A 531,145-nucleotide genomic window follows, 5' to 3' on the forward strand; every position below is an offset into this window, starting at 1 on the left:
CTTAAGAATCAAGAGTAAAGCGTGATAAGTTTCACTGTGTCATCTCGAATGGCATCCAAAATACAAAAACCTGCCAATTACCATGATCGCTGTGATTGGATAAGAAATGGGGTTTTCTTGTGTACATTTTACCACATCACTCTGAGATAAACACAGCGACAGATTCGCGTTGAGCAAAGGATCACGTAGCAAAACAAGTCAACATGTCATGATTTGCAGACCCTGGACACAAATATGGATTAATTGCTTGGGCTTGGCAGCGAGGATTCAGTGTCAGCACGTTCTGAAAAAATTGGGGAATTTACATCACCAAAGACAATTTGTACGTGAAGCATAACAGTGGAAATAGGACACATAAATCACATTAGCTGTAACCCTGAGTCTACCATCGATTACCTACAGGAAAACAAATGGGGGCGTTAAGGCTTCCCATCCTTACACATCCACAGCCTAACCACCAAATGGGGAAGACAAAATGGACAGGCTAAGCTTCTCCCCATGGGGCTATGAGGTCAGAGAGGTCACAGCGGACCGTCCACCACCCCCCTAAATACGCTACATCCATGTAAGAGGAGGTGCAGGTCATTTCAGCCTATTTGGCTGTGATATTTAATGTTACCAAGAGAAATTAAAAGAAGTGGATGCTGGTGTTCTCGCAATATTTGACGTGACGTTGGGTTGAATCTGATACAAGAGATTGTCAAGTGTTTGAACAGAGGTCTTGAGGGCTGCAAAACAAGGCTGGATCTTACAGCATTTGCATTTGATTGATCTCGCGCAGAGTCTCATGTGGGTGGGCTGTGCAACAGAGGCAGAGAATGATTGCCATATTATTGAAATCAAATAGGGAACATTTTGATTTACATTTTGTATATGCAATAAAAAAACTTTGCGCATTAAAATAACCATCTGCTTTATCACTCCACAGTCCCACAGTATCACATCAAAGCCCCGGGAATGCATTAAACGTAAGGTTTGAGGGATGTTATTACATATTGTAATGAGTAGATTCTAATGCTTCTCCTTACACGGAAAACACAGCGAGCGCCCGAGCTCATGATCGCAGCTTCATGATTTGTATATAATGTAGGCTAAGCCTCCCTCACTGAGAGAACAGGTGCACTCTGGGAGGCAGTAAAGTTATCATCACGTGTGACTTATGATGTCTTTATACTGGAACACATGTAAATATTGTTACCTGCTGCCACGCATAAAAGAACCTCAGGCAAAGAGACAGACTTCACACTGAAAAAATAAAAGCATTTGTCTAAGGTTCTGCAAGAAAAACAAAAAACATGTTCCTTCACAGCTTGTGTCAACAATCTGAGATCCTTTTTTTTTTTGTAAAATGAAATAAATACTACCCTTGTCTTTCTGTTTTATAGAGGAGTGTATGAGGCATTTTTCACAAAAACACCTATTTGCTGATAATGACGGCAGTTGAGTTGAATTTACCCCATCAAGGACAAAGCACGACAAAATCCTCATTAAATACAACTAGCAATGACAGGATTGGAATTGAGGCGCTAAAATGTCACTATACAAAATAGTACTGTTTTAATAATTCACTGTTATTTTTTCTTTTTTGTTTGTGGATTAAAAAGCATTACATCTCTGTACCAAATGAAGTAACTGTCATTTGTAATGAACAAACCTTTAGCTCATTTATAATATATTAATATGAGTAACATACGTTATATTGCCTCTTTAATGTTAATGTAACCTTCAGCTACACGTGATGAATGTTGAATGTAGGGTTGTTGTTGTTTTTTGTTTTAAATAGAGAACTTATCCCAGTGACAGATTCCGTTATTCACAGCATACACTACTACGAGAGTAGAGGCAGTGAAGTTAGTGTCACTCAGGGATGCTAAGTTTTGATGAGCTAATTAGGCAGCACATTTTCCTAAAAGGCTTTTTGTTAACCTGTCTACATTCCCCACATACAATTAATTTCTTTTTTTATAGACTCAGCAGCCGCACACACACACACAAGCGGGAGGCAGAAATCTGCACAGCAGCCACCAATCTCGTCGGGGGGGATTTTACAGTGACAAACGAAGTGTGGAGACGGCTGAAAACCTGCACACACACACACATGCGGAAGGATAGAGAGTAATCTTGAGTGACTAAAACAAAACAGACTGCTAGAAACAAAAAATAAAACCATGGAGGTTTTTTTATATACTTTTTACCGTCCCTTTATTTTGTATATTTTCTCCTTCTCGATAAATGAAACATGGACTTGTGGAAGTAAAAGTCACTTCATTATCATAAATACACAGATAAACAGCATACTGGGTGTGCTTTAATGGACTTGATAGCCAAGCTGTATGACAGTGATTTAGAATTTCTGTTTACAAAGGCCTCTCTCAGATTCCGTCACTGATTAATTGAATACAGAGCTACTCTGAAGTGTCCATTTACCCATAAATCATATTTACATGCTCGCGAGAGGTTTATATGTGTACACAGAAATGCATGACATTATTAAACTGTCCACAATCATAAGTAAAGGAGAAGATAAAAAACCTTCACTGACACTGTTTATTTGTCAAGGTAATTTGGATAAAAGATCATTTTTTAGACATGCCGTTATTTACAGTTTTCTTCTTGCGTCATGTTGAGAACATCATCTACGAATGCAAGGACTATCTGTCTGTTAATCGCATAACTTGGCAGGTGACTTTCTAACGGCGCCAGTTTGTGCAATGCCGACTTTGACGTTGTTTGGATAACAAATACAAGCGATATCTACGAAAAAATAAATAACCAACAACAAAAAAACAACAACAATTAGAACACAAGACATATTTGTGATAGGTACTTAACAAGAACTCACTTCATCTGAGAGCTAAACACATTAGCAGTATGTGCCATCCTGTCTCCAGAGCTCTTACTAGATGTGGCTCTTGGTAAATGGCTGCACTAATGTTGTACCATGACTGACAGTATCCATTAATCACTCAGTGTGAGGAGGATGGGTTTGTTTCATAATCATTATAGCTTTTACCTTTGTACATGTATTATAAAAATCCATGGTACTAATGAGCTGAGGTAGACGAGGAACGTTAGGGAGGTCATAAATAAATTGGCCGGCCGGAGTCAGAAATTTCTATCAAGGTTAAATTTTATGAACACTCTTCACTGAGCGCAGAGAGAATGCTGTTTACTTTGCAGCCTAGACTATTCATTTGTATTGAGCAGTGTTGTAGTTTAACAAAGTACAAACAATTCATTACCATGCTATATTCACATATCTGTACATTACTTTATTTGTATTTCTAGCAACTTTTACTTTTACTCCACTACATTTCCTCTAACTATCTTTGTCACTCATTATATGTAAACTTTATAGACAGATTTTAGCCCCTGTAACAGAAGCTTATATTATTGATATAAATGATATGTAAGCAGTTTGTGAAACAGATAAATGTGGGCTTTAGGTGGCGGGTCGGAGTGCAGCTGGTGTTGTAGACAAAATTCCATTAAACAACATTCATTTAATTGTCAATAATTGCGTTACAAGTTGGTGTTCAGGCTGCTGCGTTTCTAGGCTGTATATTTTGAACTGAAATGGGTTTTTAAGATAAAACAATAAGTCAATTGCCTTCCACTAAAATATAAGCCAGTTCCTTCGCTTCCAGTCAGTTGACGTTAAGGGGAAACTTGGACATTTTAAGGTAACTGTTGGTGATTAAAACGTCTGATATACATTGAAAATGTGTACATTGTTTTTTTAGTAGTTATTTTAGTGGGATTCAACATGACCTAAAATGAAAAAGGTGTTTCAATTTAATTGTTGTAAGAGGACAAAAATGGAGCACTGCTGTACCCTTCTGAGCTCAGCCTCAACTATAATTTCTAACTTCTATAATTCAACCTTCCTGCTAACATCTGCAGACTCTGGCTGTAGTGACTGTATCTCTGCATCGTTGGCTGACAATTTCCCGGAATAAGTCGAGCTGGCTTAGTGAAAATCAGGAAAAGAATGTGCATATTGTCAAAAAAATTGTTACAATTCTGTGACCAGTCGACTATCAAAATAGTCGTGCTTATTTATTGCAAGTTTCATGGTTTATTTCAATCTTTCCTTTGTTTTCCATAATGCTGAATTGACTGTGAAGTGCTGGATGCTCAATAATTGTTTATCCTCACAGTCTTGTAGGTGTTTACCTCAGTGCCTGGGCACCCAGACAAAAAAGAAAACAAAATGCTCTCATTACTCGGTGTAAATATAGCTAAGCCGTTCTCTAAATGACTTATATGTTCGGTTATTTTATTCTTGTCTACTTTGATAAAAGAGGGAAGACGTTCTTTGCATGAATATTTTACCTGTAATCCTTGCTATGGGTTCATGCACTTCATGTCTTATTTTGTTGAGTGTCCGTTTCCTGTGTTTCAGGAGGTTGGCCGGTCGGCTGGGCGGAGTCTCTGAGTCGCACACCTGCAACCCATCATCTCATCACCTGCTGCTTCATATACTCTGGTTTTCCATTCAGTCCTCGTCACTGTGTCTTGTCTCCACACGTGATGCCAGACTTCTGCCGTGCTCCATTAGATCTCAATATGACCAACTACTTTTTGTTCTTTTGTTAGATTTCCTGTCGACTAATGATGAGACACACTCAGAGCAGTGCCAGCAAGTGAGCCGGCCTCTGCTCTTTTTGTTGGACCCTTCATGGCTTGATTTTGTGTTTTGTTGTGTTTTGGGTTTTTTTTTTTATTAGAAATAACTTTGTAACCTTTTTTTCAAGAAGCAAGTTTGACTTCCGTTTATTCTGGGTGCAGTTGTTTCTGGTTATGAAAAGGTGATCTCATCAAGCCTGCCACTGTTAATGATAACATTGATGTCATTTTCACAACACAAAACTAAGCTCTAAACTAACTAGGCCACAAATACAATGAGGAAGTTATGCATCACCATGCAAAATACTGTATAAATATTTCTCTTTCATGTGCTTTCTTGGCCCATGAATGAAAATGTGCTGGCTCCTACAGTAGCTCAATCCTCCGTCGTTAAGCAGAAGATGCAAGATAGTAAAGGAGAGGGGGGAGGTGAGTCCGGGCGGCGCATGGATTGGGAGTGCTTTGAAATTCCAGTGGGCACAGAGATTTGGTTCCAAAGCACAGCAGACAGTGAGTTATTTGGAAAGCCAAAAATTTGTTTTGTGTTATTCCAGTGAGAAATTGAGGGAGGGAATAGTAGTGGAGGCTGGAGAGTGAGATTTGAAAGCTTTAGCAACTTCAATCAGCAGCTTGTCAGGTTACCACTCAGTTGCTGATGTTAATTAATAGCATCTGGAGACCCATGCAGATATACTTTTTCCATCAATATGCAACCAGAATTTTATTTGAGTTTTGTCTCTGAGGTAGGGAAACAAAATTCATAAAGTTTCTTGCTCTGAATCTGCTGAGAGCAAAGTAGACACAATCTGAAACAAAAAAAAACCATGAGCATAGTCCAAATTGAGATTCACTAAGCCATTTAATTTGGCAATGAGTTGCTTGGGAAGCATGAATCAGTTTCTCAGTGAAAATGTGCCACACTGCTCAAAACAATGTATTTGGGTCAGTCAGTACTCGCAGTCCTGTGAGAGGAACAGGGACACCAACCAAAAAAGCCCAGGCACACTGAGGGGCCCATAAACATAACCAGTGGTGGGTGGGATTTTTTTGGCTGCGACACATCTCCAGCCCATGTTTAAACGACTTTGATAATTAGACGTAACCTGGGCCAATGCAGCTATTTCGACCACACATCACAGCTTCCACTGACTCGTGCCAGAGGCTTTTAGTCCTAGATAGATAAGAGAAAATGAGATGGATATACATGGAAGAAAGAAAAGGTCGGGCCTTAAGTGACAGAAAAGTCTATGAGGAGAAACCAGTTTTAAGTTGTTGTATTTAAAGGAAAGGTTTTTGTGTCTGCATTTTGCGAGAGGGGATTTAGTCTTTCTTCAGTAATTAAACACCTCATTTTATGATGCAGATGGGAGAGTGGAATTGAAAAGGAGGTCTGCCCTACATTTTTGAGTTTGTAATGCTCAAAGTGATGCCAAAGGGGAGTGCAGGCTAGTCTACCCTGCAGTTATTATAGAAAGTGTTTCCTTCTTTTATGATCATTCATCTCAAAATAGGTCCTCATCTTGGTCTCATGCCCCTGGAAAAGAAGCATGAGATATCCGTAGTTTACCTTCTGTCTACTATTTCAGCCGTAAATGGAGGCGTCTGTGCTTGTCCTCGATCCAAATGGGACACTGTCCCTCCTCGCTGACACTTTAGAGAGGCATTTTGTTGTATCAAATGTGAAGCCTCTTGTAGATGCTGGCTCTTTGTCTGACTGGACTCACACACAGTTTTCCGTGACTGAGTTGTTGGAGAAAAGTCAGCATGAAAAGCCTTGTCCATTGCCATCATCTTGGCTCACACAACACACACAGTGAGGTGTGAGTTTGCTGCACAGGCAGACAGACAGACAGAGAGAGAGGTGAATAGGTTTGTTCAGAGGTTTTGTTTCCCTCAGCACAAGCGGTCAGAGCTGTGGTTAAGGTTTTCGATTTAATTAAGTGTCCCCACAGAAAGACATTTCCATGATAGCCATATGTAGTGTCTGCAGTTTCACATCAGCGTAGGCATTCATTTTATGAAACACAGAGCTATTGTTTTGTGTTAGGTACCTCACTTAGTTTATTTCACTCCTAAAAGGCTAACAACATCATAATCCCCAGAGAGAGGGAGGGATGGAGAATAAAGTAAGTCAAATTTTTGAGACAAAAATGTAAGAGGTGCTTAGTTTATTATGCATGATCTATAATGGGACAACCTCTGCTCTCAGGAACTCCTCATGCCAACCTGAAATATGCATTAAGCTCATCTGACTTACTCAACTTCAAAGTAGCACTTAGTTACCAACTAATACCTTAAGTGTTGGATGAGAGAACCAATTCCATTAAACAGCAGCTGATCATGACTCTGCATATTGTGATAGTGTTTTTTTCTAGGGCTGTCCAAGTTAACACGATGAAATAATTTAAGTTTTTTTTTTACTTCTTCAGTCACTTGCCTGCCGTCAGTCAGACACTGTAGGAGAGACAGAGAGATAGTAGCTGAAGATGGAGAGAGGTGAGGGATTGTTGGGCGTAGGGTTTAATTTTAAAGGCCACATAGACCGGAAGCTCCAATTAACGCTGCGTTTGTTTGTGTGTATCTGCGTCATTAGCTCGTTTATGAAACCCTAAAGCTTCAGAACAACAGTTCAGCCACTGCTGAGAAAATAGTGTTGTATTGTTTTCCTGGGCTCTGCGAAGCGGATCGGCACGTCCGGGCACATCCGGTTGCGTACATTTGACCGCAGAAGAAGAAGTACTACTCTCGTTGTAGCTGCTGAGATGCAGAGCATTCACCGTGCCAGAGGGGGAGCTGTGTATCTGAGAGCTGGCCTATCTATTAACGTCACTTCCAGGTACCTGGCCAATCACAGGACAGTGGGAAAGCTCTCGTTGGCTGGCCAATCACAACACAGTCCACATTCTGGGGGTGTGATTTTGGTCTGAAACAACGAGAGCGTCAGTGAGGAGATATTTTGATCGGCTCGTTTGCAGCGACTAGGAGGTTTTTAACCATGAAAACAAGTTAATATATGTAAGTAGACCTCCATAACTAACATATATGTGTGATACAAGTATTCGATGTCACCTTTAAGAAGCTGCGCGACGGAACCATCGATAAAATAGAAGTTACCTGGGTGTCACGGCAGTCTCCCGAGTCTCTTTGAAATCACATCGTTCTATGTGTAGCTCTGTGTTTAAAAATTAGGGTACAATTAAACAATGGCATTTGAAATGCACACAGTCTGATTACTCATTCATTTAGTCATTTGAGGAAAAGCAAACATTTACTTGCGGTTAATCTAGATAACAGCCCTAGTTTTCTCTTTTAAACCTTCAAAAAGTAAAATGAATTTAGTTCCTTTCTCAGCCGCACTAACGGTTAATCATCACAGTTCTCTTTGAGGACATAAGACGATTAGACCTGGGACCTGGCAGAAGGATCTCTGGAGATTATACGGAGCAGCTTCTGCAGACATTTGCATTCACACGCACACACACAGCCCCTCCAGACAATTTACAGAGAATCTCCAGCCTTCAATGCAGCTACTGTGATTTACAGTAAGTTACAGTAGAGTACAGTCGCCTGCATCCCACTTGTCTTAACCTGTGGGATGTTGCAGCATGCACATGTGAGGCTGTCCTCTCTGACAAACTGGCAACAAATAATTGACAATAATACTTACATTGATTAACACCACATAGATTATTTTTCAATACGTTCCAAGCTGCACCAAAGAAATATGGGAACAATTTACTGCACATGTCCGACTCATGCATAAGCAACTAGATGAGAGCATAAGCGCTAGCAGCAATACGTCAAAGTAAAGGGTTATTACTCAAGTACTCATTCAAGATCAGTATGACCTAAATGCATATTGATAATTCTAATTCAAAAACTGTGATTTTTTTTTTTCACAGTAAAATGAGCTGCAATGAGGTGAGGCAAAACAGTGAATAAAAAATTATTCACAGCACAAAGTTTTAGATCAAGTGAAGAGTGCTTAGTCATTTTAGTCAGTTTCTCTCCTGGCGGTTCAGGTCCAGCTGTATTTTTCAATTCATTTATACTCATTACCAGGAAATGGCCAGAGACACAAGCAATTGAAGCACCTGTAATATAAAGCCCTCAAAATAATTTCTTGTCGCCGTATTCGCAGTGTTTTGAGTTTAAATAGATCAGCATCAGTAATCGGGGGAAATGAAACATTGACGACAGTTGTGGGCAAAAGCAAACAGAAAAAGTGGCAAATCATGAATAATAATCCCACTATAATTCTGTTTGTTATTTTCCATATTTCAAGTGCGATAATTCTAAATTAAAACCCGAAAAAGATCAAATTTTTTCAGCTTGTCTACTATCAAAAGTATTCCCATAATCGGATTATAAGATAATTAATGGACTGCAGGTGTGTGAGTGTGAGAGTAGATGGTTGTTTGTCTCTACGTGGCCCTGTGATGGACTGGGGACCTGTCCATGTGTCAGATGGGATTGGCACCAGCGCCCATGGATGGATGGATGGATTGTGATGGAAGTAAATAAGAGCAAAGCCATTGTTTGAATGTGTGATTAGAGAACGGCTTCAGGATGCAGGTCATGATAATGATGCTGTTGTGACTCCAGTTTGAGAGAGGCTGACAAATGAGTGTAGCATCTTTTAGAAAAGAAAAAAAAAAACAAAAAACGAAAGCCAAAAAGAAATCAACATTTGTCAAACACCAAACGTGGAGCTTGTTTTCTCTGGGGAGGGAACAGAAACTATTCCTGTCGAGTTCCTGTCAAATATCCTTAAAGATAAAAGCTGCTGATAAAGTGCTCTCATCTCCGATCCAGGTGTTCACGGCTGCATCATAGAAAGCCGCTAAAACTAGCATCTGGGAAGACGATGTGTTGTTTTAGGATGTCTGTATTTTCAGGATGTACGATGATGATGATGATGATGATGAAGTTATCGGAGAAGGTACATGACTTTTCCTCATAAGAATTGACAGTGAAGGAGAAGAAAAGGCAAAGGAAAGGAAAGAGAAGCTGAAGGCAGTAATGGAACATAAACAGATGCCATCTGGTATTAAACACCAACAACAACAATGACACTGACAAACAGTAAAGCCTGTAGGTGAGAGGAGATCATTTCAAAGATGAAATAATGCATTCTTCCTGATAACAACACAACAAGTCTGTATTCTCAGTTAAGTTTTCTAAGAAATGTATTTTCTATAAGATATAGAGAGAGATATATTGAAATACAGCGATGCGGTTGATACAGAGAATGTTTTTTCTGGTGGTTTTTTATGCTTCAACCTAATGACATTCACAACCACAGAATGGTTATCATCACCCTCATTTCCACCAAACAGCACCGCGGGGAATTAAAGTGCAATCACGCTGATGTGTGCATGTGCAGACATGTAAATAAGTAGCATAATATTGTTCCACAAAGTACTCCGCTTACGAAACATAATCGAGAAAGCCATTTTGTTCGGTACGGACGTAATTTCTCGGAGACGAGATGGAACAATAACGTTGGCCGGCTGTGCTGCAATTGAATATGAATAACTGATGATAACAGACCAGTGATTGATGGATGATGAAACAACACAGCACAACCAATTTGTTGTTTATGACACTATAGTATATAATTATGTCATAAAACTACATAGTCTATAATTATCGTTTTTTTTTGTGTCGAGTAAAATTATCCTATTTTAAATGGTGCAAAAAAAATCCTTTTATTATCGTCTGTCTGCTTCTGAAAGTGACCAGAATTCCTTCACTGGATAACTTTAAATGGGGTGTGAGAGTCATTTTAAACGGCCCATACTTACACTATTTCTTGATAAAGAAAGCTGAAGCTTTAAGTGGTCTGGAGAAAATGAGGCTAACTACATGCTTCATAGAACTGTGGCTGCAACTACTTCACCCCTGGCTACAGATGTATTGAAAATGTAAAGCCATGTGTCTTTCCGCTGTTTTTTTTTTTGATTGCCTGAAATTCCTTTTTTCTCCATCCAGACAGAATCCAACAACTCTCCAAGATAATAACCTGGACAGGCTATTCACAGAATGCCAGGGGAGCTGATAATGGCTGCTGTCACGGTCTGTCAGCGAGCGCAGGTAATGCCTTTGTGTCCCCTTACTGTGATAATGGTCAGTTTGGGGGCCGAAGTCATTCCGTGCCGTGGCAGATGGGTGGCAAGCACATTGAAAATGAAACGACCAGCCATGGAAATGGCGGTTCAACTGTTCACCTGCTGGTTCTTCTGTTTACAAACCTTGACCGCAAGAGTAAATGTGTGAATAGTAGAAAAACTGCCTCCAAAAAGTGAAAGACTTTAAAATGGTCATGTTTTATTACATTGATATTAGGGCCAAACAACAACAAAAAAAAATCTAATCTTTTGAGAATAAAGTTGTAATATCACGAGATTTTGTATCATTATTTTATTCATTTTATAACTTAATTGCGCCGCAGTTGTATTGTTGCAGTTTATCGTCTTTCCATGATTATTCTTATAATGTCACGATTTTATTCTCATAATATTATGACTTTTTGTAATATTACAAGATTATTCTCATAATATTACGACTTTATTCTCACTATATTACGACTTTTGTAACATTAAGAGATTATTCTCACAATATTGCAACTTTATTCTTAAAAGATTAAATATTTCTTCTTTTCAGTTTGGCCCTTAAACTCTGTTGTAATTTTCTGCCTTGATTTTTATTCTTAAATTTAAATACTTCTAAATGTGGCCTGGTTTGGATCTCACATTTGTTCTTGTTACTGTTTAAGTGCAACATTTTGTTAAACTTTTTTTTAAATGGACACACCAGAGACACCTTGGGAAAAAAAAACCCTGAGCTTTAGAGTGCAGTCATCTCACTCTCGCTTTCTCAAATTGCACTCAGACTCTTTAACAAACATGTCCTCTGTGTTTCGAGCTGATCATTAAAGCGACAGCACGTCACAGAAATACTGCCGGGCACTCGTCATGGCTGCAGCTACACTGCATGACGCTGGCTGTGACTGTGACAGTGCAGTGACTGGGTGCTGAATGTAGAGAGACAGACTTCTGTTCCTGCACTGGTGTCACGGATAGAAAATATCTTCTTCTTGTAGACAATAACACTCCAATAACACACACTCTGAGTCTGTACTGTATGTTACTTCATGAACATAATTTAAAAGAAAAGGCAGCTCAGAAGACTAAAATAATTGAGGTCTAAGCTTCTGTGGTGTTCAGTCATCTCCCACAGATGTGATGTGGGAGGCAGCTTCACTTCTCACCCTCTAACGAACTCATACGTTTCCCCAGCAACAACGTTCTCTGTAATGCGCAAAAACAAGTGATGAAGAAACAATGGAGAGATGAATTCAGTTCGATCTGACCCTGCCGGCTAGAAGTGGTTGCTGAGCACTCTAAAAGCCAAACTGTACAGTTAATGTTTTTTTTAGGAGTTTAATTTGTTTTCTCTCTCTTCATATTTTATTTAATTATGTTTAACTGCGATACGTGTAGCTTTTATTAACTTATATTCAAATCTCCATCTCTAAACTACACGAGGCTCCACATTCACGAGGGAGGTACAGAATCCTGTGGGGACCCGGCTTGTGCCTCAACACCTGGTTTCAGTGTCTCTGTGGGACATAAACTGCAAGGGGAGGAATGGTGGGATTTTCTGGGACATGACGGAAGCAGGGCCAAGTTACATTTAAATGCGGTTGTAAAATGTGTTAAGACCTAGTTCTTGACAGTGGAGTTTAGCATTATGCTTCTCTGTGTTTGTTCTGTGTCAGTTGCCTGTTTTTATCCTTTGTCTCTTGTCTTTATGTATGTCTGACGTTTGCCATTGTGTCTCTTGTCAGGTTTACGGAGACTTTCCTGTGAAACGTTGCAACAGTTGTTTATCATTCGGCACCCACACAAATAGTGTGTTCTGGGACTATTGATTGGTTGGCGATCAGCAGATGATGCTGGAACACAACACTTGTCAGTGAATACCCAATTATATACTGTATATGAGTTGGGTGAAACGGGCTCTTTGTCCCTGAGGTAAAGTTGCGTTTCTAGGGAGACCATTGTGGCTCCACTGTGGAAGCTGCAGCTAATATTAGACTAACAAATAAACAGTCATACATATTTTATTCCGATTCCAACTGAAGGTTAAAGTTGCACCAACAGTTTAAAATTAAATATTTAGCTCCTGCCATGTTTAACCTCACATATGTAAGCAATTTGTTGCAGTTAAATTATGTATTTCTATTAGTTTACTCTTAACCCATTGTTGTTGCATGCTATGCTGCTGGAGCTGTACACAGACAGCTTTAAGTGAATGACTGGAAATTACAGAGATGCCACCACATCATTTTCTAATCAAGTAATTTCCTGACTGCACCAAGCTTTTTTTTCTCCATTCAAGGCTGTGGTTTTCTGTTCTTCCCTCCTCTGTATTACTGGTGCACTTTTGCACAATTTGCACTTTACCTCTTCCTGTTGTTTTGATGGATTTTTTTGTTCTGCAATCAATTGACAATCAATTTTCACTTTCTGGGGCTGTTCTTTTATTCTTTTGAGGTTTAGCTCTGGCAGGAATTCATGACCCTGATGTTCTTGTCCTGCACCTTCCCTCTGACTACTGTGTTTGCTGATCTCCATTCTCTTCTAACTTGTTAAATCCAGTGAACATTAACACATTGGAGCTTTCATTTCTTGTTGTGTGTGAGAGACTGTGAAAATGAAACCAAACCAAAAAGCTGATCTTTTTTTTTCTTGTCTTTCTTGTCTCATGCAATATCAGTGGCAACATCAGACAGTCCTCAGCCAGTCAGCTGTAAGACAAGCCTCTTTTTGCACCATAAAGCTCTAATCACTCTCACCCTTAAACCTCAATTCTGCACTCTCTCTCTGCACAGTTCACGTTTATAGTTTTAATTGGGCACTTTCTCATGTCTGTGCTGCTGGAACTAGTGCAGCCTACTAATTAACACATTCTAAACTGTTTGTATGTTTTTTTTTAAATAAAGGTGTGTTAAAACATGTTGATAAATAATTAATAACATATTAAAGGTCACTAGTAGTCACAGTTGAGTACCAGCAAGTCAGAGCAAAAATAAGTGTGATCCTGATTGTGAGTGCCAGTAAGACCAGAAAGCTTCATCAGTGAAAACAAAGGTTCACATTATGTATGCATCAAGTTAACTGTGAGTCCAGGGGGAGAAGGCTTTTCTGTGGAAGTGAAGCAGAAGGTGAAACCACTTTCTGCCTCTACAAAGTGGAATGTTACTCAGTGTCTATGGCTGCATGGATGCATGACACGGAGAAGTCATGTACAGCACGTCCTGAAATCTGAACTTTCATAATACAGGTTGTGAATCATAGGCGGCGTATGACCGTTGCACTAGGGGAGGGCAAACTTTTGTACAGTGGAAACTTATGTGACATGATATGCAGAGAATACTGACTGCATATCATGTCACATTAGTTGCACTGTAAAAAAGACAATAACTGCAAGCTCGCGAAAAAGTCAAACAACAAATCACAAAGGTTTCTGACCACTTTAATACATATATAATATTTAAGCACATAAGGTGGGTTCAAGTTAGTGGTAAAGTCATAAATCAGGGGGTCTCAAACTTGCCACACGCCCATGCCATGCGACTTAATATCAAGTTGTAATTTGAAATTCTGTGAAATATTATTTCAATAAAATGTTATATTTTTCTCAAATGGTTGTGACTTTTTTTCCCACATGACTGGCCCCCCTTACTGACCAAACTGGACACTCAGTGGCCCCCAGGTCATTTGAATTTGAGACCCTTGAGACTCACACAAATACACAGAGTACATAGTATTAAACCAACAATGTGGATTATACTTTTGCCGTTGTATGGGAAAGTCGAGAGGACAAAAGGGATGTAATCAGCACCATGGACAGCGCTCAGTGAAAGTGCAGAGGAGCTCACTGTCACTGTGGTGCTGCACGTCACAACAATTCAGACACAGTGCTGTGGCTCCGCGCCTCACGTCGGGCACATCTCTCATAGAACTGGCAACGCCCTCAGGCCTTGGTTCTCAAACTGTAGTACGTGTACAGCTAGTAGTACGTGAGATTCCTCTCCTCTTTCCAATCAGAAATACTGTTCTACTGTACATATGTTGCAATACCAGTGTATTACATAATCATGTCATCGTGTCATCTTTGGAAAAAGTTGGTCTCAGTGTTCTCACCTTTAGATGCACTTTGGTTTTGTTTTACATGATTGACAAATCTATACTTTAATCTACCCATAATATAAATATTATGAGTATAATGGGGGGGAAATGGAGCAAAGCTGACAGTGTGAGCCCAATAAGAAGTTTAGAAAAAGTTCTAAATGAAAGATGATCCTGTGTTTCTGTCTGACTGTCTCCTTCTCATTCATCAGCTTCACAGGCACCGACAGACCTGAGAGCAGCTCCAAGCCTGGGTTTGTTTGTTTATTAATGCAGGCAAAAAATGGAAATAGGCTATGGATGTGTGATGAATATTGAGTATTTTTAGGCTTTGAGCAACATATGCCTGTTCTCGTACTTAGATGCATAAATTAGTATGGTAATCGTGAGCACTTCTTTATATACAGACATCAGTTATCTGGTTCATTATCACTTGGTCAATAACTTCATTATCACACCAGCGACCCGATTGTCCTCCAAATTAAGGAGGCACCTCTTAGTTAGGATGAAGCTGTGATTGTAGAGCAGTCTTTTGTTCACCTCTGAGAAAGTCCTAAAAAATCATTTTAGTATATGAATCTATATTGTACATTAACAAAGAAATTGAATTACCTGGAGCTACATTTTCTCTAAATTAGGGCAGTTTTTATAAACTTATGTTAAAATAGGCCTTTTTTTTTCCATCAACTGTTCATTTTCATTTTCTAATTTGTGTTCAAATCAAACGTAAGTTTTTACATTTCAAGTGGGTTTTAAAGTGTAAGTTTTAGCTACATTTTAAAAGCAACACAACTTTGCTGTGTCTAAAGTTGTGCACATTTTGGCTAAAAGGGAAACCATCTAAAATACTGCACAGTTCATTTCTTTCTTTTATTAGGTTTTCTTTCATGGAACCTGTCGGGATCTTTTCAATTTCTCTTGCAAAAACTAATCAAGGAAAGAAAATGAATCATTTTTGTAAACTCTGTTTTGAATATTCTACAAATGCTCTAGCATTTAGTTCTTTTTCTTTTGGCTGAATTTGTAACATGTTTGACGTCACTACGCGTTCCTCGCTTGATTAAGGACATTGGAGTGAATTTGCACCACAAACCAGATCTGCATTTGCGGTGAACTTGTTCGTTCTGCTTTTCATCTGTCATGAATCAATAGTTGCGACGACTCTCATTCCCTTCCCTCCCGACACAGGGATTCCTGGGACGTGACCTTGCTTTAAGTTTGACAGATAATTAGAATTATACAAAGATGTCGATGTCGACCACGGAGGAAGTCATTATTATGGGCAGGCCGTACAGATGTGTGTCAAGAAATGAACATTCACAAGGACATGATGATTTTTCTAACAGCAACTCAATTGTTGTGGAATCCAAACCCATTATGTTCAATGTATGATGCTAAAAATAATAATACTATAATAATTCATAGCCATTACTTTCACCACAAATAATGATTGGTATGCCTCAGGCTGCTCACACAACACAGTACACAGTTTCTCTGTATATTTGCTGTGTTGCAGTGACAATGTTTCAAGCAGGCACTGCTGCAGAAAGGGAGGGAGCCTGGGCCGGGGACTGGCCAGGAATCCAGCAGCTTCAATTTGACAGGCCTGATTTGATTTGGTGTGGACGAGGTATTGGTCTCTACAAAAACTGCTCTGAGATGCAATTCACAGAGACAGTGCAGCCTCCTTTGTGTCAGAGGTCTGGGGAATAAGTCTGAAAGGCCTTTGTAAATTTGTCTCTGCCTCAAAAGACACACAGAGAACTTTTAGACTTTCAAAACTTTCATTGTGTCACACTTGTGCCGCCGCACTCCACTGTTGCTGCTTTGGTTTTCCAAGATATAATTTCATTTTATGGATTTGGGAGAAAACAGAAACCAAGCAACTGTGTTACCATGCAGCTTCCATTTCTGAGAGGGTGAAATGGCCCACAACATAAGATTCTCAATATTAACATATAACAAAAATATTGTGTTCTGGTTCCTGTTTTATTTTGAAATAAGGACATTGTCTCTCGTTTCAGAGTCTGCTTCCTGTAAAGTTTCCCTCCTCTGTGATTGCCTGCCCCGCCTTGATGGGTTTCACCTGTTCATCGTTATCCCTCCACCTGTGTATTTAGCCGGCATGTTTCCTGTGTCTGATGCCAGTTTGTCTTCTCTGCTGACCACTAAGCATCCTCAGTTACTTGTAGACCTTTGACCTCTTTTGTATTTTTGGTTGCCTTGTGCTTTTTGGAAACCTGTTTTGTTCAAGACCAGTAAAAGGTTTTTTTCTCTTCAGACCCAGACTACTCTTGAGTCCACATCCAGTGTTTGTCCAGCCTGATTTTGGTGTTGGTCTAATACATTTGTTAAGCACTGTATATATATTTGTTTTTAAACACTGTTCTAAATCCTTTGGACATTATCCGGAGTCCATGGCTAAAAATGGCTACGTGGTGCTGCCAGTCATAAACAGCCCCAGGCGGTTTTCCCGTTGAAAACATTAGACAAATTCACAGACAGTGGGGAGAAAAGATTGGAGACCAAGGTGTGAGGAACAGCGTTTTCAGCAGAAAGGCAAACCTTTAGGGTGTGTCGTATATTTCTCTGCTAAGCTTTCACTTGACACAACACTGGATGATGAGCCAACACTGTTTTTCAGCCAAAACAGGACATTTTGCTTCCGGCTACTGGGTTTATTTTGTTGCATTTCTCTACATGCATCACATCGCTTTCTATCCGTCCACTCAAGAACTCTGAATGTATTTTCACATTCGAGTGTGATATGACATAGGAATTTTTTAACACTTTTTAAGTATAAAAATGCAGAGTTTATCTGACAGTGCCCTTGCTGTGACTGAGTGGTTTGTGGTGAGCACAGTACAAAAGCACCACATCTAAGACTTGCCTTTCACCACTGATAATCAAACCCCATTTGTCAAATAAAGAGTCAGGACACATTTGTAATTTCAAAATGCACCGACAAACGATTGCTTTGTCTCGTCGGTGTGAGGACTTGCTGAAATCTCCCACCTGTTACCAGTGGCCATCTCCATAGCAACATGAACAAGGCGACCATGAACCAAGTTCCAGTGCATGTGACCTTTGTAACTGAAAATATTTCTTGAAGCCGAGCTGTGTGTCTCTGCAGCTGAACTGAATCTAAACCAGTGTGGAGCTGAGTGTAAGCAGTGAATTTTTAAAAGCAAGATACGACATTTCAAAAACGCCCAGAGAGGTTTTTCAATACCCTGTTGAGCTACATTTTCAACGACCTGAGGAAATTAACTGCTTTTTCTAAAAAAGTAATTTTGAAGTCAAAGTAATGTGATCCCTTTGATGAACATAACATACATATGAATATTAGAAAGATTAGTGGAAGCGTCTGACACATAATTTGTCAGAAGGCACAGTGAGGACGAAGACAAATGTGACACCGGTCATAAAACTAACCAACACAGCGTGGCCTTTCAACAACTCACAACTCCTAACAACAGCACAAACGCTTCAGCATAAATCATCAGATAAATATTTCAGCAAATTTGTCCATTTTGTGAAATCCCAGCTCCTTCCCGCAGCCATTGTTTCAATGAATGTTTTATGGCTTTTTTTTTTTGATGCTCCTTGGGCTTCTCTTGCACCAAAGAAAACAACCTCAATTAAGTGTATTTGTCAGCATGATGCCCTTTGAATGAAACCTAACAGCAGCAAATCCCCCTCCAGCAACGCACAAAACCGCCTGACAGCGTGTATTACAGCAAAATTGTGCAGACACTTCTCAGAAATGGCATTTGAAGGAATAAGCAGTTGATTATTACTTGTGAAATTTCTGTCCTTTCTCCTTTCTTATCTGTGTGGAGGATGACCTTCAGAACTGTGTGTTGTGTGTGTGCGTGTGTGTTTGTGTGTGTGTGTGTGGTGTGGGGGCATCAGAATATATTAAAGACCGCTGCCCTTGTCAAACAACTCCTGCTGCTGCTGGTTGTGACAGGGATGTGTCATCTCTCCCCATCTCTCTGTCTTACACACAAACACTATGAAATGACACATAGCGCTGAAGTCTACAGTCATTGGAAGGCAGACACATGATCAATGTAAATGAGTCTGAATTTAAAAAAAGACTCATTGTCTTGTGCCCATGCTGTAATTTATCACTGTGCAAGTTTAATATAGGGTGAAAAAAATAAAATAAAATAAAATGAAAATCAGTGATTATACCTCTGAAACACCGGGTCACAGTCGATCATTGAGTGAGTACAGGAGCCCATCTGCTCACCTCCAGCCTTTCCTCCCATAATTCACCCTCATCTCCCTCACTGTCTGTCACAATGATTCTCAGAAATGTATTCTCTGTCAGCTTCTCTGGGTCTCCTCCTGATCATTTTAAAGAGCAATAACTACGCTCTTTACTTGGCCCAGAGCGCCAAATGACCACTATCCATTTGCAAGCCAGCTGACAGTGTTGTTGATCAATACCACTGACTCGAGGATCACTTCGTCACATGCTGACATTTGTCCATTTCTAAATGTTATCCTCCATTTTGCAGCCTAATCACACTTTTTCAGCTGTGCTATGAAATGAGAACTGTGCTGCTGGATGGATTGCAAAGAAGACAAGAAGAGTCGCAACGACTGAGAGTCCTTGAAAGAAGCCAAAATGTTAGAGCAGCATTTTAAAACTGACACCATGATTTATATCTTCATTACATATGACTGTTAGATCTCAAAGTTGGAGCCTATAAATTTAAATCGGATGCTGATCTGAGCACATGTCACTTGGATCTGCACAAAAATGAGCTGATTTCAATAAAGTCTGACCTAATTAACCTAATGGCTCAAACACACTGGACAGCACTATAAACTACATATAATTAAAGATACAGTAGGCACAATTTTTGGCCATTACATGTATATGAATACTTTTAGGATTATGTAAATCCAGTGACCTGAGAAATAATTACACCTCTGAAACTCATCTCAGTTCTGTTTACAGCCTCACAAATCAGATCACAGGGCAGTTGAGGGAGTGACAGGTGACTTTGATAAATCAAAAGCCAGTTACTGCAAACAGGTCCTCTCCAGTGCTTGGAAAAGAGGGAGGTTTTTGTCAGCACGTGTTTGGTCATCTGTTGAGTATGAAACAAGTGCATCCCAAAACAGGAGCATGTAGACTGCAGATGTAACCCTTCTGTTCCCAATCATATATGTGTACTTCTCATTACCGTACGTCCTAGACCTAGAAGCTATAGACTGGCGATATGTCTGTGGTGTACCCTGCCTTTCACCCTATGTCAGCTGAGTTTGGCACAGCCCCCTGCACGACCCTCATGCGGAGGATAAAGCAGTTGAACACGGATGGACGGATACTGGAAAGCAGAGAAATAGAGCTTTGCGCCCATATACTTGTCATTACGGTAGCCCACAGGACTTCCGTGGAACGACCGTCCAATCACAGACAAGATTCACCAGCTCTTCACACGTTTGTGACGAGCAGCTTCGAAATTTGATCATTATTTAACCAGGATCAGATTGTCCTCATAAATGAAGTGAGGTTAAGAAACTAAGAGGGGGAAATTGCATTTTAGTAAAATAATACAAACACAGCAAAGGTATATTTGTGACTGAAGTATTTGAAAAATATACATTTTGTGACTGTAAAAAGCATAAATTCCAATGTACGGCACAATACAGCAATGCAATAAAATATCTGTTATTGGGTCTGTTTGCAAAGAGAAATTGCTGACATATAATCATACCTGAGTTGCCCAGATGACTGGGGCTTATGAATTATTTAACGTACCTTGTGATCTTCTAATGATTCAGTGAAGATCTCATTAAACTTGTTTTTCACCAGTTTAGACTCATAAAGGAATTGTCTTGGGACCATTAGGTATTTCTTTAGATTATGCAATCTCTGGTTAGTTTGTGGTCAATATTATTAATATTACTTTTAGTTGTGGATAGTGTGATAATCATTTTAAATTTTAGACATCATACTTGGTGATTATGCGCGTATTGTTAACCTCTATAGTTTATCAGGTTGCCCCATTTCACATGTCGTATGTCTGTCTCAATTTGTGTCTTAGTTCTTATGTGAATAAACTAAACTCAACTGCACTGAATATATTTCACCTTTCTTATGAGTTATCACTGTGATTTAGGTCAGAATGTATTGCTGGTTAAATTAAATCTTTTCCCTCTCAACCATCCCTTTGTGCTGCCGAATGTGTGCTTTAAATTGCTGAGAGGGCTAGTTAGAAAGTTTCTCGAAAATGCTTTGGTAATCATCTGATTTCATAATTCCCGTTTTGCATCAAGGCCTCCATTATCAGAGGCAGCAAAGCCTCATAGCATGATAGAGCATCCGACACGTTTTACTCTATGTGAGGTGCACTTTTCTCATGGGCTTCATTTCATCAGCTATAAACAAACCAATGCAGTGAATTCCCAAAGAGCTTTGCTTTGATTTCATCCGCCCATACAACATTATTCCAAACAGACATATATGAAGTCTCTGCAACATCGCACCTTTTTTCCGTCTTTCATCAATAGTGGTGCTCGTCTCAGCCTTCACCCACGTCGACCTTCCACAACGTGCAGTGTATGGTGCATGCACCATTTCAGATTGCTCCATGTCTTAAGCTCTTCAGAAGACTTTTTTTCTGCATTGTGCAGAAAACTTCTTTCAAGTTTGTTATATTGTATATGTCTTGGCAGCCTCATAGCACGTTTATGGTTGTAAAACTCCTCCTATATATTTTCTTTGTGCATTTCCGGTGGGGATTTTTCCACCCATCCGCTGCGTTTTTTCCCACTGAGGCTCTGCATGGTCTCTGTTGGCTGGAGACTTCTTGGCTACATACCTTCAACTTATCATGTCCTCATCAACAGCTTATAGAGCCTTGCCTTTCCTCCACACAGTGCCAGAACATTCTGCTTTATTTCAGATATAACACATGGCTGCAAACACCACAAGCGTTTTGTTTCTAGAGAAATTCTACTGTGCCTCTCCTAAGAGCCAGTGTCATGCCCGCCACAAAGCCCTATACAGAATGAATCTTGACTCTTCCATTCCCCTGTCTTGTTGTCTGCTTTTTTCTTCTGTTCAGAAAATATGGTTCCATAAAACTACAACAATGTGAAATCCCAGTAACAGTACATTTCTGGCTAACTAACTGCTCATAAAGTTGAGTGTGGGGTTCCCCAGGGTCCAGTGTTGGGCCTATTGTATTTTACATTAATAATATATGCAGGGTTTTATTGATGATTGTATTTTTATATTTTATTATTATTTCATTATTTAGATTTAGACAATTTTGTTGATCACAGTAGGCCAATTAATTAGCAAATTAGCACTCTATGTCAGATGTCAAGGCACAGATGGACAATAGCATAGCATAAGTAAGGTAGTCCAGCATTTAAAAATAAATAGAGCAACATTTGTGGATGACACAAATTTAATATGGCATGGGGATAATTTGATTTGATAATCTGATCCCAAGAATTAAGATAAACTGTAGCAAATGCAAGAAACTGACAATAAAATATATAGAAATAGAGAAAGTGAAATTAAATTATTTGAGGTAATAATCAATAAAAGCCACACATAAATTACATTAAAGCAAATATGTCAAAGCTAATTGTAGTTGTACATAAAGCTGTTCCTTCATATTCCCATACATACAGACCTACTGTGTGGAAATACAGAATAGATCATTAATGACCAGTGCTCTGTTAAGGGTGAAGGGCTTCATTATGGTAAGTACATACAAGACAAACCCTATTATCCTGCAAAAAGAGCAATATGAATTGTAGGATACAAAAACCTCTTCCAGAGAACCAATAAACCTACTTGGCATTAAATTAAAAGCACTCAAGTCCAAAGATCCGGGTGATTACAAATCTATTTAAAGTTAGAATCCAACAGCTTGCAAGGGCTTTGAGTGGGAAAACGTAATCTAAGGAGAATATTGTTGTTCTAAAACTCCACTACATCTTAAGAACAACTGCAAAACTCATGTCACAACAAAAGGATTTTTGAACATCTGTACAGAAGAAATTAAATGATCTAGAAGATTAACAAACTGGAATCGAGTAATGAGATTTGTAATTTTCCTACCTACTGTATATATTTTATTTTGTGATCATATCTTAATAAATAGACAAACTGAATTATTGGAAAATATTCTTGTTCATTTACATTTAGGAATTTAAGAGACTTTTTAATCGTGTAATCTACGTGAAATTAAGGACTGTAAAGGCCAAGATGTGGTAGATGATCAATGCATGTAACCAATGAGAGGGGGTTGAGTAGTTTACTGTGTATAAACATAATTTTAATATATGTGTATAAATATGGTAGTCCAACTAAAATTGGACTAATTCATATTTAAGTCCGAGTAACATAATGCGACAGGGAGTTGAGCGACCAGAGTCACATTTAAGCCTCTGCATCAAAGTTTCCACCCCTGACTAATACTGAGAAATAAAAGTCTTTACAAAGAACAATAAGACAACCACAACAACAATATGACAACATTCAGGATGATACATTTTTGGACTGATTAGGATCTCTCAAGTTTATGCTCTGTCAGCTTAAGGAATTGGATATTTCTAAGTTAATGGATGGTAGGCACATACTTCATTCAATAAATCAATCTCCTCCCCAGATCTTGTACACTAAGGACAAGGACAGCAGTTCAATTGACGAGTGTTGTCGAGCTACAACCGTAGCTCAACCTGAGCGTGCATTGAGAAACGTACTCTGTGAAAACGGAGTAGTATCCTTCCACCCTCAGCGAGACCAATAAAGCTGCCCGCACATTACTGTAATGAGACACACCTGCAGGAAATGATCAGCTGTCTCCAGCACAGCAAGTGGAAATGGCATACCGATAATATATAATAATAACGTCCTTCTTTTGCAACCACAAACTGAAACACATCACTTCCTAAAATTCAAACATAACAGCCTAACTGTTTTGAGAAGAGAAATATTCAGATCAAATTCCATCTTAACTGCTTGTCTGTCCATGCCGGAAAGTTATAAAGGGATTGTTTGAGGTTTTTTGGTGTGTGATTTAATGAGTTATTGATACATGATTTACACTGACATGGCCGAACACGCTTTGCTACTTCTTCTCACAGTGAGGTATCCCTTTGCAGCAGGATACTGACATTTTAAAGCTGCTTAGTTAAATCACTTAAGTTCATGGAGAGAACGTGTGAATTTTTGATCTTGTGATTTGAGTGTTTGAAATCCTTTATTCGGATTGACCTTAATGAAACAATCTTACCATATTAAGGCAGCAACAGCCCTTGCAGTGTCCCTGACTCCCCACAAGCTAAAAATGACTTTAGTGGGGGGAGAGTTTACAGTTTACAAACGTCAGTTTTCAGCCAGAAAGGCTATACAGTGAGATAAAGCAGTGAACATAGTCTTAAAGATATTGTGTACTTCAGCAGGCATATATTTTATTTGGTGAGTGTTTTGTTTTGCTGGCTCTGGCAGCAATGGTATCCATGAGAGCGAGTGTTCAGATCCCAGGCTGGTTGATAAAAATGGCGGAGAGGAGAGCAGCATTCTTGGCGGGGTCAGTGTTGATGATGTGTACCAAACTTCAAAAGAAAAAACCCGTACCATCCCTTCCATTCATCTTACACAGTATTTTAAATAATCCCTTTTCAGTGAGTGCAACAACAGAGAAAAGCATATTTTTTATTTAGATAATAGGAGGAAGTCTAATCTCCTTAGGTTAGAAGACAGAGGGGGAAAAACAGCAATTTTGATGTGTCCTTTTCTGGGTTAAATTGAATCCATTTTTCTTATGCTGGTGAAGTAAAAACAACATACGTCATTATTTTATATCTCACGCTCCATCCAAACACGTATCAACCCAGCAGTGAAAGAAGTGGAGATGACCTTGTGTGTCCTTCAAAGTTTGGAAAGATTGTGATTCCCAAATTAGAGTAACTGATTCATCGATTCTGGTCTTGTCCAAGAAAGTTTGAAATCATTTCCATCAATGTAATTTGACTCGTAATCCGCACTAATTCAAAGCAGAGACAGCTGTTGACAGAGAGAGAAAAAGACAGTGTTGTAGCAACAAATGAATCAAAGTCTTAATTAGTAAATGGTGTTCTGCAGGGTTTCATGCGTGAACACACCCTCAGTCAAACCTTTCTTCATTTCAGCTCAGATTGTCCATGAGCTGTTGAACACAGGGCAGCAAAGAGTCTGAGATTTCCAACTCTTGAGTCAATTCAGAAACATCATTGGTAATAACATCCTGGCTCCTGGGTGTGAAATATATCAGTGTTATGTTTTCAGCTTGTCCCACTGTCCACGAGAAAAATAACAATCAATTCTTCTTATATATTCAACCCTTTATTTAACCAGGTAAAAGACACACTGAGGTCGAGATCTCATTTACAAGGATGGAATAAATATTGCATACAAGAAACAGGGTACAAACAATGAATTAAAGTAAAAAAAAGTGGTTTAAAAGTGCAAACAAGTTGACAGTTAAAGAACAGGAGTTGTGGACACAACAACAAATCAATGGATTCATGTTGTCTGTCATTTAAATTAAATTAGTCCTGTCATTTTGAGTTCTGACTGGAGAATATTAAGGCACAGTGGCTTGTAGTTCTTTGCAGAAAGATACATACATTTCTAAAACAATCTCTCTGATTTTTAATCATTAAAACTGAACAATTATGGTTTGTGGGCCAAACAAGACATTTGTGATCATTATTTCAAGGTTTGGCAAAGACCGATCAACATTTTTCCACATTTTCTGGACTAAACAATGAATAGATGAATTGAGAAAAGAGTCGTTAGCTGCAGCCCTCCTCTGTCATTTTCATCTACAGTGCCACATGTTACTTTATGACGCAACGCAGTGAGATCAATATATGTATGTGCCTGAAATGTAAAGGTTCTTTATCTCACCTTCTTACAGCCATACAATATTTTCAGTCATTTCCATCCTACTGCTTTCTCGCAAAATCTAATACTACTGCAAAGTCGAGTAGCATGAGAAGTATTCACTTAATTGTTAAGTGCCTGGCTGCAATCATCCCACACTGAGTTTACCCAGCGAAGAAGTGTGACAGTACTGAAATACTGAATCATCATCACACACTTTCAACTCATGTACAAATAAAGTTTAAGTGTAGAACAAAGTCATAAAAGAATATTAAAGTTTTCTATAAATAGGGATTTTGGGGGTAAATCTGTCACAGAATTAGTTTGCTTTTCATGTAATGAGACACAGTTAATTGGCTATAAATGTAGTTATGATTGATTGTCTTAGGGAGATGGAGACTTGCTCTTAAACTACATATTAAAAGGCTTCTTGCTGCTCTTTATTGCCACACATCAATAGCCCTGCAGTGTCTCCAGGAATATCTGAACTCACATTGTTGCTCTGCTTGTCCCCTTTCTTTCACACGTCACACGGGGTCATCCCAGGGCGCCCACACTGAACAAAGTTATCATGCCTCTTTTCAGGCTCTATATTTTATCAACTGTTATCAGTCGACCCTGGCATTTTCCTCCTGCATACTTGTGATGACTGCGCACAAAGGAAGTTCCACAGAACAGAGGGAGTGTGGTTTTTTATAAGACTAAAATGCTCCGTACAATATATCAACACTTTGCAGGAGAAGAGAGGGTCACGAAAGGCTAGAAAAATGATTTGTCATTCTTAACAGTCTGGTTCGGCCCTGTGCCAATTGCTGATTTAATGTGCCTCTTTTTAACAAAGGAAAACAATTTATTTTCCCTGACCTGACCTGAAGAAGAACAGCAGTTTTTACAAATATTGTGCAGTGAAGTGTTGTAGTTATTTCCTGAGTAAGTGACTTTCAGCTCTGTATTTGTACATAGATTAAAAGAAAGAAATGTAAATTTGTTTGTTTTCGCGAGAAGGTCAGGAATCTATATTGTTTTGTTGCTACAAGGTATTTTAAGGGTTTTTCAAGTCATTTAATAATGACTTGAGATCTGAGGCTACAACAACACTTCTCTTTCCTTCATAAATGCGCCACCAGCTCTGCTCCAAATACATCTGCCATCCAAATTACCCCGGCAATTTTGAGCTTCTACCTCAGAGTAGTTTAAAAAACGCTGCTGGATTTTTGTCTGAAAACACCAGGGAAGTGTTTTAGTCTGGCCAGAAAACTACATCAGAGTTAGCCACACAAAGTTCAGGACTAATTCTTATCAGTCACACGTCAACTATCAACTGTGAAAATAAGGCTCAGTTCAAATTTTGGCCCAATCACATTTCCTATTTTTAACCCTTGCCCCTTGGAACTGAGTTAAAAGGGACGATGCTTAAAATCTGGCCCTACAAAATGGGACACCCCAGCAAGATCCTAACATGTCATCGCGTAAAGAATCAACATGTTACCATTTGGATTTGGGCAATACTTCACTCCCACACGCAGATGATGACTGATGCGGAGCTGGATGCAGATTGTTGTTTGATGACCACACATACTTTTCACCTTGCTTCCCCTTTATGGTGTGCTATATACTTTTATAAAAAAAGGTATTTCTGTTTTGCGTGAGAAAACAATGTTACACAAATTCAAGCCTAAAGGAATGTTACGTTGTGTATGAAGGCGTGTGTGTGTGCGCGCGCGTGTGTGTACACAGATATCCAAGACAATCTGAAGACAAATAGCTACAAAAGGCAGCGGGTCTATCATGACAAGTGCAGATAAGCGATTATATGTTGGTTTCAGAGGAGCAGGTGATTCCTCAGCCCGGCAGGCAGCAGGTGAGGCATTTTGGCTGCGTGGAGAAAAAACACAAACATCTAAAACTCGGGGAGCTTAGAGTTCTGGTTATGCCTTGCAAGATCAGAGATAGAGTTTACATCTACAGCTTTTGTCACAGCAGGTTTTGCTGCTCGAAGTGTGAAAAATGAATCACCGCAAGTGGTGTGGCATGTTCATGATGTCCACATATTTATGCGGAAGGGAGAAAAAAAAGGAATAATAATCAGTAAACAAGTGCCGGCAGCAGATCAGAAGACCAGATAAGCAAAAGTTTAAAAAAATGCAGCGGCTTGTTAATTACATTGTGCTCTTTTCCATGCAGACTGAGCATAGAAATGTCAGAAATAATTGGAGACATGAGTTGGTGAAAAGAGATAAAGATAGTTTTGTTGCTGATGAGGCTACAAACCTGCTCTCATCATGAACATGTATCCCGTATGCTCCCACTGCAGCAAAACCTAAGGCTCACATGAATAACGTCCATCTGGGTGCAGTCTATTTAGCATTAGTGACTCATCTATCTGGGCATGAAGCATGGCGCTGGGCTAAGATAACCAACAACAACCACCAATAGCACATCATTACATTTTTTTTTTTTTCAAATTTGCAGGGGGATTTCAAACCGAATAGATTTGCAAAGGACTCCAAACTTTGAACACCTCACCCTCAAAATATCCCCCTCCCCCCGCCCCGCCCCCATCCCCTGGTATGAGAAACTGATCCTACTCAGGGATAAAAATAAGACGTATGGTACTCACTTGGATTCCATATGGCAGCAATGCCAGATAATTACTCTGTAATTACCTAGAATGTTTGCACTCTGGATCATTTGCTTTACCAGCTGTCATCTGTGAGGCATCTGCTGGATATGGTGGCGTGCAGTGGCTCGCACCTTGCTCCTCCTCTGACCACCCGAACCCACCAGCTCATTAACTATAGCACATAAAAAGTGCAGACAGCACTGCCTCCATCTCGCTTTCTAACTTATTTGTTCCTTCACCCCCACCGGTCCTCTCAACAAATGTCATATCTTCATGACTTAATAGGATCTTCAGCGACATTGCGTCACCGGGTTCATCGTTAATAAACAGAAGCGGCTGCTTGAAATGAGGTCCCACTTCAAATCAGCCAAGACCAGAGAAGTAACTGAGCATTAATGAGTGAGTTATTGGATACTGATATTTTCCCACCTTGTCTCACAAGGACACTTGCATTATTTGTGCTGAAATAAAAGTGAGTGAATGGTGCACTTTGCAATCACATCACACAGCTTGAGCATTCCAGACAAAGACATACACTAAATGTTTCGATTTTTTTTTACACATTTGAAGCTGAAATATGTCTTCTCACCTTGAGGTGGGTTTTTTAGTTCCTCCCTTTGAGTTGGTCAAAGTTCTGCGTTTACACTTGTCACTTACACAAGCTGTCTCCTTTGAATACATCTCGCCTGAGGCCGAGATAAATGCTATCAATAAAGACACCAGAAGTGAAGTATGTGAAGTTATTCAGGCATGAGTGCAGGTATGGACCTCTGATTACCTCAGGAAGTGTCCGTAAAAATGTCCCCAAGGAATGTGTGGATTTATGTTTTTGCACACATGGCCAGATCGTTGGTTTAGGGTTTTAGCTGTTATTTCCTGTACATAAAAACTCCTATATCTGTTTGACAGAGGAATACAATGTGGTTCCTCTTCTTCTTATTGTGTTATGTACTGCTGTCTCATATCTGAGCCTCCTGACAAGCATATCTGATTCATAATTTGAAGGCGGCGCAGCAGCTCAGGGACAGGTGTCATTTGTTTGGATTTGGCTGCAGCTGCATTCTCAGCATAGATGCCCATTCATTTCAGTGAACAATGTTGCTTCTATTTTTTCTGAAGTTTGAAAGTGCCGAATTACACTTTACACAAATTACACTACACTCACACAGTTCCAGTTACTCAGTCTTTATTCAGCCATCCATCCACCCATACATAATCTACCATTTTATTTTCCACTCGAGGGTTGCAGGGGTGCTGTGCACACTGGACAGATTCAATCTTTATTCTTCACATGTAATTATCCTGGCAGTTAATTGCCATATCTGAGCGTGTTTTTCTGTTTGTGGATCAACATTATCTCCACTTTTATCTTTCCTTCTTCCTCTGATAAACAATTCATCCAAAAAGAAAACATTCACATGTTTATTATCAAGTGAGAGAAACATTTTTCCTCAATTTTGATTTCAATCAATTCAGTCAATTGCTTGTGTCCCCGCTGTGCGGGGCTGCTTTTCGAGCTATGGGGAGTGTGTTGTGGGGTTGAACTCTTATCAAAGCATCAGTGGGAGTCGGTCGACGTGTTCATGGTTTTTTAGAGAGCGATGAAGCATTGCAAACCTTTAAACAGGAAGAGTTTCCTATTTGCTGTAGTAACTCTGAGTATGTGAGGCTTTACGTATATACAGTATTTACACAGTGTGTGATTGTGTAAAGGGAGTCGTTAATCACATCACTTGTTATTGTACCTATCCGGAAACCAGCAACATGCCACACTAAAGGCAGGGCACTGCTAAGGAAATGTGGACATTCTTCACTCTGTGCTCCCAGTGAAGCAGAGGAGATGCACAAAACAGTGTCATCTGATTTCCCCATAGTGCAGCTTGAAGGCATGTCAGACTGATTCTCCACAGTCCCTGAGGAGCTGCACTCAGACAGAGACTCTTTTAACCACCACACTCTCTCTCTCGCTCTCTCTCCCTCTTAGGTCATAAATCCACTATTTTGGAAGTTGGAAAATTGAGGAAAAGCTGTTGACAGTTTGCAGATTAGCTAAAAGAATAAAAATGAAAGACACTACACAGAAGTTGCTAGAATTCATTTGTGGCAGGAAGTCGCTGCTTAGCATTTCTTAGCATTTCTGGTTTTTCATAGTTGGTTGATAGCAAACAACTTATTGTTCTATGTCTAATGTTATGTTCTTGTATATACTTTACTTAAATAGAAATTGAAATACAATTCAGTTTGAGCCCACCTTGACAAAACCAGTACCTTCATTTAATATTGCTTATGACCTTTTTTTCCACATGTTATATGCAACGACCCAGATTTTAAACATAACAAAGTATCCAAGTATTCTATTAAAAAATAGAAATTGTATAAAATGTAAATTTGTGCAAAATACTTTTACTGCCACTTACTGCTCTCTAGGGGAGATCTGCATATGAGATTATTACACTGGATGTCCTTCCTGACGCAACCCACCCATTTTTCCAGACTTGGGATCAGCACTAGGAGGAACACTGGATGTGGTCCCCTGTGGTTAGAATGAATTTAGAGTGTCTAATTGACATTGAGCAATGGGGATTGGGTACTTTGCTCAGGGGAACCCCAGCCTTAGACCTGGCGGGGACTGGAACTGGCAACCCTTTGATCACAAGCCAAGTTCCCTTTGGCTGTGGGGGCTGCCCCTGTGATATTTTTTTGTAAAACTTTCAAGAGATATGTTATTCTTGCATGTGTTATGAAATAAATCTTATATAAAAGGATAGAAAAAATGGGTCATTTGGTGACACAAATATGTCACCCACGAACCATCTGTGGCTTCCAGCTCAGTCTCTGGGAATGACTGATATATGACACTGAAAGCAGCAAAAACTCACATTTAACAATCATCTTATTTTAGCTTCCTTTAAAACATTCAAGATCACCTTACAAAGCAGAGTGAAGAGCTGCCACTGTATCTACTGTACAGTACATACAGTGTTTTCATCAGTGAAGCAGTGAAATTAGAGCATGAATTTGTCTAAAACTGAAGGTTATCTTGTGAAGCAGAGGTTAGAGGAAATTAGAGCTAGGATGCTGAATGGAAGTGTGAAGATAAAACAACAGCAATTGTAAACCACACCTGAAGGGAGGAGGGGAAAAGTGGATGACGGATTATTATAATTCATTAGGGGAAAGTGATTTTGAAGGAGAACGCTGATATTCTTCACAGTGACTTAGTTTTTAAACAGCTTTGCTTTTCTTTAGTAACCACAGCCTCTAACCAACCGTATAATTCCCTTTCAGGTTTTTAAAACCTCTTCAGTTCTGCAGCAATTAACCACCACTACAAAATTTGCTAAACATTTAGAGTTTGATTTGCTTTTCATTGAGCATTCACGCCCCGCTAAGCGTGAGAGTGACACTGTGGCATCCTTCATTCTCTGCACTAACAAGTATCAATATTCAATACATATCATGAGGCTTGATGGGCTGCAAAATAACCACTCTGTGGTGCCTTTCAAGTGCACAGACCAGCACCTTAAATACACCATTCTATGTGCATTTCACCAACTGAATGATGACGAATAAACAAGTGCTCTAGTATGACTGCCATTCGTTGTGGCTGTTGGAGGTTCGTTCATCCATCTGATCGCAGTGAAACTATTGCAAATATTGTTTTTAAGGCTGTGAAAATATTCCCTTCTTTACACACTTCAGTCAACAGAGACATCCCTTAAAGTAAGACAAAGAGATTTTTTTATTTTACATGACAAAAGAATCATCATTAAGTGTAACACTAAACATGAAGAAGATGGTTTGATGGCAGGTATAAGGTGTAAGCATAAACCACTCTTTTATTTCTCCTCGCTGCAGGTCCTCTCTTAGAATATGCAACATCAGCAGGGAGTTGCACTAAAAAGAGCCATAAACTGAGTCCATGTCAATTAAGTCAACCAGAAAACCAAGAACAAACTATCACATTGATGCCAGAGTTGAATATTGGAAATCATGAAATCAAATGTAAAATAGCGGCCAATGATTTCCATATAAGAGGTATTGGATTATCATTGCTGCAATAATGTGTAATCAGGGTAAATAGTGCTGTGACTCGTGCTAATTTCAAATTCATATTTGTCCTCCTTCTCTTTGCTTAATTATTCAATAAAATGTACTGTATGAATAACCAGCTGAGTGAATCAAGCTGTAAGTAGTTGTAGTGGAACAAAGTGTATAATATCTTAGAAAGGTGACATAAAAATAGAGATACTCAATTTAAGTGCATGCCCTTTAGGTCTGAATTCAGCTAGGTGCTTTTTGTTGGACTTTTTATTGAGCTGTTTTCTTTTCATTGTGCTTTAAGCTCTGTCTGGTTCCTTCAGTTCCTTGTTTCCTGTTTTATTTTGAAGTTCTTCCTGCCCTTTCTTCCCTGTTGATTGCCTGCCCCGCCCTAATGTGTTTCACCTGTGTGTTGTTTGTCTCACCTGTGTTTGATTGTCCTGTGTATTTAGTCTCTGTGCTGCCCAGTGTCTGTTGTTTGTTACTTTTATGGGACATTTCCAGTCTCTGTTTTTTTATGCTCCATGTTGTTTTTCTTCAGTTTGAGTTTTACCTTTTTGCCTTTTGTACGTTTAATTTATTGAAGACTTTCTGTTTTTACACTCTTGTTACATTAATGTTATTTTTATGCTCTGCAAAGTAAATGTAAAGTATTTATGACTGCTGTTGAGCTGGCATTTTCTATCCAATATTGGAGAGCATTTTAATGAGGATAGTTCACATTTCAGGCACTTGTGCAAAAGTCACATTCCTTTAACTTCCTCACATTAACTTTCCTTTTTCCTCATGTGCTTATTTTCACACTAGTCCTGTCTTTATGTGAGCGTCTTGTCCTGTGATCTCCTGCCTGTGATAAGAGGCCCAGGGCACATTTAGCCATATGAGTCCCACAGGGCTCCTGTACTGTCGAACACTTGCAGGGCCGTCTTTCCTCTTATCCCCTTCATCCTGCAGCTGCTCAACAATGTGCATTTGAAGGAAGCTCATTTATTATGTAATGCTGTCTTAAATAATTTATCATCCGCTCTGCTTTCATTACCATACTGGGATTTTATCCATTTTCACAGTGTTTGAGAATGTTGATCCGTGTCTTTACCACCTTAAATGCTAATAGTTGTCATGTCGCACAGTTACCAGCAGATTAAATACATGACTTTCAATTCAATTCATGTGTAAAATCTTTGGGATATTTATTTTGTATATCTATTCCTCTGTACATGCTCAGAAGAGAGTATGCACCTGTGTACAGTCAGCTGAAATGATTTCTAAGTTTAGGAATTTTAAAAGTAGATCAATCCTGAATAAATCCAAGGCACCATAAACCTTTGTGTATTATTTGTGTATTTCAAAAGCCTCAATAGACTCTTGGACTGGACACACAGATTAGGTTGTTGTCTGTCCAAGTCTGTGGATTTAAGTTTACAGCTGAGGCCAATACACTCTCTTTAGGACATGACCTTAGCGTTCTCTGTAGACTGCTTTCTGCTCATAATTTTATGTCAGAGTGACTTGAGCCAAGTGATGTGCTGTTGGATTCCCTCCAAGAAGTGTCCCTTTATTGATTTGAGTTTTTCATTGTACCATCAGTAGCCATTAGGGGGTTTGGTATATATATATATATATTTTTTATTTTTTTTTAATTAAAATCCTTTCTTAAAAGGCTTCAACAAAAGATAATACAGTTTACTGTATTAAAAGTTAAAGTCAAATGCTATTTCTTTGTCTGTGTCTCTCTAATGTTAAAGACTCTTTCATATGTGGACTCAGGAGATTCTCTTTCCATTTTGTGTTTATCATTTGAATTATTCATGAAGCGCTGCTTTATGACCTAACTGAGTATTGTGTGGAGATCCACTGTTATCTTAATTTTCAAATTTTGGAAAAATCAACAGATAATTGGTGGTAATAATGTTTCAAAAATGGATGTTTTCATTTTAGATGTCAGATGTCGAAGAGACAACTTGCCAAGTTTGAGAACAACTTCACATCTTAAAAAAATTGATTGCTTCTCTCGACAGCCAGTAGTTTCTTTTTACACCTTCTTTACCATTTTCTTTTTCATCGTGCCCCTGTTTTTGTTTCCTTTTTTTTGATTGTACACAGAAGAACACTTTTAAATGTCTCTGGGTTTTTGAACCTACGCACATGAAACATTCACTTTGAATCAAATAAGCAAGGACGCCTACACAGCTCTACATGTACAAGTTACAGTGGCATTCACAAAATATGGCCTTACAAGTCACCCGCTTGGATTATACTATAAAGTGTTATTCTGTGGTGTGTCGGGCTCATCTCAGGAGCATGAAAGAGCTAAATTGAGAGGAAGACCACATCAGACACCTACAGAAGTGCAGTAAAGGAAGCTAATACATCATCACTGGTCAGAAAAGGTCAGAAGACAAGAGGCGAATGTGAACAGTCTTTGTAAAATTAGGGATAGAAATGTTAGGGTTCCTGTTGTGAAAAGGTCCGGTTGTGCCTATAAACCAGGTGTAAGCTTCATGTCATGGGAGATGGAGGCCTTTCCTTTCAAGGCGTCTCTTCTATATTGTGTGAACCTTGCATGGGATTATACTGGGTAAGAGGTGGTGCTTTTGAATGCATGCCCTGGGATCAACACAGGTCAACACTCTGAGCTTCAGTTTTAAGCGAGATACGAAGGATCTCGACATGATAAGCCAACTCCAGCATTTGCTTGCATGGCCTTGGTGCAAGAGAGGCATCAGAATGACTTACAGGGTCTGACAGCAGTCAAACTCTCTGCTGGTGTGGGACATCCTGCCGAGCACAAAAGCCCACCTGAGGCTATGGCAGAGAGTTTGACATGTTGTTGCCCTCGCTGCAGTATTGATGCCTCCTGCAATGTGTGAAAGCGTTTTTTTGAACTGTTCATCCACAGTGGTGAATATATACACAACTGACTCTCAGGAAGTGTGACTTTATTAACATTCTTGCTCGCAGACATCGACTGAAAATAAAAATAGTAATGTTCACTGTTACAAATTGAAATATGCGTCAACACATGATAGTGCGTCATAAGGTTTAAAAACTACACATACACATTCTTATTTATAATACACATTTACAAATGCAACTAAGCACCAAAGTCTTTCAACGCATATTTCTGCTCTATAAAGTCATCATTTTGTTAAATTTGTAAGATCTACTTATGTCAATGGGAGAAAGTGCTTGAGTAGATGTGAACCTTGGATCTCTTTCAGGAATAAACTGGCTGTGTTCCTGCCTGCGCTATAGCGTCCTAATCTAACCCTAAACTGGGATTGTACTATACTCCACCAAAAACCACACAACTATATTCCAAACATGGATGTACCAAAGCCATGATGATGAGGTTTTTGTAGAGTCAGCTGTGTGTTCTTAACCCGAACCCTAACCCACAGTGAAACTCATTATTGAGTCTTTCCTCACTGCCTGGTCAATCTGAACGTCCCCTCTGAGGTCCAGGTGAAAACTTAGGTACTTGTTAGTCACCATGACTGTCACTTTGTTTCCTCTCAAGAACCAGAGAAGCAGATCCCCGCTTCCACTGATTTTCCTCCACTGAACAGCATGCAGCTCATTTAATCTGCTGCTTTGCCTTCAAATGCCTGTGAAGTGTCATTATGGATATTGGTGATGGAAAAGTACAGAGACAGTTCTCTTTATAGTGGACATGTTTAGGAGTGAAAGAGCTATACTGAGGGATCCCAGGTGCATGCCGTCTTCTTCCAATTACATTGCTATGTACTGAGGCTGAAAGGTTAAAAGTCCAGGGCACCGTGTTTACCGGATGTTGTAGCAGCTGACCATGATCCACTCTGAAAGACCCACTCAAAGGTTTTGGACATTTTAGCCAGCTGTGCTATCATTACCGTTTTATGTCAGTAGCCATTGTCCAAGAACACGTGACTTTGTCTATGTCTGTCATTGAGCTATATACAGTTTTACCATGAAAAACACAGGTGTTTAGGACAGCATGTACACTAACACTGAAGACATTAAATAGAACTCAAGCATCATTAGTTACTTGATTATTTTCAAAGGGCCCGTTCACTTAAGTTTGTTTTTCCCCAAAAGCAATATGTGCAATGGGCTTCCACTAACTAATAGTGCTGGGGTTTAAATTAGTTCTCAGTGCTGTTGTTTGCAATTATCAAATGCTCTTAATATGACTTCTGCATGGCCCTTCAGCAGCCATCATAGTATCACCAGTTCTTTCATGACCATGAGACCTTTGGGCAGTAGGTTAAAATCAGGCTTCAGGAAAAAGCAGTAACTGATGACGCTGGCTGCTTTTTTTTTTTAATTCCACACCATTTAATAATGGCTCTGTTTGATTAAATATGTCAGGACAGTAAGACAGGATGAACCCTGAAACTGACAAAGCTAAATGGAACTCAGCCATCATTCATTTCATTATTTACACCAGCATTTCACCTCCTGTGACTAATCAAAATGGCTGTTTTGTAATTTAGATAATATGAAATAAGAAATATAATGCACCTGTCACCATGGAACGGTACAATTAAATTAAGAGAAGAGAAATCAAAGAACCACATCTGCCTCCTTGTCTACAACTGTATTTGTAAAACCACCAAATGCTCAGTTAGCTGTAAGAAGTCTGGGCGAGTAGATGGTACTGCAAAACCTTGGACTTTGTCATGGAAGGTCAGTGTTCACTCCACATTTATCAACAGTCACTAAGACATTTTAACAGTTCTGTACCACACAAATATGTCAAATCATAACATCGTCCCAACATAGTTGACAACTTGACATAGATGAGTTTTACCTGAATTATGGTCACTGAAAAAGAAGAAGAAAAAAAACACCAATATCACAGCACATTTTTGTAAGCAGAGGTCTTATGTACAATAAAGAGCTTGCTCCTCTCTGGGTAATTGATAGTGCTATCAAAATCCCCATATGGCATCACCACAGACACCTCAGACGGCCCCCCCGTCTCATCAAAAGATCATCTATTTGTCCTTTGTCCTGAGTTATTGAGTGCTGGCTGTTTACGTGGGGCAGTGGCTATAAGAAGGCACAAACTTACATGGAAAACAGATGTCCGCAACGCTCGCCCATCATGTGACAAAGACTTCTAAGTCTAAAAAAGCGCTGACTCCCACAGTCAGTTCAGGTGCTTAACTGTTGAGGTCAGACCTTCATATCAGTACAACAAATGTCTGACGGATGGTGCCAAAACTAAAATGGACTCACCGTTGTTTATGATCTCAGAGGAGAAACCTGAAGTTGTGGGCCATCATCACAAGGGAATGCAAACGTTTAGATGACAAGGATTTTGGACATATGTGTGTATATATATATATATATGTATATATATATATATATATGGGAAAGTACTGACCCTTATTAGTTTGGCAGATACAGTATGTTTTAACAACAAGCCAACATGACATTGCTTCTTTATTATTCTCTCATCTCCTCCTTATTATTCCTCTTTTATGTGTTACTTATGTGTCTAAAGGTGACTTTTTAGTGCAGAGAATATTTTGGGCTTTTTGGTGTGTGAGTGTGTGTGGAGGGAAGGGAGTTGAGGTACTAGCTCAGGATAGAGAGCTCTGAAGTGGAAAAAAAAAAAGCTGCAGAGTATCTCTCACAGGCAGACATCGAAGCAAAGATAAGTTTGTTGAAGTCATTGTTAAACCCCGTAGTTATAGGCTTCACAGCAAGAAATTTAGTGAAGGGGAAAAATAATCCCTTCAAGGGCCCACACAATAAAAATTGAACAGGGTTAAGGAGAGTGATAGACTGGACAAGAGAGGACTGTGGTTCGGCTTTCGCTCACTGGACTAGTAAATGTAAATAATTATCTTATAATCAATGTGTGAAAGCTCACCTTCACACCTACGGTCAATTTAGAGTGTCCAATTTACCTAATCCCCAAATCTGCATGTCTTTGGACTGTGGGTGGAAACGGAGAACTCAGAGAAAACCCAAACACACACACACAGAAGAACATGCAAACTGCATGCAGAAAGACCCTTGATCTGACCCGGGTCACAAACCCAGTGCTAACCATGTGGCCCAATTTTTAATATCTTAAAATATAAAATGCTATAACATTGGCTACTGCACCTGCTCTGTTTGTACATTAGAACTCCTGCTTCAGAGTTCAGTGGTGTCAAAGCAAGAAGGTGTTGGGTTCAATTCCAGTTCTAGGATCTAGGACATGTTCTCCCCTTGTTCACGTGGATTTCCTCTGGACTCTCCAGTTTCCTCCCACTGTAAAAACATGTATGAATGTTGGACACATTCTTTTCTTAATTCCCTTCCAACTGTAGAGAGACCGCAAGAGCAAATCCTAATTTGATATTTGTGTTACTTGAACGTCCTTGTCTATAATGAGGGTGTCCTTTTTTCTTTTTTTTTTAACCTCAACTGTCAGATTTTTGAGCGTGATGTTACTGACATTCTAAACATTTTGACATTTCTGGTTAATAACACCCATGTTAGTTTTATTTTATCGATCACATCAAACCCTCCATTTGCTTCATAACAACCTGTTTTTCATTACAGCAAGGTAGTGAATTCAGTGAACCAAGCATATGCATGTATGTATGCAATGTATTAGAAATGAGAATAAATCAAATATTCCTCCTCACTTGACTCATCACCTTGGCATTAATCTCTGATTTCAATTTAGAGAAATAAGAAAGGGAAGCCATGATACTAATCCTGTGCTTCTTGATGAAAATTGCGTCTTAATTGGCAAAGCTGTTGATGAAATGGTTTCCTCAGATGACTGTATTCCTCTTTCTCTGACCCCCTTCCCTTTGTTGTTCGAAGCAGAAAGAGGGCTATATGTAATACTCATATTTCCCATTATAATGTGAGTCTTCATAGTCTGAGCCAGTATCTGTCCTCATGACAGTCAGGCTGGGAGTGTGAGCAGAGTCTACAATTGATCTCCTTAATATGCAGCAGCACTGCACTGAATTCTTGTGTATGAAACAAACAAGAGGAAAGCCGAAGCGTCTGCCCTGCTGGTCCAAGCAAAGGTTCACACAGCAAACACAACATCACACCAAGATAACTGGATGCCAAATACATGAAATCCTTCATACTGTACGGACAACATGAGCAGATTCATCTTGCTAAATCTGTGGAAACAAAGCTGATTTGTTTTTATCTCGGAGCACAAAGTTTGTATTTATGGCCTGAGGCTGCGGAGCTCACACTCCCTCCATAAAGGCTGGTTACAGCAGTCCAGTACGGCCTCATGGAGCGAGATGATGAATTCACTGCATCGCTTTTGTGGCCATTTTATATCTCTTACCGTGTTATGTAGCGGGAGTCATCAAATTGCTGGAAAGTCCCCAAACATCCTCCTGAAATGACATTTAATAACAGTCCATTTATATCGATCCTGTTGTGTATGGCTTTTTGAATTGAATGTGGACCAAAAATAACACCCACCCAAGAGAAACAGTACCTGGAGCAAATTACACACCGTTTTGTATGTGTTGGGTTCTGCAACAGCAGCATAAATGAGCATGAGGCCAAGATTTGAGCCGAGCAATGAGGACAAGAGGATAGGATCAGGATAAGATCACTCTGGTAAGCTTTGTGTGTGTGTGTTGGCACATGTTATGCTTTGCTGAAACACTTGTATAATACATGCATATGTGTGATAAGTATTGGTGGTGTGAATTAAAACAATCGCTCTTTGTTTCAGGGCAATGACATCGTGAAAGTGAAGGTGTTGTTTGAAGGTGGAGAGTTATACTGTCAATAGGCATCGTTTCAGGACAGATGCAGCGTGCAGTTGTGTGCTTAGAACATTCTGTAAAAACTCCATGGAAACATATACATTTATATTAGGCTGAAGCGCAGCCTTTCAGATCGAGTCTATTCCAGGAAGTACAACAGACAAGAAGATGGAATAATCCTCACGCTAGTCCCTGCATGAAGAAAATTGAAGTGTGAGTCCCTGCTAACATGATTCTCCTTGATTTTCGTGTAATAGTCAGAAACTAGGAAATACATGAACTTAAATAAACATTTTACCAGTGCACTTCCATAAGTGTGGGGTCCAGTCTGTGCAGCAGAGGCTGCGATCTAGTCTTTTCATCTTCATTATAGCTCAAGCTCCAAACCGCTGGATGAGTTTGTTTCTCTTTCCCCTGGAGATGCACAAGACATTAGGGTATAAAGCTGTTTTCACATTAAACCACTCTTCATCTTTTAACACCTGTTTTATTTTCAAATCTTTACCTCCTGATTTATCTATGCATACTTTAAGCAGTTACATAAAACAATAACGTCTCAATTCCTGGCACAACTTTTATAGCTGCACTTTTAGATGTTTCTCTCTGTCTGTGAGAGTAAACAGGATGCTTGATTGCGTTTGCCTCCACCAAAACTTTTCCACCTTGACAAATGTAATGATAAAAGTTTCAAATAAAATAAAAGCAAACGTCAACTCAGTGTCAGACATTTGGCCTCGGGTTCCATCAGTCAGGGGCTGTTTCTTAAAGCGTTCTATTCAATAATAAATGACAGGAAGGCATGGCTGCGTGGTGTGCCGGGCATTGGGGTGTGCGGGTGGAAGTGTGCTGCATGAGGATCAGCAGGTGATGGTGTATTTGTTAGATCTTATGGACAGGGTGTGCTGTGAGTTAGATCCAAGTCCCATTCTTCCAGGAGCCTTGAATGAAATCTCTGTTTTTCAGAGAGAGTTGGGTAAATGCAAGGTTGTCTTGAGTTGTATTCCACTGTACAGTGTTTTGAACAGCCTACGTACTACACTGTGATAGACGACTCCAAAAAGCATCACACTGTGTTATATGTGAGCTGCAGTTGCTTAAAATCCTTCAGCTTTTTGGCTGTGCCATACTTGGGGGGGATTTGCAGAATAGCTTCTACCTCCAGTGTCTCTGATATAATTATCTCCATCTAATTTACTGACAGAAGAGACTAACAGCTTCAACCACCAGCAAAGCACACAGTGACAAATGTTGTGTTTTTTTTAATGGACTTCTTATTCCCTCATCTGCCCACTGGTCTTTTTTAAGAACGGCTCAAGGTTCATTCAACCACTTTGGTCCAGACTGAAATGCCTGTATAGACATCCATGTCATTTAACAGTACCGATAAGAGGATTGTCGTGACTTTTCTGAGAGTCCAGTCCATATACAGTTTTTAGAGTGCCTATGACTTTCATAGCATCCATCATCAACAATGTCTGAGACTTTGGTTTTGGTTTATGACCAAAAACTTTGTAACTAATAACATCCCCCTGCTTTACTTGGCATTTGGTGATAAATAGTAAATACCAGCATGCTAATACATCATGATGCCTTGCTGCACCTCACACTCCTGCCAGTTCTTCTGAAACCACGGTATACACATTAACTCCAAACTTGGGCGTCCAAGATTTAATATCCACTATGTGGAGCAGAAGAGCTTTAGGGGTGAATATGAAGCAAGAAATATCTGGCTCTCTCCTTCCTACATTTGTGCATGATAATGTGACAGCTCGTATGGGGTCACAGAATATATTTTAATCCCAGGTTATTTCACCGGTGTCTTCCCGGTGGTTGGAGGAAGGACAGGCGAAGAGAGTCGCCACCAATATAAAGATGTTTCTTTTTTTTTGACAGTTGGTTTAGTAATTAATTTGGCAGCTGTGGGGAAGATATGATTGATTAAAAGGTGAAAATGCCTGTGAATAGCCTCTGTCACATTTGTGTAGTTAAATTTGAAAGATTTCAAAGGATACAAAGGAATTAGATATCAAATTAGCATCTTATGTATTGTCTGTAAACTGTTATATTTTGACATCTGACCCAGTATTCATTTTACTCTTTGATAAGTGTGTCTAAAAATCACTTTCTAAATAACCAACTCCAAACAACAACAACCATTCATTTATAATCTGTCCATAACCAAAGTAATTCCCCATCTTCTTATCGGCTTTAGCACTGCAGTGTATGAACGTTGATAACTGCAAGGTCATTGCTGGGATTCATATCATATATTTGGTGATAAGGAGCTATTAGGATTGGTGTGAGAGGTTAAATGAGGTGACGGCGAACTAAGCGGCTTTGTATGCATCAGGCTGAGGAGAAGAAGCGGAGTCAGTGAGGTGACAGTGTGTAGACCTGATAATGAAAACGTTAATAATATCAGAGAGAGAGAGAGAGAGGAAGAGAATGATAATAAATCTATAATCTGTGCCTAAAGATGTGATGACCCATTACCCAAAGAAAGATAACATCTGGTGCCCACATTTTGGACTGGCATGAGATAACAGACCATTTTACAAGTCACTTTCTTATCCTTTTTCGAATCCCTTTGCTCAGATCATTCAGCAGGAGCCATTCAGTAATCATCTCTGGCTCTCGCTCTCTCACACACACATATACATAAATATGTATATATATCATTTTGTGTAAGTGTGCGCAGCTGTTTTCCATACAGACATGAAATTATGTGGATTAACTGGTGCGCCAGGACTCAGTTCCAAATTAGCTTTCAGTATTCACATTAGTATTTTTGTTATAATACAAGCCATTAGATATAATGACCTGATGTTGTGCGCAATTACTGCATCCATCTCACAATAAATCTTGAAAATGCAATTCTACCTTAACATTGTGATTGTTCCCTCCCAGTGATTTAGTGAAAGAAACTCTTCCATCTGTGTGCAGAGAAATAAATCCATTCTCTGTCAGTACTCGTCAGAGGTTGAACAGTGGCAGCTCTGAGAAATAGGAATATAATTTGAGAAGTCCATTCAGTATTTTGTCAGACTCAAGAATGCCCCAAAGTACTCGCTTTCACAGCTCTTCATGTGCCTGTCTACTTTATTTGTACTTTGCCTTCAGCAAAACTACAGCCCAAGAAACATTTTCAGCAGAATTTTAGGTAAACAGAAAAAAAACTGCCAAGGACAAAGTACTACTGAAAAACAAAATATACTTGAAGGTGAACTTTAAAAAAAAAAAATTAAAAAAAAAAGTTATTGTATGCTGAAGCTCTGCAAATTATAAATCAACAAAATGAATCTTGCCTTAATGTGTATCCAGAATAGCCTCTCACCTCCTGGGGCGGCGACATCGTCTTTGTACCATGAGATGAACCGCGTGGGTGTCTTCACATTTAAATTCACAACTTTCAACATTGTACTGATGAACAGTTATTCTAGTTAATCTGTGTAGAGTTAACAGAATATGAGGATTTGGATTCATGCTTGACACAGCCTGTAGCTTCAGACATCTTCGCTCACATATCTGGGTCAACCACCCCACTGAGAAGCCAAGTTTTATTTTCAAAAAGAAAGAGTGCTTTGATTTTTCTACTCGTATCCGTACCTTTCAGTTTCCTGTGACAGTCAACAATGTGTCACAGTGTGTAAATTGTTGGTGATACAGCCTTCCTGAAAAGTGGTTACTGTGTCCCTTAAATGGCTCCAGAGTACACAACGTTCCATTTTAAATAGCATACAGTGACCTTAAATACTAATAATGACCTTCACTCAACCTCGCATGTGAAGGCATTTTGACAGAACATACTCATCTCTGACAGCTGATATTTTTGAAAGCTTCACATGACCCCAAATCATAAGTCCTGGTTACATTTGTACCTCATTTCTTTACTTTTCATTTTGAAAAGACACAAATCACACACCAAAACACAGTTTTGACAGTGTACAGTTTTGACAGGGGTCAGGGAAAACACTCCTGACATTTAAAGCTCATGGACTAGATCAAGTCAGCGCTGTTTTGCTGTTTTGGCCCTCGGAGTAGTGTTAGCAAGGTGATCCTTTCCCTGTTCCAGTTCTGCTCTGCTGGCAAAATCAGATATGTCAGCGCTCCCTGTTACCATGAAGTGTCCACAGGCAGAGCAGAGAGGGACATCTGTGACAAGTTATGGACAGAGGTGAGGTCAAAGCGTAGCACTTTGACATTCGGAATTTATTCCATGCTTCCTGTCACAGCTCAATTCCAGGCTGAGAGGAACTTAAAGCAAGGATAAGCAACACAGTACACCACTTCATCTGGCAACACATTTTAAGCATCTTCTGTTGGATTTGCTCCAAGGAAACAGTGGCACTTGGCAGCCAAAAGAAATGTATTGTATCCACAGAGCAGTGTGGGTGGTATCAGAAAAATAGCAACATCATGTCAGACTTTATCACCTCAGTGCCCCTCCATTCATTTACCACAGATGAGTTGAAAAGTCTGTAGTAAGAAAGTACATCCATGTAGCGTTCTATAGAACTTCGCCATCCGAGTAAATTACCACCGTTACTTTCAGTTTTGGCTGACTTATGAATGTTGCAGTGATTTCTGCTGATGCACTGAAGCTTCGATACATGCTTCAAACCCTGAACTAAAATTCCATACAACCGCTGCTTCAAAGCTTTCTTTGGTGCGGGGGGGGAGGGAATCACATATGACATATAACTGGTTCGCAGTCGAATCAGGTGATTCACTGGCACTGGTGTTTTCCAAATGTGGAAAAGTTGTGAGCGAATAAAGTAACCGATCCAAAAATCCAAACATTTTCCCAGCACTCTCTCCTCAGTAACACAAAAAGGGTGATGGTTCGAGACAAAAGGTCCTCTGCTCATTGAGGTGTGTGTGCATGTGTGTGTAATTAAAAGCCTTCACCAACTAATCTGCCTAATTTGACTTCAGCCTTGCACTTCACCAGGAGAGGTCACTCTATCTGAAGCCTCCAGTAATGAACCCATTTTTGAAACAGTTGGCTCAAGTGGTTCAGTTTAATCTGGGGCAATAATCCAGCATCCAACAGCACATTTTTACAAGGCTAAAAGTTGAAAAAAAAATTGGAATTTGGATACTGTCTGGATACTGATTTCTACAATAAAGACGACCAAGTTTTGCCTTGACAGAAAACAGAGAAGCTCGTTGGTTGGTCTTGGCAGCTCGTGTCTTGTCTCACAATCTACCATTGGACGGACGTGGTAAACTCTTTACTGTGAGAATTACACTCACTGGCTACAGACATACTCCACATAAACTTGGCTGAATTATTATGTTTGTCAGACGAAGCTCCACATATCCTTGCTGCCACCAAAGGCACTGCAGTTCAAAGATTTTAGGACACAGACTTGTTTCTCCATAGGTGACTTCGGGGAACGCTGTGATAGACAGATACCTTCTTCAATTTCATGGTGAAAGGGAGCTGACGTTGGGTCGTCTGATCGCAGTGGAGTTCAAAGGACTGGGGAAGAGCAATTAAACACACCCAGGGGCAGCCATTTTGGATATGTGGGTTAATAGAGGGGAAAACACGTAGCAGTGATTCCAGCTACAACTCGGAAGCAGGAAATAATCATCTCAGCTTAAAATGACTCATTACGTGAAGCTCTCTTTGTGAGAAAGGGAGTTTCCCTTTTCGTTTATTTTTACTTTGGGAAATCTGATTGCTTTCTACAAAAGCTCCCATCTAAAAGCATTAAGAAAAGCGGAAACAGAGCGAGCCAGCAGGTGCTTTTTCTGCGTCTCCTTAAATTGTAATTTTAATGACAGCAGTAGGTTTCACATAGTATTGGCCCGTGTCCAGTGTTTTCCTTTGTAAGACTAACTGACTTTGCTGTGAGACCTGGTCAGCCGCTCATAGGAGACGCTGCACGTCTTCTCGATGACTGCAGAGCTTTTGTCTTGGCTGCTCCTCTCTGTTCTCCCAGGCTGACATTCATACAGCTGTGTCCCTCTCGTCTGCCCAAGCTGCACTGACCAGTGTGGAAAACACAATGAGAGTCAGGGGAATCTGTGCATACATTCTTTAGAGATCAATGGAGCTGCACTGGTACAAGGGAATGGATGGGAATTTTAAATGCTTTTACGGAGAGTTCATGTACTGTCAAATGGAAATGAAATTAAGCTGGTACGTGGCATCTCTCTTGATTTGTATACCTAATGTTCCTATGGGATTTCATCAACTCATTCCATCACTTTTTTTCTATTTTCCTCTGCCTTTCTATTCTATTATTCTCCACTATCTGTGTTTCTTCAGTACACTATTAGAGCAAATCTCTGTGGAGGAGAAAAGATTGAAGGGCAAATTTGCCTGAAAATGTTAATGCACTTTGCATAAGAAGAGTTTCCATAAACACAACACAAAGCCATCATGACTAGAATGAATGGAATGAGGATGCCATTGTTTTTCATGTGCAAATGTACGAGGTTCTTAGAAACTTCTATTCACGGGTGCATTTTTGCGATGCTGTCTTTGCAGCACAATAACCCCTGTGGTTCTCAGCTCAGCATCACTGAATTATGATGACATCATAAAGCAATGATCAATTTAACAGTGTGTGTGTTTACTGCACAAAAAGACTAAACAAATATGTTTACAGAAAATGATGTGTGCCATCTGAAATTAAAAACATTTAAAAATGCAGTGCTTTTAAAGATTACAATAAATTCCAACAGTATATTTGAGTTATTCTAATGGAAATAGCTTTTTAAATATGGGGTTGAATTTCACATGCAGCAGGTATAACTTTGCTCTTTCCTTTTAAAGGTTGTCAGAGATCTTCGGTGTGTGATCACAGACATGTTAAATGGTTTCAAGTTCACATTACGTTCCTCTCATTTATATTATCAGTAATTAATCAGTATCTACTCCAGTGAATGGGAATAATGACACTACCTGAAATGAATCAAATTGCAGGAAATTGGGCATCGATTGTGCCGTTACTAAGGACATAATCCATGAGACGTAATATCTTTAATTTGCTAGGCTTGCAAAACCTTAATTAGTTCAGCAGCTTATCTGTAGAGGGGTGAATTCTACAATGAGATGTGTACAGAGGAAACTTATGAGCGAGAAGGAGATGTGCCTTGGATTGATCTGCTGTACTGTATCTGGGCATGTGGCAATCTTTCCAGCAGATTACAAACAGACAGGACCTTTAAATTGTGTTTGACTGCTCACCAGAGACCAATCACTCTATGCTGCGACTGGAGCCATGCAGCTATAATATGTGTGTGAAATGAGAAACACTGCAGTAACACTGCACACTTTCCCTGATGAATGAGACCCCCATTTAAACTCATATTAAATGGGTTGGCGTTGATAGAGCAGAAAGTTAACCCTTTCTTTCACCGCAGCTTGGGCTATCGCTCCATCATTTGTTTGTGAAGTACACCATCGACACGGACAGACATTACGAAGACAAAGGCATCACTGTTTTCATCTTTTGCGCTCACATAAAATGGAAAGCTAAGGGACCAATACCAATACATTTTATTTAATTTAAACTATATTTCAGAAATATAAATATTTAAGAATGACCACATCTTCATTTGTCTCTCTAATTGTGTGCAGTTTAGATCTTTATCATCACAAAGAATGCAGATGTTGACTTTGCCTCGAGAGGCACCAACACCCAGACAAATGCTCGTTCTTGTGCAGAGCGATGCTGCTCAGATCCTCAGGGATCGGCATATGGCTGCACATCATTTCTTGCATGCAGCTCAAGTGTTCCCACACACATCTCATTAATGTTTAAAATGGTCCACAACATTAAGGCCCTCAAGTAAAATGACTATTGTAGTAATAACACGTATCATATTTGGTAAATTGACTGGAGTGGTGTGTGTTTCGGAGGAAAAATTAAAACAGTAACTTTGATCATTCTTGGAGAAAGAGGTACAGTCATGTGCGTTTCTCCAGTGATCTCATTCATTGCATTTTGCTATGTTTCATTTAACATCACAGTTTTTTTAGAAGAACGTGGATGGAAATATTTTAATCCTTGTGTAATGATTTAGAAAACTGTTTCTTTTTTAAGCTTTTAATCAAAGGCTTAGTCAGTGTCTCGGTGACTTTGATGGGTGAGGAGGTGGCATACAAACAATATCCCAAGCCTAAAACAATAGCACGCACCTAAAAATAAAAATCTGCTTGGAAACAACAGTTTCTCTTCGTCAGTCTGGCATGATGAAAATATGTGGTTGCAGCCTGTAAAAGAAAAAGACGCAGTTACCTAACAGATGCTATTATTGTTCATTGTCTCTATGCTAATTTAACATATAGAGGCAATGAACAATAATGCGTCTGAGACACATTGTCAGTTCTTATTTCTCTCTGATTATGTGAGAAGAGTCCTGCCACTGATGCCTTTATATTTTATTACCTTCTCCAAAATTCAATAAACATGAATGGCTGGTTTAAAAAGTATATTACTGTGGAAACATCAGTGGTGTCACTTACATGTATGCACCCACTCACACTCACAGTAGGATGCAGTCAGGAGGGAAAAGTGAGCCGACAAGAGGGGGGGAAAGAGGGGGAAAAAGAGGGGAAAAAAGGGAATAGATCTTTTTATGTGCCCAACGAAAATGCAGAGAGAGCCTGCCATCTATTGGATGAATTACAAATCAACATACCTCCTCTTGGTGTAGCACTCTTTCCAAACACTAGGTGGCAGTGCACTTCACATCTTAACATACCAGTTAATCAAATAATATAGAGGCATTTCAAAATGAAGCAACCAAAATGAATTGTGTAATGTATCTCTCTCTCCCTATATATATGCACACACACACACATAGATAGATAGATAGATAGACATAAAATGTTATTTCAGTCAATTATTTCTCCCCCTTAATAATACCAACTGGTGTATTATATATCGTTGGAAAGCCTGATTAGTCACCTTTACAACAAGGTATAACTTGTAAGGATCGTGCTTATAAACCCCAAAGAGTATTAAGTTAAAAAAAAAACAAAAAAAACATATTGACCATGTTTACACTTGGACCTCAGTAGTAGCATGTGGAAGATCCATATGCAGCCACAACAGCTTGGCACCTCCTTGTGCTGGTCACATTTTGTGGTGGAATGGCGTCCCATTCCTCAAACAGGAGCTGTTGAAGGTCAACCAGTGTGGTTGTTTTGGTCACTCTAGCACACACAGTAAGCCCAAGCTGATCCCACAAGTGTTCAATTGGGTTGAGGTCTGGACTCACAGCAGGCCATTCCATCCTCTCCATTCTCAAATTCTGGAGGTTCTCTGTGATGTTCCTGGTTCTGTGGAGGAGAGTGTTTTCATCCTGGAGAATGGAGTTAGGGCCCAGATCACCACTGGCTCTAAAATCTATATTAATGAAGTTGTTTGAAGTTTGCTTATTTATTTTGTTATGTTTTTCATTCATTTTAACAAGCTCAGGGAATGTTGCCATTGTGTGGAAGTTGTTGTATATAATTGAAGTTTCAATGTTGCAGTGGCAACAGTACTGTATGTCCCAGGAGATCATAACAGAAAGTGCTGAGCTGATTTTCACAAGAAAGCTCTTTAATGAATTACTTCTCCATTGTGTGTCTACATGAGCTGTGGTTTATTTCTATATTAAAAGTCTAAACAATGTATAAAGTCAACAAAGCAAAGGTAATGCTGTCAGAAATAATGGCTTGTTAAAAAAAAAAGATTAATTGTCCCATAGTACATTAACATCTAACAAAAAATGTTTGTATTTATTCATTGTTTTGGTTTATTTAAGTAGGTTGTCACACACACAGTTTGGTCACTTTTAAGTTAAAGTTGGCGTTCATAATACTGTAAGGCCTACAGGTCAGTCCAACATGAACTCCTTCAGAAGAAGTACTAGATATCATTCAGCTGGCTCTACAGTAGTTCATAGCTGACATCACAATAAAAACTGTGAGTGATGTACAAGCAAGTTGAGTGTTGGAACAAATCCACATGGGCAAGGATGTACTTCAAGTTCAGGAAGACTGTGAGGATGGTGATCTAGGAAGGTTATGTTACCAGTAAGTCCAGCCTTCAACTGAGGTGAACCTGAGTCAGTCTAATTAAATGCTTCACTAAGTGGTTTAATGCATATCTGGCTAAGTGGACTGGCAGTACCAGTGCAGTGCGGTCTTCTGTAAAGACTTCATTGGCACTTCTACTACTCTATCAGGAAAACCAACCACAATGTGGAGAAATGGCTCAGACAAGCAACTGTTTTCACAAACTTCTCTTCACAGGGTTTCTGCGCCTGATGTGGCAGCTCCAAAATGCAGAGCTTTATTGAGCATGAGAGACTCTAATGACTAACTGGTAAAGTCAAATTGATTCATAAGCAGATGTAGATGCATGTGAGCAGCCACAGCATCTGTGGGGCACTGACTTATGATGAAGATAAGCTGATGTCTAAGGCACAACAGTAAAATGACAAGTTTATAACTGTAAAATAGGGAAACAAAATAGTGGACTTTTTGCCAATACCTCATCCACTGATATTTTGGGAGTGTCTTTCCTTTTCCCCAACTACAGGGGTCATTTAGTCTCTTCTGTAGTGAAATTAACATAATATTTTCATACATATGCTGTAACAGATATAAAATATCGTTATCATGCAAAATAAATAAGCATCAAAAAATAATAGCTGTAATAAAACTGTTATTTTTTATGCCAGGTCGCTGGCATAGAAGTCAAGGAGATAACAGCTTTTTCAGCCTACTATTTTAGTCATATTGGTGGATCTTGGCGTGTTTGCCAATATCTGATAATACATTTTAAAGCCAATATCTGATGATACCGATAAAATTAATTCAGTTACTTTTATTTTATTGAAAAAGTTGCCTCTTACAGTTTCTCATCGTGTACATTTAAGTGAAATGTGAGACATAAAGTATTCTACAGGGCTAAGAAGAGAAATAAGTGTGTGTCAAAGTATTCACTTAGAAGTTGTCTCAAAGCCCCAAGACACTCTAATAATTATTCTAATAAATGCTTTCATGCCAGTTATATTTTCATAAACAGGTCACGGGATCAAGACATTGAAAGAGTGCAGCTGAAGCACGCTGGTTATTTGTTATAACATCACCTTGTATCATAATTGCTATTTAAACCACACTGTTGCTGTTTCAATAACATTGGTTTGTTTTAAGCGCGGGTGTTTGTACAGATATACCAACACTAGAAGCAGAGAGAACGTGCTGCTTCTCTATCAGCGGTGACATGCTCCGCCCAGCCTCGCCTATCAGCATCTCCAGGCAGCGTAGAAGCGCTGGGAGTCTGGAGGAGCAAGAGCAGGAGCAGGCAGCGCACAGTTTAGCGGCTCCCGCTTTCGTCCGACACTTAGCCAGAGCTGCTCCCCAGGCAGTGGAGGTGATGATGGCGGCGGCTGTAGAGAGAGGAGGCGTCCGGGCCGCTTTCCTGAACCCGAGCAGCGGTGGCGGCGGCGGCGGCGGTGGTGGAGCAGCAGCACCAACAACCCTGCCTAGCGGAGCGATAGCCGGGGCTGTGGTCCTGGGCTCGGGCTCCGGCACCATGCCTGTACCCATGAACCTCTTCGCGACCTGGGAGATAGACCGATCATCCCCAAGCTGCGTTCCGAGGTAACGTTAACATTGTCGTGTTAGCGAACAATACCACAAAAACGCATTGTATACAAATCAGCACATGTTTTAATAAAATATTATTGCAACCTTGAACAAACAACGCCCTCGGCAACTGTAACGTTGAGCGAAAGAAACGAGCCGCAACACATATTCAAAACATTGTTGGATTGGCTAACTAGCAAGCTAAATAGCTAGGTGGCTAATGCTACATAGCAATTAGCGCTGGTGTTTTCCTCATGTTTCGTGCGAAAGTGTTTTGCACGTTTCTTATTTTGCCAGGTAATGATGCAATCGGATATAATGCAACGCTTTACTGTCACACTTGGAGCAACAATTTCGACGTGGTCTTCCAGTGTGTTATTGTTACCACTTGGTGTATACAATTGTATTTCCACCGTTATATTTAGCTCCTAAAGTTCAGCCAACTAGCCTTAACAGCGAGTTTCCTGCTTTGTTCGTACGTTGTATTAAACCGATGTCATATTTTCTCGTGTTCCTTATGACCTGTGTTTGAACTGATGTACGGAATGCATGTCTCACAATATCAACGAAACTATCTATAAATACGCTGACATGGATGCCGTTCTTCTAGTCGCATACATCCTTGTCATCCTTGAGCAGCACTTGTGTGTCATGAGCTGTCTGTTGTCTGAGCTGACGGGCATTTCAGCTGCTGGCTTGCCAAGTCCGCATCTATTGTCGCTGTATATGTTTCAGTGGTCTCAAATGTTGGCTAACTGGTCCCAACACCACAACAACTGCTCAGTGTTGACATAACAACCCACATTAGGAGGGGTGAAGCTGTTTTGTCACTTGTGTGTCTGTACACCTGCTCAGACAAAATAGTTTTGGCTACTTGATAACACATGTAATCTGATGTTGGCTTGAAATGCGATTCGAATCACATTTCTACTCATGCGATTCGAATCACATTTTACTCATGCGTCCCAATCTGCCTGCTAAATTAGATTTCTAATTGTCTTTCGCAACATTCCTAACACAACAATAACAACATCAAAGACTACAGTTTAAACTAACAGTGATTACAGCAGACTCCTCCACCTAGAGTGTGATGATACACCTCCATTTTTTTGCACCTGATGGATATACATCCGTGTTGACCATTTGGAATTAACAATGCAGACAGTCTGCCTGAATAGATCTGATTTGAGAAAGAAAAATCAGGTTTGCCTGCAGTCTGAATGCAGCCTCATTTGCTATATCCGTGATGTTATTCCAATGACACTATTCAATATTGAGCACAGCTGAGATGTTCAAAACTGTGCATTAGTATTCATTGTCGGTGAACAGGCACTGCTGCCACCTGACCAGAAACCTCTTGGGATCCGTGGGCACATTAATCAGCATTGACCTAGATCTGTTCCACTCATTGGCTGAAAAGTGGGCTTGCAAGGGGAGGGTTTCCTCTCTTCCCTTGCAGGGTCAATGTGCATGCCTGTGTGTGTGTTTGCCTGCTGCATAAGCATGTAAATGGGATCATAGTATGAGGAAAACATACATAATTTACAGTGATGGTGATTTAATTTGTGTTTGGGTGTTGATGGAGCTCAGCTGGTTTGAAGCTTACTAGAATTAGACTGCTTCACTTCCCTGTTATGGTGACCACTTTTTTAGAAAATATCATTCCATTATTTTTTATTGTAAGTCTTGAAAGGAGAATTTGATACATTTGTCACAGTACAAGATAAGGTTGTTCATGTTCAGCTGTGATGAAACACCCGTGGTTTTCAAGGTGTTCTCGTCATAAATGGATAAAACTGATGTACTGCTCAAGTAACTATCGGCGAAGTGTTGTAACATATGGCTTTGAGTGTTTCTTAGTGCTATATCCATTAAGTTTTAAGGCCACTGGCTAGCAGAAAAAAGCTGGGGACATGTCAGTGCATTTATAGAGTGTAACACACATGGCACATTGATTTCTCACTCCGCTGCTGTTTATACACTGTCTGCTTTCTCTCTGTCGTGGATAACATACGTGGTGCTGTATCAAAGATGAATAAGGGTGAGGATGAGATGGATTATTAATGAAGTATAGAGTAAATGCCTACCAGTCATTGTTCAGAATAAGATTGTAATAGCTGCTTGGCAGTATTTGCTGGTGGGGTATGTTGTTAGATCTTATATGTAATTGAGGAGAAGTTCTATTTGTCACTAATGTGTGATACTGTTTGTCAAAGCTAGAAAGGTCCTGTTTTTTTCCTGATTTGATATTACTCGTTCGTTTCTGCTTAATTTGTTTTTACACCACTAATCCCAGTCTGGTGTGAAAGGTCTCACATGGAGCCCAACCCAAAGTCTGGTTTTGGGGATTCTGCCTTGGCATTCTTTCAGGGGGTGGACCAATTTGTCTGCAGTCTTTTCCACTAGGCTGAAGCAAATGTGAATACATGATTACAAATGAGGCCATGGGCCTTGTAGGTGTTGATGTTTTTGTTATTATTATAATCTAAATAACAGAGAGAGAGAGAGATGTGTGTTAATAGTTCCAAAAATATATATTCTTAAACATGATTGTTCAAAACATTGTTGCCATCTTGATTGCGATAGCTTGGGGGGAATATCCACAATAGAAAATATGTTGTCAATTTTTGCACACCTGCATTCCAGAACCTGACAGATTTGTTATGGTCACACCTTATAGTATTGTCCAAATAAAGGGCTTCTTTAAAAAGTAGAACTTTTTGATTGTTTTCTGTTACTTGGACAGAAAACAAATACAGTCACACTGTGTGTGATGCTGTATTTGTCAGGTTTCAACTTGCAAGACAAATGTTTTGGCAGCTCAGTCCTTAACAGTTGTTGGAAAATTTGGATGAGCATTGTTTTTATTACAGCACTGCTAGGCCTGCCGGTCTGCCACCTTCAAATGTTTTCAATACTATATGTAAATGGTATTGGAGTTTATTTCTTTTAAGCTGAGCCCCCCCCCCCTAATTTTAAAGTAACACAAAACCTATGGCAGGGGAATTGGGAGCACTGCTACCATTCCTCCCTTTTGCCCTCAACAACTAGTTGGTTGTACAGTACTGTTTGGAAATGGTAAAGCCCTGGGTCAGGCTTGCGTTTCAACTGAGGACAGTACCTGTACTTGGTAGACGGGGTGTGGGCTGTGCTCAATAGCCATGTAGTGCAACGTCATACTGATTTAGCTAGACCATACTGGACTATTTTACTGTGGTGCCAAAGAATGGAACGGTTGGGACTGGTTATTTTGGTACTTTTCCTATGTAAATGCAAAAAATACAAAGGGCACTGTACCGTTCTATTCGGTGGAAAATGGAAAATATGAATAATTCATTTGATTTCCACAACAGCAGTCTCTTGTACAGGGCGTGTTGGATGCACATACTACAATAAACATTAATTGGGGTGTTTATTTTGTATTAAAAGACTATGCCAGTAGTATCTATGTTTAATGACTTGGAAATCATTCAGATGGTGGTATAGTTTGGCCCCATATGCTGCACTGTGAAAAGAAGTTTTGCTTGATTTGTGAAAACTTATGCTTCACCACACATGCATTTAGGTAAAGTTGGTATTGTTTCCCTCTTATCATGGCAGACATTAGATTAACATGCTTCTAGAGCAGAAACATGGCTTCACAGCGAAGGATAACAGTGACTGACCGTTAATGACTGTGCATTATTTACAAAGAGTTTAGTGACATTGCTTGTATTATTTTCAGTAGTGATACTCATGCACATTTCAGAATGGTGCTGTGCTTATCTAGTAACACTAAAGAATGTGCAGCAGTATGAAGGAGCTGACTTTTTTTACTAAGTTCAAAGATCTTTTACAACTTGGGGTTAAATGTTATAACCTCTCATTGCTAACATGGTGGGAGTAACCAAAGAAGTTAGTCATAAGTGCTTGCTAAGCCTCAATGTTAATAGAATGGCAGGGAAGTTGTCTCGATCGACATCTGTTACCAATTTGGCATTTTGCACAGTCTCATATGGTCAGTGAACCAACCATATTTTTCGCTTTACATTTTAATACCATGGTATTTTATTCTGAAAAGCTTTATTCCTTAAGCTGAAAAGAGGTGAAGGTTAATGGTAGGCCCACAAGCTAGAAAATAACATATTCCTCATTTCCTCTGACATTTATCTCAGGTGAGCAGTTCATCCTTCTTTCTAGCTGTTTGATTCATGTGAATCTCAACATGACCTTATTCTCCCGTGAGCAGCAGAGCTTTATCTCAATAGTAATTGGTTGTACTTGATCTGCTTAGATGTTTATTTCCTTTGCCCCAATTTTGTCTCTGCACAGCAAAGTGTTCTACAAATGTGACCAATCATTGTAATTTCCTTATATGTTTCACCAATCATAACATTCCCCCGAATCCTAGACATGTGCATCACCCAACTCACTTTTTTGTGAGACCTAGATATGACGTAGATATGATCAAGACCACTAAGGAGCTTAATGATGCTCTTTATGGCAAAGGTAAATTGTTTGGTACTGTAGGCATAACTGTGATGGAACACAAACAAAATCCATTTATTGAAAGGAAAAAACCAACTGGAAAATAGCTGTAACTTGCACAACAGAGTAGATTTATCAACATGACAAAGACTGTACAATTCAGATTTATTGATAAGGTTTTAAAAAGTCAAGGTGAGGTTAGATTATATGTGCATGGTTTCTGGTGTTGCTGGTGTGGTATAAATTACAGTGAGATTTTGCGTTTGTGTTAGTTTCCATGACAAACAGCGTGCTTGAACTTTTACTTGCTCCCCCTATTTCATTGCCTGAAAACATCCCAGTGTGTGTCACATTTTTTCTAGCAAGGATTTCATGTAACTAGTTATTTCAGGCCACAACAATCCCCAAAAGAAACCCTGCAGGGACTGTTTATATACTGAACTTTTATTTTTTATTGTTCAATCTCTATTGTAATCACTGAGATTTCATGTCTGATTTGCTTTATGTTCATTTTTAAACCTTAAAGATAAAACCACTCAATCAGGATACAAACAAAGGACGCCAGCCTGTCACATAATAGGGACTTACTTACCCATTCACTTCCTTGATAACCCCTCGATCTCAAGGCTTGGATATTGCTTCTCCCAGCACGGGAGCTGCTGTAATCTGATTTTATAACGGTAAAAGAAGAGCCTGTAATCTGATGCTGCCCACAGACGCGGCCTGCTTAATCTTCTGCGTCCTTTTGGAATCATAAACAAGGCCCCAATCAACCATCGCCAGTGCTCTTCAGTTTTTTTGTGACACAGCACACTGTGTCTGTCTGTGTCACATTCGTCTTTGTATAGCAAACAGCAGCATGACAAACAACTGAGTATGTGCAGGTGTAGCAGTGACAGTGTTGCTGTCATGGCAAAGTAAAACAGCTGCTCGGTGTATTTCTTCTTGATTGGGAACAACATAGAGACACAAACCATGTGTTTTGGGTTCATGAAACCAAATTTTGTTTTATCTCTGTAAGGGGGAGTTTTTACTGTTGTCAGCCGGGTTAGATATTGAGGTAAACGTAGTGGAGCGATGGAGCACTGGCCAAAGGAGGACCCAATAAATTTTGTTGGATGGAGTCGGGGATAAGTTGCCTTTACATTCTGAGATACAGCATTTTTTTAATTTGATGTTCGACACAATGAACTTATTCCCTATTTATTTATTTGTTGATCAACTATAAGAGCTTGCCAGATATGTGTAGGATTGCTTAGACTGTGGCATTCAATACAATTCTGCAATTCTTGTTAACTAGTGATGTTGCTTCCCCATGCTGTTCACACACTTTTCCAACAGTAGGCCAATCAGCACGTTCGCACCCCTCTTTTTCATGCTCACTCCCACTGGCTGAAATGTGTTAAAATTCTCTTGGTTTCCTTCTCTGCCTTCCTGCAGGAGGAGGAATTTCCTTGGGAAACATTTCACATTCCTGGTAACTAGAGAGCTGCTGGTGCAGTCAATGCCAGGACACTTTGCTGTGTCCCTTCTGTATTCTGTTATTGACCAACAACCTGGTGCTTGAAGGGTGGATTTGTTGGGTGTGCAGGATTGGAGGCCTGGCTTGCTCACCCTGTTGAGAAGTTATGCTGAACTGGCCCAGATCGTCACACTGAACAGCCATAGCTCATGTTGAATTCCCCACAAAGGGAAGAAAGGTTTGTTTTCCCCTGCTTGGACCTCAGAATGGGAGAACAGCCAGATTCTTGTGTGGGTGGATACTGGGGTCTCAGCGAGCGACGAGATCCAACTTCCTGAGCCAACAAGTGAGGCGAGGAAACTGTCCACTGACACAGGGAGGCTCCTGTCAAAATAAGCACATTTGGGACAATGTTTCTCAACTCATTTTCCCTCTTGTCCTTGCTCTGCTTATTTCCCACCTCTCCCATTCAGGCATTTCCTGAGGTGTAAGTGCCAGCAGCAACAAAACACAGGCCATTATTTCAGACACAAAACACAGTGGTGTGGATGAATGAGAGCACATGACGGACCATTTGAAAACATGAAGCATTGTCATAACGGCAGTCAGAGACCCTGTGCTACATACGAGCGTTGTCTTGTCAACAAGTGATGGTGATGAAATGGGGAATGTCTTGTTGAATAAGAGAATGTGCACGTTTGACTTTGCTGCTGAGTTGAGGACATAGCTCCTAGTGTCGACTCTTGAATAGCACTTCTGTCTAATCACAGATTAAGGAGACTGAACTGTCTGGAGCCCCCCTGCTACCCATGTGCTTTTGTTCAATTACTCCACACTACCAATGTGCGATTCTTCTTGTCCTCTGTGCGAAAAGTCAGTGGGTTTTTGCCGTCCATGTCTGCAGTAACTAAAGGGAAATGGACTCGGTGAAGAAGAAATAATGACTATCCACAATTGTGCTTTCATAGTCCAATGTCAGTATATTCAAATGCACCAGGTGTACTATTAACAATGGATTTTATGGAAATGTTAAGGGTATTCAATAGACTCATAATTGCGCATGTTGACGGTTGTGCATTGGCTTCACAGTACATAGTGGCATTTCACTTTTACCTTTAAGCACTTGCAGTAGAGTAGGTCTTCTTGCAGTGGAGTGGCAGCACAGACAAATTAATGTGACACAAAAAACCTCTGTAGAGAGCCTTGTGTACAAGCAACTGTCATGAAATTTACACAGTGCAAACCCCAGCGGATCCTTGCATACTCAAAGTGCTGAAATTTTAACAGTAGCTTAAAAGCTCAGATGTGTTACAACTCTCATGGGTCAATGCAAATTACTGGCAGGCTTTCCTCACCATACTTGCCCGTGTTTTAATCCTTGCACAATCCAGATTATTCATCTGGGCTTTTCATGATGAATCATTTTTCAATTATCCTGCACTATGGGGTGCTGGACAGCTCAGTTGGTAGCGCTTCCCCCTCTTGCTACACACGTCACTGTCCTGTCATGCCATAAATACTGGGCTGTGGTGAAGGTTATATCATTTTATTTGCTCCCATGAATGGCACACATCACCATAATTCTGCTCAGTTCTTCATTATAGTTCATTAAAAGGTGTGATTATTAGCCAACCTGTTGTAGCAAAGTAGGTGTTGTGTTACCATATTTGATGTCTTCTTTTAAGGTTTTTAAGGTTTTCTGGTCAGCAGGCCAGATGGAGAGATTGTTTTAAACAAGGCTTCTGCTCTTGAGCTTTTGATCCTACTGTAGTCTCCAAGCAAAGGAATGTTCCCGCATGGCAGACCATCTACCTTAATAGGATTTTAAAGCTCAGTCAAAACCTTGCTGGAGTTTGTGACACTCAAAGGATTTGCTAGTATCTGCTGCACTGGTCACTGTACACTCATTTTTAACTCACTGGTTGCAGCAAAACCACAGGTTTAAATATATAAAATTGTTTTCTGTACGCTGCAGAGATTTATCTTTCGTCGTGTATTATAGTTGATCTGGTCAAGGTGTCTTTTTTACTAAGAAATTTGCTGTAAACATGTCATGCCTGATCTGATCTTGTCTTCCGTTGCCACTACAAACATGTGCCTGCTGACCTCATCAGTTTGTGGTTGAGCTGAACAAAAGAGCTGTTGAGCACTGCAAAAATGGAAACAAAGGTCGACAGCCTTGTTCAGAGTTACTGGATGTTTAATTGGTATCTAACAGGCTGAAGAGTTGAGAAACTTCTGTGGGGGTCTATGCATCTGGAACCATTTGTTTAAAAGGGAGAGACAATGCTGAACTATGAAAATAGTGCATTATGATTGCTGACTCACAAATCCTGTCACCAGTTGTTTGAGCTGTCGTAGTGATAGAATTTCCCATAGTGGGCTGGCCGGTATTATTGCACACGTTATTGTGTCATTTTAAAGTTTGGATCAGGAGGAACTCTTTTTCAAGCGGATAAGATCACTCTACTCTTTTTACTCTTCTCGCAGTTGTTTCTTCGTTTAAACAAGACCTTTAAAAAGTCAGATTGTCCACAGCTCTGTAGAACCTCAGGACCACAGGGTAAACACAGACCATATTTTAGAGTGTTATGACCGACAAGAGTTCAGCTTTTACATGCACTACTCTCGCATTCTTGGAAACAACCAGTTTATCTCCTCCCTGATCTTTTTTCTTTTCATAACAAAGCCTTCAAGGCAGTTTCATACCTGAATGATGACACCTGTTCTTCCTCCCTGTTACACCAAATACTGTAGCTTCATAGCCGTTCTAGTATCTACACCAGTTGGCCCGGCGTCAGGAATGACTACAAACCGTGTGTTAAATGAGGGATTAAAAAAATATATATTTTAGAAAAATAGCTAAAATGATGTTGTGTGGCTGCATTTAAAACAACATGACCAAGTGGAATGGTTTTGCCATACCTTCATAAATAGTCAGTTAAATTTGACCTTTGTTCATGGCCTTTAAAAAATCATCTTTTGTAGCTTAGTGCCTTTACCCCTCACACCAGTTCACCTAGGATTTCTTTCTTCACCAGCAAACACAATAGATCCCATAGAAATGAATTGTATTGTGTCATATCTTTGCTTGTTTTGCTCAAGAAGATTGACATTGAAGTTGTGAATTTAGCTCGTGTTTGGCCAGTGAGGAGTGGAAGCACATGCAAAAATGTTAAGCTAGAAGTTTAAGATGGTTTGTGACACTCTCCACAAACATAACATGCATATTTAAGGCCTCCTTTCAAATCGCATGGGTCCAGTGTTTGTTGCTCAAAGATTTAATACTGAACATTTTTAAGGGCTCTGTTTCAATTGCATGACTTTTTTCCAAGCTTAAGCTGCTATCTCATTACAAAATATTTTGTATTGTCCTGATTAATGAATGCAAACCATCTGTTGTTTTGCATTATGAGAACCGATGCCTGATGTGAAATGTTGTTTCATCTATAGAGGCTTACGGGATATTTTGTAATTTCTCTGTGGTGTGTTAAGAGACACAAATTCATCCTCCCCTCAAGCTCTGATTGTGGTTTTATAAACCTGCTTTTGCACATCAGTAACATGCTACAAAGGTCACCACAATCTCATCAGAAGAAGGTTGTTTTTTTTATCCATGTTGCCATAAAACTCAGAGGTTTCCGGCTTATTAGCTGGCCCTTGCTCTCTTTGTGCATCCTCTTTGAATCGCATCTTTTTCTTCCTTTTCATGATGGCTTTGAGAAGATTTCACTCAGGGAATTAAAGCTCAACTAGCATATGGCCATCTGCCACACATACCCAGATATTTGTTGTGCTAAAATAGCTTATGCATTAAGCCTTCGTCTAGGCTAAGCTTTTATGGAACATCTTACTGTCTGAACTTAATATTAGCGATACAGTCAGTATCATGGATTAGTTCTTATCACTCATATTACAGATTATATATTTTTTTTAAAAATTGTCAAAACGCACTGATAAAATTCCAGTCTGCCACTCGCTCCTGTTGTTGTTAACGTTAACGTGTTTCAGATATTATACGGAAGCTCTTTAAGTCTTTGTAAAACTCTTTGATAAATTTGCCCAACAACCTTTTGACTAACGGCTTAAAATTGCATTAATGTGTGTGCGTGGGTTTTCTCTGGGTTCTCTAGTTTACTCCGACTGTCCAAAACATGCAATATGGGGAATAGGTAAATTGAACACTCTAATGTGACCATTGGTGTGAATGTGAGAGTGAATGGTTGTTTGTCTGGGAAGGACTGGCAAACTGTCCAGGGTGTACTCCGCCTATCGCCCTATGTCACCTGAGATTGGCACAGCACCCCCTGCGACACGCATGTGGAGGATAAAGCGGTAGACGATGGATGGAAACATCTATGTGTTGCTCATACTAGCTCCACAAGCTTGCACTTACCACAAATAGACCTACTCCTGCCTTTCCTTTAGGTGAATGAAATATTCAGAAGATGTAGCTTTTCGATGAGCCCTTTCTTTGGGCTAGATTATGCAAACAGACATGAACAAATAATGGCCTTATGAAAGAACTAAGTACTAGGGCTTTCCTTAGCAAGAGCCTTGGCTGCAGAGAAATGGGCTTTTGTCAGTCTCGCACATACAAGCCAGTACCATACAAGAATTTCACAAACACAATGTGTTCAAGCATGTTTTGATAAAAGTGGCATGTGGCCTCATTCACCTCTAAAGCAGTGAATAGTAGAGATAGTACATTAAAAAGCGAGCATAACTTGAAGTCCTTTTTACCCACTTGCACGGAAGCCCGGCAGCGCACAGCAAACATAGTCTTTTTCATTCAGCTCTCTGTTACATTGCTCATCCTCCATCATTCACTTCCCTCTGCTTTGTGCCACTGACAATTGCTGTGCAGTGAGCCGAGGTCACAGACCTGGCAAAACATCAACTAGAGTGCTGACCAGGGGAAAAGAATAAAAAAAAAGTGGTTTTGCAGAGGCCGCTTTACTGTTCATTTCAGAGGGTGTGTTGGCCTCCCTGTTAATTCCATGCATGCTCGTGTAGTTTGTCCAAACCCACGTCCATGTTTGCATGATAAATTATGATCCTAGCAGAGAAATTACACAAACGGTGGCAGTTCTTTCAGTGTTTAGATTTTCCCACCTGAGGCGAATGTGAATTTCAGTATTGGTAACAGATGTATAAATATACAACTGTGACTCGCTTTGTGTAAGCAGACTTCATCTCAACAATGGACTTAAGGCGATCATGAAACTATTGCTCATTGGATGAGTGCTGAAGCTCCTGCCTCTTTGTAGGCACTTAAACATAATAATGTTTCCATCACACAGCTATCTGACATACTAGTGTCATTAGAGTGGTCCAGAAATAGCACAGAGATAGTGGCCCTGTACTCTTACTCACAAGGACATCTTTAACTATTGACTTTGGCAGATTCCAATGTAGATGGGATTTGTATTGCGTGTTTGCGCCAGTTCACTTATGTTGTGAATATTCATGTAATGAATGGTGTGGCTTTTTTGCAGTATTTTCAAATTTCAGTGTGTCATTATCAACATAATTGTAGTTGTGCGAGTTTAATCATAGGGATTAGACGATACCACTTTTTTGTGTCCGATACTGATATCATAAACTCGAGTATCTACTGATCATTATTATGTCATTTCAAAGACAGAATAAAATCTTTTGCTGCTATTTATTGACATTTTTACAGTCTGTGCATAGTGAAGCATGCCATATATCGGATTTTACATTTTTATCTGTCCGATATCCAATCCAGTGATTTTGTCCATTATCGGTGCGATGCTGATTCTCATCCCTATTTAATCATATCACTGTGTTTGCATTTATAGTTCTTAATTAGTTCCTTCATACAATACATACAATAACTTGTTTGTGCTCTAGCCTTGTTGAGACTTTCCAAAAACAAGATGGAGTCAACACAGTCGACTCACTGGCATCAGTGCTCTCCCCTTCAACATTAATTATTATTTCTTCAGATGCATGCACTCACGTATTATGAAATGGGGTTTTAAAGTTTTTAAAAATACCATTTGATGACAACGTAAATTGTCTGCTGTCAAACAAGCAGTGTTCAGACAAACGTATCAATTTACCAAAGAGCCAAACTCAAAGTAGCAAGAAACTAAAGGTTGCTGCTGTGCCAGAAGGTCTCTTTGAGACCTGACTCCAGAAGAAACTGCATGAGGCCCCTCTATGGACTTCTTTCTTAGTGTTCATCTTTAATCCCTCAGTGGGCTTTCCTCTGATGTTCCAGCATTGCTTTAGGTGATCTAAGATATTCATCCTGCACTGGGAATAGGCTGAGTCATGGCAGTATTATGGTCAGTCTCCTGTCTGTTGTAAAACACTGATGTGCTGCATTCTATTTAGTCTCCTTATTGTCAATAGTGATTCAGATGAGTTAAAGCCTATTTTACCGAATTGATGGGGTGTTAAACTTGTATACGACTGGAAATTTGCAAGCTTCAAATGTTTGCTCTGCCGCTTTGTTATTTCCGTGGAGAAAATGGATGAAGCGGCCAAGATAAGATAATACACCATGCTATACAAGCCACAATCACAGGTTTCTTATCTGAAAACAAATATTTGGCTGCTGCTGTTTGAGTATACTGCCTGACAAGTTGTTTTGTTTCTCTAGCACAGATAGATAAAGTGAAAGGATTCAAGCGTACCCACAGAGCTCCCACTTCCTTTTCTGTGTCATAACATTTACCAATGATGATTGGGTTTAGTTGTAAACCAGCATGCATTACTGACCGACTGAACTGATGTAGCAGTGAGGTGCAATCCTCTTTTCTGTCCTGGTTATTTTATCATCATTTTGTTGTCAGAGCTTTGTTTACTTTGTAGAGCACAGGCTAGCCTCTAATAAAGCAGTGATAGTAAAAAAGAAAATAGGTTTTTCATTGCTTTGCTGATATCTTTACAATATTTATGGCTAAGAAACTGACCAAGTGAAGTGGGTGTATTAATATTTTTCCTCAAACCGAAATCCTCCATAGATTTAGTTTTTCCTTGATAATATTTCCCTGTCACAGAAAGCTCTGTGTGTTTGTGTATATGTGCAATCTTAAAGAAGGAAATGGCCTTGTAATCCAATGCCTTCTCTTTACTTTATAGCCTGAAAAGGTCAACAGTTAGTGATGGCACAGCGAGTGACTTGGCTGCACTAATGGGCTTAGATGGAGCAGCACTACTTGTGCTGCTGTGATTGATGCCATATAGGCTAAAGCTATTAGCGGCAGGGTATCCAGGCACCTACTGGGCACAGTCCTGCAGAGCAGTCAATTACTACTCACTGTGACATATGACACAATTGGCAGTTGCTTTGCAAGTTTAATGTCATTCTTAAACCATATCATGTATATAAAAAAAAATACACATCAACAATAATTAGAGGTATGCTTATGACTGCCCATTGGTGTAGAGTTGAGTTGTCCTGTTGACTACACAATTTTAAATCAATCAGGTTAAATCTGAGCTTGTGTGGAATATAAGGCAGTTAAAAAACTGTTTTTTGTTTATGGACACTATTCAGCACTAGAATTGGAACAGTTGCCCAATTCATTTTGTTAAGTGACAATAACTGGTAAAGTTGTAGTAATCGATTTATTAGTTAATATAATGCAATGCCTTTTTCTGATTTATTTGCGACCCATTTATCTCTATGGGACTTGGGGTCTACTGTTTCAAATAGTTTCTCTATCCTTATTGACATGTCCAGAGTGTGATCAAAACTAGCAGAAAACACTGGCCTCATGTGAGGAATCAATAAAGTCTATGACAATGATGACCCAATCAGAAGAGCTTGGCAGGCGATGAATTGGCTTAACCAGCACACGTATTGAAGCTGTAAGAGGGATTTCCCCCATGGGCTCCTATCAACTGGGAAACAGACAGAGCATATCACTTATCTTTGCTTTCCACCGCCTGTTCGCAGAAATATTGAACTGGAGACAGCTCAATAGATTCTCCACCCACACAGCCTTCTTTGTGGATTGATAACGCTGTAGTGTTTTCATCCTGTGTGCACAGTAATGTGTGCTGTGATGCAACCCCAGGCTTTCTCTGGGAATGTGGCAATGACACACCATAAAGAAAGATTAATGTATTTTTGAAGGGGCTTCTCTGAACCCCCGTTTCAATGTTGAGTGTGTGCCAGTGTACACCCCTATATTTTCAATCCTTGCTGAAACTAGCCAAATTATCCCTGACCAAGTGTGAGCCTCTGCCAGCTATTTTAGCACGAGGGTTTAGTGCTTTTGAATGACACCTGGCCTGATTCTGTAGTCACTGGGTGGCAAAGTGAGCTGGCACTGGGTCAGTGCACAAGGACAGAGTGGTACCAGGTCAGAGCAGATTGCCACGGGTTGCAGGTGTCAGGCAGGAGTGGCAATAACGCCTCTGTCTAATAATAAATAATCCCGGTTTCCCCAGGTGACCCCTTCAGCATCTGCAGCCTTTTTAATTACATGTGAGTTGTGAATACCATTCTGGCGAGAAAGGGGGCGAGAGATGTTGTTAAAGCATTTATTTCTCTTTCTCTCCTCCTGACTAAAATCTGCACCTGACTGGTGACTCACCCTCACCATATGGCGAGCTGGAGCCATGCGTTACCTACATGGTTTAACATTGAATTATTCCACCTTCAAAAAGATGTGCATTTCCCATTCTAATACAAGGTAACTTAGGTAATTGTGCAGCCAAGTGGTTTGGCCATTTACACTCAAATTCCCCCTTTTAAATTAAAATAACCCATCATGGAATTAGATGACCGCTGGCTGGCTTCCTTCCTTGTCCTTCTCACTTCTGCGTGTGTGGAATTGATATTGCTTTACACACAGTCGAGACATTTAGAGAAATGTTTTACAATCCCACCTGCTATTTCTCTCTTTGCCTTTTTCCAGTGAACATCTGCACTGCTTCTTGACTGATTATTAAAGCACATCCTGTTGGAACTGTGCTGGCAGATATATTATATTTGGTTTGAGAATATACTAGCTGACCATTTGGGATGTCACACTCGAGCTTGTTAGCAGTTTGGTGATATGTTCATTCTCCATTTCTTAATTTTTCAAAGTTAAGCTTGACACAATCATTCAGCCTTACACATTTGTTGAGTGCAAAGAGTTTTAATATGGTACATAAAACATGACTGTATATGTATGCATGTGTTTTATGAACATATGCATACAGCATTTCAAAGACAGACATTCACACTCCAATACATTAATTTGTAATCTACCTCCCTTATTGTTGATTTCTCTTACACTGAAGTTTTCTTTGTGATTCAGCTTAATGAATCATACTTGCCTAGTAGGGAGTGCCTGAATGAAGTTGGTGTTGCGAAGTGTCTACCAAGGAAAATGACTGCCAGTCACCTGCTTTACTTGGTAGACACAGTTGACAGACAAATCAAACAACAGTTTGTCTCAGGGTGATCGTGCTTTAATGCTACATGACTGTTGGAAAATGTGTCGGAAGCTAATTTAGCAAATGTGGAATAAGAGGTTTTGGCTGTTGGTGGAATGTCTTAGTGTACAGAAAGACAGACGGTGAGTGTTGGTGAAGATTAATGGTCGGTAGGTGGAGACCTGTGGAAGAGTTATGGACCTTGTGTCTCTTTAGGGTAAAACTGTTGTTTAAAACAGTTTTGTTTTGTTACATTAGGTCTACCGGTTCATACCAAAAACTAGTATATAATGTGTTTGTATATGATTAACGGAACGTGATGCCGCGAAACACCGTTTGACTGATTTCAGTAGCTGTGTTGGACAAAACCCCAAGCAATACCCAGCTGTAATCCTTCTATTTTGGATCTCAATAACAGCTCTATAGTATTAAAAGGCCTAACAAAAATATGCATTTATCTTTTTAAGATGTCTAAATAAAATGTTTCTTTCTTGTTTTATTATTTAACAAGCAGATAGCAAAAATGAACATACAGCTTAACTATTTGATTCAGTATATAGCCGCATGTTCAAACAAGGCTGACTGAGGACATTTTATCACATTGGGGATTGTCAAATACCTTTTTCTATGTCAGCTTTCATAAAGTACAGCATTTGACAGTACAATTTAGTAGCCCTTTGGTGCGTCATCCATTCACAGGTGGTCAATGATTTGAGTACCCTCTCTCCTGGTCGTTTGCTCGTCTTGTCTGCAGTTATTGATGAGTAGCAGTCGCTGTCTCTTCATATCACAAGAAAAAAAAATAATATGTGTGAAGCACTGAGTGTTGCTTTGACAGCTTGCAATGGAGATGGTCTCTCACAGTCATGCCACTAATCTTTTTTTCTTTTCTCTCCCCATTCTCTTGTTCTTGTCTTCCCCTGTCTTCTCCACAGGCTCTGTACCCTCACACTGAAGAAGTTGGTTGTTCTCAAAGAACTGGATAAAGAGCTGAACTCCCTCTCTATAGCTGTCAAAATACAGGTGGGTGGACTCATTTCCCATGTGTTATGAGAATAAGAAGCTCAATTGCCAAATATTTGATAATTGCATGTTATGGTTTTCGAGACAGTGGTTCACGTTTGTCCTTGTATGTCGATATGATATTATTATTAACATAATCACAAATCTGATGAGAACACATAATACTAATCCTGCTAGGTGAAAAAAAAATATTCTGAGCTGCCAGTGCATTGTTTTCACCACCAGTAACACTGACATTCTAAAGATTTACTTTCAAATGATTTAATTAATAACAAACCCAGCATTCGGCTAAATAAAACCCAGAAAGTCAATGGCCTCCTGTTTATGGTACAGTTGATTCAGAATGAGGACTTTGAATGTTACATTTCTTTTAAGGTAAACATATGTATAAGTACCTTTTTTTTTGCCTTCTGCTGTTGTGTTAAATAAAGCTCCTGTTAGTATTAGAGGATAAAAGGTAATAAAATTGGCCTAGATTTCAATGCTTAGAGTAGCCTGCTATTGGCTGGCAGCTTATGGAAAGCTGTGCAACATTGTTGCCATCATCCTAAAGGAGAAAGCAACCGAAGTGTGGCTTTATCCATGAGCTAAGTTGTCTCCAGAGCATGAAATCTCCACCTGGAGGACAGCCGAGCAAAGCTCTGTTCAACCACAGCTCTGGAACTAGAGCGTTCGACGCAATTTCCAGCAGGTTTGTTTGGGGAGAACGAAGACGCTGAGGGGATAGAGAGACAAAGATGACAGAGGAATGAGAGGGTTTTGTTTTCTGACGGTAATTTACAAAGCTTTCATCCTATCATTGATTCCCTCTTCTGTATACAGTGGCTGTCTCTGGGTCTCAGCAGGTTAAGTGGCCTACATGCACACAATCCCTGTTGTGGTGAACCATTTGAATGGTCTCCCGAAACCGCAGCAGTAGGGATGATGAGATTGCACTTGAGTCTGCAGGAGGCTCTGTGTTCACTGGGATATTGTCCTCGGTCTCTTAACGCTGCATCACCTCAAGCAGCATCGGCCTCCTCACACACTACTTGCTACTGCGAGTGCACTACATGTTTATACATTCTGCACATGTCTTTTCTGCATGCTGTTGCCTTGGGTTGTATATAGTGTATATATATATATATATATATATATATATATATATATATATATATATATATATATGTATATATATATATATATATATATATATGTATGTATATATATATATATATATGTATGTATATATATATATATATATATATGTATGTATATATGTATGTATATATATATATATATATATATATATATATATATATATATATATATATGTATGTATGTATGTATGTATGTATAGTATAAGATCAGCTGGATCAGTACCAGCTATATTTCAGTGGAATACCACTAACACATTTCCATTATCAGTAAATGCAGATAAAATCCAGTTTTATGTATGTGTGTGTGTGTGAGTGTACATAATTGGGTAAGCAGACGTCAGTGAAAGTCTCTTTAACACAATCACACATTGCACTCTTGTTCAGACCCCGAATCACCTCCTGTCTATGCTGTAAAATGAATGAGTAATTTGGGAGAACTTACCATGTTTTTTTTAAGTTGCGTTGAGAGGAAGTGTTAAGTTGTTTTCCCTCATGCTTGTGGAGAGTGGTAGAGTGGCTGTAACAGTCCCCATGTGGCCCCAGAAAGACAGTGGAGAAGCTTGTAGAAGCTTGAGAGAGGGTAGGAGAAAGGAGGGGGCAAAGGACATTCACTACAAGCTTTCCATGCCAATGGCCTGTATTGTTAATGCATGTCAGGCAGTTTGAAAGTGCTTGGCTTTTGTGCCTTGATTCATTGTACCAGCAACTGAGCTTGAGAAAAGTGAACATGCAAGGCCCCTTTGTGGACCTCTAGTTCAGACTGTGCGAGAGTTTGACCTAATTTTTCAAACTAGTTATGTCGCCACCTTCAATGTACTGTCAGTCTCACTTTCTGGAGCAAAATGAGGCAATAGGCCGTATCGAAAACTGCTTATTACAACTGAATGTTTTGAAAGTGTCAGCAAAGCTTTATATCTTCTCTCCCCATGTTCTCTTTAGCTCTTTGGAGCTTTGTTTCATGCATTTCTAATGCATGAGTTGAATTCCATGCATTTTAAATGATCGTCAGTGACATAGATTCTGTTTTAAAACATTGCTGTCCTTTTGTGAGGTAGGCTAGAACTCGGCACTGCGCATTTTCCCTGTGAATAACACACCAAATCCTTATTATTCGTTTACCAATGTCATTGGAAAAAGGTAGTTGGGTTTTAAATTGGGATATCAGATGCAACACTACCTGATCTTAAAATCTGGCGATACATTGATGAGATTTAAATTTGATTGGAATAGAAAATAGAAAATTTGTATGGTGTCAGTTGTGATCATCTTAAAAGCCTTTGGATATTTGCTTTTCTGTGGTTTTCTTTAGTATGCCACCTTCATCGTCTTTCCACCTAGTTGTCAAGTGTAAGTAGTTCATTGTGGGGAAAATACAGCATTTTAATTTTAAAATGACAGTACCAAACTGACATTTCTCACACATGTAAGTAAGTGAACCTCCTCGAGTATCTTGTGCTGATACTTCAGCACACACCCAACCATTTCATTTGGAGTCTTGTTACATGATTTAGCAACTCTAATGACATTAGGATCCAGTGTCGTGCCCACTGCACTGGACCATTAAAGAGTTTTTCCCCAGGGTGTAAGGCCACATACAGGATATTGCTTACTTGCTTGGTACTGCTCACTAAGTCATACTTAATTCTGTTGGCAAGTTTAGGAGATACCTGAAGGAAGCTTTAAGGACTTGTGTCATCTTAACGACTGTTGATGAGTTGCCAAATATATTACACAACAGATGCCTGACTTCAGCACTCACAGCTTGATATTAAATTGCAAACCCAAGCCATAGCAAGCTGTTTGTGTTCTCACATTTACATCAGCGGCTTTTAACGCTTGTTTCCTCACTTTCTGTTTTAAAAAGTGGAAGACGCAGATGAAGAAGCTTTGTTTTAAGAATTGAACTCACTTGACGAGGGACTTAGTAGACCTTAATTAGAGACTTGAATTCAAGGCCAGAAACATGTGCAGCTGGGGCAGGTCCTCTGAGGTCACGCTGTCCACTGATGCTATTACATCTGCAAGATACTACTGCAACCCATGGCATTTAAATCCCAACTTTGTGCCAATTAGTGTCAGAATTAGCTTTGCTGATGAGTCTTTTCTCAAACACAGTAGCAAGCATTAGATTCAAGATATTAAACCCAAATGAGCTTTTAATTCATAGCTTGAAACTGTCACTTTTATAGACCAACACTAATCATTGACAAAAAGATTAAACAGAATAGCAGCTCTAATTGCGGAGGCGTAACAGTTCCTACTGGACCAAATATCCCTCTGTCGGCATAATTAAGAACCTTTTGACTGCCGCGTCTAAAATGCTGACTCTTAAATAGTAGTTTGAAACTTAACTGTTAAATTGTGAAAACTCCTGGGCAAGTGCACTTGACCTCTGTTTCAGCTGTTCTCACAACACTGTTCTTCTGAAAGCAGTGACTGCGTAGTGGACTGTTTGTTCTGGGCAGCCTCAAGGTGTGAATATGCGTAAATGTGTGAATGTGATGCAGGCCGGTACTGATGAGATATGCACGCCAGACCACTGTTGTCTGGATAGATGAGGGTTGAGATGCAACATAATATAATCAATAATCATACACTTTACACAAAATGTTGCTGAAAACCAACATTGTTTTTTTTTCTGCTTGAAGTGTAGTTAAACTTTGACTTTGTTTGTCTTTCAGGGTTCTAAACGCCTTCTTCGATCAAATGAGTACACCCTACCACCCAATGGACTGATGGAGACCGATCTGGAGCTGACATTCTCACTCCAGGCAAGTCCTCTCACATTATACTGTGAATTTTCGCACTGATATGGCACTTACTATCTTGACAGACAGGACTGTATTGAAGTCTTCATTCGCACTGTTGCCTGCCTTTCACTCCCCGGTTTCATTTCTGGTAGCAAATGTTCATGGTCGAGATAGTCATGCTTCATGCATATATGTATATGTATATATGTGTGTGTATATATATGTATGTGTATATATGTATGTGTGTATATATATATCTATAGGGACATCCACCATTTTGTTCAATGGAAAGCACAATATAACTGCAGATAAATCTTGTGTAGCAGTAAAAACATGGTGAGAACTGACCAACTGAGACCGAAAAATCTCCTCCATTTTATAAAGCTATGATTTATATTCCTTAACTTGACATTTTTCCTAAACGTTGCACAACATTTTCAATGTATGCTCCCAGTAAAGGTTTCAGTCATGTCTGTTGTTACTACACGCCTCCAGTGTGTCTCTACTCTCTGTCAGTAACCTATTTATGTTGTCTCATCCTACTGGGTACTGTTTATTTGTGTATTTGTACGTGTTACCTTCCTCTGGTTTGATAATGGATGGGTTTAATGACTTTGATAGTGTTCCACATGGAGATTGTGACTGTACATAAAGGCCTTTTTTCCTTCCCATTTCTGTTGCCTGAGACATTTAAAGGTTTTGCACAGTGGAGTATAAATCAGGCTTAAGAAGCACATTAACTGATGAAACACTGAAAATGTCCTGTGGCAATTAAATTGCCTGGCCATACTACCATATCCAACATTTGGTCGTTATTAAGTCAGTGACAGAGAAAACACTTTGTCTGAAAATAAAAGGTTTTAGGAAACAAATGAAAAACCAAAATGTTGTCTTCAAAAAAAAGAAGTTGAAATACAACCTCTTTTAGGCCTTCAATGGTCTCATGATGCAACTCTAAAAATACACATAGCAAATACAGATAGTGTGATTTAAAAAAGAAGTAGTAACTCCAGGCAATTGCAGTTAGATATAGTGGTTATTTTTTGGGGGGTTATAGAAATGATTTGTTTTCTTATGAGACAACATCACATTGAATGTGGTGAAATAACCTCATATGGGTTTTTGTCTGAAGGCTGATTAATATATCATGCTGTCTGCATTGTCTATCTTGATTCTCAGTATCCACACTTTCTGAAGAGGGATGCTAACAGACTGCAGATCATGCTGCAGAGGAGGAAACGCTACAAGAATCGAACCATCCTGGGCTACAAGACTTTGGCTGTGGGGGTTATCAACATGTCTGAGGTACGGTGCCTTGCCTCGACAGGGGCATCACTTTCAATCATTTCATCCTGTGTTTCATTTCTGTTGTTTCTTTTTCATTTCTTCTCTGACAGTGACTGATGCGGTGTGGTTTTTACCCATGTCTCGGTTGCCAAAGCGAGAGCCTCATGTGTTATTGCATAATTTCAGATGATTCATGCTCATCACACATACTGTTGTGTGAGAATATGTGCCATCTGGAGCTGGCTCCATGTGCACTCCCCCCCCCGTGTGTGTATTCAGTCATACTATACATTAATATCAGACTAGGAGCTGATATAAAGCGCAAGGATATTTTTGATGTAGACATACTTGATTGTGTTTTTTGCAGGCATATGTTTATGGATTAAGTGAAAATAAGTATTAGGAATAATAATAAGAATTTGGACTCTATGTACCATGCACATATCACTTAAAAGCCTTGCGCAGGGCATAATTAGTGGGTGTTTGTGTGTGAATGGGGCCACATGGTTGGGTTCACAACCCGTTTGCAGAGAGTGTGCATGTTCTCTCTCTGTGTGTGTGGGTTTTCTCCAAGTTCCCCAGTTTCCTCCCACAGTTCAAAAACATGCAGATTTGGGGATTAGGCAAATTGGACACTCTAAGTTGACCGTAGGTGTGAGTGTGAGAGTGGATGGTTGTCTATCTCTATGTGGCCCTGTGATGGCCTGGCGACCTGTCCAGGGTGTACCCTCAGCTGGGATTGGTACCAGTGCCCCCCGCGACCCTCATGTGCTGGATAAAGTGGTAGAAGATGAACGAATGAATGCATGCGAATGAGATCAAGATACAAAATAAGGTAGCATTTTTCTAATACTAATTACAGCTGCTGACGTGCGATCCATGCTCGGCTAATGTTACCTTCCTGCTAGTCTCATATAGCTGGATCAATGCTGTGGAGCAGTGGTTCGGTTGCATCCATCGATGGCCCTTATTTCTTGAAAAACAGTGCCTCAATAAAACACTGTGTTGGACTTATGATGACATTCATTATGCAATCCAAAACATTTTCAGCACATAGGTTTAGCTTGTAGCTCTGGGGTTGTTGTTGTTGTTGTTGTTGTTTCTCATCACAAAGGGGATTTTAACTAGAAGAAGCAGAAGGGGAGTGAAATGCTGCCTAAGATCAGTGGCAGGCTTCTGTCCACGGTGCAGATCCTGTGAGTCTTACTGCTTTCCTGTTGGATCCCCAAGACAGGAAGTGACTGACATCTGAAAAGAAGACTAATGCACTATTGCAATCCCTCAGCTGCTTTCTTGATTTGCTGCACTTGCTGCAACAAGCCATACACTTCTGTGAATAGAGCTCACTTGGCCATTATTCAGTCAAGTGAGGTCGTGAGGCAAAATCTTCAAAATCCCAATTTGAAAGGACACATGCTTCCTCTAACATGCATGTTCGAAGCTGTTCTTATCTCTGAATCCTCATCCTCTCATTAGAATTTAGAGTAGTGAATAGTTGTCTCGCGTTCATGTGTCATTGACTTTTACAGCTATAACACTGTGACTATTAAAGCTTTATTTCAATCTTAAGCTTAATTTAATATTGCGAATCAAATCGCAATTGCAATATCTGGCAATATCTCCACATGCTGTTCAGCCCTATTAGGTAATTATGTTGTCACATGCTGAACAGTAAACAAATTCCTCTTGTCCTCATTTTAAATCTGTCACGGCATTATATGGGAGGAGGTCACTTATTGGCGCATTCATACGCGTTCAAGTGCTCTCCTGGCAGTATTTGAGCGCGCTCCCTGTGCAGTGATTCATCAAGTGCAATATTTAAACTACCCCCCAGATAGTGCTTAAAGAGAAAAAGCCATCTCTTGTGATACAAAGCAACTTGTGCTAACTGTGCGTTTACTGTCTGAATGAGAAATATATATATACATATATATATAAGCAAATTGGCTCGGGTAATTTAGACAGTGAAAACGGGGAAGCAGTATTCTGCTAATGATGATTGATCGGGAGATAGTGTCGCTTTCAGCTTGTAATCAGTTGGTAAATCTCTGTGAGCATAAAGCAGTGTAATGGATGCTGTCTACGACTCGGACAGGAAAATGGATGCATTTTTCACATTCTCTCTCACTTCTGATGAGCAATTGTCTCATGTGGCATTGAGGTAGCTTTGCTGAGTGACTGAACGACTGATGGAAAGTAATTACATAGGACATGAAGACATGTTTTTGCTGAAGAGGACTTGATGTCGAGATGGATTTGTTCCATTTATCCGATCCTGTGTTGCATTGATGAGGGCTGCACAATTAAGATGAACAAAACCGCAATATCCAAACGGATAGACACTGCAAATGTTTGATAAAGATGAAATGTCTGACAAAACAATATTATGATGAAACACTGCAGTGTCGCAGAAATTCACCATCTTTTCAGATTAGATTGTTTTTCATGTGACAAAAAAGATCTTTATGATACAAAAATACCAATTATATATCGTCAAAATTGCAATATGACATTTTGACCATGTCATGCAGCTCCAGTGTTTCTGAAATAAACAATATCAGTTTGGTGCAGGGGTAGAATAGATTGAAACCTACTGTCTTGTTATTTTTCATAGATTCTTAAAATCAGTGCCAGACCCAATTTTTAATCTTCTTGTGTCCAGGTGATGCAACATCCAACAGACGGAGGACAGATCCTGGGTCTCCATAGCAACGTGAAGGAGGCACCAGTGCGTGTGGCAGAGATCAGTGTGTTCTCCCTGTCCAGCCAGCCCATCGACCACGAAGATGGCAGTGGCCAAGCTGGCCGCAAGACCAAGATCTCAGGTGGGCACAGCCATCTCTCGTCCCCATACACGGGCTTGTTAGACAGGCCTATACTCGTGTTGCCTGACCAAACCCTGGCTGTAATTTCAGCCATCACCCCTGAGCCCGCCTCCCCCGTCCAGGCCTCTCCCTTCCCTGCATCCACATGGCATCAATTTCCCGACCCTGGACAGAATAAAGTCTATTAATCCCAGGCCAACCTTTTGCCAGGGATATGTTATTCTCTTCAGCTATGGTTGTAATGTTGATTCGTGAGTTGAACAGATGTAGGGCCTATTGCATTACACTACTTTATTTCTGGGATGGGGGGTGGGGGTGGCGGGGGTTTTGGGCCCGGCTCATACTCCACGCCTTCATCCTGCTATGCTGAGCTCTCACTGTTCTGGATGTTATTAAGAAGGCCGCTCAAACATAACAGATGAGCTCATGCATCGAGTATTAAATGAGTGTCACTCTGAGGGAAGGAGAAGATGCTTATCTTTCTTTCTCTCTCTGCAGTGACCCTTAATAATATCCATCCCTTTCTAGAAACATGGAACAGGATGTTTCACGGGGCCAAAGGAAGTATGAATTAGCTGCGAAGGGAAAAATGGTTCTTCATCAGCTTTCATTCGTAGGGAAACTGACCTCTTTAAAAAAAATGGGTCTGTTTAGCTGCCACTAAACAAACCACTAACATGTCATCTGAATTCATCATCACAAAAGGAGCTCGGCACTCTAATTTGCATTTAATAAGAGTTTCGTCAATGAGTGTTTCAGCAATTAATTGTGTCTTTCATGTGCTAATATCTTTTACATTACATGACATTATGTGTTGTTCATTACTGTCACAGTCAAAGCAGTTTGTTGCCGAGTAGAATATGATTATACAACTTTATCCACTCAAAATGGAAATGTGACGTAAATGCCGCTCTCAGTGCGATGTGTATTTTTCACTTTATTCATGTAACCTCACGTAGAATGTGTTTTGTCAAGTCAACAAAGCGTCTTCCAGAGGCTTCATTTCATGATTCCTCTTCCTGTAGTGGCTCTTCTTTCCAAAAGAAAATTGAGTTTGAGTTTCAGCAGTAATAAGGTTGTGACCTTGGATTCCTCCTCACCATCTAAACCCCATGTCTCTCCGCTCCAAATTACAAAAATGTGTTGGTGGGGAAACTAGGGAATTTTAATATGTATGAATGTAACGTTGCCTAATGTATTGCCAGATGTGTATGCCTATATGTTGATGTTTTTTTGTGTGTGTGTGTGTTTCTCTCCTCACGCCTAGACCGCTCCCCTGACATGGATAATTATTCTGAGGAGGATGATGACAGCTACTCTTCAGAGCAAGAAGCCAGCGATGACGCAGTTCATGGCCCAGTAAGAACAAGAATATATTCATATATTCATATTCATATATATATACATTTAGAAATCACAGGCATTCACAATCACATATGAATCAAAGAAAATGTGATGTTACTAAAAAGAATTAGTGTACTAGTCCAAATCTACATTTGACCATTTTTGGTCAACTGATATTTTATCTACCTTTTTAAGGATCTTTATGATGAAGACGATGAGGTCAGGAAGCCAAAGAAGGCCCGGAGGAAAATGATCCGAACCACGTCCATGACCAGGGTTAGTTGCCTCCTTATTCTACTGCATGGACTTCCACGCTCACCAATGATTGACTCCGAGAACAACACAAGATCCGCCTTTGATGTCATACAAGCTTTTAAGAGAAAGTACACTCTGTGGTCCATTTGTTCAAGCCATTAGGACGATGTGGATGAGCATGTAAATGAACACTGGGTTCACTGGACTGATTATAATGGTCTTTATATAGAGTGGTTGTGATTGAGTAATCCAATGGACGGTAACTGTGGAACTGCTAAGCCCAAACCCAGCTGTCATGTTATTTAATCGTGACAGCTATTCCCATTTCATTGTGTCATTTTCAGCTTAACGGTATGCTTTTCCTTTTTGTGTGTGTGTGTGTGTTGCAGCAACCTAACTTCAAGCAGAAGTTTGTGGCCTTGCTAAAAAGGTTTAAGGTGACAGATGAGGTGAGTGGTGCAAAAGAATCATTAACTTTGTTTTGATGGACATTCAGGAGGGTGTTCACGTGTTCACTGGCAAAGCAAAACAATGTAATGAAATGTAGAGGAAACAACCTTCTAGTGAGCCTCGCCTGGAGTCTCCTGGTCCTTATTTTAGGAAGTCCTTTAGGAAGTCGGCTTTAATACATATTACATTTTAATATGCTCTCGGTGTAAGGGAGAGCAATCTCTGTATGGACTGCCTAAGCAGCATAATGCTACACCCATTCTAATGTTCTCTTGTCCAGAGGAGAATTGTCTATGAGGAAATCACGTCCACAACAGAAGAACAAGCATCATTATAATGCTAGGCTGCATTACCTCTGTGCTCGTGGATGTATGATTCATACGTTGCATTAGCTGCACTCTGTATTCAGAATCCATTAACGGCCTTATGTATGGTAAATGCGGGCTCGTGGTCCTATTTAGGTTTCCGTGTGCTGCTTCTTTAATCCGTGTGAGATGTTTGTCCATAAAAGCTTATAATCAGGGCGTCAGCAAGATGTCAACCATTTGCATGCGGCAACTCTTAGATGCCCTTTTAAATACATAATCTGTGCCAGGACATTAGAATAATAATTACTGTGGAACCTGTTGGAGTCACAGTTTCTGTTTGACAGCAAAAATATTATTCCCTCCTTAATCATTTAGGTTTCTATTCACCTTAAACTATCAGCACTAATACTTGTGCATTGTTATTAGAGCTAGTGATGCTTCTTGGAGCTTCTACACAGTCAGACTTGTGCATCGTTGGAGGATTCTGGAAGATCCAGGTGGCCCGGTGATCTTTTATCACGTTACCTGTCTCTAATCTCTTCCCAGTGCTGGGCCAGTGTGCAGGGTTACAGCTCTATAAATACATAGCCCGAGAGGAGAAGAGTGGACAGACTGTGTTTATCTGCTCCCTGCCAGCTCCTGCACTTATGGAGTGGCATTAATCACCCGATTAGAACACAGGCCTGGGTGTGTGCACTTTCTATGATATACATCCCCGCCGTGAAGCTGGTACATCAAGGCACAGCACCTTAGATCTCTCCTAGGACCCACATACCTTTTAATTACCCTGTTTGTACTCAAGGCAAGGGTGTATTTATAGTGTAGACTATTTTATTTTACAGCCATCAGTGATCTTGCTCATTCCTGAAGCTCCATGAGCTGAACTGTGAGAGTGATTAGCAAATGCAGTCGTTCCCCTCACGTTCATATCCATAGCCATAATTACAAAGTCCCTGATTACAGTTTGCTGATGTGTTAATTGATGATGTTTGGCAGGTCCTGGACTCTGATCCAGTGGACCAGACCCAGGAGGTGGAGGAGGATCTGGACTTACTCTACGACAGTCTGGAGGTGTACAACCAGAGTGACAGTGGGCCAGAGATGGAGGACAACGAGAGTGTCCTCAGTACGCCTAAGCCTAAACTCAAGTATGTTTCTGCTCCTTTATCTTTTTATATGTATATATATATATATATACATACATACATATATATATACACATATATGTATATATATACTTCCTTTTATTCGTGTGTGAAATTGTAATAATATTTGTTTTTGGTGAATAAAATTAATTAGGGCCTTTTTTTCCCCATTGTCAGGCCGTTTTTCGAAGGGATGTCTCACTCCAGCTCTCAGACAGAAATTGGAAGCATACACAGCCAAAAAAGCCAGCAGAGAGAGCTCTCTTGTCCTGTAAGTTGATCACCAGACACTCTAAGAGCCTCCTCTGATGCCTTTCAGCTCAATTGTTTACCCATGAAGTTGTGCCCCTCATTTTCTGGCGAGGGTCTTCTTGTAAACAGTGTTATTTAAAGGAATTGCCTCTGGTTAGTGTTTAAATGTCTGGCAGTCCCTTGTGCTTACTGTAGTACAGGGATTCCCAAGGAAATGCGACACTTCAGGCAAGATATGCTAAGCATGCGCACAATGCAGCCCACCAGCTCCCACTCCTACAAAATGGAATGGGGCCTGTGGTCCTTACCCTATTAACCCCTGTAGTCCTTCAGTATTTTTAGGGACTGACACCAAATGACCTCTCCACACACACACACACAAATATGCTCTTAAGCACTGAAAAAAAAATGGATGCAGCAGTCCCTGCATTTCCACTTAGATTTATGGCCCACTGGAAATAACATGGACAGTGAAGGAGAGACCTTTTGAGTCTAATGGTGAGAGAGGGAATGCTGTTTATAAATATCTATTTTAGTCTGTAATGAAACAACCCAAAGCATTTCAGACATTTGCTATATTCCTCCACTTCACTCAAAAAACGTCTCAAGTTGAACTTCATAAACATGTCTGAGAGACAGAATGTCTTTGATCTGCTATTGAAATAAATTAAACTGGATGTATGAGATGACACTTAAACAATGTAAGTCACATAAGCTTGAGCACATAAATGTGTCATTTATGCTTCTGAAGTTAATATATTGTGCGCTGTAGTTAAATGTTTAGCAGCTTTTAGAGCTATTTATGCACTGCCATTGTCGCGTACCTTAAATATGTGGAGATACCACTGTGAAATGGGTCGACCCTGTGAGTGGTCAATCTTGACAGGAGCCATTTGGAGCTGTCTGTTTCTTTGCAGTTGTTATGAATCGAAAAAACAAATTTCAATGTTAAAATGTTCTAATGTGTGTGCATTTACCCTGCAGAGTGGAGACTTTCTGACTGTGGACCGATGTAAAGTGCAAGGAGTCCGTTATCAGGATGACAGCGTCATAGATACAACTACTGGGGTAGGTTTTTGGAACAGGAGTAGATTTTTTTTTCTCTTGAGCATCTCTCTCTCTTTCTCTCTTGCCCTGTCTACTTGATTCCTCTCTGCTTCCACGGATCTTTTTTTTTTTACCAAGAAAAGGCAGACAGGTAGGGAGTGTGAAAGGGCAAACAAGACTACCCCACTCTGGATAGGTCTTGAGGATGGAAGCAGAGGTGATTGTGTTTGCTGTTGTCTTTGCTCCGTCTGTCTGACCCCGGCTCTCCCTCAGAACAACGGGCAGCCAGTGCACCTCACTGTTTCGCTAACCCAGTTCAAGCTAGAACTCTGTGCTGCAGTGTGTTTTCCCTGCAGCCTGCCAAAAGACCATGACTTTTGTACCCCGCCTGTCATAGTGGGATAGCATCATTATCTCCAACCTCAACAGCTAAGCTCAATTATTCAGCAAGCCAGCACCTCTCGACCTCCCTCCGCACCACAGCTCGTGTCTTTGAAATGCTGACTGCGGATGCATCACAAAGAAAAAATAATAGAGAATGTAGCTGAGGCCTGAGATGGAAAACTGGTGTAGTTTTGTGAGACATGACCATGCCAGTGTTGCGACGTCTACATCAGTATCCTTCATCCCCTTTTGGGTCAGGAGCCGGAGACTGACGACAATGGGCCAGGGCAGGCAGAGGTGAGCACCTGGGATATCAACACTGAACGGATAACCAGCTCTGTGGGAAAGCTCTGCAAGACTGAGTCCCAAAACCACATGTCTCCCAGGTAAATTGCTGATCACTTGATTTCACATTATTATATACATACAAGGGTTTTTTTTCCCTTTTTTTCCTGTCATTTTCCCCATCTTGCGCTTCATCTGCTTCACAGTAAAGCGGAGAACAAGCTGCAGAGACGTCCTCGCAGCACCTCCATGAAAGACCGGCAGAACTCCAAGGCTCAGAGCGACAGGACCAGCAGCATGGAGAGTGAATGCTCCCCAGACTCACGACTCATAGCACAGGTAAGAAACACGCAGAAGTAATCTGAAGCTGCAGATCTTTACTGCACGATTTTTTACTGCTGTGGGAATGTGCTGGTCTGTGGTGGACTCAAGACTCTCTGCCTCTCCTTTGTGTCCAAGGTTCCCAGGAAGTCTGTGTATGATCAACTGAACCAGATCCTCATCTCTGATGAACGCCTTCCAGAGAGCATCATCCTTATTAACACCATGGAATGGCAAGGACAGGTGAGTGCCTCTCAGACAACATGTCGGTCATGAACACCTTACTTTCATCTCCTGCTTCAATCATTTTTTGACATTATTGAAAAATGCTATAGTTAAAGATATGATATGTCACATTTCTGCATTAGAATATCTGAAAACAATGAGACTAATGTTAGCTGTTTTATTAAGAAGTGAACTTAAGTAGCCAAGACACTCCCAACTCTTTAAATTAATTTCTATTCAAGGTAACGCACCGTTTCATTACGGTCACTTCTTAATGGGGCAAACTCCACTTATACTCCACATAATGCCGCTGTTTTTCCACTTTATTATGTGTATTTGTCACTAATGGATCACGACCACTCATTGCCATTTGCTGCACATTCTGCGGTTGAAGCTCTCCCCGTAAATCTCAAATGTACAATGGAACCACTCTGCTCCCCGACATCATCAGACAGGTTCTTTTATTATTGTCTTGATTGAGTGGTTGTATATTGTGTGTTCCCCGGTTGCTTGTTTTTCCTGCTTTCTAATCTGATCCGCTCTCCCTCTTGTTTATCCATATAAACTCATCGCGTCGCTGTCATGTGTCTTTCTGTGCAGTTTGTGGCCGAGTTGCTCCATGAACAGAGCCAGCCCATTGTGTCCACCTGCTCTGCTGCCGATGTTCAGGCTGCCTTCAACACCATCGTTACGCGCATCCAGAGATTGTGAGTCACATACATACATAACATACATCGGTTGAATGAACCCATAAGAAATAGTGATCTCGCTGCTCATTACCCGGAATTAGGAAAACGTTGTTAATGGTGGCTCACTGCCAGAGAATTCCAGCATGCCGGTGCTTATGCTGCTGAAAAGCTCATCCTATCACAGTGTGTCTGTTTTCCTCATGAAAAAGCTGAAGCCGAACCTTTTTCTCCCTTCTTTGATCCCTCTGCTCTGCTGCCTTCTCCTCGGGACGTCATGTCAGTGACACACAAGGCTGCCTGACTGTGCTGCTTCTGTTAAACCTGTTTTCCTATTAATCCAGCCAAACTGCTGCTTTCTTCCACTATTTCCACACCTGCTCCCCACTCAATGTGTTTACCCCAGCTGTGGCCATGTCATGTAGAGTCATGCATATCTCTCATGTTACTCAGTGTTGTGACTGCTTCAGCTGGCTGCCGGGGTTTTTCCTCACTGAGCGAAGAGTTTCACTCTCAGGTCTCTGCGAAGTCCTTAAAGCTGTTCTAATGTTTGGTTTCACTTGAGAAAACCTGTTAATACTTGCCAGAACATGTAATGCATGACATAAACTGGCTCATAAAAAAAATGGTAAGACCGGTTTTGAACTCTAAAACCCCCCACTGGGATGTAAATCGGTTTTACTTTCACCCACATACACACCTCTGACCCACATCTTCTATGATTCAGCTTTCTCTTTCTCTTAATTACTCATTCCCTCGCCCCATATTTTAACCCTTTCAGCTGTAACTGCAACGCACAAACACCACCAACGATGAAAGTGGCGGTGGCTGGCGACCAGGGTTACCTCAGCACCATTCTGCGGTTCTTTGTGGAGCAGTTGGCGAACAAGACACCTGACTGGCTGAGTTACATACGCTTCCTGGTGATCCCTATAGGTATTTTCAGTCACACTTGTTTTTATTGGAAATACCAACTTAACATGGTGCATTGTTTCAGCTGTGTTGTAAACGTAGACATTTTTCTCCTGCTCAGGTTCTCATCCCCTGGCAAAGTATGTGGCCTCGTTTGACAGCAGGTTCAACAGCATCTTTATGGACACTGCGTGGAGAGAGCTGTTCTGCAGGACAGAGCGGCCTGTCGCAGGTAGGATTCCCAGCTCTGACGGCAGAGTCTCCTGTGTCGAATGATCAGCTAACTTGAAAGGGAAAGAAAAGTGGACAGAGGTCAGGAGCTGATGGAGGGGATGGAGAGACATTTATTTGTAAATGACAGCCACGGCCTGATTTAATAAAGCAAGCGGCACAACATCATGGCTCCACTTCTCTGCCTTACTGTAGATAGTGAAGAACTTGTGTCAGAACTCTGACTCAGATATTGACCCCTAGCTTTACACTTTGGTTAACACTTAATGGGTTTTAGTGTTCAGGGATTTGCCCTTTACATCTAAAGCTGTTGTGCTAAAGTGATGTTGTCTAAAGTGATGTCAAAAAACAGTGTAAGCTCATGAACAGAGAAGACCTCCTCTATAAGGTGTTCCGCCAACTGGGCAACTTGTTGTGGAATACTCAAAGTGTCTGTGAAACCCATAAGACTGAGAGAGTCATGTCACTGACCAAACACTCTGGATCAGTGAGTGCATTTACGTGCATGTTGAAAGTCCGATTTTAGTCGGACTAAGACAATAATTCTGTTTTCTCAATGTCATGTAAACTAAAGCTGGTCTTAGTCGGATTTATAGTCCGATTACTCCTGCGTGTATACGCTTAGTCGAACTGGCGTCCTGACAACAGGAAATTGAGTCAGTATGCACTAGTTTATAGAGAGACACAGCACCACCTATGGGGACGGAGTCAGACGTACACGGCCAATAAAAGCACTTTCTTCTCCGCTTGTACACTCTGACTGTCTTAGTTAGACTAAGGCCTTAGCTCGATTTAAACTGCATTTATGTACTGACTGATAGCTGTTGGAATGTCGAGCTATTTAACACATTATTTAATATACAGTAAATAAAAGTATTGGTTATTATCTATTTTCACCTCAAACACAGTATTTCACTAAATATATCCCTCAATGATGCCAGTCAGTTTTAACAGTTTGTTATTTTAAATAGTCTCAAAAGATGAAGAGAGTAATAAGAAAAAAGTCCTTCCTCTATCCCCCACCAATTATTCTCTCCTTGTCAGCTCAATACAGTGACAATATTTAGATAGAAGTGGCTTTTTCATTCACAAGGTGAATTTGCTTTGTCTCCAAAGAGGCAATAGGCCAAAACAAAGCATCAATAAAAATCTGCCAGCTTCAAAAATGTGTGCCTAGCTGCATTTGCCCCACAGGCCTTCTGTTGGACACGATTTATCTTGTACGTTGCACGGCAGACCCATATTTTAATTACGTTTTACACTCCCTAATTCGGTGAAATGTTAATGATCAATGCACAGCACTCTATCGACCTGTCGCATGAGAAAATGAGCGCCCGCGTCAGTTGTCCTGCAGCCTGTTTGTCAGACGCGAGATGCGAGCGGCATGTTGTTAACAATCTGTCTCCCCGCTCCCTGCAGATAACATAGATGTAGCAGGACGAGTGGTCCAGTATCTGGCCGGTGCCAACGTGTCCCACCAGTTCCCCATCTCAGAAGCCATGCTCACCTACAAACAGAAGAGGTAAAGTTTACTCGTCATGGTCTGCATGATGTTTGTGCGCTTACATGTGTAACATTTGTGCATTTATACGAGTATGTATCTGGTGGAATTATTTCTTGTAAAGTAATGGTATTAATTTTACTCTTCAAGTGAATATCAGCCAAAGAAAAATGCATGAGGAGGATACTGAGATGCTTATGCATGCTGGCACGTGTCTGCAGGCACATACACACTGTACTGGACCTATTTATTATACACACGAGTTATTTTCACTGTAGAGTCGCATCTGTTTTGATGTTAACAAGTCTTGAAGGGTCAGACGCATTTCCAGCTCACTGTTTTGATAAGAATCATTTACGGTTGATGATTTCATTAGATAGATCACAGCGACACTCCTTTGAATTCTTGACTCAGTGGCTTTCTGCTGGTCAGTGGGTATGAAATACAACACATAGTTTTAACACTGTTGAATTCCTTCTTCCCCCCTTTCCCTTTGATTTGCATTCAAGGAAAAGGAGTTTGTATTTTGATTTTTACATCAGGTATCTAATTTGACTTTTTGCTTTTGGTTTGCCCTCCTTATTTTCACTCCTCCATTTGGCTTGAACCCTCGCTGTGTCTTAACATTTTCCCCTTTCCACGGTCGATACTCACCGCAACCTCACTTTGCACTCTGTCCTGATTGTCTCTTGTTTTTGGTGTGACTTTGATTCTGACTCTGTCTTTTGTGTTGTTGCTGTGAAGATTTGCCTAACAACCTTTAAAAACAAAGTGGAATGGTTTTCTGGCTCCTGCATTCAGCAGTACTGGTGCTGAATGTCGTTTAAATTGACCTGTAACTACTTGTTTACAAAGAACTTAGAAAAGATTTGATACACTTAGTAAAGCTGGATTAGTTCAGACCTATCATGTTTTCCCCCGGTGCTTGCATAGCTTGCAGAATGTAACTCCACTGATATATAATGATATGATACGATGATGTAATTCAAAGCTAGCACCAGACCTGGTGAGACTGCTGGGCTCCGCTGTCCTGCGTCTGCACTGGAACAAGAGCCTGCACCCTTCCTTGCCCTTCCATTGTTTGCTGTGGGTGCAGTCTTATTTTGCAGGCTCATGATGAAAGAGAGGCAGAGACTCACTGGTGGTTACCACACATTTGATGACGTTTGCGCTAATGAAACACTTTCTCAGCTGTTCTCATATTTTGCTTTCTTAGAATCCGTTTTCCTAAGTTCTGCCTGTGTGCTAATCATCATTTTACAATGATCGGCGTCCTATTTTGTCCTACTTTTAAATCGGCGTGTATTGTTGACCAGGTGACATGCCCTAACGCGCCAGAGTGGTAAAGTAATAAAGCCATTCCGTTGCTATGCCTGGACTGAACCATCACATGTTTTATACATATAAAACGAGCTGTCTGGTTGTAAGGAGCAAGCCTCATCCACATCTCATTGACCCCAAGATGAACTCATTCCACCCAAGCCAGTCATATGCCATTCCCACCGCGATGGGGTCATGGCAGAGTCATCTCCCCTTCAGGATCATTGATTGTTTATGTGAGACTTTGCTGTTGTGTTGAAACTCAGCCGTGCCCTCACTCACAGCCTCTCTGTTTTCTTGTTACAGTCCTGACGAGGATTCCTGTCAGAAATTTGTGCCATTTATCGGGGTAAGAATTTGTTAATTATTTCCCGTGCAAAGGCACAAACATGAGTTTGTTCTGTGTTCAATTTGATTTTACGCTCAAACTGTTTTTGTTATTAATGCAGGTGGTTAAAGTTGGGATTGTGGAGCAAAGCCTCTCAACCTCAGGTAAGAAAGATTTTTAGTTTTTTTTTAATTGTTTGTTTCTTGCTGTTTCTTACTGTTTCTGTGTCATTTTCAGATTGACTTAATGCAAATTCTGTCCAGAAAAAATCCCAAAATGAATCCACAAACCTTTGTTTTGTATTTAGTTATTCACTGTACATAATTATGGCTACTACTATTAAAAGGAATTGAAGGTTGTAATTGGCAGTCGGCCATAAAGAAATTCTTATTTCACCATCCCTACAATTGTTCCATTTCCACACAGGCAAGTGATTTTTATTATTTTCCCCCAAATTTTTAGTGGACTCAGATGATGCGATGGGAGGCAACACAAGCATCCTGATGTCCCCAACACCCCCATCAGCTGGTCTGTATGGGAAGGAGATCGGGGGAACTCCCCCTCAGTCTCCCTCTGTTTCCACTGCCCTCTCTGGAGCTGGGTATGATCAGAAAATACAAACACTTACTTTCCATTTTCACTTTTCTTTTGTTTTGTACTGCAGTCGACACAAAGACAAAAGCAGGTTTCGCTTTAATGTCTCTTATTGTCCATTCCTGCAGTTCTCCGTGTTCAGGCAATGAGGTGATGGGGCTCCAGGTGGACTACTGGACGTGGCAAGGCCCAGAGAAGAAGAAGGATGGTGAGAAGAGAGACGTAGGACTGAAAAACACCCTGAAGAGTAATTTCCGCTCTCTGCAAGTCAGTCGTTTACCCTGTGGAGGGGAACTCACCCCTCCGCCCAGCATGGCCATGACTGTTGTTACCAAGGAGAAGAACAAGAAAGGTAGGTTTGGAAAATGTAGCTCTCAACTGTGTTAAGAAATAAGTCAAAACATATTGCTGCTAGTAACTGTGTCATTGGCTGCAGTGCAAGCTATTACAAGAACTATCATTTTTCTGCTTTTAGCTTCAAAGCCCACACATTTAAAATAACCCCACACTGAAGGTTTTATTTTGTCAAATGGAACAGGGTAGGGGGTAATCCACCAGTTTAGCACTGCACTCCCACAATGTGACAGACTCACCACACACACACACACATGGGTTAATAAAAGCAGGGTTTTATTCCACTCCTATTCCTGCTCCTTGTCAAAAACTCTGCTGTCAAGAATTTGAATGTTCTATGATTGTAACCACTGATGGAGCGTCCACACTGAGATGCAGTAAGGCTCTTTTGTGTGGAAATAGACTTGTCTCTTTTTTTTGAACAGGCCACATGCATTTTACACCAGAAAAGACTGTGAGAATGAGCAATTACCACCGTTTCATCAGATCTGTAGCATATGTCCTGCCTTTTGTTTTCCAAATTAAAAAAGCGCTTTGACATTTCACTTCCCTGAATCCTTATAATTTGCTGTGGGAACAACTACATCGCTTTACACTGAAGAGTCATGGTATTAAGTTGAGTACAGAGACGTATTTGGAGTGTGCAAAAGTATATTCCTTATGAATTTCTAAGGCAAAACCTTGGTTAAAACACAGCAGAAGCTCCAGGGCAGGTGTACAGCACACACTCCCTGTGTTTGTGTGTGTGTGTGTGTGTGTGTGTGTGTGTGTGTGTCCTTCAAACATCCAGTGTGGTGTCCAGAGATTCACGTCACCTTCATAAACTCCACGTCCTTGTGTGTGTTCTCTTGGATTTATATCTTTATGAGGTCCAAACAAAACATTAAGTCTGGGCCCCACAACTCTTAAGAACTGGTTTTAGGATTAGGGTTAGAACTGTGTTTAGGTTAGGGCAGGTGTGTCAAACATACGGCCCACAGGCCAGAACCGGCCCACCAGAGATTCCAATCCGGCCTGCAGGATGAATTTGTGAAAATACAGTATTTCACATGGATTCTAATCATATCATGTGAAATACTATATTTTTGCAGTTGCAGATACCTGTGACGAAATTTCAGGTTGTTCATAATATGTTTTGTAAAAAAAGACACTTCATTAAATGTAAAACAAAGGGAATCATTAGGAGTTCTTCTTGTTTATAGCTTATTATGCTATTATTTGACTGGTCGAGCCCAGTTGAGATCAGATTGCTCTGCATGTGGCCCCTGAACTTAAATTAGTTTGACACCCCTGGGTTAGGGTAAGGGTTAAGGTGAGGTATTTAGTTGTGATGGTTAAGGTTAGGGTAAGGGGCGTGGGAATGCATTTCGTCAATGATGTGTCCTCATAAGAAAAGAAGTTTGTGTGTGTGTGAGAGGAGAAAATGAGTGTTCTCATTCTCCTTCTATTTTTGCAGTGATTTTCCTCAGCAAGAAGCCCAAGGAGAAAGAGCTGGACTCTAAGAGCCAAGTGATTGATGGCATCAGCAGGTTGATCTGCACAGCCAAGCACCAGCACACCATGTTGAGAGGTAATGCAATAAAAAAAAAAGCCCACAGCTGAGGCTACACTGCCACCTGGTGCTGATGTCATGACTTTGCATTTAAACTGTTGCATGGCTTGGCTTGCATGGTTTGCTGTGGGGTTTTTTTTTCCACTTACTCATGGGTATATTAATGTCTTTTTTTCCTTTGTCCTTAGTCACTATTGATGGAGTGGAGTGGAATGATGTGAAGTTTTTCCAGCTTGCTGCCCAGTGGCCGACACATGTCAAGCACTTCCCGGTGGGAGTCTTTGGCTACACTAAGCCCGTGTGACTGTGGCCAGCTGTCACCTCGGCCCCCACCGGACTCTCCACTGCACTTGTCTCACTGAGAGGCTGCAGAGCATCAGAGGAAACGCCAAGCAGCCCCAGGCAGTAATAGTTTTCCTGTGGAAATCTTACTGACTCACAGCCGTGTTCAATACACAAACTTCATGTCGTCAATTTGATGTTTTCGATGTTGATGTTGTCGGGTGTTGTTGTTTTTTTTACTACACTACAGAAAGAACAAGTACTATTTTGTAAGATTTGTGCTACCGCCTCTGAGGTATTTTGAGGTTTTTTGACAATTTGCCACATTTTGATAATGGCAGCTGTGTTTGCACTTTGTTTTTGTTAACATTTTATTATTTCTGTGAAATCCTACATTTATTATTACTCTATAGACAATGGAGGAGTGTGGTGGTGACGTGCAGTGGCGTGTGTGAGGTTGTTTGAGACCGTGTATTGTGCTTGTTGTTGAAAGTTGGAATATTGCTGTGAATCTAGATGGAATCCTCTTCTAACTGTCTTACTTGTCCCTTTACTTCATCGCAAAGGTCAATTTTTATAGAAAGGAACTTTTCGTTTACTTTTAAGCAAATCAAAAAAGACAAGTGATTGCGCAAGGTTATTTTTTTGAAGGTAGCTATAATGAATGTAGCTATGACTCATTTGTAAGATGTTAGCAGTTAGTCACATGACTTCATTAATGTAAGTACTGGAGAGTTTGTATCCGTGTTAGTGTACATTTGGACAGTACAGTAACAGTGGCTTAGAAGCAGGGTTAAGTAACTAACAACTTATTTCAACTCCCAACAGCTAAACGCCAAATTTAGTTGTGACTGTGTGAACCGTCTTATTGTTTCAAGGTCCTGAAATGTTTTTCACACTTTCCCAACTGTAGTTCTCACCCTGTGTTGTAATTGGGCAGCCTTGGCACAAATCCATTGTTTCTTTGGTAAACACGACCACGTTATATTCAGCTTGACGTCATTGGTTTGTCTCCCAGATTTGCAGTAACTTCGCAAAAACACGGATTGCTCCAAAATGTGCAGTGACGTGCCAAAGTCAAGTTTGTTTGTTTTTCTTATAGTGTAAGCACCAGAGCTCTTGGCTTGGCCAAACTTTATAGTATGTTAAACTTTAAAAAAAAATATATATAATGTACATGTGGTCTCCGTGGAGACCAGTATTAAGATTACTGAATTTTTATTCTATAAAACGACATATATATAGATATAGATATATATTTAACGTCCGATTAATGTTCCATATTCAGCCAAATGTAAACACATCAACTATTTACAGTACATGTGCATGAGTAAATGTCTGGTGCACATCTTAACCAACCGCTGTGCCCTTTAATGCAGCTGTGTCATGGCTGGACATGCAAGTAGTACTTAACTTAAAACTCAGTAGAGGTTGGCCATTCAGTATTGTGACGTAGGGTAATGAATTGGTCTGATTTGAAAATGTGCTTTGACAGTATTGTTCAAACGCAATGCAAAGTATTGAACTGCTTTTTAAAGAAAAAAAACCAACATGATACCAAGTGTATTGAGTCTTGCCAGATGTCCGAGTCACTGCCTGTGTGTCTGTGTGTCTGTGTGTCGGTATGCTTCATGTTCGATGGTACTCCCTCAGTCGAGTCATGAGGAATTTTTGCAAGAGGAAACCTTTGGACAAAAAGAGCCTTCTGTATGAGTTTGTTGTTGCTTTTTCTAGCGTGGAAAATGTAAAAGCTTTTGGTAGGCTGGCTTTTTTAAAAAAAAAAAAACTGAAAAAGAAAATTGTATATAAATGAATATATACAAGACGTACTATCGTGAACCCCACCCCCTCCACTAAATTGAAAGCACAAATAGCTTACCTGTATTTCTTGACATAAATACCAAATATATTTTACAGAACTCGTGACTATGAAGTTGACATGTTCAATGCAAACACTATCAGAGTATGTTGTTTCTCACACATTTCCCTCACTTTGTGATGCACTTTCATGTGGTTTAATACACATTTTGGCTCAAATTGGGAAACTGTTTGATTTTGAGATGAAGTCGTGGAGGTGTTATGAAATGTAAACCACTACCTATAGTCGAGAGAAGGCCTTTTTTTCTTTTTCTTTTTTTGGGGGGGAAAAAATCACCCTTTTGTGTTATTTGTTAATGGGTTTCAAACGCCCCGTGGTCTGAAAACCGTCATGGTTGTCTGTTACTTAATGTTTGGCCACTTGATGTTGAAGAGCTTGTTTTATAACTGCCACAGTCCCCGTCTGCCCATGACGACACAGTCAAGTCTCCTTGCATCTTTCCTTTTTGAAGGGTTTATGGTTTTCCTCGCAGTGAGGATGCCGACTAACCTTTATATTTTTTACACTTGGGCTGTGAAGTGTTGTTTGAGGGAATTGGTCATGCGAGTTAGGCCTTTTAAATGACGAACGGAGTTCAATGTATTTGACCTCAAGGTTCCTTTTATTTTTGCCCTTAGTCTAGAGGTAGCATGGGGGTGTTTTACAAGGCTGGATCAATGAGCAGGCATGTCTATGTTTTCACCATATTCTAGCACTGCAAAAATTAACATCTGTGTTGATATTGTTCATTGATGGTCAAACAACATGCCATCTCATTGCTCCCGTTACTTGAAATGCCACCCAGTGTCTTTGCACAAACCCTATTTTAAAAATGACATGACAGTATTTTTAAATTTACCACTAAAAATATGGGTTACTCTGCATGTTTTACTATATAGATGTAAATATGTTTTGGATTTTTATATTGTTTTGTTTCTTTCCATGCTCTCACAAGCAGTTGTGTTTAATAAAATTTTTAATCTTCTGTATAAACACAGGTCGTCTTTATTCGCTTTTTGTAAATCATTTCTTTGTACAGTAATTCCCAAACAAACTTTGTTGTTACTGAGCTGTGATTGAGGGCAGGTTGACGTAATTCTTCATTGCAGGCAGTGGTTTAATCTTGCGTCCTGCCCAGCCTCCCTTCCTCTGCCACAGGCCACTCGAAGGGCGAACACCAAACCAGCGATTGCGACCGGCTTTGCCAATGATCTCTTTGTTGTGGTCAATGTTGGACACACGTCCCACTGTTACTATGCACGTCTCATGTACCTGGGTGTGAGATTGACAAATTTCAATATATTTTGAGAGCAGAATGTGGTTTAATCAACGGAGATGGTGTAATCCCAGTGTTTATTATCTCACCTGAACCTGCTGCTTGGAGGGAAGCTGAACGATTGCTGTTCCGTTCACTTTGCGGAGCAAAACGCCACTTGTGCCTGAAACGAGAAGAAACACAGTACACTGAATTACAATGACTCATTGTATTAGGGATTATTTCAAGAAACATTTGAAAAATGAGTAATTAAAACACAAATTTAATATTTTTTAATTGTTAATCCACTACCTTTGTTTTTATTAAACTGTAAATCTGCTGGGCTGTAAACATGCAGAGTCATAAAATCCTTCAAAAGACGTTGTGGAAGAAGTCCAATGACAAGTGCTTGTTCAGTTTTGCTTCTGTTGTGTCTGTCTTTACGAAGCAACCACATCCTGGGAGCTGCTGACGTGACTGAAGCTGCTGCAGCTTTACTAAATTGTTCAAACATGTTAAACTAAGAACAAAATCAGAACAAAGATAATAGTTTACCAGTGCTACTCTTCTCTCACCCCAGCTTTGCTGTTTGATGTGAATATGGAGGGGAAAAAAACACATCCTCTCCTTTGAAAACTGATGCAGAAGCTATGTCTGAATAGGATCACATTATGAACCCACAGTACAACGACAGATTACCTGCAGCACGTATATACTCTGATCCCTTCCCTGGTTGTATCTCCAGGTTGTTTACCAGTGTTCCCACAGGAAGAGCTCCTAGTGGGTGGGCATCACCTTCATTGGCCAAGACTACAAAAATAAGAAAAATTCATTTTTATTCTGTATTAAACACAAGATCTTGGATCTTTTCACAAGGTAAGAAAGATCCAAGATCAACTGTTTCAAATCTGCTTTAGACAAAGAGCTCATACCTGCCATGCGTCCAATTACTGCAGATGTTTTAATGGTATCTCCAGCTTGCATGTTCTCTGTAGCAATGATCCATCTCTTACGGCTGCCTCCAGCCACCAGGGCAATGTCAGCAGACCTGTCCAAACAACACTGATTATGAGGAATGACAATAAGTCTCTTCTGTACGTGTACAGTACTGTATGCATGATTTAAGCACATCTGACCTGCATGGGTCGTATCGCACTTCCACAACCTTCTCCTCAAAGGGCTTGCCCTCTTTGCCTTCCTCATAGTGGAGTCTCTGGAAGTCTATCCATCGGTACCTTTGCTTATGTCCACCACCGATGCCATGAGTCCGTATCCTTCCTGTGTGGTAGAAAGACAGACGAGCAGCAATTATCCCTCACCTCTATTATAAACGACTAAAGTACCATGGCTTGTATAGTTAATTTATCTGCAACTTCAGATTTTATGTAGAATAAGTAGGGGCAGAGGAAAAAAGCTGCACTTAGATTTACATTCATACCTCAAAACTGTAATTGTATTTATGATTCGTATAATTCAATTGTATCTGTTCCACATAATAAGGGGATTGTGGAAAATAAATAAAAACAGAAAAAGCTAATCAATAATGGCACATTAGAAGCTGAACCTTGCTTGTTAACAATAAAATACTCTGCAGCAATGACCACTCTCTTCTTTACCTGTGTGATCTCGGCCTCCTGTCTTTTTCATTCCTATTGGTTTGATGGTGTACTTCTCCCTCTGCTTCCACAGCGTCTTGTTTTGCTCCAGAGAGGCTGTGGTGAGGAAGCCTCGGCACTGGGCTACTGTGGTGGACACCAGAGCCCCCAGCTCACACTGTCGAACACAAACAGAGGATAATTGCTTGATACTTTTGCCAAGGAGGTCATGATTTAGACCCACACTTTGTCTTTGTGTTTGTGAGCAGCAGAACTCAAAAGGATAATGATGAACTTTCATGACGTTTTTTCAGGATGATTGTTATGGCCCAACGAGGAAATGAAGAGATTTTGGTGGTGATCCACTTCACCACACCTGTACTGACGCCACCGGTGTGGGTTTGCGTATGGACACCAATATTTGGAGAAAACCAAATGTGTTCCTCCTAATATTAGAGACAGGGCAATATGTGTATGTGTGTGAATTTCTCTCTAGCCTGCACTACTACTACTACACACATGTCATTTTGTCCATGCCTACTCTTTTTGTCTTTTGTAGACATCATGCCACCAAAAAAGAGGGAAATCAGCAGGCGAGCTTAACCACACAGACCATAAGATGAATGGATGAGAACTTAACAGCTCAACAGTGTCCCTACCAATATTGTAACTAAACATAGGCCCTTGAATAACACTGCAGGAAACTGAGGGTTTCAGCTCACTGGGTCTGGCATTCCCTACTTTTTATTCTCGTGATGTTTCAGGGTATGGTCAGGTGTGGCTGTCAGAGAGAGAGAAAGGGAGACAGGGAGAAGAAAGAGAGAGGGAGGACATTTACCTGTGAGGAGAGCAGAGTATTCTGGGAGACGGTCAGGGAGCGCAGAGCTCGAGTCAGACACGACAACGCCATCTCAGCGTCCTCCTGATGGAACAGAAGAGAGGAGGTTTTATTGTTATATTTGTGCCACCACTGTGCTTTAACTGCCACAATCATAACTGTATTCATCAGTACCCAGGTGGCTAACAACTGTGCGCTAGAGCTAGTTTCGTCTGTAAAATACGTGAGACTAACCCAATTTAAAAAACAAAAAATGATCGCAACGATTCAAAATGTAATCCCCTGTAAAGGTAGCAAATCGATCGTAATCATCGTGCAGCGTAAACTCACCTTTGAGTTTGTTTTAACTTTGATATTTCATCCCAAGCCTGTCGTCGGCGTCCTTCACGGTCGTACACGCCGAGTCGCGCTCTGATGACGTAGGAGCTCCTTTTCATGTTTATTTACAAACTAAAGTTAACGTTGATTTTTATTTTATTTATATATATATTTGGTCACAGAAATAAATAAAGCTGTAGAAATATATTGAAATTTAAAAAAGGTGTAGTTTTTGTAAAGGCATTCATAATCTGACCTCTGGATTGCACTGACCTGAAAAAATTAAAGATTCTTATAAAAAAAACCCTGGGCATTTCAGGAGGGGTTTTTTATGCGTGTATTTTAGTTGAGTTTTGATTAGACACTACCTATTCTATTTCAATTGTGTATTTTCTTGCCTATGCTTGTTTTATGACCTTTAATGTAAAACAAAAATTTAAAGCGTCGTTGATCACCCTATAAAATATATAAATAGAAATTGAAAAAGGTTTTTACTTGCTTACTTACTTACTGTTTAAGATGCACTAGCGACTTAACTTGTGGCCACTTGGTGTCACTGTAAGTCCCAACAGAGAAACGATGACGCCACAAGAACATGATGAAACTGTCATGATTCCATCTTTAAATTCAGATTAAATTAGCCATTATCTGCCAAGTCTTTATTATAATCTGCTAGTTTGTTTTTAGTTTGTATTTGATACAAACATATTTCCATATTTGTGGTATCTAATTGTCTGTTGTAGTGTTGTTTATACTCGGTTTATCTCAAATGCCATACAATGAGAAGTTTAAATAAATAAAATAATAAAAGTAAAACATATAAAATAATAGCACATTATGGAACAACAAAGATGGAGGGTAAAACAGAAAATGACGTCACGAGCCCTGTCCTCAGCCGCAGAGGCTGCTGGGAGATCTTCGCAGTCCCGGAGACATTTTGGATTTAAAGGGGCTGAACGGCCGTCGGTCCTAGCTCTCGGTAAGTAATAGCGGTATTCCTACTAATTTAAATCATATTTGCGAGGTATTCGTATATGACCGTTTATTTGAACGGTATAATCTCAAGACACTGTCGGTAGAAATCACGAGTTTTGCGGTTTCAATAGGCTGAACAACTAGGGAGTGGTGATGCTAGCTAGTTAGCCGAAGCTAGCTTATTACTAATTGCTGACGGGAGAGCGAAACACATCGAAAAGCAACCTTTTGTAAGCTTTGGTGTGAGTTTGGCTTAAATATCAATCTAGATGTCACAATAAATCATTCGAAAAAGTACATATATATGATATAAATATGTGCCTGATCAATGTAAAAAATCTGCAAGACAATGGCAGAATCGCGTTGTGAACTGCGAAAGTCATAACACAATGTGATTAAGTAGCAGTGCTGTAGCGATTATGCCATATGACAAATACAACATAAGTTTATTTTATGTTGTAACGGTCCTAGACAATATTTTTAGGCTGCCCATTGTTGTTTAAACAGTACTGAGGTTGTGCGCAGTCATTATCATGTAGCTACCACGATATTGAACCAAAAGTCTTGCGATTGTTTTTTTCCTGCATTGCTTCAGATGTGGAACAGAGCAGAGAGAGGTGGTGTATACAGGTGTCATATTTTCGACATAACGCCGCTTAAGTCAGGTAGATGATTCTCGAGACATTTTCAGACGTGTGATTAGGTAAACAGCAGCTGATTTCAGTGGGGTGATGGATGACCGCGGTTAGTGTCAAGCGGCACTTCGCTCCTCGCTGTCCCAGGCTCTGCCACACCCTCCTGGATGGCAGGCTCTTCTTTGTGTCTGGCCCGTGTTATGGAGGCCAGAGTGCTGGGTTGACATTTGAGCAGGAAACGGATAAAGTGGTATTAATAAGGGTGTGCCAAACAAAGTAGACAGGATATTCATCTCAGTCAAGATGGCACTCATATTCTTCATTCTTCATTCTTTATTTTCTTATCACCCACAGCCAGGTATCATGTCTAATAAGTTAATCAATTTAGTATACATCACAGTTACATCCTCACTACATTCAAGTATCTTTGTGGGTTTATGTACGTACATGGGTGAATGTATAGTGTTGTTATGTGTATGTTATATGTGGGTGTACTTTGTAGAGCTACTAGATGCCCAAAACTTCCCTCGGTATTAATAAAGTATCTATCTATTGGCCAAGGAGTTGTTGATGCTCCCACTGGAGTCTTCCCTCTTCATATCCATTCATATATTATTATTTCAACACTAATATGTATGTTGCTTTTCTGCCATCATGTATTTTCATTGGAGCTAAGCTTTAATAGGAAATTATAATTCATATATTTAAATTGTATGTTTGCCTTAAACCGCGACCGGGCCCCGGATAAGCGGAGGATGATGTTTGCCTTAAACCAAACACATGACATTTTCAAGAAAAACCCAATTTAAAAGTCAAGAATGGCATCATCCATTAAGTCAGAAAGATTATCATGTAGTGACACTTGGTTTTAGTGTGCACATTCAATCATATGCACTATTAATTTAGGATAATTAAGTTTACCCACATTATTGAGAACAGCATAAAAAATAGCATTGAAAGACTGGTTCATTAGTGAAAAAGAGGTCACGAGTGAAGAGTGCTTACTAAATGGAGAGGTGACAGTGTGAGGCTTGAAGCCTCTCTAGAGATGAAGGCAAATGAAGAATAGTGCTCTGGGTGTACAAATGTGACATAGAGATGGTCCAGCATTGGCTGAACATAGAGAAAGGTTTTGTATCCAACCATTTGTGTTAGAAAATAATATCGGGGGGGAAAACACTGCACACACAGTGGTGAGTTGTTTCTGCAAACACAGACTTGTCGTTCATAAAACTGTGCATTCCTCTCAAATGATTCCATTGACATCTTTGTCAGGCGCTAACATCAATATATTTTGTGACCTTTGATCTCCCATGAGATTGAATCATGTAACTTGTCAATAAAATTGAATTCCTAGTAGTCACAGAGAAATGATTGGGATATTAAGTCTGGCCATCACAGGGAATATTTTCATGCTATTGTATGAATTCATGTGGTTTGAATATTTGTTAGGTGTAGCCATTATGTCTGTTTCTTTGTTTTGTGGACTTAGTATATTTGAATAAATCCAACTATATATAATCACAACATCACTGTGAATGTGTAAATGCTGTGCGGTGAAGTTTTTGTGGATGACTTTTGAAATGGCTATATAAATCCTTCGATGGATGTTTAACCCAAGGTCACTCTATCTGATCTGTTTTGGATTCAATTCAAGCGTATTTAAATATTGGGTGTGTGTTAGATAAGTTCAGTGGTGTGATGTTATCAGAAAGTCATTGGTGCTGATCTCATCAACACATTTGTATTAGTCAGTCAGTGAACACCACAGAGCATATTTAATTATATAAACAGATATTTCAGGAGGTGTATTTGATCATTCCAGTCCATGCTGCAAGTGTTTGGTTAGCTCCAAATGTACCTGTAGCCACATGACAATACTGGACTACATTGTGAATGGTTTGATCTTGGATTATACATGGTATTAGCTCACCAGGGAACTATGGGGTGTTCAAATTTGAGTAAATGAGAGCAGTGCAATATTTTCACACACACACACACCATATAGTACCAAGAAACTGTGGTTGTTAACCGAGCAGTGCATTTTGTGTGTTGTCGATGTCTGTAAAGTTTCTCAGCCATCCAGGTCATCTTCAGTAGACAGTGGTAGGCAATTGGACCTGCTTTTATGTGTTGTGTATTGTCAGCGTCTGTTGTGTGTGAACGGCTCCTGGAGTCTTTAAGGGGAGCCACTGAGGTGATTTGCATCATGTCTTGTTAGGTATGATCCTTTGTTTCTGTCATATAGAGAAGCAGTGTCTAGATCAGGATGGCTCCCTCCCCCGTCCGACCTGCTCCTCTGCACTCTGTTTTCCTCCTGCTTTGGGTGGGGTTGTCTCTTGATGTGCAGCCTAAGCTGATGTGATTTGTTCTGAATGAGCAGCGAGAAGGTCACTCATTTCATTTCTCATTTCCCCAACATCAACTCTCATCTCTCTCATTACAGTCCTGCTTATTTTTCACTCTCTTGTCTCAGTTTCACATGGAAGGCTTGCTCGTTTCGATTTACACATCAGGTTTGTGATGCGTTTAGCTTGTGTGTAATGTTATTGCTGGAGGAGGAGACATTATTCCATCAGCTTTTCCCTGTGCCAAACCATGAATCTCTGATCTTCCACTGAAACCAAGACTGGTTTGCTGGTCTAGCAATTTGTAGCAGCTGAAATCATTAATTGTATGAATGATGGATGACTTAAGCATTTAGATTCCTCTTGACGATGTAATGTTCACTTTTTCATGTTTTATTAGTTGTTTCCTAGTGCATTTAGAAGAACCATGGTAGCTTTGTTCAGAATTGGATTTTACTCATAATGATGCTCAGTGGTTTTCCAACCCAACTGCAAGGTTACATTTCAGGACCGTGTCCAGTATTTTCCAAACTACCAGTTAGAAGCACGAACATTTCTTAATGCACTGTGTCTCCTCTGTATTGCATATAGTATATATTAAAGTCACATCAAGTAGCTCCAAATTGAGGGGTTTCCTTGTTCCCGAGTTAACTTTTTTGAATTTCTTGTGATTACTAGCTACTGCCGGACTTGCTGCTACTGAACTTTTCCTGATCTTGGTCATTCCTGCAGCTGATCATGAGGGGATTTGGATAAAAGCCTGGACTAAGTGAATTTATGCTGCTGTTTGGTGTAATGTGTAATGTTAATGTGGTCAGCTTGTTCTTTTTATCTGTCCCCAAAAACCTAATGGCCCATTTTAGTTGTACAGCCTACGTGGTTGCATTTTATTATTCATTCGACGCTATCACCAGTTATATTTGCATTGTTTTTTTTTTTTAAACAAAGTTAAAACTGGGAAAAGTAAATGTTAAATATTAATTCAAGTGTAGTCTTTTGAAGAAAACAAGGCACCTGTTGGACTTTATCTCACCTCTTTAAAAAGTTGGAAAACATTAACTTCAGCTGTCTGAAGAAAGCGTGAGTGCAGGTACTTGAGGCGTGTGTTTGTGTGTATTTTATCAAGGAAAAACAGCTGGTTTCTCTGTTGGCTGACAGCCCTTTGTTAACTACAGTGTATACAAAGTTAGTTTGTACTTTCATCCCCATAGGTGTTTCACAGCTGCGACTGTGAGTGCTCTGGGGAATAAGATGCTTGATCTGTGAATGTGTTTGATTTAGTTTTCAAAGAAATCGTTTCATATCTTTTTCAGAGCAGGTAAGAGCTTTGGTGCCAAGACTCAGTGAGACAGTGGACTTGTTCAAGTCTGTCTCTGGTTCTTTTCATTATAGAGTTTTATGGTTCCTGCCTTGAATTTACTCAGGGCTTTCCCCCTTTTACAGCATAATGGTCACATAGCATGCATGTGACTACTTACCCTTGAAGTGAACTGAAATGTTTTCTTTCTGAATGTCTTTCATGTCAATGGCTATGCCAATGAAAATACAGCTTTATCTAGAGGTTCTTGTTGTAGAAAGTCTCAAGATTTTTTTGTCAGGACTTTCACATGTCTGTGCTGCCCTCTATTTGTCATTAGTGTCAGTTCTCCTGTTACTTGTTGCCTGCAGGTTAACTTCCCCAATAGCAGTTTTTTTCCGTGATGTACCTCTTGTAGCTGATGACTGTAAGCCCTCTGGTCATTTTGTTCTTAGTCTCCTAAACATGTGAATACCATGATTATACACACAATCTCTCTTTTGTTGGAGAGTCATTGGATACAATTTCCTTCATAAATAATGCATTGTTAGTTTTTTATATGGATATTAGTTTGTGGGTTCATAAATCTAAAGACAGTAACACATTTAACTGGGGAAATGAGAAAAAGAGATGGGAAGCACGTCACCTGACACATTTTATAATTTATCACTGCTGCTCTTCTGACTAAAGTGCCTTTAGCTGGAGGCTCCACTGTCATCCTGATAAAAGCTATTCCACTGGTTGACTGACATCCAGTTGGCTTCTAACTGACTGCAGTAGCTGTTCCTGTGTGCTTGTTTAGAGTTCGTCATGAAATATATTAGCATCATCATCACTCTGACAGAGCTCGGCTGTGATTACATGATGTGACATGCATACATTCAAAAATGGGTGTAATTACTGGATACCAGTAACAGATTCAGTTTGATTTCTTGTTCTGGGTCTGCGGCTGCAAGTGTCAACTTTTTCAGGGTTCATTGAAAAGACACAAGCAAATAAATTAAGGCAATTTGATCCAAAGGCTGTGAAGGTTCTCTGTCTTCAAGGTCATTGTCAATGTCACATAAATCCCAAGCTTCTCATATGTATGTGCTGTCTAGTTTCCTTGGTTAGACAAAACTGCATATCAAGATCGCACACGCATTACAGATTTTTGATGGAAATTGTCCTTAAGCAATTTTCTATTATGGTCTCTCTCAGTTGATTTGTTGCAGTCTTAACCCAACAATCAGTATACCTCACTAAAACTTAAGATAAATCTTTCCTCACTTCCATTAATTTAAAAAGCCAAAGTACCTGTTATTGTTAATTATGGTGTTACATTCCATGAGAAATAGCTATTTATTGCTGTTATTTGTCTTTTTTAGTTTCCTTAGATCATTTTTTGAAATGCAAAAAGCAAAGCAGGGAGAGGCACACTAATGGTGTTGTACATTTTCCCCAAGACAGGTGGCTCAGTTGGTGTTTATTACCACAAGCCCCCTCATTTTTAATCTCTCATTCGCACTGCTGCTGCTGATAATGATGATGATGATGAATTCTACAATGCACTACTTGCTCAACATCGTGTGGACCTTTTTTTTGGACAGAGATGGCTGATTTTTGCACTGACATTTGCATTATGGAGCCAACATGGCTCAGTGATGTGGCTTTATGAGTCATAGGTTATCTTCAGACTGTTTGGGGAAAATAGCACTTGTTCCATGTACTTACACAATATTATTGTCACCCTCTGATTTAACCAGCAACTGGGTTGCTGAGGCTTTTGTTGAGTCTTCTTTTCCGTGACTCTCAGCCATTCATGCCACCAGCTAGGCCTTCTGGATAGGGTTGGCACCAGAAGGCACCCACTTTGTAGAAACTGTGTACCCTCTGGCACACTGCAAGCTGCAGTCCTTCTCCCAACCAAAGCCCATTATAGCTGCCAAGTCTCAGCAATCTGTCCTGTTATTATAATCTGCACCGCTGGTGATAAGCTTTCTTTTCAAATTTGTTCTTAAATGCAGTGTAAGAAAGAATTGATCTCCAGGGGCGTTAGCTCATTATAAGAATTTCACCTGAATTAGCAGTACTAAAACATGTTGGAGGAACTTGATGACCCTAAATAATAAAATCTTTTGTTATGAAGTAGTTCACAAAGTAGACAATCTGTGCATGTTATGCATAGGTGTATTTACAGGTGAGAAGTGTACCTAGATTTGGTGGCAGTGTTCTGAATTTGTATAGTTTGGTATACTGTAGTCTTGAAGTCATTGTCTTAGCTATGGAGAAAGCTCACAGATAATTTGCTCTGACATTTCCTTTATTGATTGATTGGTTTATGGTTGAACCATTACTGAAGGATCATGTTTAAATCTTATTAGCCAAACACAGAAATGATATGACGCCGGTTAGAATCAATGACAGGGAGTCTGATATCTTTTAACAGGAAATGTAATGTGTACTGTTGAAAGAGAAAGATCACTTTTAAAATGCCATTCTGTGTCTCTCTCTTTTTCTTTTTTTTTAACCTTAATAGGTTTCCTTGGGCTATATAGAAGATGTCTACCATGGTGTATCCAAGAGAAGAGAAGCTTGAGAAGCTTTCTCAGGAGGAGATCATCTCCAACACGAAGCTGGTGATCCAGGGTCTGGAGGCCTTGAAGAATGAGCACAATTCCATCCTCCACAGCCTCCTGGAGACCATAAAGTGCCTAAAGAAGGATGAAGAGGCCAACCTGGTGCACGAGAAGTCCAACCTGCTCCGCAAGTCAGTGGAAATGATTGAACTAGGCCTGGGAGAAGCACAGGTAAGACAAAATGAAAGAGGAGTGAGGAGGAAAATAAAGCGTGATTAGGAGTAGTTGTTTGGTTGCCATTATCATAGAAGTGAAAGAAATTGTTCCGTTAAATGAAGTGGGTTGCATTGTATAGTAACAACTCAATGGTTATGTGTCCGAAAGGACAGAAGTGTGAACTCATCAAGCCTTCTCCCTTCTTTACAATAAGTTTAAACTTAATGTTTAACATAGTTTTCAGTTTTCCTCTACAGTTACAAAATTCATATATGATATTCAAACAAACCTGGAAACAAATTCAATAAAAGAATAAGGATTTGGTGGTGCATGACAGCACAACAAATGCAAGAAAAAAAAATGATTTAGTGTGAGACAACCTACATATCCTCTGCTTTATTATGGTGGTTTTTAACAACCATTTTAATTTAGAATGTAGTAACATTTGATGTTAGCAATTGTTTGTTAAATGAGTGTGAATGTTTTAGTATCTTTAGCTTTGGGCAGTTCTGCCTCCTCACAGCTTCCTCATTCTAAACTGAGCTTGTGTGGTGATTGTGATTCATGAAGAATCAGCTTGAATCTGGTACTGAATGTGCTTTGCTGTTGCAACAGTTTCTTTCTGTTAAATGTCATTGTTGTTAAATATTGTCTCTGTTCCAGGTGATGATGGCTCTGTCCAACCACCTGAACGCGGTGGAGTCGGAGAAGCAGAAGCTGCGTGCACAGGTGAGGAGGCTTTGCCAGGAAAACCAGTGGCTGCGTGATGAGCTGGCTAACACCCAGCAGAAGCTGCAGAAGAGTGAGCAGAATGTGGCTCAGCTGGAGGAGGAGAAGAAACACCTGGAGTTCATGAATGAGCTCAAGAAATATGATGAAGATGTATCACCCACTGTAAGTACTAAACACTGAAGAAGAGCTTGATGTCCTGCACGTACGATTAGTGACACATTTACAGATCTTACTGTCTCGCTAATATATATTTTTTGTAAAATGTGTCTGATACATTTTGAGGCATGTGCTTATGATTGCGTTTAAGAAGAGTTGGATACAAATGAAGATATTGTGCTTTGAACCAAATAGGAAAAGTAGAGTTGAAAATACCTTTAAAAAGCACAGACTTAACGTTATAGTGCAGGAAAACTGTGAATGGCATCTGACAGGGGAAGGAACACAGCTGTTTGTTGCAGAAATTAGCCTCGATGTTGTGGTTGTTTTTGACCAGGTGGTGGAGATGAATCACAAAGATAAGTTAATCATGTTTGTTAATTATCTGCTTCAACAAGAAAAAAAAGCCCATCTATTCCCCAGCCTTTAACGTTCGTCTGCATTTATAAATCATTTGATGAATTTGTATTAGTATAGTTTATCTTTAAATCCAATTAACTGTATCGGGTCAGAGTAAAATAATGAACTCATGAAATTTAAGTATTTTAATGCTGACTTTTTTTTTGTTCTAATGCTACCAGCTGTATTAATGTAATAACCGATAAGGTTAAAAGATTATGTCATTGCTAATAAACATACATTACGATTTTGATTAAGGATAATATAGCCCAAACATTATAATACTTGTGTCCCTTGTTGCTCAGGTCTACTAGGCAAAGAATATTATTTATAGACCAGGGCATCTCTATAGCACCATGATGCTTAATTTAAAGTTGATGTGGCACACTGATGATCAGTTTATCTCCACCCGGATGTAATATAAATAGCAAGCATCCAATCAGGTATGACCTCACACATGCTCGCTTTGAGGAAATCAGATCAATACACTTGTCATTCTTAATGTCTCTGTTCATGTTACTTGGTAAATGTTCACTGTCTGTTGGAGGATGTGACTCATACAATTGTTTAATCCTTTCAGCAGGAGGAGAAGGACCGAGAAGCACCAAAGGACTCTCTGGATGATCTCTTCCCTAATGATGAAGAGGACCAAGGCCAAGGAAGTAAGACACAACACAACATTATGATTGTACTCACCCATAATGATATAAATATAAAAAGTGTTGTGTTACCAAGCAGTAATTGTGCTATCCAGTAGATTTGAATTTCCTGTAATAACTGAATTGTCTGCTTGTAAATATAGTTATTGATATAATCAGGCCAGAGTTTTACTTTCTTCTCTCTTCAATTAAGCCAACATCACATAACACACAGCATTTTATCCCACAGTGCAGCACCAACACAACAGTGCAGCCGTAGCTGCAGCCCAGCAGGGAGGCTACGAGATCCCGGCTCGGCTTAGAACCCTGCACAACCTGGTGATCCAGTATGCCTCCCAGGGTAGGTACGAGGTGGCTGTCCCTCTTTGCAAGCAGGCTTTGGAGGACCTAGAGAAGACTTCTGGACATGACCACCCTGATGTGGCCACCATGCTCAACATCCTGGCCTTGGTCTATAGGTAAGAAAATACCCTCTCTTTTTTTTAGAATGTTGACTATTACTGTTAATTTAATTTCCAAACAGTTATGCCAAAGAATAAGAAACATTCAGTCTCACCCTGTTGTCCTGTTTCTCCCTCTCACTCATGCAGGGATCAGAATAAATACAAAGAGGCAGCCCATCTGCTCAATGATGCTCTGTCTATCAGGGAGAAAACCTTGGGAAAAGACCATCCTGCTGTAAGCCTCCACCTTTGATATGACAACCATATCCTGACTTGGACACATCTGTGTTTTCATGAAATTAGTCACCTGGTCACCATGGAGGCAATACTGGGCACAATCTGCTGTGTTTTCTCTCTCTGTAGGGATAAATATACTATTTAAGTATGGATTCTTGACCATGTGTCTCATGTGTGCAGTGTTATTGAACAAAGCTTATTCAATTCCCTCAGTTTGTATAGAATGACTCATTGTAAAACACTGGGTGCAATTAAACAGCTTTAAATGTGTCAAGTCATTAGACAACAGAAAAAGAACTTGTGATGCCATAAATCTAAACTGTGAAAAGAAGTGGTCTTACTCAAATGTTTCTCTGTCATCAGGTTGCTGCGACACTGAACAATTTGGCCGTGCTGTATGGAAAGAGAGGGAAGTACAAGGAGGCAGAGCCTCTGTGTAAAAGGGCTCTGGAGATCAGAGAAAAGGTAGGTCATATCTCTAGATAGCACCTGCACAGCTCTGCACAACACTGCTGAACAATTAGCTCATTGTACTAAAGTGAGTAACAGTTATAGTTTATCCAAAGTGTCAGTTGGAGCTACTGGATCCTCAAGCTATCAGCAAACTATAAGTAGGGCCCAAGCAAATTATTTTCTTGAATTGTCTGTTAAGTTTCCACTGAGGGCCATTCCCATGTCCGTGGGGAACTGAGGGTTTTAATTGGGAGCACAGCTAAAAATGGATAGCAGGCATTGGGGGAGCAAAGAAGGAGCAGATAGGAGACACGACAAATCTATATACCGCTGTGGAGGACATCGATTTTTCTTTGACCAAAAGTCACATTCTGTACTTTCTGTATTGATGAGCTAGTCTTTTATCAGATATTCCAGGGGCCTGGCAAAAGCAGCGAGGATAAATAAATGGAGGTGGAGAAAGGAAAAATGCAGGAGGGAGAGAAACACACAAACCTTAATTCAGAACATTTGCTTCATGATTTCTATTAGGTCCTGGGGAAGGATCACCCAGATGTGGCCAAACAGCTTAATAACCTGGCCCTGCTGTGTCAGAACCAGGGCAAGTATGAAGAGGTGGAGTATTACTACTGCCGTGCCCTGGAGATCTACGAGTGCAGACTGGGCCCAGATGATCCCAATGTGGCCAAAACCAAGAACAACCTGGTGAGAGAGAAGTTACCACCATCAGAGTCAGCTTTTATTGAGCTTTTCCCCTCTTACTATTCATTTGTACAAGAACTAGTGTCCCATTTGAGCAGTGAATTTAAAACCTAGACACATATTCATTATATTATAAGCACAATCACTATTTTTTTCTGTCTGCCAGAGGCAGGGACCAACTGCTTTTTAATCCAATGGTTAAGCCGCACATGAATTGTCATCTCCAGGTTTATTTCCGTATAAGTTAGAATTGCTTATCGCAGATCAATAGTCCTTTGTCTGCTGACATGCTTCCAGTAATTCTCGAAGCCAATCTGCTTTTCTGTCCTGTCCCACTGATGATGGAAAGGCTGTATGTGGAAAATAAGAGAAGCCCCGTGATAATAAATTGTTTATCTTTATCCTTATTGTGCAGGAGAAATATGCAGTGAGATTGCTTTCCCGTCTCAAGAGACTCGCTGAATCAATAGGCTGGTTTGATCCATCACAAACATCACTTCTTTTTCTTCCTCAGGCATCCTGCTTCCTCAAACAGGGCAAATACAAGGAGGCTGAGATTCTGTACAAAGAGATTCTGACTCGTGCTCATGAGAAAGAATTTGGATCTGTTGATGGTAAGGCCCCATGGTAGATGCTGTAATTTACAGTATATAAAGTACAGTAAATAAATATTTAAGTTTTTTATATATGTATATATAGAAATTACTATTTCTATGAACATTAAATACATTTGGCATTATCCCAAGAAACATGGTGGTGGGCTCTGTATATACAGTATATTGCAGTACGTGCATTAGATTTGTCTTTTGTTTTTCATCTACCGACGTCTAATATTCCACCTCTCACACCAGTAAGCGGAGTCGGTGATGGACAGACGGTCAAAAAGTGGAAGATGTTCTAAGCAGGGTGCCAACCTCCACCATTCAGAAGGCTCTGTAAAGAATCTTCACAGAAACTATATGAATAAATAAAGAGTTAACTTGTTTAAAAGAAAAGCTCTCACTATTTTCTTCTCCTTGAGTTAAAGTTGAGCTTTTTAGTTGGCTTTTCTTCAGGGACTAGATTGACAGCTTTGAAAATGGCATGGAAATGACTCTGCACAATGCCCCTGCTTTGATGCTTTATGAGCAAAAGCATCTCACATTTTTCTAAAACGGTTCATTTTTCATCTGTGAACCTGACAATAGTGCTGACAGTTTTTTTAAGCCTCATGGGGAGTTAGTTGAAGGTTGAAGGGAAGCAACAAAACAAAACTTTTAATGTTGCAATGTTGTTGTTGCGACCCCAGGGTTGTGACTGCTTTTTACTTGTGTGTGTGAGAGGAGTTGCAGGTATGCTTGTTTGAGTGAATGATGCCATCTTGCTCATCTTGTTTCTATTTATGATAAATCAAGTGTGTTGATTGTCTCTATTACATTCATGCTGCTTCTCTGTGTCAATGTCTGTACAATTGTGATTTAATCTTAGTGGAAAATCTGGAAAATGTTTACTCACTTATTAAATTAAAGTGCTGTATGTTACCCTACATGGATTTCTGCTAAGTCAGCTTTGTCTTGTTTTGTAAAAAGTGTGTTAAATGTCTAGCAAGCATTTTAATATTTAATAAACTCCAGTCAAAACAAACTGTGGGTAATTAAACAAGATCAATTCATTGTTTGTTCTCTTGCCACTGCAACCAAAAAAAAGCAATTGAAACATCTTAAGGTCAATCGGCTGTTTTCTAGTCCTGCTGAACTGTGTAGAAACACTTCTTGTGTTTGTGTGTCTTCAGCTGAGAACAAGCCCATCTGGATGCATGCAGAGGAAAGAGAGGAGATGAGTAAGGTGAGGGGATTTATGTCATCTATTCAAATGACGACTGTTATCGTCCTTATGCATTCTTTAAAAAAGACAAAATTAAAGGCTGAGACATTGGGAAAAAAGGGTCAGTCAGTTTCACTTCCTGGAAAGTGAAATGTGATCTTGTCCTTGACATACATCTTGAACTACGTTCAGCATAATAGTTATGTGTAAAGAGAGGAAAAATGCTGTTGAACAGGTTTAAATAACCACTCCCCCTTTTCTTCCTCCTCTCCATTATTTACTTCCAGGGCAAACACCGAGACAACACTCCATATGGAGAGTACGGAGGTTGGTACAAGGCCTGCAAAGTCAACAGGTGAGGCAGACACTGATTAGCATGTTTTTACAGCTTGTTTATTAACTTGTTATTCTTGTTAAAGGCTGAGAGTCAGTTAAGTTTATTAATTTGGTTCAATTCAAACTCGCAGTCACAACACAGTCCCTAGTAGATAAAAATAAATAAATAAAATATGAGATATTATAATATACCATATGATTAATTAAATGCAATTCAGATAGAGCTCTCGCGAGTGGTTTCTAAACCTGGATGTGTAAAACAAAGCAGCTCTTTCTCTGGCTTATTAAAGCCTCTATGATATATCATCAAATATCTGAGAAGTACCTCACATAAAGCAACACCACTAAGTAATTTAATAAATCTTGAATTATAACTATCGTAGCTTTAGGGTTTTGAAGGTTTATTTGGCAGTGTAACATTAATTTGCTCACACTAAGTTGTTCCTCTTTAAAGGTGATTCAATTTCATTATGTCTACCTCTTCTGTATCCAGTCCTACAGTGAACACCACCCTGAGAAACCTGGGGGCCCTGTACCGCCGACAGGGCAAACTCGAGGCTGCAGAAACCCTGGAAGAGTGTGCCGTGAGGTCTCGCAAGCAGGTCAGCAGCATTTCTTACACGAAAAATGCCCATTTCTGCACGCAGATAGCCTATTTGTTCCCTGTTTTTGTGAATTCTGAAATGTGTTCCCGGCCGTACACTGAAAAACTCATGTTATTTTTCTTCCTTTCTCTACATTGCTATGGATCCAGAGCAACACAGTAAGTGGTTTGTGTCTAACTGATAGCCCCCATTAGAGACTTCATCTCTCTCCCATAACATCACTCCCATCTCACAATTATATCAAAATGTCCCTCTTCTCTGTGATGCTATGACAAATTCTGTCGATGCATCATGGGAGAAACGAAACAAAAAAAAAACATTTTTAATTCCATATAACTTTGCACTCTCATCCATATCGAACAGCTAACATCCATCCTTGTGCTGTTTGTGATTTTAACGTGCTTGCTTGCGCACTGTGCCTGTGTCTTGTTCCCATCAGGGCATTGACCCCATCCACCAGACACGTGTGGTGGAGATCCTGAAGGATACAGAGGGTGACAGGCGGAGGAGCAGGGACAGTCTGACTAGCGTCAAGTATGAGAGCGGCTCTGAGACTGGCGAGGAAGTGAGTATGGGCGTGGAGTGGAACGGGGTGAGTACAAATCCACTACAGTTGAGTCAATGCCAGTGACCTCACTGGAAGAACAAGGTGGTGTTAGTGCTATCACAGAGAGTTTGGCCTGGTGTATGCAATCCCATAAATGAATAGAAACAAATTTATGACTCGTCTGTTGTCAGACTTGAAAGATGATACAGAAGGACTCTTGTCTTCTGAGTTATTGCAAGAAGGTGGACTCATTACCTGAAAACCTCTGGTTCCTCTACCGAAATTGTCAGAGGTATCAGGAATGATTATTCCTGTATGACTTCTTTTATGATGTCACTGTGGCACACCATTAAAAAATAATTAAAGTCAAATTACCCGACCTACTTTCTCACAGTGAAAGTGAACATGTGGCACAGCTACTTCCCACTTCTTCACCCAGTGAAATGTAGATGCACCAGTCCATCAGCTCCCTCTAGATGCACAGAACCATATTGTTTACCAGGAAATCTCGGTTTCCCAAAAGCAAAGCTGATTGAGTGTCTTGGCATGCTGGTTTGTTGTTTTTTTGACAACATCTGAGCATGCTTTGGTCTAGGTTTTCAAGTTTGTTTGTTTTTTGTTCACTGCTTGATGGTTAATCCTGCCAGCTTGTTTTTGTATTACGTTGTTCTGCCAGCAATGCTTCTGCACAAGTGGTGCAGTAACAAAAAAAGGCACAAGCTCATTCTGTGGTACCCTGGCAACATATCAGTGTGTATTCGCTTTTGACAGAGATACAGCCCAGTCTAACTATCATCCCATTAGGTTGCCTCATGTTTCCACCATTAAACACGATTGACAGGGTCTCTCTGGGCCATGAATGGGACAGTTTTTATGCAGCTGCTGTTTTATTGCCTCATTATAATGTCAGCTCCAGCTGTGTTTCCCCCAGACCAGCGATCATTTATGTCATTTCACTGAGCAGCTTTTATATCTTCTATTCAGACTTTGTAACCTCTGTCCTCATCATTGAAGGGGGTCAATGCTGAAAAGTACTCATATTTAATGATAAATAGTCACAGTTAAAACTGTATCCCAGCTTGGATAAACCCCCCCTCGTCATGGTTACATAAGCTAGAGGGCAGGACTGTGCCAGCAAAGATGCCTCATATGAGCTTGTGCCTCTCCCTTCCCTTAAGTGCAGCCACGCCCCTCACTGCACCAACATAGTCCAAACATGCATGTAGCATTGCCAGTCTCTGTGACTCACTCACAACACGCACACTAATGGGCCATGTGTGTTCACTGTGTTCTCACATGGTTGACAAATGTCTTTTAACCCGATGTCTGCTGCTCTGAGTGAGTAACATCAAGGAGAAAGGTGTGTGTGTGTGTGGGGGGTTGTTTTTGTTTTGCAGAATGTGGGTCTGAATGTGAATGCTTCTCTCCACACGTGTTCATGTGCATAACACACAAACTCCAAACCGCTTCAAAATTCACCCCCGTCAACACATGGCGTGTGTATTCATCCAAGCGTGCACCTGTCTTTTCTTTGAAACGTATGATTGTAGGTCATGTGCGAGCATTTCATTGCCATGGCCACAGCAGTATAGATATTTAATTTACACAGTCAAAACAGCAGATTTAAAAAAAATATTTAAAAAAAACATTTGATCTTTTGACTACAAGATTGTTTGACAAATTCCATCCATCCATCCATCCATCCATTCACCTTAAAAGTGCAACCTGGCTACTTTGTGTGTTAGAAAATAGGCTCGTAAAGTGCTCTCTGCTCCTGTGTAGATATTTCCTGAGAGATAATGTGATGGGCACATAGACTTATCACTCTCCCCGCTTTGCCTCGACATGTTTTCATGCTTGCTCTCACAAAGTCTGATGTCACAGAGGCTGCAGATGTGGTTTACATACTCAGTGTTAGGTATTTGAATACCTTATGCTTCACAGTCGAATCGTTTTACTGAAGCTCCTTTAGTTTGCATTGGACATACGTAGATGACAGTTGTCCTCTGTACTAGTGGAGGTGTTGACGTTAAATCAGTAATGTGTACAGTTGTGTGTGCATGTCTTTCAAAGCCCATCGTGTATGTGTGTGCGTTTGTGTAGCTGCTTCCTGCTCTACGCTTCACTGCGCTGCCTGTTAGTTTGCATGTTTTCCAGGTTTCATCCTTTGCCTCTTTCCTTTTTCTGTATGTCACTAACCTACGTCCTTGTTGATTACTCTTGCCATGACAACCAATCAGCCCGTCAATTGAATTTCCTTTTTCTCACTCAGTGGATTGTACTCTCCCTCCTGATCTCTCATTCCACACAATAGGCTTGGGTGGGTTGGTACCAAGTGTTATGCTCATTAGTCATCAAGGAAGATGGGGCTTGTAGTATTAGGTAGTAGTTTTTTCATCATTCATAGATTATAAAATGGCTGCATAGTACACAAGTAATGTTTATTCGTAAAGTAGTCAAGTTTACAAACTTTCAAAACATTGTAGACAGATATTATTCACAATGTCAGTCACTCTTTATCATCAGTCAGTGCGTTTACATGTTGCATGTTAAAAGTCCAATATTAGTCTTTAGTCTTCAAGTTAGTCCAACTAAAATCGAGCCAGTCTTAATTGGACTGACATACCTCGATAATGCGATTCAAAGTCTGATTACTCCTGCATGTATTCTTTTAGTCGGACTAGGGTTGGACTGCACAGTTCTGCACAATTTTCTCCCCAGTATTTGACACAGAAGTAGAAGTAGATGACGAATAAGCTGCAGTACTGTTGCCAGAAATCATACAGCGGTGGCGTCTTACATCGGACAACGCGGCAACCACAAGAGCCATGCTAAATCTAGTACGAAACATACAGAACCACAGCACGAATCATCTCGAGTTCACATTTTGTTTCCTGTGACGTTAAGGACAACTGGAAACTAATCATTACGCACTAGTTTAAATAGAGATACGGTGCATCAGACTTAAACAGCCAATAAAACGATTTTCTTCTCCTTCTATGTATACTCAAACTCGGCAAGTTATCTGATTGCCCGTCTTAGTCAGACTACGGCCTCAGCTCGATTTAAACTGTGCATGTCAAGGTACTGACTGTAATAATAGCTATAAGCTGTCTGCTTCAGTGCTGATGCTTGCAGATGTCTCACATCTGCAGTGCACAGTCACTGGCCATGTCCTCTGTACCGAGCTGGGACTTTTTGGTGCCCAGAGAGGAAAGGGAAAAACAGCTGAGTCATAGTGACTGCAACCACCAACCCGCTGCATCACTGACCTGCTTCTTGTTTCAGTGCAGCTCATAAGACAAGTACAGCTCCTGTGCTGCTGCGGTTTCTCTGCCGTACTTGAGGAAAATTCTAGTCAGAGCATTTGCTGGTAATATAGTGACAGGACAGACAGTCCAGTTTATAGTAGATGAGGGATGCAGCGTAGGAAGCCCAACCCCAGAGCTCTTAATCTTACAATGTGTGCTGTTTTTGTCTTTTTGTCTGTTTCTCTCTTTCTCTTTCATCAGGCCTAAGCCATCAAGATTATTCCTCCACCCTTCTCTCCTTCCCCAACACTATAGCAAAAGGATGTGTGTTGTCGTTCCCTCTGGCCTTCTCTGTCCCAACAAACCAACAGCTCCTCTACCATTCCCGGTGCCCCCCACTCCGGCAGAGACTCAGAAAGTCCCCTCCTGGTTGTCATCTCTGTCCTCTCTTCAACTGACAGCTGCTGGGACGTTTAGGCTTCTCACGCTGCTCTGTTTCCCCCCCTTCTTCTACTTCTTCTTCTTCTTCTTCTTCTCCTTCTTCCACTCTCGATCTTTCCTCTCACTAACTCTGTATCATCCTCCATGTCAGAAATCATTAAATCTGTCTCTCACCTAACATAAAAAAAAAAGAAACAAAAAAAGAAATCAGTGTATGTAATATTGTCACTCGCACATGTTTTCGTCTCTCAAACACCCGCTTGTGCATTTGTAGATTTATTCGGCCGGAAGCTGCAAATCTAAATAACTGGAAAAAGGTTGAACACTGAGAGAAACACGGAACAGTTTTGAGGATTAGTGTCACGTTTGACAGCAGCTTAAGCTTCAGAAATCACTCCAACCCCCAGTCAGATTAAAAGTTACTGATACTACAGACTGAATATTGTTACAAAGCTCCAAAGCTGCATTGGTCTCTTATTTATTTTCTGGTTTAAGTACTCTTAGCTTCTCTCTAAGTTAATGTGAGTCACAAATGTGAGTCACACATGTGTTTAATGTACTGTATAAAGTCATGCCTCAGATCAAATGCCTAAACCAGATTGGAACGGTACTGTAGAGTTACAAATGCTTAGCAAGATATTTACAATCGATTCTTTTTAACACCCCAGCATAGCAGCAAAAGAGAAGGCAGCATTACCATTTTTGTTTTTTTATAGAAATATTCCTTTGTTTTGTATGATTTTGTTTACGTTTTTTAAAAAAAATTAATATAAAGGCAATTGTCAGTTAACAATGCCTTAGTGTTTACCTGTTGTGAAAGACCAGCGGCGCTCAGCATCATTTAGGCCAAAGCTGACGGCGAATTGGTCAGACCACAGCAAGCTTTTGTTGCCATGGTGATTTGTTTTCAAGTTGATCTCACTAGCTTGGGTGTCCTTGGTTGGATGGAGTATTTACACAGGCTCTGCTCTGGCACAGTATGTACACAGACACTTTTCAAAGGAGAACAGTCCACATTAGCTTACGCTGTAAAGCCAGTGTGACACGATACATGGCACCTGAACGCTTGCTAGCATAATAGATTTCAACATAATGGACACAAATGCCCAGAATGGCCTTTATTTGTTGGTGTTGGAGTAAAGTTACATTTCAATGGAAGCCTGGATTCCTAGTGTAGTTGTAGTGTGTATTAGTGTATGTTTTGGTGGTACAGTCACACAACGCCCCCTCTCTGACTGTGGATACTGTATTTTGAACGCAAAGCTTAATTGGGTGTGTCGCCGTTTTTTTTCTTCCGTACACAGTTTGCGAGTAAACATCGTCAAATTTGGTGAATCATGATTTATTTATTTTTTTTAGACACTGAAAAGTCACAGTGCTAGTCTTTCCTCGAGATCAACGTTATTTCAAATGTGTAACTAACTGAATGTACAATGACTTTTAACTCCTTGGAAGTATAATCGTAGGCTGTATTTATAGATTTGACAAGTGCATTCACTATATGGCTTCTCATTATGCTACTTGCCTTGATTCTTCATTCCTTCCAGCGAGTACACCTATACTTGTAATGCAACTGCGAACAAAAGAATTTGACTATGCTCTTCACATAATTATGACAATATTGTTGTGTTAGTGGAATGCTTATTTATTAAACCTATCGTCTCTTCATGACATATTTAGTGTGACTTGAGTTCCTTAAAGTGGAAGAACATAAATGGTAAGTTCTTAGCGCACTATCGTAGGACTGCATTATATTTACCATTCTGCATTGTGAAGATTATTGCATCAACACTTGTTGGTATTCTCAAATAAAGTTTTTCATTTGTGAAGTTTTGTCTTTTTTACAGTCTGTATTATTAGTGTGTAATCGGTAGATTAATCAACACTCCCCCCTGCTGGAAATAAGACTGTACTGCATTGTATGACACTGCATCTTCTAAGTATAATATTATTTCTGGCTAATGTAAGGATGAATGGGTGGATGGATATGAAGATGACATGAGTTTCATTCCGCAAAGTAGTTATTATTTCATTAACCTGTCACTACATTTCTTGATGAATGAATAAACCTGAGCACATTCACTACATTTAATAACAATATAGAAACTGGGACATAGGTGTGCTTGTATTTATCTGAAAATGAGTTGATTATTATAATTAATCCTGAAGGACCTAAAACTGTAGACACACAATAATAACAATGTTAGAAAGATGTTTTTAATTGTACATCTTCATAGATGTACATTAACCAGAGGAAATGTATTAATATTTTACACATTATCATACTCCCAATACATTTAGTGCCGTATAACTAACATTTTTATCTAAGTTAAAGGCCCCGTGTGTAAGAATTAGTAACATCTCTCTTTTTTCCAAGCGTGTCGGGGAACGACCGTGACCTTAACACACCAGGAAGGATGTCATTCTCCTTTATTTATTTAACTTGCAGTCCCAAGATTTGAGAAGTCACAGGGTGAAATTGCCCCTTTAGAACAAGAAGCAATATTTAAAGTATGTCCAGGAGAGGTTGAAATCAATCATAGCAGGAGGACAAAACTTTATATTATCATTCTCCAAAATCTGGCCACAAAGGCTTCACGTGTTTGACATTACTTACATACATAGATAGTCTATAACTTGATAAATACTGTTTTCTCGAGGCAGAGTGGAAAGTAATCCCCTCCACAACATAAATATAAAGTACTATATTTATCCATTCTTGTATTATGAGTTGAAGATATCAAAATACCAAATGTGAATTCATTTGTTTGAAAACCAAAATGTCCAAAGAATAAGGTGAGAAACTGAAAAGAGCAACTATATGAGTCTCTGTCCACATTCTCCTTTATTCTTTGTAGTAAGCTCTGCTCTGGTTGGTTGGTTTATTCGGGCTGCTGTAGAAATATTGCGTCTCAAGATGGTGCCTACATAAAGCACAGCACAGCCCTTGTCCAGAGTACATAACAAACATACTTATAGCTTGTATATTCTGCCAATAAATCCTCCTAAATATTACACACCAGACCTTTATATTAAAAGGTTTTATGCCGTCATGGTTTGAGTCTTTGTTTGTTCAGCCCTCGTGCTGTAATTGACTTCATCACGGAAACCAAATCAAACACTTAATTGTTGTTTTTAAAAAATACATTCAACACAAATGTGTATAATTTCCATTTTAGATGAAGTAAAATAATAAAAAAGACTTTGGTGCTGCATGGGTGAGTTGACGAGTGTGGGTGTGTGTGTGTGTGTGTGTCTGCAGGACGGCAGTGGAGCCCTGCAGCGCAGCGGCTCTCTGGGGAAGATCAGGGACGTTTTGCGTCGTAGCAGCGAGCTTCTGGTGAAGAAACTGCAGGGCAGTGGACCACCTGAACCTCGCAGCACCAAGTAAGACTTGAGGGAATCCTGCTATGATGGAATATGGGAATGACTTTTTCCTAAATCAATACATTGTTCATAAACCCTCAACTCAAACACTATAAAAGCATTATTTCCTTACTCTTCTTTCAACAGCATGAAACGCGCTGCTTCTTTGAACTACCTGAACAAAACCAGCGATGAATCATTTCAGGTGATGAACCATTTGTACAAATTGGCTGAAATCTGTGCTTTTTTTTTTTTTAAATCACTGGAAATGTTTCAAGTACATGTTTTGTGTTTGTTCTGTCAGACTCGGGGAAGCAGCCACTTAAAGGAGAGCCGGGGCCTGAGCTCCAGCACCATTAATCTCTACACTGGAAACTAAGCTGCAGCTGGTGAACAGGTGGCTCTCTATCAGCTGATCTGTCCACCAACCCAAAGATGCTCTTTCTTCTTCTTCTTCTTCTTCTTCTGGCTCAGTAACCGAGCCGCATCACGTGATCACCACCACCAACACTACCAGATGGCGTCAGACACTCACCACTCGCATCCTTTCTCTGACCTAAAGACTCTTCTTTTTTTCCTTCCAACAACACCCACACCCAAAGATGTTTCATATCTTCAAGACAAATGCTCGTCTGATGTGTTTTTTCCCCCAGTTTTTTTAATTCAGGTTGCTGCTTCCAGTCTTCCACTGACGGACTGCTCTCATTTCCCCTTCATCCCGTTCCTGATTTGGGATCTGTGTGCCAAGAAAACATACCTCATCTCTCGCCCCCTTAATTCAAAATCACTGTGACTCTGCACTTTGGTATGTGTCTCTTGATGTTGTTGCAATTTGACATTTTCTTTGTCTCCCTGTTTCACACAGTGTTTTGTTCCTGTAGAATATCATTAAGAAATTGTAATAATTTAGTTTTACATCATAAAGAAACCTTAATGAGTAGGTCTATTGTTTTGTTTTTCTTTGTAATTTTAAAGGCTATAATTTGCCGCTTGAGAATTAGTATGAGTATAAGTGTCGGTTAACGCTTTTGGAAACAGGTTGAAATGTGTATCCTACCGTCATGATATGACTTATTTGTCTGTTTATTGATAACTTTTCTTTGTGCCAAGTTTTGGAAAACATTGAAATTTAAAACACTACTTTAAATCTCCACTTTTGAGGTCCATGTGTGCTTCTCCACACCTTTGCTCTCTCATTGCTGAGGAAACAGTTATGAACTTTACTTTATCATGAAAGTAGTGAAAAAAAAAGCACAACCATGAAAATGCGTGTTGTGTTTCGATTGTATATAGAAAATGATGAGGCCGACACGTTGCTTAATTCAACCCGGTCTGCGTGAATGACCTCTGGTGCCAAGCAGAACTCATATATAGTTGTTTACAGTGAACTGCATGAGTGATATTGTCTTGATTATTATAGATTTTGCACAATTCTCAGATGGATGTCTTTTGGCTTCAATTGTATTTTTCAGTGATTCTACACAAAAAGAAAACTGGAATGTCTCACTTCTTTTTTTTCTTTTTATGCTTTGTAATAAATGTGTTCAATAGAAACCGATCACAAAAACTCACAAATCATCAGAAATTCGGGACATCAGGATTACGATTGTTGGTAAAAGGCTTAATATGCATTTGTTTGGACCTGGTTCTTGTACAGCCATAAAACACATGATTGAGAGTAAATCTTAAACAGACTAACCTTGATTCAGAAATAAATCCAGCAATTTTCTATTCCTGAATGTGTTTTTGTCTTTTATTTCTATATGGGATTGTGACGGGCCCCACATCTGTGAGTTTAAGTGACCAACGTTATGCTTTGTCCTCTATAAATCATCAGGTCACAACTCGGTGAACTCCACAAGGAAAGATCTTAAACATCAGCTTCTGAGTAACTGTGGGAACGCTGTGAAAACTCATTTGCAAGAATGTGATGTGTCTCCCATTCTTCTCCGTTTTTTCTAGTCCAAGTCAGTTTGGGGTTTCTACTCTCTGATAAATCTCTCAGAGTGGAGTCTCAACTCTTTATGAATCCTGGACACTCTTTTAAAGAAATGCTGTGCTTCCTCCCTCCACTGTCATGGAAAGAAACAATGCAACAGAGATTAATAGTGATAGAGTGAACACAGCACTCACAAATATGACATTAATATAGACAGATGTTAATTTAATTTTTTAGGTAAGACTCCCTCAAAACATCCACTAACACCCTTTAATCTTCTGTATCGGTTGATGTTACTTAGTAGTATTAGTATTATATTATTATGAGGAATGATTCTACTGCAGTTGAAAATTGAACCAGGCAGTCGCAGTGTTGCATCCCTTATCCCGAGGTACGAGCACCGGAAGCTGCCAGAGTGAGTTAACATCAAGCTACCATAGATACACGGATGTACCTATGTGTTTACCTTTCAAAATAAAGTGTAAAATCTTCGGCGCGTTTGTCGAATAACTCAAAACGAGTCAAGAGGTGGCGTTTTTTGGTGCATAATTGAACGTATCTCAGTTTATATTACAACATGACTAATTATCATCCTTCATGTAAAACATATAAAATCAGAATAATCACGAATGAAACAGAATAAAACAACAAAGGCAATCAAAGAAAGCAGCTCCGAGATTGACATGGTATTTAATGATGGAATGCAATTCATTTGTTTTTGCACGCCTTGACAGTTGTTTTTATTTATTTAGTGTATAATATTTTAGAGGAGTTTTTCCTTTGCCGGGGTTCATTCATCATGTATCTCTTCATGTTGCAGTGTAATATATTAGTCTTTGTACAGCTGTGGTGCATGTTGTTATATTCCACAGTTAATTATAGAATAAAATGGCAAAAATGAATGTAGATACTTGCTCAATGTTTTTTTTTTTTGTAGGAAAATCACAGCTTTTTATATGTGGCTGGCAGGGGATCACGGCTTTTATTTTGAAGGACCTCACAGGAAGTGGCGTGTTTCATGTCGCTGCTGTTGACGCTGGTGTAAAAAAAATCACACCGTGGAGAGTGGGAGGAAACGAACTTGGAAACACCGCGGAGGGAGAAAGAGGGAGAGAGCGAGAGAGAAACAAACTCCCTGCAGTTGTGAACGAAAGTGTTGCGGTGCTCGGCGGCTCTGGACGCAGACACACGGCGGCAACAAACACATCGGCGTGTAGTGAACATCTTGCGGACCAAATCCACGCATTTCCTCCGTCCCGGGAGACACATGGAAGTTTAAACTTCGCCTCAAACTTTCGACTGCGCTTCTCTCTTTCAACCGGGACTCGGTACCACACACACACACACACACACACACCCGTCGGTGTGTCTGTTGGCCTCTAAACCGACGCGTCTGTCCGCACATGTTCGTGCCCTTTTGTCGCAGAAACAACCAGGTGTTGAGCTGCTGACCGCCCGCTGCCTGGCTCTCATTCCCCGGGGTCCTGCGCCGGTTACGTCGGTAGTTTTCCTGTGAACGGACGGTGACGCACGGACTTCTTTGGCGCTAGTTACCAGCTTTCGTGCAACTGTTCTCAGCGGACAACAGCAGCGAGGAGCCGCCGCAGGAGGAGCAGCAGCAGCAGGACGCTCATGGATCCTCCACCAGGAGAGAGCGAGCTCCGGCGGAGGAGAAGGAACCCCGCTGCGCTCAACAGGAGAAAACCACCGGTGGAAACCATGTACGCCGTCGGTATTTTCTGCCTCCAAGGTCGGTGATAAACTACTGTACATCTCTCACACACACAGTCCTGTTTATTTATGTTGGCTTGACGCGGTTAAACATTTAAAACGTTGAAATAACAGTCGGTCATTGATAACGGAGCTCGACATTGACCCCCATGCTTCTCTGAAGCACTCACAGACTGCACCGAAAATGAGCTGAAAAAGGTCCGGTAATGTCTGCTCCACCTCCAGTACATTCTAAACAACACTGAGTATTAGAGAAATAGCAGTGACATCAAGTCTAAAGGCGTTACGTGATGCGCACATTTGTCAGAATGTATATTTTGAATTGGTTTGTTATCTTGTGAAAGTGAGTTTTCTTCTAAAAAGTTGTGTTTTATGAAGGGACTTTGTATAATTGCCTGCATGGCGAGAGCAGCCACAGAGAGACTGCAGTCTACAGCTCATTCATTGTTCTCATTCATTGCCTCGCAGTTACACTTACACATGGAGTTAACACTGAAGGAATTTAAAGTACATCTTGTTTCGGGGTCAGTGGGGGAAGTGGGAGGTGGTGGTGGGGGAGACCCTACCTCTCCCCCTTCCCCTCCCCCCATTAACTGCAGTTTTTTGGGGAAAAACAACAACTGCACGCCTCTTGGTTACATGGCTTCTCTGCTCAAAATGGCAGATTGTTATTTCATTCAACCCCAACGAAATGACTCAAAAAAAAAGTTCGTCCAGCTAAAGTACTAATGCTATATGTTCAGTCTGTGCAATGATAGGAAGATATGTGATAATGTTGTTGTGTACTGCCAAGCAGCATAAGACTTAGTGTGTTTTGTGGCTCTGGGTTTGCTGCTAACATGGACACAGACTAGTACTGTTTGATTTTGGTGAAATGTCTAATTGCAGTTTTTCTGACATGCTGTGATTGTGGTTTGAGTTGCCACACAAGTCAAGCTTGAGTCTGACAAATTTACTTTGTTATAGGTTTAAAACAATGATGACGCATCATCACAGACTGTACTAAACACTATCTATGTATCTCAGCTTAACTGACTTAACCCTTAGAACACAGAGCATTTTGGCGTCTGGCTTCCATTACTATGTTGAAATGTACATTATATACAGACGGCTACAAGAATGTGCCATATAGCACAACACAGGCAATCTGATGAAATCTTTTTTTAATTTTCACCAACTATATAAACACATCTGTGCAAGAAGTACTCAAGATGTTTAAAATCAGATTGAATTTTTAAAATGTGGAAATGTGTCACAGTGCCCATGGCTCGTTTTTAAGAACAAAAAAATAGAAGAAAAGCGGTCTATTTTGTGATTGTTGCTACTAAAAATGCGATATGAAATTAATCATAACTTTGACTTTTGACTCACACATAAGAAGATGAAAATAAAGCCTGAATGTGTGACCTATAAACACACCCCCAGGATGTCCATATATGAAGTTGTGTATTATTCCCACGGCAATTTACCATGGGTGTGCCCGCGGCACAGATCTGTGCCACGCGAGCACTAAGTGTTCATTGACAGAGTGAACACATCAGTGATTTGCGATATGTTTATTCCTCATGTTGATGAAACAGTTTAGATTCATCTTTTTTATACCTGAAGAATATGACCAGCAAGAAAAATATCTACTTGCGATTTGATAGGCCATTTAATTTATTTAAGTCATCACACACAACATCATCTCTCTGCCTATACAAGTTTGAAGACATGAAGATATGAATTATGTCCAACGGGTGTCATTTACACTTCCGTGAGTGTTATGAGCGTTAAATTGTAGCCTTTGCTGTCTGATTATCGCATTGTTTCAAACGAGGAAGAAGTTTGATTTGAAAACCTTAAATTGTCCAGCCCCACCAATGTATCAACCCCTTGCACGTTCCTCTGTTTATGGTGTCTTTTAAATGTCTCGTGTGGAGCAGCATGACGGCAGCTTTCCATCCATCACTGTGAAGACAGCCTTGCCATGTCATTATGTATTCCCGAGGGGATACTTCCATCCTCACTCAACACACTGGGTACGCCACTTTCTGATTATCATATTCATAACTCTGTTTGCCTCCCCGAGCCCCGGCTTTGTGGTGCCTTTTTATGAGTGCCATTCATATGCACGGACGGAGAGCAGTGCTGTGCTTTTCCCCTCACCCTGAATGTTGCTCAGAGGAGAAACACGAGAACAAAACAAAAAAAGAAAGACGAATTGACATGACGCAATGCCCTCCCACAATGTCAGAGCCCCTTGAAAGTTCATAACCTCAGCTGCAGAGTGTGGAGAAAGCCAGGGACATAACACTCCCAGTTTTCTTCAAGGAATGCTCTTATCCTGCCAAAGATCATACTCATTAACTCACCGCTCATCATGTCAAAACTCAGTCACTTTTATCTGATCTCCCCATGGAGACTGAAGCGCAGGGAAGGACTGGCTGTGTTTGCCCGTGCCTTCAACACAGCCGTGACAGTCAAAGTGGCTGAAAAATTCCTTTAAGTTCAAGTGTGTCGGCTCCACCTCCAATCTCCTCATGGTGCCCACTTATGGGATGAATGTGTCCTGTGTGTGCTGGCAGCAGGGGAGACGGAGGCTGCTGTGGGGTTTTTGTGCTTACAAGATGCACGAATCAAGGCGAGCCAGGTACTGTCCTCCTATTGAGGCCTTGTGTTTTCAAAATGTCCTATTTTTAATGGGGCTCGCTGAACATGTGAAAGCTCGGCAGGAGCCAGAAATGACAGCGAGTGAGACTCGGTTCCCACTGTGGCTTCATGCCCACATGAAGCTCTCCGCACCGAACACGCCTCGTTTCTGGAGGGTTGTCTCGTCTGCACGGTCTGGATGCCGTGGTCAAATATTTACCTTTTTGCCTCCACATTTATATTTAGCTTTACAGTAATCATACTGCGTCTTTCCTCCACTCTTGGCTCTTCTGTCTTGGATCTACCTTGTTTCTATTTAGAGCTCGCCCACAGCATGCTATAAAGTGGCTCTCTGAGCAGATGAAAGCCACTTATGGAGCTAATGCCCATGATTTTAACGCAACATCTCTCTCATTTGCCCGCCTATTGCCTCCACCCTTTTTTTTACCCTTTCCCTCTGTTGAAAAATTACAGCAGAGTTTGTTGCAGAGGAGCTGAGATCGATGTTCCAATGTTTAACATCCTCACATGCCTTACTCTTCCCAAACCCTCATCTTTGATCTTGCTGCTCCCTCATGGTGCAGCTGGAGAAGATCTGCATTTCAGGACGCTCACTGCATCGATTGTTTGGATTCCCCTTAAAAAGAAAACAATAATTCATGATTTAGCAGTGTGTAGTCAGATTTCTTGATGAAATGCCTCAGTGAATCTGACTTTCTTCTCTCTGTCTTCTCTTCCACATCCCACTAAGTAAACTGGAGGAGCAGAAAACCACAATGGAAATTATGGAATCTGGGCAACACAATTGCTATTTAAATGATCAGAATTATACCCAGAAGTACACAAATGTGGACTCAACATGTGTATTTTATGAAGTATTGGTTCCACAGCCTCATTTTTAGTTGGTCCTGAAAGCGTATCTGTTGTGTTTGTTCTATATCAGCTTGTGGTCTGGAGTGCAGCTCTTGGCTGATTCCTTCTGAGCCTTTTTTTCTGGGTGTTTTGTCAAAATGTTCACCTGCTGCTGCTTTATTTAAAAATCCATAAGCTCGGCTATTATTAACTCTGCTGTGCCCGCAGGCTGTTGGGCTGAAACAGCAGCCGTGGTTCCCTGAAGTTTCAGATTCAGAGTAGATAAAAGAATGAAGAATAAAGGACTATACTGTGTGGTGTAAGTTTTCTGCTATAGGTCCATGCAGTGTTTTAGGGTCTTTGCTGTGGCATAATCACTGGAATGAAAAATGTACCGTTATTTAAATCCGAGTGGATTATGATCCAGAGCACAGCTTGAGATTGGTATCTTTCATGCACATCTGTCTAGGCAGCAAACCACTGTGATTTATTTAAACACCCAGAATATAGTTGTATCATATGTCAAGACTTTAGTTTCTTCAAATGTGACTTCATATTTCTGGTTTGGGCCCCATTGTCTTGTTTTTTTCTTTACACGAGTCATTCATTCATCGTCTACCGCTTTTTCCTGCACATGAAGGTCGTGGGAAGCCGCAGCCAATCCTCGCTGACATGGCGTGAAAGGCAGGGTGGCTGGCTACAGAACAAACATATAGAGATGAACAACCATCTTATTTCCCTGTAGTGCTGCAGGGTTTAATATCTGTTCTAGCTGTTACTGCAGCTCTGTGACATCCCACGATAAGCTTAGATACAGAATTCGCATTGAGGTAATCATTTGTACTTTTACTACTACCGTGTCACAACTTTATTTTCTTTCATTTCTCTGCTTATCATTTTCTCCAGTAATCAATCAATTGTTTGGTCTATACGGCAATAACAACAACGATTTATGTCATCTCAATTTGCCCAAAAACAAAAGGATGTTATTGAATATCCTGCACTTTTATGACCTTATAATAGAGCCTGTCTAATTTATGGGGTGTTTTTTATGTCCCACGTTATGTGAACAAAACAGTTTTAATGCAAGTGTGTTCAATTAATTTTTTCCGAGGAATGCAAAAATGAAATCTCTTTCATTTATATTCATTGACTAGCAGTACAAATGTCATATGCTAACTGAGAATTATACCACAAATTCTGTTTTTCCTCTGTGCAATATTTACACAATCAGTCTGAAATGTCAATGTTTCTATATGCAGTCCTGTTTGCACCCTGTTACTGCAGTTTTTATAGCTTTATCTGTGCACATTGTATATCTACTTCTCTGATTTTAGCCTTTTAAAAGATAACAGTTCTGGAAAGTATCCTCGACTTGAACCCCATCATCTCGGGGTTTGCGATTGTATCGTAATTCAGGCTGATGACGCTGTGCTTCACTTCCAGTACATTTGAGAGCTTTGCTGTTACATGAGGCTGAGATGTTGGTCGTTATTATAATGTGCTGGGGCAGATCGCGAACACTCGCTGTGCACAAAGAGTCGATCCGGACAACAAAACAAAGCACTGGGCTGGAAAGGGGCTGATAAATTGAGTTATACAATAAGATCTGGTTCTCACTGTGTTGGTTCTCATCAGAAAGTTTGACTAGTAGCACAGGTTGTGAGACTGGGGGAGGGTTTCTCAAGGTCTCCCATGGCTCTTGTTTCTGATCATTTATCAGACAATGTTTACTCAGGTTTAGGTGAAGCCTTTAGAGCTTGGGAGTCATCTTTCTCAGGCAGTTGGTATGTGCCTTTTGCACTCACTCCATTATAGAGGTCTCTTCTCCCAGGGGAGGATCTTCTTGCACTCTCTCAGAAATTACAATCATGGGCTGCCGAGCATCTCAGATTTGGGGTCCTTGTCATTTTTAATGATCCAGCTCATGACCTTAAGAATGATCCAGGTCTGACAGTTTTAAAAGCCTTTGAAGAAGGAGAGGAGAAATGAGCTGCACAGGAGCCTGAGGTGAAATAACACAATGTTCTTGTTTGGTACCATGTTCAACCATGAGTCCATGTGGCAAGAAGGAGTGAAGTTTAAATAATTAAAAATAACATGCTGGAGTAATTGGGGAAATGGTTCATTGTATTTTTAGTTTCTGACTAAAAATGAGTTTATTCGGAACCGTTTGAAGGTATGGATCAATGGTTGCCTCCCTTTACCCGGGAGGAGGGATTAAAGAAAACACGATCTGTTGGCAACAACGATACTCTTGCAGGCTCTGACATTAAATAATTGGGTTTGTAAATGTCCAAAAATACCTGCTGATTTGTGAAGGAAAGCTGAATTTCCCCAGCGTTCTTTGGTCGGACCAAAGACTAACCACAGTTCATAATAACTGCTTTTCTCTGCGGTCGCCGTTGGCTTCATGTGAAGCCAAATAAACAAAAGGACTGTGAGAATCGGCAACTCACTTCAAATGATGATTTCTGCACCTAATGACCCATGTACTGGAGCTGCTGTGCATATGTGTGTGAGACGGAGTGCATGCGTGTTGGCTCATGGGTTTGTGGCTGCGCTGGCTCTGCTGTTGGACCCTGTGGTTGTGATTGAAGTCAGCCCTTGTAGATCTCTGTCTCTCTTTCCTTCTTTCCTGTCGTGGTTGGTCTGTTGCCCCTCATGGTTGCCAGTCCTGCCTGGAGGGATCTCTGTTGTTTATTGAGTCGGTGCCTGCCTGCACAGATCTGTCTCCTGTCTGGACTGAGGGGGGTGGACTGGTGGTAGTGGTGGTGGTGGTTAGCCACTGCCCCAACCCACTGTACTGCTAACTTTGTTGTGTTGCCCTCGTCAAAGTTCTCTTTTGTGTGCAGTGGCTTTTCCAATAATTTGCTGCCTTTCCTCAGTGAGATTCTCTTCCAGAAGAGCATTGGAATTTAATTTAAGAATCCTTTTCTAAATAATATCTTCTACCTAACATGCAGTGTTGATTTTGATCAATATGAGCAAAATCAGGGCAGCTGACGATTGACAAATGATGATGATTGATATGTTGAAACTTAAATATTTATTGAACAACACTTAAAGTATGTCTCTCTAATATGCATATTGTGCCTACACTCCAGTGCACTTATATTTTTGAAATGAAAATAAGGTATAAATCAGTATTAAATGTATGAAAGGAGTCATCCAGAAACTTTCTCAATTGCAGTTTTGGATGGAAAAACCTGAGTTAATGGTGCACATAGCGGCTTTTATTAATTTTCTGTGAGCAAAAGAAAATCACAAAAATGTGTAATTTCACATTGTGGAATACCATAATGTATAATGTCACTGGCTCCACAGTTTTTGTGGAGACGGAAATATGTATAATATGTGTACATTAAATACAATTGGAGCAAGATGCACAAGTCGAGAATCTTTGTTCATTCAGTAGTAAGGAGTCATGCTCAGTGATTGGTTTCTATCTGTTTTATGATTAGCAGACAAAAGGGAGGTTATAAGCTAATAAATACGTTGTAAATTATAATCTAATCTGTAATGATTTATAATCTAATTAATAGATAAGAACTTCCCTCTGCTCTTTTATCAGATGCAGCTGCTGACATGTGTTGACTTCAACCATAACCCTGTCTAATCTAACATAGGCTGGATCACTTATCAGGTATAAGTGATAACCTATGGTTTCATGTTCACTTTTAAAGTGATGAATACAGATGTTTTTACTAGTCTTACACAGTGTAGATATAACCCACTCTGACAGTTATATATCGTTATGACATCTTTCCCCCTGCAGGGCAGGTGTGAGGCCCTGGCAAACTCGCCTTCAGAGCCAAACAAAAACACCCTCCTTTTGTTTCTTCCGTCACTGCCGAAGCATGTGCGACGCTGCATCTGCATTCAAATGCGTCCGATCGAAACATGCAGGAATGCCTGGTTTGGCGGTGGCCCATTCTGAAGGCAGTGAGGGAGTAAAGGAGGGCAGGAGAGGAGAAAGGCGTCTGGCATGCTGTTGCATAATCCCAACAGCCATTAACTCTTTGTGTCCTGAGGCAGAATGAACTCATCATGGCAACGGGCCACAGGCAGAGTGACATCAGGCAGCTCTCTATCGGCGCGTAGCTCCTCCCACCCGCACCGATGGCTTTAAACAGGCTGAAAAGACCACTGGTGTTTAATGGGAAGGGCCTTCAAATCTGTTTGATGTGCAAATGAATGGAGTCAGCTGGCTACAAGTGACCGTGCTCTGGGCCCAGTTGTTGTTTGGTAAGAATATATATTCGTTGAGGAGTTAAAATGTTCTCTTGCGTATCTATGCTGATTTACTGCATCCTCCAGCTGACTTACTCCTTGTTTGGTATGGCAGTGCTTCTCGTCAGGCTGTTTTTTTCTCCCCTTTCCCTTTGTGGGTTGTAGCAGAGCTGAAAGGCCACAGGAGAGACAGGTCTGTCTCCATGGTAGCGTGTACAGTGTTAACCTCCTGGTCCTGGTACCTGACCACACCTGCACAGCTGGTATTTACTAGTGTGTGATGGAAGCAGAATAATGTATGACTGAAGCTGGTGACTTTATTTTGGTCGTGGAGAGTCTGCGAATGTTTTTAGAGCTATATGGCTTCTATGAATCGGTGCTCATACATTTTGGATGTGAACCAAGTGCCACAGTGCTACTCATGTTCTCCCCGGGCTGGAGGTGCCTGACTGTATCCTTTCAACTCTTCTCACAAAAGAAACGTTTCCCTTCACGGCAATATTTTTGTTCCTTTTAAGAAAGAGGTGAATGGAGGAACATACATAATGGGTTTCGGAGATATTCATTGGCAGATTCCCTTCTTTTTCCAACAAGGGGCCAGCTCTACTGAGTCTGGAAAAGCATAACAGTGGTACAGTATGTGCTCTGAAAAACACCACTGGCTACATCATCTACGATTGATTGGCTGATTCTTTCATATCCCAATTAGCTGCTGTAGTGCCCAGTGTACTTACTGGGGTAGAACACAGAAATACAAGCGCACAACATCACTTCTACTCGCAATGAAAAGCAATGCATAACCACTAAGACACAAAACAAAAATGGAAGACCATTGCATTTGTAGTAAATTATGACAGGGTCAGATTGCTTCATGAGATATATATATATATTTTATTTTTTATATTATATATTTTTTTCCTGTATTTCTTTAGAACACAGCATTCATTTGAATTCTGCAGATATAAATCTTCAGTAAAAGGCTGGAAAAAATTCTGCAAATTTATTTGGCAGCCCAAAAAACAATTTCCTGACTGACCCAGTTTTGGGGAATGACTGATTTACACTCATTCAATACTCTTTGAGTGGAAAAGCTTCTCTTTACCTTAACCAGGTCTCTGCCTAGGTGTTTTTTTTGCGTATTTTTCTAACCATTTTTTGAGGTTTAAGTTCGCCGACTATTCTCCTATTATTTTAATTTGTTCTTTTTTCAGCTTTAGTCGTCATCCTTTCATTGGCCTCTTTAATTTTGTGCCATGCAACATGAAGCACAGCACTGTGTATTACAGTTTCTTTCAATAGGTGCTTTGTGATAAACTGCAGATTAAAATGCCTCTTTAATGAAAAGATAAAAAAAACAAAATGGGTAAACAACTTAAATGTGTGCTCCAGCAGCTATTTTTATTAGACAAGCGTGTTATTCATGCTCTCATTAACACAGTGTCTGCTCTTTACACACAAATGTAAATTTTAGAACTGCTGAGATGCGTTGACCTTTTTTTTTCCCTCCGCTGATGTGAAAACGCCTTTCTTCGATCTTTTTTATTATTGTGTCGTGTAAGTAACATGTCTGTGTTTCTCCTGTAAACGTTTCCAAACAGTGAAGTCGTTTGTTCAGGTAGATTAATTTACTTGCTACATAATCACCCAGTGAAACCTCTGATGACCTGAGGTCTGTTACCCAGCCATGTCAGATGATTATACGTCTCTATTGCAGCATTAGCACACCATGTCCAGCATTGTTCTGAATTAGTCGTACCACAGCAGAGGGGGAAGCTCATTACACAGCCAACGTCGTTTGTTTCTGCGGTTTTAATTTTGTTTCAACAATCGCACCAGCCTCTTCAGCTTCATCTGAATCCCGTTCTCTGTTACTCCTCTCCTCGCACTCTGTTTCACCCTTCTCAGTGTCTTTTTACTTTTTGTTCTACTGTCATTAACGATGCCAACTATAGGATCTCTTTAAACCCTGTTCTCCTTTTTGCTGCCCTCTGTATGACGCTCCCTCGGAGTCCGCTTTAAGCCAGACTTCAGTTTTTTTTTGTACTCTGACAGAGGATTGGCACAGCGGGCACAGAATAACTGAGTAGGTCTGGTGCATGAAGAGGTTTTAGTGAAACTGCAGCTCTTTACTGTGTGTTTGGGAAGCCATACTCTGAATGGGAAAGGAGCTCCATTGTAGTTGAGTCATTTTCTATCACAGACTAACGGAATGATTTGTGTGTATCCAAATTAATTGTTTTTGTGTCAACCCTGTACTGACACGAAGTAGTGCATTTCTTTACTCTGTGCCAAAGCTCTGGCTCATGTCCTCTGACCATAACACCCCCTAACCTTTTTTAATCCCTGACGTTTTGTTACCAGAGGTCACAGGTTTATCCAGTAACTCCTGCGAGATGAAGGTGCTTCCTGTTTGTCTTGCATTATTATTTCCTCCGTCCTTCCACCCTGTACTGTAGCTGTTTATTAGTAGGCTGATTTGATGAATGAGGCTTCTCTGTGTTTTTGTAAAACTCACTCAAAGTGTTTAGTGCAGTTTATTGGACATAAACCCATGACTGAAAATTAAGAATTTAAGTCACTATATACGCAATATAATTTCACAATGGCAGACATTAAACTCGGATACTTTTTTGTTCTATAAAAATTGCTAAATAAAATAATTTATTGAGGGTAGGATAATTATAAATACTAGTAATTGATACAGCTATAATGCATGTTGCAGCATATTACATTACATTGTGCCACATTCACAGCAGCACATTAATACAAAGGTGTTTATCAGTTATTGTGGTTAGAGTCAATTATTCCTGGCAGCCATTATTTGAAGTCATCAGTCGTCCTTTTGGGAAAATGAAACATTAATTCCAGACACCGTTATCAGTATCTGCTATCGCCAGCCTCAGTCAACAATATAAGAATTTGCCCTCAAAACCCCCCACATTGTTCAATCCCCACAGAGGACATAAAGTACATAGCACAGCACCACCACAATGAGCTGCTCTGTGCAGGTGCAGCCCAAGTACACAGCTGCGTTGACTCAGGAGGACAGGACAGCGTTTCCTGTACTTGACTGTGGAGGTGACAACGGATAGAAATGCCGGTGTTGTGTCTGACCATTGACAATGGTCCTCTGCTCACAGGACGTAGTTGCACAGGAAGTAGATGTTTTGTTGTGGTTGTTTCCTCCTGGTGATACGTCAGAGATGAGGGTTACTACACCGTCCCCTCTCTTCCAGGTTGGAGCTTTCCACGCTGCTTTGTGTCCTCGTCCGGGTTAGGACCCAGACAGATGGTCACAGTCCTGTCTTTCCTCACCTTGAACTGTCGCTGGGGATCTCGGCACTGTGTGTGTGTAGGGCAAAGGCTGCGGTCTCCCCATGGGTCTGGACAGCAGTCATCGGCTGCAGAAGGCTGCCGGCTGTTGACTTCCTGTGGTGCAGATGAGGGGCAGCCCTGTGGTGCTGAACACACGGGTCATTCAGTGCCCCTGGTATTTAGAAAAAATATGTAAACGCAGACTGACGCCTCACAGGAAAGGCTTTTTTGTGTGCATATTTGTGTGTCGCATGCACCTGTGGGCACACACTGTATCTGTTGGTATTTTTTTTTTATACCAAGTGATTCATTTGACCTGGTATGTGTCATCCTTTCCTGAATGCAGGAAACCAACCAGCAAAGCAAAGCTGATGCTCTTGCTGTCTTCTGGAAAACTGTGCTTATTTCTGCTCATTGCGTTTTTGCACCATGACTTCACCGGCACTCTTTCATCTATGGAGATGGTTTCCAGGCAGACGTCTTACTCTGCCTTTGTGTGAGCCCTCCTGTCATTTCTGGAGGAAGAAAAGAAAGGGTTGCAGTGAAAGGTACACCTCTGCCTTCCCCGCAACCTTCCAGGTCCATCTGAAAATGAGGTCAGATGACACTCGAGCCCTGGGTGCACCGCTCACTTCCTCCCTCTGCTTTTATATTCTCTCATCACGCTCTTTGGACAATATTAATGGTCCCATGCTTTTAGTAGAGGAAAAAAAGAAATGGCAACAGCAAGCACCTTATTTAAAAATGTCATGTTCACACTGTTTGCCACAGTCAAATATGCCTCACTGCTTTCTTTTCCTGCAGATTATATCAAACAGAAAGAAGTTTTATGTATGATATTGACCATGAGAAATATTCAATAGTGATCAATATTACACCCCAATAAAGAAATGCTGCAGCGTCTCACTTCAGTGATTTTACGGCCATTTTTTCCCTTAAACGTTGAAGCTGCAGAGTGTCTTTTACAAATGTTATTATCGTGCTACTGGTCTTGGTGAACATAAATGATGTAACATTACGGTATGTTTAGTCCTTCATCTTAAAAATGATGAAGGACTAATGAGGGAGCATTTTTACGTATACATCTGCAGAGCCCGGTTGCGCATTCTTCCCATCAAAGTGCTGTATGACTGGGTTTGGGATGACTGGGATTAGCTGTAGAATTCTGCAACTTTTAATGGGCCGTGTGTCTTTGTGTTTTCACTTCGACTCCAACCTGTTTGCAGCTGTCTCACTTTGCTCGTGCAATGTCTCGGTGCCTGCATCTGTCGCGGCATAAAAGGAATCACTTCCTGCGTTGCAGTGTGGGAATGAAGCTGCTGGGCGACATGTGATCCAAACACCACTTGACTGAGAAACGTATAGCCTTATGATCACGCAGTCAGTAATGTGCGAACTGATTTGGTAATGATTTGAATGTCACAGTCATTTGTTTATATTTAAAAGGTATGCCTGGCAGTGGTAACATGACTGCATCTTGATTGAAACACCTTTATTAGTTAGTTACAACAGAAAAGCATGTCTTCAGATTTTCCTTCAGCTGGGCTAAACTAGACAACATCTCCTGGGAAAGAGGCTTCCCATGAATTAATCAAGCACTTCTACTTAGAGACAACCGCACAAATGTTTCTCATCTCTTACAACAGCAAGAGTTGGATTTCCTGCAGCTTTTCCTCCACCCCTCCTTCTTTTGTTTGATCTTTTTTTCTGGCAATGTACTAACTCTCCCAAACCAGGCTGTTCAAAAGGCATTAAATATGAGTTCCCCAGTGCAAGGAAATGGTGTGAGACCTTCACAGAATATGCTGAGAGTATTAAAGCCATACACCAGAGTGGATCCTCCCAGAGCTGTTGGCCCCTTGCCCCGTGCTTTTCCCTGCAAACACTCATAGACTGACAGTGACGTTAGTTATTATTTAAAGAAATTTTTAACTTTGAAGTTGCCATTTGGGATTCTTTTAAGTCAATGTTTTTCCTGAAGTCACGACTTTGTGCTTTTGTTCGGGTTGGTTTACTTTGGAAATACGAATATATCGCATAACTATTTATGGAAGAGCAAGTGCACTTATTCTGTGTTTGTAGGTCTGCTGAGACCACACTTGGCTAGCGATGAATACATTCAGAATGGCAGTGTAATAAAGCCGAAACTTCACGCCTTTATAAACACCTAATGGAGTTTAACTTGGAAAACTGTATTGCTTTACATGTGAGTTCAAACTCAGGAGAGGCGGATGTCCCAACGTAATTAGACAAAACCGGAAAGCCAAAATAGTAGATTTGGCCGCAGATTGTATGTCAATGTAATTAACACTGCGTGCTGCATGGTTTGTGGGTTAGTTCCAAAAAAAACAGACAGTGGTTAACTCTGCCTCTACAAATGTCCAGATGAAGACTTTATTCTCAGACAGGAGAGTTTGGGCAATTTGGGCAGCTGGAGAACATCAGACCATAAAAGAGAGCGGCAGGGAGGTTAGAGGGTCAAAGAGAAGCTGAGGTCGTCCCCTCAAAGATCTGCTCAGGTTTCAGTGCAGATGGACTCTAACAAGCATTGACCTAATGTGGAATGGAAGAAGCACAGGTTGTCAAGCCACTACAGATGGAAGTGTGAGCTCCCAAGCAGAACCCCTTCAGCTTTAAAAGTACTGTATAATGGACGACTAAAGGTCAGGGTCACAGCAAGGATTCATTTTTTCCTCAGTTACTTTTTTTCTTTCCACAAATGGCTCTGTGACAAGTTATGTTTTCGACAATAGGCACTTCAAAAGATTTTGAACAGATTTACAACAGAAGAAATGCAACGCAACAACTCATTCCAGCTGTGCACAGATCAGGGGTGATTATACATGCTTTGCTCAAGGTTTGCACTTTCTATTAAGCACAGGACTGCACATGGATATCTCCAGGAGAAATGGAGAAATGCATGTGTTTGTGTTTCCTCTAGCCACTTTGTTATTCAGTAAGGGGATTGCCATCTTGGACTACTTCAGTCACCCAGACTCTGTCTCGGGCCTTGCACTCACCAACTTGATCCTGTGATCCTGATCTGATTTTCTTTATGGATCAGGTAATGTTAAACAACCAGTGTCTGTCCCACTATACCCCAGATGATGTGATCTAATACTGTTGTAATTTATGATTCCACAATTGAATTGATTGATTAAATAAATTGCGTTAAGATCCAAGCTTTCATCTCGTCCAGACTTGACTAAATCAAAAGCGTTCTCTTGGACTCCTCGTCCAAAATTCTCAGTAAACTCAACATGTTCATAACTCTGGTGGCTGTCTGCTCATCCACATCTGCTCTTGAGATCACATCACCCCTGTCCTCCAGAACCTCCATTGGCTCCTTATCTCACAACGCATCCAGTACAAAGTCCTCCACCTCATACACAAAGCCCTCCATAATCTGGCCATCTCCACACTCACACCCATCAGATACTGTACAGAACTGTCTACCTTTAAGTCACCTTTTAAAACATTTTCCAAAGTACCTTTAGTCTGTAAATTGTTTTTTTATGTCTTGGATTGTGTTATTGTTTTAACACAGTCTAACTAGTTAACTAGTTTTCTATAATACGATGTTTTGTGAAGGATTTCCCTTTAACACACTACAGCATGTGAGGATGTGAAGTTTTGTATTGACTCCCTCTTAGTCACCACAGTATCAGTCTAAACTTTCTGCGAGTGCGTTGTGGTTACAGGATCGTAAATTGCGCTTATAATTCTTTTACAAGACACCCTTCAAGAGTTTGTTTGCCTGTTTTATAATTAAAATACCACCAACATTTACAGTGGTTTTAATGTTTCTGAAACTGTGTACATTTTTTTGTTAATCCTGCCTCTAAGTACGGGCACACATTAATCAGTTTGAGCTTTTGAAATCCATGTTTGCCAATAACTGAAGTTTGTAGCTGTAAATAATTCTTTGTGAACATGTAAATAAATCATGTAAAACCCATGCAAGTGTAGATAATATGTGTAGAGTATGGGGGAATCATTTTGGAACCCACTCTATGCCCACAAAAGGAAAAAGTGTGGTTTGTCTGATGTCCATTTTTTTAAAGTCTGTTTTTTATGAATGAGGGCTGTTTTTAGGCGGCTAGTTCCTGAGGTCACCATGAGTCGTGGAGGGAGATGATTCCTGTAGAAGTTGTGTAGCAAACAAGTGGCTCTTGTAAAAAGGGAGCCGGGGCGAAAATGGCTGTAATTGAATCTGAAACCATATGCTTCTTATTTGGCAAAAATGCTGTTTTGTTTAAGATCTTGTTAAATGTAGTGTTGCCAGACTACTCAGTGTGTGCCATAAACAATGGCCTGTTTTCAGCATTTTGTGAACTAAAACGGTATGACGAAGACCAGTTCCCAAAGATGCTTAAAGTAATTTAATGTGAGGCTTTTGATTTGATTTTCAATGAATCCTTTGTGCCTTTTTTCCTTTGACTCTGTGCAGTTCTTTGATACAGTTCAGAGGATAACTCCATAAATGTGTTGTAGAAATGATGATTGAGTGAAATCTGGAGAAAATGCTTGGGTAATAATCAACATGTGACTTGTAGGCCTGTAGCAGATGACTCCTCCGATGTAAGTTAACAATATCACTGTCATTTTAGAGACAACAAGAGCATCTTTGACTGTTCACCACTTCTCAGCTCTGTAAACAATGGTACATTGCTCATAAAACTATCTTATAACTTGCTTAACATGCATAGTGTCAACCAGTTGGTTGCACTAATCTACAAATCTGACATATATAGTTGACGTTTGGCCATATTTCACCAGAACTGTGTTAATCCAAACTTGCTCTGCAACGTAAACAAAAACATTTGTGTATACATTTCCATGCAGTTTTTTTTTTTCACATTTACATTTAATGCTTGCTTTTGCTTCTGAGTTGTTCGCTCAGTGAAACACTTTGATTTTCGAGGTTTATCCATTATGTGCTACTGGGAATATGGGAGCTTTGGTAAAAGAATATTGTTGCTGCTTTAGCCAGCAGAGTATTAAGTTACAGAACCCTGAAAAGTTTCATATAAGCTTTAAGTGGCAGACTTGTCAGGAAGGTATTTTTAATGGATTCATGGCTATGCTGGGTGTGCCGTCGTGAAATTCAGTTGCAGGGATCAGTGGCTCTTTGTTACCGCGTGTTAGAAAATGAGTATGCTGACCCTCATAAGCCACAGTCTCTGTAGTTGTAAGCCTGACCTTGGGTGTCAAGCAGCGTCGGGCATAGTGGAAGCTTTATGATCAAAGGTCAAGTTAACCCCAGATTCTGAAACACTGTGGCTTCTGTATAACATGACCTCTCCTCCTTAAACAAGGCAAATCTGCTCCTTACAGGCTCATTATCTGATTATCCCCATCGTGCAATTTCACACAGGAAACACCGTCTTAATGAGCAGCAGCCATTTTGTCTATTTAACAAGATTTTAAATCTTGACAAATTGTCACTTTCTTTCTCAACAGTCTTTGCTGCCGTCAGTTTTTTCCCCCCCCCAGACAAAAGCAGTACTGTTGCACTGTTTTTATCACCTCAATATAAATATAAACTCCTGTGTTTCTTGTTCTATACAGCAAAAGTGTGAGCAGAAAATCCACTGCATATCACCGTCTGCTTGACCCTCTCTTTCTGGTTGTGTGAAACTCAAACAAAAAAGCCAGCGTCACCTTGCATACCTTCACACGGTGTAACAGATTTGGCCGCACTGTCAACAAAATACCTCGTTCTCATGGCAAAATGGAATGAGCGGGGGTCATTTAGGTGGCATCTACTCATTGTGCAATCACACACAGGGACAGTAGTGCTCCGACGGGCTCCATAACCGATAATCCGTTCGCCTCTCCCCGTCAAACAGGCAGCTCCGACAACCGGCAGCCTTTCAGCGTGGAGGTGTGAGACGGGGCGAAGGCAGAAAAACAGGTTCCTGGTGATAAATGGCAGGCCTGGCTTGGAGAGTGTCTCCTTTCTGACAGCGGATCGGGCTTTGTCTTGAAATGTGAGCTGCCTCAATGCAGCCACCGCCAGCTTCTCAGGGGCTCCGACTTTTAACAGGGCAGGGATAGAGGGGTGGAGGGAAGAAAGAAAGACAGATTTATGTTACAGGGTGATGCCTCGAGGTAACATGAAGGGATAAAAAGATTTGAGTTGCTGTTGCTGTCTGTTAAAGGGAATTACCATTCAATTATAGCTTTGGTCAAGGATATTCCAAGGAGTAAGTTTCAGCCTGAACCACTGTCTCCTGGCCCTCTGGGACACAACAAGATTTGACACTGGGCTTAGCACACACTGTGTATTAGTCACAGCGCATGTTCAGCCAGACTGAATGTTGACAATTGCTTGTGCACTTGGCTTGAGACAGTAAAATGCTGTCACGATGTAGCAAAATCCAAAAGAACGTTGTGTTTAAGAAAGCAGTAGAGGCAATGGACCACAAATTGTTTTTTGCGTATACTCATGTAACGCTTATATTGTATATTTACAGAGCTACATGGCTTAGCTCTTAAATTGATTTAATTTGGGTTTTATGGCACCGTAGGAGTGTGTATTTGCAGCCAACTATAATCCAAGCCATAATATGGACAATTTCAAATTCAGGCTTGATGTACTGCTTCTAATCTCAAATCAAACATGTTTAATCAATCACTGTCACAGATCAAGAAACTTTTAAGTTTGAAATGAGCAGTTTTCACTAAAATTTACGACTTTGCAGTTTGCCTGTGAAACACTGCCATTTCCAGTAAAAGTCCCCTTTAGATAAGCTTGACTGTTTGAGAGAAGAGACAGATTAAAGGGCTGGAGAGATTTGTCTTTTCTTCTTTTAGATGTTCACTTTATCTTATGGGAAACTGGAAATTCCAGGATTACAAGAGCTTCATCCTTCATTTTAGATAGTTTGTACCATCCACCCCCCAAAGACCTAATGTTTGAAGCCCATGTTTTCTATTGGAAGTGGCAGGGGAGATGACTTGAAGCTAATATTATATAATATTAACATCCCACTGCAGTAGGCCTTACTGTATTACTGGTTTTATTCATTGAACTTTGTCCCTGGTGTCCGAAGGTATGATAAGAATTTTGAGTTTTCTTTGTGTTAGGTGTGCTGGTGAGGTTTGTTATGTCAGGCGGTAAATAGAAGTGAGGATTTGCATACTGCAAAGCAGAGGCTTTGGTATCTGGAGTCCCTTTTCCGTGGGTTTCAATTTAGTACATCACCCCGTCACACAAGTACAGTCCCTGCTGTGGCAACATCTGTATCTTTACAATTTGTGAGTACGTACATACACTCCCACACAAGAGAAAGAAGCAGAATTGTCTTATGTAAATTGTCTGCAGTTAGCAGTGTGTAATGGCTGGTGTTGGATGCAGCCCATCTGTCAGCAGTGTATCAGTCACTGAGTGATGTGGGTGACTGGAGTTGGCTCATAACCTTTGCCTGGACTCCTTTGCCTTCACTGATCCCTGCATACACAGGCATTCAGAAAAGAGTTCTTGTTTGGATTCACTCTGGCCCTGGATGTACTGAATGCAATGCATACAGATTGGTGTTGTAAGCTTTTTCTTTGCAAATGCATTTTGGCTCAGTGAGGGTGAGTGTAGCTCAAACTATTCAGTGCGTTTCATTTTAATGTGTTTTCTCGAAAACCTTGACTAGCTCTTTTCACTTAAAATGTTTACCCCTTACACGTCATCCAAACACAGACAGAATGAAGCACTTAACCTGTGGCTGTTCCAGCTGGGAGAGCTGGGTGAGTTGTGGGAGATTCAGACAATGTGTGTGGGGCATCTCTGCCAGTGGGAGTATGGCTTCCTGGACTTGATAATATTAACCATGACAGAAGAATACACCGTTTGAACTATTAGTCTTAAGGCTTTGATCAGTCACTGGGACCAACAGCGAGTCCGTTGGAGTCCTCAACCTCCACTGTAGAGCTAGACTCACCTGTGCTTTTACTGGAGAAAATTTATAAGCAGAACTGAGAATAAATAGGATAGTCGATGCAGGATGACTGCGTTATGACCTTTCATGCATGAAAACATGAGTGACTGTTGTTGCATGCATGGCTGCACCCAACAAGTGCATTGTCTTTATCGTCTCTATTTATGTTGTTAATATTTGTTAAGGTTCAGCTCTGACAAATAGTTCATATTGGATTCTGGGAGCTTACTATGGGAATTCATTTTCAACATTTCATACTGTTAAATCAGGGATGTCAAACAAATTTTTGTTCAGGGGCCACTTACAGCACAATTTGATCTCAAGTGGGCCGGACCAGTTAAAAATAGTAAAATAATAGCATAATAACCTATGAACAACAAGAACTCCTTGCTTTTTTTCTCCTTTGTTTTACATTTAATGAAGGATATTTTTACAAAACATGAAGTTTCTTGAGAAATATAAGTGCAATTTCAACAATATCGTGCCTAAATGTGCTATTTACACATCACACTGGCTCTATAAAGGCACAAACATTTAGTCACAGGTATCTGGAAGAGATTTAGATTGTAATCGTAGTGTGAAATTCTAACAAATTCATCCTGTGGGCCGGATTGGACCCTCTGAAGGGCCGGTTCTGGCCCTTCTGGCCGTATGTTTGACACCCCTGTGTTAAATTACTCACCATCTGCATACGTATGTGACATTAGAAAAAAGAAGTATTATGTAAATCCAATTAATACTGGACTTTTAAAAGACATGTAAGTCTGACGTAATTGTACGAAATCAAATTTCTCAAAGTTGGACTAAAACACACCAATAAAACCAGTACACAGATGAATCAGACAAAAACATGGTGAATTTCATGCAGGTACATGTTTTGGAGGAACGGGGAGAACAATTTTGCGGTTTCATCTTAAATAATTGGATATTTTTCAGTTCATGGATGGTAGGAAAATGGCTCCTCGTGCCAACAACTAGCTGCAAGCTAGAGTCTCATTCACACTAACATTAGTGAGTGCACTGTGGGTTTTTAAACCCAGGCCAAGCACGCACGATAAAATTAAACTTGACCTGATGGACTGAAAACCATCAGGTCAGGTGAGTGGACCAATAATGTGAACATACATTTTATTGGAAATCCATGTTTGTATTGTTTAAATTAAGCATCATTTGTTGCTGCCCTCAATGTATTAATCCTTACTGACTCGTGTAATCTGGTTATTTAATCACAACTACCTTCATTTATTTAATTGGTTTACTGTCTATAGTTGTACACATGAATTCTTGTGCTAGGGTGCAGCTGTTTCTTTCAACAGCACTTGCCAGACACCTTTTCTTGTGGTGTTTTGTCTGTGCACAGTGTTTGTCGGCGATCCAACTCTGAACAAGCTTTTACCCATGCTAATACAGAGCAGGATTTTAGCAAAAACCCACCGTCGAGAGCTCATTCAAGGGGTTTTCAAGGGGGCTGGTTTTGCTTGATTGTTGCTCTCTCATTGAGGAGCATAGAGGCGCGTTTCAACACATCTTACTCCAAGACAAAGACGAGCTGTGATGTACATACAAATGAGCCTTTAATAGTTGCTTTTCTAATTCCTTCTTCCCTTTTGTGTGTATGTGTATAATTCCTCTGTTCAGGTGTGCGTTGTGAGCACATCATGCTCAGTTGTGCTGCTGCTTTGAAAAGTCTGGTAAGCAGAAACTGAGCTCAACCCCCGTCTTCGTACTTAACCCCTCAATCCCATCGCCATTCACCCCTCAGCCTAAATCCATGGAAAAACAAAACATTGTTCATTCTCGGTGTGTGACCTTCAGGAGATGGTGTTTGAGGCAGGAAGTAATTTGAGCAAATTATTCTGCTTTAATCATTGGGGAAAATACTCTGTGGCTGCTCCCTTACCAGTCTAGTGTGTTAAAGAGTGTTCTCACCATATAATTATTGTTCATAGCAGTTTGTTGTTCACAATGAGACATAGAAGCAAAGGTACATGATCCTCTGGGTTTATAGCCACTCTGAGTCATCTGAAAATGTGTCAGAAATCCCACAGGTTTTCCAGTATCACATCCACATTCTTCTTCATTGTTGTTTTACACCTTGCCTTTTCAGTGAGAAGTTCCTTTCAGGTTTTAATGTACATGTGTCTGTACGGAATGTTGTGGTATTTGAATTTTAATGGTAATTTCTACAGATAGAAAAACTGTAAAATGAGAAACATAAAATAAACCCATATAAACATATCTAGGATTTTAATGCAATTTATGCGACATCCATTTGAGTACATTTGAAAATGGCATTTTCTATGTCCAGGTGAGCATTTCAGCTCAATAGCAGAAGTAATCTGTGCCCATACTAACAACTAAAAACATCAAGCGATCATTTCGGTGTAGTATGTGTGCTGGTATGAAGAGTAAGTGGATTTTCTTTAGTTTGGTAATATTACCAGTTTAATCTCGAATATTGACATATGGCAACCCCTTTGTTGACAGCATGCAAGAGACAATCTATTGTTTCCTACACACTTTCCAGAGGGCTAGTAGGTGACAGGTAGAACCTGGTCTTCATGCCGCAACTCGGTGTCGATCCCCCCCAGCTCTTTCACGAGTACCTGGTGGGGGGAAGTGAACCCTAATTGCCAGGGGAAATAGGAGGGCCTTACAGGGAGGTTTCCATTGTCATCAAGGCAATTAACTTGGCTTCTTCCATCTGAAAATCTCCTTTGAAAAGAGACATTGTACTTTGTTGTTCTCTGAGCATCGTGATGGGACTGAGCCCACTGCTGGGCCAGAAAGAAGAAATTGTGTGTCTGTGTGTCAGGTTTGTTGGTTGGACACCACAGACCTGTTGTCTTTGACTGCCTGACTGTGTCCCGTCCCCAGCTCTTGTACAGTACAAGATACTTCTGCTCCTTTCAATGCCACCACTTCTGTGTTCACTGTGTTTCCGCAGTAAAATTAAAGCTGAGTCTGCTCAGGCCTTCAACTGTATGGATTTGTTTCACCTCAGAGTAGAACCATAACTGGCTTTACAGCCCAGTTGTTGCAGTGAGTTGCAACTTCAGCCCGTCTTCTTATTGCTTTTTTTTTTTTAAACCAGAGAAGGAGGTTGGAGCGCAAGGATATATGCCTTTAGGGACTTACTGTAACAAACCCCAAGCCTAAATCTGCCTGGCTCTTTACATCTGTGAAAGAAGTAGATGATGAGTGCCAGAGGTGAGCTGATTGTGTGTGATGTGGGGGGGTTAAGGGAACAATGGTAGGAAGAGGAGGAGGAGAAAGAGACGCTGGCCTGTGAAGTTCTGCAGCCAAGCATTTATGATGGTCCTCTGCATGTCTGCTTCCCACTGGAGTGGAAAGGAGGCCATGTGAGGCTGAGGGTAGCCAAACTGTGCTGGGCCATGGCATGTGGAGGAAGAGGTGGGATCTAAAGAATAGCGGGGGCAGACACCCCACACCCTGAACACTACACTGTGAAAGAGAAACTGACAGCCACAAATAATTCATCATTTCAATACATTATCTCTTCATTTGGTTGCACTAATCCACTGCTCCCCTCTTTCTTTTCACTACTCTCTTTGCTATTCACGCCCCCCATCTATGCACCAACCGTTGTCACCCTCTTTCACCTATCCAAACTCCTTAAAACCCCAGGAAGAAAATTTCAATTTCCACCCCCACTCATCTACATTTAAGTAAAACATCAGAGGTAACACACATGAGTGTTTGTGAGTGTGAGACAGTGCTGAGAGTTGCGGAACATATGGCGCTCCCTTTCTGACCCAGATTTTCATTAAGCAGTAGAGCCTGCCAGATATTTGCAAATGATTAAGTTTTTTCTGTGTTTTGGAGTTAATGTGGAAACTTGAAATTTCTGCTCTGCAGTTCAAGCGTACTTCCATGGAAACTTAGAAGCCTACATGTTAACCTTAGATGTGGAAAATAACTGAATCTTTATGTGAACTATTTGTCGTAGATGCAATAAATCAGAGCTTTATGGATATGAATAAAACTATGAATAAAGCAGAAAAAATGGCAAAAGCTAAAAATAAAGATTCAGTTCTTTGGAGAAGTCATTGTGTCCTCAACCAATCTTAAAATTTTTCTGACGGATTAAAAAAAGATATTTCTCACAGCCTTTAGTGCCTTTGTGAGTACTGATCCAGTACATATGTTTGGAGCTGGTCTGTGCTGAGTGCTCGAGGTTTGATAAAGCCACGTTGCTGTAGACCTCTCGTCCTGCAGCCTCAGCCTTCCCCTTGCCCTTATGCTGCTCACTCAAGGAGAGGAGGTTGACGGTCCAGTGGCTCTCCTTGTGAATACCTATCATTGTCCCTCTGGTTTGAGGGAACTCTAGAGGCTGGCGTAGGACTCACTGGCTGGGGTTCAAGAACTCAGCAGGGCCAGAGATTAGCAAAGCATGGCAGGGTCCCTGATAACTGACACCCTCCACGCAGGCATTCGAGTCGCTCTCCCATCCCGCTAAAGACTGCAGCCACAAAGACGCCTTTCAGCACTGGGCATGGTGGCACTAATCCCCTAAGCACAAAGACTTGAGCCACTGATAGCATCTAAATAACTCTTCAGTAAATGTCATTTGCCTGAATTAAGTGTATAGTATCTCCTGGATCTGCCAGCGGTGGTGGTTGTACAGAAATATTTGTGCTTGTTTTGATTTCTCTTAACATGCTGTTGAGCGTTTAATAAGCCATGAGGACAGGTCACCCACTGAGTTGGTTTGCTAGTGGCTGCTTGGCCCGGGGGCTTAGGTCACTTTAGTGCTGCCACTTTGTCAAATGCATCCATTAAGATTCATGTGGCATCTTGGTGTATTTATGTTGGCCTACACGGAAACTACAGCCTTTTAACCCTTGAGGAGGAGTGTCTGGATGAGCCAGTGGCCAGTTGGTGAACACTTAACATCCATACAGTGGATATTGCTTAAGATCTATCTTTTGTGAAAAGGCCGCTGGGCATTTTCAACTGTGGGCTTATTCAGGTCACCAAATGTTACATTGAAGTTTGTGCTATTGTTACAAAAAAGAATGCCACCTTGGTGCCTTTGATGATTTGGGGCTGTGTGAACCTAGGAGGATCATCACTTCTCTCAGCAAAAAATAAATTTCCCCAATTGACCTTTGACCACTGGGTGGGGTCCTTCTCCCAGAAGGATCACTGTCTTGCCATGGTTACCATGGACACGTCTGTTGGAAGATGCTGTGTGGACACACAGAGATGCATGAGGGATCGTCTGGCTGCCTCAAGTCATCCTCACCCCCCATTTGTATTGTTACACACAAACATCCCCCTGCTTAGAGATAAATTCATCACTAAAATACAAAAATTGGTCAACCCTGCTGTCTTTGTTTCGATACTTGTGCCTGGTTATATGTAGCATTCATTGATTGCACAACCCCCATGACCGAAGAAGAATTCTCCCCATCTCTTTATAATGCAGCTCACATATCACACCATTACAAGGGCATGTCTGGGTCTTCCTTAGACAAGACCTTGAGTTGAGCACAGGGCTGCAGATCAATATGTCCCACTGAAATGGAGAGTGGAAACAAACAGCCTGTTTGGGTTGGACTACAAAGCACAACTGATCCCTATAGCTCAGTGTTTTTGCTCTCCTCTCTGCTGTCCCACTGGTCCTGGATGGGTTTCAGTGTTTGCAAAGGAGGGGGTTACTCACTACTGTGGCCCCAGCCCTCTCAGCTTCAACTCAATAGGGTGGATACCTGAGAACATGACTAGGGCTGTGTTGGCCCTACAGCCTGGCTTCTGGGTTATGGCCAGATGGAAAGGCTGTTACTGGATGCCCAAGATGGGTTGGACCAGTGTCTGAAATTAGACATGCAGATACTCCTGTTTTTACTGTGTAACATGATCCATTGTTGTTTTGACATTTGTAGGTAAAATACCACTGTTCTGCTGGGAAAGAAATCTCTCTGCCAGCAACAGGCAATTTTACCAAGTCTGTGAAGCCTCAGAAAAATCATTAAACCACTAGTACTGGATGCAGGAGTCACCATTGATGTGTGAAGAGGCAGAGCTGCTCTTTGTGCTACTGATACTCGATAGTGCTCGATAGTGATGATACTTAACAGTGAGGGTTTCCTTTACAACTTTTAAAAGCTGTCTGAGATTTATTGGAAATCCTTCTTTTGAAGGTGTTGAAGATTAACTTGAGAAAGTTGGTCTCAGGTGGGTTATGTTCCTACTGTAAATGATGCAGATACAACTGTAGTTGTCTAGTTAACCAGCAGGGGAATACGCCAGTGCTAGTAAGTCATTTTAATAAATACAGAGTGTAGAAGTGTCATAGTGTAGTGTAAGAGTTTAAAAGTGATATGAGCCAACAACACTTAACAACTTATTAAAAAAGTTAGAGTTGACTCATATTATCTCTGAACCATTCCTCCTTGGTAACAGCGGGTGTTGGGTAAACAGCAACGGTCCACTAGAGCTGTGCAGGCATGTTACAGTTCAGGGTCTGTTCAAAGCTGAATGTAACCCAAAAAAATGTCTTTGTTTTCACCCCAAGCATATTGCAGTATATCTACATATTAAGGTTTGCCGAATGAGGCTAACCCCCCAACCATGTATTGAAAAGCCACTGAGAGGCAACCCTGCTGGTCGCAAAAAAAGTCAGTTCACATTTTCCAGAGGAGCGAATGGTGTCAAATGTAAAGAATGTTCCAATTAAGAAGGCAATAGATGACAGAGCACAGGAATTGACAGCTGTTATCGTCCAATAGGTATGAAGGTCACTTCTGTGAATTTGCAGTTGCAATACATCAGCCTGGCCAAATAGCAATTCTCAAGTTTTCAAAAGGGATATTTTTATGGGGGACGTCACTACCTGTTGCCACTCGAACACACTGCATCCTGATGCCACTCACCTAGAGGCCACACTTAGGGTTGTGCTACTTTGTCCATTTACTGTACCTCCAAACTACAGTGTGGCCCTGGAAACCTTCACCTTGGGCCTGCTCTTTGTTGAGCCACAGATGATATTTGTGCTGTATTGTCCATGTCATGGGACCTCCCCCTCAGGCTGTGAGTTCTGGCAGAGACAGAACAGACCCCTGCTGCCTCCCTTTCTTTACTTAATCCTCTTAGAAATAGGCCACTGTGCCTATTTTACAGGCAATAGAGCAATGTGTTCTGAGCCTCTCAGTAAGGTTAAGGGGTAAACGGATGGGCAAAGGCTATCTCATGGTGACAAAATCTGGTTTCAACACTTTAGACACTTTAAAAGAGATATCTTCTTATTCTGTTCACACAGAACCTAAAACAGATAAATAGGAATAGAGATCCAGTAAAATTTGGTGCACTCCTCATGGGGGCTTTTAGATGTAGTTGGTGCATACTTTCCTGGATCGCCTCTTTAAGACAGAGAGAAAGCATGAGACAAAGATGTACTGACCTAAACCACTCTTTCCTGCATGAAAGCATTACATAGAAGTCCTTTGTTTTGGCCCACAGGAATACTGCTGTTGCCACAGTGGTTCATACTGCCAGAGATGCTGAACGATAAATCCTTCATAGCCATATTGTTTTGGGGAAATATACAAAGGATGAATTGATCGATTTATTTTTACACCTGGACTGATTTATCTTAGCTATGTCTACATACACAGGGGTGCATGAGCCAGGAGGCATCACGCTAGCAGTGCTGCATTTTATGAGAAACGCATTAAAGAAAAAAAACTCTGCAGACATACCCATGTTGCCTCAGAGTAATACTCAAGAAGGAAAAAAACAAAAGAGAAGCAAAACTGGAAGAGTGAACCTCATTTCTGTTTGTGTCATTAAGTCTCTGTTATTGTTCTTGAGTCTGTTTTAATGCTCTGGTGTTCTTTCCTTCTCTCCTCATGTGTGCTTGGATGTGACTGTTGTGGCCATTTCCCATAAAAGGTAAGCTTAAAATACATTTCCACTGCATCTCCACACTGTTTCTGACAACCAAGTAAATTCACTTCAAGGTCATGGGATGGGGTCAGCTGATTTTTTGTAGTTTCAGTTTTGCCAGATCAATCACTAGGATACAAATTACATTTCCTTAAAATAGTATTAAGTGGTTCCGATACAGCTTATGGCTAGATAGTAGCATGTCTGAGTTTTCCTACCATTGATTAATTCTTTAAGCTGACAGCATAAATTTGGTCTCCTCCTCAGTCCGAAAACTGAAGCGGTTTGAATTTTGCCTTGTGTAGTGTGTGCCAGCTTCTTCAATTATTTCCGGGTTCAAGCCAGGGGTCGGAGCTGTGGTGTCTGAGCAGAGCCCCCAGGCAAGACTGAGTCTGAATCTAGTTCGACTAAAGATGAAGATGCAGTAGCAGTTTTACTCCCAGTCGCATTATCTGAGTGCTTTTCTCAGATAAATTTACTAACATGTTGAATGATTGTGTTTCAACCTTATAAAATACATGTCATTTTTACTCATGTCATTTAAATGTAGTCTGTGAAGTGCTCAAAGGGAAGCATAAAACAATATCTGAAAGGCTTCCAACAGCGAAGGGGCCTGCATGGGGTGGGTAAGGACGGCAGTGATTGTGGGATAGCAGCCTTACCGTGGTCCTCAAGCCAGGCGGCACATCTCTGCCAGTAAACAGCATAGCATTGTCCAGTCATGCTTAGCACCAACACAGAGCCTGACAGAAAGTCAGCAAGGGCTCCAGCTTTACACACAGGTAATTGGCTGTTGGCGGGTAGGGGGACCGCACAGCAGGGGACCACATTCTTTATTCCAAACATGTAGAGCCACACATACACACTCCTCTCTCTTCCTCTTCCTTGTCACTTCCTCCCATCTTCACCTTTTAAAGAGAACTGACTATAACTACAGCAGCTGCTCCACACACAACCAAGAAAACCAATTAGTGGCCTTTGAGTTTATAATTGTGCATCTGTGCTTGTGTGTATATTTGTGCGTGCGTGCGTGGGAGCGAAGGTGTCATTTTGTCAAGTCTCAGGGGGTCGCGCCACCTCCCGCAGTGAGGTGTCTCTCCCAAGAGTGTGAGTGACAGTGTGCTTGGAGGGAAGCCATTGTGTGAGACAGGCCTCAGTGATTCCCAATGCTGTTTACATTTAGAGGGAAAGGAAACCAGAATGTTGTAATCTTTGTGCGTGTGTGTTCATTTATTTATATCCTTGTGAGGACCACAAAAATTAAGTTTTGACCTTGTGGGAACATTTTGGCTGGTCACAACTTGGTTTTAGGGTTAGGGTTAGGCACTTAGTTGTGATGGTTAAGATTAGGGTGATGGGCTAGGGCATGCTATTTGTGTATGATACGTCCTCACTAGATATGGGCAAGATATATTGTCTAAGATAATATTGTGATTGTTGCCTCCCTGCAACAAAGGTTAGCTGCATGTGGTTATGCCAGTAGGGAGAAACCATGGAGACGCCAACCACCACAACCATGTCTTTGAAATAGTTTTTCTTGTTACTCTTCCTTGTGTGCTGCACAATTTAGCTTACGGTAGAGCGTCTAAATGTTAACCCACAGTTCAGTGTTTCTACACTGTAGTTCAGTCTTTGAATTTTTACTTGAATGCTAAAGTTTAAACAAATTGTTGTTTTCCTGACACTTTATAAGCAACATTGAGTGACGTAAACAATATAAAATCACATTTTTAAAGGATATCGACTTGTAATGTCAAAACCCATATCCCTTTTGCCCACCTCTAGTCCTGACTGAGATATAAAAACTATTTTGTGTGTGTATACTGAAGACTCAAATACTCAACGGTCAAAATAAATACGTAACAAATGTGTTTGAATTTGTATTGGTTATTTGAACAAGTGTTGCCATGCTAGTCTCAACTGGTACCTTTTTTTGTGTTACATGAATGAATGCATGCTCGAGTTATACATACTAACTCCAAAATGTTTACCCCCTTTGTGGTGTGATAATTAAGAACTTCCCTTTGAAGTTACATTTTACGTGAATCTGTAGTCTTCTTCCATCATGATTTATTCTGTTTCAGTTCCCCTTCATTAGTAAGAGCTTTGTAGATGAGCACTTCCTGTTCATAAAGTTGGAAATTATTTTTGTCTCTCCATTATGAAAGGAACACGAGCTATGCATTAAGATCTTGTCAGAGACATCAGACTACAGGACTTCATATCTTGGGAATATTTTGTTGCTTTAGAAACTCAAGCTTGTACAGTCTGCTTGATGGAAGCTCTCTACATTCCTCTTTTCAAGTGTCAAAATCAGTCACTGGCAAAATCAGTCATATTGAACTCCACCTGGAATTGTACATGTAATTCAGAATCAGACATCCAGCGAAAGGAATTGTACATTTGAGGGCAAGAACCATGTGGTTTAAATGTGTTTTGCTTTTTTGCCCCAACCCCATTCCCAGACTTCAATAAATAGATGATGGTGAGGGAAAATAGTCAAGTCAAGTTATTTTTCTTCTTTTCTGATGAATCTCCACCGAGTCTGCCCTGGAGGACAGAGGGGGGAGGGAGCTTGACTTGGCGGGTTCAGGACCACCACGGGCCTAGCTGCGGTCTGTAACTCCATACACTGGCATCCTCATTAGACCAGAGCCTTAAGCAGAAACAGACCATCCCGATGAGAGCACGATATCCATTTAATCCCCAGGATACACTGAGAACTCCTCTTGCTGAACGCAACATCCCAAACAAGGATGGAAACTCGAAGGCAAATAAACAGACATATTGACACGCATCAAAGGCGATCTCCACTTTCTTCCTTCCTTTCTCTTTTTCTCTGAAGATTTGTCTTCCTCCTGGCCTGTCTCTCTATTGCATCCAGTATCAATACAATCGTTCCACATGGACATTTGTTGAACATATGTTGTGATGGGTCTGTGCTACAAATTTGTTCTGAAGCATTTCCTCTTTTTTTTGGCTGTTGAATAGACAGACAAATGCAGTCCCTCCTCTTCACACCAATGCACTCCATCTAGATTAGGTTCCTGTAAAGACTTAATGGAAAGACTGTTATGAAATAAGGATAGAAGTATAATGGAGATGGTTTTCCATAGATGAAAATTCTTATGGGGCTCCTTTACCACCGAACACAAACCGAAACCTGCTTCTTTTTTAGGTAGTACTGCAGTTTCTCTTGGCCTTTTGGGTGATTACTGATTACTGTTTATAGTATATTGTCATGTATTGTACTTAATGTGTATGACGGTGGGACAGACTGCTGACAGTTTGGAGCCTTTAAGATGTTTGAATAGGACGTTTGTACAAGTCCAGTTGTAACCACTGTCCTAAACCCCGGCATTTATCGGTTACACTTATCCCTGAGGAAGTCTGTCTTCCTGTCCTATCTCAGGTCCTTGCATTGGCTTTGTTAACGTCTAGATGTCTATCACCAGGTGCAGTACCTGGACAAACACTTCTCATAGCCACAACATGGAGAGACCAAATATTTAATTTCCTGTCCAGAGACCCCATAATCTACAGTGAATGTGAGGTGGCAATCCTTCACTAATCTGGCTCTGGTTGATAAAGCCTGTGCTGCCTCATTTCTTGTGTGCAGTGTGTTGATGTAAGAGGAGTGAATGGTGAGCTTTTGAATTGTTCATAGAAACAACATAATTACCTTGACTGTGCTTAGCTACACCTGAGTGGGTGGAAACGCGACAAGTGCAACGTGTTGCCAAGTAACGGCACCCGTGAGCAGTTGTGTGATCTTCCATAGTAATGGTGGCTGCATGTTGGAGTGCTTGAAAAAATGGTATCTGGTTGTGTAACAATACAATTTCCAGCAAAGGCGTTAAGTACATTCTCACATCTTGAAATACTTTGAATTTGAAAGTCGGTCATTTCTCATGGCAGGCAGGCTAATGTTTTGATGGAAACACGGCAAGATCTGTTATTTTCAGGGATTATTCCTCATTCTAGCTTTTAATGTGATTTGTCTGTGCTCTGCCTGGTGTTTGTATCAGTTATCCTTCATCAGTATGTGTTCATGTGCAATACTGAGCACCCACCTGATAGTTTGTCAATGATTTACGTCTGACTCGAACATGGGTTATACAAGGGACTATTAAATCAGATGTTCTTTGGATTTGTCTGGCAGGAAGAAGGGGCACATTAAACATTTGTGGCATTTTTTTCCTCAATCTCACTTGCTCAGTTACATGACATCTTTACCAAAGAGACACCTCCATCTCTATGCTAATACAAACATTGCTTTGAAAGCAGGGGGGTTTGCCACATCCTGCCCATTGATTGTCCCACAGCACACACATCATCTCATGAGATTTGAAAGTGGCACACACTCCGATGTCCTTTTATGATACATTATGTGACCGGTTTACATGAAACATAGAATTGATGCATTTAAATTTCAAAGAGAAATATGTTCTAATGGGTTTTGTCAAACTCTCACTGCATTAAAGATGCATGTCGAAAGTAGTAGTTTTAGTAGTTTTGATGGAAATGTAAAAGGTTGAATCAAGACAGGATTTCAATGTTCTGGGGGAACAGAACTGAATGGGTGTCCCCCACCCCCCACATTAATAAAGAAAAACAAGAAATAAAAGTGTATCAGATGGATATGTTGGCAGTTATGCAAACTTAACCACAATGTTCTGTCTCAAAGAACTTAACAGTTTATACTGAGTAGTCCCAGTGGTCCTGTTAACACATGGAACTAAAATATATTTTGGATTCTAGTCACAATTGGCAGCTGTAATTACAGCGGGGAATACACACGATATAAGACAGACACACTCAAGAAACATTAGGATCAAATCACTTGAGCCATGTTTTAATACAAGAGTAGCATGGCAGACCTCCTCGATACTGTGGACATACAGAGAAACTCTGTGGGGTTTGCAGTGAATGTCTGGAATGAAGTTTAGTATCACTGTACATCTTTTGATGATGCAACCTATGTACATTAGAAAAGTGTTTTGGATGGTTATTATTATTATTTACTTTTTATTAGTATCTCCTCTTCAAACACTTATGTTAGAAAATAGTGGCTTAGAATCTCAAAAAGCTTTGGATTTTATAGGCGTATCTTACTATATTATATGGCTCAATGACACACCAGAGCCATAGTTTGCATATCTTCTTCTCAAATGCTGTAAAGGTATAAAAACTCTGAGAAGAATTAGTTCCTTTTGTGTTATGTTGCTTTTAGCAAAAGGATCCTTTGCTCCCATTGACACTACTGTACATGTGTGCAGTGTTGGAGATCTGCCCTCTGCTCTGGTGTGTCAACAGATTCATAAAATACACACTTGCACTGATGGGGTCCCTGCACACAGTGACCTTTCTTGCAGCTGTAAAGACTCCAGTGACTTTAGTTACAGTAGACTTCTGTCCAAAGAGGTTGTGGCTAATTAAATTGTGGCGACCACTATTGAGCTCACTCTGCAGAGCCAGCCAAGCTCTGCTAGGAAACATACACCACAAAACTGACTGGTCCTGAAAACAACCTGGTTGCCAGGTTTGTTTGATTCCCCCCCTTGCCAGCATCAACATCTGTATATGTTTGCATGAGGGAAGAAGGGAGGGGAGAGGTAGATGCAGAGAGGCCAGGAGCCCACCCATGTCTTTATTTTATTCTTCAGAAAGAATTTTTACACACCCAACCCTCTTACATGCTCTCGTGAAATCGCATGTCAAACTTTATTTACTGTGTCTTTTGTCAGCCTCAGTCATGTTCTATTGAGAGAACAACATAAATAGTTTCAGTTTCTTGGTTTCCTCAATTAGGATATTGAAAATGGCTTCTACCGGAGGCAAATTGGAAGCCTTTAACAACACATCTCCAAAGGCCAGATGCGACAGATATACAGTTATAATGTGATGAGAGAGCTATACAAGGAAGAATGAGAGAGAAGGTTGGGTTTAATGGAGTCTTTATTGTACTCTCGAGTCCCATTGAATAACTGAAATAATCTGACTTTATGATAGGGTATGTCCATCCATCCATCATTAATTATTCCTTCCTGCCATCTTTGTTAATTGTCTCTTTGGATCATAAAACTGGTCTTGGGTCTAATTTAAAAGCTCCTTTTTAATGATCTTGCTTAAATATACACCTCAGTGTATTAGCAACTGAATGTGATTACCTGAGAAAAAAATTGCAAAACTCGTATTTCCCACACAATCTCCTGTCCTTTTTAGTGTGATTGGTAATGAGGTGAAAACTATAGAAAACAGGCTTTATGAAGCCAAAAGCCCAAATTACCTAAGAATGAAAGAATCCGACCTTGAGGCTTCTTCTGCTGAAATTCTTTTTTCTTTTTTTTTTTTAACCATTTCTACTGCAAGATTTCTTTCTTCCGTCTTATCTCCCCTTACTTTTTTACCATGCTGGATAGTTTGCAAAGGGATTGAAAAGTTCCACCACATTCCTGGTTGGCACTCGTGTCTGCACAGAGCCGAGGAGCCTAGGCCTTTGCCAGAGCAGCCTGTGGAGAAGAGACCGACACTGTCAGCCAAGAACTCGGTGCCTACCTGCTGCCAAAGCCAGTGAGGGAACAGTCATTTGTTACCACTGTTGATACGAGGAGCAGCTCTGTCGCTCTGTAGATGTATTGTCCTGTGATTGCTGCATGTTTGACTCTGGGGTGTGATGTGGAGGTATTTTTTTCTTTATCTGTTTAATCCATCAAAGTCATCACAGATCACATTTCACGGGCAGGAGAGTTAGAAACGGCATCCCAAAACTTCCTGCTCTGCTTTATCTCGTATCTGTCATATTGCTCTGTTGAGGCTGCATCTACAGGCCTGCCACAGCCGGCTTCACTTCTCCAACTCCCACTTACACAGCAATCTTTTGTCTTAAACATTTATCAGACGTGCATATTTAACCCGGCTGCAAACTGCTGAGCTCCTCGGTTTCACAGTGACTTAATCTTCCGTCTTTGGCTCATAGTGTTGGAAAAATATTTCGGAGTGTGACCCCAGATGTTTGATATTTGTGTTCCTTTGTATTTAGTTTGATAATAAATCCTCTTGTGCATGCCCTCTGCAGGGTTGTTATAGTGCTTACTTGTGTAAACAGTTTGCATTAGGCGTTCTTGTCTGCTGTGTGTGGCGCCTTTGTTGTATAAAAAAAAAAAAACTAAACATGTTAAAGAAATAGTGGCATTTACTCTCCACTGCTGTACTTTTCCCCATAAAAGTGTTGTCATTACTGGATTGGTGCCCAGTTTTTCCAAGACCAAAGGGACAGGAATGCGTCCGACACAGCCTGCCTTACCTGAGCAAAGCCTAATCCTTCTTAATCTAATAATTGCTCCCATATTCATTCTGTCTCGCAAGAGCACAGCTGCAGGGGTTGGCTGTAGATCAAGTTCGCTGTGCACCATGGGTAATAATACCCATGGCCCCCTTTCATGGCCAAAATCAGATCTGTGGACGCCGCAAAGTTTTTCAGCATCATTGTTTGGGCGTTCCAGACAAATTGTATGACCTCTTATCAGTGCCTTTTTTTTTTTTTTTTTGCTCTGTTCCTCTCCTTCTTTCTCCTCCCCTCTTCTCTGGCTCATGCTCTTTTCCTCAACCACTGTGGGCTACACAGGGATTCATTAGGCTGCCTGTGTTTCAACAGTCAGCCTCTTATGAGTGGGTGTTGAAAGTAGGTGAGAGCTGGCCACACTCACATGTCAGTATTTTAAATACAGCATGACAGTTATGAAGTCTGGTGTAGAGGGACAGAAAGGACTGTACAGGGATTGTTGATGAGCGATGTGGCTCATGTCTTCTCTAAAGGGTTTTCATGTACTGGGGCTCCATTTAAACCTCATGTTATCAAATGATGATGGGAGCATGACACTATAATGCCATGGCAAATCTGCTCCGCATTAAAGTGAACAAACCTCAGCAATAAAAGACGAGTCAAATGTTTGATGCAAAATGATCAGCTTAAAATTGGTGACACTGGAACAAAAGGTCTAATTTCAAGTAGGAAGACAATTTGTGACAAAAAGCTTTTTGTACTTGTAAGGGTTTATTCATGAAACAATCTCTCTGCAAAATCAATTACTGTGCGTAGCGATTCATTTCATTGTTTTATCTTTAAATCTGAACTGTGATTGTGTATTTTATTCCCCTGCTGGATGTGTAACGAAGATCCTTACGAGAGACCCTTAGTGGTTAAATAAGTCCGAGTCCTCAGCCTCAGCCTGAAGCCTGCTCCAGGCCTCGTAGTGCGATTGATAATGAGGCAGTAATGGCCGGGGATGGGCGGCCTATTAAAACAAACCTGGAGCAGTGTTCAGGTGAAGCCTAGCTCTCGATGTGACCGCCTCATTGTGAGCTTAATAAGATATAAATGTTTTGCAGGGCTTACCTCTCGTCCCTTTCACCCACTCACACATTTAAATGAGTGTTGTTATTATTTTCCCCTGCCTTCGAAACCACATGGAGCACTTCTTCATTTCAAAGGCAGAGTTGTACTGGCAAGCAGCGACTCGTTGGGAGGGAGTGGAGGGGAATTCGATGACTGTGTCGGAGAGGTGACATACTTCTGTCAAAATGTCATCCCATGTGGTTCTCCGATGAACAGGAATTCTTGTAATCAAAAAAAATACACAGCTGCAATTTAAGAGGTGTCGTGGTTCTGATGAAGCGCTCATTTTAGTCGGCTGTCAAAATGCAATCACACTACCTGAAACTCTAGTGAGATTTCAAAGGCGATGGTTGCTATTTGAGACTAGTGTGAAGCAGAAGTGATGGAGTGGTCTGGTCCATTGCATGATGGTTGCCATGCCACTGTTGCCTAGTAATAAGGTGAGGAGGGGTCCTTGTGTAGTCGGTGCAGAGCTCACTCCCTGCTGTCAGAGGTAGGATGGAGAGGAGAAGACATAAACTGATAGTGATCTCGGGTTCTTTTTAATAATAAGCCTGGTCCTCTTTTAGCACAGGAGCAAGGCACTCTGCATAGTCTGACTCTCCACAGTGCAATTACCTGGTACAATGAAAGCAGCGATTGGATTAAAGAAGTGGGTATGCATACCGGTGTCATTGGTTAAAAAGAAAAAAGGCTCCTGGTTCTGCTGCTTTGAACACGGTTTTCAATTAAAAGCAGCACAATGAACACAGTGATGTGTGCTACTGCTGTATGTCCCACAGAGAATAAAATACTACCTCAGGACAGTTCTTTGGACATAATGGAAGGAGACAGCAGGGACTCATTCTTTCATGTCGGTGCCCTTTCAGTCTGAATTGAATGTATTTGGACAGAGCTCCTGTTTTTGTTTATACCAAAGCCGAGTTCACAGTACACAATTTTCAGCCCCATTTTCCGTTCTCAGGCTTGTTTTGCAAGTTGCAGCCAATCCCTCCTGATTGGCACATGATTTGGAGTTGCTCAGTGTAAAAATGATTAAGGACGCCCACTGAAATCTTCCTGACGCATCTTGAAACACTAACCGCTCCAGCCAGTCAGAAACTAGAAAGAGTTGATGGTAGCTGATACCTGAACAGAAATACAACAACTGTTCATCACAGAGAAGGAGGAGGAGAAAAAGAGCAGTATACAACATCAAAACCGTGACAGACTTCATGCTTCAGTGAGATATTAGCAGTCAACCTGTAGACAGGCGTAGTTTCACACATTATTTCCCAATGTCAGAGGGTTGTGTAATCTAAACTGTGCTTACCTTCTTTACCTTCTTCTCATCTTACTCTCAACATGAAGCTTTGCAAAATGTCAAAGTATTCTTTTAAGTCATTTATCAAGCGTAACCTACCTATGAATACATTCAGTATTTTGGGTTTTTGACCGTTAGTTTGCCAGAATAAGTGATATGTTGTCCAAACAACTATTTGATATATCAAAACTCAAACTACTTGGTATAAAGTAAACAATTGTTATCTGTAGCCCTCTGAAAGTATTACTTTTTACTGAATAAACATTTGAGCTGGAAAGCACTGCGATTAACTTTGCTATGTGCTGTATGAATGAGACCATTTGCATTATTTAAACATGATTTAGAAGTAATTTGAGGGCAAAGTTCAACAATGAGATCAGTGTTGGGTGAAGTCGACTGTCACTTCTGTTGCAATGGATGGACAAAGATGTTGTACCTGGTGTGACTCTGTCCTGTTTAACATATCTGCTCTCAAGCTAAATTTCGCAGTCTGACCTCTTGGTTTTGGGCGTCAGTTCGGCTTCACGCACCGGTGAATGTTCTGTGTAATTTACATTGGAAATACCAAACTACTGCTGACACACAGAATTGTAGAAAATACCGACCACGAGATTGCCGTAGCGTGAACATGTGTTGATATCAATATCTGAGAATAGTTCCTAACTTCTGATAACTATTCAGATAAGAGAATACGTTTTCAAAAACTATCTAATAAAGTTTTCATGAATAAAAAAGCAGCTTACCATGCAGTCTTACCTGTGTTATGCCTATTTTTCCAGGAGTATGTATTATTTATTAAAAGTTGACAGTTTAAAAAAAGAAAGATCTTCTGCCAGCCAGTGTTCAAGGAGACAGTGAGAAGAGTCGCTGGAAAACAAACACACACACACATTCGTTGACAAGCCATGAAAGCACTTTGACTAGGCTTCAGTGCTTCCCATGACTTTGCCCTTCATCACCACCCCAGTGTATCTCTGTAAAATCTCAGTCAACAAACGTAACTGAGGATAAATCTGTCACAGTTTTTGCTTCAGCCTTTTAAGAAACAAGTTTGCTCTGTGACGGATGGTTATCGGCCTGCCACAGTGATGAGTATTCACATCATGGCGTCCGTCTTGGTTTCATGATGTTTTGTTAACGTTAAGTCCACATTAAAAGTCTCATAATCTCCCTTGCTGTTAATAGTTAACATATACAATATAGTATAAATATAGTGGGACACTAAAAGATGCTGCAGTAGACACCACAGTCATTATACTATTATTTATAACTAATTATACCACTATAATTAGTTGGATCAAAGAAATGTAAGAAGAAATGCACTCAATCTTTACTCCTCTTGTTCTTTTTGATGCTCAGTACTAAAAACCCATTAAACTCTGCTTCCATGTAGGTTAATAATCATATTAGACACATTAATGTGCATCGGTTTGACCACGCTATGCTTGTTTCTTCCTCTGCTTCCCTCCTCTTCTCTTTATTTGATGTCCACTGTAATTGGGAAGCAAATCTTTTTAGCCTGGCATTCCAGTGCTCAAGACAGGGTCTGCATTCATTGCTAAATTACTGGAAATAATAATATGTATGTTTTCCCTTCCCTCATGACTTGAGCCTGAGCATAAAGGGAACCATTTACTTTGATTTAAAATCTTGACCTTTTTCACAGCCTGAAAGAATACATATTTGAATAATATCGGAGACATCCTCACAGCTGCTGCTGTTAAAATAGATGCTTTTTCAAGAGAGAGAACGTTCCCCCTCCTCACAGCTTACACGTTCAGTATGTTGAAAAATGAGTGACATGTTTTTTCCAGTCACTAGTTGTCGTGTAGACCCTTTTCTGACCTTTTAATTGAAATGAACTACATAATAGGTTTTATTCAGCCTTCAAATTCTGCTTGGCTTTCTTTCAGATCACACTCTTGTTAATAATTGATCCAACAACACGGACACTACTTGTTTCTCTCTCTTTTTTCACACTCTCTGTCAGTGTGTGCAGTTTTTAGTAAATATGGCGTCTTGTTGCTCTCATTCTTAACTGGATCATATACTCTGGGCGGCCATGTTGAATGTTTGAGTCACTGTCTGACGCTCTGTCAGTGATGGCCATCTCTGTGACTCTACAATTCCCCGTTCTGCTATCCTGTCACTATGGAACATTTCAGAGCAGATGTCTCGCTTTGACACAGACCAATGAGAGGCTGTTAAACCACACATACAAGGGCCATTTGAGCTCCCACAGTGGGTGTGCTTGGTGCCAAGTGAGTGTCTGTGCATGTGCATGCGTCCCCACCTTTAACCTCTTGCAGCATCGGGGCTGTGTGTCATCCCTGCCTCCCTTGCCATCCTTCTGCAGCTCTTGTAGAGAAACTTACAGAGATAACTCTGATAACAGTATTTTCACTGATAACATGACGCCATCTTGGATGTTTTTCTTGATGTGAAGTGATTAATGTTCTCGTTTACACGAGTACATTTTAACTTTTTGAAATCATTCATTTACTTGCACAGTGTTAGCGTGTGTGTGCATGTGTTAACATCTATCAGATTGTCACACATGATATCCATCTAACTTCTAATATTATGTTTTTTGTGCTTTAGCTTGGTTACTCGGTGATTCCACTGTGAATAAATGCAGTTAATAATAAAATAAATCCAGCTTCATATGCGACTAGAATTTAATAATTTGTGCTTATTATTGTATCTTGTGTCTTTTCACCCCCACTCTGTGACTTGTAGTCATTCCTGAGCTGATATGATGATACAGTACAGTGTTTTTGTGAAATATGAATCGGCACCACTGATTCTGCCTGCCCTTGCGAGCAGATGAAGTTGAGACGGAGAGAAGGGAGGTGTGGGCTGCTGATGAGCCCATTATGGTGGGTTTTGGCTGTCAGGCCGACTTAAAGGCGTCTTCCACCTGACAGCCCTGACAGCCGAGCCTAGCCTAATGGGGTCGGCTGTGCACTGAGCTGAGGAGGAGAATCCCTGTGTGCAGATATTTTACCCCTCTCAGTAGTCCACCCCCCCCCCTCCATCTTTAACCTACTTTCAGTTGAACAACTTATTTCCAGATACTTAAATCAAAATCTGGGGGAAACTCATACTATTTTAAAAATGTAGGACTATTAATAATTCATAACTCTATGCTAATACTACTTATTCAGGTGCATTAGCGTGTGTGTGTTGTAAGCTTTTCCCGGTAAGTGCATATTGATTGGAATCAGAGCCAGAACACCTTGTTTTTTCCTCAACCAGGGAAAAAGAAACAAGAGTTTTCTTTAATAAGATTAATCAATAAACGACAGTCTGTCACATTTACACATCTTTCTGGGTTAAAATCATATTTTAAATAGTGCAATCAATCAATCAATTCGTTGATCAACATGAACTTGCCCCCGTTTTCCAGCAAGCTCTACAGATCGATTCAGTTTGCTATGTGATGCAGTTATTTACTTTACCATATCAAGGGTATCAAAATATCCCGTCTGTACAGTCCCAGTTTCTGGCAACCTTCCGTTGGGTTACCAAGCACATTTTTCAAAAAGACACTTGTACACCTGTAGACGCTGGGTTTTTCCAAGTATCTGACCTACCCTCACACTTGAACAATAGCACAACCCTGGCTTTCTTAAAACAGAGTTGAACTCTAGTGAATGTGAACCAGTAAACCCCGTGTTTTTCCTGCCATTTCATGTCAACAAAAATGTGCCAGTTACACCAGGTTTATTCAAGACATGCTTGAGCATTACGTGTGTGTGTGTGTGTGTGTGTGTGTGTGTGTGTGTGTGTGTGTGTGTGTGTGTGTGTGTGTGTGTGTGTGTGTGTGTGTGTGTGTGTGTGTGTGTGTGTGTGTGTGTGTGTGTGTGTGTGTGTGTGTGTGTACATACATACCACGTGTGACCTCAAATTATTGTTTATTTTTACTCCACTACATTTGTTTGTGCCATTGTTATTTGAATATCCACCCTGTTCAATTCCCCAGTTTTTGTTATTGAAAATTATTATTGTTATTGAAAATTTCTTTGAACCTGTTTTGGACTATTTGTTTATCCTTAACTTTCCCTTTCAACCACCCTCAGTGTTGAAGAGCCTTCAGTCGAGTCAGGATAGCATTTGCCCCACTTATCTCTTTGCTATGTCACCGTAAGGATCCAAGCTTTCTCTTTTACCTTCATTCCTCGTGTGAGTCATTTACAAAATGTGACCTGAATTAACTATATTGATTTGGCCAGATGGATGAATCTCGACTGGAATTTGTGTTGCTGAGTTAATATGTGAGGATGGTAGAGAGAGAGAGAGAGAGAGTGTGTGTGTGTTTATGTGTCGCTAGGAAGGCATGTCTGCCGTGTGTTTGAGAGATGTAGGTCAGGATGCCTCCGCTGTTTGAACAGTACAGTAAACTTGGCAGATTTCCTAAGATGTAATAGACTGTGCTTCACTCCTCCCTCTCGTGCTCTCTCTCTTGCGTTCTCCCTCTCACTCTTCCCTCTCTCTTTCTCTCTCATTTGTCTGTCATCCTGTGGTATGTGAAAACACCTTATTTACTTGTGCTGCCTCTGCAGGGACTTTACCCGGACGTCATTCCCTCTAGTTGCACAGATCTAAACGTAAACACACACAAACTTAGAACATCGATGTGCATCTCAAATTAAGCCATCGGCTACATGCCACACCTCTACCACATCTTCACCAAAACATGTAACTTTACTCTACAGAGTAGCATCACTGTGATCAGAGTTGGCACACAACCTCAAATCCCTTCTTAAAGCTTGGCGGGGAGGCAGACGGCAGTCTATGAATATTACTTGATAGATTGATTGTGGTGGATTTTGGAGATACCTCTGCTCCATCTGTTGTCTTCAATCTCAGTTTTACACAGATGGAACCAATTCACAGCCTCTTATGGGAGTTGTTCAACCGTTAAGTTAAACATAAAAGGAGTTGTAACAATTCTTTGTGTCATAAATCATCATGTTGCACTTTCACAGGGGTTCACTGCAGTAGCGAGGAATGTTTGAAATTACAATAATCTCACGGTCAATGATTATGTTGAATATTTGTTGTTGTTGCAGACATTTTTGCTTGTGATGCATGTCGTAAAATACGTTCATGTGACAGTCAAACATCAAACATAGTGTGAATTTAAAATATTAAAAATGGAGTATGATGTTTGGTATATTTACTCCATAAGTAATTTATGCTACAAATCCATTCTTCTAAATCATTGACTGGTAGTGTCAGTGTTGAAATGAGGTGAAGAAGTGATATTTTATCCCAAATAATACATTTTTACCTTGATACAGCAAAATAGAAACCAGTCATCTTGCAGCAAGTGGTGTCCCTGAAGGAATGTGGAATTCTCTCCTGCACTGAATTTACAGCTGAAATAAAGGCCATGTGGCTGTGACCTCTAATATAGTGTCTCTATAAAAGGAAAAAAAAACAAACCCCTAAAGACATCATTGATTACTCTGGCTGCAAGGCCCAGTGTTAAATGAAAAACAAAGGCGTAACGGACTAAAAATATCTGCTGGAGCTTATGTGTCATTGTTTTTCTATTCTTTGCAATTGTAACCACTTAAGGGTTTTGACTGATTTTATTCATTTTATGTACTCTTGTAAATGTGTGGGTGTAACAGATATATCTTTAAATCTATTAATATAAAGTGGTATATAATAAGCAGTCAGAGGGTGACAGATTGCAGTTAGTGAACACTGCTTTGTTCAGGTTGATGTTAATTTCATTGCTGCGGGTAAAATCCTCACTCTCTGGAAACATTGCTGCTTCACTTTTTCTCAGCTCGCTCCAACATCCATACAGATGCAGTGGCCTTGAATGAATTTGTGCTTATCTTTGCGTGCCATGAAAAATGTTGAGTATATGTATGTTTTTGTTTTGTTTTTTTTATGAAAATCCGTCCCTGACCATTAATGTCCCTGGATATACTTTTAGCTATTTTTCAGTTTGAACAAGGTTTGAACTGCATTTTCTTTGTGTTTAATTGTATTTATTTTTTTGCATATAGTGTGTGGATGATATGCAGAAGCACTCAAACATACAGCTTTTATTAAGACACAGTATACAAATCCATATTACATACAGCACTGTATGTGTAGCACTTCTCCACTTTTGCCATTTGCTCCTGTCCAGTTTAATCTCAGGTTTAAATGTGTTTTTTTTTGTGTGTTTGTCTGGCATTCACTCACCTCCCAAATGCATGCAGGGTTTTTAAAACTTGTGGCAGCACTCTGTATGATTTATTCCATAAAAAATACAGTAAACACTACTAATCTACATAGTTATTTTTTCTCGTTTTGTTTTGGACACTTCTCTGTGTGATGTATGGGTAAGCAGTTGTTTAATATAAACAACCACTGTCAATGGGATTGGTGTCAATTGTTAATTTTTTAGGGGCTTTGTCTGGGTTTAAAAAATCCTGCGTTCACCCACCAATTTTAGTCTTTAAGTGATTTAAGTGTACATGCAATTTCCTCTTGACTGAAAATGAAGTTATAGGGGGAATTTACTGCAGATGATTCTGTCTCATCTTATCCACAAGCTCACAAGTTGTCTAGTTTGACCTGCCGTTCTGCCTCGATTTGTCTTTTTTTTTCTGCCTGTCGGCCTCAGCCACCTGCAGCTGAGACAAAGATGATGAATAGTGACAGGCGCATTGGGATGAGGAGGGTCAGAGATGGAGGGATTACTTAAGCTCATCGTCAACAGGCCTCTTGATTAAACATTATTGAAAGATCCACCTTAACTTAACTCCAGGTCTGCAGGAGGCCACGAAGACACACACAGGCACGCACTCTGTTGAGCAGGTGTAGGTCGCTGCTTAACAGACTCTTGTGTTGGGCTGTGCCTTATGATCACAAACCCTTTGACATCAGGTATGATAACATTGAGTAGACGAGCACCTGCCTTCGCGACTGATGAATAGATCATTGTGGTGGTTTTATAAACAGGAAGTTGATGAGCAGCCAATCAGACTCATTCCACTGTCTCAAAAACATGTAACTCAAGGGGAAGGTCCTGTTTTCCCTGTCCCAGCTGTGTGCTTTTGTTTATTTTAATATTTGTTATTATTAACAGGACTCATTCTTATTACAGATAAATTGTACCTGTGTTGTCCAATGACTAGAATTAAATTAAGTAAAAATGAGTGATGGACATTTGGAAATAAAAGGCAGTGACTCTTTTCAAACGTAATATTACTATTTTGCATCTTTTACGTCGGCCCTTATTTAGATGATCCAATTGATGAAGTAAATGAAAACAAATTACATTTAGCTCTGTCCCAAATTTAAAGAAGTGGTCGGAAGATGGATGCTGTTGCACTGAAAGGGGCACATCTCTGGAAAATATAGAGCAGAAGCATTTCACCAGATTAAATGCATTCCCGCTGGTGAGAAAGCCATTTCAACCCAGGAATAAATGGATTTTTTGACCAGTGGTAATGGGGAATAAAATGGGGCATCAGCTATTGACAAACCCTTATCAGTCAACCACCAGAAAAAAGGCATCACATTCACCTCTGGTTACCCGCACCGTGAATCCATTCTTCTGTTTTTAATTTTATTTCGTCTGTCCTGCCTCGTGACTGTGCCACAGCAAAATGGGACTGAGTGGTGTTCTGTCTGTGTCCAGTGATATGTGGAGACACTTGTACACAGTATCATGAGTGGGAATAAAAGATTTGACCGTGTGTGTGTGTGAGCACAGCACATCATGTCTTGTTTAGGATGTGTCTCACTTAGTTGATGGCACACGACTGAGGTGTGTGTCTGTGTGTGTGTGTGCTGTGGAACTATCAGATCACTCACTTGCAAGGAAAAAGGATAATTTTACAACTTTGTAATTCACAGTTCACCAGTTGAGTCTAAACATTACATTCCTTCACAGGCTAAGTGGTTGTTATGGCGTGCACGTAATGAACGGAAAAAGCTGTAAAATGTTAACAGCAGCCTAATTCTTATCCTCTGTCACTTACTTTCCCCCCCTTTCTCTTTATTTTCTCTTTTCCAGTTCTGTCCATCCAGGCTGCTTCCATCCAATTCACTAAGGAACCCAAGTCCCAGGATGCCTTGCATGGACGCAGTGCCATGCTCCGCTGTGAGGTCAGCGATCCGGCTGACATCAGTTACAGCTGGCTTCACAATGGCCAGCCTCTGGAGAACGGCGAGAGGCGCTTCCAGGAGGGCAGCAACCTCAAGTTCACCGCAGTGGACCGGCGACTGGACGCAGGAAACTTTGAGTGCGTCGCAGAGAACACGGTCACAGGAGAGGTGCTCCACTCCACCAATGCCTCCTTCAATATCAAGTGTGAGTGTTTCATTTCAAGCCACTAAAAGCCTCCTAGTAAACCAAAGTTTGATTTCCCCAGTGAAAATAGCCTGCTGACAGGGTTTCAAAATGGCATCCCGGGTGTGCATCCAGTTTCTGCATCAAAAAAGCAAAACAAAAGTCACAGTATAAGATGACAGGTAGTATGAGCTGAAGGAATGTTTCCACCTTGTTGCCTTGTTCTTAGTGGCTTCATCTCCACTCTCTAAAGGAAACTGGATATGTGTGGCACCAAGCATGTGTTTCTTGTTGCTTGTATCTTTTCTTTTTTTTTCTACATTGTGTAACACTCTTTTCCCATATACCATCAAAAGGCTTTTGTCTGAAAATTACTGAAGAGAGTAGTTTACCTTCCAGCTATGTAATTATTCAGGTTTGGATTAACTCTGCCCTCCTTCTTCCAGCTTTTCCACATCATGTTTTTCTCACACTTTTGCAAAGTTTTTTTTTTCCTCCCCAATTAAAGTGTGGCACACTGGTATCATACATTTGTGTCTAGCCCCAAGTCCAAAGCTCACTTATCCTCTTAAGTTTCAGAGGAAGGCACGGGAAGTCTGGACAGCCATGTTAGTGTAAAAAAAACAACAACCTTGTTTGTGTATTGTGGAAGTCCCTCAGGTACCAGTTGTTACTGAAAAGCCTTTGTGGCGAGGGGGGGGGGAAAATGGCTCCATCTGGAATATGTTGTCCTCCGTAGCCACATTCAGCCAGGAGGTGGGAGGTTTTGTCTCTGCAGTGCTGTCATTAGTTCAAAGGCTGATTACGAGAACAGATGAGTGTCCAGACCTCCTTGTAGCAAACTGAGATATGAACTGAGGGCGAATGACGGGAGGAAGAAAGCAGAGGTTTAACCCTTGCTCTATGATGTGTCTTCACCAGTGGATATTTGTGATGTTGAGCTCTGAAGATCGCATTTCCAAACCTCATCTGATCTGGAGGGAACTGATTTTATGTGTCGCAATTAGGCATGATCTAGTGTGTCAATAAAGTCCAACTGACAAACTCCCACAGGTTAATATTAAAACAAGTCGGACATGAAACACCAGTTCTTAAGAGCTAGAATAAACAGTTTTATCTGCCAGGTCATTACCATTCCCCTGTACTTTTTATTCATCTCATTTTTGTTAGAGGAAAAGGGCCTGTTTTAACTTTGGATTCTTTTTTTTCTTGTTATTAAATAATTAAATCATGGAAATGTATCTAGTGCTTGTTTATGTAAGAAGAGTAAAACAAATTAGATTAGTCCACATTTGCATTACTCTCCCATATGTAATGAAAAAATTAAAAAATGTACTTAGTTTTTACTTAAACATTTTGTTCAAGCTTCAATAATCTTTTTTGTGTTGAGGAAACCATAGATGATTATCTTCAGTTCTGCTCCTTTTTGTTTGTTTTTTTGGCTCACAACTTCACTGCTTTGGTCAGCTAACCACTGTCAACCAAGGGCATCATTTTTAATATTGGAATGAAACTGACATAGCAGTATTTTAAATATGAAAGAATACTGGCATTACCACCACACATCTTTCTAAAGAGCCACTTTTGTCCAGCATAATTCTTTCTAGCCATAATAATTCATGCAATTGACTTTTTGGATCCTATAAATTCATCATAGATGATAATTAATTATTTGTAGGTGGTGAGGTAGTACGACCCTGGACTGTGCACACGGCTCACGAAGAAGGAATTACATCAGATTACATTTCTGAGAGGCAGATACATGCACATGTGTTTTTAATTCACCAAACATCTCACACACAACATTTTGCATGGAGTCATTAAACATGACGTCTGATATCAAATGGCTTACAGAAGAATTTCTGCCTTTTCTTTAAAGGATAAATTGGACAATTTACAGCACACAACATGTGTATTTAACATCACATACACAGCGTTAAGTTGCTTATGTTAGAAATCCTCCTTAATCACTTTTTGTACGCTACATACTGTTTGTACTACTGTGTATATCAACATAAGTGTGTCTATCGATCGCAGTGTGCCGGTCAGCTGTTCATCTCTGGATCACTTTAGGTGGATCAGACTGTTATGACAGATGTTCTCATGTTTCCCCAACATACATTTAACAGGCGATAAAGCAGCTTTATAGGACAGACCCCCCCTCTGGCGTTAATCCTGTGTGTGTGTTCGCTCATGTGTATGCGAGTTTGCGTGCATCGTAGTAAACGAGTGCTGTGGGTGGGGGTTGTGTTGGAGGGGGTGGGTATCCCATATATACTGTACATGGACTGTACCAGATTAGGTTACGCTCCTCCCACTGCTGCCAGAGAGACAGTTAATTTGTCTCACTCTCAATGGTGGTCAGTCAAATCAGGCCAGTTGAGAGTTATTCAGTGTAATTATCTTTCCTTTGTTTGTCTTATAGAGGTGTTTTTAGCTCCACTTCATCCCTTTTTGCATCCATGGTGAGGCTGCGTCCAGCTGGGGCGTAGATGTAGACAACACATAGGAAGAGGGGGGGAATGGTGCAGTTGAAACCAGAAACACAGGGAGGCAGATTCTCTTCCATATTTAATCTGTCTACATGCACATGCACAGTGTACACGCCTGCCAACGTTGTTTAATCACGTAGCTTGTGTCCTTAACCTACATTTGTTCAGCAGATGCATTTTAGAGCGTCCTTACTAATGGCTACCACAGCTCTACTTTTCCTTCACTCTCCCATGCTCCCAGCTCGCTGTTTTGTCTGTCATCTGTGAGCTTAAAAAATTCAGTTCCTCATGCCTAATGACCCAGGCTCCATCCGTCAGCTTTTCCCCCCACAGAGTGACTTTCCTCTTTCTCCTCCTCCTTTATTCCTCCCTTTTCTGTGTCTTGTTAGAGCCGCAACATCTCTCTGAATCACCGCAGTTTGCAGCCTGGCCTGCCGACCTCTGACGTCCACAGCTGATAAAACCTGACACATTGTCTGGTACAGTGCTGAATTTGTCACGCTTTTCCCAGGACTGAGCTCGGCCAGGTTTTTTCCCCCAAAAAAAGTTTACAATATGAAACCACTCTGCCACATGTTTTGGTAATTTCCAAGCACATAGGGTGCTGTCAGTCAAATCATATCCCCACCACTCTCCGGGATAACACAATCCACCCTGCTGCTTTGTTGGAGAAACCCTTCTCCATGGCGACAAATCAGCTCATTGAGTGAAAGAGACACACACATGCACACATGCCGAGCCGCTTTTTGGCACGGTAAAGGATGAACGGTCCAAGCATCTGCCTTGACAATATACTCACAATTCATCGGCTATCATCCCCGTGTTGATAGCACTTCCTGTTCTGTCTCCAGCATAATAATTATACACCTCTAATTATGGCGTTTGCTGCCAGGGCTGCTCCAACACTTAGTCATGCATTCTGAGAGGGATTACGGGCAAGTATTTGCCACTAATAGGTTGTGAAAGAGTGCCTTCTGTTTGTCAAGGGGACAGCTGGAGAAACCTGAACTGTGAATAGTGCTACGAGTCGAGTAAAGGGTTGGAATGTGTGACCGTCGGAAAATCCAGGTCAAATTGGAAATGAAATAATAGGAATAGGTTTTAAACTGCTGGAGGACAGTTTTTTTAAAGTCACAAGGCAGGTTGTGTTGACAACTACTCATTGTTGTCTCATGTCTGCAGACATGTAGAAGTTGGTCACTAGTCGATCATTGTGTCCTGTGATGCCTTTTTCCAATTTTAAAACTCGTGCTACTTTTCCCCCTTATAAAAAGACACTTCTTGTTTGTTGTTGTTGTTTTTGTTTTCCCTTGGACTTATACAGCAGAAAAAACACACATGGACTTCTAACTTCTAACATAATCAGCCTCAGCTTTTGAGGTTGACAGTTTGGCACTTCCTGGAACTAGGAACACCCACCTGTTACTCCAGACAGGTTTAAACAAATTCTACAATGTCATTTGTAAATGACTCCGTTGTAGTGGAGATGATACATCTTGTTTTATCACGCTTTTTTCTCAACCACTTCTCCTCCTCTTCTGTGACTCAATGTTTTCCCTTCTGGTTTTGCTAGCCCCTAATACTTCCAGGGCTCTAATAGCACGTCTGTCGGAGTGTTTGGCCCCAGGTCTCCAATAGCGTGGATGGCCTTCATCACTACCTCCTCCTCCTCCTCCTCTTCTTTTTCTCCCTTGCTAAGTTACCGTATCGGCCTTGAGTGAGACACAAACAATTAGTCTCCAGCACAAAACCGTCAAAGAGGTTTGAATACATTTGCACTCATGCTAAAGGGCAGAGCATCATCAACTGTATACACAAACACTTGTCTGTAACGCAGACACACGTGAGCACACATTGTAGCTCACACTCACAGTTGTCGGGGCATCTGTGGTGGGATGAAGTTAATGAGCAGTGCCTGGATCAGATGTCGCCTAAAGCGAGGGGAATGCTCCTCTATTGTGCAGAAAATTGCGTTACGTTTCTTTTATAATTCGTTGTGAAAGGTCTCCTTCTAGCGCCCCCTCTGACCTTGTAGAAGTGCTGCCCCCTCGCTTTGGCTTTACTGTGTTATGTGGATTCTCATGCCATGCATATTTCATACACAAAAGATGCAGGAGCAGAGATGCAGACACACTCTATGTAGCCACAGGGCAAAGGTATGGAGCTCAGCATGAGGGAACATGCATTTTTAATGCATAGATGCGGTATCTATAAACAAAGTCCCCATATACTAATGTACACACTAGAGAAACACAAACAAACATGCTTTTATAGCAAATGCACGTGTGCACCCAGGAACCTCACACTGTGTAGTAACTGTAGGCAATGCAGCCACATCTTGTATATCATCACCTAAGTAACAATTAGCCCATGTTCTCATTCTGTGTAAACACTAAGTATGTTGACAGTCAACACATCAGGGGAATTCCAGCGAGGTATTCTGAGGCTATACTGAGACCGAAGACCTTGATCTCTCTAAATAATGTTAGATTTTTTTTTTTTCTTCTTCACCTAAGTGTACATGTAGCTCAGCAGCAGGCAGTGACTCTGTCAGGAGGTAAATGCTGCCCACAACGGATCAAGTGTTGCATTTTTATGGTGGAGACTGACATTATGCTCATCTTACAAAAACCATCATCATCCCTTTTATTAAAAAAAATGGGATAAATAGCCTCAGTTCATCACTTTGTCATATATACTTGTCTGTTTTTGGACATGTTAATGAATAGAACCTGAAATAGTAATTCGTTTCCATTCTTTTATGAAAGATTTGACATTTCTTGACATGTTGTATGCATTTGATGCACCGGATGAAAACGATGCATGGTTTCCCCTCATTTCTCAACTGCATCATGATGCGTTCAGCGGACGAATGTCACCATCTGTTTTCCTGACTTGGTCGCTTGTTCATTCGTCATTTAGGCAACATTGATTAAGTTTCATGTTACTTTTGTGAGTGATGATACTCACAAAAGTAATGTGACAACGTCCACACCACTAATAGGGTTTAAAAGATGCACCTCACCAATTTTCAAACATTTGTAGACTATGATGAGTGGGGGCGGGGGGACCATTGCTAAAAGTGGATCATATTAACTGTTTGCCATTTCCTTTCTTCCTGTGTTTATGGGCTGCTCTGGCAGCAGAGAAGCCATTTTAACTGAGTAACTCAATGAGCTGTCCTTTGAATATCCATTAAAAAGCACAGTAAAGACCCGGCGCTCCCTCTTAAGTGCAAGACAGTGGAATGCTGATGTAAGCCGACCCAGTGTTATGGTGGGTCCCTGCTCTGCCTCTGTTCTTGAATCACAGTTCTGTCATACCCATAATCGTTGTGATGTGTCACACGAGGACAGATGACAGGACAACCACTTAATTTAGTCTTCTCTCCTGTCCTCCTCAACTCTTCTTCTTGTCCTCTCATGCTGCCTCCCTCCTCCTGCTGACAGGCTTGTCTGTTTTTCTTTCCCTGCAGGGTTGGAAAGTGGTGGTGTGACTTTGAAGGAGCACACCTCAGAGGGAGAGGTCGACAGCTCTGCACCAGTGACGTTGCGTTGTCATATTGATGGCCACCCGCGGTGAGTTTCTGTGAAGTTCAGTGTCAAGTAAAAGGACAGCACTGAAAAACTTTTGTCCTCGTTGGCCTCTCTCATGCCCTTGAGTTCATCTTTACCACTCTCCTTTTGCATCTGATATTTTAGCACTCTATTGTTCACCCTGTCTCATTGTCTTCTTATAAATCTCTCACACAACGCATCCTCTTTAATCCCTTTCTCCCTCTCAGGCCGACGTGCCAGTGGTTCAAGGACGGGGTGAAGTTGACCGAGAAGAGCCATCAGATCAACAACAAGGAGAGGACACTCACCTTCAAAAGCGCCAGTCCAGAAGACAACGGCCTGTACTATTGCTGTGCCAAGAATGCAGCGGGCCACGTCTGCAGCAATAGCAACTACACTCTTAACATCATAGGTTTGTGTGTATTCGTGTGTGTGTCTGTCGGCATGTTTACGTGACATTAGAAGAGATGAGATGATGAGATATTCTGAGCTTTCAGTTTCCACATATTTCCACACCTGCCGGGAAGTGTGGTGTGCAGGAGTGGGTGTGTAGAGACCATTAGTGTTGAGAGAGATGAGAGATGGAGGGGAGTGAGCAGGAAGGCAAAGTTATTGAGTTCTTAATGTGATTGCCAGACGTTTAGCACCATCATCCTCTTCCACCCACACAGACAGAAACAACATCGTCAACACCTAGTGAGCAAACAACAACATCAGCTCAGTGGCAACATCATGCTGCTTGTCTTAACTGGAGCGTTCTCAGATGATGTGAGGGGAGACATACTCGTTGTTGACGTAGCATATGTGTTTGTGTTAGCGCGCCCCTGGGCATTGGCCCCTCAGCTCTTGCAGGACATACAGCAGCACATCTGTGAAAGAAATCTGATGCCATATTCCACTCTAATTGGCCACCTGCAACACACACACAGACACACATACACATACACACAGACATGCTATGTTAGCACCTGGGTGGAGGAAGAATGGGTAATTGTTGAGTTTCTAGTTACCATGTTGCCGCCCTCCACTCAATAGGGCTTGACCTAAAGGAAAGGCTGACAGATTTAGACAGGTTTTCAATGCATGGTCACAGCTTTTTAAGTTGAGACCTTTCAACTGACTGGGTGGGCCAGGTGTTCTCAGACTGTGTGCTCTCTGTCCCTCTCCAATCAGTAGGCATGTTCTAATACTGCTACTGGCAGGAGATTTTGAATACTCCTGCATAAACCTGGATTAGGAGTATATTTATGTTGTTCTACTTTGTATGTGTGATGTGAAGTTATGAGCAATAAAAAAAAATGACAGAGAACCTAGAGGTTTTTCTAAAAATCTTCCATGTAGATGTTAAAAATGTTCTAAAAGCACAACTCTGTGAGCATGTCTTGGAGTAGCATGACCAAACATCATCACAGAGGAGTGAGAGGATCCTTCTTTGTGTGATTCTACATCACAGGAGGTAAACCGGGAAAGAGATAATGGTTGAGATGCACGGCCGGGTCTGGTGGTCACTGACCTCATTAAGTCTCCCCCCCGGGCCCCGAAGTGTTGACACACAGCGCCACCTGAAGGCTGCCTGCACACCGGCCTTACATTGCTGTTAACGGGATTTAATAAAGCCCAGAGAATTCATGCATATGTAACTCGATGATCTGATGCCTGCAGATTTAATCATGTACCTCATCTTTCTCAAACAGATGAGAGTTTTCCTCGCGCAGTGGTCACCCCCGAGGACCAAGTTGTGTTGCGAAACGAGGAGGCCATGTTTCGCTGCCAGTTCACCGCCGTGCCAGCACCTGCTTTGGAGTGGTACCATGAAAACGAGCTGCTCGCAAACAAGTCTCGGTATGTTCACAGCTAAACCATCCACCTTTTCTGATGGTACATCGACCTCCTCTTGTATGTCCTTGCAGTCAAAACACTGACTCCCTTTTCCTTTCCTAACTTCTCATTATAAAAGCTTCAGATATTATTCTGAACCCAATGAGGTGGAACCCTTACATTGGACCTTACTCAGTTCTCCGTGTGCTGAAATGCACATTAAGGATTGTTATTACTGCAACAGAACATTGTAAAGTTCCTCTGCGGTCAACTATACATCATCAGAGCACAGTGTTTTCCCTCCAACCTTTCATAGGAGACTTTAGGGCTCTCCAGCATTCATCCCCAGGGCAAGAAAACCCCTCCGGCTACAATCACCTTACCAGCATGGCCCCATATGAACACATGAGCACTAGATAATAACCATTTTCTATACAATGTGCCAAGTAAACCCCTTGTGCTGATACCTAGTCACACTCCACATGCAGCGTAAGGGCCTAGTTTTCAGATTGTGAAGTCATTACAGTGTTCAGTGAAGGGGGGGGGCGGGGCAGGTGAGGGATTCCATTATCAATAGTCAGCTGTGTATTCTGAGACAGGTTTGTTCACCTTGTGATGACTCAGCACCGGGATTTCACTATAATTTAAGCATGAAAGTAAGAACACACACCACACAGGCTGTTTCTTGAAAAACCTGGCCTGATTGCGGTTTAGGTATTTCAAGCACCCTCGTGTTCCGTGTGTTCGTGTGATTGTGGTTGATTATGAAGGAAGAGGAATGCAAGATATCATCTGTTATGCACCTGCACTGTTTAGACCCCCCTCTGTGAATATTTCTGCCAGAGAGAAAATCTCTGCCCCGTGGCTCAAACCACGTCGGAAGGTAAAGATGTGAAAATTCTTCTTTTGTAAATCTTTCATGTTGTTATAAAGCAGATTTCCTCCCAAAACAAACACTTTGTTGATTGCATCCTCTTGTTATTAGAGATGATTTCATTGGTGAAGTAACATTCCACTGTTCATGTGAAAACGCACGTGATTTTCCCAAAGATCTTTTCCCTCCTGTTAATGAAAAGAGAAGACACAGAAACATCACATCTCCTTGGAGAATCCACTGCAGAGCTATTAGTCCTGCTTTTGGAAACTCTTGACGGAAATATCACAGCCTCCTAATGTCTCCAGCAGTGCTTTTAACGTTTTCATCTGCTATAGTTATTCACTTTCCCCACAAGCATTTTAATGGCTTTGTCATATAGCAGTGATATCTGTTTCTTTGTCCTGTCTATGAAGCAAATTTCTGTGTTGTGTGCGATTTGAAGCTCTCTATCTCTGATCTCTGGAGCCTGCTGAAGGTCAGCTTTTTAATTACATCTCTTCCTGATACTCCCTTCAGCCTGCCAGAGGTCAGCCAATCAGGAAGGGGCTTTATTAAACTGCAAGAGATTTTAACATAAACGATGTAGGGCAAATTGCTGTGTTCGTTTTCATTTACTCATACTTATATATATATTACTTATTTACTTCACCCTATTTAGAGCATTAGATGGCTTAAGTTTAGTGGATCAGGGCAGTTCAGAAAGGATGGCACTAGTGTCTTATGCTTATCTGGTCCTCCTTGGTGCCAAATGCATTGGGCTTAACATTAGGACATTAGGTTCACGTCTTTACCTGGTTTTCTACACTAACAGGAACAACTTGTGCATGTAATACTTATTTTTGTCACTCATTAAAAGCAAATAATATTTGGAAACATAAACATGCTGATCTGTTTTCTCACCACAGTGTGATTCTGCGCCCCGACGGCACACTTGTGATCACTCAAGTGAAGCCCAGGAACACGGGGACCTACAAATGTGTTGGCCGTGGCCTCAAAGGATCCCAAGTTACTTTGGAGGCCTCGCTCCTCATAGCTGGTACAGACACAAACACACACAAATTTGCAGTTGTGAACTGGCGAGAGATGAACCCCTGTGGTTCTGTAATCTGCGAGTGAGCGTGGCATTTGGGTTACATATTTATCCCCTCCCTTCTTCATCTGGCTGTCACTCAAAGCCAGACTTCCCTGATGATGATGATGATGATCATATCCCCTCATTGACATGTGGCCCAGTCGTATCTACTGCACACACTTATCACTGGAGCATCTTCTCCAGAACACATCCTCCCACAGTCCAGCTGTTTGCAAAGCTTGCTTCACCTTACAGAACAACCAACAATGTGACATTTGATAAAATCCCACTATGACTGAGATGAGCAAACAAGCAGAGTAATTACGTTGTTGCTTAGTGTCATTAAGAACCTGTGATTCAAGTTCAACATTAACACTTTTTGCTTGTGTGAAATAATAAATATAAAATGAAGTCACTCTTCACTGGTAACAGAACATAAGAAGTAAAATAAATATAAATGTGTTCTGCTTAGATTTCAGGTTGTGATAACTGCAGTGTAAAACACTCATAACAGGATACTGTACATCAGAGCATTTTCAGTACTGGACACGCCTCCTCATTTCCTTCTCGAATCCCTAAAACAGCATTTAAATATCCTCTTGAGTTTAAAGCCAGAACAAGCTGTAGTATCTTCTCATCTTACGAATCAGCCAACATTTTGAAATGCATGAAGTGCATGCAAGTCAAATATTTTTGGAGAAGCTTAGGGCTGGAATTTCTATGCATTTCAGTGTCCCATACACTTTATTCCTCTCAAACGGCCCATTTCCCCCTAAGGGTTTTGGATTAATGAGGTACAACTGTATCTGCAGTTTTAACCCAGTCAACCACAGCTCCATTTAAATACCTTAATTCACTTAATCTGATGGTAATCCCTGCAGGCATTGTAGCAGATTGTGTCACTACAGAATTTCGCTGAAATACATCCAGCTCGATTTCCCTTTCATTTACTTTAGAATTGTGCATTTTCCCCTTTTCTTTTCAATGGATTTAGATCTGAGAGTCACAGCCACCGACCTGCTTTCAGACCAGTGTTGGCCAGTACAGTAAAACCACAGTGTAGTGGGAGATCCTCTAATTATTTGGACCAGAGATCATGTTCCACTTTCTGTATTAAAGGCTGCCGGTTTTGATATGTCCCACCTCACAAAGACCTGAGTTCATTTCCATACAAAGAACAACCTTATATTCCCATTTATTTCTAATAATGACTGTAATCTGGGCTTCAAATCTGTTAACAGGAAAGATGATTATCTGTGGTCATGAACACATTGAAATCACCAAACACCCTGCTGCTCTCTTTTCCTCTCCGTTACAGAGTTAGACGACATGGTGCCTAAGATGTCAAAGGTGTTCACAGCAGACACCCTACAGAGGGTGAGCTGCCGACCCCCGCGCGGCAGACCTGAACCCAAGGTGTGGTGGGAGAGAGGAGGTCAGCGAGTGCCCACAGAGGGTAGAGTCTTCCAGGACGGCCTGGACCTGGTCTTCAGTCCTACAGAGGAGGGAGATTCGGGCATCTACACCTGTGTGGCTCAGAATAAGGCGGGGCGCAGAACACAAGAGGTCACGTTCACTGTGGCTAGTGAGTATGCCTATCTGTTCTGGTGGGGCACTCCTTCAGTTTTATAAAATGAATGCTTTGTTTACAGGCACATCTGTGTTGTGTTAACCAGAAATGTGGAAAATATTGAGGATATTGTTGTATTCTTGTTTTGAAGCCTCGATTCACAATTTGACTAGCACCATATTGAGGTTTTGCAACTGGAAAATTACAGACATCACCTACAACCAGGCTCATCTTAGCTGTCAGTTATACTGGTGTCCACGCATATGTGCCCTGTTTTATAGTCAATTTCTTTTTTTCAATTGACTCGTTGTGATCGAGACCAATAACTCCTCAGTAAAATGTTTACTGATGTAACGAACAAATTCAAATAGACTTATTTTTGCAACAGCAGGTCACCCTCCTGCTGGCTGTTTAATATATTCTTACTTCTTGGTTAGCTTCAACTGGGAAACAGGAAAATGACGTCCATTTTTTTTTTTACACGTTTTACGGACTATGATTACATAATGGTAAATGTGGGGTCAATTGTTTTTGGAGAATTAAAAGAAAGTAAGACATTAATCAGTTCAATATAAGTTGCGTCTTGATTTAATTCTGTGCATGTGTGTGTGTGTCCACAGCTGCCCCTGTGTGGGTGATGAGGCCTCAGGACAGCCACTTAGATGAAGGTAAACCAGGTTACCTTCACTGTCACGCTCAGGCCAACCCTGAACCTGAGGTCACCTGGCTCCGCAACAACATCATGATCACACCTGAGGTGAGTTTAAACACACCAGCGTGTTACATTGAGCAGCGCTTATTGCCAGAAATTAGATATGCTCACCATAGTATGTTTGTTTCATTTAAAATAAAAATTTTTTTAGATTAAGCCTCTTATATGTACTCCAGGCAAGCAAACCTTGCTTTATGGACACTGCCATCTTGGACCCTAATGTTTCTGCAGCAGTATAAATTTCTGTGTGTTCCACGTTAAATGTGCTTAATATGCAAACAGAAACACACAACGACACAAACCCAATACATAAACCAACCAAGGATAAGGAGGAAACGGGACAGAGTGAGTGCAGAAATGAAGAGAGTTGTGAAAGAGTGACAAAGCCACCATACTAGTTCCCTTATGCACCTGGGAAAAGGAGGGATAAGAGGAGTCCTCCTCCTTTTTGCTGCACTCTGCAGTCTCACCATAGGGTGTCAATAATTACACGCCTTTGAATTCATTTGTATTGTTATGCAAGTAAAACTATAATAATGGCTTTACTGAAAGTGCTCTTCTTCTCCCTCCCCAGGACTCTCGTTTTAAGCTGTTCCCAAACGGCACCCTCAGGATCAACAACGTCGAGGTGTACGATGGACAAATGTACGGCTGTGAAACCAAGACAGTAGGCGGCCGACTGTCTGGACATGCTAAAGTTACTGTTCTTGGTAAGCTGTGAGGGAATCATTTGTTGATAAATAAATACATACTCATTTCAAACTAATGCCCACACAGATGAAATAATTTTATTGTAATAATAATATCAGATGAGTGAAGTCATATTCAGATTATAATGAGTAATACAGTGTTGAGAGAAGATTTGTGTGCATGCATGTGTGCGCTTCCTAAAATAAGCAGGGAATGGCCGTGTTCTGTCTGTGGGCGTCCTGCAGAACTCTCACAAAGGTGTTAAATACAGCTCGTCTGCGGCAGCTTTATTGTAGCCTCCCTTTTTATCTGCGTGATAAATTCCTATCTGCTGCTACAGAATTACTGTGATAGATAGCCTGACATGTCGCTGTTTTGTCTGGCCAAACCCTGTTTATATGATCTCAGCTTCAGATAGGCTTCACTTGTTGTACTCGGCAGATCTGTGTGCACATGTGTGCCTATAGCCCCATTTGCCTGAATGTGTCTGAACATGATTTACCTTAGATTAGTGTCATTTCATCTGCAGCGCGAGTCGCACAAAAGAGGCTTTGACACCCCCACCCCTTTGTGTTTACTATGTGTGTGGTGTTTTAACTTGTGTTACAGAGAAACTTAAGTTCACCCCGACCCCCCAGCCTTCTCAGTGCCTGGAGCTGGATAATGCAATCACCATCCAGTGTTCTGCTAAAGGCAGAGAGAGCCCCACCATCCGCTGGACCAAAGCAGGTAGGTGTGCATGCCCCCGGCTTAACCTTTGCTCACACTTGCTTCAATGAAATTGGGATTGGCTGCTCCAAAAGAAAACACATCGTCCAAAAAGCAACAGTGCACTTCATTCCCTCAGTGTTAACAATGACTAATGATGTTTTCACAGGAATATGTAGAAACCTGCACTGAATCTGCACTGAACTCATGGATCATTTCATGCCTACAATTGCATGGGCCATGATGGAGTCCATTTAATCACTTGACTATGCGGTAAAGAGACCCAGCCCTCACAACACCCCCGTCTCTCTGTCTCCCCCTGCAGACGGAGGCGAGCTACCGCCGCACGTAGAGCAGAGGAACGGCCAGCTCCACTTCACCAAAGTCACCCGAAGTGACGCTGGCAACTACACCTGCATTGCGTCCAACAGCCTCCAGGGGGAGATAAGAGCCTTGGTGTCCCTCATCGTGGCCGGTAAACTGCTCGCTCATCATCTTGATTACAGGGGATTTTAAAAGAGAGGGTCACGCGGTCACGTTAGTCATCAGTACCACATCAGATGTACTTGTGGTCTCTGCACTACTGAGAGTGGTTTCACGAGAAGACAAGTCAATGATCATTATCACCAAGTGGCAAAAACAACAGCAGCATTTACTGAGTTCTTGGTTCTTTTTATAGCCCAGCAATGAATTGCTTTTGGGTTGTAGAGTAACTGAGAGGATGTTAACCACAGTCACCACAGATTGTAGATGAGATGTTATGGCCCACTTATTGTTTCTGTGTTGTATTAATGAGTATTTGTGTAAGTCCATGTGTTAATGTTAATCTCTTGTGCTTGAATAGTGTACATTCGCTTTAAATTGGAGCCAGAGAATACAACGGTGTACCAAGGTCAAACAGCCATCCTTCACTGTCAGGCCACTGGTGACCCAGAGCCTCACATCCACTGGATGGTTAAAGACAAGATGCTGGACATCAGTAAGAACAGGAGGTAAATGAGACCACATTCCAAATTGAAATGATTGCTGTTTAATGTCTCCTCTTAAATTACTTTTACTCATTTACACACAGTAATTTAGTACAACTCTTCACATTCATTAAATCTGTCTTTCTCTTCACAGAAACGCATTCACGCCTTTTTTTGAAAACATTTCCAAATTCCACTAATGAAAATATTGTGATCACATCATTATTTTGGCTTGCAAAATTTACTAAGTCTTTCCCTTTTTGTTTATGGATATATCAGCACATTTTTACATGATACTCTTTTCAGTAGCCAAAATTGGTCACTCAAGCTACTTCAGGATCTGTCTGATATCCACTTCCTTTCTCCTCCGTCTACTCTCCTAACATCATTCAGCCAATCCTGTTTTAATTTTCATCTGTGCTTCCGAATATCATCACTGACGTTAAACTGCTGCATTTGTTCTTCTCTCTTTGTTCTTCACTTGCGCATCTTTAAATCAAACATTGAAATACCATATATTGATGCTGCTTATGCCAAAGATCGTATCTGCTCGAGAACATGTCGGATTTATCAGTGTGTTGTGTGAGCAGTTACCATGTGATTGTGTCTTTCTACTAATGAATCCTGGACATCCACACCTCTGCCTTCTTTCAGGTTCCAGACGATGGATAATGGTTCGCTGTTGATTAGAGATGTCACAACGGATGACACGGGCAGATATACCTGTGTAGCCGGAAACAGCTGCAGCATCAAAGACCGCGTGGCTCAGCTGTATGTAGTGGGTGAGTTTAACAAACAACACCACACACATGTTCACACATGCTTCCTTTATCAGGTACAAAGGTGCACACGTGGGTCATAAGCCAGGATAGCAAAGTGTAGCATGAAGGCATTGATTCAAGCTCCTCCCCCTCACCTGTCATTCATCTCGACAGGTTAATAACCACCTCCGTGTTTCTGACGCCACAGCTGTCTCTAAGGTGATGGAAATGGGGCAGACATTAGATCTTATAATGCTTCATACTCTGTGGCTCCATGTCTGCAGTAGCAACAATTAGCAGCACAGTATTCTACATTAGTGCAAAGTAGGAGACGCGTGGATTTAAATGTTTGTTGTAGTTTCTCATGATCAGTGTGTGGAATTGTGAAAGGGGCAAATTCACAAATTGCTTTGACACAAGTGATTTTTCACAAGTGAGTTATTCTGGTTATGACTGCAGTAAGTAAATAAGTGGTGGATCTGACAAAGTAATCCACATTAACTACTTGCATCCACTTTTCCTGCTCTCACTTTCAAAAGCAACAAAATGTGGTTTCATCATGTAACAGAAGATGTTGTGTTGATTAAAGGCGGGTGTGTAAATGATAACGTATTTTAGTCGGCCATAATTGTTGCCTCTGTCCAGCAGACAAACCAATGAGTTCCAATGATTTGGACGAGGACAAGGCTCCTTACAAGATGATCCAAACCATCGGCCTGTCGGTGGGAGCAGCTGTGGCCTACATCATTGTAGTGCTGGGTCTCATGTTCTACTGCAAGAAGAGACGCAATGCCAAGAGACAGCAGAAGGGCCAGGACGGAGAGGAGCCAGAGATGGAGTGCCTCAATGGTATGAATGTCTGATGGAGATCCTTGTTAATGGGGCAGCTGTAAAAGCAGATATCTGCTGCCATCTTGTGTTTATCCTTGGTATTGTACTTATCATTTAAAATGCAATAAGATAAAGATAAATTTGACATCATTGACTACGAATACTAAGAATACTATGGCAGTGTTTAGACCTTGTGTAACATTCCCCACACTGTGCACAGGAAGTGATTTGTTTTTAAAGACAGATGGAGGCAACAGCAGCATTGCACTAGTAAAGTGAGACAGCTGCAAACAGGTTGGATTTGGATTGAAAACATAAAGAAGCACTCATGAAATGTTTTGGGGTAATTTCTCAGATTTTCCAGTTTTCACATGAATGACATAAACATCAAAAGAAATCACCAGACGTTTGCTTTAAATAGTCAATATACCAGTATAATAAGTGATCGCATGGAGTTGGTATGTTTCTTTTGTGGATCCACATATCTCAGTGCACTGAACATTGATGATGTTGTGTGTTTGTCATGTTCTTCAGGAGGAGCTGTTCAACAAAATGGCCACACCACTGCTGAGATCCAGGAAGAGGTGGCACTCACCAACATGGGTACCATGGCAACAACGGAGAAACGGCACAGCCATGTCAACAACGATAAGCTCCACTTTCCGAGGGCAAACCTGCAGACAATCACCACTTTGGGTAAACTTGTTAAATCTGTGCCATATTTGTGTGTCCGTCTCATCAAACATGTCTGGCGTTGATGTTTTTGTTTTTTTGGGCCTCTGCTCTGACATTTCCTCCGTGGTGTGTGTGGATGTTTCTTCAGGTAAAGGGGAGTTTGGTGAGGTGTTGCTTTCCAAAGCTATGGGTATTGAAGAGGGCCAGGAGGAAACTGTGGTGCTGGTGAAAAGCCTGCAGACCAGAGATGAACAGCTGCAGCTCGACTTCCGCCGCGAAGCTGAAATGTTCGGCAAGCTGAGCCACCCCAACGTTGTCCGCCTGCTGGGCCTGTGCAGGGAGGCAGAGCCTCACTACACCATCTTAGAGTACTATGATCTGGTTAGTAGACCAAAGCATTTTATCATCTTAATACATGTGTTCGTTTCTAATGTCATGCTCTTGTTTCGCTTTTTTCAAACCAGGGAGACCTGAAGCAGTTCCTGAGAATTTCCAAAAACAAGGACGACAAGGTCAAATCTCAGCCCATCAGTACCAAAACCAAAGTAAGTCATTAATAGCCTGGCATTTCCTTCAAAAACAGTGCTTTCTTTACACCTGCATATTAAGTAGGAAGCTAAAAGCAGGAGACAGTTAGTGAAACGAAGCATAAAAGACTGAACATGGCAAACAGCTTTTCTGGCTGCTCACTAATTATTACATAATGTGTTCTGTGGAGAGAGAGAAAAATGAGAAGTGGTGGGTTTAGTTGGAGTTATGACAATGTCGAAGACTTTTGTCATCGCTGTGAGGTTGCCAGGCAACGAGAACTCTTTCAAAATGTTGAAGTGATGCAACCAGGGCCGGAGTGGAGCCAATTTTCAGCCCAGGAGTTTCATGCCCAAGACCAGCCCACTTTTTATTGCAAATGAGTTGAAGTGTACTGTCATGGAGCATTTAGTATGGACATATTTTAACAGGCAGAGTATAAGCAAACATTAAATAATATAAATGATGTCTTTGCTGCTGGTCTGCTCTGGTCTCCGTCCCGCTCTCTTTTCCTCTTCTCTCAGCAGCAGACTCATCGTCATCGGTTCTGAAACAGAACTTTGACCAATGATTTATTTCATCATTTCAGTTTAACATATTCTAATAAATATATTGTCCTAATAAAGCCGATTGGACGACATGAATATTAACAAGATAGATTCATTTTGATGTACCTTTCAGAGCTATTTTCATTTGAATCTACAATGTAAACAATGGATAATAGATGACTTACATTAATCATATTATACTTAAAATAAAGACATACTCAATTTACTGAGGCATTAAATATTTAATCTATCTATCAATCATCATCATAACATCATATTCATTGGATAGAGTATGAAAGATATGATATGATCGAGTCTCATCGCCTCTCTCAACCTTGACTCGCCTGGTTGTGTCGCACGTGAACGTCACATGTACTTTTATATCACAGATTATGGTTTTATGGTTATATTGTTTCCATCCAGAGCAGTGACCCAACAGGTAAACAGTCCACTGGGAATTCTCTTGATTCTCCCGATTTGCCACTTCAGTAGTTTCTTCTTATATGGCAGATAAATAAAGAGTGACTTGACACATTTGACAGACCTTGACAGATCCTGTGTTGAGTGTTTTTCTGTCTCCATTTCAGGTTTCCATCTGTGCTCAGGTGGCTCATGGGATGGAGCATCTCTCCAATCACCGCTTCGTTCACAAAGACCTCGCCGCTCGAAACTGTCTGATCAACAGCAACAGGCGTGTCAAGGTGTCATCGCTCAGCCTCAGCAAAGACGTCTACAACAGGTTTGTAAAAATAAAAAAACAAACACACACATTAAACTAATTCATTAAAATGAAATTCAGTCTTCATCCTGACAAATGTGAATTGTTTTCATTTCCTCACCATTTCTCTTGTGTATATGAACACAGCGAGTACTACCACTACAGACAGGCCTGGATCCCACTGCGCTGGCTCCCATCAGAGTCTGTGTTTGAGGACGACTTCTCCACTAAGTCTGATGTGTGGGCTTTTGGAGTGTTGATGTGGGAAGTGTTTAGTCACGGGGAAATGCCGTATACTAAACTCAGCGATGATGAGGTGCTGGAAGGTCAGTATGATGATGATGATGATGATGATGTAGTGGTTTGATTTAGCACACAATTAAAACCAGGTGTGGTGGTATTTCTGCAGAAATTGTTGGCAAAACTCGTTAAATGTCGGACAGATTTAAGAAAGAGGGTGGTGGGTGAGAAAATATCAATTCCTTTAGGAAGTTAAGACATTTAATGTGTCGTAAAGTCGTCTAATTTTGTAGTTGTTTTTGTGCCATGTACTCACCCGAAACCCCTTAGTGTACCATAGTGATGCAGACCAGCTCAGGCTTGGACGTGGGTGACATTCACGCTGTTGTAGGAAGAGATGAGATATTTGTGACACAGTTGGAGAATTATGTCTTTGAAATAGCTTAAAATGGCTACAGCACAAATGTGTTGTTAAGATAAGATAGTCCTTTATTAGTGGGGAAATTAACATCATTACAGCAGCAAAGACAGTACAAATAAGCATAATAAATAATAAACAGGTATTACCAAAACAAAAGTACAATATATAAAGATATTAACACAAACAAAAGTTAAAATAGAATGTATAATGTACAATATGGACAGTAAAATGACTGTCGGATTGATGCTCAACTTTGTGATATCGATATTAGACACAAAAAAGTGATATAGTGCCATCCTTCATTGTAAGTTGATGTACTATCATCTAAATGATCCTGGAGACATTGTTTGATGCTTGAAATCCTACATTTTGTTGCTTTAAGAACAAGAAGCCTCTCAGTTTAACCTCCTTCTCTGCTCCGTTTACACTCTTCTAGGTCTGAAGACGGGGAAGCTGAAGCTTCCCATTCCAGACGGATGTCCCTCCAAAATCTACAAGCTCATGGTGCGCTGCTGGGCGCTGAGCCTCAAAGAGCGCCCGTCCTTCACCGACATCGTCCACGCTCTGGGAGAACTGCCCTCTGACAGCAAAGTCTGAGAGAACAGTCACCCCCCCCCGACTCCAGAGAGGAACTTTTTTACCAATGTCGTTCCCTGGAGCCAAACAACAGACAGAAATGCTGGATACAAGTCTCACATTTCAGGGAAGAGGGTTGAGGAAAAAACACTTAATATATGCATTTCAAAAACGTGTGTGTGTGTATAAGACTTCTTTTGCTATATCAGTGGGAACACATGTGCGTGATGGCTTGTGGTAAGCAGTGACAGGAATTTACGTCTGCCTTGGATGACTCTCCCCTCCAGTTCCTGTCTGTGGTTTTAATCGTGACCCTGCCTGCCTGCCTGTCTGTCTGTCTGTAGCCGCTCTTTCCCAGAGACACTTTGATTCATGGAGCCTCACAAACCTTTAGTGCCTCTAACCCTCTTACACACACACACTCACCTAAATTTCCAACTGCGTTGTGGGGATTGTAATTTGCTCGGATTAAATAGAAATTGGTTGGAAGTTGGAAGAAGAAAACCCCTGAAATTTAAGTTCACTGCTCTGTTAAATCCTCAGTATTTGCTTATAAATTGAAAAAGAGCCCTGAAGAAGAAAGTGTGGGATATAATGTGACTAGAGTGGACTTTGTTTCCTAAATATTCCGTCATTCAACCACACTCGAGTTGAGTGAGACTTTTTCAGCTGCTCTGCTTGAACTTACAATCCAGTCAGCTGCTTCCTGGGTCCATCACCACCACCACCACCACCTTCAGTCTGGAGGAGACACCATCTACTCTGTTCATCAGGGACTCGCCACCTTTCTCCAGAGTGTGTGTGTGTGTCTGTGTGCATGCACACCACTCAACTCGGTGAACTTTTGAAGTGGAAGTGGGTTTCTACGAAGGTCTGTTCAATGTTATAACGACGCTTCAGGAACAAAAATCTACTACATAGCCAAGGAACATGATGAATGGATGAGACTGTACAAGCATGGGCTTTGTACATTTGTAATGAGTGTGTTCTGTTCTTGTATTAACTTTGAGGTGCTTATCGGTCATTACCCGTGGGTAAGAATACCCATTATTCCACATTACTATCATCATGTCGTCTCAGTTGCAGGGACGCAGCTGTTGCCTGCAGCGCTATCTTCAGAGGTCCAATCACAGTTTCCCCTCCCGGTCCACTTGTTTTTGTACAAGGTTGCAAAGTGGACCCGCACACCAGGCAATGTGTACATAATGTAGAAGCCATGCACTAACTTCACTTAAAGGAATATTCCTCTTTATCTGTATCATGTCATGTAGAAGGACTTGCAGGTGCCTGTTTATTTATGATGAAGGTCCTGTGTTGTTTTTTTGTGTGTGTGTGTTTTTTTACTATGCTTATAATAGAAAGGTACTTTCTCTGATGGTATGTGTATTCATTCTCATGGTCCATCAGTGTGTGTTCAAGCTGTCAACCAGCTGAATATGCTAACACAAAGTACAAAGGAGGTCAAAAAGAGTGACTGCTGGTCACAAGTACTCATGTAAGTGCCTGGTAAATGAAATGAAGGATTATCTTAACTGTTTCCCTCTTTTTTTACATTATCTAATCAAATGCAATGGCCTGTGTTTATGAACTTGGTTTTTTTATACGTTGTTTTTAGTGTAAAGTCTTGTTTTTATGAATGCTAGGCACTCACACCTAGGCCTCTTTTTTAATCTGCTTCAGCAAATGTTCACAATAATCACAGATATACACAAAAGTATACATGCTGCTGTCAATAAAGGTTCACAGTGTTTTTACCCATTGTGCTGTGATTAATGCTGTGGATGACGACACTGCGTCTTCAACAACCACATCACTGTCGGTTTCCAGCGTTTTTGTTTGTTTTTCTTTCAGCTTGGTTTGAAAATCAACTTTCTAGTCATAAAACTGCGGATACATCGCGGTGAAGATCCTCTTTTAAATGTGGTATTTTGCATGTTGTGCATTTTAAACCAAAATGTCCTAAGAAAAGGAGATTCGATTTACTCATAGCTTCATTATTTGTAAAAATGTCACTTCATAGTCAAGTGGAGAGTTTTATTTATGGCATTTGGTTTTCGTGTAATGTTATCTCTTCAAGTTGATTTTCAGTGTCAACAACAGCTGACGGCAGCTCAGAGATCCTCTCATTTGTGTCACTGAATAAGGTAAAGGTGTGGTGAAACATGTCGGACATGCACTAACTTCTATAATTCACCACTAGGGGGTGATGTATGTATTCTGTGAGTTTTATTATTTATTTATTTTGCCATAAAACCCTAAGAGGTTGTCAAATGTTCCACATAATCAGGTACACTTAACATTAACCATTTCACAGCTGCTAAATAATGTGTTCTTTGAGTTTTGTCATGGTGTCAACTTACTTTATATTCCAGCCTAATTTTGTAAATGTGTCGCTCAATAGATTGTTGCAACTTAATCACAGCGCTACTCCACATATGCAACATTAAACCACGAGTGAACAGCTTTTCATTCACTCATTCACATAAAAATACATACTATGACAAACATGATTAACTCCATGACAAGTGCAGCCACATTTCAGGGGGCCCTTGTTGTCATATAAGAGTTTATGCAAATGAGCAAATAACAAACAAACATTGAGTGTGAAACTACTTTTTAAAATGCCACAATACATGTGTGATATTTGTTTAAACGTGCCTGGGTACGTGGGGTGGGGTTTGTTGCAACATCAAAAACATCTAAATGAGGCGGCGCACACTGAAGTACATCTTTGAAAGAGAAGCTGGAAAAGATGTGATGAGATCTAATAGCATTAGAAAAAGCCCTGTACTTAGTTTTAATGTCAGTCAACAGTGGAAAAGGTGGAGGAGTTTTTGAAATGATGTCACATCAGTGTATTAAATACAACCTGCATACAGGTCCTTTAGAATAGTAAGTACAAGTAATTATAGATGTAACCCAGCCTAAACAGGTGTGTTTCAATTTTCTTTAAAAGGTGGGTGTGTACTTTTTTTCATTAGATAGAGGTGAGACAAATGGAAAATAATTAAAAAAAAAACTAAGTGGCAATTTTATAAAATATTATAGAGCCATATTTTATTTTGAATTTAAATTGCAACGGGAAACGACAGATTCGTTTGAACTACTTCCGGCAGCAGTGGCATATAAAGATATATTCTGGTAAGAATTAATAATAAAAGAAAGAAGCTTGGGAAAGCATGATTTTATGACATAGTGGGGAATATATAAAAAAAAGTTTGATGTTTGTTGTGTTGGTGCCTCTGCTTGTCCACGGTGACGTTGACGGTAGCGCAACCATTTTGGTATTTATTCAAATGAGCTTGTCTTTTTGTCCAATCACAGTGCCACGCAGATAATCTTCAGCCAATCGATAGGCGACGCTGTGACTCACCAAATAAGGAGAGACACCACCAAATAAGGAAACATTGTATCTCTTTATAAGGCGGGAAGTAGTTCCTGTGCCGTCAAATCACTCCGCTGTCGCAAACTGCGTTTTAAAACGACACGTTTAAACACATTTCTGATCCACAAGGAGACACATGTGTGGATAATGATTTGGTAGAAAATAATATTTAAATACTAGGAGACGAGCACGTGCGCTACTGACGGTTCGTAATGCGGACTACGTGACGTGGCGGAGCGACATCGACGGCGCTGTTCGCGTTTTCCTTTTTGAGAAAGTGCTCATAGTTTTGGAAATAGAGGAGGAGGGAGAAGTAGCTGAGCCGGGGTAGAAGGGTTTCGGGGTCAGCATCACTTTCGAAAGTTTGTGTCGGTTATTTCCTGGAGTCTTCGGATTATCAACTGGCCTGGTTTGTTTACATTCCGTGGCCCAGCAGGCGTCTATGCGTTTGAATAGTCATTCACGACACCACGCGCTCCAGCTCTTCGGGCTGGTGTTTTGAGACTCGGCGCAGTAAATAGGATGTTACCGAGCCAGGTTGGTTCTGGAAACGGGTCTGCCTCAAACAGGGGAACCACAGGACACTGTGTCGGGGTTGCCGGGGTCCGTCCCGTATTGGTCAGAGCCGGGCAAGGCTTACCGGGAGTCGGCGACATTGCTGCCGGGCGACAGGTCGACAGAGACGTTATCGGGATGCTTGGGGCTAACGGTCCGGGGGGTCCGAAAGGTGCGCGACCGGGCAACGGCACAGGGTTGAACCCCCTACAGAGCGCCGTGCAGGGGAACATGGTGGTGGGCTTAAACGCGGGAGTCGTGTTGCCCCAAGGAGCCCGGTTCGACCCGGACAGAGAGGGCGCCCCGCTGTGCAGCGGCTCGGAGAACGACTCGGACTCCGCGGACGATGACGACCCAGTGGGTTCACTCGGGGACAGCAGGAGAGGAGTGAAGCGGGAGAGAGGGGAGATGGAGGCTGCAGTCACGGGCCAGGAGGTGGGAGTCACCCCTGGAGGTTACGGCATGGTTCCCGGAGGAGTCGCGGGGGCAAAACCCGGGAAGAAGACACGTGGGCGCGTCAAGATAAAGATGGAATTTATTGACAACAAGTTGAGACGGTACACGACCTTTAGCAAGAGGAAGACGGGTATTATGAAAAAGGTGAGTGTTCTGGAACTCATTCATCCGCGTAACACCTGAATTCCGATAGAGTTTGTAACTTACTTCTGTAAAATACAACATTTAATTTCAGTTAGTGTTCATTGATTCACTGTATTAATAGTGTGGTACATCATGCCTTTATTTACATGAGCATCCATAACACCTGTAGGAAAAATCTGCATAGGCAATCCCCAGGGGCACTGCTAGAAATGTTGGGCCCATCGTATGTATGTATTACTGTCCCCCATCATACCCCCCAAACATTTTCCATTCCAAATTTTACAACTTAAACATAACTTATGTGGTAGAATAGTGTGTAGACTGTACTGGGCTTCCTGTTTGAGAAATGAAGCCGAGGAATGAACTTCCCTCTCACTTGATATTTAGTGTTCGTGAACATTTTCCTGTAAAGTTGATCGTCTGAATCACTAGTTTCAGTTCTTTTATAAGAGGACAAGTTCATAATTTTGTAAATTATGTTCCTATCCAGAGGAAAATGGATGATAAACCATGGCAGATATGAGTGGACGCCAGTGTTGTTGACACCTTGTATGTCCAAGAGGAGCCTGGTTGCAGGTTAAATCACACATTTTGAGGTGTTGCAACAGGAGCTTCTTTTTCAACTGAAATGCCGCTTTTCCACTACTCCGTTCCAGCATGCCTCGACTCGGCACGGTTAGTACCTGATACCTGGTACTTTTTTAGTGCCTGCTCTGACGAGGTTCCAAGCGAGCTGTGATGCCGAAAAACTGCCGGCCACTGATTGTTCGGAGAATGTCGTCACTGAGTCGTGAGCACGACGTCCGACACAGGAATCAAACTGAACAATGCGAACTGTCGATCAGTCAAAAGGACTTACAAATCCTGAAGACAAGCATTGACCTCCAACATTTAGCAAGGAAATCTCTTTCTGTCTAAAATCTCAACATTTTAACAGAGAAGTTTGGTGTATTTAGCGACAGCACTGCCGTGATCGCAAGTGGTCAGCCGCATCGTATCATCTGCACTCCGGTCATGCAGGAAGTACTGAACAAATCTTTTTAATGAACCAATTCTAATGAATTAGTGCACCAATAGTCACTAGGTTGTGTGTGTGTGTCACTCATAAAGCAAAGTCACGTCATTTTCTATAGTATACTATAGTAATGGCAAACCATACCAAACAGTGTAGAGTCTAGCCGAGGCGAGCCAAAGTGGAAAATTGCCATAAGACTACATCTACTCTCTAGTACTCTCCAGGCATCGGTTATCCCAGGTAACTGTCCATAAGGTTTGTGAATAGCTGGTCTTTCATTCTAAAAACTGGGTAACCAACTGTCTCCCTCTACAGTGTTTGTTAGTGTCTTGTTTTTTTGTGATACTCCAGCTTTCCTAGCAGTTGCACATGCTTTCTGCTCCGAGTTCATAACATGGTTCACCCAACCCCACCCACCATGGCGCCCGTGGGTAATCACAATAACCTTCGTCATGACATGTTTTGAAGTGTGGGTCTATGTAGTAGTGAGAGAGAACTGACCTGCAGTAGATGATTTCATTTTTATTTCATATTAAAGACAAATAATTGTGGATCATACTGAGTGGATGCGGGGAAGTCGGAGCATTTGACAGCCCATGGGCCTTAAATAGACTTGAGCAAATGACACATCTATTTATGACCGTGTCTACCCCCACCTATGGCACACACGTGGCCTGATACACACAAACTCACATTTCCTGAGAAACTGGCCCACTCAGACATGCACACATACGTCACACGTTTGTGAGTGACACAAGGCCCTCAACTGGTGGACACTGATTCCATCAGTGCACAGGCTGGTGTTCCCTCTGCCCCCATGAAGCAAGGTTTTGCTTGTAGGCAGCAGTCATGTGGTGCTGAGCAGCAGCAGCAGGGCCTGTAGGTGCCAACAGCTGGCTAAACGTCAGGAGACAAACTGTGGGGGACAGTCAAAGAGCACGCAGACAGAAGAGTCCAAGTGTCACTCTCTGTGCATTTGAAACAACACAACAATTAATCATTTTTAGAAGTTTAATTGGCACGTCCCAAAGGCTGCATTCTAATTGTTCTGTCTTTAATTGTTTTGTAATGTGCTAATTCATGAACTGTAATGCACACAATGTTGTAAGCATTTTATACCATATGGTTCATTTCTTATACTTGCATTACAGTGCAGAAGTTAACATTTTAATGGTGGCATGTAGTCCATCCATAGTTGTAAAAGTCAGGTCCGGTATGGCTTAATACCACTTTTTTGTGTCACATACCAGTATCACAGCCTTATCTATCGACCGATGCCATAATTGGTCCAATAGTCTTTGTACAGAATTCCATTAATCCAGTCTTTACGTTTTTATTTTAAAGTAAGTCCACATATTTCGCACTCACGTTGGTGGTGCACATCTCTCTTCACAGCATGTGCTTAATGGATATGATATTTTTAAGTTTTTAATTTACTGCTATCTGATCTATAGTGATTTTTCTTGTTGACAGTGTCGTCTCTAATCACAGCATATGTCACAACCCTACTTTGCATGCACTGCTGTTGTGCAAGCCTCGTGGAGAGATAACTTGGTTTTGTTGGTATGAAAGCAGAGAGTAGAGATGTTTAAAGATGACGGACGCTGCTCTGTGGTCGTCATAACTGCCTCCACTGCTGTGTGCGGCGGCGCCAAGCAGCGTATCACCGGTAATGCACAGTGCAGCCACACAGTCGCTGCTGCCATCATGCAGTGCTGCCATGTGGCATTTGGCATCAAGGCATCTGAGGTTGAATGTTTGGAAACAAGGTCGGCTGATGACCAGAGGCACAGCAGTTGTTTTGTTTGGGGCACGGCCATTTTTCATTATGACTTTAAACAAACGCTTGTAAGCCATGAGTTTTCATTTGTCCTTGTGTTACTTTGAAGCGGCTCCTATGTGTACACTGCTTTATTTCTCTCTTCTTAATGTATCCTTGACTGTTGTCGTGGAAACTGGGGTGTCTTTATGTAGGCCCTTGGCAGCATGAACACTATTTGACATGCTGTGGGGATGGAGATTTTGAAAATGTTGCCTACACTATGTCAGCCATCACAGTAATTGACAGGTGGGTGGAGTGGGAAGATTCATAGTAAACCGGTCCCAAACTGGATGAGCCTGGTTTGGTTTTGAAGAATGTGAAGAGAAGTAGTTGTCTTTTCTTTTCAAATCTGCCTTAGATTAACACTTAACACAATGCAGGATTACTCCTGTAGGCCAGTGTTACTCAAATCCTAGTGGTGGTTCCTTGTCGTGCTCTATTACTTGTCCATAAAAGGGCAATTTTCCACTTTTGCTCTTTCTGTTAATGCTCCTTACGAGATGGTTGTTATTATAGAAATATGAATTTGTCACTGCAGGAAAAGCACACATCTAGCTAATGAAATAGCAGCCCGTGGAAGTGAACCAACATGTACGATGCCAGGGCTTTGAAAGAAGCTCAGCTAAATGGAATATTAGTCATTATTAATGTTGCTCTGTACACCTGGGCTTTTCACTGACCGAATATATCACATTCAATTTAGATTAAAAGTAAGTCAATTTGCTTTATTTTTTTGTTTATTGATTGTCATTTGTTTGGTCTCTTTGTTTTTGTAATCAATATAAATAGCCAGTCAAACTAAACAATCCATTAGACTCCCAAGAACTTTCAGTGTCACTAGTAATTACTATTATGATTGATGATCATTTGTTACTTGCAGCTTTCTAGGCATGATATAGGAATGTACTTATTTTTTATAATCACATATCTGAGAATAAGGTTTTTCACAAATGAAATGGTTCAGTATAATAAATGCACCAAACTCTCACATTGGCAATGCAGGAACAAGACTGTGGAGTGATTTAAACTATCACCTGTCTACACACCTTCATGTGGGACTACCAGCAGACCAACAACAGTGACATAAACTTCTTATTTTTGAATTACACAGTGTTCATTTTGGTGTATGTGTATGTTTTCTGCCTTCCAAATGTGACACAAGCTTGATATGAATTTGTACATGGCAAAGCAATCTATTAAACTCCCCCCACACAGACACACGCACACACCCTGTTGTCACGAATATTCATGATGAAATCAGTGGAGCTCGAAAGTGTATTAAAGCGTTGTTTAGGTCTAGTTTGTGCAACACAGTTTAACTGGCAAATGAGTCCTTTCTCTGTCTCTCATGCTGGCAAAACATCAGCCTCTGTTGTAAGACGACCCTTTTGCCAATCAAAAGAAAATTGAGGGAAAGGATGACTGGAGCTGAGGTTCATTACATGCTTCTTAAAGTTTATTTATTAGCATTAGAAAACACTGTCCTCCATAACACAAGGCTCTTGATAATTAAGGTCTGAATTGTTACGGTGAAGCAGCCGCAGCATGGCATTAAGCCACTGCAGAAGTAGCTGCTTATCATTGGCCTTTCTGTTCGGTCATCTCTTAATTACACACAGAAGGCGATAATGCGGTCCGTTTCCAGCGGCACGTGTCCATATAATGAGGACTGGACTGATGGAGCTCAAAATGAGGGCAGTGATAAAGGACGGAGAAAGCATGACGGAGTAGAATTTAGTGCATGCACGGTTTTATAAGCGCTCAATAAAGTCCCTTTAATTTGAATGTGATGCCTCTCCTCCTCTGCGCTCTTTCTGATAGTGTTGCACATTTATCAGCCAGCTCTGGCAACACTATGTTCACCAAGGTGATGGTAATGGCGCTGTGCCTTCACAGCACCAGAAGCATCCTCCACATAACTGATGACTCATTTAGATAAAAGAGCTTTCTCAGGAGTTCAATCTGAGTGCAGTGTGTGTGTCTGTTGGTAGTCTCTGAGTCTCATTGTGCTGGTGCACCACACCAGGGGTGTTTGTGTTTGCGTCTGCCCGCCCTGTCATTCATTACACAGCTATACAGCAGTGTGTGATGGTGGCCTCATGTTTCATAGCCAGCTACCTCAGTGTTTAATAAATGAGTCGTCGTTTCCTCCATCGAGAGTGGGCTACTACCATTACCCCCCGCCTATGCAAGCCAGTCCCCTGCTGCAATCAGTCTCTCAGCTGTATCGCACTCTCTATTCTGGGAGCCTTATCTCATGTTATTTTAGCTTCGTTTGTGCTATACGTCAGGATCCACGGCGGGGATATTTTAAGATTCTTGTGGGTTTTTTTTTTGTGTTTGTGTATTTTTTTATTTTTTTTTACTTTGTTATTAAATTTGAATTGTCCCTTTCTCTGTCTCCTAGGCCTATGAACTCTCCACACTAACAGGAACCCAGGTCTTGTTGCTTGTGGCTAGTGAAACGGGCCACGTTTACACGTTTGCCACGCGCAAGCTGCAGCCAATGATCACCAGTGAGACCGGCAAAGCCCTAATACAAACATGCCTCAACTCTCCGGACTCGCCACCGCGATCTGACCCCTCCACAGACCAGCGCATGAGCGCCACAGGCTTCGAGGAGACGGACCTCACCTACCAGGTGTCGGAGTCGGAGAGCATGGGCGACACAAAGGTGAGAGGAAAGAAGTAGAAACTCTGCCTCTATAGGCCAAATTTAGGAGTACACTATCAGTCTCAAATATTGAGCAGTCATTTTTCCCCTTCATTCAACAATGACTTGACTTATATTTGTTGTGACTCACTGTCTGCTCTTATGGAAACATGAATTGTAGTGCACAGAAAAAGATAAAAGAAAGAAGTGATAAAGCTTTAAAAAAGAGTCACTAATGGATTTGATGGGAAGTCTCTGCAGAAATGTCTTGGCAGGCTAATGAGGAGAGAAAATTAATCAAATTATCCTTTTGTGTGGTGTGGATATCAAGTCCTGTTTTAATATTTAAAAGTAAAGCAAAAGGTCCTTTTAAAGAGCTGTCGACTCAAGGTAGAAGAAGATAAGATGTGGAGAATGAGACTGCTCCACGAAAGAGGGCTGTCTACATTTTACCTTTCTGACCTCTCATCCAGGAAGGCCTCGTAACGCGCTTAAATATAAATCACAGCAGGGTCTGGGTTGTGTTAGGATGAGAAACACGCAGCCTCCACTGTGGGGGGACTTTGGTGTTTATCTTTGATTCTGGGATGGTGCTTCTCTTATGTTCACGGATGAAATGCTGAGCATGTAAAACAGAGATATTTATGAAAATAAAATCATCATTTATTTATTAATAAAATAATCGATTGAAGATATTACAGTATCTCCCTTTTGTGCAGCTTCCAAAGTTGGTAACCTGCTATGACGTTGTTTTGAGGAAAATACATTTAATAGATAATATCTTTTGGGAATGATCTTTGTTCGTTGTTTTTCGTTCCTATTTCACCCTCAATGCTGCAGATCAAGTATCAGAATTTCCTTATACTGAATTCCTGGTGGTCAAAAACCCTTTACTCCTGTGTTTGAACAGATTTTCTTTATCAGTTTAATCTCTCGCACCAGTGGGAACCACAAGACCTGGATGAATACCCTAATAACTTTAGTCAACAAAGTGCCAATGCAATGTCTTCTTTGAGCTGTTCGCATATCCATTAATGTTGGTAGAGATCTTTACTTTTTAACACTTGTTTGATTGATTTAAAGAGAGACTGAAGAAAAAGATGTGAAATAGTAACTACTGTAACATGATCACTGAGGGCTCTACTGGTGCTGTTGTTCTTTTCTTCCACTGACTCGTTTGGTTTCCGGCTCCGTGACGTCACAATTCACGCACAGGTGATGCAGGGGTGGAAAACAGTCACGAGCACACACTCCGGCGCTCACACCTTCGTGCAGTCCTGTGCTGAAGCTGAGAATCCCTCACAAGTGTTTACACGGCTTAAGTCGCCGCTTTGAAGATGGAACACTTGCAGGGCTTATTTGCCGGCGTGATGTTTTTACAAGGCACTGTCTCACACACACACACATACACCACACACACGCCGTCAGGGACAGGAGATCAACCTTTGCACGTTAAACCACTCGCATGCCCGCTCGGCTCATTGATAAAAATTAGATTCTGCCTCTGTTGCCATATATGGTATGGTTTCCCTGCCTGCTCTCTTGGCTGAGGCCCCTCACATTCCTTATAAGCTGCAGCTGTCTTTGGAGTCCTGTGATATACACCCCCCCCCACTCATTTAGTGATATGCAGTGGAGGTATGGATGTAGATATGAGCAGGGGGATGGAAACATTTGTGAAACACTTAACATCCAGTTTCATATAATGTTTATTTAGGTGGGTTCTCACACAAAGAACGTGCCACTGCAGCCTCCCCCGTGAGGATCAGTGATGCTTTGATGTGGCCATGGCAGGTGGATACGAATGTCTTTTTGATTTTGGCGGATTGTTCTTATCTCGTAGATCTGTTGAGCGATCGCTCCAGAAAATCGGCACCAGACTTGCTGTTTTACCTTCTTTAGGCATTCCACCACACTAAGGTAACCGGCCGCCGTCTGTTGAAAAGACAAGACGAGAAAGCAATTGAGTAATTTTCCAAAGTGGATTATTTCTTTGTAATTGAAATGATATTCATAATATTTGATATTGTTAATAAAAGGCCAATTACAGGTACGGTATTAACAAAGACATCCAGCAGTGTTTAACAAGCAACATCGTGGATGAGATTGTGAGAGAACGAATTCTTTTCAAATAGGCTTTTTAATAATTGAATCACACTTCCCGTCTTTCCCTCAACACTTCTCTCCACCTTTTGAGGCTGAATGTGCCACCAGCTGAGCTCATGTTGGTCCTTTTCTTCCAAACCACAGTGTGGGAAAACATGTCAGCTGCTCCAAAAATGTTAACGTTTCCCTGAAGTATGCACCGAAATTGGTTGCTACTGCAAATAGGTTTTCAAGGCAATAAATGGGCCGTGCAGTTTTAAGAGTCACGCTTTGTATCAGGCCACAACTCGCTTCCATAGCTGATGTGCTTTGTTCATGTTTGAAAAGCCTGCGAGGCACATTATCATCATCTCATCATCTACTGACGGGCCAGATGCATTGCTTTATCGGCTGAACTGACTTTTTTTTGTCCGTGTCACCAGACCCAGAGTTCAAAAAGCAAAGCATAGACGTCTGTCTCGAAACATTCTTTGGCAGTGGCATCTTTTATTCAGCGATCATTGGACTGTTCCTTTGGAATGGTAAAACTCTCGTGAGGCTTGTGTTTCGACTGAGAACAGTATCTTGGAAGGTGGGGGGGGGGCACGATGCCGTACAACGACATCGTGCAAAACACTGAGTGTCGTTTTTTGTTGCCCAATCAGCTGACTGTCGTGACCGTACCATGCCATTTTGCTCTGGTACCCCAAGGGAAGGGTGCCATAGAATGGATGGTTATTTTGGTACTAGTCCTAAAGGAAACAAACACAAAAAAACAGTGAACTAAACTGAACCGCTCCACTCGGTAAAAACACGGCTTTAGTTCAGCAGGAGGCAGTTATTTAAACTAATTAGACATTGAGTTTAAGGTGTGTGAGCCACTTAATGGTTACTTTATCGATGTAATACCCCCTCTTTTTAGATTGGTATTTGTCTTTTAGTATGGACAGTCACATTCAGCTGTTCCTTGAGGCCTGGATTAAGGTTAAGGGAAATATAATCTGTAATGTAGCGGTGAGTGAGGAAAGGCAGTGAAAGAAAAAGTTGCAATATTTTAGATCAAGGGTAGATTTGTCCTCTTGGTGCCTTCCCTGCACCCCCAACAGAGTCTTGTACTGATGATGGCTGCTTCTTAATACTACATTACAGATGTTTTTTATGCATTTTGGGTTATTTTTGGACAGGGATGGCAAATCCCACAACCCATGCTCACTCAGAAGATCCATCTCAGCGCTGAACTCTCCGTCTCCTCTGGCTTTCCCCTAACTCTCTCTCTCTTCTTTCCTCCCCTCGCTCCATCCCTCTCTCTTTATCTGTCCTCCCTGCTGTTTTCAATAGGCTGTTGTTTCAATCCCGCTGAAGTTGTTGCTGTGTTCGTCAGCACAGATGACACATCCCTCGCAATGTCACGTCACAATAAACACAAAGCAGAAAACTCACAGACCAAGGCCACAGTCCTGATCAAGAGCTGACATTTGTTTTGCCTGCATTATAGCTCTGTAGACGCGCTGCGACAGATTTAATGTCCTCATCATTCTACGTGCTACACATCCATAAACGTAAATGAACTAAAAAGGACTTATCTTGGAGTTTTCTACCGTTTTAATCAGAGTGAGTCATCGAGATACTGGAGTTAATTTAATTTACTCTGACAGTGTTCGCTCTTATCAGAAGGTGGTGATTGTGTCTGCAGTGAAGGCAGCATGTTGGCTGTGTTGGAGGGGGAGGCAGGCTACGTTATGTCACCCCCCCACCGCCGCCCCCAACCACCTCCTTATTTTACAGCAAGCAACTGGACAGGTCAGCCACTATTGGCTGCACCTCCTCCACTTGGGCTGCCTTGCCTTTTTTAGCAGTCCCAAATGGAGCTACAAATTCCTTGTTGCTGGCAGGGTGACAGACTGGGAGATGGGAGCCAGCAAATGGGAGATTAGCCGAGGGCCAGTCACCAGTGAACTGCACAATGGGCTCTCCAACCAACACTGGACTTGTCTGACAGTTGTCACCTTCAGTTTTGAATGATTATTCCTCTATGAATAGGGAATCATTTGTGTCCTCCTTTTTTTAATTACTGCCTTAATGCACGCTGCCTTCAAAAGAGAGTCTTTCATATGATCTCTTTGAAAATAGGGAGGACAATTCAAATTTAAAAAAGGAAATGGAAAGGTACACAAAGTGTATTTCTGTACTTTTTTTTTTTTTTTTAATTGTGAAATGTGTGCAGGGCCAGCTTCACACTGTATAGTCCTGGCATTTTATTGAGAACAGAGCAACATTTAAAAGTGTATTAAACTCCCAAAAGACGACTTTCGTTAATGAAACCGTCCGTAACCTTTTGAAATAAATACGTAGATCTATGGATTTAAAGAATGCTTGAAAAATCTTAGGCTAATGTACTCTCACTAGTCAAAAATCAATGACATTTGTCAATTTAGTTAAAGTTCAGCATCTTTTGGTTTGAGGACAAAACTCTGGAGTAAAATAATGCAGAATATGTTATAGAGGGTGTTCTAAATCTGGACTCCTTCCTTTGCACAGCTATAAATTGTAAATGAATTTGTCACATTCTGGTACCGGTTTCTCAGGACGTGCTCTGTTTAAAGTCCCCCCACCACAAAAACTTGAAATGAAGTTTTAATACACTGTATTTATGTAACATTTGAATAATAATGAGAAATACATTCTCAAAATCAAATCAACTTATTACATGACCATTGTGAGGGAAAGACTCACCAAAAGGAAAATATCATCAGTAAGTTAATCAATTGCTAAATTAATTGCCAACTATTTTGATAATTGTATAATGGTTTAGTGTTTTTTTTTTTAATGTATGTAATGTGGGTAATATTGTGCAAGGTAGATTGACATGAAGAATCACTGGCAGGGAGGAGAAAGTCCAAGTTCCATGGGAATTAATGGGAATAAAATGGACATTTTCAAAATTGAAAGTTGGGAACATGAATATAGTTGGTAAATATTAATATATTGTACCATAATCTTGGCTATAACAATTGTATTTGATGTAAATGTCATTAAATATCAATGCTATTCCTGACAGGCAAAGGCAGTAAGGAATATTTTACTCAACGTTCATGTTTTTGTTGTTCGGTGAAAGAATTCAAGCATTGATGAAGTCAATGTTATAAACAAATGTTTATGTTTGTATGTGACACAGTTTATTGAAATTATCCAAAAATGACAAAGTTTCCAATTTGGAACATTTACAAAATCCAAAAAACTAAAGTTTCCATGGAAAGTTTCTGGAAATTTACTGATAATTTTCCACCCCTTTGCCGATATCCAATAATACATTTTAACTCCAATACCTATCCATAATATTGTGCATCCCTTGTTCTGACAATAGGATGAATATGCTGTGTACAGTATATACATACAACCTTTCTCTCTATAGCTCACTGCTTTCTCCTCCCATCCTCAGTGACCCTGGTACCTCAGAAGAGGTTTACAAGGGCAGCAAGAGAACAAATGGCTTTATAGACAAGACATTTAGAACATCACTGCACTTTACAATGTGATTTTATGACATTGTCTGTTCATAGGCCTAAAAAAAAGACTAAATAAACTTATTATTTTATTATTTAGGACCAAACCACCAGAGAAGTTATCTTGAATATTCCACTTTATAAAGCAAGTGTAGACTGAGACGCAACATTTTCCCCGTGAGCTAGTGACGAGGGTGAAGGTATTAAGGAGGAAATTTCAGTCCTGTCACAAAGATGATTTTCTTGCCCTTTGCTCTTGTCTGGAGAAATGCATTTACACCACTGTGGCCTATGTTTACTATGCACCGCCTCGTCTCTGAACTAAAAGCCAGCACTGTTTATAGACTGGCCTGTTGAACAGGAGACCTGTGAAGATGGTCAAACAAAGCATTTGGTGAGTGGAAGCTCACTATGTGGGTCACAGACGTGCTAGCGGTTTCACGAGGCACTAAGATTACCACACAGGTTAAACTCTGTCCTCGTTAGAGTTGAGTAAAAACCTATCAGTAAAAAGTGTATTTTACAAGGTAAAGCAGCTTGTTCCTTTTCCAAAGTTTGGTTGTTTCAGCGGTGTGAGCTGCTAAGTGTTAGATGGCAGCTGCCTTTACACGTGGCCTCGTGCTGCCTCAGCCGGCACAGAAAGGGTTCATTTCCCCTCAGCGGCACTCAGGTTTCCTGCCAGCTGTCTGTTCTCTCAGCTGTTCGTACTCTGACCCCTCTCCTGTCCCATGTCCCAAACTTCACACAGGTCTGTCATCGCTTAGCGTGCCCCCACACAGACACTGACTCTCTGCTACTACTGCAGCCGCTAAAAAGTGCTATTTGCTACCACACCTCTGTTGGCCGTGTTGGTGCATTTAAATTGATGGATTGAGTTGTTTTTTTTTTTCTATGTTATGTGTATGCTCTTCTTCTGTAACTGATCTGTCTATTCCATTTGCCTTGCAGGAATAAATTTAATAACTGTTTAACTCATTTTAATTGTAAAAACCTTTAGGATAATGAACACATGGTGTCAGCTGTGTCACGTTTCAACTGTCGGCACGCACTGTAATGTAAATTTGTTATTCGTTGTTGTGTGACAGTTGTAAAGTGAATGGATTATAGATTGCTGTGTTAATTCATTCAGTTTGTCATTCCTGGTTTAAAAAAAAAAATCCACAACTGTGTGAGTCCTGAGAGTCGCTCCCTCCCTCTGCATACTGTTTAACTAAAGAAGTAGAAGGACCTTGGACTGTCAGAAGCACAGAGCTGCATACTGGTTAACTCACTGCTCAGGAGCTCAGTTGTTATGGTTTATAACAACATCTGCCTTGACATGTTTTAAGTCATGAAGAGTTTAATTTGGCTGCCATTCCTTCGATCAAATGTCAGTTCCTCTTACTTAAGCCTCTTTTTTTTCTTTTTCTAAACTAATGAAAATAAAATTGATTATAAAACATACTAGAATACTCTAATATTAATATGTGATTAAACTTCCTGAAAAATGGGAACTTATTCTTATAGTAGCTTCAACTATTCTTGTGTGTGTATGTGTGAGTGAGAGAAAGGCCTTATCGGCAGAGTCCATGCTGAATCCTCCACCTCTCACCCATGTAATCAGTGACATATAAAAGCCAATATTGGTTTACAGAATAGTTTGGTCAGGCCTGCTTACACACGCTACCTGTCTGATACAAATGTCAGAATCTCATGCTCAGAACCATGGCTCTTTCATCCATCACTTCTGCTACAGTGATGCACTGTGATGATTTATTTGCATCTGTGACTCGAGCCTCATCGTGTTTTATGAAACTTGATTCTCTATTAAATTAAATAACGCTGGACAAGAACCACTGAGATACTGGGACCTATCGCATATTCTCCGTTTCCCAGTCATTTAAGTAGTGAGTCTAGTGATTAGGTACAGGAACTCTGTGCAGTAGGTTTGGCTCTAAATAAAAAGTAAAAATAAAGTACCAATTAGGGTGACACAATTCAATACAAAAATGACAATATGACCAGTGTTTATGTCTGGTTTATGTCTGGCCTCCATTATTTACATCATGAAATTGGGTTGTCCAGTGTAAGTAATGACTAAACATCTGGTATTGTTTAGGAGCTTATCACTTATTATTAGCAGGCCTCATCTGTTGGAGCCTTTTGAGGTTTGACAGGATGATATGATGTCCTATGTGTCGTCTATTGCAAACGCGAACATTCAAGGGATTCCGTCTCTGTAATAGGAAGAACCATATGCATGCTGCTTCTCTACTTCCCTCATTTCCCCCCACCAATGTAGTGGGTTTAAATGTAAATTTATCCTCCTGTCATTTCATATCGTGAAACCCCCTGATTACTAGAGGATTATGCTGCCTCTATTGATTTGTCACTTCCACTACGCTGTATTTGCATCCAGTCATCTGGAATCAGAACCTTCAAAAATATTGAACACGCACAGAAATGCAAAGTCTGTCGTGTCCCTCTAATGTGTCAGCTGCTTATTCCCATTCTGCCATTACAGATCATTAGTATCATGCGGTGAGTGTTTTCAGAAGTGCAGAGGAACAGGCACGGTGGCTTTCATTGTGTTTTATAGTTCTGGCCTGAACGCCCACCCTGCTCTTATCATGCAGCCCACTCACCGACACATCCTGCTCTGCTGTTCAGTGGATCTTACATTACTGTATGGCCTAATGCAACATCTCACCTCCATAGGTTTATACGACCGTCTTATCTGCCTGTTTACTCACCCATTTCTGAGGTTATCGTCAGTCAGTTGTCATGGTAACTCATTGAAAGACAAGGGCAGAAATTATGCTTTTGTTACGTTCGTCGTATGTCAAGTTTAACCGAGCATTGGCTGGATTTTAATTGTGGGTTAAGATAAGCAGCAAGTATCGTAGAGTTCACTTCATAGCCATGGTGTGATTTATGGATCTTTATCAGTGTTTTGTCAACACCTTTCACTGGATTTCAGTGGAAAGCTTCCACTGAAAGTCTTATTATTATTACTCAGAGAAACTATCCAGTAAACTGGTATTTTACATTTGGACCCAATGAGAAGGGTCCCGGCCTGTTTCTCTATCTTGTTCACGTCATTTGCGCCGACTCTATTAAAACCCTCTCTGGTTTATGTCTGCCCATTGATCCTCGGAAAATACTGCAAGTATTAAAAAGTCTCTCCCTTCCCAGCTTTCATCTGCTCAAGGAGGAAAAGCCCCATTATGGTGTTGTTTTAGGTGTCCTCATGTGAATTGTGAAACTCCTGATGTTGCTTTTGCAAGTTCTAGATGTGTGTGATTTATTTTTGGAGCAAGCACTAATGCAACACTTCAGCAGGAATTGCTAGCAACTTCCATGTTGTCTGTGATGAGGTTTTACACAGAGCATCCACATTATCTTGGATTTTTACTTGAGATTAACAGATTTTTTTTGGCAGAATGTGTCCATATCATCAGATGATCTACCCCCTTTTCCTGTTAGGGCTGTGTATTGGCAAGAATCCAAGGATACAATACAGTACATATCCTCATACAGGGATATGATATGATGTATTGTGATCCTAGAAGCAAGGTTTATATGACAGTTTTGTATGTCTATTTTAAGAAAAACTCTCATAGTAAATAAACAAAATACAATTTTCCTTGTTTTGTTAGAGGACTGAAAGGAGGAGAGTGAAAAAGTGCTGCCAACTAGTGGTTGGAGGCTCAAATAAAACACAAATTCCCTCTCAGAAAGACACTGCCAAGTATACACCGCCTCAAAATGCATTATCGTATTATCGTAAATATCTCACTGTTTTGAATTTCTTCCCATAGGATACACTGAAGCCGGCGTTAACGGTAGCCAGCCTACCAGGTACTACCAGCAGCGGCCAGGCCACTGTACCCACCACCTCCACCACCATGCAGGTCACCAGTGGACCCTCGTTTACCAACTACCTGGCGCCCGTCTCGGCCAGCAGCAACGTCAGTGCCAACGGTACCGTCCTTAAGGCAGCCGGAGCTTCCGCAGGAGTCATGCAGCTGCCCAGTGGCTTCACCTTCATGCCCGGTATGTCGGAGCAAAACTGTCCTTTTCTTTCTTTCTTAGTTAGTTTATTAAAACGCCATCCTGTATCATCAAAGTGAAGCTTTTGCAGACATTAGTGTTCGGTTAACGTCACTGCGTTTTCTTTATTTATTAGCTGATTAGAATCTGAATGGCTTCTCTGCGTCCTCATACATCTGGGGGGGAGGGGTTGTGTCTCTCCAAGCTGTTTACATCACACAACAGCTCTTCATAGCCAGTCACCAACACTCGGAGCCCTCTGTTTTTACAGAGCCGCCAGTATCCAGGAAAGCTACATCTATTGGCAAATAGCCCTGCCTTTGATTGTCACTTGGGGACAGGAATAATTAGGTGAAGGGGACACAATAGATCTGGCAATGAGGGCTGACGAACACAGCGCATAATTAGTCATGAATATTCACTGAAGGATCTGTGCCTTGTGCTGAAATTATAATAGAGGTGCACTTTGTGGCGCCAGAGCTTTGAGGTCCTGAACTTGACATGACCCTTCATTAAGGGGGACCTCACAGACGCACTGAAACAAAAGGGACCTCCACCACATCAACTCACTGAGGACGAGGGGCCGCAGACTCAGGTGTGGGGATCCTTTAAGTGTCTCTGAATCTGGCTCCTCTTGGTTATTATTCATTACACATCCTTTTCAGGCGGGGGGGCAGACTGGAACATCTGAGGGTCTCAGACAGGGGCCTGGGGACGCCAAGAGGCACAAGGGATATTTTAATTTCACAATAAGTGAAGCACCAAGTGGCGTGAAGGGCGTATTGCTTTTTCTCTGATTATTTTTCTCCTTCTCGCCAAGATCGCATTTGTGGGGGCTTAAAAATGCAGAATCAACAGATTAAAATATTTTTTGGATAATTCTTTAATTTGATATTATCCCATCTGTGAAAGAAGCTCAGTGTGTTATTTTTCATGGCATGAGCATAGTGGTGTAGGTTGATGTCCTTTGACATAATATGAAGGCAAACCGACCCAGTGCTCGGCAGTGTTTTCTCACCAGCAGCTGTAAAATCAGCAGCCAGTTGTTGGCGTGTGTCGGTTGTCGGCTCTGTGATGCAAGTGGACGGACGGACAGATGACGCCCAATAATGGGCCCAACTTGTTATTTTGACTGATATTTGAAGGACAACTCGGCAGCGTCTGTCCCTTATCCTGCCTTCTTGCTACAACCTTCTCTCTCACACTCCCTCTCTCTCCTCTTCACCACCTGTCTGTCACATAGCAGCAGTGCCAGGTGGAACAACAACAACTCCACACACACACACACACACACGCACACACACACACTTAAATGTCCTCAGCTGGCAGCTTGAAAGGTCCTGCCCACCCTTCTGCAGCAACTGTCTGTGGAGCACATGATGAAATGTGAGTGTGCAACTCCAGGGTGATGAAATGCAATATTTGCCCCTTTTGTTGAGAAAACGCACACACAATGCGACGTGTAATCTACAGTTACAAGCTTCTGAATATTTAATCTCACAACAGATTTGCTGATTCTGTGTTTTTTTTTGCAGTCCTAAAAATAAATAAAAAGAAACACTTTATTTTACTTGCATAATAAGCCCTTGATTCAGATGCACGGTTTGTGTCACTTGACCTCAGTTTTGAAATGTAAAACCTCTTAAGTTTTGAAGTCTGCAGTGGTCATGAGACCCACTTTTGAAGGTCACAGTTTTTATTTCCATATCAGATACATTTGTACTCTGTCTTGTCCTGGACTTGGACACGGAGGACTTGGGATTTTCAAGTCGAGACAAAAACTGATATATTTGTATGAATCAGTGGAAAACTGTCGTCTTCAAATGCAACAAATGACGTCAGCCATTTAGAATGTTTTTACACTCTGTGTCTGCTGCTATTTTACAAGAAAACTTTATCAGACTGATATTGATCGATACTCCATTCTGTTATGCGGGACACAAAAAAGTGGCCATCAGTAGTGCAGAGAAGTGTATGGATATCTGGCCAACAGACACAATTCCACAGGTTTGGTCGAGTCAGTTAACATGGTCATTTCTGGTTCTTTCAGTGAAACATGGAGTAAAATAGGTTTGAATAAAACAATGGATTGGAAAATACTCTTAAGTATTTAATAGACAAACTTAGAACCAGTTAGAATAAGTAGAACGCAACGTACGGACGTTATCCTTTTTCTCCACAACAACTCTAAACCACGATGGTTGGATTATGTATTAGCTTTTCCCTGAATATAACAGTAACCTTTAAGGACAACCTGCGTGACAGTCAGTGTACACTAACTAAACAAATTGGTCTTGTTCGTGTGGTCTTGATTCCACATAGTTTGAATGTTACACTTAAGTTACAGGTACACTACTAGTAGTACCACTAGTAGTGCTGTGGAGCAGTGGTTTCTCAAGTGGGTCCTCTCTTTTGCGCGTGCATGAGGAAGATGCACAACCATTTGCCAATTTTCAAATAGTGCTTTACTTTTGCCATTAGTCTCACACTGCGTGTGTATTTGTGTGTGTGTGTGTGTGCGCGTGTGTGTTTGTGTGCGTGCATATGCGCCCCCCTTCAGCAGGCACTCCTCTCCCCCCTGGCACCCCCACCATTCCTCTGAGCCAGCTGCAGCAGCACTCCCTGGCCCTCCAGGGGCAGCATGGTCAGGCCCTGGCCACGGCCCAGCAGCCACAGCAGGGACAGCAGGCTGTCTTCCGCTTCCCTGCTGCTGTCTCCCTCACAGGTGACCTGCTCTGCCTGCTGCCGCCACTGCTTTCACTAATCCTGTCTTCATCTATAGCTGCTGCTGCTGATGATGATGCTAATGCTACGTCTTTCTCTGCTATGAAAAATATCTTCATGTCCCTCATGCTACCTCATGCTACCTCAGCTAATTGCTAATTGCCTTGTGCTTTGACTGGTAATGCTACTGGACCCCACCCCCACACACACACACACACACTTTTTTATGAATGACTTACTGTAGCTGCTGTGTGTCTGTAGGAGCAGGTATTCCCCAGCAGCTTCAGGCTATCCAGGTCCACCACAACCCCCAGTCCAGCAACAGTGACAATGGCCCCGACATCTCCCACACCTCCACAAACTCCACCGGTAGGTCAAATCCACACTCTGGGGTTCATCTCTGTCGGGCTGGATTAAAATTATTTTCATAATGGATCAATCTGTTGATTATTTTCTGGATTTACTGAGTGTGTGACGTAGGAAATGATGATGCTCTCGAATGTCTTGTTTTGTCCGCAAACCAAAATGATTAGATTTTAATGATTTCTTTCTTGTGATATGGAGCAAAGAAACCAGACAATATTCACATTTAAGAAGCTTAGCTTATATATGCATATAGTGATGACTGTGAATGGATTGGAACATTTTTGACTTACTCAAACCAAAAAAACCATATGAAGAATAACTGAAGCTACAAATGAAGTATACAATCACACAGTTTATAGTTCAGACTGAACAGGACATCAGAGCTACACTCACTGGCCATTTTATTAAGTACATGGGACTCAGTAGTGAGGAAGAGTCAAAGTTTGTCATGTACATTCAGAGATGATCTTCACACTTTAGTTGTAATGAATGGTACTGTGACTTACTGTTGTCTGACTATCAATTTTTTCTTTTCTCTGTCAACGTTAGAGATGGTTGTGCTTGAGAATCCTTGTAGATTAGCAGTTTGGTGAAATAGTCAGACCAGTCTGCCATTTTCATTCATTCATTCATTCATTCATTCATTCATTCATCATCGACTGCTTTATCCTCCACCTGGTGCCAATCCCAGTGGACATAGGGCAGAACGCGGGGTACATTGCGAGTCCATCACATGGCCACACGGAGACAACCATTCACTCTCACCAGTGTCAATTTAGTGTCCAATTAAGGAACCCCAAGAAAACCCACGCACATACACGGGGAGAACGTGCAAACACCATGCAGAAAGACCCAGGTCCACGACCCTGCAAAAAAAAGGCGACTGCAAAAAAAAGGGGGTGATTAAAATCACCTTTTTTCTCCATTCGGATGCTGGTCTAAATTCCTACATGTGCTGAGTTGCTGCCATGTGATTGGCTGATGTGTTAACGAGCAGTTGAACCAATGAACTTAAAAGAGATCGGGTGTAAATGTAATTTTAAACCCGCCTTCATGATTCCAGTTTGGCTTAGAAATGCAAATATATGGCGGCTCCTGAGTGTAAACACAGTGCTTTCTTTTCATGGAGTCCTGTTATACGGCCACCACTCTCCACATACTGTAGGTAGAAATAAAAATGGATATCAAGTGCCACCTGCTGGCCACTATGTGCACACACTATTTGCCCTCGGCGTGACATGCTTTCTCACTCTCCCACCGCCTGCCCTTCAGCAACCATCGTCACCTCGTCAGTCCCAACGTCTGTGGCAGGTCACATGATGTACCCCAGCCCCCACACTGTCATGTACGCTTCTACGCCAGCGCTAACTGACGGGGGTCTGGCTGTGCTCAACGCCTTCTCCCAGGGGACCTCGGCCATGCAGGTGTCCCACACACAGGCTCAAGACGGAGGTGAGACGCCCGTCGCCGCGCATGAACACGATCTTGTGTGTGTGTTTGCAGGTACACAACCCTCTTTTTTCTTCTCTCAGGTGGAGTCCCTCAGGTGTTCCTCGCCGCACCTCCAGGCACGGTACAGATCCCTGTCTCCGCAGTGCAGCTACACCCAGTACGGCAAGATCTGCATTATACAAGTGAAACTCTCATATTCCCTATGCAACCAGCATGCCACGTGTCTGCACTAATGCATCCTAACAGAGCACCGGCACACTGAGGCCACAGAGTCGTCACCTGTCGTCTCTTTGAATGAATGTGGACGATCAGCTGTCGTCGTGTTTTTACCTGGGATTTTGCAACAAAACGCACATGCAGCAGACTAAACGAAACACCACTGTTACAGTGCATGGGAATTTAAAGTTTGATTTTTTTTTTTTTATTATTATCTCTGCTGACGAGGTTATTTTTTTGGCTTTGTCTTTCTGTCTGTTAGTGAGAAGCATAGCTGGAATAGAAAAGGACAAGTTTAGGTAACGTTCTGGCCTGTAGAACCTTAAAATGTAATGATTCCTAATAATGTAGTAATAAAAACCCTCATAACTAAACATAAATTATGTAATAAAACCAGATAATAGTGCATTTCCCATAAATGCAATAATCTCTACCGATGATAAATTATTACGTTAACAGGAAGTTGTTACATTATTGGGTCAACATTATTTTTGCAGAAACCGATGAAGCAAAAATTGACCAATATTGTAATAACTTTGTCCAGTGCTATAAAAGCAGGACACCAGTTATTAACACAGATTTCATCCACGCCCTGGTTTCTGCCGCGGCTGTATCTCAAGGTTATGGATGTTGAGGGGGTTTCTTGGCTGACACGCCTCTGCAACATGGTCATTGGGGGCGGGGCTTGTGGAGTGGCAGTCTGGGGTGGATGTTCCCATCTTTAAGAAAGGGGGATAGAGGGTGTGATTCAACTATGGAGGGATCACACTCCTCACCCTCCCTGGAAAGGTCGACTCCAAGATATTGGTGAGGAGGGTCCGGTCTATGGTTGGACATCACATTGACCAGGAGCAGTGTGGTTTTCGTCCTGGCCGAGGAACCGTGGACCGAGTCTTTAGGGTGCTGGAATGGGCATGGGAGTTCGCCCCAACCTGTCCACATGTGTTTTGTGGATCTGGAGAAGGCCCATTTGCGAGTCGGGTTTGCGTAGATGGCAGTAAATCGGACCAGATCCTGGCGAAGGGCTGCTCTTGTCACCTATTCTGTTTATGGACAGAATTTGTTGGTGAAGGGTGTTGAGTTTGGTGGCGGGAGGATCTCAACTGGTCTGTTGTGGTGAAAAGTGAGCCTTAGGGTGAGGAGCTCGGACATCCAGGAGAGGCTCAGTGTAGAGTCAGTCAAGAGGAGTCAGCCATGGTAGTTCCTCTATGCCTTCCTGGGAGGTGTTTTTCAGGCATGTCCTTCCGGGAGGAGGCCTCGGGGCCGACCCAGGACACGCTGGAGAGATGATATCTCTCGGCTGGCCTGGGAACACCTTGGGATCCCCCAGAGGAGCTGGCAGAAGTGGCTGGAGAGAGGGCGGTCTGGGCTTCCTTGCTAAGGCTGTTGCCCCCATGTCCCGAGACAAGGTTTACATTTTATATGGACTTATGAGGAGCTGTTTATTACATTATTGGGAAGTTATTACCATATCAGGAAAAGTATTACATTATCAGATTGTACATGGCCCAAGAAAGAAATGTTAGGATTTTGGTGGTAATCCAGATTGAGGAGTTTTAATTGGGTGTCGACACTGTGGGAGTGGCCTTAGCGGAGGTTTGCACTGTGAGATTAGTTCTATTTCTGCTCCAGGTGAGTTCATAAAATCTGGTCATAGAAGGAATTTATCTATGTAATTTTGTTTAAATATGTTGTTTCATAAATTAATATACAGATCACATAAAAACAACCAGGCAAGCAGTGGCGACATCACTCAGAAGAATCTGGAGTCCCAGTGTAATTTACCAAATTGACATAATTTGCTATTGAAGAACCTGGAAATAGAGGTCGAGACATTAATTCATCAGGAAAATGTTTACCAACTTAAAAAAAAAAAATCCAGTCTATTCCAATAGACTTCTTGTGGAGTCGCCCTCTGGTGGCTATTCAGTATATTCTCATGTCTGGGTTGGCGTCGTTAAGAACACAGTTATTCTAAGATGATTTCCCAGACTCCGCATCTTAATCGGTAGAGCAGCAACAGCAACAACAACAACAGCGTTCCAACGCTCCATGACGAGCAAGCATGCTGTGAAGCAGGAAGTCCATCTGTGCTGGCGAGAGCTGCGTGTGACTCGTGCTGACTCGTGATTGGCTGTCCTCTCGATTTCCCCGCGCTGACGTGTCTGTGCTGTTTCTTGCAGATGGTGATTGGGCAGCAGTCGAGCGGCAGCAGCAGTAACCTGACGGAGCTGCAGGTGGTCAATCTGGACGCAACACAGAACTCAAAGAGCGACTGACGGACGGCTGGAGCTGTTTAACGCGGCAGACCCAGGGACACACACACACACACACACACACACACAGACATCTCTATTTATTGATGCCTTCCTACAGAGTTTTAACATCACACATCTGAATGTGACTTTTCAAATATATACAAACCCACGTGCAAAGAATCAAGGGCATATATGTGGCTGACCCTTATACAGTACTATACATTGTTTTGGTATATAAATATATATATATATATATTCGCAGATGCATAGGAAATGTGTCACTACACCCGTCAGAGCCTGTTTCTCTTTTTTTTTGTCTTTTTTTTTTTTTACTTTGTGTGTGTGCGTGCGTGTTGTTGTTTTTTTAAAGTGTAATTACATGTGCACACACACACACTTGTCAAGTGCCACAGCTTCACACCAGCCAAAGAGACATTTGTTTGTCTGAATGTTCCAGTGTGAGCGATTCTGTGCACAACTGTGTGTGTTTAGTGTGCGAGTGAGTGCATATCTGGGGTTTGTAGATGGGGCAGGGAGACAGACGCTTGTTGACTTGAAAAAGGAAAAAAAAAAAAAGGCATTTGTAAATGTACATATTAGTATTAGTATTATTTTTTTGAATAGATAACTTGTATTTTTAGCCTGGTTTAGTTTGTGCAACAGCATGTAGTCGTTTGTTTTTTTACGTAGTGGTTTTGTATGTACATGAAAACAATTTACATAAAGAAAGGGTTATTTACATGTATATGTAAATTAATTTAATATACCTTCATGTGTTGAAATACTGTCATGCTGTTGGGACTTTTCACTGCGGGTTGGAAAAGGAGCGCTGGATGATTATTTTCTTTTATATAATTTTCGATTGGCATTCGTAGAAGTCTCTGTAACGGTGTCTAATTTATGATTTGCTATGAAACATATTCTTTACTTAAGCTGGGAATATTTCAGTGCACACGCTGCTGCATGATCATTGGTTATGACATCGGGTTTTTCTGCATGCAGTGTCTGGTGGAGCGCTGACGCGGCACTTTTGACTGTAGAACTTGTTCAATCTATGACAATCTGATAGAAATGATTTTCTATTTTTCAACTTGAACCATAATGCTAATTATTGTAAACACACTTGTGACATTATATATATATACATATATATATATATATAAATAATGAACTGTCACACAGTTATTGTCCTTTAGTGACTTTATATTGAACTTGTTTGCCTTTTTAAAAATATGTGACTTGCTTCTCTGGATAAAGTAAACAAACAAAAACAGAAAGCCAAAATGTTTTGTAATATCAGATTAATAAATCCACTTATAGGTTGTTGCAGAAAGTGAACCTGATCATGTTACTCTTAATTAATCTGCACAACATTTTACATGATGTATAACAGCAGCCAAATATTAGGTGTAATAACAAATAGTTTTTGTTAGAATAGGAACTCCTTATTTGGAGAAGTGACTTCGGGTGCTTCGAATTTAACCAGAGCTATATACGACCCCAGCCGACTGCAATCTTAGTCTGTACCTCAGCCATTATTAAGAGCGAGAGTTCATCGACTGAGAGCCTTCTTTCTGCACCATTGTGCCTCTTTTCCCATTTCACTGCAACTTAAGAGAAAAGTTGGAATTCTTCCCCCCCCCCCCGTCACGACTCTGGACCTGTTAGAGATTTTTCTTCACACGTTTGTGTAGAATTAGTTGGTTGACGGAGTGAGCGTGGCAGAGTGGAAACATCCGTCTGTCTGCTGTTTGGGTACTCGCTGGCATGAGCGGTTGTTCTCATGCACGACGTCCTCTCACCTGTACGTGCCGTCGTGTCGTCCCACAGAGCTGCTCCAATAGCAATTACAGTCAAAGACATTCAGTCCTTCCATTTTATCTGCCGATTTGTTGGTGAATTATCAGTTTTCAAACAAAAAAAGGAGATTGCTTTGTGGTCGTCACCTTGTCAAGAGAAAGAAATGGTTATTTTGTGTATTTTCTTTTTGTTGTACAGATATTTTGTAATAAAAAAAAAACCGAGATGAAACACAAAACTGTCACAGAACGACGCCGTTTGCAGCTTTTTTTTTCCTTTATTGGGACGGAGAGAGTTCAACCAAAAAAATCAAATGTTCCTGAATGAAGTGGAGTCTGATGATGAGGAATAAATGATCAGTGCAGTGATGCTTCTACTCTGAAGGATTTCACAATCACGTAATCAAACTGGCCAGGAGACAAAAAAAAATGTGAAGCAACTCCTCCCATTTCACACTAGAGGAAAGCAGCAACGTGATACAGTGACGGGTCTGAGCTGACGAATGAAATCAAATTAGCACATTAGGTTTATGACGATATCGAGAGTCCTGTACACCTTCACAAAACCAAATGACGTTTATGCAACACAAAGAGTCAGCGGCGCAATAAAATCACATCAAACTGCGGTGAAGTGCAGCCCTCACATATCGGATCCACAGTGTGAAGTAAGGCATCAGATCTGCCGGTCAGAACAAAGTGCTGACCGCTCTGAAATCATCACAGACGGCTCCACTGCCTCTCTTCCTTCCTTTCCACAATAAAAAATAAACGTTCAAGCGTGCGTTTACACCAGATAGTAAACCTCCCTTTGCTATTGTTCACATACACGGCCGTACAGAAAAACCTTGAAAACATAGTTGATTACAAATGTTCATGATTGACATTTTTTAAAAAAGTTTCTCATTACAATAGGAATGTTACTCCTGGTACAAGCAAGACTTTTTTTTTGAAGGGTATATGAAAAAAAGAAAAGAAAATAAGCTTTTTGTTGTGTATATTTACAATATGAACACAGATGAATAAAGATAATGTGCAAATCTGATTCCATGCAAGTTGTTGCATAATGTAGTTTAGGTGCTTGAGTGATGTAAAGAGGGACTGAGGGAGAGAAAGAAATAAGACATGGCTTCAAAAATGACTCAAACTGCACGGCAATAAATCGTCACACACCCCCCAGAAACAAATTCATCATTCCACACACCAACAAGAAAACATTCACACTGGGAGCATAAGACAAAAAAAACAACTAACTAAAGCTTATCTTAGTAGCATCTTGATGTAAAATGTTGAAGAATTAACAACAAAGTAACAACCAAACATCATGCTCCAGTAAAACACAGCACCTTATTATTCAAACTCAAATGAAACGGTAATACTGCCAAGTTAACACTACAGTTAACTTCATGGGAGGTGATGATAACCAGAGGTCAGAGAAAACTGCAGCCAGTGGTTTATACACTGTTATGGGTTTGATAAGCAAAACGATCAAGTTTTTTTTTTTTTTTGTTCACCTCAACAAATCAAAAATAAGACTTCTCAAGATGCCCGTTAGATATTTCCTAAAAGCCAAGCACAAAAACAAAGCGTCGAGGAACTTGAATAATGTAACAAGTGCAATGCAGTGAGGTCCATGTGCAAAATCATAAACTTACAAAAACCCACCACGTCACTGAACATGAGAGCGATGGTGAAATCTTTGGGCGAAGGCGATTACAGACGATGCTCCAAACAGCACAAGCACTTTTAGACAAAAAGAGTTGAAAGACGAGGAAAAACAAACAGCATCTGTCACAACTTTGATTATTTTAGTTTTTTTTATCTTAATACGATATTAATTTTAAACAAACAAATAAATAGGGAACTTGGCATTTAAAAGACGAGAGAGTGTAGCATCGTAAATACTGCAGCTCAGGATGTTCTTCCTAACTAAAAACACACGAGGACAGAAGAGAGTTCTCTGCTGCCTCTCGTCTTCAAAAAAGACGACGATTTAAAAATGTTTCAAAAGGAAACGTGTGATGTCACACTAAGGCATTGACGTTTACAAATGGGCGACAATGTGACAGGAAAATAAATACACACCATCTTTTCCCCTTGACATAATAATAATAATTACAGGGCTTTTATCTTTTGGCTGGTGAGAAAAGAAAAGGATTGTGATGGGAGGGTGAAAATGCAGAGGCTGAGAAAAGTCCGGTCTGCACCTCAGCCTCTCTCCGCTTCCTCCTCTGCTGGCTGGGCAGTGTCTGTGCTCTGACCTGCTCAAGAACAAGACCAAAGACTTTTTCCTTTATGTTGGTGCCTGAGAGGCCAGAAGAGGGAGAGAGTGATGGAGCCGTCCATGTGGGCTTTAACAGTCTTGCAATGATGAGCAATTAGTGTTAATGTTTTGCCGACCCTGTGCCACCGGTACCAGCACACGCACACACACACACACCACAAACGGCCCAGTTTAATCCTGACCTGTCAGCCAGGCCGAGGCAGACGGATCACGGCGAGGAGGAGGAGGCGGCTGCCGCGTGGTATTTGACGAAGGCGATGGCTGCGAGCTCTTTGCAGAACTCCTCGAGCACGATCACCCCCTCCAGCAGAGTCATGTGGTCGATTCTAAAACGGGGGGGAAAAGACGCGTTAAAAGACCTGCAATGGCAAAAGTTAGCGGCGGGGACGAGTGCAACCGAACTACGTGGAAGTACGTACGTGACGCCCTCGGGTTCCAGGCCGAGTAGTCTCTTCCTCACCAGCAGCAGTTTGGGTGTGAAATCTGGGATGCGGTGAATCCTCAACATGAGATCTCCCACCACCTGACACATGCAGCAACACACGCTTAGTTACCAAAGAACAGACTCTAGAGCTTCAGTGTGGAACTTCTTCCACCTCCATTAGGATTTCTGATGAATTCTAGGTGCTCTCTTACCACCAAAACCCCTCCACTACTCAGATGCAGTTATTCCTTCAAGCAGTAGAATTCACGTTTCATGGGTGGCTGTCTGCAGCTCTCTCCAGTGCTTTTTTTCCATTGTGGTTTTCCATTACTATAGTACTTCCTGATTGTGGGCAGGGTCGTTATAGCACGGCTACAGAAAACTGCCGTGACATTGATTTATATGCATCACAAACAAATTAGTGATGAGCAGTTGTTTTCAGTGTAACTGAATCATTAGAATCAATTACAATCATCACTTACTTCCGCAATATAACAGTATAATATATACTGTGCTTCCATCAGTTGTGACGTAAAGGTGTATTACGTCCTGTGTGAGGCGTGACAATGGCTGCGTCAACATGGCGCGAAGTCATTCGGCAATGACGATCAACGTGAAAATTAGCTGCTGCCATCGACCTCTGAACTACACCGTGTGCTACTAGGACAGATTAATAGTAATAATAATACTACATTTGAATTGTATGTGCCTTTCTAACACTCAAGGTCGCCTTACATATTAAATAATGACATTGCAATGAAAAGGACAATAGAGAGGTGCTGAACATCCTCCAGAAAGAAGCAGGTCAAGTATCAGCACGTAGAGATGATTCTTACGAAATATCTGCATCAGGTAAGAGCCGTGCAATCTCACCCATGACTACGTTTTGAAACAATAACACAAAAAACCTCATTTGTTCTCTCTGTGTTTGCCGTCAGTGGTGGGTCGGTAAAGTCAAGCCACGGCTGCTGCAGACGGGAGTCTTACCCTGACGATGACGGAGAACAGAGACCTGCACCCGGGGGCTAGGCTGATGTAAGGGTCCAGCAGGTACTCATGAAGGTGAGGGTGTGGTAACAATGACAGCTTGGACAGCACAGCGGTCACCTGCAGGTTCACATCATAGGGCTGGAAGACAAGACGAGACATCGAGTAAAAACCTGCATCTCACAGTGAAAATTACTACGTTTCCGTCCACAGTGAAGTGAAGCTTTGTTTGCGATGTGTTTTAAAAGTCCAGTTTTGGTCGGACTAAAACACTCTTTTTTTTTTCTCATGTCATATAAACATCCCGACTGCCATAAATAAATGAAGTATCACATTAGTCAGAAACAGGATGAATATAACACTTGGCATTTAGAAAATCAAAAGAAATATTTAAATTCCCCAAAAGGCACAAGAAGTGCATTTTTCCTCTAAATCCATGAGTCATCTTCTTATTCTACCCAGCGTCATTTGATTTTAGTTTACAAAATGAATCAGCTGCTCCTTTTCTTTCCCTTGTTTTGTCTGGAAGCTTTTTTGAGCTGTGCTCATCCTCAGAAGATCACATTTACACTCAGCTGCACTGACGTCGCTGCATTTGAACGTATGGAAATAAGAATCACGGCTCTTATTTAGAACAAGATGATGTACATGCAGCAGGTTTATTTATTCACTGGAATCTGATCAAACAAGATTAACCAGTTCATCTCACAGAGAGTTACCATCTGAGAGTCACTGAGTTTTATTTATCACTGATCATCACCAACCTGTTCTTTGTGCTCATTTTATTTCAACGGTTTTTACTTTAAATGAATTGTGAAACAATTCAACATGTATTGAAACAGACATTTCACCATTAAGGCCCATGATTCAGAAGGTTGCCAGGGTTACCGTGGCTCCGGGATGAATCAAACTGACCTGATCTAGGATGCGACCCATCCGGTCGAAAAGAACCTTGAGGAAGTGGCCTTCAAAGAACGGCAGGTCCAAGTTACACTTCTCAAAAGGCTTCGGGTTTCCCCTCCAGTCCCACTGGTGACACACTCCACAATAGTCCCTGAACTGTGGGGAACAATTATCACAAATAATGAGCAACTGTATCTCACAGTATTTATTTATTAATTAGTAAGTTAAAAAAAAAAAAAACTTGACTGAGGTCTGGAGTTTGATGCCAACTGACCACAGCTACTTCCTTATAACTGTGCTGGCAGAGTGTGAATACAAGGGTATGAAGTAAGTGTGATAGGAATCATGCAGCATATATTGCAGATGTGCTGAATGAATGTTATTAAACTGGGATTTCGTTTGGATTTCTGGTTTGCAGTTCTCTCCTCTTTGAGTGTGTGCGGGCGTGGTGTGGGTGTGTCTCTGTCTGTGAGTCTCTCAGGTGGATGTTGGCAACCAGGTGACTCCCTGTGAGTGGTTCATTTAAGGAAGACTTGGCTCAACGTGAGTGGATGAATTGATGTGGGCCAGGACTATAAAAACCCTCCTGGACTTCCTGCTCACTCTTTCCAAACAAATACTTTGTCTGCGTGTAATCACGATGATGTTGAGAGTAGTATTAGTTAGTTATAGGTAAGTTTGATGTGTTAAGGTAAGCCAAGGAAGCTGTTTGGTGTATGGTATAAAAGTTAACTTTCAATGTAGTGTTGTGGCTAAATAATTTAAAGGTAGCCGTAGAAGCAGAGAGAAGCCATATTTGTTTCACCTTTTCTCCTGTCTTTAAGTTAGTAGCATAGGTAAGTTGCTTTGTCATTTATTTTCTGTTTTCTTTACTGGAGGTAAGATTAGGTTCATTTAAGAAGTGATTTTGGAATTGCTCTTCTCTGAAGTCAGTAAATAAAAAACTTCACACTTTGTTAAACAGACCTTTGACTGTGGTTTCCATACACCAGGGACGTAACAATGAATGTGTGTGTGTGTGTGTGTGTGTGTGTGTGTGTGTGTGAAAAGGATGAATGACAAAAGTGCAACGAGCTACGAGAGGTTACAAGACGAGAAAAGCACAACACTGACCAATTGTTGAGTATATCAAAAGCTTCACGAGAGAGCAAGAGCTGACCTGTCTGTGTGCGTCTCTGAGGTAGGTGTCATAGCCTGTGCCTTCAACGTGATACGATGACTTGGCCTCGTCAGGGACCAAACACAGGAAACTGCAGGAATAGATGAACATGTTAAGGTTAAAAACTTTAAAAAACGACAACAAACTGAGCAACACTATTCATGAAGAATCGCGAGAAGACAAAACACCTGTTGACAATCTTGTGGACCTCTGTTTTCCCGTCAGACTTGGAGTGGTCCGGACTCTGTGGAGGAGACGAGCTCAGCCAATCAGAACCAGACAGTCGGCTGTCAGGAGAGACGTCGTCACCAAATAGAGGATCCTCCTCAAGATCTCTGTAGAGCAAAAACAAATGAAAGTAGGTTTGTAATATTGTAATTAAGTCATTTTTTATCCATTGGAACATTTAGAATTGTGAAAATAAACTGTATGTGCTGTTAGCAGTTTATTGTTTCTGAGTTGTATTGTGTTTATTTTACTAGGTCTGTTTTATGATTTGGGGGATTTTTATGAACAGACAACAATTAAGTCGTCATTTATGAAAACCATGAGATTAGACAAATCTCTCACACAGTTTATGTCTTGATTGGGTTAGAAAGACAACAATAAACAAAGTAATTGTTGTTTATGGTCCTTCTCCTTTGGTTTACTGCAGTATGTGACTGACTTGTACCATCATGACCCCACTTTATTACAGTTCAGAGGATTCCCACTGACTGGACACACAGCACTGAATAAATGCAGAGGAAGTGGCAGGACGTCTAATAAACACAGGTACTTAATGCATTCATTTTTATTTCTGTTGTTTCTGTGTCTGTGAAAAGCATTCCCCCCAAAAAAGTGCATGTGCAGAGGCAGTTCAGCGAAGTCAGAGACGGGTCCTTACACGGCATCTTGTGGCTGGCCATTCTCGAGGGGCTCTCGCTCCTCCTGTGGTTTGTTCTCTAGGTAGTTCCTCTCCTCTAGGTTACGCAGCACCAAGCTGTGGAGGATGTGCTGGTTGGGTTTCTGCATCAGCTGCTCAAACAGCCTCAGTGTCATGATGCTGATCTGAGAACGGGGAAAACGGGTTTAGCTTTAACTCTTAAATCCACAACCACATGCCAGACATTTGCTCACTGACAGAAACGTAAACAGTGGCTGTTTGAATATCAAAGAAACAATTCCACTTTTTAATGTGATGAAAAAGTAGCGGCTCTGTCAGACACTAATTAACATTCATCATATGATTCACTAGAATGCAGAAGCTTTGAAGGGCAGGCAGCCAATTTGTCCGACATTGAAGATGCTCACATTAATGTCATAAAGGAATATGTTCTAAAAATCAGCCAGTCACAGATGGTGTTAAAGGGATAGTTCAGGTTTTTTGGTTGGATGAGGTATTTTACAAAATACCAATAGTGAATTTGCAGAAGATGCCACAGAATACAAACTACATCTGTTTAAATCAATGTCTTGAGAATACATTCACAATAAGACCGATTGAAGTTTGCAAAGCAGAAAATTAGTGATTTTACATCACGGCACACAGAAGTTGTTTTTCTGCTGCTGCCTCCATCAGTATGTTCAAATGTTGTGGTTACATTTTCTTAAGTGACACAATCTTATTAAACAAGGCAGCAGTGGAACAGTGGCTCATATTCTATAAACACTTGTGGTGTTGAGTGGACAGCTTTCAAACTTCCAGTTGGAAAAGGCTGAGATAACGCAGTGAACATATTCTTAGGATATAAAATTAATTTCATTAGCCTTTTGTTAAGTGGTTAAACGATGTCCTTCTGTTCATGCTGACAGTCATGTTATCAGTGAGAGCAGGTGTCTGGGCCCCAAGCTTGTGAATGAAAATACCTCAAACATCCACGTTAAATACCTGAATGATCCTTTCAAGGGTACACACAGTAAAATCAAGTATGTGATAAGAACCTCATCTGACAGGTGGTCGCAGTGCTCAATAAGTCGGTGTCTGAGTGGGTTTTGGGCAACAGTTGCTGAAGTTTCTTGGTCTTTTTCTTCCCCCAGCAGGAAGTAAACCATCTCCTGTAGCAGAGCCTCCGACGTCACCTGCCTGATGATCCTGTTCAGCAGGGCTGTGGATGTCAGGATGCCAACCTCAGACCTACGTGGACCAAAAAGCAGACTTTGTGAGTTAATGAGGAGTCACAACACACAAGACGGCAACAAGAGTTTCAATACAAGACGTTTGATTGATGACTTACGTCTGCATAAGCTGTGGTTCCATCACAGACACAAAGAATCTTTCTCTCACTGCTTTTGCCATCACTGTAGCTGCTGACTGCAAGACAATGAGAGCGAGAAAAAACCTGTTCAGTCTTTTGTGACGTTCAGATACAAAAACAAATCATTTGGTGTGTTCTTTTATTCAGCCAGTACAGCCACAACAATAAGATGCATCATAACACAGTTAGTCAGACATGGTGAAGGACCTTGTGAGCCTCCTTGATGAGTTGGTCACAGTAATCTAGCCAAGACAGGAAGGAGATGAGAGGCCTCTTCCCTGTGAAGATGGCAGCATCCTCCTTTAGGTTATATACATCCAGACTGAAAGAGAGGGCAAAAAAAATATGAACGATTGATAAAGCTCTTAAAATAACTGACATGAAAACTTCCGATGATGACAAATGAACACTAGTGAACAAGAGAAGGAACTTTACCCCCAGTTGACTGCTTCAACTGTCTCAATGTCTAAAGGGTCCATGGACTGTGGCAGAGCTTTATAGAAGGAGACCAGTCTGTCGGTCAGAAGCTCACAGAGCTCAGTGTTTTCAGTTAAACACTTGGCAGCAGCAGGCTCTGGTAAACTGACCAGCAGCATCAGGCCCTCACACGCCTTCACCACTATTCTGCCATCCTAACAAAATATGTGAAAGACAGATACAATCAAGAACATGGGTCATATATACCAACTTTAAGCCCACAGCCCTAACCCTAACAAAAATACATGACACACTTAACCTAAATTATAGGTTACTCACAGGGCTCTTTGTGAGATTGAGAAGAGACGTGACGAGATCATAATTGCTGCCATTATTGTTGTTGTTGGTTGGACTGGATGTGGCAGCAGCAGCAGCAGCAACCTGTGATTCCTCTGGGCAGCCAGGCTGTGCGTCTCCCAGAGGCTGACCAGTGTCTGGAGCCTTCACTTGCTCTGCTCTTTCAGGACTCTTTGTTTCAGGTCTCCTTGTCTTGTTCTGCAACCAAAAAAGAAAATAACACACTTTCTGAACAATGTGCTACAACATGCAACAGGGCTCGTGCTGGTGTCACAGCAACTTACCTCAAGGAAGAAGTTGACAAGATATGAGTCCTGCTTCAGTTTGGCACAGACTATACAAAGAAACTGAATCTCTTCGTTTTCTGTAGGAGCAGCGAGCACCTCCCCACACAGACGCACCAGTTTCTAACAAAGTAATGAAGCAACCACGGAATGAAAAAAACATTACTAACAAGTTTAGAATTTCTCAAAGTACTGAAATCCAAACTGCAACACTTCTCACCTGCACAGGTCTGTGGACATTGATGTGTGGTAGGAGAGGCTGACGAATGTGTGCTAGTAGCTTTGTGTAGAAAGTCAACACCTGCTGTTTCATCCCTGGTGGACACTGATGGAAAATCATGCAGTGTTAGCGTTAGACCTTATTTGGTGCTGTCCATCAAAATAGATGTATCCACAGCCCATGTGGAAATGCATAGCTTTTGTGATATGTGTATGTTATTTTTAAGTTACAGTAGTACATGTACAAATAGTTACTTAAGCATGGCTGTCTTACATCAGCTTTGCCCAAAGTGAAGAGCGTCTCCAGGATCTTATGGTGTAAGAGATACTCCATACAGGGTCCTGTCTCTCCAGACTCTCTTTCCCCTTCTTCCTGGGTTAGGATGTCCAGCATCTGTTCCAGGTGGGATGGGATATTGGTGTCTGTGACTGGAGCTTTGTCATCTAACGGGGGATAAGGCAGACAAGTCAGAATCTCTGTTTGTTCGTAATCTAATGACAGGAGAAAAATGTACCATTTTAATATGCAAAGGTTGTTTCCTTACACAGAAGTACTCTAGTAATGAATATTACATTAGATTCTGAACATGAACTTGCCAAAAAGACTTGAAAAATTAGTTGCTTAAATTGACTCAAAAATTGACAATTCTGAACAAACAATGTCAGCAGAGTGACTTCACAAGCAAGCTGATATGTTTTCATAACATTTAATGTTTTGTTTTTTTTGCTGTAATTGGTGAGTATATACATGTATACATATATATATATATATAAGGATTAGATGTCAGTCAGTTCAACCAAACGTTGTCGAAACATAACATAAATGGTTTAACAATAGATAGATGTATGCAGATACCACAGTTGAGCACAAAGGAAATACTATCATGGACAGCTGGGCTGCTTTTGTCCAGAGTTGTTTAAGTCTACAGCTAACTCAACCAGGACAGCATTCCCAGCATACTTCACAATTGTGAAAGGTCATTTTCTTAAGCCAACTGTTTAGGATTTTAGTGAGTTGCTATGTGTATATTGTATATTAAGAGATAACACAATAAGGGTATTAATTTGATTAATCAACTACAAGTACATCCGTATTTGTTACCAGTACATACAATTTAAGAATATACATAGTAAAAAAAAAAAGACAAAGTTGAAGGCAACCTATAGTACAATTATCTACCTCCAAGGATATCATGATCATAATAGGTGTGCATTTATGTTTTCAGACTTTTCTTACCTGAAGTCTCAATGTAATAATGTGTAATAGCCTTCCAGTGATAGACAAAGTCCTCCTGCAAAGGCAGTGAAGGGGCAAGCTGAAAGGGATAAAAGATAAATTGTTAACACAAGCACAGGAAGGTTATGGCCCTTCTAGCCTAATCCTCTAGTTTCCAGAAACAATTTATCAATGCCAGGATAAGTTAGAGTCAGGACTGCGGTCCAAGACACAGCCAAGACTCTCTAATCATACAGGAGTAAACATTTCCCCTTCAAAAATATTGAAATTGTAGTAGATATAATAATTGCTGATATACGAGTTATTTCCCTGTGCTTTTATATGCTTTAAGCAGTCGGGTTCACTTGCCAATCAATCAAATTCCTTATGAACAGCCTTGGAACAGGTACCAGACAGGTCACAGCTGCATTTTGGCTAGTTGGCTAGGTAGCTAGCTAGCGATTATTCAGAGGTTTCTAACAGCACTGGTGCATAACCAGCAGACTATCGCTAATAATGACGCGAGGACGTTTGCGCAACGACAGGCATTGACCTGCTGTATTATTTCGAAACCACTACTCATAAGACACCGCAGTTTGAAACGGGATAGCTAATTAGCTAGCCACGATTTTAGCTTATAGCTTCTTGCTATTCTCATGAACCAACGTCGAAGGTAAAGCCGCTCAGATTGTCGAGCTACGTTCATGACATGCTCCAGTTATGGAAAATCCAAATAATAGACGTGTAATAGAGTGGTTATAAACAGAGACACGCACGTATAAACAATAAACAGGAAATGAACACAAACACAAAACGCTAACATTAGCGTGGGCTAGTTAGCAATGTACCCCAATGCTGACGTTACGTTATGTTGTGTCTAGGAGCCCAAATGCACCCTTCACACGTATAATACTATATTAAATATAAGCAAGCCAGAATATAAAGATATGTTTAGATTAAAAAGAAACTCACCGCTTCCACCGCATGCTGGAGGATTGACGTGAATTTGGAGAACATTTTATTCTTCGACTGGACTAGTTTCTCTCGAGAAGACCTAGAGAATTCCTCTATCTTCTTCTTCCTGTTGTTGCCGCCTCGATCCAGATTGGATGTTTCATGCAACGACCCTTGTAATGAAAGAAAAAAATGTAAGCTATAAAACCGTGACCACGTTGGACTTATGAGGCCTGGCACTAACCACTGTAAACAAGACGTCTACAGACTCCAGTCAGGTACGTTCACGCGCTTTGGACACGGTGGCACTTCCCTCGCCAAACAATACTAATGTAAACCAGCAGGGGGCGCAAGGATACAAGACATTGCCTGGCGTATAATTAACTGACGACGAACTTTGTATACAAATTGAGCGAGACACAAATTCACACTCAGTAACGTGGTCTACGACTAGTATTTTCTGCATGGAAACGAGAATCAATAACTCCACTTCAAATATAACAGCAAGCATCGGACTTCGATAAAGCAGCAAGCAACACAAATGATGTGGAAAATCCCAGTGAGCGAGTGGAAAATTTACTGATTATCCTCCTCACGTGACAAATTTAACTCAGAAATTGCAGCATAGAGGTTGATGTGAAGCAAAAATGACACTGATTTGCTGGACAAAGTCGACAAATTCAACGTTTAACATTTCCGTTCAAATGGCTAATAGACGAATCGCTACATCAATAAATATGAGGAAAACATTGCTCCAGAGCGACTGACAACTTCATGTCCAGTCATCATCTTAGAGGGAAAAAGTAGGTCAGCTGCTTGAAGGTGCAGGTGACCCGGCAGCAGTTGAAACACATTTCACTCAAATATTCTATGCACACGTTACGTCCGTAATTGTGTAACTTTATGTTCAAATATGGACATATAAAGTTGTTGGAAAAAGAGAAGGATGCTGTCTGTTCCAGGACACGCCCTGTCGCTGGAAAGTGCTCACTCCATCGCGCAGCCTGGTCTAGTCTCCCAAATGGCAGGACTGTTTCCTCCCTGCCTTTAATCCCGTTAAACGACAGCCCCCCAAAAATAATTATATTATAGATGTATATAGGCTATCAGGTTGTTTTTACTTCCCCATAAACTGCACCGCGGGCATCTCCTCCTGTTAGTCTCCGCAAAGACAGAATTGAAGAAAGAGCGAGGCTGTACCTACCGGGCATGTCTGCTGCTAGAGGTGAGTATCTTTTGCCGCAGAAGCCTTCATAACAACACATATATGGATGAAAAAGCTCTTGAATGTGTATATAACTCGATGGTGACGGGTTTCAAGCATGAATGCTGTGGAGAGCAGCAGCCTGTTTGCGTCGTCTTTCCAGAGGCAGTGATAATGACTGTTATTATAAGAAGGTTACGCCGGTGCAGAGCTGGAACTACAGCGTCCACTGCTGCAGCCTTTTGTGGACAAGCCTACAAGTTATGATGTTGATGTGAACACTGTGCATTCTGCTGCACGCCTGCTATAAATAGATGACACCTCTGTGATTTCTATGAAGTTGTAACAAACCCCCTCTGATTGCGGTTTCCCTGGACATTTGGTGCCCAACATCTTTTCTGTGCAAAGCTCCACACTTGTTTGTTGCTTGAGTTGACAGGGAGACTGGGTGCATTTCTATAGTGTTTTGATTGCGTGAAATTATCACTTGTCCAAGGCTTTAGTTGGTGAGGTGATGGTGAAGTGCCATCTTTGTGTTAGTAAAACTCTACAAACTTATATCTGGTGCAACAGTTTTTGCTATGTGTTCATGTCTTGCCAGATCCAGAGCTGCAACAGCACAGTTGATAAATACACTACTAATCAATTATTGGAAGTTCTCTACTTTAAAAATAAATATAGTCTGCTTTTTTTCCTGCTTCCTGTGGACAAAGCATAGTCAAAATAGGAACATAATTCACTCATACTTCCAGTTATAAAACATTCAGATGGCTGCTGGACCAGTCAAATTCATCATGGCACTGAAAAGCATGAAAGAAGAGCCACACACCTTAGACCTCCCATTTAAGTCAAGTCAATTTTATTTATATGGCCTAACATCACAAGCACAAGTTGCCTGGAAGGGCTTTACAGTCTGTACTGCAAGTGACATCCTCTGCCCTAAAAACTCCACAAAAACCAAAAAAAAAAAAATGAAATGGGAGAAACCTCAGGAAGAGCCACATAAGAGGGATCCCTCTCCTAGGATGGACAGTAGGTGTCACATGTACAGAAACAAGCTCAGCAGATTAGAAACAAAACATCAAATTTACATAGAGAGGAAACATAAAATACAACAGAAGCTAATAGCAGAGACAGATGGTTACAATAACCGTAACCACTACTGGTATTAATATTAATATCAATATTAGTATTAATGAGGATGTGTGGACACAAGGCTACCTTTAAAGAATCTTAATGGCCAGTGATGTTTTGAGCATTTTTATGATTTAATAGCATTTTATGACCCAGAAAGGTAGTTAAATAATCAATAGATTGACTTCCAGTGCAGTCTGTTGTTGTCACATTTTTATATTGGAACCTCGCCAGAGCAGGTACCAAAATAGGCACCAGGTATCAGGTACTATCCCTAATGGAAAAGCAAAAAAAAAAAACCCACAGAATTGAGCCGAGCCGTGCTTGAATTGTACATTGGTAAAGTGCCGTAAGTCGCAGCCTTGGCCAGGACCAAAACAACGGATATCTACACAGACTGCAGGTGGACCATGTCTGTTCCAAGCAGGTGGACCATCACTACATTGACTGTGCTCTCAGGCAGAAGAGATAAAAACAGCCTCCCACTGTTCATGCTAGAGGTTTTGATCAGATTATCTGACTGAGTGACTGAGATCTGGATAAAAGCAGAGAATTTTCAACATTAACATAAACCCAGGGTTATTATACGATATCAAATCTGCATCTGAATTCACCTTGATGGTCTAATCCAGTCATTGGGTGATATCCCATCCTTACTGTATATAAAGTCTCTAGCTGTGCGGTACAGTAATGTCACCTCCAAGCTACAGTACAGCAAAATGGCTCTGAACTCCCTCCATTGCTGATGCAGCTCACCCTCTACGTCCTCCTCATGGAGATCGATGGAGCTCAGAGCCCATGTGCCGTTTGACAGCCCTCCCTGTCTTAGATCTGATTAACATGCTTAAGCCCCTGCAAAAAAGGCCATCATTATTCATGAGAAGTAGTTACCCTATACACTGCAGCTGTACCACTGTGAACTGCCAATTATCTCTTGTGGTTGGACAGATGTGAGGCTATTACATTATTAACACACATAAATCAGGCATGGTGATGCAAACATGAAGGTTTATTTGGTCACAATATGTCACATTAAACATGTATTTGTCAGGGTTTCTGTGGGTAAACGACCCAGGATTATTTTAACTTAGGATGCACTCTGTATTTTTTGTAGAAAACAGTTGTAAATTGAATTTGCATGACCCTACCAATATGTTCTGGACAGTCATGTGATCAAAAAGTTAATTGATAGTAAATGTTTTGACCTTAACTCAAACTTCTCATGAGTTGTGATGAGCTGCTGTTTGTTGTTGCGTATGTTTGTGAAGCTAACACTATTTGGATCTGTTGTTTTTTTGGCCAAAACATGTATTTTGGAGTCATAATACTGGTCACAAGACAGTTTTATGGGCATGTTTTTTTCTTAAAGGTGCAATGCATAACATTTAGAGATTCTGGTCATTGTTGATGTTATTATTCTGTCTCTGTGTGGGTTTCATGAACAGAATTAATGAAACAGCATTTGCCAGTGTCAAGCAATACTATCAGAGAATTGGTGTGTTTTCAGCAGCAGCGCAGGGGTGGATGGAGGCGTTTATCCTATCAAACTGCTGGATCAACTGTTTATTGACTTCTGAAACATGAAGCTCATCACTTCCTGTATGCAAATCTAAACACTGCTATACTCACTTTCACACACACAGACATGTCATGTGGAGCTGATAGGGTTCATTAGCATTATGTGGAGTCACGGTTAGAGTGTAACAGACCTTTGTTTATATTGTATTGCACTATAATTTAGTTTTTTGTTACGGTTTTTCTGTGGATTGACTAAAGTTAAATTAGTTTTTTGGTTTTGTTGTTGAATTATTGCCTATTTATTATGTACAATACAGTAGCACCCCCCTGCACATGGGAGTCAAACATTTGATTTTATCCCTCATATAAAAGCTCTCCCCTCTTAATGTGGATATACTGTATGTGTGTGTGTGTGTGTGTGTGCGTGCGTGAGTGCGTGCCAGCCCCTTTTCCAATTGACTGGTAAGCGTGAGCCATTACTGTGCTCTCAGACCTGCAGTCCCCCCACCCCCCCACTCCTTTTATCAGCACAGAGGCATCAGCTTTTACCTTGGTAGCCATGTCCTTCTATTAGTCACTTATAATGCACCCTCGTGGGCATTCAACTCCATGTGAGCCTTTTAGTGTCATCATATTTCCTGTGATGTTTACTTTCGCCTAGAATCTCCACAAACATAAATGTATACAACCTTTATTATACTTAATATGTGGACAGAGCATATATATCACATATTATTTGCACTTTGAGCTGCTCAGTTTGAGGCAGCCACTAATGACCGTGTATCAGTGGGGTGCAGTGAACTGTTCAAGGTCACCCCGCGAGTGGCATTTGAGGGATGGTGTTTATCAAATTTTGACCATACAATTTCCCCCCTGGTCTGGGAAACCCTCCAAGCCTCGCCATTTATCATAATCTCCTCGTTTGTTTTATAGCTGGGGGTTTCGGCCCTTTTTTGGTTTGCTGTGTCAGTGGATTTATTGTTCATCCTGGCCCGTGGTCTCCACTCCCCGGCAGAATCTTAAAACAACACATTGGACAGCAGAGTCCTCACATATGTGGGTCAGTGTTGGACGTTCCGGTGTCCACACGTCATTTTACATGATTGGATGATTTTGGAGTCATTGTCATCGTAGTAAAGTGTGCTGCGTTGGTGTATTTATTTATTTATTTATAAGTTTCAGTCTTGAGGAATTTGTTGAGATTTATCATCACAATATTCATCTATAAGTGCTTATCGTCACGTAACTTTCATTATGTTTATGTTTTCTGTTTAACCCCCATCTTTAGTAATCTTATCTTAATGTACTCATCACATATTATGGATGTGTTGTGTCTGGGGAAATTTTTTTTATATAGCATAACCTAGTAAATATACAGTTTTGCTCTGCCCCATCAATGTTTCACTTTTTTCCTTGATGCACTGCTCCATTCTGCAGTAACCTAATCTGATGCATCCTCCTTATCCAACCAGTGGAGAGGGCTGCTCGTGCTCCAGCAGCGCAACCCTCTGCATCAGCACTTTTCTCTCTGTATGTGTGTGTGTGTACTGTATGTCCTGTAGAAGGGTTGTTGTGCACGCGCATGCATGTGTCCTGGCAAAAGATTGAATAATTGATGAGCAGGGGAAGGAGTAAAAGTGCTACTGGACTGGACAGTGTGTGTGTAGAGATGGAGGAGAAGAACACGGCGAGGCAGCAGCCTGGTTATGATGGGATCTGCAACTACGCCCAAAAAATCACCTCCTGCTTCGGACTGGATGGTAAGAATGAGGAAACATGAAGAGGAGGAGGGGGTGTTTCTTCTTGTGCGGAGCGGGACAGACAGAGACAGATATGTGGGATGTAATTTTCCTGCGTTGTTAATTTGTCTGCGTGCAGAGGCAGCAGTCTTGTTTTGTGTGCATGTGTGGTTCGGTGTGCAGGAGTGTGGGTAGTTATGTGACATTTGGAGGGCAGTGGCTTACTGCAGCAGAATAGCATGTCCTTAGGTGCTCTCAGGTCCGTGCGTCTGCATGTGTGAGAGTAAGAGTGGTCGTCTACTGGCTTACTATCTGTTCTTTGAGAATAAAAAATGGTGCTTGTTCGGTGAAAGTAAATTAGGTCAAACGAGTTAAGTCCCTGATGTAAATGTTCAGCCGAGCGGCGTCTGCGCAGCCTGTCAAACAAAGAGGAATCTGAAGTGTAGCTTGAGCCCAACATCTCCATACAATAATGGTGTTTTGTGCTATGCTGTTGTTTGCTAGGCTGTTCATCACATCTATGTAGTTTGGTGGGAGAAAGAAGATAACTATGATTAGACTCACCGGTCTTGATTAATATATCACATATCATGGAGGAATTTTCAGTCATTAATCTGTGTATGTGCAAGAGCTGGCAACGTCTTTGTGGTGTGGTCATGTTCTCACAAAACTATAATGTTCATGGCTGTTTTTAAAACACATCAACAGTGCAAAGTGGGGTTATGTTGTTTTTCAGTTTGTTTATAGGCTCCTTCTTAACTTTTCACCCCACACTGAATTCTAATTTCCAAGGAAGGTAAATGCATCATTGAGTGCACATACAAATGAAACTGCTGGCTGATGGTTATATGGAGTTGGCCTCTTAAGACGACATTCTGGAAGTTTCTGCAGAAACAAATCCACCCCAGTATTAGAAGATTAAATGGACAACATGCCTTTTTTTAGTTACATATTCCAAAATCCTATTGCCTTATCCAGTGATCCATCATGATGCAATGCCTTATCTACCCCGATGCTGATGTAGTTACACCATCTTTTATTTTAAAGCATCCTAATGATGATAAACAGTGGGGTTGTGCATTGTTGGCAGCTGAAATGACCTTGCTGTTACTGACCTTGTAAAGAACGGGCAGACTTCCAACGTAATTTACCCTAAAAGCAATTTTGTCCCTAATGGATATCTGGATTAAAGCTGGGTGTTACTATCGTCACATGCATTAAGGGAAACTGTAGTTCTATGTAGTTTCATATTCACAACAGTGATGTGAATGTACAGGAGTCTCACAAGGTATAGAGACTCCCAGTGTATGCTTGGCCAACCTGATGTGGAGCTAACTCCACCCAGAAGATAATCATAGGCTGGACGTCAGCTCTAAGCTGCTTAAGGCACCGGGATGGTTGTGCAGAAGACACTAAAAGTGTAAGCTTCTTTCCATGCTTCCATGTTTGGCGTCTCCACAGTGGCTCTCCATTTTCATCTGTACATCTGGTGTCACAGGCGAAGGAATCTTAACAGGAGGAGTTTCCACCAAAGGCTTCTCCAGATATTTCCATAGTGTAATGCTGAGCTTCTGTGAAGTTTCCCATCAAGTTCTGGCTCTTTCGTGCCTCATCCTTCATGTTCAAAGACAACTGGACTTTAGAGCTGATCCGAGCCCGACCCTGGGCGACACATACTTGCTGTCCATCACGCTGCTCTGTGGGAGAGTGTAAAGGGAGCTGGACACCATGCCGACTCTACCCAATCTGAACAGCCTGGGCAAGCTGTGCAGCTCCAGCCACAGTCAGAATGTCGACCGCGTGCAGGTGAAACGCAGGAGCTCCGTCAAGCGCATGTCCATCATCGAGGATGGGCATGTGGCTGAGGTCCTGTACCTCATTCCAAAGCAGTATGTGGAACAGATGCCCTACCTCAACCCAAATGACTTTTATCTAAGTGAGAAGCTGACTGAATTCAATGCAGGTAGGACAGGAGCGAAGATGTACTTAAATCTTTATTTACAGCTGTCCTTTCCAGCTTTGGCTGACTTTTTCAGTCAGCTCAAGAAATTCAATATGGCTATTAAAATGGAAGTACGTTGCTCTGTGTTTAGAGACCATTAATTGGCATTTAATGCTACTTTTAATGAAGTTATGTTACATTTTGTTATAGCGTTCCATTTTGTCCCACTTCATCAGCTGTTTTTCTAACACTACAAGAGGCTGTTGTTTGAGTTTTGTGTGCTTCTCTGCTTTCCATTCTGTCAATGAGAAGGTGTCTGAAAGTGAATTGATTACTTCAATTACTTAATTTTATTTGAATGCCAGTGAGTGATTACACCCCTTAAAGCATTGTTTCATCTGACCTGTGTGTATATTGCGTATAATATGTGGGGAAGCTCCTGTGAAAGTTACGCAACCGTAACTCCCAATGCCAAAAAGTCCTGGAACAAATGTCGAAAATATTCTAATCATCATCCTCTCCATAGTTATGTAATGCAAATCCATATTCAAAGGCAAACGTGCTTGATGCTGCCAAACAGCAGTACATGTGGTAGGGACTTTAGCGGCTTACAACATGATTATAACATGGGCATGAGGATAGATTGAGATTCCCTGATGTTATGTATTCCTTGACTGAATGCCAGACAGACACAGTAGTAAAATCATTATTGCTCGGTACTGTGTTGTTTGCGAACCAGCATCAGCCCCAGGTCATTTATGATCACAGAAGTCACAGTTGATCACGGCCACTTCCTATGCTCAGTGACCGCTGCCTTGACAGAGACTTGACATTTTTGAGACACAGTGTCTGTTCTCAAGTGAGTTTGCCACACTTTCAAATTCACAAAGAAACCCCAGTCATCACTGTATTGACCTTTGACTTTTTATTTGTGACATCTGCCTCTCTCGAAGCTTAAACCCAGCAACGTTTTTCTGTTCAAAAGCTTTTGTGGCCCATTTAGAAATAGAAACAAGCTGGTGAAGTTCTTGTCATTATCCAGAGACACCACCTGTTCACCATGAGAGTTCAATCCATCTTGGTTATTAACTCCCATGCAAAGTTAAATGTCTGGTGGATTTGCAAATCATTACACAGTGTATATGATGTGTTGCTACAAGTGTCAACACGTGCATAGTCTTTCAGTTTCAAATGTAATCCTATGCACAGTTTAGACACTGTGGTGTGCACTGTGGTTTGAATGTTTTGCTGATGTGTAGTGGATGCACATGGATGACCGTGTTTAATCTGCACTAATATTAAGGGCTGTGCCGTCTTCAGTGACCTCTTCAGGTTATTAATGGACAGTCAAACACAGACCATACATAGGTGAGCCAAATACAGTAGAAACCTTTCATCCACGGATAATAGGCTTTGTGAGTCAGGAATTGCTCTTGGCAGGCCTTGTGTGGCATGACTGTCCAGCAGCTCCCACAGAGACTATTAAAGCAGGCGAGATAACAATAGGTCCATTACACACAGTAACTGTACATATTTGTGAGGCATTTAGCAGTTAGTAACCGCATAGTAAAACTCTGATTTCTTACATGGTTTGACCATGCCAGTATTTGGAAAAGAACAGGTCTTCAGACTTTCAGTCATCACAAACTCATTATATACTTTCCTCCCATCATAATAAAAAAGGGTGGAGTGCTGGAGAAACTATTTTTACCATTCGCCTCACTGGCATGTCTCCATTAGAAGAAAACGCCCCTGTGGGAACTGCACGCTGATGGGTGTATCCAGCAGGTGGCACAGTTGACGCTGCAGTGGATGAATGCCTCCTGAATGCATAATCAGCTGCCTTGTCTCAGCAATTACAGAGGTGGTGCTGATGCGAAACTATCCCTCGACCCTTTAGCACGGTACACACTGATCAGTAACTGTGTGGTCACTAATATCCGCTAATGTCACATGGCTGATTAACTCTTGGTCATTCATAGAACTGTTCAAAAACATCAAATATTAAGCCTTTTTTTTGAGGTGAAAATTATCATACTTTGATCATATAGTGAAAGAAACAGCTTTATTAACACATTTTATTGTATTTTGGGGCACTGTGCCACATTTTTGTGTAAATATTTCCATAAACGTAGAGTAAGTGTGCAGATGGAAGAGTTGTAGCATGCAGTTTCACATTAGCATACTGCAAAAACACAAAGTGCAGACAAAAGTAGTTTCCATACATTTTTTATGCATGTAGAAAAACTTGATGTCAACCATTCATATGGCCATTCTAGAGTCGTATAAGAGCTGGTGTGTTCACCAGGGTCAACCAGGAACACCCTCTCCCGTGCTTTCTGTAATTGGATTCCAGACGATCCAATAAAGATATTAATACAAAGCTCATTCTGGAAGTGGTGCGGTTATTAGCAACTTAGCCTGCCACAAAATGTGGCACTGCATGATGATCAGGTCAGTGTTGATTAAGTGTGACTAGATGACCTTTAATTTCCATGATTTTAATTGTTAATATTCTTAAATAGTGCTTTTTTTATTAGCATTTTTGTGGATAATGTGTTTGTTATTTATATAATATATATGACTGTGTATATATATATATGTATATATATAATTAAATACTGTGTTTAATATGTCATTTATATAATTTTAATAATTAAATTTGCTACCATAACCATCAAATATAAAATAACAAATACCCAAACTACAAAATACTGCAGCCACACCATGTATCAATATACAATATTGTATTTGTCCAAGTAGTTGGCATGAAACAAAATGACATAGCAATAACAGCCCATGGCAGAGTGGAGGCTAATTTGGCTTGTAGTGGATGGTTGTTGGTTCAAATCCCCGCCAGATTAAGGGGTAGGCGAGGTTCCCAAGCCCCACTGCTCATTGTTAATTGGACACTCTAAATTGACCCCAGCTTAGTTGTGTCTGGGTTGACACCTGGTGTAAAAATCTGATCAATCAAATATGCGGATCATCCCCTGTGACCGTAGAGAGTGAGAAGAAGAAGTGGCTTAGCGATTACAACTTTCAAATGTGATCCTCTGGCTGAAAAATTATATCAACGCCCATGCAGTCACATTTTTTATTATACATTTGTTATTAGTCTTTAAAGTAGGTAGATTACTGCATGAGAAATTATTCCCTGGTACTATATTTCCTGGTATTATGTGGTGAAATCATGCTTATTGAATTCCACCTACTGCCCTGTCATAAAGTCTTATACTTTTGTAGGATTTCTTTTAGAATCAAACTGATGTGAGGACAAGATTTTCAAACACTTACTGAATACTTGAAGAATTTAGAACTATTCATACGCAATCATTTCTGCACTTCATGGGGTTGAGTTAGTGAGAAGATTTGTAAAAAAAAATTAATTATTATCAGTATCTTAATTTTTGACAACCATAGTACACAGTATATAAGGTGGTACTTTAAGTGTCACAGTGATGTTTAACAGCAGGAGACGTGGTGTCCTCTCCCTGCATTATTTCTGTCAGTAATGGGGTCTGTGTTGGTTTGGGTTTACTGTTTTTGGTGAAGCATAGGCAGCAGCAGTAGCAGCAGCAGCAGCAGCAGCAGCAGCAGCCACCTGGTTGCTGCAATGAGGAGGCGGCTCACACAACAGAGGGGCTGAGAGCGGGACTAGGAGGAGAATAGGAGGAAGGAGGAGGAAAAGGAGGAGGAGGATCAGGCAGAGTAGAAGGAGGAGGAGAGGGATGGGAGGAAAACGGGCAGTTGGGAGGTAAAGCCCACACTGTCAGGAAGAGTCTATAGCACCTCTCTCTCTCTCTCTCTCTCTCCCTCTGTGTGTGTGTGTGTGTGTGTGTGTGTGTGTGTGTGTGTCAGCAGCTGTCTTGACTTAAAGGAAGACTAGCAGCTCCTGTGTTGCTAGTGACTGATTCCTTGAGCCTTTTCTGGTACAGATTTACCTGGATTCCAATGGTCATGGTCAAAGAAAAAGGTATTTCAGTGGTGATGATTATGGAGCATGTCTGTGTGTGTTTGTGTGTCTTCATAGGATTTGTTTTGCCTGTGGTGTTGATGACTGCTGTACTGTGTGAGGATGTGAGGATGTGCAGCATGCCCATTTGGATCTGCACCGCCGCTGTGTCTGTCTGTTTCAGTCTGACTGAATCCTCAGTTCCTGATTTGATTGTTTGTGTGGATATACATGATACAGTGATGGGAATCTGGACATGGTATGTGTTGCCCGGAAGAATGAAACGTATTTTCTCTCCATTAACTACGTGACCAAGCTACGCCCTTCTCGACACACAGCAGCTGATGCTTGAGTTGGAGTCAGCTTAATTTGGCAGCGTCAGGCTTTATGTAAATGTGTGTTTGAACAAAGCATCCGGCTTGTTGTGCAGGAGCTCAATGTAAATGTGTAAATGTTCAGCTCCATGAGTTCTTGTAAAATGGAGGCTGAATAAAAAGGTGACACACGGGGAGGAAAAGTGGAGCACAAATGTAGGGATCTACACTGCGCAGAGCTGTGCACTCTATGTCCCTCGCTCTCTCTCTCCCTTTCACTCTGTCTGCAGCCGTTGCCGTGGCGACGATCTAAAAGGTATACTCCATTGTTGTCAGCTGTGGCCTTGTTTATAGTGTCCTGTTAACAGAACGAGATGATTGTCTCTCCACCTTTAACTGGGGTCACGCAGCTGCGTGGGATGAATTAGGTGAACTGAGGGAGCACAGTCCATAGATATTAACATTCCCAGCCATTTACTTAACTATGTGAGGTCGACCATTGTTTGTCAGTATGACTCACAGCACAGTGATGCAAATGCAGTTCTGCATTAGATAAATAATAAAGGAAAATAATGTCCTAAGTAATAATCATTCTCTGCCAACTTGGTACAAAAAATGAAGTAGATTTTGTTAGGAGCTGGAGATGAGGTACCCCCCGATGATTATATTGACTCAAGTCTCTTAGTGGGTTCTTAAATTAACCAGCGTGATATTTCAGCACCGTGTTTTATTGGATGTTTCATGGTTTCATTTTGTAGCTTGTGGAGAAAAAGTTTGTCTTCTTGCTGTGGGCATGTGATATTTTTGTGTTTTGTCTGAAAATATGTTCACTGCATCACTGCACGCTTAGAGAAATATGAACTTGTAGGTTTGTTGATGAATCTGACTCTGGTTTAGAGGCGGTGACCAGCTCTGGAGCTGTTCTCTTGATGTGGATTCCACAGGCCACAAAGTAAAGGCCTTTGCCATCACGTTCCCCTGTTGGCAGAACACCCATAACCTCTGGCTGCCACATGTTCATCTTTGACAATCCCTCTCTGAAAGTTTTCTGTCTTATTTAACCCGCTACCGCGCCTACCGACTCGTGGGACTGTCAGTGGCAGGAGGCTTGTTTGGGTTTATTGTTCACGTTGGCATTTGGAGGCCTCTGGTTTCCATTGCTATAAACAGAAAGCTTTGCAGATGCTTTCGCAAACTTTAGATTTCATTGTGTATCCTTCAAGGATCTCATTATGCAACCTGTCTGAGGCCAGGTGGGCTCGGTACCATCAGGATGCACACCTGACCAAATTAGTGAATTACACTGTGTGCTCAGGAAGATGAATTATGATAACAGGGTTGCAGTGTTAGCGTTTTGTGTGTGTGCGTATGTGCAGGCAGTTGTCCTATTTCCAAAGCGAAGAATACCCTCAAAATAGTTTGTAATTTATTACGGGCAAGTGCACCAAAGGTAGTCTGATCTTCTTTACCTTCATTTACTCAAGCTTCTAAGAATTACAACTCTTTGATTCATACACTTTCCCTCTTTCTCACATCCTGTGCATTTACACTCTTTAACTCATACACTTTCCTCCTCGTCATGTTGCTTGCACTGAACTGTGTTCGAGGCTCCGCTGACAGGGAAATGAGATCTTCACATCTGCATATGTCGTCTACCTTGTGGCAAGAAATGCCAACTCCCAGAAGTCCCTGCATTCACAATCTTAGCATTTTTTTTATTATTTTTTTTTAACTTTAAAGCTGGTGTCATGTGCCTCTGCCTCCCGTGATCTCACAGAGTGCTGCAGACAAACTGCAGTGGTGCCTCATCTTTGAAGCTTGCCACTGTCTAACCCTGAAAGAGGAGCTAAACCCCTTTCACAGACATCACTGTGAAGCACACCATCATGGACACACAGTGTTTATACAGCTGCCATCACAGGACCACAACATACACATGAGATAAGTGGTCGGCCTCACTGACCTAAAACATACAGGCTAAGACAACATGGGAGACATGAGAATCACATTAAAGAAACACACAGGGAAGTCTTGAACGTACATCTTCCCTGTCTGCTATTCATCATTTTCACAGGACATTTCACACAGGAGTGTGGATCTGTCATTCCGAGTCAAAGATTCAAGGCCTTCATCAGCTTCTGCAGTTCAAGAAGGACTGAAAGTCTCTTCTTTCATTGTTAATATTGCCATTGTTGTGTACCTGACCAACGACTAATGCTCTGCACTGCAGTGTCTAACCGTTCACTGTCGATCATTATTTGAAACCCAGGTCCCTGAGGATTAGTCATTCTAGGTTGGGGGCCCCGGTGGGGTGGCCTGGTGGCTGCCAGTAGAGTCCCCCCTGCAATTTGTGCCCGTGTTTGAAGTGCTTTGTTTGGGACGCTGGTGGTGGAGTTTAGGGGTGGGGAGGTGGAGAATACCACCATAAATATTCATGAAGGGGAGGGTTAAGAGTTTCTTGTTATGTCTGAAAGATGAAGAGCCTCACAACCCCCCTCACAAGCCCCCCAATACACACTCAGACACCAATTAGATTTTTGGATTTTATTGGTGGGCATCTTTTATGCCCTTTGGAAATCTGAAAATGAATTTGAAACTGAATTGTGTGTGTTGGTGTGTGTGTGTGTGTGTGTGTATGTGTCTTCTTTAGGACCTTTTCTGGCTTAACACCGACCTTGTCAGGACCAGTAGTCCTCCTGGAGGTCAAAACCTGGTCCAAAAGAGGCAGAACTTCATCACTGAGGAACTAGTTAAGGCTAGGCTTTGCTTTGTTTAGGCTGTCCAAATGAATGGAAATCAATGCAGTGTATCGTTACAGTACCTTTAAAAGGATAACTGTGCAAACCTGTGTGCGTGTGTGTGTGTGTGTTAAAGGGAACTGCATTGATTTCCATTCATCAAACATATCAGCATTTCAAATCTTAGCCCTAAACGTAACCAGTTTCCACAGGAATGGGGTTTTGCCTCATTAGGACCTGGTTTTGGTCTCACAGAGATCTACTGGTCCTGACAAGGTCAGTGTTCATGCTGGGAAAGGTCCTACTCACACATGCACACTTTGGCACACATTCTCTGTCTGTACTGGAAACACTACTGTCTGTGGATGTTACCGTAACAAAGGCAAAAAGCGAGTGAATATTTCATAAGATCCCTCCTTCTTCTCCCAGGGCTTTTCCAAACTGCTTTTAGTTGTATATTCCTTTAGGTTCAATGAAGGGAATAAAGTTGGAAGCTTCCTCAGCAAATCCTGCATTCTCTGTCAATAACCCCGCCCTTTTTTTTTATTTACCATTGAGGCCATGACACGTGTTATAAATGGAAATCTGTCCTCAGGGACCGACTTCCCTTACCTCCAGAGGATCATCTGCAGCCTTTATTATCACCAATACAGCTTTGGGTGGTGGGTGGGGGTGGAGAGAGTGCACTCCCCCCTTTCCTTTGCGCTTCGCTTTAGGATGGTCTGCTGGTTATTGTTCCCTCAGCACCATGGCTTTGTGTGTGTGTTCCAGGTATTACTCATGTTGTGGGGACTAACCTAAATCTATTTACACAATCAAATGTTCGTAGACAACATAAATGATTACATTTTAAGGTGCAGACATGTTGTATGGTTAGGCCAGTAGTCGTTATGAATAAGTTTAGTGTAAGTCTTCAGGAAATGAATGTAAGTCAGTGTAATGTCACACACTTTGTGTGTGTGAGTGTGTGTGTGTATACATGCTGTGTGTGTGTTCATTGTGTGTTTAGGCTCATATCAGTCACTTTATCCCCCGGTGATGAGGCAGGACAGACCACTCTGTCAGCACAGCCCCAACACATTCAGCCTAGAATGAGGAATGTGTGCAGCAGTCGGGGGAAAAAAAACAACCTCTACTACTGTTTATTTCACCGTTAAGTTGCTCTGTGCTGAGGTTGCTTTTTGTGCTTACTTATTTATAGTGTTATATAATATCCACATTCCAGCAAATCAAGTACCATTTTGCTACCAGCTCGAAAAACCCAAAGACTCTAATGGATGTTTTATAAGTAAATGTTTGAAGTCATTCTTTTCATATAGCGTGAAGTCACTTGTTTGACTATTGAAATTTATGTCCAAATTAATGGTATAAGTTGCTCATTCAGATTCAAATTTAACAGTGAGTTGAGTAGGAGAGGCAGGTTTGAGTGAAAACACAGTTTCCATAGATTCTCATCCAAATCTTGCGAGTTAGATCCTCTGTGATTTGACTTCAAACATCTGTCTTGGATTTTTTTTTTTGTCAAACTGTTCTGTTATGACGTTGGCAATGTTGACTTTTCCATCTTGGGTTGTCGTCGTCCCCCCATGCAACACTCTAGAGAAATGTTAAAAATAGTAGCTCAGGAATAGAAGCAGGCTCATGGAGAGTTTGCTGGCACCACAATAAAGTAGAATATACACTTTAAAGCTTATCTTACATTGATGTTGGACACAAATGAGTAAGTGTCACGTGAAAGGTTAATCTCATAGTGACCCACTGTGAATAGCACACATTCTTCAGAAGTTGAAGGAGACCAGACCAGCGTTTCTGCTAATGTCACTTCATGTCTTCTGTCATGGGCTTTTTTCTCCTCAACTGACAGTTTGATAGGTCTTAGCAGGAAAGCGCAGGTGCCACTGATAACATGAACCATGGCTCTGTTCAGTTCAAGTGGTGAGGACAGTTTGACAGTGAGCCAGCCTGCACCCTCAAATTGAGGAAGCTAAATGGAACCTCGGCACATCCTTCATTTTGTTCTATGTTGTGGTCTTTTTAGAATTATCTGCCGTGAAAGGGGCCTTTTGTTCAAATGCTGGCTTCACTAGGTCAAGCCTATGATGTGATGATAATGTACGTCAGTGTCGAGTTCAGAGCTCGAGGCACATTTGAGGAGTGTTGAAAAGTAGTGATTGTCATGATTTGATTTTGCATCAAGTCAGTGTTTCTCTTTTTTGTGAGTGAAACTACAGTGTGTTAGAAGCAAAATAAACTACCTTGTCGTCTAATTAAAATATATATTGAAGTCAACAGTTACGGGTATATTTTTTCATCTGATGAATTATAAGTTTGATAATTGCTAATGGTACAAAAACCTTTTTTGGTGTAGTTCAAATTATTGAACTACACCACTAGTCTGTCTATCCAACCTTTATTTTGTGTCTGCATGGCATTGCATTCATTTTCTTGAATAAACCATAGTGTATATTACAGACTTTGTCATTTGCTAACAAGCATTGGTCAATACTGAAGCTACTTTTTCAAACCTCCTCACACGGACTGCATCACCGACATGAGTCTCAACTGAACAGTTCATCTCATTCTCCTACCGACCGACTTTCTCAGCAACAAAAACACATCACACATGTTTCACTCAGGAAGCGAACGCTGTCACTCTTAGCACACTGGACTACAAAATACTAACAACAGAGAGGGCATTACATAAAAGACTTTTTTAGATAAATCAATGCAGCAAAAAAACAACAACCCAACTTTGTTTCTAAGTGCTTTGAAGAAAGTGTGTTATCATTCGAAGCGTGCTGCTGCAAAAGAATAGTGTTTTGCAGGTGGTGGTGACTGAGAAAAGAGTTTATGAATGTTCGGTGATTCACGTAGTGCATTTAAATTTAATGCTTAATTAAGTTCAGTGCATCATTAGTGACATCTATGTGCTCACGTTCCAGAAGTAGAAACGATTTACACAATTATGATAAAGGACCCTAAGTGTAATTAACTGGAATTTTCTTTCAGACGTTTCAGCATGTGCATGAGGTTAAAAATGACTTGTTAAGTTTGGATATTTTCAGGTTAGGGTTAGATGGCCAGTGTTTGTCTATGGAGGTGCAAAGTCACACAGAGAACTGCTGAACCTCACTGTCACAGTTGTCTGGTTCACCCAGAGATGACTCATCGTCCTGCTGAGTGTAATCACATCAGCGACACCAGGGAGACAGATCCTCTCTCCCCTCCCCCCCCTCAAATACCCACATTCTTTTCTGCGTCCCTCCTGCAATCCTGTCTTCATCATCTACTGTTGTCACTGTGCAGATCCACATCTAAAACACCAACAAAATCACCAAAAATTAAGTTTCTTCCTTGAGCCACGATTTTCATTGCCACAAAATTTAAATCAAAAGCTGCTGTTAACTTGAAATCCTTGGCGGAAGTAATTAAGAGTAGACTGGTGCAAAATTGGTATAGGACATTTTACACTGCCTTGGGGTTGGGATGGGGGTCGTTGTACACTACTGAAGTATCTCATTAAAAAGCAAAGTTCTGAGGACTGGGCATTATTTCTGATTTGATTTTACAATAAAGTCATTGCACTGCAAGCAAGGCCAAGTCATCAATAATCCAGAGTAATGGCTTTGTTTGGAAGAGCATTGATTAGCAATAATGCTATTTCTGTGCCTTTGGTGGTGTCTAGTTTAGCCTTGAAGACTATTGCCATGTGTGTGCACGCGCACGTGTTTGTGTGTCTATCTTTGTTTGAGAAGGAGAAAGAAAGTGGAAAGAGAGAAGGAGGCTGCCGTAAAGCTCCGGAATGTGAAAGACAAAGCTGATGACTTGTGTCCCATAATAGTTTCACATTAATGCCTGACTTGTCTCTGAGGTGGGCCACACTCTGACATACTGTTGATAGAAATATGGTAATGGATGGAGCTGCATGGAAATAAGTTGATCATAGCTCTTTGTCTCATATAAACATGAGTGGCTGTCATAATACCTCACATTATTAAAGTGATGACTCAGTCTTTACTCAGACACTTGAGCGTTAAATCTAATTTTAATACAGGTTGTTGTCACATTAGTGTCTTCAGGGACGGCAGGATTAAGACTACTATTGAAGACACTTCCTTGCAGTTCCATCGAGGTTGATCATTCACTACTATTACTAATACTATTACTATCGGGCTATCTGACTTTTTGTCTTGCACCACCAGAAGGTCACCAGAAATGTGCATTATGTCGTGAAATTTCTCAACATCTACTGTATGGATTGGCAAACGAACCTAAAGAAAAGCTTGGTTCCCCAATGGACAGATCTGTGTTAAACGTCTCAAGTGTTAACATGCCATCACACTTACAACTAACTAATTCCCTAAAGAGGATAATAATTGAACCGTGTTTCAAGCACAGTGAGAAGAAAACATAGTGGTGCAGGGAAAGTACAGACAGTAAATGGAGTAAATTATTATTTCCCCTTGAGTATGACAGCACAGTTAAGTCAGTAGTGACATTGATTTAATCAATACTCTTTTAGTGCACCATGTAGAGCACTGCTCAGCATTTTGACTCTCCATCCTTCACTGATCAACACAGACTATATTTAGATAGTTGCTCTTCAGAGAGCCTGTCTGGGCTGTGAACCCCACCTTGAACTTTTTCATCCTGACAGGCTCCGAGCAGTTGGTCATTATCTTATCCAGTCTTGATTTTAGAGGTTTGTGCGTGATGCAGCAGATTCGGGTCCGGCTGCTGTAAGTGTCCCTCACATATCGTAATTTTGTTACGACAGTGACTCATCCCCAGCGTCGCACAGTAGTAATGCTTATGTCTCCTCTGTCACAGTGGCTCATGCACAGGACACACACCATCACTCCACAGAGAAGCCCCTGATCCAGTGCTACAAGTGTGGGGAGCCATGTAAGGGTGAGGTGCTGCGGGTGCAGAACAAGCACTTCCACCTCAAATGCTTCACCTGTAAAGGTATGTTGACAATGCTGTTGATTAATGCATTCACCGTTTACATTTTTATGGCCACACAGTGGAGCATGTGGCTTGCACTGGTGCCTCACAGCAAGAAGGTCACCGGTTCAGGCCTTTGTTTGTAGAGTTTGCATGTTCTCCTTGTGTGTGGGTTTTTTCTGTGTACTCCAGTTTCCTCCCACAGTCCAAAAACATGCAGAGGTTAATTGGATTCTTAGATGTGGATGTGAGCGTGAATGGTTGTCCATCTGTTTACCCTGCGATGGATTAGCGATCTGTCCAGGGTGTGTCCCCCTTTCATCCTGTCAGCTGGTATTTGATTTGAAAGTTTATTTGAACTTGGAAATAACAAAACAACAACGAAAGAAAGAAAGAAAGAAACAAACAAACATCAACTCAGCTTAACACAAGTTGACACATTTGTAGACTTGTCAAATCCCACCCCTTCTCCCTTATTTATATTATATGTTTATCCCGTTTTCTTAATAATTAGTCCTAATACTACGAATAATAATTATAATAAACATCTTTACATGTATTACATAGAAAAGAACATAGACGCAGAAAAGGACCAATTTAAACATAAATTAATAAATAGATGGATACTCAGTAATGTGTATTATATATATTCTATTATATGTCGCTCAATAAATAATACATTGAACATTTGTAAATAAAGAAATTCATTAACACCCTCCTGTGATTATCACACCCACATCTTCGTCCCTGTATCCCGTGTAAATCTGATCTTTATATTTTATTATAAATATTTTTACGTATCACCCACACTATTCCATATTTGTTCATCACGGGATGAAATGCAGAATCTTGTAATGTTTGTACATATTTTATCTATTCTAACCCTAACGCTCTGCGACCCTCAAATTAATTTAACATTATTTACAGTTTTATGTAAGCTCATTAAATATCTGGAGTGGGATGGGAGTTTCACTATTGTTTACTCACTCAAATGATCAACCACACTTTTGTAAATAAGTCAATAGTAGACATGTATGTTCTCTGAACAGGAGAAGAACGTGGGGGGTTGTGTGAAAACTGGCAGCTAATGTGCGAATTTTTAAAATTCATTTCTAATTTGATATTGTCACAATAGTCAGACATTTGCTTCCTTTCATTCGAGACATGCTGCTCACTAAACAGTTATGCGTTTAAAAGATAAATAGATAAAATAGAAGAGCCTGAAGTGTGTTCAGGTAAAAATACAAAAGCTTTTTTCCATGAGTGTCCCACAAACCATCTAAATCACACTGGTATAGATGCAGTACCAGTTGCTAAGGGCCACAACATCCCGTCTATCCTCCGCTAATGAGAGGGGATTCATGGTGGCGTGACTCATTTTAACCTCTCAGACCAACATGCAGGTCAATTAAAATTCTCTCCACTGTTATGGAAAGTGAGTGAAAAATCAGTTCTGCATTTAATCTCATTACTGTGGGATTCCTGACATTCTGGCATGTTTGTGCTGCGGCCGCCCACGTCTGACCAGGCAGTTCAGCTCTTGTAATATAAACCTTTCCCGATCAAGCCCTTGCAGTTGATCTGACTGTAGTACTGTTATAGTTAGCTTAGCTCAGCGAGGGCCCAGAATAACACGAGCAAATGTAGAGATTAGTGTCTAAATCTGTCCTCTACAAGTGGATATATATATCTATAGATAAAGTGTGTGTGTGTGTGTGTGTATTTTAATCTTAGCTTTACTTACTTGCAGGCTCTCCAACCTGAGAGAGGAGTGACATCGCGTACTGACACTTTAACAGAGACATATTGCAAAACGTCTCTTTGTGCACGTGTTTAAAAACCTTTTTTTTTTTTTTTTCTGAATTTAGATTTATTTTCACAAGTTTGATCCTATTAGGTTTCAAAAAAGGCCTTTGATGTGATTGGCCTGCATGTGTTGAAAAGCAAAGGTCGTTTGACATTATAATCAAAAGCCAACGAATCCACTTCTGGTTTTCTCTCCACTCAGTTAGCTTACAAGCTAATCTCATCATCCCTCAGCCCTAATGCAATTAATTCTGATTCTCTCCCTCACTCACTCCCATTCATCCCCAGGATTTAGAGGGGCTCATTGCATAAGAATGATTATGTGCACTTATCACAAGCATAAAATATTTCTTCTCTTGGTTTCCAAAAAAAAAAAGCTTTTCCAAATTCCCAGAATCACATGTAGGTGCTTTAAAGTGGACCGTATGGTACATTATTCTCAGAGTAGCAAACCCCTACTTTAGATGAACATGGAAACGTTGCAATAAATTTGTTGATGTTACAGTGTGCAGGATCTTTTGTATGTTTTTGTATGAGATGAAATGTTAACAAAAGTCTTGGTAGCATTGTTCATCATTATAATTAGAGACACACTAAATGTCACATGTGAAATAAAGTGATATGGGCTTGTACCCTTTTATTCTGGCATAATTTTAGTGTATGCCCACACATGCACGCTATCGCTCAAGATGTGAAACGGAACCGAAGCAAAGAGTTAGCATTTGATTTGTAGGGTTCTACTCTTTATTATGGAGAAATGAGGACGTATCATTGAAAACAGACTCTATGATGTCTTACTTAAAGGTGCTTAATACAGCTATAATAAGTTTCACACAACCAAACAACAAACCCCCGGTTGTCATTCTCCTGTAGATTTTGTTGACAATTTTTCATATGATCAGTCACAAAACACAAAACAAACACACACCTTACACTTTTACTTGTTCCCTAATTTGTATTTTTCCTTCATCAGTCTTTTATGTTTTTCTAGATGACAAGGTTAAGTTTGAATGGACGGAAGTTTGAGTATTTTGAGTTAGTTATCTTCAGAAACACATCAAGGCTATTTCCTGGCCCAGACAATTGTATAATTGTTTTTGCAATGGAAATTCAACCGCCACATTAACAATGACAGGACTTTACTTTAGTGCTGCTGAGTAATTAATGCTAACATTTGCTGCAAAGTTAAAGGTTTTCATCTGTAGACACCACTGACGACAGGATTTCGTATAGATAACATATAGAGCTGTAGAAAAAGAAATTCAGCATTTTTTACTTGGCTCTCTGGATTTCACAGGCTTGCAAGTCCTAACAAAGCCAGTGATGCGTGTAAGAGGTGGATTGCTTGACGGTTGGTCGCTTTATGTGTTATATGGGTGGTGCAATAAATGACCTAACTTGCAGAATGCCACTGTGTGTGTCTTGTGCAGTGTGTGGCTGTGACCTTGCCCAGGGGGGCTTCTTCATGAAGAATGGAGACTATCTGTGCACCCTGGACTACCAACGCATGCACGGCACCCGCTGCAATGGATGTGGGGACTTTGTGGAGGGGGAAGTGGTCACTGCCCTGGGCAAGACCTATCATCCTGCCTGCTTCGTCTGCACCATCTGCAAGTGAGACATCCACTCCGCATCATCATTAGCTGATACACCACAGACCAACAAAAAAGAGGCTTTGCTACTGGGAATTATTGAGTAGCAAAATAGACATTGTTGCCATGCGCTCCAGTGAGCATTGAATTCCTCTGGAGAAAGCAGAGGCCTAAATAATGACTTAATGTGAGCACCTATTAGGAAACGGGGCATGAAAGTATTTCACTCTCTCACATTTGAATGAGGACAAAAAACAATGTATCCGTGGGAAAAGAAAGACCCACCTTTTCCAGTTGTTGTTTTTTATTATAAGTAGGATTCCTGCAAACAATACCGCTCTATTCTTCTGCAGTAGCCATTTTGTTGTCCATTAACTTGCATTAAAATTCACAGAGTTTTCACAGTTACATTTTCAGCCTATTCTAAATATAGAATTTTACATTGTTTGAGTATTTTTAAGTGGATGACATCACACTCTGGAGAGAGAACTGCAACTCTCTGAGTGAGAGGAGAACCAAAAATACAAAAGTCCCCAAGTTTTTGATTCTATAGTAATTTGCCACATCAGACAACCTGCAGGCCACAGTCAAAACACTCTTACACTTACACTTTCCACAGAGCCGTAGCTCATGGTCTTGCTGACCTGTTGTTGATGTCACCCTGCTTACAGACGACCATTCCCTGCAGGGGATAGAGTGACCTTTAACGGGAAGGACTGTCTGTGTCAGTACTGTGTCGAGCCCATGTCTCCAGGACCGAAGGACATCCCGGGCTCCAGTAGTAAGTGGACAATTAACTCATTTAAACACATGCACATGGGAGACACACTTTACAAATGTTAGCTGAGAAGATTCATCTCACTCTCATACAGTATGTCTGCATGACTCACACTGCAGCTGATTATCCGCGCTTCGTTTCGCAAAATCCCAACTACAAAGTGTCTGTAGCTAAGCTTTTCTTAGTGCTGGTAGGCAGGTTTTGGTACCTGAGCAAAGTATTTGTTCCTGTGTCCAGGAGCAGTAAGGTCAGTAGTTGTTGAATGTGGCTTCATTGTGAAAACTCATCTTATCTTTCTGTCTGCAAGATGGAGGATATTTCTCAAAAATATTAAACTATTCTTTTTGGCTGCCTGCCATTGCCAGGATTTCATGCTCATTTGTGTTTCCTTGTATTTCTTGAGTGCTAAGTTGTACATGTGTGCATACTGGCCGACTTCCTCGCATTACCTCAAGCAACTTTCCATGGATACCATCTTCTTTATTGTCTCGTTTGACCAAATAAAGTGTGCACCGCCAACTGGACTGGAAAGTTCAGGGAGCATGTGCAGTCCGCACGTACAGTCCACGTGGATTCAGAAATGGGTGGATGATTAAATCTATCACGTGGACCCTAGCGCACCTCTGCAAACACGTGGATGACGTATGACCTGGGCCTTGGTTTTTACCTGGCAGCAGTTCTCGATTATTGTACAGTTATGTACAATATAGAAAAATAGTAATAGAGGACATGCTGTAACCCCAAATGCTGGAGTTGTATCCTTCAAAGTCTGTAAACGCATCATCGTGTTTTGGGCCCCTCAAATTTGTTTATAAGGAAAGGCTTTGCTAAATAATGCATGGCCATGCATTTCCTTTCCTCTGGAACAGGGAACGTGTAGCCCTCAAACGCCTCCTCTTCCACCTCCTCTCGTTTCCCTCTCCTCTCTTCCCGTTCTTAATGTCAAACTCTTTTATTTTTCTACCCCTCTCACTCAGCCCCACCAATCTCTCTGTTGGCTTTTGAAGCGCTTTTAGACAAGGTCACCTATAAATAAAGCATGCTGATTCTCGGCACGTCGTCATCGCAGCCTCGTTATGCCTTACACAGTTGTTGTCCCCTGTGGTTGCAGTGGGCTCTGTGTTGCTTTCATCCTCTTCAATAAAGCAGAAGTGACAAGGAGATTGTATGTTGAGAAACAAGCCTGTTAGACTTTAAGAGCCTCAACAACTCACTATGATATGGATGGAGTTTTAGAAGCAACGCTAGGAGAGATGTGGCCAATAGAATGAGACAGCTGTCAGATCATTGGTGGTTGCCCTCTATCACCATCTAGTGTTTTTGTTCAGAAATGACAGAAAAGATTCTCACTCTTTGCATGCAGAAATTCACCCCATGGTTGTTATTTTGAGCCCGTTAATTGCTGCAGTTTTACACGAGATTGAAGCTTTAAGTGGGGATTAATTCAGTATATTGGCTCTTTTATGATATTTTCAAGTAGCTTTTGTTGCAAGAATATTCACTTTTCTCACTTTTCACAGACTGTGCAGGATGTGGTCGAGACATTAAGAATGGACAGGCTCTTCTAGCGCTGGACCGACAGTGGCATCTGGGCTGCTTTAAGTGCAAGGCGTGCAGCAAAGTGCTTACCGGGGAGTACATTAGCAAGTAAGCTGCTCACATCCTCTGTAATTACAGGCTACACATTGTTCACAAACTGTTTCATTTCAGTGTCACATCCCTGGCTTGAAATGAGTCTCTCTTCCTCTCAGGGATGGCGCCCCCTACTGTGAGAGGGACTACCAGCTCCATTTTGGAGTTCAGTGTGAAGCGTGTCATCAGTTCATCACAGGGAAGGTGCTTGAGGTAAGAAAGACACACACATCACGTATTCCAACCACTGATTAGCTCAGGCTGATGTCTCTCTGCGCAGCTGGCTATGAGATGTGGCGTTTATAACATGCTTCTGTAATTAATATTATTAATATTGCACATGGATTTCATATCTGTCCTGCCAAAGTAAGTTTGACACACTCAAATACTGCATGTTCACTTTGTCTGTATAGATTCTCATTCATCCAGGTCATAGTTCTCCAAACGCCATTGAATCAGTAGCAACTGGACTCATAGATTGCTTAAAGACATGAGCTGCAAACGGACAATCAGCTGCCACTGATTCAATGACTTTTGTGACTTTTTAGGACTTGTTTGTTTAAGAATATCAATTACAGGAAGGAGTTCACAGTTAAGAATTGTGACATCTGCATTCTGCTTCCTATTTTGACAGAAGATGTTGCATACAGTAGGAGTGAACTGGTAAAATGCAGTTTGTAATCTCATCCGCATTGAGCCAAATAGACTGTTGATATGACTGTATTCAGCTAAAAGACACATTCATAGCCAGTTTTTAGGACTCTGCCCTGAAAACACATGCATGTACACGCTCATGCGAGCGTGCTTTGCCACAACTTGCGTAATTATGACATAAAACACAAGATAAGACTTTACATGATCATTATTAATTAAAGCTGTGTGTCACACTGCTGTTATGAAACTCTTGGTAAAGGTTATTAACCGAGCTCAGTTTATGTAAAACATTGCCAACTCTTTCAAACAGAGTTTTAGCACGTCTGTCCTGCCAATCAGACACTGAGTTCTGTATGAAAATGTCACTGCTCGCCCGCCAGTCAGGTTCACAGTAATCCACCACTAAGGCAGGACTTTACGACAATAGGAAAATGCCTCGGCCGTGGATCAGTGGGGGCCACAGCTTCATCAGCCTGTCTGATCACTGACCCATAGAATTCTATGCAGCCAATGATGGTTTGCATAGTGTCCACAAGTGGCAACTGCTTGTGACATCAGCCATAAGAATTTGAACTCCTGCTCCTCAAGCGGGAGTTTGTGTGCGTGGGTTTTCTCCAGGTTCTCTGTTTCATCCCACTGTCCAAAAACATGCAGATTTCAGGATTAGGACAAATTGGACACTCTAAATTGACCTGGAGTGTGAGAGTTGATGGTTGTTGTTGCTCTATGTGGCCCTATAATGGACTGGCAACCTGTCCATGGTGTGACCCTGCGATTCACCGACGCACCCCGCAACCCTCATGTGGAGGATAAAGCAGTAGAAAATTAATGGGAACATAATTTAGTCGACATTATTAGAATAGAATAGAATAGAATAGAAATACTTTATTCATCCCCGAGGGGAAAGCAGTGACTTAGACATTAACTCCTCAAGCAAATGTTAACTGGAATTTTTAAATCAAGTAAGAATTAGACACATTTTCTTACAAACTTCCATTTTTGTAGTTGCCCCCTGCTGGTGATTGACTATATTCTTCACCAAGGTATCAGGAAGACACTGTCTATTTTTCATATGAGGTAAATGATCGTCCAGTTGCAATGTGATTGCCTAATTAATGTGTGGTTAATAAAAAAACCCATTAAAGGCAGAGAGACATATGGGGTGCAATTGTAGACCACGCATATAGCTTAAGTGCCTTTATTACCCCTGAGAGTCAAATTCAGTTTTACACTGCACATGAAAGGATTATTGGTGAGGGCGTGCCATAAAGTGCTGGCTGTAGCCGCTCTGTAGATGTACAGTAAAATGCAAAATGCAAATATTAGTCAGTAGCTCGGTATCTCTGAGTGGCCTCTTGCCTGTTGAAATGCTACTGAGGGTTGTTACACGGTACAGGAGGCTAAGTTTCATTTTGGTGTTTTTCATTCCTGGTCAAAGTCATACAGACGTTATAATGGGGCACTCTGCATGCAAATTGCTACATCGGTGTAGATGGGAACGGAGCGCCTGGAACCGTCTGATCATTTTACTGAATCACATTATGCAGGTTATTATAAAGGGGAACTCTCAGATACTTGAAAACAGGTTGACTGTGTCAAACATGGCCACTGTCATGGTGATCATATCCAATACTTGCAATTTTAGTTTTGACTGAAATACATTTTACATTTTAATAATCTTATGGATTTTTCATAGGTTTCCAGGAACCTACATGGAGCATTTTCAGGGAAACTTTTTTTTCCTTCACATCTACCCAGTGGCACTGTTTCATCAGCAGTTCTTCTTAAAGGAGCAGTTACAGTACCAGCACACCAGATGTGATGAAACTGTCCCCTACACTCTCCGAGTTTGGGGCGTTAGAGGACAGAAATGCGCGAGCGCTGGGTTTATTTTGTGCAAGTCACAGCACCGCCTCACTCGCTGCACTGCAGGTGTTACTGGTCTTCATTTCCCTGTGATGTCAAGCCTCCTTTGTGCGCTGTGTTTCCCAGGCAGGAGATAAGCACTACCACCCCAGCTGTGCGAGATGCAGCAGGTGCAATCAGATGTTCACGGAAGGAGAAGAGATGTATCTGCAAGGTGAGTTAACCAACGAGTTTTAGCAACCTCATTGTGCTTCAAACTTCAACTTACTCTTGGTTCAAGAAACAAAAATGATGCATTTTAAGGTTGTGCATTTACCAACTATGTTTGTGCTGATGACATTTTGGTTTATTTTTTTTATTTTGTACTCATATTCATATATATTCATACTCGTATTCATGAATATAAATTGGCAGTTGAGGTGAAATGTGCTGAGAGGCCAGTGTTTGAGTAGAGTGCTGCACCACAGCAAGTTAACAGAGCAGCTTTAATCCTCCTCCTATGACTTTGAACCTTATCTTCTGAAGCAGTGTCATTCCTGTTGTGCGTTCATGAGAGCACTACAATACCTTTCATGGGTTTTGAGTCAGCTTAGATTTTGTGACTGCAAAGGCAAACGGCACGTGATCCACATGAGTTTCATACGTTAAAGTGTTTGTATTTAAAAAGCAAACTTTAAAATCCCAAACATTGTCAATAGCTATTGGAGAACAACAATGCTAAAATAAGATCATCTAATCTTTATTTGTAGGGTACATTTCATACACAAGGGCTACTCAATGTGCTTTACATCAAAACAAAATTTACATTTAAAAGCCATAAACATTGAAATGTATCATTTGAACGAAACCCAATCATTAAAAATAGAAAAATGGAATTACATACGTAATTGTACATACATTCTTAAGGATATAATAGTCCCATGTATTTGTGATTTGCCTCATTTTTAAAATAGTCACTACAGTCTGAGAGTAGAGGTGTTTGTTATTGTACTATATATGTACATATAGATATATATGTATATATGTATATATTCAATGGAAAATACACTTTACATTATTACAGTACAGTAACAATATAAGTACTATAATTAATACTACTTTATTTCTATAGAACTCATCAATGTCTTTGGTAATGCCAAAGGAAATGCATGTTACACATAATAGAGATTACCTAGATATTATTTAGGAGAAAATCTAATACTACAGTAATAGTATTATCTCCTTATATTACCAAGCTGGAAATGAGATAAGATGTCTCTATTACAAATTATAAGCATTCTATAACCATGCTGTTACTGCACTGTAGTGTCAAGTGTTACCAAACACATGAAGTCCTTTGTAGAATGAATTTAAATCAAACACATATATATTATAAGAATACACAAATGAATTTGATGTTTCCTCTCGTCCTCAGGATCGACAGTTTGGCATCCAGGCTGCAAGAACACTATGAGATCAGAGGAGAGACACAGGGAGCGGGTAGGAATTTGCTTGTCACTGACTCCATTGTAGTTGACTTTGTCTTGACTGAAAGCACTTCTCTGCTCGTGTCTCACAACAGTGTTTCACTTGGAAAAAAAACAAACACGTAACTTATTCTGGTTTAAAGTATCGGCATGTTTAGGCGAGGTGGTAGTGTGCGAGCGCGCGCTTTTCCATGTTTAACTACTCGTTCATGTGCATGATTACACTTGTATGTGTTCGCTCTGATGTACATTATGAGAACTGTAAGTCAGGCTGCAGAGGCACAACCCCTGTGTGATGTCCTGTGAACCCCCCTCTCCCTTCCTCCACAGCTATTGCCTCCGTCCCTCTTATTCCTTCAAAAAACAGAAAGGCAGGTACTGTATTCGCTATTGGCTATGAGATGGCATCATCCTGTGTTTCTCCATATTCTGTACATAGGACACAATGCACTGTATGCTGCCATCTTCTGGAGACAGCCTGTAGTGCCCTCTGTGTGTCATGCAGAGCCATCTAGTCTCGTCTTTTTTTTCTTTTCTTTTCTTTTTTTTCTTAAAACACATGAATCAAAGGTGCATGAGACACAGACATTTGAAGTAGCTGACATGATTTCAAAGGTGACTAATTTACCTTGTCTAAATAACCCATTTACCCAGTAGGCGAAACGCTCATTTAATCACACTACATTCAAAGCCGCTGCTGCCATCCAAACTCTTCATTTCCTACCATAAACAAGCATTAAGCACACAAAGTCACGGCGCTAAAGCATTCATTCACTTTGCCAATTTGCAAATGAATGACCAAATCATGAGGAGACATGTTTGTATTCCGAAAGGTGCTCCATGTAGTTCATAAAACGTAGACACAGAAATCCCTTTCCATTGCTCATGAAGTACAACGGCCAAATGATGTGATGTGTTTTTGGAGTAATAACGGGTTTTTGAAAGCACTTGGCAGGGATCTACTGTGGATCATGGGAGACTGACTGCCTGGCAGATGAAGTTATGACTAACAGCCACCTGTGTTGTTTTCTTCTCACAGCCTACGCGGTCGTCATCCGAGAGCATTTGTTCCAGACCTGGTTCAAGCATACCTGGCTCACCAGGTCACACGATCTATGTAAGTTATGACACAGAGACTGAGTATCAGTGCTGAAACTCTGAGTTGTTCTGTAGTATTACAAGAGTAAACCTCTGTACTCCTGTCCACATGTCTGTCTTTATTTGTCTCCCTAGGCAAAAGTAGACAATGAGATCCTTGATTACAGAGACCTAGCTGCTATTCCAAAAGTCAAAGCCATTTATGACATTGAGCGTCCTGATCTTATTACCTATGAACCTATGTACTCCACCTCACTGGATGAGAGAGAGGAGAGACAAGAGAGTGTGGGAGAGGTAAACGGCATGCTTCCCTTTTTTTGCATGCACACTATCTTTGTGCACCTTCGTCACTAACCCTCTGTTTTGCTGTGGCACATGACTGCCATTAGCAGGACAATAAAACAGGAAAATAGAAAACTAATAAACTCAAATGAGTCCTCAGAGATTGTGTGATTTTTATTTTTTCATGCTGTTCTGAGCTTCAGTGTCTCTTACAGCTCCACACTGCCAGGAGGGAGCGTTCCCCCTTGCCCGATGACAAGGTGAGACACATCAGCTGATGTTGATAAATGACTCTAAATTACAATAGAAACTACAGCGTGTGAGGTATTATGTATTAGGTAATGTTTTTTACTGTCGTAACGCCATGATATTATAATATTAATGTCTGGATGTATCTTAGATTATGTTGAAAAGTTTAAAAAGTGATAATTCAGACTTCTTTGATTCATTTTAGTCCTCAAGAAACATGTCGCCCACCCCACCCACTGAAGTGAGTACATATATATAGTATATATACTTTTTTTGTACAATTTCACTGTTCCCTATAAGCAATAAATACAGTGTATAACTCGCATGTGTGTGTGTGTCAGGTCTCATACGATAGAAGGGAACGCGTCCTCCAAAGGTCCACCAGTCAGGGCTCTATATCACCAGTTTATAGTCGCCATGGATACACCCCAACCTTGTCACGGTCCCCACAACATTTTCATAGGCCAGGTGAGTATTTAAAAATGTGTGTATGTGTTTGTTGTAAAAAATGCCCTAGTGTAAGAATGCTTTCACGAATATAAATTACATTTTTATTTTTCATCAATTTGCAAGATGCAAAGTGAGTTAACAGAAGATCAGATCAGTATTTTGCACCACACTGTATATTATTATTAATTGTCTGTGATTAAAATCTAAATCCGTTTTATAAGTATATGGAGAAAAAGCTATTGGTCATTTAGAATTTTTCACCTTTTGTTCTCACAAATTAACTTCACCAAAAGTGACTTTGGATGCTTTTGCAGTTTATTTGTTTTTGTGTAATGCGTTGGTTTGACTTGATGAACATTCCAGCCTTAAAGTCAGTTTTGCACCTTTCACAACACACTTTCTCTTTCCATTAAAGGATTTGATTTTAAAATGTAAAACTCCTCCCTGGGTCTTTGTGTTTATCCTGAACACGCCTAACATCTCACCTGAGGTGTCTTTCAGTTTCAGTTTTTCAACATTTGATCTCTTATGTCCCTCACCTTCTCACCCTCTATCTCCTCCCCACAATGTCCACCTCTGCTGCCTGGTCCTGGGGTTTTGCCCCCTGTCCCGCACCCTCCCTCACTGCAGAGGCTCTGACAGGCATGCAGAAACTCTGCTCCTCCCTGTGCAGTAACAGTGTGGGCTCCAGAAATAGTGACTCTCGCCCTACCTCCCCTTTCAGACACCACTTCCTCCCCCATAGCCAAGGTAAGGGCCCCACTCAGTTGTTTGCTACCCACCCCAAAGGCAACACATCATTACCATCTTCACCTGGGATGCCACCACCACCACCATCACCACCACCACCCCCCCACCCCTCAATGCCACATCTGCTGTTCTCGGTCCATTGCCATTTTTCATTCTTCTAGATCTGCCATCCTGAATAATAAACCATGTAGACAAACCATCAAACTAACTTCACCTGAGACACTCACAGCTTTGGCCAAAGTTACTGACAGGCTCTATGTTTGTTCAGCTTTGCATGCTCGTAATCCAAATATAAAATAGAATAGCTCCCTGAATGTTGGATGACTTCTTTTCACAATAAACCTTAAGACTCTGGTAAACTGTAAGACCCTTAAGACGTGTGCTAAAATTAGTTTGCTCGCCTTGAAGTATTCACATCTTAACTTTCATTCCACTGTGAGCTGATATTATGCAACGTTCTAACAGACTTTATACTACATTAAAAAACACATCTCTGAAGCATTTAATCTGCCTATTTTTACCTCTGTTGCCTTGATCCGCTTTTGCGCCTTCATCTTCCAAGTAGTGCTCAGCTCCATTAACCTGCTCCATTATCAGAACCAGCCAGAATGTCTCACCATTCGCTCCAAATGACATCGGCTGGTCCCGTCGGTCCCTGTGTGTTACAACAATCATACTGTGGTTCCCCTTTAGTATTCCTGCTTATGTTCTGTTCTTGGTTGTTCTCACTGGAGGCACCGACCCGCCGAGTGGCCGGAGCTCCCCTCTCCCGCTCAGGGCCGACAGCCGGCCGGTCACCCCGCCTCTCTCTCTGACCCCTAAACATTTCCACCTCCCAGGTAGGAGCTGGAGCGCACCCTGTCACTGCTCTTCCCCTTTCTTCCTTTCTGCCTTTCTTTCTTTCTTTCTTCTTCCTTCCTTCCTTCCGTCCTTTCCTACTTCCGTCCTTTCCTACTTACTATACTTTTATCAGCTTTTGCTTTTGCCCCTTTGTCTTTCACAACTGTACAGATCCTTTACAGGAAATAAAGGGTACCATTAAGTGTAATCCCAGCGGTGCTCAGATTAAAGAACTGATTAATGTCTACAACAGCCGACATCATCTACTGAGTAAATGTCTATTTTCTCTTTATTTTAATGTTTCCAGATCAGGGGAGCAACATCTACAGAAAGCCACCCATCTACAAACAACACGGTAACGTTTGTCCTTATTTAGACTTATTTGTATTTGTACTATATTTTACAGTATAGTAAACAAAGAAGTATGTCAGTCTGTGATTCCTACTTAAGATTCAATCTCGAGGTGATGTGATTCCCAACAAGCACTCCTTTATACACAGACTGATGACTCAAGTGCACAATGCACATTAAGTCAGTATAAAGCTCCTAAAAATACTATTTACTGTGTTTGAGAGTGCATTAGAACACTGATCAAACAGTTGTAATGTGTGGGTGAGGGTGCGTGATTGTTTCAAACACGAACACTGAGAATGGAAATGCTGTCTTTAATCATTCAAAACTGTGTTAATCATCTAACCATGTTGTCACCCCCTCCCAGTGTCAGTGTTTGAGCAGCGTTTGAAGTCTGTCTCCAATCCTTCTCTGTCTGAACAGGATTGAACGCATGTTTTACTCTGCACTTTGCCCATAGTAACGAGTCACAAGAGTGATGTCGCAGTGAGCCCTTTCTTAAATTCAGACGACATGATGTGCAACAATGTTCAAGTCAATCTTCATGCAATTCAGCAGTTATCTGTCCGTACCAATTAGGAAAATGGACCAAATCTTAAATGACGTACCTGTCCTGTCTCGTGGTTTTGTGCTGCCTGTCTTTCCTATGCTGAAAGTACCTCTCCTGCATTTTGCTGCACTCTGCCTGGACATCTTTACCTTTCTGCTCTCCTTCCTGACTGAAGAAGTGTTATTTCAAACAAGAGTACATATATTAAATGTCATACAAGTAGAACCATGCACCAGCTATGAATATGATATAATAAAAAGACATACCAGGTTATCTCAAAGTATAATTTTGAGCGTCAACAGGGCAATTATCAGTATAATCCACTGTGACCTCTATAGGCTTCCACATGCATGTGTGTAATAATGGGTGCAGTATCATCAACATAGTGAAATCTGAGTCAAGGGCGGCCAAGACGACATCCCAGGATTATTCACAATATGCATGTTGCTTCCTCTTATGCTTGATCAGCCTCAGCCTTTGTCAGCAGGAAACAGCCACAACCACACACTGAAACCATAGATTCTACTGGTCTGATAGTCAGCCTCGCTTTAGAAGCAATAGCCTATTGTAGCCAAGCGGGTATCAAATTAAGGAAATATTAGATCTTTTATGGAACAGAAGGCTGAGATGTAAGGAGAGACATCACTTCCACTTTTGTGTCACCCTCACCGATGTCTATTTTTTACCTTGAGTGCCCCACTTCTCTTGAAGGTTGCAAGAGAGTCTGTTCTGAAATTGAGTGAGAATGTGTTTTGTCTGTTTTCAGAAGTTACGCAGTCTCACTTTAAAGTGGATCTGACAAAATAAGCCAGTGGAGTGAGGAGATCTGAGCACACCAGCTGGTTTAGAGTTGGTCATAACTCGAGTGACCAGTGGCAGTTATTAACTAGTTTAAAAAGACGTGTTTTGCTTTGTAGATGCACTAAGATGAAGTGACCACTGAACCTGCGGATCTAACGGCTCTGTGATGTTAACTGTTGATTTAGACTCTGGCCCCGACACTGATAGATCAGTTCCAATGATTACCAACGTAGATACAGCTGCCGTAGCACGTCAAAGCAAGTCGGCTGATGACATCATCAGATCCGCCACCTTCCCCGCAGCCCATGCTCCTTCTTCGGATGACAGCTCACGGAGCGAGGGCGACTGTTGGCCCTACTCTCTCACTTTATTAGGTACAGTAGGCTCCCGATGGATATGCTTGCACTGCTACCTTCAAGCGGTACAATAGACACGTTACCTCAGCTCTGGTTCTTCTGCTCCAGCTGCCTCAAAAGCTTAAATGCATCCCTGCTTCACTCAGAGCTTATGCTGTTCTTCAGGCATTAAAGTACTTGGTTTTAACACTTTTTGCTTGCACAGAGCGGGAAAAGTTTGGTTTCTGTTGCATCCTCATTATTTCCCACTTTAGGTGACCTCAGTTGCACCATTTCACGTTCTATTACCGCACATGACAGGTGCACTAGCTGTACACAATAGTGCCACAAATGACTTGGACAGAGATTACTGAGACTGACTTCAAACCGAGTTTTTTTTGTCTGTCTGTCTTACATTGTGTTGTTTCGTGTATTTGACATCCAGTAAAACCTTGACATGACTGATGGAGTGTAAACATCCGTCATGTTAGTCAAGCCAAATATTCCCAAATAGTCCCCCCTGTTTGTCTGTCTCGTCAACTCTGTCTCACATTTGTGTTCTATCGTCCACGTTGACCGTGTCTATTTCTCACTGCCTTACTTACGGACAAGAGAATCCGCTGCAGCTTTCTGTCATTATGTACATTTGAGAAAAAAAATAAAATAAAGCATTTCATGGTGTTGTACTGAATGAGGACACATACAGCATGGTTTCTGCAAGAGAGAAATGTGTGCGTGTCTTTATGGGTGTGTGTGTTTTCTGTAACGTTTCGGGCTTGTCTACAGCACCTTTATGCTCAGAGGGGAGGAGACGATCCAGAGAAGATGAGGAAGAAGAGGCCTTGAAAAGAAAGCAACTCCAGGAGGAACATCTCAGTAAGGTCAGTAAAATAAAATAAAAACACATTGTCATTGTTTGTATTCAAGTTGCTGTATGTTTATTTTACAGTAAACGTTGGACCTCTGTATTTGTCAACGCTTCTCTCTGTATGTGTGCGCACGTAGATTCAGTCTGGTTTGGGAAAGCTAATTTTGAAGGAGGAGATGGAAAAAGAGAAGATCAGGGAGCGTCATGCACGTAGCCTCTCTGCTCAGCGCTACGACTCCAAACAGAACAACTGTGACGCAGGTACAGAGCAGCTACATCAGCTAATACGCGTCCACGAGTTGTCAGCAGTTTTACAATAACATGATGCGTGTGCTATAAAACCACCTCAAGGTGACTTTGCGTCCATCTAATGTTCAATGTTTTTTAAATTTATTTATTTTATTTTTTTTAACAGTCTGATTTGTGATTTGTAGATTGTCTACAAACATTTATCTTGTGTGGAGCAAAAATTAAGAATAAAGATTCAAAATATTTTATTAATAAATGTTAATGTGAAAGGCCTGTGCTGGCCAACTTCATTTAAATAGATAGATACATAGAGGTGAAGAATTGTCAGTCAGTCAGTCATCATCTAACCGCTTTATCCTCCACCAGAGGGTCGCGGGGGATGCTGTGCCAATCTCAGCTACATCGGGCGATAGGCGGGGTACACCCTGAACAGTTCGCCAGTCCATCGCAGGGCCACACACAGATAGAGACAAACAACCATTCACTCTCACACTCACTCCTACGGTCAATTTAGAGTGTCCAATTTACCTATTCCCCACATTGCATGTTTTTGGACTGTGGGAGGAAGCCGGAGAACCCGGAGAGAACCCACGCACACACGGGGAGAACATGCAAACTCCATGCAGAAAGGCCCTTGTTCCGACCGGGGCTCGAACCCGGGTCTTCTCGCTGCAAGGCGAGAGTGCTAACCACTACAACACCGTGTGGCCCGTGAAGAATTGTAAAATATATCCAACTTGGCAATAACAGTGGTAACAGTGTGGTAATGAGAAGATGATTTCCAAAGTAATATCCAAGTAATAGCTTGATTAGGAGAATTACTGTAGGCTACAGTCAGTGTGTAATACATTCTCATTAAAAATGTCAGAATGATTTAGAAGTGTTAGTTACCAAAATTCGTCTTCCCTTTTGTCCTTTATGTTTTTGTTTTTTTTACATTGTTATAACCAAGCTATTGCTTTCTTATGACTACAGAAATAAGATGGTATTACCAAAATATCACTTCCCTGTTTGAAAATGATTACCATATTGTTAGCTTACTGTAATATAAAGCGTTACAATCTTTATGTTTCAGAGCCAACTTCGCCAACAAAAACAAACTCTTTGCCGGGCTACGGAAGGAACGGGCTTCACCGGGTGAGACAGCAGTCACACTTACACTTCACTCATACTTCTTCTTTACTCATATTCAGCAAGCTTGCTATGGTTCATGTAAAGCACATAAGGCAAGCATAGAAACGTCAATTACAAGTGATCAGAAATGGCTTGTTAATTACAGTATATTGTGGCACCAGTAACACAAATATTGTCCATGCTGGTTGTAATTGTCCATGCTTATGTATCTTATGTATTGATGTGCTGACGTATTGTTGTCTGTGTTTTGGCAGCCCCAGTCGACAGATTTCACACAGTACAACAGTTACAGTGACATGTATGGCGGAGGCAGAGGTGAGAGGTGTTCAGCGTCAGTGCTCAGAAATGTCTCACTACGAGCACATAAACTCACATGCACTTTAAAAACACACAATACATAATTATACACATGACGTGTCATCAGGGACAGACATTGTTGTAGATCCAGTGGGATTTGACAGGAAAACCATTAACTGTGAGTCTCATTTTCTGTCCCATTTTGTCCTGCAGAGTTTCAGGTATGTCTCTCATCTGCTTTTTCATAATGGCATGCTCCCCCACCCCCCCCCTCCGCATCGTATATGTTTGCTTGCTCGTGAGTTGCAAGAGAATTACTTTGCCCTGAATGCACACCGCCCATTCCTGCTACATGCTCGTGTTATTGTTTGATATAATGTCAACTACAGGGCATGCAGTGCAGTGATTCCAGGTGTCTAAACATGCACTGCCCAGTAGCTGAACCAGTATTCTGTAAATGCAATGTACATGTATCGCCTCATGTTGTGTTCTGTGGTGTTAACCAGTGTTATGACCCAAGCTAAATGTCATACAGAAATGAAAAAAAAATAATAATAATAATAATAGAGACATTCAGAAATCATGTAAATGACGAGCTGGATATTATCAAAGCTATACTTGCTCCATGCAATAAAAAGTGTGTCCTCTGTCTTTAGTGGACATATTCATGCCATGAACACTGCAGCCCCCTTCCACTATATTACATGTGTGTATGTTCTATTCTTTAGCACATAAAGGATGGCCGTGCAGCATTTGCAAGGATGGACAGGGGAGTATCTATGCCTAATATGTTGGAACCAAAAGCAAGTATCTTCTTCTTTTTGCACTCATGACACTGTAATCCCAAAACAAATCCATAACTATTATATGTTGTTTACTTCTTTGTTTACTTCTTTTTACCTTGTAAACAATAATGCAGCTAATTTAGCGGGACTTTACCCTTGAAAATCCGATTAAGAAAATTAGACCACTACTAACAATTTATTGTCATTGTTTGGGGACGTTGGTAGTTAAGAAAAAAATACAATACTGGAAAACTCACATAAGCTGAGTTTCTGATTCAGCATGCTGCTTCAGGACCTGCAGAGTCACTCTAGCGCTTAGCATGCTGGCTTCTTCGTGCTCATCTGCTTTGACTTATAGCGGCTGGATACTGTATGCAGCATACAGTGGACAATCCAAAGCCCAGACTGTCATACGAACAACTCATATCACTATATACAGTGTAGTATATAAAGTAGTGTACACATTAATGTGTAGATATGAGTTGTTCAGAGGCCTTTAAAGAACTTCTAGTGGCTCATTAGTGGGCATTTCCACTAAAGATGCTTTTGTCTGCCAGTTCATTCTTGTGCAGAGAAGCTTAATTATTCAGAAAGGGTGAAAAGAAAAATCAGTTTTCCAGGACAATCATCCCCATTTGGATTTACCCGACCTACATTCCTGATCTTTTTTTTTTTATTTTTTTTTTCTTAGTTTGCATTGAATTACACTAAACATACAGACTGCTACATGTCTCATGTATTTGCCCTTAGCTAATCTACTGCACGTTTCAACACAAGTGTACACCGTAGCACCCTGCAATTCCCTGATGACCTAACGATACAGCTCTCACTCTCACATATCTCTTCTCCCACCCTGTGTTCCCGTTGTCACGGTCAGAATTGCCCAGAGTGTCCCCATTTTTGAGATTGAATAAAAGTTGTTGTCGATGTACACGTTTCAAGCTGGATTGTAGCCTGTAAGTTAGACCTGTTCACTGACGAGTGTCTCCTTCTGAAGGTGTATCCCTATGAAATGCTCATGATAACCAGTAGAGGGAGAGCTAAACTGCCCAGGGATGTGGACAGAACCAGACTGGAGGTATCAGTTTTCCACCTGTCCGTGTGCAATTGATACTGAATTTCTCCACTTTGTGTAAATTCAATGGCATGTTGCACAAACACAAATGTAGTGAGGAATGTGCAGTATCCATTGCTTTAGTCATTTTTGCAGTGACCCTTTTTTATGGCTTTTGTGCTAACCACAATTACCCCACACCCTCACCCTCCCCTCCTTTGTTTTCTCCACCTTTGTTCCCAATTCTAGCGCCACTTAGCACCTGAAACGTTCTTTGACATCTTTGGAATGGAGATCCAGGAGTTTGACAGGCTTCCCCTGTGGAAACGCAACGACATGAAAAAGAAGGCCAAGCTCTTCTAGCACTCAGAACAGCATGCATATACTGTACATTCATTCAGATAGCACACAACAACTGTAATTTAGATGTAGGTTTTTGGTTTTATTTTGTTTTCTTATGGTTTTTCTTTTTTTCCTGTCATAATCATAGAAGCCATGAAATGGACTCTCTTTTTTTCTTTTTTTTTCTGATGCTTCCTGAGACTGCGAGCTGATTGATTTGTCCAGTTGTCCATGCACAGGAAATTTGGAACGGGAATCTCTTCCATGTTCAAAAATGACAAAGAATAAGAATGAATGACAAAATAGAGTCATGTTATTTGGTTTGACCGCACACTTTTCTTTTCCTTGCTTTGCTTTGAGTGGAACTGCTTTTCTTCCTTTCTTGCTTGTTTAATCCTGCTCTTTGTTGCTGTTGATTCCTGTGGAACTTTGTAAGTACAGTAGAACTTCATGGCACCATTACAGAAATGTCCATGCTTGTAGCTTGAACATGTGTCCACTTTCCTTTGCTTGGGCTGAAACAGTTTTAGTCCAAAGTTTGCAAGAATCGGCTCAGTGAGTCTTTGAATAAAAGAAAAATCCTCGGGAAAGCAGTCAGCTGATCCGCCACTGGTTTTTTTCCACATCTTGGTGGAAACCAATGATCTAAGCACCTACACATCATTTGTCTCCTTCCCCAGGCTACTGTGCACACCGAACACTCATCTGACCCTGACAAAAGAAAATGTCTCTCTTCTCAGGCTCTCATTAACATGACCAGACACTTTCCCTTTACATGTATTGGAAGTACAAATCGTAATATATTTTATTGCCATATCCGACACACACCAACCAACAAATAGATAAATCACAAAATGTAAGAAGCAACTGTATTTGAAAGTACTGTTTTATAAATGAAAACCCACACTGCCATTTGTTGTATTGAAATCTAAGTCAATAAAGCTTTAAATCACCACTAATCACATGATACTCGGATATACCAAAGTACCCATTGCCTCTTTTCTGCTCTCTGTTTTCTTCTTCACATTTCACCAGTAAGTGGGCTGGTTCAGTGATGTAACGCGGGGTGAGAGGTAGTCTGAGGACTTGTTGACTTTTTCTGGGACCAATGAGACGGTGGCATTTTTTGACCTTTGATGCAAGCACTGATTACAAAGTGGATGCAAATATTTACAGTATGTACAAGTGTGCATACACTGATTGCAGAATGTGCAGTGAGGCACCATAGCCCATGTGTTGCTTATGCACATCGTAAGACTGACCATTTTCCATAGCATGACACTTCAAATCAACTCATTTTCATCACTCTGAGCAGCTATTTGTGTTAATCAAAAAGTAATTTTGCAATTTAAATTAAAGGACAGTTATTCTGTTGTTCTAACACAGTTGGATACCATGACTGAACACCCTATTTAAGAACGATGTATTCATATGCACATGGTAAGGCAAGGTCAGAGACATGGCTCACATGTTCAGTCATGTGAACATTAGTCTCTAACAAATGGAGTTTATATTGACTATGTTTACCCACTGTCTATCCTGCATTTCCAGCGACATGTTCCATGGAAACAGTTCATAGAATCTCCCTCTGCTTATTCTGCACCTACTTCCGTGCAAAAAACCTGCCAGTGCCAATATTACTCACTTTGCAACACAACTGCTGACCTTTTGTTTGGAGATAACTGTGTGTCACACTGTTGGTAGCCTTGAGCTATTCGCCTCAGTAAATGATGAGGAGAGGCTTACAAAGGTCCGAGAAGAATTCTTATTTTAAAAACATGCAGATTTGAGACTCAAGTGACATCTTTTTTATGAAGTATTAATTTATTTACTGCAATATTTGCCCAACAAAAGACTTCATATGAGTTTGATGGCGCAGGTCACGATTACACAAAGCAAGTATGTTAGAAATTAGAAATGATTCAAGCAATGACTTCCTGGATGGCACGGAAAACACACATAGATTAACATGGATCCAGACCATGTTACACACTTGGAGATACCTGGAGTATTTTATGTTTGATACATTTTCTTTCCTCAAGCAAATTCAATAAAAACAGAACAAACAATTGCATCTACCCCATCTTCCTGCAAATATGATGTTTCAAGAACGAACAACTAAACAGGATATTTCTCACGTTACTGAAATTGATTGTGACAATGCACATGCACACATTTTTTCAATTACAAAGCCTGAAGTGATGTCAGAAACTCATCCTCTGATTAACTGGGAATCACAGAGAAGCTCTGAAGCAGAGAGGGACTTTAACTAAAATCCCAGTATGCTTTGGAAAATGGTCCACCTTGGTCTAAAGTATGAACAAGTGAAATTGTAACCAGTATGATATTTAAAACAATGCCATCTTCTAGTCTTTTGACTGCAATGTCAAAGTTTCAAGTATCCCATATCACTGCATACTTACAAACATTGTCAATAGCCTCATTCAACCACAAAGTTTTTGGTAACACATCATTTTAATTACATTATAACTCACAGGCTGTAAAAGCATCACCTAATTTTCCAGTTCTGACAAACATGAATTAGGAATATGGAGGACAGATGCCTGCATTTAGTCATGTGATGCCAACCGAAAGGTCTGTGGGAAAAAGCTTGATTGGTTTGCAGCAAAGCAGAAAAGCATATGTGTGTATGTTTCAGAAAATGTAACCATTAAAACAAACAAGTCTCATAGTAAATTGTAATGGGTCCACCATACTGGTGCCGAACTATGCTGTGCTCAATATGTGTGCAATTCTTTCTACAGGAGACATTAGAAAAACACCATGAGTGTCTTAAGAAGCAAAGAGATGCAGTGAAATACAGACTGAAGAAACTGGCAACACGGCAAACAGAAATCACCGTAAGTGCAAGTGTTTAATTAAACCTTTTTGTCTTTGTTGACACTTTACACACATTCCGAAATGTTTATGCCCAACTTAGAAAAAGTCCTCAGTGATAAAGGAGAGCGTCATAAGGAAATATCAAGAGATCCGAGCCATACTGGACGAGGATCTGCGGACGACTCTGTCCCACCTGGAGATGGAGGAACGGGCCACGGTGTCTGCTCTGGATGGAATGATGGAGAAGAACTGTTCTCTAATCCAGGACATAGAGCAGGACATGGCCCGACTCACTGTGGTACTAGAACAGGCTGACAAGGAGCCGGATGCAATGGTGAATGCATTTGACTGTGGTAAAATAAAGTGGAGCATACATGATTCAAAAATGTGTGGTCTCTAAAGACAGCATAGGTGATCCCTTGTTTTCAAAATACACTGAATTTGCTTTTCTGTTTTTCCCTCAGTCTTTCTTTCTGTACCCTGAGCATCAAGACATGGAGGCAGTTGATAGGTATGGATAATTAAAGAAAAGGCTTTAAAATAGCAGAGTAAAAGCTGATGTTTCTCATTATGGTCTGCCTCCTCCAGAGTCATGGATGTACTAAGCAGGACAGACCCAAGCAGTGTGAGCCTGGACGAGGCTAAAGCCGAACAGATCCTGAGCCTCACCAACAACATGCTTCTGCTCATCTGCTCCCAGACACCCATAATGAAGACACTCATCAAGAGTTGTCAGTTCACATGTTGGTTTTGTAGTGATTATTACTGGACCTTCTCAGAAATGGTATATATTCTATATAAAAATGTTGAATGTGTGTTTCTAGATTCCAGTGAGGTGTGTCTGGATCCAGAGACTGCCCACCCAAAGCTGGTCATCTCCCACCAAGGTGACAGCGCCACCTACACTGACACTTGGCAACAACTTCAGGACCTCCCTGGACGCTTTGACACCACCCTCAATGTCATCAGTTTGCAAGCGTTCAAATTTGGCCGCCATTATTGGGAGATTGATGTGACTGGAAAAACATACTGGGAGCTGGGAGTCACCTACCCGACCATTCCCCGCAAGGGTACAACTGAGGACTGCTGGCTAGGCCGAGGGGATGACTCTTGGTGTGTGGAGTTCTTCGAGGGGGAATATACAGCCTGGCATGGACGGGTGCCCCATCAGCTGCCTTTCACGAAACGTTTCTCTCGGATTGGTGTCCTGTGTAGTTTCCCTGCAGGATTGCTGACATTTCTTGAGGCAGACAAAATGGCGCCGCTGTTTTCTTTCTGTGCAGGAACCTTCACAGATTGCCTCCACCTGGCCCTCTGTCCTGGTCATGACCACAGTGGCACCAATGCAAGGCCTATTGTTATCTGTAATGCTGCATCTCCAACCAGTGATCTTTGATCAGTAGCTACATGGAAAAGCGCTGAGTAATTATCTGAAAATGAACCAATTGTTTAGGTGTAGACTACAATTTCTAACTTCTGGCTTCTGTTGTTATTAGTTTAACTAAGACTTTAAGAGTTTAAAGTCACCAGTAGAGAGAGCCAGTGAAAAGACAGCAGTGTTTCCATAAATTACTGGCTCGGAAAGGTCAAGATGACAAGAACCAGAATCCACAACATGGCAGCCACTCCATGCTGGCACAGACTTCTATCTGATGAATGCTAAATGCTTGGAGAGAGAGAAGATGTTGACCTACAGTAATGACCTTTTACTTCTTGCCGGGTGGAATCAGGACCCAGGCCCACATGCAATCTGTGATCTAACGTATCACACAGCTGGGCTTTGGGGGAAGATTGCTCTGCACTTGGGTTTGCTGATACAGTATCTGGTGCTGCACGTGGTGGCTCATGTCACGGGTGGGCGTTGTGTCAGCAACTCACCCAGTTGTGCACCTGGGACTGCATCCTACTCACTGTTAGCAGAGCCAAACTGAAAGGTCAGAGTTCAAATACGGCTTAATTTTGTCCAGTGGAAGGAAGTGGAGACGTGTTGTCTATAAACAGTCGTTGGTACCATATTAGAAAGTGGTTCTTTTACTCCTTGTTGAAATTACTGAATGTAAGGATTCTAATTACAGAGAGACACAATATAATATAATATTGTTTATAATCCAAGTTATACAAGGTCATTTCACATAAATATATAGAATTATGAGCAGCCACATGCAGTCCCATTAATTTATACTGAGATGCTCCCAGTGTGCATTTGTGGATCCAAAGTCTACATTCAAACAAATAACAGACTCTTTGCAAATATGCTCTATGAGCTTTTGGGTTGAAGCTGAGTGCATTCTAAGCCCATTTGATCGAAATGAGTTTGACGTCATTTAAATATAATTTAAATTCCAAAGACGAAATAGAGAACAATGTTGATGATGTGTTCATTAAGAGTTTATGAGTGATTTTCTGCAAATTATTCCTGGAAAATGATTACTAAAGACTGCAGCTAAAATCAATAACTGACTCATCAACAAATATGGATGACAGACAGCCCCCGCTGAATCAAAGGTTAGTGTACCAACACAAATGGTTAGAACAGTGTGAGTGTTCTGCCAGAGAGCACTCTCCTTTGACTCTTCTGGATGTCATCGGATCGTCTGCCATCATGCATTTAAAGCTCCTCTTCTTTTGCCTGCTCTTGGCAGCGCTGCTCATACCTGCCGATGTACGTATTTACTGTGTGTATTATGGAAAACATTGTGTGACGATGGCTTTCATTTATGAACTCTCATTTAAAGTGTGGCAATATTTGATAATCCACTGTGCCAGTTAACTGTGTGAACTTGCTGCCCATGCTTCTCTTTTCGAAATGTATGATTAAGCAGTATGTTTCTTACGCGGCACTGTCAGTTGAAATAATAATTATTATTTTATTCAGCTGAAACCTAAAAAGGACAAAAAGCATCGACACCGACATCGACATGGCCATGGTCATGCCCATGGCCATGATCATGATGGACATCATAGACATGAGAAAAAGAAAATAAAATTTGACGAGATTATTGCGGGTTAGTGCTTCTTTTCCTTTTATTTCTCATATGCAGTGCATGTTATGTATTAAGCACTAATGTCAATCCTTCTCTGTAAACTGGAGTGATAATTGCTTTACTGAACTGAACATTTGCAAACAGCAGTGCGTTCTACTTAATGGGAAAAAATGGTGTGGTAGATTATTTCTTTCAGATCATTGAGCGAGCTAATGGTGATGACGATGATGAGGACGATGATGATGACCGCAGCTTTTTAGACTGGATTTTTGACCTTCAGGAGCCACAAGGTAGTTAACTTTTCATTAATGTGTCTAAATGTTTTACTCTCGGATCATGTGGTCACATACTGTCCTGCACACCAGCATTTGCACTGATGTAAAGCAAATGATTATAATATTGATAATAAACTTTATTTGTGTAGCACCTTTCATACAAGGATTGCAGCTCAAAGCGCTTCACAATAAAAGGAAAATAAAATTTAAAAAGCAAACACAACTATAAAACACAACACAGGGTGGAATGAAAAGCAAAAGTCTATGCAACACTGTTCTATCTTAAACATGCATTTTTATGATGCACATGCATGCTGTGTGATGTGGATTGTGATGTTGAGACATGATTGGAGAAATGAGGAAACATAAGGAAATATTCATAAGGCATAATTATGTAATGTCATTTTTCTTGTGTTAAGCTCTCATGTAAAGTGGTTTCTTTCTTTCTAATTTCTTGTTTCTTAGGTGACTGTGACCCAAATCCTTGCTTACACAATGGAGTGTGTGAGCAGAAAGGCAAGAAAAAAATCAAATGTGACTGTCCCAAACCTTTCAAAGGAAGACGATGCGAGAAAGGTTTGAAACATTATCTTATTTGAAACAGGCAACTATTTGAAACAGTTGCCTGCAGACCTTTCATTTAAAAACAACCAAATGTAAAAAAAACCAAAAAACTATTTTCTTTATTATGCTTTCACCTCAGGTCCAAAAGCTTGTAAGAGAGGTAGATGTGGACGTGGTGAATGTGTGCTGACTTCAACTGACCCCTTTTATGAATGCAAGTGCAAGGAGCCATTCCAGCCACCAAGGTGCTTAAGAGGTAGGCAGCATTTCTTAATCTTAAAAAGATTAAGGTTTGTCTTCTCCTATTCTTTCCACAGTTCCAGGAAACACTTTGTCTCTTACACTTTGTACCGTTTTTCTCCAAAGTGGCACCGTGTGAGAATTCACCATGTAAAAATGGTGGAACGTGTATCAGGGATGGTAACGACTTTGACTGCCAGTGCGCTCCAGGGTACAGAGGACGCTTTTGCCATGTTGGTAAATGCTTCATCCCTAAATCATCATGTTCCATTTTCCAGTGTAAAATTCTATCATTACTCAAATTCCATCCCTTATATATCAATTTCTTGCATTTCTTAGGCCCTGATGACTGCTATGTGGACGATGGAGAGTCATATCGTGGCAATGTGAGTGAGACAGATGATGGTGATGAATGCCTATACTGGAACTCACACTTTATCCTGGATAAAGGAACAAATCCTTTCAGCTCCTTCGAGGACCCAGAGGGACTTGGCCCTCACAACTTCTGCAGGTGAAGGGAAAATAAATATGTATGGTATTTAAACATGGACAACAGCTATAAGAGGACATTCACTCACACATTTTATGTGTCACAGGAACCCAGATGGGGATAGAATGCCCTGGTGTTTCTACAGAAGGGGCCGCAAGTTGCGGTGGGACTACTGTGATGTGACCGAGTGTCCTGAGCCAACAGGTCAGCATCCAATGTTCAGACCAATTTCTGATTAAGACAATTCCCCATTCTCTGCTCTGTGTTTTCAGATGTGACACCAACTGATATAATTCCCACCGTCCCTGATCCGAGTGCCTATCCAGAACCTACAAAACCTGAACCTACAGCAGAAATCAAGCCAACAACCCCCAAACCCTCAATGACTACCAATCCCACTGTAACTTCTAAACCCCCAGTGACTTCTAAACCCCCAGTGACTACTAACCCCCCCATGACTACTAAACCCCCCGTAACTACTGAAGGCCAGGCTCCACAGCCTACTCCTGTAGCCACTGAAGGTCCTACCATCCCCAGTACCACTGCGCTGCCTAAACAGTTCTCCACCTGTGGAATGCCTCAGGCAAAACAAGCTATTACCCGAATCTTTGGAGGTCTAAAGGTTGCTCCTGGGGCTTTACCCTGGCAAGTGTCTTTGCAAGTGAGACCAATGAACACCAACCTGCCACACAGACACATCTGTGGAGGAGTTCTCATTGCCAGCTGCTGGGTACTGACAGCAGGACACTGCATGTACGCACTTTGTTATTGCCTCCATAATTATAAAAAAAACAAAAAAAAACGTTACATGGATTGTTAATTCTGGTCTAGTTGACACATGTGAATGAATCATGTGTGGTTTGTGTTTGAACAGTGATCAAAGAAAGGACATGCAGGTGGTGTTGGGAAGTCTGTCACTGAATGTGGAGGAACCCTCAGAGCAAGTCCTACGCGTTGAAGAGGCTATTGTACATGAGAACTTTAGGGAGACTCCGAAAGCTGTGTACAATGACATAGGTGATCCATGTCTCTTTCATTTGATATCAATTTAGAATTGATAGTTCCAAGAATATTACATTTTAGAATTAAGTCCCACAAAATGAGTAAATATATTAGCAGTTTCAATACAGTTTAAGTATTTTATTATATCACTCTTGTTTTATGTGACTTTGTCTATGTCTATCTATCGCTCATTAAATATGATTTGCATTTCCAAAGCTGTGCTGAGGCTGAATGGTACTGACGGTGTTTGTGCCACTGAGACCCAGTTTGTAAAGACAGCCTGTCTGCCTGATGCCAAACTGCCTGATGGGAAGGAGTGTACCATTTCTGGATGGGGTGCCACGGAGGACTGTAAGACCGAGTTTGCATATTCATTTGCAAAACAACGCTGCCGTTGTTATGATTTCTGGTCTGCATTGTTTTATTTGTGACATCTCATGCCTCTGCAGCCGAGTCTGGTTCCAACCACCTGCTGAAGGCCAATGTTTTGCTGATCAACCAGGAGAAATGCGCTGAAGAAGCTGTTTATGGTAAAACGTTGGATAATACCATGTTCTGTGCTGGTTACCTGCATGGAGGTGTGGATTCCTGCCAGGTGAGTGGAGGAACCTTGCCAGTTAACAGCATGTTATCATTCAAAATATGTGACCAACTAACTTTTCAGATGTGTGTTCGGTTTGCTGTGTGCACCAGTGCATTTTTGTGTGGTCAGCTGTTTTCTCTTGTTTCAGGGTGACTCTGGGGGACCACTGACTTGTAAGGAGAACAATACCAGTGTTGTTTATGGTGTGGTGAGTTGGGGAGACCAATGTGGGAAGAAGAACAAGCCTGGGGTCTACACACAGGTCACTCACTTCTTGGACTGGATCAAATTGAAGACTCAAGCAACATTTCCGTAAGAATATTCCAGTCAGTGTACCCACAGGCCTGCCTGGGAATGGAACAAATCCCATTCATAATGTTAAGCTTTTGAATTATGAATTTTGTTTTTTTGCGCAATATTTTCTTAGTCCATCATCTTTACATCAGTCAATGGTCTCTCGGTTCTCCAGTCCTTGAAGAAATGGAGTCAAAGTTTTAAAGTGTCCAGACATTTACAGCCCACAAATGCTTTTTGTCTTCAGTGTTTCTTTATGCTGTTTATATTTGTCTTTACATCCTCATCAGGCCCAAGGTTGGCTCGTCTGAACTCAGATAAGAGTTGTACCGAAACCCACAAATGACATCAATTGTCATAGGTATCTGCTGCTGTGCCACTTTTTTTTTTTAAGAAAAAAAGCTTTTTGTTTTTGAAGAAGCCAGTGCTCAAAAAAATTCTGCTCAAAATCAAATAAAGTTTAATTTTCTCCTTTTCTAAACACTATTTAAAAACTCTTTGTGTCATACAAGGTTCTGCTAATGAGCCACAAAGCAAATTAAAGAGTCAAAGTAAACAGATACAGTACATACACAGTAGTGTGTGAATTATGTTATTCAACTGCACAAGACATTCTATTTGCTTCAGTAGCTCTGTTGGTCCACTAGCATGTGAGAATAAAGGAGCCCCTGTCCTTCATGGTCTAGTGAGTTGATGATACAGTTATACAAAGAAGAAAGTAGTTTAAGATTACACACGGGTCATTGACTTCCTGAAATACATTAGAACAAACACGAGAGCTAGATTTTTGCACAGAGCAAAAATGCTGTTTGATGATGCACCTGACTTGCAATGTCCTCAGCATGTGACATAGGAATTATTATATAACTATGAAGAACCATAAAATAATACCTACCGTACAGCTTTTATAGTGTCACATTGTAATTTGATGTGAACAAAAGTTTAAATAATTGTGAAAAAATATTGGTGAAGACAAAACAGAGGTTGATACTGAATACATTCTAACATCCCAGATGTTCAGTCTTCACCTAGATCTGGATTTCTCAGGGGTCTTTTATCCAGAACAAGGTAAGAGGCTGGTGGTTCAGTCCGTTCACATCAATGCATGGGTTTAACATGGGATACAGAGGCTCCTTGCACTGCACACAGAATGAGTGAAGTAGGGTCATTGCATCAGCATTGTAGAATGACAACTCCCCCTTTTGAAGATTGGCCAGTATGCCCAGCTTTTTAACTCTCTTTCCCACTGACAATTGCTTCTCCTGGGTATCATGCAGAGCCAGGTACTGCCCGTCCCCATGGTAGATGCACCAGAATGTGTTGTTTACTTGACTTGATTCATCTTCTTTGTTAACTGGCCCAGTGGTCACACCTATCAGCCAGTACAGTTTCTCCTGGACTATGATCTCCCAGTAGTGCTGGCCAGCAGCAAAGCTTTCTTGAGTGAGGACACTGTACTGGGAGTCATATGGTTGCTGGCTCGCAGCCTCAGTGATAGGCTGTCTTCTCCAGCACACTTGCCTCCCATCCTGGGATATTTCCAGTTTTGGGTGGGCTGTTTCGGTGTCCAGGGCAGGAGAACTTAGATCTGCAAATGAAAATGAGCGTTCAGAGCGAAACTGCAGCGATAGTCAGGGTGAATTTCAGATTGGTAAATATTAGATTCCTCACTAACATGACCACATTCGTGGAAAATGTTGAGACAGAGCCACTGAAAGGTCATCCACCAGCTTCTCCACTGTTCTCAGTTTCTCAAGGTCACACAGATCCCTCTCTACTTCCTGGATTGGTGCTAAATCCAATGGTTCACTACGATAAAAACTGAAAACCATTAAAAAAATCCTAACAGAAGAAGTGGGGAATAGATAACAAAAAGAGGCAGGACATACTCACCAAGGATTCATTGTTGCAATTTTCTGTGGAATAAAAAGGATAATGTACAACTATACTTTATGCACAGTAACACATGATACTCATTTTATGAATCTACCTGTAGGAACTGCAGATCATTTGTTTCCTGGAGGAGCAATTTGTTAGAAGCTCTGAGACTATCTATCTCTCCGATTTGGGCCTCCATGAAGCCCCTTTTGGTTTCTAGCCACTCTGTCATGTATGTCTCCTCTGCATCTATGATCTGCATCATCAGACGCTCATCACCATCCAACACAACGCGGATTCTGTTGTACTTGTCTGCGATTCTCTCTTTGAAGTTTGCAGCAGATTTCTGGGAAAGACACATATGCAGTACATTGTTTAAATACACTCAATAATTCACTCACTGTGAATTAAAAACAATATATAAAAATGTGTGTTATATTGATTGTACCAATGTCTGTGTGTACATGCACTCCAAGTCCTTGATAGCAAGTTCTGCTTCACTTCTCCTCTTCAGCAGTTGGTTCATTGTGGACTCTAATATGCCCTAATAACAGAAATATAACCTGCTTTAGAAAGTTAATACCCTAATGAGGAATGAAATCAACAATCAACAATGTCAAAAAAGAAAATGAATCCCAGGAGCCAATGACAAAACATGACAAATATTCACCTTGAAGTGTGAACAGGCTTCATGGAGCTGAGATGCCTTGTGGTTCTTGTGCGTACCGACAAGAACACACAAACAGCACACAGGAACTCTCTCCTCCATACAGAACAGCTTGAGCTCATCACGGTGTTCCTTGCACTTGAGAGACAGCGGATCCCCTGTCACATCCACCACTGTGTGCTCCCTCAGAGCAGACCTCTGTTGGTGTAGCAGTGTGTGAGCCTGGCACAGTGAAGCATCACAGGTGAGACAGGTCTTCACGGCCACTGATGGTGTCTCTATACAGTGGTTACAGTGGACAGTTGAAGATGATTGAGATGGCTCGGCAGCGGATGGCCTGTTAGTGGTGAGGTCCTTTATTTTGTTCTGAAGGCTGTTGTTTATCTTCAGAGTCAGGTCAGAGGGGAGGAATATCTGACACTCTGGACAGAAGAAAGGACCTTCATTTGGCCCATCTGTTTCCCAGACAGCATGGATGCAGGTGAGACAGAAGTCATGTCCACAAGGGAGCGTCACAGGATCTGTGAATAAATCCTGGCAGACGGGACACTTCAAGGTTTCCTCAACAGTCCCCATAGCTCTGCTTGCACCTGTTGCTGCTGCTCAGAGTGTTCTGTGCTCCTGTAGTCTTCCTGCTCATGAATGTTTCACAAGCCTCTCTTGGCAAGGCACACGTGTACCAGAGTCAGATTACAAAAGATGAGCTGATATCCTCGAGTAGATGTTTCGAACCATTGACTCCAGGAAAACCACACAATGGACTGGCATGTTTCCATCAAAGTAGAATAAATTAGACCACTAAATGCTGTAATGGCAACTTGGTTGTCATGAATTTATTAAAGTAGTATATATATGTATATGTATATACAGTATATACTGTGTTTTTGGCTAAAACATAAAAAATGTGCAATCACAAAATGTGCCTGCAGTATTTTAATCCATTAACAATGATTACAAATATTATATTACACAACAGTCAGCTTTACGATGAAAATATTCTATTCTTTATATATTTTATATTATATTCTTTATTATTATGTGATACTGCATTTTATTTTATTATAAATTATGAAGATGTAGGCTTATCTGTATTTCTTTGGGCAGTTGTGTTAGTATAATGTAAACACTTAGTCTGGTGTGTAATTACTGTATTTACACTCTCTTCTGCACTACAACTTCCTACGGAAGTGCCCGCCCATCACAATAACTATTTCTACGTACGCAATAAACGTATTCTTCCTGCTTCCGCAATGGACGTATCCACAGATCCTACGTACATATCGTTTGTGAATAGTTCACTTGCCGCAACCAACCAACGTAGGCTGTGGATGTGGCAGCGTGGGTTCCCCTGTCCGGCTGACAACGTGTCACCTACAGAGCTCCCACAGGTGCAGTTGTGACGGGGTTTTGTGGACATTGACATTGTCAGGTAAGTGTTCATTATGTGCAAATCACCTTCTGTCCATTTTTGTCAAAAACAACAGCTGAGCTAGGCAGTGAGATGTCGTGATAGCTAATGCTAGCTAACATTAGCTAGTAGCCCTGTGTGCACTTTTTCACAGGAGCAACACCTATAATTTCTCGCTACAGCCAGTCAGAATTGATCTAAAACTAGTTGCAAATGTAGTTGGCCTCAATTACAACTGTTCATTTTCTTGTGAAGAGCGAGTTCACATTTAATATTGCTAGGTTAACCCATGTAAACAACAACATCTTCACTGGTTCAGTGACAACTCCCTGTCATACAGTGTGACTTATTTAAGTGACACTAAGATAATGCTCGACCATATGTTCACCAATTTTGGAGTGATTTGTGCCACTGTTTACATTTTATACACACAGCTTAATAGGTCATTAGTCAGGGGCAGTTAAATGTAGCACTACTGTACCATTCACTTTAGAAAATAACAGATGGACTGACTGGCATGCTATATTTTTCAAATATTACTTGAGGGTTATTTACTCAAGGTATGTATAATTCTGTTTTGGTGTTAGGATGTTACTTTCGAATGTCAATAAAGAAGAAGCACAGCATAAGGTGGAATGGCACCCTAATATTGTAATACAATTGAAACGTGACAATAACATCGTCACGGCCTGATTGTCTGATTGTTGCCTTGTTGCCTGATTGCCTGATTGCCGATTATCTGTTTTTTTTCTCACAGCTCTCCTCATTTGTTAGTGCCATGTTTGCCAGGCTGGCCTTGTGCTCTCGCCTGCCATCCAGAAACTGGCAGTCAAATGGCTCTTCAGTTTCCATCCGAGCGTTTTCACATGCTAAATGTAAGTATTTGGTCAAATTTTCGAACTGTGGTGGACACTGTTCTCACCATGTCTTCTCTTTGATATGCTATAATGCTTATTATGCTGATGTGTAATAAAAGTCACTGTTCCTATTTTTTACAGTCTCACCTCCACGTCCCCATGGGAAGCCTTTTGCTCACCGCAGTGAGTTAAAGCAGGCCAAACGCATTGTAGTGAAGCTTGGGAGTGCTGTGGTGACCCGTGGAGATGAGTGTGGTCTGGCACTGGGACGACTGGCCTCAATAGTAGAGCAGGTAAAGCCACATGTTAATATTATTGATGCAGGAAAAAGAGATGAACTTTTGGTGATGATTGTGTAAGTGTAAACATGTGCTGACGACACAGAACATGTAAAGAACCCTGGTTTAATGAGCAATCTAGGCTATGAAAGATGGACTTGAATGTCATTTGTCCTATCAGGTGGCCGTGCTGCAGAATCAAGGCAGGGAGATGATGATTGTCACCAGTGGTGCGGTGGCATTTGGGAGGCAGAGACTGAGGCATGAAATCCTGCTGTCTCAAAGTGTCAGACAAGCCTTGCATTCTGGTCAGAACCAACTCAAAGAAATGGTAAGAAATAGTTTGATAACACTTACATTTATTAAACAATTTTTAAGAATGTGTTAAAAATGTTTATAAGCTTATATTTGTATCTGTTGTGAAATCTCCTGCTTTTTCAGTCACTTCCAGTATTAGAAGCAAGGGCGTGTGCGGCTGCTGGACAGAGTGGTCTGATGGCTTTATATGAAGCTATGTTCACCCAGTACAGTATCTGCACTGCACAAGTATGTACTTGTTTTTACTATCAAACACGTTACACGCAATAAATCACTGCAATACTTTTTTTAATATATGCATTTCTGTTCGCCTGTAGATTCTGGTCACCAACCTTGATTTCCATGATGACCAGAAACGTCGCAACCTGGATAGCACACTCTATGAACTGCTGCGGATGAACATTGTTCCTATCATCAACACCAATGATGCAGTTGTTCCGCCCCCTGTTCCAAACAGTGACCTACAGGGCGTAAATGTGGGTACTGCGTAAAGGGCATGCTGGGAATACTGTATGTGGTCCAGAATTGTGATGGTGGAAAGCTTAAAGCATACATTGTTTAAGACGTATGTTTTTCTTTTCATCCTTGCTAACATTTAACCTTTTGTATGTTTGGTGCCTCCTTTAAAAAAAGCTAATTCAGGGTTGTTGCTTGTGTTTACTCCTTTTAGAAAGAACATTTTAATATTGTTTGTTTATTGTTTGTGTCCTGGACTGAAAAGCTTTTGTTAGTCTCACAGCTAATCAGCTATGTATCTGCTCTATAATGTGAGAGACGGTGATTTTCATTTTTGCCTAATGAATGATCTCATTTGTGTTCCAGGTAATTAGCATTAAAGATAATGACAGCTTGGCTGCACGGCTAGCTGTTGAAATGAAAGCAGACCTCCTCATTGCCCTGTCTGATGTTCAAGGTACAGACACTAGCCTCTAATTTTGTCTCATGTATTAAGTACACTTCAGTAAATGTTTTCAAAAGGGAAAGCAAGTAAAAAATACATATGAAAAATAAAATATTAATAATTATATTGTTTAAAATGTATACTAGCTATATATTTGGTAACCTTTATGTTAGATAGCGAAAGCTAGTAGATTATTTTCTTAGCTAAATATGCACTAACTAACCCTTTGCCCCTGTGAGAAATTCAAATGAAAACACTTCTATTCAACAGGCTTATATGACAGTCCACCAGGAACAGATGATGCCAAGCTTATTGATATATTCTATCCTGGAGACCAGCAGTTAATCACGTATGGCAGCAAGTCCAGAGTCGGTATTGGTGGCATGGAAGCCAAGGTCAGCATGACAGAAAGTAATTGAAGTGTAAACAAGACTGAGTTTGTTGAATGATGAATAAGTAAATAAAACAGAATGATGATGCCCAAACCAGGTGAAAGCAGCACTGTGGGCCCTACAAGGAGGGACATCTGTCATCATTGCCAACGGCACCGATCCTAAAGTCACAGGCCACGTTATTACAGACATTGTGGAAGGAAAGAAAGTTGGCACCTTCTTCTCAGAAGTAAAACCTGCAGGTAGAGGATAAAACCTTCATGAACATATTTTACCCACTTGTCTTTATGTTTTTATATTTAATGTGTGTGTTTTTGATATCAAAAGGTCCAACTGTGGAGCAGCAGGCAGAGATGGCCCGACATGCAGGCAGAACTATGGCCTCTCTGCTCCCTGAACAGGTACGTTTCCTGTTTCTTAAGTGTGGTCCAGCTAACTGAAGTGAAGATTTACAGTATTATGATATAGACCTTATTTTTGGCAGAAAGCCATTATAATCAGCCATTATTTTTCTTCTGGTTATTCTGGTTTGGTATTTCTGGTCAGTAGTTGGGTAGCTTTGAAAGATAACATGACTTCTAGAAAAACGGGTATCATATTGGGCTTCAATGGAACACAAATGTTTTGATCATCGGCCGCAAACAAGATGGGAATGTGGACGTGTAAGACCTGGGAAGGTCCATAAGACCTATAAAGAAAACAAAATTGCTGTGTTCATAAATAATAGGAAACAAATACTAGAAGTGCTGCACAAATTAGGAAGTTCAAATATGGTCAATGTGAAAACAATAATTGTGTGTGGGTTTTTGTTTCAGAGAGGAGAAATAATCTACGCACTTGCTGAGCTGCTTACAGAAAAGAAAGATGAGATTCTCAGTGCCAACAAGAAAGACATGGAGATGGCAGTTGCATCAGGTAGAGAGTCAAAGAGAAGAGACACTGATCACTTAGATCCACAGCTGCATGCATTAGTTTTACTTTACCATATATTAACACCAAATTATTTCTTTAACATTACGTCACATTGCACTATTGTAAAACGGCCAAGTAGAAGGAAAATGGAATTTTTATTTAGAATGTTTGTCTGCTTAAGTACATAATGTCAAACTGTCAATACTATAGTGAATTGTATGTTTTCTTGGATTTAAATGTATGACACTGATATATTTGTCTAATGTGTAGAATCAGTTTGTACTTAAAGATGTGATGTGCATCAACCACCCCAGTGATGGAGATGCATATTTCTTTTGTTTTTCTTTGTTTACTCTTTCCCTCATAGGTCGTTTCTCTCAGGCTCTCATTGATCGCCTCAGTCTGTCAACTGTTAAACTAAACAGCCTTGCCATTGGTCTTCGTCAGCTTGCCCATTCCTCAAGAGATAGTGTCGGTCGGGTGTTGAGGAGGACCAGAGTGGCCAACAATCTAGAACTGGAACAGATCACAGTCCCCATTGGTGTGCTGCTCGTCATCTTTGAGTCCCGACCCGATTGTCTCCCACAGGCTAGTCAAGTCTAGCACTCAGTCTAAAGAACTGTATTCTTTATCACCACTAGCTACTTTCTCTTTTTTTTATTTCATGTTCTAAATATTGTGTTTCAGGTGTCGGCTCTGGCCATTGCCAGTGGAAATGCTTTGCTACTGAAGGGGGGCAAAGAAGCTGCCAGAACAAATAAAATTCTACATCAACTAACCCAGGAAGCACTTTCCATTCATGGAGTGACAGATGCCATTCATTTGGTAAAACTAATAGGATTGTGTTGTGTTGTGATATTTGACTTTTTAACATGATCAAACAAAAAAAATGACCTTGATGTGTAGGTCAGTACAAGAGAAGAGGTGGAGGATCTGTGCAGACTAGAAAAGCTGATTGACCTGATCGTTCCAAGAGGCTCGTCCCAGCTGGTGCGGGAAATCCAAAGGGCAGCTAAGGGTATTCCTGTACTGGGCCACAGTGAAGGCATCTGTCACGTCTACATAGATAGTGATGCCAGCATAGACAAGGCCATTGATATTGGTAGGTTTTGATTTGATTTTTTTGATTTTTAATTCTACTATTGTTTAGCCATCGTGTATTACCGGTAGTAGAAGTTAGTTTGTTAATTAATTAATTAATGTATTCATTTATTGTTGGGGAAACTCAAAGCTGCTGATTTAATATACTGTCTCATGTGTTGTTCTAGTCAGAGACTCCAAATGTGACTACCCTGCAGCCTGCAACGCCATGGAGACCATCCTTATTCATAGAGATCTGTTGCGAACTCCTATATTTGACCAGATTATTGATATGCTCAGAGCAGAACATGTAAGAAACTTTACATCATTCTATGATTCAATTTATTTGTGTATGCCTAAGAAAAAACAAGTAAATTATGTCAATCTCTCATTACCGTAGTGAACTGCATAGTCTCATATTATTTTCTTGAATTGCAGTGTATGACATTGTGCCATACAATGAACATTCAATTATTCCACATAATTACTAATGGAATCAAAGTAGAACCTTTGTTGATGCTAAGCTCTAGAAACAATATAATGCTGGTTAGTTCATTTAATTGTTAGTAAATCATTGTCGTATTGCTTCTTCTTAGGTCAAGATCCATGCAGGTCCCCAGTTTGCATCCTATTTAACTTTCAGCCCATCTGAGGTGAAATCTCTGAGGACAGAGTATGGGGACCTTGAATGCTGCATTGAGGTGGTAGACGGCATGCAGGAAGCCGTGGACCACATCCACAAATATGGCAGTTCCCACACTGACGTTATTGTGACAGAGAATGAAGAAACGGCTCAGCAGTTCTTGCAGCAGGTTGATAGTGCCTGTGTTTTCTGGAACGCTAGCTCTCGCTTTGCTGATGGCTACCGTTTTGGGCTAGGTAAGTACAGTATGAGGAATGGTTTTTATTTCTTAAAACTATCTGAGAAAAAAGTAAAAATCCTGTAATCCTGTAAACATTTAGTTAGCACTGTTAGAAGGGTTAACATCACAGCACTTATCTTGCAGGAGCTGAAGTTGGTATCAGCACGGCACGGATACATGCCAGAGGTCCAGTGGGTTTGGAGGGGCTTCTTACCACCAAATGGATCCTTCGAGGGGAAGGACACACCGCGGCTGACTTTTCAGAACACGGCAGTATGAAATACCTCCATGAAAATATCCCTGTCCACCAGGGTAGCTTCAATTAGTTGCCCAAATAAATATTCATCACCTGAATCAAGATGTCTGATGTTTACCCAGTTATTTTAAGGACTGTGTTTGTTCTCAGCACTTCATCTTTTCAGCTGCTCCTTAAACACCTGTGTAAATCCATTATTATGTTACAGGAAGCTCACATACCAAACTGAGGTTAGTGTAATTGGCAACCAAGCTGCTGATATGTGAACAGAACAGAAACCTTTTTACAAGTTAAACACCAATCTTCCTAGAGAATCACTGGTTGTTCCATGACTAATAATGTAAACAGATTCTCAAATCATTTTCATTTTTATAGTGGTAATAAAATAAACCAATGGCTATTGCCATGACATATTTTTCTACATGCAAACTCTCCCTTGGTGTTTTTGTAAGTCCCAGAGTGTTGATCTTGGTTCTTTGTTGCAGACTCAATAAATATGCTGTATAGTTCTTAACTGGTGTTTTTGTCATTTATGTCTCCTTTAAAAAGACTGCATCACAGTGCTTCTTGTTGAACAATATATATGGTCTATCGTCTGATTTATCTTTTTATTAAATATTTTAATGAAATTAGCTGATTTTCTTTTAAAGTAAGAAACATCCAGTTTAAAATGAGATTCAGTTTTATTGCAAAGTAGTTTTTAACATTCAAGGCATTTGTTTTGGTGTTTAATGTAAAAAGAGGACACAAGGATAAATAATAAAGACTAAGGCAGACTGAATTAAGTAAAAACAATTACTGTTGAAATGAAACTATCACATTTTTGTCATATTTTGGATGACATACTAAACTGACATTTTTGTCAAATTTTGGACGACACCAAAATGTCAAAGTTTAGTGTCATAGGAGTTCCCAATAGTATACCCTGCAGCAGCAGGCGCTAATAATATTCACAATGTCAGCAAATAAGTATTCGAATCTCCCACTGCTCTGCAAAGCACCATTGATGACGTACTAGTTACGGGCGGAGTTTGTGAACCAGCAGTACTTGCCGCAAGACACTGGGGAAAGTCAGCTGTCACCTTTGTGGATATCAAAGATGGCAGGAAACAAGTCTTTCACGATAGTTGAATATTTCGGCGGAGACGGCGGCTACCGCTGTGGTTACTGTAAAAATGAAATGGGAAACGTTTCTCATGGTAAGTCCCTAAAGCAGTAACGGCACGATTTTATATATATATATATGCTAAGTACCTAGCTTGTTGGACCGCAGTGGTCAGTGTTGAAAGTGGGGTTGCTAATTGAATGTTAACACTGTATATAATCCTAAAACAGACATGGAAGAAGCTGTTGCGGATGTGTCGCCTCTGTCCACACAGTACACACATGGGTTAGCGTCTAACCACACTTATGGTGGTCAGACTGTTGACCTAGCTAAGTTTTAGCCATTAGCATCTTCCAGAACCCAAGAAAAATATAAGACTATCGTAAAATAACGAAACAAGGAGGAAGACAAATAAGCAGGTTTGGACTGGTTCAGCTAAAATGCATTTCAGTGGTACAACAGTCTGGGTAAGAGATGTGTTAACATTATTTTAGTATCAGGCTCGGTAACGAAAGGAAAACAAGGCTGTTGCCCAGTTTAATTTCTAGGTTGTTTGTTCATGTCTGTGACACTGGAGCAGATTTAAGGATGATTCGTTGAATAGAAATCAAATTGGTATGTTGAAGGCACAACATCAAATATCCCTGAATGAATTAATCACTTTCTTCTACTTCCTGTGTTGACTGTAAATGTATCAGCAGAGTTTTACAGTAAGCTGAGAGTAATGCAGTGCCAGCATAACATGATACTGAATATGAGAGAGGCACTCCCCAACCTGCTGAAGGGGATGAAACGGAAGACATGGTAGTTAATGTATGTAAGCTCAACATGCTTTACAGCCTGTTTACTGTGGTAGAGTCACCAGAGATAAATTTGTAGTGATACATTCAGTGACCTGTGTGTATGATAACAACAACATGTATATACTTTGTCTGCTATATGGATGGTTTGGTTTGGTTAAAACAGAAGAAGCTATGATGGGAATCTTTACTCTCTGACCCAGATGTAAAGGCCCCATTTTGTCAGAACTGGGTACTAATTAAAAATATGGAATCAACATTGATACCCGGACCTGGAATATGATTCCTGAATGATACATTATCTGTACCAATCTAATGAAAATCACACTGACTCACACTGAGGAATTAAAACCTCCTGGTGTACCACAATTTGATATTGAATAACACATTTCTGATATTTAGTGATACAGAGAAAGTTTGGTCGATTGTACTGAAGCTTGATACCCAGCCTTAGGTGTTCAGTGACAAAGTAAATGAACAAGGAGCCAATAGACATTTCAAGGTACACAGTTCTTTTCAGTTCTTGCACTTGGTTTTAAGAAAGAAAGTGTGTTTATCACTTGACAGTATTTTTGAGTATTACACAAATTTATGTATGGTAAATATTTTAAACTGGGGGCAAGGGAAAGCATGGACCTTTACCAGAAAGCTTACTTTACCTCTTCATGTGTTTTGTCAAGATATTCAGATCAGTCAACTTCATTTGCAGCTAACTCCAATTACAATCACACAAACACTTAGTTTGCCAAGGCACAGATCAATAAGAAGAACAGACAGATCTTCCTGTAAAATGCACTCTCATTAGAAAATTGAATTTAAAATGACCCGATCAGATTTAAGGAACCGTACAGTCCAGGGATAGATAGAGGCTGTAATTTAAAGACAAATATATTTAATGTCACATGCATTTTTCAAAGTTTGACTTGGACACACACAGAACAAGAAAAAGGATGTGTAAGAAGATGGGTAGGGATTTTCTGTGACGAGAGCTGTTGTACAATCTAAGATAAGAGTGGTAATCTGTTACATCATGGTGGCATGGTACTGTTCTGTGGAAGAAGGAGCAAGGAAGATTGTCAAGGTTTTATGGAAAAAAAGAGGCTAAACTTGCAAATTGCAATTCATATTTCAGGCCACTAGAGGCTAAAATATCAACATTGTAATAGTAAAGTTGTGGCAAAAAAAGCAGTTTCTGAAGTTGTGATTTTGCTGAAATGCTTGTATTTACTTGGTGGTAGTTATTTATAACAGTTTTTGATGTGAGTGATTTGCAGCTGCATGAACATTGTTTATGTTGAACTGTAGATTTTTCCAAGCTGGTGATAAGTAAGTTAATACTGTGATTGAAGGATTGATCTTATCAACAGTGTTGTTCCATGCAGAGCAAATGTGACTCTGCAATACAGACCACAACATCTGCCCGGCTCAGTGTTAGTGTGTCAGTCATGCATCAGAGGAGGCAGGAGAATGGGTCATTTGTGAATGATAAAAAAGTGCTTCTGTTGTGCCAAGGTGACACCCAAAACATTTAAAACTTCTAACGTCCTCAAACTTTCTGATTTATTGGTCATTGACCTGCTTTGCCCTGTCATTCCCTAAATGTACCAATTATTTTCTCTTCTCTAAGATAAACAGTTCACATTTCTTCACACTCTACTACTATACTCTCAGTTTGAGTTTGAAATGTGTTACTAAAATGCTCTTCTATGACAATGTTTGTTTCTTTTAGTATATAGTTGCTCCCGCCATTTAGTACATGGTTGCTCAAATGTCGCTCTGTTGTTGCCTTGTCTCTGTGGACTCTGGATAAGCACTAGTCTCCTGAGACATGGAACATTATACTCTGTCGCAAACAGAGTTGTGTGTGTTGTGTGAATTGGTATACAGTCTGTTCCCTTGTTTGTTCTCGATGTAAACTGATAGGGGTCATGCCAAAGAAACTTAATTTTTGGTGTGTGAGTGAGTGCACATGCACATGCACATGCACATGCACATGCACATGCACATGCACATACACATGCACATGCACATGCACATGCACATGAAGAAAAGGCCAAAGGTTCAAATGTGAAGCTCAGTCGTCTGGGAAGTAAGTCATGCTGCTGTGGCTACAGATACAACTTTGATAGATCATTTGTTAGCAGGAAAGTACTGTGGGAATGTATTAAGCGGTTGTGTAATACAAATATCTGGACCTTCAATTAGAGTCTGATGCAGTTTGCTGACACATTAATTCACATTTTTATACATTCCTCCAATTTCTGTCAAATTTAAACACGCTTTGAAAAGGACCCAGTGACATCAGAAGTCATTGTTACCAGTTTGTGATGGTTTCCTTTTGATATAGCTTGGACTGGAATGTGAGTTTTACAGTTACAGTGGACATAGATTTATCAAATGTTCAATTTTTGTCCCTCATGGTGTATCATTTTCATCAAAGCTGTGAAAAATTGTTTTGTTCTGTTTTTTTTATTGGATATAAAAAGTATGACTCATTTAGAAGCAGTGATTTTTCTTTTTGTTTTCAAAAGGTATGTGGTCTCATACCATGACAGTACAAGACTATCAAGACCTCATTGATAGAGGATGGAGGAGGTAAGTAGCTGTTCTTAAATCAGTCCCTGTGTTCTTTTCTGAACCAGTTGTGTTTACTTATTCATATAGCTCAAAAATATAGTTCTCAAATAATTAATACTGTATTTTTACAATCATTTATGTTTATTTGTCTTGTCAGAAGCGGGAAATATGTGTACAAGCCCATAATGAACAAGACATGCTGTCCACAGTATACCATCAGGTAATTATATTTTACTCATCATTATACTTTAACTTCAGAGCTGATTATGTTGTATTGTAGCAATATTCAGTTTTGTAACAGCAGGAGTGTGTTGTCAATGTGTTGTACTAACCAACATTTATCTCTATGCTATTTGTCAAGATGTCATGCACTAAAGTTTGAGCCTACCAAGTCCCACAAGAAAGTCCTGAAAAAGCTCAGTAAATTCATTTCCAAAGGGGAATTACCAACAGGACAGAATGATGGTGAGAAACTTTTTAATAAAATAGTCATTACAGTTCGAGCTGGGCATGCACTCACAACGTTATTGTGGCTCTGTAGAATGCATTATCTAGTCAAAGCAATATCGATTTTGTGCCTTACAGCTGAGCCAATGGACTCTGTGTGTGAGGATGTTGGTCCACGGGAACCAAATAAACTCTCCCAAGCAGAAGTAAAGTGTGTTGCTGTCACAGACATTCAGAAGAAAGAAGCCGATTGTCCCTCCATCACAGAAATTAAGGAGGAGGTGGCAGATGCTCCAGCTGCAGGCTCGGAAAAATCAAGGAAAGATGAAGTGTCTGTCTCGGATGGAAAAAACACAGGTCCTAAACCAGGTAAGGAATCTGGTTCCCTTTTAAAATTCTGGTTATATTCTGTTCTTGTGACTATCATGGAAATAATGTATTAAAATGCTTGTTACTCACAGCTGGATTTGCAACGTTATATATTACTTTTAGGATTTTAGGTTTTTTTGGCCAAATAAAACAACTTCCTAAAAATGTGCTGCATTAAAGTACTGTCACTTTATATTCAGATGTTACTTATACCTTGTTCACCCTTGTATTTTCCATATATCCAGTATTATCCAGTCTTCATGATTGTTTATCATGTGGTGCATTGCAGTAAAATTTTGTAGGTAGTAAAAGAGACTAATGAGTCTTTTGTAGAGCATGATTATCACAGTATGTTTATTTGGTCCATGTCAGACTTTTCATACCCAAACCACACTAAATTTGACTTTTAAGCACACACTTATACGTACAACTTAATAATGTCTGTAACTTGGCAAAATCATTAAGTGTTAATAATTCCACTTCAGTAAACAATCTGTGGGTGTGCTTATAATCCCCTCTATAAATGATTCTCATGGCTCTTTTCTGTAATAAACAGTGACTTTGAGTTACTTGTGTATTTAAAATGCCCCTATTCTTTGTTGTTTCCTTTGAACCATGTTTCATTTTGTTCCCTCTTTATTTTTCCTGCCTGCATCTTTCCCACTGGGAAGAACACAAAGCCGAAAAGTGTGGTTTATAGCTCAGTGAAAATTAACCATAGAGAATAATAGACTTTTTTTTTCATTCTCACAATGTATATGTCCTAAATAAATGAGGTATTTGTAGGAGCTTTGATATTCTCTCTTTATCTTTTGATAACTGCATACAAATACCAGAGCTTGTTTCACTCTCACTTTCAGTATGTAATACTTTATACTTTTGTTTCTTAAATATTAATAGTAACCTGAATATCTTTGAGCTTTGAATTTGTGGAATAATTGGAGGAACTTCAGCTTTTTGATTATTGATATTTATTTTGTTATATTGCTATTTTGGTCTTACATTTTTGGAGCCAAAGCAAATAAATGAGTTAAGAAAATAAATGCCAAAACAATTTCTAATGAAAATAATTAGTTTGTTATTCAGTTTAGTTGCTCCTATACATTAGTCCATTATTTTATATCTACTTGTATATAGTTGCATGTGCTAAATATGTGCTGATTTATGCAGCCTAAATATCAATGTGCTGCATGCTTGTATCTTTCAGATAACAAGTTGTTAGAGCGAAGAGAAGAGGCAGTGTGTGTACAAAGTCTGATATATCAGTGACTATGAATAATTGTCGGACAATACCTAGCGACTGTCTACTATTGAAATGCCAATTCCTTCTACTTCACACTGTGTCTACTCTAAGTTCATATTGGCTTCTCTGTGTTGCTGCTGCAAACTAAACTTTAGTGACTGCAGCTTTAGTAGAAGTTCACTATAATCCACTGTAAAACCATAGCACTGCTTAATACCACAGGGTGTCACTGTTTACCTTGTAATTGACTTCACTGTGTGCAGCAGCTTGGTGAATGAGTTCTGCTGTTTCATGTGTCGAGTGTCTTGTCCTCCTCTTTAATCACCAGTACCGGATATCCTCATGGCCAGCTCGCAGTAATGAATAAAAAACACTCATTGTTAAGAGATAATAAACTCCCAATTTACACAGGAAGCAGCACTTCTAACAAACATTAATATCTAATAAGAACAGGCCCCATGCTCATTAATCAAAAGACACTTTGTTTTTTTGCAGCAGGAAGCTTGGTATTGGTACAGGTTGATCCAGATGCAGACATAAATATACAAAGATAATTTGTTACAGTGTGAGTTTTCCCTTACAGCTGTGTCAGCATCACACTCCTTTCTTAAACTGTCAAAAATATCAGGTCTTGTTAGGAGGCAATCAAAGAGGAAGCATGGAGGATTTACTACATTAAGCCAGGGATTCTCCCCGCCCTGCTTATTCACCTCCAACAGAAACCACCTGGACATATCTCTCCTGTAGCTTTATGACTGAAGCTCTTTATAGCTTTGAGCAGGTTCCGTTTCTAACTTGAGAAAACATGGCTTCCCATCTGCCATATAGTGTCCATAAAGCCAGGGATAAACTGATGTAGAAGATAGAGGTTGGCAAGATATATTGTCTAAGATAATATTGTGATTGTTTTATCGATATGCAACTTGACATTATTTAAATTACTTGAAAGAACATAATAGTCCTCCTGAAACATTGTGTCCATTGATATAATCTGTAAGCAGTAATCGATGACTTTAACAATTTAATTTTTAAAGGATATTGACTAAATACCGTTACCGTTAAAATCGCAAAAATTTCTGACACACTTTTGCCAGACTGACACATTTTTATTTATTTTTTGGAAATTATTTAGTAGCAGAGAAATAATTAACAGGTTTAGGGCAAACTCAGTGTTTATTGCTGTGTGTTTTTGCAGATTGTGGTATAAGTTATAGTGTCTGCGTGATGACTAATGGCCCGTATTTGTGGGTGTTAAGGAAGCAGCGTAGCGTGTAAGGAGAGTCGTCTGAAAATTTTTCACAGCACAGGTTACCATAAAATGACACTGCTTCCCCCGTCCTAGTATATTAGTGACACAGAAAGCAGCATCCCTCTTCCCACAGTAAATTAATTTTGTGGCTGTATATGTTTACATGAAGTGAAGCAATATTTTACAAGTGTAGCCAGTTAACTCTGATTCTTAGAGTCGTAAGTGTGCCTGGGGAAGAAGTGAGTTGGAGTGTCATAGCTTTTACAGTGTGCTAACTGCCGGAATGGGATCATCTGTCTTCCACAGGAACTGATCTGTTAGACTTAAACTTCATAACAGCTGTATATACTGTCCTCAGGAGTACCTGTGTCAGAGGGAGAGAGAGCGCGTGTGTGTTTTGTGTGTAATTGCTGAGCGAAAGAGGCACGTGGACAGAGTAATCGAGGATATGGGTTGATGTATTTGTGGCTGAGTCAGTGAGATGAACACAGTCCAGACTCTAGATACTCTTGACCTGTCTGTGTTAATCCTGACAGGGAAAACCATTTGACCACTCCATAACTCTCTGGGTTTTGTGTTTATGTTTGAGAAACACTTCCCTCTTGTTGTGCCTCCAGTCATTGACGTTTACACAACAAAACGGCCAACAGGGACATAAATATGAAACAAGAAACAGATACATTTAATGGCACGCTCTGTATGCTATGACTCAGAAACAGACATTACAAAAAGCACAACTTTTTGTGGCACAAAACTCAAACCACAGATCTATTGAAATAAACCAGCATTTTATACACATTTCTTGCTGTGGGCCATATTTACTTTTACAGGATAGTATCTGGTTTGCAGTACTTAATAAAGGACCTTGAGTCATCTGATCCGTGCCACTGAACCCTGGTCAGTGCCAGAGTTTCTCTCCCCACTTGTCAGAACTGGGCATCTATCTCTTCCTCGTGACTTTGACAAAGGGGGTAAGTAAGTAAGCAAGCTGATGGTGGTGGTTGGCAATTGGACAAGCAGGAAATGGCTCTCGTTTCCTTATTGCTCCAAACAGGATGTGGGCGTGTAAACTGTTGACATGGGATGCCCGGAGAGCTGCAGGCCTTGGCACGAGCCCAGGAAGTGGTGGTGGTGGAGGAGGAGGAGAAACAGCAGAGGGATGGGGGCGGGGGGGGGGGTACAGAGAGTGAGAGGAAAGGGAGAGAGAGACAGAGAGAGAGAGTTGCTTTAGAAAATGTTAGTGTGTGCTTGTTTTAGAATGATGGTCTTTTGGGAGAGAAAGTCTATGATTGTGTGTGTGTGTTCTGACAGTAGCAATCTTAGGTGTATTTAACAGAGCTACTCATTCTTGTGCCCACACCACCTCTCTTATCTCTGTTGTTGTTTTCTTTACAATACACACCCTTGGATTTAGTGTGCCTTCTGATTTCTTCTGTTTCTTTGGAAATCCACACTACCTAGCTGCTACCCACTTGCAACCAATGTCTACTATAGCCTCCTAAGCAGTGATGTAATGTAAAGACTTTCAAGCCAGGGAACTTCCATAGAGCTCTCTGTTGACTCTGGCCATTTAGGCAGAGAGTACACTAAAACAAACATGGCCAGATGGGCAGAGAGAAATCCATCAGAATCATGGTCTAATACTCAAAATCTGCTTCAAGTTTGAGACTTATCAGTGGTGTATATTCTTGTTCAAAGGACAGCTTATGAGAGGTTTTACATTCTTATCCAAAAAGGCAGTTATTAAGTTGAATTTCTTCACAACTGCCTGTTTTTCTAAATTCTCACCTGGGAAAGCTATGAAAATGTGATGCCATGGCTTTCGCATGAAAACAGAATAAACATGCTGCCTCTAACTGGCTCCCTCTGTCTTTCTTCTCTTGAGTGGCAGGGATCGGAGCTGATCCTAATCGGCCGCCATGTCGGAAGGCCAAAGACTTGAGGAAGGAGCGACGTCTTCAGAAAGAGCAGATGAGACAACGCACGGATGGGGTCTCTTCCATTGTGTCTACTACCCCACCTACTCCCTCTCAGAGCAGCCAATGCAAAACCTTGGAAGATTTCATCAGTGAGTCATTGCCAGACATTTCTTCTCATTGCCTTGAGGTAAGCAGAAATATGGAGAAGTTGTTTTCTTTTCACTTATTTATGTGACTTGGAATAAACATTAGCCCATTGTTATGATTCCACCTATCATTTGGAAATAGTATTAACCTTTCCGTGTCTATAATGTTTGATTCAGTTAGCTAAAAAAAAATGGTTTCTTACTGCCCTCTTCCCTAACCCCAGTGACTTCACCATGTGTTTACATGTGCAGAGAGGATAGTTGGCTAGAGCAGAGTGGAAAAACCACCCCATCCCCTGTTTGAATTCAACCAAATGACAGGCACACCACACACGCTGGGTTGCGTTTCCCTGCTTATGACATTAAAACCGCAGCTCTTAGCTCAGGCGGGATGAGAGGACATGGAAATTAACTTTTGGTTGGGAGCAGAACAATGTAGAAAGAACCCTGGCAAAGGCCTCAAGCTGAGGTTGGTAGGGAAACGTCATTCTTGGTCTTGACCAAGATTTGAGCCAGATGCAGTGATGAACCAGGCTGTATCTGTCTTCTGTCTCTGTGACTAGCCCAACAAACCTCCTCTGAGGGTGCCTGCAGTTTTCAGTTCCATTAGGTGGGCATGAACGCAGGTATAATGATGTATATTCCACAGGTGAAATAATAAAAGAAATGCTTCTCTATGGCACATTTAGCTGTTTTTTGAAAAATGTACAGCCAAAGGACAAATTTGCATCACAAGCAGTTTAATTACTCTATTCTATGCCGAGTCTTGTTTTTGTTAAGTTGACTAAGTTTAAAGAGGTTTTCAAACTAGTACCAGAAGTCAGATGTTTACGCAAGACAAATTAAAAGCAGTCCAGCAGCTCAGTTTATATCTGGTAACCATATCACACATTAGCCTTTAATGCTGCAGGATAAATATGACAAATGTGAATATAGGAATACGAAGAAGGGAAGATATGAGTATAATGTAAATACAGAGGGGTTCTGGTGATTAAGCTTTTCTTTGCTAGTGCCAAAGACTCAACTTTGCTTACTGTGAAAGAAACTGCTGGTTTCTTCCTTGACATGATAGAATCTGTTCATTTAAATTTAATTCAAATGGTTTCTAAAGAGACAAGTCATAGTGACAGGGGAGACAAGATCCGATTTATTTAAACCAATTGCCTTATTTTTGGCTCTAAATCTATACAGTTTGGTTTTCCACCACCAGGGGGCAGTGTGAGCACGCCGTTCAGAGCCCCTCAGGTTCCTCTGGAAAGTGTGGAACTGTCCTTAAGACTGTTATCAAAAGTCTACACAGTTTTCTCATATTATCACAGCTTTTGTTTTCTAAATCTCATTTTGCAAACATGGAAAGGTTTGAAAGTTATAGTTGTCTGCTTCAGTGCGGTGCATGATCTAGAACTTTCAAAAAAGAAAAAATCATTTTAATTAAAGCCTATTGAAGCCACGGGTGTTATGTGTCTTTTTTTGAACATTCTCAAAGTATCAAAGTATTTGGCGTTAGATTTCAAGGCTGTTATTGTTAAATTAAATTTCCATGCAGTGCCCTGTCTTTTTTATGTGTTAGTTCACCAAAAAGCCCTCAGCCTTTCAATATATTTCCAGTGCTAGAACAAATCAAAAGTACTGAACTTCAGCATTTATCTGCTAGTCAAGGCAAGGCAGCTCGGTCCAACTCAGACAACCAGATGTTTAGTTCTTCTCTCCTACAGTTCAGGGCAGTCATATAGTAACAACAGAAGCTTCCAAACCAAGAGATGGTTCATTAAAATGATGCCAGAGGATTAGAAAGTTGAATTTTACGATAGAATGTGTGACATTCCGCCCTATTTTCTTTATAACACACACACACACACGCATGCATATATCTATGTCAAAAAATAAATAGATTATTCAGATGGAATAATATAATACATTTTTGAGACCTTGGGGCAGGTTAACTGCAAATGGGCAATTGTTTCAATGTTCATCATAAAGTTTGACATAATAATTGCACACAAACAGACGTGTGGAGGCATGAAGGAAAAATAACTGCACACTCCAGTTACTTATGGGTAACATCATCCTGGAGAGAATTTTTTTTTTCTTAGATGACATGGTGAAGCACTGGAAATGGACTGTATGTAGGCTAATGTTTATGCTGTTGCTATTAAATAAATATCTCTTTTTAGGAACAACTGCCATTTTGTATCTGTGTAGCTTTCACTGTTCAGACTAACTACCTACCTAATGTTGTTTTGCATTTTGTCTGTGAAATGGTGTTAACTCGTAATGTCACTCAACTTCAAGAGGGTGTGCTTGTGTCAGTTTCTGTCTCTCTCTGTCTCTCTCCTTTCACAGTTGTTTCACACTATTTCTCACCTTAATTTGAGATGTGTCCCCTCTTTAGAGCACTTTTTTCTCCACCATGTCTTGTGTTGTTCTTAGCTCTTTTCATTCATTTTCATGTTAACCCTTGTCTGCCCATATTCTTTTTGAAGGTGAGGCTAGTGCGCTCCAATCCCCCTAGCCCGCAGTTCAAAGCCTCTTTTGACGCCTCCTACCAGGTGTACAAACTCTACCAGATGGCCATTCACAAGGACCCTCCTGACAAACCCTCCGAGAGCCAGGTCAGAGGGTGGGGGCATTTAGGTCAACCTGCTCTAGGGGCAACCAGGGAGGGAGGGAGACGACTGACAAGTTTGGTTACCAAAATTGTGCATCAGAAGCTTTTTGTCTTGCTCTAATTAATGGGATTTATGTCATAAAATTCTGTATAATGGACTGCAATTCTTCTTGGGTTCAATCATTTTTTGTTTGTTAAGTCTTGATGCAATTTAAATGTGTCAACAAATGCAATACAGGTAGTAGTAAAAATGTCTGTCTTTCTTCATTGGGTCTCATTGAGATAATTACTTCATGTGAAATGTCTGTATGAATTACAGAAAGTGAAATACTATGTTAGTATTAAAGAGAGCGATGTGTAGAAAAGTGCCATGAGTGTAATGGAGAGGAAATGGAGAGGGAAAATGTTTCCATTCGCCATGGTTGAGAGCATTGTTTCTCCAGGTGTTGGAGTTGGCCCCCAGTCAGCCAGTCAGGTTCTTAGTCTTGAGTTGTTGGGGGGCCAGTGTGTCAGCTTTACCCACACGGCCTTCATACATTTAACTTGTCTCCGTATAGTTCCTTGTATCTGAAATAGACTCTCAGTACAATATAGGTTAGGTGGTGGTGATGAGAATTGAATTTCCTTTGTGCCTGCAGTCTGTATAACGTTGTTTACATTTTTGAGTGGAGTCTGTAGTGCTGGAAGACTCTGTATTAGATGATCCCAACAGACTGATCTGGAGCCTGGACCTTACAAGCACTTTGGTAAATCGTGAGTTGTTCAATCCTCTCCGTACGATTTGTGGTAAAACGTGGACAGTGCACTAGCCTCATCCTCAAGTTGTCCAACATCTTATTATTTTAAGAACGCACTCTCAGTCTCCTAGAATCCCATTGTTTTCTTGCATTCATGTATCCTTTTTCTAAAACAATCTGATAAAATCCCTAAATTGAGTCTAAAACTCAAAACAGACTTACTGTGTTACCAACCAGCCCCGAGGACTAGGAGACTGATGTGAACCCTGAAATGCCAAAGCACTTGTATAACACTCTTGTATAAAACCTCTATTGTTGATTCCTTCACTGTCAAATCTCTCAAAGCATCTTTCCTTTATCCCCCCCTTTTTTATATATATATTTTTTAAATAATTTTTTGTATTTACTCCCCAGCTTCACATTCATTGTTAACCCTTGTAAAACCATCTCCCCGCCTTATTGCTCCTTTCCCTTCACACCTTGTGCTTGAAGGTGAGGCTAGTGCCGGTCAGCTTTCAGGACCCTCAGTTCACAGCATCCTATCAACAGTCGGTGGCACTGTACTCCTGCTACCAGATGGCCATTCATGGTGATGACCCCAGCGAATGTAGTGAGAGCGAGGTACTGCATGATTATTATTCTGCACCTACTTTAGGGCACAACTGCATATGCTTATTCCAACTCCATATACACGAGAATGTGCTGCTTTTCTCTGTATTATTTTGGTGAATATGGGCAGTTTTCATGGAGATATTTATTAATATACTTTTATTTATTTGTAGCCTCCAATAGCCCTGATACATATTTATGTTATTTTGTGACTCATTAATAAGAATAGGGAACAGAAAGTGTTGCATATTGAGTACTCAATTTCAAAAATGAGTTTATGATGCACAGTAAATAATATTATATAAATATACACACACCCTCATCCCTCCACTCTATATCCTGTAAAATAAAGTCTAGTCATGGCACTAGACTTGAGGGTGCAGCATTACTGGACATCCTGAGAGGGCCTTTTGTCCCTCAGGGCTGGAAAAAACAACCTCCAGCTCCACCCTCCTGCCAGCAGCCCCACGGTAAATTACTGAGTTCTCCAGCTTGTAAAAGTAAGGCAATTAATAAATAATAAAAGCTGTCAGATTGGGCAGACTGTAGCAGATTCTTTCCTAGTTCCATAACACTCACCTTATTAATAGGGAATGTGTGTTTGTGTGCACAGCTTTAGGTTTATAGCTGTGCTGGTTGGATGGGTTCAAGAACCTGAAGAATCGCGTCTAAAAAAGAAAAAAATAGAAAAGGTGTGCAAACAACTCTGCTGTCTGCTGGGTTGCCAGAAATTTCCCTACTTCCTTTTTTTAATTGATGGACTTTCCAGGTTACTGACTAAGCATTGTGTACTGTAAAAGCACAGGATACACTCACTCGTACAGGTGAGCACATCCACAACATGAGGAATAGTGAAGAGAAACGACTGGAGTTAATTTAATTGTACCACTGTATATTTATTACGAGAGATTTTAATTAACATAACAAAATCTACACTTTAGTTTTAGTGATTTTTTGTGTTTCATGGAGAGTACTGAAGCACAGCAGTTGGTGCTAAACAGGTCCATACAGAGACTGCCATCCTTCTTGCATCAGCCACTCGACTGACCGCAGAAATACCATTCATGGAGATGCCATGTTTTTCTCTCCAAAGTCTTTTAAAAAAAATATTCCCAGTCAAATAAAATTAAACATTATTACAGTACATTCACCTGTGTGGACTCACTCACAGTGATGACCGCTCCTGAGCACACGGTATTGCTGATTTTATTTGCTTGCCCGTCATGCCCATGGTTTAACTCCCCTCTTCTTCCCAGAAGCTTGTTGTCCCATGGCATTTATTCAGAAATGAGAAACACATTGTTGTTGTTGAGATGACACATACTGGTGCCATGCCATTCCAGGCCTGCTGCAGCTACCTAGGAAGTTGGGTCATTTGGTATTTGTAGAGGTATTTATTAATCTATTAAAGTGTTACCTCGGGACAGAATGTTGAATGCGATCAAGCTGGCGCTGAGCCATGCATTAGGAGCCAATTGTGTGTTTCGGCAAGTCGAAATGACCTGCCAAAATTGTACTATCATTAGACAGTGTGATATCCCAGAGCAGAATGCTTTTATTTGCGTAAGGTTGTTTGCATTTCCTGTCTTACCGTAATTGGAAGAGAGCCAGACATTTAGTCCACATCCAAACCTGGATTCCCAACGAAGTTGATGCTCATAGATATGTGTGTACACACACACACACACACACACACACACACACAAAATCTCACACTTACTGTTCTTAACTATTGTGCTGAGCCGTGACTCTGAGTTCCTGCACATGTGGTATTCATTTTGAAGAAAACAAATCCTGTTAAATCTGTGTGTGCTCTACTTGATGGCCAGAGATTTTAACCAAGACACATGAAAAAAGTAAATGGAAAAAGAAATGGGTTAAAGGAAGAAGTCGATGAGAAAAAAGTACAACATATCTTAGTTCATATTGTCTAATGGCTATTATGGCTCTATCATACACACACATAAACAAAGGTCTTGTTAGCATAGGTTTGCCAAAGAGACAAAAAAACATTACATCTGGATTGTTTTTATTGTTTAATACAGTGAGAGTGAATACAAGCTCCTTGTCACTCAAATAAGCTGAACAGTTTTAACAAATAAAGAGCATAGTGATGAGGGGTCTAAGTGGCAATTAGGCTTAAGCAGATGTTCTTTGTGATACTGTATGTGTGTGAGTGAGGACACAGGATCTTTGTGTGCGCGTGTGTGTGTGAGGGACGGCTGCTCGTCCTAATTGTTCACAGATGTGTTTACTATAAGAAAGGGAGAGTTAGAGAGGAAGCGATGGACTCCATGTGTTGGTGATGAGTACATTCCAGACGGTACTCTGGACATTGCCATGTTTACAGGCATGTGTGTTGTTATATTAGACAGAGGAAGAGACGGAGCTGCGATAATTGTCCTCTAAATGCCTTTGTGCCTGTGACAGTATGCCTGCACCTTAGTGTGCAGTGATTACCTAGAAATCCCCCTGGTCAGGGCTTGGTACAGAATAGGATGAGGAACTTATCGTGACACACGTCCAAGTTCACACACTTGTAGACAACTTGTCTTACTGAATAACAAATAACATGTAGACTCTCAGCTCCACACACTGCAGCTAGTGTCATAGCGTGGCCCCTATAAATGATCTCATCTAATAACTGCAGCTGTTGTTCTGTTGGTAATCCATTTCATTTATTTTTTTTGTGAGTTTAAACAAAAGTTTCATTTGTGCCCTTCAGCGATTATTGCACATTGGGAAACTTTGCTGATGGTAATTTGTTGACTGGCAAAGTGGTAGCCGCTGCAGTATTAAGAGTGGAAAATTACACCTCACTGGCAGCATCATACTGGTGGGGAAGCTGATCACAATGTTTTCGCATGAGCAAAGAATAATTGGTCAATGGAAGTGTGAATTTTGTGCAAAATCCTTTTTTACCTTCAGTTGGTGATGCAATGTTGATACTTAAATGAAATGAAATGTATGGAGGAACTTGCATGCACTAAATTTAAAGTTTGACAGTTTGTCGTAGGCTCAGGCAATGTAGCTTACAGTATGAGTTGGAACTGACGTCTGAGAAGCATGTGTGTTGCATCTTGTTTTAGAATTCAGTACAACAGGAGTACATTTCTTTACTTGATCCTTTTATTTTATTAATCTGTTTATTTTGTTACTTTAATATATGACTGACAAAAATCCAATTCTAAGCCCAAAAAGCAGTGAAAAACTGTGTGGGTCTTCGTCTCAGGCAAAGGTTAAATAGAAACAACTACTAACGGTGCATCATTCTTCACCTCATCTTTGCCAGTGCAACTCCAGAGTTGGAAGACACCGTATTAGTGTCACCGACACACGTCAGCTGTGGCAGACAACTGTAGAAACACAAACTCTTCTGGATGAGCTCAGGCTATTGGCAGGATCTTGAGTTGCACCTAAGCCAGGACTGTCCCTCCCAGTAAACCATGCCGTCAGCAGTAATTGCTGTTACTAGCTGTACTTTGGGCTATGTAAAAACACTAAGTGTCATTATGTAAGATAATTTATTAGTTGTTATAATTTACAGTCCTTTATTATTATTTACCCTCTCAGTCCTGACTGAAGCCTTTCAGTTCTATGTTTATGATGCTTTGGTGGAATTCTAGACTCCTGTTCTGTTCCCAAGACCACCGTTTAGTTGAATGTAACAAATATGGTTGAAATTTATAGCGTTTCCTTTTGAAATATGAACCTGAAACTGTGCTGTGTTTGCATGAGGGTGAGCCTGACGAAGCAAAGCTGTCCATCACCGCTCCACTATGGCCCTTGTCCGTTTCTCATGAAAGACTTTTTGTGGTCGTAAACAAACCGTGGACGCATGCTATGTTTGTCTGATTGATCAGCACGTCTGTAAACACACTGCTCTCAACCGTGGTGCTTAATAAGAAGGAAAGCACGAAAGAGTAGAGAGGAGGGAAGATTTAGTGTTTCTACAAACATAAAGTTCGCCAGTAATTGATAACTGATGTGTATTTCAAAAGTGTTTTAAGAGATAGACTATTTTGACATCAGTGATTCTGCCTGCTTAAGCTGTCACTATGTCAGCCTCCGTTGATAGGATAAACGTTTTCATTTGTGTAAGTATAGTCTTCCGATTTGATGCCCCTTTGTGAATGGGAGGCTGCATTTGATATGTGACACCTTAGTCAGATGAAAATGGGGAGGGATAAACTATGCAGGACAGCAGTGGAGAAATGTATGGTTTTCATTTGTGCCTTTGCAAAAAAGTTGGTGACCCAGAGAACTAACCGTTTTTCTCTCTGCTCCCACTCCCGCACCCCTGCTCCTTCTCCCCCCACAGTTCCGGAGATTTCTCTGCGATTCACCACTAGAGGTATGTATTTCCTTTGGCCCGCTGACAGTTTAATAAAACATCTTTTAAAATCTATTTTCATCCATATGTATTACCTGTAATGGTTTGCCCCAACAAAGGGAAGGTTACTGTGGGGAAATTGCTGTCATAGATGATAATGGTTTTGAAAAATTGTCCAGGCATTTCAGCATTTATTTGTTCATCAAATGTGCTTACAGGGAACAAGTCTCTTGAGGGTTCATCCACCTGGATTGGGAAGGGGCTTAGAGGAATTCAGGAGGGTGGTTTTGTTTAATATTGGAGCAGTTTTAATTTAGTCACCTTGAAGTCAAATAGTGAGGAAAATTCTGATATATGGTGTCCAGGTTGTATTTGTCTGTAGACCAGCTTCCTCTTCTTGCATTCCCTGACAGAATAGGAAACAGTACTGCTCTTCACTGTGTGGTGGCTAACGTGTTACAGGCTAATGACGCAGCTAATGTCCACAAAGTATGTATGGCCATTGGCCTATTTTGCAAGAAATGATGCACAGCTCCAGCACTGCTCCCATTCCCAAACCAAGATTTAATTGGTACACACAATTACACTGAAAATAAGCCGGTAACCAATGGAAAAAAAACCCAAAAACAACTTGATTTTGTATTAGTGGGCGTGTCACTGTAAATTACTAAGAAAGGACAACATGCCAGTGGGTGGTTTTACGCTGTTGCTTTTGCAGCAAAAAGACCCGGGTTCACGACCCAGGTAGAGGGTCTTGCATGGGTTTTCTCCCAGTCCAAAAACATGCTGAGGTTAATTGGACACTCTAAATTGACCATAGGTCTGAGAATTAATGGTTGTTTGCCTCTGTGTGTTGGACTGGCGACATGTGTCCGGGTCTTTTTCCCTACGTCAGCCGTTGATGATGTAGGGTGATGGAACTTTGATTCTACTTAGCTGGTGTGAAAGCGAGAATGGGAGCTGTGCCAGTGTGAAAACACTGTGACAGACATGTAGGTGCAACCAGGCATCTCTGAGCAGGCCTGGTGCTTCCACCTTCAGAGGCACCAATGAACACGTTGGGTCAGCACATTAAAGTCAGGATGGGCACTTATAACAGCCACATTAGTAGGATTGAGGTCCAAGAGGACACACAAACACAGTGACTCAGTGCTGCCCTGTAGGCCTTTACTAACGAACATCATTAGTGTTTATAGGAAACAAGCTTTTATCACCTCATCAAGGCTGGCGTCCAGGCACAGCAAATTACACAGGTTCGCACATATACACATGTCTACACACGTACAGTCAGTGGCTCACTGCTTTGCTTATCTTCCCCTTTTCCAGACTTGTTCAGGGGCCATCTTCATTCGCTCGGCTTCCTCTCTCTCATCTTTGTTTTATTTCTTTTACGGATCTCTCTCAGTCCTCTCCAAATCCTCTCCATTTCAGCGTTATTATTCGTGGCTTTCTGAGCTACCTCTGCGTGTTGGACTCCATCTGTCTCCAATCACAGTGCTATTAAAATACACATACACAGACACTCACCACATGGGCTTGCATATAGTGTGGTTCATCGGATCACATGTGAGCCTGCGTTTGTATAAATGTATGCAAACAGCATACTCACAAATTCAACTGCAGCTAATTAAGACTCAGTTTGCCCCACTTGTTTGTTTGTTGCTCTGCTCTATTTTGCCAAAATTGCAGAGGATTCATGCTAAAACTCTGGGATAATTAAAATCAACTGCCAAGCATTCATGTTTTTTTAAAATACATATACACAAACAAACAGATGTAAAAACACATTTGTACTCTCGTATAAACAGTGGCACATTGATGCCTGCAAACATGACGAGCAGCAGTCATGCAGGTACCTCTCCTAGCTCTGACCTTGGTGAGGTCAAGAAAGTTAGTTTTATGGGCTGTGTGAGGTTTATGCACTCGTTCTGTTTCTATTTATTTTGCTTTACAGCCCTCTAATGTGCCAAACCAAGGGGCAAACGCTCAATATTGGGGTGTTCACCATTTAGTCATCAACTTTTTTTTATGGACCAAAGCCCTTGGCCACACCTCTAAAACTGAAGAAGAAGAATTTCAATGTTGTTCAGTAACAGAAGAACACCTCAGCAGGGAATTCATAGGGGAATGCATAACTAAAAGTAAATGCCTCATGTCATGTGTAAGCCAAAAACAAAAAGGTCCACATACTAAATCTATTATGAAACAAAAGTTCTGTGAATGTTAATATATAAATATTCATTCAGTGACCAAACAATCGTAGGTGAAATTAGTAAGTGCAAATATCAGGTGCTAATAATGTGAGCTGTACTGCGCTGTCACGTCTCGATCTGTTTGCTTGTGTACATTAATGTAATGCTCTAATGTACACATGTACATTAGAGCATTACATTATGCCTTGTTTAATGTCTTGTTTTGTCCACAAACCGAAATGAATGAACTTTTTTGTGATTGAAATAAGGACGTTAATGTGAATGTGAAAGTAATTCTGCTGTTAGCCAGAATCATAACCCTACTGTTGTTGCCTATAGCAGATTATATCCAGAGTTTAGGTTAGCAGGAAATAACGCTGCAACATGGTAAATAATCCTTAAAAATAAATACATTTCCACCCAAAACCATAGCAGCTCAGGAATTAATATACTAATGCAGTGGATACATTCAAACTTGGTCAACACAAGCCAAACCCTCTCCAGTCTCATATAGCAAAAGGATGTTCAAAACAGACAGTAATCAGCTGCTTTGTGTTTCTTCAACACACTGAAATAAATTATTTACATAATTATAACAGCATCCTGTAAATGTGTGTAATACTTAGACTAGATATAAGTATACAATCAGTCATTGCTTATTAAACTTCAAAACCCAAGCTGTTACTCCTTGCATTATTGCTATGGGGCTACTAAGAGCCTCAAAGTATAAATATACTGTACCCTGTTCCGGACAGCTTTACAAAATAACTTTTCCTGATATAGTGAAAGTCTATCCAAATGTCTCTCTTAGCAGGCTGAAATAAACATGGCGCACATCACCTCTCCACTTAGTCAAGTTAAGTACTCTGCTCACGTGGCCGTGTATTTGGCCATATGAGAGCGATTTGGGGCTGCAGGGGAAAATCTGGGGTGGTTTGATGTGATGCAGAGAATGTTTAGATTGTTGTCACAGTGGCGAGGACACAACCATTAGGCTGTCGTGTGAGGTGATGCACAGGTCAGTCAGAGTAGATTAGCCATGAACACAGCATGAACTTAGAACAATCATACAAACTAATTCAGTCAGCTATTATTTCTATTGCACTGGCATTTGTATTCAGAGGGTTTTACCTCAGCGTTTATACTTGATTTGGAGAAGGAATGAAAAATCTCTCTTATACATATCGTTCATATTGCGGTCTTTCCTTGTACTTACAACCTCTAAATGACGCCAAGGGGCCTCTGACAAAGCCTCCAGTGTTTCAGGGGCCACTGGTGCCAAGAAATTACAGGCTGCCTGCTTACACAGACTGACAGTTTCCCCAAACTCAAACACACACACACACACACGCGCATGCACACTCGCACACGCCCAATGCAGTTCTAGCACCAGATGCCTGCCCCCATAAATAAATGGGTTCGTTTTTATTCTTGATTATTCCAGTCTTTTAGTTTAGTTGAATTTTGTTTAAAGCTTTTCAGTAATTACATTTAAATAATTTTCCATGACTTCACTGAGTTTCTAAAATGTTTCTGTAATGTAGAGCATCATGTAGACCATGGGTGGGGAATCTATTGAGGGCCATTTCAGTATTTATAATATCCTTTATGGACCATACTAAATTATTCTAATCTAACGAGTGCACCATTATCCAATAAAATAGCTGGAGCTTCTTCTCTTTTGCAAGGTGCCTAATGTCAAATGTTAGAGACGGTAGTGCTACTCATTTCTGGTTTCTCAGTTCTTCTTTCTCAGAGATCCAATTTTTTCCAAAGCTGATTCATACGGGGGTGGTTATGAATGCGATTCTGACTGGATTTCTACAAATCTGTTTCCATCTGAATGTCTCTGTAGCTCACGTATGATTTCAAAGTGTCTTCTGAGTCACTCGCAGCGCAACGAGACAGAAGTTATTGAAGGCGCATTAAACGATTGACGCGGTAGAAGACTGTAGTTTAAAAAAATGAGATAAAAGCATGGAATCATCAAAGCAATGTTTTTAAGGAGCTACTCATATCAGTCGGTTGTTCCAAATAGATATGCAAATTTCAGTTTAATGTCTCCTCATGATTTGAAAGTCCTCACATCTATAACAGTTTATAGAGCTCACCTTTTGGGAGGTTGTTCGAGTTCGACGATGCTTTGAAGTGCAATGCTTTTGCGGCTTATGCTATCACTATATCCTCATCATTCTCTGCATATTATTCATACTTAAACTTGTCTTTACAGTAGGCATGTTCACCCTGACTGTGACCTACACAGGGCAGAGCCAGAAGAAGACATGTTATTCTGATATTTTCTAAAAGCCATAGCTTTCTTTTTGTATTTCTGAGTAGAACATTTTATATTTATGAATTTTCTGTCTTGTAGGCCGCATGTGGCCCGCAGGCCAGACGCCCCCCTCCCCACATTTACACTATGTAATCATCCCTTCCAAACCAATTAAACACACGCTCTATAAAAAAATACATAAATGGACTTTAGTATACATTGTGGCAGACATTTAATTGTGCCTGGGTGTCCAAAGGCCTGAGCTTGAGGGATATAATTTTATTTTTACGACCACCTCAACGTAAAAAAATGTATATGGTGCAGTGGAGGAATGTGGCATGCAGTGTCCTCTCTGCTGCCCACTCCTCTGGGGTCACAGAGCTCTTGGTTTTGGTCGGAGTGTGGGCACAGTGTGAGGTAATTCACTTTGTGTTGTGATAACTAGCAAACGCCTCCACTATTTAACTGGGTCCAGATGATTGTTGGGTAAGGAGGAGGATCCTGTTACACACACACACACACACACGCTAGGTTAATATGACTTTTAACCCTATCACCAAGCCTCCCATCTTAACCTTCTTGACATGAAAACAGTGAAGCTACTTTATTGAAAAACCCAGCATGCAAATCTATATGAGAAACTCAATGTGTGTCAAACACGCAGCTGTTTTATTAATGGGGGTTCAGACTAAAGGTGCACACCTCTCCACCCACATTCTTTCATGCCGCATGGAGAGACCAGATAGACTTATATGGGAGAAAGCTTGGCAATACCTCACCACCGCCTGATGAAATGGATTCTGCTCATGCAGGGTCTTTTATTAAAAACTCATTCCCTGGAGTGTTTCTGTGGCCAATTCCTCCGACCCCCAAACACCACCCTGCTCCTTCTCTCGCAGCACATTTGGGAGCCATTAGCAGGCTGAACGTGAGGCTACTGTACACCCCCACACACATAGTGTAAGTCCTGGCAGGGAGAAGTCTGTGTTATAATACACCACCATACAGGTGTGTGTGTGTGTATAAGAAACACGATCTGAGCAAAAAGTGAAAACAGCCCTTTTAAATGTACATTCACATTCCACAATGATTTTTATGTTTTTAAATACAACCTGTGTACCACACAAGAATGTTATTATTATTTTCTCTTACTATTTTCTTTACACTTTTCCTCTCCCCAGGCAGAATATTCTCCAGATGGGCCCGAAGTGGGATATGGCTCCTTTCATCAGCAATACTGGCTGGATGACCGCATTGTCGCTGTGGGAGTGATAGACATCTTGCCTACCTGTGTGTCCTCTGTTTACCTGTACTACAACCCAGAATTTGCCTCTCTGTCTCTGGGCTCCTACTCTGCTCTCAGGTTGGTTCCAAGACATGGACAACATCATCCTCCCGCTGTTGTTTTAAAAGCCTTCTTATCGTTCTCTTAAATTCATTAGATTGTGATGGAGATGAGAAGAATCCCCTCTGGCACATAAGGGAGCATGTTAGTGCTCGTGTGTCATAAAACCTGGACCAGATTTTGTTTTGCTTATACATCCTTTGTGTGCTTTCTGTCACATTGAGGTTTTAATGTGATCTGATTTAGCCCTAACAATTTTTTGCAACAGATTTCTCGTCAGATGTTGGTTGATTTAGTGGTAAGCCAGTGAAACCTCAGAAATGGCAATTACTCACGGTAAATTATCTGTCTTAAAAGAAAGAGAATAATTATTTGTCAGATGTAACATGTAGCTCCTTTCAGGAAGTGAACTGCTATGCTTCTTGTTGTTTATCACTCCCTTCTTTATCTAATTTTCTAATTTCTTTCTTCTTTCTCCCTTTTCATTCCTTCACATTTGCCCTCCTCATAACCTGCTCTGTCTCCCACTCTTGATCTTTTTAGCCCCTCCCAAATGTTATTTTCCCTTAGAACTGTATACTTTAAGTGCCATAATGCTGTAGGTTGGGAAACATACCTCCTTCCTTACACGGGATTGTTTGAGGCAGGGGTCTGTTTGTGGTTCGGCTGACGACAGTTTTCTCTGCCAAGATGAAATAAGAGAACCGACAGACACGCATACATTGCAGGCACACGCATTATCTGCCGCTTCCTGCAAAAAGTAACCCAATAATGAAAGTGTTTCTACACAGATGTGTGAGACTGAGAGATTCAAATTCTATGCGCGCAGGCATTCGTATGCGAGGTGCGACTGCTCCTTCATGTCCATCACACACACTGGGTCAGCCTGGCCGTTAAAACAGACAGGCTGTGCTCATACAGAGAGAACACCCCAGCCATCATAAGCACATATTTGGCCATCACTTATTGTTTTAAGAGTGGCTCCAAGAGTAACACGGTGTACTTGGTGTGTGGAGGAGGCCTTGGAGATAGAAGCGGGAATGTTGACAGACACCAAACCCCAGGCCTTTGATGAGGTCTGGACACTCCTCTCCTTGACCTAGCTGAATCTCTCCATCTTATTGTACATAATACATGTGGACAGCACACACATTGCATGTTTAAATAAGTGTGTGAATATTTATTAGAGGTTTTTCCTCTTCACATCGAGTCAAAATTGATTGAAACCTTGGTTCTGCAATTGTATACACTTAAAGTTTTATTGGCAATATAACGGTGAACCAGTTTGTATCTTCTGTTACCCTTTCCTGATAGTTTCTCAGATCAAAAACAAGTTGCTGGAAGTAAGAAAGAGAGAAAGAGAGATTTTCTATTATGAGGATTCAGAGGAAACTTTCTGTGGATGCTTTGTGGCATTTTCAGCCAAAGCATAGAAATAAAAAGATGAACACAGGGCTGAGTAAATTCTGACTTCCATGCATCAATGTGTGTATAGGTGTGATTCAGCTGGAGAAACAGGAGAGGGGGGTGTTGAGAAATGTCTTATAGGAGTGAAGCTGCTGCTTCCACCGGCACTGAGGAGAAAAGTAGGAGGAGACGAATAAAAGAGGCACATAATGAGGTGCCTGAGGCACAGTGAGGGAAACACAGCTGGTGTCCAACCTGGATCACTTTCTTATGCGGATCCCCTGATTATGTTGTGTTGTTCTTTTTTAAAATTGCATCTAATCCAATATTTTTTGGATTAGATTTGTGTGTGTTTGCATGCTTTCCTTTTAAATCCACTTTATTTGTGACTTTTAGGGGGAAAAAACAGAAACATACAATAACACATATCAGAAAAATATTATATCAAAACACTGAGTTGTCAGTCCTATATTTTTGACCACTGCTTTGCTGAGAAACAAATGAGGAATTTGAAATAGGTTCTGATTGGATTAGCCTTTGTATAGCTATTAATTTTTCATCAAAAAGCCAAAATTGTCCTCAACTTAATTCTGCAGACTAACTTGGGACATCCCCGAGTACATATATGTTTGATTTTCATAAAAAACTACTCTTGACTTTTCTTCCCATCATTGTTTCTCCTTGTTTTACGTCAAACTAATCAACAGTATTTCTGTAATGTTTGGTAATGAAACAGCTCTGCGTGCATGCGAGGCTGCAGTGAGCACCTCCTCTTTCCCTTTGTGTCTGGGTGTGCATGTGTATGCACATCAGTATGAGTGAAGCTGTGCAGGAGCAGAGGGCTTGATAATTGGCTTGTGCTTGAGTGTCAGATGGCTGAAGAGTGGATAATGGCGGACTCAAGCTGCTGCAATGGAGGTTGGGGTGTGAAGGCTTCAAATGAGGGGGGCACAGGGCTTTTTGTGAATGAGCCCCTTGCCTCTCTTGACCCCCCCTTCCCCAATTCAGGCCTGCGGGGCCCTATTGTGGAGAGGGGATGGGAACCCAGGAACCTGGCAGCAAGTGGGTGACCTTCTAGCACCTCACTCTAGCTGCCTCTCCTCTCTCCCCCTTTCTCTTTTTTGACCCTCCTCTTTTATATTCTCCTCCTGCTCTCTCTCCCACTTCTCCCCCTCCCTGGCTTGGCCTGCTTTGTCCCATGTCTTATTTCTCAGTGCATCTATTTTATTTTAAGGCCTCTTTCTCTCTCTCTTAGCCATTGTGAGAAAGGGAATTCTCCCCCCTTCATTCAAGTGGGTGAAACACAGAGGGGTGGAAGGAAGAGTGAAACAAAAAGCGAGAATAGAGAAGAGCTGGAATTTTGTTATGGAATCGTGAAGGAAATGGTGGAGGGAAAGGGGAAAATAGGCTTTTACTAAAAGGATGCAATTAAGGAAGAGACTATTGGGGAAAAATAAAGCAGGTTAGACATTTACTGTATTTGAAGACGGTATATAAATCTTCCGAGCTCTAAATCTTTATTTTACATGCTCTCCCCCTTTTTTCACCCCCCACCTTCTTTTCTGCCCAAGAGCTCAATGCCGGTAGAGAAGGCAGTTGTTTTTGTGTAATGAAATGAGACCAAGAAAGGCTGTTTTTTGAGTTACTTCCCCGGGTTGGGCATTGAGCTGCTAGTGCCCAGTTAATTTCTTACTAGCCTCATTTACACTTACAATATTGTTGTATTAGTTATTATTATATGAGTTTTATATTCTATATAACTCTTTTGAAGCGAAGTCAACTTCGTGCAGTTAGTTTAATTAATGTAAACATGATCGTAAATGCAATGCATGACAATTCACCATTAAAAATTAAGACCACAGTGCACTACAGTTGGTCTCCACCCGGGATTTGTAAACACAGAGAAAAGGTTGCTGGAGTGAAATGTCAAGAAATAAACACCAGTCAGCAAGTGTTTGTGCTGTTTCTGGACAAAAGAAATGTTTTAGGATTTCCTCACTGACGAGATGTTTTGCTGTGTTTTCAACACAGGGAGATTGCTTTCACACGGCAGCTGCAGAAACAGTCCCCAAAGCTGGCGTACTACTACCTGGGCTTTTACATTCACTCCTGTCCCAAGATGCGGTATAAGGTATCCATTGTCTTCAAAACGTTTCTTATGTTTGCAGTTTTATACAGAGCCATAGCTCTGATGACATGCTATGTTAATAATAATAATAATAATAATAATAATATAAAATATAAAATAAAGTGATACATTTAATTGTGTACATAATTTATTATTTGATAAAAATGTGTTTTCAACATCAAATATATATATATATATATATATACACATCAAATATATATATATATATATATGTGTGTGTTTTACTTTACATAATTTCAGTAGTGTATTTTATCTAACTTTTTAAAAAATTACCTTTGCAGCTTTACATGATCCTTACTAAGCTGCTATGTTGGTGTACATCATTAACCGTGTAAGATTTCCATGCTTCGGTTATAATATTTCACGGAAAGTCCCTCCACTCCCCAAACTTTCACAGTGATATATGACATTTTGATGTGCAAGCCCATATTTGTCTAATGTCTCACACTGAGCATGTCTTTCACATCATCTCTGTACGAGAGAGGGTCTGTTCTGTACTGTGTTGTCAGTTGAAGAGGAAGGACAGTAAAGCCATGCAGTTTAACTGTACTATTCTCTCAATCCACCCCTTCACACAGACTTAGTCCTCATCTCTTAAACCAGTGAGAGACATAGTTGCCTCTTGATTACTTTTTCATAATGCTATCTGGCCAACTGTCCCTCTGTAGGAAGAGGGAGATCCTCCTCCTCCTCCCTGTTTGTGCTCTCATGTTTGTTATTATACTGGCACAAAGGCACATGAATCCTGGCTTTTTCTTTCACTTTTCACATAATACAGTTTGTAGTTTTGCTGTCCTTACCCGTATAATAGTGGGTTAATGTTAAATGGTATTCCTTAAAGATAAACTTTTGGTCACAGTTTAAAGGTTAATCAAGGATACCTAATCAAGGTCAGAGATCCGTTGGCCCTGTTGAAATGAGATAAGCATGAAAATGCATCATGTAATCAAATGCATATGGAGAAGTTATTGCACTGCAGATTCATATGCAGTAAACCTGAAGTTAAGAGTGGTAAAAAACAGACAAAGTTGATGATGGAGGGCATTTCAGTATTGGAAGAGAGTGAGAGAGGGAGAAAAGGGATAGAGGGGAGGTACAGGCGGGGAAGAGCGGACAGGGCTGCTGAAGACATTAAAGGTTGAGAGAGAGGTCACACTTGCAATGTCAGCCCAACAGCAGACATACTCATAAGCACAAATATTTGTGCATCTTTACACAATTACAGTTGGAGGCCACTTCTCACAAACATGTTCACACCGAACTCTGCATAAAGACAATGACCGAAAGCAAGTCCATTGTATTCGTCAAGATTTACGATTCATCCTTTCATTCTCTCATTCATTTACTAATTCCTCTCCTGCTCTGTTATTCCATGTCAATCTTCACAGGACCTGTTTTGTATCCATGGGAATTTGATGTCTTATTGGATATTATGGCAGAGAGCCACATCTTTTTATCCATTTACATCTTGTTTTTGGTGTTTGAATATTGCTCTGCCCATTTTCTTGTTTGAAAGCCTGTGTATGGAATGCATTGTGTGTTTGTTCTTTTTATATGTCTGTGTGTTGAATCTTGATCGTGCTGTTTGTCTGAGAAAATCGTTGCCACAGCACCTAACCTCCCTCCACTGGTATTTACTCCTCAACCCCCCATATCTGTTATTGAGTATTTGCCATCACAGTGTCTTGTTCACAGCCTCCCCACTTCTTCCTATTTTACTCTTTTGGGGCAACACAGAACAAGGGTGAGAAGGTTGCCCAGTTCCCACCTTTGGGATCTCACACTCCCATAGAAACACACCCGCTCAAACACACTCTCAGCACATGCACAGTGTCCCACTCTATTGTCTGATTTGCATATGAGCCAGAGTAGTTAATTAATGCACAGACATACTGTGGAATTGTTCGTTTTCAAGATGGGGAGCCTCTAAATTCTGCTGTTATTGTGTTGGGGGGGGTTGCCTCTTCAAAGACCAAGACACCAATGCTTACACCCTGTTGGACACCACTCAAAACACCTTCAACACTACTCCCACTCTCCATTTTATCCATCTGCTCCCGCCTTCCCACTTGCCACTTCTTTGGAACGCACTGTACCCATCTCTTGCTAAAACTATGTCCACACTATTGTGGATACCTTAAAAACAAAAACAAGCCCCTCTTTTCAGACTTTTTTTGCACATTTAGAAGGTGCTTTCACACAAAAAAAACTTTCAATATTTCCTGTTTGGAAATATTTGACTTATTTGAAAATAGACACACTGTGATGTCTGTGGTTAAATATGAAAAATAAACTAAATTTAAATCACTTTTATTTCTGATTATTGGCTTATAAACTCTGAGAACAAGTGTTCGAAGAAATTGTGTATAATCCCGATTTTTGACATGACCTGATTTTCAGTTGAAGCTGAAAAGGCCAACTAGCAAAAACCAGTTTGGAATTTTATGCAATTGTTCATACGGTAATCTCAGTCCCTGAGGAGCAATAGAACCGCACTGTTTATGTAACTGATACTATTTGCATTGTGAAAGGCATTTTATGGTGACTCCCTATAATGTTCATAGGCGTACTTAAGAGTTTTTTAAAAGTTGTAGTCAGGTTACACGTTAAGCCACCACCTGAGCTGTCCTTATGTGTGTTATGTGTACCTATGTAAAGGTACAGTCTCAGAGTGGACTGACTATGAATCCTCCAGGTTACATCGCGACATACCCAGGGGGACAGCTCCATGTGCAGTGAGTTGATAATATCTTTTATCAACTCAATGCATTTTCAAAGCCTGGACATGGATCTGAAGAGCTGGATTCCTTAAAGGGTCCTAGAAAACTTGGAGTCCAGCCAAAAACGGGGGAATGCATGGCCAGTGTCAGATCCTCTTCTTTGTTCTCAAAGCTGGGACTGAACGTCCCACAGAGCCTTGCTGGTTTGGCTGGTGGGTTCAGGGTTAGACGTGACATCCTGCCCCTGGCCACAGTCCCTGCTCCTTTGGCCCTCCTTGGCCCTCTGATGTTGAGCTGTGGAGAGCAGAAGGTGAAGCTGTTGGAGGCTAAATGAGACCAAAGGTCTTGGCCCTCCTGTCACTCCACCTCACATGTCTAGCTAGAGGTCATTTGAATGAACTGTCTTAGTGAGACTTTGTGCATTAAAGTGATCAGTTCTCTGGCCTGGTAATATTTTTATAGAATAGACTGACTGTGCTTAGATGTTGACAAACACTGAAAGTGTATATATCAGCTAGTTGAAAGCTAGGGGCTGCCCCAGTGTATACTCCACCTTTGAAACCTTTTGCAATAGGCCTACATCTGGATGCGGCCACACTTGACATGATCTGAAGATGATTCCAAGCAGTTTACTCTAAACAATTGAAAAGTGACTTACCTTTCATTTGTTTTCTCACTGTATTTTATTCCCCTGTCCTCCAATATGATATTATACATTTGGGGATGGGATATATGGCTTTGTTATTGCTTTTCTAGCAGCCATACTTAGTAATGGTTGACCGAAATATAGTCACAAATGACAATGTTTTGTTTCCTTGGGGTTTAATGTTTCCACTTTTTACTAAGAGAACAAAGAGTAATAGATCTATTTTGCGTGGTAGTGATTTTCCATTACTTTGTAGAGATGTATTCGAGCACTGGTCTGTGTCAGTTACTTAAGCATGAGTACTGAATAAGCAGACTTTGATCATAACAAATGAAGCGGTCTCCCACTTGACTTTACCAGTCTGTAGTACCTGGTCCAAGAAGAGGAGAGACTTACACATTCACATGCACACACAAAATTAATAGATTATACTCAGACAGTTTTACATACTTGGTGAGGGAGTCAGAGAGTCACACGAAGAGGCTTTTATTCTTGTTATTAGCATTTACAGTGAAAGAATGTCACACTGAGCTCAGGAAATTATTGCATTTTCCACTAAGAGGAAGATGAAGAATTCAGCAAAGTGACCAAGAACAGGAGGAAGAGGAGACATGGAGAGAAAGAAAAAGAGGTGACAAAATGTGTGCCAAATGAGGAAAGGAGGCAAGATGAAAAGGATTATACATTTCTCGATGGCACTGACTTTTTAAAAGCTTTTTACAGGCAGCTGCACCTCCGTTCCCTTTCAACCCAACTCCTCCTCACTGACAAACAACAAGCAGTGACTGAGCTGGTCAGTTCTCTTTCAACAGCCTGCAGTTTTTTTCAAATTCAGCAGACCTGAAATGAATAGATCCTGGCGTCGGCAGCCAAAAGCATGTTTTGAATTTGATGTTAGTTTCACCCTTCTGCTCATATGTGCCTTAATAACTGAGTGCCTGTGGGCCATTCTGTCACCTGCTGAATGAGGTTTAGTTATCATGACATCAATTAGACATGACAAAGTACCGCCCATCTGAGGCATGGCTGCCGGACCTCCTTTTCTCACGGCGTACGCACCTGCAGACAGAAGGTTTTAAAAGTTAGATTTTATCAATGTTAGGCCTGATCTTTTTCTCACTCACTTCTTTTAAGATTAGCAGCGACTCTTCAACAAAGACAAACGCCACTTTTCTTTTTGAATTACCATAAGGTCATCAATAACCTTATGTTAATTGTAAACCTCTTCTTTAAAAAATATGTCTCCTTTTCAGGCACGCAGTGGCAGGCTAGGACATGCTAAAAGTCCGCAAGCCACAGCTGTCAGGACTCCGCAATCTCCATGCATGTTGTTTTCATTCTAGGGACTCATTCAGACAGAATTGTGTGTGTATGTGTGTGCCCTTACATTCTGTGTGTGTCACTTCTACATCTGGGTACATTAAGAGGCATTTAATGGAGCATGTTTGCCACAGAGATTAGAGAGTGAACAATGATAATGCGCAGCATCTTTCCTCTCTTGCCTTTTCTGTTTCTTGGTAGTGCTGGAGTTGTTCATGACGGCGTACTATAATGTTTTTGAGTGTTGTTATGCTCTTTGCATACACATTTTAAGTCCCTGATAGGTTTTGTTGTTTTTAAAAGGTTTTCAGTGCATACCATACTGTGGTTTTATGCTTCACAGGTCCAACATGTCTGGGCACAGTACATTCACCTCTTCACTTCTTGTTTCCATTCTCCTTTCAGCAGCTGTTAACGAAGTGATCTACCATAGTGGTTGGGATGAAGGATTGATAGAGGGAGAAGAGATTGGACTAAAAACATGCAGCAGATTTCATTTGGAGATAAAACGTGGCAACACATTTTGTTCATTTATTCTAAAGTTATTAGAGTGCCAGCAGGCAGGAGTGACTCCTGATCCTGTTCCACCAATTGTCATATTTGCATGCTAAGATGCACTGAGTCATTATGGCAGAGATAGAGGTGGTATAAAGTTACTTAGGTGAGTGCAGTGTTCCATGTTGGACTAATGGCATCTCTCATGTGTTTGCCATCATACTTTGTTTTGTTTAGTTTTTTTACGCCACTTATTATTTTTTCTCTGTTCTTTTCCTTAGATGAAGCAACATTTCTTTCTTTTTTTTTGACTGCATTTAGCATTTATGCCAATATCATTGCCTTCCAGTAATGTGCCTATCAGAACCAGTGCCCATCAAAATAAAAACAAGTCAATTTTCACCCTCTCTGTGAAATTTATAAGCCAAAGCATACCCATTTTGTTGCCTGCCAGTTCTCTCCCCTCCCCCGATTTAAAACAGTGCCTTTCTGACAGAAACAGGGTTGTTTGATTTAGCTCGACAGGAGACCACCAACAGTGTGCCTCTCAGCAGAAACATTTGTTTAAAGTTTTTGATTTTTTTTTAAATTTTTCTTCTCTTATGCTTTATCATCTCTTTTTGTTTTCCTTATGTCTTGCCGCAGTTGTGTTTTTAACAAATCATTTACAGGCCACAGCACAGTTGGGGGTGCAGCCACTGCTTGGCACCCCTTAGCAAGAGTGCTGACAGGGTTAGGATCTGAGGGAACATAGTTCAAAAGGTCAGGTCATAAGATGCAGTCTCTCTGCTGGTGGAAGGATGGAGCTTGGTGAAGGCTGGTGGCAGGAGGGTGAAAGCAAGGGGGAGGTATGAAGGTCATGCGGGTAAAAATGCAAGTTTAGAGATGGTGTCATGCTGAGCTGATCCAGAGCCCTCTAGCTGCCACTCTGAGGTGTTTGCCTTGCCATTACCTTCCCCACTATTTATTTTCAAATCTGCTGCAGCCACACCACTTTGTCTGAAATGCTTGGCCTCTTCTTGACAAGGGAATGCATTCAAACCTTGGATACGTACTGCTGGGCCAAATGAGTGTGTATCTTAAATGCAATTAGACGTTGATTCAGCGTGTGGGTGGATGGCCTCTAGTTTGGTCTTACAGTCAGAAGTTTGAGCTGGGGTTTTAAGACACAGATAAGGGGCTATGGCTCCCACTGCAAGTCAGTAAGCCGTGGTCTGTGTCAGACGGGCGTAACAGCTCGCCTGCCCATAAAGCCAGAGGAGATAAAGAGATAAAAGTACCCAGTCTGTGAGCTGATGCCCATAAAAGTGCTGCCATTGGTTCTGAGAGCTCAGTCGAAATGCGATCCTGTAAAAATATTTTCTCCTCATTAACCTGTCATCCGTGGAGCCGTGACGCATAGCAAGGCAAGGGAGTGCTGGGATAGAGTGGAATGGGTGGAGGGGATTGTGGGGATTGTATAGAGGCCCAAGGGGGAGACTTACCAGCCTGGAAGCTTTATTTGAAGGGCGTTCTGTGGTAATGCGTTGAGTATGGTGAAAAACCCTTGGCTGGCCCCGAGTGTTTAAACAGCAGCAGTTAGCGTAAATCTCCCCAAATGCAGACACCAGACAAGTTCAGGGGATACACACACACACACACGCATGCATATGTACACAATGCCACAGACTGTGGTGAGAGTGCATCTGTGTGGGCCACTATTCTGACATAATGCTTGTTTGGACATGTCTTTCATCGGTGCTGTCCCTCTGTCCAACCTTCTTGGTTTTTAATGTTATTTGTCAAGCTGCATTTGTTTGTGAGAGCAGTGCTGTTTACATGTGTCCGTCAGCGACCACTGGCCCCTCAGCCGTGCCCCTACGTCTGGGTAGAATGTTTTTCAACAGACTATAGAGGGGATGTATTGTGAGAGATGTATGTTTAAGAGAGAGTACGGATGTAGGGATCAAGGCCTGTGTTTATTGGTTTTCTGCTAAGATTGGTCGACTCTGACCCTGGGTCAGAGTGCTGGCCTGGGCCAGTCTCGTTTAGGCCTGCCTGCCTCTGCGTCAAACTAGGCTTCTTTGTATACCCTCTGAATCCCATCTTGTCCTGGATGAGAACAAGCTGAATAACACACTGCAAAGAGTGCAACTAGGCCACAAAATGTGACATGGTGACTGCATTTGTCTGTTTGGGTCAAATGTCTGTTTTTCTCTGAGTGCATGATCACCATATGCAATGTTTGACATTATAGCTTATTCAGTATTGTGTTTAGGCTTGACCTATACTATTATAAAGCAAGTTTCTATTTGTATTGCATGTTATTTTGCACACTACTGTATCTTTTGCCAAAGTCCAACATTATTGACCTCATCTGTCTTGGAGCCACTCTGTCTCACACTAGATGGCGTAGATGTTTAGTTGAGCAGCAGTTTATTGTATAAATAGATGGTCTTTCTTTGAGTTATAGTGAGAGAGATGCACGATGCATTTAGATTTTCTGCACAGTGCCTGGCTTGTGCACACACATATAGGGACACATCAGTTTAGGGGAAGGGTGGGTGAAAACTCAACTGGAGATATGAGCAGGAAATCAGCTGCAGATGTTGGTGTAAAGTAATGCAGATGGAGGCAGGGAAACCTTCATACTGGAACAAGTCCACCTCCTTTCTCTTGGTCTGTTCTCCACCAATCCTGAAAAAGAACCAGACTGGAGCACTGACACTGCATTGTGACTGCAACACAGTGACTAAGTTCATCCAGAAGTCTTCTTGTGTTCTGTAATATTGGAAATAGACAGCAAAGGGAACTTGGCTTGTAACTGGAGGGTTGCCAGTCTGAATTTTCACAGATCAAGGGCCTGGGTATCTCTGAGCAAGGTACCCAATCCCCATTGCTTGCCATTGATTGGGTTAAGTGGACACTCTAAATTGACCCCAGCCACGGGGGTGTGCTCCTTATTCTCCCAAGCACATATACATGGGAGGGTTGTGTCAGGAAGAGCCTCTAGTGTAAAAATATCTCAGAAAGCAAGTACGCAGATCACTGCTGAGAAGCGTTGGAGAAACCGGAGGAAAAAAGAAATGTTATAAAATATAAAGCTGAAGAAAGCCCAAAGGAGAAAGTGTAAAATGATTTAGATATAATGCATTCGTTTATCTCAAGCTGAGTTGAATTTTAACCTGTCATCTATTTTGTGGCACATAACGTTATGGTTGATAATAAAAATTGTCTCAACTCTACACAGACCAAAACCTACAGTACCTCTATGACTACTGTCAGCAAGGAAGAAAAGAAGCCAGAGGATTTCTTTGGCTGCAGCGAAACACTCAATTCATTTATCAGATTAATTGCTCTTCATATATTTCTCACACATATGTGTGTGAGAAAAACAAGGCAAAACAAGGTTGCTCGGTGAAAGAGAGGAAGAAGGTGACAGTTTTGTGTTGAAGAAGATAAGTTGACAATAAAGTTCACTCTGACAGCAGGGCCACTGCTGTGTTTATGAGAGTAAAATGTGTGGCCTGAAAATAGTGAATAATGGTCTGTCAAAAAGGGACTCTGAGTGATAATAGATCTTCACTGTGTTGTATAAGTGCATGTCAAACCCTGTGGAGATATGTGTTTATTTATTTCTAATGACAGAGGTTGTGTAATTGTTTACACTGGGGTAGCTTGTTTCTTAAATGAGGTTGAGTCATTTTCCTCTCTGTGTTGTTAAAGTTAGGTTTATTGGGAAATCTCCGCTGTAGAAGATTCCGTTCCTATAAACGGTGACCTCTGCACATTCATGAGCAAAAGCACAGCACCACTAGGTTTGTGTTAGCTTTACAGTTGGCATTTTATGAAGCTTCTCCCCCTATGTGGCCACCATCGTATGCACCTCATGCTTCTTTCCATCTCACATTCCCATCCCAGCTTTGTCTTTCCAAACACTCCCTCTTCATTCACCACTTCCAGCATCATCTCTCCATACTGACCTGGCCCTCAGACATACTGTGTCCTATTTATTTTAAATGCCATCCCTTTACTCGTCTGCACCTAATTTTCTCTCCTCCCTCCCTGTCTCCCACTATCTCCATCTCTTTTCTCACACCTCTGATGGCAGCCAAATTCATGTGCTGAAGTTTGTACATTTCCTTCTTTCTCCATTCATTTGTTCACCGTCCATCTCCCTCGCTGTCTCTCTAAACAAGCCCTTTGCGAGGCTGTCACTCATCAACATCAACTCTATATCCGTCTGAACTTGCAAGCATGGAAAGGAGGGAGGGATAGTGATGGATTGGTTTATGTGGGAGGGTTTGGGCATTTAGAAAGGGAGGAATGGAGCAACTGATGAGAGGAGGACCAAGCTTTGGTCTGGAAAGCTTCAGTCGGTTTACCTATTTAGTTGCTAGGTATTCCTCAAGTCCACACAATAACATGCACAATATACTCACACAATAAACATTACCACAGAGCTTTTTGGCCCTTAATATGAATGCCGGCTGTCACTTCCCGTGTTCTTTTTACACTTCTTTGTACAACTCAACAATATAAACAACATCCATGTTACTACATTTTTGTCTGTGGGTATTTCAGCTCTGTATCAGGACTACTCAGCATCTATAGTATTAGATACTAATGTAAACAGGAGGCGGATTCTCCCCTCTGCAGTCGTTTGCTTGGTTAATTGAAAGCACTAATTACGAAAAGTAAGAGCCTGGATTTCTGTTATGAGAACAAGGCAAAACTGAACCTGAAAGTAAGTTTGGACAGATATTGTTTTCAAAGGTCTATTTCTGTCTATCCAGACTAAAGCACAGCAGTTGGCAGCATTGTCAGACTTCTCAAACGTTTTGGGACTCTAAAATGCTGGAGTACTGGACAGCAGGCGTGTTTGGAGCAGAATTTATGCATTTTAAACCAAAATAGACTTGTGTGCACATAACTTTCAGCCACTAGGTTAGATGCAATGGCAGTCTTCTCTAAGTTTCAGTAAAAGAAAACAGGATTTCTGCTGGTTAAAGCAACCGTTAGTCAAAGAGATAGATGTTGTGAGGGAACTGAAGCCATAACAGAAAACACAGGGCTGAACAGGAGCCAGGGAAGAAGGGGCAGCTGTGAATTACTGGCCCTTTAAGCCAAAGTTGGGAAAGGAAAAAGTTAAGTGGGAAGATAAAGAAAGTCACTGCTGTGCAACAAGTCCAATAAAAAACAGAAGCTGACAGATAGGCTGTGGAAAATTAAGCTTTTCTTTTTATCCTGTCTTTTTCTTTTCTCTTTTTCTCTGTCCAGACCACTAATCGCTGTGTCCTCTCATACTCTTCATCTCACTTTGTGTCCTTTTTTCTTTTCAGAGGGAGAATAGAAATGTTCCTGTGCCATAAGAAGACTCAGGGTCTCATTTTGGTTAGATAGGCTTTTCTGTCTCGTGAAACTTCACAGCAAAAGACTGGATATATAATCTTTAGACACTAAATGTAGGTCTGAGGCTTTCTGGAATGGATTTCATGTCTTTAAGAAATGCATACTGATATGAAACACAAATGGCTTTTCCTCATGGTTTCAATAACCAAAGGTCTGTCCTTGCTGGTTTCCTCTCTGGCTCCTTTTCTTTAACGGCTAGTTGCTGTTTCTGCTTTGTTGCTCTGATTCCACCCTTTAGTTTAGGTGCAATGTCAGGGGGGAGCGGCCTATAGCAGCAAGTATGTGTGTCATGCAGTGTTTACTACAGAGCAGGTGTGTGTGTTCTGTACATAGAGGTGTGTCCCACTCCAGTGTTGAAGGAGTGCATAGAGGTGAGGTAGAGTGTGAGAGTGTCAGGCTGACTGTGGTGACAGTTGTAGACAGTTGTAGGTTGTTGGGACATGGAGAGCATCCAATCAATGTGTGTGTGTTCATTGCAGCTACAGATTCATAGCATACCAATCCCTATCCATCTGTTAGCAGAAGCACTTAAAGTATGTTTTAGCTTCACTGTGAATTGTTTTTTGGTTTTTTTTACTTTTGGATAGCTGTATATGGCTTCTGTTATACATGATAACCTTTTACCTGCACCTCTTAAATACATTTTATGGGTGAACAAAAAAGGTGGCTGTAGATGAGAATAAGAACATTCTGGCTCTGTGTTGTTTGTTTTGAATTCTTTTGTTTTTCAGTTGCCATGGTATCCTAACCTGCATGTCAAAACAAGCAAGATAACCTCCATATAGGCCCACTGACAGATGGGCAGTGGTCAGAGTGCCTGTGTAGCAACAGCATCTAATAATGTCTCCCTTTGTGTTGCTCACAGTAACTTCCTTATGACAGTCATTTTTTTGTTCATTTCAATCTATCTACCACCACCTTCTGATCCCAGTTCTGTATTAGAAACTAAGCTTGTGAAATTCTGGATTCTGTGCCCCAAAGTTTGATGTCACATAAACTATAAATATTATTGTGTGTGTTGAGATAGTGCAGCAGGGCTGTTGCAGGCGCCTGGTTGTTTACAGAGCTATCTCGGCAGTTTGTATTTGTTTGGAGTCATGTGATAGAACACAGGTCCCTGATAATGGACCTCTTTCTGTTGGTTCTACCTCTGTCATTCTTTTTTCTTGCCCTGCAGCTGTTTTTATTCAACTTGGTTTATTTTTCCATCCTAAATGTTAGGTCAGATGCAGACTTTCACAAATGCATTACAATAGGCGTGTGTGTTTAACTTCCTGTTGCACACTGCAGATGATTTAACACTCATTATATCAAGTATAGCTGAAGCAACGCACGTAAACAGTCAATCCAGATATCAAACCTCATCCTGACCCTGAGGTCATTTCACAGCTTGTCACAGCTTGTCAAAATGGTAACCCCCAATCATTATTTCAGTGGTCAATTTGTCTATAAAATGTCAGAAAACATTCACAACATGAAGATGCTTGCTATGTCCAACTGAAAATAAAAACCCAAAGATATTTGATTAATTAAAATGTAAAAGAAAATAGATACGAGTCTCAAGTAAGCAAAAGTTTGACTTGGTACTATTGGAAGATTAACATCATTACCTTTAAGATTGATGGCATTCTCTGCTGATTGATAATCTGTCATAAATCATTTATGTAACTTTCCCTCTCTGTCCTGTTTTCATTTTTCAGGGGCAGTACCGGCCTTCAGACCTCCTTTGCCCCGAGACCTATGTTTGGGTACCAATAGAGCAATGCCTACCACATTTGGAGAACTCCCGCTATGCTCGTTTCAACCAGGATCCTGATGCAGGTACACCTATACATCACTTCACTGTGTTGAAGAAACTAAGGAAATAGCATTTCCCAACGTTTATCTCATGTGATTGGATCAAAGATTCTGAACTGCCATTTTGAAGGCTCCAGAATCGCAATTTGGCCATCACCCTGTTGAGGTTTAGCAAGTGGAAATTCACAGACGTCCCATACAACCAGGCTGTTAGAGGACAATACCAGCTGTCAATCACACTGGCGTCCGTCCACTGATACTGCAAATCAAGTGTGGGCAAATTTGTCCATAAAATTCCCTTCAAACATTCTCAGGACGACTATACAATTTTTATGTATGGTCCATGGGTTGCATACTGTTTGAACTTTGTCTTCAGCCCACTAGGCCTTGTGTTAACATTTGATATAGTCTCACTGTGGCCGATCATTGATAATTGTGGGTTTGCTGTGCAGCTGCGCTCAGTGACTGAACATGGGTCAACACGGCCGGCAGCTCCGAGCACACAGTCCTCATGTTCCTTTATTGTGGTAAGAGCAGGGCTGGAGTTGTCGATATGGAAGGTTCATTAGAAGAATAGTGATATCAGTGGTAATAAACCGCATGTAGAAGGTAGACTGGCAGGCACCCATAGCCTGAGTTGTCAGTGTTGGAGCCTGGGGCCAGGGAGAGTGTAAGTGAAGTTGAAAGACAGGATAATTTAGAATTAGTTTTTTGTATTTTGTATTGATTCATGGCCAAAAAGACTCTCTCTCTTCATATTTTCTAATCTCTTTCTGTTCATCCTCCTCTGCTGATTCTGTGTTTTTATGCCCCAGGTGGAATTAGGTGAATATGCAGTTAGATCCAGTCAGCTCACACATAAGCCAGACTGAACATGTTTACACTTTATAGCGCTGCGGAAAAAAAACCCTCACACCTCATTGTACCGTTAAGGTTATGACACTGCTCGGCTTCTAAAATAAGGTTTACAGTATTATATGAACAGTTGTAGCAGACTGTTGGTACGTTTTGCAGTTAACTGAGGGCTGACCTATAAGCATAAAAACTCCCAGAGATATAGAGAGGGGGAGGACGTGTAGGAGTTGGTCAGTTTCACACTTATTTATTTTAACTTTAACAAAAGTCTAAAATGATATGATAATGTGGCAGTCTGGTTCGTTCATCTGCCCAACCTTAATCCACAGCCTGTATGAAACAGAGAAGCTTCTGAAGTTGAAATTGTGTTATCTTATACTATCATTTCACATATTTTGATTTGAAATAATCAAACATATCTAAACGTAAAGTTCATAAAGTAGCTTTCTTCGAGATACACAGGTAAGTATTGGTGTATATGATGATGTGGATTTAAAAAGTGTTGTGAATTGCAAAACAACGTCATTTTAAACATGTGACAAAAATGTGATTAAGTGCAATTAAATAATGAATTTCTTCGATTACTTACAATTGTGACAAAGATCATTGTTTGACGGCCCTAGTGTACAGTATATTCATACACAAGCTAAGCGCTTAAAACCTTATGGATTGAGTGAGTACACAGGGGCCAGCAAGCTCCAGTTTACTTTTCTCCATTAATCTACATCATCAAACAGAAAAGAGCCACTGATGGACAGTAATAGAAGATGTGAGGGGACAGATATTTGATTATCAAGTACACAGGGACTATAAGAGAAGGAGTAATAAAAGAATAGATCAGGAGAGCAGGATGGGGGATGTAATAAAATTGAATTTTCTAGAAATGGTAAGTGAAATGGAGGGAGGCTGGTGTCGGTATCTGCCACTAGAAGAGAGAGATGTATAATAAAATAAGAAAAGAGAGGTGGGTGAGGAATGAGACGTATATGAACATGCTTTGATTTGGCACCACAGAGAAAGGTGAAAAGCAGCACACGTGATCAAACTTTCTGGCACACATGCAAAAAAGGGTTCTCTGCTCCCTTCTTTGTTGCACATTTTCAGATTGTGTGAATAGCTTCAATGTGTGGACACAATGTACCACCATTTGTGTAAAAAAATGAAGGCATTAAATAAGACCATTAACGGGCTGATCATTTACAGCATTGCTTTAACAGTTTAGCCACTGGTGGGTCCGACCTGCTCTTGTCAATCATACTCTTAATCCCCTGATTAGGAACAAATTACAAAGTGGTGGTCTAGGAGTCTGAGATTTTCACAGTGGCCAGTTTAAGTTGGGGTGCTTGCGGCTCTCATGGAGCCTCCATTCCTGCATGGAATGTTGATCTTGGATAGAGCCAGACATTATTTCAGGCTGAGCTGTCCAGAGGATCACAGTGCCCTTATATTCCTGAGCTAGCTGTTCTGATGGCTGGCTTCTAGGTCTGTTGCCAATCTTGTGAGGTTGAGCTGCGGCTAAGGTTGTTCTCTGCCAGAGAAGCAGTGATGTGGATATCTTCTCCAGAAATATGCCCAATGCTCAGTCAGTCACCAGGTCGGCCTGTGCCTGTGTCATCATCATGTTAGCAGCATGGCACACTGTAAAGGGCATGTGGCCCAGTCTGAATTGGCAAAGGTGGGAATCTCTTTTGCATCTTTTAAGGAAGTCAATCAAGCAACTTTACACTCTTGCCACTTGTAACACCATATATTCAACAGAATGTTTCATCAGTGTGATTATTTCGGTTGGTTGTCAAGTACAACTCCTGAAGTTTTATATCACTAAATCTTAAATAAGGTCAGTATTTGGTGTTATAAATGGATGATAGTTAAAATGCTTCACTGAGATTTGGTTTGTTGAAAAGCTTGTTAGAGGTTATAGCCTTATATACAACAATAAATAAACAAAAATCTGTTTTTAAACAAAAATTAGGCCTGTTTGTAAGGCCCTGCCTCAGACTCTATGTGTCACCCGGGAGTGAATCAGATGTCCTTGGGGTAGCTGGACGTGCGTTAAAGTGGTGACCGGGTTACAGCGTTGTCCTAATGAGGTGTGGAAAGACAGCTAATCTAAAGTTTACACAATGCTGTCCAAAACAGGCTCACATTGATTACATGCATGTTGCTGACACATTGAGGGTCCCAGGGCCTTTTTGTGACCCCCCCCACAATATACATACAGGACGTACTCTCACATGCACACACACATTCTACACAACACATATGTAACTTCTCTCTCATACACGTATAATCAGTGTGGGCACTTGACAGAGGCAGGAGCATTGTCCGCTCAGTAGGATAAACACTTGCAAAGATGTGTGACACGAGTCGTCACACTCTGGGTCCTAAGTGCATCCAGCAGGCACCAACTAAGATGTACAAGATTACATATAGCATACACACACACACACACACACACACGCTACATTTAACTGCCTACAATTATAATATATATAAAATGATTCACACTTAAGAATAAGAACAATCGGGAATCTTGTTTTAATCATGAAAAAAAGCTTCAAACCGATTAATCGATTATCAAAATAGTTGTCGATTAATTTAGTAATCGATTACTAAATGATCAATCGTTTCAGCTCTACTCTCATTCTCCTTTTCTCTAATTTATTTCATGTCTCAAACAAATATGCATTTGCTTCTCATCACGCTGACTGACTTGCATCTGTGGTTCCAGCAAAACACAGTGAAGCCTAAATATTAGGTGGGAGATTCAGTGTTAGCCTTCAACCACCAACAGCCATTGTCCTCAAGCTACCTGCTTCCCCCTCTTTATTTTATTTGAGATACGATTTATTTATACAGGTTATGTCAAATAGCTGGAAATAGGTTATACTATATTTTGCAATATACACTTTTTATACTGTGTCTCACTGTCAGTAGGACATTTCACATCAATTTTGATAACAATAAAAATGGTAATTCCCTTTATAATGTCGATGAAATCCCGTGTTGCTTTCTTTTACGGTGGAGGTCAACATTTATGGTCAGTTACAGAGACTTGGGGTCAGCTGGTCGGATGTGTGCGAACACCAGGGCTTGAACCCAGGTCTTCCTGTCAAAGAGTAGTCTTGTGACTCAGTACACCACCATTTTGGCCTTTTCCTTTTCAAAACCAAGCCCTGCTTTGGAGTCGTAACACTGGATCAAATTCAGTGGTCGTAACCCGATGGCCTGCTATTGACCAACATCCGGTGTGAGGCAAGTGTTTAGAAAGTTTGAGCTGCATGAGAAGAGCGAGAGGAGTGTGGCAAAGTGTCAGGGCTCCTCACCTCAGCCCTGACCCTAGTGCTTCATGACCGACCCTCAGCACTCCTCTTCCCCCTGATCCTTGAACCCTCGACCCAGAGGAGCTGTGACCTCAGAGTGGTGTGTCACTGAATGTCCGGTGGGCCTGACGGAAACAGGGTCTGGAGTGGCTCAAAATGAAGAGGGAGCATGGATGGAGAACAGAATGAATGGAGAAGAAAAGGAGAGTTGTTTATGTGAGGAACGGATGTTTGGATTGACTGGAGTAAGAGAAGGAGAGAGAGCGAGAGAACGGGCCAAGGGCCTCTGCTTGGTTTTCCTGATAAGATTAATAGACCATCTTAAACCTACATGCTGCTATTTACTTTGCTCTGTACAGCAGGCTGTGGTTCTTTAGCGCAGAGTCACTTACTGGAGTGGACAAATTTGAAATACTGTTATAGTGGGCTGACACACTGATAAAAAAAACATGAGGAAGCACATCATGCTTAGAAAGACAATACTGACGGAAGCTCAAGTTATTTAAAGAAGCATTTAGCATTTAAATACTTCATTCCTTCAGGACACATTCATTCTTTGTGGACTAAAACTATGGTCAAGTCTTGTGGGGGTGGGAGGAACAAAACATGTGTATGTGTTTTAAAAGCCATTTCTCCACATGCTGAGACTTAACATTCTGCTGGTTTTCTTCATTTAAATGTTTGCATCGAGCATTCTTCAATTGTGTGACTCAGCAGAGAGTAGGTGGAGACATAGTGGTTAGAGCATTACCGCGGGGAGGGTAATAAATAAAACATGAATTCACAATGTACTTTGAAAATTTTGGTTGAAACAGGAAAATGTCTTGATGGAGATGAGGGTTTTGAGGTCTATGGAGCCTCAGGGCTTTGTGCTTGTATCAGCGCACTCTCTTTCCTTGAGCTTGCTTGAGGAGGTACATCTGATAACATCTGGTGGAAGAGAAAACACCATTTTACAGCTTTTCTCATCCATAGCTTTTTTTTTCTTTTTCTGTGATCCCAGGGTTTTGACACCGCCCTGCCGTTTTAGGAAATAGTAGAAAAATGTGCCTTTTCTTTGGTAATATTTTGTAGATGCTCAGTTTTGAGAACCTATATGTTTAGTAATAATGACTTTAACTCACTACTGTTCACTATAAGGGATGGGCATTTCTATCTTTTATACTAGAAATGCTTTATACTTATCTATACTTTTCTTCATAATCAATATAATGATTTTATACTATCCAATGCCATTGTGAAACATGGCACACAATTGCAGTAAGTGGTTTTCGTGAGATGTGTGAATTGTTTCTCTGTTTGTTTTCTGTCTATGAAGAAATGTCAAACCACAGCTAACTGGTTTCACTCAGGAGCAAAACGGAATCTTTAGTTAACTGACATTTAACGCAGAAATGATCAATCGACTGATAAGAATTTTTTGCCCAGTTTGGCTCTGTTGAATGTCCTCTCTGCACCAACTGTGAGGGTCATTTTAGGGTCATCATTTTTACCCTTTTTTCCATCCCACTCTTAAGAGGACCATTGTTTGGTTTCTAAACATGCGCACTTTTGAGGTTAGCAGTGTTTTCAGTGGTCTGATGAGGGTTGGCAGTGTTTAACAAGATCTAATGAGATGCTGATTTTTGAAAGCCAACAGGGAGCAAGACCCCATAAAGTAAGACCAGTAAACTGTTCTTGCACCACCGTGACTCCAGGTTTGGGGCTTTCTGTTTCTCCAGCAGCTTCTCGGAATAATGGTGTACCACTGCCAAGTCACTCAGAGATTAACCCAAATGAGTGAGGGAAAATAAGGACAGTGTTTATTGTGCTTGACGTGTCTACTCTGGTCTTTATTATGTTCTCATGTGTGCCTGACTGTGTCCAGGAGATGCCCGAGGACTGAAGGACATCGACAGAGCAATGATGCTGTACAAGCGAGTCGTCATGCCCTATGCGGTCTACTCCCGCAAACGCAAGGGCTCCAGCGATGAGACGGAGGTACAGAAATATGCCAGCTTGGTTGGCCAGGACTGCGCTGAAAGAATTCTGCTTTACCGCTCTTAAACATACAACTTCACACCACTGCACCTTTTTAATCCACACCTCCCTCCCAGCATATATCTGTGTGTCTCTCTTTCTGTATGTCTGTGAAAAGTGCTTTCTGGTGCCCCTGTAGTCTCACCATGCTTACAGGCTTGTACAATGCAGTAGCCATTTACTGTATGTTTATACCCATCACTCACTGGCCTCATACATTAGCTGTGTATCTTTGAGGAGTTACATTTTTACCAATGATTTCTGCATCATCTTGTCTTATTTTAGATATTTCGCATCGTTTTGATTTGACTCCACACAGGAACCAGACCCTTTGTATTTTAATATCATGTACGAATCATTAGGTAGATGAGAGCTCTTCTCTCCTGAACAGACACAGGTTTGGATATATCTCTGCACTGTCACTTGAAGAGCGTGTTCCCTCAAATGTCCACTAAATTTGCTTACGTGGCATCTTCATACACTCACCTGATTTACTTACATTGTTTAGATTTTTATCACATGATTTATGTAAATCTTTGTTTTCTTATAATATTGGCAGTTATTTTTTGTTGAACCAAATAAAGGGGTTGTATATTCCCTGCTTGGAGGTTGTGGCTTTCCTTTCACGTTGACCCTGCCGTGCAACACAGCACCTCCAATTGGACAGGTGAGTTGCAGCATATGTAACACAAATGCAAATGACCTGTCGACACCAAACAGGGGGCTCGGCTCTCAATAGACGACTGGCTAAACTGGACTGAAAGAGTCCTGGTCCTGTCCAAGATCTTAAAAGGAGATATGCACACTTTAAGCTGCATATTTTGAATACGCAAGCTGCAGAGGTTAAAAGGCTTGATCCCTACTTTTCTGTGAAGGAGTGGCTGCTGTTTTCAGTGGTTTTAACACTCTTTCGATTCATTCTGGTTTCTCACTCACTCACTCATCTTCTGCCACTTTATCCTCCACACAACCTAATGATTTCACACTATTTTTACTCAATTGCAGGTGGTGGTAAGAGCCAAAAGTAAATAATAAATAAGTAAATACAAATGTGGGTTTGAAGTGCCTTTAAAATTGTACAAAACATGCCTTTTATAATTATAGTTAGACCTTAAGGAAACATGCAGTGCAAATATCAAAATGTACACTGGAAGTGTGTGATCCACACCAATCAGCCACTGAAAGCACTCACTTGTTGTATTATCAGTTCAGTTTATACCGTGATATGGTAACACTAAAAGAAATGTCTGATAGTAGCATCATTGGAAACTTCATACAGCCACCGTTTAGTTGCATTTCGTCGCCATTTCTGGAGTTGGTTTTACCACCAGCAGCACCAGTTCAAGTTGAAAAAAGTCTGATGCATTGCGTTATGATGATTTAAGTTGCATTCCTAAATTCTGTCCTCTGTATTTTTCAGCAGGGAGCCCCTGCTTAGGATTTCACACACGGTGACGTCGCGATGCATGGCAATGTGGCAAAAGATCAGCAGCAGACTCAACAACAACAACAACATGACATTAGAGTGATCATAATGGTGTGAAGATTTAAATAGCAACCCTGCATGTTCAAGTCTGCTCACGTTGACGTTATTTATCAGCTATTTAGCCAAGTTGAATGAACAGAGTAAACATCCTGCTCCTCAAGGTCCTTTTCTCTCAGTTGTTGGACAAATGCAGTCAGTGGTTAGAGTTACAGACTAACCACTGACCAGAAAGTGTCAGCTTGACCTGTATTCATACAGTGTTCTGCTCTCCAGTGCCACACACTCAGCCAGCCCGCCTGTCCGATTGTGTGCTGACTGAGAGAGAGCCAGTCTCTCCAGTTTAAACTGAGCCTTGGTTTAAGAGCAGCCTGTGTCCTCTGAAATAAGATAGATTGACAGGCTAATTCTCCAAGACGGGAACACTGATGCTGGCTAGTGGCCCTGTTGGATTCACTGTCCCTCTCCCACATTAGGCATGCTTACCCTCTGACTTAATATGCAAAGAGATAGACACTCATACACACACACACACACACACACACACACACACGCACACACCTGGCACTGTCACGACTAGTTAGTCTTGGTGGAGTAACACATCAGGACATGTGCCAGAACTGTGGTGGACCTCTTTCTGTCAAAATTGAAAGTACCCTGGACCATTTTGGTTATTTTATGAGACCATAATACTGCAAAACACAGCATGGCAGGGTTTGGACATTATGTCTCTGTGCTCGTAAATCTTATTAAAATATGAGGTCTGCACTGACCATGCACTGCTGCCGAAATACTGTTCAGCCAAAGGTCAGCATGTAGAGGATAAAGGAGACTGGTGAGAAGGCTCTCCTGTATGTTCATGGCGACATGAGACGCAGAAGCGGTTTAAATACACGCTCTGGTTTGTTTTAGACCGAGTTGGTGCCAAATGGGTGTGTTTTGTCACACTGGAAAATAAAGGGACTTCCAAAAATGCTGTGAAAGGAGAGTATGACCCTGTAATAAGCATGGATGGATCGCTGAATAGGCCGACCTGGCAGTGGCCCAGGGGCCCGTGAGCCAGAGGTTGTGTGTGAAGCGACTGTTAACATTTCTTGTTTGGAAGTCATAAAGTCACGGAGTGAAGTTAAAAAAAAAGAGACAGACAACAAATAGACGTGTAGTACCTAAAAGGGATGCTTGAGTAAAAGTACAAGTATCTTACCAGAAAAGTCACCTTTTTATAATATTACTTAAGTAAAAGTCTTAAAGCATATAACATGTACTGCACTTAAGTTTTAGACATAAAAGTAAAAGTATTAAAAATGTGAGGCGTAGCTCAGTGGTAGGGCGAGTTGTCTTTCAACTGAAAGGCTGTGGGTTCAATTCCGGAGTCACCAAAGGGCTCAATGACCATTAATCAGATCAGAATCAGATCAGATAATCAGATAATAATCAGAAGAGCTTTATTGCCAAGTACGATTTGCACATACAAGGAATTTGTTCTGGTGTCATTGGCGCATAACAAGCATACAAAAATTTTAAAAGGTTAAGTGAACAGTAAACGTATATATACACAGTATATAAATGTTTTTTGTTTTTTGTTTTTTTTTTAAAGATGAAAAAGAAAGAACAAAGAATGACCAAAGGGACCCAAAGCTGCCACACAGAGTCCAAAAACAACCAGAATGTGACACAAACGTATGATAAAGAGACAAAATGACAACAAAAATGAGGGCAAATAATGCACACCGCATACTGCCAGTTTTAATGTGAGCAGTATGTGAGCAAATGATAATGAATTAATTCTCCACTGGAAGTCTTTGCGTCAGTCACATACTGTACATACCCCCACTCTTTCCTCCGACTGCAGTCCACCGCAGATGTATTGAGGCCAGATGAAAATGCCCAGGGACCCACAGAGAAAAGATGGCTTAGCGTGAAATACTGTGGGAAGGAAAAACAAATCGGAAACTCGGGAAAAAGGGACAACATGGCTGAGGTCGTCCAGTTTTCCAGCAGAGATAATCTCTGCTGAAATATGGAATAACGTCCCTCACTTGTTTACATAATCCTCTCTGAATGTTAAATGCCTAGTAATAATTGCTTTTGTGGTAAAAAAAAAATGTGTATAGGTAGAGCACGGCTGTCCAGATTTGAGCTCCTTAAAATGATTCATTTTCCCACATGGTCAACAGAAATGACGCCAGGGGTTAAAATCTATGCGTCACCCACCAGCATCCACTAATCACATCTCCCGTATGTATGAGTGAGCTGCGACTCCATGTCGCATCCGATGAGGCTATTACATGTCACTGTCTTCCTGTTGGAAAAATATGGAACTATCTGTCGGCAGCGACCGGTTTGATCCCTGTCCTCTTCTGTCCTTCACCGAGCTAATCTGTCTACAGTACATTCAAGCTTTGTCTCATTGTACTGGGGGACAGAATGTAAACACGGCCTCTGCCCACACTATGTATGTGTGTGTTTACTCTTGTGTGCGTGGGCTGCTTGTTTGGATTGGCTTCCCATAAGAACAGTGTGAATTTTTTCAATTTTTTCTTCGTCTTTTTTTTTTTATTCGCTTATGCTCACTCTTCTCTCCAGCGTGCATGTTCTGTTGTTTGTTCCATTGTGATGTGGTTGTGTGTTATTGGTGCATGTTTGTACTGGCACCCACGCCAGGCCCCCCGGACCAGCGGAAGCTCCCGGGCCAGAGGAAGTGCCGGCCTCCTTTGTTAACTTGGTCCCCCCCGGATTAAATGTATCGTACCCTAAATGCAGGTCCTTTCTCCTGGGGATTATCTGAGAGACTGCGGGGTGGAGGGGGGGGGGCGGTTACTGGGACCCTGTCACCCAAATTCAACACGCCACCACCAGACTGCTCCCTATCCGCCTTGCTAGGATACAGGACATTAGGGGAGGCTTTGTGCCTCTGGAGACAATACTAAAATGATTAGCTGGAGTTATTAAGGGACCATAGAAAATGCATTTTGACATGGGGCTTCAAGTTGATCCAACTGGCTGTTGGACACGGTGAAAAGTATTAGGTTGTTGTGTACATACAGTACTCACATAGACCAGTAGTTATGGACTGAGCTATTTAAGCTTGGTTGATTTTTTTTTTCCCCCCCTTTCCCCTGATAGTTTAATTTCATTGCATGTGTATTCAAGGATATGTGGTGGTATAAATGTACTTCATAGATCTGGTTTGCACTGATGGTTGCTTTCTTTGCAACAAACAAACAAACATATTCTCTCCATCGTGGAAGGCCCAGGGCCTCAAGCAGTAATTCAACTGTCTTAAATATAAATTGATATTGTCTCGGGAATACTATCTGTTTACTTTTACTCAAGTCCCTGAGATAGTATTCACTTTCTACTACTGTAATTCAGAGGAAGATATTTGTGCCTATATATGTTGTGTGGGCTTTTCTCCAAGTTGACAGATGTAATTTAACTTTTCAGACTTTTTTAACTGTTACGTGTTTAAAGTAACAGTTTGACGCCCAAAGACAAAAAAGCAACCCGTAATACAGTATTTCACCTTCCTTTAAAGTGGAAACTGAAAGACTAAATCAAACCAGCTACAACAATAAGGTCCTTTTTTTTTTTTTTACTGCTGATGCATTAGTGTTAATGGCGTAATAATGCCATATAATGTATGATATCACATCACATCTCACCTCACAGGGCTCAGTTTTCCACAGAACTGTTTTATTTCTGTAGTTTCTCTCAGGTACAGTTTTATTGGAGTGATTTTGTCACGCGAGAGAATGTTTACATGGGTTGTTAATGAACACAGTAGGCTCATGGGGTTTAAACTGTAAAACATGTTTTGTGGTGATTCGTCATTATCAATTCACAGTTTCACTATAAAGGTCAGTCATATAATAACCCATCCCATGTCTCAGTGCTCCTCTCTCTCTCTATCCTCTGTTTACCCTTCCCTGTGTTCCATTATCTTCTCTCCTGCTCCTCTGGCACAGGCCTGTCCATCTCTTTCTCCCGATGGCAGCCATACATATTCACTCTGGCATTAGAATACTAATGTGTCAGTGTGAATAGAGTAAAGCTGTTGGCTGCTGGTGGGAGTAGACCCACCTCTCAATATGTGCGCCGTCTCCTCTGGGGAATCTAAAGCTTTCTACACACGCTCTCACGCCTTGCTCATTGAGCTAGTTTCCACCAGATTTGGAAAATAGAGTTTTAGGTTGTTCAGATGTTCAGGTAGAGGTGATTATCAAAACCACCTTAAATTGATATCCGTTTATGGCCTGTGAACACCAATGCGGCCTGTATTTGCAGAGTTCTAAATCTGCCTGTTGAATGCCGCTGTTGTTGTCGAGGGGAAGTGCTTGGCATCGTCATGGCAACCTGCAGTGTTTTGGGGGGGGAGGCTAACCTGTGGAGGAGAACAGAAAATATGTCTCTATAATTAAGATTATAAAAATGCTGCATTCATTCCAGTGGGAGTCCTTTTCGACGCAGTTTTTCCACACCGTGTCATTAGTGGTGCTTTTCATGACGGGGTGCTGTACATGACACTAGTACACAGTGCTAGTTTTTCATGTGTCCCACATTGAAGTATTTTTATACATTGCCTTTGGAAATTCCTTGTAAATGTATATGGCATTTCTATAATTGCCTTGAGCGACGCATGCAGTCAGTCCACACACACACACACACACACTTTTCTAACATTTCGCCAGTAAAAAAAACACATCGTCCTTTCTTCTACTTCATTATAACATATGGACAAGACATGAGTATGTTTTCATTAACTAGTTTCAGTGTAGTTTGTGACTTAATTGCCTTAAAAGGGCTTTATCGCTCTATATCACAAGGAGTGCTTGACACACACATTAATGTTTTCATTACAATATAGTGATGTGGAAAAGTTATATATATATAAATCACCCGCAGGCTGAATGCTACACAGTTTGCTGTTCCCCTTAAGTGTAATACAGCTGTACCGCATCACCCCCCCATCTCCCAGAGTTAGAGAATCCTCCACACATGAGCAGCCATTCCTGATTTGCCACACATTTGAGAAATGTCTGAAATGTTTCATGCGCCTCGTCTCAGCTCAACTGGTGCAGTCGGATGCCCGTACAGGACTGATAAAGGCAGGCACAGGGTCGGGGAGCTGAGGGGTCCAGAGGGGAGGCTCCACATGCCGTTGGTTTGGAGGATGAAGCCTTCAAATACATGCCACTCTTTTGTCGGAGACATCAGATTGCACAACAAAAATCAGTCCAGAAAAAACCATCTGAACTCCTGTTGCCTGATAGTTTTTGCCTTATTCTGCATTACAGTGTGGAGCGGGCCACGTGTAGATGGATGAAGAAAAGAGGGTCAAGTAGAGCAGTCTGGCAAGAACTTAAAATTAGGGGAAAAAGGTGTAGCAGCTTTTTTGGACTCCATATGCAATTTTTACGACCGCCTTTACGATGTTATTTAATTTAAGTGGTTGTGTGCTCATAGCAGCCCCAGTTATGATGTAAATACTCTGCAAAAGTAATATAACAACATGGTGATTAGATTTGTATTTATGTTTCAAATTTCAGTTCCAAACGAACGCTAGTAAATGATGATGAAAATATAGGTGTGCTCTTAAAAACAAGGCCGAGAATGATGTGAAAAGGCTGCAGAGTTTAGGTAACGGCCGACGCAATCAGTATGAACCACAACTGTGTTAAATACTTTGGTTGATGTGGTTTGCTTGGACGGTGCGGCGCAAAGGGAGAATTTACGTCTGGGTTTTGACTTTGTAGTCACTACATGGCGCCCGTAAATCCAACCAAATAAGGGCCGTGGCCAGAAATCATGCTCCCTCCAAAAGCTGGAGTCTTTCAGCCATATGGAGATAGAGGGAGAGATTCACTGATCCCAGAAATCCCTTGTGGAATACAGCCTGGCCTGCTCTCATTCAGCCACTGTGGACACTGGATCAGGGCCCACCAGTGGCTTGCAGAGAGATGATCAATCTCGCAGAACACAAACTGTTCCACACTAACAGGGGTGTTGGATGTGCGTGAGTGTGCGGGCTTAGTGTCTCCTCTGAAATTTTTATTGCTGACTATGCTGATGCATGATTGGAAATTCACTGACAATTCCTTCATACCAGCACTCGCCCAAGTCGAAATTTGGCCACAGTGCGTAGAAGGATTCTTACTCTTCTCGAAAAAGGCGTCTATAAGTCCAGGTCGCTGCGAAAACAAAGACATTGTAAACCAACATGTCTCTCAGCAGTGATTCAACAGACGCTTGCTCAGGTCAGCATTTGAGGCCGCAGTGAAGAAAGTTGCTGGCAGACTGGATTTCTCAGAAAATATCCCCGTTGCTGGTTAGCAAGCCACACAATTGTGCTTTGGCCAGAGGACTTTGCTGAATGTGCAAGAAGAAAATAGGGGATAGCAGATGAGAAAAATAGAAGAAAATACTGAGCTGCCATGCAAATTAAATGAAGAATGTGTATGTATGATTTTAATGTCACAAATGAAAAAAAGGAAAGGATGAAAAATGGAGAGAAATAAACATCATCGGGCTGGCTGGGCCTCTTGTTTCATTTGGCGAATCCAGCCTCAGCACCATTACAGTCATTACCCAGGAATCCAGAGTCAGGGAAAGAAAACCAGGCCTTTCCTTCCTCTTTTTCCTCCACTTTTCACCTCAGTCACTGACTTTCTTGAACCTTAAACATTCTATATGTCTCTTTGCTCGTCTTTTGTGATTTTCTCTAGTCTGTTCCTTCAACTCACTCACTAAAAAAACACCCGTAATGGACCCCAACAGGTTACAGAGAGACTCTTTTCTTCGGTCTGTTTGGGGTTAGAATAAATTCTACATTTGGAGAGAACTTGAGATTCTTAAGTGCACCACTCTGACAAAGCACCAGATCGTTTTGGGTTAGTGTTTATGATGTGTTCTGGAGGCCAGTACTGTAATATGAAGAATAATATAACAAAAACCCGATCTCCAAGGCTGCAGGAAAGGAAGTGTTTTGGGCTCTGGTCACATTATTAGTGTTATTTTTCATTAAATGGGTTTCTTTCTGCTGGGAATGAGGAGCCCACATCGGTCTGTGGCCTCCGAGTTTTACTGTTCAATAAACAGAGCAGGGAAGAAGATGGTCGACACCACACATGTCGAGAAACCCAGAAACTTCAGCACATGAATCAAAAATGTCTGGGCAGGAAAGCTCTCAAAGCCTGGTGCCGCAGCTTTACCACACAGGATACATGCAGCTAGATGTTGACATGGCAGCATGATCAAGAGTGATATTGTTCGGGGGGGTGGGGGGACCGGGGGTGAGGCTTTAAAAATGCTGGCGAAAATAAAAACAGATGAGATATATTTATATTTTTTCTACACAAATAAAGACAGCGTTAATTGCTAGAAAGACAGATGGAGACCAAGACAGAAGGAGCCAGAGAAAGTCATGCATGACCCTGACCCTGACCCTGACCCTGACCCTGACCCTGGTCACAACACTGGAAATTACCATCACAAACGAGACACTAAAACTCACAAAGGCATATTTATGTTCCTTTCAAGATAACTGACCATGTGACTCTTCCCTCTTCCAATGTGCATTTTTCTTGCTGTCTTTTTCTACTATTTTAACGTGTGTGTGTGTGTGTGTGACACAGAGAAGCTGCCCCTTCATATGATCTTATCTCCTGACAGAAAGTGTCCTATATCCCCCCCCCCATAAGTTTCCTCCTCATTCTTTTTTCTTCCAACAGGGTGAGCTGAGCTCCTGGCCTGCTACAGTGACTTTCCATCATATGTGTAGGGACTAACTACTGGACTCTTGTATATATATATACATACCTCAAACTTAGGACAAGTTATGGCGCACAAACCTGGACAGATAGAGAGACAGAGAACATATGAAAGTTAATATAAAATATCTGACCCTGAAACTGGACATTTCACTCGTGTAATGTGAAGTCAGTCCGTAGGTTCATGTTGGAGCTTTGAGCTGCAACTGTGACGGTGGCAACAGCAGCTTATTTTATCATCACAGTACCACAGATTATTTTATGGATTTATCAGATTGTTCAAAGTGAGTGTGCACTTGCTGGCACACTCACGCAACACTGTTGTTTCTCCTTCAGATACACCTTCACTCCGCACTTCCCCCCTGTTTTTTTGAGCACCAAATATGGAGAAGCTCCAAAAAGCAAGTGGCAGCGTATTAGTTTGGAAGAGCAGAAAATTAGACCTTTTCAAACAGTCATGCCGTTGCCAACGCTTGCTTCCTTATTGGACACTGAACTATCAGTCGTGATGGAAAAGCTCTCTCTGAACACTTACTCGCAGTTTCATCTCGTCGTTTGTCTCAAAACAGAAAACTAAGACTGCAGAGAAGTCATGTCGCCTTCGTCTCTTCACGGCCCTTTAAAGTCAAATACTAGTCTGAGCCAGGTTGATTGCACCCAACACCCAATGATATCCTGTGATGTTACAGGACACCAGCATCTGTGTCGTTGTGCCAGGAGGAGGGTGGCATCAGTGTCCTCTGTCCCTTGTGAGCAGACTTAGCGTGGTCCATTCTTCTCTTTCAAAGAGTCTGAAGGACCATCGTCGAAGACAGAAAGAGACACTATTCATGACTGGACAAGGTGGAGTCACTGGGCGCCGTGCCCACCCTCTCTCATACCCTCCTCTCCCACTGCTAAACTGACGAGAGGCAAGAGATGCTTTTGTCAGTCCTGTTGATGAGTGGCAGGCCAGACTGACTGTTTTTTTATGTGTGGTTTATGGGGGTGGGGGGGGGTGAAGTTGGAAGGGGCGTGAGCGTCATGGTGTGGGGTGAGGGGTGTTGTCTGTCAGATGGACTGACAGGCAGACGGCCTGTGGGAATGGCTGACACGGGCCATCCGGGGCCTTCACGGCCTAACATGGGGTCCTTTTATGGGTTTATCAAACTGCTGACCCCCCGTCACCCTGTGCACAGGAAACACTCTGACACATGAATGGAGAGATCATGTTAATAATGAGAACGGGGCCTGGGACGACAGTCAGGGTAGGGGTGAGTCATGTGGAGTGGGGAAGACGAGCGTGCAGCGGGGAATTGCGGGTGAACTTGAGATGAGATGGAGATTCAGATATGAGGATGCTTTCCCTGCACTTGTTTTTAAGCTTTTAATATTCTACTCTTCATTTAAGACTGTTTACACCTTTTCATGTGGTGAGTTAAAGGCTTAGCAGCCACATTCTCACTCAAAAGACTCCATAGAGAAAATCAGTGTTTATAGCTCGCAGGGACACGGGAGATACTGTTGTACTGCTGCCTAGTTTGGTAAGTTTGTGTCACTAAGATGAATCCATCCAAATGAAGGATTTGTGACACTTAAGTCACAAAATAGCACATTTTAACTCACTGATGGAGGCAGCAGTGGATCAATAACTGTTCTGTGCCATGATGAAACATTGCTGATTTTCTCTTTGGGCTCTGGTGCAGGGAGTAAGCAGTTCCCAAAGTGAAATGTTCTTAAAATGTATATATATATATCTATATGTATATATATATATGTATATGTTCTTAAAATGTATATATATATATATACATATATATATATGTTGTTCATTTGTATCAGTACATCCACAAAATCCTGAAACCTCCCTTTAAATAACACACTCTGACAGAGTTGCTGCCAGTTCACGAGTGAGAAGAGCTCTCCCCTTCTTTTTCAGTATCAATGGTGATTTGTTATACGTTCCGTTTGAAGTTACTCGAGTAGTTCATTACATAGCGTGATCTCCATTTTTAACCTTTAATCTCGCTCCCAAACAAATGCTCCTCCTGCTGAAATTCATCAAGTCTCCTGTGTGAGTCAGTTGTCCCTTAAAACAGCCATTTATTGTTTCTTTCTTTCCTTCTTCCCAGCAGCAAAGTACAGTATTGGTAAACAGATCATGTAACACTGCAGCAGTAAAAGACGCCGTCACAGACAGAACGCTTCAATGATAACAAGGATGGCAATAGTTAGTAAGAGGGAAGGGGAGATTTGCGAGGCAAAAGCAAGGGGAGTGGGGGCATTTTGAAGCATTTCACAACAGTACATGATACTTGCCGTGTGTTTTTTTGTTTTTTTTGAGAAATTAAGAGGTTACATGCGATGCATCTTGTCAAGTGGGGCCTGTGCTTGTCAAATTAAAAACTCTGCAAATATTTATCGGGCAAAGATCTAATCTGTATCTGTCTTTGTGGTTCATTCCTCCAAAGATCTAGATATTTTAAATCCATTATTTATGGTAAACTCTCCCTCTTATCAACCTTCTACGTGGGAGATATACTAAACATATCTCACCCTCAGACAGTTATGAGATTAACATACGTCAAAGTCAATGTGGAGCTCATCATCAATCCTCCTTTCAAAGGTTTTGGGTCTGAGCACATTTCTATGAAGCTGACCTGTGACCACTGTGAGTGAACGTGAGCTGCCACGGCTCTGTGTGTACACGTGTGTGTGTGTGTGTGTGTTTCTGTGTTTCTGGCTCGGTTTAGTCTTGTCTGGATTTAAAGGCCAGGGCCCTTGTGTTCTGCGTTTGGGTGTCTGGGTTTCGGCGTCCTCCTCTATCCAGGACGGCTTATTTATGACCTGAACCAAGCCCGGTCCAGCAGCCAGAGAGACAGAAGGAGAGAAGGGATCGTGTGCTGCATTACCCTGGTGCATTCCTACGCACACAAGACCTGACACACACACACACATACACACACACACACACACACACACACACACACAGTACAGATAAGGAGATGTGAATATTTCCCATGATCTCACATCACAGACTGTGAGTACTAGGCTGTCGGCTGAGCCACTTTCCCTCCCATCTAATATCTCCACTGTCTTAGTGTGTGCTTTGATTCTTGATAAGCTGTATAGTGTTTATTATGGGATTCAACCAGCATGATTCATGACAGTGCTACCATTTTACGCTTGATTTGAACTTTGAGGTGTTCTGATGGAGTTTTTGAGCCTTATCATACTTTCCACATCCACGTGTGTGTGCGCACAAATGTCTGCTAGGATCATCCGTGTGTCGTAAGTTTCATAATCCACCCATTTCTGCGCTGATCTGTGCGGACCCTACATGGACACCTCCAGTTTAAGTACGTGCCGAGTCCAGTTGGTAGTGCTCTTGCTTTGGTCAAAAGACACAACGAGGAAGAGGGTTACCATGGACGCTTGATTGAGGTTATGTGAGGAAGTCCGCCAGTACCCCCGCACACACAACTCACAAACAAAGAAGGAGCCACTACTGAAATGGAATGAAATGGAATGTGAGATTGAGTACATATGCGTGGAACACGCCGGTATGTACGCACTTGTGCAAATGCAAAGCTGCTTTCCAGGGATGTGTAATGCCTTCAGTATAACCTGACCCTTAGTGCTTTCCGTTAGATGCTGATCGTACACACATTTCCTCAGTTGGTCTGATGTTTCAGGCTCGTATGTCAAAGTCCTGCATTTTCTCATTGCTTTAACCTACTGAGGCCTCTTTATAGTCACTTTGGATTAGAGAGCATACGGCTCAAAAGCCGCCGTTTCTTACACGCTCTCTGTCTCTTCCCTCCCTGCTGTCTTTTCACCTTTTCCCCATTATGTAAAGGCTCAGCTCCATCATACATCACTGCTCAAACATCCCTGTGTCAGTGAACTCTTGACTACCAAAAGACATCGTATAGGGTATGCGCAGAAAATAAAAAAAGTATGTCGTTGCTTTGGTGCAGTTTCAAAACAACACGGCAGCAAATCCGCGGCTACTGCTGCTGTTTTTTCCTGTGGTGGACATGTAAACGAGATGGGATGGGTAAAGAGAGTGCTTCGCTGCACCGCTCTCTTTCTTTCACATTTGCTCTTCCTTTTTTGTGGTTAAATGCCGCGGAAAATTGGACGGCCTGGCAAAGCAGAGGTAGATGTTTTCCCCGAAGCAGAGTGCGGATGGAGCACATTCCAGAGGAAAGCTGTGTAAATCCCTCCATTGATTTGGTGCGAAACCTTCCTGACCTCTGGAATACATTAGCAGATTATCCATGGAGGCCATGTGCACACAGCTCTTTTAGCTCAGCTGTCAGCCTATTCACTCTCCACACCAGCAACGGTCTGACCGTGGGCCCCCAAACACATCGCCCGGATATCAAAACCTAATTACGACTCTGCGTGTACGTATTTGTGTACACTTGTACCCGTGCGCATGCAGTTTGCTTCATAAATCTGCAGCACACATTCAACACTGTCACTCAGTTTTTAAAACCTACAAAACATGTCTGTAGGAACATGAAATACTCCTTAACCTTCACTTTCTTATACAACCACATTTTTTGCAAGTGTATTTTCTGGCGTATCACATTGTAGAGCCCGATTGAAACAAAAAAAGAAGACTGTCTGTGATCAATTTTATGAATCCGGACCATGTTTTTAGTGTGATTCTAGAGATAAAAAGGATGTTTCATCTTCAATAAATTGAGTTTGATGGCTGGTTAACTGTATCTGCATCATTGTTTCTTTATGATATGTCTTTAACAATTCCAATGTGTGTGCTCATGTGTTTGTCATGGAGGTCTGTGGCGAGTGTTGGTGCTTTCTTTACATCTTGCAGATTCTTCCCTCTATTCAACTTATAGACTGTTTCACACTGAAATAAGTAGGTATACTTGGGACCTTTGAAGCTGCTAAATGGAAAATTAAGACCATTCCCATTACCATTCCCATTATTTTTTTTTATCCCTTACCCAACAACAAAGACCTCAGCTATAAAGTCATGTTGGTTACTATGGTCCCTTTGCAATCGGTCGTTCAGAAGATGATGATGAAATAAAGAAATACTGAGTGCTGTGCCACGTTTTAAAAACATTAGCTCCAAACATTAAGGGATAATGTGCGTCGCGGGATTGCACCGGAAATGACGCATTGATGCCAAAAGTGAAACAAGTCAAAACTACTAATGCTGATCAGAGCTGAAGTTCCCACTATGAAAAACGTGTTTTTTGACTCGTGGGAATGGTTTGTGTGTCAAGACTGGATCTGTCGTGTAGTAAATATGTTTTAACGTAAGCTAACACGTCAAATAAAGCTGTAAATACTGTAAAAGTGAAACTTGTTATTTTCACCCTGTTTGGTGGATGAATAATGTATTGGCATAACTGATACTAAACCAGTGTGAATGTGGACGCCAGGTTTTCCATTGTATCAGAGCCTTTGGACATGTGCTTTTCATAACATTGTAAGCTCATATAAAAGCTAACAGAGTGTTAATGGATTGAGCAAGTGGCCACTGACCTGGTATTGTGCTTATGTGTGTTCGGATGCATGCATCTTGTTTGGGGGTGAGGGGTGCTGCTCTGGGTCAGGGGAACAGGCATCGTGGTCACAGGCCGCAGGACTCACCAGGACCCTTGTGCCCCCACCCCACCCAGAGGGGACACATGGTCTTGAGACCTCCTGACAGACTCCCTGACAGACCTCCACACCACAGGCAAACACTTCACACACCAGCCTGGCAGCCTGACACCCAGATGGTAGCTGCTCACTTGCTGTCCACCCTCCACAAGCGTGAGGCAGATGAGATGAAATCAGCTCATCTGTCATCGGTGTGTTTTTCACTGATGAATGAGGGCTCCACAAAACCTCTGGGACTAATAATGTTATGGCTCGTTCTGCTCCTTTTATTCTTCTCCACAGTGTTCTGCACAACAGTATATTACTCTTATTAACTCTTGCTTACTCAAGTTGACTTTTCTATTCTTGACTCCTCCTCCATTCTGTACATGACTATACATCTAATGAAGCCATAGTGTTACGTCTGCCATGATCAGAGGTTTTGGTTCTCTTGTACCTATGATTCTTTTCCCGGGGATGTTCATCGGCTGCTCCTGTCCGTCCACTGGCACAGCAACACATCATCATTGCTAGCCCGTTATCTTGCAGCTGACGTTTACATATGATGAACCTCTTCCTGCTTTAATCAGTTCATGCTGATGTAAAGAGCGCGCTCCCCCTGCTCCATATATTATAATCACATCCATCATTCTTTATCCTCCAAATCGTCGACCACCATCACCACTAGTGTCTGGACTCCAGCGGATTTATTTAGCTGCTGCTCAGGCCAGAAGCCTTCAATCTCAATATCTCCTTGCTGTGTCTCAGCGCCAAAGACTTTATCAAGACATTTAATCTGAACAATGTGTCTATAACTGAAAGTATAAGTAACTATTCTATTCTATTTACTCTACTACTACTTCCTTTGTTTATAATTGATCTTACTTCCGCGTGCTATAGGATATTCTTATTCTTATTTTGACTTACGTTTCCATAAACTTTCCTGATACTGTTACGCTTGCATTAAGCTACAACTGCAGTGCAGCATACATACGGTATTGTGACCAGTACACTGATGCTATTCACAGCTATTTTGCAGCTGTGTATTAACAGCGTCTCGGTCCAGATTGGCAACATGGGTGGACAGAAAGTGAAATACGCACCGCACTCGTGCTTGCACCACATGTGCAACTGATGTGAGAACATTATGAGGAGAGTTTTTACTGCAGACTGAGGTACTGCTACCAAACGTCCAATCCTGCTCGGTCACATTTAGTTTTCATCGTGTTGTAATGTGCGAAAGCTCAAAAGCTGCTGCTGCTGCTGCTGAATTATTGTAGTGAAATAATGTTTTAAATTTTTAAATAACACAGTCTTTGTTGTGATGTCTGAGGTTCAGACACAGGTTAGAGGCTGCGTGGCCAAAAACATGTTACACACATGTTGGTGCGGGAACTTACTGCTAAAGGTTAAAGGACGATCGCCAGCCACTGTTTGCACTTAAATGGAGTTTGCTTGAAAAACGTTGGCCTGTTTGTCATGCCATGTGTGAGGTAATCCCTTTCTCTTTCCCTGAAAGAGTTTCCCGCCCTCTGGCTCTCTGCACCCTGGTTAATGTTTACACCCTGATTGATTTGGAGTAATGCAAGACAAACAACAAGTGATCAGCCTCAGAAGTGGCTCCGCGCTCTGCGAGAGAACAATTTGGCTCCTCGGCTGGAAAGCAGAGCAGAGCCCAGAGGTGTTGTGTTTTCACGCCATCTTTGATTTATGGTTTGTCTTCGGCTGAACCCTTAGTCAGGTTCCCCCTTTCTCTCTTCTTCTCCCTTTACCCCCGTCCCTCCTATTGCCACTTAATTCATATTATTGTTATGCGTCCCTTCTCTCCCATGTTTCTCTCCAGCTTTTTTTTGTCTGCTTTGAATTGTTTTTACAGGGAAAGAAAGATCTCCTCATACTTATTCAAATCCTTAATCTAATCTGAAACTAATCTATACTGTGACCCCCCCCCAACACCACCACTTCTGACTTCTTTTTCTTTGCTTCAGGGTTAAAGTTCAGCCTACTCTTCCGCGACCTATCAACCCCACTGACAGGACAATATTGATTGTCAGACTCAGCGTGACCTTTCAGAATAATAACAGCCATAAAGCGAAAATATTAATTGTGGGATTTTCCTCTGCACTGCAACAGGAAGTAAATATTAAATAGATATGACAGATAATGCTTTTTATACATGACAATAGCTACCCCTCCCCCTTGGCCCCCACTTTCACTTTAGTCTCTCTAGCCTTTGCTCCTTTTCTCCTTCTCTCTATGTCCCCTCTGCCCTCTCTCTTCTTCCAGGTCTCCATTACGCCTCCTCCTCCTCCTTCTCCCCCTCCACCCTTCAGTATGCTGTGAGGGATCATGGGTAGTGTGTGCAACATGGGCGCTTATTTATTGTCACTGTGAATTACAGTGACATACTAAAGGAGTGACGGATCATGTTAGGTGTCACAGGCAGGAGAGGCCAGGCTGGGGTGGAGATGGGTGTTTTTGGGTGTGTTTTTCGCGGGTGGGGGTGGTCGGTGGGAGGAACTTTACCAAAGCTTGTACAGCCAGAGGAAGAGACAGACAGGGGGAGGGACTTTTGCTGTGAACATCACAATCTCATGTAACAAGGTGTGTCTCCGTGACTTTCACTGTTACAGTAATTACGAGCTGAGGTTTTCCCACAGCACTGCACTGGTTGTACATTTAAACACAGCAAACATTCTCATTCCATAGGGTGATAGATTATTTGTGGAACATTTGTCAAATAAACCCTTTCAGTCCTGGTTGTTTGCAGCCTATAAAATAACTTTCAACAGTAGTATGTGTAGTTTGCACAAATAATAATACAAACCATTAGACTGGACTGTGCAGTGAACTCTGCTCTCAGTGGACACATGTAACTCATCCCCATGTGCAATAGTGCAACATCTAACGTTTACACTGTATATATCAAACATATATGTACAATAAAACACTTAATACTTCACTATAACTGTATAAAAACTAAATTTCTGTGTGATTATAAAAGGATTTTTTTTTCAAAGCACAGAATATTTATGTTAATACAATTAACATAACAATTATGTTATGTACTGTTTATTAATCAACTGTTAACAGATCAATAATAATCCAATATTGTAATAAAACATTGCTCATAGGTGCATTCAAACACACAAAACATCCGTATAACATTTTTGAAATGATGTCATTTATTGACAATTGAAATACAGACATTAATGTGAGGGAACCGCTGCCCATTTATGGATTCACTCATGGGTGAATCAGAGCCACTGATAATTCTTTGCTTAAATCTCTGCTGAAACAGATCTTCATGTTGCCGATGTCCCACTTTGATCATGATTGATGAAATATGTACTAACGGGGCCCCTGAACGGCTAAGTGCTTTGAGAGGATGTGTAGCATTCAGCTTGATTCATTTATTTGTACGGTGCAGAATGAGAGCGGCGCATAGCAGCCTCAATGTTTTCAGGCATAGGCGTCTGTTTATATGTGAAGACAGATTTCTTAAGTCTTTTTTTTCTTCCCCAGCAAGAGTCAATAGCTCTTTTGTCTTGAGGTGCATTTATTTCTACAGAACAGTCTATCCAGGTGCCTTCATGAGTGCTTAGTTATTTTATAGGCCTTTTTTTTTTTGTTTAATCCTCCTGCTTTGCACAGCTCAGGGTTTCCGCCATTGCTGTGGGCCAGAGGGAGGGAGAAATAGAAACCAGTCGATGCTGAGAGATGGGTTTTTCTGGGGGGCGCCATTTCTCAAGAGCATGATTAGGACTTGCAAGTGCAGAACGATGTGGTAGACAACAATGTAAATCTCCCAGTCTGTTTTCCGGAGTTGGGCATGCTGCAACCTGAAGCTTTGAGTAAAGCCAGCTTTGCTCACAGTCACTTTTCTGTTAGCGAGTGCGAGAAACTTTGTAATCATAGGGGAAAAAATGCACAAATGCAGTGAGGCATGATTATCTTTTTTTTTTTTTGTGGTCGTTTTGCACATACACAAGGATTATTTGCCGGGATGCAGAGCACAGATGTGTTAAACCAGTCTGTCACTCTCCCTCTCTTCTTGTACCTATCTCTCGATGTAGTGCAGAGGCTGGTGGAGTTGGGCAAAGGTCAGGGCCACTGGTGAGGAGGTGACTCCTCAGGAGACCGCTCAGCTCAAATTAGGCCTCAGATTGCCGTTCACGGTCAAAATAGTTAACCTCAGCTCACCTCATTGTCCCTTAAGAAAACATATGCTTTGCCTCAATGCCCGAGTCTCATTTTTAACAAACCGTCTCATTCACTGACACAGACCTAAACATCACCTGAATAAACACTTATGTGCCCTCAATAACACACAACACGTGATGCCCGCGGACACATTTCTTTAATTAGCAGAACTGCAGTCGTTGGATGAAACAACAGAACCAAATAGTGTTTATTGCTCCCATGACTTAGAATATTGTACGATCCTGCCTCTGGACGGGGCCTTGTGTAGGGACACAAGAGAAACAATAAACACAGTTAAAACTGGGAGCAGGGAATGGAAAGGAGCACAAAGCCAAGGTCACTTCTATTACTGTCGCCCCGTGGAGTGATTTAGGTGCTGCGGCCAGCGGGTTTGTCCAATCGCAGCTCAGCAGAGTGAGTTAGGGTGGTATGGCAGAGGTGTTGAGAGCCTTGGTGGTAATGACTTGCTGATGACATCAGGACATAGAACAGAGTCTTTTCTCAGCCTGGGGGTTAAAGGCCAGACAGCCCATTCCCTGACCCAGTGATTTATTCCCTGGGCCTCCCTCAATCTATTAACACAATAAAAGCTACATGTATGCTTGGAATGCATGACACTCTCTGAGGTGGGCACTTGAGGCCGATTCTAAATACTTTCTGTGAGTTTCTTCACGCCTCTCTATTCCTTGCTTGGTCACTACTTCAGCGACAACAAACATTTAGTCAGGATCAGTCAGGTGACAGACCGTGTTCATCCTCTAAAGCTGTAAAGACTCGCAGCAGAGTGAAAGTCTTTCAGAAGCCCCAGTGCCACGAGGACTCCCTCCAAGATAGCATCACTTCTCTTCGCAGCGCTGCGTCGTGCTGTTGTTGAGAATATAGATTACATGCAAGACAAAGCACACATTCTGCTGTTTGTGGGGAAAGATTTGGCTCCGAACACTGTGAAATATTTAACCTGACTTCCTGCTGCTTCGGGGCGAGGAGTACAGGATTACTGTAGTCAGCATTAATATCTAATCCTCACTGACAGTGGGTGAGCAGAAAATTATATACATTTCAACTAAAGTAATACAATAAGTAGCAATAAGTATTTGGAATAAGTGCCACTGCATGTTGCCATGACGAGCACCGCCCGACCACAAGTCTTATTCAAAAACTCATTTCAGTGGTGAGTGTCACTCAAAAAACAATTCTTAAATAAACTATTAGGTGTTAAAATGTTTTTTTCTTCCTGCCAACTAAAGGCTCCAGATTTCCAAAAAAGTGACTTTCAGGGACAGTTATGTTTGTTGCTTTTACGCCATGATTTGGAGTTTGATTCACACGCTTTTATTCCCGGTTGCCGCCTTCTCCAGGTCTAACTGATTATCCTCGTCAGTGAAAATGCTCAGAACATCCTGGACCTCTTCATCTGTCCATCTGTCGCTGTATTCTTCGTGGTACCTATTCTCAATGTTTGGAATAAAAGGTTTGGGTTTTTAAAAATGCTGAGTGAAACAAAATGTGAAATGTGGTGCTGCAAAGTACTATCTCTCAAACTCACTGTTTGTTAGTCTTATTCCTAAACTGGAGAAACACTAAGAGGGCACACATCTGTCATCAAGGCTGCACGGTTTCCCACTGTGTCAAAACACGCAAATCCAGACCAGCACTAAAATCTAATGATTTCTTCTTCGGGCCTTAACCTACATCTCCGGAAAATTCAATTTAAATCTGTCCTTAGGTTTTTGAGTTACGCTTCTCACAAACACGAACAAAAACTAAATCTGCTTGGAATGTTTCATTACTTTTTTTTCTGAATGATGAACTTTTGTCAGATATTTAAATGAAGTCTTTAAAAAACAACAACACTTGAGACTGAAGATGAAGTTTTGTTTTCCAAAAACTCTTTACTGCTGGTGACAGTGAGAATGGAGCAGTGGGTCACTGTGCAGTAATGAATCTCAGGTGTAGCAATGACATAAGACTCCGTCAGCTTGAAGAGAAAAACAAACCAAACGTTCAGCAGTGTCAGCACAAGCCTGAGTCCTGACTAATAATGTGTGTGTGTGTGTGTCTGTGTGTGTGTGTCTGTGTGCGCGCACGCAAGCACACGTGTTTGTGCAAAACGCTCATGTTTGAAAGACGAATTATGAGAAGGAGGCCTTTAGACACTGAGGACGTGATGAGAGAACTCCTTGTTGAACCGTAAAAAAACACAAACCTTTCTCCATTTTATATGGACTTATAAAGTTGTCAGTTCCTCTCACTCAGCATTTCTCCGTGTCTGTGCCTTGAAAGAAAACTCTTGTGTTATTTTTATTAGGCGCGCTGGTGCCAGTCAGGTGGGAGGGAAAGCAGACATTTTGATCAAACGTTACACATGCAACACTGCAGCGTGCCTCATGTTCCCCTTTTCCCGTTGCAACTTCAGGGAGCTGAAACGACCTAACTCCCAGCTCCAAGTTGGAAACATCCACCCCCTCCTTCGCCGTGTGCTCGCTGAGCTACATTGCAAGCTAAGTCTGCAGGCATCCCAGCTATTCCAAACACTCTGGAGTAGTGAGGTGGAAACATGTGAGGAATCTGAGTGACTGACCGTCCACTCCCCCTCCATCCACTCCCTCTATCCCTGCACTCTGTTACCTGCTGAGGGGGAGGAGACGACAGGGGGAGGCCTGCTTCTCTGGACGAGGTTATTACGGCGTATCAGTGACACTAAGGAGGAAGACCTGCTGACTTATGGAGTGATGCCTCCTCGGCTAGAAGAAGAGGGGACTCTGCTGTGCAAGATGGCTCATGCTGGCTGGTGTGGGAGCGTCCAGCACAAAGAACTGGCCTCTTGCTTAGTGGACACAAAGAGGTCTCTCTCTCTCTGAATAGTTTCCCCACTTTAAAACCTATTTTGTTTGTTTTGCATTTCTCTTCCTCGCTAACCCAGCACCAAAACCTTCTTCTCACACTTTCTGTCAGCGCTCGTTCATGACGCCACATGGCTGCAGAGCGGCTATATGGTTTGAATTAGACCCCTAGGCATGCATCTACTTCTTATTTCTCCATAAAGTCCCCCCACCCCCTACCACACACACACACACACAGCACCACGCATTTGTTTCATATTTTGCGCAGGATATGACTCACCTACGTTTGATGTTTTAATTATATAGTGTCAGTGATATATTGGGAGAAAAGGGGAAAAGTCTCTTGGCATGGTGACGTTACAATAACATCTCGCTGCCATTCATGCTTAACCGCAGCACCCTCAAGGAAGAAAAGGGAGAACAAGTCCGTTTTGTGCTCAGTGATTCTTAACAGTGAATAACTTAGTTAGACTTTTGCAGCATTTAGAAGGATAGAGGGAGGGGGGCTTTGCAGTTGTGGCCCAGTCCAGTGTAGAGAGTGGATTGTCTTTGTGCCTACACATATAACAGTTCATTGACTCCAGGAGAGGCGTACACTGCAACCACTGCTTATAGTCACACTCGTACACTGATGGGATTAGTTGTGATGACTGCTTAAAGTAGCTCAGTAGTTCATCCCCATCTGACCTGTGTTTGGACCAATTAAAGTCCTTGTTAATACAAATCCTAACATTTTAATATCACATACTTTTCTGTCCACTTTTGATCAACTAGCAACCTACAGTAAGTCCCTCCTTGTTTGAACGTGTCACATACTGGACCATCATTAGGTTCCAAACAAAACACCTTTGACTTGCAGTGAAAACGACCATCGCCTGTTCAACTTTGAACAGTAAAACACATTAGAGAACAGCTCACTGGTGATTAGCTCAGTTCAACTGTGTCTTTGATTTGCATAACAGCAGGAGGTTTGTTTTAATGGCAGCAGAGTGGCTCGAACGTCATTCACACTTTCAATCGTCACACTAATACTGAAGAGGAAAACTTGTCCCTCCTGATGACTATCAACAATAACGAGGACTCGACGTGTTCATCTGTGGTGATGAAGACCTATGCTTGTCACCTTCCCCTCCTCACTCTCATCTCTCATTCCAAACATGATGGTTGCTGGTGGAAGGAAGGATGAAGGAAGTGTGCAGACGAAAGAAAAGACTGGAGATGAAGAGAGACAATGACAGGTTGACAGATACCACAGTGTGGGGGCATTGAGTCCACAGAGTTCTCAGTCAAAGGCCCATGAGACTCTGCTCAGTGAAGTTTCTTTCACTGCTCAGATGCACGATGCAGTTGAAAATAAATTGGGCAATTGTAAATAGATTTAGAAAAGAGAGGGAGAAACAGCGGGGGGTCATTTGTGCCACTCTCGAAAAATGAGTCAAACCCTTCCTTCTCACCTCTCGCGCTCTCTTTATTTCTAGCCAACCTGTCAGCTCCACTGTTATCTGATGGCTTCACTGGTGGAGGCAGAGATGGGAGAGACGAGAAAAACACAAGGAGAAGCCCTCCATTCACAGGTCGAACCCTTGCCTCAGAAAAAAGAAAAGATCTTGTTAGTGTCTCTGTTCAAAATGAATGGAAGCTTTTTCCAGGAAAAAAAAAAAAAAGGACTCAGGCAATGGAACTGGAGATCAGAGTCTTGCCTGAGTCTCCTTCTGAACACTTGAACGCCTGAACCAATGTAGGAGACAGCTTGAAGCAGTGGGGGATAAGCTGCAGGAGGCCCGGCTTCAGTCTCCCTCTGGATAGCAGATCTGTTCTCCCTTGTCTTTTTCTTTTAGAAAAGTTCCCATATCTGCAACATTGCACAATCAAATTTTGTTTAAATCCTTTTTTGTCTGTTTTTGTTGCTCCCCTGCCTTTATTCTCTTTGGATGAAGTCCACACTAAAAGAATGATCAGTGACAAACTCTACATTCAAAACCTCAGTCAGTGCAATCAAAGTTGGACGTTATATATATTTAAGGTGATAAACATGAAAACAGACACTTTCTCTGTTATGTTACTTTTCATTATATGTGTTTGGGTTTCATTTTGCAACTGGTTAAGCCATGTTAGGTATTTAAATCCGTACATAAATCGTTATAATATAGTACATCTTGTTTTTGATGACAGAGAGCCTTTACAGACATGTTGCTTGCATTATTTCCTTTCATATATTACATTTGATTTTCTCTCAGCGACAAACCCATATCAGTAAATCTAGTCTTCATTGTTCATTTTAGAAAATGACACTTCAGAGTGACGACACTCACCAGCTCACACGCTTGTAAAAGTGGAAGTCAGGTGGTTCCATGTGTCCTTGAGGAGAACTCATGCCTGCATCAGTTCCCTCCTCAGAGGGAAGCAATTATAGTTACTGTCGTTAAATGACAGATATGTTATTCATTGTTATATGAAACAAGCTCTTTTTTGTTGTTGTTACTCATAAGCAAACGTACAGTTTCTAAATGCATAACATCTACCCTGAAATGTACACATATTTAAAATTATTACTCATACTCCTGCCTGATTTCTTACCTGCGTGGCGTGGTCTGAATGCTGAGGCTGTGATTTTCTCTCTGATTTGTGAATTGATTCCATTCCACCTTTTTGAAAAGGAGTTTGAAAGACATTTGTTTAGATTGTGTATCCATAGAACTGGATATGTGCAGAAATATGACTTTATATGAAATGATAGTGAAGTAAGAAGATGTATCCTCCACCACAACACTGTATAAAGGTTTGTCTGCTTATATGTGCGTGTCCATCCGCACATGCCATCCCTCGGACACGAGAGGGCGCTGTTACTGCTGTCGGACAGAGCTGGGGGCCCACGCAGGTTTGACTTGAGTGGATGTGGAAGCCGCGCGCAGGAGGCAGGACACGCAGCTCCAGCGCTCAGTTTGCAGGAAGCAGCTCGAGTTACACTGGGGGAACTCGGGGAGGTGGGATGACACCCACTGGAGTGAAGGAGGAGGGAAGTGTGTGGAGACGTAAGGAGGAGAAAAAAAAGCGAGTAAACCTGACAAAGCGTCTGAGAAACAGTGCGAGAACCGTCGGCGGAAGAAGAGAGCGAGACACACGATAGACGCACTTTCCAGCTGAGGAACGCACATTGATGGATTCTACTTGTTTTTTTGCATCGGACTAAACTATCCTCGTGTACATTTGACGTCTTGCGCTCCCTCATCAGTCGCTCCAAACTTTCTTTGTAGTTGTCAAGTGCGCTGCTCGGGAAAACTGGGCATGTTTTGCGCCCTGGAAGAAACTTGGTGACGGGGAGGAAAGTTTCGGGGGGCGACAGCAGTATGGTTTGTCCGAGCTGTTTCGAAGGATAACGCGTGCGAACCCGGATTTCTTTGCTTGGCACTGGACTACACTGCCTCTCCGGTTTGGAATAAGCCCTAATCTCTGAGTCGATGCCGGTTGGTTGTGGATTAGAAAGAAGGGAACGGCAGCGCCTCGCAGATTGTTTTTTGGTGCGTTGTGGAGTTGGAGACATTCCTCCTTCAGGATTCAGCTCATGCTCTCTCCTCCCTTATCTGTGCATGTCAAAGCAGAAAGCTTTACGATTTTAGTCCTCCCTGGTAAGCAGCATTTTGTCTTTGTCTTTGTATGATAAAGCTCAGCTGGGAAAAGTTTAGAACTTCCTCACGCCACACATATTTCGGCTGTCATGACACACACAGATTACGTGGTAATGGACTAGTTTAGTTCATATAGTTCTTTATGAAATGATTCATCCACTATATGTTTTTTTTTTTAATATACAACACATCAAACCTGAAAGCACTGTGCGTAATTGCATCCCGCATTAATCTGAGTAAAGTAAACTCAAACACGTCCTTGTTTGTTTTACTCACACAGCACCTTGCCCCATCACTTTAGCACCCATTAACAAGTGTCCTGGTTATTTATTACTTTGCTTAATTTTCTACATTGCATTTATGGAGCCAATTATCCCGTGACCGCAGTTGTTTTTTCACTGCTTGGTGCCGGAGCCCTAAATCACCCGAGCTGCTTCAAATGAGCCCCCATTGTGGAAAAAGCCAACTGATTTGAATTTCAATGGGAATGAAATCAGTGCCAAAAAAAGGCCGCGTTTAAATGAAGGCAGTGGTCATGTATGGAGCAAAGTCCCTCATGTGTCCAAATGTCATGGTTGACCGAGCACATGAACACTTTATTCTAACTTTAATACGTTTTTCCCTCGTCTTGTTTGTTTTACTTTGACGTTTATCTGGTACTTGATACCAGCTGCATTTTTATTATGAAGCTCCTGACATCACTTACTTTGAAATGATGCGGAGGTTTCTGGGTAAATGTGCTGTCCTCTCGTGCTGCTGCAGGAGTTTTTTTTTTTTAATCCGCAGAACACTGGAGCCCAGAGTCTGAATCGTGATTTTCAATTCATTAACGATTCATAATGTCTCGCGCTGTCACGATGCACTAAAGCAAAACCCGGTGCCTTTGTAGAACAATCTCCTCGAATCAGCTCCGTCGTGTCGTGCGCGTCAACCGTCCGTGTCCCGCGTGGGTGAGTGAATGTCGGCATTTGCATGTTTTCAGGTTCGCTGTCTACAAGTGAAATTACACGTAAAACCCAATCGATATGTCCTGCTGGGGCGCAGAGAAGCGTGACTTGTCCAAACCTCCAGAGGTTTACGCGCAGATGTCTGTCTGTGTGTGTCTGTCTGTGTGACTGACAGTGTGTGTGTGTGGTTGTGTGTCCCAATATTGCGAAACTGCATTTTAATTAAAGCCTTGCTTGTCTGAATATAAAGCCACGAACACGTAGCGACCATGAATAGATCGCTGCAGCGCGGGCAACAGGTTTTGGTGCATCTGTTGCATCGTGAATAAAACAAAACTGTCCAAGTGAAGGAAACTGGTGCAACTCTGACTGATCTGCTGTCTGTAGTCTGTACTGTGTCCGTCCGTCAACAATAGGTTTTATTATTCATTTGTTTGGCGGAAAAACCCCAGAAAATAATTACCTAAAAGTCTCAGAGATATAGAATTTCCCTTAATTTGTTTATACAAACATAACTCAGTGCCTAAAATGACAGGTGAAAGGTAAAAGGAGATACACTGCGGTCGTGTGCTGTGCGTGAGTCTGTCTCACAGCTTCGGTATGTCTGTGGCATGGCTTGTTTGACAGCATTTTGAAACCCTCTGCGTCTCTGTTGCCTTCTACTGATTCATTTTCCAGTTTCACTCTGTCAAAATGAAAGTAAGCGCCACAGTCGTGCAGGGGAATAAAAAGTTGATTATTTTCACATTGATGCATTTAATATTTGTTTCCTCTTCTGTCATCTTGTCTCCCCGTCCTCACAGCCCAGGTGATCGGGTGAATTCCAGTGGGTGACAGGCCGACCCGGCTGCAGTTGATGGTTGGGTGGACTCCCTCAGATGGGATCAGTGTCCAGGGGGAGGTGGAGAAGAGGAGTATGGGGAGCTCTGGCCCCCACTAACAGGATGGCCTCGTGGGCCTGGCTGCTGGCCGTGGTCCTGCTGTCCCTGTTGACGGTCAGTGTGGCCCGGCCGCCCCTCACCGCCACCAAGGAGGAGGAGGCGACTCTGGAACCTGAAGGTGAGCAGCAGGGGGACGGGAAGAGGGTGGAGATGTGGGGGGGGGGCGGTTTTGCCATTTGTTGGGTTTGTTTTTAGCAAGCAGGTGTAAGTCTGTCAAGCTTGTGACCTGAAACCCCCCCCGAGTACCCCCTCTGGGTAAATTAATATTTAGGTTTTGACAGTTTCATTTGAGGACATTAGTAACAACAAAACAATATAATACATTCTCTATAAGCGGAGGTTTGCACCACTACACCATTCCATACAAATGAGTTTCTGAAAAATCTATCTGAGAAAACAGGATTTCAGTCTTCACCTCTGTCTTTTTAAACATCACTAACAATCCAATCAGAGACGAGACGTTGGTTCCGTGAAAATAGATGAACAGAAGGGAGACATCTAACCCTGGCATGACTACGAAACGTGTGATTCACACCTTTTTGTGTGTGTGTGTGTGTGTGTTTTTGTTTCGGATGTCTGTGGTACTTGAGTGTTAGAGGCAGGTTTGTGACCCTTGTGTGTGGAAAGGACAAGGGAGAGCTGTGAAGCAGGGTGGGACGTTGTTTACATTACCATCCCTCTAATAATGCCTGTTTGCCTTGAAAGACACAAAAAGAGAGAGCGAGAGAAAAGAAAAAAAAATAGGATTCTGATTTTTTTAAGTTTTTAAGCCGCCTTTTACTCATTCTTTTTTAGGCTTCTCCATTTTCTGTCTCCAGTCTTGGAGCCTGTAGACGAGCTAATTAGAGTTGTTGTGATGGATGGTAACTCACATTCCAAAGCCTTTTGTTCACAGGCTTTAATCAGCATACTAATTGTAAGTTAGGGCAACAGCAGGGCATCACTTTTTAAGCCACCTCCCCCCCTTCTTCTGTTTCTGCACAAACATACACATACACATACACATACACACACACACACTCTGTACCTTGTCTTGCCCTTTGACCCTAGGGGTCAGGTAACTTTGTAACCTACCTTGATGAGAGGCTGTCCGAGATCGGCTCTCCTCTTCAGCTTATGTTTTTGTTGTGCTGTCTCAGACTGCTTGGCTCCATGCTGATGTGTCCAGAGCCCCGTGTGGGTCCGAGGACACACAAAGTTTTACACAATCCTCCAGGAAAGTTCTAAGAGGATTTGCGCATATTTGACTTCTCCTTTGGATAGAGAGATTACATGGTGCTGGGCAGCAGTGGAGTCATGTGACTGGGGATTGAGTGGCTAGACCCAAGGGGTCACCTGATGAGCGATCAACAGGGCAAAGAGGATCTGGTCTGCTTCTGTCTTGTGTTTCCCCGCTGCACATGTCATTTTTTATACTGTGTGTGTGACTGAACTTGTGTCCATACTCTTGAGTTTACTGCCGTTGTCACCTGTAGGGCATATATGTCAGGGAGACAACATGGCTGGACCCGCCCTCTCTGTCCAAATAACACCCCCTACAGAGATGTTAAGGATTTTCAGGCCTGTCTGCCCTGCAGCATCTGTCACACTGTTGCCGACGTGTGGGTGTAGTAATTGCTGGAGATTAATCAGCTTGCATATCAATGTTGTCTCTATAGAGCCTACGCCTGCACCCCTGGTGGCTCCTGCTAGTATGTTTACCTGTGGCTGCTGTAATAGAAGAAGTAGAGCAAGTGCGCGAGTGACGGCCTCCACAACACACCTATTGTTGTTGCTGTACCCACTTCAGTATCTATGGGAGTGTTTACCTTGTCTGAGCGCTCACCATTTGCACAGTAATTAAAATGCTATGACTGAGTTGAATAACAATCACAGCACTGGAGGTGTGTGTGTGTGCATGTGTGTGCGTGTGCGTGTGTGTAACATTTTCTGCCCTGTGGTCTGTTGTGGCCCCTCTTTGCATATAATGTGGAATAAATGTGGCACCAGACACACTGGAGTGCAGGCTGAACGTGAGTGCAGCCAACAAAAGTCAGCTCGTGGTTTGGCTGCACTTTACTGTTCTCCTTGCCAAATTCTGCTCTTCAAAAAGAAAAAAGAAAAAAAAAAGCAGCTCTGATCAGCATACACTTCAAAAACAGTTAAGTAAATAAAGGCTACATTATGTGTCAAGGATGAGCCTTTCATGCTCAGACAGACACATGGAAAGGAGAGATGTTTGCCAGCAGAAGGCTTTTTATTTCCTTGGCACTGTAGGACTTTAATTGCTCTCTTGGCATCACTGTGCAGCATGTCTATGTTAAGTCTTCACCAGCACGCTGTATCTTCCCTAATGAGATGCTTAATTACCTCACGATACACAGTACTAACAGTCACGAGGACTAAACGCGTCTAATTCAAGTCGTGGTTGTCAGTATACCGAGGGTAAACGTGTGTGTGAAGGTGTCACAAGGCGCTGCAGGCGTATTATCTTTCTATAACACTGTGATACAGTATCTGCACAGTAGGAGCACAGCTGTAAAAGTGTAAAAGTGTCAGCTAATGGCATGGTGTGTGTGTGTGTGTGTGTGTGTGTGTGTGAGAGAGACTGCAATGATGGCAATGGAACTGAACTCCAAGTAAATGCAGTGTGTCGGCTGGTGGTTGGGGCCAGGGGGTAGCTGGTCTGAATATATGGCCTACACACAATGACTTTTATTAGCCTGTCGTTTGCTGGTGTTAATCTTGAAAGTTCAAGTGTGCCTGTTTGTGTGTGTATGTGTGTGTGTGTCTGTCTGTCTGTCCGCAGCACTGTCTCACAACCTGTCCAATAAGAGGACGGGAAGAGCTGCTGCCTGTGCCAGCTTGTGCCTCCGGTCTCAGTGGACAGCAGCAGTCCGGTGTATACAGACAGGAATTGAATAAGTCTGCTGTGACAAATGTGCAGGATGATCTAGTGGACGGGAGGAAACATGTGGGATAAAACACTGTACATGTTTTGGCAACAAGGCTCTTGGTGCTTCTGCTTTCCTAGTTAAACTATTATGAAAAATGAGTTTGAGTAAATCCTTAGTTTTGTTACCATGTTTGCTTACTGTACTGTATTATTATATTGCTTAGTTTGACGGACCTGAATGATTTCCCGCATCAGCTTCTTTCTGTGCAATTGTAGTTATCAGCGCTGAAAAGTAATCAATTATTGTTTTTGCCATTTGGCTCCATCTTCTGCAGTAATTTTGTTTCTCTTTGAGGTTTTGAGATTTTGCTAAATGTCCCTAAAAGGTTCTCGATACTCAGCTTTGATGCAGGTTGTAGATTATGATCTGAGGTTGTTTCAAAACCCACAGTTTAAATAATTGATTAGTAATCAATAATGGGAACAATCTATAGCGGCAGCCTTTGTGTTTACATTGATCTAAATTTAGATTTTAAGATGAATCTCCACAAGCACAGAGTAAAGTTTAACATTGAGGGTCACTCACTCACAACAGAGTTTCGACCCGGAGAGATTTTTTGAAGATAAGGATACCCAAAGGTCGGGTGGGGTTCAGAGAATGCCTGAATGAGGGGTGAAGGGCTGGACATACCGGAGCGGCCGTTGCCATGGACAGCAGCAGAAGCCAGTTCACGGAGCTGCTCCTTTGTCCCCCCTCCAAAAAAAAAAAACTAAAGAGGGATTTAAATGTGAAAGGACATTAGAAAAGAGGGAGAGACAAAACAGGGGAGAAAAGTCCTGGGATGTGGCTCCATGAGAAGAACACAGAGGAAAGAAAAGAGGCATAAAGAAGGGATAAGAGGGGCAACAGGGATGGTGTGATCTAGCTGTGTGTGTGTTTATTTGTGTGCGTGCATGCTTGTTTTTGTTGCCGCTTTAGGATCTTTTCTGGTGTAAAAACACCAATTTTTTTCCTCATGAGAACCAAAAACCGATCCTAATGAGGCAGAACCTTATTGCCGAGGCTCTGGTTAAAGTTAGGATGAAAATTGTGGTGAAGTTACACTTAGGGTTTGGTTTTTACTGTCTCGGGGAAGGCAGTCATTACATTTAACAGTCCAATGATCGGAATGCTACAAGGAGGAGGTGGCAGCACACGCACATGCGGAATATGCTTCACTGTATAAGTAAAAACAAAATGTAAAAAAAAGGACAGAAGGACAGACAGACAGGCAGACAGGCGTAGAGGAGACATGGTGAGAATTACTTGCTGCAGACTCTCAGGTTGCGAGACTAATTATTGCCAGCCAAGACTGCGTGAACCAGAATGGAGAGGTAGTGAGGAGTGGACGGCCTGATAGACACTTGTAATAGCTGTCAGAGTAAAAGACGCGCACAAAAAAGAGACTGAGATCGTTTTTGAAATGGAGATGTGCTTCAGGAGAAGAGAGTCAGAATGATAGTGATGATGAAGGAGGTCGGACACATGAGAGGGAAAGCTGTTTGATTGATATTGGGCAAGTGTGGGTGTGGGTGTGTGTGGGTGTGTGTGTGTGAGTGAGAGATCTAGAGGCTCACACTCCCTCCTGTGGGGCCGGGAGATATAACTTTGTAGAGATTAAAAATCTGCAGTGAAGTGTTTCAGCTTCTCATCTCAGAACACTTCCCTGGACTGTTGTAAACTCTTAAAGTAGAGTGAGTGTGTGTGTGTGAGTGTGTGTGTGTGTGTATGCAGTAATACATGCTTTTATTAAGGTGTAACCGTGTAACTGCATTTTCTCAGGATGCCTGTGTGATCACGGGACACAGGTTCCCATGAACAATTGGGCATGTCAACAGGTTTGGTAAGGGTCAGGGTTAGGTCAGCGGGGTCAGCAGGGCGGGGGTGGGGCGATGTGCGAAGGGGGAAGAAGGGGGCAAAGCAGAAGGGGTGGTGAAGGAGGGGAATGAAGGAGCAGCAGGGGGAAGCTGACTTGATGGAGAAGGACAGATGGACACAGCAGAGATAAGAAAATGATGAAGGCAGTAGTGACACATGCATGCTTTCTTTAATCAGTTTTTTCTTCTTTCCTTTTACCTTTGCTTCCTTTCCTTTGTAGTAGTTTTCCCGTCTTAGTTTTCCTCACCTTCCATCTCTTCCACTTCCTCAGACTGTCTTGTAGTCTGTGAGTATTATCTTTCTATGAAGTACTTCAGTTTCCCTCTTTTTTTCTTCCATGTGCTGACAGATAGTGCAGTCGATGTGTGTGTGTGTGTGTGCATGCGTATGTACATTCCAGGTGTTTTGTTGCTGTGCCTACCTCATTCAGGGGCCCCTGCGTTGAAGTTGTCTATACCTGTTAAGATTCCTAGTAGACTCTACCTACACTGCTTCATATGTTCTGTTGGTTTCGACATCTTTTGGTCTCTAAAATCCTGAATAAACAAGAAAGGAAAAGGTGGAGCCAATAATAATAATAACAAAAGGCCTCCGGTGTGGAAAACCACGTCGTAAAAAGGTACCGGACACAGCTCCCATCCATCAGCATAAGGGCTCCACCCCTTATCAGACCACACACTCAGTCCTGGGTGGTGAGGGAGGGGTTAATAATTTCTGGATTGAGGGGAAAAGAGAGAGAGAGCGAGAGAGAGAGAAAAAAAGACAATACAGGAACTGTACCTGTGTATCCTCTTGCCCAGGGGGAATGTTTAGAGGCTTGCGCACATGCCTTGAATGCTGGTTTGTGAGGGAATGACTTTCCCTTCCTGCTGATGAAGTGTGTGTGTGTGTGTGTGTGTGTGTGTGTGTAGTCTCTACATTTGACATCCATACACAGAGCAGCAGCATATAATCAGGGTGGAATCATTGAAAAGGTATGAAAGTGAGGTACAGGAAAGGCCTCTGTAATTACACCTATCACTTCAACACTTTTCCACTGTCGCACATTTTCCTCCTCAAATCCCACTCTTTTGTTTACCCATTTTCTTAAGTTACCTCAAAAGTAAACACATGCGCGCACACACACACACACACACACACACACGGTCTGTGTACTGCAGGACAGAGAGAAACTTTGTTTATTTCTTTTTGTGTATGGTTGCAAGGATTTATGAGACATAAACTATTTCCCTTTTGAGAGTGGATGTACGCATTAGTTTAATGCATGGATTGTGTGTGTGTGTGTTTGTGAGAGAGAGAAAGAGTGTGTGTGTAAAAATGTGCCTCAGGCTAACTGGAATTAGGTTTTGGTATATATTGTAGAGAGCAACTTGTATTTCAGGCAGGTTTTCTCCTCCTTTTACTCAACATCCGGTCGCAGTCTAGAGTTTGTTTGTTTACCGATAAAATCCAACCTGAGTCTCTGCTATTGACTCTCAGATTTACCTTTTGTACGTTGCACACTCGCCCCATTCTTTCTGCGGTGTTGTACAAGCTAGAGAACGAGGTGTACACGCATGCACTCCCAGGCTGACTTGGATTGTCTCCCAGAAGTAGAAGGTTTTATGCGCTTTGGAGTCTAGCAGAATCTCTCGCTCGCTGCCTTGGCCAGCAGATCTTGAGCTGGGGTTGTAGATCCTCCATGGCCATGTTTTGAAAGAAAATGCAGAAGGGAGAGATGGAAAACAGAAGAGTCAGGCTACAGCCAGGTCAAGGTTTTCGAAGCTTAGGCGCCGAGTCAAAACCAGAGAAAAGCTAAAGACGAAATAGAAAGAGCGCCCCCTCCTCCCCCTTCCCCCGCCTGACAAGTGCTTCCGTCCTGGACCTTTCTGGCTGCTTTCCTTTCTGATGGACAGACACACTGAATTTCATTCCCTTTTTTGTACGGCTCCTAATCACTCACACACACTGGCTGCTTGGCATCTTTGTAAAAAGGTAGGGGTGGTAGTGTGTGGTCGTCAGTGCATCTCGCAAAGCATTGATTGTCTTTTTTTTCTACATGTGCTGCTTTGGCCGTGACTGCATGCTCTGAATCTATAAGCACCAATCACACTGCACATTTCATAGCAGAACAGTGGTATTTTCCAATAGCCCAGTTTCAAATAACTGACTGGAGTTTGTGGTAACATTTTGGTGTGACATTTAAAAATAAAAATAAAAATGGGCCTTCTCTTTTCTGTATTGCTCCCTCTGTATAAGTTGATATAATTGCATCCATTGGGGGTTGTGTGGTGTTTTTGTTTCTTACACTATTATGGCTTGTTTCTTCCTCTCCCACTTCTCTTTCCTCTTCCTGTGCACCCTCTTCCTCCTCCTCCTCCAATCCGACCTTTCCCTTCTCTCCCCCTGACTTCCACTCCCTCACCCCCCCCTCCATTCGCTCTGCAGACGCATCGAACAAATACCAAATTTCTAAGCCCACGGTGTGCTCAGTGCACCCAGGGGAGGTGCTGAAGCTGAGCTGCCCTCTGCCAGCGACGGGGACCATCACCTGGACCAAAGATGGCAGCTCTCTGGGCACCAACAACCGCACGGTGATAGAGCAGGAGGTGCTGCAGATCCGTGATGCCACGCCTAAGGATTCGGGCCTGTACGCCTGCACCAGCGTTGGCAAAGACACGGTCTGCTTCATAGTGAATGTCACAGGTGAGTCAGGGATCAGGCAGGAGAGACGAGCTCAGGGCGGGACAGGCAGGTTGGAGATGAGTAATTATCCAGGTTGTGGCCACGACACGGATGTGATCGGGGATACACATCCTGACTCTGGGTTGCTGTGAATGCGTTTTGTGTGTACAGTAACAGTAGCACACGTCTGCATGCAATACTGTATGTGTGTGTGTGTGTGGGGGTGCAGAAGGGTGGCAGTAACCGTGGTTACTCTGTGCAGATGCCATCTCGTCGGGGGATGATGAGGACGATACAGAGCGATCAGAGGACGCTGGGGCAGACGGTGAGCAGTTAAGTAAGTACGGAAGAATTGGGGGGATGAATGAGCTAAACATCATCACTAAGTCCCAAAAATCTGCACATTTCGGTGTAAAGAAGCCTGTGTGCCTGCACTTTTTATGTTGTGATAGTTTACACATTTTTGACATAGCAATAAAAAGTTCTTGTTCTTGTTCTTGTGTCCTGGTAAAAAAGTGTAATGCTTATAGCCAAACTCACACAAAGACTTAATCCCGAAAGCAAAATTCTGTGTGTTAATGATCAATGCAGCTGCACCTATATCTTTGCCTATGCTGTGAGACTGTGAGAGGGGTGTGTGTTGTATAGTATGTGAGTGTGTGTGTGTGTGTCTCTAAAGCTCCAGGGAATACAGAGATTCCTGACATTCCTGCTGCCAGTGTCTCTCAGGTAGTCAGGCTCCTTGGAGCCAAGCAGCCGTCCAGTCAGCTGGGCCCATCCATTTTGAAAGACACCCATCTGGACCTAGTTACCCACCCGATGGGCTTGTGTATAATAGCATCCCTGTGTGTGTGTGTTTGTGAGAAAGAGAAAGTTTGTCTGTTGAGATGTGGGTGAGTATGTGTGTGTGTGTGTGTGTTTATGTAGCCACGTGCACACGTGCATGCATGCACAAACACATGCATTCAAAAAAAGGGCTGAAGTAAAGATGAGGGCTTCCACATCTTGTTAAAATTCTCCACACACATTTCGTCTCACCCCGAGTCCTCCTCCTCCATTTTTGGGCTGACTGTAATTACCTGAAATCCATTAAATATGGGGACTTGGAAAGTGGAAAAAATGGGGGAAAAGGGATCCAGCCATTTGGTGGTAATAAGATGTTTGAAAACAAAGGGGAAGTTGTTCTGGCAGTACAATATATCACTGTGTGTTTCTGGAGAATCAAAATTCGAAATTATTATTAAAAGAAAAGGGACAAGAGAAGAGGAGAGGCAACAGAGGCAGGAGGAGGGGGTTTGTTGGATCAACACCAGCACAACTCTGAGCATGGCGTGGAGCCTTGGCCTCAGGCCGAGGACTGGAGTAAGGAAGGAGGGTGCATGTAGGCGTGGGAGGGAATGAGAGCGGAGACTGTGGGGAGTACTTTTATATTGGTGGCTTTTTTTCAGAATGGGCTGGGCATCAGGCCACGGTGAAACAGAGGATTTTGATTTGACTTTGTATAGAAGAAGGAACAACATAAACGGCTGCAGTGTCCATCGTCAGCAGTGGGTGGTGTTATTGCAGGAGACATGGAAGAGCCTCTCCAGGAATCTGTGAGGGAAGCTGTGTTTAGGGGAAGGGTGAGGGGGTGGGCAGGTGGAGGGAGATACTGCTGATGTAATGATGAAGATCCACTTGCAGCTTTGCTGTCTGTGTTTAATCCTGTTGTAGGAAGTCTGTCCTGTTGATTCATTGTTGTTAACATTGTCCTTCAGTCAGAGAAATGTAATTATTAAAAGGAGAGGCTTTTAATACACATGTTAACATGTTGGTTGACTGAAATTGGACTAAATCGAATCTCTCAAAGTTGGACTAACTAACCAGTTAAAGCGGTTGGGAGTTAATTCACTATTGCATGTGCAGTATATGTTTAGCTAAACCCAAACAGGGCCAGGTGCTCTGCACAAGAATTCAATATTTAGTTAAATTAAATGGTGGTGTAAAAAAGGATCATGAATTAAAGACTTTTTCTTGTTTGCTTGTTTGAAATGGGTGGAGCTTAGCTGGAAAAAAGTCATTAAAAATGTCTCTTAACCAGGAGTCTTATATTGTAATAATTCATAGCATGTAATTGCTTTGTTAAGCTTTCATAGAGAAATGGTGAAGGGGAATATGTCACTGCTTTCAGTGGTGGGTTAAATTCTCCAGTGCAACTTAGGAAGAGGGAAAACAAAAAGTCTTGACTCATGGTGCTGGGGTTAGATAACCTCAGCTCACCCCAGGCCAGCTTAGGATAAACAGCCGTGAGTGGAGATCCGGATGCACGGGGCTTTGGGGTTAGCAGGGGTTCCTGGAGGCCTCAGCAGTTGGGCCAGTGAAAGTTTGGCTTCATCTGGTGAGAGGTCTGAGGGTCATCTCGTTTGAAGTGTTGCCCCTCCGGACCGAGAGCATGGGAAACTGCACCACTCACCTTTCATGTCCAAACCCCATCCTCCGTCCTGGCTGCCAATGTGGGGTTATGGGGTCATTTCAGGGAGACCGGCTTGTGATGAGCCAGTCTCTAACTAATCTGTCTCTGTCTGAAAGGACGGAGTGCTGACAGGACGAGTGGATGGAGAGCAATAGAGGGGAATGAGAGGTGAAGAAGCAGGAAGAGCAGCAAAGCTAGTGAGAGTAAGGAGGAGGAAGAAGAAAGGGGGTAAGCGCTCAAACTAATTATAGTTTGAGCGCTTACTGTATGCATCCATTCAGGAAGGAAAAGCCCTGTTTACTGACTTTACTATCCAAGTATGTGTGACTTGTCCGGTTGTGCGTGCCAGAGAAAATGATGGGAGGTGTCAGATGTGTAGACTGGACCGATGGCAAAGCATTTGAGTATTTGAAACAAATACTACAATCTGTAGTGGTCTTATCCGTGGGTATCTCTTCTGTTGCATGCACTCGCGCTATGCAGTGAGAAAGTAATGGTGTGGAAGACCATTTGGGTTGTTGTTTGACTTTTTCTTCCCCTCTGAGCCCCATCTGCTTAGGCAATCACTCTCCCAGGTGCAGAGAGAAGGGGCGGAATGGGGGGCTCGGAGGAAAATCCAGCTGACTGAGACTGAGAAATGGGGGGAAAAAAGGGAACCCGGCAATGGATGAAACACAGGGAAGGCAGGCAGCAATGGTAGCAGTGTGGCACTGATAAAGTTTTTGCTGACCGCTCTGGAATCCTTTGTTGAATGTGACGTTCATTTTCCCCTGTGCACATAATGATTTTCCAAGGGTGATAAGCATCCCTGCCTCTGCTGTCCATATCTAGCCAAGTGGCAGATAAACAGGGAGCTTTGGTAATTGGAGGAAGTAGGGGGATAAAAAAAAACAACTGCCAAGTGGAATGAGATGAAATTGAATGTGATGGTCTAGTTACCCTCTTGGAAACGCCCAGGCACATTCTCCCCCCTCAGAGTGGATCCCCCCCCCGCAACACCCTGCTAAGCCTGCAGGGAGAGTGTATGTTTTTATTTAACTGTGTGAGCTCTGGGTTGTGTTATGCAGACGGCAGGTCAGTTAGACCAAGTTGGAAGTTTGGGGGCTGGGAATGCTAAGAATCTTCCACACTTCCATGTATACTGTGTTTGAAACCAAACGATCAGGAAAACCGGCACTGACGCCAATCGCTCTCCGTCTGTAGGCGCTCCGTATTGGACCTCATCGGCGAAGATGGAGAAGAAGCTGCATGCGGTGCCAGCTGCCAACACAGTCAAGTTCCGCTGTGCTGCAGGAGGCAATCCCAAGCCCAAGATGCGCTGGCTAAAAAACAGCAGGCCTTTCCGCCAAGAAGACCGCATGGGAGGGTATAAGGTAAGATAAACAGTAATACATCACTCTTTTTATTACAAATGTCAACTCCCTGCCTTCTCTGGCTTTGTGCTGTTTCTTTGCTACAGTGCGTCTGGCTAGTTTGTGAATGTGTTTACAAGGGATGTCAGGACCTCTTCTCCCAATCTCTCTCTAACTGTCCTTTTTCCCCTTTTCCACCCTTCACTGGAGAGACGGGAGGAGCGTAGACAGAGGAAACGAGGGCAGGGTTTCTGGTGTGAAATTGGAATTGTTCATCCGTGTGCCTCCTCTCAACAGGATACTTTGCAGAGCTTCTCACTGTAACCCGAAATGGTTCCTTAACCCCAACAATTAGAAACCTAAGCCCGGGACTTAAGGGTTAAATGCTCCCAGACAGTAACGTATAGAGAGAGTAGGTAGCGTCAGAGTTGAAATGAGTTAAGAATGCTGAGGTAACTCAATCAGGGAGAACAGGTCCCACTGGCTTCTCTTGGAAACTAGTATGCGATTCACGCATGTGATTCTGTTGTTGATGAAATGGGATTTACAAACACTTTTGCTGAGCTCATGAAAGATTAAACTGATGGAGCTTGATGTGCTGTTCCACTTGTAAGGCTCTGTTTATATATTCCATATAAAGTAAACCATAAATCTATGAATTAGTCGCCATACACCAGCAATAAAGATTATTTTAATGGCCAGAACTTTATTTACATGCTGATTGAAAACTTGTAAATAAAATAAATGGACCGGGTTGATTTACAGTACATGTTGTGAATATCGTATTCTCATGGTCCCATTTTGTTTTGTTTCATTTCTTCTTTGTATAGAAAAGCCACAGCTCCTCTGATGATATGAAAAATCCCTCCCATGTGGCAGAGTCTATTTGGATTGCATTTGAGTTACTTTCCTTCTAAATTCCTCTTTGTCTCTCAAAACAAGAGTTTACTGTATAAGCTGCAGTCGCGCTGATGGAGTGGAATAACAGTTTAAACAGACAGTAATGGAATTAATTTATGAAAGATTCCATTGACGCCGAAGGGATCTGAGACTCCTGGTTAATAGCAGATAGTTTATGAGGAAACACATCTCCCTTGTCAGGAGAGTTAAGCAGATTATGTTGACGTAGGTGCTAATGTCGTTTCTGTTTGGCTTTTAGCGGGCTTGTTAACGGCGCTGACAAAAAACAGCCATTGGCGTGACGGAAATGATACAGTCAGACTGTCAAATGTAATGTGGGCAGCTCATTTCTCTCTTTTTGTCAACAAGTGTTGGACAAAAGCTGTACCTGAGCCCAGCCCTGTGGCTTAATCTCTCCTTTGTAGAAAATGTAGGCCTGCACAAGCAGTAGCTGTGCTCTCCTTCAGTGTGTAGACTGAAACACCTTTGTTAGCTCACACCTGGGGATTTCACACACAGGTGCAAACACATTCTTTTTTTCTTTTACAATTATTGATGATAATTGTTTGAAAATAGAGAGGTGTACTTTACGACTTAAGCAACACGTGATGCACAGGGATAAGATTCAGTTTCAGGGACCTATGCGCAGTAGATCTTTATATTTGCACATTGTTCACCTTTGTAAGAAAATTACAACCAATTATGTTTTATCAGCATCTCAAAACAACATTTTTTCCAGGAATATTATAACTATATGCAAGTATTGCAGTCTTTGTGACTGAAGGTTTGCCAGTTTTAGTCCCTGCCAGGTCTCCCCTGAGCAAGGTACCAAATCCTCATCGCTCATTGTTAAATGGACACAAGCCACAAGAGCTACATCCAGTGCTCTCCCAGTGTCTGTCCTAAGCCCGAATAAATAAAAAAAGTGTGTCAAAGTGTGCGGATCATCTGCTGTGGCGAACCCTTGACCTTATCAGACTTTATATTGTTTTCAAGCACAAGCCACAGTCTTTCGCTCTTTCCTGTCCACAGCATTTTATCATCTTTCTCACTTTCACCACCAGCTTTTTGTGCCTGTTAATTCTTGTTTTTCCGCCCTGTAAGCCGTATTTACTGGAGTGTACGTGCATTTTCGTGTGTTTGTGTTTGTTTCTTACCCACTGCCATTTGTACACAGGTGCGTAGCCAGCACTGGACCTTGATCATGGAGAGCGTGGTGCCGTCGGACAAGGGCAACTACACCTGTCTGGTGGAGAACGAGTTTGGGGCCATCAACCACACGTACACCTTGGACGTCGTAGGTTAGTAGCACAAAACCCGAAAACGCGCTCTCCAAGTACACCTGCGAGGCCAGATGAGTAGGAGGGGGTGGGGGGGTGGTAGAAGGGGAAGACAGCTGAAAGAGTTCTCACAGTCAGTGAGGTGTGCGTATTGTTCGATTGCCCAGGTGCACACCGTGGATGCAGGTGCAGGTCAAGCACTGCTGCCAAGTGTGTGGAAGCTTAACATGGGTCAGTGGGTAGTTTGTATGTACTGTAAAGTCTTTTTTATTCATTAGTTTACTAAATCCAGTGTTCATGTGAGATCAAATAACAATCAGTGTCAGAAATGGCTGATAGTGCAGTCTATGACTTTTCTGTTACACATTGAGTAAGTAGGAAAATTCATTTTTGTGAACCTTTACTGTCAGCTGAGGGATCATACTGGTCCTAAACCATAGCCGGTGAATGTTTTGTATCCCTCTTTGAGGACATGGTTCTGAGGTCAGCGCTATCACAGTGAGTTCAGATCCACCTCAGTCAACCCCTCACACTGACCTTTGAAGCACAGAAAGTCATGAGTGTTGTTTCTGCTCAGTTTGAGGAGAACTAATAAACAGCGGGGACAGCAAAAAGGGGGATAAAGGTAGTAGTAGATCAATTGATGTTTGTGGAGGAACTTTGCCCTTAATTCAATGCAGATCCCTTTTCCGTGGACTCACTCGAGCCACGATACAAGCAGTCAGTACACATCAAAGTTTATCTGACACAGATAGTCTTCTAAAGACTGGTCAATAATCCACTGATAACCTGGACACACATGCAGCTGCAGCATTTTGATCCTCAGTTAAACGTTTAGCGGCCTGTGATCAGTGTGTTTGTATGTGGAATCATTCTCAGACTGTCTCCATTGTCCTGAGCAGACTTACTGTAATTACACACTTCTGTTTTGATTAGTGTCTCCATAGTAATAAGGAGGATTATTTTCATTTTATCAGATGGAGATTGAATACCTGAGGGTTTTTACACCATAAGCATACACTGTATGCCCTTGCTCTCTCTCTCTCTCACACACACACACACACACACACGCTCCCTAACACAGGCCCCCTGCTCTGCTCCCCTCTGGAGTCAGCTAAAGCTCTACTTCAGACTGCACATTTCTGTTTTTTGTTCTGTTTTATTGCAGAGCAGTAAACCCCCTCCACGTCTGGCTCCACAGCCACTGCACCCTGCAACCTCTTGCTTCATTTTCCTCCATTATAGTGGGTGGACAGCGGGAAAATTGAGAGAAAGAGACAGAAAAAGGCTGTTCTTATCAGTCTTTTTCCCCCCAAGTGACCTGCAGGATCAGTCATTTCAAAGAACTACCCATTTCTGGTTCAAACTGGCCTCTGGAGATTGGACAGACTAGTAGACACACATAGCAAATATACACACACAAACACACACACATACACAAACATAGGCTTTCTCAGTCATAACTGTGCCACCCGTGCAACCATGCAACCCGCTGTCATTTGCTCCATGCCATCCTGTGCCATGTAGTGTCCTTCCTGTTCCTCTATGACCCTGTGTGCCAAGCCCGCGGGTTACCCAGAGTTCACTGGTCTTGTATGGAGCCCCATGGAATGCCCATGGTTCGTTTCCTCACACTTCTTTCCGCCTCGGTCCCACCACTGCTGCCACCATCAAATTACTCAGCTAATGACTTAATTGATAAATGGATTACGTTTTGAAATGGGTCACTAGATTTTGGTCACAGCAAAGCAGGAGAAGCTACTGCGCACACATAGAAACAATAGCCCCGGACCTGCGAGCCTTCTGTCACCATTCCCTCATGTCAATGCTGCAGGCTGAGAGGACAACAGTTTTTCATTTTCTTCTTGTGCTGTTTCTCTTTTCTTAAGCACAAGTCTTTTGTGTCCGTCCAATTGGTCGTAAAAGAACGCCTCTGCACTTGCAGGTTTATGTTTAAACAAGAATTGCTCCACAGACTTACTTTATTCAGTGTTCCTCCATAATCCCGATGTGACCTATTCTCTCTCACCAAATCACCTCATCATTTTCATCTGTTTTCATCGATGCAGATGTTACTGCTCCTCCGAGCATTTGGATAAATTACAGTATAATGAAGTTATTATCATTATTATTATTATTGCTTTCAAAAATGAAAATCTGTCGTACGATTGCCTCAGATCGCTTAAAAAAAATACAGACTATAGTCTGTAGACATTTCCCATTTTTGCGTTCAGGAAAGATGGGGATGGATGGTGAGAGGGCCTGTGTAAGATGGAGAAGAGACAAATAAAGAGGGCCAATCAACAAGGCCAGCCCTAGGAATGTTGTGGGGGGTGGGAAACATGTGATCAGAGTGCAGATAGATGGAGGAGGAAGACAGACAGGCATGGATGAGGTCTCTGTGCCTAGTTTCTGCACTCTCCATCTGTTGATCCCCATTCCTCCCTTAACTCTCGCGCATCCTTCTTTTTTTCACTTTCCTTACCCCTCCTTCTAAAACCCAGCCTCACCAACTGACCATCCCCCTCGACCATACACACACATGACTGCACAACTGAATTCACGGCACCTACCTTAAGGCTTTGTTTTGGAAAAGCACTGAATTGCTCAAGCCTGAGTGATGTCATTTTGTGTGTGTGTGTGTGGCAGTAATGTGGGGGGTTGGTGGTCTCCTCAGTGTGGTTGTGAAGGCTGGGCAGTGTTTTGAAAGGGGGCATTGTTCAGCAGGTCTCGCTGTGTTTGGATTCGCTGGCCAAATGTTTGCTTGTAAAAGAATGCAGATAGCTGCATACGTGGGGGTGATATGAAGGTGTTTCTCAAGACTTACACACTTTGCTTATATGTTACACATACACCACACCTAAGTCCTCCTCCATGTCCTGCAGTTGAAGCCTTTAAATGCTTCAGATAAGAAAGAGGCAGACAGTCATGATATTACCTGTCAGGGTTGCTAGGAAACATTAGCACTTATAGTAAATGTCGTTCTGCTTTTGCGAAAGATAAGCTCTTGCACCTTTTCTGCAACATTGAAATTGTGAATTGCGAAACACTTTTCTTCTGTATGTTCCGTGATAACAAATCGGGTGTTATTGTTTGAGTGCAAACACAAACATTTTTCCTCACTCCCCACAGAACGTTCTCCACACCGGCCCATTCTCCAAGCTGGCCTCCCGGCCAACACAACAGTTCATGTCGGGGAAGACGCCCGCTTTGTCTGCAAGGTCTACAGCGACGCACAACCTCACATCCAGTGGCTGAAACACATCACTCAGAACGGCAGTCGCTATGGTCCAGATGGACACCCCTATGTCCGGGTGCTAAAGGTACATTCGCCTTCTTTCCTCTTTTAGTTTAAGTTTATCCTTTTAGAATCAAATCATTTCCTGTGGTTGCAGGTGTTTGGGATACATTTCAAAGCGCTTACTGTGTTAGAAAGTAATCATTTATTTCCCTCCTTATGAATTGATTCAGGTTTTTTTCCCTGCTGTCTCTTCTCTCCTGCAGATACATGCGCTGTAGCCGTAGCCATGATGTTTGCATGTCTGACTGTGTGTATTACATGTTGGAAATGTTCAATATGTGTATGTGTGGATTACAGCGTTCAGGCATTAACAGCTCGGACGTGGAGGTGCTCACCCTCACCAACGTGACACAGGACGATGCTGGAGAGTATATCTGTAAAGTCTCCAATTATATAGGCCAAGCCAACCAGTCAGGCTGGCTGACTGTCATCCCAGGTAACCCCTGAGACCTGACCCCATCTACCTTCCTGCCCCTACCTACCTCCCGGTGTGGTTTCCTGGGCCTCGTCCCTGACCTGCTGTGTTGTGGTGATCCCACTGGTGGTCTCTTGGTGTTCCTGGTGCTCACAGACCTTCTCATCACCCTAATGTCAGACCTTTGTGTTTCAGCTGCTCCCTCCACTGCTGAGACTGGTGCAGCCATGGAAGCACTGGCCTTACCTGCACACTTAAACACTGGAAGTGTCACAGCTCGTGTTCCATTGTCATCGCTTACTCATGCTGTGTCACCATGGTGTATAGTGTTGCAGGACAGTGCTCTCCATGCTTTGTTTGTTTGTGTGTGTTTGTGGAATAGACTGGTGTCTCTTAGCAGGTTCTGTTGGTGATGGGAACCTTTTGGATTTTTATTTTTGTGTTTATGGACTCCATTTTCCTATGTTTTGGTGGTGTACTGGGCTCTATCTGTTTATGAAGCTTCCTCCTACCCATCCATGAAATCTCCCATGATGCTTTACTCTAGATGGAAACTCCACGAAGGACGTCACCCAGCTCCTCTTATTTCTCTCCTGGTGTTTTGGGTCTCATTTTTTTTTCTCTCTCTCTCTCTCTGTTCTCCCTCATCTTTCTCTGTCACTCAACCTCCCTGTTTCTACTTTCCGTTCTGCCTCCACTCTTTATCTTTCACCCTTTTCCCCTAATTTTTTCCTACCTCCTCCTCCTCCTGTTTTCCTCTCCCAGACCGCAGGTGTTAACACCACAGATAAGGAGATAGAAGTTCTCTACTTGCCCAATGTGACATTTGAAGATGCTGGGGAGTATACTTGCTTGGCGGGTAATTCTATTGGGATCTCATATCACACTGCTTGGTTGACGGTGCTTCCAGGTATATACACTTGTATACTGTCCTTTCCTTTTCTCAGTCTCGTCGAAGTCTGGATGGTGCAATTTTCAGTCAAAGACAAATTCTCCCAACAGCACACTGCTCAAATCCTGCAGCAAACAGCATATATAATATATGACCAATAATAAATATTATATATCTACAATTTCTGGTTTGGCGACTGATTCAAAGTTGAAGATTTATTGTTAACCCTTAGAGGAAAGTGAAGCTTCCAGAGAAGCTCAAGTGTCTGAAAACCCAAAGAGCAGGGGAGAATTTGTCTCCTGACTTTTTTTCCTGCTGTAACATATCTCCTCGGGGAACATCTTTCAGTGCCACACTTTAGTTCTGCATGTCGAAGAATTCTGTGTTTTTCACTTGTGTTTCACTCTTACCTCAACATTTCTCCTCCCCGTTTCCTGGCTTTGATAATTGCCTACTTTTAAGATCCTTATTTCTTTTTGAAATAAAGATCGAAAGCTAAAGCTCAACACTAGTTTCCAGTTGGCTTGGCTTTCGCAATTATCAGGGCCGTAAATCTGCTCTTCTGCACAGTGAATCTCGCGCATGTGAATGTTTGTCGATGTGTGTGTTCTCATTTTTCATCTCGTTTTATCCTATTTTTGTCCGTTGCTGTATGCCTGGTCTGTAATTATGCATACCAAAGGATCAAATACATAGAGCTCAGTTTGAGAGTCGACGCAAGTTCAGTCCAGGCTAAACACTTCAGTGCTCTTGTGCGAGTTCTGTCCAACAGTGGAGTGGCCGTTAATGAGATTGATGAGAGTAGATGCAGGGCACGGCTCAACCCTTTCTTAATATTGTTATAATAGTCTTGTTTTGTCTGTACACAATACACCTTAGTGATCACAGGCCATTTCTCCGTGAGAGTAATATTTCATATTTATTGCTCTTGATGTGCTCCACTGGCGCCATCAGCTCTGTGGCTTCTCTGTGTGTGCTATGAGTTTTGGAGCAGCAGATACGAGGCAGAGAGCAGAAAGGCTCCTATATGCAGATTCACCTCCATCTGGCTGCGCTGCACAAGAGCCTTGTTTTTTTTGTGTGTGCGTGTGGACGCCAGTGCTCTATGTAGTGCACGCCTATACACACACACACACATGCATAAATACAAAGTCAACTCATTTCCTCGACAGGAAGCTCAGGCCTTATACAAGCACGAAGGACACTACTGTCCCTTGTTAGTGATCTGAAGTGAAGCAGATATTGTTCTGTTGACTGTGGGTTTGTGTTTGTGTTCATGCTTGTGCGTCTCAAACGTTAGTAGAGACATATGCAGGCCTGGCTGTTGGCTGAGTTAAGATTATTAATCCCCGCACAAGCCTGTTTGGTTAAAAAAAAGTAGCCGTGCCGGCGCCTTAGGAAGAAGAAGAGGGAGGAGAAAGCTATCAAATCATTTAGGTTTAGTTCATGCTGTTCATGATTTTAGGTGTCTCTGCAAAACATCTGTCTGTTTGTCTTTCTGATACTCGTTTATGTCTACTCAAATGAAGAATGTCCCTATGTGTCACACATACATGAGTTTTTTGTCTCCTCTGACCTCTGTCTCACCTCTCTTCCTTTATTCTCCTCAGCCCTTGAGCAAACGCCAGGGCCCTTCTCCCCAGATTATGTGGAGATTGCAATATACTGTGCTGGTGTGTTCCTCATTGCCTGCATGGTAGGCATCGTGGTGGTGTGTCGCATGAGGAACACTGCAAAGAAACCCGACTTTGGAGGCCAACCGGCTGTTCACAAACTGAGCAAGCAGATCCCTCTGCGCCGCCAGGTAACAGAAAGTAGATAAAGAGTTCTAAAGGCATCTAACACCCCTAGAGGAGAAAAATACACTGTAGCCATGCTACAGAAACACAATGACAGACAAAAATAATAACAATATATATATATATAGTTGGATATTGCTGATATAGATGTGTATATCTATATAGTTATATATTTTATTTTTTCTACACGTTAAAAAATAGTATCAGATAGTTTTTCTATTCAAATAACTGTACCCAGAAATACTACAACTATATTAACTAATTAACAAGGCATGCATTTCTGAGCAAGTTTGCACTGCTGCCTTAAAAAATGAAGCCAGAGCTTTTTTTTTTTCTGTGTATGAGCCATGCTTTTCCCTCAGTGCTCAAAAAGGTGATAAGTATTGGATTACAATCTGCGGAGAGACATGATTCCTGTGTCAAGGTAAGGTTAGGGTGGAGATGAGACCTGAGGACAAAGACGAGATCAAGCGATGCGTTTGCCAAAGCTGTGAACGTCGATTATGTCTTAATGATCTACTGAACGCTGGCCTTGAGGCAGACTCTACAATGATGTCTTTAAGGATACACTGCATATTGTCAATGTTCTATTATTCACCAACTAGGCTGCTCACTGCAATACATTTCACACCATCAGTCAAACGTTCACACATTGACTCAGACTCCTCTAGTGATGTCTTGGAGCTTTAGCTGACCAGTGAACCCAGACTGTGGTGATCAGCCAATGTTTTTTTCCCTGTAGGTGTCGGCAGACTCGAGCTCTTCTATGAACTCTAGTACTCCATTGGTACGCATCACAACACGGCGGAGTTCAGCACACGATGAACCGATTCCCGAGTATGACCTTCCCGAGGATCCGCGCTGGGAGTTTTCCCGAGACAGGTGAGGCTCGTCATTTGTCATTTGCTAGAATCTTTGTCCTGAGACATCCTCCCTGTGACTGTCAGTTATTTCACAGTGAAACTTAACGTCACGTTTCCACTTTTGAAGAAAACATGGTGTATGTATTCTGCTGGTTCTGGTTTTGTATTAATAATATTAATGATGATGCAGCTATTACCAATTCATGAAAGACAAAATACATAATGTGAAACATAAAAAAAAAAACTCTTTAAAATGCTGCTACTCTTTCATCTGAAAATCAAAGTGGGTTTTTTAATTTTTTAACATAACACATTGAGGATTCAAGGCCTGTATAGGACTTTGACAGTTTGCATGACAGCTTTCAGTGCTACACTCTTGACCTTGGCGATGGTAGATCAGTGGTAAAGCAGGTTGTTGTGGTTGTGGGTTTGATTCCCGTCGCCGCTAGTCTACATGCTGATGTGTCCTTGGGCAACACCCCATGATGAATGGCAAAAACTGCGTTGTATAAGTCCAGACCATTTACCTTTGTCCACCCCCCCACCTCATCTTTACAACCTCTGCTGCATCACACTCTCACTCACATAATATTCACACATACACACATGCTTCTGATGATGAGGAATGAAGCGCTGGTAATTAGTGGTTAGCACTCGCAGCTTTCATCTGCATGTTTGGGCGAGAAGAGTTAGCTCAGCTTCATACCAGAGGAATTATCACCACCGAGGTTTCAGTTAGTCACAGTTGCTGCAGCCAGTGATAAGCTTCAGGGTGGATTTAATAGGACAGTAAAGGTTAAGGTTGTTTCATACCCACTTGAGGCCTCTGGTTTTGAAAGGGGACGAAAATCCTAGACCATAAACATAAATGTCTGTCTTTTGTTAAAATGGCTGTAAAAAAAAAAAAAAACAACAAAAAACCTTGGATCATAAATTTTATCATCTCTCATCAACTCTGCTGATGTAATGCTGGACTCTCTGCGCACATACAGAGCACCATTCTGCAGACGAGTTTTAATATTAATTGACGAAGCAACCAGAGAGGGTGATTTGTCTAGGCTGAATTCACCCCTGAGTCTTTCCTTGTGGGTTTATTTATGTCCTGCCTGTCATCCCAGCACCTGAGGGTTCAGGCCTGGAGAAGGCTGAGGACAGGAATGCTAACGTTTGCAGTGCGCATGGAGGAAAAAACAACAAAAACATTGATTATGTGTGGCTGGATCAATAGAATGGTTTCTATTGAGCATGGTGAGGGTGCGTGGACAGACACAGCATTGTGTTACTATGACAGGGTGCCGGCCTCGGGCCCTAGTCTAATTGTTGACATAGCCAGGATACAAGACCAACACCTGTCAATCAAAGGACAACAACACCAGCACCAGTGGACTTTGTTGAGGGGTCAGGATGGTTTGATTGATAGTTGTGTGAAAGTATAATTTCTTCACTGTAATGTTTAACACAACAGCTTTTGATACATTAAAATAGCACTTAAATTTCCATCTGGTTCTGTGTTCAGATCCACCTGTATGGTACCACAAAGCCAGCATTCCATCCAGAGGCTAAGCTACGCCCTGTGTAATGACTTGTAAAGAGTGTATATTGGAACATGCCAAGGCAGGGTAAACGGTTTATAAATAAGTGCCACTCACTGGCTTTATCAGGTGATTATCATTGCCATGTCTGCCTGCCTTACTGCCCTGGCACGGGCTACAGTCACAGCGCCAATAAAGCACTCTCACAGACACAATCTGATTGTAACAGAGGGAGCGATGTAGAAGAAAAAGACAGGGTGAGGTTTAGAAACTGGCGTGGTGCCTGGTTTCATTCCCTCTGTCTCTCTTATTCTCTATCTAACCTGTTTATTTCTGCACAGGGAGGGAATTAATGCCACAGTCAAATCAGGTCAGTGGGGTTTTAGGTTGTGTTTCAACAGCTTATCAGTGTCCTGTCTGTTTTTTCTTGTTTCCCTCTCTCGGCTGCTGTGTGGTCGCTGCAGGTTGACCCTGGGCAAGCCCCTCGGGGAAGGCTGCTTTGGCCAAGTTGTAATGGCAGAGGCCCTGGGCATCGATAAGGACAAACCCAAGGAAGCAGTAACTGTCGCCGTCAAGATGTTGAAAGGTTAGTAGTTCTCCTGCAGGTGCACAATCACACTGAGATTGTAATAGTAAATGTATTGCTTGTGTTTCAAATCTGACCTCTGGGAAAAGAGATATGCTGCTACATTAAGTCTTGTGAGTATATTTTATAGGTGGTTTATGCTGCAGCGAAGGTTCAGCAGAGGGCAAGGTGGAGCCAGGGGCTTCCATTATTATTCGTTATTGGTGGCTGCTGAGTGACGGCTGGGGGGAGGTGAGCGGGGTAGTGGGCTGGTTGGATCTCAGTCAGCACCCACACAAAGAGGCAAGTCACTTTAGTAGCACTGTAGTGATTAATGAAAGCAGCAGGAGGAGAACTAGGCTGGTTTGGGATGAGCAGTTAGATCAGGTACCGCAGCAGGCTATTTGACCTACACTGACAATGGAAATCAGCTCTTCAGAACCACTTCAGGTAAGGCAACGGTGAAGAGGAATGCAGGCAATGCCATTCCGACCTCCTGGATACTCCTATGGCTCAATCAGTCCCCTGAAAAAGTAGCCTGTGCAGCAGATAATGAATCTAGATTGAGCGTCTTTAATTCCTCCTCCACCCTCCCCTTGGCAGTGAAAGGATGCCTCTGTAGTCTGTGTGAGGAGCTGCCCTCGCTGCCGTAACTTTAGCCCACATTGTCTGTCACTTATTCAGATGCACCTACAAAACAAGGTGTTGTCTGGTGGAGCAGCCCAGGAATCCAGAGTTAAAGGGGTTAAAGGGTAAGACGGGGGCCGCTGTGTTTGTTTTGCCCAGTTTCTTTTGACAACCTTCTATCCACCTTCCTCTGCTCCTCAGATGACGCCACTGAGAAAGACCTGTCTGACCTGGTGTCAGAGATGGAGATGATGAAGATGATCGGCAAACACAAGAACATCATTAATCTTTTGGGGGCCTGTACACAAGATGGTGAGTAGCACACGTTTGTGCATTCAGTGTTTTTGAAGTTTCAACATTCATGATGAGAGGTTCCTCTTCTTTATGTATTTTCTTCTTTCTTTGTTCAGTTTCGCTCGTCTCTTAAAAAGAATATTTATGAGAACGTTCAAATGGTAATGTGAGTCTTTTCTCCTCTGCAGGCCCCCTCTATGTGATAGTGGAGTACGCCTCTAAAGGTAACCTAAGGGAGTACCTACGAGCCCGACGGCCTCCAGGCATGGAATACTCTTACGATATCGCCCGTGTCTCAGACGAACAGCTCACTTTCAAAGATCTGGTCTCCTGCACTTACCAGGTGGCACGGGGCATGGAGTACCTAGCATCACAGAAGGTTAGAGGAGACACACATCAGTATCTCTCCACACAGGTCACACACACTGTTTGATTTTTTTGCCCCCGGACACTTGCTTGTGCATCACAATGGGGGTACAGGCCAAACTCAACCCCACGCTCCCTCTCACAGTTGGAATGTGACGGAGCATAACACACACACACACACACACACACACACATACACAGACGTGGCCATATACAGTATGTGGCAAAGAATGTAAGGAATCTTTACTTAACCAGACATGTTCATATCGTAACAGTCACCGCAGCGTGCAGCTCGGTGTTACCTCATTGCAGGAGATTTCTGCATGATTCTTGCACCACAAACATTTCAACACCATCCCAATGTCAGTGCACACCTGTTTCTTGATGGATTTATTTATCCAATGAGGTAACTGTCTTTTTCTTCTCTTCCCCTCACTTTTTCCACTCTGTGACTCCCCCCCCCTGTTTGTCCACTCTCTTTTTTTTTACACCCTCCCCCTCAATCCTCACTCTCTCCATCTCAGTGTATTCACAGAGACCTGGCTGCCAGGAATGTCCTGGTCACAGAAAGCAACGTCATGAAGATTGCTGACTTTGGCCTGGCCAGGGATGTCCATAACATTGACTACTATAAAAAGACGACTAATGTGAGTCCTCAACCTGCGTGTTACTCATTGAGCGATGGGCACTTTGATGGAGAGCAATGGTTTTTAAGAGCTGCAGTGTCAGTTTAGCCCACCCATTATTCTCTTTTCTCAACATCCCTCCCTTCCCTCATCTTTCTGCTTCACTCAGTCCCTCGGCTGGTGTCTTGGCAGGAGCTGAGGGTTCCCATGCTGCCTGTGAATGTAGTGCTTCTGGAGACTCTGCCTTGTTTATCCCTCAGTCTATTGTTTCTTTAGTTCTGCAGACACTTACACAAATAGTCAGAAAGAGACAGAGCGAGAGGGAAAGAGGGAAGTGGCTTAAATGTCATTGAAAATCTCCATAGTGTCTATATCTCCCACCGTAGAGCGGTGTTGCCTGCACATCATCTCTTAAAATGCATGGCTGCCTTCTCATCGTCATAAGATCTATCTAACAACAACAACAACAACACATTTTATGTCTGTTTTTTTCTTTTAACCTACAGTCTAACAGGAGCAGAGCAATTGTAAACATGTTGTAGGTGCACATTAATAATTATGCACTTTGTGTTTAGCTGGGTGTCCATTAGCAATGCCATTTCACCATCATTCTGAGTGTCTGATAAGATTGTTCATGCCCTCAGGCTAACACACAGATATTAATCAAGGTTGCCTTGAGAGCTGTACTTTTAGTTTCCCACTTAGTGTTTTAATAGCACATAGAGATAATCTCTCTTTGTCTGTCACCATGTTTATCAGCTCTTTTACTTTAACAATCTAAATGCTCCTGTGGGAAATCCTCCTCCCGGGCAGTTACCACAGTTCTGGTGCCTTGTGTCGTATTCCCCAGGCTTTCCAGGAATAATTATATAATAAAGTTTTCTGATCCCCCCCCCACCTGTGTGTTTTCTCAGGGTCGTCTCCCGGTGAAATGGATGGCTCCAGAAGCTCTGTTTGATCGGGTCTACACACACCAGAGTGATGTGTAAGTATTTAACATACAGTTATTTAAACTGTTGTTTATATCTATGAGTTTTTTGAGGTTTACTTTTGAATCCAGCTGTTGTCATGTAGACTGCAGTCAGATTCAGAGGGTTAAGGGACTGATGTGTTTTGCTGCAGTGCTGGTAAGTGTTACATGGGGTGACTGGTTTGGAAGGCTAGTGCTGGCCAGTCTGTGGCCAGTACCAAAAGTGAGGATTTCATGCTAGACTTGTAGTCAATGCCGTGTTACTAATCTGACTGGCTTCAAAGGGCCCTGGAAGAAACCCAGAGCCCAACAGCACCTCCTCTCCCTCTGCTCTCCCATCCCTCACTCCTCCAACTTAGGTCAGAAGTCTCCCCCCTTTGGGCCTCCGCACATGTCTGAATGCAACAATACTGCAGCTCTACAGCCTGGGTCTTATCCACTCTATGTCCCCACCCCCTTAAACCTCGTGCCTGCCATCCCATCTTCACTCCTCTGTCCTCTTTCAGCAGCACTTTGAACATGTGGCTCATCGTTTTAGTGATGATCAAAATACCCCCTCTCTCTTTTCAGCCGTCGTACTTAATTTCATTCATCTGGTATGTGAATTGCTGACCCGTCTCTCTGCCTCGCTCCTTTTTTTTACTTGAACTCATTCTAAAAACAGAACAAACGGAGACCATCCCTCTCTATTTGGTGTTTGAGTCTTATGTGTTCTGACAGTGTTGTTTGAAGTTTCCTCTTCAGACACTGGCGGCAGAAAGTGCATGTGGCAATTAGATAAATGCCTTGGATGATGACCCCTGGGAAAGGACATTGTGTGTGTGTGTGTGTGTGTGTGTGTGTGTGTGTACTTGTATTTGTTAGGACCATTTTTTGGTGTAAACACTGACCCTATCAGGACCAGTAGTCCTCATGGGGACCAAAACCTGGGCCTCATGAGGCAGAACCTAATATCTGATGATCTGGTTATGTTTGGGTGTAAGATTTGAATTGTGGTTAGTATAAGGTTAGGATTCAGGTAGGCATTAACTGGGGGATATCTGTGCAAACCTCTGTGTGTGTGAGAGAGGGTCATACATCAGTAGCACACGAAACATACATGTAGCAATCCTCCACTTAAAGACTTGGATACAGAATCTCTCTGTATTGTCCAAGTTTGTGAATTTTGTTCACATAAATCAAATGTGCACATACTCTTGACGCCCTTCATGTTCCATCGCACAGCCTCAATCAATAACCTGGAGGAGCCCCTGGGGCAGAATGGAGGGGGGCATATATTGGCTACTGTAGCCCTTTTTAGCAGCTCACTGCTAATTATGTTTCATCACTCACTTATAGTAATTGGCTTTTTCGTATAGCATATGAAAGGGAAAGGAGGATGACGAGAGGTGTTGGGGCGGTGTGGGACTGGTGTGCTTACTCTGTAACATCACCAGATGCACACACAATCCATACATGACATCAGATTAAATGAATACATGAATTCCAATGAAACGCGCCCCCCTTGTTTTGACAAATGGGCCCTGGGGATTTAGCTGTCGCTGGTGTTGGTAAAGAGTTGTAACACAAGCCGAGAGAGATGGAGTCACGGCCAGGGTAAGTGGTCAGAGGTGTAATTCCCTCGTCACATAGAAAAAAAGAAATTCCTTTGGCTCTTGCTCTTACACCTCGTTTCAGGCCCACTGATGTGTGCACATGTTTTGAGTGGATATCTGAAATTCATATCCTTGTTGCGCCTGGTCAATATCATAAACTTAAGCAACAGACAACCTACCCTCTATCTGCATGAGATAGGAGCGTAACAAGATACCAATGACTCCAGAATACAAGCCCATGTGAATAAGGTCAACTGTCAGGTCTGTGAAAGTGACCCGGAGCATGTTGGCATGTGTGTTTATTTGTTAAGTCACGGTTTGTTGAAGGTGGACACAAACCTGCGCGATCCAACAGAGTGACAACCACTGAGACACAGTTACAAAGTAGGACAGAAAGGAGAGATGAGTGTGTCAACAAAGTGTAGAGATACGACTCAGAGATAGACGAATCACCAAACCTGGGACTGGTTGTGTAAACAGATGGAGGAACTGATAAACAGCCGACCTGTCTGTCCATGCCTCCTTGCCTGTTTGGACCACTAACATGGCCTGTGGCTGTCTTAATGTGAATTTGCACAAACTGCACGTTTGTGTTTTTACAAATGTTTCCATGCGTTATAATACAGACTGTAGTGTGGGCACTGTTAGGGCAAAGATTATTCATTTCAAATATTCTACAGGTGTTAAATAAACATGCAGTGCAGATGGCAGAGGAGGAAATCAGTCGCATGGAATTGCTGACAGTTAAATACCGGCTATTGTGAGGAGGAAGTAGTTAATAGTTAATATTCACTAGCCATTGCTGCACCCCTCCCGCCTCTTTTGTCTGCTGTGGGTGGTCTTCTGTTTGTTTTGGTGTGGTGGGACTGGACAATAGCAGCCTGTGTAACCGGCCAGCCGGGCACAAAAGCCATCATTGAGATCAGGGCCAAATGTGGCACAGGCAGCGGGTTTGCACCACAAGCCACCGGACGGCAGAAAGAGGGCATTGACACCACTGCTGTCACAGAGTTGAAGTTGTTTCCAAACTTTGGTTCAGTGTCTTTCTGTAAATTATCTGTGGGTTAAAGGAATGACACTGCTTGGGCCCAAAGTTACGTATTGTGAGTTACACAAATGTCATTCCTGGTGATATCATGACTAGATTATTGATGTATATATTCATGTTTCTCTCTGACCAGCTGGTCGTTTGGGGTGCTGATGTGGGAGATCTTCACCCTTGGGGGCTCACCCTACCCTGGCATACCTGTTGAAGAGCTCTTCAAGTTGCTGAAAGAGGGCCATCGCATGGACAAGCCTGGAAATTGCACCAATGAGCTGTAAGTTTATCTTTTTTTCTGCCAAACTGGCATCTTCCATAACGGAGCTGTGACTCAGCCTTATTCCAGTCTCTATCGATCCATGACTCTGGGGCACTGTGTCCACTCTGTCAAGCGTCTGCACAGCTGTGACTGGCTGATATCAGTGTCCTCATTCACAATGAGTCCTCCTCAGTCAGTGGATAGTGGCACAGTTCACACTGGAGCACAAAGTAGAGAGCGCAAAGGCACATGTACACACACGCACGTGTGCACATTATAGTACTTAATAATTCTAAAGCGCTGGGGAGTGGGGAGCACGTTTGTGATCTGAAGCAGCTCCTCAAAATAAAGGAAAAATAGATGTATTCATTTATATTCTTTTAGAAACTTGAAAATGAGTTGATGTCCAAAATCACCCATAGTATTGTATGTCGTCCAAAATCGGTCAAAAAAGTCAAAGTATAGTATGTCGTTCAAAATCGGTCAAAAAAGTCACAGAATAGTATGTTGTCCAAAATCATTCAAAAAAGTCATATTATAGGATGTCGTCCAGAATCGGTCAAAAAAGTAAAAAAGTCATAGTATAGTATTTCGTCCTAAATCAGTCAAAAAAGTCATTGTATAGTATTTTTGGATCTACATACTAAAGTATGACATTTTTGTCACATTTGGACGACATACTAACCTATGACTTTATTGTCACAGTTTGGACGATATACTAAAGTAAGACTTTTTTGTCACATTTTGGACGATATACTAAAGTAAGACTTTTTCGTCACATTTTGGACAACATACTAAAGTATGACTTTTTTTCAGAACCTCTCTGGGACACCCAAATCGGGGTACCTTCGCGCTCAAGAGATAAAGTCATTTGGAGATCGGCCGTATCCTTTAAATACTTGCTGTGTCACTTTGGCAGCGCTCGCCAGCTCGTGCCACATGTAACGTTTTTCTGAAAACAAACAGTTCAACTACACATGAAATATTCATCACAGTTTATGTTGACGGACTATTTGAGACGGAGAGACATTATATGATTAATTTACATTACTTACAGATGAACTAACCTCACTAGAATCATTTTAAATGTACTTATACCTTGACCTCTAAAATAAGAGGTGTTCACTTTAAAGACAAAAACTCATGTGGCTCTAGAGATGCAGTTTGCAAACCTCTGCTCCAGACTAATTATTGAGCAGCGATAATAATTCTCGGGTTCTCGATGCTGTCAATTCAATGTGTTACATCAAAGTAAACATGCCACTCATTTTAATAAATATAACTTTATTCTGAGAAGGACAAAACTATTTTACAATGTGCAACTCTCTGTCAGCTGAGATCTACTTTCAACCTCCAGTATGTTTTCACACTTGACACTTCAATTGATCAAATCACAGTCTTGTATTGCTCTATAAAAACCTCTCTAGGAAAAACCTCTAACGTGTAGATTTGTCTAATTCCAAATTGTTTCAGTAGTTTTTCGTCTAATCTCACTCATTTAAAGATCAATCTTTGTCAATACAAAGTTAAATTCACCTGGAAGCAATAAAATAAAATAAAGTGTTTCAGTGTTTTAACTACAAACCATGACTTTAACTAACTCTTCTAGGAGAATATAATAACTATGGCTGTGAGCAGATGCAGTGTTTTTTTTTATACAATATTGCATCTTCATCAGCTGTCGGCATGCATGCACATAAAAAACGTGGTGCAAAACTGTGACATACAAATAATCCTCTGAACTGATTTAAATGGCACCTTTAAATGTCTTAATACACTATTTTTGATTATTAACAATAACTTATGACTACTTTATATATAAACAATAAAGAAACTAGAGCTACCAGTACAGGTACAGTAGCTTCAGAGAGATTTTACACCCCTTAATTTTGCAGCTCTCTGCAGCAACACATTATTTAGCAGGCATTTATGCTCCAGCAGCAGGAGGCTGTGAAGAAAAAAAAAATCTCGTCTGTTGAGACAAACCGTCTAATATGTTTGAGGAGGAGAACAGCAGACGCTGTTTATCAGCTGGCTAACATCATCTGGTTTGAAAGACAGAACAACTGGTCAGGATCAGGATCAGGAGAATGAGAATTTGAGACAGTGGTGATTTATATTTATCACAAATATGAAGTATTTGTCTTAGGTGGTCACAGTGATTCTGATTCTGAAGTGTCTTGGATCTGAATTGAGCACTGTTACCTTACAGCAAGAAGGTTGCCAGTTTGGGCCTTTCTGTTAGGTTTTCCCTGTGTGAATGTGAGTTTTCTCCGGGTCCAAAAACATGCAGAGGTTAATAAGACTCTAAATCGAGTGTAAAGTGTGAATGTGAATGGTTTATGTTTGCCCTGCAATGGACTGGTGACCCGTCCACGATGTACCTCACCGTTCACCCTACAGTATGTCAGCTGGGATTGATTCCAGCTCCCTGTGACCTTCATGTGGAGGACAAAGTGGAATGAATTAACTCTCTAAACATGTGTTTTCTTTGTGTTACCACAAAACAAAATGTGCAAGAAAAAAAAAGTGAAAGGGATCTGAAGCCAGTGTGTCTGTACTTTGCAATAAAAAAAAGAGTGGGTTTTACTTCCACGTAGAGAACAGGACTAACTATTAAGAACAAATGTTATGAGCAACATTCAGCAGCAACCTCACCTCACTGTAGTTATGTAAATATAATGTAGAAAACAAATGTGAATCATTCAAACCTGTCAGAGAACAGTATTCAACTCCACTGATGGCTCGTGAGCTAAGACTTGGAAAAAAAATCTGTCATTTTCCTGCATGTGACTCTAACAAATAGGAATGGTGACAAACCCACAATCACTCTCTGCCATTCTACTCTGAATGCATCACTTCATACTGTATGTATCACACGACAATCTGCATAGATAGTCATTCGCCTCCTTGTCGTCCACTGTTGTGACCTCAGAGAGACACACCGCGTCCTGCTGGGAGAACCTCAGAGTCAGCGTGCTGGAGCGTTTGCAGACGGCTCACAGCTCCTCACTCTCCAACATGGCTTCGGGAGGTGAGCTGGAGAACAGGATGGGGTTCGTCTCGGATGTGGGGAAAGCGGATTTGATGTCAAGCCCCTGTCCAGTCAGAGCGGCATAGCGGCTGCCCGTGCGTGGAGCTTTCTTCATGGGTGCAGGGATGCTCTGATGCCACTGCGCTGAGGTTGCAGCAGACAGCTAATATTACTACTCAGAGTGATGGGCTGACAATGTGGCACATTTCTGTATAAAGCTATACAGAATATTTACCATAGATATCAAGTCTGCAGGTGCAAGACACAATTCCAGCCTCATTTTTTGCTGCCACTGTGTACCAGCCTGCATCGTCTTTTGTTGTTGGTTGGATGAGGAGACACACGTATCCTGTGGCATCCTGGGTCATGCTGAAATAAACGGATAATGAAAAATTCATTCTAATGGACATTGTCAAACCTGTGAGAGGTGCTATATGTAAGAAATGTATCATAGTAGGTCATCAGTAAAGCAATTAAGGAAACATGAATTGAAATATTGGCTTCATTGACAGCAATTGGGCAGCCAGTTTTTGGTGTTTTGGTCACTATCCACATCTATCCAGCTTTAGTTTGGAAAAATGTTGCATTCAAACAATTGTAAAATGAGTTCACACAATGATGATTAAGCCTATCAGCTCCACATATGTGCTCTCTCTATATATTCTCAGTCTAGCAGGGAAGGAGGGAAGACAGAAGTGTAACAGCTATGCTGAGACAGCAGTGAACACAGGTGAAGCATGAGTGACGTAGTGAGATACAGAAACAAAATATTGAAAGAGAACGGTCAGAGTATGGACCTAAAGTATAGTCGTCCTTTCAGAAAGACCTGCTGGATCACCTGAGGCTCACCGAAGCGCTAGACAGAAGTTACACACTGTAGCTTTAATTGAAACAACCGTTATTACCCCCTCTTACAAATATCTTGTGGGCATGCATTAAAATAAAGAAAGTGAAGAGGAAGTTTAAGACAGATGTTGGTGTGGGTAATTTTCTCTTTGGACAGGTTAGCTATCACTCTCTCTCTCTCTCTCTCTCTCTCTATCCCTCTCTCTTATAAACCAAATCGGTTCAATGTTTATAAATAACAGAAAACAGAAGGTGCAACTGTGTGTGTGTGTGTGTGTGCAAAAGCTGGGTGTAAGTGCAGCTCTGGCAAAACTTTCAGCAAGTGTCTCTACAAAGCGCATTGCAGTAAGCACTTTAAACATTAATTGTCGCTGTAGTCCATATTTTACATATAGCACCTTCAAGTTTTAATGTGTGGTATGAAAAACAGCAACTAACCTAATCCTGTCCTTAGTTTTAGGAATGGTGTCATTGTCTTTCTTCCAGAAGATGACAGGATGGGGCATACCCACCACCCGACACTCCAGCCTGACCGGAGTCCCCTCAGGAATACCCATGTTCTGCAGCTTCTCCACAAACTGGGGAGGATGCTTCGTCTCTTTCTCTAAAGTGGATATTTACTTATATTATTGGAACTTCCAAATGGAGCATGAGATATCATGTTAGTGTTTTTAACTCAACTGTACACGAGTTATTCCGTTTTGTTTTCGTCAACTAAGAGCAACTTGATTTAATGTATCCAGTCCTTACCCACAACTTTCAACTCTAGACTAAAGGAGCTCTGTCCTGCTTTGTTGCTTGCGATGCAGGTGTACGTGCCGCCGTCTCTCTGCGTCAGAGGGTCGATGACAAGGGAATGGATGCCATTCTCCCGCACCAGCAACTTGTGGTAAAGGTCTGGATAGATTGGCCTCCCGTTGACCAACCACATGAGCTCTGGATTTGGAAGTCCACTGACCTGGAATACAGAAAAGGTCAACAGAATGGTGAGGGGAAAATAATGCACTTCACTTCACAAAGTAGCACCTGGTGCAGTGTAGATCATTTTAAAGGCAGACTTTTCATTCTGGCTAAAGATGAAAGTGGATGACATCATCAAAAGGTGAGCAAAATTAAACCTCCGTAACCAAAAATAGAAATATGAATTTCTATGGATTTGAAGAGTGTTGAAAGCATGTAATCTACTCAACAAAATATATATATCTATGATTTTTAGATTATTTGAATGCAGAAACATTACACATTAAATGTTTAATTTAATGTATTTATTCATTATAACTCTGCCTCTCATGTTTCATCATTTGAAAAACTGGTGAGAAAGCATTTCCTCAGGTCTGGGTGACCTTTGACCCATTTTGACTGATACATTATGTGTTTACATTTTTTTTGTCAGCACTTTAATTTTTAAAGGTTTGCCTTGTGTCTCCTTGTCCTTTTTGCACGACACAAGAAAGTCTACTTTTGTACTTTAACTTGAGTACATTTTTATACCAGTACTTTTACTTATAAGTAAAATTTTATTTGTACTAAATTGTACTCATACTCAGTTAAATTTGATCAAAACAGTGGTACTTTTACTTGACTAGAATATTTCAGTAGTCTTTCAGCCTCTGATGAAAACTATAATACAAATACATGTTGACTGACTGATTGAATGACTGACTTACCTTACAGTCTAGTCTGCACAGTCTTCCCTCGTGAGCCATCATGTCTCCTGGAGCCTGGAGGAAGTGAGGTTGGAAAAAGCGCTCCTCTGTTTGCTCACTCTCAACTTGCTGAATGCGAGCTCGCACCCTTAAAGACACGATGTGGTGAGCAGAGCACAGCATGGGACACAAACACACACTAAAACAAAAATCCTTGTTATAGCTGTGGTGCAAGTTCATATATTTTAATACAGCTATAAAATGAAAGTACAGAGAGATTATTTTGCGGATCATACCACGTACTCAGTGTCGCTCACCTCTGAGAGTGAATAGGTGTCAGTCGATTTCGGGGCGGTCCTGTCTGGACAATCAAATGACCGGAGCAGCTAATTCGTCCCTGGTGACGGTTAAATATCAGACAGCTGATCAGATTGTGCAGTTGACAACATGAAGAGAAACGTGAGTGTGCAGTACTACTGTACCTGTGGATTAGCTGCCATGATGGTGTAGTTGCCATCATCATCACTGGTTGTAGACTCTATGTGTAGAGCACAGGTCCCGTCCCCTTCTCTGATCTTCTTGTAATGGATGTTCTTCCTCAAGATCTGCTTGCCATCCTTGAACCAGTAAACCTGAGCACAGACACGGATGTGAACGATATGAGGGATGAAAGTGACAGCATGTGCTGTGGTTTGTACAGCACACAGGTTTGACCTCTCACCTTTGGAAGAGGGATTCCCACGACTTTACATGTGAAAGTGACAGGCACGCCTTCCACGGCCTTGTAGTTCTTCAGTTTCTTATCAAATATGGGCGCGATGCATCTTCCTGAGGGGATGTCGTCGTGCTGCACCTCGTCATCCGACTCCTCCACTGGTGTTCTCTCCAAACGAAATTCTATCTCGCTCATTAGCCTCTGCTCAAAATTGGACACTTTGTACTCCTGGAAGCAGAAAACCACTACATCAAAGTAATCGCCACACTCAGTGTTACACCATCTGCTGTTTTCTGTCCCTGTATCATATCAAACCTCCATGAAATTTGATCAGAACAACAACATGCATATACCGCACACATAGAGGCTAAGCGCGTTTAACTAAGCAACACATAGTCTCACAGAGGTGTGCGATAATTAGGAGCAGAGGGGGGCGACGTGCATCTACTTGCCAGGTAGCAACAGTGGTCTTAAAGTAACTAATCTATGACTAAAATCTCTGAACGAAAAGACACAGACTGTGTCTTTTCTACGTGCAGTGGCATCTCATAGTGTCACTCCTGGTCTGTAAACACCTGCTCATCCAACTAAATATAACAAGGCTGAGGGTAAAACAGGGAACAGATGAAGACTGTAGAGATTAACTATTTAAAACAGCTTATTTTTAATTTGAATCCTTGGAAATCTAAAATGTAAATCAGCAGGACACAGTTGCAAGATTCCATGGGAAAACTATAAAATCATTTAACTTTGGAGAATATCAGCGACAATTACAATGCTTCATTTTAATTAACGTCCTACTTTTCTTTAACCCAGTTTGTTTAGATTATTCGTGCAGGTCATATATTAGTTAACAGAAGCTTGGATGCTTGATTAGAGTTATTAATTTACCACGATAAGTAAAAGAGAATATCCAAGGTCTCATAGTCTCGGACGGAAATAATAAAACTATAACCCATACAGCCTCGAGCAAAGAAGTGCTTTGGACAGAAAAATCCTTGTACCTCATCATAGTTAAAGACAGTAGCAGGAATGTTTGGTCCAAGGGGTCTGCTCGCTGTTTTCCCCTCATAATTCAGCTTCTATGAGGGGACAAGGATGGATGATGAACACCAACAGAGACACACAAACTGTACATACACACATGTGCGGATGGAATAACACACAAGCTATTGTTACTCGCATGCATATATGTTGGTTATGGTACACTGACACAGTGATGGATGACCATGAATGAGTGAATGAACGGGGAGGGACTTGAGGGCTGTTGCTCTGCTGAATTGATCCACTGCCTCTGAGTCAGCTTCAGTGATTTATGTCTCAGTGTTAAATCTCATGTTAAGGGACAGGCATCCCAAAATGAATACATGAGTCAACTTTGGAACTCAGGGGCTGCCAGGACGATTTCAGACTTGATGCGTGTTTTAATATCTACGTATAATGAGCCTAGCTAATGTTTTGGAAGGTTCTTGGTCAGACGACAACACATGTTGTGTCTGGATTAATTTCAAGTAACACAATTTAAAAATCACAAAAAGTGCAATTTATAGTTTATGCTGCATATTAACTCAGGGTCAATTGTATAATCAAATATAATATCCTAAACTTGTCTTATGCAATACATACATGGTCATATCTTTCATACTTGTGCTAGAATATAAAGTAGTTAATATTTTCAAAGTATCTCATGTCGTAATGTTCCATTAAAGGTTAGGGCTTTAATGTAGTGACTATTGAAAAGAAGCTAGACCTGAAAATGATCATGATCATTATGGATGAGTGGAGACTCTCATGGTCCAGCTCATTCCAAAGCCTGGTTGGAAGCTCTAAACTCCAAACAGAACATAAAACAATCTAAACCTAGAACACTCCAAAACCTCATGTAGGTATATTATACTACAATGTTAGAGATATTAAAATATTAAGTCCAAATACTAAACAAATAAGTTAATAACTACAAAGGAAAACAGAAAGTGCAAACATGGAGGTCTTCATACAGTCTCAGGAAATGACCAGTTGGAAATAAAAAAAAAATAAAAAGGTTTTGTATTTTTAAAGTGTACTGTGTGTATTCATCTCTCAATCAGTGCAAACGGAAGTGATCAATCACAGCTGCAGAGCTTGAGGATAACTAGTAGCCTACCTGTTGATGTGCAAACTGTGGAGTGTTGTCATTAACTCGAAGCTTTCTCTCGATGTCGTGGAGGAGAATTTCTCTGCTCCCTCGAATGTCCTCAGCTGATGGGAGTCGCACCTTGGGGGCCTTCTTTTGTAACCTGAAGAGAAAGATGACAAAACGTCATTTATATCATGTGCAAGTTTAGAATCTTGTGAGTACTGTGGTCCGTGAGGCAGGACGTACCCTGATGGAGCTCCCTTCGGCAAACCCATGGAGTTTGTGGGATGACTCAGCATCAGAGACGGCAGCACAGAGCTCAGGAAGGCCACTGGGTTTTGAATGGGGCTGGGGGTGGAGCTGCTGGAGGTGGGAGATGAAGCCTGTGGAGGCGACTGGGCTCGTATGGCAAACGTGCTGTTCAGGAACTGCGCTGACCCTGGTGTGGGTGAGGACACAAGTGAAGGAGGGCTTGTAGGAGACTGTAGCACCCTTGTGGGGAGGATCCTGGGTGGAGGTGAAAATGGTGGGAGAGTAGGGGAGCTGGCTGCAGAGGAGTTAAGCTCAGCAGCCAGCTCTTGGAGGAGGGGCACCGGGGATTCAGTTGGGGAAGGACTCCTAACCGGTGAGAAGGTTTGAGCTGCTATGAACTCTCTGGGCCGGGTGTAGTTGAAGGTGTAGGAGGTGGCTGTGAGGTTCATGAGGGAGGCGTGGGTGCTTCTCAGCAGAGGTGCAGGAGAGGTGATCTGCTCTGTGGCCGAGGTTGATTCTGTGTGGACCGTGATAAGTTTTGGTGCAGGAGGAGAGGAGAACTGAGGAGGTGGTGCAGTTTTAGCAAGAGGAGACAGGTTGAGGTGGGAGGCATGGATGGTGTTTGTCTGGGTTTTAGTGGCTGTACTGAGAGGAGGAGCTGTGTTCAGCTGTGGGGCAGGTGGACGCGAGGTCACCAGTGGGGAGGTATTTAGCTGGGGAATAAAGGGAGGGGCAGAGCTGAAAGTAGGAACAGTGTTGAGTGGAGGTGAAAAGGTGGTGCTAAAAGACGGAGCAAAGGTCAGTGAGGGAGTCTGTGAGTTTGCGGTTGAAGGGGGAGCAGCAGAAGTGTTGTGATGAGGTGAAAATGTGGTGTTGAATGTTGGAGCAGAGCTCAGTGTGGATGTATGTGGGGTGGTGGTAAAGGGAGGAGCAGCATAGGGTGTTTGCTGAGGGGGACTTGTAGTGGGAAGGTGGGGCTGGAAAGGTGGTGGATGGGTTTCACGCAACACTCTGGGTGACCAGAGCAGACCCTCATGGGAGCTCTGGGTCTCAGGACGGGTCTGGGTCTGGAATGAGGGTTGAGACGGAGGCTGGGTTTGGGTTTGGGTTTGGGTCTGAGGTTCAGTCTCTAGCTGCTGCTGCTCCATGAGGACTTGGTTGTGGAGAATCTGGAGCTGTGCAGGGTCCCTGTCAGTCAAGCAAAACATCACAACATAACAAATCAGCTACCAAAAGAATGACACTATACATGGTGAGGATGAGAGAGGCTCAGTGCAATGTTCTCATAAATTAGGCTCCAGCAGGACTGAGCCAAAGCCTGCAGGAAAAACACTGCCCTTTTATGGGCTACTAACAAAACACGGATCAAGCTAAATACATATTTCGCTTTGAATCTAAACAAGAAGTTTTAGTTGAGTTAACAACAATTTACTCCAAACTAAACAATGCAAGACAAATTCTCTCATTTCTCATCTCGTCATTAAAACCATGATGCCATGTAAAAATAAACTAACAAATAAGAAATAAGAAAATAAATACAATAAGTGAACAGCTTATCATACAGGAATTCATTTGCAGCACTATCTGAAATATTAGATGACCAAAATGTTTCACTTACAAATAGAAAATGCCATCTTTTGTTTTAGAAAGCTGGAAGGTCCACATTTTAAGTCCACATCCATGCACTTATGAAAAACAACTGATTACAGCTGCTAGTTGAGCCAGTGAAGGAGGAACCTCCCACCTCGTCAAACTCACGTACACACACTTTTTTTTTCCCTAATACTTTTACAGAGTATTCTGTCAGGGTCAGCAAAGCTCACTTGGACTTGTTTTCTTTCTTTTTTTTTACTCACAGTTTGGGTTTGGCCAGCACTGGTGGTGGTTCTTTGTTGGCTGAACCCTGAGTCATATCTTCATCACACTGAGTGGATGTGTCACTTTGTTCATCCTCCTCATCCTCGGGCAGTTTAAAGTGCACACGCAGACCGACTCTGGAGCTGGAGCGTGAGTCTTTATGATTTGTCAGGGTACCTGTCTTGAGGCAGGAGTTAGGAGGAGGATCAGGGAGGGGTACAACAACGGGGCTCCCGTTCTGATGGTTTGGAGCCCCCTTAACTTTAGGACTTGTGTCAGATGATGTTGCCACAGGTCTGGGAACTCCTTGCTCAGGTGAGGCCTCATTTGCAGATAGAGCATTGGCAACTTTTGCGTTTGAGAGCACCTGTGGGCTGCTCCATGGTCCACTGCTCCGACTGTCCTGGCAGAGGTGGAGAGGGTCTAAATTTGGGGTGCTGGTGCTGTGAGAGTTGAGGTAGGAGCTGCTGCTGATGCTGCTGCTCAGGCTGGAAGGTTCCAGACCAGATAAGCTGGTGTGAAGGTGGTCCTGTCGCAGCATGCTGGAGCTGTGGGGATCCAGACGAAGGGTGCTGGTGTTTAAAGGGTCCAGGCGTAAAGTGTTAGAGACGAGTGGGTCGAGACGAATGGTGCTAGAGCGAGGCTTGATGTTGTTGGTCACAGTAACTTCTGTTTGTGGGTTTACATCAGGAGTTGATGTGAAAGTCTCTTGGATTTGACTGGACTCAGGCCTTGTGTGGTTGTTGTTTCTGCCACTGCCTGATGGGAATCACAGAGATGGATATCCATAAAACTTCAGTCAAGTTTAATATGAATATATAATAGGTATTGCTTCAGACAGAAGTGTTACCTCTGACCCTCAGTGCTGCAGAGCTGGACACGGTTCCACAGCTGTTGCTTGCTGTACAAGTAAACATCCCAGAATCTTCGGGAAGAACCTCAGCGATGACCAAAGTGCATATTTCCTCTGGAGGTATAAGGATTCAAAAACATCATACTCACATAGTCAAGCTGACTGTGTATGACTGTCTTTAAAGTAGGGATCATCTTAATGCAGTGAGGGAAGACACATGACTTGTTTTTCTGAGTATAACTGGTGCTGAGAGTCTATCTGCAGCTATGGCAGATTGAACTCATCTGCCATGGTGGTTTGACACAGGATGAGAAACTGCCTTATATGGTTCACAGGCATGGAAAAGCAGCACTGGCTTGTGTACAGATGGAGAACAGAAGTCTTGGCTAATGATTCTAAACACTTCAGCGCAGCAATGTGTACACGGTGCATCATTGTATACAGACAGGCAGCTGCTTTGGTTCAAGGATTTTTTTTTATGGTTTATGGACTGATAAGAATTTCATGAAATGTGTACCTGATTCAGCTGGAGATCTCGGTTCTGAAATGGAAAGAAGCAGGAAAACAATTAAGAGACTGATAAAGTGCAAGAGCTGGAGTTAGGGTAGATATTTTATTTGTCCAACAACAATCACCGAACATTTCCACACACTTTTAGAAGCATAATTATATATTTATTTCCACAAATATAAAAAAAATGTTCTTCCAATTACTTACACCACATACAATATACACTGCAGGGATCCTTAATCTTAAAATATTTTAATGCAATAGCAATATTTGTCATCCTTTTGGGCTCATTAGCATTACATCTCCTTTTTTTTAATATAAGGGATTTTATGGGGAAATAATGTTTAATTGATGTCAAGGGTTTTCATTAGAGAATAATCAAACAGTGCAAACACTCAAATGAGTTGAGCTGAATTCAAATGAACAGCAATTCAGTCTTTATACATTACACAGCGCACTTCATGAAACAGTGTGCCAAATAAAGCAACTCTTTGTCATGTCTCGACAACACGACATCAGCAGAAGAGCTTACTTTTCTGCAGGATCCTGAATTCAGGACAGTCCTCAATGGTTTTCCCCTCTCTGTACCAGTCCACTCGAGGTGATGGTGCGCCTTTTACGCGGCACTCTAGCACCACCAGCTGGCCCTCTGACACAAAGAGGTCGTGCAGGTTCTGGTGGGAAAAAATACAAGCTCTGTGTGACAACAGTAAACACGCACACAGTGACATAGTCAGCAGCAGTGGACATGCAACCATCCTACCTTTGTGAACAAAGGGGCTGCCATTATAGGTTCCTCCTTTAATCCTTGTAGGTAATTGTGGTTGGAGGATCGACTCTGAAGAAAAAAGCCCACAGTTACAAACCACTTTATTAGGTACACCTGTTCACCTATGTTAACACAACTATCTAATCAGCCAATCACCTGGCAGCAAATTCATGTATCTAGGCATGTTCAAGATGACCTGCTGAAGTTCAAACTGAGCATCAGAAATAAGAAGAAAGGTGATTTTAATTACTGAGCTGCTATTTTCTATATTAAAGTGTGACATATTGTTGGTGACCTGAATATTTAAACAAACAAACAAACAAACAAAAAAAACTGCTGATCTACTGGGATTTTTCATACACAATCTTCCGTAGGGTTTCCAAAAAAAGAGAGTACAAAGAGTTACCTGAGAGAAAATGCATTGAAGAATGACCAGATTTGTTAGAGATGATCAAAAGTCATTAAAATAACTACTTATTACAATCAAAGTATATAGAAGACCATCTCGGAGCACATCTTTGAAGCAGATGCGGTACAGCAGGAAATAAGATCACACCAGACACTATATTTTGTACATACCTATATACACATACCTCCCCCAAAGAAGTGATTATATTATATTGTATTTGTAATTCTTCAAATAATACAGTAGTGGAAGTAAGTGTTCCAGCTGTCCTACCTCAGGTTCTTGTGTTCGTGTCGGAGTTGCATGGACAGACAGCACAGATGAAACCACAGGGTTAAAGGGCAGAGGTGAGGCTGTGGCTGTATCTGTGTGCAGGGATGTGGATGTGACTGGAGCAGATGCTGATGCTTCCACAGCTTCTGAAATTTCTGTATCGTCTTGGGGCAAAGAATGAAATAGTGTTGCGTCCTCCTGAGCAGGCTGTGCTGCGGATGGCACCAGTGATGGTTTGGAGAGCTCTGGGACAGAGAGCACAGAGGTTGTTGTCTGGACCAGTAGAAGGGGTTGATGAGTTGAAGGTGAGGAGAGCTCCTCTGTCGGTTCCTCTGTGGCTCCTGCAGTTTGGGTTGACAGAATCTCTTCCTCCTCTTCTGAGCAGCTATGGTTTGAAAATGGAGATAAAGTTGGAGCTGAATTTTGGCTTTTCCCCTGCAGCCTTTGTAAATCACAAAAAGGGGGAAAGGAAAAGTCTGACTTATGCAGATTTATTGAAGTGAGATAAGAAGACTATAAGGGTTAAAACTTACTGGGCTACATGTTCTGAGTGCTGCTCTCCCTCGGAGTCTGAAGAGGAAGCACCTGAAGGTCAAGAGAACAATAACTGGTCATTTCTACTGATGTTTTACAAGAGCCTGTAAAAACAGCTACAGGACAAAAAACTACCACCTTCGACGTAGATCTCAGCTGACGTGGAGTCAGTGCCATAAAAATTTGATGCAAAGCAAGAGTAGCGTCCAGTGTCCTCCTCAAAAGCGTCAGTGATGATCAGAGAGTGCAGCTCTCCGTTGGTGATGATCTGAATGTCAGGGCTGTTCTCCAACTCTTTGCCCTCACAAAACCACCTGTAATTAAAGATATACAAGAAATAAAACTGCTCAGTGCAACTCAGCATCATTAGCTTCTTGTAGTGCTACAGTCTTCTATTTTCTTAATATTGAAAACACCTTTGTTTGTTTTAGTGTCTTGTAGAAATTTTAAACACTTGTGATGGTAAAGATCATTTGTCTTAACAGCAGTGTAGATTAAATCTAAACATACAAGTGCATGATGTAAAATATTTAAAATTGTCACTGCAAATGTCTTATATTTGTGGGGGTGAGAAAAAATTATTTTAGTTGTTCCTTTAGTGAACAATTTATTGAAAGCATTTCACAGAAAAGGCCTGAACAATGATAAATAATTCATTTATATGTGTCAGAAAACTCTGGTTACATTTTGGTTTTCAAATAGAGATTGAAATCAAGCAAAAATCAATAATAATTATTCCATTTCTTTTTACTATGTACATTCCTTTGGTTGTGGAACATGAATAAATAAAAATATCATGTAATAACAAAAGAATCACTGAGCACATGGATAGTTGGAGTGTAGATTAATTCTAAAGAAATCATTAGACTAAACATTATTATTTTCATTTTAACCATATGTACAGTTGTTTTATGAATATGATGAATTATGTTTTATAAATAATATTTTTCTTTGTGCAGATTTGGGCTCTGGAATAAATTCTCCAACTCTGTGAGAGATGAGCAACATTCTCCCACACATTTCCTCATTTAACTGAGATTCATTTGGTAAAACAATTGATTCACATCTATTTCATGCTCATTTGAACATGTAAATTCCTCTTATGGATGTGGTCTCCTTTAATTTGCCACACGTCTCCAACTTGCACTGTCCTAACCCTATGTAATTTAACTTTTATTTCATTGGGATATTTAAAGAATACCTTTTCATTGTTTTCTTTTCCTCCTGTTAACCTTTTGACACCGTTCCTTTGAGGCTTGGAACAGTATGGTGTCTCTGCCATTTCTCTAATAGCGTTTTTGGCTTAGTACCATTTAGTGGAGTTAAGCAGGCCAGGAGGAAAACGTTTTGATGAGCACAGCCCTATCTGTTTCCCTGTAAGACAAGAAGCATCACCCACATGCCACAGCAGTGTGAAAGCTGCCTTAATCCACTGTTGATGTTATGAAGATACAAGTGCAGAATGCTTGATGTACTCAATCACCGAGAGTAATATGATGAAGTCCATCACGTGTAGATGAACATAATCATTCAACATAATCATTTTTTTCATATTTATTAGAGGATGGGGATGACATGACAGCTGAACTCGCACTAGGTTATATCAGGTCAGCATCAGACACCTTTGTAGATACAGTCAACATTGCAATCTATAATTTTATCGTGTTAAATAATAAAAAAACTTGGTAACACTCTAGATTAGGGAACACATATTCACTATTAACTAGGTGCTCACTAACATGCATAAATAGCACACTAGCCCTTTATTAGTAATTATTAAACACATATTACCCCTTATTCAAAATAATCTTATTCTACCTATTATTCTAATCTATTAAGATTTTTCCTGATGAAGGTGTTAATACGTGCTTAATAATTACTAATAAAGGTCTGGTATGCTACGTATATGCATGTTAGTAAGCACCTAGTTAATGGTGAATATGTGTTCCCTAATCTAAAGTGTTACCAAAATCTTCTACACTATGATAAATGGCAAGCCCTATGTGCTGTTTTCCAAGCAGCCTAACCCTGGTATGTGGCTATGTTTAGTGCTACTTAGTAACCTCGAGTATTCTGGAGTTGCAGCTGGCAACAGTCTATTTTTTCATTGTAAATCTATAAAAGTAAACCTCTAACTTTCTCCCTGTCCTGACCAGCAACACACACACACACAAACACACACACACAGCAGCCAGTGTGTCAAAGTACACCTATTTTGAGCAGTCGAGGCTTTGGTGCTTTATTAAATCCAGCCAATAAACAAACAGGAATGAGGTGATGTGTTACCCTCAAACAGGACGTCACTATGATACAATCATAAATCATATCCACTGCTTTCATCAAGGGCATAGGTCACCCAGAACAGAAACATTATCTTTTTAAGTAATGATTGATGGATGATGATGTTAATGATGTTTTAATATGGAGGCAATATTATGGTAATACCATCTTATTTCCAGCTTGGTAATAATGTCCCACATACTTTTATCACAAAGCCATTACTTGGTGATTACTGTAGAATTAGATGGTAATATTAAAATATTATCTCCCTATTACAACAGTTTATTAACTGTATTGTGCACTATTAAATATTGTTACTGCACTGTAATGTTTAATTAAAAAAAAAGTCCTTTCACAAAGTTAACAGAAATATGAAGCCACACTGCAGCTCTGTTCCTGATATTTGGATGCAACAGAGACGAGGCCGCTGGAATATCCTGCATGAGTCGGGCTTTCTCCTCATGAGTAAAGGTCTAAATTGAAATCATGAGTAGCAGAGGAGGTGGCTGCTCTCTGCTCACTGCACCTGTCAGGGCTATTTTCCCTCTGTGGATCAGAACCAGAGAGGAGATTCCCTCTGGAGCCTGGGAGCTCTGTCTGGCTGACCCACTCGTGTACGCACCACACTAAACATAGATTATAGACTACACACAGTAGCACACCAGAGACAGCACAAAAGTGTGAAATGATGGGAAATTTGAACCTGACAATTCCTTCATCAGGCTCCACTCCAACAAGTACAAATATCACACTGACATCAGTGACAAATGATCCATGTTAAAAGATTCTGCACAATAAGAACTAAGCTGAAACACCAGTTTGTATGAAGCAGAAACCATGTCAGAAGAACGCAAATCCTCAGAATTATTAAGTATGTTAGTAAAAAAATACATATATAAAATGATACATGAAGCAATATCCAAATAAATCATCCTACCAAACTCATCATGCTTCTTTCAAGAGCTCGGTCTGTTCCATTATCAGATGAGGCTACAGCTCGCTATGACAGTCCAGGCTAAAAATGGCCCAACAGCTACATTCTCCCTGAGCAAGAATATGCTGGTGGCTCACCAATGTTCAACTGCACAAACAAGACCATGCCCCCTATAGTCTGACACCCCAGCTTCACTCACCCAAAGAGGAAAACTGCATGTTTTAACTGTTAAACAGCTCAACAAGAGAGTGGATCATTCAGTACTGTGACATGTTTATCATGTAGACTTTACCTATATAATAATAATAAGTTAGAACGCCTACAGTACATTTCTTAAGAAGATTGGAGGACCTGATGTAATTGTTGTTTCAGACACACACACATGTTTGTGCTGCTATCCTTTCAATGACACTGCATTGACTTCCATTCATTTGGACAGCCTGAACAAAGAGTTATCCTTAATCTTAACCATAAACAAACAATACCTAATGTTTACATTAACCTAACCACATTTAAAATCTTAGCCCTAAACTTGCTCAGAAATTGTGTTTTGCCTCAGGTTTTGATCCCCATGAAAGCTAATGGTCCTGACAAAGTCAGAGTTTATGCGAGAAAATGTCCTACGGAGGTAACAAATACAAGTACATACACACATGCACGCACACACACACACACACACTCGCTCCTTTCAGAATCAGCTGTTGGATGTCATCATGTCTGTCTGTATCTCCCAAGCAAAAGACAGCATCATTTATCTTTAACTCACACATCTTAAATCACACTGTAGTTATAGAGTTTATAATGTGTGACAGTGGCTGTTTTAAAGTGTTACTTGCACTTTTTATGTTTTATCTTAATCTGCCTTCTCTAACACTTTTTTAAAGCACTGTGACTCAAATCCTGTTGGGTTTAACATTCTGTATAAATGAACATGACTTGACTTGACTGTTATCTGGCATCTATATAATACAGCTAATAATCATGTAGATCACAAATAATCACATGTATACAATATTACTATATAAGGATATTTTTTGCGAACATTTTAAAGTAAAATAAATAATATTAAAAATATATATCTATATATATTATTAATGAGGCCCTGAAATGTCTGGAGGGATACAGGACAATGATGATACTCCAGACAATGTAAATGAACAATGATCAACTAACTGTGAGTGCTTTTAATCATAAAAAAAGTAAAATCTCTGTATTCAAAATTTCACACACAAAGTGAGAATTATTTGCGAAATACACTTTAAGCATCAAAGTTCTCAAAAAAAGAAGAAGAAAACAGAAATTCTCAAGTAAACTGCGTCAGATCTATGATTAAATACAGCTCCATAGTATATAAATAATGTTCACATTTTTCTCTGAATAACTCTTGCTGTGGTGACATTTGTCTGTCACTTCTCTGTGAAATCTCCAGGAGGACGTTGGCAGCTGACAAGCTCACAGAAAACTGGGTTTTCAGCTTTAGGAAAGTCTAACTATGTCCACTTCAAACTTTACAAAAGCCGCACAGCATAGAAACAGTCAGATTTCTCTTACCGGACTTCAGGTGTAGGGAGTCCCCTCACGATGCAGTCGAGCTGAACCTTGCTTCCCTCTGAAACCTCCCTGCTTTTCAGTTTCTGGATGAAATGAGGAGGCTCACACGCAGACTCTGTCAGGTAGGGAGTGTCTGTCAAGGCACAGCTTTCAGTCTCCTCCTGCACCTCCCGAGAAACACGGTTGTACTTCTGCTCCTCTGTAATCCTACCGTCCTGAAGCTCCACATGCCCAGTCCCAGAGTCCAGTTGGACCTCTGGTTGGTGGCTAGCAGAAACGCTGTGTCTTTCCTCTTCCTCCACTTCCATGGGAAGGACAGAACGCTCTCTGTTGTCAGAGCTGAGGGGAAGAGCCATCCCGTCCATCTGAGTTTTGTTCTGGACTCTACTCCTGTGAGCTTTGCATGATCTGGGTCGAACACGTTTCGAGCTGTTGGCCTTGAATAGAGATGAGAGCTCCTCAATGAAGTCTGCTGCCTTGTTGAGAAACTCCTTCTTGGACTGGGTCTCCAGACCGAACGGGGGGTTCCTGTCTGACCTGTTAAAGTCATTGAATCCTTCACTGGAGTCTGTGCTGTTGCTGATCATGTTGTCCTGTCGTGTGGTGTCTTTAAGCATCTTTCTGTCTGGTATGACTGCTGTGTGTGTTGCCTGCTTTTCTTTGAGCTCTGGGCTTGGCTTTGTGAAGGCAGCCACAGTGGAGGGGGCAGAAAAGGGAGCAGGAGAGGGGTTCATGAAGGGAAGAGAAGATGTTGGAGTGGAAGAAACTGAGACTGACGAGATGTTGGATGGGGTCAATGGTGTAACAGAGGCCTTGACCTCTGCCCTCCCCTCATGCTGCTCATGTCCGATGGCCTGGCGAGCCAGGTTCACACTCTCATCCAGCTCCTCCTGGCTGAGGAACGCCGAGAGGTCTGGCAGTTGGGGGTCATTATGGCCCACAGAGTCCTCAGACCTGCTTTTGAGCGAGCCATAGATGTGAAGTCGTGTGGACGAAGCGTCAGAGCGGCTCATCTCGCTGTGGCGCTGCTGAGCTCTGGCCTCTGCCAGGTAGCTCTCTCTCAGGAGTTGGGACAGCGACGGTGGCTGGTCAGTGTTCTCTTGCATGCTGTGGAAATGGGCATAAGGCATTTCATTACTTTTTTTAAATCGTCCAACAAATGTCATAATTTTTCAAAATGATTCTTTAACTCAGTGGATTTTTTGTCAAAGCTGCTGTCACATCAAATGGTAAACATTTACCATCGTGGCACTGTAAATATCCCTCACCTCATAATCGCCTGACAGATGTGTTGAAGAACCCATGTAGCTTTCAGTTAGCATCAAACCTCAAAAGATGTTTGAATTGAGGTTTAGGTTTAGGTTTGTCCACTGTGGGCTCCTGTGAAAACATGCAGCCTCTGTAGAGCTGAACTGGCTCCAGATATAAATATAAAAACTAATTCTGGTAAAACTTGTTTTACACACCAACATTCCCTTGTCAAAGGGCAAATACTCTGATGTGTCTTGTTAATACTGTAGTGAAAATGAAACCCTGACTGTTTGGACAACATTTATACAAAAGCATATTTCACAAGTTGGCAGCAATGTTGAAATGATTAACTGACAGATTTTGATTAGTCAATTTCATTTTTGTCATTGTTGTTTTTCCAAGTGCAAAAAAATACACATTCTACTTTTCCAAATGTGTCACCATTTTCTTCATCTTCTATCATAGGAAACTAAACAACTGTCCTCTGATCCACCTGATTCAGGCCATTCATCCATTCATTCTACTGCCACTTTATCCTCCACATGAGGGTCACTGGGCCGCTGGAGCCAATCCCAGCTGATATGGAGTGAAAGACAGGGACACAATGTCTCCACTGTGTCCCTGCCTTTCAACCACTGAACAACCACTCACTGTCATATTCACACCTACGGTCTGTTAAATTCTTCTTTGTTTTATGTCAAAACAAACACTTTTATTTTGAAATTCTGTGAAATATTGTCACCGATGGCGTTATTGCAATATCGCACGGAAAAGTTGTGTTCTTCCCACACAGTTTAAAAAAAAAGTTCCTTACCAGACTGGACACTCAGTGACCCTCTGGTCATATCATTTTGAGACCCATGATTTAAGACTAAGGTGTCCAGAGAGGCTCTCGAGTGAACCGGGTCACAAACACAGCTCGTTTTGCTGTAAGGCAACACTACTAGTCACTACCCCACCATGTGGCCTGATTCAGAGCCTCAAGCAAGACATTCAAAATATCTTGAGGTTTGGAAAATTGTCAGCGAACATCTTTCACAAGCCTATGTTTTTATGTGTACATTATCTTTATATTACATGGTCCTGTTACCATAAGGTAGCAGATGAATGTGTTTAAAGTGGGGGATAAAAGGCATTTGAAGAAAAGAAAACCCTCTATTTTAACCTACTTTTAGCCTCCCTTAAGCCAAGAAAGTATCCGGTTCATGTTCTGACACCAGATCTGATGAGATGAGGCAGGCTTTTCTGTCCCGTCCACCTCAGACCAACTCTTACATGACGTTCAGCCATTTGCACAACTTTTTGAAACTGTGCGTGAGCAAGTTATTGAATCCAGACATGAGATAGGGTACACACATGTTACTGACACTCAGATCTGGGCAATTAAGAGAGACAGCAATGCCCTTCCAACAAACCTGAAGCTGCAGCTGTTGTGTGCATTAATCCTTTGCAAACAGCCTCCGAGCTCACCAAGTCATATCTAATAATAGCGAGGGGTCAGTTTACATGAAGAAAATCAACAAAAAAGCAGTCCCCTCATCCTGTGTGCCCTTATTATGATTTTGAACGTTCACAACAGTCATTAATCAAATTATGTATAAACAGAGCTATAATTAAGTGAGCAACTGCTGGGATGACATGCAGATGAACTCGGCTCCATGCATGCACACAAGTTATCATAATTCAATTAAATTGGAACATGACAATCAAACAGAAATAGACTTAAGCTTGCCTGAGATTTCCAGAGGCTATACACGGGATATGATAGGCTCACGCTGAGAGATAGCAAACACTGTGAATAACAATTAATTTAGGGGGTTGGTGTGTTTTACCTTCAGAATAAACGCAGCTGGCCCTCAGTGAAGGACTGGTAAATCCTCAGACTGCACCTGTGCTTAAAGAGGGAGATTCCTTTCTTCCAGTTGCTGCCACCTGGGGAAATCTTGGACGCCAGCAGCTGCCCAGCCTTCCTGGTTAGAGTTAACCTTGGACTTTACAGGAAAATATGGAGCCGAGTAGCTAGGGTAACCCGTCACCAGTAAAAGTAGCAACATTTGTCAGTGCAGTAGTTGCAGGTTATTTTGGGGACGCCTGGCCCATGTGTCTGCGTGTCAGCCCTGTTCATTGGCCAGAGGGCACGTGTTGTAAAGGGCTTCCTCCTCCAGTGGTCAGTGAGAAATCTCCGTCCTACAGAATTCGATCCTTCTTGATGAGTCTCTCGCAGACTCGTGTTAAAACAACAGATTATTAGCAGTAATCAATTCCAACACTTATGTTGAGGGAGTTATTGTGAAAAAAAGCATGTCAATTACTTTTTTGACGCAAGGATTTAGTTCCTCCTCACAACATTCTGAAACATGTGAGGAAACTGGGGTTTAATTCGGGTGAAGGATATTCCTGCAGTGTGTTTAACAGGAAGTGGCAGAACCAAGTTCATTAAGCAAATAGCTTTCTTCCACCAGATTCTATGAAAAGTGAAAAATAAAATTCTGTGTCAAGAATCAAATTACTTTTCTTTTCTCTTTTTTTTTAAGATGACACAGTGACACAAAAAGCAAATCTTGGCAACAGGTTACACTAAAAACAGCACAGACCACGTTTAAGATACTTCCTATGAGATACACTGAGTGTTATGTAATGACAACTAGTGTTTTTTTTTGGATTTTTGTTCTGTTGCTTTATTGAATCATTTTTTTTTAACAGATCCAGGTCAGTTTAGCTCCAACATTGTCTAACACCTTTTATTTTGAATTTGTTCCTGCATGATAATAAAAAAAGAAGAACAATTTACACTGGTTAGAGAAATGGATTTCACAATTATTCCAGACTCCAGTCTAAAACAGTATTTGCATACGGTTTGTTTAATTAAATCCACGGAGCAACATGTTTGATATATTTACAGTAAATGAACCAAACCAAACCAAACAAAGAGAAATTCTCAAACATGATTCTGTGTTTGTTTAAGGTCTCTGGCACTCTTGTGTTATGTCCTGCAAGACCGTCCCTGTCAGACGTACATGCTAAAACAAACAAGTTAGAATCTGACTTTAGTCTAAGAGGTCAACTAAAGCTCAAAACTCATTAGTATAAAAAACTCAAATGGCTCAGACTCAGACAGCATACAACATTAACAATGTCACCTTGATTCAATGTATTATACATATATATGTGTGTGTAAATAAGAAAAACAAAGGTACTGCAAATCCTCTTTGGAATAACTGGAAAACACAATCCAGTTTACCAACACAGTAAAGGCAACATGAAGAAGAGGATCATGATTAAGGTCAATGACTTTGTTCCAATTTCTTCTCTCACTCATTCATGTTGACTGCAGACGCTGGTTTATACCGCAGACCATATATAAAAAAGTGGACATACTGTAGTGTTCCCGTAGTAATCTAAAGTACCATTTTAAAGCCTCAAGATTTGTGATTTGTTCTGCACCTTTGCTATTTTTGTTTAAATTGAAAGTTCACAGATGTAACTCAAATGTGCCACGCTTTCTCGCATATCATAAAATTACATCATAAAACAAGTGAGAAATAGGCTGATGTTCCCGTATACTTCAATTCATAAAGGGTTATTTTTCCAACCAGCAGAGTCACCCCCTGGTGGCTAAGTGCGACTTGTGTTCTTCCTCGGCTTCACTCTTAAGCTACGTCCAACTCTTATATATGGCCTATGGTTTACACACGTGGTAGGTTCAACCGTGGGATATGTGGTATTAACACAAGGACAGCATTATTAGCAGCAATAGGAAGTCTTGATTTGCCTAGTCTATAGAAATCACACTCCCACATTAAAAGTTGGTAATGAAAAACCCCATCATCAGCCCATCCCCTGTCAGGAAACCTGATCAAACAGACACCATGAAGGCACTGTTGAATGTGGACAACATGGAGAAAACAGTCTTGATGACACACAGTGGCATCCTACAAAATACTGAGGCTGGATGCATCATAATCGCAGAAGAAAGCACGGAAAATGGAAGACTGTGCTTTTCCTCTAAGTGCAGCAAAATGAAACTTCTGCTCGACAACGCAAAATCACGTTCTCTTTGTTGTTCACAGTGTTGTGACCTTGAGTCAGGAGAGAATAAACCGACACATTGTTAACATTGTACCTAGTGCAGTGAGCCAACTCGTGATTAAGATGTAGGAGGCACAGTAATAGTTCCGCGAAGAATCCGGAGACACCAGCTCGGCTATCAGGAGTCATCGCTGGCCCGCTTGCGAGACTGGTCACCTCTGAAAAACAAGGACAGATTGATAACGTTTAAAGTGCATACTCGGTCAGTGTCTGAAACTCATGTCTTGGAAAACTGACCGTGGAAACCCGTTCATGGAGAGCTCCATCTGGAGCTTCTGATCATGAGCAGCATAGTCGGACAGCAGAGACTCCACAGCAGGAGGATTGATCTGAGGAATAAACCCGGAGAAGAGAGCTGGGGCTAACTGGGCCCACTCTGCAAAGAAAAACAAAAATCCATAAAACATGTGCCTTTGCAAACAATGTGACGTTGCTGGAGAAACAAATGTGAATTTTGTTTTCCGTGGTGGAGGTGTAAAGGTTCCATTAGTTTGCAGCTTATAGCAGACGATATACACAACTTCCTGGCAGCCTTACAGATAAGAACATTTATCACTGCTCACCTGGTCGGAGGCTGTAGAGGCCTGTAACTACACTGGCCATCGTAGATGGCTGCACTTTAAAGGGCAAGGAATGAGCTTCAATGAGAAGAGCTAAACAAGAAATAAAACACGTGTTCAAACAGATCAAATATTTAGAAATGCAAGCAAAATAACTATTTTCTTGTTTCAAAGGTAGCAATTCACTCACGCAGCAGCTTATTCACTTGTTTTTCTGCAACATGGTCAGCAAACAGCTTCATCAAATCGTCTTTTAGGTCTCTGTTCAGCTTCGACTCAACGTAGAACTTGTTCTGGGAATATTAGAAATGAAAACATTTTGAATCCTACACAAATGTAGGAATTGTTGAATATAGATATTTATATTTAAAGATCCAGTGTGCAACATTTAAGTGAAGTTATTTTCGTTTGGCAGAGGCTGAAGATAAAATAACAAATCTAAAATCACTTGATTGTATGGACTGTTGCTTTTCATCACTTTTCATCATGAGCTTTTATATTTATATCATGAGCCAGGTCAGCTCTTGTGGACCACCTTGTATTTACAGTATCCCACGATGGACAAACCGAACATCTTTTGAGTTTTGTTACTAACTGACGGCTCCATTGGTTCTCCAACAAAATTGGAAGAAACAGGGTGAGATGAGGGATGTTCAGCTGCAACATGCAACATCACTAATACATGCTTGTAAATACTGTGCCTTTTAAATAAGTATGCTTACCAAGTACATAAACACAGGGACTATACATTGCAGAGAAGTTGTGTACTGTGTGAGTGCAATGTTGAAGTTCTCAATGAAGGTTTCAGGGGGGCTGGCCTAGAAGACAACAATATGCATTATTTGCATTTATAGTTTGCATATGAGCTCCGTATAATGATTTCCTTGTGCTTAGACTGACTCACCTGTAGACGAGTGGAAACACGGAGCAGGTGATTTGTTATTTTTGATGTCAAGTCATTGTAGAGCAGCTCAGAGTGTTGCTGACAAACACACTTGTAGATGTAACTTGGAAAACAGAGTAAAAAATAGGAACTCAGAACTCAGTGATGCACAAGGCAAACCTATGGGTCTGGACTGAAATCACATTATGCGCAAACAGCTGCACAGCTCGGGTCTGTTAATTCTTACCTGTATATCTGTGCATAGGAGACAGAGATGTGGTCTGAGGGATTCTGAATGAGCAGTCGGTCAATTACCTTCTCCAAGTTTGGCCAGTGGTTTTTCTGGTAGTCTTCTACTGCCATAGCATTCAGTACTGGGTGAAAGAAGGAGAGGTGCCACAGATGAAGTGAACCTGATTCTGGTCAAAGACATCAGGCCTGAGAACTACAGTGACCATGTTGAAATCAACATTAATATTCCAATCTTTAAATCTTTGTTTCCTTTTTCTCCTTCACCCTTTTAATCTTCTCAAAATGTATTTTATGGTCTTAAAATGTAAGCAAGTAAGACACCTTCAAGTAAACAGCGTATTCTAATTAACTTAACATTAATAACATTGTGCTCAGAGTAAGCAATAATCTGATTATGACATGGAATATTCTAAGATTAGTCGCACTGTGTAGACATGTTTTGTATGTCCTACTGGACCTTTCACAGAAGTGGACACTATGTAGACAAAAGTGATGACCACATTCACACTAATCTCTGTCTGCAAGTATATAAATGGAATGTTAGCAACCCATGTAAACATCGTAATCTGAATAATGTCATAATCAGAATCAGGTCAATAGCCAGATTACGGGTGCCCAAGTAAACCTAGCATCACTCAGCAGAAACCATGCATGCATGCATAACCATGGGACAATATGAAGATTACCTGTCAGGATTAGCCTGACCAAAATAATTACAATAATTGTACAAAAAACTATATGTACACAATTATGGGAAAATGTCCAAGTGCACACAGCTAAGATCACAGATAAAGAGCAAAGACAAGCTACTAATAATGTGAAAATGTGTTACTCATTTTGATTAACATTTCGAAATGAAGAATCTAATGGTCATTGTAAATTGTGAGTACCTGGAAGGAATTAAAATATTCAGACTCCCACTTCAAAATAAATCACTAGGACTGTAAGTTAGGTGGGCTCCAACAATTTAATGATCAAGTAGTAACTGGTCACATATCATTTTCTGGTTCCATTGCTGTGGACTGAACAGAACATCTGATGATTCTGTTCTTTTGAGGTTTACACAATTTTATGGATGAAAAATGTCATGGGATCGAGTGACTGTACACTGCAGCCCTTCACATGCCAGCATGGTCATATTATGCCAGCATGGTCATATTACTCAGGTGAATCAACTTATTGTGAGTGCTTTTATATTTCCTATCAGGGCTGGGTAATGTGGCCAAAGAAGTTTTCATGATGAAAAAAAAAAGGTTTCAAATCAGTCAATATCAATTATTACATGGGTCTGATAGGAAAAGATTAAATTTAGCTCCTGTGTGAAAGTTTAAGAAACTGGTTAATACTTTTTACACATTCAACAGCACAACTCTCAGACAATTTGTACATTTGAGTTAAAACTTCCACAGCAATTTTGCGTGAAGTGTCAAAATGTGTTTGCACAGAGCATAAACATCATATTGACGTAGAATGAACCTTAGATAAACAGATCATGTAGACTGTGATATTTATTGATACTAAATTATCGCACAAGCCAAAATCGATGCGCGATCATATCGTATATTGTCTCATCTTTGACGGTGAGTGACAGTACTGTATCAGGCCCTGCTGTAAATCAACTTACGGAACTTGGAAGTAGAATCGAGGGAGAATTTTCCCTCGACAGTAGCTGCTGCTGCTGCTGGTGGTGGTAGAGCTGTACAGTCAGTCTCGCTGACTTCACTGCTCTCACTCCCCGAATCCGAGTCCACGAACTTTGTCCCTCCGCTGCTGCTGCTGCTGCCGCCGGGCCGGTGCTTCCCTCGTCGAGCCCCCGGTTCCGCTCCCGATACCGGTGAACAGACCGTTGTTACATCCGACAGTTGGCTGCTGTGATACGTGCGGACTTTCCTGCTGCTGCTGCTGCTGCTGCTACTCGCACAATAGTTGTGGTTGTGGTCGTCTTTTACGTCCAGACTATCGTCTTCCATAGCCTCCATTTTCACAAATGTGCCGAAGCCCGGTCACTCGATGACGCTTAACATTTTAGACACTCTGTGTGGAGAAAAGATAAAGCTACAGGCTGAAACTGTCAAGCGGCTTTGGTGGTGTTCATCACGGTGTTGGTATTGTTGACTGGATTTTTACGACACGTCGTATCAACGGGCATCAGAGGCAAGTGGGAAATGTAGTTCTAAAGACTGGACTACGACGACAGAGCGTATCCGGGCCTTAAAATTGACCGTTAATACACCGACTGTTAACACACGGATTCGTTTAACAACTTGGTTTTAATATGATAATAATGTATGGTTGTAGTGTGGTAATAAGGAGATAATATTGCAGTACAGTTAGAGAGTAATATTACCTTCACACCAAAATGTTTGTGAATCACCATTGATAACTGTCATATTATACATATTAGGGGCGTCGTCCTTCTTCGAGCAATATGATAATCAATACACCAGGGCAAATATTGATAATAATATTGCTTCTGTCAGCCACTCGCCGAGCCTCACTACTTGATGTCTCCGTATGGCGGCGCTGCTTAAATGGATGAGGGAAACGTGGGCGGGAGTTACCTGGCCGAAGAAGAGAGATTTTAAAGTAACGTTAAAAGATGCCCCATCCATGTCCAATATAAAACTTTATGCACTTTGTTTTCCATGTTGTTAGTACATAGAGAAATCCTGCACTTTTAACTTTTTACGGACGGTTTTGTTTGAAACTGAGAATTGGAATTTACACTGCTTCACTGATACAAAATTATTACCATCAATTACTTATTGTACTTGTGTACATGTACACCGTAAAATACAACCTCTACATTTGATGATGCCTCTTAGTACTGTTAAAATCGAACATACTGTAGTTTTCCGTTTTAAAACACACTGGAGAATCTTCCTCGCTCAAGTAATGCTCCTTGAAATGCACTGTAAAATAGACATAGAAACAGGCAGGGTGAGTCAACAGTCACTAGGTGGCGCTGGTGACATGATGTGAAATGGTGTGTGTTCCAAATAACAGGATTGAGCGTTCAGTCATTTTCGTTCTTGCTTTTACTGAGAACCGCAGAAGAAATAACAACTTCAACAATGTAAAAAAGTCTTATTTCCTCGAACCTTGAACAAAACATAACCTTTTAAATGGCATGTAAATTCTGTTGGTGTAGAGGTTTATCCAACACATCGGCTCAAATGTGTCTTTCCTTCTACCAACACATAATCTTTACAGGCAACAGATTCATCTGCATGATTAAGGAAAATGGTTTAAACTTTATAAGAAAAATAACACAGGCAACATAACCGGTTTTAAAAGGAGAAAAAAAGTGCCACACTTCAATGTGAACTCATTGAATAGACTCCTAAGGCTTAACATTACAACTTAATATAACTTTGTACAGACAAAAATCATCTACTCCTTGATGAGTATGTCTCACACCAAAGTATAAAAATAGGAGGCTTGACCATAAAAAGTAGCTGCCACATGTCTGAAGGAACACCTTGTCAATAGTTACATATATTTTCCCCCAAGTTTTAAACGACAGGTCAAACACACAAAGCTTCGAATGACAAAGGAGCGCGGCGATGAAGTGTTCTTTGGTCTAAAATTAAAGAGTACTGTTCCTTTTGTCCGGCATTTGCCTTCATGAACCAGCAGAGCCGAATGTCTTATATTGCAAGTAGACTATGCCTTAAAATAAACCGTCTGAAGATTTCTGTATGTGTCTGAAACCCATAGTAACCACTATTTAGCAGGCAGTAGGCTTACATGTCTCCCAAATAATAACATTAACCAACTCTACAACACATTGAAACATAGTTAACATCAGCCTATGGACTAAGACCGACAAATGATAGCAATTTAGAAATTAAAGCTTGATCTGGAGCTGCATTAGTTTGTATGCCACAGTAAATGCGAGCATCAGCTAAATTTCTGAACTTTTGACAGCAAAATCAAATAATAATAAAAGAATGTCCTGAAGAAAAAAAAAAACAACTACAACATTCTATTTAGTACATAATACACAGTATGAAGTTTCAGACACAATGCATGTGACCAAACAGGCACAGAAAACGAGGAGATAAATCTTAATGCATATTCACACAAAGTCGTCACAGATTTATGAAAAATTACTAGTAGATGTAAAAGTCAAAAATATTTGAAACATATATAAAGACAATTAGTGCTTTGTTGACTATGTACTTAAGATTTAAAGGTGTGTGGTGCTTTGAGTCGTTTCAGAAGTATTGTCTGTGTGCGCACTTGATGTGGTCTCACTGGCTACAGTGTGTTGAGTTGTGTCTCCGAGGCAAGTCTCTACATTCCCTGTGAGCACGTCGTCTTCCTCGGGCTCACTGTCATCTTCCACCCCGTCTGAACTGCATTCAGACTCCTCGCTGTCACTGCCACATGAACTTGACGTCTCATCTTCAGAGTCAGAGTAAACCTCAGCCCCATGGAAGATATAGTGATTTGGTGCTTGGAACAGGTACTGGCTTGCTGTGGGGAACAATATGAAGAATTTACTGATCTGATCAATATTTAACAGAAGGTCAATCAAAAATCTAATCACTGTCTTTGGCATTTTTATGTTTTGTACTTTTCACATATATATGAATGCTCTATGAAGAAAAAAGGAATACCATGAGAAATAGGTTAACACTCACTTTCACAAACATGACAATAATACTTCTCTCTAGGGCTGTTGCAGTTATTAAATTTTCACCGTGATTAATCAATGACGCTTAACGTCGCAGTGTGTGGTATCACGCCCACAACACACACACACAGCTACAGAGTCTTCCTTGTTCAGGGTCACAAGTCCTTTTTTTACTCCCTTTGTCCTCACTTGCCAATATGTTTTTATCAATTTCACATTTGACATATGTGTAACACAGTGAGTTAGCAAGGGTGTTGCTAAAAAGCAATGAGGGCTGTGGTGAATTAAACAAAATTGGTGTGTGTGCTTCAGATTGATAGTTGAAGTAGTTCAAATAGTTACATTGTAGAGAGCATAACTAGACACAGCACAGCACCAGTGAAAGAGGACATGTTAACACATTGTTGTAGCACATCAGCTCATCACTGTTGCTCTCAAAGCGTCAAAGCACTCGTTTTGCAACTGGCGCAGTGGCCCGTTTCTGTCTGAACCTTACCCCCAAGGCGTTTGCTAATTGGACTCGTGTTGATTCGACTAATCCAACATCGTCTACGGAACTCAACGCTGGAAGTTTGGTTCTTTACATCGACGGTATCATCTTTTGGCACATCTTCTGCTGGTAATGCTGAAGGCTCAGGCGTCTCATCACTGGGACATCGAGCATTTGGACAAGGCTCTGGAGGTGTAACATTATTACCAGCGGTCTCTGGGACATTTGGAATTTCTGTCTCCTCTGAAGTCTTAATTATTGAGTCTGATCTGTACTGCTTCTGCTCCTCCTGAGCTGCATCGCTTGAAGCAGACAAGGCCTCACTTGGTGGAAGTTCAGGTAACCTAGGGGGTTTCTCCGTGATCTCATTGAGTCTTACAGTGTTGTAGCAGAGCTGCTCAAAGTCTCCACTCAAACGATGACAGAGCTCGTTGATAATGACATCACAGTCCCCAAGTAACTCCACATCAAAGTTGAGGTGCGGCAGCTGCTCCCTATTGATCAAGACCTGAGGCACTTCATGAGGAATGGAGTCTGGGTGGGGAAAGAGACAAACAGTCATGCGATGTTTTTGCATGCATCTCACAGAAAGCAGAAATCCATTAATCTGAAAATTAACAACATACTTGGGATGAGGGCAACTGGTCGCACTTTAAGAGAAGAGCCAATGACAATCAAGAGGTCCACTTCATCTTTATCCTGCTTCATGGCTCTGTGGAACATTTCTGGAAGATTCTCTCCAAAGAAGACAATGTCGGGTTTCATGATTGCCAGGGGAATATCTGGACACTGTGGACAATGAGGGACAACCTGCAAAAGGAATGTAATACCAAATTCTTACTGCTTTCAGAATATGAATGCTACTGCAACTAGTTACAAAATAAACAAAAATAATCATAATGTAATAAACACATTTCCGTCCTAACCCCCGTTGATTTCTTGTTATTTAATAGATATAAAAAGGTTTTATCCTGGATCAGTTTGTGGTGAATAAATACCTGGTTGAAGACATCTTCTCGAATAGCCTCACAGTCCACTTTATTTTTACAGACAAGACAGGATGCAGTGGCAAACGACCCTGAAATAACAGATTTATCAGTGGACATTCAAGATTGGCATGGACAGAAATGTGAAGAAAACAAGCAGCACCACTGACTGGCTGTATTACTTACCATGACACTGGATAATCCGTTGAACTCCAGCCACTTGTTCTAATGTATCAATGTTTTGCGTGTAATTGCGTAGAAGCTTCCCTTGCTTATCCAGCATAGATATGAATTTATGACAGGGTGAGGGCTGGAACTGACCAGGGTAAATCTCCTGTAACAAAGAAGGAGCTTTTAGCACTTCGACATAACAACAAAGATGTTTTCACTGTAGTGCAGCATACATTACAAAAGAGTGAGACTTTTTTTTTACATGACTATGTTAATACATTACATTCTCTGTAGCACCTTGCAAATATTGACATATGCATGTTTAATTTTGAATAATTCACTTTTAAAAGCCTCATGATCGTATTAAATCAGATACCTACATTTCAGTTGCTGGGGGTCATATCATCAATGTATTGTATTCAACTTTATACATGCACAAAAGTTAAGTGGACACAATGAGCAAACCTTAGCAAACTTGAAAAAGGGTCTTGGGTCCCGTCTGAAATATTCAATGTCAAACATAGATTGGGGGTCTGGAAGATCAGGAAAATCTACAGCAAGCCGTGCATAAATTCCATCTCTGGAGCGAAAGTCTGGTATTCCACATGAGACTGACACCTACACAGAAAGCATACAAGCATTCTGATTTAGTAGCAGGAACACGGGCATGGAATGTGAAATAATGGAATAACTGGAAAATATTGTACATGCGTACCCCAGCACCAGTAAGTACCAGGATCCTTTTACTCTCATGGAGGAGCCTGACCACATCTTCCAACGTGTTAATGTCCTTCCGTTTCTTTCTTTTTGGAGGCTCTGAGATGTTGATGATGATTTGCCACAAAGTCATATCATCTAAATCTGGTGGGAGCACGGTCTCGGGCAGCAAGTCTCTCAAGATGGTCCTTGGATCAGTCTCTCTGATGTGCTGCTGGATGAAACTGTATGAACCTGGTCAAGAATACAACAACTCAGCATTACTTATTTACCCAAATTGCATACAAACCACTAACCAGCAATTATACACCAATGAGCCATATCATTAAAACCGGTTTTAATCTTTTGGCTGTATAAACCAGCATAATAATATTAATTACACATTTGTTCGAATGCTAAGTTTATTCTTGCAAAAGTATGTATTATATAGGGATCATAAATCTCACATTTAATCTCGCAATTAATGCACTTAAACAATCAGCCAAATCCTCTATGACACCTTAAGTAGACTTAAACGAACACTTCTTATCTCTAAATTTTGTCAGGTTGCTTGCAATATTTAGTGTTCTGTCTTGTGTCCTTATGTCTTTTTAACCCCCTTGAGGAATAATAAAGGCCTGAAATGAAGTGACGCTTTTACAGATTTATTCAATTACCTATTCGTGGTTGAGGAGTCCAGTCGCTGGAGCTTGCATGTGAGGATCTGTCATCGTCCTCGTTGATGTGTTCTGGTGTGACAGCCAGACCGTTGGAGGTGAGATAATCATTTTCATGAACATCGAAGTCTAAAATAAAAAGAGAGATTAGTGGCGAACATATATATACTTCCACTTTCCAGGACAGCAACCTCAATGAACATGCTTGGGAATAAACGGGTACTACATGATAATACAAGTTATTACAGAAGTTTGAAGACGAAACTGATCAAGTTAAATCGTCAATTTCTCTTTTCAGGGTTGAGTCAGAAAAGTCAAGTAAATCACTGTGCGAAGTTCACGCCTCTGAGTATCAATCACACGCTCACTGTCATAAGTTAAGCTAACCGAAGCTTAACTTATCTTCTGTTTATCGTTACGCTAACTCGCCGGTTAAAGTTGGTAAAACACGCACCGTCGCGTGGTTAAAAAAGCTGTATAAAATGATCCTGGTTGCTTTCATACCAGTAGCCTCTTCATTTGTCCCCAGCAGAGCGTTGTCGTCCAGTTTCACAAGTGGTTTGTGCGGCGCAGAGAGCAGCGGTCCCAGTCCATTGTTGTCTCCGCCTAGCGCTGCTGGGGCCTGCTCTACCGCCATCACCGGCTTCGCTTCCTTCTCCAGTGGCGGCGCACAATCAACCGCCAACTCCCAGCTCTCCGCGTTCGCGGAGACGCACAAAAAATGACCCCCTTCGCCGACTTTGACACCGTAATTTGACCCCGGTGTGATTTTGGACCGTTTCGCGGCAGGGCCGTCCATTTCGAGCGCGCCCACCAGGCCAGTCCCGAGACTGTTCTCCTCGTCCGCCATCTTCAGCCCGCAGAGCCGCCGCTGCCGAGCAGATTCTTCCTCGCGGACAGCTGGCTCATTTGCATAACGCACGTGATTTGTTCTCCACAGTAGTGACGTATGAAACGTCCCCTGGCACGTCGATGACGTATGTCGATGACGTACCACCATAACAAAATGATGCTGCCTTCGAACACCGTCTGGAGAATTTATAAAGCAAAGTTAAAGCTTGTGAATGGAGACACATATGTGAGTTAAACGCAGACTTTTGGTGTTAACCTTATATTCGTATCAATTAACATACTTTACTTTTTTTTACTTTCAACGTACAATGTGAAACTCCAACTGAAACTCGCTTTCATGCTGTCTTTCGTTCGTTGTACCACATTTGCCACCTATCGTGAACAATGATTACAGCATTCATTTATTCTTGTATAAAAAAACATTCTGTTTTCAAAGCGTTTATTGTTAACCTTGATACTGTTTCATGCAGAACGAGTGGTCGAAATTTGACGGTGAGCGGATTTTTTTTTAGACTTTGACCTTTTTTTTATCTAGACACGTGAATGCAGCACACGTCGTGAAGTGAAAAAGACTGAACAGTTTTCTCTCAGCCGCTCGAGGAAGAATCCCTTTGGTTCTGTGAACAGTTTTGCAGTCCGTTATATAACATTAGCCGGCACTTACATATTATTGTCCCTGAGTGATCTGGGTGTACCTGGGTGATCACATTGGTGAACCAAACGCCGTGATTCAGTGAAGCAAAACAAGCAACAAGTGCCTGCTGTTGTAACTAAACTCCACCAAGCGGATGGATGCTGTTATGAAATGCAAACCAGAGGACTTGGAGGATTACTACGGGTTATTGGGCTGCGATGAACTGTCGTCGGTAAGTTCTGTCCAGTGGGTTCAGGCTCAGACAGTGACGTTTATACAGATCTAGAAATTAAAACATACACCAGGGTTTAGTCTGAACCAGCAGAGAGACCTGTTTGTGCTCCGGCCACTGACACTGTGTATATAATGAGTCAGGATCATTACAGTTATTGGTTGAGTTTAGAGATCACATGCGGATTATTAATGTTAGGTTAGTGATAACGCTTTGAATGAATGGGATGTCAATGCTAATCTAACAGTGTAAAATTAGCAACACGACCATATCGTGACATACGAATAGAAAGGTAATAAAAGGTTAAAAAAAGATGACAAAATAGGGATGGGACAATATGCAACAATTGTGATGAATTTCCATGATCAGGATAATCGTGAATGTATATAAATCATTAATGAATCATTAACATTCCACATGAGTGACTTGAACATGATGTACTGCTCACCATCATAGTTCAAGTGATATTTTTGTAACATTACGACATTCTGCAACAAATAAGGTCAATTTTATATTTAATTATTTCTAATTGGTCCTTTTCCTTGTGTAAAAAGGTGACAAAGTATTGGTTTTGTAGCATTTTTGCCACATTAAAACTTGTTTTAAAAGATATATACAGTGTATTTATTTTTTTATTTAATAATTTTTCATGCAGACTGAACAGATTATCAATGAATACAAGATCCGGGCCTTGATGTGCCACCCAGACAAACACCTAGACAACCCAAGAGCAGGTATTTTTGTGGTATATTCCATTGTAACACAACTGTGTGTATTAATGATGACATGATATTTACAATTGATTGGTGCACAAATTATCGATTCATTCTGTAAGCGTATTATCTGAAAATCCTGCTGTTTTGTCTCTTGCGGTGACAGTGGCAGAATTCCAGAAACTGCAAGAAGCCAAAGAGGTTTTATGTAATGAAAACAAAAGGAAAAATTATGACTTGTGGAAAAGAAGTGGTGTCACCATTCCTTTCCAGGACTGGCAAGCCATGAAAGACTCTGTAAAAACTGTAAGTAGTGTATTTTTTTTTTGGTACCAGCAATGTATTTATTATTTTTCTTTTAATACTTGGTCACCTGTTTGCAGTCATTGCACTGGGCTGTGAGAAATAAGAAGGAACCAATGCTGGAGGCCTCAAAGACAGAAGACCCAGCCACTTCCCAAGCAGAGGACCTTCAGAGTGAAAAGATTGAACCAGGGATCTCTTCATGTGATGCTATGCCATCATCAAGTAAGTATTAATATGATTTGATCAGACATCAAAGCACTGCAGTGGACAAAGCAATACTGAAAGGTCATTACATGGATAACATGGATTTCAGCAGTCTTCATTTTTTGTATATCTTTATATCTTCACCTGCTGCAGAACCAGAGTTCGTCTAAAGTGTGATTTTAAAAAAGAATATGTCAATGGTTAATTAATCAAATCGGCATGTCATTTTTTTCAGATTATATTATTTTATAACATGGCTCACACATTATATTATGTAAAAACTAACTGACCTGGTATCATTGGTGTCTAGGTGACCACTGCCACCTGCGTTTCCGCTGGGCTGCTGATTCTCCATCCAGTCTACTGCAGAAGTTCAGAAATTATGAAATCTAAATCATCCATCAGGAATTCAGATTTGTTTATGTTTGTGTTTTTTGCCTTGTTGTTAACTGTGAGTATAGTCTCTCTGTAATGCCCATAAATGTCCTGTTAGAAACTGCAAACTTGTGTCTGCTCACTTGGAGAATGCTTTGTCTAACAAAAAACAAACAAGTATGTGAATAATGTATGTGTTACCATTTGTCCTACTCTGTCAAGTATGCTCTTGTACAGTGGAGATATGGTTATGCCTGATATTGAAGTACCTCTAATGCTAATGTGTATTGTTGTGTTGTAGACAAATTCATTGTGTCAGGATATAATTACCTTGGGTGTATGGTGTAGTAGTAGCTTCATGGACATGGTGTTACATGTCCAGGTTTACATGTCCAGGTTGGCTCCTGTTGTGCATGACCTCTATCTCTGTAACATTACTCTGTCTTTGTTTGGGTGGGACTAGGTCTTATCAGAAGTACCTCAAACCAATACAGAAAGTACTTCATGAGGGAAATGCACCTGGGTTACTTTGTCAAGTAATGTGGTAATGTGATGTGGATGTAATCATTGATGCAGATATGCTTTAAATTATTTTATTTTTATAATGGGACAGTATTAATGAAAATGTAAATGTACAATTGTAGCTAAAGCTAATTTCCATCTTCAATCCCTTGGCAGGCCAATGCCAGCCACATAACACAACACTAACAGTAAGATTAAGGTGCAGAATAAAAAGACACAATGGATGGTGTCATTAATAGGTGACCAAAATGGAACAGTCCATTACCTTGAATAGAAAAACATATCTCTATTCTCATATATATTCAATATAATATATATATTGCTGTCATTGTTTTTTTTAGATATTTGAATGCACAAGTATCACATGGTGTATCTTTAACTGGCTAACAGACATGTTTTCAGTGAGTGTAAGTGTCAGCAGCTCATAAAACTGCACTTAAAAACATCTGAACTATCTTTTTAAAAGTGGGCATCAGCATGTCTCTGTAGACAGAAGCAGACAAAAACATGAGCTTTTGTGCATTCAAATGCTGACAGTAAATGTAAACTGTTAGGTTGTTACATAAACTTCACCACTAGATGTCACCAACCCTTCTATTGACGTCATCTTAGTAGAGGATAAAAGCCCAGTGAGAACAGTACAACATCGCCGGGTGCGGTGGCGCGCGCCTGTAATCCAAGTTACTGGGAGGCTAAGTCTGGCGGATCGTTTGAGCTCAGGAGTTCTGAGCTGCTGCGGACTATGTCGATCGGGTGTCCGCACTAAGTTCGGTATCGATATGGTGCTCCAGGGGGAGCCCGGGACCACCAGGTCGTCTAAGGAGGGGTGCACCGGCCCAGGTCGGAAACGGAGCAGGCCAAAGCCCCCGTGCCGCTCAGTAGTGGGATCGCGCCCGTGAATAGACGCTGTAGTGCAGCCTGAGTAATACAGCGAGACCCAGTCTTTTTATCAACTATTTTTTGAAGTAAATAACGAAACAGGTTGTCTTTATGTGAAATGACAGCCTCGCCGTTGTTCCTTTGACTTCATGTTTACATGTAAGCACCCAAAAAGAATAGATATTTGTTGGTCTGACACTGCCTCCTGTTGGAGGACAGGAGCAATGACATCAGCTAAAACAGTCAGTGGAGACAGAATGACATTTAAGCAGGATTTTCATTAATGAACAAACCTTTTTTTTAATGTGCAGCTGATCAAGTTTTAGAATATCAAGTATTCTAAAATAAATAACCTGGACACAACATTGTGATTATACAGTAAGGAATATGTTTGTCTAATATTTCTGATATATCTGATTTCTGTCTCCACAGTGGCCTGTGCTGTTTTTCTTCTTTTGCATGGAAAACTTCTGCTTAAGAACTGCGTATGAAAGATATGCGTGCAAACAAACATACTGTATAAAATTATTATTCTCCTTACAAACACCAGTCAGACCTGACATAATAAAAACAAGTTTACACGTGACAAAAACAGTCATATAAATAAGGAAGCTACAGCAGGCAATAAGGGATGAATAAGCCACTGTTTCTCTTCTCTGGCGACAAACATAAAGGTTGTATACTCTGTAATTACCAATAAAACCCTTCTAAATGTGACACACTGGCGGCGTCTGCTAAATGACATGTAATAATGTAATAACACTGGATATTTAAAGTCTTTAATAAAACGGACAAATTAACTATGAAACAATCTTAACCGAGGTTTCACTCTTCACTCAACTTCAATTTTCAAGTTCGGAACAGACTTATTTATAAGCTCCTCGTGAATTACTACTGAAACTTCCCACCTGTCGCCGCGTGCGTCTCACTTTGATTGGTCAGCTGCAGCCGCGTCTCCTCTGTGATTAGTCCAAGCGCCTGTCACTCACACGGGTGTGCGGGTTATTTCAGTCCGCCTCGAGGCGGCTGTATCATCATAATCTGAAAGTGAGAGTAAAAGCAACAGCAGCAGTAACAGTAGCGGCAGAATCATGGCGGGACGCGCACTTCTTCTCCGAGCCTGTGCGGCAGCGACGCTGCAGAGCAGCAGGACTGCGGTGGCGAGACCGCTCCAGCGAGCCATGGCCTCCGGGGGTGAGAGTGACATACGGTCATAGGTCACACATACACTGAGGGGCCTTAAGTGACCCCACCGAGGGACTTACTTATTTACTGCGATGTTTGACCGCTTTTTTTCATACACAACGCATGAAATGTGACTAAAATAAAACGTGTCCTTATCCAAAGTTTAAGTATAATATGTGCAATTTATTATGTGTGCTATTACAGTGTCCTTACGTGTATTTTTATATAGTGTTGTGACATGGATATTGAAACAAACTCATTAATAAGTGAGTGAAACAAACAATAATGAAGGTCATGAGGACTTTGAGCCTCACACAGGCCTGTGATTGACCCTCCTTTCTTGGCATGAGCCAGTCTGCTGGTTTTATGCCAGTATCCTGTTAGAGGAGTATCATAACTGAGGAGGCGTCCACTGCTGACGTGCAGTTTGACTGGCACTCAAACACACCCAACTGTGTTAAAGTAATACTGTTTTTCAATAGTCGCTTAAACACTAGTTAGAACCTTGACGTCAAATTTCAAAACAAAATACACTTCTTTTTTTTTTTTTTTACAATTTCTTGGAAACCAAATATCATTTGTTTATTACAGATGGTTTCTTTGCCCTTGGGTTGCTTTCCCTTGCAGATAAGAAGCTGTGGCCATGACACAGTAATCCTTTATTTTAATAAGGCAGGAGACACTGCTGTTTTTTTGTAGTAGTGTTTAGGCCTGCAACTAACTATTATTTTCATAATTTTAATTATTATTTTTTCAGGTATTTTCCTAATTAGGCATGGGACGATTTCCCACCAAGAGTATCCTGACCAAAATATATATATAGTTACTCACATGAAATATTGTTTATCTCATTCACGATTCTCACGATAATAGAAATTCACAAATATCTTTGTGGTAAGTGCTTTTTTATCACGATGAGCGATAATATATTGTCCCATCACTATTTTCAATTAATCAATTACTTGTTTGGGCCATAAAATGTCAGAAGATCCACATTCTTCTGTTTTATGACCATTAAAAACAAAATGCAATACATAAATGTAAGAAACAACTTATCTTTAAGTTCTCATCCTTGCATTTGAGTCTAGTAGTTCATATAGGATGGTATCTTTTGGTTCATTGAGTGTGGGTGATCTAACAGATTCATGATTCTGCAAATGTAAAGTTTGTTTAAAAAAAAAGTCAAATGACAACCTGTTACAAGTGCAGACCATTTTTAGTGTTGTGTTGTGAAATTTTGGCAAGAAAGTTGTGACACTAGTGCCAACACAATTGTAAGAGTGTCATAGAAAAAATAGTAAATTTAATGGAAACACCTACTATGTTGATTTTTTCCAGGAATACCAACAGATGAGGAACAGGCCACTGGGTTGGAACGACGCATCCTGCAGGGCTTCAAACAAGGACAAGTAGGTCACCAGTCTACTGTCGTTTTGTATTTTAGGCGTTTTCCTGTGATGATTATTCTGACCTAATTCCCGATATTATTGCGTAATTACATGTTGTCATGTCACAAAAACATGTTATTAACAATACTTTATCAAAAGGTATATTAAGTGTAATGTATTTTCAAAAATGACATTCACAGGATCCGTACAGCATACTGAAGCCAGAGTACCATCCTGGCACCAAGGAAAGCCCTCAGCTTGTGCCATGCACTATAGACAAGAGGCTGGTGGGCTGCATCTGTAAGTAATAAGCACATTGAACACAGGTCATTTCATCGTGTGCATTACAAATCAGGTGATGCTTGTAATTCACTTTCTGCAGGTGAGGAAGACAACACTGCTATTGTGTGGTTCTGGGTTCATGAAGGAACTACCCAGCGCTGTCCTTCCTGTGGAACCCACTATAAGCTGGTCCATCATGACCTGCCTCATTAAAACTAACCTTTCTGCCATATATGCCTTCGTTATGGCCTTATACTGCATTGTGTAACTTTTGTCATTAAAATGTGAACCTGTACTGAAGTGACTGGCTAGAAATCTGTTGGCATTTTAGAGATCAACTTTCATGACGCTTTCACAAGGGACAAACAAGAATATTAAAGCTAAAGTGTGTGTAGAGATAGTACAATTATCGGTATGTCATACATTCATGGCGGAAATTGTATTTGCATTCAGTAGTGCAGTACATTTTCCTACCTGTTCATATCCATCCATCTTCTACCGCTTTATCCTACACATGAGGGTCGGGGTACACCCTGGTGTTGCCTTAAATGATCAAACATAACATACTCCAGAGGAAAGTAGAAACAACTACCTTACAATAGCACTTTATCCCTCAAAGCAACAGTTTCTTTCAGCAGTTTTACTTTGAGTTTTTTTATTGGCGAGTTGTTAAGGACTTACAGCCAAGAAAGTCCACTCAAGATCTAAAGCCAAACACTCTGCAATGCTCTCAAATAGTCCGTCACGATAGAACCGAAAGAAATAAACTAACGTAAAGAGAGTTTACATCTGGCTTCAAACATTTAATGCACAGACTTGACACAACCACATTGACTCCTGTAAAATAGATAGCAAGCAAATACCACAGTGGAGCTTAAAATGCCTCATTGTGTTGACCTCCTGTTAGAGTAGTGTTTTGATTCCAGAACACACACTATTTTGGCATATTTCTGAAAGACTTCTCAAACAGTACACACTAAAGTAAGATCTCACTATTGTACAACATTATAAGCTTCAGAAAGGTAGTGCTGCAGCATTTACTTTTTACAGGCATTCTTGTTGCTGTACTCATGCCCTGTGAAGTATATTCCTGTAGTGAATAGACTTGTAATCATGTAAGCATCAGATACTGTGGAGGCAATGAATATCCATTAAAAAAAATCACGTAAGCATAAATAACAATCAAATGATTGATTGGTTTGCATCAAAACTGGAAAAACAAAAGATGGATATGAAAGCCTAAATATCAAACGCTTGTCATTTCTTGGACTCAACCAGTTAAAAAAAAACGCAGTAGGATGGCAGATGCCATTAACAGTCTTGACATTCAGTCCTTGGTGTTTCTGTGTATGTATGTTTAGGCTAGAAAAAAGCCTTGATTGTATTCTATAGCCTGCAGAAGCTTCTCACGGAGAGTTTCTGCACTTGTGTACTTAGGCAGGTCCAGCAGGTTGAAGCAGGTGTGGGCCACAGGTAAATAGTGCTCCCCTCCACTGGTGGGCTGAATCACTATTTGCAGGCTTTTCATTCCCAGGATGGGTATGCGGTCGCTGCCTGTGAGGAACACTGAAAAGGCGAGACATCGGTTCACTTTTCCAACTGAGCACAAAACAGGTAAGATTTCTCATATCAGTCTCTATGAAGTTATATATGGGTGGCAGCACTCACAGAGAAAGAGTTTTTTCTTCTCTAAAGGAAGATAGTGGAACACTTCCCAGAAGAGCTTGATGGTGGGGTGGTCGGCCCAGTACTCTCCTTTGTATTCCACACTCTTAGGAGTCAACACAAAATTATTTGTAATTCATTATACCAAGTTGAAGGAGCTATTGAGAACACACATTTTTTTACTACAATCATTATTATAAAACCACACCTTTTCGAGCTCCACCCAGTCATAATTGGTGTTGCCAATGACCATGGCTTGCAGTTCATTTGGCTGGAACAGCTCTAAAACCTTTCCGCCACACACTTTGTGAAAGCCTGCATAGAAGCATTTGAACAGTGGGGCCACTGAAGTGTTGAAAACGTAGTCAACGTAGGCATCAGCAAAGTCCTGCCTGGAGGCAAAAAGCAATTCATATGAAAATAAAGAGACGTTTAAAATGTAGCAGAGACAGTAATAAGACCAGACTTCTATTAGCAAACAAAGAAGGTATGTTTCTGCAATCAATATATTCAGAATCAGGCCAACAAGTTTACTGTGAGCAGAGAGATGGCATATTGGTGTCTTAAAGGAATAATTCAACATTTTGGAAAATGCTTAGCATTCTGACAAGTGTTGCTTTTCCCACCCAAGTCTTTGAAAATGTGTTTTAATCAGTGAGCTTTCAAAGTGTTGGTAGGTGAAATTAATTAGAACCAGGTCAGCTGTTCTTCCTGGTTTAATGTCTTTACACTAACCTACTGATTCTAGCAACTTTCTTACTGTTCAGTCATCAGATGTGTACCACCTGTATCATCAGTGCAATTTAATACTCACTCACTCACTCACTCTTGTACTACCTTATGCTCCTGGCACCAATCTCAGCTGACATACTGTAGGGCGAAAGGCAGGGTGCACCCTGGACAAGTCGCCAGTCCATCACAGGGCCACAAACAGAGGCAAACAAAAATCCACTCTCACTCTCACACCTACAGTCAATTTAGAGTGTCCAATTTGCAACCAAAAATGTACTAGTTCTGACCTTTAAACATTTGTTATTGGTTATCAGGATGGCCCAGAAAACTACCTGTTTGATTTATTTACACTGATGTCTTCACCATTTGGTACTAGTTCCAACACCTCTGTGACACCATAGTTGTCCTCAGTGATCTGTAAAAAAAACAAAACAAAACAAAAAAACAGTTTACTGTCTGTTAATAACTTCCCAAAACAGACACGTTTTTTTCACTTCACCACAAAGAGTGCTGACTATTGTCTTACTGTGAAGTTCAAACAGAAAACCTCCTCCAGGTCATCTTCTGTGTAGTCCAGTAAGTGTTGCAGACTCCTATTTATATAGGGAACAAAGAAAGACATGTACAGTATTTACCAATATAATTTTAGACAACATTGAATGCTTTCGTATAATACTCAGTTCTATAATATACTGCAGTTGTAACAGTGCAAGATTCAGTTTTAGATGCAGTAAACTGAGATCCATAAACATTAAAACCTCAGATGACTGCTCCTTGATCTGACCTTCCCACATCTGGCATTAACTCTTTCAAGTCATCAAGTGTCGGCTTCTTCTTCAGAAGCTTCTTGTAAAGGGCCACGGGGAAGCTGAGCTCCACAATGGTGAAGTTGTAGATGGCCAGACCACAGATGACCCCAATGAGGTTGAACAAGTCATGTTCTTCAAAGGTCTGCGAGGGACAGTTAACCGAGCGTCATAAGACTTGGAAGGACAGCAGGAATGGAGACAGAATGTGTGGACTGATGAGGAAACCACAACATTGCTCTACTTGGTGCAAAAAGCAAAATATTACTACAATAACACACTGATGCCACAACAGCTACTGGCATTTTATATCATTATCTTATCCTTCTGTGGTGACAAGGACTTTAACCTACTGCTTATCTCGCTGAACTAACTCTCAATATTGGCTTTGTGGCAGTGGATGGAAATCTAATTCAGGCAATAGCTGGGTGGCTGTTTACAGGATAAGCCAAACGTACAATAAATTCATATTATGACATATTATATTAAATCTAATTATTGAGAGCATTTTAGAGAGTCCTTAAAATCATTGCATAGTGATATATTTCATCAGCATGAGCACAAAAAAGTGCATTATACAGCAATTACCTTGTTTGAAAACCAGATGAGCCTGGACTCCTCGTAGTAACGGAACATGCCATATCTGGGGTCCAGCAGCTCTTTCATGATCAAGAGAAAGAACTCCTTCCTCACACCTCCTGCGTCAACTGCCTCTTCTCCTACAAAGATCACCTGGCATGGATGTCAGTACAATTAGTGATGACAAATTAGAAGAGCAGTATGCAATCCGTCCTCTTTTTTCCTGTTGGGAGTAAATTGACTTTTACCACTTGATCCCTTGTATCAATATCTATACATTAATTGTAACACGTTTTACCTTAAGTGGCTTCTTGTAGTCAACATTTTTGGACTTCCTGAGAACTTCCATAGTGTCTCCAACTATATTTTCCCTCCGGACGATGAGTATGAGGCACGGGTTGACAGATTCTACAGCTGGCATGAACATGGAGCTTAAGTTTTGCAGCTGTGCCTGGTCTACTGCCATCTATCAATGCAACAAGAAAATGATGAGAGGATGAGGACGCTGATGGTTCAAAGATAACTTTAGAGCATTGTTTCCCAAACGTTCTATCTGGGGACCCACTTATTGAAGATGCTAAATGTGACCCAAATCACAATATAAACCATGACAAGAGTATTGCATAAGTAGTGCCTAATTTACAGCCACATCTGTAACACCTAATATCATTCACATAACCATAACCTATCACATAAATTGGTAAACAATTCAAGTCCAAGAGCTGTTAAAAAATAATGAAAACTTTGTTTTATGCATGTAATTTAAAAATAAAACATATTAACATAAATCTTAACTCAAAGGTTGGAAAAATTAATGCAACACATAAAGACAGAAAACCTTTTTTAAAAAACCTTTTTTTTAAAAGTTTACTGTAGATTACCTGCATCTGTATGACAGCATCAGTCTGAAGCAGAGTGGTCTTAGCTTGAGCATCAAATACAAAGGGATACCTGCACAGAGTCACCATACCATCACCCTGTAGATACAACGTATAAGTCACACATTATTGCCAATAAACCAGCAAAACTAGGTAAGTGAATTATGGATCGGACATCAGCATTGGACTGACCGGTGGGTACATCTGCCGCTGAATCCATGTGACGTAGTCGCGTCTGATGTCTATAAGGTCATCCAACTCGTGAATGTAGAATTTGTCGTACTGGATGATGTGTCCTGCCCTATCACTCACCTGAAACATGTGGAAAATAGGCATTATCAACTGTTTTTTAAGATACTACATGCATGAATAATATGGGACTATTTACTTAGGAATTGGTAATGTGACAGCTGTTGCAACACAAATCCATCCACCCCCTCACCTTATGCAGGATCTCCAAAAGTCGGAGGGACGTATCCAGGTAAGAGGTAAAAACTCTCTGCTCTGTTGAGGGAATGCCCACCTTGTTTATCTTAAGTAGATACACAACCACCTCCTTGTACAACTCCACCAGCCGCTGGAAGACCAGGGGCTCAAACCTAGACCACCACATTCCTGTCACAAATAGAAGACAAAGAAAATATAAAACAGTCGACTTGTGTGTCACATAGAGCATAAAACAACACCATCTTCCTCTTACCCAACACCTTTCGTGGAGCCTCTGTCAGGCTGAGGAGTGATTTGGCAAATGGGATGGCAATGGTCACAAAATTATTATGGTCACTGAAGAGAGGGCACTCTGGAAGAGTGAGGTAAAGTCTCAGGGCTTCAATGTCTGGAGGAGAGTTGTTCAGTTGGGGAATAAGGTTTTTTTCCAAACTGGCAGCAATCTGAAGGAGACAGATTAAAGATTATTGGCCTGGTACTTGGAATCCAATGAATCTTCATTGGACAAATAAAACTGATAAATAACAGATAAAGCCTTTGTCCTCTCTTTTGTTGAGAAATACAATTATATTTTGTCAGTGAAGGGTCAGACAAAAGAAATACAATTCAAATGAGCAATTACATATAACAGTTAACTAGTGAAAGCAGCAATTTACTGTAATATGTGGTTATGGTGCACTAAGGGCACTAACCTGCTGAGCGATCTCAGGATGATCTGGTTGGACCACTCTGTGAAACAGGACACGAGCTATATTCATGTCCACCCCTGAACATTTACTGCTGGTGCAGTAGTGATCTGGATGACTATATAAAAGAATAGGGCAGTCGGAATGAGACCATGCAGATGATTACCAAATAAAACAGGAGATGAATAGTAGAAACACATTAAAGGTCATAAGTGTCTAAAGGTCATAATACATTATGACCTTTAGACACCTAAAATATTATTACCTTGTTGACAGAAAAGATCCATTGAGGCAGCTTGCAGAGGAGAACACGAGGTCAATCTCACTAAGGATATGATAAAAGGAAAATAATCAGCATCACTATATTTTGCAAGCAAATCTCCATTAACAGTCAAGACAACTTTTCCAATTGTAAAAATGTGTCTGCAACTATTTAACACTAGTTTTTGAGAAGACTTTACTTGGAGATTTCGACAGGAAGTCTTCCTGGTGAATGGCTCAACCATTTTTGTATGATCTCCTCATTCAAGGTGCAGAGTTTCCGGTGAGGATCTTGTGTTGTCACATCATCTATGCTCTAAAGACGGAAGCATGGAACACATTTCAGACAAGTTACAATTTACTTAAATAGAGACCATCACTATGTAATTAAGCATCAATATGTGAAAAGCCTCTTTAGGGGCCATTTACATGCGGCATCTTTCTTTGTTATTTTCAGTGGAGATACGCATCAGTCACACACACAAACGAGTGAAGTGGTCACGACATGCATCCATTGTGACAAAAGCCGGAATGCGTCACAACAAGATGAAAATATCTTCACTTTTTGGAATGCTGCTTTTAGTTTTTGTTTAGCTTTTAGTACTGCTGATACTCGGGCCAAAGAAGTAGGTCAAACTAGTCTTTGTTCACAGTGCAATAAGCTTTGAACCAACTATGGTTATCATCTGGAATGTCCAGATATGGATATCTAGACATTCCAGATGAAGCTCCAGAATTAGTGAAGGAGAAGATGTACCCATACATGGCAAAGCTGGGTGAGGGAAAGCAGTGCTAGTACTCCATCTTTATCTTTATTGATTAATGTGTAAGTTAATTCAGTGAGGCTGCAGTAACTTCAGTCAGCTCCCAGATTTTGGTTGCTTAGTAACAACAGACGCAACAGAAGTGCAGTCCCCACAACGGACTTGGCTAAAAACACCCCCGGCTTCTTCCATGCATTTTTTCCAATCACTTTAAGATGCTGCATGTGAATGGCCCCTTACTCCAAAAAAACTCACATTGGCAGTGCAGTAGTGAGCAAAGCTCTGATCCCCTCCAGCATAAATTCCCTTGACGCAACCAATGTCTGAAATAGAATGACAGCATGAGTTAAATATTGCTTAACATTGCTTTGCTTCATTGGTCCTTTTTCTTACCTGTATATGGTGATTTGAAGGCTACATATGGGTGTTTGAGAGGGTAAGGGCTTTTCCTGTTGCTGGTGGAGTTTGTACCAAGCTGACCGTTACCTCCAAGTCCAAATGAGAAAATCTTGCCAGAAGACGGTGTGAAGGCAAGTGTGTGTTGCCTTGTAATAACACAGTAATGTGAAAAATTATGTTGATTGTTGAATCTTACTGATTATATCATGTGCCATGTTATCTATGTTTGAGATGAAACATAAAAATTACTCATTGTTATCTTACCTTCCACATGCAATCTGTGTCACTACATTTCCCATGAGCTCAAACACTTTTCTTGGGTTGATTTCATGGTTTGTAGAGCTGTGTCCAAGTTGTCCGTAACCTCCTGCTCCAAATGAAAACACACCTCCTTCCTGAGAAATCAACTAAACACGTCATTCTAACCTTCCTAAAGAGATACATTAATGAGTCATGCTGGTTGTTTCAGATGTTGAGATATTTATGGAGGATCATGATGCTGTGTGAAACTGTACTAAAACCCTTATTGTTTGAAAACTTGTCTGATGTTTACAGGTTTGTTAAGTGCCACAGGCTCATTGCACTGTTTTTTTGAGAATATAAACCAATAGATATAGATGCGTTTCCACTTATCAGTACAATGCAGTACAGTGCAGTTCAGCGCACCATAGTACAGTTTGTAACTGTAAACCCTAATCTGGCTTGCATTTCTACTGTGGGGTGCATAGGCTGGATGGTGATAGCTGTGTGAGCTACATAATAGCTTGACATATACCAGCACAATAGTGTAGATGGTCAATAAATTAAATGAGAAGAAAGTGAGACAGTAAACACTGCTGCTAGCTGCTATTAGTCCTTAAATAATAAACAAACAACTTTGAATGCATGCAAGAACCCCAACCGAGGGGTGCAAATAAGTGGATGAAATAAAGTGATAACTTTTGACAATTTCATAGCATACAGAACTGAGCTGAATTGTAAATGCAAAGTGGTAACCCCATATCTCAGAAATATAACACAACTTAACTTGGTTAGTGCAACTGTGTGATCTTCTCCACAGGAGATGTAAATCACTCTCTGTGACCGAAGGGATTTTAACAGGGCTGGGCACCATCGATCTGAAAAAGACACACTCACAGTCAGTTTGCATTTAGGATGTGAGGACTCACAAGTACTTTGGGAGTATGACCTCTCACCAGTGGTGTCATTGAGACCCAGCTGACCAAACTTGTTACGCCCCCAACCAAACACTGCTCCTGAGAGAGTGAGGGCAAAGCTGTGAGCGCCTCCTGCTGATATCTGAGCAAAAGGGATGCCCTGTAGAGATTTAATGGTTTGGGGTGTGGAAACCATCTTCGCCGGCATTCCTAACCCAAGTTGCCCATATCGGCTCTGGCCCCACGAGAAGACTTGGCCCCCTGTGCAAAGAAACACATATGACATAATATGTTCTAACATTTGGAAAACTTACTAAGACTGACTGAATAAATGTGCATCATGCTGATACAAACCATTCTCACCTTTTGAAAGTGCAAGGGAGTGCCAATACCCACAGGCTACCTGAGTAATTTGAACATCTGACAAACTCCTGATGTTTCTGGCATTTTACAGGAACAGAGAAAGAAGCATCATTTGAATTTCAATCAATTAACATTAGGGCAGCAAATAACAATTCATTTCATAATAGATGAATCTGTCAATTATTCTCTCGATTAATCAATTACTTGTTTGGTACATAAAATGTTTGTCGTGTTTCTCAAACAAAGACTTTGTGACATGGAGCAAATATGCACATTCAAGCAGCTAAAATTATCTGAGAGCTTGTTTTGAATCTATTATCAGAATAGTTGACGATTAAATAAATAATTGATTAATCGTTGCAGTCCTGCTTATCAGGTTCAAATAAATGCCATAATTTGCAATAGAGAGTTTAACCTTAAAAATCACATTAACATTTGACATAAACATCTGCTGTTACATGTTCCAGTAATACATGTCTTGAGTAAAACAAAGGGATAAGTAAAACAAAGAAATATACTACCTAGGCACTCGAACACATTCTTCCATATTATTCAAGCCCAGCTGCCCATCTGAGCCCAGACCCCATGAAAATATCTGCCCTTTATCATTCAGGGCTAGTGTGTGGGACTCTCCACATGACACCGCCACTATGATCTGTGCATCCAGGGCCACGACCTGTTCTAGTAGAAGACAAAGACATATATATATATATATATATATACAGTACATTTATGTGACAAATGATTTCTAAAAACTGTTACAGTTAAGGAAAAACACCAACCTGGTTTCTTTCTGCCCTTCTCATGTCCTAACTGCCCGAGGTCATTGCAGCCACAGGTGTACACTGTTCCATCCTGCAGCAGGGTGGCTGTGTGCCTGCGGCCACACCCCACATCACACACTCGCTTCCCGTGAAAGAACTCACATATTCGTGGCTCCACAACGATCTCTTCATCAATGCCACCTAAACCCAGCTGTCCATAGGAGGCATTTCCCCAGCACAGCATTGTAGCACTCCTCTTTGGCAGGATCCTTTCTCTGTGAAGACCAGGAACAAACAACTCAGCTGATGTAACCGGACAGAGCACATTAACACACCTACATGGTTAGCTGTTTTAATATTTAATAGCTATTCTGCATGTGTATTACATATATCTGTGACTCAATTCTCTTCTGTCAAAATTAACATTTCAGATATGCACAATGACATTCTTCCTGTCCACAATTGTCAATTGAAATATCAATTTCTTCACACTTCCTCTGAAAAAATTCTAATCAAGTATATCGGGTTTGTCATAACATGTTAATTAAATCCAATTGTAGATATCCAAAATGAGAATTGCAGATATCTACAAATGACTATAATTTCAGTGTGAAATATCTACAGTTTGATTCTGACTAGTTTTAATTCCAGGGAAAATGAAGATCTCGTGAAATGGAATTCTAACTCAGAATAAAACTGTAAATATTTCACATGGAAATTACAGAGTCATGATTCATTTGCATGTCTACATGTAATTAGTCCTAGGAAAAATTTGTAACAATCTTGTGGCCAGGAAGATTGACATTATGGATATTTAGTGTTGATTTTGACTAGGTCAACTAAAGAGCAATATTATGATTGTAAGAAGTAAAAAAGACAGAATGTGCCTTATAATGATGACATGATATTACTTCATAAAGTGCCAAGATGGAGTTGCACCAGTCAAATATTCGTAAGTGTTGGTGTGCCGTCTTCGAATGCAACGCTAAGAGATTTTCATTTGTAATTTTATGTGCAGGATGAATAGAATAGAATAGTACTAATCAACCCTTCCCTTTGCCGAAGTTTAGCTCAATCAGGTTTACCTCCCCATCATGGACACACTAGTGATTTGGTTTGTGCTCAGGGGAAAGACTGTTGAGTATTTTTTAATCATATGAATTGTAATAGGTGGTCATGCCCAGTGGTTAAGTGGGTCATCTTTCAGCTGGAAGTTTGAGGGTTAGATTCCTGGCTCTACCAGTCTACGTGCACTAGCAGCTTTGAATGGTCATCAAGACTAGAAAAGCACCATATAAATACATACCATTTAATGTAGATATTTTGTATTGTGGTATGGACCATCTTTTGTGTCTTTAATCAAGTTCATAATTAATTAATATCAAGTGGAATTGAATTAAGGATATCTGTAATATACAGTATGTCCAGAATAGCTACGTAATGTTATTTGAGAAAATAGGTGACTACACCCACTCTTTGAAAAGTAGGACACACATCAACTTGTATCACCAAGTCTAAACAACATTGTGGCTCAATAAGAAAGCAGCAGTTTAAATAGAGGTTGTAAAATGAGTGACTCTGAACCCATCTAATCAACTAACTTCATGTTTAGACACACGTTCAAATGTGTGTTGGCAGAGCTGCCTCAGGTAGATCACAAAGAACTCCAATATGTGAATGATTCATTGAAATTGTGTGAGAAATGTGAACATCATTGTGGGTTTTTTTATCCAGAAACCCTGTTCACTTCTGATGCATATTGATGTTGTTGCTGTTTCATTTACTTCTCAATCTTTTAAAACTGAACTGCTCCAAATAATGACTGCCATCATAAAATTACACACGTAATGGGTTCATATTTACACACACATAAATGTATGTATATGTACACACGCATATAGAACAATTAATCATACACACGTATACATATATGTATGCTATGTTAAATATATATATATATATATATATATATATATATATATATATATATATATATATATACATACATACAAACATGTACGTATGCTATGTTAAAAAAATTAAAACGGAAGTTGTGGTCTTGTTCTGAAGGAAGAACAGCTAGCAAGCCCCTTGACGACCGCTCACCATTTCGTGACTAGTGCAACTAGGACAAGTTAATTATGTATTTAGTGTAATGATTAGAGACGGCGATAAATGTTATAAAAACAGTGTGCATTTAACACCGGTTTACACGTGCTGACACAAACACAGCTTATCTTCTCACAAACGGGGCCGTTATGTTAGCAGGCTAACGTTATTCTGAACTAAATTAAGCTAACAGTGAATCTACTAACATGAGTTAGCTGCATGGCTACGTGACGCAGCCGTGTTATGCCTGCTATGTCTTAGTGTAGGTAGTTAAGTTTAAGTTACAGCCCGCGTAAGCCAAAGGTTGTTATCGAAAGCTTAACCAGGGTTGTTAGCGGTTAATGCAAACAGCGAATCTTACCAAATCCTTACAGCGTTACTATTTTCCACTGGTCTGCTTCTTAGTTGGTCCAACTGTTAGAAAGACACAGAACTGCACATTTTCAACGTTAAATTCAAAACCCAAATACAGGATAGTGACAGGCCGCCACCACCACAATCCCCCCCACTCTGGTCTGTCAACAACGGGTTTACTGAGGAATTCCGTAAAGTCAGCTGAAATCAGATCCCCATGTCCGGTTTTCGTTTTTCAAAGTTAAACTCTTTTGTGATAGCACAGCAGCGGGGCCGCAGAGTACAGGTCTGTTCCATTGTCCCAGATTCCTTTTCTACTTGACTGACATTGAGATTATGTGAATATCTTATTATAACGAAACGATTTGGATTTAAATATAAATTGGGTGAGTTTTAATGTGAAGGTAAAAGGAAATTACCGGATGTTACGCTGCTTTTTCACTGACGCACACACACACGTACAGGTGGTGGTGAAGAAATGTCGCGAAGCATCTCAACTGTTCGAGAGAGAGCGGAAAGCGCGCATGCGCATGTGTGTTTTAAACAGGTTCAAACACATCTGAACATCAATGTGTCTATGTTGAATTAATAAATAGTGAATGTGTGTCATTCAGCAAAGGCTGAATGCAGCATTTGAAAAGGTTCACAGTCCCACAAAAGTGAGAAAACCTGGCAAATGTATTTACTTCTGCTACTGTCATGTCATTTGCTCCTTTTCAAAATCAACAGTAGTTTACTCTTTTTATAGTGGCTCACTCTCACTCTCTCTCTCTCTCTCTCTCTCTCCTGTGAACCAAAATAGACAAGCATCAACATGAGCAAGCAAAGGAGAGGCAGTAAAAACACATAAAATCCACTTGGTGGTTACACTTAATAAAAATATTCCAATAAACAGCGACCCAATAAGGTAGTACTTAATTCACTTGATATTTTTCAATCAGTCCTTTTCTGTTTATAGTAGCAGTTTTCTAGCATTGTGTATGGGGAGATGGCCTTAGTTCAAGGGAAAAGGGGGAGACTCCATCTTAAAGGCTAAATGACCCCAAACATTTGTTGCCTTTCATACTGTATGTGTGTTCTACTTCTGCCTCTAAATGGAAGGTTTTTGTCCTTTTAAAGATCTACATTAGACCTGTAGAGGCTTCTGTTGGTTTTAACAAAACTAATGGACCTGCATGCTTATCTAAACAAAATTAAATTAAAATAAATATATACAAACGACATCATGCATGCATTTAATAATGCACTATATCTAGTGTACAGGGTAAGCTAAACAGGCATTATTACTTTTGTTGGGGTATATGCCTTCTAATGGTGCTATGTCATTTTTGTTTCTGTCATTTGCATTTTCACACAAATTGTTGTGCTTTGTTCCTTATTATGTCAAACCAAAATGAATATAATCATCATTAATATAACCATCATCAACATTTATAAAGTAATAAAAAAAATATATATAAAGTAAGTAGCTGGACAGAAAAAAGTACCATATACAGATAGCAGAGTGCAGTATAAGTAATGTACTACAGAACTAAAGTGCTGTATATGACTACATTTACCAAAAACAATACTTACTCACATTCGGTTCCTGATGTTTCGTATCCTGTGCTTTTAACATTTGATTAGACAGTAAATATACAAGGGTTACATGGTTACATGGTAATACTGTGTCTATTAGCAATAATATTTATGTACGAACACAAGGGTTGTTTTAAATTTGATTTAATTGTCAGTGTTACATCAAAGGCCACGTGCCACTGACATGAACAACGTTTACAGAATTTTGTATTTCTATTGTGTTTCGTAGGAGACAATAAAGGGGCTCTGCCTAAAAATAGAAACTGCGTAAACACTACAGACACTGACTAATCTCTTTCCACAAAAACAACTCCTTTTTACGCAGACACCTGCATATCAATGCGTTCATCCCTGCATGATTAACAGGTCATGTTATTCAGCAGATGTCCCGTGAAAATGCAGTGAATCCTGTCGTACTGGTTCTATACGGGCGTGTTTTCAGGATTTACGCACTGTGAGCTGGCCTCTCAGAGCCAGAGGAGCTCACTTGGTTCATATTAAAAAAGAAATCACTTAAGCCAAGACAGAGTCAGGAGGAACAAACATGCTGCAACTGCTGGGCGTAAGTAAAAACATCTTTATACAGAATGTCATAGTCTTTTAGCTGAGAATGTGTTTGTGAACCAGAGTTTTTGTATCATGAGGAATGTGACTGACTGTGTTGTTTCTACTGCTCAGATCGTTGCTGGCTTTCTCTTTGTCATAATGTGGTTTTCAAAGGGACTTAAAGAGGTGAGCAAATGTTTGGAGTGTAAAAATTTCTATGCTTTGAAATGTAATATGGACTTAGAAATGTAAGTGACCTTGAATAAAACACGAAGACAAATACTGCCAATACTAGAGCAGGTGAGCGGCGGAAGGAAGAAGGAAGCAAAGAGGGATATTTCTGACATGATTCATTGTCTTTGACAGGGAAGTAGACCTAAAAAATCACAGCAGCTTGAATCCACCATCAACATCAAGATGGTGAGTAACAACACACAACCAAAGACTACAATTAACCTGATAGATAATAAATAATAAAACATTCATTAATATCTGACTTTCATCTCTGTCATAGATGAAGGATCTGAGTGAAGAGGATGTGCATTTATTGGCCAAGATCCTCTCAGTTGGACTGGTGGACGCAGACCCGAACTACCTCCACCACCTGAAAGGCTTCAGAGACTTACAAACTGGTTGATCACAGTTCAAAGAAAGAGGCAAAGAACAGCTGTTCCGGGGATTCCTCAGTGGACATGTGAAGATATCAAGTCAAGGCTGTGCAGCTTTGAGTCATGGATCGAGTCATGGATGTTGAACTCTTCTTGTTAGCTCACCTTTCAGATATGCCATTATTCATCATGGTGTATGGACAATATGCCCTTTATTCTGGTCAGACATGGCAGGAGTACTGGAATGGGAATAATGTTCTCTTTGCCTTACTATACATAAGTTAATGTAGAGAGAGAGAAAGAGAGAAAGCGAGGGAGAGAGAGAGAGAGAGAACATCTGATTTGAAACATTTCTAGTGCAGTCGTGAGTAACACCTGCCCAACTGGGTGTGTTGTGATGTTTAAACGGTGTAATGTGGGTGTTTTATAAACAATGGCTGTACAAGGTGCAAAATGGCTCAGAATAAAGAACTGATAAGTTTTATTAGTTTTATCAGGGTGTTTTTATTTCCATTTCAAAATGACATAATCTCACTTACAGGTGTATTACATCTGTGTAACTATTACTATCTGATATAAAGTCAGAGTCACTTTGTTTTTGTTGCAACCTTGTTCATGTCTTTTCCTAAAGAAGACACAAGACAAGACAAGACAAGACAAGACAGAAAGAGAGAAATCAGAGGCGCGTTTAGTCAAATTCAGTCGTTTGACTCGATTTATATGTGTTGACGTCACTTACTCCATACGAGGCTGTTGAGCCTTTTCCCCAGCAGGTAGAACAAGGTCACCATGGACATGTTCAAAAAGAAGAACCCCACCAGACAGGACGTGCTGAAGTGTCCAAGGAGGGGATAGACCCAAAGTCCCACTGACAAGTACACCCATAAAATCCTGCAGAACACGATGAGACAATCATTTTTTTCTGTCCTCTCACAGAGCTTGTATTCAATGACTATCTCCACTCGCTGACATAGACTGTTGTTATATGTCTATAGTAAATATAAAGGGTTGCACATCTGACATCATGAAAATTCACTTTGATGCCCTTGAGCTGTTTTGTGTATTGGACTGGTCTAAACTTGCTACACACTGTCTGCTGTGCTTTTAGATGACAACAAAAAATACTGGATTTGATTCAAGACAGATTTTGATTGTTTTATAATTGCTTACTTACCAGAATAAGTAAGCAAAGCCCACAACTCCTAATGCTGCCAACGCATGTTTCGTCTGTGGGTAGACGTGCGGCTGCACCAGCACTTCTCCAAGTAAAAACGGCAGAACCAATGTGTGCTGAAAAAAAACATTGTAGAATTAACTTAGAATGCGTGACGTGCATAACAGGAGAATCACACTATTTTTGTACACGTGGTCTTAACAAATGGTTTACAGACCATAGCATGGTTCATCCAGGGATGGAAGAAGGTGTCAATAGTTGCTGGGTAGATTAACTCTCTGTCATAGGCAAAGATAGTCCAGAATAATAGAACCACAAACTGAACAAAATAAACAAAAAGAAGAAAAAAAAAGTTAACGCATAATAGTTGGTTAAGAAAAGAAAGTTTACTTTGTGGTTCTCACCATGCCCACCGGGACGACAAAGACAGTGAAGAGGAAATCTTTACATTTGTTCAGAGTGCTCTCAGACTGGTCACCAGGCTGTAGATCATTTAGTGCTGCCAGTCCAAAGAATATAAACTGCACAACCTGAGACACAAGCAACATTTTTGTTTTCAACGACAAAATGCATCATTATAACTACGTAAAAACACGCACAGTTTATGAAGACATTTTATTTACAAATGAAAACATCCTATTTCATAGTGTGTAACAGTTGTGCTCTACATACGGTTGTGTAAATTCTTTGCAGTTTTCAGACCGACAGTTAGACAGACAGCTTAACAGAGATTCAAAGTTAATAAAGGGTTGGTTGCAGCATATTTCAAAATACTCACCAAATTTAAAAAAGTAAGGTACTTCCAGGGTCCTCCATAGGCAAAGATACCTGGTGGTAACTCCTCTCCATCCTTAGCAGCCAGACTCTTCATAACAAAAGTGTACCAGATGAATGCTAAGATATGGTACGCTCTACTCACAGTTGAAGTCATTTTAGCTTTTTGTTTCTATAGACAAGAAAAATAAACAGTGAAAACCCCCTCTTTACAATACCTTCAGACCATAGGAACTCAAGCGTAAGAGTTCCATGGTTCTTTGAAGATTACTGACTCAGCTTATCAAGACATTTTGAGACAAGGAGCCCACTGTTTCTAATAAAGCACTGGGGTCTTTCGGTCTTTGCCGACGTACTCCAGCATGTGACTGTCTCATTCACAGTGGGGGCTTAGTCACTCTTATGGTGTTTTGCAAGAGATAAAGAGTGAGCCAATCATTTTCATGTACATAAAGTCTGTGGCATATAAGTAGTGGGTGTGATTACGTTGTTTTTCCATCAGAAAGTCCTCACCAGATACAGCCTTAAGGCAAAGTTTTACATGTACTGTCCCTTAAAATGTTAAGATTTTTTATTTATTAATTCTTATTTTTGTCCTGAAGGTGGTGCTAGAGAAAAGGTCACCGCAGTGGCCGTCAGTGCTTATGACATCAACACAGCTTATGAAACGCAGTAAATTCCTGAACTGAAAAGCCATAATAACCTGGTAATCGAGATACATAATATGTATTTTATAACAATGCAATATGAGCTGTTACATATGTGTGTGTGGAAAGCCAAATGATTTGCATCAAATAAATCAGGAAATTACACTGACCTTCAATCATGTCAAAGATCCAGAATTGTTATCAAACAGAATAAATATTGCACTCAGTTTGTGTCAGGTCTCAGTGAGGTCTCAGTGAGGTACTGATCACTGAACAATGAGGGAAAAATGATCTGCAGATATGGAAACTTCTGTCCACAGAGCAGCAGTACTTTACATCACGTTGCTGCCTTTGATACATTATTTGTGTCAGAGATCATAGGCAAGTTGTACTGTACACATACCACTGCCATTCATCTTCTACAGAAAGATGGAAGCATGAAGTGACTTACATTTAGAACACTGGGCACACAGAAGCCAGAAAAACATTACTAAGACATTTTATTTACAAATTAAAACATCCTATTTCATAAAGTGTGTAACAGTTGTGCTCTACATACAGTTGTGTAAATTCTTTGCAGTTAATAAAGGGTTGGTTGCAGCATATTACAAAATATAACCTCATCTATGAGGTAGCTTCAGATATACATGACGGAAGGTGACATTCAAAAACAAAAAGGCAACACATTTATACTTGTTTGTTTCACAAATAACGTACAAATAATCTGCTTTAAAACACTTGATTTGGGTGAAAAGACCATTTAAGACAAACAGTACAGCATCTAAGACTGACATTAAAGTCTCAAATTAGTTAAATGTGTAGAAAAAAAAACATTCCATACTGTATGGTATGTGAGGATTTACACATGTGACACTGTAGGTACATCATGTAAAAGCTGGTATTCTGTTGCAATCTTGTGTTTTTCACTGCTTTTTTTGAATTACAAATAATTAAAACAATGTTTTATTAACATCGGAACAATAACCTTGCATGGTTATAATTTCACATAGCCACTTTTTTTTGTTTTACGAATACATATATTATTTATGATTAAGATACAAACAAAAGTTTATTTCAGTTTTATGAGTACACCACTTAAGATCGTTGTATTATGCTAAAGCATCACATTTTGTAAGCTGGCATCACTCACTGTGTTTACATGCACGTTAAAAGTATGATTTTTGTCAGACTAAGACAGTAAATCAGTTTTCTTAATGTCATGTAAACTAGACAGTCTGACTAAAATCGAGCTAGTCTTAATCGGACTAACATACCTGGAAAATGTGATTCATAGTCCGATTACTCCTGCATGTATGCGCTTAGTCAGACTGGGGTCAGACTTGGCGTTCTGCACATGCACAAAAATTTCCTCCCTGGTCTTTGACCTGGGAAGTAGAAGACGATGTATAAACTGCTGATGGAAATCATGTGGCGGCGGCGTCTTTCTAGACAACAGCAACCACAAGAGCCATGCTCCATCTAATTTGCATCACAATTAACATGTATAGCAGGTACGAAACATAGGAAACCACAGCACGATCCATCTCACTATCCATCTCACCTTTTGCTGTTTATTTTTCTGTGACTTATAGGTCAACAGGAAACTGATTCAATAGCACTAGTTTATAGAGTGATACAGCGCCACCTACGGAGACAGGGTCAGGCATACACAGCTAAGAAATCAATTTCGGCCTTAGCTCGACTAAACTGTGCATGTAAATGCACTGAGCAGGCAAGATCATACAAACCATTGCATACATTGCACTATACCCATGCAGTCCCTTAAACTGTTTGATCACACACATATTCTCAGTATATGTGCATTGGTAATTCACCCACAGTAAGAAGCCCTTTGGTAAACCTTTGTGACAGCCAGTTTGTATTCTTCTGTGTGAGATTCACCATTTCAACAAGTTCACATTCTTTTTACACTTCCTGTACACATTCCGTCTTCTCTTCAGCTTTCCTTGAATATCAGTTAAGGTGCCATCTGGGAAAGAAGCACAGAGACACAACATGATTTAACACAGAGGCAACTAAACGTACATTTAAATGGGTGCTATAACAGTGGAGTTGCATGTACTCATACCTCAAATCGACTGTAAACTTTCCTCTCCTTCCTCATGCTCTGGATCCTCTCGAGCAGCTTCTCCCGCTCCTCTGTCGATTTAGGCTGTCCTTTACCAAACGTCCCAATCTGTCTTTCTGCTTGCCTTTTGGCATCTTTGTCAGCTTTATCTTCTTTCTCATCATCAGTGACGGGAGATTCTTTGGTGGCCTCGTTCCTACTCTGGCTATTAGCAGAAATCTGCTCTAGCAGCAGCTTAGTATCATCTCTAAGGTTGCTGCTTGAGAGCACGTTGGCTGTTGATGACTGGTAGCGAGACTGGCTCGCTTTTGGCTGCTTGGACTGTGACGACGCAGAAATGACTTGATTTGATACAATCTCTGCTTTCTCTAAGCAGTTATTTGCCTTTACTTGGTCATTTGTTTTTTCACTTATGACAGATTGCTCTGTTGTAATATGCATTTCCTTATTTGTGTCCTCAGACTTTTTATCACCAGAGGCAGACAATTCTGGCTCTTTTCTTATTTTACTCTGTTGGTCTTTGTTACTTGTTTCAGCAGGATCAGATGGCTCTGGAGCATGGCTTTCCGGGGTCACATATTCAGGTTTTGGCTCTGGCTCTGTGGAGATTTTTGAGGTAGGCTCTGTTGGGTGAGAAGTTTCTGTTGATGAGAGAGTAGTTTCATTTGAGTCTGTTGTGATTTGCTTGGGAAGAGATGGTGTATTTGAAGGACTGCATGACGCGGGCATGTTTGTTTCTGTTTTTCTTGCCTCTGAGGACAAAACTGATCTACCTGACACAGTTAAAGGAGAAGAGCGGGGTACTGTTTCAACAGGAGCAGGACTGACAAATCCTGTCAGGTTAAGTTCGGACGGACGAGTTGCTTGTTTCTGAGCATCTTGCGGAGATGCATTTGCTGTGGACTGGGGAGCATTAGCAGTAATGTCCAAATTGGCAGGAGAAGATGTTTCTGATGGGAAATGCTCAGACGGGAGGTGGATAGTACCAGTCTCAATTTGATCAGGTCTGTTAGTAGAAGTTTCCAGATTAGATACATGAGGAAACTCAGACTTGAGGGGTGATGTAAGGCTAGGATCTGGAGGCTTGATATCAGATTGGACATCCTCTGATGAGCTAAGAACCTCAGATTCACTGGAATTTGTCTTAGTGGTGGAATGTAATGAGACTATGTTTGGTTCTGTCAAGGTTGTGCATGTGTCAGGAGCGATATCAGACTCCACTTTTGCAGAGTCAACTGCTGAAGGGATCTCAGATGATGTCAACTTGGGATCAGACTGTAGACAAACCTGAGTAGACTCAGATTCTGTTAATTCTTTAGAATTTTTATCCGTTGTTTGGCCGTTCTCAGGTGGTGAGGAGGTGACAGGTTGCAGTGCCTCTATTTTATCAGAACTTGGTGACAATATGCTGGAGACTGAACTGGAATCTTCTGTGGTAACATTAGAACATAGAGTATCTTTAGGTGAAGACTGAGGAGCAGAGCAAGAGGTTGGAAGACTTGGAATGCTTTGAATTGATTCGTTGGAAGAAGTCAATTCTGATCCATTGCTTTTTTCAGCTAGTTGTGCAGGTTCAGTGATTACAGTTTGAGACTCAGCTGATTCAGCTTTTTGGTTGTGAGAATCCAAAGGAGCAGATGCAGAAGACAGTGGTTCTAGTGAGCTGGGAATGGGAGAACTGGACTCCTTTGAGGTAGAATCACAGTTTGGGACAGTAGATGTTGGACTGATGCAATTATCTTTTACAACAGTTTTTGAGAAGTCTTTAAGAGTTTCATGTGAAGGTGGTTCTCTTTCTGCAGAAATGGGCAAATATGTTTTTGGTTGGCTGATTTCAAGCTCCTTCTCTGAGTCAGCTTTGAAAAGACTGTCTTGCTTGGGGATTTGACTTTCATTTGAACTTTGTTCAGGAGATGGAACATTAGCAGGGGTAGCATTTGTTGATGTCGATGGATGAGTAAAGCTACTCTCTTTTACAGCAGGTTTAGACAGCATTACATATTTAACAGGTTCAGGTTGAGGGGGTTCTGTTTCTACAGCAACAGGCAAAGATGTTATTGGTTGGCTGATTTCCAGCTCCTTCTCTGAGTCAGTTGAACTTTTAGTCTGTTCTTCTTTACAGCTTTGGGAGGTACTGTCATCATTTTTGAAAAGACTGTCCTGCTTGGGGATTTGACTTCCACTTGGACCTTGTTCAGGAGATGGAACATAAGCAGTGGTAGAATTTGTTGATGTCAATGGATGAGTAAGGCTACTCTCTTGTACAGCAGGTTTGGACAGCAATAAGTCTTTAATAGGTTCAGGTTGAGGAGGTACTGTTTCTGCAGAAATGGGCAAAGATGTTGTTGGTTGGCTAATTTCCAGCACCTTCTTTGAGTCAGTTTTGACAGGACCCTCTTGCTTGGGGAGTTGACTTTCATTTGAACCTTGTTCAGGAGATGGAACATTAGCAGGGGTCGCAATTGTTGATGTCATTGGATGAGTAAGGCTATTCTCTTTTACAGCAGGTTTGGGCAGCATTAAGTCTTTAAGAGGTTCTGTTTTTGCCACATCAGGCAAAGATGTTGTTGGTTGGTTGGTTTCCAGCTCCTCTGAAACGGAGGAAATTTTAGTCAGTTCCTCTTTACAGGTTTGGGAGATAATGGCATCATTTTTGACAAGACTGTCTTGCTTGGAGATTTCACATCCATGTAGACCTTGTTCAGGAGATGGAACATTAGCAGGCGTAGTATTTGTTGATGTCGGTGGATGAGCAAGACAACTCTCTTTTACAGCAGGTTTGGACAGCTTTACATCTTTAAGAGCTTCATGTGAAGGTGGTTCTGTCTCTGCGGAAATGGGTAAATCTTTTATTGGTTGGCTGGTTTCTAGTTCTTTCTTCTCTGAAACAACAGAAGTTTTTCCGGCACCAGTTGTAGTAAGATGTTTTTCAGAGAGACCCTCTGATTGTGAAGTATTAGCCGTTGTCTCTAAGGCTTTTTTTGTATCGGTTTCATCCTTTCTAAGAGTGGTACTATTTTTCACATCCGTCTGAGCCTTGTCTACATTCATTTCAGCTTCTGCAGCCTTAGCAGCTTTACGTTTTGCTGCCAGCTCTTTAAAAAACATCAGCCTGTTATCAGGATCATTCATATCGACATATGACGGAGTAGTGAGCAAAGATGTTGGTGCTTGTACTGGCTGATCAGATTTAGTTTGTGACTTTGATAGTGAAGAATTAGCAACTGTACTGTTATTGGAAAGATCCTTTGAATTGTCTACCTTTGATTGATCTACATTTGCTTCTTTACTGTTCTCATCATTTGGCTTAGATGTCTCTATAGTTGAGCTGTCAAAATTTGTTGACTTTATGTAACGGCTCCATTCAAAAGGTTCTCGTGTAATAGATCTCTTTTGTCCTAAAACAAAAGGTAGTTTTGTCTGCTCTGCTTCATTTTTGTCATTTTCTTCATCCTGTTGTCCAGCAGTTTTGGAATCTTGGGAAGCATGCTGCTGATCAAGAGAGCTGAATAACAAAGATGATCTTAACCTAGAGCCTCGTGGCATAGCACTGAACTTTCTTCTGAATGACTCATCCCTTAGAAGAGTAGTGGTTTTTGGTTCTTTTTGTTCTGCTTCCTCTGCCTTTTCTCCATCAGCTGTAGATGATGATTCAGATGGTGTTGGTGTTGTTTTGGCTTCTGGTGCCACTGCAATAGGTTCATCAGGCAATTTCTTTGGCTTCTCTCGCACAGTGTTTTTGGTGTAACAAGGTATTTGGCTTACCCTTGGTACAGCAGGAATCTTAAATTCTCTTACATTAGGAATTTTAGGATATGACAAATCAATTCCTGGTACCGTTTGCTGTAAAGGATTTGAAGGCTCTTCAAAGGGTTCTGATCCCTGACTTGGTGCCAATGGCAGGCCTTCCTCTCCTGGATTATCATATGTACTGAGGTATGAGCTAATCCTCCAGTTTCTTAGTCCTTGTTTCACCGTAGGATCCTTACGGTCAGCGTTGGACTCCTGGAGAAACAGCTTTTGCTCGGTTGTATTTGAGGGCGTGGGAGACGACTGACAAGGATATGAGCCCATGCTCTGTCTTTTAGGGTGAGGTGAACTTAGTAAATCTGGCTCAGGTACTAATTTCTCTGAGCTCTGATCAAAGTCAACATATCTTGTAGATGATAAATAATTAAGCACAGGGTCAAAGTTATCAGGTGGTTGCATCTCTTGTGGTAAACCAGATGCAGAGTATTGATCTGACTGAAAGTCTTGATTCCAGAACTTGTCATAGCCACTGTAATCTGCTTCTGGTGCTAGAACAGGACCTTGACAGGGCTGCTGTCCCCTGTGAAACTGCCTTCCCTGGTTCTCAGGCTCTGGCATTCCCTGTGGCTGCAAATGTGGATAAGAATATCGACCTTGAACACCTTCAGCATAACTATGGCGTTTGAATGCAGGATTTTCTAACATTGACATTCGGTAGGGGCCCTGATCATGAGATGAATCGATGCGAGGCTGTGGGGAGGGAAACCTACTATAAACATCTGCAGGGCTGTGCTGAGGTTCTTGCCTCTTAAGAGACATCATTCTCCAGTCCACATCCATTTGTTCATCATAGGAATGTCTCATCCTTTCCTCTGAATCCAGTGGTAGAAATGTTCTCGGCTCTCTGAACAGAGGAGTTCTTTCACTTGGGTTTTGCCTCTTTTGTAATGCGGCAAAATCTTCTATTGGAGCAAGTGTATTTTCAACCATCAGAGGCTGGGACTGAGCAAAAAGAATACGAAACTCTTCGTCAAAGGTTGATACAAGCTGTCCTAGAAATAGGTGTGCCATACAGCGGTGAAGCTTCTCAAACGACCACATGAAGCTGGAAAAACATAACACATAACAAAAAAGTGGTAATTAATTCACAAAAACCTTTCTTTATTGATACAAAAATATGCAAATTAAATAAATGTGATGAATGTGTGTGCCATATGCTCGCTTGTGTGGTATCAAGTTCATAGGTGTGTCTTTCAATGGCTGCACCTGTAGTTTCCACTCAGCACAGCTCTGCAGTCTGTCAACAAGAAGCGATCCATCATCTGACCTTTAAAGGATTTCCCTGAGCGGCAGTGGTACGTGATGCCTGACACTGTTCTCACACGTAAAAACTGCAAGAAACGCATCAAAACATCCAAATATAATGAACAATGAAGAACAATTAGTAAATCAAGTGTGTTAGTGTTTAAATTGCAAATCAGACTAGGTGGCAGCATTGCATCAGCCACATTTGACATCAGAAGAAAGACAATGGCTGCAGTTCTATTTAATATTCATATGCTCATGTGCTGTGATTTCTGTTATTGAAGATATACTTCAATATATTCTCCGTATGATTAAGGGACAATAAATTAACAAACTAAATTATTATTTTGTCCAAAAGGCTGCATTTTACCTGAGCAGGCACATATGAACAAATGACAAAAAATATAAAATAAAAAAACTACACAAAAAACACAGTGCAACATACAATATATAAAAAGAAATCCTTGTAAAATTATACAATAGCATGTGAGATTAAGCGCAGGATAAAGCAATAGGATGTTTGCACTAGTTCAGTTATTTGATAATGCTAGTATGTAATGCATTTCTAATAGTAAAATCAGTTAGACGTCCTAGTCAGACATGTGATGTTTGCAAAGAAAACAAGTTTTTTTTGTTTGTATTATGAAATGACGTCAATGACAGAAGAATGCTTCTCTAGACTAGTTCAACTAATACTGAGGAAGGAAGACTTTTAAATTACAAGGTTAACACAATAGTCCCTATTTATGTTGGTCTAAAAAGACCTCACGTGTTTAAACAGTTTGTGACTTCCCCATTTCTGTCTGTGACTCAAGGCCCATTGATTCCAACCAAAGACATGCACAACTATTGTATAACTGTCAAATTTGAACTTTAAAAAAGCAATTCTCCATGGCATCTGGGCACAGAAGGTTTAAGCAAACACTAATTATACTATGAGATTGATGCTGAGGTGAAATATTGCAGCAGCACTTCTCTGTATGTAAAAATGAAATAGTAAAAGGTGCATGTCACCCAGTGTAGCAGTAGTTTTTACAAGTTCTTGGAAAATGTATCTGAGACTGTGTGTGTGTTGGTTGATGAGCAGCACTGACTGGAAACGCGGGAAAATGCAAATTACAAGCAGCCTAGTTTTTGCATAGTGTTTTTTTGTAATACAGTTTTAACTGCTTAGTATCCGCACTCAAATGTTGATAAACTCACTTGAATGCTCTGTAGATTGACCCTGCAGTTGGACACCATGTTGAGGAAGTGATCCGTGTTCTGCTCGTCTAAAAGGATGTAGACAGCAACACTCCTCATGGCAGCATTGAGTATATCCGCAAACATGTCAACATCAGTAAACATGTCCATCACTATGGCAATGACCTGAGGAGATAAAAGCCCCAAAAAAACATGTGTTGACAAAACTGTCAGGACATTGTGACTTTGACAAATCAAGTTTGGCATGACATACACCTTTATAAAGGAAGTGAAAGGCTGACCTGCTGAGCATTCTTTATAAGTCTCCGAGCCTGCTCCTTGATACTTGGCATGTCAGGCTCAGGGGGGTTGACCAAAGTGGTGACCTCTGTGGGCCCAATGAAGCGATGCAGTTGAGGCCAACCAAGGTCCAACCCTGGTACATCCTGATCAGAGTGAATTGGCCAGTAAGTGTCTGAAGAGCCATCTCCCTCAGTCTCCTGAAACTGTTGCTCAGGGTGGTAGCTTTGATGAGGACTTCGAATAAAGCTCTGAATATACTGAATTTCAGGTGTTGACAGGAAATCCACCACATCGGCTTTTTGGAGGAACTTGTAGTATCCTTCCAAATCCTCCTCAACCAGCGCATCAATAGCTAATCGGTAATCTTCCCGATAGTGAGGAGGGAGGTAGTTCGGGTCCAGAGGGTTGTCCCCAGCAGAGGAACACTGAGAGCGTCGTGCCATTCTGTAGTCTAGGGAGGGTTAGAGCAAAACAAAACACATTAATGAATGTTCTATCTTAAATCATGATCAGTCCATTTTTCATTCAAATAAGAATTTGTGAACATTTTGAGGAAATCACATTTATGACACTTTATGGACAAAAGAGAAAATAAGTGTGTGTGTTGTCTTTCAACTGAATAACAATGAGACACCTATTATATTGTCACTAAATCTAAATATATGAAATATAAAATCAATACTTTTGGTAATAACCCTGCTAAATATATCAAAATAAACACGTAGTAGTAACTCATATAGGTCTACATGAGCAGTTTGGTCAGAATCTTGTCAATCAAAGCTAATATCTTGATCCATTTTGACACTGTAGGAAAGTGAGCAGCCTTGGTGGACTTTTGCACTCTGACTGCTTTCTCTGGTTTGACATGTTTCCAGTCAGATTTACTGCATGATAGTGGGACAACGATCACTGGTTTGACTTAGTCTTGTGGGTTCTCTTTGTAAGCTTTTGCTAAATCGAGACACTATATATCAACATCTGAAAAACAGTTGCACCAGTACATTATAGTGAATCCAACCATGTTGCCCAGTTCTGCAGCTGTATCTCTCTAAAAACATCAAATCCATAGCTTCAGATACTTATAAACATCAGAAAAACATCAGATTGCATCAGTATTATATAGCTCTGCAGCTGTGTCTCTAAAAAGCTTTAAAGGTCCATTATGTAAGGTGAGAGCGCAGTTTGTTACAAATGGAGGATCAGAGAGGATGTTGTTTTTGGTTTGTGTCGTAAACTTCTGCTTTAAATTGCAGAATGAATAGTGTGTTTGGGCTCCAGTGTGGAAACGTGTAGACGCAAGATGGCGGCTTCCATAAAGCAAGGCCCTTAGGTAAAGCCTGAATAAAAGTCTGCATCTCTTGAAAAACCTTAAATCCATAGTTTGAGATCAAATTGACATACTTGTGAACATAAGGAAAAACAAATAAAAGTCTTTCCCAAAGACTTATTCTAAGAAAACCAAATGTTTTTTTTAACTTTAGGCCTTTGAGTCACAGTTGAACTTAAGATCCTCTGTCAACATATGAAACAAACAAACAAACAGTTGCACTAATGCAGTATAACTGAATACAACCACATCACCAAGCAGCTGTATCACCATACAACCCTTCAATAGTTGCATTAATACAATATGCCGGAAACAATTTATTGTTTTAGAATGAATCAAATGAAGTGAATTAACCAGCTCTGCATCTGTATCTCTCTAATACCTTTAAGAGCATACTTTAAGTTCCAATTATGATACATTAGAAACCACCAGTACATAATACTTGAATTAAATCATTGGTTTTGACTGAAATGAATCCAAGTCATATCAACTAGTTATGCAACTGTATCTCCTTTCAGAGTCTAGGTCAGCTCTTCAGGTCCTGGATCTGCAGATTTCAGACACAGGGCCATTAGCTCACAGTGATCCTACTAGAATTAGCTCAGAATGAAGGAAGGGAGAAGGAATCTGACCACAGGATAGATGATTATGGGTGTGGCTCCTCCCTCTGACCGAAACAACCAAAGTCTGCATATATGCAAGTTTGGGCAAAGCCACATATGAGAATGTCGCCACAGGGGAACATCTCGGTCCAAACGAAAAACACACACAAAAACCTCAGTGAAACGCGGCAAAAAAAAAACACCTTCTACAGAGTCAACTACTCTCACTTCTTTCCACCAACACGGAGGTGTCATGTCAGAAAAGTTCATACGCAGAGCATACAGTCGGTGTCCATATGCTAAGTTTCCCAAAATGTCCCCACAATAACGCTGTACAGGCCGAACTTACCGTGCTGTTTGTTACTCGTCACTTTACTCGTTGTTCAAACTTGAACGCAGTCATGTTGTCTTTTCCACCACGTTTCCATCCACAGTTTCGTCGTGTATCTGCTCCATCTGAGACTCGTCTCAAGTTTTGTGTTACGCCGCCTTACCTTCCTGCCCCTGCCTTCACCCAGCTAAACCAGTTTATTGTCATGCTTGAGGCATGTTGTCGGCCAGATTCTAGTCAGAGACAGAGATACAGTCAGAGGAAAAGTGGTGTCGACTAAAAAACACGTCGCTCCGCCTCAACTGGAACTGAATACGTATCATTCTCTCCCTCTCTTTCCGTCTGTCTGTCTGCCTGTGTGAGTGAGACCGCGCTGAACTCTGCACAGTTCTTATCTAAAACCAATATCAAGTGTCACTGACCTGTGCAGGTGTCACAAACACACACACACACCATGACCTCAGTCATTGATTACTCTGGTCCGTGAACGCAACACGTATACATATTTATATCCATTCATATGTTAGTCATATCCTGCTATCTGCTCTGTAAAACTTTAACTTCATTCACTGGAAATCTTTATTACTATTGTGGCATTTCAATGAGGTGCATCACATTTAAAAAAATAAAATTTGTATTGTGTAAATGGGAGAGACATTATACGATATTATCATAAGGGATGGGATGGGATCGACGTAGCATTTTTTGTGTCCAATACCAATACCGATATCACAAACTTAGTTTTAGTTTTTATTGAAACTGGTTTCGTTTCGACTTTTTATTTTTAAAATTAGTTAGTTAAATAGAGTTAAATTCATGGGGTTTGCTGGTTTTTATTTATTTTTTGTAAATGTTTAGTTTTAGTTTACTTTTTATTAGTTTTAGTGAGTATTTGCCAGGTGCAACATTCATAAAGGTAATAAGTATTGTGACTCAAATACAACCTTTCAAAATTGCCGGCAGAGACAAAATAAATACTACCCAAAAGGATTATGTATGAAATAAGACCGATAATTTTTCAAATGTGTCAAAAAATATTGTTCTCTCAAAAAGAAGAAATAAAGAAGAAAAAAAAAGCCCAAACATTACTGATTTTTAATTTACATTTTTACAGTCTGTGCATAGTGACACGTGTGATTTATAGGATTTTTGTACTGTATCAGTTTTTGTATTTTTATCTGTCCACTGTTCAATTCCCATCCCTAATTATCATGCATGCTCTCAGTCTCTTTCTGATAATAATAATACTAATAATATCATCATGAATAAAACATATTGTGGTATTATTATTAATAACTGGTATTATTATTGAGGATATGTTATGAAAGGAAATGTCCACAGTGACCCTTATTATATATATGTTATCAGTGAAGATGCCACTTGGCATGGAATTTATGCCAAGTGGTATAAAATGGATTTATGACTTTATTACTGTCTTACCATTATTCTATTAATGCTTTTTAGATTTGTAAATGAGCAATTATTAAAAAAACAAAACAAAAAGTTACAGTAGGGGGAATGTTGCTGGAATATTATTTATCTTGTAGAAGGTCATAGACTGTAAAATAACAGGTTGTCTTTGGTTTTGTTCCACAGAAGCAAAAAATATATCAATTAAAATCGGGTAACAAATCATAGGCCTTAAGTATTTGTCCAAGTTAATTATTTGGTTGGACAAACTACCACAATGAACTGTGCATACCTAGAAAATGAAGCCAGCCTCTGTATTATAACAAATCTGGAACCTAGACATTAATAAACGATACCGAACCCTACTGATGCATACAGGTAGGGCTGCAACTAACGATTTCATAATCACTTAATCTGTTGATTATTTTCTCGATTAGTCGAGTGCTTGTTTGGTCGGTAAAAGCTTCAGGTGATCTTTTTAAACTCGATGCAGATTTCTTAGTATGACGCAGATCTGAGCAAACAACAGTGGCAGCAGTTGATAATTAGAAAGACTGCAGTGTCATTCTTTGATGAAGGTGTTGTCTTCACACAAACACTGGAGCAGAGAATCACAAGGTGACCAGGACAAAACCAGAGCCTGAGGACATCCTGTCCTCTGCCAACACCAACAAATGTCTCACTCCACAGCAGCCATGGCCACAGACTAAAGTGATATTACTCATGCATACGTGCCGTTGTGTAACTTTACTTTGTGGTTTATTGTGATTGCTGATGTGGAAAAGCCTGGCTTTGAAGTTGTGGGAGGGCCATGTGGGATTCCAGCATAAGTCCTGTTTTCTTAAACCCTGAAAGGAGAGAGATAGAGAAACTAAAGTGTGTTTTCTTTCAGGGTTGCTCTACACTCAGTCCTAAAATATGCTGATCAGAATGGAGTCTGATGTAACTAAAGCAAAGGAAGTGATGCAACACAGTTGCTCAAATGACATGAAGACAATCCCTTATTGTTCCTGCCAGGCAACACCCAAGGCATACAGAGGAGCAGTTGTATTTGAAACATCAAAATGAACGTTTACACAGTTCATAGATAGTTGCTGCACTACATACCATACGGCAGCACTCAACGCTGCACTCTTTTAACCCCTGAAGCCCACAGAGAAAAATAGACTCGGTGCCCTGGCTTTTGGTTTTGTGACTGACAGCTTTGGTTATGAAACATGAACATGTTCAGAAAATGAATCAGAGCTTGAACCCTCCCCTCATCCATAAAACATCTCCAGGAATGTATGAATCAAACCAATGATTTATGTGCTACCACAAATGTCTAAATGGATTGTTACTGTTAAAATGGCAACAAAGACAAAGTGTCGCTCATGGTAATTAAATGGTTGGAAATACAGTGGCTTAAATCCAACTGAAACTTATTTGCATGATACAGTCACAGCGTGCACTCACTGGCCACTTCATTAGGTGTAGAACACACCTGATGAAGTGAAAACTGGCACCCTGTGTGATCTTCTGCTACTGTATCTGCTTCAAGATTCAACACGTTTCACATGTTCAGAGAGAGTCTTTGAACCGACTTGATTGGAAGTTTTGGTGATTTGTATTTCTGTTGTGAGTGACTGATGTCCTGTTATTCTGATCTGGTTAGGCCATTCTCCCCTGGAGGCATGTTCTCTCAGACACCTGCTCCTCTGGATATTTTGTCCCTTTCAGACAGTTTTGAGGTTGTGTGGGAAAGTCTCTGCAAGTTTTGAAATACTCAGACCATGATGCTCAGTTTGAGCAGGTCATGTGCCTGAATGAGTTGCTGCCATGTGGCCAGTGAGCGTAGAATATTTATTTATATTATATATATAGCTCATCTGTAGGTGTCATTAATATAATAAAACACACTGTTAAAAAACATCTTAAACATTAAAATCCTGGCTAATTATCCTCTAGTTGAGGCTTTAGTTTTGCACTGCACCTTTAATAATGCACATACTGTATTGTAATAATAGTAATTAGTTAGTTAATTAGTTAACTTTGCTCATCCTTTAACATTTCATCTACTTTTCCTTTAGATGGTGGACAAGGAAGGTAAATATGCTTGTTAGTGTTGTTTTTGTGAACGGGCCACTGTTTAAATTCTCCCTTGGCTAAGGAGAGTATGAGTAAACCATTTGTTTATAGCATGCACTGGGGATTTTTGATGCTGATAAGGAGAGAGGATGAGGAGGAAGAGGATGTGGGAACAAAGGAAAAGGGAAGAGCAACAGCTGCAGAATACATTTCTAGAATGTATCATTTAATAGAGAGATAGAGGAAGTCCGAGCAGATTTCAAGGGGATGAAATCAGGCTTTCCTACGGGGATGACGAGGAAGAGGATGACGAATGAGCTCAGTTGCAAACGAGTGTGTCACTGCACTTGGACTGGACTCATAACTAGCCCTGACACATGGACCATAAACTCCTACTCTGTGATTCAGCTGACATTGTGAAATTATCTGATATGATTGGAAAACCTGAGGAGAATTTGTAGTTGATTTTAAATTAAGTTTTTACTTTAATCCGTCATCACTGACAATCTGTGAGGGGCCGCCCTTATCAGTAGATGAAAGGGAAGACGGGCTCCTCTATATTTGTCAAATGGAGAGGCCATGACAAATTCCTCAGGTGGCTGTATTCCTGCAGCATTCTGTGTCTCTTGGAGATGCTGTACATGTTTCAGCCCTCGTCACTGGGCTGAGCGGCTCAGATCACTGTGGGGTGTTTTTTGTGGGTGTTAAGTCAGAGATCATTTCTCCACTGATGGAGAAAGGAGCAGACATAAACACATGAGTGAGACAAAACCACAACAGTGAAACATACAGGCTCTTGTCAGTGTGAAATGTATGGACACACAGCAGCATGAAGGTGAGGAGTAAAAACTGAGGAGCGCCGTCAAAGTCGTTATGTTTCTGACTGTGTTTGTCTATTTATACGTGAGAAGCATTAATAAAAAAAGCTTCACTGCCCTCCCTAACATAGTTAGGTTGAGAAAATTTAATCTCTCATGATTGGCTGATAGGTCAAATGTTTTCATTAACTCTGCTAAAAATGTCACTGCACTTCAGTCTATGTTTCAGCCCTTTCCCACTATACACTTCTAGCACGGCTTGGCTCAGCTCGGCCTGGCTCGACTCTACTCAGGTTTTCTTTTGCTCTTCCATTAGTGATAGTATCTGGCACCTGGTGAGGTTCCAAGCAATACTAAAATGTGACCTCAATGTGCCAGCCACTGATTGGTCAGTGAACGTCGTCACAGGAAGAGTCACGAGCGCAACGTCCGACACAAGAATCAAAACGAGCAATGCCGAACTGTAGATCAGTTAAAAATACTTATAAATATTGAGATTTTTGAAATTTCTTTGCTAAATGTTGGAGATAAAATTTAGTGACAGCACTGCTGGAAGCCGGCGATCGTGAGCTGAATCACAGCCCTTTCAGTCATATTTTAGTGCAGTGACTGTGTCAGACAGAGTGGTCATGCAGGAAGTAATGAACTAATCTTTTTAATTAACGGAATCTAATGACTCAGTACACAGTTTGTTTGTTTTGTATACACAAAATGACGTCGCGGCAGTTTCGTGCAGCCACGGCATAATGACCACATTGAGGAGACACATTATAGTAATGGTTAACGATGTGACTGATACCAAACCGAGTAGGGTTGAGCCGAAAGTGTGTTGTGTTGTGTGTTCGGCCATAATCCAGATCAAGATTTGTATCTGAAGCATGAAATAAACCCATCCACCCAACTTCTACCAATTTATCCTCCACATGAGGGTTGCAGGGGGCGAAAGCATGAAAAACATCTTTGAAAAATGACGAAAAAAGTGTTTTAATTTGAGCTCCTTTGCTTTCAAATTGAATCTTCAACCCCTCTAGCTATACCTTAAAAAGCTCTGATGCTTTTGCTTTTTTATGTGTCTCCTCTCGTTTTACCTGATGTGTGGAGGCAGTCTGAACGTTAGTGTTGCTTTGCTGTAAACAGACGCTGACCTCAGTTCACACACTGAGTAGCAGGTGTGTGTTTGTATTTGATTTGACTGTTGTTCTGTTTATGTAATTGTGAGTTAATTCTCCCTGTGTTGCTTTATATATGGTTTATATATTGCAGTGGTTACATTTTACTACGATCCAAAAATGTTTATTGACCATGTCAAATAAAATGCAATAACTGATGAACGATCGCTACACGGATCAATTCTAAATCCTCTTTGGATACATTTAGGCTTTCTATTGTGTCTATTTACATATGCATACTTGTGCTGTGTGTCATGCGCTGTGCAACAACATTGACATATATGCCTGATGACAGCGGTTGTACAATCAGAATGATACAGGCAGATGGGACTCTATACAACATGTTTGTTACCTGCTGTGAACCTAGAAAAGATGGAAAAACAGGGAACAGTCTCTCTGATTTACAGTTTTAACTTACTTTTCTTTTTTTCTTTTTTACTTGCCTGACAAGTTTCCAGCTCTATTGTAATGTATCCTGTTGTACATCCTGCGGCTGTGGCACACAGCAGAATTTCCTGCATTGAGTCAAGAACACACACGTCACAGACAAACATCACATCCTTCTATATGTCTTGGATACTAAGACACCATGTCAGAGGGAGCGAGAGCAAACATCTATGACTACACATGTATAGGAAATAGGAAAATAGGAAAATGAGCTTGACATTACATTATCACTGCACTCCACATGTACTGAAGCTGCACAACTGACTTCCATTCATACTTCAAGTGATCTTACAGGTTCTACTGTTTACTTTTGGGTTCTTTGTTTGCGTCGACCTGTGGTTAGTTTTGAGCTGCATTACAAAGCTGTTGAGCTACTTAAGTGTGCCAAGGTATCGCTCCACAAAAAGGCTGTGGTGTAATTTGAGGTCAAACAAAAACTTACCTGAGTTCCCGAGGTCAGATGATGTACTGGAATGTGATTAGTCTTATTACTATCAAGAAGATCAACAGGTTACTGCAGAAAAGCCTTTCACTTCAACTACAAATATGGAAACTGACATTTAAACAAAATGAGAGCAGAGACAGCGCGGGAGGGGATTAAGGACCCATGTGAATTTTTTTGGGGGAAAAATAATAAAAAAAGACAGACTTCTGAGATGGGGCCACATGGCTGGTGTAGTGGTTAGCACTTTGCAGCAAGACCTGGGTTTGCGACACAGTCTCAACAAGTGACTTCCTGCATGGAAGTTATACAGGGTTTTCTCCAGGTTCTCTGGTTCCCTCCCACAGTAAAAAAACATGCAGATTTGGGGATTAGGTAAATTGGAAACTCTAAATTGAACGTGAGTGAGAGTGAATGGTTGTGACCCCGTGATGAACTGGTGATCTGTCCAGAGTGTACCCGGCCTTTCGCCCTACGTCAGCTGAGATTGGCACCCGCGACCCTCATGTGGAGGATAAAGCAGTAGAAGATTCTGACTGTCTGAGATTAAAGTCAGAGTTCTGAGGAAAAAAGCCTGGATTTGTTTGGATGGACTTTAATCTCAGAATCCTCTTCCATAAATCTCATTGCAAACACATGTAGCCATATTTGCAGTGTTTAGACAAGGGTTGTGCATGTAGGTGTTCTTTTGATTTGTTCATATATTCAATACAAAATGCAGGACTGCTTTTTTAATATAACTGGTAGGTCCCCACACTGTCATTATCACAACTCACATTTACTTTCACTGACTGTCATACATTTAAAACGCTCTTCTCGATGCCAAATTCATCTACAAATACTTGGCCGGATTGAAATTTAGGTTGGGCTGCAGTTGGATTGTACTGAGGCCGTCTGCCAAGTCATGATATTTAAACAGCGCCACTCTATGGACAGCCTACTGTCAGCGTTTTGATCTGTTGAGGTCATACTGCCTGATTCATTTGTTTATATCAGGAGGAAGGTTCAGAGGGAGCAACCTTTAGCCACACTGCACAGATCAACACACACACATGTGAAAAATGTCATTTAATTTCTTCCGAATAAAATCAAGTATGCCTTTAACTTTTTATGGACTGTTATTGATATGTGGTTAAAGTGAAATTGGACATTGAGCATAGTATCAGAATAAAACTAATCTGTGGAAAATTATTTTTATTTTTATTTTAAGTGCTTCTTATTAGAGAAACAATTGAGCAAAGCAGGTATAACCATGCAGGTTAGCTATTTAAAGTTCAAATGTGTGTGTGAGAGAGAGAGTCTGTGTGTATGTGTGTGTGTGTGTGTGTGTGTGTGAGAGAGAGAGACAGACAGACAGCGAGGGAGAGAGAGAGAGAGTCTGTGTGTGTGTCTGAGAGAGAGAGACAGTGTGAGTCTGTATGTGTGTGTGTGTGTGAGAGAGACATACATTTCTGTATATAAAATCAAATATAAAAATACTCAATACAAAAAGAAAAAGCACAATACTGAGAAATGCTTTTTCTTGTTTTGTACAATGTGCAGTTCAACATAAGCAATGTCAGTATTTAATCAGCCGTGAGAGGGCGCTGTCTTGTGTTTTGAAAGTGCAGTGCTGCAAAAACCAAAAAGTAACAAAGAAGATTTTAAGCCAATGAATGAGCGATGACGTCTTCACGTCCTCTTTCTCCAGATGCACGCAGGCCCCGCCCTCTCATTTTCTACCCGCGCTGAGCCATCAAAGATTGTTTACACTGAAAAAGATGAATGACTCCATGAGGAAAAAGTAATTGTAACGAAACGCAACGAGTCATTTTATTAAAAAAAACGCGAACCGGAATAATTCAACTGTCTTAACGATGACTATACAACACTTTTGTGACAGATGAACACTGAGACTTTAACTTTGCTCTGATATTCTGAGGCAGAGTGAGACATCTTACGTTTTCTCATCTATGGCGTCACATGAACACTCTGCCGTGTTTCTGGTTGTGATGCTGCATTGAAGCTAACTTTTTAAACGTTCGCTTCCGCTATTTTTTGTGTGTTCTTGCTGTGTTCTCTGCTCTGAGCAGCAGCTCTGTCTGTCAACATGGCGGGAATCATCCGCAGGCTCGACGAGACTGTTGTCAACCGGATTGCTGCAGGAGAAGTCATCCAGCGTCCTGCCAACGCCGTCAAAGAAATGATCGAGAACTGGTAACTGACAAACGTCTGTGATTCACACACACATTAATTAAAGTTTCTGTCTAACTTTAATTAACTCTGCTGGGAGACATCATTGTTTACATTAGGCTTGTGGCAAAACCTCGTAATTAACAAACACCTGTCAACATTCAAGTAACTCGAAGTGTAATCGCTACCTGTAGTGAACACACACACACACACGATGAGTGAGTGCCTTGCTCAGGGGCACCCCAGTCTGGGGCACTTCCCGGGATTTGAACTGGCAATTTTCCAGTTACGAGCCCATTTCCTTTCCTCTTGGCTATGGGCTGAAGTGACCTTTTGCAATGTCTGATTTTTTTGACGTTACAGTTTAGATGCCAAGTCCACCAACATCCAGGTGACAGTGAAAGATGGAGGGTTGAAGCTGCTTCAGATCCAGGATAACGGCACTGGCATCAGAGTGAGTGACGAGTTTAATCCGCATCTTTACACAGATTTAACATTGTTGTGTGATCTCTTCTTAGCTTTAAGTGTGTTTTTGTAAGTTGAGAGAACTCATTTTGGATCAAAAACCATCACAATGAGGGTTTATCTATAGGATTATTGGATTGGGAGAAGTGAATGCATTATGACAAATGTGTGTACTTGTACTCTTTTGGACCATTGCTGTTGTCTTCAAAATGAGGTGAACCCTGTTTTCTGAGGCTCTGGTTAAAGTTAGGATTATAGATCCTGCATGTAACATTTAGGTGGGTGTATTGCTTATATACTACCCTTAATAATGTTTGTATAACTGCATTAAAATAATGAAAATAATAAAAAATAAAACTAGGGATGAAACAATTACTCCATTAATCGATTACTAAATTAATCGTCAACTATTTTGAAAATCAGTTTTTAGTGTTTATTTTAAAGAATTAAAACAAGTTTTCTGACTTTTTAGCTTCTTAAATGTGAGTATTTTCAAGACATTTGAGAAACACTTATCCACATTTTTCAACATTTTATGGACCAAACAATTACTATGTTTCGATTATGAAAATAATTGTTCACAGCCCTAAATAGTTTAGTCACTTTCTGGTATGCAATGACCACTGTAGTTCCCTGATGCACTTGGAACTGGTTCAATTTAGTTGGTAATTTTGAGTTGAATTGTGGTTAAGTTAAGTTAATTTGGGGTTAGGGTTAGGCATTAATTGGTTGTAGTTAAGGGTTAAGTTGAACATTTTGTCCAAATGAATGGAAGTCAGTACAGCGTCCTTAGAAGAAGTGTCGACGTGTCGGTTCTTGACTTGTGACCTGATCAATGCAGAAGGAAGATATGGAAATAGTTTGTGAGCGTTTCACCACCAGTAAACTGCAGACGTTTGAGGATCTCTCGGCCATTGCAACATACGGATTTAGAGGAGAGGTAAGCAAAGCTTTGAGGTTTTTATACGGCCTTTTGTGTACAAAACAACGACATACATTTACTTCTGTTGTCCCTATTCTTGGTTGCAGGCCCTTGCGAGTATAAGCCATGTTGCACATGTGACCATAACGACCAAGACAGCTGATGCCAAATGTGCGTACAGGTATGAAATCACAGCTCACTTATCTGCTTTCCCCGCGAGTTACAAATGGTCGTAGCATGTAACACATCTACTCTGTCATTGTGTTGTCATGCAGAGGCTGCTACAGTGATGGCAAACTTAAAGGTGCTCTTAAACCATGCGCTGGCAACCAGGGAACACAGATTCTTGTGAGTGCATTGAACGCATCACGTCTTACAGACTGACTTTCACGGATACGCGTAGACAACAACAGTTCTGTACTCTCCCTGTGTGCAGGCCGAGGACCTCTTCTATAACGTGTCGACCAGGAGAAAAGCTTTGAAGAGCCCCAGTGACGAGCACTCCAGGATTGTAGAGGTGGTCAGCAGGTCTGGGGTTTATTCCTCCTGTATTGTAATTCCTGCTTTGTATTTACGCGCCTCCGTACTCAGTGTTCTTGTGTTGTTTTGAAGGTATGCCATACACAACTCAGGAAAAAGCTTTTGTGTCAAAAAGGTGAGATGTGATTTTTTTTTTATTTGATTCAAGCGCAAAGGTTAAAGGTGACCATGTTTGGCTCCGTAATACCAACTGACAAAAAGAATCATCACCCATTTTCTTTCCTTTTAACAGCAAGGAGAGACTGTAGCAGATGTGAGGACCCTACCCAACGCCTCAGTAGTGGATAACATTCGAGTCGTGTTTGGAAATGCAGTCAGCAGGTATTAATGAAACTAACAAAGCAAGACATGAAAATCAGCTTCGATGCTCTCTGCTGTCGTGATCCCGTATCCCCTCACACGCTGACTGCACGATTGGCTCGTTGCTATGTTACCAGGGAACTCATTGAAGTTGGCTGCGAGGATCAGAAGCTTGCATACAAGATAAAAGGCTACATCTCAAATGCCAACTACTCCGTCAAGAAATGTATCATGGTCCTCTTCATCAACAGTATGTATCGTGGAAAAGCTAGTCGGAGTGTAGCTGACAGCTGTGGGTAATTGAATCTTTGTTAAATGGTCTGTCGTGTCTTAGATCGTCTGGTGGAGTCGAGCGCCTTGAAGAAAGCGATCGAGACGGCTTACAGCGCATACCTTCCCAAGAACACGCACCCTTTTCTCTACCTCAGGTAACCGTGAGCTTGTCTGCATTAGTGGATTCCATCGTTGTTAGTAGGGCTGGGCCAAAATATCAATGTAGTGATGTATCGCTGTCCTTCCTTGTGCTATACAAGCAAATATTCATATTTTAATTAACAAATGAAGGCGCTCTAAAGGAAACAGTCCCTGCCAGTTTCACTTGTTTAATGAGGGAAACTTGGGGGGAAGTTACCTGGCCGAAGAAGAAGGAGTTTATAGGTGGTGGTTGAAATCTACGTTAAGAGATGCCTCATCCACATTCAATACTATAAATAGACTTTATGCACTTTGTTCTCTATGTTGTGAATAAATAGAGAAATCCTGCACTTTAGACTTCTTCAGTTAGACAGATATCATGATCTATCGCTATATGATTGTCTTGCAATATACTGATTATCACAGAATTGTCGATATTATTGGTATCGCGTACCCTGGGATTGTCACCCCTTGTTTTGCGAGAGTCCTCTTGTATTCACCAACGCTTTCTGATTATTGCAGCTTAGAGATCGCGCCAAAGAACATCGATGTGAACGTTCACCCCACCAAACACGAGGTGCATTTCTTGCACGAAGACAGCATCATCGAGAGTGTTCAGAGGCACGTCGAGAGCAAACTGCTGGGCACCAACTCCTCACGCACATATTTTACTCAAGTAGGATATCACTCGAATCACTATTTCTACTAATGTCCGAGAACTTGCTCAGCTCACGTGCTCATTCTTAGTGTGAGTGTGTATTTGTGACGCACGTTCACTTGTGTTTGTGCAGACGTTGTTACCAGGTCTGTCGGTCTCTGGTGGCACAGAGGTGACGTCCTCCAGCGCCACGGCGGATTCCACCGAGAGAGTCTACGCACATCAGATGGTGAGGACTGACTGTCGCGCTCAGAAGTTGGACGCCTTCCTGCAGCCAAAAGAGAAGCCGCCGCCGCCGCCCAATCCTGAGCCGGAACCAGGAGTTCCCAGCAGCAAGGAGGCTGCCAACAAAACCACCCATCCTCACAGCATAGAGATGGATGAGGAAGATGATGCAGAGATGGTGGCGGCCATGGCTCAGCAGGGGGCAGAAGTTTCTAAAGATGAAGAAGAAAACGGTGTCAGTGCTTATGATGCTCAAAGGTGATCGACCTCTTTCCAAAACTGAGTTTTACAAATCAGTTCAGAACAGGTCAGTAATCGTTGACCTGCAGTTAATTTCCAATCTGTATTCTTGACAGAATGTAACTGCGTGAGCTTACTATTAGTGCTCAACTCATTTTTGTCTCTCTACGTATCATCGTCAACCTCTTTATTGTTATTATAATTGTTTATTAGATCCAGTGTAATGAACATAAACACTATAATACGCCTGCAGAGCTCTGTGGCTCATTATTAGCTCAATGTTTTGTTTACAGGAAGCAGTTGTCCTCTGGTTTGGTTTTATTGCTTTTAATATTTAGTTAGTTTATTACCCTTTTTCCACAGATTCTGTACACACGGGTATTGTCACCTTACATACAACAGCACGCACCAAAGAAACAACATTGACAAAACACATGGCATTCACTTCAACGATGACAAATCAACAGATCATGGCAATAGATCTCCAACACGGCGCAACTAAGACAGTCAGGCGTTATTCACATTAGTGCTGGATTCCCTGCTGATTTAGTACTGTGTTGGCAGAAGGTATGAGACTGTTTTTAAACCATGCTCTGTTGTATCTAAAAGTTCTGTATCCATAATCCAGTTCCCTTCAAAAAGCGTATTTACACATTCAATACAGCACATGTGCAGCACTAAAGGGTACAAGACAAAACAAAGGAACAGCAGATGAAGAAATAAATAAACATTGAGCAGTTTAAGACCCACGTACAGCCCTCAGATGACAGGACAAACAACTCTGAATGAATACTGTGGGTTGTGTCTGCCAGATGTTTCAATTCTTTGCCAAATTCTACCACTATTGTATTCATCATTATGCTACAGTTGCCTCCATGTGGCTGAAAAGCAAACCAACAGAGTCTTATCTCGTCAGGTTGTGTCAAAATAGAACATTGCACGTTTGTAGACGCGCATTGTACTGAATGCATGATGTGTGACAGCTGTATGTTGTTGTTGTTGTTACCTAGGAAGCGTCCGAGGAAGGAGGAGCAGCAACAGCAGGAGGAGGAGGAGGAAGAGAATCTGACAGCTGCAGCTGTGCCCAAGAGACGAGTCATAAAACTGAACAGCATCAAAGAGCTGAGAGCTGAGATCATGGAGAGCACACATAAAGGTGAACAAAAACAAAACATGTTGTAGGTGAACATACAGATCACATCTTTGCATTTAGGGATGACTCGATCGGACACAAAGTAGTATGGAGTAGTAGAACCAAAACTGATGTCAGTACAGTTTACATCTTCTGTTACTAGGCTGTTTTTAATACATTTGTGCTGATGTATTTACAGCCTAACCACAGCAATATCGTTGCTTTGTATTTCAATTTTCCAGAAACAAAAATACACTTTACTACTCTTGGTTTTTCTTCTTTTATTATAAAATGACACGTGGATGCTTGTCACAAGACATTGATGCTGCACATGTCGTCCCTATTTACGGCCTGTGCGTAGTGAAGCATTTATGATAGGGTTTCTGGGTTGTAGTTTTTCTTTTTCTCCATATTCCATAGTGATTTTGACCAGTATCAGACTGATACCAAGCATTATACCAGCTCATCTGTATTCAGAATAGGTCAAAGTTTTTTTGACACAAGTCGCCATTGTCGCTTGGATTGCATCCGTTTTCTCCAGGTCTTCAAGAAATGCTGCAGAACCACTCATTTGTTGGCTGCATCAATCCCCAGTGGACACTAATCCAACATCACACTAAACTGTACCTGGTCAACACCACCAAACTCAGGTCAGAGACCTAGTTGGTAAACACGGATCATTTTCAGTGTTTTTCGATCCGCTGCTCTGCCTCATTTCATTCTCTTGGGTTTCAGCCAGGAGCTTTTCTACCAAATACTGATCTACGACTTTGGGAACTTTGGTGTACTAAGACTCTCTGTGAGTTAAGTCTTCGTCTTGGTCGTGAATGGTAAGATGATGCTGTGCAGACGGAGTATGATGGTTAATGGCTCGTCATGTGCACACAGACCCCAGCTCCGCTCTATGACCTGGCCATGTTGGCTCTGGACTGTGAGGAAAGTGGCTGGACAGAGGACGACGGACCCAAAGAAGGCCTCGCTCAGTACATTGTGGACTTCTTGAGGAAGAAAGCGGAGATGCTGGAGGACTACTTCTCCGTGGAGATAGACCAGGTCACACTCCCACGTTAATTTATGCTGCCAGTTTTAGTCTGCTTCTTCACAGTAAGCCATGTTGTAAATTGAGTTTCTTACGTCATAGGAGGGAAATCTTCGAGGACTGCCACTCCTGCTCGACAAGTACACTCCCGTCATGGAGGGTCTGCCCATGTTCATCCTGCGCCTGGCCACTGAGGTGAGGTCCTTGTTCCTTTCTTCTCCTTTATGACAAGATTCTGAAAGCACAAACTAAATCAGAATGCTTTTACGGCGGTGTGTGCTGCAGGTGAACTGGGACAATGAGAGGGAGTGCTTTAAAGACTTCAGTAAGGAGTGCAGCACCTTCTATTCCATCAGGAAGCAGTACATCCTGGAGGTTGAGCCAGGAGAGGAGCAGGTCCTATGTTGAACACATGTCAACCTTTTTTAATATTCCTTCTTCAATGACACTTTTTTTTTACATCTGTGTTGTGTATTTTTGGTTTAAGGATGATGAGGCAAATCTGTGGCGGTGGAAAATGGAGCACATCATCTTCAAAGCTTTTCGGACGCTCCTAAGTCCTCCTAGGAACTTCAGCGAGGACGGCACCGTCCTGCAGATCGCCAACTTACCTGACCTCTATAAAGTGTTTGAGAGGTGCTGAATCTCATGATCATATGACTGAAAACTCAACCTAACTGGCTGCTTGCTTTTACACTTGGATGTAATATTTGTGCTGTAAATAAAATACTGTATAAAACCAAGACTTATCATCGCTTTGTGATGGATGGAAAAAAAACCAAAGAAAAACGGAAGGTTGCCGGTTCAAGTCCCCACCAGGTCGAAAGGGCTGGGGTACCCCTGAGCAAGGTACCTAATCCCCATTGCTCCCCGGGCGCTACTCAGTGTGGCAGCCCACTGCTCCTAATTCTAGGATGGGTCAAAATGCAGAAAATAATCTAAAAAAAAAAAAAAGTAAAATAAATAAATAAATCCGCCATGATTTATATCTGCTCCGTCATAGGAAAAACTTCCCCTTCCCATTTAAAAGTGCTCAGCCTTGTGATTAGTTTTGTAGGAGAGAAAACTGCAGCCAGAAAAAAAACAAATAGTCACAAGCCTCCCAAATACACACAAAATGTACAAGCACACACGCTTGACATTTATTATTTCTGTACTTTTCCCTCATCACTCTGAGGTATGTGTAATGTGGAGGAATCAAAGCTCAGCGTGAAGTAACTTTAAACCTTCATTTGCAAAAAGCCTGATGGATAATTATGGGTTTGTAAGATCTGTATGGAAACTTAACGGGTGAATTAAGGAAAAGTATAATTCCATGATTCATGCTGTAGTGTAGATGCTCCTATTTGTGCCTCAGTCTATCCCACATATAATAATTAAACAAAAACATCAGCTTTTAACTCAATGTTACCTTGTTTTTTTTCCTCAAAAAGTAGGATTAAACATGAAATATTCAAAAAGTAGAAAGATCGTATACTCACTTCTGTAAATTACACATTTATTTCCAAGATATCTTTTAAATATTTGAAAAAATTTCAATGAAACCGCAACAAAGTTGGTTCTACATATTTTCAAATACTGACTGCACCTCGTTTTTAAATACATCATTCTGTACCTTATTAAACTATTATTGTTTTCATTGAGCGGTGCAGACCTTCTGTCTCTGGTGTGAAAAGGCACTTCACTGTGGAGGGGAAGCAGAGAAGGTGCAGGGCCGGAGCAGCTGTGAGGGTTGATCTGTTTAAAAGCATCATTATACTCATTCATGCAACTTATCAAAAAAACAAACAAAAAAAACGAATAAGAAACAAAAACAGTACAGCCAAGCACCCAGTTAGAGGGTAATAAAATCTCACAGATAACATGATGTACAAAGTTCTGAACAATTATGTAGTTACCAGAGAAAATTTCATCAGCTCCATCTCCCAGCAACTTAATATAGTTTTATTACTTTTGAGTCATTCCTCCCGAAACACCTGGCAACTTACCAGATACAACCCGATAAAACCCGATAAAACCCAAGACTTCTGGTTTTTAGAAAGACAGACATTATTCAGCTTTTTGCCTGTGCTACAAGTATTTTTTTTAAGTGTTTAGCTACAAATCTTTAAGTGTTACAGCTGAATGTGGAAATGTGCTCCAGATGCAAAATGGCAGTCAGAGGTCAGAGGTGCGAGTTTAAGGGCTTCTGTGGTGATGCTGCCTTGCCTCACTGCTGTGAAAGAAGAGCGTTCCTGTTGGCCTTCATCTTCTCAAGGCGCTTTACTAGGTGATTGTTGGTCATCTCCATCTCCTCCATCTTATCCAGAGCCGTGCGCAGCTGTGGTGGAGTGGAGTACAATCATTACAATTCAGCCTGCTGGGTTTTTTTCATGCTACAAAACACAGGCTGAATGGCATCTTTACCTCTCTTTGAAGTTTCCTTTTTTCTGCTTTTAGTTCATCCTCTACTTTCTCTGAATTATCTGCCGAGGCCTTGTACCTGGACACTTGCCCTTCAAGTCTATTAATCTGAAAACGCAAAGCAAAAACAATACTTGTGAGCTTTAATACTTGAAGCTTTAAAACATTTGAAAAAAAAAAAGTTTAAATCTTCTGTTTATCACTTACATTTTGCTCCATTGTACCCATTTCCTGTTCTGCCTTAGAAAGCTTGAATTTGTATTCACTAATCTGTCTGTTGGCATCTCCTACAGAGAAAACAGAAACAAGCGAATTTAGAAAAGGGAGAGAAGGTTGAAAAGGTCATTTAAGAGTCAATATGTAGCTGTAAGAGCAACTTACTTTGCATCTCAATAAAATGTAGGTCTGTACCGTTCTCCATCCTCTCCCCATCTGTGAACGTACTGTCCACCTTTGGGTGTTTCTGTCTCTCCTCTTCCAGCTGATTCTTCAACTTTCTGATCTGAGTCAACAGTTCATCCTTCTCCTCAGCCAACTTCCGTAGCCTGACATCTGCACAACAGAACAAAACCACTTTGAACTAATACTTTAAAGACCATCTGCGGTCTCTATAACCGGGTTTATAAAAGGATTCTCATCACAAGCCTTGGTGTGCAAATACACAGTTGAGTTGCATCCTGCGACTCACCCAGAGGACCGTCTCCTGCAGACTCCAGCACCTGGGCGGCCTCCTGGGAGACAACAGTAATCCCTGAGGACACGGGCTCATGGTTGACATCTCCGTTTGGTGTACCGTCTGGGATGATGACCAGCCCATGTTTCTATGGTGAGGAAACAAACCAACAGCTGGCTGTCATTGAGACTTTATAGAAAAAGCAAAAACACAAGTCTTCAAAATTAGACATCAGTGGGTCGTCTGTATATGTTACAACATATCCCAAAATAAAAGCTCCCGACGCGGAGCCTCACTCTGCATTTATCAGTATCTCTAGACAAAAAACTGAAGCAAAATGTGTCAGGATTTGCCCTGGATTCGTCTGTGTTCAGACACGTTTGGAAAAGTACTTTCATTTTTATTAATCTGTAAACCATATGCGTTAACGTTGCTCCACGCTGCTTCTTTTACCCTTTGGCAAAAAAATGAAGACGTTCCTTGTGGTTGAATGTTGTACATTAGTTTGCACAACACTGATATTTCAGCACGGTGTTCCAAATTTTCCCTTTTATTTTACCTCGAGCAAACACAATAACAGATGTTGAATTGTGTGTTTATTACCATGGTGACGTCCGTGTGTAGTGACTTTGTCTATGAACATAATTACAGATTAACATTGTACCAAGGAAATAAGGTGGGCAAAAGAGTTTAAAAGTACAGAATATAGGAAACATTAACCCTCAAAAAACATCCAAACCAAATTGAAAAACATAACAGGCGGTTGTTGGGACAAAAACGGATTCCTCAGTCCATTTCGTTCTTTCTGTGACCTACCTCTCCTGCTTTGGCCTTCTGCTTGATGTCAGCAAGCTCATCTCTGAGCTCATCTCTCTCATTCCTAATGCAATCAAAGTACTCTTTCTGCCTCTCTAGGGCCTGGCCACACAGACGAGACAAGACAAGAGAGAGGAGAAGAGGCAAAACAGAAGTTGGATAGACTCAAGACAGACACAGCAAGACATGTCCCATGCACAAACATGCACTGTGTAACTCGGGCCAACAATGAGGAGGTAGAAAAACAGCCAACAAACAGATGAGGACATGCAAACAGAAAATGGGAAAGGTTCACAGAGAGAGGTAGAGGAGAGGGGCAGAGGAATTTATAATAGTATGGAGATACATTCTGCTGATTCAGACACAAAGCCTCTATCATTAAGAGTTTGACTTTATGCACTGGCACAAATTAAGTAATCCACAGGTGTGACATGCATGTGTCATGCTTAATGCATTTCTCCTCAACAAACGATTTGTATATCACAGGTTGTTCACTTCAAGTTTTAACACAGTGCAAGTGGACTTGTTTTTGTTAGCAACACTGCAGAGTCCAAACAGACACTCCTGTTATTTCGACATGCAAAAATCCAAACTGTGAATATGGATGGAATCAGGTAAGTGCTAATGCTTAAGGGTCTCCATTGTGCAGACACAGTAAGAGAGGCAAGAGAATGGATGGACGTGTGTCTAGAGGCCAAAAAGTGCAACCATCTATTGCCTCTTGTAACTTGTCAGTGCACTAGTGCTGGACCTCCTACCCCAATCTTTTTGTCCTTCCAGTTTATAGTTTCCTGCAGGTCAAACACCTCTCGGGTGAGGGCATCTAACTTAGTCTGCATTTTCTGGCTCTCCTGGAGCGGCGTTGATCAGTAAAAAAGACGGCACATGATAAGAACAGAACAGGAAAAATTTAAGGGAAAAAAGAAGTGAAAGGTACATAAACATACATACAAAAATGAAAGATACAAACAGGTGAACAAGGTGAGAGGAGGCCAAATTAGGAGATGATAAGAAAAGAATGAACAGTAGTGATCATCAGAGTCAGAGAATGAAACGGCTAAATGTTGAGGATCAACTGGGGTAAAAGAGCTACCTAGAGGCAGTTCCTTATCAGTTACTCCAGAATACAAGTTCTCTATAATGTCTGCAGAGAGGCACAAAGACCTGTCTAAGTGGTAACAGAATCACAGTCTGATGTGGTCACATAGGCAAAAAACGTTTGCTTTCCTAATACAGGGGCAACCTTACCTCTATAAGCTCATCTCTTTGGCGAATTCCCTCTTTCAGCTCTTCCTGTTTATGCTGCAGGACGGTACACGTGTGCTTTTGCCTTTCAAGTTCCTGAAACCACAGACACAAATCTCTTTGGCCTCAGCTCCACAATAGATTCGGGAACTTTATTAACATAAATGTCTGTGAGGTTTACTGGACATAATCACAGGATTCAGAACTTTTCTTTGACCGAGTGATTTTTCACCTTTGACTTATCTTCCAGCTCCCTCTTCATCTCTGCCATTTGTTCCTCCATCTCCTCGATAACGTCTTTTAGTGTGTCCACTTGATAGATGAGGTTGCCTTTGTCGTTATCGAGCTGTGCATTCGATACCATGGCTTTCTTATACTTCTCCTCCACCTCTACAAGTGACTCCTGATTTGGGTGAAAGCCCGTTAATGAACACAGTCATGTAATTCAAAAGCAGAGATCACCTACATGCAACAGAGGGGGCTCTCTTTGGTGTGAACAGGAAATTTAAAAATGCATTTATCACACAACACATGCTACAAACCACTAAACGTAAAACTAAAACTTCTGTACCGACTAGTGTGCATTGTGCAAGAGGTGACATTGAGTAAACAATACTTAGAATGCACTGACACACTCAGAGTAGGAGTGAAACGAGGCAGTATTGTGAGAAGATGATCTGAAAGACGAAGTATAAGTGAAGAAAAAAAAGATCTAGCTAAAGTGCATCAGCTGCATTTAACTCTCAAGAACAGGCCAAGAGTGAGGTTTGTGAGTGAACTACTATTAATGAAATATACTACTCTATACAGTGTGCTTTGTAAGAGAACAGGCATCTGTTAAAGGTGAACAGACAAGAGGACCATCCAATTTGTAGATAACAGCAGCGTGGATGGAAGAGGAGTTTCATAATTTAAATTATCTGTCAGCGGATGGAGTGTGTTTCTCTTCTAACACCTCTGTACACTGCTGAATTGTGGGAGTGTCTTCACGTCAGACAACGACCAGTGTGTTGGATCAAAATGGGAAGTGAGGGAAGATCATGCAACACAAAAGGGTTGTTACACAATTCAGACTGGGAGCACGCAAAGACAGAGTTGTGTTAGGGGCTACAGGAGGGGGAACAGGGGGGGTATAGATGGGGAGGCAGGGGGTTAGTGATGCCATACTGCTCCCAGAGGACAAGAGAAGGCATGCTTTGAGCTCAAGCCCCTCTACCTTCAGCTCTTTAAGCCCTTGCATGTACCGCCCTTCTACATCCTGAATCTGGTCCTTTAGTTCATAGATATCCTGTAGAGCAGATGGAGGGAATGGTTTGGGTAAACGTGGGCACCAGAGGGTAGGGGGTATCAAGGAGAGATAACAAAGCACCCGTGCTTCCATTTCAAAGACAGTCTAGCTGGCAGAAACATGACCACCCAGATTTAGAGAACAGCTACGTCACATTCAGACCTCCCGTGCAAACAAGAAGGAAAAACAGTTAAAGCAGACACTTAGAACAGCAGGGAGTTCAAACCAGAGGTAATGCTGTGGGAGGTTCATACGCAGAATCAGATGTTTACATAAGTGGCTCAAACATATAACATATGGGTTTGAGTATTATGACAATGTGATGATGACCGACTGATTCTAGAACAAGTAAAGTCTTAGTACAGGTTTGTTTTCCTACTCATTTTATTTAGACACACGTATACAGATTTGACACTGTGTGTATTGAACATCTTACCCTCAGTTCACTCAGACTGGTGTCGGGGTCGTAGACGTTACCCATGTCTGCACTGCCACGCCGTGAGGAGGAACCACCCAGCGATGCCAGTGTGGCTGCCGATAGGCCCGGGGTGGCACATCGGGAGGATGGCTGTTAACGCAAAGGTGAACAACATTTAAGGAAAAAAAAAAAACAACAGAAACAAAAATAGCACAGCAAAATGCAACACAACTCCCGACATGTTATTCAACACTGTCATCTGACGCCGCAGGGCGGGCTCTTAAGTGATCCCATTCAAACCCTGCTAAGGGAGGCATTGTCACAAACGTGTGCTGAAGTTGATTTAATGAACTTGACAAACTAGCTCACAATAACCACAGGCTGTGTTTAGAAAAGGCAGTTTGCCTGTTTGTTGATTTGTTGCCATAGCTCCACTTGAACTACATACTGTGTTAATTCATAGGTCATTGTAGGTTTGACTTTTGGTATGTAATTATGTTCCTGACAAAATCAAAATCTACTTTAGAAGTCCCTACATGTAGCTACTACGTTTTAAAATAAAGGCATTTGAGCATCTACTGAAAAACTTAACTGTTGAAAATGGAGTTGGAGTTCAGTACACGCTACTACTACTACTACTACTAATAATAATGATAATTCACTTACCCGACTATAATCTGAATACTGCTTGTCACATTTTTCATCCAGCTGAAAGAAAAAAAAAAAGTACTTTAGAATTAGTTGTACATTATTGTCAGAACCATGCGTCCTGTGTGGTCATGCTTTGAGTCGTGTCCTTCACCTGGAGATCAGTTCAGGTCATGGGTTAATACAAGTCAGGAGTAAGTGCTGCATGTTCACAGACCACAAAGACAAACAAAGTTAACGTTCAGTGAATCACAAACTCTCTAAAAAAATAGATGATACACACTGTATGATACACACTGCAGTCATATTCATTTCAGCTATCTGTGTAACAGTCTACTCATCTGTAAGGTTATGAATACAAGAACAGTAAAATGTTGGATGGGTTTTGAATACCAAATGTTATTTTATTTTAACCATGCATTAGATATAAAATATTCAAACAGTATTAGTGCTGCACTGAATTTCACTCCAATGTCCAATGTTGCGATCTTAAATTAGCCACTTACAGCGTCCAGATCAGGAATGCTCAAATCATCAATGTCAGACACAATACTGCCCCGTCGGCTGGTGCGGCTGAAATAGTCAGCAGCGGACTCACTTATGTCTGAGAAGTCTGACGACTGCTCACAGCACACACACAGGGTGAAGATGAAAAGCAGAGAAATAAATAACAAGGGGCAAAAGAGTAGAAGTCAGAGAGGGAGAGCAAAGGAGAAAAACAATGACAAACACAATGTAGCCAGAGAAGATGACTCATGGTCAAAGCATTTAAAATTCATGATCGGTATGAAGGTGATACAGTTAAGGAGACAGATGGAAAAAGAGAATTTCGATAAAGACCATCAACTGCAATAGCAGCAGAGCATCAGTTTATGTTTTGTAAGGCCCAGTCCCTACAGCTCACCACACTGTCCCTACGGCCTCTGTTGTAGCGCTCCTGAGACACGCTGCTGACTGTGTCTTCATCTGAGGACTGCGAGGAACACACACACACACACACAAAATGAGAATCCAAAGTAATGTAGATGATGGTTGCATGCCCAAAACTTTTTCCCAACACACATGGCATGTTCAATGAGCAATCTCTCAACATCCAGTAGCAGTCTCAGATATAAAGATGGGTTTACTCTACAGACTCTAATAATGGATTCCAATTCATGCAATTTTGATAAGCTGCTCAAATGCAACAACTGGAAAAAGCCCTGACTCAACATCTATACCTACAGAGTACTAATGAAGGAATACTCAGATCACACTTTAAATGTCAATCAGAGATGCTGTTCCCTAAAGCAACCTGTAGCCAGGTTGGTGTGAGCAGTCAACGTCATCCACAGAATTAGAGAGGGGGGGGGTTTGGTGGTGTTGAGAAGGTGCAAATGGGAGCTGGTTCACAGTTAGTGTCTATATGTGTTATTAGCTGACATCATGCAGGGTGCTGGTGGTTATCAGGTGCTCACCGCAGGGCTGGTGCGAGTGGAGCTGGCACCAGAGGAGTACCAGCTGTATTCAGAGGGCTGTGGACAGGAGGAGGAGGTGGGGTGGACAGGACAGGACAGGACAGGAGAGAATAAAGACAGGGGCATCACAGTATGCGGCTAAAATGCCGCTTGACAAACATTCAGAAGACTTACAGCTCTTGAACTGTAGCCTGAGCCGTAAAGACCAGTGTCGTCATGAATAGAGGCCTGAGTGCACATGTGGGAGACAATGCAGGACTCAGCAAAACATGAGAGGGAACATTAATCTTTGACTCACTAGCTTAAACGGTTGTGTAAAAAGGACTTTCTTTGCAACATGCAATAAACAAAAACACTATCCCCAACATAAATTTGTTCTAGCATTTTTAAAACAAAAAAAACAAAAGCACCAACTTAAGAAAAAAACTCTCCTTCTTTATCTAACTAAAGCACACATTTATGGCCACTTCTAAAGGCTCAGTCTGTCCAGGAGCTAAATATAAGCAGCTGGGCATCCCATCACATGCATGTGGCCACATGAGTGGGGAAAGGTCTGCGGCTACATCCATACTGCTATGTTTTAATTTGAAAACAGTATTTTTATGTTTAAAAATCCATCTACTTCAAGATAAGAATTTAAGCTCTGTATCAGAAGAAATCCGAGTACATACTAACAAACCTAAAAGTGTACTGCCAGTGTAACCAGGAGGTGGTTCTCTTCTCTGTAGTTATTGACTTTAATTCAGAAAGAACAAGAACAATGTTGATGGTGAAAAACCAGGATTTTCAGCCGAATGACGAGGTGAAAGTGAAACTCAAGGTGTTAATGGAGCTTCTCTGTGAATGCAGGTAAATGCATATTAATTTTCAAAAGGACTTAAAATTAGCCCATCCAACCTTAAACAAAACCATGGCATTTTCAAATTAAAACAGAGCCAGCAATGTTTTATTGGCTCTAATACACTGCAGTAGTGTAGGCACCAGGCTTATCCAGAGCCGAATATATGCCTTTTTAAATGAAAATTGAGGAGAATGGATGTAGCCTGATTCTGAAGGACATCAAGACATGCAGAAAGATGCTGGCCACCCAGTGGACAGAAACTGACCACGCTGTAGCTGCGAGGCAGCCCCGTACCAGTGGTGGAGGACAAGGAAGTGGTGGCCTGTTGAAGAACAGGGGAGCAGGAAAATGTTTAGAGGACAGAGAGGAGCTGTGGCAGGAATGTGAAGTGGTGAGAGACAAAAGAGCAGCAGCAAGTGGAAACAGGAAGAATGTTTGTTGACCCTGTAGCATTCAGAGCCTTCAGCTCAAAGTGCTGAGTGTGAAAGTCAGTTGAAATGACGGGACACCGTCTCTGTTCACTGGCAGAGCACTACTTTTGTCAGTCAACAATTTAGATGAATTCAAATGATCATGAGAAAAATACAGCAAAAGAATGATTTTTGCTTTTGACAACATAATCAGACAACTCTCTCTTTACTTTGATGCTTTCACTTTAACCACAACGTAAAAAGTCTTACAGATGGACAGACGGCACACACAGAGGATAACTGACCCGAGGCTGATAGGTGGAAGTGGAGAGTGGAGATGGTGGTTTGGTCTTTGTTAAGCTGGTGTAGTTCCTTTGATCATGGTATAGACCAGTCTGGAAGAGTAGTAACATTATGACCTCAAACAAGCCCTGACATAATATTTTTATGCCTCAAGCATTAGACTTGCATCTATATTTACACAGTTTGATCAACATCTTTATGACACAAACTAAATTTAATAGTAAAATGCATCCCATATTAAGGTGTAACAGTAAATCATCACTGGACGCCACTATTGTTAGTCTTCACTGCCTCCATGCATGAGGCTGCAGAACAGACACAAACGGCAAGAGACACTGACCAGCAGGTCCCTCTTTGAGGAGCTGGAGGAACTCTTTTTATGGCCATGAAGGTCATTGTACACAGAGCTCTGTTTAGCCCAGAAAACAAATGAATAAAATGAGACAAATAACTACAAGAGAAGTGTAAAAGCAGTGATAAATGGATGACCATCACACATGTACATACAGTGGAGCGGGAGCTCTTGAGGGTGGAGGAACTAATGGAGAGGCCATCAGACTGAAGAGAGAACAGGAGTCAAATGAATTATTAGAGAACAATAGCTGGTAAACTGTCTGTTCAGGCACAACACAGTTCATGTGTTGCACTAACATGAGGTTAGTTGTTCGAACACAGCAGCTGCCAAAGCACACCACTTATTTTTCCACACCCTGCCTGGGCCACACTGAGGGAGTAAAAACATTTGTCATGGGATCTTTTATTAAAACCAGGATGTAACGGAAGCCAAGTAAAAAGAATATATCAACCAAAAATCGGCTCGAATGCAGTCTAACACAGCTACTGTTGCCAACACAGCTAACACACACTGTTGTTTCATAACAACTTGTACTTCAAACTGTTAATTGCACAAATGTTTGTCAGGACACACATTTCCAGAACAACAACTTAAGTGTATAAGAAAATAATCTAAAAAGTGCTTCACCATGACAGAATGTTTGTGTCAGTCCAATAGAGTCAAATTTAAAAACGAAACTCAATGTGGAAAACAGTTTCCTCAACGCACCATCTACTCTCACTATGAAAAGTGTCATGATTTGCTTCAGCATCTGAAAACTTGTTGAAGCACATACTTCATCATATCATTCATATCAGTTAGAAAAAATAGCTTGAACACTGGTTACATGCTTAAAATACAGGTATTCAACCTGTTGCCAGACTCCACACACATATATGCTCTCACACACACATGCGCAAACAAAACGCACCAAGGCATCTTTTCTGCGGGAACTGGGTCGACTTTTACTAGAACCCAAGTCACGTACTGCTGATGAAGTTGACTAAAAAGTAAAAAGAAAAGAAAAGAACGACAGTAGCAAATATTAGGATAAATCAGCAATCCAGTTAAGTAGGTTATGACCTAAAGTGTGAGCTGAATCTATTACTCCAGCAAGTGCTTCTCAAACAAGAACAATGGCAATCACACATCAGTGTGCCCCTATGTGAGCACAGTTAATAAAACTGGTAGGGGTGTATTATATACGCACCCTGTAGCTGCGGACTGACATGACATCATCATCCAGCCCCTGTTAAATATGGAAACATGGAGTCATAGCACAAAAGCAGACAGAAAGAGACATGGGTGGTGAGAGATAAAACTGCAGGATGTAAGAAAAAGAAGAGGAAATACAGGCAAAGAGGAAGTGTGTGAGGGAGATACAGACCCGTCGATGGCGACTGCTGGACCTACTACTACTAGAGGTTTTGGCTTTTTCTGTGTCAGCCTAGGATCAGAAAGGAAAGTTGGTAAAAACTATAGTGAGAGTAGAGAGGCTCAATCACAGACGTGAATAAGGTCCCTGCAGTGTTTTAAAGTGGTGATGCAAAGCCCAAACCATGCTATACAGTGTCCATCAACACGTTTCCTCATAAACATACACTCTCTTTAAACAGTTGCAAGATTAATTATATACAGAAAGACCTGACATTCTGCACATTTTTGTCTCATCTGTTCCTTCTAACAGCACACACTACTAAATACATCAACACACGTACGAAGGAAGTCCATAAACATTCAAAAATATCCACAATTTCTGAGGTAGCTGGAGGCCAAAGGGGTTTATGGCTGAACATCCAAACGACACTTTTGCATGCAGACTCAGCTATTCTAAATAAAGTCAAAGGCCAAAGCCTAGCCTACAGACACACGCAGTCACAGATGTGGGTGTCTCCAAAGCAAATACGCTGCTAAGGCATTTATCCACAGTGAGGTACAGTGCAGTCTGTGAGTCAAGTATATCTAAACTGTCAGGGTTGACTGGCACTCAGACACACAACAGGCTGTTAGTGGACTGTGAGGCTGCAGCACTCTCTTGCTCGCCTACCATCCACTGGTGGATCTGACCCCATTTTCTGCTGCTACTGCCAGATGAGTGGTAAGAAAGCTGGATAGAGGGAGGAAGTGCCAGGAAAAACATACAATCATATTTCACTCAATACTATGAAAACGAAAAAAAGGATAGATTTTCACGACAGGAATAGAAATTTTGGTCTGTGGATATGATGAGGCAAGAGAAGGCAAGTTTCCATGTTCTACAGTTGCTCTTAGTTGAGAGCAGCGTTTTTGAGGCATTCCTGTTGCTCCCTTTGAATAAAAAGGTGTTTTTGCCAGCCAGGTGCAGCCAGGTTATGTTGTGTATACCTCTTTCTGCTGTCGTTCAAGTTCCCTCATTCGAATATCCCTGGCCTCCGCCCGAGCTGCCCTCTTCGCTGCCAGCCTTGCCTCCGCCTGTGTGATACATGAACACACTAATCAGCCATGTTTGAAAACTGATTAAAGAATTACAAAACATCAAAGAATATAGTTGATGAATACATGTGGGTATTAAAGTCATCCACTTCCTGCAAGAGAGAGAAACACTGGGAAATTACGACATTTCTTTGAAGAATCTTAAGTGTCACTGTCGAGACCTCTGAGACCAGATTCTTCCCATAGCAGGAACAATATTGTCTAAAAATATTAACCATTTCATTTTCTCAAATGTACAAGCTACCTTAGAGACAGTAAAGCACAGAATCAAAATAATGTGTCATAGTGCTAGTAAAGCAAAAAGGCTGCCAATGGTTGGAGTATGGGTGAAAACAAAAAGTTAAAAATTACTATGAGTTGAATTACTATGAAAAACTCCCTGGATGTTCAGCCGTTTGACAGGATATATGCCTCTAGCAACAAGTTAGCAGAGGGGTGGGGATGGTTACCAGCTGGGTTACCAGCAGTGTTTTGGTAATTACTCAGAATTCCCAAGGGGGGCGACATAATTTCTGCATTGGAGTTTTGAATACAAAAAATACAATTACAAACATTTTAATTTTAATTAAGGAAAAAAAATCTCCTATGGCAGAAAAGGGAGAGTCAAGCAATTTCCTAGAATATGGACCAGAGTTTATTTTACAGAGTACCTCAGCAGAGAGTGAGCTAATTTTGGACCCTACACAGGTGGCTATGTAGCCGGTCCTACTAATTACATACTAAGCATGCTTGAAGACAACATGCAAAAGAATGGCACACTTGCTTTCAAAGCCCAGCCCTTTATCTCTGACTAAAAGACAGTCCATAAATACTGTGCAAGCTATGTACAGTGTCTCACTGCAGACAAACAGTCAGCATTCCAGCAATTTCTTATCTGCTCTGCCAGAGTACAGGGCGTGTGAGTATAGGCCATTCCAGGTTCAATAATAGCCAGGGGTGAACACTCACTGAATATTATTAATGCTAAACAACCACTTTTACCCGTACAAGTTGTGTACAAGTATTTCATATCATGCTAATATTACAAACTGTCACATAAAAACTAAACAATACATGTGCCACAGGTTTGGGTTGACTTCAACAGTACGAAGACAAAGTTACCCGTGTCCAGGTGAACAGATAACTGTTGTAATCAAACGGGAGTGTAATACCCCTTCTTTTTTCACAGTCACATTCCAAGTGAGTGAGTATGATCCTGGATGATACGCTCAAGGTAAAGTTAAGGTGACGACTGAAAATAACATGATGACATCTCCCGAACAAAAAAGATTGTCTGCAGAGCCACTGTCTCTATTTATTTCATTATCATTAATGGTTATGGTTAATGCCATACCATCTGAGGCAATTTAAAATGTTTCTCATTTCCCGTGACTGTTCTGGGTAATTATTTTAAAGACAAACATGGTTTGTACAAGTTGTAAATGCACAAATGGAACAGACAAATCAGAAAGCAGAAGAGATGGCTGCCCTGTGCTCTGCACCTGTTGAGCTGTCTGACAGTATGACCTGCTCTGCACAGCAGCTCAACTGAGCTCTCTGTCTCTGTCCTATCTATAGCCTGTCCCATCTGGCCCAAACTCTCTGACAGCCACATCATGGGGCTGGGAGAGTAACCTGAGCGGTTCACCATCAAACACACCTCCAGAATTATGAATAGAGGTAGAACTATTAATCTGTCAGCCAATTAATTTGTTCAATTTAGCCAGTTTTTAAAAATAATTGCCATCAGCTGATAATTATTTAATGAATGAACTGATGATGACATTTTTATTCCATATATTTAATATTTAGTTTAAACCTAATTGCCCTGTAGTGCAGACACAAATATGTGAATGGAGAGACAGATCTTAAGCGTCATTCAATAAATCTTTAAGTTAAGAAACTTTGTGTACCATTTATTGTTTTTTTGACAGTTATATTTCATCCGATTGCTCCAGCTCCCCCACAACCCTCATGTGGAGGATAAAGCAATAGAAAATAAATAATAAAATGTTATACATTAAATGGAACGTGCAGATAATACTATAAATGTTGCTTTCAACAGAAATCAAAATATTCCTGAAAATATGAATAGGAAAATAACTTCCTCCTCAACATTGGTATATTTGTTATGATTAAGTGGTCAGACATAACACAGGGCCTCTTACAAACTTAACATTACATCAGGATTGTCTATGAAAACAATGACAGCACGGTGTTTCATGTGGTTCCTATGAAATTTCACGACAACACAATTCAACAGCTGCTAAATATCTTGCATCATTGGCTTATTAAGTTAGATCAAACCGACAGTCCTTGTTTCAGAATGCACTTTGTTCTCTGCCGTCTAAACAATTGAAAGAGAAAGTGTGACACTTCCCATTGTAATAGTCATCTCTAAAATCATATGGACTATGAACTACAGCTTCCACACAACCACACTCCCTCTGTACAATGAGTACAGTCATCGATCGGCCTGTTCTAGCTCCATTAGCTGCTTTGGATCCTAATCTGATACACAACAGGTTTGAGATGATCATCTGATTCAACCACTTGGCCACTGTCAGATTTGTAAAGCAAGCTATTGGAATTCAAAAGGACTGACTGCCGAGTAATGTAAGAGGCTGGTGACGGTGCAGGCTCAAATTCAGAGTCATTCTCAGCAGTGGTCTGTGCCAAGCACGAGCAGGGACGTTTTCACTTTTCTGATCCAGCTACACACAACACAAAGCAGAGACTACAGTGTTATGGAGACTGGTTTTGGGAGGTTGGTGATGTGCAACAAGTTACACTCTGAACTCCCCGCACAGTTAATCTAATCTTTAGTTTGCTCCATAAAGAGATTCAGATGTAGGACCTCACTGGGAGGGTCAGATGACTCATGTTTCTGTGATCGGCCAGCATGACTATAAAGAGAGCAAATGGAGCCTTGTGCTCAGTGCCCAAGAATGAGGCACTGCACAGCTTTCAAACAGCGCATGAGGTTATTCATAAAGCATGCCAAGGCAAATATGAATGGAAGGTTGATTTATTCAGCTTTACAATCCCACCTGTGAAAGCAGGAAATAATTTGACTTGTTCAGAATAATTTCAGAAATTTTCCACACAATATGGATATATTATCTGTATAAGCCAAACCTAAAAAGCTTTTAAATAGCAGAAATTAACTCTGCATATCACAATTTTAGCCACCCCATTCCTGAAAGAAAAAAAGGCAAAAGAATGGCAGCACTACTGTGGAACAAAATGGAATAATCCTGTGGCAAGTTGTTACAAGCCAGGCAGCTTCTCTCCTGTCTGTGTTTTTCCCCCCCAAACAAAAACACTCTAGTCAAGCTCTCTGTGGTCCAAACCAGCTGTCTCTCTCTGCCTGGACTGAAACTCTGACTTGTAAAACCTGAATATCCACATATATGTATATGTTTCAGAGGTCTGTTTACTGACAAAACTCTGACCATTGTGCCCAAAAGAATAATAATTAGTTGCATAATAGATTCAGTACACCTTCCTGCCTTGTGTTGACTAAACAACTGGGTGTCAAATAGAGTTTTGTTAAGTTAAATCTAAATCTAGTCCTAGTCAAAATGTGACATTGTCAAACCATTCTTAGAGACGCTAGAGAATAAACAGGAACATCTCAGTCAGATAAAATTTAAAGTGTTTTTTTGTTCACTAGAGCAAGCTTGCTGATCTTTCAGCTTCTTTATCTGGAATATTTTGTAGTTTCTTTGCGCATATATCAAAAAACAATTAAAATCATTTTGGTTGGTAGAGAAAAGAAGACATTTAGAACATTCTCACTTTAAGGTTTGGGAAACACCAATTGACATTTTATGGACAAAACAATAGTTAAAAATAGTAAAAACAACTTTTTGAATAGTTTAAAACAACAGTTAATTGAGATAATAACCAACAGATTAATTGATTATGAAAGATGCAGCCCTAAAAATCACATAAGCATTGACTCAGCAGGGCACATATACAGTAGAGTAATACACTGTGGGAAGTACACATGCAGTATAAGAGAAAAAATAGGATGAATGTGAGTGTGACATAGACTTACCTCCCGGGCAATGCTACTCAAAGCCTCATCCTCTGCTGAAAACCGATCTTTCAAAGGGGCACGCTTTCGACCAGAGCCTTGTGTCCCCATGGTGCCTATGCAACTATTGCTCCAACAGTATGTATGAGTCCAGAAAATACACAAGCTTGTACGTAAATACCTAGGGGAAGAGACAAACACAGAAGAATCTTCAACAAGAGCTGTTAGCAAAGTGAAATATGCATTAGGTCTGTCTCCACTTTCAACTGCTTTTCACTGTGTATGGTTTCATGCACTCTAATCTCTCCAACAACCCATGTACTCCCTATCTCATGCCTGCAAAAACAGACAATCATTCATGTATGGCACCTACAAGGGCTTTGGATAAACAGTTGTGGCTGACATGAACCAGCTTTAACTCTGACATACAAGACCAGTACAACCTTCAAAATCAGCATTTTAAAATAACATGTCAATGAGAACAGCTAATGAGGTATGCAACAACTTTAACATCTGAAAAATGGCCACAAAATACATCATGACATGATACAAAAATGTATCATGTCATGTCATCGTAAAAAGATGCATATCGCAGAGACTGCCTGAACTGCAATAAATGAAGATCATGGTCATCATTTGGCCAACATGTAGATTATTGTTATTTTTTGTTTTCATTTATTTTATTATTTCTACACATTTCATAGCTAAGCACACTTTACTCCATTTGAATAAATCATTATTTATTTGCCAGAATACCTGGGCAAATGAATATGAAGAGAATTAATTGTAGACAACTGCAAATAGAGAAATTAAATCATGTTTAGATTATATAGCAAGGGATCTTATTTCTAAGAGAGAGTAGCATGAAAATATTTTAAGAAGACGTTAAGAAGTTCATAAAACCATGTTATTGAAATAAAAATAATGAAAAATCAATAGTTCACGTGTTGGTCTAAGCAAGCAGCAAACCCATAACATAAAGATATAACACCAAATGTATTTATTGCAAGTCATATCACATTGCAATTTTCAATGTGATTTAAGGGAAGATGGAATTTTAATATTCAGGGAAGTTTAATATTCATCCCTTTTTAATCTGTTAATTATAGTATGTGAATTATATATAATGTGTTAGCTATAGTCTCTGTCATACTATGTGTTGTTCTTTTTCCTTGTGGGTAGTAAGTAATATTTGTTTCGATAACGTATGATTTTCCTGTTTGTATCTTTTAACCTGAAACTGAACTAAACCCATTACTGTTCACTGAACAGGCTTATATTAACGGCTGGTAATAGCATTCCTTTTCATCAACATGATAACACGTGTTTGATGAACATCCAGACAGATCGCAGACAAATCATCGCTGCATCAGGCTGGTACAGACAGGGGGAAAACGCCTAGTTCAGGACCGGACTGAGTCAGAGGACCCAAGCGAAGAATGGGCGCTACTTGAGTACGGTTAATTGCCTAAACCCAGTGGATCGGACATTATTACAATTAACAGCAATTGACCAGCAAAACGCTGGCTATGAAATAAACTAGATCTGATAATTAATGATGAGCTACCCGCAGGATTCTAAGTGATTGTTAGCCGACGTGAATCAACCATCTTCACTTTCCACCAAGTTACTAAACATGGACTTTCGCCGGATAGTTTTCCGCGTATTTACATCGCAAACACTGGCGTCCCAGTATTGCGGAAAGGGAATAGTAAGCAGCGGCTAGGTTAAAGCAAAACGTACACAAATAGAACGTGTGGTCAGGGTTAGCGAGCTAAATGTAACAACCTAAATGTTGGCTAAAGTTAGCCAGCTCCCTGTAAGCTAGGTACGAATGCTAAGTGGCATATCTGTCGTCCTCCAGATATTACTACTTGTAAAGTTACCCTTTAAAGACCGCATTGCTACACGTCCACTGAAGCCAATCCTAGACAACAACGACAGCTATCCAAACATGTCCTTCCCGCGATAATGCCCCCCAGCACCGAAGACCCAGGAATCACAGCTAGCTGGACTGTTTAGCTGGGTAGTTAGCTTGGATAGCCAGTAGAGCTAATCTCGGCTCTCCTAGAGACACACAGGGCAAACTGGCACTGATCCTCCCGTCATTCCCATCCGTCCCCAAAATAAAACGTTACCTCCGCGACAGCTTCAAGAAACCGACACAGCCAAGGCGTTGTTCCTTTCTTCACGGGGGTTTAGGAGGGGGCCATTCGGCTTCTCTTCAGAGATAGGTAGTGTTTTTGTCTCCACTGACAGCTGTCATCAATCCGCCTTTCTGGAGCTCTCCTCTGCCCTGCTTACCCAGTTTCCACACTCTGTGCTGTGGTTAGCGCCAAGTTCCCGGATGTTAGGAAAAAATAGGGTGTGATGCTGCCTTCAAGGACCGACAGACAAATCCTAACGTCAAGTGTGTCATAAAGGGACTGAGCATAGGACTGAGTACTGCAAAGAGTCATACTTGATGGCACATTGGCTTCCCTTATGATCCATATTCAAGTTTTAACAACACCGATGAGACACATTTAAACCAGTTTTATTATCACATATGGATACATTTAATTCTTTATACTCTTTAAAGCTTGATAAATCATTTCAATCCTTTGGAAACGTAAAAAATACGTTTCCAAAGGAAACGTATTTCCTTTGGAAAACACACACACAATTCTGACTTTAATCTCAGAAGTCAGACTGTTTTTACATGTGGCCCTAATCCTCTTCTGTAGATCAGCCACAACATTGTACTGTTGGGGCTGTACAGTGAAGTTGCTAGGATTGCAATTACTAGTTATAAAAGGTTAAAGCTTAGTTTAACCATTGTGTATGATGCATGGTGTGTCTCAGTGGTAAATGACTGGTGTAGGCATTTATGTTAAACTAGTAATTATGTTTATCTCTATTTCTGGTCTCCCCTATGGTCTAAGACTCTAACTCAAATGACCTGGTGAACAATGAGTATCTAATGTGGCCAGTAGGGGCCGGCCAAGTGAATTAAAAAAAAGTGTTCAGGAGTGGTTTTAGCAGAATTTCAAAATAAAAGTATCTGTGTTGACATAGACTGATATATAGTTCATAATAAAAAGGTCTTTATGATGCAAAATTAATTTATTACGAAAAAACCTATACAGAAACAAGTAATCAACTTAATATTAAGTGGCGGGCCCCACATGTGGCCCACAGCATGCAAGTTTGAGACCTCTGGTCTAAGTTGATGATAAAATTTTAAAATCCCAACTAACGTAGACTTGTATATTTATTTTATTTTTACACTTAAAGAACTTAATAGAAAGGACATTACAAGGAGAACTACTGAGTGTGATGTCACTCATTTGATAAATATTGTTTTTGCTTTTGCACTGAATGCAATTACTGTGCGCCGTTTAATTTAATATAGATATGATGAGATTAGATTTATTGTCAACAGTAATATATAAATATACTTAATGACTAACCAGTGTATTTATGCATGACACAAGATTACCAATATACTTTTGTGTTTCAAAGATTTTTATTTTGACCACAGGGAGGCAGTAGCAGATAACCTTGAGTTCTACCTTGTTACACCATCTCCACTCTTTCTAAAAAGCTAAATTACTGATGAAAGATTTTGTTCTTTCTTTTTATTCTGATGACAATTAAAACATTAAAATATTAACCTAATAGATAAACCGCTGAGGTAAATAAAAAAATCCATGCAAGACTTGCAAAAGAAAATGGAAGGATAGATTTTTGTCTTTTGTTTCTGTAGTTTACATATGGAATTTCTTCCAGTATGAACAAGTATGAACAACAAAAAGCAGTATAAACGCAGGTTTGTATTATATTATGTTTTTAGGGTTTTAGATAGTGAAGCAACTTGGATTTGAACAGCCTACAGGACCTGCATGGGAACCCACTGATTTACACCCAAAATACAGGTTTTACACACACACACACACACACACACACACACACACACACACACACACACACACACACACACACACACACAGACAGTTATATTATTCTCCTCATTACAAGAAGCTAATGACTGTTTTGTCTCTGATCACTCCTCTCTGTTTGCTACCATGCAGACAGGGTTTACTGAAGTCTTAACCCAAAGACACTACCAGCCAAACAGTCTCCACATCACTGATCTGACTACATTTTCCACTCAGTCATCACTTTAAGCACTAATTTACCACGTTTCACAGTCATAATGATAAAGGATCACATCTAAATAGACAACAAATGCACAACAATGGATTCACTGATCAAACTGTAATAACAGTGATTACAACGCTTGCACTGTATTTGCAGCATTGACAGTCTTCTTATGAAAATGGAAAATACATTTATTTTAACTTGGACTGCTGGTTCTTTTAAGACCTGTAATCAGCTGTAGGACATGTCAAGAGACATAATTGCATAATGGACAACCCATAAGAGGGAGCAATGGAGGAGAGGAAAATGCCTAAGGCCAGCCAGACAGTGCTTAAGTGTATTTGTCTAGTTTTATGGCCCTTTTAATTCATGAACACTCAAACACACTTGTTTCCCTGAGACAGACAGGCGTGTACTCAGCTGCACCAAACCTGAAAATGTCTACTTGTTTTTCTCTTCAGTGTCTTTTTGTCTTTGCCCATGTTCTCCTTATCTGTTGCTGTCAGCATGTAAACACTCTGCCACAGCATGTGTTTTTGTGTGTGTTGGTGGATTTGTATAATTTTGGATGGCATTCAACACCAGTTGGTGATCAGTGGTTGAGGAGCCTCCCACTGCGCTAACAGGGCTGAATGAATTGTTAGCTCCTCTGTCCTTAAGCCTGTCTCTCCATAGTAAGGATGTAGAAACTATGGAGCCCCAACTTGTAATTACCCCATGGAGGGTAATGCTGCTCCCTGTCCTCATCTCCTCTTGAGCTCTTTGAAGATGCCCCATAGGGAGTGGGTTGTAATCAGGACACATGACTCATTGATTACTCCATTGCAGTGTTCCAGGAACACAGCACAAGAAGTGGACACAGCGGGGGGAAGGCAGCGCAGAAGTGAGTGTGCAGATAGACTGGAGATACAGATTCAGGATGCACACACACATGCATGGGGTTTCTGGACACATATCAGATGCTGTAAATAATCAGATGGTTATCACTATTCTCGTAGTTCGCTCAGTCAGCCAGTTTAAGTGGCTGTTCATTACTGGAGTTTTCATCCCAGCCAAACTCACAAGGACAGTTATTAGACTAAGTTCGGCCAAGAAGAGGAGGAACTAATGAGTGCACTCACCCAGTGATTGCTTTAAATTTCACCAAAAAAATAGCAGTAAAACTGAATGTTTTACACATTTTACAGAGCAAATCTTTTGCAGAATAAAATGCTGCAGCATATAATAACAATGGTTTAGTTATCTCTTAATGAGACCAAAGGCTACAAATCTCCATAGATGGACTGGCAGTTGTTCTTAGAAGATGCTTCATTTAACATTGGGAAAGACACGATGGACAAACAGAATTGGCAAAGCGAGTAGACCATAAAAAGGATCATAAAAGAAGTCTTTTGATGTTTCTGGGCTTGCACACTGGACACCTGTGGGGTTGAACCCAGTGACTGGCTGTCCTATATGAACATGTTGAGTAAAGGTGATTGGGTCATTGCTTGTCAAGAAGCTAAATTGAAGCCTGAGTGGAGCTAAAGGCAGTGAAAATGTGGATTAATTACGCCAGACATTACAAAAGCATATCTCTTTACAACTAGCTATTTCATTAAAAAACTCAAATAAAACAAAAAAATTGTGGACATTTAAAATGTGCAACTATCTGACCACACACATACAAAACAATAATTTTTCAGTCAACTGACATCACTGATGTAGGATCTCTATTTGTAGTGAGTTGTTCTGTGGATGTCTTAGTTTTTACGTCTTGCTTTAGTGCCTAATGTCTTCAGTCTTCCCTGACAGCGCATTAGTGATGTGGGGTGTGTCGTTCAGGCCTGTTCAAATGGCAAAACAAGACTCAGGGGAGCGTTCAGCTACAGACTGTACGTACACACCCAGGTCATTGTTGATGACCACACCGGAACAATTGTAGTCATGGAGTTGCAGAGAAGGCCTGCAGCAGAGAAAGTTCAAAAGTCACTGAAGGAATGTTGTCCACTCCAGAGGCCTGCAGAGAGGCTCATTGGTCACATTGTGTCTTTATCTTGTCAGAGATGAGCACCTTTTGTATTGCAGGTGAAATGTTAGCATAATTCAGTGGCAGTCACTTGTTTTTCCCCATTCATAGTTTGATCGCGAGATAGCATTTTAAGTACGCAGAGTCTGCATTTTTGTGCCAAAATTCAAGTAAATGTCATGCAAATAGTGGCTGTGGGTTTGACTTGTGTATTCGTGTGTGTTCATCTGCATTTGTGTGTCTGCAGGATTTAAAATGATTAGTATTGTGTAAGGTGGCAAACATTTAGAGGCCTATAATTCTTTATTTGCCTTCATTTAGCATCTTCTTGTCTCCATTCATTTACAAAGAGAATGGTCAGCCTAATCAGGTCTTCTTAGGGGGTGGGCTGGGCTTATTTGCCAATTGACATTTGGTGAAAGGGTGTTAGATGAAAAAAGCACCTCACACCATGAGGAAGAAGCCTCACACCAAAACTCATTCAGACATGTTGTGTTTGTGTGCCAAGAGTAGCTTGTGTTTGTGTGTTAAGAGGAACTCGTTTTATCACTGTCTACTCAGGGTACAACACACTCTCTCTGAGCTGTGTGAAGTGTGTTGATCCATGGAATTGAATTATTGCCATTTGTTCCTTTTATTTATTTATTTATTTCATTTCCTAGTACTCACGTAAATGGGACAATAAGACAAGCGTAAAATTATGTGGGGCCATTGACAATCCACAATGAATACAGAAATGTTTTGTCCAGTTCTGGTGATCTTCCAATTTGTAACAACATTGATTGACACATTTATTTTATGCTGGTAAATATTGATTTCTTATGTTAGTTCATCTTCAGATTATATGTAAGAACGGTGTGGCTGCTGTGCTTTCCATGTTGACAGCAGATCACATTAAATCAGAACTTGCCAGTGGTACAGTATTATGGTATGGCCTGAAGATATTAAAGTTCCATCCCCTCTTGCCTCACACCTCTAAAGACTCAAGAATGCTCTTTATAATGACTTGGCACTTCAGAGAATAAACTAAAACTCAAAGTAGAGAGAAAGGAAAGGCTGAACAATGATTGATGATCGGAAAGACAGGCAGTGGACAGTGATGAAGCTATGCCTCTGCATCTAAGCCCTTCATTACACAACACGCTCATCTAGGGGATGACGGACTGGACTGTGCAGCGGCTGCAATGTCACATTTACTTGGCAGAATTGGCAGCAATCTATGTATGTGTTGTGAATAAAAGTCAGCTGACTGCTCATTGTTCTGATATTCTTTTAGCTGTGTACTGTGCATCACTGACACTGCCTGTCAGCACAACATTTTCTAAATGTCGATTACTGACGGATACGCATACCTCTGTGATGAAATCCCATTTTCATGAACTGACATAGTCAGTTGTTTCTAACAAGTCAACTCAGTTGGTTTTCAATAAGCCAGCCCACCTATCTCGTAATCTGTCAACCAAAAATGCTGAGATGTTCTACACTGTGTGTCTACAGACGTTACCAAGAGACTTTAGTGATGAATTATATATTTAGAATTTCAATTAATCGTCTAGTGACCACAGAAGATGAGAGTTCAGTCAGATTGTGCCAAAGTTGTGCTGGGGTCATGTTGTAATTCAACATTAATTTAAACAGAAACAAAGAGATTTTCCCCCTCCAGTGAAAGTGGACAAACCCACCATGTTGACTTCTATGTCAGAAACAGCCTGGCCAGTAAAGATCTTTTCATCAACAGGGGAGCAGATTTGCCCTTTCATTATGCTAAACACCACCTCATATGACTTGTTAATTGAACTGGTGTTTACAATAGGGTGATTGATGACAGTTATTCCCCTGCCACCACTCTAACAGACTCAATGGTGCATTAAGGATTTACAGTAGGCCATTACTTGTGCATATGCGTGCTTGGTGGGAAGGAGCAATGTTTGGACAAATTGATCTCAAATCTGGAAAATCCACTTACACCTCAAACCCAGATTGCAGTTAGCTATATTAGCTCATGTCAGGCTAAAACAAGTCAGATTACTGCTCTCTGGGGATTACTGAGATCCCTCTATAAATACAGTTCTGTTTCCAGGTTGACAAATCCACTTATGGCACCAAGAGATGACTTTACGTCTTTGTAAGAATGTGACATGCTGAATACTGCTTACATGTGATGGTGAGGAGGGTCATTAGCATTCGAGCCAGTACCATGCAAAAGTGACATAACAGCTTAGTCCTCGCACACTATTCACATCTGTGATTAGTTTGCCCTCTCTGGTTGTGTTGTTCTTCCATAGAGGATCCAAAATGGAGACCAGCATCCTGTGCCTCGCTGCTGGGTTGCCCAAGACGCTTAGTAAACACAGGAAATACAAAGCGCCTAAATACATCCCTACTGTGTTTGGAGGACTGCCATGACAACACATAGTGGCTCTCACAGAGAGCTGGGGTGTTTGTTGGGTCGATACACATTGAGATATGCCCAAGTAGTGCCCTTCTGTGCAGCAAGAACTTCAGCTTATGCACTGTCTGTCACAGCACCAGAATAAGAAGCTTCTCGCTGCAGGTACACGCTGTTTGTTTGAGACAGGAATCTGCTCTTGGCTCTCACAGCATGCCCAATTCCACGGGAATGTCAGGATAAAAATCTCAACAAAATGTAAACACGCTTATCTGCCCATGGATCTTTGCGCTGGGGACTTGAGATAAGGCCTGATGAACTCCTCTTTGGGTTTTTAAAACGGCGTTCCTGCGCTGGCCTTTATGTTGTATGAGTGAGAATTTCCAGACAGCTTAGATTAGCTGCTGTCTCTCCAGAAACAACTGTCAAGGCTAATCTTCTCTGTAAGCGCAGGTCATCTGGATGCCAGATCCAAACAGAGCCAGCATCAAAGCTGGGGTTTCGCTCTCTCAAATGGTCTCTACCCCATCCTTCTTTTTTATTTCATCCCTTCTTGTCATGTCTTTAATGGTGTCACTGACCAGAGAGGAGGAAGTCTACATAATCAACATCATATAACCGTCCTGCAGAGGATGTCCTCACTGTCATCGATTTCACTGAGGAAAGAAATGGCTTTGTTGCAGATTGTAAAGAGCAGTGAAAAGAGATGGGCATTGATCCAAATGAAGTACACTCAGCGCTGATCAATAAAATAGATCCACGCTGGAGCCATGAGTGTGTTGGTGTCAAACTAAATGAGGCTTTCAGAGGCTCCTGTCAGGCTGCACTCATGCAGCCAAACAGGAGCCTCTAAAGCCTATGTCACCCTGTCCGTCATCTTTTGTGTTATTTATTTAATGATTACAGCCTTTGTTAAGTGGCGCCATGAAGTAGCGTGACTACATAATCCTAAATGAGGTCATATTTTGAGTTCTCAGAGAGAATGCTATAATTGTTGTTTTGATTCGTAATACCTCACCACCTTATTGGGCCTATATTGTTGACGTTAGTACGTAAGCTAACAAAGAGCTGCTTTTAGTCAAAGTTTGCTCAATATATTTTAAATGCCCCCCTTAGAATGCTTTATACTAGAAATGTGCTTTATTCTCTCAGACGCATTTGCACTGATTTTATCAATATGTACATTTATATAAATTAACCAGTCATGTCTTATGTTTCATCAACAAAACCCAAACATTTCTGTATAATGACTTAGATATCAAGTAAATTTGGTTACATGATGTCCTCAAAAATGCTTGAATTTTTTTTAATTGACTGTCCCTGTATTTCTTTCACAACAAATAGCTATCTGGCTGAATAGTGAACTTAACAGATGAAGAAATTAAATTAAGTTGTAACATAAAAATTGCTCTGCATTCTTTGTTGCATTTGCAAGTTTGCATTCTTGTGCTATCACGGAACACAAATGTTGCTGCTTATAGCATAATGCTATCTGCATGTGGATATATACTGTATTTGTACAAATAATTTACCATAGCTGTAAGGTCCTAAACAATCTTAAAAAATGTACATGAATTTGGCCTTAGAAAAGGTGTATAGACAGCATGTTTAATGGATCATGGGGCACAGGCAAAAGGTCAACACTTCTGGTGAATTGAAATACATAGTTTTTTTTAACGCTAAAAATATCCATGTATTTTTCTACATCGGATTGTTTTGGATGCCTTTTTTTTGACTGCTACTATGGACTCTCCAAAAGGACAGCCATTATTGTGGAATTTGACTAGACTAATACTGTACACTGCACACTACATGTGTGATATACATGAACCTCATCTATTTTGTTTATATATTATATATATACATTTAATTTCTTTATATATTATTATTATTTCTTGTCTATCAATTTACTTTTTTTTAAGTTCTCGGCTTTTCGGAGAGTATGTTCTGGGTGGGGGGTGGGGGATTAATAATTGTGAAAAATGGGGACCTGTATATCGGGCGTTGTATTTTTTTGGGTTATGCTTCTCACCAATAAAAATTGTTGTTAAAAAAAAAAAAAAGCTCATAAGGCACACACAAAAAAGGGAAAGAAATCCAAGGGATTTCAGTTGCTGTCCTCTGCTAAGAGCCTAGAAATCCTCTGTTCTTCATGTGCAAATCCCCCTACCAACTGGCCAGGAGTGTCACCCTGGCTTGTCTGCTTCAAAGGAACTCTGGGGTCAAACCTGCCAGGTTAGCCTACCTCAAAGCGTCAGCGTATACCCCTGAAGCAGCCCCCTTCACTCTCTAAAAACACATGGGGCCCCCGGAAGACCATCATCCTCCCTTACACTTCAGACATGTGGTGATTTACTGCCTCAGAAAACACCCCATATGAACATATTATCCACATGTCATCATCCAAGCCTCCGGGGTGACTTTTCACAGAGCAGTGCCTGAGATTTTAGAGAATTATCCACTTCTCTGCTGTAACATTAGCCCTTGTCACCACGTGAAACTGTTATTACAGAAGTCCCTTCATCTCTGCTGCCGGCACATAAATCAAACTTCCAATCCTGGTTTATCTTAAAGCACATTCACTGTCAGGTGTTAATGTTTGTTTTAGAGCCATAAAGGGAAGTTCAGTTGCCACTACTTTAACATATTTATGCCAGGAAGCTGTGGTGCTAACAGCCAGGATCAGATAAAGGAAGGCTTGCCATATGTTGCCTCAGGCATAACTGTGAAGACACACTATCAATTTGTTGAAATCCACATAATTCATTAAGAAATGCACTTTGCATTGCCTTCCTCTGATAAATCCCTTCTTAATGCCATTTACTCCTGCTCACAACAAGATCAATTTCGTGTCTGTTAGCCTCCCCCTTTAACAATTCCTAATACCCAACTAGAGGAGCTTAAAGGCTGCCCTCCCCCATCAGTTGCTTTTGAGTCATGTTTCAAAGACCAATTCATCAGTATAATATACACAAATGACACAAACGTGCAACCTTTCAAACCTTTGCCCTCTTCAGTCTTAAATATCAATTTTCACATGACATGCACATCTAAATATTTGCGTGTAAACGCTCTGTATTGTGACGATAATGCCTGCAGATGAATGCCAACATTAATTTTTATGTTCTGCGCAATACATGTCTTTATACCAATTATGAAAAGCTGGTTTGTCCAATAGTGACAGCTGTTTGAACTTGTCTTCTCTCATTGTGTCCGTAAAGGTACAAAGACATGATAGTACATGGAGGACTGGTCTGTTCCCTGAATGACCCCTGACTCTTGTGCTGATAAAGGGGCCGGCCTGTCCAAATCAGTCCAGAGACAAGACCTGAGGGTGTCCTGCAAAGTGTTAGTGGAGCCAGCTGACATTACATTTGTCTGCTCCACAGTTGTGTTGTTTGCCTTTTGGGTTATGCAAAACAACAGGATAGAAAGGAGTTATACTGATCTATATATGTCTGAGTCAGGGTGTGTGGTGCAAAGAGCCTTATTATCCTACACAATTTCTCACTTGAATTGAATCTTTTCCACTGCAACTGCAAGCTGGGACCTGTCTCAGATGGGGGTGAACAAGCTAACCACTAACTATACCTGTGAGACAAAGGCAAAACAAACCAAACGAGTGACCCCAAGGAAATACTACAGTTTCCCCCATAACAAGCAATTCCCCCCACTGCTGAATCAAATTTAATTGGATGCTCTCCCATGCTTCCATGATTTGTTTTCATTTTAATTTAGATAATTATTTCCACTCTGTTCTTCCTCATTGTGGAGATGCAATTAAAGAGGGACTTAATCAGGATGAATTATGGAAGAGAAAGAGGGGGGTGAGGAGCCATAAAATGGAGAGGTTTCATGCTCATAAATTTAAAACAATATTGACTTATTCCAACATGCCAGCTGAGCCTGCCTCAAACTTAACTGGAGGATGGAGCACAGCTACTAAACAGGGACATTTGGGATCCCTTTCATGAAGCCTGTAGTATTTTTAAATGGGTTTGACGACTTGCGTCCATTGGACTTGGAGCTGTAGGAAACCACAGCTTTCAAGTGCTCATTGTAAACACACTCCCTATGGCTTTATGGCATCTAGTGGGAGAGGAGCAGTCACATGTGAAGGGCAAACAAACAGTAAAAAGGTGATAAGTGGACAAAGAAATTAAAGATAAAATGCCTATGTAACTCTGTGGGTGTATAAATAACTACTCAGTTAAGAAATAAAGACCACGGACACCAGTATTCACATTACAAAAGGAGGCCAAAAAAATTGGAGAGTGAAAAGTCAAAGAGGGATTGACATGTTGTTAGGTAAGGGACTGGATAGTGGCCATATGGGAGCAGCAAGGAGTTTGCTAGGGCTAGAGGGAGGTACCTGTTGGGTCCCATGTTCTCCTGTCACTCTGATCTTATCAGGGGGCCTGACCAAGAGGAGGACCAGCTGTCACTCTCTCCGCTCTTTTGATGTCCTCCTTCAGAGCCTGCATACACACACACAGTCTGGTTTCCATGACTTCAGAGGACATTGCATTGACTTACATTTATTTCCTGGAGACTAACTCTTAACTACTAGGGCCTAACCCCAACCCCAACCTCATCCTGACTCTATACAACATGTCTTCACCTTAAAATGTAATCATTTATGTAAAGGGGACTTGCTTTTTGTGCCCATAAGGAAGACAACTCCCCATATTGTGACTGTGTAAACAGATTTAGGTCCCCACAACATGTGTAATCGCTGGAACACACACACACAAACCCAGCTACTTGACAAACCCCAGAGTGGATAAAAAGTAAGATAAAGCAAGATAGTTACAGGAGGTGCTGGGGTGGTTCAATTTACAATTTAGTTGTTTAGAGGCTCAATGCTTGACAAAAGAGAGTCAGTCCTCTGAGCTGACACAGGATATCCTGCTCATAAAACAGCCAGGACATCCTCACACAGACACTGGGACTGATAAAAAAGAGGAACCACCACGTATTCATCCCATTCTTCTTTGAGGCTCAGGTACCACCAACATGTTTCAGCAACGAAAGCAAAAACAAAAACAAATTTAAGCATTTGAAGGGATTATTGGATTACTGCTTTGATTTTATCCAGATACTACATTTGTATATTATTTTGGCTTGACTCGTTAATTTGGACACTTGGTCTATGCGCAGTGTAGTCCAATTATTGGACCCAAAATTAATTGTCCTCAAAAGCCAAGACTCTAAGGCTGCTTAACTTGCATGCTGTGTGTCACAGATAAAGACCACGTACACTCACATACAAGTATGACCATGTAGGACTATTGCGCATGATAATTGCACTGTAAAACACACATGGTGTTTATAAAAAAATTAAATATAATTGCACTGAGAAAATGCCGTTGCATGAATCAGAAATTGCAGCTATTAATCACCTCTCTCTCTCTGTGTCTCTCTCTATGTCTCTCTGTCTCTCTCTCTGTCTCAGTTTGAGACAATTGCTTGGCAGGGGCAAATGCACTCACAATGCCCTCTGTTACTGGGAGTGCATGCTCTTTATACACTGCGAACTTTTGAACCACCTCTTGACCACAGCTTGAAGGGAGTTGAGACAATGGTCAGTAAACACACTGGAGTGAATGAAGGGATTAAGTATTAAATGACAGGATGTGCTTAAAGAGGAGCAGGTGGTGGTTGAGGAAAGGCCAGCTAAGCCTTGCAAGAGCAAGAACATCATACATCTCCACTGGACTTTTTCTTTGGTTTCATCATCTTCATGCCCCATCAGTATTGCTCCTTATCTTTCACACTTGTACTCCGCTGATTCATGTCTTCCAGCTCATTTCCCCTGCGTTCTATCTCCACATCTCTCTGTGCTCTATCTCCTTTGTCCACCTCTGCACACGCCTGCTCTTTGACCCAGGCCTCAGACAATTGACATTCATGAGGTTGGACATTCCAGTCCAGTCCCATTCATATGTACAGTCAGAAAAGGGACAAAAGCCATCTCACACACTGTAGTCAATCCCCCGTGTGGGGGTCACAGGAGGGCCTTGGGAGTTTCATTTTACCACAGCCATTGTTACAACAAAACTTACATGTGCAGTAGGTACAGAAGCAGTACAGTGCAAAATGTCCAATCTACAAAATATTTTGTGTGACCGTTCTTTAAATTGATCCTAATCCCTAAACTACAATAGCCACAAAAATAGGCCATAGCGCATTTATTGCTGAGTTTGGTAAAAAGAACAATACCAAGGAGGCAGTAGTGCAACTTTACGGACGCCAAATGCTGTAAAACACCAAAGAAGGAGAAATCATCCCCACATGAACATTATGGTCATCCTCTGCTTGCAGTTAAATGTAGCCATGAATGATTTCTAACTTCATGATTTCATGAGATCTGATTTGGTGTTGACATTGACACAATAAAGAAGTGCATTGTAGGGTGGGAGTGAAGAGCTCCTCTCATCAGGGCAGTAAAGAACTTGTCAAGGTAGGTAAAGGTAAATCCATATTTTATATCCAAAGCCTAGCACTAACTTGCTAGTTCTCACATCAGTGAGGCAACATCTCCCCAAGAAAATCCAGTAAGAGAACTATGTGTTTAAAGCTTCATGTGGTTTTATCTGTCTATTTTCGCAAATTGCTGGTGCACTTCGCGTGTTGGGATAAGCTCATGATCACGCGAGTGGAGAAACTCTACTCCACCTGTGACCTGATGTGAACTAAGTCAAACTTTAATGAGTTGCTTACCTGTCTGTGGCACACCCCCTATTGTTGTGAGTCTTTTTTTTAACGGCTCCCTCTTGCATTCGGCTGCAACGTTTTTCTTGTTTTCAGATATCACATTTTCATGGAATTGTTAGCACTGAACCCTACCAAAAATGGATAGATGCTGATAATCCTTGTTTGGATGACTGTAGGTACACAAATCTGCCTGGTTGTAAGTGAAGTGTGATGTATGTGGAGAGATAGCGAAGTATTCTGATCTGATCTGTAATAAGATCACTGTCCAAAGCAGCTCAGTGACATGCGATCGCTGCGTTATCTCAGTGTTTACCTGTCCCTGAACTGAGTAGTTTGGCATGACACTTGCACCTATTTATATCTCGGTTGACATTGACAAGCATGTTCTGCTACAGACAGATTTAGATATGTGGAGAGCGAGTTATGAGTGTGATGTCAGTAATCGTTCTGATTGAACTATTAATTTCAAGTAAAACTAAAACTGATGGATTTCCATGGATTTTTACCCATATATGAAAGCCATAATGAGTGAATTTGCACCTGAGTATAAGACCATGTGTTCTCAGGTAAATGATGTCAGAGGCAGAACCAAAATCTGTGTAATGAGATCCCACTCGACATCTGTGGTCTTCAATTTGACTCGACAGTCGTCCACAGGGAACATTTTAAAAAGCAGTATAATGGTGTCCTGTCCACTTTGAACCCTTTAAAAACCATGACCAGATCACATTTGCAGGTGTACACCTGCACACTTGCTGCATTTGATCGTTGATGTTTTCACTCTCTGACTGAATTATCTGCATCGTCTTACAACGTCTTACAACACGTTTTTAAGACACTGATTGGGCCAAAAAAGTATATATATTTTGAAAGAATGGACTGCCGTTAGAAGGAGGGGGGAAAGTAAACGGGAAGACATGCTCAACATGGAGAAACACACACACACACACACAAAGACAAGGCAAGAGACAGCGAGGGTACAAAAGGGCCCCTGACCTCTCTATTGTGAGATCAGAGATGAGCCAACACTACAGCTGGTAGGGTCAGCGTGCAAACAAGGTCAAGCCGACTCAGTCCTGTTATACTCAACATCAAAGACAAGTCCAGGACCTGTCATGCTCCTTCTGAGCTGGGTTGAAAACAGCGGCACTAATCTCACTGACCACTCGCTGCTGCTCTCATTGAGAGGACAGAGGTCAGCAGGGTGTACAAAATCCTAATAATTTGATTCAGTTGCGGCAACTCGCTGAAGTTAATGGATCCTTTGCACTTTGGACCCGTCTTGTCTTTGATGAATAGAGAAGGGAAGAAAAAAGAATGAGGCTGAATTAACATATTTCGGTGAATGAGTTTAAACCTAAGAATGGTGCATTCTCCTTTTTTGAATCAAAGCGAACGTAACTTGTCAAAGTGAAATGAGAGTGAGGGACTCTTGCTAAATGAATGTTTCAGAGATTAAAAAAATAAATAAATAAAGGTCTCCACAGTGAAAGGATCTGCAGGGAACATAAACTTCAAAGTCCAATTTTATGAAATGCTGAAAACATTTCAGCTGTATAAGCTCCTTAGTTGGGAATGTTAAGGTCACAGTGGCTGCATGATAGAAAAAAAAAACATTATTAGGGATGACCACAGGAGAGAGGCCTGATATTTGGGAGGACAGTCACCTGAGTACTTGCCCTCACCACTGTCCTTTTGCTTACTCCATCTTTGCAAGAATTTTAATGAAAAGATACCAGGGGAGATTTTGGAAATGCGATTATTGCGCAACTGTGCGCAGCTGCTCACGGTCTAATCTCCTCATGACAGCACAAAAATGAGGAGACTTTCTTCATCTGTCATTCCTGCCTAATCCCATGTGCACCCCTTGCCACACTCGCCAACTGTTTGAAAACCTCAGGTCTCCCCTTGGAAACCTGAACTTCCACTTACATTATGTTAATGACTGTTTGTGAAACTGTAGAAGTGCGACTATGTTTTAGTGCACCCGTACAACTGTTTACTTACATTTAAATGACTTGAGACTGACAGGTTTCACCCTTTAATCAGATATGACTGTCTGGACTGAGAGCTGCAGCTAATTAAACCAACAGCTGGGTGAGATCAGGAAACCAGATAAGGAGCCGTTACCGCGTGCTAAACTGGTCAGCCTCAGTGGGGGAGAATGAGTGGAGAATTTTCTAGCATGTGTGAAAACGGTCACTAGAAGATGGATGTTGCCAGCATTACTCACATACTGATGAATCTGTGCTATTTATATACACAGCTTAACCCAAACAATTTATGGACTGGACTTAATTGTGGTCTTAAACGGAGTCTGCATGTGAGGGAAAGTAGGGGGATCGACAAAAATGCAGTGCAAACCATCACAATACAGGATTAAATACGTGTTTATTGTAATGCATTACATGTGGGCAGTTATTTGCAATGAGCAAAATAAAAACAAACAAACTGAAAATTAAGTATTATTTGCAATGTTTTCAGATGCAAACATAAATATGACAGTATTATATATCAATGAAACTGTCAAAGGCAGACATATTCCATGAAAAGCTTCCATTACAACAACATATATATTTACAAATTAAGTGTGAGTGACTGTGTTATACATGCTTTTATACACTCCATCATTAAGTACACCATGTGCAGGCTAAACTATATATTTTTTGGTTAAACAGTTGCACAGTGACTGCTTCTCAGTGACTTGCTTAAAACAACAGGTGAGCAATTTTCCTTCAGCCTGGGGGAACATCACTACACCAGGGTCATGACCTTCATTGAGGCCGGCTGGAACCTACGAATCTTTTTCTTCAGAGCTCGAGAAGCTTTAATCCTGCAGGCTGATGGCTCGGGTGGTGGGAGCTGCTGGAGGGGCCTTCCAGCAGCAGTGGGCCCCAGAGCAACCTCAGCCCAGACCAGACTTCCCTCCTCGTGACTGTCCACCTGGTCCTCCTCGTCTAGAGACAGACTGCTGTCAGAGTCTGAGAGAGACTGGAAGCTCTGGCTGGACTCGCTGTCTCCAAAGCGGTTGGTGGTGTTGTCACTCATCTCCCCCTCACTGCTTTCCGCAATGGTAGAGTGAAACAGGGAGGCACATTCAGCTGAATACTCAGACTCACATCTGGGTGGGTAGAGGCTGGACATGTGGTAAGGTGCTGGAGGGTATCTGGCATTGAGATTGTGAAAGAAGAAAGAGTTAGTGGACATGGAGGTCTGGAAGGGACGAGGTGGTCCACTCCACTGGCCTGGCTTGGCACTCATACTGCGGACCATCTGCATGCTCCCTGGTGCCTGAAAGTGGGGATCTTTTGACCTCTGATGCTGAGCACTTGCCACCTGGAACATCTCTGCATTTGACGGCCACTTGGCAGCTCCTTGTCTCCGCTTCCTCTGAACTACAGACTGTTCAGACTCCATGCATGGAAGTCTCCGGCTTTTACTGGACTTTGTTACAGCAGGGACGGGATGTGGCTTAGGATGGACTTTGTGGTTGTACATGATTCCGGGGCTACAGTGGCTGGAGTCTGAGCCTGAGCCCTGTCTGCGCTCCTCTGTGTGACAGGTGATTATTTTCTGGGTGGTTTTTCCCTTTACCGACCTCCTCTGTTCTCCTTTAGTGCCACCACCAGTCTCTCTGGTCCTTTCGCCAGACGAGTACCCGTATTGCTGCCTCACAGATCGAGACTTATCAGCACCTTTTCTTCTCAGTTTCACAGCTTTGGTTTTACGGTCTGCCTGTCTCACCTTGACTCTCTGGGATCCAGCAGGGACAAATTTGGCATGAACAAACTCCGTGGAAGCTGTGTGACCAGCGTGCACTTCAAAGCCTTGACTCTCCTCTGTGCTGGAGCTATGAGCCATCACCGGTCTCTGTCTATGGTCCTTCCTCTCTTCTGGTCTTGACCCTGGATTTTCCCCACATCTCTTTTCTGAATGGCTTCTTGGTGCACTGTCATATTCTCCTTGGGGCTTTCCATTCTTTCTTTGGGTTGAAGTGGTGATCTCATCAGAGCTGTACATGGCAACAGGAAAAGAGTACCTATATGGAACCTCTTGATTTCTCTCAGGCTCTTTGTGGTTTGTGTTATCAGGGGGCTCTTGACTGGAGAATGTCATACAGTGTCTCTTCTGGTCTCTATCCTGTTGCATGATGTTTGTGGTCAGAGCTGGATGAGGTTGCCGCAAAAACACCTCTTTCTGAGACACGTCTTGAAACATTGTTATAACTTCAGTTGGTTTCCTGGGATAGTCGCTGTGTGTCTGCCGAGTCTCTGTGCCTGCTTCACTCTGGATTTTACTTAAGCTGCGCTGTAGGAGCTTGTCAATGTATCCAAGGGTCTTGGTCTCTTTGCCCGTTTGTGCCCTCTGGTAAGATCCATTCATTAAGGCTACTTGACCCTCTATGAGTCCAGGTGTGGCTGGGTTGCCTCCAGCGGAAAAGATTGGGCTCTGGAGAGCCACAGCATGCAGAGGGCTGGGGTAATGGTATACTTCTGTTCCACTGCGGGACACCAGGTTGCTCTGAAACTTGGGATCCATTGTGGAAGTCTTCAGGTTTGGGCAGAGAGAGGGTTTCTTTGCATCCCCAGATTTGAAGTAGCTTGGCCCTTGAGCCATCATCCTGTCAAGATCACCTGAAAGGCAACACAAAAACATCCCGATTAAGTCATTCGTTGAAACTATGTGAATGTTTCCTTTCTTAAATTAGGGATAAAGAGACATGGTTACCTGTTGACACAGGTCTTGGTCGTGTCTGTTCGGTGCCTGTAGTGCTTGCTCGGATTCTGCTGCTGCCAAGATGGAGGCCTGTGGCACGTGGCGGGTTGGGTTGGGTCGTGCTCTCATCAGCAGAGCGTCGGCGGCAGACATCAGCTTGTGACGGAGGGCTAATAAAGGGGTTGGGAGGGCTCAAGGGAACGAGAAGGCTTGTCTGGGACGATGACAGACATTCGCTGTACACAGAGGTGCAGGAATTTGACAAGGAGCAAGAACCACCATCACTGAGCTCGTAAAAACCTGTAGAGAAAATATCAATTTAGCATTTTTCTATTAAGATTATGTCATGAAAGTTAGATGCAGGCATTGCTTTGTCCTATGAGGCAAAAAAAAGTGAGTGAGTGTGGGCACTATACACACCTGAGCTTGGCCTGCTATCACTCTCCAGCTGCTCTGTGGAGGCCTTGCTTACATCCAGCTTAAGCTCACTGATTTGCTGATCCAGCTGTTGCAAGTGAGACTTCAGGCCAACGTCCTGTTTTCGAAGGCGAGACTGTAAAACAGGCAGCACAAAACATTTTAGCCCCTAAAAAACTACATGTGGCACAGCTTAAAGCCAAAGGTAAAGTGTATTTTGAATTTCTCAGAAGAGTATTATACAATTAAGATCTTGCACAAAATACACTTATATATGAGCAGGGAAATTAGTCATTAAGGTCAGGATATATGTTAACAGTATAACAGTTTTATAAAGATGGGGTCTGTTGTTCAGATAAAGGATGCCCTAATCTAGAGCCATTAGAAAAACAAAGCTGTGGCTCAGCTGTGGCTGATGATTAACCCCAGCAGGACATGGGGGAACATGGAAGAAGCAGTGGTGGGTAACTCATTTCTCCCCCACTGCGAGGGCCTGGCCATTGTGTAAACTACTAGAGGAGGAAAGCTTGGGGGTTGGGTTAAGGGACTGTTTGCTTTGCAGTGAAGGCTGGGCATTTACAGTTACAGTTCTTAACATTATTAAAATAATAATAAAATGCACTCTTTAATTAATGTTTAAAAATCAGGTTGGGCAATTAATTGTTAAAGTTTTTGACGACATGTGTAGCACTGAGTTAGATGCCGTGCGGTACATTGCTGTACATTGGGAAACAATGTGAAAACATTATTTAAACATAAAGCTGACAGACGTGTCCACAGTCTGTCCTTCAGTGGTCCAATGTTGCAGTCAAGCAGATCACCTTAATCCCTGCACTCCCTCTGAACACTTAACAACAGCAGCCTTCATGGAAAAAGCTGGTCATACCAAACTCCACAGAGTAAATTGTTTCCAACACCAGAGAGCCTCTAAGGGCCAAGACTCTCAGTGGGTGTCAGCGACAGAAAAATATCCACCATTTAAAAAAGATTTCCTAGCATTAGTGGTTAATGATTAAGAACATACCCCCACCACCACCACCACATCCTCAGTAACACACATGCACTGTGTTAGATTTAATAGGATACGATTAAAGCCCTCTTCTGAACATCAGTCCATCCTAAAATCTATCTATCTATCTATCTATCTGGCATTTGGCTCAAACCCCCTTGGTCCTGCAGTGAACCTTGATTTATGACATCTATCTGACTTCCTACCCCCAGCTGAGCGCATGAAAGTGCGTCTGGTAATAATTGAAGACCTAATCCACATGAGCATCAGCTGACGGCCTTTCCCAAGGACAATTGAAGTTTTAAATGGAAGGACGTGTAATAAAAGTTAACAGTCATACCAGAATACTACACACGCACCACATGAAAAAGATGGGTAAAGTTAGATAGATATATAATGTAATATATGTTCATACTAGCTGTTGCTTCAGTGCAGTTAGGGTCGCCTCCAGGCGCTGCTCCTCGGCTCCCACGGTCCTGGCAGCCTCTGAGCCTGCGTGGACAGCAGCGAGCGGCTCCTCTCGGTCCATCCTGAGCGCCCAGCTCACCATGTCGCTCTGTCTGTCCTTGAGCAGATGCAGCTCCTGCAGCCCGGCCAGAGCAGCCTGCAGCCTCTCGCCGACCCTGCTGCGGTCCACTCCGGCTGCAGCTGCGCTCATCATCCCTGCACAAGACCCTTTCCTGCTCAGCATGCTGGAGAAAAGGTCATGATCCAAAAAAATACAAAAAAAATACAGAAGAAACAGTCCCAATTTGAACGCTGGTCTCTGATGCTCGCCCCGTGTCTGTCCTGATGCTGCTGTTGACCTGGTTAGTGCTTTAACTACCTGTTAGAATAAATCTTGAGAACGGGGAAAGACTGAGCTCCTCCCACAGACCAAATGGCCTCCCTCACTATTGGCTGATGGCCTCTGGGTCCCAGTAAACATCTGGTACTAATCTCCCCATTCAAGTCGTCAGTGAAGCTGTCCTGACATGTCCCTTTGGATTATACCACACATGACACGTTTGTTATAAGTGATAACGTCGTATACCAAAGAAAGTGATTCCAACGACACTAAACTGGTTCATGTATGGGGCCACTAAATAAAAAACATTGCAAATGCTAAACATTAAAACACATGAATATGCGGTATATTCTATAATATATATAGATATATATCTCTATATCTATATATATTTCTACCATTCTGATTAGTATTGAATGAGTAGTCAGTGGTATTTGCTTTGGAGACTTGACAGAAAAAAACCCCACATGAAATAAATGATAGAAGAATGTTGCCCTCACGTGGTAGTAAAGGTTTCTTGCAGTTCATAGCAGCTGAAGTTTTATGACCAGACAAACAAATATAGTGTTGAAACATCCAGAGTATACAAAACCATGTCAATGCCAGAAGAATAAAACACATGTGGAGTGAATCACTAATCTAATAAAAAGCTTGTAAAGTCTGGCTAATCGTCAATTTTTTTGACACATGATCTCTCAAGTGTCTTTCACTTTGTTGTTGTTTTTGTTGGTTAAGGGGAATTAAGACCATACTTAATATTTTCTTGTTTCTTTTTTATTTGCATCTTCTCCTCCTTCTTGTCTATATGTAGTTAGTAAGCTTGCGGTGGTGCGCAATAGCAGTTGGCCTCCATGATGTTGCTTTACTGCCCTCTTATGGTTTCAGCCATCCACTGCTTCCCCTCCTTACATCTTCTCTCACAGTCTTCTCCATCTCCTGGTTTTAAGACACTTGTAGAATTCAGTACAACACAGGATTATGGAAGGTGGAATAATAAACTCAAAAGGATTATTCAAGTATAAATTGTGTTGTTGCTTCAAATCTTTTTGGGTTTGGATATTCAACTCATATAAATGTAAGCATAGTATTAAAAAGACACTTAAAATGTGTTGTTGTTATTATTATTATTATTATTATCATCATTATAATAATATTAAAACCTCCACATGTTATGTAAGTCAATATGTTAATATCAAATGACACATATTTATAGTCATCAATAAAGAGGCTCCTCCTGCACCTTCTGGTCTCAGGTTTCTGGAATGGTGACCTGAAAACTTTCAAATCAGTCATTATTGATAATTATTTTTGCTATAAAGAAACAACATGTTATAGAAACCAGTTCTTAATAGACAGGAAACAACAAACACTTGTTAAACACAAACAGCAGCTCCAAAACTTTGGAATGATCTGCCTTTGATTTGAATTGATTGCATTGTATGGCTGCTATTTCTTCTTGTGTGTTTTTAATGATTTTTAAATAGTTTTAAGCTGTTTTGACCCGCGTCTTCCTCAGAACCTGCCTAAAGTGCAGAGGCAGCTTGAGTCATAAGACAGGTATTACTGTTCTGTTGAGTTGCTGTACGTCTAAAAAAGAGACAAATGTGGCACTTGTTCTCCTTGTCAATAATCTGATTACAAATAAATAAGGCAATGATTGAGCCCTCATCACGGGCCAAGGCAACGTCAGGATATCAACAAACTATATAGCTGCTGTTCTCACTGTGTGACAGGTGGGCAGAATCTTTCATGCTGATATCTGCTGCTATCTTGAAGCTGCAGTTCAAAGGAAATACCAGAATACCAGGAGGAGTGTACACCTGTATGAGTACCACACACATACACACACACGCACACACACACACACACACACACACAGTTTTGTGCTGTTTCTTCTTCTTAGGACAGTACATTAACTTACGTTCATTTGGACAGCATAAACAAAGCATGACCCTAATGTTAAACACAACAAGTCAATGCTTAACACTAACCTCAACCTAATCACAATTCAAAGATTATCCCTCAATTTAACCGGTTGCTCAGAAATCTCATTAGGACCATGTTATGGTCCCCATGTTAACCCCATGTCATAACCTTAATCTAACCTCAGCCTAACTTAAAAACATGTATTCACTTTACATTATGTGGAGTTGATTTTTGTCCCAATAATGTATCTGTGTGTAGACAGATTCAGGTCCCCACAACATGAGGACTATGAGGTCACACACACATACACGGACAGGGTTAAATTCAAAGAAATTCCAGTTTTATAACATACGGATTACATGCAGTTAAGTATTTTGACAGTAAATCCTTGTTGAAATCAACTGAATTGAAAATAGTTTTAACCACTACAGGACACTAGAGGGCAGTGTCACACTACTTCTTCAATCTTGTAAGAGAAACCCTTTTTTTCCAGTGCGGCCAGAAATTATGAAGTGAATGAGTTTGTCACCAGGAAGCCGATCATGACATTTGTAGATTTTTTGGAGATATATCGCTCAACCATTTGTTTATGCGTCCCTGATTGCATGACCACAACCCCATCACTTTGATGGTGTGCTGGTAGGACCCTCATCAAGATGTCCACAGTATATATACAGTACTGCAAATATACAGTGCATTGTGAAGCCCACTCCTCACAGGTATGGCGTCATGTCCTTGTCATGCTGCTGGCATACAACATTGCTTTGTGATGCCTGGATTTCCCTCGGCCCCCATCCCCTTCAAAGCACTTCCTTTAGGGTGACATCAGCTGTGGTGCTGCTCCAAAAAAAAAAAGGTGACCGCTCTTTAGCAATCAAGGGTGCTTTGCACTCAATTCAATGAGGCACTTGTAGTCTGATCAACACAAAAACAACTTTTTACCCACCACTTGTATCCAAGAAGCATTGCCCCACTGGAGGTTGCGTGGCTTTTTCTTTGTGCTCCTCTTTTATCAGCAATTTTCCATCCTCCCACCTTATTTTCCACACACTTAAGAAATGAGAAAGCAGCCAAATGTTGATAGCGCAACAAAAGCGCACGGGCAGGGATCCCTTTTATTGCATCCATGAACAGCTGCAGTGGAAGGAGTGTTTATACCTGCTCAGGTAGATACAGTACAAGCGGGAACAATAGAAGATGCTGCCGCAAACAGGATGCGTGAGATGGAAGTCAGAGGGGTAAACATGTTGTGTTGTCATATGTGGGACTGAGAGAGTCTGAATGTGTGTCTATGTGTGAGAAGAGTGAATCTGTTGTCTGCTCTGTGGAAAAAACAAGCTGTTCACATGAAGACATTATGAGCTTAAGACTTCAAAGGAGGAAAATCAGATATCACACATAAGACACTCTGATGCTCAAAAAAAAAGAGGCAGGAATTCCAAAGTTGGGTGTTGTGGATAAGTTGTGTATCTTCATATATTTCTCTGTGTGTGTCTGGGGATTCCCATGCAGGTTCTCTAATTGAAAATCCTTTCCCAGGTATTCTGTCATCAACAGAGGCGAAGATTTTCAGAGATCAAAGTGAGTCTGACAGGAGAATCTGTGACGCTCCGCCACCTCTGACCACTGCTGTGCTACAACAGTATTGTACTGTAGTGTTATAGTTATACTTATATAACTTTGTTGTTATATTATAGGAGTATCATTTTAAAATATCTTCCTCTGCTCAAGAGCTACTTAGGCTGGATGTGTTATTAGATTTTATTCTCTGTGACTTTTAATGGCAATGAAATGTATCTGTTCTTTATCTGCGGCTTTTTATAGGCATGTCCTTTTAAAGAAAGGCCTCAAGTGAATACATCTCCATGGCTCTGGGGTGTTTTGAAATGTTAGACTTATTTTTAATGCCCCAAGTGATTTCTAATCTAAAAAGCTCCAGCTGTATCTCACCCATGAGTCATGTCAGGGATTCCAGTAGGCTGCTTGGCAAGTCCTTGGTCCTTAATCCTGAAACAGAATTCCAATTTGTTATTCCAAACATCTTAACTACTTAGAGTCAAAACCATGGTTAAAACTGCATCCAAGAAACATGCTTGACTGATATCAACTTTGCGCACACTGTCTTAGTTCCCAGGGTCTTACAAGGTATTACGAGATGCGTTCTGCTTTATAACAGGTTGCACCTTCAGTTGATGTCAAACCTGCTTGAGAGCTTAAGCGCAAACTCAGTGCAGAATCCACCATGTTAGTTTCTTATTCATTCTCAGTAGAGCATTTCCAGGACTTATCTCCTGATGAAATCCCAGATTAGAGACTTGTATTCTGTGGGGTTTAGCTTTGATTGAGAGTTGTTCATGCCAAAAAATGTTGAATGAACCGTATAATGTTGTTGGAATTTTCTTGACTTGATATTTGATTAAATAATGCAGTGGGATGCCCATTAATCCAGTCCTTAAATTGGTTCTTTCAAAGTCAGCCTTAGGAGATGCTTTAGTGTCTTTGTGAGTATTTCTTTTGAGTCCTCTAAGTTAAAAAAAACCAGATGAAAGATTTTTGAAGGTACAAGACAGAGTTTTGAGCAGCATTTTTGGTAGCACACTGTTTTGCTGGCACGTGGAGGCCTGTCCTCAGTGGTGGGCCTGACCAGCCATATCTTCCTCTATCATCTTGTCCACCGTGTGCTGAAGTAACTCAGACTTTCAGCTGACTTGTCCTCAGAGTGCAGCACCCCTGCACATGAGAGGGACCTTTATTCGGTGGGCTCGCAAAATTATCTCCTCATCAAATTTTATTTGAGCTGAACAAATTTGTGTTTACTCAGCAAGTGAGGGGAGACTGGCTTCCTTGCTGTGCTTCTCCAAATCATAAAAACATCAGTGTAAATTATCAGATTTAGCATTGCGTTACCTATTTATGCAGGGTGCTGCTCTCAACCAAGTTCCAGTACATGGACCGTACCTCTTACATGACAAGCTGGGGGGGCTGTTTGGAAAATGTCTTGTTCCCCCCCATGTAACCTCAAGTGGATTTGTGAACGGGCACAGTGTGTGTCATGCACAATTGCTGCGAATGCAGTGTGCATCTATGTATGTTTACACCTGTTTCAACCACAAGTAGTTAATAGAGGTTTGAGATAACTTATGTGTGTACACTGCAAGTGCCTGCTTGGTTTTCAGAAGGGAAAGAAAAAAAACAAGATACAAGTCTGAAAGACATCATTTACCTGGGGACGGCTACATTTCAGGCATGGATGTAAAAGTGTCAACGTCCATACAAAGGAGACTTATCATGGTGACTCTCAAATGGCCCGTATCTTTTCATAGGCAAGGAGACAGACGTCTGAGCTGTGTAAAACTTGGACATCGTACTTAACTGTGCCTGTCTGCACACCCCCAGAGACCCATACTACTTTGCAGCCTCTGCTGAGTATGGGGAATATATTGAATTCCACATCTGCTACTAAAAGGAATACTATTATGCCAGTGCAAATCACATTTAAATGATGAAATAGTTTTAGACTGACCACACAATATCACAGTCTCTCATGGTTTACTAGCTGTCTTAGCTGCTTTTTTTTTTGCCCAAATAGCAGACCAGACCAGGCAGTTAATGCTTCTTTATGCAATTCATTATCGCCACTCTCAAGGGGGCACTCGAACAGAATTGAGTAAGAATCTCGGAATGTGGCATACACTGATGGATGCTGGCATTTCTTCTTTTGGACAAAGATGTTCATTGTGCAGTAGTGGCTGAGTCAGCAGAATTTTGAATAACACAACTGTGGCTCAACGGAGCCTCCTGAAGAGATGTTTTGTGAAATTGTGCATAAAAGAGTGCAGCTACGAAGGCAGATCTATTAGTGAGTTTTGCTGCATGCTTCTGGAGTTAGTATTGCTTGGCCTTCGCTGAAATGCCTCAACGACCACTGGTTGGTTTTGAAGCCGTTACTGATATCCATGATATCTGAGCACCAACTATTATTATTCTTTGGTCATCCATGTCTTTAATTTGTAACTATTTATATATAAATGTGAATGTTTTTAGAGTGGCTTTGAGGTTCATTTTTATGATTAGTAATGCATTGGGTTGCCAGCCATTGGATGGATTGGAAGGGATTTTAAGTACATATTTCTTTTCTCTATTTCTTCTTATTGTGATAATGATGATAATCATCACTTTTTTAAATTCCAGCCTCAACTGTATACTTTCTGTACACACTGAGCAAGTGTAGAGGATCATTTCTTCTGGCACCTGACTGGACAAAATGTTGTAGGATGCTTGGAAGTTTCTCAGAAATGTAATATACATCTGATAAGCCTTAGAACAAGCATGTAACAAATATGTAGATTGGGCAAGGGCCTTGCTTTACTGAAGAAACTTACTCAGCAATCAAGAACAAAATGAATGCTGTATGAATGCTGCTGTAGTCCCCTGACTTGCTTCAGAAAGGGAAGGATGAGCAGAGGCCTCCTCTATCTGCAGTCTCATCCTCAGATCACACTAATTCTTACACACTGGTCCTTTAACTGTCAAACCCCAGGGACTGAGACCCATGTCTGGACCACAAACAGATCAATTTAACATGTTTTTTTCTTTAACAAAAGCATTTTATTGACAGCATGGCTTACAAATTCTGTTGTGTTTTTTGCAGTATTCCTGTCTGACATGGACAAACGTGTTCAAAAATGTCACAAACTTATTTAACCTCTCAAAAGCAAAAGTGTAAAGCCAAGACTTTACAACAAAGACTCCCTTATCCACCCTCTCTTACGCATAAACAGATGCACACGTAGAGAGGAAGTCTGTTGTCCTACCCAGCATCAGTGAAGGGAAGCTCTGCTGTCATAGGAAAACTACAATACAATGTTAGCTGTTGTGTCCTTTGTCCTGTCTGCACTGTTTATATATGTTTATCAAGATGGTCGCAGAGACATAAGACCTAGTTTGGCTACAAGGACTAAATCTCCTCTCCTCCTTACGGAGGAGCTGTTTGGAAGGAGCAAGTTTCTTCTTGTACACAGGAACACCAGCAGACATGGCTTTAGACATCCACTAAGCTATCACAATGCATTTGCAACACAAACTCAGGGGGAACCAAACCCTGCCTTGTCTAAACTTCCCTCATGTCTGATCAGCATCTGATTCTGGCATCAACTCATCACGAGATGAGGTAGTGCTGAGATATTTAGCATTCGGGGCTTTGGTTTACAGGGATACAACCACAGGCTATACGCTTCTGAGATGTTGTAACCCACGTCTCTATGCAGGTGTGCAAAGTTAAGAGGCCTCTTTATTTGAAGAATCACCTGACGTTTTTCCACCTGTGTGTCAGTATTGCCCATGCCCTCAAGATACAATTACAATCTCTACAGTCTGTCCACACAGAATTGTTATTTATCAACAAAGAAAACAAACAACAGCCACACTCCCCTTTCTCTTGGTTTAATTTGAACAATGTGAGGTCTTACTCCAGATTTCTGCTTCCATGACCAAGAGATCCTTGCTGCTGAGCACTGATGACAACTCAATGTGCTCTGTGGTTTGTGACCGCCAACCCCCATCCACCGACCAAAAGCAAAACAACCTGCAGCTATCTCCTTGGTTGCGCTCAACTGGAAAACACCAGACTTGGGTGATCTTTTGCCCCCCACACAAGCAAATGTGGGAATTTTGACAAACTCAGGCTCATATCCTTTCAAGCCAGTTCAATCAAAATAACACCTCAGAGCACACTGATTTGTACAAGAGAAGAGATCAAATCTGAAACCCTTTGCTGACCTCTGAACACTTGCTCTTGAACCCTTCACCCCCTCCCCTGGTGTGCTAATCCTCCTGGAGCCCAGCTCATGTGGTCCAGAGGAAATGGAGCGGATGGGGATGAGGCTGACAGCACCAACACAGCTGGCCTGTACAGACCACCATTAGTTGAGATTGGAAGCACCCACCTCCACAGATGTGAGGGTCCCCGATGAGGGGGGAAAGCTCTCTTCTCCTGCCCCATGGCCACCATGTGCTTACCCCTTCATAAAACCACACTCTATGGCGAATACAGTGCGCTAGCCAGTGATCTGATGGCCATGAGGGATGTACGTGAATGTGTTTCATTAGACACAGGACCACACAAGACTGTTGTTGGGTATTTTTATAAACACTGGAAATAAAAGGCTACATCTATCAGAGCACCAGATTAAAGTTTGATTTTGCACAAACAAAGACTTGAGGCTGTTTCGCAGAGCCATCGCGGAACAAAAGTCCTCTGAAAATGTTACCTTTTGTGTTTGAGGTGTTTCCCCGCAACTTCAGAAACTTGCACGTGAGTGATGTTATGAGCAGATGTTTGAGACAGTTTCCCAAGACTTTCTATTTATTATATTTTCATCTCAGAAGCCAAAACACAAACAACACATCAACAAATCTGTCTGTCATTCAAGGTACATTCAATCTGGCAAAACATTGTTTGCCACAATAAGAGAAACAATCGCCATGAATGTCTCCCTGAGGAGGAGCAATCATCCTGTGCTCCTATCAGCGAAAGAGTGAGGATTAGAAGTGTTTGTAACAAGATAATGTGCGGCAAATGTTTGCAAATTCCTCGACATCACCGCTCATGTATTTGAAGAATGAGAGCACTAAAATGTACTTACAGACTGTTAAAGTCCTGCTTTATGCTGAAAGATGTCCTCCTTTGACCAGGACATGACACCTTATATAGAGGGAGCCAGAGGTCAAGCTGTGGAGCACATGGAGCCATTTATAAAACTTGAGAGAGTGGTTTGTGGAGGCTGTGGGAAAGTTTTTTTTTTCTGTTGGAAGGGTTAAATCGTCTTTCTCTGCTCTGCACTGGTGGTTCGTCTTCATCTTGCATCATGTTTATGGAAGTTGGGAAAGAAATCAAGGCATTTTTGGTGTAAAATGCTGAGATGTCATGTGCATGGATGGTGAGATGGTTGTCTTTATTGGTCATATATTTCTCCTGACAAGGTCTACAAAGTATTTCATTTTCCCAGGCATCACATATCAGATCAGGTATTTGAATAAGGTACAGCCAGACAAGTATTTGAATCAGTGCCCCAGTTCTTACTGTGTTTGGATGGTGAATAGATTCTGATGGAGTGGCTGATAATGTACAGTAGATTTCTGGACATGACTGGGTGCTACATTTCACAACTAAATAACTCAATTTTGGAAGTGAAAAAAAATAAATTAATCGCTGGCATTTTCTTGTTGTGAAAAAGGGAAAGGCATGGGCCAAAGTCCAATAATATAGCCCTTCTCTACAAGGCCAAGTCTGACGCAGGGAGTCCAACATGCTACAGGTTGGGACAGAGCAGGTCTGTGCGGCGAGCCAACCACAGAAACTCTGTCACCTCTCCACTCTGCATGAAAATCCCTGTGTACTGTCGCGAACAGCGGCAGCACACAGCACAACAAGCACAAACGAGCCGTGTGTTGACTCTGGTAGTTCGTGAAGCATCACCCGCATTTTCTTTCACACAACAGGAGGTTGACTCTGACTCATCAAACTGTAGGTTTTGTGAACCAGTTAGCCGTTAGAGCACAAATCTGTCATGTCAAGTCATTATTTTCCTAAAGACAATACCTGTTAATATCGTCGTGATGATGGAATCATTTCATCAGTGAGCTAGAGTGGGGCAGTTGTTGTCTTTGAACAAAGATAGGTGCACTATTCTCCCTTTGTTTTCCATCTATACTGGTTAAAGCTGCAGTATGTAACCTTTGGGGATTTGTTGTTGTTGATGTTATTGTTCAGGGTCATTTGACAATGGTTTGAAGGTAACTTATTTTATGCATATATACTTATTTTATGCATATATGTTATTTTAGTTTCTTGTAATATTTATATTTTTCTTATGTATATTTATACTTTTCTACTTTATGCTGGTGTTTTTTGAGTGGACAGCAAAGTAAGAATTTCATTGTACAGGGAAACGTGTTTCTTTACTGTGCATATGACAATAAACACTTTGAATCTTGAATCTTGAATCTTGTAACAGACAGTTGTTTATATTAAAACGATTACAGTTTTAAGATAACTTGACTTGTGGCAAAGTAAAACTGCATACTTCCTCCAAAATGTGAATTATGTAAATAATGTTTCAAGGCTGAACAATAACCTAAAATTGTGCAATAAGGTTGTGCTTGAAGTGAACTCTCAGAGGCTTACTGCACCACAGAAACCAAACTTATCTCAAATGTCCGAGAGGAAAGTTCTGGAAATCAATATTTTCATCTGAGTCAGAGAGAACTGTGCAAGGACATGATCTGGTAACCAGGTGTTCAAGTAACACACAGTTCATATTAAAAACTTTCCTCAACAAAAACTCTATTGGAAGGCAACATCTATCTTACGCCAACGGTTCTCAAAAGGTGTCCTGGGACCCTTGGAGGTCCATGGCATACTGCCAGGGGGCTGCGAAAAGGTTTCTAGCTTCAACTTTTAAAATGATCTTGGTATACAGCAGTCTTTTCTTCTAACAACATGCTTCAGAGTATGATGAATATTGACAGAATTGTTTTTTTTGTTTTGTTTGAAATTACTCTCTAATCCATCAATTTACTGTCAAAGGAGGTCCTTGAAATGTGCTGCCCCAAAAACCTGGTCATTTACCAGTTACCAAACAATATTCTTTAGATGGAGGACACAACATACAAATAATGTTACATTGTCTCTGTTTACAAAGACCAAACACAGGTAGAAATAATAATGCCAGCAACAACAGAAATGCCCAAAAGCTGCACACTGCTGCTTTTGGCTCCAAAAGATCCTCAGTGAGCACGACACAGCTGCATTACTTGGTGCCAAAAAACAAAACAAAAAACAATGAAGTACATTCTCCCAAAAATAAATGCTAATTGATGTAAACACGTAGCACACAAAGTTATTGTTAACTGCAGCCTCCTCACCGTGGAAGAAAGCCAGTTTCATTGTGATAGAATCTATCCCACATTGAGACCACATGGTGGAGATCCTGTGAGGTCCAGCTCACGTCAGATACCCCTGTCAGTTAAAATCACCATATACTGATTAGCTCCTATCAGCCCTCTGCTTGACGGGGATGTGCACAGTGAGAGGCTTGGGTATCTCCTTGGATATCTGAGCTATGTAAACTCACCACTGTGGCTCACGGGGCAACAAGTCCTTTTCCCTGATCCACACTCATGTTCATGTACACGTTACAATGACAATAAAGATATTCTATTCTATTCTATTCTATGGTTCCTCACATAGAACAGTCTGCGGGAAAACTCACAGATAGTGTCATCACCATGATCAGACAAAAAAGAAAGTGCCAGGGTGCCATTTTCATTATCAAGACAGCTCATCTCTCACCTTCCTGCAAGCAGTTGGCCAAGGAAACTCAAATTTTTTTTTAGCAAATAAAAAAAACTGTATTGATTAAATCATCTTTCTCACACAATCTTTTCACAACTTGTCACGACGTCTTGCCCTTTTCACAAGTTGCCCCCCAGTGACCCTCATGTGGAGGGTGAAGCGGTAGAAAAGACTGAATACTCAAATTATTTACTTCATACTTAAAACTGTACCATATACAGTATGTGTTTCTGTGTTTCCACGTTGCTAAGAGCAAACCTAACTGTGTTACTATTTGCACTCCAGGGTGCCACACACGGTGGCATCCTCAGTTCACTGATAGTAGTAACAGACAGAATAGTATTTCCAATACTAAGTTTATGTGGATGGAGGAGCTATAAGACTATACGTGGTATATAGGTTTGCATATGGGAATATGGGCTTGGGTGACCTAAGGAATAGACTCCACTCTCAGTAGTTTAATGAAAAGTTGCACTTGCCTGAGCTGAATAAATATAATCCTAATGAAAAAGTATTAATAATATGCAAAGAAAAATATCAAGATTGGATGGATGTGCGGTGGGGAGCCAGACATAACTAAATCACATAAAAAAGGCCAATAAAAACTAAGCAAATTGAGGCATGAATGCTTTCTTGTGCCACCAAATAGATTATGTAAGTAATCCTTTCAGTCACTCATGGCTTGGAATTCAAGGAGGCAAAGAAGGCCAAGTCGTGTCCAGCCATCAACTCCTTTTGCCAGCTCGTCACTACGCAGTCCCCACTGTTTGTGATTGATGACCATAGCTTAGACATGACCTGATCCAGTGAGGAGCCTTCCCAGCACAACATTTAGCACTTTTCACTCAACTTACATCATTCAAAAGAACCATAATGTAGCTTTATATTTTTGAATTGTTGATATTTTCTTGAGCGCAAATTGTGCACACTTTGGTATGGTGGATTTTGACTTGGAGGACTGCATGTAAAAATACCTTATATTTGAATCTAATGGATTAAGTGGACATAGTGGAGTAGTGGAGTTAGTAATATATGCTTGGTTAAAAACTCTTGCATGGTTTTTGATTTCAGCGAGTGTTTGCCAGAAGCTCTTCGAAGTAGGAGCAGAATCTACATTACGATGTTTTTATAACGATAAGCCTTTATTTTGCTTGGTTAAATCCAAGCCTGGCAGCATCTACAGGTGTCAATGACATCGGATTTTACGACTGCATTTCATACTGCGATTACTACAGTCAAAATACTGTCTGAAAACGTGAGAGACTGTACTGTAGGGTGCAGGCTCTAAACAATATACACACACAAGGAAGTATTTGTGAGTAAAAGAAAGAAAATGTGTTTGTTTATCGTGGAAATGACACATTTTTATGCTCAACAATTGTTACAGTGGAATCATTTTAAAATGACAAATCATTGGCATAGGAGAGAGATGGAGACGGCTAAATAACACAGCAGTACTGAGAACGTGGGAAGGGGAGACAAAGTAAGAGAGAGAGTGGGTCGTGTGTTTTTGTCTCAGTGTACTGTATGTAGACCTATTTATGCTGTGGGGGAAGTTTCAGCTCTGAATTATCTACATTGTTTGAAATCCCCATTCCTCTTGGCAGACAAGGCACAGGCCGGGTGTCCATGTGGGTGACTGTAACTGAAACATTCCACGCTGGGTTCAGGACAGGGTTCCTCTTGACTCATCGTCCGTCATTGCATAAACCTGAGTCTCTGCTGTGAAGCAGCCCATTCTTCTGCCCATGCTGAGCCTGGCAGTAAAGTCTCTGGTCTCGCTAGATGACGGTACCGTTTTAATCCACCACTTGTAAACATCTGGAGCGACAGCCTTACAGTGCACAGCATGCAGCGTCTGTATGTTGACCTCGCTGATGCTGTAGACAAACTCAAGTGGATTATCTTTAAAAAAGTTAAAAGTTAAAAACACCTGCCTTGGTTTCGTTGGGGCCTCAGAAGCCTGTTTGGGGCCTGTTGGAAAATACAAAGCCTAACCATGAAGAAAAGGCGCCAAAACTACACAAAGGGAGTCCACCACAGACTCATATCTAGGTCCTGAAGCTCAGGCCCTTCTCACAAGATTGGTGTTTCCTCGCCTAAGTCTCATGGGAACCAGAGGTGCTGTAATGTACGTCAGTCTTAAACGGACCAAGGCATTATTAAACATTTATTTATCCAAAGAAGTGTATTGTTTGCAGGGGGCCCCAGTGTTCAGTGCTCAAGGGCAAACTGATGGCAGTCATCAAGAGAGGAGAAAGTAAAGTCATTCAGAGATATTTAACTACGAGGTGACTACAGGGAGGGACATCTGGGTGAATGATGATTTGCTCTGCAGTTTGGTGAGTTTCTGACTTTTAATTTGCAAGTGTTTATGTAACTAATTCTTCATAATGCATTTTGGAGAGGAGTGAAAAGCTCTCCTCAGGGAGTGGATGGGCCCAGGTAGCCCTCACATCTCAAGAGCAGCCTAATGGAAAAGCAAACACAGTGATTACCAAGGCCCCTTTACAAGGCACTGCTCACAGTGAGAGTGGAGTGTTGCACCTGGACAAGCAGCAGCGTTTATACATCTATACATGTTATTGTGGCGTGTGTAGTTAGGTATGTATCTGACTGAGTGCATGCATACATTTTTAAAATATGATAATGGCATGAATACAGATTTTTTTTGCTCCTGTATATGCTTATATTTCATACATTAAAGTATTGTACTTCCATTTTATGTTTTTAAATTGTTTCACACTCACACATTTAGATTAGCTGCATTTCTAAATGTTAAGTTGTCCTACAAAATGAATGTAATATATTTAATGTACTGTACGTGTGTGCATATGTAAGGCAGGTAACTCTTTTGCCATCCCGGACTTTTTTAGGGGATAAATGCTATATACAGACTGGATATGATCGTGTTTTTGAATTGAATCAAAAAAGAAGGAGGGGGAGAGTGTACTTAAATGGCAATAGATATTAGACGAGGGAAAACATGTCCGATTTTGGCACGCACACAATCATGCACGTATGCATGCGCATACACATGAATATCATATGAGAACTCCTCCATTTATGTTGATTAATTAAATGTTTTAATGTGTATATATGTGTGTGTGTTTCTATTAACAATCATTTTTTTCAAAGTTTGCCATGTCTTGTGCTGTGGTGTCTCCTCAGGGACCACTGCTGTTGCACAGAGGGGCTTTCTCTGCAGTACACCGGCCCTCTTCACTCTGTGTTGACTCAGTAAATTACGTGGGATGTCAGGGCCCAACCACAGCTTATTCTCGGAGGGGGAGGACAGGGGTTTGCATGTGTGTGTGTGTGTGTATGTGTTGGGTTGGGCTGTGAGAGAGAGAGAGATGGAGGGAAATCATTGTAGAGGTCTGGAAAGACACTGAATCCTTTAGGTAGACGACAGAGCGCAGATCAAATCAAGGATAAAACAGTGATATGAACTGCTGTTGTGTGCTGTTTCCTCTGTCTGCAACAGAGCAGCTCGGCTTCATGGTTCAACTGAACTCTGCATGATAATTAAGTGAAATGGTTTAAACATTTGAACAAAACTCTGCAGTAGCATGGCTTTAAGAGTTGGAAAAACAGGGAAAAAAATAACTGACCTATTTTTGAGTTATAGTGACTAAATAATACAAAACACACATACAAACCACACATGCCGGTAATCCTTAATCCCCTTATTACAAACAGGGAAATGACCCCATTTTTTCTCTGTGTTGTAATGTGTCGTTTTTGGAGCGTTCTCCAAAACAAAGGTTTGTTGGGTATTTTTTTTTCCAGGTGGATAGAGGAGGCCACTCATAGAATCCTGCAGGGCTCGCGGTTGTGTGGTATGCACACTGGGCGCTTAGGGCTGTCTGTGCTGCAGCCTGTCTGCAGCCAGGCGAACAGACTGCACACCTGTGGGCCCTCCGCTTAGTCCCGTTTGCTTTGACACCTCGGATGCTGTTTCCTTCAACAATACATCTTTCATCCTCGCCATCCACCTCATCACCCCCTCGCCCACTAACCCTTCCCCCATGCCTTTTCTTTTCTCTCCCTGTTAAGTCCCAAAGCAACAGTTCAAATATTCCCTATTTTTTTTTTAGACTTTCAGTTTCATTTTCCTGATTTTGATTCATCCTTTCTTACAATGTAGTTGTCAGAAAATGGTAGGACTTATTTTTTTCTCAGCTTCATGTTCTGTTCTCCATGAAATGTGTTGAAATATGGAGTGAAACAGGCTTTTTGTTTGATTCATAATGGCCTGCTTCCATCAACACTTCAACTCTTTGCTATTCCCAGTTCCCTCACCCTTCATTGGCTTAAATTTTTTTCCTTTTCCCCATTTTTTTCTCCAAAATTACATTTTCCCCTTCATCTGTCCACAGATCACACTAAGCCTTTGATTGGTGGATGGAGGGGGCATAGGAGTGATGAGGATGGAGGGTGAGGGGTGCGATTGTGGGTCGCGGTGTCAGTGACTCCCCAGGACCTACTATGAAAGGATGGGACTGAATCCCTGGCAAGAAAAGTACAACAAAAAAAGCTTTCAAAGATATGCTTTGTGTGCAATCATCAAGCCATGATCGTGCTACAATCGCCTTGTCAAATTTGTCAAAACATGCTTGTCTATTTGTTGACATGCTTCATCCATTCTTGGAGCGCTATTTCATCACATGCCTGCACCGCTTCAAGTCTTTGAATGATGGTGGTGGTAACCCAGGTTTGGGTAGTAATAGTTAGGATGTCATAACAGTGACAAGAAAGGCATAAGGTATAATGTAAAGTGAGCTGGTCGTTACTGCGGGGAAAAACAATGTCTTGAATTGTGTCAGGGTTTACTATAATGATCCTAACATAACAGTGTTTATCCTGAAATGACAAAATTCGATACAATTATTCAGCCCAAACACTGACATGGAGGTCACGTGATGACGTTTGACTTTTTCCTTGACCTTATGACAGCTATAACAAATGTATGATACACATACATTAAATTCAATTACTATCACCATTACACTGCAAACATTTTTGCCACAAGTTTAAGCCAAAAAGTTGTTTATTCCTGTAAATACATTAAATAAAGCTCCTGCCAGCAGCCACTTTGCTACAGTATGAAAATCAACCTTGCAACTCTAAATCTCACAAACCAACATAAACGTTGTTGATGTCATTATTCTGCCTCTGCTGAGTCTTTGTGAACAGAAATGATGTAAGATTATTTGTTATGCTGCATCTGCTGGGAATGACGGCAGCAAAAATGGACATTTCAGCCGAGAATACAGAAAACAGTGACTGCTTTACAATGTGATCACACGACCTGCAGGAGTTGTAGCTTTGCTGGATGCAGAAGTGGTAAGGAATATTGCTCGCTGTCATACTACTATTTACTGTATATTACATTTGGGATTCACACAACATGCAAGGAGTTGTGTTAATTCACTTATTGCTCAAGTAGAATTGGATTCAAGGCCTGTGAAAACGGCTGCACTGTCAAGACAGAATGGGGACACCATACTTTTGACAGATGCGGAGTTATGGAGGTTTAATGAGTAAAAACAGATGTGTTTACTTTGTTCAGCCAAGATTATATTCTGTTCCATCTGCTGATGAATTTCTCTATTAATCTACCTCTAGGTTATTCTGGTTATGCTTAGTGAGTGACAAGCAGCTACTTTGCCCCAGAGCTGGAGCTCAGCAGTCAAGACTCTTCCAGGGAAAGTACAAAGCCTTGCCTGGTGGTCTGCAAACATGCCTGGATGATCTGCCCAAAACAGCCTGGATGGTGGGGTGGCAGAGACACACCTGCTTTGTCAACACCATCTTCCTCACTACTGTGGCCAACTGAAAAGCCATCCTGTGTAATTGTGAAGACTGCCAGGCACCATGGATTTCATGCAGCCTGTGTTTCACTATACTATTACACTATGCAGAATTAATAAGGAAAGAACACTGAATCATATCCTGTTGTTTGATCCTTGACAAGTGTCTACAAAAGTATTTGCTGGTACATCAATATGAACTATGTTGATGTTTGCAGCCGGAAAATGTGCCGACTGCACCGGCACTGGCAATGTCTCCATGAATGCAAGGGATATCTGTCAAACGGGTTGCTTGAGAGGCTTCAAACTTGGCAGGTGACGGCACCAGTGTGGGGCGTGCCGACTTTGAAGTTGTTTGAACGGGTACGGCACTAAACTCTTGGGAAACAGACACATTTTATCAGTAGTATACTGTATAACATGTAGCAAACCTATACAGCAATAGTGGCGCTAAAGATGCTTTCAGACATGCACTGAAATCCAGAGATACCCCAGATTATCCAGATAGGGAACATGCATGCTCTACATCAAATTCTATGAAAGACCATCCAGAAAGACCATCCAGTAGTAGAAATTTCAGCCAAGAGCAGCGATGAACCGTCAGCACAATTTACTGCTTCAATTTTGTGCAAGAAGAAATATTTTCACTTCACCTGTTTTCTTTCTTTTCATCTTGTTTTGCCGTTGCTCACTCAGACCCCCAGAGCATCCACCTGGATGGCAGCATGACCCGGTCTCCACCACCTTTGACCTCTCAGAGACTGGAGTCCTGCCACTTGAGCAGTATGTTGTCCCCTGGTGTTCACCCCATGTTTGGATAGACTACCTGCTTCTCAAAACAAGACATGACAGGGCAGGTCACCAAAGAGAGAGCAAAACAAAGAGTCAGATTTCACAGACACTCTATCAATCAAACATCTTAGAAGCACAATCACACTCACAGTACCTACAGGAATCCCACCAGCTTCAAAGGCAAATGTGTGGGATTTTTTCCTTACTCTTGGAAATGGGATTGTCGTAGATTAGCAGCGGTCTTTATTGTCCTTTGTTGCTACTTGACACAAGCTGAGGATGATACTTAGACAGTGGTGCATTTACTGATATCAAAATAATGCCTTAAATAAATAATAGAGCAGAAAATTAATCCTTTGTCTACTATTTCTGCAAAGTAATACTTAAGACTGCACAGCAAGCATGGGCAAGCTCTCGTACATTCCCAAACATAAATTATGGCAGGACAAATGAACTCTCCTACTGTTGCGTGTTACCAAATGCTGCCATATCTGCTTTATTCACAGTGCATGAGTCACACAGTCATTATTCTTGTGTGAAGATCAACACCGAGCCTTGTGTGTGATGCTGATCTGTAGCTTCCTCAGTTTGCTTGTTCTGCAAGACTCTGCACTGTTGGTTTTCCACATTTACCCGAACACAGATTCATCTGATTCTTTAATCGGCTGGAGTAGCTGTTTGGGCCGAATGTGAGCATTTCTACTCCAAATTATGGTTTATTAGTCAAGCATGCAAAGTTCAAGAATTGTTTGCTTTTGGGACGGAGGCCTGTTTGCTGGTGGTATTATCACTCCACACCACGGTTGGACCCGTCTGCTTTGAAACGCTCCGGAGATAATCTTTGTCCAAATTGTTTATTGATATACTCGTCAGTTTTCCTCCTCACCACCTCAGTCACCCTGTCGCTCTCACCCATCCACCCTCCACCGGCCTTGCCTTGGCCGTGCACCTGTCTGTAGCAGGCAGCTGCGCGAGGGAGGGTCTTGGCTGACAGTGGAACATTCCAGAGAAGAAGTCACCCTGTTAATCCCCTGAGTTTAGGCCCGATAGCCCCCTCCCTCCCTTCCCTCCTTCACTACCCTCTCAGCCCTGGTCAGGCTCAAAGGGATACTGCTATGTCAAAGGTAGACACAGTGAGAATGAGATTAAAGGACGATCTCCCACACACATGCACACCCATCCTCCAGCTCCCGAGCTGAGGAGTTTTAATCCCTCCAAATATTCAAGAATGAAAGCAAATATTGTTATGTCCAGATCTGTGGGCTTGTTTTGGAGGGAAAAAGGCTACAAGGACACGGGATACATCATTGTAACCTTGTAAAGACTTATAGTTGGATCGGTGATGTACTGACACTGACTCCATGATACTGTGTGTCTGTAGGTGCGAGGCTATACACTCATGCACAACTCTGGCTCTTGTCTACTGGTAATTTCACTCCTCTAATTGGCCACATCAGTCTCTCAGTATCACAGTTTTTTTTTTCTCTCCCACTGTCTGTTAACTGTAATTCAAACAAGAGTCTCTTTATCACCCCGGGAAATTTTGATGTCAGGCCAGAGCCCCAACTTGGCAGCCACCCCATTCAGCTGGAACATATAAATGAGAAAAGCTCCACAATTCACTCTGCGAGTGAGTGCAGGAGTTGACGTTCCTTCAGTTTTTGCTTGACACAGCAGACACTCGATCCGGAGCATAGGGTTCTATCTTGCTCAGTTAGCTGTTTGGCAAGAACAACTAATGCTGTTTGTGTCCATTTTGTCGGCTAAGGAAGGTTAATATGAGAGCGCAGTCTGGGCAACAACAGCAGATGGCGTGCACATGATCGGCCAATATCAGCCGTATTGGTTTATGTAGATGTGTGGTACGAGCAGAGAATTCCAGTATTTTACTTATCACAGTCTTGTGGTTCGTAAAATAGTTCAGCTATGTTTGCTCGTAAGGAATACATCGACATTTTGGAACCTGCACTTACTCACGTGCTAAGACTCAATCCTCATCTCAGCAGGGTAAATATGAAGCTACAGCCAGTAGCAATAATCATTAGCATTAAGAGTGGAAATAGGTGGAAATAACAAGCTTGGCTCTGTCTGAAGTTTATAAAATCTACCCAGCAGCTCAACAGCAAAGAAGAGTTGTGGTTTTTGGAGGATTCATGTGTGGGACTACTCTTCTGTTTCCTTCTGTCTTGGCTGCAAGGCCAATAAATCCTTGGCAAAAAATACTTTAAAATAATTGTTTTTTACGCAAATTTTATGAGACACTGTGATGTACTTGCAACCCAGGTGTACCCAGCCTCACTCCCAATGTCTGCAGGCTCCAGCTCCCTGTTGATTCTTAAAGGATAAGCGGTAGATAATGGATGGGTGATTTTTTTGTGAGCTATAACATGTTAATGAGTTCGCTTTAAAGATGCTGGTATATGCACATTTTCCCAAAATGCGTCGACACTTAACACTTAACCTCCTTGTTTTTCTTTTGCACCCATTAAATTGTCACACCATTTGTAGCAACTCATTTTCCTTCAGTGTAAAGATTGGTGGTGTCCTGTGACATTGGCTGGACTGCTGCGTGTGTTTAGGCCATGCCAGGGGAATCAGTGAGAAAGTGAGAGAGAGAGAGAGTCCCAGGTTGTGGGCTGTACTCTCTCTGTTTACCCACAGGCCAGAGCCCCTAAGGCCAGGGGGAAACCAAGGTTGGATCAGAGGCTATTAAATCTATGATGACTTTTGACAGTAATTTTTTCACGAGTCCACAACCTGCCAGTGGTGAGATCAGGTACCTCCTCTTGGCCATTAAAGCACACAAACTGTGCCCACAAATCCCACTCAATGGTATCTCTGTGTTCAGGCAGTGTGTTTGTGCATGTGTGAGTGAGCGAAATGAGGAAGCAGGACTGAGGAGAAGGAGAGGGGGAGACCTCGTTAATCGTGAGACAGTCCTTGTAACATGGGCCAAAAGGTTCGGGTGCTTTTCTTCAGCAACTCCATCACTTCGGGGCAAGAGTCCAAGCCATCAGAAGAGCATATTTGGAAAACCATGCCTTGACTTCAGGCCAACTCGTAAAAGGTGTTTATGTGCATCTCAGCCCATGGGAGCTGAAATCACACATGACAAGGCTTTAGCATTATGGAAGTTGGGGCTTCAGCACTCAAGGGGTTTGGCTGGAAGTTTAGGTGAAAGTTGAGTTGAGCGTATGAGGAGGAGAGCAGTTGTAAGGTGGAGCTACTTGGCTTCTACATTAACAGATT

General features: G+C 41.2%; 24 protein-coding genes and 1 long non-coding RNA gene across 82 annotated transcripts; 13 read left to right on the top strand and 12 right to left on the bottom strand.

Annotated features, from left to right (window-relative positions):
* The first annotated feature begins 51,365 nt into the window (after positions 1 to 51,365).
* LOC122781618 (phosphofurin acidic cluster sorting protein 2-like) lies at positions 51,366 to 91,654 on the top strand. Of its 2 annotated transcripts, XM_044045418.1 has the most exons (25): positions 51,366 to 51,760; positions 68,018 to 68,105; positions 71,926 to 72,015; positions 73,174 to 73,299; positions 75,944 to 76,106; positions 77,374 to 77,465; positions 77,646 to 77,726; positions 78,095 to 78,154; positions 79,460 to 79,611; positions 79,786 to 79,879; positions 80,845 to 80,928; positions 81,550 to 81,677; positions 81,783 to 81,915; positions 82,036 to 82,140; positions 82,723 to 82,829; positions 83,590 to 83,744; positions 83,842 to 83,952; positions 85,371 to 85,473; positions 85,962 to 85,994; positions 87,079 to 87,121; positions 87,222 to 87,264; positions 87,563 to 87,701; positions 87,823 to 88,046; positions 89,505 to 89,618; positions 89,789 to 91,654. In XM_044045418.1, exons 1-25 carry the CDS (start codon positions 51,381 to 51,383, stop codon positions 89,902 to 89,904), a joined length of 2,964 nt encoding a protein of 987 aa, XP_043901353.1. In that variant the 5' UTR covers positions 51,366 to 51,380; the 3' UTR covers positions 89,905 to 91,654. The 2 variants fall into 2 exon arrangements, with proteins under 2 accessions (XP_043901353.1, XP_043901354.1); XM_044045419.1 differs by lacking the exon at positions 85,962 to 85,994.
* Positions 91,655 to 92,727: 1,073 nt separating this feature from the next.
* On the bottom strand, positions 92,728 to 95,838 carry mrpl2 (mitochondrial ribosomal protein L2). 2 transcript variants are annotated; one of them, XM_044045420.1, is made up of 8 exons: positions 95,759 to 95,838; positions 95,429 to 95,512; positions 94,612 to 94,768; positions 94,132 to 94,273; positions 93,928 to 94,043; positions 93,695 to 93,805; positions 93,106 to 93,179; positions 92,728 to 93,012 (listed from the first exon to the last, which is right to left on the bottom strand). In XM_044045420.1, the coding sequence occupies exons 2-8, from the start codon at positions 95,498 to 95,500 to the stop codon at positions 92,803 to 92,805; spliced, it is 882 nt and encodes a 293-aa protein (XP_043901355.1). In that variant the 5' UTR covers positions 95,501 to 95,512; positions 95,759 to 95,838; the 3' UTR covers positions 92,728 to 92,802. The 2 variants fall into 2 exon arrangements, with proteins under 2 accessions (XP_043901355.1, XP_043901356.1); XM_044045421.1 differs by having other exon boundaries at positions 95,776 to 95,823.
* Positions 95,839 to 96,662: 824 nt separating this feature from the next.
* On the top strand, positions 96,663 to 119,644 carry klc1b (kinesin light chain 1b). 6 transcript variants are annotated; one of them, XM_044045326.1, is made up of 17 exons: positions 96,663 to 96,725; positions 103,520 to 103,790; positions 104,439 to 104,669; positions 105,643 to 105,724; positions 105,951 to 106,179; positions 106,312 to 106,399; positions 106,765 to 106,866; positions 107,386 to 107,559; positions 108,071 to 108,170; positions 109,328 to 109,380; positions 109,647 to 109,714; positions 110,189 to 110,297; positions 110,450 to 110,458; positions 110,740 to 110,892; positions 117,802 to 117,926; positions 118,053 to 118,110; positions 118,210 to 119,644. In XM_044045326.1, exons 2-17 carry the CDS (start codon positions 103,542 to 103,544, stop codon positions 118,282 to 118,284), a joined length of 1,905 nt encoding a protein of 634 aa, XP_043901261.1. In that variant the 5' UTR covers positions 96,663 to 96,725; positions 103,520 to 103,541; the 3' UTR covers positions 118,285 to 119,644. The 6 variants fall into 6 exon arrangements, with proteins under 6 accessions (XP_043901261.1, XP_043901262.1, XP_043901263.1 ...); XM_044045327.1 differs by having other exon boundaries at positions 105,646 to 105,724; XM_044045328.1 differs by lacking the exon at positions 110,450 to 110,458.
* Positions 119,645 to 120,917: 1,273 nt separating this feature from the next.
* On the top strand, positions 120,918 to 187,976 carry ptk7b (protein tyrosine kinase 7b). 2 transcript variants are annotated; one of them, XM_044045971.1, is made up of 20 exons: positions 120,918 to 121,594; positions 166,185 to 166,481; positions 172,428 to 172,530; positions 172,737 to 172,921; positions 174,204 to 174,351; positions 176,110 to 176,240; positions 177,595 to 177,861; positions 178,467 to 178,603; positions 179,133 to 179,268; positions 179,858 to 179,977; positions 180,282 to 180,431; positions 180,801 to 180,948; positions 181,579 to 181,706; positions 182,331 to 182,534; positions 183,051 to 183,212; positions 183,340 to 183,572; positions 183,656 to 183,736; positions 184,855 to 185,006; positions 185,133 to 185,311; positions 186,083 to 187,976. In XM_044045971.1, the coding sequence occupies exons 1-20, from the start codon at positions 121,477 to 121,479 to the stop codon at positions 186,241 to 186,243; spliced, it is 3,240 nt and encodes a 1,079-aa protein (XP_043901906.1). In that variant the 5' UTR covers positions 120,918 to 121,476; the 3' UTR covers positions 186,244 to 187,976. The 2 variants fall into 2 exon arrangements, with proteins under 2 accessions (XP_043901906.1, XP_043901907.1); XM_044045972.1 differs by having other exon boundaries at positions 182,334 to 182,534.
* A 1,748-nt stretch (positions 187,977 to 189,724) lies between these two features.
* Positions 189,725 to 213,235, top strand: srfb (serum response factor b). Of its 5 annotated transcripts, none has more exons than XM_044046209.1 (8): positions 189,725 to 190,762; positions 196,007 to 196,273; positions 205,641 to 205,875; positions 208,433 to 208,597; positions 208,858 to 208,965; positions 210,235 to 210,414; positions 210,495 to 210,596; positions 212,814 to 213,235. In XM_044046209.1, exons 1-8 carry the CDS (start codon positions 190,130 to 190,132, stop codon positions 212,849 to 212,851), a joined length of 1,728 nt encoding a protein of 575 aa, XP_043902144.1. In that variant the 5' UTR covers positions 189,725 to 190,129; the 3' UTR covers positions 212,852 to 213,235. The 5 variants fall into 5 exon arrangements, with proteins under 5 accessions (XP_043902144.1, XP_043902140.1, XP_043902142.1 ...); XM_044046205.1 differs by having other exon boundaries at positions 189,726 to 190,762; positions 210,495 to 210,571; XM_044046207.1 differs by having other exon boundaries at positions 189,726 to 190,762; positions 208,864 to 208,965; positions 210,495 to 210,571.
* A 3,314-nt stretch (positions 213,236 to 216,549) lies between these two features.
* On the bottom strand, positions 216,550 to 226,386 carry fhip2a (FHF complex subunit HOOK interacting protein 2). The gene is made up of 17 exons (XM_044046504.1): positions 226,144 to 226,386; positions 225,193 to 225,271; positions 224,230 to 224,399; positions 223,957 to 224,061; positions 223,737 to 223,859; positions 223,435 to 223,650; positions 223,114 to 223,310; positions 222,886 to 223,000; positions 222,658 to 222,734; positions 222,365 to 222,557; positions 221,328 to 221,491; positions 220,630 to 220,776; positions 220,442 to 220,532; positions 219,295 to 219,438; positions 218,380 to 218,520; positions 217,388 to 217,491; positions 216,550 to 217,294 (listed from the first exon to the last, which is right to left on the bottom strand). The coding sequence occupies exons 1-17, from the start codon at positions 226,186 to 226,188 to the stop codon at positions 217,177 to 217,179; spliced, it is 2,229 nt and encodes a 742-aa protein (XP_043902439.1). The 5' UTR covers positions 226,189 to 226,386; the 3' UTR covers positions 216,550 to 217,176.
* A 750-nt stretch (positions 226,387 to 227,136) lies between these two features.
* On the top strand, positions 227,137 to 266,804 carry ablim1a (actin binding LIM protein 1a). 11 transcript variants are annotated; one of them, XM_044046500.1, is made up of 26 exons: positions 233,179 to 233,683; positions 245,500 to 245,637; positions 248,853 to 249,036; positions 249,686 to 249,795; positions 251,313 to 251,439; positions 251,544 to 251,637; positions 254,071 to 254,158; positions 255,359 to 255,423; positions 255,741 to 255,785; positions 256,450 to 256,527; positions 256,644 to 256,802; positions 257,006 to 257,050; positions 257,245 to 257,280; positions 257,381 to 257,507; positions 258,120 to 258,239; positions 258,974 to 259,078; positions 259,387 to 259,434; positions 261,015 to 261,155; positions 261,903 to 261,997; positions 262,122 to 262,245; positions 263,309 to 263,370; positions 263,622 to 263,682; positions 263,878 to 263,885; positions 264,393 to 264,467; positions 265,447 to 265,527; positions 265,753 to 266,804. In XM_044046500.1, exons 1-26 carry the CDS (start codon positions 233,449 to 233,451, stop codon positions 265,864 to 265,866), a joined length of 2,565 nt encoding a protein of 854 aa, XP_043902435.1. In that variant the 5' UTR covers positions 233,179 to 233,448; the 3' UTR covers positions 265,867 to 266,804. The 11 variants fall into 11 exon arrangements, with proteins under 11 accessions (XP_043902432.1, XP_043902428.1, XP_043902435.1 ...); XM_044046501.1 differs by lacking the exon at positions 255,741 to 255,785 and adding an exon at positions 260,241 to 260,249 and having other exon boundaries at positions 233,180 to 233,683; positions 261,030 to 261,164; positions 261,918 to 261,997; XM_044046497.1 differs by lacking the exons at positions 233,179 to 233,683; positions 261,015 to 261,155 and adding an exon at positions 227,137 to 227,350.
* A 72-nt stretch (positions 266,805 to 266,876) lies between these two features.
* Positions 266,877 to 270,091, top strand: LOC122782227 (probable E3 ubiquitin-protein ligase TRIML1). 2 transcript variants are annotated; one of them, XM_044046505.1, is made up of 5 exons: positions 266,877 to 268,706; positions 268,787 to 269,020; positions 269,151 to 269,197; positions 269,275 to 269,429; positions 269,511 to 270,091. In XM_044046505.1, exons 1-5 carry the CDS (start codon positions 268,548 to 268,550, stop codon positions 270,080 to 270,082), a joined length of 1,167 nt encoding a protein of 388 aa, XP_043902440.1. In that variant the 5' UTR covers positions 266,877 to 268,547; the 3' UTR covers positions 270,083 to 270,091. The 2 variants fall into 2 exon arrangements, with proteins under 2 accessions (XP_043902440.1, XP_043902441.1); XM_044046506.1 differs by having other exon boundaries at positions 269,275 to 269,417.
* A 1,004-nt stretch (positions 270,092 to 271,095) lies between these two features.
* Positions 271,096 to 277,369, top strand: LOC122782224 (hyaluronan-binding protein 2-like). The gene is made up of 13 exons (XM_044046503.1): positions 271,096 to 271,348; positions 271,562 to 271,691; positions 271,853 to 271,960; positions 272,411 to 272,521; positions 272,649 to 272,765; positions 272,876 to 272,986; positions 273,089 to 273,260; positions 273,346 to 273,443; positions 273,512 to 273,992; positions 274,114 to 274,256; positions 274,458 to 274,592; positions 274,691 to 274,836; positions 274,973 to 277,369. Exons 1-13 carry the CDS (start codon positions 271,160 to 271,162, stop codon positions 275,138 to 275,140), a joined length of 2,109 nt encoding a protein of 702 aa, XP_043902438.1. The 5' UTR covers positions 271,096 to 271,159; the 3' UTR covers positions 275,141 to 277,369.
* Positions 276,118 to 278,239, bottom strand: LOC122782228 (E3 ubiquitin-protein ligase TRIM11-like). The gene is made up of 6 exons (XM_044046507.1): positions 277,667 to 278,239; positions 277,445 to 277,540; positions 277,109 to 277,342; positions 277,012 to 277,034; positions 276,794 to 276,927; positions 276,118 to 276,706 (listed from the first exon to the last, which is right to left on the bottom strand). The coding sequence occupies exons 1-6, from the start codon at positions 278,237 to 278,239 to the stop codon at positions 276,162 to 276,164; spliced, it is 1,605 nt and encodes a 534-aa protein (XP_043902442.1). The 3' UTR covers positions 276,118 to 276,161.
* A 723-nt stretch (positions 278,240 to 278,962) lies between these two features.
* LOC122782278 (delta-1-pyrroline-5-carboxylate synthase-like) lies at positions 278,963 to 285,442 on the top strand. Its single transcript, XM_044046568.1, has 17 exons — positions 278,963 to 279,092; positions 279,829 to 279,946; positions 280,070 to 280,221; positions 280,388 to 280,537; positions 280,648 to 280,752; positions 280,842 to 281,000; positions 281,347 to 281,437; positions 281,696 to 281,820; positions 281,915 to 282,059; positions 282,145 to 282,218; positions 282,633 to 282,732; positions 283,097 to 283,317; positions 283,417 to 283,554; positions 283,636 to 283,831; positions 283,998 to 284,119; positions 284,406 to 284,688; positions 284,817 to 285,442. The coding sequence occupies exons 2-17, from the start codon at positions 279,850 to 279,852 to the stop codon at positions 284,996 to 284,998; spliced, it is 2,340 nt and encodes a 779-aa protein (XP_043902503.1). The 5' UTR covers positions 278,963 to 279,092; positions 279,829 to 279,849; the 3' UTR covers positions 284,999 to 285,442.
* A 521-nt stretch (positions 285,443 to 285,963) lies between these two features.
* Positions 285,964 to 331,598, top strand: LOC122781711 (arginyl-tRNA--protein transferase 1). 4 transcript variants are annotated; one of them, XM_044045671.1, is made up of 13 exons: positions 285,964 to 286,127; positions 289,365 to 289,428; positions 289,568 to 289,630; positions 289,772 to 289,875; positions 289,996 to 290,226; positions 294,604 to 294,824; positions 297,267 to 297,395; positions 298,621 to 298,749; positions 303,059 to 303,091; positions 308,716 to 308,897; positions 312,318 to 312,417; positions 324,708 to 324,828; positions 330,850 to 331,598. In XM_044045671.1, the coding sequence occupies exons 1-13, from the start codon at positions 286,028 to 286,030 to the stop codon at positions 331,026 to 331,028; spliced, it is 1,656 nt and encodes a 551-aa protein (XP_043901606.1). In that variant the 5' UTR covers positions 285,964 to 286,027; the 3' UTR covers positions 331,029 to 331,598. The 4 variants fall into 4 exon arrangements, with proteins under 4 accessions (XP_043901606.1, XP_043901603.1, XP_043901604.1 ...); XM_044045668.1 differs by lacking the exon at positions 298,621 to 298,749; XM_044045669.1 differs by lacking the exon at positions 297,267 to 297,395.
* Positions 331,599 to 336,163: 4,565 nt separating this feature from the next.
* On the bottom strand, positions 336,164 to 341,184 carry LOC122781712. The gene is made up of 2 exons (XR_006361842.1): positions 340,789 to 341,184; positions 336,164 to 336,868 (listed from the first exon to the last, which is right to left on the bottom strand). It is a non-coding gene; the product is annotated as an uncharacterized LOC122781712 (long non-coding RNA).
* Positions 341,185 to 355,827: 14,643 nt separating this feature from the next.
* fgfr2 (fibroblast growth factor receptor 2) lies at positions 355,828 to 387,029 on the top strand. 4 transcript variants are annotated; one of them, XM_044045259.1, is made up of 16 exons: positions 355,828 to 356,532; positions 358,283 to 358,538; positions 365,641 to 365,898; positions 366,140 to 366,214; positions 369,533 to 369,702; positions 371,759 to 371,882; positions 374,994 to 375,184; positions 375,460 to 375,598; positions 378,080 to 378,279; positions 379,011 to 379,150; positions 381,128 to 381,249; positions 382,057 to 382,167; positions 382,338 to 382,528; positions 383,040 to 383,162; positions 384,056 to 384,126; positions 386,888 to 387,029. In XM_044045259.1, the coding sequence occupies exons 2-16, from the start codon at positions 358,358 to 358,360 to the stop codon at positions 387,027 to 387,029; spliced, it is 2,238 nt and encodes a 745-aa protein (XP_043901194.1). In that variant the 5' UTR covers positions 355,828 to 356,532; positions 358,283 to 358,357. The 4 variants fall into 4 exon arrangements, with proteins under 4 accessions (XP_043901194.1, XP_043901192.1, XP_043901193.1 ...); XM_044045257.1 differs by lacking the exon at positions 375,460 to 375,598 and adding an exon at positions 376,343 to 376,487 and having other exon boundaries at positions 355,829 to 356,532; XM_044045258.1 differs by lacking the exon at positions 375,460 to 375,598 and adding an exon at positions 376,343 to 376,487 and having other exon boundaries at positions 355,829 to 356,532; positions 378,080 to 378,273.
* Positions 387,030 to 388,274: 1,245 nt separating this feature from the next.
* On the bottom strand, positions 388,275 to 408,860 carry mypn (myopalladin). 7 transcript variants are annotated; one of them, XM_044045253.1, is made up of 21 exons: positions 408,667 to 408,860; positions 405,584 to 406,690; positions 400,957 to 401,132; positions 400,818 to 400,869; positions 400,285 to 400,669; positions 399,600 to 399,674; positions 399,369 to 399,510; positions 398,844 to 398,867; positions 398,324 to 398,440; positions 397,473 to 398,232; positions 395,611 to 396,804; positions 395,392 to 395,524; positions 394,253 to 394,330; positions 393,255 to 393,476; positions 393,016 to 393,165; positions 392,851 to 392,930; positions 392,555 to 392,681; positions 391,638 to 391,845; positions 391,326 to 391,491; positions 390,277 to 390,410; positions 388,275 to 390,185 (listed from the first exon to the last, which is right to left on the bottom strand). In XM_044045253.1, the coding sequence occupies exons 2-21, from the start codon at positions 406,687 to 406,689 to the stop codon at positions 390,007 to 390,009; spliced, it is 5,508 nt and encodes a 1,835-aa protein (XP_043901188.1). In that variant the 5' UTR covers position 406,690; positions 408,667 to 408,860; the 3' UTR covers positions 388,275 to 390,006. The 7 variants fall into 7 exon arrangements, 6 of the variants coding, with proteins under 6 accessions (XP_043901188.1, XP_043901186.1, XP_043901187.1 ...); XM_044045251.1 differs by having other exon boundaries at positions 400,285 to 400,726; XM_044045252.1 differs by having other exon boundaries at positions 400,954 to 401,132.
* Positions 408,861 to 409,674: 814 nt separating this feature from the next.
* On the bottom strand, positions 409,675 to 414,759 carry cacul1 (CDK2 associated cullin domain 1). Of its 2 annotated transcripts, XM_044046613.1 has the most exons (9): positions 414,243 to 414,759; positions 412,614 to 412,740; positions 412,388 to 412,490; positions 412,206 to 412,301; positions 412,019 to 412,105; positions 411,674 to 411,776; positions 411,487 to 411,576; positions 411,161 to 411,299; positions 409,675 to 411,081 (listed from the first exon to the last, which is right to left on the bottom strand). In XM_044046613.1, the coding sequence occupies exons 1-9, from the start codon at positions 414,595 to 414,597 to the stop codon at positions 411,042 to 411,044; spliced, it is 1,140 nt and encodes a 379-aa protein (XP_043902548.1). In that variant the 5' UTR covers positions 414,598 to 414,759; the 3' UTR covers positions 409,675 to 411,041. The 2 variants fall into 2 exon arrangements, with proteins under 2 accessions (XP_043902548.1, XP_043902550.1); XM_044046615.1 differs by lacking the exon at positions 412,019 to 412,105 and having other exon boundaries at positions 414,243 to 414,757.
* An 879-nt stretch (positions 414,760 to 415,638) lies between these two features.
* On the bottom strand, positions 415,639 to 421,371 carry sirt1 (sirtuin 1). The gene is made up of 9 exons (XM_044045934.1): positions 420,785 to 421,371; positions 420,281 to 420,409; positions 419,623 to 419,858; positions 419,373 to 419,525; positions 418,923 to 419,070; positions 418,749 to 418,828; positions 418,377 to 418,560; positions 417,757 to 418,284; positions 415,639 to 417,100 (listed from the first exon to the last, which is right to left on the bottom strand). The coding sequence occupies exons 1-9, from the start codon at positions 421,278 to 421,280 to the stop codon at positions 416,811 to 416,813; spliced, it is 2,244 nt and encodes a 747-aa protein (XP_043901869.1). The 5' UTR covers positions 421,281 to 421,371; the 3' UTR covers positions 415,639 to 416,810.
* Positions 421,372 to 421,668: 297 nt separating this feature from the next.
* On the top strand, positions 421,669 to 425,064 carry dnajc12 (DnaJ (Hsp40) homolog, subfamily C, member 12). Its single transcript, XM_044045936.1, has 5 exons — positions 421,669 to 421,998; positions 422,654 to 422,732; positions 422,878 to 423,017; positions 423,095 to 423,239; positions 423,532 to 425,064. Exons 1-5 carry the CDS (start codon positions 421,921 to 421,923, stop codon positions 423,612 to 423,614), a joined length of 525 nt encoding a protein of 174 aa, XP_043901871.1. The 5' UTR covers positions 421,669 to 421,920; the 3' UTR covers positions 423,615 to 425,064.
* A 943-nt stretch (positions 425,065 to 426,007) lies between these two features.
* LOC122781868 (cytochrome c oxidase subunit 5B, mitochondrial) lies at positions 426,008 to 428,147 on the top strand. The gene is made up of 4 exons (XM_044045937.1): positions 426,008 to 426,191; positions 427,521 to 427,591; positions 427,771 to 427,870; positions 427,953 to 428,147. The coding sequence occupies exons 1-4, from the start codon at positions 426,089 to 426,091 to the stop codon at positions 428,063 to 428,065; spliced, it is 387 nt and encodes a 128-aa protein (XP_043901872.1). The 5' UTR covers positions 426,008 to 426,088; the 3' UTR covers positions 428,066 to 428,147.
* Positions 428,148 to 428,490: 343 nt separating this feature from the next.
* Positions 428,491 to 440,000, bottom strand: herc4 (HECT and RLD domain containing E3 ubiquitin protein ligase 4). 3 transcript variants are annotated; one of them, XM_044045950.1, is made up of 24 exons: positions 439,824 to 440,000; positions 437,372 to 437,628; positions 437,111 to 437,270; positions 436,590 to 436,666; positions 436,266 to 436,487; positions 436,096 to 436,187; positions 435,334 to 435,464; positions 435,064 to 435,215; positions 434,926 to 434,993; positions 434,107 to 434,222; positions 433,911 to 433,970; positions 433,652 to 433,763; positions 433,213 to 433,402; positions 432,955 to 433,127; positions 432,705 to 432,824; positions 432,516 to 432,611; positions 431,933 to 432,100; positions 431,644 to 431,787; positions 431,034 to 431,200; positions 430,776 to 430,842; positions 430,582 to 430,664; positions 429,726 to 429,909; positions 429,521 to 429,623; positions 428,491 to 429,418 (listed from the first exon to the last, which is right to left on the bottom strand). In XM_044045950.1, the coding sequence occupies exons 2-24, from the start codon at positions 437,595 to 437,597 to the stop codon at positions 429,210 to 429,212; spliced, it is 3,120 nt and encodes a 1,039-aa protein (XP_043901885.1). In that variant the 5' UTR covers positions 437,598 to 437,628; positions 439,824 to 440,000; the 3' UTR covers positions 428,491 to 429,209. The 3 variants fall into 3 exon arrangements, with proteins under 3 accessions (XP_043901885.1, XP_043901886.1, XP_043901887.1); XM_044045951.1 differs by lacking the exon at positions 439,824 to 440,000 and having other exon boundaries at positions 437,111 to 437,265; positions 437,372 to 437,469; XM_044045952.1 differs by lacking the exons at positions 428,491 to 429,418; positions 429,521 to 429,623; positions 429,726 to 429,909; positions 430,582 to 430,664 and having other exon boundaries at positions 431,008 to 431,200.
* A 3,032-nt stretch (positions 440,001 to 443,032) lies between these two features.
* LOC122781884 (androgen-dependent TFPI-regulating protein) lies at positions 443,033 to 445,554 on the bottom strand. Its single transcript, XM_044045957.1, has 6 exons — positions 444,501 to 445,554; positions 444,127 to 444,252; positions 443,940 to 444,041; positions 443,723 to 443,838; positions 443,288 to 443,439; positions 443,033 to 443,173 (listed from the first exon to the last, which is right to left on the bottom strand). Exons 1-6 carry the CDS (start codon positions 444,651 to 444,653, stop codon positions 443,136 to 443,138), a joined length of 687 nt encoding a protein of 228 aa, XP_043901892.1. The 5' UTR covers positions 444,654 to 445,554; the 3' UTR covers positions 443,033 to 443,135.
* Positions 445,555 to 445,626: 72 nt separating this feature from the next.
* fam83ha (family with sequence similarity 83 member Ha) lies at positions 445,627 to 456,383 on the bottom strand. Its single transcript, XM_044045956.1, has 6 exons — positions 456,051 to 456,383; positions 453,772 to 454,223; positions 453,491 to 453,655; positions 452,249 to 452,373; positions 447,233 to 452,087; positions 445,627 to 447,133 (listed from the first exon to the last, which is right to left on the bottom strand). The coding sequence occupies exons 2-6, from the start codon at positions 454,213 to 454,215 to the stop codon at positions 447,122 to 447,124; spliced, it is 5,601 nt and encodes a 1,866-aa protein (XP_043901891.1). The 5' UTR covers positions 454,216 to 454,223; positions 456,051 to 456,383; the 3' UTR covers positions 445,627 to 447,121.
* A 7,745-nt stretch (positions 456,384 to 464,128) lies between these two features.
* Positions 464,129 to 471,235, top strand: mlh1 (mutL homolog 1, colon cancer, nonpolyposis type 2 (E. coli)). The gene is made up of 19 exons (XM_044046562.1): positions 464,129 to 464,581; positions 464,921 to 465,011; positions 465,864 to 465,962; positions 466,052 to 466,125; positions 466,220 to 466,292; positions 466,381 to 466,472; positions 466,557 to 466,599; positions 466,717 to 466,805; positions 466,922 to 467,034; positions 467,119 to 467,212; positions 467,721 to 467,874; positions 467,990 to 468,339; positions 469,332 to 469,477; positions 469,995 to 470,103; positions 470,189 to 470,252; positions 470,342 to 470,506; positions 470,595 to 470,687; positions 470,778 to 470,888; positions 470,980 to 471,235. The coding sequence occupies exons 1-19, from the start codon at positions 464,475 to 464,477 to the stop codon at positions 471,133 to 471,135; spliced, it is 2,223 nt and encodes a 740-aa protein (XP_043902497.1). The 5' UTR covers positions 464,129 to 464,474; the 3' UTR covers positions 471,136 to 471,235.
* Positions 471,236 to 471,973: 738 nt separating this feature from the next.
* Positions 471,974 to 490,163, bottom strand: lrrfip2 (leucine rich repeat (in FLII) interacting protein 2). Of its 20 annotated transcripts, XM_044045554.1 has the most exons (27): positions 489,960 to 490,163; positions 487,843 to 488,002; positions 483,693 to 483,779; positions 483,376 to 483,435; positions 482,716 to 482,775; positions 482,539 to 482,577; positions 482,260 to 482,331; positions 481,502 to 481,552; positions 481,335 to 481,403; positions 480,997 to 481,086; positions 480,547 to 480,603; positions 479,615 to 479,668; positions 479,441 to 479,497; positions 478,888 to 478,956; positions 478,490 to 478,603; positions 478,002 to 478,043; positions 477,354 to 477,485; positions 476,846 to 476,917; positions 475,862 to 476,032; positions 475,633 to 475,725; positions 475,143 to 475,235; positions 474,385 to 474,486; positions 473,584 to 473,716; positions 473,277 to 473,447; positions 473,103 to 473,182; positions 472,899 to 473,003; positions 471,974 to 472,812 (listed from the first exon to the last, which is right to left on the bottom strand). In XM_044045554.1, exons 2-27 carry the CDS (start codon positions 487,930 to 487,932, stop codon positions 472,702 to 472,704), a joined length of 2,274 nt encoding a protein of 757 aa, XP_043901489.1. In that variant the 5' UTR covers positions 487,933 to 488,002; positions 489,960 to 490,163; the 3' UTR covers positions 471,974 to 472,701. The 20 variants fall into 20 exon arrangements, with proteins under 20 accessions (XP_043901489.1, XP_043901495.1, XP_043901493.1 ...); XM_044045560.1 differs by lacking the exon at positions 482,260 to 482,331 and having other exon boundaries at positions 489,960 to 490,162; XM_044045558.1 differs by lacking the exon at positions 481,335 to 481,403 and having other exon boundaries at positions 489,960 to 490,162.
* Positions 490,164 to 505,452: 15,289 nt separating this feature from the next.
* dact2 (dishevelled-binding antagonist of beta-catenin 2) lies at positions 505,453 to 510,048 on the bottom strand. Its single transcript, XM_044045024.1, has 4 exons — positions 509,636 to 510,048; positions 508,215 to 508,347; positions 507,807 to 508,094; positions 505,453 to 507,712 (listed from the first exon to the last, which is right to left on the bottom strand). Exons 1-4 carry the CDS (start codon positions 509,909 to 509,911, stop codon positions 505,833 to 505,835), a joined length of 2,577 nt encoding a protein of 858 aa, XP_043900959.1. The 5' UTR covers positions 509,912 to 510,048; the 3' UTR covers positions 505,453 to 505,832.
* Positions 510,049 to 531,145: the final 21,097 nt, after the last annotated feature.

The sequence above is a fragment of the Solea senegalensis genome, linkage group LG15 (genome assembly GCF_019176455.1).
Source record: "Solea senegalensis isolate Sse05_10M linkage group LG15, IFAPA_SoseM_1, whole genome shotgun sequence".
Classification (NCBI taxonomy): Eukaryota; Metazoa; Chordata; class Actinopteri; order Pleuronectiformes; family Soleidae; genus Solea; species Solea senegalensis.

What these genes read in the sequence shown, in the direction of transcription:
- LOC122781618 (XM_044045418.1), top strand. Translation starts at nt 51,381, where the DNA reads ATGCTCCGCCCAGCCTCGCCTATCAGCATCTCCAGGCAGCGTAGAAGC. An exon ending in ACTCACGACTCATAGCACAG is followed by an intron (nt 81,916 to 82,035) that starts GTAAGAAACACG and finishes TTTGTGTCCAAG; the next exon opens with GTTCCCAGGAAGTCTGTGTA. An exon ending in CTCACCTACAAACAGAAGAG is followed by an intron (nt 85,474 to 85,961) that starts GTAAAGTTTACT and finishes TTTGCATTCAAG; the next exon opens with GAAAAGGAGTTTGTATTTTG.
- mrpl2 (XM_044045420.1), bottom strand. Translation starts at nt 95,500, where the DNA reads ATGGCGTTGTCGTGTCTGACTCGAGCTCTGCGCTCCCTGACCGTCTCC. An exon ending in AGAGTATATACGTGCTGCAG is followed by an intron (nt 93,180 to 93,694) that starts GTAATCTGTCGT and finishes TTCTCGTTTCAG; the next exon opens with GCACAAGTGGCGTTTTGCTC. An exon ending in CCTCCAAGCAGCAGGTTCAG is followed by an intron (nt 93,013 to 93,105) that starts GTGAGATAATAA and finishes TCTCACACCCAG; the next exon opens with GTACATGAGACGTGCATAGT.
- klc1b (XM_044045326.1), top strand. Translation starts at nt 103,542, where the DNA reads ATGTCTACCATGGTGTATCCAAGAGAAGAGAAGCTTGAGAAGCTTTCT. An exon ending in AAAGAGAGGAGATGAGTAAG is followed by an intron (nt 109,381 to 109,646) that starts GTGAGGGGATTT and finishes ATTTACTTCCAG; the next exon opens with GGCAAACACCGAGACAACAC. An exon ending in TGGGCGTGGAGTGGAACGGG is followed by an intron (nt 110,893 to 117,801) that starts GTGAGTACAAAT and finishes GTGTGTCTGCAG; the next exon opens with GACGGCAGTGGAGCCCTGCA.
- ptk7b (XM_044045971.1), top strand. Translation starts at nt 121,477, where the DNA reads ATGGATCCTCCACCAGGAGAGAGCGAGCTCCGGCGGAGGAGAAGGAAC. An exon ending in ACATCATGATCACACCTGAG is followed by an intron (nt 178,604 to 179,132) that starts GTGAGTTTAAAC and finishes CTCCCTCCCCAG; the next exon opens with GACTCTCGTTTTAAGCTGTT. An exon ending in TCTTAGAGTACTATGATCTG is followed by an intron (nt 183,573 to 183,655) that starts GTTAGTAGACCA and finishes TTTTCAAACCAG; the next exon opens with GGAGACCTGAAGCAGTTCCT.
- srfb (XM_044046205.1), top strand. Translation starts at nt 190,130, where the DNA reads ATGTTACCGAGCCAGGTTGGTTCTGGAAACGGGTCTGCCTCAAACAGG. An exon ending in AGAGCATGGGCGACACAAAG is followed by an intron (nt 196,274 to 205,640) that starts GTGAGAGGAAAG and finishes TTCTTCCCATAG; the next exon opens with GATACACTGAAGCCGGCGTT. An exon ending in CACCTCCACAAACTCCACCG is followed by an intron (nt 208,966 to 210,234) that starts GTAGGTCAAATC and finishes CCTGCCCTTCAG; the next exon opens with CAACCATCGTCACCTCGTCA.
- fhip2a (XM_044046504.1), bottom strand. Translation starts at nt 226,188, where the DNA reads ATGTTCTCCAAATTCACGTCAATCCTCCAGCATGCGGTGGAAGCG. An exon ending in GAACCACAGCTTATGCAGAC is followed by an intron (nt 222,558 to 222,657) that starts GTAAGTCATCAA and finishes TGGTCCACGTAG; the next exon opens with GTCTGAGGTTGGCATCCTGA. An exon ending in CTGGAACCCGAGGGCGTCAC is followed by an intron (nt 217,295 to 217,387) that starts GTACGTACTTCC and finishes CCCCCGTTTTAG; the next exon opens with AATCGACCACATGACTCTGC.
- ablim1a (XM_044046500.1), top strand. Translation starts at nt 233,449, where the DNA reads ATGCCGACTCTACCCAATCTGAACAGCCTGGGCAAGCTGTGCAGCTCC. An exon ending in TTCGTCTGCACCATCTGCAA is followed by an intron (nt 249,037 to 249,685) that starts GTGAGACATCCA and finishes CCCTGCTTACAG; the next exon opens with ACGACCATTCCCTGCAGGGG. An exon ending in AGGAGAGACACAGGGAGCGG is followed by an intron (nt 255,424 to 255,740) that starts GTAGGAATTTGC and finishes CTTCCTCCACAG; the next exon opens with CTATTGCCTCCGTCCCTCTT.
- LOC122782227 (XM_044046505.1), top strand. Translation starts at nt 268,548, where the DNA reads ATGGGTCCACCATACTGGTGCCGAACTATGCTGTGCTCAATATGTGTG. An exon ending in ACAAGGAGCCGGATGCAATG is followed by an intron (nt 269,021 to 269,150) that starts GTGAATGCATTT and finishes TTTTTCCCTCAG; the next exon opens with TCTTTCTTTCTGTACCCTGA. An exon ending in GACATGGAGGCAGTTGATAG is followed by an intron (nt 269,198 to 269,274) that starts GTATGGATAATT and finishes TGCCTCCTCCAG; the next exon opens with AGTCATGGATGTACTAAGCA.
- LOC122782224 (XM_044046503.1), top strand. Translation starts at nt 271,160, where the DNA reads ATGGATGACAGACAGCCCCCGCTGAATCAAAGGTTAGTGTACCAACAC. An exon ending in ATTTGACGAGATTATTGCGG is followed by an intron (nt 271,692 to 271,852) that starts GTTAGTGCTTCT and finishes ATGGTGTGGTAG; the next exon opens with ATTATTTCTTTCAGATCATT. An exon ending in ATGGGGTGCCACGGAGGACT is followed by an intron (nt 274,593 to 274,690) that starts GTAAGACCGAGT and finishes ATGCCTCTGCAG; the next exon opens with CCGAGTCTGGTTCCAACCAC.
- LOC122782228 (XM_044046507.1), bottom strand. Translation starts at nt 278,239, where the DNA reads ATGGGGACTGTTGAGGAAACCTTGAAGTGTCCCGTCTGCCAGGATTTA. An exon ending in ATGATCTGCAGTTCCTACAG is followed by an intron (nt 277,035 to 277,108) that starts GTAGATTCATAA and finishes TTTATTCCACAG; the next exon opens with AAAATTGCAACAATGAATCC. An exon ending in ATTGCAACAATGAATCCTTG is followed by an intron (nt 276,928 to 277,011) that starts GTGAGTATGTCC and finishes TTTTTATCGTAG; the next exon opens with TGAACCATTGGATTTAGCAC.
- LOC122782278 (XM_044046568.1), top strand. Translation starts at nt 279,850, where the DNA reads ATGTTTGCCAGGCTGGCCTTGTGCTCTCGCCTGCCATCCAGAAACTGG. An exon ending in TTGGTGGCATGGAAGCCAAG is followed by an intron (nt 281,821 to 281,914) that starts GTCAGCATGACA and finishes TGCCCAAACCAG; the next exon opens with GTGAAAGCAGCACTGTGGGC. An exon ending in GACCCGATTGTCTCCCACAG is followed by an intron (nt 283,318 to 283,416) that starts GCTAGTCAAGTC and finishes ATTGTGTTTCAG; the next exon opens with GTGTCGGCTCTGGCCATTGC.
- LOC122781711 (XM_044045671.1), top strand. Translation starts at nt 286,028, where the DNA reads ATGGCAGGAAACAAGTCTTTCACGATAGTTGAATATTTCGGCGGAGAC. An exon ending in TGTCCACAGTATACCATCAG is followed by an intron (nt 289,631 to 289,771) that starts GTAATTATATTT and finishes CTATTTGTCAAG; the next exon opens with ATGTCATGCACTAAAGTTTG. An exon ending in TTTCTTCTCATTGCCTTGAG is followed by an intron (nt 294,825 to 297,266) that starts GTAAGCAGAAAT and finishes TTCTTTTTGAAG; the next exon opens with GTGAGGCTAGTGCGCTCCAA.
- fgfr2 (XM_044045257.1), top strand. Translation starts at nt 358,358, where the DNA reads ATGGGATCAGTGTCCAGGGGGAGGTGGAGAAGAGGAGTATGGGGAGCT. An exon ending in CGCCGTCAAGATGTTGAAAG is followed by an intron (nt 381,250 to 382,056) that starts GTTAGTAGTTCT and finishes TCTGCTCCTCAG; the next exon opens with ATGACGCCACTGAGAAAGAC. An exon ending in TACACACACCAGAGTGATGT is followed by an intron (nt 384,127 to 386,887) that starts GTAAGTATTTAA and finishes CTCTCTGACCAG; the next exon opens with CTGGTCGTTTGGGGTGCTGA.
- mypn (XM_044045250.1), bottom strand. Translation starts at nt 406,689, where the DNA reads ATGCAAGAGAACACTGACCAGCCACCGTCGCTGTCCCAACTCCTGAGA. An exon ending in ATTCAGGATCCTGCAGAAAA is followed by an intron (nt 398,868 to 399,368) that starts GTAAGCTCTTCT and finishes TTTCCATTTCAG; the next exon opens with AACCGAGATCTCCAGCTGAA. An exon ending in ACACCTATTCACTCTCAGAG is followed by an intron (nt 392,682 to 392,850) that starts GTGAGCGACACT and finishes CGTGTCTTTAAG; the next exon opens with GGTGCGAGCTCGCATTCAGC.
- cacul1 (XM_044046613.1), bottom strand. Translation starts at nt 414,597, where the DNA reads ATGGAGGCTATGGAAGACGATAGTCTGGACGTAAAAGACGACCACAAC. An exon ending in CGATTCTACTTCCAAGTTCC is followed by an intron (nt 412,741 to 414,242) that starts GTAAGTTGATTT and finishes TCTTTCACCCAG; the next exon opens with TACTGAATGCTATGGCAGTA. An exon ending in TCCATGAACGGGTTTCCACG is followed by an intron (nt 411,082 to 411,160) that starts GTCAGTTTTCCA and finishes CTTGTTTTTCAG; the next exon opens with AGGTGACCAGTCTCGCAAGC.
- sirt1 (XM_044045934.1), bottom strand. Translation starts at nt 421,280, where the DNA reads ATGGTGGTACGTCATCGACATACGTCATCGACGTGCCAGGGGACGTTT. An exon ending in CCTTTTTCAAGTTTGCTAAG is followed by an intron (nt 419,071 to 419,372) that starts GTTTGCTCATTG and finishes TCTTTGTTACAG; the next exon opens with GAGATTTACCCTGGTCAGTT. An exon ending in AATTAGCAAACGCCTTGGGG is followed by an intron (nt 417,101 to 417,756) that starts GTAAGGTTCAGA and finishes TGTTCCCCACAG; the next exon opens with CAAGCCAGTACCTGTTCCAA.
- dnajc12 (XM_044045936.1), top strand. Translation starts at nt 421,921, where the DNA reads ATGGATGCTGTTATGAAATGCAAACCAGAGGACTTGGAGGATTACTAC. An exon ending in GCTGCGATGAACTGTCGTCG is followed by an intron (nt 421,999 to 422,653) that starts GTAAGTTCTGTC and finishes TTTTTCATGCAG; the next exon opens with ACTGAACAGATTATCAATGA. An exon ending in CCTAGACAACCCAAGAGCAG is followed by an intron (nt 422,733 to 422,877) that starts GTATTTTTGTGG and finishes TTGCGGTGACAG; the next exon opens with TGGCAGAATTCCAGAAACTG.
- LOC122781868 (XM_044045937.1), top strand. Translation starts at nt 426,089, where the DNA reads ATGGCGGGACGCGCACTTCTTCTCCGAGCCTGTGCGGCAGCGACGCTG. An exon ending in AGGGCTTCAAACAAGGACAA is followed by an intron (nt 427,592 to 427,770) that starts GTAGGTCACCAG and finishes TGACATTCACAG; the next exon opens with GATCCGTACAGCATACTGAA. An exon ending in GAGGCTGGTGGGCTGCATCT is followed by an intron (nt 427,871 to 427,952) that starts GTAAGTAATAAG and finishes CACTTTCTGCAG; the next exon opens with GTGAGGAAGACAACACTGCT.
- herc4 (XM_044045950.1), bottom strand. Translation starts at nt 437,597, where the DNA reads ATGCTGTGCTGGGGAAATGCCTCCTATGGACAGCTGGGTTTAGGTGGC. An exon ending in ACACAGTTGCACTAACCAAG is followed by an intron (nt 435,465 to 436,095) that starts TTAAGTTGTGTT and finishes TTGATTTCTCAG; the next exon opens with GAAGGAGGTGTGTTTTCATT. An exon ending in CTTCAAATCACCATATACAG is followed by an intron (nt 434,994 to 435,063) that starts GTAAGAAAAAGG and finishes ATTCTATTTCAG; the next exon opens with ACATTGGTTGCGTCAAGGGA.
- LOC122781884 (XM_044045957.1), bottom strand. Translation starts at nt 444,653, where the DNA reads ATGACTTCAACTGTGAGTAGAGCGTACCATATCTTAGCATTCATCTGG. An exon ending in CCTGGATGAACCATGCTATG is followed by an intron (nt 443,839 to 443,939) that starts GTCTGTAAACCA and finishes GTTTTTTTTCAG; the next exon opens with CACACATTGGTTCTGCCGTT. An exon ending in GGCTTTGCTTACTTATTCTG is followed by an intron (nt 443,440 to 443,722) that starts GTAAGTAAGCAA and finishes CGTGTTCTGCAG; the next exon opens with GATTTTATGGGTGTACTTGT.
- fam83ha (XM_044045956.1), bottom strand. Translation starts at nt 454,215, where the DNA reads ATGGCACGACGCTCTCAGTGTTCCTCTGCTGGGGACAACCCTCTGGAC. An exon ending in TTATAAAGAATGCTCAGCAG is followed by an intron (nt 453,656 to 453,771) that starts GTCAGCCTTTCA and finishes TTATCTCCTCAG; the next exon opens with GTCATTGCCATAGTGATGGA. An exon ending in TCAATCTACAGAGCATTCAA is followed by an intron (nt 452,374 to 453,490) that starts GTGAGTTTATCA and finishes CGTTTCTTGCAG; the next exon opens with TTTTTACGTGTGAGAACAGT.
- mlh1 (XM_044046562.1), top strand. Translation starts at nt 464,475, where the DNA reads ATGGCGGGAATCATCCGCAGGCTCGACGAGACTGTTGTCAACCGGATT. An exon ending in AGTGCTTATGATGCTCAAAG is followed by an intron (nt 468,340 to 469,331) that starts GTGATCGACCTC and finishes GTTGTTACCTAG; the next exon opens with GAAGCGTCCGAGGAAGGAGG. An exon ending in CATGGAGAGCACACATAAAG is followed by an intron (nt 469,478 to 469,994) that starts GTGAACAAAAAC and finishes CGTTTTCTCCAG; the next exon opens with GTCTTCAAGAAATGCTGCAG.
- lrrfip2 (XM_044045554.1), bottom strand. Translation starts at nt 487,932, where the DNA reads ATGGGGACACAAGGCTCTGGTCGAAAGCGTGCCCCTTTGAAAGATCGG. An exon ending in CCCGCAGAAAAGATGCCTTG is followed by an intron (nt 481,553 to 482,259) that starts GTGCGTTTTGTT and finishes TTCTCTCTTCAG; the next exon opens with TCTGATGGCCTCTCCATTAG. An exon ending in AGCTGGAAGATAAGTCAAAG is followed by an intron (nt 475,726 to 475,861) that starts GTGAAAAATCAC and finishes CTGTGGTTTCAG; the next exon opens with GAACTTGAAAGGCAAAAGCA.
- dact2 (XM_044045024.1), bottom strand. Translation starts at nt 509,911, where the DNA reads ATGCTGAGCAGGAAAGGGTCTTGTGCAGGGATGATGAGCGCAGCTGCA. An exon ending in TGATAGCAGGCCAAGCTCAG is followed by an intron (nt 508,095 to 508,214) that starts GTGTGTATAGTG and finishes TTTTCTCTACAG; the next exon opens with GTTTTTACGAGCTCAGTGAT. An exon ending in ACCAAGACCTGTGTCAACAG is followed by an intron (nt 507,713 to 507,806) that starts GTAACCATGTCT and finishes GTTGCCTTTCAG; the next exon opens with GTGATCTTGACAGGATGATG.